We start from the raw sequence: 559,956 nt of genomic DNA, 5'->3' as shown, positions 1-559,956 counted from the left end.
TGATGTGGATGATGTTTCTACACAAATCCTCTGGGCTTGAGAACAAGTTGCTCTCCATAGTGCACCCAAAGGAGCATCCAGGATACAATCAGCCACCCAGATGTCCCAATATGCTCTCCCTGCGTAACAGCAATACCAAAGGATAAAGAGGGCACAGTCAGACCTGCTTTTGCCAGTGGTGGTTGCATCGAAGACGCTCCTAGCACCGCTGCCACCCTCAAATGGATCATTTGGGGTCACAGTTTTGCAGTTTACATCCACTTTTCAGTTTCTGCGATGGGCACAGCACCTTCCCTGCCCTCCCCAAGGTCTAGGTACTCAAGGCACAGACTCCAGATGGAGCATCAGTAGGATAAATTTGGCAGCAATTCCCCATCTGGGCGATCTTTCCCTCCATGGGCACTGAGAAGATGAAGTTCACAATGTACCATGCCATGCACTGAGCTTCCCATGCAGCCTTAACAGGAGGGACACTTTCACACTCCAGTCAAAGCAAGGAGCTGGATTTAGCAGGTGACACACAAGGACTACGACGATGCAGAGCTGGCAAGTTACCTCCTTTGGGCTTCAGCTACAGGGATCTCATCCTTGTACCACATCAGCTTAGAATCACTCAATATATTGAAGAACTGGCACCAAAGTTTCAGGTTTCCTGATGCATCGGAAAATTGTTCTGCTCTGATCTTACGGACCACCTGTGGAACTAAGGACAGGGTGCAAAGAGATGGATGGTGAGATGGAGTGCTGGCTGCAGCTCCAGGGACAGGCCAGTTTACCCCAATGCTGCTGCTCAGGGCTTGGGTGTTGGGTATCACACATATGTCAGCAGAGCCTGGTAGAACATTGTCCTCCCAGGGAAGGTCTCAGAACTCTGGATAAATAAGGTAGGATAGAAGTGGTACAAATTCATTGAACAGTGCAGCATTGCAATACCCAGCAGGACTTGATCAGACAGAATGCAGAAAAACACAATGGAATGTTGGAGGAAACCTTCATCTACTGAAGTGGGAATTCATTAAGGCTATCCTTACTTTGCAAGACTGCTGCTTCCTGTGAGGTCATCATCTGGCTCCTTCAACCCCAGGATTATGCTTTTTCTAATTCAATGCCATGAGGGATCAAATTAGCATTGACCATGGCTATTGAAGAGGAGCGTGCACCTTGCTGACGTCTACTGAATTAGAATCATGGTTTGGGTTCAAAGGGACCATAAAGACCATCTTGTTCCAACTCTCTTGCCATGAGCAGGGACACTTCCCACTAGACCAGGTTGTTCAGGATCCCCGACCAGCATCAGGCTTGGTGAGGACCAGAACACAGAGACCAACAACAAGAGGATTCTATGATCCCTTGGACCACGAAGTCCAGGCTGTGGAGACAGCCAGTCTCAGTGCTGCTGCCTCTTGCCTCCACCCTCCCTGCACTGGGCAGAAGTCTTGGGGGAGACTTTTGGCTTTCACACAGCCAAAGGACAATGCTGAAAAGCCTGCAAGTGCAGAGAACTCATGTGGCCACCCCTTTGTAGGCAACAAGGCAACATGGTTAATGGGGATTACCTCCTCCCTCACCTTTAAATGGGTTATTTGCTTTCTGGGACTCTGCTGGCTGTGCTTCTGGCTTAGTATCTCCAGGGACCTCATGGTCACCACTGGTGTCACCTGCATGCTCTTTGTACAGCTTAGGAACCTCCAACATCGTCATCTTCCTTGTGAGGGTTGGAGAGCACTGCTCTGTGGGAGAGGGTGGAGACAGGGCAGGAGAATGCAATAGAGGTGTGTTCTTCCTGGATTGCTGTGGCAAAACAGTCGGACTCCTTGTGTGCCCCAGACTCTCCGGGGTTGCCTCCTCTTCATCCCCCACCTGTTTGGGTTTTGGCAGATATATTTTGCGCCGGGCTCCCAAAGCAAGCTCTTCTGGCGTGGCACAAGGTAGCACTGCCAGAGGGTCACCAGGGCTCTCTTCAGAGCTCACTGGAGGCAAATCAGAAGAGTGAGGAGGCTGCCCTGCTTCTGATGCTGGCATGCTGCCCACCACGATGGAGGGCACAGAGAGCAGGGGTGGCCCCTCGGCCTTGGGGGCAACCCAAGCGTGTTTCTTTGGTGGCACAGGCCTGCAAGCCAGCATCTCCTGGCTGGTAACAAATTCCTCGTTGATCATGCCTGTAATCCGCCTGGACGTCCTGGGGGTCAGAGGCAAGTTCTCTGCTGTCTGGAAGAGCTGGTTGTTTTGTACCTTTTCCAAAACTCTCCTTGAGGTGCGAGGGCTCAGCCCAGCAATGCCTATCTCTGGCATCATGCCTTCCCCTGCATCTGGTTGCTCCTTGTCCCCAGAGTCAGTGTCTCCTTTCATGGCATCCTTACTGTTATCTGACATTTTTAGAAGTAGCAGCAGGTAGTTCTTTAAGGAGGAAATCAGGTTTTTGTGCTGCATTTTCTCCTCCAAAGACATCTCCTGACATCTCTCGGGGCCAGGAAGGACCAGCGATACCTGTGGCTGAACCTCAGCGCCTCCTTCAAAAGTCCCTGGAGGTGCTGCCGGTCCCTGGCATGGAGCTGTGGCTGTCTGCTCTCCTCCTTCCCTCCCATGAGGTCCCATTGGCACTGGTTTGGCATTCACCTCCCCTAACGTGCTGGCTGAAAACACCTCTTGTGGAGCAGATCCATCTGTTTTTGTGGTTTCTGTTTTTCCCTTCACAGGAGGTAGCAGCTGGGCTCCAGATGGGACCTCTCCTGCAGTGGCCTCCATCCCTGGGGCTCCACAAGCTGACAGTAGTGCCTCCCGAGCCAATGACAGCTCTGCCGCACGAACAGGAAGCAGCTTTTCCTCGACAAGTGCAACTGACATAGGAGCTGCTGTTTCAGTGTTCTGCTGCCCCAGAATTGTCCCTCCTGCCTCCCTGTGCACAGTCCCAGGACATGGCTCTGCTTCACCACTCCCTCCTGTCCTCACACTGGGACAGCTCCCAGACAGCTCTGCTCCTGCCTCTTTGCTCTTCCTATCCTTGACTGTCTGATGTGGCATTTGCTCAAGAGAAAGGTTTTCTCCTGTTTTCTCCTTTGGAAGACTCAAATTTTTTAGCAATGGCTCTTCCCCGTCTTGGCTTTTGTCCTCTTGATGTAACAGTCCTTGCTGAGTCTCTCTGCCCTCAAGAGCATGGGAATGTCTTTCTGCCTGTTTCCTTGGGGGTGGTTGCTGCTTGCTGGACTGTACATGGTCTGGAGAAGGTGCTGTTGGCTTTGGTGGCTCCTGAGGCCTCAGACGAGGATTTGTCATTTTCACAGCCACCATGGCCTCCTGGCAGACAGGCACCTCCTTTCTGACCTCCTCTAACTTATTGGTTTGCTGACCAGACTCTGTGGTTAGACAAGACACTGGGTGTTTTAGGACACCAGGAGACTGTCCCACTGTTGCTGCAATCTAGTAAAAAAAAAAAAAAAAAAAAAATTTAAAAAAAAAATTACCATAATTTTACTGCATAGGTCTGCTCCGTCCTACTTGTGGTCCACCTGTACCATATGGCACTGCCCAATTTCTGAATCATGAGCATTAACGCGGTACCACTGACATTCATCCAGATCTCCTGGCTTTGCCATCATCCCACATGAGGGCATCCCACCTGCTGCACAAAATGTGTTTTCTTCTCATTAGCTCCAACCCTTCTGCCTTTCAATGCCTTTGCTGTGCACAGAGAGGCAGAACTGCCTCTCTAAATCATTCAGTGGCTTTTAATCCAATCTCCTCTGATTCAGCGCCTTCCCAAGGAGCAATACTTTTCCCTTTCCCCCAGCCACTGCTGAGACCTCATGTAATTCCCTTGCTGTTGTTAAATACTATCTCTACTCCAAGCTGGAGCAATGGGGAAGTCACACACTATCTGGATGAGGCTGCCCAAGTGATTTATAGAGAAACTGTACACCATGACATTATCAGCACTGCCCAACCATTCTGTTCCTCTGACATTCAGGAAGCTCCAAAGTTTCCGACCACAGCTGCACACCAGCAAACATTGTCAGGGAGCTGCCTGCTGCGACGGCTGAGCTTTATCCCGAGGAGATCTGCTGAGATCCTCCGGCCAAGGGGCACCATCTATTTCTGTAGGAAAGGCAGATATACACGCCCTGCCTGGCTGATGCTCCGTGAGCAACACCAGTACAATCACATGGGAACAGGGCATGTACACAACAGGTCCCCAAGGATCTGCTGCTAAGGTTTTTCTCCTGAGGTCCTTGACTTGAACTTTAAGCCTCCCAAATGAAGGCTGTGGCAAAGGAGGGCTGTGGCACTTAGACCTTCTATTTTGTGCTGCCTCTGCTTCATTTGATAGTTTGGGAAAAAGAGGAAAGGTAGCACCAAGTCTCTCAGCAAGCCCTCCCCAGAGGAATTCATAGAATATTAGAATGGTTTGGGTTGGAAGGGACCTTTAAGATCATGTCATTCCAATCCCCTACCATGAGCAGGGATACCTTCCATTACACCAAGTTGCTCCAAACCCCATCCAACTTGACCTTGAGCACTTCCAGGGATGGGCAGCCATAGCTTTTCTGGGTAACCTGGGCCAGGGCCTTACCACCCTCATAGCCAACAATTCCTTCCCAATATCCCATCTAACCCTGCCCTCTGGCAGTGGGAAGCCATTCCTCCTCGTCCTGTCACTCCAGGCCTTTGTCCAAGTCCATCTTCAACTGTTAGGACAAAGTGAGTATTGGAGGGCTGGGTTGGGATGAGCACCATTAGAGGCCACTCCTGCCCACAAAATTCAAGTCTCCACACTCAGGATGTGCAGAAATGGGGCTCCAGTTCTTAGGGTTGCACAAGGCACCCCCAAATGCCACATGTCCCTACTCCTGTTCCCTTACAGTCATGGCCCTCAGAGGGCTGTGTCACAACACAGAGCAGCCCAGTGCTCAGGCTTAAAAGGTTTGATTTTAAGAGACTGACACAACTCATGCAGTGAAACCCCTCTAAATTTTCCCACAGTATTTGATCCTCCATGACACAGAAAGGGATGGGGATGGGAACAGCCCAATCTAAAGGTGGGACCATCCTTGGTTCCTCCACTCTGGGGCTGAACCAAGGATACTCCAGATGAATCAGGGCTGGTGGTTCACAGGTGGATGCACAGTGGTGGCTCTGTACAGTGATGTTGGTCAATGGGGACAACTAAAGAGTTGGCTGAAGAGGGCTCAGGGCTTGTGGGAAATTTGCTTATCACCAGTGCACGAGTTAAAGCTCAGTCAGAAAAGCTTTCTGGGAGCTTCTCAGGAAAGCATCTGTCTTTAAGTACTTGTAAATATCACTCAAAACTAGGGCCATATACAAGAAATATAATAAAATCATCAGTTAAAAATTTGAGCAAGAGTGATCATCATGCAAATCCAGTTTCTTCTCGGCTCTTACAGAGGAGGATGTTCAAAGCCTGGCTTCAGGCTGTAGGGTCTGGCATTTTGTTACAGTCAAATCCAGCTCAAAATAGAAGTCCTGAGCAGGAGGCCCAGCTAGGTCCCAAGGCCAGGATAACACCCATGTTACGACCTTGTCTTGTTTAAGAGAAGAATAACAGAGAAATAGACAAGTAATCCGTGCTTGAGGGGTGAAAATATCCTCAAACATGCCTGGATCAGCTTTAAAGGGCTTTAAAACAGCTTATTTGGTCTCACAAAAGCTTGAGGACTTTCCCCAGCAGCACCAAGGAGCTGAAGGATTCAAATTCAAATCATGAGCATCCCCTTTTGTCTCCTCAAAGGCACACCAGCTGACAAGTCACAGGTTTCCCTCTGTGAGTGGGGTTTTGAAGAGAAAAATACCTTGATGCATGTCAAAGGCTCAGGGATGACAGCCCAAGCCTGGCTGCTGCACTCCAACATATTCCACCCTCTTGGAGAATGAGGGGCATAAAAAAGAGCAGAGAGGGGGGAAACAAATGGATTCGCCATGGGCTGGCCTACATAGCAATAGTTTCTGCAGCATTATGTGATGCTGTGGGTCAGGTTGGAGATGGGTTCAGGGTGCTGTGCAGTGGCAAGGCCAGAACAGAGATGGTCACTGCATAACACAGCAGGTTCTTATCAGCACAGCTCCTCCTACCTGTGGCTAAAGAAATCTAAAAGGATTGGACCTTTTTTCCACTGAGGCACCCAGCAGTCCCACTTTCTGTATCGTGGATGTTTCCACATCCTGAAGTATGTGCATTACCTACCAAGGGAATGGTGCTACACCTGGAGTCTTGTCTGTACCAAAAGTGTGCACCTACGACAGCCCAAGTTCCAGATCCTGACAGCAAATTGGACATGGAGAACCTTTTACCACAGAAGGGGTCGTTAAATTAAAAAAGGTAAAACATAGTCTGGTAGGTTCCAGTCTAACATTTTCATGGAAAATACTTCAGGTTAAGCGACAAAAATAGCAGTTGACTAAAAGATGCGCTGAGGGTCAGGAGCAGGTGCTGAAGCAGTGCTTCATCACCACCACAATGAGTCTCCCAATAGGGTTTTCCAGCAGGGAAGAGCCAAAAAAACAGTCCAGACCTACTGCATACATGTTGCACTGTAAACAAACCTCAAGTCCCTGCGGTGCAGCTCACGTGGTGTACCTGGCACACTGTGCTCATTTGCATGGGGGGGCTCGTTAAGCACCACTGAAGCTCTGGCTCCCTTGCTAAACAACAGATGCCATTGGCCTCATCTGTCTGTGCACAAGGCCCTCACCCCCAGCTATAAATAGCCATTCAGAGCTCCCTGCTGAACTGATCTGAAAACATTTCGCATGAGGTCAGGCTGCCAATTAAACTGGAGAGCTCACAGCCACCCCAGGCCACCCGGAGACCAGCTGCTCGCATGGCCCCGGCTTACATCTCTCTCACCACCTCAGCTGACATTTGTTTGGAGATGGGGGGGGAGCTCTGCTCTCCGGGCACACAAAGTCCAGAAAGCCCTTTCCCTGGGTGCTTTCACCAGTGGAGACCTGTGGAGCCTCGGCAGCAGATCCTCTGAGGCAATCGCAGCCTCCCAGGCGCGGTGCCACAGCACAACCCTCCAGCACAAGGTATTTTCTTGTTGCCACCCCTGCGTTGGTTGCTCTCTCTCCTAGTTACCTCTTTGTTTCCCTCCAACTTCTGTGCTTGGTGCTGGCCTCTCTGTCCCTCAGACAGCACAGGTCCTGCCTCTGACACCTCAGAGGACAACGGAGCATCCTCTGTCTGTCTGCTGATGGCCACAGGCCGCAGGGCAGCCTCGCTCCCGGCCTCGTCCTTGGCTCCCACCTCCTCCTTCCCTGCTGTTGGCTTCACCTGCTTATCAAAATACATGTCCTTTAATGAGAAGTACACGTCATCACTGGTTTTAGTGTCCTGATTCACAGCTTTCCCAGGCTCTTTGACTTTTGGACTGGTTTCCACTTCTTGATCATTTGCTGCCCTCAAACGTGCATTCCTACGTAAGGGGACAGGAGGGGCAAACCTGGGATTTGAGGAAGGATTGGCCCTGTCTCTCCCACTTTCTTCTCGCTTGGAAACTTCCTGCGTTGCTGCTGAAGGAGCTCCCACCTTCTTTTTCTTTTTAGCTGCAGAGTCTTTTGCCCCTGGCTTAGTTGCCAGGTCCTCCACTGTCTCATAGATATATGTGAGAAAGCTGTTCCCGTTCTCCTCCCCAGTCTCCAAAGTGGCATCTCCATTGGTCGTCACCTCTCCTTTCAGAGGTGCTAACAGTTTGTTTGGGAAGCCTGTCACTGCACTGACTGGCTGCTCCTGTGTCTCAGCAATATCCTTGTGTAATCTGGACTGTGAATCCGCAACGTGCACTTTCGCTGCATCTTCCTTCTCCCATGAAGAGTCTCCTGACTGGAGATTCTGATCCCTAGCCAGCCTCCGCTTCCTCTGGAGCCTTTCGGGGCTCATTCCCTGCAACTTCTCCACCTCCACATTTTCTTTTCCTCGTTTCTTGCCCTGTTCTATCTCTTGCAGCTTTTCTTCAGCTTTTCTCTTCATTTTGTCAAACCACTTCTGATGGATTTTGAATTCCGTCATGGTTCCCACTTCCAGCACACCAGAGCAGGACACGATGCCTTTGGTATTTCTAGCTGAGGCCTGGTAAATGCCTGCATCTTCTTCTCGGCACCTAGAAACCAAAAGCTGTGCATGAGACCTACTCATCCTCCCCAGGATTCCTACTGGGCACACAGGTATTCCCTGCCTGCTCTCCCACTTCTTGCCCCACAGAGGCCAGAAAATGAAGATGTGGCCCATGAGATGCCCACAGAATGTGTGGAGGCCTGGGGCTGGTCTCCCTCCCCGGCTCTGCACTCTCTCAGTACTAATAGACAAGCAGGTTTGATGTTAAATCCATGCCCAGCTCCACCCTTGGTTGTAACTGGTGAGAGAGGGCTGTTATGGAGGAGGAAGAGGCAGCACCAGGCTTCTCGACTGTTCTTGGTCACACTCCTCTGCAGAACCTTCTCCTCTTAGCTCTTCACAGCCTACATGACATTCCTGTTCTTCCTCCACTGTACTGCCTAACCAAAGCCTTCCCACCCCACATCACAGGCAAGAGCACAAACATGTGCCTGCCATTCCTGTTGTCAACCCTTGAGGACACCTGGCCCATGGAGATCCCTGCTCCCGCAAGAGGTGAGTCAGCCTCTGACAGAAATCTGGAGCACACCTGGGGCAGCAGAAAAGCCCAGGCTAGAAGCACAGGGATGACAGGACAATTAGCAACACTGATACTCTGCATTTTCTGTCACTGCTGCACCTGTCTGACATCCCAGTTCCAGGACGTGAGGTGCGACAGGTCCCTGCCTGCTGGGGACACAACGTGCCTGGCTCTTCAGAGACACAGTCCTCACCTGAAGTTAAAAGAAGCTGGTAGTCAGGGCTGGATAAAGGCAGGCCTTGGCTCCATTCATCAGTGCCAAAGCAACCTTTTCCGTGGTGATAGGTAGGAATGGCCCTTCTGGGAAAGGGCTGTAGCTTAGGACACTCCTGTGAACTGTTTCTGTTTTTGTCCTGCCTGACTCTCTGGACTATCATCCTGGGGGCAGATAGAGCTTCCCCTTTGCTCACCTTTGTCCAGCCCTATTGCTCAGCACTGGAAGACGCCAGAGAGGGATTTCTCCTGCCCTTCCTGTTGCTTCCAGCATGGCAGCTATCCCTGGATGCAGTAATGGATCTTGTATTTGTGTGATCGGGGAGTCGCCAGAGCAAAGAGCTGGAGGGGAAGGGACAGCCAGGAACTTGCAATGGGGAGCATAAGTGCTGACAGTTCCTCCAGCTACTGAGAACACACTCAGAGCTCCCACCACCAAATCCAGCCCCTCTCTAGCTCCTTTACTCACTTGTACAGCTGCAGGGTGTGGCGATTTCCGTGATGGAATATCTCGTACTTGGGTAAGCCACAGTAGCGATCCATCTCCTCATCATCCTTGTACCATGTCACCTCCGGCTGCGGGTACCCTGGGGAGGAGATGGAGGGTGTGAAACATTCCAGCCAGGAGCACAGCCAGCTTGGTATCAGCAGCAAACCAAAACGCTCCAGCAGACCAGGACAGATGCTATTCTGGGCTCACCACATTCCTAAATCACACAGCAGAAACAAATAATGGAAACTTGATGGGCTTATCTCAGACTTTTATCACTCTTAGGAATAGGGCTATTTTTGAGAAAAAAATCCCAGCACTTCATTCCTGAACAGAGGGGCATGGATCACACACTCATCTCCTGTAACACTGGCCAGGAGGAGAAGGTGAGCATTCCATCACTTTTATGTGAAGAGGCATGTTTTGATGAGACCAAGGCTATGGTTGGAGAACAGTTCTCCCCTCCACGGAGCTTTCAGCATTTCACATGGTGTCACAGCCTGTAAACTGATCTGAAACTTTCCATTGAACAGAAACAATCTTGATTGCATCACAGTCAGCTTGGTGTCCTACAAATGTCACTTGACAACAGATGTCACCTGCCTTTTCAGTAGAATGACATCATGATGTGTGTGACTGGCTGGCCAGCAGACCGGGCATGCAGCCACATTCCCCACCACTGGCAGCAGTGTTGGATCAGCATGTGAGTCCCCCATGGACCAGTGGTACCCACAGCCCTCAGTGCTCACCCACAGTAGCCCTAGCTCAGAGTAAGAGAAGTTTACATGCAAAAACTGCTCAAGCCAGCAGCAGCATGAGTTCCTGCACTTCACACAGGGCTCCTGGCACAGCCAAGCTGACTTCCAAGACACAGGATGGAAGTTTCAATGATCATGTCATGTCTCAGCTATAGTCAATATGCTCAGCAGTTGTTCAAAGCCCCAAGGCAGACACCCAAAGCTTATTTTCTGCACATGTCCCTGCTGGCTTTCCCTGTGGCCAAAGGAAAGGAGTCCAGCACCTCCACCAGTCTCCCAGAGCTCACCCCACCAGTCCCCAGTACCCCAGAATGCAAGGGGGGTTAGCTCCTATGGGCATCCCTGGCATGGAGCCAGTCAGGGCCTTCCAGGAACATCCAAAGTGTCCAGATTCAACGGCTCTGGAATAGTGACAGGGCAGAGACAGGGCACTCCCCACCTATCCTAGATACTTGCCAGCTGCCAACCCACAGGTTTCAAGGCTGACCAGGACCCCAAACCTCTTCCTTGCACCAGACAGAGATGCTGGTAGTCCATAGCAATGCCTAAGCCCAGATTACTCCTGCTCCTATGAAGGTCCTAGTAGGTTCAGCAGGACTGAAAGTCCAGGAGTAGAGACATATCAGCAGGAATTCACTCCAGTTTTGGCCAATCCAAAATGCCTTTGCCCAGAAAAACAGCATATGCCAAATTTCCTAATGTATTGCTTTGGTTCCCCTGCCCCAATCTGCCCTTCTGGAATACTCCCTGTCCACATCCCTTGCTTGTGGGGCTCCCCAGTGTCCTCTGGCCCCTGGTCCTCTGGAGGGATTTAGTCCACTGGGACCAAACAGGGCTGGGAAAATAAGCTCAGAGGAATTTTTCTGTCCTCCATGAGCAGCAGCCATAAGCAGCAGCCATCCCAGACACCCCCACAGACCAGATTTTACTCTATTATTTTCCTCCCTCACTGAGGTCTCTTACTCTGCACTGCCCCAGCATTCCCTCTCTCCATCCTCACTGCCCCTGTATCTCCCACATGCTGTGCTGCCTCATTCCCCTCCCACTGCTGCCACCAGCAGCTTTGGCTTTTCACTGGGTAGTGCCTTGTTCCTCCTCTTCCACAGGAAGCCAAGCCATGACTTTCTCCCAAAACCCTTCCTGCATGGCTCTCCATCCTTACCTGTTGCCACAGCCTGCTTTTTGTTGCTGTTCTGACCACCCCTAAACCAGTTTCTAGAGATATGCATAGCCCTCAGGTACTTGTAGCTGAAGAAAATGAGCCCTAAACTGGGAACTGGAGAGAGAAAGTCATGAGACTATCCCAGTGATAGGATTGATAATGTTGCTTATATTTTCCATAAGATATTATCTACTGGCTGTACTTGGCAGCAGGACTTTGGGCTGAATGAGCCTGTGATGGATTCTTTCTGCTCCAGGGGTGATGAACAAAATTTCCATGCACAGCTCACATTTTTCCAAGAGCAATCCAACCCTTCACAAAGGCTGTCCCACAAGCAAGTCCTTTGGGAGGCCCCCCAAGGGTCTGTACTGCAGGGAGCTGGTAGGTAGATTTTCCTAATACCCTATGGACAGCCATCACAGCCCTTCATTCCGGGAACTGCCAGCAGATTGTTTCCGAGAAGCCCTGTGATGTCCCCCCATGGCCTCCACAGCTGATTTCCATTCCCAGATGACATCTGCCGGAAAGAACTATGCTTTCCATAACTGTGCAGTGCCTCAAGGAAAGGCTTTTCCTCCTGCTAAGCCTAAACTCTGTTTGACCTATAGCACTTGCATCCTTGAGTATACCTGCCCCCTCCGAGGGGCTACAGCCATGCCAGCCCAGTGCAGGCAGGGAGGGATCAGCTCTACTGCCCACTCCCACCCTGCAGCCAAAAGGAGCTATGGGCAAGTGAGGGCTAGAAGTCTGCACGCAGAGGGATGCTGAAAGGTTTCCCACCTCCCACTTCAGGACAGTGGCCCCAGCTGCCCTTCCAAACACCATCCATCCCTCCCCAGGGGCTGTAACGTGAGCCAAGTAGGGGATGGAGAGATGCCTGTTACGGGATGGGGCTCCCTAGGATGGGGAGGGGAGCTGCTGCTGCTGCTGCAGGCTTCCATCTTCCAGTTGCTGAGTGAATGAATTCCCTGGTCCAGTCCGGGGTGGAGGGGGGAGGAAAGGGGGCAGGCATCACTCCTGGTACATCCCCTGAAACCATAGCAAGGGGTGGAGCCGAGGGCTCCACTGGTGGGCACTGCCATACTGCAGGGCACCAGATGCCCACCCTTACATGAGATACCTTGAGCATAAATCAGCACTTGCCTTTCCAAAATCTGCCACTGCCGCAGCCCCGCCCCCCCACCCCCGCAGATGGTGCCGGGAGAGATTTGCTAGCTGCTCATCCCCTGCCTGCCCTAGGCCCAGCAACGGAGCAGTGCCGGGTGCTCCGGGGAGGAGAGCAGGCGTCCCCTGCATATCTTCGGGCCTAGCAAAAGCCTTTAGGGAAGCGTGTCTTCCAGCAGCATTGCTCCAGCCATTACAGGATCTAGGAGACTTTTCAGAGCAAGGATTTTTTTTTTTCATGGAGATTGCCAGGTTTAGATCAAACATTCTCTTTCTGAAAGCTGTTAAATTCTGAGAAGTCTTCAAAGCTTTGGTGACTGTATCCAAAACAGTTCTTAAAATATCTATCCAAAGCAGTTCTTAATATATCCATCCAAAATCACCCAGAGCAGCTCTGTTTACAGTAACTTTTTTTTCCATTTTTTGGGTCAGGGAAGTGGGGAGTTTTTGTCTTCTGAAACGAAGGTGGTAAGAGTTTAAAACCATTACACATAATCACCACAGTTTCCTGTTTCTGCTCTACACAATCTATGTGGAGTAGGAATTTCAGGCAGTTTTGAGGAACAAAATTCATAGTAAGATCTCATTCTTTCTAGCTTCATGGATTTAAACCTCCCCAGCACCTGAAGACAAAGCTTCCAGCAATGCTGACAGGAAGAACAGGCACTTTCAAAGGTTAGTAGCTCCCAACAGCACCAGCCTGTGGGCTCATTCTCCATCCTTCCCTTGTCCTGGCTGCCCCAAAACCAAACATTCTCATCTCCCAGTAGCTTGCTCTCTGCTCTTGTACTCACTACCCCACTTCCAAACCCCTCCTGCATTTCTCCAAACATCCTTCATCCAAGCACTTCATGCTCATCCTTCAAACTCTTCCCTCAGAGGACCACCACAGATGCAACAAGTTGAGCTCCTTTATCCTTATTAAAATCCTCATCCACTAAGCCTGTGACTGCCTACTAATCTTACCCCAGTGCTCTTCCTCTAGGCACGGGCAGAGCCCTTTCCCCTCTGTACTCACAATAAAACCACAGAGGCAGTGATGGGATCAAGCTCCTGAGCTGATGATTTGGGAAGCCATTTAACAGGGGTTGAACCTGCCTAGGGAGGGCTGAAACAGCATTGAAGAGGCAGCTCTACAACAACGGGCTGGCGCTGACATATGATGGCCTTGGCTAGATCCAGCCATCACCTCTCCTGTTTGGACTCATTCCCTAACAAGCAGCCACAGACCCAGGCACCTTCATCCAAGCCTCCCCCATTTCATCAGCCATCTCTTCTTCCCAGCCAACGCTCTATGGAAATGACTGAAAAGCTGGAAAATCCTTGTAGAGGATTGTATCCTTGTAGAGCCATTCTGAAGAGAGAAGCCTAATATCTACTCACTGGGAAGGATCTGTGATGGCACTTGAGATCCCAAGTCCAGAAAGACCTACCAAGGAAAACAACTGGTGCAGAGACATGGGGTGAAGCTGCACAGTAAATGGAAATGTTCCGTTTTTCACATCTCTCAGAGAACAAAGGATGAACTAATTTCGCCTAAAAAAAGGAAATGTCATAACTGATGCAGGATTTGACCCAAAACAATCAAATCAGATGCAGTAGGGACACCAGCAGCAGGCAGAACTAGGCAACAGCAGGAAAGGAGGGTCTGTGCCACCTCCTGAGAGTATTAGGAACCTGTCTCTGCCTGACCTGCTTTTTCCTTGCCTGCACCACTTAGCACATTCTGGAGACTGGCTCTTCAAACATTTGCACCTTTCTGCCTTCCTAGGACATGCCCAGTCCTAGTCCAAATATGTCCCAATGTGGGACTGCCCTGTAACTCTCATTATTGGTCAAAAAACAGCAAAAAAAATATTAAGTTATTATTGTAGGTCATGTATCCATATTTGTGTCTTGAGTGTCAAAACAGGAGCAGCTGACTGTCTGCCCTTTGTCTCCACCAAAGTGTCCCTGGACTCCAGCCACAGCGCTGGGACTGAACTGGTTCCACTCTGGTCACTGGCCAGGGATGCCACTGCCACTTCCTTTCTCCCAGTAACGTCTCCCAGTTGAACGCAAACATCATGGCAGGGAGAGATATCTGAGCTACTGACCAGACTCTGCCATCAAGAGTATGCTTCCCATCTCCTGCCCCTCTCTCCCAAAGAGATCCTGAGCTCCTAAAGCAGTCCATAGGACCACATAGAGGAGTTGCCCATATATCCAGGCTGATTTTTACAACATTTCCATGAAAATTCCTAGTTTTGTAGGTTTATTAATTGAAGTGCATAAAGACATCCCCCAAATTAGTTTAGCAAGCACAGAAATACCACGACACATGCTGAAGAGACTTATTGACAATTTCCTTCACTTGAGTAGAAAATGAATCCAGTATCAAGGTCAAGTTTTCTGCCTGGTGCAAGTCACTAGAAAGAGATGGACTTCATTGGAGCAACCTGTCAACTTCAAGGTGCAGCTGGTGAAGATTTAGGCCAGTGAGGGAAGCCAGGACTGTTACTCTGGATTTCCCAACATATCTGAACATTTTCTCACCTCTGACACTTGTAGAATGATGAGTTCCATGATATTGCACAATATGTCAAGCTTCTGCTTTCAGAAAGCTTAAACTGGGAGGAGCTCTTCTAATGAATCCCCAAACATGCATGGTTTGGAGGCATCTCCCTAGCACATCCCACTTTGGCCCTCAAAGCAGCAATAAGAGGTCTGCTGAAGTTAAGCCTCAATAACATCAATATATCAGCTCTACCCCCGCAAGTTCAGAAAGTGAGACCTGCAGAACAAGGGAATCTGTGAGAGAAAAGCCAAGAATTCAAAGACAGCAGCTCTCAGAAGGTTCAGGTTGCACTTCCTGGTGCATAGCTTATTTCCAGCATGTTTCTAATGGCAAACTAGATTTCCTCAGGAAATCCTTGGTTCTTGTGCCTAAGAGGCTCACTGGAGATACTCTCCTAAAATTTACAAACTTGTTTAATGTCTCTCATTGAGCAACATGTCAGAATAATTAACATGAGCAAGGTCAGGAAGGATCACAGAGTTGTTAACAGGTACATACCACAGAGAGCAGAGCATCGGTACTTAAAGAACAACATCTCATCAGCAAAAGAGCCCCTTGCCTCTACACCAATGCACTGCCATGCCACATCACTGAAATTTCTTAGCACCAGTCCTGTTTTTCAGCCTCTCCCTTCTCCTCCTCTTTTTGGCTTAACCCCTTCCTGCCCAAAAGAAGATTTGGGCTCATTGTGCAGAAACCAGCTTTTATTTCAGATGTTGACAGATACAGAAGTTTGGCACTGATACAAACACACTAACCATCTACAGCCAGCAAAGACAGACAGAGTTGGCTCCAGTTACAATAGCCTTAGTCTCCAAAACTACACATTCCTGAGTTATGGTGTCCAGGATTAGAGAAGAAGTGAGATTAGAACAATAAAATGTAGCTGGTCCAAGCAGTAACCAGCATATTCCATTTTCTGGCCTTTCATTTGCCTCGCTTGAGATGTTAGCTTATGCCTTTGCCTCTTTACACTTTCAGGTGTTTCCCCCCTCCCTTAAATTAAAGCTAAAATCATCATGCAATTGCCAAATCTCTACTTAGCAGTCTGACAACAGTGGGCTTGTTATCCTTGTTACCACTTGCTGTAGAGTTTAACTAGCACAAGTCCAGCAGATGATGCAGGACCAGGTTATTCACTGAAGACACTGTTACCTGTCACTATGCACGTGAATTTAGCATCAGAGTCCTCGGACACAGAACGGGATTTGATAGTGGTTTCAAATAGTGGCTGTGTTTCCTCCGTCAGCTGAGAAATGATTGCGCAGAAGGTGCTCCTGGAAGATTCAAGAAGCATTTCTTAGAAATCAAAGCACCAGAAAAATCAAAGGGTCCGCTTTCTGTCTCATCTCAGCAGCATGTGTTCTTGTTGTACGTGCCCTCTTCCCTCCCATCGTCCCTATACTTGCTCACAAGTCCAGTCCAGTGTCAGGGCATTTGACTGATTTCTCCCTCCTAAGATGACTGGCAATTTAAAGTGTCATTTGGGAGACATTCCCTTTGTCCTAGCCCTTATGGCTATCAGGGCAATGAACGTCAAGAACCATTTTAGTTCTTTATTACAACAAAACATCTCTTTGGCCAGTCAGCAGGCTCAGAACCAGACGTAACAAAGTAATTTCCAGTTCTGAACTGTCAGTGTTTCAAATGCTGTTCTGTTCACTGGGATTTTTCTTTATTTCTGTAGAATTCTTATGTCATTTCAGCCAAGCATGAACTGAACATATATCCAGAACACAGCAGCCCTCTGAGAATTAAGAAAAGCTGGCAGTTGTGGGACAGCACACTGAGGGAGACTGGGCCTGGATGGCAGCTTTCTGAGCTCAGGAATTAGCTGGGAAGCTGACATTCATTTCCTGTCTAACCCCTTACTGCTGCAGGTAGGACTCACAGTCCCTGCTTCAGGCACTGACCTCAAAGTTCAGGCTGGGACACCCAAATAGCCAGAACTATTCAATCAGTGCAATCTGTGAAGCCCCAAAGTGGACCTTGAATTTCCCAGATATTTCAGCACTGTTCAAAGAGAGCACTAAATCACTGTATTCATCCAGCACTGCCAATCCTGCTAAAGCATCACCAAGGGAGGCCCCAGAAGATCTGGGCTTTCTTAAATAAAGAGAAATTGTTAAATTCCAACTTGGGTCTTCATTCAGATAATGCTCTGAGACTCCTGGAAACTAAGACCTTCTTATTTAATTTTTCCCTCTGCAATTTAAACACTACATGTTTACAGTAGGAGAGGGGATCCCATGGTCTCAAGCGAAAGGATCTTGGCAGAAACAGCAGATATTGCAAGAGAACTGTAGCTGGCAGTTCTATTTATATAATTTTTAGCAGTGAAAGACATTCCTTAAACAAGTGATCAGCTTCTAGAGACATGCAAGGGGTGGAACAAACCCCCAGACCACTCCTGACACAGCTCCACCACAAGCAGAAGGGCTCAGAGCATGTGGTGAGGGCTCCACAAGGAGGACCCCGGCCTCACAAGCAGCTCTTGGCTTGCAGGCAGGATACTGGTGCTGCTGCTGCTCATGCTCTACCTGCTAAGGAAGCAAACGTGTTGAGGAAAAAAACAGAAAACCCGACATTTAGCGTGAACCAGCAAGGGCAGGTGCACCAACAAGGACTGAGCAGACATGGGTGAAGGTGTCAGGAGAGCTCCAGGCACAGCAACTGCCTGTTTCATCCACCCTGAAAACTTACCTGGAGGCTGCAGTGTCATGATTTTCACTCTGGCTTCCTGCTAGAATGGGTTTGTAAGAGGCACAGGGAGATGAATCCCTGAGTAACAAACCACTGGAGTCTCACCCAGCTCCCAGGCACCTTGTGCTGGGTAAGGGTCGGGACAGAGGAAGCTCAGGCTGTTGCAAACTGGTCTCATCTACTGAACGAGGGTTATAAGCACTGTCTGATGTGTAAGATGGGGTAAAAAAACAGATTTCACAGCTCAGACTCTTTTCTGTGGACACCAATGGTCCTCAGGACATTGGTCCTCGTAAGCAATTCACACAATTGTGGGGCCAGGAAAGGGCTGTGGGAGTCAGAAGCTGTTTCAACCAGAGAAACCTTTCCGAAGTCCAACCCCAGGAGGAAAAATGCCCATTTCCACAGAGCAAGGCACACAATCCAGTACCAAGGCAGTTACTGGTAGGGTTTTGATGCTCCCTTCAAAACACAGATCCCCAGCCCCATACCTGTAAATGCCTTTCAGATCCACATAAAGGAACTTCCCAAGCATCAACGAACATTTCATACCCCAGCAGGAGAGCAACTGGGTCAGCATCTTAAAAATCAAGTGATGCACACACACACAGTGACACTCGGGACCCAGTTTAATCCTAGCACCACGCCACCAGCACCAGCAGGTAGCACCAGGAATAAGTCTGGTCCACTCACTGCAAATCCCACAACCAAGTGAAATATTGCAAAGGCTACTGAATGGTTTAGGAAAGCAGCATGGTCAGGAGCTGGGGGCTCCACAGGCTTGGCAGATGAATCAGAGAGTTGCCCAATGGCACTTGGCAGGAAGCCTGGAAGGTCTACTGAGTCTTTCAAAGAAAACATTGTGTTGGTCACAGAGGTTTTGAAGGCTGGGCACTGTGGGGCTCTCAGATGACTCACTCCAGCTGCAAGGAGGCTTGTCCAATTCATATTGCTTTCTAAACCAGTAATTCAGAGTATTCAAGGAATTCAACAGAAAGTACCAGCCACTTTTCCTCCAGGCCTTCCTGGAGCTGCATCCGTGGGGTAGAAAAAGCCCTGAAGACTAGGAATTGGCAATTCAGTAGCCTTTTCACATTAAAGAGGGATTTCCATACAAAAGCCTGCTGGAGAAGGAGATTTGAGAAGTGTATTCCTCTTCATCATGATTTTCTGACTTTTTGATTAGCAATTCCACAGCTACAGGAGTGTTCAGGAGAGGCCTTTCCCTCCACAGTCATTCCTCTACCTGCCTTTGCAGCAAACCAGCAATGCACATGCATTTCCAAATGTGTTCTTTTGCCAAAGGCAAAGTACAGCTGTACAAGTGCATTTTGGCGCAGAGTCCAAATGAATGAGGATACTCACAACAATGACAGGGAATGGGGGAAGAAAATCTCTTTCCTGAAAGTCTCAGGGCAGGTACATCCAATTTTTAATGTCTGTATGGAAGTCTCACTTTAATATCAAGAAGTAGCTGAACACCCAACCTTTGGCTAAAAAAGAGGAATATTTCTTGCATCTTAACACAGAAATTACAAATGAACATTCACTTTTCTGTCTGCAGTTCAAGAAAGTATTAGGATCCAACCATGCAGAATGAGGCTGTTAGATCACTTCAGGTCTCTCTACTGATTAATTAATTAGTACCAAAGCACTACAAGTTAATCATGTCCAGGCAGATTCAGAAAAGTGTTTGGTCAGAACAGTTTAATGCAACGCAGTTTTACCTTCCTAAACTGGAGGGACAGAATCTGCTGCTTGATAAGCTAAGCAAAAAACAGCATAAAAACCATTAGAGAGAGAAGCATGGAAAGGAGCTGAAATAAACAAACCGTTAAAGAGACATATTAATAATGAGTTGTTTTGCAGAGGTCAGAGTTCCTATTTAAAGAAGGTACAGCTGCCTTAGGCTGCCTGCCAGGATGAGCAAGCCACATTGTCAATTGAAATCAAAGGCTGTAAAAATGAAATGGTCGTTAACCGCAGAGAACCAGTGTCAGGACATTTATACAGTAGGTTTCTGAGAAGCAGCACCTTGAGCCTTCCATGCACCAGCGTTGTGCTCAAAGCAGGCAACTCGCCCCCCGGAGGTGTCCAATTAAACGGCAGGCGGTAGGCTGGACTGGGACCTCCCTTCTCCGCTGGCAAGCAGGTGGCCTGAGCTGGGTGCCCTCTGTGCTTCCAAGGACAGCTCCTGGGAGAAGCTGAAAGCTCCCTGGTCACTACACACGGCCTTCCAGCCTGCCAACCAAATCACTAAGGTCTGGCAAAACATTAAAATAAAATAACAGAAGGAGATTTTACAAGAATCTACAGGTTTTGCTGTTTTTGCAGGAGCATGTTGTAACATCAACCGATTCAGGGAACAAAATCAAACACTCGAGTCCTGCACCAAGGACACCCGGATGAGCTACTTACCAGTGGTCACCAGCTCTCTCGAGGGAGTGTCTTCAAGGACTCATGTCCTAGCCAAAAGGCCACGCTGCCGGATTGTGGCAGTGTGACAACCTCTGCGCATTGACCCACAGCAGTCAGAAGCAGTTCCTCAGGTCCTGAGCTCACCCACTCGGCAATCAAAAGTCTGAAACTAACCAGGGACTGACTACAGCTTACAGCAAGTAAGCTCAGGGATTTAATTGCGCTGAGATGCATAGTTGTGCCAGTGCAACGACCTCACCACATAGCCTCAGAAATTACTGCAGCGCAGATATCCCCTCTGGGATGTAGGATAACCAGACTCCCACGTGTGTCCATGCAGACAGATCAAACCTCCTCAGCTTCTGCTCTGAAGACCAGTGAACCACCTAACTTCAAGGCTCTGTGAAGGTGCTACAGAAGACAGCAGGAAGAACCACCTGAAGGTGCACCTCTTCAGGTCTCCTACACAAACGTGCGAGTCCCAGTCATGTGGAATTCAGCAGGACTCCAAGTCTTGCCCTAAAAATGACGACAGAGACTCTGAAAAGTGTTTCTGCCAACTGTATGTTCCACCTGTGGAAGCAGAACCTCTACGTGAGTAGAAGAAAAATAGTAGTTCAGCTTGGAGGCCTGACACTTTACACAAATCATTGCACATTTACACTGGGGAAAAAAAAATCTGAAGGGCTCACTGACTCATCTCCTTCAGGAGAGCAAAGACAGCAGAAGTTTTAGACAGCCTCTCAGGAGCAGCTTTAACCCAACAAACATGGGTGGCACTTGGCCTTTTGGCAGTGGCTTCACCCTCTCCACCCCCAGCCACACAATCCAGATCTCTTCCCAGTGCCAACTGCTGTTTATGAAGCCAGAGGATGCCAGAGGTCGGGCATTATCCAGCTGGGAAAATCAAACATTAACCATAACAGGCTGATCATCACTATCATCTCACACGATCCATGTTTTGTGTGCTGTGCTGGCCCACGGGAGAAGCCAGGCAGAAGAAGTTCGTCTGTCCAGCTGAGCTCCACCACCTGTGACATCCCTGTGAGCTCCTGGCACTGCCAGGCACACTTTTGCATTAGCTGCTTTACTGATCACCACCTCACCTTGTCCTCATCACTCATAGACTCTCTCAGAGCTCCAAGAGCTCAAAATGCACCTTTTGCTGCTCTCACCCTGTCCTGACCTCCCAGGGATCCAGCTTCCTCCTCCCTACGCTCCTCCCAAGCACAACCACCCCAGGTGATCCCCTGGACAGATTCATCCCTGTGCTCTGGGCTGCCCCCAGGCAGCTCTGTCTGCCTGGAAACACAACTCACGGACCTAAACTGTCTCAACCACCAACTTCTCAACTGTAAATGAACCCAAAACCATTTTGCTTACCACTGCAAGGGAAAAACATCCTCTTGCCCTTCAGGAATACTAAGGACCTGGGCATCCCTTGAGGCAAGATCCCTAAATCCTTGCTGGAAAACACTAGTGTAGGCAGAAGCGTGGTTTTAATCATCGTTTCTTGCATAAGACAAATGGGGACATGGCTTAGATGTAAAGAAAATACGAGTCAGAAGAAAGAGTGTCTGTGCCATAAACCCCTTGTGCTTATGCATGTGATCAAATACTGAGCATTGACAGTGATTTTTTTTAATCCCCAGTGTTAAGACAACGTGGGCTTTATTCACTTCACATCCTGAAACAATGCTGAAGGCTGGACTGAGGGTCTCTTGAGGAGCTTTGATATTATCAGAAGAAAAAGGCCACGATGTATTAACCGAAATTTAACCTCAATATGCTAAATTTGCTTTTCAGACTAGAGTTTTAAACCCCGAGAGAGGAAGATCAAACTGTGGATGCTGCAGCCAGCACAGCCCTGCCTGCAGGTAGCTGGTGCTTCACTTCAATTACGTTCCAGCATATCCGTGTAGAGCTGCAACAGCACAACTACACCAGACTCTGAACTCAATCTACCCACCTGGAAAACCCAATGTGTCTGGTCTGATCCTCGCTGAAACTGGGCTGTCTGTGCCCCGGGCTCCCCAGGGACTTATTAGCACAAACAGCACAGGGCTCTGCTAAGGAAATGCAGCATCAGCAGTGGATGTGTCTCCTTTGAGCAAGCTCGAGGCCATTACAGTTACTGGATGAATACAAATGCTTATGTTATCCTGAGGAACACAACTAAAGCCGTGAATCAGTCTCAAGTATAAGGTTTCCTTCTACTGGAGAAGTGGAGTTCAAAGAGGTCTGCTCTAGGTATGTCCAGCATCAGTGGGAAGAGGCCAACTCAGGCATCTCACATCTATGAAATGAAGCTCAGCTTTTTATAAGCTAGTTCTGAAAATACTTCTGAAAGTACAGTTCTGAAAATAAACATTAAAATGTTTATTAACAGCTGGACATAGATTTATACCCCTCTACCACGTACCGTCTACCAGTCTCAGTTCTTCTTTTAATTCTGTTTATCAGATGCTTTCAAATTGTTTTGGCCATCTATCATAGTCTTAAATGTTTTAGCCCTTCAATTGCCCATAATTTTCTTTGGAAGTGAAGACAGCCTTCCCCATTTTTATGCACGTGCCAAATTTCCGTTTTGCAAGGGCAGGAGGCAGGACTCTCAACACCACTCATTTTTAACCACTCAAGTTGATGGCCTAGGCTGGTACATCACCCCACTGACACTGAGAAGTTAACTCCTTGAAAAACATAGACTTTCAACCTGACACCTTTTCTAACCCTCTCATGCAATTACTCCATGAAATTGCCCTCTTTCAGTACTTTTTCTCCCTGAGATAAAGAAATCTTTCTCCTTCCAGCTCACTCCTCACATAAAAGTCAACAAGAGCTCAGGTGACCCTGAAATAGGCTTAACAGTGGCTCCCTCCTCATACAGACAAGCACCTGGACTCGAGCTGCTTGAACTGCAGCAGTCATCAATATTTTTCTGTGCTTCTCCACAGCACAAAGATTGAGCCACACAAGCTGTCCAGTGCAGGAAGGAAAAGCAAAAGCAGTCCATGACAGCAAAGCAGAGACCTCTGAGTTATGTTTTGAGGGAAGAAACATTTCACTAAAGCTCCTCAGGAAGCCAATGGAGAGCAGGGTAGCCTGTCCATCCCGGGAGGCAGACAGAGGGACAGCCCTGGCAATCCCCTTGCTGACTCTCTGACCCATGACATTATTTGGCATGTTTTGCTCATGCAGATTTCCAAGTATAAGGTTTCCTAGGAACTTGTCTGCCTCCAAAGTTAATACTACTTGAGACAAATACAAGCCACTCCAAATACTGCCTCAGCTGTCAGCAGCAAACCGTTTTCAACATTTAAAAGCCAATAATGAGGCTTTCATGTACACACGGTTATGCTTAGGCTGCTTTCCTGCCATGTGTCCTGCTCCTTATCAAGCACTCCATGCACACACAGAAGGAGTGTGCTGGTGTTCATATACCATAGCAGCAGCTATCAGCAGTCCCTGATAAAGCAGCTGTGAGGGCTGTGTTGTTGTGCAAGACACATTGTTATTTCACAGATTGGAAAATGGATGTATTGAGTCTTTGCTTGTCAAGGTCACGGACCGAATCGATGTCGAAGCTGCAGAAATATGGTATTTTTTTCTGCAGGTAATTTACTTTATGCTGAGATGAACACAGACTTGGGCGTAACAATTGAGAGCTAGATTTCATTAACAGAGAAGGTGGAAAACAATAAATTAAGTTACACATTCCTGTATCAGCCTCTGTAATGCTTTGATGGCTCAGATCTGTGTATTTTAACTCTGAATTATTGCTGTTTCTGTGGCCCAAATTAAACTTAGAAAGACACAGAGGAATGAGAAATGGCAAAAGAAAGCAAAGTAAATATTAGACAGTGAGACGCCCAAGAAAGGTGACATCCTCCTGGCAGCTCACTGTGCATAGAAAAGAAGAAAAGTGAAAATAAAATTGCTTGTAACAGCTCTTCCTCCTTCCTCTTCTTTGGACCAGGTGATGCTGTGAAGTCTGAGTCACTGTGAGATAACAACCTCATTCACCCGAGACTCTCCTCCCCTAGTTGAAACAGAGTGAGGGTAGAGAAGGTTTTAATTTCACCTGCTGGGAACTGCATCTGCTGTGGCACAGGAGGTGCCTTGTTTGGAGAAGACCACACCCCTCCCTACACTCAATGAGATGGGATCTTTGGCCCAGGGAAACATCTCCATTTATGAGGTTTCCAGAGAAGAGCAAAGTTCTCTCATGTGATATACTCTGTATTTTAACAGTGACCCTGAAGGGCACTGCTTGTCCAGCTCCAGTTCCTTCAGCCTTGGTTATCACCTACACACTCAGCTCTGCTTGGCTTTCTAGGGGATATATGGACAGGAGACTTTAGAAAGGGGGTTGAAAAATCCCCCTTTGGGATTGTTTGGGATTGTTATTCAGTGCTGTTATTCACTGCCAAGGAGCACCACTCAAACCAGACATCACTATGCAAGTAATTACACCAATGGGAAACAGATGCCCCTGTCCTACAGATCACAGGGTCTGAAGCCGAATCACTGACACCTTTACTTTTGCCTTTCCAGTGGGTACTGGCTGTCCCTCCTTTTAGAGTTTGGGACACTTCCATCCCACAAATCAAACTGACTGAATGCTCTCAGGTGCCTCAGCTGGCACTTTACCCTGGAGTTATACCACTCCTTGCCAAAGCAAGGTCACATAGGATGATGCAGGTGCCCAGCTGCTGCAGAGGGAACTCCTCTGAACTAAACATGCTTTTCAGGAAACAAGTGCTCCTGAGTGTCCAGCACACTTTATTATAGCAACAGATCTTTCTCCTTCATTTGATATTATGTGCAAAGAAATAGGGACAAGATTGGGAATGGTTTCCAGCCAGAAAAGCCAGGTGGCAAGGCTGTCTCCTGAGCTCAACTGCCACCCCAAACAGAGACATGTCCAAGAAAAGATCAGAGGCAATGTCACTAAGCTCTATAAATATCTGTGTATGATGCAGCTATGACAGCAGAAAGATATATAAGCAAGGAGGTAATGCTCTAATAAGATCGAGGAGCAGACACCTGCACGAGACCAGAGGTGCACACTGCTGCCAGCAGAGAAGTTCACCTGGGACTCAGGGGAAGATTTTATACCAAATTGCATCTCTCTGCACAAGACACTCTCCAGACTCACTAGTTCTTACAAAAAGGACACCTAAAGAGATGTCTTGGAGCTGTGGCCTATGAATGCACCTAAGGCAGACCATGGAAAGGACTGACAGCTCCTCCTCTGATTTTGGGAAATAATTAAAGTGCTTTGAGACATAAGAGGGTTAAAAAAAAACCTCAAACAAAACAGCTACCCCAAAATAAAATGTCCTCTCAGTAGCCAGGGCAGAAGGCAAATCACCAAGCTGCTCCTCATATTGTCCAATATCACGTATGTTAAAAGACCAGTAAAGGAAAGCCAGTGATCTCTTGACACTGAGCTGTCTGTTCACAGGAAAAATCATTCCTAAATGCCAGTTCCTGAGAGTACACAGTGTAAACACCCTGAACACTCTATCTAATAAAGGGATCATTACAGTAATTTTCAACACTTCTATTTTTTTGGCCCCTGTAACACTACCTCTGGCATATTCTACAAGTTAAAAACCAGAAAAAGCATGTTCTGGTTTTCAAATTCATATCCTTCGATTTACACAACATCCCTTTCCTCCAATAGGATTAGGGAGACCAAGTAAGATCATTCAAACTGCCCTCTACATACAATCCCAGAAATGTTTGGGTTGGAAAGGAACTTAAAGCTCATCTTATTCTAAGCCCTGCTGTGGGCAGGGACACACTCCACTAGACCAGGTTGCTCCAAGCCCCATCCAGCTTGGCCTTCAACACTTCCAGGGACGGGACAGCCACAGCTTCTATGAGCAACTTGCGCCAGAGCCTCACCACCCTCACAGCCAAGAATTTCATCCTAATATCCCATCTAACCCTGCCCTTTGACAGTGGAAGCCATTCCCCATTGGCCTGTCACCAAGACCTTGTCACCAAGTCTCTCTCCATCTTTCCTGCAGGCTCCCTTCAGGTACTGGAAGGCCACAATTAGGTTACCCTGAAGCTTCTCTCCTCTAGGCTGAACAAACCAAATTTTCTCAGCCTTTCCTTAGAGCAGAGGGGCTCCATCCCTCTAATCATTCTATGGCCTCTTCTGGACTTGCTCCAAAGAGTCCGTCCTTGTTGGAAGTCCCTCCTATGCTGAGACCCCAGAGCTGACTGAAGAATGTGTCCATGAGTCACCCCAGACACAGGGATTCCCAACTTCAGTTTCTTTTCCTAAAGATGCCTGCACGTACCTGTACCATGTCACTACACTTTCTACTGCTTTAAGAATGGGTGAAAAGAGCAGGCAAGTATTTTGATTAAACACACTCTCTATAAATACATATAAAGACAGCAACAGAGAAGCCTGAAAGAAACCCACATTTCTTTAGATCAGAATATCCATTTTTGTTTTCTAACCACCACAGCAGCCTCCACCCGCAATTCTGTGTCTGCATCACTTGTCCCATGCCTTTGTTAGCTCCAACCCCAAATCTGTTCTGTCAAAGAGAACTGCTCAATGTTATCTGCTGTTCAGCATGTTGCTCATCTTGCTTTTCAAGTTCTCCCAGGCTCTCCAGATGTTCCTGGATTTAATTAAACTCATTTCTGAAAGTCTCCTTGCTGCACCATTCCAATCGCTTTCCATAATTGTTATGATCCATTATTTAATTACAGGACAAAAAGACCCACTTAATTCAACCCCTTACCCTACATCTTGGACAACAACAACACAGTTTCCACACATTCTGGCTCAAGCCTTCAGCAGGTGTAGGGCTCCACAGGGAAGAAGAGTTTTATATGACTCCACCCTAACTCATCAGGGAAACTGGAAGTTGCCATGACAGGAAAAGGTTACTTTTGCTATTTGGTGAATATTTATTCACCACTTCTTACAACAGAAGGGGCAGACAGTGGACTAAACAGGCAAAACAAAATTGCATTGCCACACGCTTTGACAACCACGAACATAAGCAGGTTGGAAAAAGGATTGGACAACTTGTGGAAATTTAATGTGCTGCAGATTTGAGTGTGGCAGCACAGAGTGCCTTTGCCAGGATTAGGCTCCCATGGATGGGAATTGGGGTGCAGCCATGGCAGTACCAGTCTGACAAGTTCAAGGAGTTCGCGGCTCAGAGTATTGCAGAAATGGGCTGGATTTACCATACACCAGCCACAGAGTCAACCCAGCCAGAAGACATCAGGTGCATTGGCCAGGAGACTTACAGCACTCCACGCCTTCCTTAGCAGCCCTAAGGAAAACTTCAAGGGGTTTGGGGAACACTGGAGGTATTGCTTGCAGGATGGATGAACCCTCCTTTACGCTTAAGCTTACTAAAGCTGAAATTTGAGCACAGTCAAGGGGAATAAAAGACAAGCTATAGGCAGTCCAAACACCTTGACATCTTTTTTATTAAATCCTCTCTCTGCCTGTAATCCACAGAATGGAGTCACTCTCAGTCAGAGATTTTCCTGACGCTGCAGGTTGTGGACCCTGTATTGGCATTTGTTGGTGCTGAAGATGCCACTGTGTACAGCCAGACTGCAATTAGCTTGCACCCCAGTGATGCCAGCACAAAGGACCTGAATTTAGGCAGCTTCACTTTGGTGTTACCCAGTTTTAACACCTAACTTCCAAGCAGCCCTTTTTTATGTCTTTATGACCTTTTTTGGTCCTGTGTTTATTTTTAAGAATGTCTGACTCTTTGAGGCATTAATGCCTGACACGTTGGAAATGGATTATTTATAAACCATCAGCAAGGAAAAGGCACACTTGTTTGGAGACTGAAGAACATTCCCAGTGAATTCAAAGCAATTTTGAGGCTTTTTTTTGAACACCTCACACAATCACTGACACCTTCGACTCCACTGGCACATTGCCCTGTATTTTCTTTGTGTGCTACCCTCAGTCAGGCTCAACTGACAGCATGTTTATCATACCTTCTCCCCAGCGAACAAAACCTTATTTCTACTCCAGACCCTCTGCCTGAGGCCATTCCTGACCCAGGAATGCTGTTCTTATTGCTGTTGGCCCCTATCTACATTGTAGAAATGCCTTTTTGGTAGTAAGATAAGGCACCCATGTGGCCCCTCGCTCTGTGTCTGGTGTTGAGCAGCTTCACTTCAATGAAGGCAGGAAGGTCACTGCTGTTCCCTGAATTTAACTGGAGAAACAGATGCTCATGTTTGTCAAGATTTCACAGGGAAGCCATCGACCAAGACCTCATCAGGGTTTGCGGCTTTCTGTCTGATGACCAGAGATAGGACCTGAGGGAACAGCTGGAGCTGTCCGTGTCTGCGGAGGTTTAAGTTGGATATTAGGAAAAAGTTCTTCGCCCAGAGAGTGAAGAACCCTTCTTCACCCCAGAGGGTGGTTGGGCACTGAACAGGCTCGCCAGGGCAGTATTCATGGCCCCAAGGCTGACAGAGATCAAGGAGCATTTGGGCAATGCTCCTAGGCACAGGGTGAGATTGTTGGGGTTGTCCTGTAAAGGGCCAAGAGCTGGACTTGATGACCCTTCAAGCCCAAGATATTGCACAAGTCTATTCTATGATTCCATGACTCCACACACCCACCCAGCTACACATGATGCGCGACACCAACAGCCCCTGCCCCGGCAACAACCGCGACACCTGCAGCTCTTTCCAGGGGGAAAGAGGGACTGGCCCGGGGCCCACTAGCTCCTCTGGAGAGCCTAAGCCATCACTTGGCTTTTCCCCCTCGGGAATGGTCCGTGGGGAGAGCCCCCAGATGGGATGGTGAGATGATGAGGCCCAGCTGGCCACACCACTTCCAGCTCGGCTTGGGGCCGGGCGTTGCCTTTTGGCCTAGGAGGTGTCCCGCCTGCCCTGCTGCCCTTTCGGGCAGCCCGGCCCATCTCCCCCGCGCCTCCGGCCCCCGCCCGGCCTCAGCGCGTCTCCCCCAGGCGCCGTCCCCGGTGTCACTCGCACCCATGGCAGCGGCCAGACCGGGGACATCCCCCGAGCAACCTGTTCCCCCGGGCCGGCCGGTCTCACCTGTTCTGGGGCCGGATGCCCAGCAGGTAACTCCGCCGGTCCGGCCGCGAGGCCCAGGCCGCGCTCTCGGCCTCCTCGGCGCCGTCGGCGTGGCCCGATCCCCGCCCGTAGAGGGCCCGGCGGGTCGAGCCCATGGCGGCGGCCGGACGGCGGCTGCCCCTGCCCGCGGCTGCCCGCCCCGTCAGTCACCGCTGGCATTTATAGCGACCCTGCACATGCCGCTGTCAGTCGGGGTGTCGGGGACGTGACGCAACGGCCACGGCCCGGCCTCTCTGAGCTGGCTGCCCGGCCTCTCTCTCTCCCCATGGCTGCGAGTTCCACTTCATCTTTTGGGGAAGAAGTCTACCTTTTTTTTTTTTTTTTTTTTTTTTAATAATAACCTCCACCTTTAGGGGAATTTCTCACATTTTAAATGTCCCTTCTCTCTGGTGATCATTGACAGGACCCGAGGGAATGGCTGGAGCTGTGTCTGGGGAGGTTTAGGTTGAATCTCAGGAAAAGGCTCTTCCCCCAGAGGGTGGATGGGCACTGAACAGTCTCTCCAGGGCAGTGGTCACGGCCCCAAGGCTGCCAGAGATCAAGGAGCATTTGGACAATGCTTCCAGGGACAGGGTGGGATTGTTGGGGTGTCCTGTGCAGGGCCAGGAGTTGGACTGGATTATCCCTGCACATCCCTTCCAGCTCAGGATATTCCATGTGTAATGAGTAATAGTGGTTTAATTTACTCATCAAATTAGTAATAGAAGTTTACTCATTAAATTGTAGTGCGTGTTATATTCTTATATATATATGTGTTATTATAATCACTGTTCTGTTACGGTTAGGAGACTATAAGTTGTAGAATGGTTCATAAATCTATCAGCATTGTAAGCTGATAAGCATGTAGCTTGCAATTCTTGAGCTAGAAAGACAAACTATTGGTGCCTTGTTAAGTAAATAGTTTTGTATCTTATTCTTCTAAAAAGCTTATTGTCTCACAACACGCATAAAGTAACGGAAGGAAGGACAAGGACCAAAGGGTCAGGAACTAAAACGATACAGGGTATCCAAGATGGACATCTAGAGATGCCTGCACACTAGGCCTCAAGGTCTAAGGACTGATTGGAACAATGGAGGGGAAAGCACCTGGCAACTGAGACGAGCCTGCAAAAAAGCCAACCAGAACCAGACCTGCAAGCTTGGATCCAATAGGGGGACAACAAGTAACAATGGGAGGGGAATTGATAAGGGCATAAAAATTACTGTTTTTGCCTACTGCGCTTGTGGACCGTGAGTGGAGCAGGGGTCTCCCCGGCCACCCAGCATGCTGTTTTGCTTATTTGCATTTTATATAAATCTTCGATAAATTTTTATTACTATATTTGAACTCATTTTCATTTTACTTATAACACATGATTCTATGATCTCTCGGGATCAGCTGTAACCTCCTCTGATTTCTTGCAGGCATGAGGCTCCCACCCTTGGCTGGTGGCACCACTCAGCAGTCATGTCCTCACACTGGGGTCTCATGCCTTGGCAGCCTGTTCTTTATCTCGGGATGCTCAGAAGAAGGTCTGTGATGGTATTTATAGTCTCCATGGAAAAGACAGCACAAAGCAGGGCTATAAAAGGTGGAATACATGTCACAAACTATTACCAGCAGTGATTTAATACCAAATGAAAACCTAATGAGTAGTAAAATTTGATTTATTCTTGTTCTGCCTTCCTCTTGCCTGTCAAGCTGCTGCATCACGCGCCGCAAGCACATCATTGGTGGCATCACATCCTTCCAGCCCTGGAATAATGGATGGAGCAGATTCACTGTGGATCACTGCCTGCCCGCAGCTGCACAGCAGTGATTGCTGCAGGAGCAGGGAGAAGAGACTGGAAAAGAGAACAGGATTTGAGCTGATTCTCCTGGGGAAGGAGAGGCAGTGGACACAACAGCAATCAGGGGGCAGGTGATGGATCACTTGGAGCAGGACACTCCTGATTCCTTTTCCCCAGCTAACACTGTGATTTGGAGGGTGACTTTGGATAGGCACTGGCACGAGGGTGCGCAGGGACACAGACAGTGTCCATCACCTATACAGGTATTGGGGTGTGCACACACACAGTGTGTGCATCACCTGTGCACTATGGTGGCAGGTGATCACATTATTAGGCATATAAATGGCTGAATTTATGATACCAGAGAAGATACTTGATCTTGGCAAAGGCAAAGGAGATGGACCTCCTAAGACATTTGGATGTCATCCTAAGAAATATAAGGAAAGGTGGTCCCAGAGGGCTGACTGAAGACCTTGTCTTCTCCAGGCAGTGAAATAGCAGATGAAATTGCATAAAACAAATGTAACATGATCCATTGAGGAAACCACAATAGTCATTTTAGACAGGCAGCAGTGAGCTCTGTGTTGGCTAATGCCACTTAGGAATAATCCATCTCTAACAGAGTACAGTATACCAAAAAAAACCTCCAAACCTAAACCGCAAAGAAGGTGAGCAAGGATGAGCCAAGGTCCAGCCTGGCTGCTGCATGAAGAATAACTACATAGACTGGGAACCTTCACCCTGGGAGAATGAACTAAGGTGCCATGACTGATGCATAAACAGCTGTGAGGGATGAGGAGAACAAGACCAGGGGCATCAAGTGAAATTAGCAGGAGGTAAAGTCAGTAAAAGGGAGATGCTTCCTCTCTCCCCTTGGCATTAAGTTGCTCCCACACACAGCTGTGGCTGCTCAAGGTCAGTAGGGGTTAATAAAATCCACAGGACAAATCTGTGGAAGGAAAATCTCCTGAGGTTTATGCAGGATGAAGACACTACCTTTGGCTCAAGAAGTGTTTGAGCGACATAAGAATATTCACTGTGTGTGCCCTGATCTCACACCCTTCACTGCACTCAAATGTGGGAGGGAGGATGCTGGGCTGGGAGGATGCACTGTGGCATTCTCCTGCTACCATCCCTTTCTTGGGAAAAAGGAGGAGGAGGACTTTCAGGTCCCACAGCTTCAGGAAACCTGAATTCAAGCCCCAGCATACGAATTACACATTATCTCACCATGAGCGCAGTCTCTTGGCATGTTGATCTGATAGAACACAGTCCAGACCACCTGAGAAGGGTATCTAGAACAGGTAGGTCTCTGCATTGGGCCTGGAACTATGTCTAGTTGCAGATTCCCAAATACAGGAAAGCCACTGATTTACTGGAATGAGTCCAGTGAAGGCCACCAAGAAGATTGAGGGAGCTCAGGCACCTGACGTAGGAGGAGATGGTGAGAGGGTTTCAGGCTTCAGGGGACAGCTAAACAGAGACCTCCTTGTTTTCTTCACTACCTCACAGGAGGGTACAGACTCAGAGATGCAGAGTGATGGACTGAGAGGCCAAAATGCAAGTGGCAAGGAGGAAAGTTCTGATTAGATATTAAGAAAATTAATTGGCCTGTGAGGAAGATTAAACAGTACCACAGGGGCCCAGAGAAGTGGGCAACCTCCATCCTGTGAGACAGTGGTTGGGACAAGGTGCTGAGCAGCTGATTGACATCCTTCTCAGAGGGGGGGGGGACTAGACCAGAGACCCCCAGAGGTCCCTTCCCACCCTGGATACAACATGGTTCAGTGCCTCACCCCAGCAGTGGAGGGAAACCTGTATGGTGAGTGCAGGTTTAGCTCAGATGTGACAAGACAAAGCCTGCTGTGGTGTTTGATCCTCCCCCCAGATGCACGGGGGTTGTGTTCTTTTCTGCCCTTTCAGGCTCTGAATGGTTCTTGTGCCTATCCCTGCTGGGACAGCTTCCTCTCATGTCTGCTATCCTGTCATTCAGCTCACAGAGAGTGACAGTGCCCTCTGCTCCCGTCTCCTTTACTCCCGTCTCCTTTGGAAACATGTTTAGCTGCTGAAGCCTAAGCCAGCCAGCCACAAGGATTCAGTCCTTGTTAGCAAAGCTTTCCTCCTCTGCCTGCAAATCCAGCACTGACTCACAGTGCGTCGCAGATGTTTTCTCTCTCCTCTTGCACAATTTATTCTTCCCTTTACCCTCCCTGCGCCCACAAGTTCCTCCCTTTCTAAAATCACAGGCTTCTTCCTGCACTCTGCCAACAAGCTCTCATCCCTGGTTCTTCCCCAGATATTCACACAGACCGTGCCAGGACAGGGCTCTGATAGAGGACAAGTATGACAGACTTTTTGAGCATGTATTTGGAGGAGGATTCTCTCTCTGTAGCCTAGAGAAACAGTCTACAAGGAATGCAGCAACCTCCAGCTGTTTGAAGAGATGCTGCGTCAACCAGAATCATCATCTTTATCTCTGGGAAAGTACTGAGGTTAATTTAATGGTCATTTTTATTAGTTACCTGTGCTGCATGGATAATAACTCTGCAACACAGGTGTGGCACAGAGCTGCTGGCACATATTCAGCCAGAACCTTCACTTGCAATCATTCATAGGTATTAAACCTGCAAGTGTGTATTTCCAAATGCCTGGCTGGCCCCCCAAAAAGTCAGGAAAAAGGAGGGTCTACGTGATCTCAGACAGCTGGGGACATGAGCTATCACCTTTTCTGTATCCATGAAAGGAAAGGACCAGTCCTGGTCAGAGCAGGGATTGCTCAGGATCACACTGGATGGATAGGGTATAGCAGGTTTTCCTGCCTTTGCAGCATAACTGTCCCATCCTGCACAGAGAAAAAGACAGAGAGGGAGAAAATCCTTTCTGCATCCACTAGTTGTGTTGGGTTGGCTTTTTCCTATCACCTTCTTCCCCATTTGTTCTAAAAGAAAAGCAGGAGGTAGAGGCACATTCCTCAGCCTTGCTTAGTTCCTTGGACCCTTGCATGGCCCAGCTCTGTCCTGTGGAGGTGATCCATGACCACTCTCAGCCACAACTGCTTCTCTCTGCCATCCTGATGATCTGCTTGTGCCCTTCTATATTACCACTTGGGAGAGACATCCCTGATGGTCTCGCTTTTCCTTGGTCAGCCCATAGCCACAGCTATAACCCCAGGGGAGAGAAATTTCAGCAGGGAAGTGAGAGTCTCTCACAGTCACTTCTCTAGCTGGTCAGCTGGTCCATGGTACCCTGTCATGCTCAGAAGTCCTAGTCCACCTCACTCCTGGCACCGTGGGGACCTGCTTCCTAGAACTATCGGGGAGAAGCCAGCCTGCTGGGAATTTCTCTGCCCTGGGAGTAGGAACCTTGTCACCCCAAGTCCTGAGCCCAGACCTGCTTCATCCCCATAGGCTTTGTGCCACTATCCCTACCTGGTCACTTCAAAGTTCTTTGGGAATGACAATCACTCCCTAGCCACCCTCTGTCCTCTCTGTTCACCATTTCCAGCTCATTTCATTGTAGTAAAGCTGCCTCTTGAAAGGTGAAGAGTTCTAGGTTAAGGAGTCTGACCTTGCCCTAACCTTGAAAGTGCAAGTCACGGCACAGCACTACAGAGTTCTGATGCTCCGCTGTGTCCCTTACCTCCCAGAGGGGCTTGTGCAACCTCTGGTGCTGCCTGAACCACTTCCCCCGGGGCCCTTGTGATGCCTGGCCCATCTGGCGGGGACTTCTGGGAGGAGGAGGCAGGTTCTATGCGCCTACCCACAGAGTAGCGCTGGGCCCAACATGAGCCTTTCTGTCCGTGGCTCCTGGGAGAGACATGAGGGCAGCTGTGAGGTGTGAGAGCAGTGGGCTGGGTGGGAGGGGGTGGGAGTTGGCTGTGGGGATGAGAGCAAGGGTGGTCATGGGGACAGGGGCAAGAACATCCATGGGGATGAAGCAAAGACATCTGTGCAGAAGGGGTGAGGACACAACTGGGGATGTGGGTGATGACGGCTGTGGGGAAAGGACAAGGATGCATGTGGGGATGGGGATGAGGTAACTGGTGGGGTTGAAAACACCCGTGGGGATATGGATAAGTACACTTATAAGGGGGGGAGGACACCTGTGGTGGGAATGAGGGGAAGGTCAGCAGTGGTGGTGGAGATGAGGTCACCTATAAGGAGTGTGGAAGAGGGGCACCATGGGAAGGAGAGGAGGACACCCATAGGGAGCGGATGTGTTCAAGTACACCTGTAAGGGGGCGGGGAGGGGGACACCACTGTGGGGCAGGAGAGAGGTCACTCGTGGGTAGGGTGGTGCGGGAGCCTTGGCACCCGAGCGAGAGGCGCGAGCCCGTGCGGGGTCGTGTCGTGTCGGGTCGAGTCGTGTCGGGTCGGGTCGGGTCGGGCCGGGCCGGGCCGGGCCGGGCCGGACCGGACCGTGCAGGGCCGTCCCGTTTCTGCCGTGCGGGGCCGCCGCAGCCCCGCCGTGTCGCGACGCCGCCCCCGCGGGGCGGGCTGGGAGCGCGGAAGTTCGGGGCCGCGGGGCCGCGGCGGCGGAGTGCGGGCCTTGGCCCGGCGCCGCAGCCCCAGCCCGCCATGGGCCGCCGCGCCGGGTGAGTGGCCCCTTGGTCCGGCCCGAGCCATCCCCAGCGCCGCCGTCCCCTCGCCACAGGTGCCGCCGCCGCGTCCCGGGGAGAGGAGCTGTCTCGGATCCGGCCGGCGGCCGCCCAGGCCGAGAAGGAGCCGCCAGGCGAGAAGCGGATGCAGGAAGAGTGACCGTGCCGCCCCTATGGCACTTGGGAGAGCACCCAGAAGAGCCTCGTGGCATCTACCCGTCTGTCCGCCCTTTCATCCATTCCTCTGCACAGGAGCATCCTTGTTCCTCCAAACTTCCCCTGCCAGGATGGATGCCCCGTGGCATCTACCCATCTGTCCTCCCTTTCATCCATTCCCTCTGCACAGGAGCATCCTTGTTCCTCCAAACTTCCCTTCCTGCTAGGATGGATGCCGCCCTTGTAGCCCAGCGAGCCCTGGGCTGTGCCTACTGCATTGTTTTCACCTCCACACCCTGTTTCTCCACAGCCATTGCCATCACTGAGCAGCCAGTCTCGATCTCTGTCCCAGTGGGATACTCCTTCACACTGCGGTGCCGAGCCGAGGGACGCACCTTGCTGCAGTACCAGTGGTTTTGTCAGCATCAGGTAAGGGTGGGAGCATGTGTCCCTGGGTATGGCACCAGGCTGGGTCCCTGCACACAGTGGGGGAGCTGAAGGAAGGGAGGAAATCACGAATTTCCACTTTTGCTGCTCTTACAAGAGGCTTCCTAGTGCCTTCTGCTGCCAGCAAGGAGGAGGAAATCACTGCCTGTGTTTTCCCTTTAGTCTGACTGCCGCCAGATTCCTGGAGCAACCAACCCAGACTTGCCCATTGTTGCAGAGCAGACCAAGCTCTACACATGCAGAGTCAATGACCTCTACAGAAATGCTGTCTTCTCTGACTGGGTGAAGGTGGAGGTCCATCAGTGTGTTGCCAGAGGTATGAGCATGTCTTCTACCTTCCTGATGTATCATAGAATCACAGAGTGGTTTGGGTTGGAAGGGACCTTAAAGCTCATCTTGTTTCAACATCCCTGCCATGGGCAGGGACACCTTCCCACTAGACCAGGTTGGTCCAAGCCCCATCCAACTTGGCATGTACCTACACCTCCTGCTGATCACTCACTGTGGGTTTTCTAGGGCTATTTGGGGTGCTGGGACTGGAAGAGTCCATCTGGCTACTTCAAAGCTGACCAAAAATAACTCAGGGTGTGGTTGACCTCAGCATGTTGACTGCGCCCTTGGCAGGAAAGGGCGAGGGTCAGGTCTGGAAAGCCAGAGGCAGGTCTGTTGTCTGGCATTGACTTTTGCAGGTGTTGCTCCCAAGGATTCATTGCTCCCAAAGGAGAAAGGTGCAGCCAGTGATGGTGAAAAAAAATGGCTGTTGTTTCCTGTCCTCGTGGAGGGAAAACCAATTTCACGTCGCTGCCTTGCAGGTTTGCCCCCTCGGCTGTGGCGAGGAGAACCTGTCATCATCCTCAACCCCACGGAGCAGCGCGTGGAGGTGGGGAAGCCACTGCAGCTGCAGTGTGCTGCCATGGGGGTCCCAGCCCCCTACTACCAGTGGTACCGGAATGGAAACCTGCTGGAACAACACAAGAGAAAAAAACTCTGGGTAAGGTTGCTTGGGGATAGTTCAGAAGCTTTGGCTGCTGAGGTGGGTGATGGGAGAAGCTGGTTGCAGGGTTGTGGGAAAGTCTTCTGTGTATCACCCTTCTGCTTTGGTAACTGGCTAGAGAACTCTGGGTGAAGGGGGAATATGTTTTATGGGCTTCTTTCAAAGTTGTGGATATTTCCCGAAGAGGTAACTGATCCCCTGATGCATCAAGGGCTCTCAGCACATCTCTTGAGCCTTTTTGCAGCAGAGGCATGAGAACAGCTGTTGTCTGTCTGCGCAGAGGACTGTGGAGTGATGGACCTGTGGGAATGCTGTCTGCCTGGAGGAGACCTAGAAGGAAAAGTGGTTAATCCTGACAGAAAAGAGTCAGGGAGGCAGCAGAAGGGCTGGGGTTTTGTTGTGTCACTGGCTGAGTGTAAATAAGTGCTGTCTTCTTGAATCAAGAAAGGGGATTTCCTTCCAGGGCGTCACGTGAAGGGTACAAGGACAAGAGATCCAGTGTCTTCTCAGTAGTATTTGATGGTATTACTGGGGTCAGTGTCTTTAGATTGCATTTCTGTGAGGAAAGTTCAGGCTGGACACTAGGAAGAGGTTGTTCATTTTAAGGTGAATGGTGCTGTGCTGGAGCCAGAAGGGCAACGAAGTCCCTGTCCTTGGAGATGTTCAGGGCTTGAATAGACAGAGCTATAGCCAGCCTGACTCAGTGGTGGCTTTAGTCCCTCTCTGAGCAGGATCCTGGGCAGGAGAACCAGAGTCCTTGCCAGCCAGTACTGCTCTGGTGCTTGTTCTTGTCCTCATTCTTTGCGAGGCAAAGTCTCAGTGAACAGCAGGAAAAGTACTCTTTATTCCAGGAACATAGGTGCCTTCAGCAGATCCTGGCAGGGAGCTGCAGACTCTCACCATAAATAATTGATTTAACTTTTGATCTGTCTAGATCACCCATGCCAAGGTCAGTGACTCGGGCACGTACCTGTGCTGTGCCTCCAACAGTCACGGAGAGCACTGGACCAACGCTGTGGACGTTTACGTAGGTGAGCAGAGCGAACCCCCGTTGCTTTGCTGCACATCACCTGGAGCGAGAAGTAATTAGAGGGTACAAAGGAATTCAGCGCTCTCATCTGGAAACACCAAGCTGGTGAACAAGGGCATTGATAAATAGGATTCCCTGATATCTGGGCTCAGAGGGAGCGAGGGAAGCAGTGGCTGGAAAAGAGAACCCTGCAGACTTGGTGATGCACCATCTGGTAGGGTGGGATGCTGGGTTCTGCAGTCTTTCAGAAACCTGCTGTGTTAGGGCACGCTTGGTGCTCTCAGCTGCTCCCTGTGGTTTTCCTGCCTTGCCAAGGTGCTGATTTCACAGTTCCACAGCCAAATAGCAGTGGGCTCTTACGCCCAAATTCATTTTAGCCTCGCTGGGATGAAGTGATGCTCAGACATAGAGAGCTGGAGAGGATGGGGTTTATTTTGGGAAGGTTCAGGCCCCTCGGGCTGGCAGCTCAGGGCTGATGCTGCATGAGTGACGGATCCCAAGGATGTGTCCCCAGAGCCTCAGGCACGTTCCACCTCTCCTTTGGTCCCCTGCCTTTGCCCTTTGTAAAGCAGGAATACCATAAGTTGGCTTGGCTGGCTCTTTACTCCATCTAGAGATTTTTCTATGCCATAAGCTTCTCATCATGCCTTTTAAGCTGGCTTTAAAATTTCTCCAAAGTGCAAATTAATCCTGTATATCCAGAGAGCACTCTGCCTGCCTCCTCACAGCTGGCAAAACTGCCAAAAAGGACACCAGGTTGGGTTGGGTTCAGAGTGTTACAGCTGTGGAGCTTTAGCGTGCAACGGGTGCCTCTGTCAGAGGCAGAAAAGGATGTGTGGTTTTGTTCTGAACTTTCTAGGCTCCCCTGGTGCCTCAGCAACACTGGTTCAGGGGCCAGAAGTCTTCCAGACCCATGAGATCTATGCAACTGCTCTTTAATTTCTTCTTTTATAGCCTGTAGGGTTTTGGAATTTTCTCCTGGGATGAATTTTGAAATTCATTTATAATTTAAATGGGAAAAGGAGGAGTTGTTTGGCTAACTTTGATTTTAAGAAGCTGGAAGTGCTTGGGCAGGGAAGCTTGTGGGGCTCACCAAAGTGAGTCACATTTGGGGAGGCTTTTCTGAGCCAGAACTGCTAAAAAGCAGGGAAAGTCAGAAAAGGGAGATGAACAACTCGGAGAATATTATTGCAATCAAAAGCAAATGGCGGCTCCCTCTGCACCAGATGTTTATGGGGAGAAACTCTGTTTTGGAGCTTTTATTGACCGTGAGTTATTGTGTTTCCTTTGCTTTTGCTGCAGTGAAGGAGCAGGTGAGTCACATCAGGAAGCCCAGGTTTGAGCTCCTCTATGGCTGACCCTCCTTCCCTGGCCTGCCCCTTTTCCAGGCTTTGCTTCCCAGCTGTTCAGGATGTCATAAATCAGGCAGGATTTCATAAAGACCAGTGTGTTTAGGGTTAGCAGTCAGGTCGTGAAGAAGTTGCCCCAGGAGTGTTGCTTATGTAGATCCTCTATGTGTTTGATCCAGCTGTGCATTGCTGGGAATGTTGGAGCAGGATTCAGACCTGGCACTGGATGCTGGGCACAGGCTTATCATTTCCCTCTTTCTTTCCCAGGTACATGTGGGTCTGAGAAGTTTTTTGGTGAGTACTGTCATCTTTTCTTCCTGAGCACTTATTATCTTAATTAAAAGCCAGGCTCCAGGGTGGATGGGAAGACAGGGAATGGGAGTGCTTTTCCCGCAGAGACCACTTCAAGCCTTTATGCCCACATTGCAACAGGCTTTGTGCTTTTGGGATCAGAGCTGCACAGCACAAGATGAGTCCGATCCCCTGCCAAGCCCTGATCTTTCTCCGCCAGTGGAGTAATATTATTCCTAATGAGTAACTGAGTCTTGAGCTCTGGGGCTGCCAAATGAGTTTAAAAGTGTTGTTCACATGACACCTTTTCCCTTCCTTAAAATACCTCCTCAGAGCAGGGCAAAGCTTCTCGCTCCCACCACTGCTGAGTGACCTAAATCCTTTTTTTTACAGTGGGGAAGTGGGGATAAAATCAAAGCAGGATCCCAGGGTTTCTCTATTTCAACTCTGTGAGGGAAAGGACTCCTTAGCCTGGCTCAGTGCATCCCCCTCCCACGCACTGCTGGCATACCAGGCCCGCCATCACGATAGGGCAGGAAGAGCAGAATCTCCTACACTCCTGAGATTTTGGCTGTCAGGTGTATACTTTTCAACCCTTTCTGTCAAATTGATTGTTTTGTATTTTGTTGAAGTGTTCAGAAAGCCGAGGACTTTCTGGAGGGTGCTCCAGGCTTGCAGCAGGCTAGGGTCTATCCTTCCTGCCTAAATCTTTTCTTAGGTTTTCTGTTTCCTCACTCCAACGGAGAAGGTGAGAACTTGCCTCCCTCTGAGCGTTTACAGCTTTGTAACTTGGTGTTTGTTTCAGCTACAGGCAAAATAGCACTTTTAGTGGGCAACAACTGCTACCAGCATCATCCCAACCTCATGGCTCCTGTCAAGGATGTGTTTGAGCTGAGTCGTCTTCTGGAGCAGCTGGGCTTCCAGGTTGTCTCCCTCCTGGATCTGAACAAGGCTGAGATGGCGACAGCGGTCAGTCAGTTCCTGCAGCTCCTGGGGAAGGGAGTCTATGGTAAGGCCAAGCCAGCCCAGCCACCAGCCTGTGCTGAGCAGGGATTTGGCAATTTTCTGAACAGCCGTTGAATTAAAAGAGAAGAAATTGAACTTTGCTCTCTCAAGGGAGACCTGCAACACAGTCTGCAGTGGTGCCAAGCTTGGCAGAAGCCCCTGGATAAGTGTTGTTCAGTTTTGGGCAGGTTACAGCCAGGCAAAGGCAGTGTTTCTCCATCACATGGCAGCCTCCAGCCCCAACAGCATGGGCTTACACTGAGTTTTTGGGGAGCCAGTGCTTCTGATAGTGAATGGGAAAAGGAGTTTTCATTTTTCCTTAGATGACAAAATTGAGACTTACCCTGTGTGAGGGAGGGGAGCTCCTTTTGAGCCCTGACTGCTGCATCTGGCTATGTTTTTCTGTCCTTGTTTCTCTTTCCTGAAGGTCTAATTTGGGCCCCTGACAGCCCTTTTGCAGAAGAGCATTGCTAGCTGCAGATGGCTTTGAGGTTGGGCTTCAATCTTATTGCATGCTTTTCTCAGTGGGAAGTGTTCCTCAAACACCCAACCAGCAGATCTTGTGGGTCTTAAAGCAGGTGTTCCGATTTGGTGGTGAAAGTAGCATCTTGGTGGTCCCTGAGTTCTCCCAGCCCGACAGATACCATGAAAATACTTTGCCAGGTGGACTTTTTTTGCTTCCAAACCTCAGTGTGAGGCTTATCTCCCAGCTATGTGGCACCCAGACAGTGAAAGTGTGGGCCAGTTCCAGCCTGGCGCTCAGCAGGAGGTTTGAAGGTTGTGCAATGAATAATAGGGATATGGCCACAAGGAAAATGGTGTGCAGCCACCTTGTTCCGGGAAGCACTGACTCACCAGGGAGGTTGAGCTGGTGGGAAGGGCCGCACACAGCCGTGGTATCACCTGGTGACAGTGTGTTCCCATGACTTCACTTGCAGCTTCCTTTTGTGGTTGCTCTCTGAAATCCCCTCATATCTCAGGCTTTACCTGGACACTACACCTCCTGTTAATAAGGGCGCGGCACTGTCACCGCCGAGACCCGGGTTCGATTCTCAGTCAGGGCCACTCCCGGGCAGATGGAGCTCGTTAGCCCTTAAAAGGCAAACCATCTACGTCCTAAGGACCTCGCTGCCACCGTCCAAGCTCGCTTGGCCCCGGCAGATGAACCTTAGGATTAAAGGGTGGGCTCAGTTCCGCGCACACTGTGTCTCACCTAAAAAATCCAATGCGCAGGCTGGAAGGTGTAAAGACCTTCCCCGGATCTTCGCTCGCGAAGACTGGCCATTACACCTCCTGTGTAGCAATCACCACAGCTGAAATCAGGAGAGCTTTGTGTAGACATACAGAGGGAGGAGAGGGCTGACTGCTGAACATGAGCCTCCATGGGCTGGTGCTCACTGCCCCATGTTGTATGAAGCACGCTGACAATGGGAATAAGGATTTATGTCTCTGTAGCTTCCCCTCCAGGCTGTTGCGAGACCTTCCTCCACTTCCATCTCCAGACCATCCCAGAGCAGCCCAGCTCCTTCCCCTCTCCTTCCAGGCCTTGGGCCTGAAGTGTTCAAAAAAGTGAGTGGATGTGGCACTGCATGATATGGTTTAGTGGACATGGTGGGATTCAGTCCAAGGTTGGACTTGGTGATCTTGTAAGTCTTTTCCAACCTTAATAATTCTATAATCCAAAGGCTTCTCCAGTTCATGGTATGGAGGTGGTGGGTCATCAGGCTGCTCTTTCTCCAGATCTCTTAGAAAAGCTGCAGAGGATTTTTGAAGGCCCTAAGCATCCCCTGAGTGACCTAAATTATTCTCTGCTCAGGCAAATGAGGAATCCCCCCAAATGTTATTTTGAGTATCCTAAAAAGTCCCAAGTCAAAAAAATTGCATTGGAAATGCAATGAGAGCAAAACGTTGAAAGTGAAATACTTGGAATACGGAGTCATGCCTTAATTAAGCCTCATGCTGACATTTCCTGCATTATGAGCAGTGCCTGGAGCTTCCCCTTTTTAATTTGTTACTCGGAAGTTTGTCTATGATGAGCAGTTCTGACGCACATGATGTGGGAAGAGCTTGGAATAAAAGAGGCCTTTCCTTCTCTGAGCAAATTGTTGACTTTCCTGTTCAGGAAGAGAAAGTAAGTCCAGAAGAGGCTGGAAAAGTTGCTCAGCTGTTGTGAAACTCATATAGTTTTGGATTTGAACACCAGTCTTTGGGATTTATATAGTGTGGTGAGCACCTGGTGGGTTTGTTCAGGTACACAAGACCTCAAAAGTTAGAAAATTTAAGGATTGAATCATTCTTTATGGGCTTTTCTGTGATGCTGCCTGGTGACAGATGTCATCACTTCCTTGCATGAACAGGGGCAGAGGCATGAAAGCCACCAGTGCTTAATGACTGGAGGGGCCTAACCTGTAATGCCTGCATCTAATTTTTCCAGAAGGCTTCCTATTTTAAACTCTTTTCTAGTCTCAGGGGAGGGTGTTGTGGCTTTGATTTGCAAGTTACAAAAGCTCAGAGCTTTTGCAGGTCAGAGCTCACCGTATCTGGCTGCTGATACACAAGAAGAGGAACCCAAACCTCGGGGGCACCTGTGGAAACAGCCATTTGAGAAACTTTCCATTGTCCCCTGAGAATAGAAACCAAAGGTGACTCAAGGCCTTTTTGATTATGAGATCATGTTTTCCATCTTCCACATGATGAGGTCATGCTTTCAGTCCTTCAGCTCCTGCCCCTGTCACCACATCCCTTGCAAAATCAGAGATCAAGGCGAGTGTCCTGCCAAGTCCAGGGGCAGGAACAGTGGAGGGAATACAGAGGAGAGGTTACTCACTGAAGTGTGGGCTTTGGCAGTGAATCAGACTGAAGAATTTCTCCTGCTGTTGCCTTTTAGCTGCTTGTTCCCATTTCTGACCTCTCAATTTTCACCATCCCTCCACTGAGGTAGCACAACTGTGTCACCTCACAGAGCTATTTTTAACCTATTTCAGTTCCCCAAGTTGGCTTTCATCAAGCAGCATGCCCCAAGCAATGTCATCAGTGCTGGGGAGGGGTGACCAGCCACTGTACAACTTCCTTTAGGGAAGCTTCAGCCCGCACAGGGATCCCTGTGCAGGAGGAAAGCCCTGCACAGAAAACGGGTCAGTGGGGAGCAGCAGCTTAGGCCATGCTGAGCTCCCCAGTGCTTTCCACCTGAAAGTCCCTGTATTGCCATCTCTTGTGAAGGAAGAAAATGATACTAAGTTCTATGTGCATAAGAGTGAAATCCAAAATTCTTTTTGAGTATTGGACTTCCCACCAGCACCTGGATGGGTCTGACTCCTCCTTCCTTACAGGGGTGGTGTCTGGTCTGAGGTTGTTGAAGTGTGTGGTCCACGTGTTCTGGACATCTGGAGAACTCGCCTCTCTCTCCCTCTCATCTCTGTCTAATTTTTCACCAGTTTATAGGTGTATATAAATACAGGCAGACCTTTGAAATCTGGAGAGTGTTTTCCATCACCTAATCAGTTGTTAGGCTCTTCTCCAAAACTAGGAAGCTTCTTTTAAATGAGGAGCTTCTCATTTAAAAGGCTGTTAATGTATTTTCCACTATAGTAAAATCATTTTCTGTTGTCATTTTTCTTTAAAGACCTGAGGATTAACCCAAACTTTTTACAAAGGTGGAATTCAGCCTGGCAGGTGCTGAGCCTGGGTGTTGTAGCACAGAAGGCTTGGAAATACGTAAACCCTGTGACTTTAGGTGACAAACAGTGTGGGAATCCACAAGCACAGGGGAGCCTCTCAGGGCTGCTTCCAACTCTGCCAAAAGGGATAACATTGGAAAAAAGTCAAAACTGTGAGGTCAGTGTAGCTCCAGTTCCATAGGTGCTGCTGGTCTAAGTCTGCCCTGCTCCAGTATCCCTTCAGGACAGGAGGTGGGACGTGGCCATGGGGAGCTGGTTACAGACCTGCAGGTTGGCATCCTGATTCATTCTCTCCTCTCCCTGTTCCCAGCTATATTCTACTATGCCGGGCATGGGTATGAACATTTGGGGAGGAACTACATGGTCCCTGTTGATGCCCCCCAGCCCTACACCCCTGAGAATTGCATCAGCGTTCAGAGGATCCTCCAGAAGATGCAGCAGCAGCAGACAGCCCTGAACGTCATCCTGCTGGACACCTGCAGGAAGTGGTAGGGTGCCCTTCCCCCTTCCTCACCTTGGATGGGCATTCTGAGAGTGTCCATTCTGAGGGAAGAGTCCAGCCTCAGCTCTGGGCTTCAACTCCCCCTGTGGGGTGTTCCCTTGGATTGCTGGGGCCATGTCCCCTGTGGTGCTGCTCCATCAAAGGTCATTGATCTTGTGTTATATAATCAGCAGCACTTTTAGGTCCTGCAGGATGTTCTGGAAAGATCGGTCATTCACATATTAGCATAGAGAGCATCAGATGTTGTCTGAGATCTGCTGGAGAGAAGGGGCTTGAAAAATCCCTGGATTTTTTGAGGTGAAGAAGCCTGGCAAATATAGGCAGGTTGCCTCAAACCCATGGAGCGATGGCTGTGTCTGGCATAAATTGTTGGCTGAAACTCAGCACAGGGTTGTCTTTTGTGGTCAAGCCTGACCCACCTGACCTGATCTTGCTGATCATGGGCTTTCCTGGTCTGTGTTTCCCAAGTGCTCAGGCTGGGAGTGTTCAGCTCACCTCTCTCTTCTGGCTGCATTCTTATTAACATCTCAGTGAGAAGAGTGCAGCATGATGGGGAAAATATTTTAAGCCCTGCTACTTGCTTTTTACTGGCCTTAAATCCTTCTGAAGTGGTTGTGTTGTGAAACAGCTGCTGCTGAGGTCAGAGATCAGCGTTTTCCCGCTGTCTGTGGAAAGCCCATCATCCTCCCTTGGCCTGAAGACCTCTATCCTGCTGCAGAAAATTACTACTTGTCCAATTTCAGCAGAGGTAGGTGGACTATTGCAGCAGAAGCTGTCATTATTTCATTTATTTCAGTCTCCTGAGGCAGATTTACAGGTCAGAAAAGACCTGGAGAGCAAATGCAGGAAAGTCTCTCTCTTCCTGTTGTGGTTCCTGTGCTAAGAACCAGAAAGACGACAGGGATTTTGATACCCTGAAAGAGCTGCCAGCCCTTGGAGAGAGGATAACTCTTTGATGCCTTGTAGCTGCAGCAGTGGGAATGCTCACTTTGAATAGCTTAAAGCTGGCTGAGCAGGGACTTATCCTGCAGCTCTGAATTGCCAGTGTCACCAGATCTTAATGTGCCTTGATCCTGCCCTGAACTCCCCAGAGTGAAGCATCCCCTTTCTCCTTTCTTGCTCTCTGCTGAAAGCAGAGTGTGTTGCCTCCCTGGCACACCTGGCAGCACCTTCCTGCTCTCCCCAGCAGGATAACAGGTGGGGGATGGCATGCAGCCAAGCAGGAGCACCTGGCTCTTATGGATACACTGCTGGAGCTGCACCTCTGGACTGCTGTCCAAGGGCAGTGTGTGATGGGGAGGTGACATGGAGGCTGCACAGGGATCACCAACACAAATGTTAACAGTCTGTAAAGCAGCCTTTGAGCTGCTGTCTGCCTTTGAGCTGCTGTCTCCTTCCTTGGCATTCCTGTGCTTAGTGGAGTCTCAGTGGGCTCTGGAACGAGGGTGCAGTGTGAGATCTGCTGGGATGGTTAGGCTAGGTTGTGCAGCTTTTTTTCTCTCTCCTCCCCAAAGCTCACGCCCCCCCTTTCCCACAACGAGCACAGCACTTCATGCAGTGGGTGTTATCCCTGATTTTGTGGGGGATGGCTGTAGAAACTCTCTCCTGAGCTCCTTTTTCTTGAGAAGTCACCATTTTAGCTTGGGAAAGCATCCGGATTTCATAGCTGTGCATGTTTACACCACTGTGTAAAACAAGGCTCCCAGGGTCTCCTTTCCCAAGGCCCTTTTGGTCCAACTGATGCTGCAGGTCTGTCAGCAGCTTGTGCACAAACCAGGAGGAGCTGTGTCTGTGCTGGGAGGGACCTCACCCAGAGCATCTCCTCACCCCATATGTTGGCATCGGAAATGCTGGGGTGGTGAGAAGCACATCCTCCCTTGCCAAGTGGAGCAGATGTTCAGCTTTAGCAGAGGAGGAACCAGGAACATGGAGCCTGTGTGTAGCCTCATACATTTATGTGCTGATTTTGGGTGAATGCTAGGAATTCTCTGATTTATCCTTGGGCCTGGAGTGCCAGATTTCTGCATTAATGTGGGAGCAGCTGAGGAGCAGATAAATCTCAATATTCATATTTAGAAGCATATCTCCTTTCTCACATTTTCTCTTCTGATCATCTTTAAGACAACTTACAGAAGCCAGTTGAATCCTACCTGAAACATCTCCAGACTGTGCTACCAGCAGTAGGTGACACTGGCTGCTGGTGATACAGCCATCCCTTCTGCTCTCCTCAGTGTGCCAGCTTCAGCCCCAGGAAGCTATGCTGGAACTGAATAATGTGGAATAACGCTTCCTCTGTGCCTGACTTTTGTCACTATGTGACTGGGAACAACTCCACATCACTGGTATGAACTGGAGGCAGCCTGTCTCCATGCTGTCAGATGGGCAAGGCTTGACCATTCAATGCAACCATGAGATCTTTTTTGGTGAAAACCAGGCCTGTCACCCATGGTTCTACCTGATTTTGGAAATAGCAGGAGCTGCACTCATTCAGCTGCATCTAGACCAGGGTGTCGGAGTCATTTTTGGTCATCAAGACCTGGGTGTGTGTCTTCTGATCCCATCTCTCAGATCTGGGGGTGTCTATGCTGTAACCTGCTTTGGTTCCCTGAGGCAGAAGTGTGTGTGTGGTCTGGAGGGGCCCTGTGGGGTGCCCCAGACCCCGGCACAGGCAGTTGAGCCGTAAGCATGTGTTGTGCACACCTCTGACTTCTGCAGGCACAGTTGTCCACTGGGCCACAGTGACCCTGTGTGTTCTCTGCACTTTATTGCTGCATGGAGTTGTTAAAATCCAACCTCGAGAGGGAGGAGGGAAGGTTGTCCCCACAGCTCCAGGTTCAGTGTGGGGCAGGGAGCAGCTCACCAGTGCAGATAGGTTACAGCTGGACCTACCTACTCATTTCTCTGTGGTTTGGGTTCTTGGTGGGACTCCCAGCGTTCATCTCTGTGGTTGGATCTGAGGTGAGGGTTGATCCTATTGCCATCCCTTAGAGATGGATGTGGGGAAGCCTGTGGGCTTTGTCCCCTCCAGCTGGCAGATGTCCTCAACACTGACTCATGCCTTTTCTTTCTCTTCCAGGTACAACCCAGGACGTGCCCTCTCCCAGGTGCAGCCGCTGGAGCCCTGGGGAAATACTGTCTATGGCTATGCCACGTAAGTGCACTTTGCTGTCCCCACGCTGGCACACAGGACCAGATGCTGACACAGCCATACCTCCTCTCATCCTTTCATGCACAGTGGCTTTGGAGGCTGGAGAGGGCTTCATTATGTTTCCTCTGACTCACCCTCCATCTGCTGCATTTGCTTTTCAGACATTTCTGTCCTTCCTCCTGCCGTCACTCATGGCAACCTGTGCTTCAGGTGACCTCAGCTCCTGTCACCTGTCCTTCAGGCCTGAGCCTGATTCCCCAGGTTCATGTGCCATGAACAGCCCACCTGAAGCCTCCTGAAATGATGGGTGTTGTTTCCTGCTCCATCTTTTGGAGGCAGCTTTTCTGGCGTTTTGCCTTCTGTCACCTGCCTAGGCTGGAGACAGTGCTTTCCTATCCTATCCCCTTCCACTGCTTTTTCCCATCTTGTGCCATTCCCACCATCTCCTGGGCCAAACCCAAGCACTTTGTGTTATTCCTTGAGAAGCTCAGCCAACAGTATTTGGATGGAGTTGACAAGCCCAGACTCACCCTCAGGACTTTGTGCCTGGTGCAGAAATGTGAGGACTCTGAAGAAATATCCTTATTCTTGCAGGAGCGAAGATGCAGAAGCCTATGAACTGCAGGATGGGGAGTTCAGCTCTGGGATCTTCATGAAATACCTGAAGAAACACATTCTGAAAGAGAAGAAGGTTACACACATGTTGGAGGATGTCTTAGAAGGTGAGGGAACAAGTGAGAAACCACTCACTTCAGTAGAAGGGGTGAAAAGAGAGACCAGAGACCAAGTGGTTCTGCACCACACCATCCCAACCAGCCAACCAGTTGTTCCTCCCTTAAATCCAGATCTCAGGCTATGCCCCATGTGAGGTCTCAGTAGCCTGGTAGCAGTATGGAGACGTTGATGTAAGGTCTGAAAGGCAGGGAGATCAATAAGGAACCTGGAGTGACTCATGTGTCTCCATCTCTTTCCCACAGACATTGGCCGGGATCCCCTGGTCACTGGGAAGCAGGTAATGGAGATCAAACACACCCTGAAGGAAGCCCGGTCCCTGACAGACCCCATCTGTCCCTCCAGCTCAGGTGCCGAGTGCTGGGGACACAGCCACGGTGAGCCATGCAGGGCATGGGGAGGAGAGGGCTGGAGGTCCGTGTGCCCCTCAGGGATACTGGGCTGCAGGGAGATCTTAGCTGGGCCCTTTGAGGAGCTGATCCCTCTTGAATTTCCCTTCCAGAGTTGCTGAGCAGAATGCTGACCTTCCCCTGCGGGGCCCGGGTAGAGCTCCGCTTCCTGCGGCTCTTCTCCAACCTGATGTCCGTATGTGCAAAGCTGCAGCCCCCCCACGTCACTGCCCCTCTCCTCCTGCTCTGCCAGCCCCCGGTGAGTCCTCTAAGCTCGCCTTCCTGGGCTGCTTTCCCCAGGGCACAAGTGGGAGCATGGTTGGGCTGAGCCCAGGGGGTCCTGAGGGCTGGGAAAGGCTGATCCCAGGTGGAAAAGGATCTCCTCCTCTGCACACACCTCCTTCAGGTTCCTTCCACACCTCAGTGGGTTCACTACAGGCTGCCTGCCTTGCTCCTCATGCATCACAAAAAGGATTTGGCACCAGTTTGATGGCTTTCACCAGTTACCCCTCAGGTTGATTTCTGGCCTGCTTGATTAAATTAATTGCATTTAATCTGACTGAGGTGAAGAGGCATTTTCTTTTCCATGTTTGGAAGCAGATCTGGCTTTTTGAATTATGCATTCTTAGCCTGCTCTGCTCATATTCCATATTTCTTCCCTGTTGAGCCATACCAGCTTCCTTGCACCCTTTCTCACACCTTTCCTTACAGACCATGTGCCCAGCGTTGTCTTTCCTGGTGGTCTCCATGATCTCCATGCCACCCCTAAGGATTTAACTTGCTGCTCCTTTCTGCTAACCATCTCCCTTGTTTTCTTTAGTCCTTTTGCTGAAGTGTAGCTTGATTGCAGTGGATTTTTCAGCCCTTGTTGATTGTGGAGGGAAACTGCTCCTCAGTACGTTGGGGTCACTGATGCAGCGTGGTGTATCCAGGAGGTTTGGAGCCTGATCCTACCTGTTCCCAAGCTGGAGCATTGTTTCCCATTGTGAGCTCCCTAATCATGCATGAAAAATGTTTGTGTGTGTGTGTGTGTGTGTGTGTGTGTGTGTGTGTGTGTGTGTGTGTGAGCAGATATGCATCTACCCCACATCAGTGACTCAGGGCAAAGGGGAGCCCAGCCATGGGCTCCTGCCTCTGGAGCTGTCTTAAGAGGGCTGAGGAGACAAAAAAAGGGACCCCAGTACAGCCAGGGCAATGGGATCCCTGTCCCTGTCGCACTGCATGGCGGTACTGGCTCACACTGACCTCCAGTGGTGTCTGCTGAGGCGGCAGAATGTCCTTCCACCATCCTCTGACCACACCGGCCCTGGCACCTGCCCCACTTGTCCCACAGAGGCCACACCCACACCCCTGGGACCACAGGAGTGCACAGGTGTCTGCAGGAGGGCACAGGGCTTCTGCCAGGATCCCTTTGCCAGCCCTCCCGGGGGATGCTGAGGGAGTTGGGGTTGCTGAAGTGACTCGCCACATTCTGCTTATCAAAGGGATTTAACTGGTCTTGCTGTGTGTTTGCCAGAGATAATTAGGATAGAATTTTCTGGCATTGATCAGTTTTCTTTAGTTGTCCCATATTCCCTCCCATCCTATGTCTTACCTGACTTGCATTTTTACCTGACAAGCACTGAAGCTGCTCTAGCACATGTGTAGAATGGAATGATGCAGACAGCTAGGGCATTCCCATTTTTTTTTCTCCATACTGTTTGAATCCTTACTTTTTAAAAACCTTTATGTTGGATCTCCTTGTTTTCCAGTCACTTGATCTGGAGCTGCTAGACCTAATGGCCTTTCTGATCACCCTTCCCCCATTTATTTAGAATATCTGTATTTCAGCTAAAACTCTGGCCTTACCAATTCCTGGGCATCATCTTCATTAAAAAATGTATTCCACCATGGGGAAAGGTTTATAAATAAGTATGAATTGGCTAAAAAATTAATTTAGAAAATGCTTTTCTCCATTTTCTCCTACACAGCCAAAAATGATAATGGAGAATATGGAAGGGATTGGTTTGTGGAACAGGAGGCTGTGGATGCTGGGAATTTAGCAGAGTGTAGATTCTTGTGGTTAATGAATTGCTGTAGCTGAGGGCTTTGAATCTCGTGTGTCAGAGTTTTAATTGATCCCTTGAGATCAGAGCCATGGAATGTTTGGGGTTGGAAGGGACCTCCTGAGATCATCCAGTCCAGCCCTCCTGCTAAGGCAAACACATCAGGTCACTTCTTTCCTAGTTGAATGTCTTGAAGTCACTAGACTGGAGAGCTGTGTTCCTGTGGGACACAGCCCTGGAGAGCTGGGGGATTTTCAGTGATCCTGATGAACAGGCAGTCAAGCAAAGGCAGCAGGAGGCCTGCATGAATGTGTTAGGGGCTCCTACCTGAGCTCACACGTGAAAAGGAGGTGTACAAGAGGTGGAAGCAGGGGCAGGTGATGTAGGAGGACTGTAAAGATATGATTCAAGCACACAAACCTTGGCTTCAGAAAGCCAAAGCCCATTTGGGGCCGAAACTGTGGGATAGAGGATAATTTCCTGCTCCATAGAGGATAATTTCCTGCTCCATAGAGGATAATTTCCTGCTCCAACTGGTAAATGAACCTACCAGGGGTGGGGCCCCACTAGACCTGTTGTTTACAAACAAAGAGGGGCTGGTGGGAGATGTAGCAGACGGAGGCTGCCTGGGGCACAGTGACCATGAAATAATAGAGTTTGCAATACTCAGGGATACAGGGAAAGCCACCAATAAAACCTCTACGCTGGACTTCCGGAGGGCAGATTTTGGCCTGTTCAGAAGACCGGTCCAGAGCATACCCTGGGGAAAAAACCCTTGAAAACAAGGGGGTACAGGAGGGATGGACGTGCTTCAAGAAGGAAGTCTTGAGTGCACAGGAACAGGCTGTACCAGTGTGCCAAAAGGCAAGCCGGCGGGGTAGACAACCAGCTTGGTTGAACAGGGAGATTCTGAAGGAGATGAGGGATAAAAAGAGAGCTTACAGACTATGGAAAATAGGGCTGGCTACTTAGGATGAGTTTAGGAGTATAACTAGGTCATGCAGAAAGAAAATTAGCCAAAAGCGCAATTTGAAGTCAATTTGGCTACTTCTGTTAGGGATAACAAAAAGTGCTTCTATAAATACATTAATAACAAGAGGAGGGGCGAGGAAAACCTCCATTTGTTGTTGGACTTTGGGGGGAACGTAGTTAACAGGGATGAGGAGAAGGCTGAGGTACTTAACACCTACTTTGCTTCAGTATTCACCAGTAGGACAGGTGGCCCTTGGGACAGCTGTCCTCTGGAGCTGGTAGACAGGGACAGGAAGCCGAAGAGCCCCCCTGTATTCCAGGAGGAAATAGTCAGTGACTTACTGAGCCACTTGGATCCACACAAGTCCATGGGACCAGATGGGATCCATCCTAGGGTGATGAGGGAGCTGGCAGAAGAGCTTGCCAAGCCGCTCTCCATCATTTACCAACAGTCCTGGCTCTCCAGGGAGGATTGGAAGTTGGTGAATGTCACACCGATCTACAAAAAGGGCTGCAAAGAGGAGCTGGAAAACTACAGGCCTGTCAGCCTGACCTCAGTGCCTGGCAAGGTTATGGAGCAGATCATCCTGAGTGCAATCACACAGAACCTACAGGATGGACAAGGGATCAGACCCACCCAGCACGGGTTTAGGAGGGGCAGGTCCTGTCTGACCAACCTGATCTCCTTTTATGATCAGGTAACCCGCCTGGTGAATAAGAGGAAGGCTGTGGATTTGTCTATCTGGACTTAGCAAAGCCTTTGACACTGTCTCCCATAATATACTCCTGGAAAAGCTGCAGCCCATGACTTGGACAGGGGCACTCTGTGCTGGGTTAAGAACTGGCTGGAGGGCCGGGCCCAGAGAGTGCTGGTGAACGGGGCTGCATCCAGTTGGCAGCCGGTCACCAGTGGTGTTCCCCAGGGATCAGTGCTGGGCCCAATCCTGTTTAACATCTTTATAGATGATTTAGATGAGGGGATTGAGTCCATCATTAGCAAATTTGCAATTGCTAATTGCAACACCAAGTTGGGAGGGAGTGTCGACCCGCTGGAAGGCAGGAGGGCTCTGCAGAGGGACCTGGATAAGCTGGAGAGTTGGGCTGATTCCAACAGGATGAAGTTCAACAAGGCCAAGTGCCGGGTCCCCCACTTTGGCCACAACAACCCCTGCAGCACTACAGGCTGGAGACAGAGTGGCTGGAGAGCAGCCAGGCAGAAAGGGATCTGGAGGTGCTGACTGACAGGAAGCTGAACATGAGCCAGCAGTGTGCCCAGGTGGCCAAGGCCAATGGCATCCTGGCCTGCATCAAGAACAGTGTGGCCAGCAGGAGCAGGGCAGTGATCCTTCCCTTGTACTCAGCACCGGTGAGGCCGCACCTTGACTATTGTGTTCAGTTCCGGGCCCCTCAGTTCAGGAAGGATACTGAGGTGCTGGAGTGAGTCCAGAGAAGAGCAACCAGGCTGGTGAAGGGACCTGTGCACAAGTCCTATGAGGAGAGGCTGAGGGAGCTGGGGTTGTTTAGTCTGGAGAAGAGGAGGCTCAGGGGTGACCTCATCACTCTCTACAACTACCTGACAGGAGGTTGTAGCCAGGTGGGGGTCGGTCTCTTCTCCCAGGCAATCAGCAGTAGGACAAGAGGGCATGGGCTTAAGCTCTGCCAGGGGACGTTTAGGTTGGATATTAGAAAGAAGTTCTTTACAGAGAGAGTGATCAGGCATTGGAATGACCTGCCCAGAGAGGTGGTGGATTCACCATCCCAGGAGGTTTTTAAGATGAGGCTGGATGTGGCACTGAGTGCCATGATCTAGTAATTACAGTGGGGTTGGATCAAGGGTTGGACTTGATGATCTCGGAGGTCTCTTCCAACCCAGTTAATTCTATGATTCTATGAAACAAGAAGTGCTTCTACACATAGATCAGGACTCCCAGACCCCTGAGACTAGCATCCTTCATCACCATGCCCAATCCTTAACTTCTGTTAAGAACTGCACTGGGACAGTTGCCAGAGCAAGCTGACAGAGGGAAGCACCTTTTAGAAGGGGCTGCTGGACTGTGATCTGTTACCCATCCTGGAGGGCTCAAATCCAAAGAGAGAGAAATGATCATGACCCCAACCCTTCTGGAGCTCAAGGAGCATTTGGACAATGCTCTCGGGCACATGGTGGGATTCTTGGGGTTGTCCTGTGTGGGGCCAGGAGTTGGACTCAATGATCCTTATGGATCCCTTCCAACTCAGGATATTCCATGAATCTATGATTTTGAAAGGCCCTTGTCCGTTCTTGTGCTATTAGTGACTCCAAGATATGATCAATACTGAAGAGGATCTCATAGAGATAGGGCTGTTTTGGCTAAGCTGGATAAACTCAGCAAGAATTGGCAGTTCTATAGATGGTGGGGGGCTAATTCAGCACAGCTCAACTCTGAGCTTCCTCCAGCTATGCCCTTGGAAAACTTGCTGCCTCCATGACACTGTGCTGACATTACCAATGGTTGTGGTACCGGCTGTAGCTTCTCTTTGCTCTGCTGCAAATCCCATTATACTCCAGTTTTCCCAGCAGATGTACTCAGGGGATGTTTAGCTTGGTCTTCTCATTGATACTCACAAGGTGAGTGTCTAAAATCTCTGTTGCTTGCTCCCTGTAGTACTTCCATTAGGATACACAGCATTTCCACCATGCAGCATGTCAATCAAAGCCCTGGGCATTGCTGTGTGCAGAGAAGCAGCATGTTTGATGGGCACTTGTGCCTCAATGCTCCATAGTGATGCTGAAATTTCTTTGCATTCCCCCTTGTTTTCTTGATCCAGGAGGTGGAGACCTTGGCCATGCAGAGGGAGAGCCATCTGGACCATGTGGAGACTCTGCTTGCCTCCATGTACAAGTGGGAGGAGCTGGACTGCGTCTTCCAGCTCTGTGGACTTCAGAAAATTCAGGTAGGGAGCTTCCAGGTGCTTCTTTGCTGTTCTCCTACATCCTCCCATAACTGGTACTCCCCATGCCCACGGCTGCAGCTGGATGTGCCAGTATCACATCCAGATCAGTGTTAGAGGAGCTTGTTGATCTTCAAGGAACAAAAGCCATCTTCTTTCACAGAGTCACAGACTGGCTTGGATTAGGAGGAACCTTAAAGCTCATCCTGTTTCACCCCCTTGCCATGGGCAGGGACACTTACCGCCATCCCAGGTTGCTCCAAGTCCTTCCCTGGATGGGGCAGCCACAGCTTCTCTGGGAAACCTGTGCCAGGGCCTCAATGCCCTCACAGGGAAGAATTTCATGCTGGTATCCCATCTAACTGCATACTCTGGCAGTAGGAAGCCATTCCCCCTTGTCCTGTCCCTCCAGGCCCTTGTCCAAAGTCCCTCTCCAGCTCTCTTGGAGCCCCTTTAGGCACTGGAAGGAGCTCTGAGGTCTCCCTGGAGCCTTCTCTTCTCCAGGCTGAACACCCCCAGCTCTCCCAGCCTGTCTCCATAAGAGAGGAACTGTCCTCTTTCACCTCACCTTTTCCACCTCAGTAGAACCTTTCTGATTTACAGATCAGCCTGCAAAGCCTGAGCATGGATGCTCTTTGCTTTTGTGTTGTCTCCCCTGCTTGGCCCTCCCAACAAACCTGATCCACAGCAGCTGCCCTGGGAGTGGAAAGAGGCATCACCCATCATAGCTTGCTCTGTTTTTCTTTGCTACATGTCCAGGAAGGCTGTTCTTTGCTCCATCAGCCTAGAGGAGGTCAGACTTGCCCAAGTGTTTCACATGAAGGATATCTTCACTTCTTACCTGAGAGATGTGCTCATGAGCTGGCCAGGAACTCCTGTCATCAGAGTAACTCTTCCAAGCCTGATCCAAAGTATGCCTCTTTGACACATTTCAAAACATCCTCAAACTCTTTAAAGACCATGAGAGAGGCAGAATTGCTTGTCCCCTGGCTTGTCTCTCCCAGCAGTGTGCACCTTGTTTCTACTTTGATTTTTTTCTCCTCCCCAGGAGGGACAGCCAGTGGATCTTGCACCAAGCACTGCTCTCAACCTGGGTTGCTGCTGCCCACAGCGAGCTCCATTTGCTGAGTACGTAATGTGCTTCAGCATATGGCAATGCTTCCAGTCCTTGATTGTTCCTGGAGCTCTTTTCTGAACCTTTCCCAACTGTTCTGCATTGCATTTAAGTGCAGATAGGAGACCTGGACCCTGCATTGCCTGTCAAAATCTTCTTGTTCCATTACACATCTCCCTGCTCTGTACAGCCAGGCATTTCAGGCACAGCCCCATGCTGGAGGTTTGCTTTCAGGGTTTTGGCTGCCATGGTTATTTTCTGATTTCTTCATCTTTTATAAAATTCTAAAATAGTGCTAGGCTGTGAATGGATCCCTGTGGAATGTTGCTACATAAAGCTGTTGCCTTTTACAGTGTGATGTGTGTTTCAGTTCCTAGAATCCCAGAATGGTTTGGGTTAAAAGGAACCTTAAAGTTCACCTCGTTCCACCCCCCTGCCACGGGCAGGACACATTCCAATTGACCAGGTTCCTCTAAGCCCAATCCAACCTGGCCTCGAACACTTCCAGGGTTGGGAGTAGTTCATATCCCTCCCTTCATGCTTTCCTCTCCCCTGGGCAGTGGTCCCAGCCACGGTCAGGATGGACATTGTGCCATTTCTTGCCTCCTCTCCTGCTCCCCCGTGCCAGCATCCTGGGTATGATGCTCACAGTGACAGTGAGCACTGGGGCTCACTGATGGGGCTGATGAGATCCCAAGTGAGGTAGCCTGATTTCAGGACAAGTCCTGAAATCCAGAATCCGTGGCTGAGGCCCACAGACGTCATGAGCTGTGTGAGTATGTAACAGCTTGTTTTCTCTGGCAGTAGCGTTGCTCCATCACACCACAGCATGGGGCTGTGAGCCTGCTCAACAGCCAGCCAAGGCTCTCATGTCTGGCAGCAACAGCAGGAAAGCACTGCTTCCAGTCTGAGTCTCTGATTCGCTTAGCGTCCTCCACTCTCCCCTTTCAGACGGATGTGGTCCTGCAGTTGGATTTGCATTACACCCAGCCGAGCACAAAGCAGAGGACTTGTGAAAGCCTGCGAACGACCCTCCAGAAATCCCTGCTGGGGCAGTTTTTCAGCCAGAGGAACGACTCTCAGCCAGACTCCCAGCAAACTCCTTGTGGCACAGGCAGTGTGTGCCTCCAGGACACACCGGACCCAAAGGGACAAGGATCCCTGAGGACAGGCTCTGGCCACAGCTTGCCCAGCAGCAGCCCCTCCACCTTCAACAGCGAGCCCGAGGAGAACGACGAGAGCGACCTGGGTGAGCTCTGCTCAGCACTGCTTCGGGCTGGCCCCTGACCCTCTGCCCTGGTTTTAATTGAGGCAACAGCTCTTCAAGTGCTGAATCCATCAGAATCCACAGCTGCTTCCCAGTCTCAGCATCGCCCTGTCCCACTGAGGCCAAGGATGCTTTCTGGGAAAGGTTTCCCCCATCTGCACTCTGTGGTGTGCAGGGCCTGAAGCCCACTGGGACTACCCCCGGTTCCACGTGAGCATCGGGATCAGTGGGCAGTCACTGTGGTGTCTGCAGAGGACAGTGCCACCCCTGTGGACAGTCGTAACACTGCCAAGGCATTGCTACAAGTCAAGGGCACTGCTGGTATTTTCTGCCTGAAAACAAACATTGCAGCATTAAATGTGATGAGAAACCCCCAAACACTACAGCCCTGGCTCCAGTCCCAGCCATGGCTGCTGGCTCCCATCACACCTGTGCAAGAGACATGGGGCTGCACCAAGGGGACCAGGTGAAATGGTGTGAGCTCTACCCAGGGTCACAGTGTGGTTTTCTTCCCATGCTTGTGTCAAAGCAGGTGTTAAGTTATGCACTTATGTGTTTCTGAAGAATGTATTTTTAATTGGGGTGACAGTCACTTTCCAGGAAAAGGAAGTTCTGTCCAGTGTGTGTTTAGGAGGAGGCTGGTTTTTCCACCAGGAACAGCCACCAGGAGTAGCAGATACACTGACACCTGCCCCTTCCAGCATGGTCCAAGGGGCATTAAAGGATGTTCAGCCCCGTGCAGTCCCCAGTTCCTCTCAGGTACAGTGTGTCGCAGTCGAGGCAGGGAGGCGACATGGGTTTCAGGATACCAGCAGCTTTTTTATTGCAACAGTACAGCTACCTTTATACAGTTCTGGGGTGACACATGTACACACAGCATTGGGTTACCACTATCATAACAACTTATGATTGGACATACAGCCACATGTCCTAACACAATAGGCTGACATTCTAACAGGAAACCCACTGTGTCACAGTCCTACTGTCCGTGGTTAACCCTCTGCCAGGTGTAAGAAGTTCCATCTTCAGTACCTCAGTTTACTGAGAGCCCAGAACCAGCTGGGCTCCCCAACAGCAGTGTCCTACAAGAGAGATGGGATTGATAAAGAATAACCTCAAAAAAGTTATTATTAATGCATATTGCTTTTCTGAGTGTCTGTCTGTGCTGTGGGCAACGTCAATTACTACCTTCCATGGACAACCAGCTGTCCAAAGAGAGCCACAGGGTGAGCAGGGCCCAGTGGATGTCCTGGGTGGACAGTGCTTCCCTAATATCTATTTGATAAAGGTGGTTGCTGGAAGGGTGATCCAATAGTTCCACAGGTGCCAGTGACCCCAGTAAAGTGTCGGGTTTCCATCCTTGAAGGGCAGTTTACTCTGGACTGCAGAAGATGCTGGTGACCTGATCCAAGCTGGTGGGGTGCTGGACCAGAGAGCACTGGAGATCCCTTCTGGCTGTTGTGGTCCTGTGAAAGAAAGAGCTTGGAGAGCAAAATTTCTTGAGAGGTCAAGGGTAGTAACATGGAGAGAGGGCCCGAGCTCTGTCAAAATTTAAAAGAGGGTTGGAAAGAGCATTTTCTCAGTTTTGCTCTCTTTCAGCAGTGAAGATACATCCCTGTCTGTGGTGTCTGTTGCAGCACAGAAAAATCTGAAATGATCCTTCCAGATAAACCATCCTACAAGTGCTGGAAACTTGTCCAAAGAGAACAGAGGAGGCTTTTATTCTCCTCACAGTGAGTAGAGCAAAGGGAAAGAAGAGGGGCCCCATCTGGCTGCAGACTAGAAAGTCTCCAAGGCAAAAATGTAAAGCTCAAAAAAATAAAAAATTCACAGCACGTAGTTTAAATAAGATGGACTGATGGAGAAGCTAAACCAGAAAATAATAAACTATTTGCAGGGAGAACCAAAGATCAACTCAACACCAGCAGCCACTGAGGACAGGTCAGTGAGAATGGCCCTGCAGTAACTGGGGAGGAGCTGGGGGGGGTTTATTGCCTCTATGAGGATTATACACACCCTCCTGTACCGTTGGGACAAGACTTGTTTCTGGCTCACATTATTATGGCAAATATCACCTCATGTGAATGTTAATCTCATTCAAAGCCAGTCTTTATGTTTTTCTGAATAAAACACTATTGGTGTTTTTGAATGCACAAAGCTTCACGTATTTCTGAGTTAACTGTGTTCATTTTCCCTCTAATTGCTAGGGTGTGACTCAGTGTTGACCTACTGGGGTTTTATGCTTTCAACTCTAGCTTCTGGGCTCCTATGTGTGAGCATGGTTTCTTTTTTTAGGTAACTGAAAGTCCTGATATTTGGATTTAGAAGGTGGATCAAATTACTAGATAGGATGAAATGATGTCAAGTGAAATGTGTAGATGTAAAAAGTCAGGATTCATTGTGATTTATCCATCGCCTTTGTAAGTGTGGCTCTTGAGTGGCTGGATCAGCCTTAGTGGCCCTCCTGTCCTGGTGTCAACCACAGCACTTGTCTCCAGCTCTCCTGTTCCTTCAATAAGACCCTGCAGCCAAGCCCAGGGGAACCTCCATGTTCCCATGCCCCTCAGATGATGGTGTGTTATGTCTGGGAACATAAGCTGAACTGAAAAGGTGGAGTTCGATTGTGTCCTGAGCCTCTGGCCATGATAGTTGGAGTCATTGTAGGAGGGGGTGAAGCTGTGTCTGCCTTCATCCCCCGCTCACATGTGTAATCCAAACTCCCTCATGGTGGATAAACTGTTGAGTGCCTGTAAATTTTCCTGTGAGTCTGTGTTTACATCTCCCAGCATCCACGACAGACAAGTCATCCCAAGATCACTGTGTGTCTCTTGACCACATCCTTCCTGATCTTCAGTCTTGGGCTCCACAGCTCCCTGTGCTGGCTGGAAGGATGGGAAGGAAGGGGCACCCAGGCAACAGCAGGTAAAGTGGGACCAAGAAATCAGCTCCAATTTACATTCCCTCTCTGCCTCCATACCTTCCACAGGCATCACCCTCTACTTGTCTCATTTCTGAGCCCAGAGGCTGCAAACAGCTCAGCACTCAAAAGCATTTCTGTAGGTAATACAGGTGCTTCCCTTCACCCAAGGCTGTATTTTCTTTAAGAGGCACCAAGTGAACCGAAGCTTTAAAACAATATGTGATGAAAATAGCAACACCTAAATGTTTGATAGTTTTATTTTTAGATAGATGCCCTTCTTTTCCTCTCTGCTAGTGCAGATGTATTGAAGGAAAGGACCTTGGACAACAGCCTGATATGCTCTCCTTCTGCTATAGAATTCATTTGGGAGGCAGTTCTTGGTTCATTTGCTGAGGTTTGGCAGTTCCTGACAAAACAAGGTAAGTGCACCCAAAAGGATTGAAAAAACAGGGCAGAGGAAATGAGTCTGGGTCCCTCCCAACCAACACTGCTGGGATTATACTACCAGAATATGCTCAAAAGAGTATACATGTTCTCAGTGATTCTGAACAGCAAACTGGGAGTTCCAAAACTCTATCCCTGAAATATCCCTGCTCTCTGTCCAAATAGCAAATAAGAACATTGGCTCAGCTTGGCTGGTTCCAAAATTTATAAAACCAAAGACTTATGGCAGGGCTAGACAATAAAGGAAAGGTGGTAAAACAGTTCATTTGAAAATGTCGGGTGGTTCAGATTCAGTTCTTCCGCGCCTCCCCTTCAGGTGGATGGTTCACAAATGAAACCAGAAGTATAGTTTTAAACAAAAGAGGTGAATGAAGTGATCCACTGCCAAGACAATAAACCCAAGATTATTCAAATTTAAAAGGAGGTGAGCAGCACTGACCTGCACTCAGACACACTGGCCCTCTGCAGAGAGCTGTGGCACCTCTGGAAAGTGGAGGCAGGAGGAGGTCTGGTGTCTGCAGACCAGAACTTTATATTATTAATTGTGAGAAATTATTGATTGCACAGCCTCTTCATGTTGTCCCAGAATTCTCTATCACAGATTATTTCAAGGACTGTTTTGCCATTGTTACTAATCACTTGAAATTAGGTCTGTGACATCATGTGGCAGTGAAGAGAAAAACATCACCAAACAAATGAGAATCCTTGAAGCACTTGAAGTTGCTTCTTATCTTCACAGTTTGGATAACCTTTTGCATAACAAGCAACAATTTCAAATATATTGGTCATATCACCTTCTCAAAGAGATAGAAGACACCCTTTGAAATTACAGAGGAGACTTCATGCACAGGAGAAGAGCTGATGTGATGTCACACAGTAATGAAGAGCCAATGTCTCTTTGATAAAACTGTCTTCGCAGAGTTGAATTTTCTTGCAACAGTGTCAAGAATAGTTGAAGAGACAGACGTGTTATTAAGTGGTAAAAATAAACGGAAGAGACAAGTGAGAGATTTCAGCTGTGACTTTCCAAAATGTTTCTGCAAAGAATAATGTCTTCATTTCCATTCCCTACCAAAGATGAAAAATAGGAGATACTTTACCCAGGGACTGCATGGTCACAGACCCTCGGCAGCAATGGGGCACCCACTGTAACGCTGGACCCTTGTACCTACCTACCCATAGGGTGCATGAGATGGGGCAGTTTGGGGGCCCAGAGAGGTGTGCTGGTCCTGACCTGCTGCTCTTCCAGACTCAAAGTGATCATCGTGGAGAGCACTGATGCCTGACTCTGTGTGTGCACTGCCTGCCTTTTTTCCAACTGGGCACTGTGGCCTAGTGTTGAGACCCCAGCCCTTATATCCTCCCTCTTTTCCCACTCTCCCTCTTCTTTCCACAGAGGTTTTGTCTCACCCCTTCCCACTATGCAGCAGTTTGGCCAGGGTTGTGCCACCACCCTGCCCAACCAGGGGAAGGACAGAGGACAGGCAGGGTGGAGGTACACTCACAATAAGATCCTCACTTCAGAAAAGACATTGAGGTGCTGGAGTGTGTCCAGAGAAGGGAAGGTAGCTGGGGAAGGGTCTGAAGCACAAGTGTGATGAAGACCAGGTGAGGGAACTGGCGTGTCTCAGCCTGGAGAAAAGGAGGCTCAGGGTGGACTTTCTTGCTCTCTGCAACTCCCTGACAGGAGGGGGGAGCCAGGTGGGGGTCAGGCTCTGCTCCCAAGGAACAAGGGACGGGATGAGAGGAAACGGTCTCAGGTTGTGTCAGGGGAGGTTTAGGTTGGATGTTAGGGAAAATATCTTCATGGAAAGGGTGCTCAGGCATTAGAATAGGCTACCCAGGGCAGTGGTGGAGTCACAATCCCTAAAAGTGTTCAAAAAACATGTAGATGTGGGTTAGTGCTGGCCTTGGCAGCGCTCTGTTAATGGTTGGACTCAGATTTTAGAGGGCTTTTCCAACCTTAATGATTCTGTGATTCTCTGATTCTCTGAGATGTTTCATCCCCTGGCCTGCACTGGTTGGAACATCAGCTCCTGCAGATGTGACCACTGAAAAAAGTGGCAGCATTGTGAGCGTGGAGGCCTTGGCATCTGGGGTCCTCAGCACCGCAAGACATAACAGAAAGTCCTCTTTTCTGTGGAGCTAATGGACTAGAGGTGTTGCTCCCAGACCTGGCTCCTGCTCAGCCCCAGACGTTGCTGGAAGAGCAGAGAGCACCATCTGCTGTGTCACCGCAGCCATCACCTGCCTGCCTCCCTTATTCTTCTGTGTCACTTAATATCAATTATAAAATATTAAATCAGATAAATACCTTTGACCTTTCTGGATGATAAGAAAAGACATTGTTCTGCCTCCTAAAATGCTGTTGTTTTCACTAGAAAATGCTAATGGGATAATGTAAAGGTTATTTCAGCCTCCTCCCTAGTCTGGAGATGTGGCAAAACAATCGCGATGCCCTTTGTTTATGCCTTTTTAATGACTGCTTTTATCTCTGGGTATCTGAGGCCTCTGCATCTTTTCAGGTGCTCATTTAGGGAGTCCTTGGGCTGCTTTTTGGGGGGAATGTAACTGTGGTTGTATATTAGGAGTCTGGAGGAGAGCTGGGGTGGTGGAGGAGAACTGCTTAGAAAACACTCCAGTTCAGCCCTGCCATTTGTTGGGAGACTGATGGGATGAGAGAAGGATTTTTTTTTCTTATCTGCTTGGCCATGGACCTCCTGGTCCAGCCAAGGAAATGGACCTCAGAGCTGATGCTGCTCTCTTGTCAGAGATGCTCATTATCGTGGTTGTAATGTGAAAGAACATCAAAAGATGACCTTGCCAAAATTTGACCAGATTGAGATTTGCCAGTGCCTCGTCTGAGCTTGGGCAAGTCCAAAACTGCTGGATGTTGCCTCTCTGAAAGGAGGAGGACCACATTCCATCCAACTGGACCTTGAACACTTCCAGGGATGGGGCAGCCAGAGCTGCTCTGAGCAGCCTGTGCCAGGACCTCACCACCCTCACATGGAAGAATTCTTCTAAGCATAGTTTGATTTGTGTTAATAGATCGAGTAATGGGAGAGGAAGAAAGAGTTCCGGGAGAGCAGAGGGCAGGTTAGCTGGGACAGTAGGATTACATCTTTCATAGCAGGTGAAGAGAGGAAGAGAAGGTTGTCACTGCCCGTGGAATACAAAAGCATTTAGCCAAGAGCAGGGGCAGAGCAGGCTGGTGCATCCCTGGCGTTCGGTGGAGATACAAATTACACATCCCATTACTGAAAGTTGTAATTCTCTTTTGTGAAGTTATTTTGCAGGTGTCCCTGGAGGGTGATGCCTGAGAGGTCAGAGACAGCACAGAGCAGCTGCTTTACGAGACCAGTGTCCTTGTTACTGATGGGAGTTTCTCATGCATGTTGGCTATGCAAATTTAGACAGCAGGGTTGGGTTTTTCACCTAGTTTCAGTGAGACCATCTGAATCCTCCCAGAGTAGGGGATTTCACAGTGTGACGTGCACACAACTGGTCATCCCAGGTAGGGCAGTGATCCCAACCACATCTGCGGGACAGGATTTGAGTGTGGGGCTGGGCTTGGCATGCTCCCTGTGAGTCTGGTTTGGATGGTCACTTTGGTACTATGTGAAAGGCACAGAGGGAAAAGAATTCAGAGGATGTTTGCTTTTCCTATACAAGTGGCATTTGAGTAATATTTTTTTCTGGAGAGCTCCCAGTCAAAGGTAGTGTGGGATGAAGAGTGGAGGTTCAGCAAGGGACCTTGTCTTCCCCCCCACAACAGTTTCAGCTGGTCTAGTGAGATTCATGTGCTCTCTTTACAGTCCTTGCCAATTCCATCCTCACACCACTACCACTGATAAACTGATACCCCCACTCACTGTGCTGTTCCCCAAAGTCCTACTCCTGCTGAGTTTCTCTCATCCTTTCACTTTTCGTATGTCTTTCAAAGAAGTCTCCATGGCATCTGGGAAAATCTGAAATTTAATCACTAAGACACCATTTCCAGTCAGGGAATCGCCTTTCCCAGTGCACTGCTGGAGCCACTGGATGCTCTCACAAGACTGCTGTGACCCACGGCAGTCCTGTGTGCCCACCTGCACGCCCCCATCACATTGGCATCCCTGATGGAGCTCCCCAGGACACTGGCTGTCCCCAGACTCCCTCTCCTGCAAGCCAGGGAGTCACTGCTGCCCCAGCCTGGTGACCAAAGAAGAAGCAAAATGACCCAGAGCTGTAACCATGGACCAAGCTCCAGCTGCCTGGGGCAGCACTCTGGGCAGAGAGTAGCCTCAGCATGGGTTTGAATTTTGGTGAATCAAAATCACAGACTCGTTTCTGTTGAAAAGGATGTGAAAGCTCATCTTATTCCAGCCCCTGCCATGGGCAGGGACTGTGGCCGAGAGGCCACGGAGTAACTGCACGCAGACCAGTGTGATCGATAGGCAGATCTCGTTTATTATGTGTTACAGCATTTATTTTATATTCTCACACACATACATGTCACTTCATCACTGGTTAACTATAGGCACATGTCACTACATAATTGGCCTGCAATAGTTAAAACACACTTTTTACTAGTTAGTACATGTTGCTGTGTGATTGGTCTATATGCAGTGACCATGCGCTGTTCGTGCGTATGAAATCATTGTCTTTCTCTGAGAGCTCCTTCCCGTTATCTCAATAGTTTACATTCTTGCAACCTGATATCAAATGCCAGTACTTTTCCTGCAACCTGCAAACAGGCCTCTTGCTGAGGCAGGCTAATGCCTAATAGTATGGTTTGTTCATAGTGCCTGTTTTAGCCAAGCACCCCACAAGGGACACCTTCCACTACACCAGGTTGCTCCAAGCCCTGTCCAACTTGGCCTTAAACACTTCCAGGGATGGGGCAGCCACAGCTTCTCTGGGCAACTGTACTAGTGCCTAAATTTTGCATACACAAGTATCTTCAGCTCTTTTGTGCTGTAGCCCTTAAGTGAAGCATCTGGTGCTTGTAAAACGGTAATGTCAAAGCTAATCACTTTGCATCAAAGGTGAGATGTCACCTGGAGGGTCCAGCCTTGGTGCTGATTTGGGACAGTCCTGCAGAGGATGCAATGAAGAAGATGAAAAAACATGTTGAAAAGTGCAGTCAGTCTGCGGGGGAAGACAGCAGGATCTTGGGCAGAAAAGATTTATTGATTTATTTATTGAGAGCATAAGATGGATCCTTCTAAGTGTTCTGCACACTGTATCTGTCAGGCTTTGGAGCTCCTTGGGTGACACATACCTATCACTTTATGAGACAAAGCATGTCCCTACTTAATGCTCTTCCCTTTAACATCAGCCCAGCCAGCCCATCTCAAATTCTTCAGCAGGACATTTGGAAAAACCTCACAGACCCCCAGCACAGCAGCAAACTCCAGCAGTTTCCTTCAGGACACTTCAGTGGCTGGATCAAAAGGACTGTCCGTGATACACACAGTCCCTGTGTCATTGGCTCTTCCTGAGAAGCTCTTCCTGAAGTCCTTGTGTGATGCACATCCTTTTCTAGGAGTGTGACACACAGCAATAGGGCAAGAGGAAATGGCCTTAGGTCGCACCAAGAGAGGTGTGGAGTGGATATTAGGAAAGATTTCTTCCCTGAAAGTTCTAGGACATAGTGAGACAGGAGAAGGTGTTCCAGGAGAAGGTGAGACATGCTACCACCCAGACAGGCCAATTCCTTTATTACCTGTTTCCTTCCTACCCCAAAGCTGTAGGTTATGATTTTACTCTGTTTGCCTCATTGTAATTTTACTCTTTGGTTTCATCAATGCTTTAATGAGCCCTACTCAGCCCTTTCACATGACGAGGTTTTATCATCCACAATGCAGTAAGGCTGCTTATTCATTCCTGGCTCCTCTCCACTATTTTCCCTCACAGGAAACGCTGCTGCTTCCCAATGCTGCAATGAGAGTGCTGAGCACATTTCTATGCTGCACTGCTGTGAGTCAAGACAAGTTCAACCTTTGGATAATTGTTTCTTGAAGGCCACAGACATTTGTTTTCCTGTAGATAAACATTTTTCATGAAACATCAGAGCCACCACAGCCCATTGTTTAGTGTCCTGAGTGACAGCCCAGTGTAACTGAGGGCCTGTGGATATCTAACAGGATAAAAAAGGACACAAAAATGATCTAATGTCCACAACTTCATTTTCAGGTGACTTTTGACTGTGCTATTACAGTACTTTTTCAGCACAGTCCTTCACGGTTTTAAGGCATAAAAAGAATTTTCTCCTTAACAAATTGTAAAATTGTTTGGGTTTTTTTGGTTTCTTTCTTTTCTTTTTTTTTTTTTTTGTTTTTTGGTTTTTGGTTTTTTTTTCTTGAAAGGCCTATTTGTCACATCCCCTTATAGTTTCCTATCTTTCTTCCTCTTTCTTTCAAAGCTTGGTTTGCACAAAAAGCATTCAGCATCCTGCACCCCTTAAGAGACCCTGTGCCCTGATAGGGTTTGGATCAACCTGATCTAGTGGAAGGTGTCCCTGCCCGTGGCAGGGAATTGGAACAAGATAGTCTTTAAGGTCCCTTCCAACACAAACCCCGCTGTGATTCCATGACTCTATGATACACAGTGTTATTTTGTTCCTTTCTCCACACCCCAGTCATCTCTACCAAAAAGTCATCAGATGAGATAGTCTCTACTGTTAAACCATAAAAACATGGCCTTTTGGTGCCACAACCCTCCCAAGTTTTGTTGACTTGTAGCCCAAATTTGCCTGTTTCCAAGGAGATGTGATTTGGGACCCAGTTACTGACGGGCCCTGCAGTTCCTGTCAGGCTGTAATTCCTCAGTTACAGCCCAACGCTGGTCAGAGGCTGCTCTTTTTTCCGGGGACATATGAGTGTGAAGGGAACTTAATACCAAAGGCAGAGTGGAGGCCAGTTCAGCTTTCTCAGTCTTCTAGTACAGGAAAAGCCTCTAGGACACACAGACACACCACCAGTTGTCTTGGTTAAAGCCAGGTTTGAATTGAAGGACAAAGCAAGGTGAGATATCGTGTGTGGATTCCCAAGGTCCTTCTCCTTCTAGGGATAAAAAACAAAAGTTCTGGAGAAGAAGGGAAAGAAAGTCCGTGGCACACATTTGCTCAGGGGGGACACACTGAGGCACCACACAGGAGATACCAGCTCCTGATGCAGATGCATTAGTGTGACAGAGTGGAGGTCAAATGCGGAGGATTTTTTTGCCTCACCTGGGGGATTCCTAGGAATTCACAATGTTTGGAGAGCAAGAAGACAAATCCTTTGGTTGCTAGCTATCTTCTTGTCCCTAGTTATAAACAAAAGCCTCTGCCCCAGACTAGGCACAGTTTAAAATCTGGTCTTGCTCCTCAGTGCAGGCTGTGGGATCTTTATCCCTCAACATATGCCACCCTGCCTGGGGCTGGACCCACCCCACTGCAGATTAAATTGCTCAGATGCCTCACAGTCTGCCGGAGACCTTTCTAGACCTTTCCACTGTGCTCCAGGAACGATCAGCAGAAGTCCTCTGAGCACCTGGGAAAGTACCTGAGGTAATTTCAACAGCCAGGAGCAGAATAAGGGTGCTCAGTTATGAATGGGCCAGGGCAGAAATGGCATGGTCAGTAAGGGGGCTGTGCACCAGAAGCTCTCATTTCTGACCTATTTTATCCTTACTCTAGCACTGGAATTAGCTCCTGTACATAATTTCAGTCTTACATCTTGTTTTGGGGCTACATTGCCCTTAATCCTTGTTTGACACCTGGAAATATATCCATACATTCTCCTAAATGCCTCTACTGCTCTGGAAGATAATTTGCACGCAGAGCAATTTCACCTACTCTTCTTTCCTACCTTACCTTCAGACATGGTCGTGTTGTCTGCCTGTCCCTCCTGTTGGGATAAACATCTCGCTCACCCCTCAGATATGCCTGCATCACACACCGACCTTGGCCACCACCTAAGTCCTATATCCCTCTTTTTGTGAGCGTGCAAAGCACTCTCTCAAGCTTTCTTGGGGAGGCTTTTAAAGATACAACTGCACTGATATTACTTGGAGGGTGCTACCTGCAATTTAAGACAGAGAATGCTCACGGAATTAACTCTTCTTGCAGTTTTCTCAAGCTTTGGTTAAACTTTCTAACAAAGTTTAGGGGAGCTTCCAGAAGCAACATGGCATATGTGGCTCAATGCCACTGGTCTCCCAGCCCCAGCAGTTCTTCCTCTGGCTGGATCCCACCTGGGAGCCAAAAGTCTTTACTTTTACCCACACAGCCATTTGTGAGACTATGCCTAAGCTGAACTTCAATCCTGTGGTCAGTTTTGGGCCCCTCATGACAAGAAAGACATTGAGGGGCTGGAGCAAGTTCAAAGAAGGGAAGAGAAGGCACTTCAGCTGGGGAAAGGGCTGGAGCAGAAGTCTGATGAGGAGCAACTGAGGGAGCTGGGGGGGGGCTCAGCCTGGAGAAAAGGAGACTCAGGGGGGACCTTCTCACTCTCTGCAATTCCCTGACAAGAGGGTGGAGCCAGGTCGGGGTTGGGCTCTGTTCCCAGGGAACAAGGGATAGGACAAGAGGAAATTGCCTCAAGTTACATCACAGGAGGTTTAGGTTGGATATTAGGGAAAAGATCTTCATGGAAAGAGTGCTCAGGCATTGGAACAGGCTGCCCAGGGCAGTGGTGGAGTCACTATCCCTGAAGGGATTTAAAAGATTTGTAGATGTGGCACTTGGGTGTGTGATTCAGTGGTGAACACCACAGTGCTGTGTTAATGGTTGGACGCAAAAGTTGTAGAGGACTTTTCCAGCCTAAATGATTATATGATTCTATGATGAGGGATGATTCAAAGTTTGATTTCTTCCCTGAAGAGGTTTAAAAGCCTGGATCATTCATCTCCAGTTCACAGAGTTGTCCCATGGCCACCACATGGGGCAACTGGAGGCAGAAAGGCAAGAAAAGCTCCAGGCAGCCTTGTCACCCAGTGAAATGCATGGTGAAACCATAGTGTCATGGCGAAACCCTGGCCACTGCAGGCCCAAGGCTGCAGCCACATAAAACATTTGCTTCAGCAGGAGAGCATCTTGAGAAGGTCCTCTTCCCATAGCCTGGAGCATGGAAGAGAGTCAGTTTGGAGGCAGCTGGAAAAGAAGAGGGGTGCTGTGAACCCTGATCCTGTTCAGCAGTGTGAACCCTGCTCATGTTCAGCAATCATGTAGAGACTCATAAGCATCACCACTACTTGGGTAAAGCAACACAGAGCCTAGGGGCGCAGAGGATTGTGAAAAGGGTCCTTGCTTGCCCAGACCTTGGAGCGTGTCCATACTGCACCAGAGCCTGCAGTTCTCATGAGTGAAGAAAATTGGCTGTCTGGAAGTTATTTTCCTAGTTTTCCAGTCAAGCAGTAGAACAGGTTTGGTATTGCGCTAGTGATATGGGCAGTGTGCATCCTTGGCACTTCAGCAGGGTTTGACTGCAATCTCCCTGCAAGAAATCAGCCTATCTCATCACGTTTCCAACTGGGAATCCAACAAATTCCAAAACGTGGGATTTAGAAGCATAGCACAGCATGAAACAGTTCTTCTCCAATAGGATTTTGCCACGTTAGTGTTCTTGTTCCTGTTCCCAAACTCGCTGGGATACATGGCTTTGTTCTCTTGGATTTGACTTAGGAATTTAAGGTCAGGGCTCCATGGTTACAAGAGGGTACCACAACCACTACAAGCTGTCTTGAGCATGAATTTGGAGTAGAGGCAAGTTTTCACATGTTCATGGTGGATCAGTACAGAGGGATCTTCATTGAAGAGATTCATCGACTCATCCATAATTGTGTCAATAAGGAAAAAGAGGGAGAAAGATCAGTTTGGGGCAATGCAGAGGGCATGCCCTGGGAGTGAGAGAGACCAAACAGCCAAAGCAATAGGTGTAAACAGTTTTAAATGTATATAGAGGACATCTGTGTAATTAATTACACTGATTTAAGTTACACGGCTTTTTTGTGTGTGTAGTTAACGCCGAAGGCAACGCTGTTATGTTAGAGGAATGTTTGTGTCTGGGGATTCATTCTCATCCTGCCAGTAGTAAACCTTACCCGGAGTTTCTGAAACATTAATTATAGTTTTGTAACACACAAGTTTTGCAACTAGCTCAAGGTAGTTCCCTCTAACACTGACCTCTGACAGAAACGAGTCGCTGATGTGAAAACTGACAGTTGCCTGGGCATGAGCGCTCGAGACTTTATGATGTTTGTATTGTAAATAATATGGGTCTCACTGTCCTTGCCAGCCCGCGTGCCTACAGGCACCCTCTGACAGAGCCAGCACCTGGGAAGAACCATTTTCCTCCAGCCTAAAAGCAAGCACCAACAACCCCAAGCAGGTTAAAAATTAAAAGTGAAGGTCTCAGATGCAGCTGGACATTGAGAGTATTTCATCCAGGGGTTTCCCTCTCTGAGGTGTCACCAGGACACAGGGGGTCCCACTGACACTGCTTCTGCTTCAGGAAGCCACTCTGGACATCAATTCCTTCAACCCATGGCTTTTGTCCTTTCCACATCAAAGCACAGGATCACACAATGCTTTAGATTAGAAGGGACTTTAAAACCCACCCCTCTGGCCACCGTCCTCTAGACCGGCTTGCTCCAAGCCCCATCCAGCCTGGCCTGGAACAATTCCAGTGATGGAGGTTCCACAACATTTACAAAACAAGCCTAAAGGGACAAATTTAAACTAAAAAAAAAAAAAAAAAAAAAAAAAAAGGAAGATTTTTTTATTTCCAGATTTGTCAAGTCAGCACATTCGACTAAAAATAAGAAAAGGAATTGATTTTTAGATGATGCAGAAGGATATAGACTCTTCTCAGTGCATTTTGCATCTCTGCTGTCTTAAGGAAGGGACCCCAGCTACTCCAGGGCTGCCTCTCCTCCTTGGCCATCTGGGATGGAGCTAAATTCCCACTAGAATGATATTTCTTAATTAGCACAATCCTTCAAATTACCACAGCTTTCCTGCAAGCCACAACTTCTTCAGGATTGTGACAGCTCTTAGTAATTGTGTAACAAATGTCAGCTGTCTTACTAGATACAACTTAGAGCTTTTCATAGGATGTGCTAAAATTACAGGTTAACAGTTGCGATATTGAAAATGTTTCCTTTTTATGACTCCCTTTGTGCTTTTGCTGGTTTGGAGAAAGTGGCTATTGCCTCCAAAAGGAGAAGGATGATGACACTGATTCAGAAATCAAAGATGTGAAGCTACATGTGTCAGTTAGGAAAAAGAATTTTTTTGCCCATGGGATTGATGACAAGTAAAAAAACCACCATATTTAACTAGATGAGAAATAAATGCAGTGCAAGCAATGCTGTACACCCAGTACCAGGGGTAGGTGGTTAAAATGCCAGGACACAGGAAAGAAAACCTCAAGAAATACTGTTTTATTTATTACGATGGGAGGGTGACACCTGGATACAAAATGCTTCAAAGCCTCACAGAATAGTTGAGGTTGGAAGAGACCTTCTGAGGTTGTTTGGTCCAGCCTCAAGCAGGCCTACCTAAAGCTGGTTGCTCAGAAAAATCCAGACTGCTTTTGAACACCTCCAAGGATGAAAGCTCCACAGCCTTCCTGGTAACCTGTGCCAGTGCTTGGTCACCCTCGCAGAGGAAAAGTGTTTCCTCATATGTATCAGTGAGTGGGCTTCAGTCCTGGCCCTGGGTAGCACTGGGAAGAGCCTGGCTCCATCCTTTCTGCAGCATCCCTGCAGGTTCTTATAGCCCCTTTTGAGCCATGCCCAGGATGAACAGTCCAAGCTCGCTCAGCCTTTATTCATACAAGAAGTGCTTCAACCCCTTCATCATCAGCACCGCTATCATCCTCATGGCTCTTTGCTGGACTCATTATATTCACGTCTCTCCCCAAAAGGAGACACAGTTGGAGGATAAACATTATCTATCTCATCCCCCAAGCTTGTCATAGAATCATAGAATGTTTTGGGTTGAAAGGGAACTCAAAGCTCATCTCATTCCAGCCCTTGCCATGAGCAGGGACACCTTCCACCAGACCAGGTTGCTCCAAGCCTTGTCCAACCTGGCCATTGACACTCCGGGGTTGGAGCAGCCATAGCTTCTATTTGAAACCTGTGCCAGGGCCTCACCACCCTCACAGCGAAGAATTGCTGTGTAATCTCTAATCTAAATCTACCGTTTTAGTAATTTCGATGCAGAAGGCATCAGGTTATCAGGGATGTAAGCCCTTTGTAACCCTCACTGACTGATCCCAGACATCTCCCTGTCCGTGCTGTGTTTGGAAACGGCCCCAGGGGTTACTGGCTCCGTCACCTCCGCAGGGATTGGGATGAGGCTGGAGCTTCCCATATCCTCGCCCTGGGACAGGGGTCAACCAGTTTAACTGCGGGCAAACCGCACTAGGGACACAATGACGAAGCAGTTAAAGACAGCGAGCGGCGACTGAGCTGTTCTCTGGGCAAGTTTTGGGTGAGGAAACCTCAGAGAAGCGGGAGCGCGGGGCCCGGCGGCCTGAGGGGGCGGCGGGGCCGGGCCGGGCTCGGCCCTGGGGCTCCTCTCTCAGGAGCCTCCTTGAGGCGGGGGTGGCGGTAGAGGGGGGCTCGGGAGCAGCAGGGCCCCGTGGCCGGGGCGGGAAGGGAAGGGAAGTGAAGGCGGGGCGATTCTGCCGTGCCCAGCCCGCCCCGCTCCGCCCCCGGCCCCGCCCGCCGCCGCCGCCGCCATGTTGCGGCCGTTGGTGCCCGGTACGGGGTGAGGCCGCGGGGGCCTGGCGGGCCCGGAGGAGCCGCCTGCGTGGGTGAGTCCTGCCCGCCCGCCCGGGCCCAGCCGCGCCGGGACCGCCCCTCCCGCTGCCCTCCGCCCTCCCTCCCTCCCACCGGCCCCGCGGCCGGGCGGTGCTGCCGCCCCGCGGGCGGGGCCGGCGGCCCTGCCGCCGGCGCACAGTGCCCTGCGCGCCCACACCGGCTCTTCCGGCCCGCGGGGCCGCCGCCTCCCCCCGGCCCCTGCTCGGTTGCGGTACCCGCGGCGGCCCGGCCCGGCCCGGCCCGGCCCGGCGGCGCCGGCACAAACTAAGTTGGGCGGGCGGCCCACGTGCGGAGGGGCCGGGCCGGGCCGGGCCGGGCTGTCAGCGTGGGGGTCGGCGGGGCCGAGCCTTTGTCTCGGGTGGGGATGGCGTGGGCCGGGGCCGGTGCGGGGATGCCACGGGCCGGGCGAGACCCCCGCGGCCCCACTCACACCGAGAGCCGCACCGGCTTCCTGAAACTTTCACTGGTGTTACAGCCCCGGGTTTCTCCTGCCACTGAGCCGCCCCTCCGGTTTAACCCTCGGCCCGCTGCGGCTGCCCCGTGCCTATCCTCTCCCCGTAGCCCTGACAGCCCCTGCGCGGCCGCTGCCCCCTTCCCCGGCCGCTCCCCGGCTCCTGCTATCCCTGCCTTCCCAAGGGATTCCCGCGGCAGGCAGTCCCTGCATCCCTTCCCGGAGACATCAGCCCCGTGTGAGCAGTCCTTGGCAATGTTTTCTCTTGTACACTGCTGTTTTGGAGAATTAGCAATATTTATGAATGATAATGTTCATGATAAATAATCCCCCACAGCAGGGGGGTTGGAGCTAGTCTTCAAGGTCCCTTCCAACCCCAGCTGTTCTGTGATTACTTTCCTTGGTGTAATTGGGTTTTCATGCTTTCCTACTAGGTGGCAATCTCAAACCTCCTCCCTGAACAGTATGGTACACACTGGTTTGGGAGCTGTAGAGCATCTGCTTCCAATCTCCAAAAGTCCCTGGGAATAGCACCGCTAGCTAAAGGTTTGTATGGGGCGACTGTGGGATGTGGGTCCTGTGGTGCCTCTCCCTGACTTGAAAGCTGATCGATGACACAAGGCCCTGGGGTTTCACATCTTTCCCCAGGGTTTTTTTGGATAGCTTGGAGCCTTCTAGTTTTCCTTAGCTGTGGAGAAAGGTGCTATAGTGAGGTTGGGTTTGCACATTGAGATAAATGTGTTCTACTCCATAAGTCCTTCTTAGCTCATTTTATTCACCCTTCCTACTGCTTTGCCAATCTCAACCTCCATGTTTTCATTAGATTCCAAACTTGGTTCCTTTGCACAAGAAGGATGGAGTAAGGACAAAGGCCTTTACTTTCAGCTTTCCTCACAAGCTAGTTTACATAATTTCCTTCAATATTCTTTTTCTTGAGATAAATGGTGTTAAGTAAAAATTTTAAATTTTGTCATTTAAAAATCACTTCTATTGATAACATGTATATTTTCTAAAATCTGGATCAAATTTTGCTTTATTTTGAGAAATTGTAGCTTTGTGTATGACAAGTTTAAGATGTGATTTTGTGGAGAAATACTTGAGTAGAGACTTGTGCTGTCGTGGTGGCAAAGAGAGTAAATTGGCCTTTTACAGAACTCAAAGATGTACCAAAGCTTCTGAAAATGTAAGGTTTCTTCCAAGAAAAGGATATTTTGGGATGCTGCACATACCTGGGATTTATTTTGCCTCAGATTTTAAAACACCCTTACCTGAAGAGGTGGAGAGGTGTTCCAGAGTGGGAAGGGGAAAGTCAGGAGTGATTGGCAGGCTCATTTTTCTCTGTATAAAACTTAAGCGTGTCAGGTTAAGGATGAAGTGCCTTTCTTGCGGAAGGATTTGTGTGCCAGAAATTTTGGGAGCTGCATGGTGCAGAGCTCTCTCCCAGCTGGCACAGCATTTCCCACCCAAAGGAAGGGGAAGTTTCAGGTCCATGCCTTTGCCAACTGCAGTAATCTGTGATGTTCCCAAAGTCCTTATTGAGTGCTGGGGATGGGGAGCATGTGGATAATCTGGGCTTCCAGGGATGTCACACCCAGCTGCGCTTCCTTGAAGGATGTGATTGTAAATTCTTGCACAGCCCTTTGTGGGCGTTCATATTTGTGGTTTAATTTAAGAAAGTGTTCAAGCTCAGCTACAGCAAGCCACTCTTAAGCCAAGTAAATCTCTGCAAAGTGTTTGGCAGTAGATTAACCAAAGCAGCACCTCTGGGACTTGTCTGAAGGCATGGCTGAGCTAACGCTCGAAGACCACTGTGTCCTTGTGCTCCAGCCTGAAGTGATTTCTCCTGGTTGGGGAGTTGTTCCCCATTCCAGCAGCCTGGCCAGAAGAGTTGAGCTTTGTTTGGTTTGAATGTGATGCTTGGTGAACTTTTAAACCCAACTATAAATAATGAGAGCACCCTGAAATCAGGGGCCTTTTGGGAAGGCATCAGACAGCTTCTCTCTCTTCCTCTATCTTGTCTCACGGTCCTCCTCTCTGCCTGCACCTCTGCTCCCAGCTCTTCCCCCTTCTCCTGAAATCCTGCCACCCTGTCTGTCTCCCTCTCCTGCCACCGGCTTTGGCAGCTGTTGCAGCCTAAGTCAAGTGAGCATGGAAGAGCTTACCTTGCCTGTAGGTGCTTCTTGCCAAGCAGGAACTGGTGCCCTGATAGTTTTGTTGACACTCTTCAGGGTTTTTTTTTCCCCTCCCCTACGTAGAGCATACATCAATGCACATACATTTGGGCTTTAAATGGAAAACATATTAAATGAGTGGGAAGTCTCTATATTGCACCAACTTGAAAATGTTTTGATTTAACAGCAGAAAACCAGTATCCCTGATGTTAGTGAACACAAATGTTCAAATTACTATGCTGTCAGTTTTCACTATGCATCTAATAAGAGCTGATTATTGCTGTTGTAGGTCACAGTTTTGAGTGTCCAAGTCCCAACTTCCTTTCTGGAGGGCTTACAAAGAGATTGCTGGCTGGGAACACCATTTTATGATGATTTGGATACAGTCCTTTATTCTGTCTTTGGGCAGTTTTGCCTCACATGGTTACCTAATTAAGGATTGCCCCTGTTTCAAATAACCCTTGTTGGACCTGCAGTATTGAAATATTTACTGAAGAGTTCTATTATTTAAATTGCTTAGGGTAGGGAGTCGTCTCACTTTTCAGGCCTGTTTCTCTTGGAGTACCTGTTTGCTCCTGCCTTTCTTCCTTGAAGGATGACTGAGTTCTTTAGATGTGAGAATCTGAAGCGATTAGTTCTACAGAAACTCCAACCAAACAGCAAAAACCCATGTACTAATGTAATTCAGAACCTTTTCTGTTGAGGCTCATGACAACGACTGGTTTTGGAGAAGTGATGCACCTGACAGATTGAAAAGATGTCCCCTGCATGAGCTTGGTGTCATGTAAAAGCTCTGCTGTTGGGGATCCTGGGAGAAGGAGATGCTGTCTCCTACCATGCTGCTTGGGAGCAGCTCTGCCCATAACTGGCCTTTGGGTAGCTGTGGTTTTTGTCACAGATGTTGATGCAAATGAGTATTACAAAGTTTGTCCATGGGGGAAATGTACCTTACAACATTTTTTTTGTGCTTTTGATCATAGCTTTCATCATGGGGGACATGAAAACCCCCGACTTTGATGACCTCTTGGCTGCTTTTGATATCCCCGACCCGACTAGCCTGGATGCCAAGGAGACCATCCCGTCAGCTGGGGAGGAGAGTGAAAATCACCTGAAGTCATCGGGAATGTGCATCGATGAGAACGCGTCCTTGTCCCACTCTCTGCCTCCCTCTGATGCGCCTGTTGTGAGTGTGATCGTGAAGAACACGAGTCGCCAGGAGTCCTTTGAGGCAGAAAAGGAGGGGAATCACCTCGGAACCAGTCTGTTACACAATGGGTTTCGTGGGTCTGATCTGCCAGCAGAGGCTCATGCTTTAGTCCATAATTATGGCAAATTTGAGTCAACTTTTATTAATGGTGACAGCTCCAGAGGTTACTCTGATAAACTAGACCAGTCCAAGTCAGAGCCTTTGCCGACATTTAGTCAGTTTAGCCCCATTTCCAGCCCTGAACCAGAGGACACGTTCAGAGAAAACAGTATTGGGGATAAACCCAAACATGCCCAAACTCCCTATTTTCCTCCGCCTTCAGTGTATATACCGACAGGAGCTTTGGTCCTGGATCATCTTAAGAAGGTGCCAGAGCCTGAATTAAGCATGTTTGATCAGTACTGTAAAAAGGAACAGAAGATGGAAATCCACTGCCAGCCAGAGAATAGACTGGAAATGAACAGGAGAGAGCAGGACAAGGCAGCAGAGCGGTTTGTGGAGTCAAGCAAGGACTTGGTAGATAGCAACAGCTTTCTTGGAGAAGGCTTGGTGTTTGGAGACCTCCCTCGGAGTAATTTAGGAGACAGTAAGGGGTCTGTGCACGAGCTGAATATGTCTTCATCAGTCCCGCCTCGGCAGAGGTTAAAACCAACTCATTCCAAATTGTCATCCTGCGTGGCAGCATTAGTAGCTCTTCAGGCCAAAAAGGTTGCGTGTATTCCAAAAGGTGATCAGCCAAATCTTACCAAGGAACCTGGTCTTTTTAAAGACGGGATGAAGGGAAGTCCAAAAATGCCCAAGTCACCAAAGAGTCCCCGAAGCCCCTTGGAGGTGGTCAGGAGGGCCAGCAAGCAGCCTGAGAGTCCTCATAGTGTATGCAGTGACAGCAGTGGGAAAGCCTCTCCTTCCATGGCAGCTGTCTCTCCGCCAGCAATTCCCAAAGTTAGAATAAAGACTATCAAGACATCCTCTGGTGAAATTAAAAGGACTGTAACTAGAATTTTGCCAGAAAATGATGAGTTGGGGAAATCTTCAGAAGAGTCACCTGCGGAAACCTCTGCTGAAGAGTTTATCAAATCTTTCCCATCCCCTGACACTAGTGCAGCTATGGAAAGTGAGGCTGGCAGGAATTCAACCAAAAACGGGGCTGCTGTGGCTATCCAGCTGTCAAACATAACAAGTCCTTACTCAGACAGTATAAGGATGGATATTGCAAACAACACTTGTACTGTGTCCTTATCTCCACTGCCAAACTGTGGCAGCGGTTCCATAAAAGTTGGTGTCAAGAGGCAGCAGCAGGGTATGGTGACGCAGCCATCCAATGCCACCACCTCCTCTGGCCTTCTTCCCAAAGCCGTTCACTTGGCAAATCTCAACTTGGTCCCCCACAGTGTTGCTGCTTCTGTTACGGCAAAGTCATCAGCGCAGAGGCGGAACCAGCCTCAGGTGACACAGATGTCGGTGCCATTGGTGCACCAAGTCAAGAAAGCTGCTCCCGTTGTCATGGAGGCATTCCAGAAGGTGCTGCACAGTGCCAACCCAGTGCCCATATATACTCCGAACCTCAGCCCTCCACCTGACACCAGTATTAATTTACCTGCCTCTGGGTATTGTTGCCTGGAATGTGGGGACTCGTTTGCCTTAGAGAAAAGCCTGACTCAACACTATAGTAGGCGAAGCGTTCACATTGAAGTCATGTGCACACAGTGTTCAACTATGCTCCTTTTTTTTAATAAGTGTAGCTTGCTTAAGCATGCACGAGATCACAAGAGCAAAGGATTTATCATGCAGTGTTCTCAGCTGCTCATGAAACCAATTTCCGTAGACCAAATGTTTTCACTTTCTCCTACAAGCTCTTCAGCCTCTCCGGCTTCTCAGACTTTGCACTCGTCCTCTCCTCCACCCAAGTCCAGTGCTGCTTCAGGAGGTGGGGTGGGGATTTCTGCGAACACTCAGCCAGCCTTGCCTCTCTACAAGGACCCACAGAGGCTAATCCGTCATGGACTTAAGTGTTTGGAGTGTAACAAGCAGGAGCAGGATTATGCTTCTTTAGCAGCTCATTACCAGAGAACCTTAGAAGATAATGAGAGACTGGTAAGTCATCATTTTAATGTTGTTAGTTAAATCTCTCTGAGTTTAAAAAGATTGTCCTCAAGGGGAAAAAAATAAGCATGGTGGTGGCAAATGAGTCACTTTGCCTAAAAAAGTGCTCGTGGGGAGGATTTGTGGGGTATGCATGGGATGCACATAAGCCCAGACGTGTGCGCATGAAGAGATGTTTAGTGTTGCTTACTTGCCCTCTTTTTACCCTTTGCTAGTAAAAAGAGCATAGTAAGGAGACTGTGGAGATCCTTGAGTATCAAAGGAAGCTACTGGAGATCAAAGATCTTCTGGATGAGGTGTGCATTAGTGCTGTAGGGGAGGATCAGCAAAGCATTATCTGAAACAGCTTTTTGTGCTCTAAGCGTGGCTGGAGGAGATCTGACACAGTTTAATCTTTCCTTTCCTGGAACTTGTGCCAGAACCTTCCGTGTAATGCTTTGCACATCGGGTGCTTTTGCTGCGGCATGGTCAGGTGTTGGGATGGGCCTGTCCGAGAGCCGAGCCCTGCAGCACATGGGGTGGAGGGCTGGTTTTGGCTATTTTTGCCTTTTGGATGGCAGAGGAATAAGTGGGTGCCATGACTGCATAGGAGGGTTCAAGAGCCTTGTTAATGGTTTCCTGCCTTCCTCGTGTGCTGCTGTGCTCGGGTATCCACTGCCTTGGTGGACCTCCCTTACAGGTACAGGCAGAGAATTGGAATCCCCTTAATAACTCCAGCTTAGGATTCTCATGATGAAGGGGAGGAGATGGTCTTCAGTGTGTACTAAAAGCATACGCTTTATTTATGGCTTTAATTTTGGAAGTCACAGTCAAGCCTGTTTAAGTATTAACCAACCCTAAGTTGGAAGAGGAGGAGGAATTCTTTCTCCTTATCTCTTTGGATGGGGGAGAAAGCTTTTCAGGTCAGTATGGCTGCCAGCAGAGCTGGCAGGCTCCCCAGTGCAAGGGTTCCGCAAACAAGGACTCTGTGTCAACATTTTGGGGGGATGACCGGATGTCTGCTATGGCTTTCATAGCACCTGCACACTCCAGAACCTCCCTGTGCTCCTTGAATGACTTACAGGAGTATTGAGGTTGCTGTGGTCCCATTTGGGTGCTTTGTTATCTTAAATTCATCAGCCACAAAACGAAATAGATTATGGCTGAATGGTTTTGATGTCATAAAAATTGGCAAAGCCAGAAGGGATCAGTGTGGCCACGTAATCAGTTTTCTTGCCTGAGGCAACCCACTGAGCACTGCTCTCTGTCAACACCCCAACTTATTTTTCAACTATAATGCATTTTTAGGAAATGTCGGCAGTCTGACATTAAAACCTACAGGAGAAGGGATACAGTGAATGCTCCAAAGTGAGCTAAAATGTTAATCAGTGGCATTAAAAATGTATTTCCTATTTCTGTTGTGCGATTATCAATTCAAGAGGTCCTTAAAGAGGGAAAGGATGTCTGATAGTATTTTTAGCTTGTAATAAAATAATTTATTCTGTAACTTAACCAAGAACAGAGTTTAAACCTCTCACTTCCAAGTTGTTCTGCTAGATGTGAGATTATTTTTGCAGTATTTTTCTGAACAGAAGCATTGGAAAAAGAGGCTACTTTTGAGCTTGTGGAACAAGCTCCTCCCTGTTTGATCTTCCCATGCTAATACTCCACAGGATGCATGGACTGCTCTGGGAGTCCTTTTCCACTGTATCTGCTGTCCTCCAGGCTGCTCAGTGGTGCTCCGTGCTGTTCCCAGAACATCTGTTTCAATAAAGCTCTTATATTTCTAAAGGAAATAAGGCTTTGTGCCCATATGCCTGTAAATGTGTGCCTCTGGATTTAGCAGGAGCTGATGGAAAACATCCTGGTGCCTTCTACCAGAACCCAGGGGTTCTGGTGGCACTGGGCTGAGAGGGTAAAAGGATGGGTGAAATTCTCTGAGCTGTCCAGGGAAGAAAGTGTGGATGGCCTTGTCATCCCTTGTCTCACGTGGGTAACACACTGATTAGCCCCCAGCAGTAATGAGGTCTGAGGAGATGAAGTGTTTGCATTTTGGGTATTAATGAACATAATAATGATATTAATCATGGTGTGGGAAGGCCATAGATAAAGCTGTGTTTGAATGTGCATCATAAACTGGAATAGGAGAACAGAAACTGGCCAATCTCCTCCTGAGGTGGTACTGTGGATACCCCTGGCTCTCTGTTAAGGAAATTAATTCCTTATTTTGGTCAGGAAAAAGAGGAATGTTAGTATGAGTAGGAGAGGATCAAGTGACTGATTTCGCAAACACTTTCTTAGATGGTTGAAGTGGTTGAAAACCCAGGACTCCAACTCCAGAGTTGTGCCGGGACACTTGTATTTTCAGACAGGGGTAGAAATGAGACGTTAGGAAGAAATCCTTCCCTGTGAGGATGGTGGGACCCAGAGAAACTGTGGCTGCCCCATCCCTGGAAGTGTTCAAGACCAGGTGGGACAGGGCTTGGAGCCACCTGGTCTAGTGGAAGGTGTCCCTGCCCATGGCAGGGGAGTGGAACTGGATGATCTTTAAGGTCCCTTCCAACCCAAAGCCTTCTGTGATTCTCTGACTATGAAACTGTGTTGCTGAGGAAGGCACTGCTCTAGTGAACATCTTTTAGTGCCCCCCAGTAGTGGTTCAAAACCACAGTGTCCACAGGGCAGAAGGTGTTCATTTATTTACTGGTATGTGTCATTAAAAAGCCACAGTACACACCAGTCATGTACTGATGCTTCATCCAGAGCATGCTGCTGTGGCTGGACGATCTGTCAGGATGGTGAGGTAGTATTAACAGAGGTGAGCAAGCTCGGACATGAATCACATCCCTAGATCTCAAGAGGCTAATTATCTGGTGGTTATCATAATTTTATGCATTTGAGCAAAAAACAGTGTGTATTTCTTCCTCTATACCTGATGCCTTTCTCACTCGTATTGAAACGATAGTATGGAGTGGGATTGTCATTGTTTCTTAAAGCTAGCCAAAAATTGCAACTCTGATAATTTGGAAATTTTTTAATATTTTTAAAATTTCTTCCTTAATCCCAGAATTCAGGCACAAACTCTTTGCCATGCCTTCTTGAGAAACTATGAAGTACTGATATTTTCCTTGTAAAACCATGGCTTAATTTATGCCTTTTAAAGAGCTTGAAGAAGTAGCAGGGTAGGTCCCCACTGTATCAGGCCAAAAGCTTTTAGTCTGTGACTACTCAGATGTTTGTTTTGGAGCCCCTGGTGGTATAGTGGTAAGGGCGCGGCGCTGTCACCGCCGAGACCCGGGTTCGATTCCCAGTCAGGGCCACTCCCGGGCTGATGGAGCTCATTAGCCCTTAAAAAGGCAATCCATCTACGTCCTGAGGACCTCGCTGCCACCGTCCAAGCTCGCTTGGCCCCGGCAGATGAACCTTAGGATTAAAGGGTGGGCTCAGTTCCGCGCACACTGTGTCTCACCTAAAAAAATCCAATGCGCAGGCTGGAAGGTGCAAAGACCTTCCCCGGATCTTCGCTCGCGAAGACTGGCCATTATTATTATATTATTCAGATGTTTGGTACCAGATCATCCCTTAAAGAGAGGATTCTTGGAAAGGGTGAAAGAAAGTATAATGTAAGAGTGTCTTTGGCTGAAGGCAACATGTAAAAGCAATTTACCCACAGCACCTGGATTTGTACTAGGTGGAGACCTGTGACCTATGGAAAATAAGCCAGGTGGATTTTTGATCGGTGTTCTTGGAAGCTCTTCTGTTAAATGACACCAAGTCTGGATTATTAACATGCACATCCAATGTGACCATAATTTAAGAGGCCGAACAGGCTTTGAAGTGCTCAGTTATGGTGCTTTTAACTCCAAAACCATTTTGGACCTTATATGACACTGGCGTGGCACCTTGCTAAGAAGGAAAGGGATGATCCAACAGGGTTGATGGAGAAAAGAAGTAGCAGGAAAGAGACTTACTTTTCAATATGATGTTTTCAGTTACCCATAAGCTGAAGGATGAGCACACTGTGGTAAGAGGCCAGAATGATTGGATTGAAGAGGGGGAAGAGCCTCAGCTAGCTCTGCTCCATGAGAAAACTTATCCTCTGTTGATACTTAAGACTTCTCACTTTAATTGGAATTTCTTACCATGACTTTGTGAATTACTTTGACATTTTCATGTTGCCCGGAGCTGTTTAAAAGGGGATTGTTGAGTTTTCTCTTTGTTCCAGTTGGTGGCTTGGGAAATACTTGGTGTTATATTTCTGCATGGCCTTGGGTGAATCCCACCTTAATAGGACAGATAACAGGTAAATTACTTTCCTAGGTGTGGCCAAAATGAGAATGACATGGCTGAGTCACAGTTGTGTTGCAGAAAGGAAGGAAGATAGGGATGTGGTCTAGACAGCAGGGAAAGGAGGAGATTTGGAGCATGGGAGGATGAGAAGGGGATGATGCTGTGGTTGAGAAGGTGGAGTGGAAAGACCTTTAGAAAAATGTTTGAGAGCTTGACCTTCATGTTGTATTGTAAACATGTACACAGTTGCTCAAAGTACAACAGGGAAATCCTACCTGGCTTACTTTGGTACAGAATATATGTAGGATGAGGGCGATTCCTCCCAGCCAAGCATGGCAGTGGGATCTCCGTGTCTTACAGGGAGGATACAGACTGGAATAACCCACTTCAGAAACAGAAAGAACTGGGTTTACTGGGTGGATGTTTTGAGTGGGTCGTCATAATGGATCACAGTGACTTTGCCTTTCTTTGGCAAATAGTGAGGCCAATTCTGCAATTTTTGCAAACTTGTGAATTGAGGTGCTTGATGGGATCCAGGTACTGCTTTTCCATGGCTGAACTGCAGGAAGGAAGCAGCATGGGAATTTGAATAGCTGGTAGGCTGGATTTTGTTCAAACCAGAAGCTGTGCTGCATTTAGGCATTATGCTCATCCACATATTCAAAAGGTGGTAGCAGATGTTTCGTGTAACTTCAGGTCAGTTTGGTCTGATACAGTGGTGTTGTGTTCTAGAGCAAGATATGGGGGGGGGGGGAGAGATATTTAAATAGCTGTAGTTTATGCCAAATTAGTCTGATACACATATATTTTTGGAGTAGAGAAATGGGTAGATCCTCATCGTGATGTTCAATGAAAATGGTTGTTAGAGTGCCATGTGGGCAATGGATGTACTGGAGAAGTTGGATTAGGAGGGTGGAGTAGAATCAGATAAATAACTGCAGCTCTGATCGGGTTCTTGTGAAATCTCCTGAGGAATGGCTTGAGGTTCCTCTGCAGTTAATGTTTGTGTTAAGGACCTTGGAGGCTGAATGTTAGAAAAGTTTGCTAAACCCAACCAACAAAGTAGGAAGTCATGGAAAATTTGGAATATTTTAAAGGAGGGCCTAGTGATCTTGAAGACTGAGTAATAATGGGATGAAAAACAACTAAAAGCAGGATGTTTGGTCATGAGAAGTCCCTGAATGACCGAGGTGACAATTGTGTAGGGGATTTAAGTCAACCTGCAGAACCAGGCAGGGCTGTGGTAATGCTCCCTCTTGCTTCCCTTGAGATGGAGAGGAGTGTACTGTTTGTATTTATCAAGATAGATGGAAATACGTGAAGGAAGAACGAGCAGACAAATGGAAAGATGATCTCTTGTGGGGAAATGAAAAACCCATTATCTTGGCAAAGGCCTGGTAAGTGAGGGTGGGTCTCCTTCAGCACTGAAGCAGACAAAGGATTAAGGTGAGAGTAGTGGCACTTTTTTTCCACCAGAAACTAAATCTGCCAAAAAGAAGCACTTTCTGTACTCTCAGGGATCGCCCTGGGCAGTTCATCAGCATCAGGCAGGGTTTTTTTAGCGTTTTCACGGCTCAAATTACAGGAAGGGAACAAAGCCCATGCAGATCCTGGTGCCTGCATTTTGGATGTGCATTTTGTCCTCTGTACCCACTCTTGTCCTGTATCTGGTATGATGTCTATAGAAAGGAGCTTTTAAATTTAGGGGCAGCAGTGATGCAAGAACAAACTGAAATAGATTTACACTGAAAATTAGAGGACAGTATGTAATCATCAGAGGAGTGAGTTCCGGAAGAGGTTTGCAGCAGAAGTAACGGAACAAAAGACACAAACTGGCTTTGAGACAGAGCCTATTTGTTTTCTGGGCAAGGACAGACCAGTGCACAGTAACATGTGCAAGAATTCAAAGTACTTCCTGACCCTCTTGGGCATAATTGTCCATCTACTGGTAACCAGAGATGTTTAAATCTTTTTTTTTTTCCCCTCTCTTTTTTGCCTTGACCACCCAAAATCCACCGAGGTAGCTAAGAACTCAAAGTACAAAATAAAAACCAGGGACCTCTGAATTTTCTTGAACCTTTGTGTGTTTGTTTTTTTGTCCAGTAAGAATTTTTCAATGAGTTGTGACGTATCCTGTTTACACACCACCTCCACTGAAGTTATATAAAACCAATTTTATTGCTGCCTTTTCTTTTTCTTCTTCCTTCCCCCTCTTAAATCAGTGCTTTATTATTTATTGACTAAAACTTGACAGTAGCTAGTAGGACCACATGCTGCCCTGGTAATTTCCCAGCAGCAAAAAAGAAAGGCAGCAGCTGTATTTTTGCTATTTTTCTCTTCCTTTCCCCCTTTCCCAAGTTTGTGTTTTAATTTAGAAAACAAGAGAGTTGAAAATCAACAAAAAAAAAACCCTTGGCCCCATAAAGCACTGCTTTGTCTCTCTCCAGAACCAAGGGTGATTAATGCAGTCCTTAGGTATGAGAGAGGATGGATTTTGTTTTATATGGAAATTTTCCCAATGGGTTTTGTAGAAGCAAAGGGATGGAAGATGTTATGATTGAAAGCAGGCTGGGGGAACAGAGCTCCAGGCAAGGATCACTGGGAGCACAGACAAAGGGATGAGTGGCAGGAGAGCAGAGCCTGCACCCTGAGGCCACACCAGAGTATGGGGTGAGGAGGAAGAAAAGCCAGGGTGTGGCTCCATGGTCTGCTTAAATCAGTGTGTGATCTGTTGCCTCGAGGCAACAATCCCACCCTCTCCTCCTCCCCCACCTACGCCTGCCTGCATGGCCCTGGTGCTCCTGCAGCCCCCGGGGAATGGGAGCAGCTGGGGGAAGAGGAGAAGGAGCAGGAGTGTGAACTGGGGTTCAGGACATGTCTGAGAGCAAGGAGGAGGGAACAGCTGGGACAGAGGCTGTCTTGGGGAGGATGGGAACTGAGGCTGGAAGCTGATGTCTACTGGCACTAACAGGAAGAATCCTGCTCCCACATTCTTTTTCCATGTGGTCACCAATGGTGTTGCCCCAGGCAACCTGGAGAGTATCAAAAGTGACTGCAGAGCTCTGGGGAAGATGGGCAGGGCCATGAGAGCTCCTCTCCGGTGGTGGTGATCTGCTCAGTCCTGCCTCTCAAGTGTCTAATGGTGATGCATACGCCATGGGGAATAAACACAAAGAACTGGAGAACCAGAGATGCTGTGGCTGCCCCATCCCTGAAAGTGTTCAAGGCCAGGCCTGGAACAACCTAGTGGAAGGTGTCCCTGCTCATGGCAGGGTGTGGAACAAGATGAGCCTTAAGGTCCCTTCCAACCCAAACCACTCCACGATCTGTGTGCTGTCTCAGGACTCTGGTTGTGTTGGCGTGTTGCATGACTGGTTGTGTTGGACTCTGGTTGTGATGGGACGTGTTGCATGACTGGAGTGTTGTGATGGAGGGACACAGGCTCTTTAGGAAGGACAGGCTAAGTAGACAAGGAAAGGGGAGTTGTCCTGTATGCGAGGCAGCAGCTGGAGTGCCTGGAGCTCTACCTGGGGATGGGTGAACAGCCAACTGAGAGCTTCTGGATCGGGATTGAAGATGCGGGTAACATTGTAGTGTCTGCTGCAGGCCACCTGGCCTGGAAGAACAGTGGGTGAGGCTACCTACAGACCTCACATTCACAGATTCTGGTCCATGGGGGACATCAACTATCCTCATCTGTGCTAGTGGGACAACCTGGCAGGGTATAAACAGCCCAGGAGGTTCCTGGGCAGCTGTGATGATCATGTCCTGAGCCAAATGATTCCAACAGGGAAGCCAATGACAGGTGCTCAGCTGGACCTCATACTCACCAGCAAAGAAGAGCTCATTGGGAGTGTGAAGGCCGAAGGCAGCCTTGGCACTGGGAGAGGTTGCTTAAGGAGGTTGTGGAGTCTCTATCCTTGGAGAGTGTTCAAAAGCCATCTAGTCACATTCTATGCAACCAGCTCTATGTGGCCCTGCTTGAACAGGGCTGTTGGATGACCAGATGATCTCTGGAAGTCCTTTCCAACCTCAGCCCTTCTGTGACTGCCCATTTGGTGGAGGAATTCATTGGCTTAGCCTAAACCAGTCATGAAATCCCAGGAAGCAAGAACCTACTGGTAAGGATTGGGCCTGGGAGAGGCTGTTGGAAGAATTGAGTGGAGGTGTTTACTGTGTATCTTCCTTCTGAAGTGGGTGCAAATAAGTGATGGGTCAACTAAGAAGGGAATCACTGAAAAAGCAAAGTGATTGGTGAAGATCATAGCAAAGCTTGTGTTTGAACACCTGTAGTGCTGAAGATGGGATGCAAAGCACTGAGAAGGGCACGGTGAGAAGAAAGAGGCAGAGCCAGAGGCTGTAAGATGGGCATCCCCCCGACTGACAGGGATCAGCCCTGCAGGGTGAAGGGAAGAGCAGAGGCCTTTAATGTTGCCGCTGTAAGAAAAGAGAGGGAATGTGTTCCTATGGGATCATACTGGTGACTTGAAAGTGGGGATGTGAAGACTCATTTAATCCAGTATATGATTATTTTAGTAAGTGGGAGTTCAGATTTCTAGTTGGAACCAGGTGCCCACCCAGCCTTCCTCCTCACGCTCTTCCCCTGCTCCATTGTGGAGTCCTTCCCTTGGGAGACAGTCCTTCACCAAGAGCTGCAGTGTGAGTCCTTTCCACAGGCTGCAGTTCTTCAGGATCTGCTCTGGAATGGATCCTTTCCATGGAGTACAGTCCTTCAGGAACAGGCTGAAGCAGTGTGGGCTCCCCATGGGGTCCTAGGTCCTGCCAGAAAACTGCTGCAGCATGGGCTCTCTCTCCAAAGGCTTGCAGCTCCTTCAGGGCACACCCTCTGTGGTCCTCCATGGATCAGAGTGGCACAACCTGTGTCACCATGGATTTGTGGTGTTTTGCAGGGATTTTTGTCTGCTCTGACACCTGGGCTATTTCTCTCACATCTTCTCACTCCTCGTTCCCAGCTGCTGCACAACATCTTTTACCCTTTCCTAAGTCTGTTATCCCAGAGGTACTGTAGAAGGGCTCATCCTTGGCCAGCCACAAGTCCATCATGGAGCTGGCTCCTTCTAACCTGGAGGCAGCTTTGAGTGTCTTCTCACAGAGGCCACCCCTGCACCTCCCACTGCCAAAACCTTGCCATGTAAACCCAGCACAGTGGGTCAGAAAGAAAAGATGTGGAAACTGAAATTCTTGAAATTACAGCTGAGATCATAAAGAGAAAAGAGCTACAGACTGAGCAATTTCAGAATTAAGCTGATTTGATGCAATATTGTCTTAAGATCTGTGATGCTGGTGGCTTTTGCTATTGCAATTCCACTTTGTTTCCTAAAGCTGTCAAGTTTCTAGATTTACACTAATGTTTTAACCAGGGATTTTGCCATGTACAAACAAATGGATTTTGTGTTTTTTGAACAGCCTTAGTTTCCAGGGATAAGGTTTTATTTGAGTGCCTTTTTGAGCCATAAGCATCCTGGTATGTTGGGAGGATTTATATGTGAGTGTGTAGGAGTTGGTCTTGGTGAAGGTCTGAGGAGGACACTGGATTTGGGAGTATTGGGAAGTTAGTGAGGTTCAGGCATGGAAATAAGGGAGAACAAGGTCAGTGGGAGGAGGTGGGATGCAACAATGAGGTTGAGGATGAATAGATATGAGAGGTAGTGAGCTGAAAGTATCAGATGAGAGGATGGATGGGAGTTTGAGTTTAAAGGGTGTGTTGTGATCATGTCCTTGGGCTGAAGGTCAAGCAGACTCCCTCAGTGCATTGGTGCTTTAGGCTGACAAAATAGATAACTATAGCCAAGGAAATATCAGTCTCTGCTGTTAAGAGTGTTTATTAGGATAAAACCTCTGTGTTAGGACTGGACTTGATCTGTATTCTGTCACTGAAGCTTGAACACACTGATTTTAGGGTATCAGTTGGGTTCTAAGTTTTTCTTCTTCAAATTAATAATCTCGAGTTTCTGTTGTAGGGTTATTTTTCATCTATAAATTAACATGCTAATGCAGTGATGCCTATTCATCTAGAGAGAGCTTGGCCAGGAGTGTAGTTCAGTTATCACAGTGACAGCAAAAGAAATTCTCTGCTTCTGCTCACACTGATGATATATTATGTAGCAGTTCTGTCACCCAGATGATTGAAATCAGTCAAAATCATCCTCCAAGCATCTGGCTCTTGGCTGTAGCGTGGCCCAGCACACAGTAATCCTGCTGGGATGTGGGAAGAGAGCACAGAGGGGCAGAGGGGAAGGTGTTGGGCCCAGCTGTGCTGCCAGAGCCAGCACATCACCACTGCTGGAGCAGCTCCGCTGAGGGGTGTAGGCTGCTGCCTCTGATCCCAACAAGGCCATAAGGGAGAGCTCAGGTGAACTTAAAGGTTAACTTTAAGTAGTAATTTATCATTATTTTTTTCATAGCAGGAGGATCTTGCTAATCTCTGTCTGTGATCCCTTGGCTGTCCCTGCAGCTCTGCCTGAAGCAGAAAAATTAAAGCTCACAAAAGTCTGGATTTGGGAAGAACTGGGGCTTTGGGGCACCACTGGTAGGGGATTTTTGGTTTGAATATGTAAAGGACAAGGACTCTTTAAAAACGTTAACATTCTGCAAATACTATTTCTGTTCCCTTGGGACTGTTTCACTCTGAGACCTTTGTTTTTTTTTTAATTTAGAGATCATGGCTTATGACTCTTCTCTTCTTTCCTAACCCTGGTCCTGTGCCATAGGGTTGGTGCCCAAGTGTTTTTAACTGGAACTCTGTGATGATCATATCAAGGAGGACCCTTGTATTCTGGGGGCAGCTCTTAAGTAGATGTGAACTTCATCACCATCACTTAAATCTGTAAAGCAACAAGACTAAAACAGATGTAACATTTCTTTGCTTGAGACAAAACCAGTTCCCTTTCCACAGGCACCTTCCAGAGCAAAATTGTGTGTTAACTATACATTCCCTGATTTGCAAACACCTCTGTGGCCACAAGGTGGGTTTAATAGACAGACTTTTTCTGAGTAGTATATTTTTTCAACCTTCACTCTATTTCACTGAATATTTAATTTTTTTCCCTTCTGAAGAAGCTAATAAGTAAAAATGGGAATCAACTCAAGTATTCCAAAACGGCTGAGCTTCTGAGCATTTTTGTGTGTGTGAATGTGACTTGTTGAAGAAAAGCCCAAATGAAATGTGGTAGGCAAACCGGAATTAAAGAAAACTTGTAATAAATAACTCTTGATTAAAGCGTAGGCTATGGGAGTATATGAAAAACACAGACATTACACAACTCAAAATTCTGTCCTGGTAACATGCTTTAGAAATAACTGACTAATGAATGTCTCAAATTGCTGCCAGACTTCTTTGAAAAGTCATGGAAAACTAGGAGAGAGATAAAAATGTGACATCTGGAACCAAGTTACAGTTTCTCCTACAAAGCAGAAGAGTTGCAAAAGTAAAAAACACTGTCTCCAAGACGAAGCCTTTGGTGAGGAGGCCCACACACGGCTGCAAGTTTGGTCCTGGTGTCAAATGGGTGAGCAGAGCCTCCTGTGATTCCCTCTGGGCAGGGTTTCTGGCCTTGTGTCTTCCTTGGGAAGAGGATAAGAGTGAGCACAACCAGTTATAATTTCTTCTCTTCCTGGAACCTTCTTCAAGCTCTACTTTATTCCTTGGTTGATTGATTTTATTACCTGGTCACTCAGTCCTGCATGTTCTTTTTGCAGCCCTTGTGGTCAGCCCTTATCTGTAAATTGCTGAGTTATTGGATCAGTGTGCTGGTTTTGGTTGTGGTAGAATTAATCATCAAGCTTTGCTGTTTTACTTTCCCAGATACTCTGAGGTTATTTTGAAGAGCCCAAATCCTAGCAGGACTTCCTGCGACCTTCCTCCATCAAAGGACATTCCTTTCTTCTTATTACTTACTTATCCAAGCAAAAACCTTCTTGTCTTAGCTTAGTTTCCTCAGAACTTTAATGGCAGCTTAGTTTCCTCAAAATCCTTCAGTGAAGGATGATGCAAAACTGTTTTGGAAATCCAGATAGCCTGAACCTGTTGCGGCTCAGATCTCCCTCACCTACATGGTTGCTGATTCCTCTGGAGAGCCCAGATGGCTCCATTAGGCCAGATGGACTAAGCTGCCTTGACTTTTCCCAAGTCCAGAATTAATGTTGCCTAAGGATGACAGTTTCCTTATTCTTACTAATACATCCTTGTGACTCATTGCTCTTTGTTTTGTCTGTTTACTCCCCAATTTTTTGACTCTTCCATGAAACAATCCGAGCTCAGAGGCTTGGGCTGTTTTTTGTCCCCCTGCAGAGTGTGGTGTTGGCATGGGAATCCTTCCAGCTCCTTCTCTGGCATCTGCAGGAGCAATGAATTAATTTAGCCTTATCCTCACCAAGTCTTGCTTTTTATTCCCCTATCGTGTGTCCGCACTCTCTGGCAGCTTCCTGCCAAGCCTTAAGGAGGTAACCACAGTTTTGATGCCTCTTGTAGCGCTCCTCAAACTCTTCAGCCCTGTATTAGCATATTTTTGGTCCCTGCAGAGCCTTTCCTGCTCACTGCTCCTCTGTACATCCCCAGGCAGCGGAGCCCGGGCTGGAGCTCATCAAATACCGGTTTTGGCATATTTTAGATCCACCACGAGCACATGCAGAGCAGTGAAAATTCAAGTTTTTAATGTGTGCTGATTGATTTTGGGAGCAGTGGGTATGACATACTGGGGAGGAAGAGGTGAGCCTCAAACTGACTTAAAATCGAAACTGAATTGGCTTTGACAAGGCAAGATATGGAGAGTGTTTCTTGCTGAGCTACAAGGGCAAAGGTGCTTTCAGATTGTTGTTGTGCTGAGTCTGCCTTAAACACTAGTTGGGACCATGAAGAGAGGAGACCTGTTTTAACAAACCAAGGAGATAAATTTTCCACTGTAAATCTCAAACCAGTTAGAAAAAATATCATAAAACAATGAAACTGCCCCAAACATTAATTTCTTCCTGTTGTTCTTACTTGGGGATTTGAGAGTGTGTTGGAGGTCCTGCTCAGCTCCTCACAGAGAGGTCCTGGAGGCTTTTTCTTCCTTTCTCCCCTTCCCATGGCTCAGTAGCACTGTTTTTCTTTGCTGAAATTAGGGGACCTCTGCAGCATTTGAAATGCTCTTGAGTTTCCTTGAATTGCATTTGGGTTTATGCATGGGGGTCCTACCACAGGGTTTCTTCCACTCATTTCTCGCCTTTCTGGGGAAGGCTTTTCTCCTCTGAACTTAAATTGCAACACACCCAGATCATGTGTCTGTAGCTTTTGATGCATTTGGCAATTTCTGCAGTTTCCATCTTCAATAATTCTCTTCTGCCCCATGAACCTTTCAGGTTTGTCATAGCTTTGTGTTTTATTATAAGTGATGCTTTCTCTTACCTGCAGTGATTTTGACAGTTCCCTGATAGATGTTATGTAGTGGAGCATCACAGAGGTGCTGTATGAAATAGCAGTGATACAGAAAAGGCAGGTGGCCATTAATTTTTTTTTCTCTGTCAGATTTCAGGGCTTCTGTCCCAGGTTTCTGCCCTGGCTGCCAGCAGCAAAGTCCACAGAAATTATTTAGTTGGGCTGTAATGGAGTTTTTCTGCTTTTTTGAGTTGTTTTGGTGCAGGGTGGGGGCTTGTTGGGAAAAGTGCTCTCCTCCTCAAGTAGGGAAATTCTCTTAATGCGGAAGTGAAAGTGCTAAGCAAGTGGAATGTCATCAGAGCTCAGAGGTGAAAGATTTTATTTTCCTTTTTTATGGGTAAAAAAAACCCACAGAGGACATGGTTTAAACATGGGTACTGTCGTTGGGAATGGGTAACTGTGGAGGTTGCTGGGAAAAGAGAAGGAGAGTAGCCAAAGAACTTCGTAGAGTTAATGCTGCTGCTGAAGGAATGTGCTGGAGCCTCCTCTAAACCTGAAAGTTTTCTAGGGTAAATTTGGGGCAGGGGGGAAAAGCCCCAAGCAGAGAATATAGCTAATATAACCTTTCTCTCCTCAGACGTGTCAGGTGTGCCAGATGATGCTGCCCAACCAGTGCAGTTTCTGTGCCCACCAGAGGATCCACGCGCACAAGTCTCCGTACTGCTGCCCAGAGTGTGGAGCCGTGTGCCGCTCGGCCTACTTCCAAACCCACGTCAAGGAGAACTGCCTGCACTACTCCCGCAAAGTCGGCTTCAGGTGTGTGCAGCCCCACAGGGCCTCTGCCAAGATGGGACTTATGCCTTTGGGCAGTGGTGGTGGTGGTGAAGTTATGGCTGCTCCTGTCCCAGCTCTGCTCCCTCACAGTTTCTTTGTGTCCCTTCTCACTGGCAGAGCAGGAGACTCACAAAAAAAGTCCCTGACGGAGGATAAACATGACTTAGCAAAAACCAAAACATCAGTGTGTTATCAACATTATTCTCATTCTGAATCCACAACACATCACTGTACCAGCTGCTGGAAGCATCCAAGGCCAGGTTGGAGATGGGCCTTGGAGCAACCTGGTCTAGTGGAAGGTGTACCTGCCCATAGTAGGCGGGGGGGGGGGCGGGGGCAGGGAACTGGATTTTCTTTAAGGTCCCTTCCAACCCAGACCATTCTGTGATTCTAATGAAAGTGGATGTAGCCTAGGCCTGGTGTGGTTTTCTGCATGACAAAAAACATTTGAAATGGGAAATCACTAATTGGATTTCAGGGAGGTTTTTGAGAGCAGATATTATTTTGTGGCATCTTTGAGCTGAAAGGCTTAAAAGAGTATGGAATTCAAGTTGCAGTCAGGTGTCTCAGGATTGATATTTACAGCAAAAAGATTGCACATCTTAATCCTCTAAATCTCCTTAAGGCTTGAATTTATATTTATGTCTATTGTAAGGACTGAAGATGTGTGCCTTCATGACAAGGGCTTAGATTATTTCCTTCTATGCCTCTGCAACTGTCCAGACACTTCTCATGAGCTGAGACAGGTAGAGGAAGGCTCCAAGGTCCTGGATGTGGTGCATTGTCTTTTCTCCAACCAAATTGTTTGCTCTAATAAGATGTTACTTTTCCCTACATGCCTTCCCTCTGGCGTGTTGAGATCACCCCAGCTGCAGCACAGCTCTTCATGCATGAGGATTTGCTTGGGAGATGAGATTGAGATCTTTTGAGTTTCCTTAAAGTTCTCTTTTTTCTCTTGATTGCCATTAAATACGTTAAGATTTCAAATGAAGAGGGCAATTTCTGCCCTTGGAGCTGTTCTTTTAAGATGTTTGCAAATTCAGGAAGCCTCCACTGGGTGGTTTAGTCTGAAATCACACTGAGGTTTTCAGGGGCTTTTTCTTTCAGCAGTGAAGACAAGAGGCACATAACAAACCAATTCTGAGTTTAATTATATACAGATAAGGTTTTTTAATGTGGGATGTGATTTGAGGAGGCCTAGACCACAACAGAGAATTAATTCCATCACAAATTAAATGGCTGTGACACTGGACTGTTTGAAAATGAATTTATCTGTGAAGGAGGAAAGCTGGAGAAAAAATGTTTTCCCTGAGATGGAAAATTGGGAATGAAGTAGAAAATTAACCATGGGTTTGGTGAAGTTTTTGGAATTACAGTGGCACCTGGGAATCCAGCAACAAGAGCTTCCATCTGTGTACAGTTACCTGATCTGTACCAGATACCTGATCTCTGTGCCAGGAACATTAATGAAAATCTAAGCCATGGCAGAGCTCACAAATGATACTTGTGGATTTTTTAGCTTTACCCAGCTTCTCTAGAAGCTGAATTTCCTTAACTTCTCTAATTCACATCTGCTCAAGCTCATCTGGGAAAACTGAGTCCACTACACAGGTGAACTTGTGGCTGTGCCATCATTGTTACCCTGCTTGTCTCTGCTGCAGGGTTGATGGCATTGTCATTGTTGAAATCAGAAGAGAGACATTTTGGTTGCAGAACCATATCTAGATAATCTGTGGTATCTGTCCTGTGGTCACTGAGTGACTTGACTTCTCTCCTTTCATTTTTTTACTTGCAGAGCTGAAAAGCTGAGGAATTCTGTAAATCCTTTCCAGGATTTAGCAACTTCTGTTGCTTCTCTTTATATCCCTGTTTCTCTTGAATTTCTGATGCATCAGTTTGGTTTGGGTTTTGTGATAAGCCCTTATTCTGTCTCCTTTTCTGCCAATACCCCAGTGCATTCAATTAAGTTTGGGGTATGTTTGTTTGGTTTGGGGTTGAGTCATGGCTAATGATTGCACTGAAAATGAGAACGGGCTTTGGCAGTTAAAAATGAAACCCAACGAGTCTGTCCTAAATTCTGCTTTCCTCTTGGCTCCAAGTGTCACCTCCCCATCTTTTCCAAGCCACTTCCAGCTGTCCCCACTGATATGAGATTCATTTGCCTGCTTTGGTGCAATTGGGAGAGTTGAGGGGCTGGAAGGTGACAGCACAGGAAGTGTTCAGAGGGTTAAGACAACATCTTGTAGATTTATTTCCTCTCAAAGGATGGTTTCCAAGACTTTTAGCCACTCCTCCTTGCCCTGAGGGATCCGGCTGTGCTGGGGATGATAGCAGAATTTGCAATTTGCAGGAATTACATGGTAAGCCTCTTGACATCCTCCATCCTCTTTGTTCAGCTAATTAGTGTACTTTATCAAACTTTGTCCTTCTGGCACTGGGATTCTTAATTACTAAGTGGCTGTTGTTTAAACTTCCATTTACTGTAAATTAAATTAACTTGTGATCATTTAACCCTGAGTTAGTGCTTATTTCATCCCTCATTCTTAATGAGGTACTTCCCAAAACCAAGCGTAATGCAATAACCATCTCCTGGTAGTTCAGGGAGTGTTTGTGGAAGGAGCCTGTTGGATATTCCTGGATGTACCAGCCATTCCTTACTGGCAGAATTAGCTTTTATTCCTTGGGGAATTTATTCTTCCATGGTGTTACTGTAATAGAAAGTCTCTCTCTCCTTGTCTCACTCACATGCTTGAAGGCAGAGCTGCCCCATCAGAATATTTTCATGCCTCCCCAAAGATGACATTGGCTTTTGTCACTGCTCCCTCTCAAACTTAAAAAACAGCATTTCTGTGTTTTCTTAAAGTGGGGGGGAGAGGGTTTGGCTCCTTTTGGGCTGGCTTCTGCCTAATGATCTTTTGAAGTATAACTTCAAAGCCTGGGCTTGTTTCCTAAACGCTGTTGGGAGGCTCTTTTGGAGGGAAGGATGTTCCAGTGGCTTGTGTGTTTTTGATATGGGCTTGGAGCTGTTCCAGTTATGTGATAGCTGGGGTCTGTCTGCACCACAGACCTAACAGCACCATGGGCAAACACAGCCCTCAGAGCAGAGGAAAAAAGGTATTTATGAGGAGAGGATTATCCCCTGTATGTCTCATACATCCCACTGTCCGTGAACTGCCCTGCTGAGCTCCTCCACTCTTACGGAGCACGTGCAGTGCTTGCTTAAGCAGTTGTCATTGTGATGGAATCTTCTTAGGAGAGGCTATTCTGGTCCCAGGTCAGCAGAGCTGCACCTATGGGATGGTAAACCCTGTGGCTGGTGTTCCTGAGGCAGGTGAGGGCAGGTGTCTGCACCCTCGTGTGCCCTTGGAGTGTTGGAGAATGGCAGGCAGATCTCGGGCTAAGTATTAAACACGGTAAGGCTGCTGATTGTTGCCATCTTGTGGGAGTATCAGGCAAGACCTGTTGCAGGTGTGTGTTGGGAGGAAAGGCAGGCTGGGACCAGCAGGGTGGCCCTGCACTCCTCTTGGCCATGTTTCCAGCTGCCAAGAAGAATCCTGTGACTCAACATGCAACCTCTGCTCCCCCTTCTCTCTCCTCCCAGAGCACCCACCCAGCTCTCCCAGAAAAGCACTTTCTAGGCAGCACCTGTATCTTAATGATTTTGATGAGCTTAATGAGTTCCTTAGGTTGCTATTGCTTTTTTCAGTATCTTTGCTGTTGCTGTTGTGATCTTTTAGATCTTGGTGACATGAGAAGCAATTGCTGAAGATTTCCTAACTGGATATTCTTTCTCCTTTTATCTTTTACTGGTTACTAACTGGTATTTGTGCTGCTTATTGCTACCTGGAGATCTCACCAGGTACTTTTACTGTAATCCTTCACTTGTATCTATGCTGGAATTGGCTTTCACAGGTACAGACAGGGCTGACATTCTGCTCAACCACATCTTCCTTATTTTGGGGGTTGTTCTAGTCTCTGCAGGTTTCTTTTGTAGATTTTGTTTGCTTGCTTCTTAACATGTGGTTGTGAGTTCTGTCCAGAATTTGTGTATCATATTCACGTTAATATGTAAGAGACCAACCAAGGACCTGCTGCCACCTGGTCCTTACTTTTTGGTCCTTTCCTTGTGTGATGGAAGTGATGGTGTGGCTGTAACTCAGCTCTTTTCCATGTCTCCCACAGGTGCATCCATTGTGGAGTTGTCTTCATGACCCTTGCCATGCTCAAAGTGCACATCCATGAGAAACACTGCGAAGTCTTCCACAAGTGTTCTTTCTGCCCCAAGGCCTTCAAGTCAGCCAACAGCACCATGGCTCACATGGCCAGTCAGCACCCAGCAGAACCTCACAAGACTACTCAGTAAGTGGCTTGGATTTATCTCTTCTCTTCCTTTGCTGGGTAGCTCCAAGATTCCCCTTTTTTCTCTCAGTCTTTATTCTATTTTTGGTTTCCATACTCATATAAGATCAGCTGCTGCTTTGTCTGTTCCGAGCCAGAGCGTGCTCTCCTTGCTACAAACACAGTCTCCTGGGTAGAAGGAGAGGAGTTTGGGCTGGGAAGAGCTGAACATCCATAAAAAGAACTTAATTGTCAAATCTTTGTCCAGCAGGACCCACAGTGGCAATTAATGGTAGATGGCTCCAGGGCAACTGCTGCATCTAGCGCTCAAAGAGGAGAGTTACCCCATGGAGCATTACCCCCAAAAATCACTAGACAGAAACCTTGTGATTTTTCTACTCTGTAGCTTTTCCATCCAAGGCTTGAGCTAGTGCCAAAAATGCATGTTTCAAGGGAGGAACTGTGGGTGGGATTGAGAGCAGTATGTAGACAGCTGGAATAATTTGAGTTTACTCCCATCTGTTTGCTCACACACACACACACACACACATAGTTGTGCATATGCATAGAAGTAAACTTATTTTTAGCAAGCTACGGTATGTGCCTGAGGCATTTTGTTGTTCTTCCCAGTCAAGTTACTGGTTCAGTTTACCCAAGTGGGTGTGTGTTGACAATACACAGAGAGCACAGCCCTCCTCAGAAGCCCATCCCTTTCTGGAGTTGCTGAGATAACTTTTTCCACTGTCTTCTTAAGGAAGAGAGATTGAATTTACTTTCTTTAATTGTTTCAGGGTGATCTACAAATGTTCTTGTGAGACGATCTTTAACAAGAAGAAGCTGCTCCTAGAGCACTTCCAGCAGAACACCAATAAGTTGTTAGTGGGAGTGTTTAAGTGCCCACAGTGTCAGCTGGTGTATATGCAGAAACAGCAGCTAATGCAGCACGTTAAGGTAGGTAACTCCCCACCTACTAGTGCAAGATCCCCTTCTTTGAGTTTATATCAACCATGTGAGAAAATTGCTTCAAGAAGTGGAAGGTTCTTGAGGAGTGTATTAGTAGAAAAACAGACTACAGTGATGTACAGGATCCAGAAATGTCAGTGGAGTGGTTTGTGTTAGTTGGTATTAATGCAAGCAGTTCCTCTCATCTAGATGTATTTTAACTGTATGACAAAGGCTTGTTGGAAAGAACCTCAAATCTGATTTTGTAACACCCCCTGTCGTGGGCAGGGACATCTTCCACTAGACCAGGTTGCTCCAAGCCCAATCCAACCTGGCCTTGGACACTTCCAGAGGTGGGAAGTCCACAATCTCTAAAACCCAGAGAAGGGATTAAATTAGGGTGGCAGCATTATCTTTGGCTAGCAGACAGGGAGAGTTATTCTCTGCCCACAGTGTTACTCCATTTATATAGTGAAAGCTGAATCTGCCTCTTTTGGGTGCTCACCTGGAAAGCTTTGGCCCCTTTGCAGCTGCCTCAGGTGGGGGTTACAAGGCATTTAACATCCTCATTCCTTGGCTGCTCTGAACCACACCAGCCTGCAGGAGAGGAGTGACAGAGGCAGAAATGACTGCCCTGCAGGTAACAGCCTTGCAGATCTGATTATCCTATAAATGTACAAGTGCCACATTTTTCTGTTATCTAACTCAGCATGATTCTATGTACAATATCTAACAACACTGCCATGGAAATCCTCTCTAAAGAGTTCTTGGTGGCATTCTGAAGGAAGACCTTGCACAGTCTTTCCCTTTGATTGGGATAAAAAAGAACATATTTTTCTTTCATCAGTGACTTTATTTTGTTTATACTTACTGAAAAAGCAAGAAGATTCGTTAGCTCACTCCTGAAAGTAAAACCTATTCAAAATCTTTGCTCTCTTCCCCATGCCTTTAACTTGCAAATCTGGAAGTGCTTTGCATGCAGTAATGAATTACAATTTGAAGCCCTCCTCTGAAGTCGATGATTGCTAATCTCCTTGCATTATAGAGTTGAGATTAAGGCTGGGACCTTCAAAGAAACATTCAACCTCAGTGCTGAAAGGCTGAAGCTGAGGTACATGGCTTGTGGTTCATTTGCAGATCCCACCCTCAGGGTGCAGGAGCATCCCGAGATCTCTACCACAGAACTTTTGCCTGTTAACCACGAGGCTGTTTGGCCATCAGCAGGTCTTTGAGGTGGTAATTGAAGGCTTTCTGGCTTCCCTTTGTTTTACCACGCTCCTAGTTTATTTCCCCCCAGTGGTGCAACAATGGAGTAATGGGCACTAAAACACTCTGGAGATTTCGAGATGGGGAGAAAAGGGAGGTATCTGTGTTCCTGAGGATCTGGCAGTGCCGGAGCATGAAAAGCTTCTGTGGCAGGCAGCTGCATCAGGTGCAAAGCACACAGACTTCTCAGCTGAGACCCTGTGTTTGGAGTTTTGTTTGGTGTCTAACCCACAGAAACACTTCCAAAGGCCTGGGGCTTTTGTGTGTTGAAACTTTACCCGTTATTAATTACTGTACACAATTAAACCTCTAAATTAGCCTTTTGTGTGGATGAACTGTTGTTGTTCCTAAGGGAGTTTCTTGAGATTTCTTTGGTATGTTGCTGTTTTACTTGCTTTTGCTTTCCCACAGCTCTTCGTTTTTTGATTATTTTCCTTATGTTCAATTTTCTTTGTTAAAATAACTTTTTAGGGGACTTTGGATTTTGGCCTGTTGAATAACCAAAGAGCCTGGAGCCATATTCCTTATAAGGCAGGTCTCTGGCTTTATGCTTGGTATTATATGGCAGGAGTTAAGTTTGGAACTGTGAAAAATGTAAATAGCAATAGCTGGGGTAGAATTAAAGGAAGCAAGGTTGAAGAAACTTAAAGGTTGCCTCTTCCCTCCCTTGAGCAAAGATGAAGCAGTTTTGGAGCCCCCAAGATACCAACAAACATTTAATTCAGAGCTCTCTGTTTAATACCATTTAATACCAAAGCTCTGTGTTTTTAGAGCTTAAGCTCTTGAAATAATGACAATTAACATTTCTCTTCCATTACATCTTCCCTGTTTAACCAGAGTTCCCAGGGCTCATCCAAAATGCTAAACAGGCAGCACCAAGGAGCTGCTGTTGTCATGCAGGAAACAGAAAGAGAAGCTTCATGTTTCTTGGGAAAATCTCTTGCTGGGGAAAGCACCACTGCCAGCTTCCAGGAGAAATGGAAAAACACACAGGAGCAAGACACCAACATGTTGTTTGGGCAGTGAGGACTTAAATTATTGCTTAAATAATAAATAGTATTTATTTACAAATAAAGGTGTGTAAGTGAATTACATATAAATGTTGTTTGTGTTTCCACTATTATTGTTATCCAGGGTGTTCATGGAGTCCCCCAAAATCCTGAGGAGCTCTCAAACTTTCGGCAGAAATCTGAGAAGGCTTCCAGGAACCAGGTTCATACCTCACCAAAGGAGCTGTCAGTAGCCAATGGGACTTCCCACTCCCCTCTGACGAGGAAGGACATGAGGATGGAAGGACACAATCCCGAATCCAAGTCCAGACTGAGAAGAAGTGGTTGGACTTGCAAGGAGTGTTCACAGTGGATTCCTGATCGGGAAACCTATGTGTCCCACATGAAGAGAAATCATGGAAGGGTAAGGATTCAGATAAGACACTTGAGCTGGGAAACCGGGGAGGAGTCCCAGGCTACTGCACACCAGGCTTCTGCGCAGGGCTGTCATTATAAGAACTGCAAATCTCAGTTTGGAGGTTTTCATCCAGTTCAGGCTTTGTGTTGCCTTGATCTACTTGTGTCAAGCTAATTCTTGTCACTGGCAGAACACAGACCAAGCTGTTATGTGCAGCCAGATTTCACAGTACTTTAGCATCAGGACTTCTTGTTTGATATCCTGAGTCACCCAGCCATGAGCAGAGGCTATGGAAATCTATAACATTCTCTTTTATCCCTTTTAACTTGGTTTGGGGAGGGCTGAGTTGTCCAACTTGATAAATACCAACAGACGATGGGAGCAGGGTAAGAATGCTGAATTTTCCCATTTGAATTCTACAGAGGTAGAAAATAGGCCAAATATTTCAATTTAATACATATATGTGTTCATTAAACAAGTCTAAGAAGATTTTAAGTGGAATAAAATCTGCATGCAGGTTATATGCGGGCCTGTAGGAGGATTTTGGAGGAGGCTGTTTATGGGGCTGAGTTGGTTAGTGAGATATGGCTATCATACATGGATACAGGAGGGACTGTGTGATGCTCTTTAACATCTTACCCCTTTTTTGTGCTGAACTATGAGGAGAGAGAAGAGTAAGTGGACTTGTACTTCATTGGAGCCCTGCTGCCTTCTGGGGCAGAAGGGACCTTCCACTGAGTTCATTCTGCAGGGGGTCCTAGAGTGAAATGAGCCCACAGAAGAAACAGCTAATGCAATTTCTATTAAAAATCAATAAAATTAAGCATGTGCTTTATCTAGTCCTGGTTTTTATAAGATCGGTACTGGTATTAACCACCTGTTGGGCTGAGTCTAAATAGGATCCCAAAGTCTCAGTGATCTTTATCAGTGCAGTTAGATGTTACATAAAGGATTTTTTTGCGTCTGAGAGGTTGTGTCCAGTTGAAGAGCATGGGAATGTTAGAATCCAATCAGTGCCTTTCATCTCCCTGTTATTAAAACATGTTTCTGTTCCTCTGGTAGTCCATGAAGAGATACCCCTGTCGCCAGTGTGAGCACTCGTTCAACGCCTCCAACAGCTTGCGCAGACACATCCGCAATAACCACGACACAGCAAAGAAAGTTTACACTTGCTGGTATGTACCTAATGCTCTTTTTCAAATTGCTTTTCAGCAACAGGGTAATCCTTCAAGGTTGGAAGTGGTAATAGCTCATGTCTGCTGCTCCTGTGTACTCCAGACTCTTAAGTTACGGAGGGAGAGTGAGGAGAAGAATATGTTAAACATAAGAGACTTGGTGGCTAAAACAAGTCCTCACTTTTTGATTGCACAATGTATGCCCTCTGGAAACTTAAGGGAAGGTGTGATTTGAGATCTGCATGTGCAAAATGAGATCTACATTGTGCACAGCTGCTGCTTCGTGGTTGGTGTGGTCATGCACCACTCTTGTGCCTTCTCCTTGGGTGCAGAAGGTGTGTAAAATGCTAAAGAACCAGATATTGGCACCAGTGTACACAGGCAGAAGTGACTGCACAGGCTACAGGGCAATGGAGAGTTAATCTTGCTGGATTTGCTTGGGAAGTCACACCTCAGAGTTGGAAAATGGATTTGGAAACTTCAGACGAATTGTGTAAATCAGCAGTGAGTGAAAATCATTGCTGGTGAACGTTTTAACTGTGAATACAGTCACAGGTCAGGACAAAGCCCGGTTCTTATGAATCTGCCTCTACAATTGCTGCAGAGTAAGTCGTACGCAGAGTGACTGTGCAGATGTACCTCCTGCCTCCTTCTGAGACGTCCTTCTGGATCAGGATTAAAACATATTTGGGATGAAAGGGAAATTTGCAGTGATGTAGGTTGGGGGATTTTTCTAATTTATACTTCCGAAATCTTGATTTAATGTGAGTCTGTCTGAAGTGTGTTGTCACTTTACTGCACTCAAGTTGCTCAAAGGTCATCTTGAAGAGTATAAATACATCCCTCAGATACCTAATTTCTTTATAGACTGCCTAGTGAGCCACAGTAGCTTTTAGTGAATGGATACAGTATTGAAGTTACCACTGGGAATACATTCCTGACACATTTTTTCATCCAGGATTTCTAAACTTTCCATTTCTTGTAACTATGCCCCCACTTGGAACCTCTGGAGGAGAGAAATGTTGGTTCTCAGTGTGTCTCATTGTGCTTTAAGTTTGTGGGTGATGGTCTTTGGTATTCCATTCACCTGATCTGTACAGATCTGTTATCTCTGGATCAGTTGTTTTCAAAGTGGTGTTTATCAGGATCAAAATGAGCATCAGCTGAGCAGCAGGATTTGTGTGGGACTTCCAGACAACCTGGGATATGCCAGCCTGCTGTGTGCATTGCCTTGTTACTGTGCAGAATGACATACAGTTGTGGATCCACAGCCTCACCCAAGGGGCCACAGTCATGCCAGCAGAGAAGGTACAGATAGAAATCCTAGGGGATTGTGGTTGTATTAGGTCTCCAGCTTGTAGTTGCTCCTTCTCAAAATCTATTGATGAAATCTTAATTGAATAGTGCTTGTGCTCTCTTTAATCGTTATAATGGGAGACTTACTGAAATCACAGCACTCTTCAGATGAAACCTCTTCTTTGAAATACTGTTCCAGCATCTCCAACAGCTGCTCTTTGTTTGAGTCTGAATTCTCCTGTCCTGCCTCCCCTTTGATCCTTCTTTTAGCTTGTCCAGAGCACGGCTCTAAAAATCACCTCCTCCCATCTCTGAATTCCTCCTTGGCTTCTTTCAGGGCTCTGTTAGACATCACATCTCCACTGCTCCATTTTTCTCCTAGTTCTGGTTTCTCTTTTCCTTCTTTCCACCTGGCATTCTGTATCCCTCTTGCCTGTTATTCTCTTCAGGGGTTTTGATGCCTTAATTTTGTGTCACCCTCTTCTCCTGGGTTTCCATGTGAAATGTGAATAAAATCTGTCACTGATCTGACAATTGACTGTTTTTCTGACTCCATCATGCTGGCTTGTAGATGACTGACCTCTGGCTTCTAACATTCCCAGCTGGGATTTCCCCTTCTCCCCCTGCCCTGCTTAGGTCTCTGCCTTCAGTTAAATTTGTAGGGAGAAACCAGTGATGGAGAACTTGCTTGAACACCCCCCTGCCACACTCATCACTGGAGTAGTTCAGGTTAGGAGAACATCTTTGCCTGCTCACATGAAAAGAATTCCAAATTAGGACAAATTTCAAAATATTGGGATGTTTTGTGTATTTTCTTTCATAATTCACTTGGTTGTTGCTATAAGATCTTGCTCTTCTTTTCCAAGTCTTAAGTACAAACTGTCTGGAACACTTGATTTTCAACGTACTTATTTTTGATAAATAGCACTTAATAACCTGTCAGCTTTCCTCCACAAGGGAAAAAAAATCCATCATCATTAAATATTGATTTATCATCTAAGCAATTCCTGTTAAAACTCAGAAGTATTCAGTGACGACATCTGCGTTTTCACATCATTGCTGACTGTTGTTTAATTTCCCTCTAGTTACTTGAAGATCAGTAGGAATCTTCTCTTCTGTTAAAAGATGTCTTTGTTGCCCAGAGACTCTTCAGCTCCTTTCTGTTGCCTTCCATCCCATGCTGCCAGTGTCTTGGCTGCAATTTGGGCATTTCAGGGAGCTCTGGTGTCACTTGCCTCATTGCTTGGGTCAATGTGCAGCTCGTGGACCTTCGCCTGACAGCAGAACTCAAAATAGTCAATTTGGAGTTTCTCAATTTCTTACAGAATCCTCTGTGCAATTCAGGGGGCTGGTTTGTGTGTCTGCGAGGCCTGGCACTTATTCCAGTAGACCTTGATCATCCAGGAGTGAAGGGAGAGATGGCATATCCCCTTCACAGCTCCTTTGGAAGTGTCAACCAGCTCCCTGGCAGCACTGGAGTCCTGCCAAGTTCTAACATGAAGACTTGCCTGTAAATTACATGTTCATGAGTGCTGCTGCCTAGATTATTGGTATTAAAATTGGAATTTCAGCAGTTTTGTAAGGATTTTAAGTGTGTTATGATGTGGTAGATGTGATATTGGTCCCCATGGATACTTGGGAATGCTGGATGCAGGACTAGGTTCTGCTTCAGGACTCCTCGGTGTCATAGAAATCATCGTTCTCTCTGTGTAGGTCTCTCTCCTCAGTCTTTTTGGTTTTTTTCCATGTGTTTTCCACCTGGATCATGTATCCCGTGTAGGATGTGTCACAGAGGGCCTGATCCCCACTAGTCCCTGTATTTATTTAGCCTGTAAATAAGACATATAATACTCTCCTTCGTGATTACTGTGAGAAATTCCAAACTGTTCTAGATTTCTCTCAGGGATAATGTTTTATTATTAAAATGATGCTTTGCTGCATATTTTGGTCATCTAATGGTACATTACTCACCAGAGTCTTGTCTCCAATGACACCTCTTGGTCTGGCACAATACAAAGAGCATTTCCTCTAATAAATTGTCTTTATTTTGTATTTTCAAGGTACTGCACAGATGAAAATCAGACATTTCCTCAGCCATTCATGCTGGAGAACCACATCAGCCTCATGCACGGCATCAAAAACCCAGACTTATCCCAGATGGCCAAAGCGAAAGCTCCAGAGAGAGACACGGCAGAAGTAACTGATGTTATTTTTGTGAAAAATAAATGTACAGTTAAATGCACCCACTCAGTAGCTGTTCACTTGGGGTGTTGAGTAGAGCTGCAGCCTTGTGCCAGTCAAACCCTCCCATCCATACGGCAGATTTCCTTGCCCCTCTCTATTCCATCCAGCTCTATTCCATTCCATCTTCCCTCTGGTGGGGTCAGGAGCAGCACTGAGAGCACAGCTGAGCTGTACCAGCACCAGGACAAGGGAGTTTGTATTTTTCGAGATTTTTTTGACTGTGTGGCCCTGTGTTTTACTGACCTTTTTTCAGTCTACTGTGTAATTCAAGTTTGTTATGAACTTTGTGTTCCCCTGCCATCCTGTTCATGAGAATGGCACATTTTTCTTCTTTCTCCCTTGTGTTTTCTGCTAGTTATAAAAGATTTATTTTCTGTTTTAAGATACTTACTAGCTCCGTTACCTATGAGAACTGCATTTCTCCTAAGTAGGACTGTGTAATTTCGTATAGCAAATGTGTGATATCTTAGGTTGGTTTGGAGTGGAGGGTTGGCTGGTAGGGCTTCTTTGCTCCATTTACTTTAAAAATCTACTTTTTGCATGTCACTGCAGGGACATAAGCAAGTGAGCCATCCTCATGGGAGAAGAAGCTGCAGGATTCTAAGACAGAGAGGATGAGTTACTGAGAGATGCCACAAAGGCAAAGCTTGAGTGGAGGGGAAAACTGTTTCAGAGTTAAATTTGAGAAGCATTGTCTGGGCTAATGATGACCCCCATGTTCCTCAGCTGTCCCTGCTCTTGAGGGCTGCTCCTTCCCACACCAAATTGCTACACAGAGAGGTTGTGGCTGCCCCATCCCTGGAAGTGTTCAGGGCCAGGTTGGATGGGGCTTGGAGCAACCTGGTCTAGTGAAAGGTCTATAGCAGGCAGGTAGAACTGGATAGTATTTAAGGTCCCTTCCAACCTAAACCATTCTGCGATTCTGTGATTCTAAACTCTCTTTCCCCATCACTTTTCCGTCCGACCAGTCTCGCACAGCATTCCCATCTTACTTCACAGGACAGCAGTTGAGATCCTGCCCATGGGGTGAGGTGTTTGAGTACTGGTAGGGAATGGAATGCCCCAGGAATCCCTGGGGCACGGCTTCACCCTCAGGTGTCTTCAGACACATGTGCGGATTTTAGCACTTAACTCTTCTGTGCATTCAGACAATGAAGTAACTTTTTAATCTTGATTTTTTTCAGGCAAAATCTCCAAAGAGGATGGCACCAGATGAGCTGGGTCAGGCAGAGACCACTGTGGGTTTGGATGAGCCACCAGCCAAAAAACTGAAAGCACCTTGGAAATGCGCCAAGTGCGGCTTCGCGACGGACACCCGGACTGAGTTCCAGGAACACATACCTCGGCACAAGACTGACAGCTCCACCTTCCAGTGCTTGTTCTGCGGCCTGTGCTACACCTCCTACATCTCTCTGAACAGACACCTCTTCATTGTTCATAAAGTCAAAGATGAGGAGGAGGAGGAGGAAGAAGAGGAGGAGGAAGAGGAAGATGAAAGGCAGAAGTATCAAACGGAGATGAGTGAGAATGGACATGAGAGCTACAATGGAGAGTTGAACACTGTGGCAGAAGAGGAGAACAAATACAAAGAGTGCAAAAGTGACTCAGCTCTTTGTGAGCACAGTCAGACGTGTGGCGCAGAGGGCCCCAACAGCACCTCACAGAACAACCTTAAGTCTCTTAAGACTTAAAAAAAAAAAGCCCTTTTGGTTGGGGTTTTTTGGTTGAGGGGTTTTTACTCAAAATACAGGGTGGGGATTGGGGTGAATCTTTGAAATATTCTGTTGATTTCTTGGGATGGACATTGCTTTCCGTTAACTTCCATTTGTAAGGGAAATCTTAAATCGAAAAAAACCAACTCTGCCATTGCACCCTAAGCACTAACTCTCTGCCAGCCTGGAGAGGTGAAAAGGGAAAGCAGGGCCAGAATCCTCACTGGAGCTTGGCCAACCCCTGAGGATCCAAGAGCACTTTGCAGCTGCAGTTTCCTTCAGACGAGCTCTCCTCCTTCAAGTGTGCACTGCCTCAGCCTCTGCCCAGAGCCCCAGCCTCACCTTCCCTATCTTCCTTTCTTTCTCCTTCTATTTATGGCTTCTTTTTTCTCTTCCCATCCTGCCTTTGTGTTACTCACTTTAACTCATAATGCTGGCTCAGCAAAATGCGTTTGTCAGGACTGTTCTGGTCCAGGATCCATGTCACGGGGGGATGGGTCTGAGCTGTGAGTTGTGCTGGTTATTCTTAATTGCCTGAATAACAACCTGCTTTTCTAAAATGAAATTTAATGAAATCTTGGACCTGAGTCATCCTCAAAGAGGATCTTGTAGCCCCTGTTTTTCTAGGTGAGCACAGTTAAGGAGGGCCTGGTCACCCTCATGTGTCAGTGGAGTTGTGCTGCCCAAAGCCATTCCAGGATGGGTGCTGCCAGGCCTGGTACTCAGTGGCTTGTCCTGATGGGGAGCTGGGGCAGGTTGGCACTATCACCAGAAGGGTGGGATCTGTGGGGTCAACTGGAGTGAAACCATCCTGGAGCTCTTGATGGCATTGGTGCCTGGGCTCTCTGAACAGCTTGTTTTGAGGGGAGAGGAGCAGAGCACGGCTCACAGAGGCATTGGAACCAGTTGGAGCCATCATCCTGCAGCGTCGTGGGGCTGGTGCTCCGGCAGTAGCTCCTCTCCTGCTGTGGCTCTGCATTGCCCATGACTTAGGAGCTATGTTTCTTTCTATGTAGTCACATTGACTCTCTTTCCTCCCTCATTCCCTGTCATACCCACTTGGCTTCATGTAATATAATTACCTTCTATAACATAATTTTTTTCATTTTGTTGAGCCAGAACCCTGCTCGTTATTGTTTACTCTGACAATGTTTAAATAATTTAAGAACTATTTATCTCCTTGCACTGGGCTCGTCACCATCTCATCTTGCCATGTTTGGATAGGGCCTGTTGGGGCTGTCTGGATGTTGGGTGGTTTGGTGGTTGGATGGGTGGGGTTTGAATGGGGAGTGTTGGTAGAATGGGCAATGATGGAATGGGCCATTGGTTGGATGGAGGGTTGTTTAGACAGGGTGTTGGTTAGATGGGATGTTGGGTGTGTAGGGGTCAGTTGGATGTGTGTGTCGGATGTATGGGTGTCAGATGGCCGTCGGTTGGAGTTTCACTGGGTGCTGATTGGAGTGTTCATTAGATGGGGTGTTCATTAGATGGGACGGTGGTTGGATGGGCCATCGATTGAATGGGCTGTTGGATGTGTGGTGTGCGTTGGATGGGGATACATTGGATGAGTGTTGGTTGAGTGTGCATTGCCTGGGGTGTTGAGTGGGATGTCAGTTGGATGTGGGGTGTCAATTGGATGGGTGGCAGTTGGGTGGGTGTACGTTGGACGGAGCGTTGGTTGGGCGGTGCGTCTGATGTGGGGTGGATGTTGGATGGGGTGTAGGTTGGGTGAGGTGTCAGGTGGGGTGTTGGTTGGATAGGGTGTTTTAGCTATGGCGTGTAGGTTGGATGGGGGTGTTAGGTGGGATGTTTTATTGGATGTGGGGTGCATATAGGATGGGCTTTCGGGTGGAGTATTGGTTCACTGGGGTGTCGGTTGAGTGGGGTGTTGGTTCCTGGGCTGTCGGTTGCATGTGGGGTGTACGTTGGGGTGTTGGTTGGACGCGGTGTTGGATGGGGTCTTTCACTGGCGGTGGGGTGTCGGTGAGCCCCGGGACGCGTCCCCGGTGCCCTCCGCAGAGCTGGGGATGGGGAGCACCCCCGGAGCCCCCCTGCCGCCCCCGGCCCCGCGCGGCGGAAGCGGCGGTGACGTGCCGGAAGCGGAAGCGGGGCTGGCCGGGCGGGAGGCGGTGGTGGCGATGCTGTCGCTGGACTTTCTGGACGATGTTCGGCGCATGAACAAGCGGCAGGTGCCGGGCGGGATGGGGGGCCGTGGGGCTGGGGCGGGCCGGTGCGCCCTGCCCTGCGCGGACGGCGGAGCCTGACCAACACACCTCCCCCTCCCCAGTTGTACTACCAGGTGCTGAACTTCGGCATGATCGTGTCCTCCGCCCTCATGATCTGGAAGGGGCTGATGGTGGTGACGGGCAGCGAGAGCCCCATCGTGGTGGTGCTGAGGTCAGTCCGGGGGGTGTGGGGGGTTAAACCTCCCACGGGGTCGGGTCCCCGACGGGGGTTCCTTGCGGGGATGGGGCAGCTGGAGGCTCCTGCCCCGGGCCCGGCGGGCGAGAGGCTCAGTGAGAATCCAGGCTCAGGCATAGCGAGGGAAGAGGAAGTGGGTAAAAACAGCATCTCGCCCCCTGCTCTGGCAGCTGACTGGGCTAGGTTTAAGGGGGCTTGTGAAAAAAGAAAGAGAGGGACTTTATGAACAGGCAGGTAGGGACAGGACAAGGGGGAATGGCCTCCCACTGACACAGGCAGGGTTACATGGGATACTGGGAAGAAATCCTTCCCTGTGAGGGTGGTGAGGCTCTGGAACAGGTTGACCAGAGAAGCTGTGGCTGTCCCATTCTTGGAAGTGTTTAGGGACAGGTTGGATGGGGATTGGAGCAGTCTGGTCTAGTGGAAGGTCTCTCTGCCCACAGTAGGGGCTGGAACTGGATGGGTTTTAAGACCCACTATAATCCCTTCTGGGATTCTGTAGTTCTGTGACTGTCCACTACAGAGGTGGTCCTGAGTATCAAGGATATCGCTGTCACTGGACGTTTTGGGTGTCAGATGTTGCCCTCGCAGCAGCACCATGCAGTGGGTACTACCAGGGCTGGTACCACTGATGTTACTCCCACCCTTCTGCTGCCTCGGACGAATTCTCTGAGCTTCCATTGGATGTTGGCACAGACACAGTTCTGCGTCCACACTGGCCTTTCTCGGTGTTTCTGTTTGATGTTCATGATGTAGAAATGATGTAATGCCACGACCACGTGGCGCTTACCAAAACTCCCCCCTTGATGCAAAGCATAAGGTAGATGTTTCCTGCCGTTCCTCCCAGTGAGTAAGATGGGGGGCCTTGAGGTCACATCCCCTCTTCAGCGATGTGATCTGCTGTTCTGAAGAGCAGCTGCTGCTCAGTCTCCAGATAAAACATGAATATATGTGGTACTTAAAGTTCATCCTTCTGTTTTGCATTATTTATGTGGAATTAGGAACGATAAGTAGTTGGTAACAAGTGCCATTTACAAGACACGAGAAAAATAACTTGAGTCAAGGTGCCTGAAATGAGATCATTAAGCAAAGCAATGAATCACAATAATGAATTTTTCTCACACCCATCTGTTTCAGATGGGAATTCAAGAGTCGTGTTTTCAGTGCTTTGTTCCTGAGGACAATCAATCTACTTGTAAAAAATTAAATGAAATAAAAAAGCTTGCAGCACTGCCAGTGTTGCCCTGCCAGTGTTGAGCTCAGAAATCAAAAGATACTGTTTGTCATCAGCTTTTTGCTTATTCACAAAGTTTTTCCTATTGGATATGCTTGTAACACCAGTGCTGGCAGTTCTCTTCTTCCGAAAAATCCAAACTGCTGGTAGTGTGGTGATTGAAAACCTGATTGCAATAGAGGTTACACACATGCCTGGTCACAAAGGGGCTTTTCTTGGGAGCTCTTCATCAAGGTTCCAACCTGGCCTTGAATGCTTCCAGGAAAGGGTCATCCACAGCTTTTCTTCTCATTGAGGTTCTTTGAGATTTCTCTTAAAGGACTACAAACTCCGAAATCTGATTCTGAGTGTTTAAATATTGTTCAGTTGCTCTTCTCTCTTTCAGTGGGAGCATGGAGCCTGCATTCCACAGAGGAGATCTCCTGTTCCTCACGAACCGAATTGAAGATCCAATCAGAGTGGGAGAAATTGTCGTCTTTAGGATAGAAGGAAGGGAAATTCCTATAGTCCATCGCGTCCTGAAAATCCACGAGAAGTATGTTAAGGATCTGGGGGGGTTCTACTGCTGCTATTTACCTAAATGATATTATTCCTCAAGTCCTTGGGTTGATGAGTGGCTAGGATGTCAATAATTGATATCCAGGTGCTGTGGGAAGTAAAACAGAATTTTCAGAGAAACAAAATCTGCCCTCCTTGGTTTACTTGGAAATATCATTCAGTAGAAAGCACAAGCTGGGGGGTCTGTGCCAGTGTCCTGGACTCCCTAGGCTGTGAAATCACAGAATGGTTTGGGTTGAAAGGGACTTTAAAGCTCATCTCATTCCATTCCACTACCATGGGGGGGTCGCCTTCCACTAGACCAGGTTGCTCCAAGCCCCACCCAACCTGGCCTTCAACACTTCCAGGGATGGGGCAGCCACAGCTTCTCTGGCCAGCCCGTGCCAGGGCCTCACCATCCTCACAGGGAAGAATTTCTTCCCAGTATCCCATCTAACTCTGCCCTGTGGCAGTGGGAAGCCATTCCTCCTTGTCTTGGCACTCCAGGCCCTTTTCCAAAGTCCATCTCCAGCTCTCTTGGAGCTCTTTAGGCACTGGAAGGCTGACACCTCTTACTGTGTCCTGTGCCATCCTTTCCACCCCGAGCCACTGTGCTGTGCTGTCTCACATAGTACAGCTGCATTTGTGTGTGTGAAGTGACCCTTGTTTATAGAGGCAGAGCTGTGTCAGGGAGTATTTTGTGTGTAGAATGTGATATTTTAGAGCTTGTCTATGGTCCTGGTTCCTGCTGTTCTGCAGAGGGTGTGCATTTCATCCCCATAGGAAGTTGTGTGTTGTTATGCTCGGAGTCTTCTGTGTACTGTTCAGTCTCTCAGCACTGGGCAGGTTGTGTGTGTGAAGGAATTGAGTCTGGTTTGGTGGCTGACCAGTTGTCTGGCCCAACTCAAGGTCAACCAGCTTCGTGCACAGAAATAGTGCAGCTGGAATCCTGGTTCTGACAGAGCTGCACCTCTCCCAAGAGGCAGAGCAGATTCTTTGCTGTTAAGATTTATTCTGTACCCAAAACTTTGAACAATGTCAGCTTTCAAAGTGCCATTCTTTGAGACCACTAATTTAAAAAGAAGTTCAGTTTACAGGGTGAATTTGATACCTAATGTTGCACATGCACTTTTTGTGATGTTGTGGGTACTCTTTTAAGTGAAATACAACTTTTCTCCTCCCTTGTTCTGTCCAGCAGTTCCTCTCCAGATGTAACCCACCCTTCTTTTTTGCCTAGCTCTATGTCTAGATACTAAGGTACCCAGCACTATATTTTGTTTAAATGTAATGTGACCTTAGTGCCACTCCTGGATTCTGTGAGGTGAAGCTGTTCTCCAGTATTTTAGGTTTCATTTAACTAAAACAACCAAACACAAACCTGATCTTTATGTTAGGAGGGAGAAACTGAAAAAATCCATATTGTGACCTGAAGGCAGGACTTGGATGTCAGCTGCTTCTTTCACTACATAAGTATTAGTTTTCTGGTGCCAATTTAGAAGTGAAAGGTCTCTGCAGAAGCTGATAGAGGTGTCAAAATGCAGGAAAACAGAAACAGGTTTTCCATGATTATGTGGTAACTTAGGCCCCAGTTCACATCAGTATTGTGTCAGTGAGAAAGTGTCTGTTATTTGCTGGCCTGTTTTTCTTGTTTCAACCCAAAATTGGGTTCATTCTTTATCACTAACAAAGAGTCTGTGGTCAAAATTTACTTAGTGGGTTTGGAGCAGGACAGCGAGACCAGTCTTCACTCAGCTCTCAGACAGCAGAGAGCTGTGCTTGGGGCTTCTCACACCGCGTCCTGATAGAGCCTTGACTGTGCTCAATAAGGTGCTGTGCTCCTGTGTCATCACTCTTCAGAGCTAAACTACATTACCTGCACCTTTGGGGATCTTTATCTTTTCCCAGGCTGTCTCTAAGCTCCTGGAGTGTTTGTTGTTCCCACATGTCAAGCCAGATGTGCATTGGAGAAAAGGCTATTCTTTTTCCTACCCTGTTTTTAACTTCCGAGCTTCTCCTGTCAAGGAACACATGTTGGTATTCAGGCATGATGAAAACAGCATGAGCTCCAGAGACCTTCTGTGTGCTTTCCTGTGCTGCATTTGATGTGTTTCTGTGAGAAAGCTGAGATCCAAACACTGAGAACGCTCGTGCTCAGCACCTGCCTGCAGGTGCCACAGGGAGGTGAGAGTGCCTGGCTGATCCCTGAGTAGTGGCACAAGCTGAATGGGAATGGCTGGGGAAGGATCTTTCCAGGTCAAAGCAAAGGTTCGTCTGCTCCAGGATCCTGTTTCTGGCAAGCTAATTAGTTCATCTCAGGATGAATTAAAGAGTATTTAGTGATAATTTCCCTGCTTTCTGTAAGTTCCAAGTTCAAGCACAAAATCCCGGTTCTTTATGAATAGCTTCCTTTTCTTTTTTCCATGGAGTATCTGGTCACCTTTTGAATCAATATGATTTTTTAGCAACCAAAATACCCTTGCTGAGAGACATGGTTTAGTTTCTGCTGTGGCTAGTTCTGTATAGCACCTTCTCTGTCTGGTTTTAACCCCTTACCTCTTGAGTTCTTTTTGGTTCCCTCTGGGTCTTGCATTGGAAGAGAAAGAGAAAAGTTTTTTTATTGTTGTATGTCATTTGTGTTGGACTGCATCATATCTCCCATCAGCTCTGCCTTTTCCAGGCTGAAGGTCTTTTGCTTCTTGTGTGGAAGTGGTTCCAGACCTTGTTATCCATTTCTGAACCTTTGCCAGTTCTTCCCTCCAATTGCAGAAAACGATGTAGGGGGTTCAGCATTTCCCAGAGCATTCCACCTGTAGGCACACCATGAGTTCATGTAGTATCATCATGGTATGATTTGGTTTTTTCCATCCTCCTTTCCTAATAATTTCCAAGTTTCAGCTTGCTTCTGCCCACTGCTGAGTAGAACTGTGTGCTTCAACCCCAGGCTCTCCTTTTAGGTGGTATAGGGAGTCCAGAACATTCGTGTGAAACAAGAAAAGCATCAGCACGAGAGAGGTCAAAAGCCAGGAGGCAATAGCTGCACCTGTGCTGGAAGTGCCTCATCCTGCTGGTTCTGTTCTTAAACTCTGCTGGAAAGCTTGGCTGGGGCCAAAATTCATTCTTTCCTTGGCAGTTTTTTTCCAAACCATCTGCTTTCTGCTGCATTTGATGGGAGCTTCCCTGTTTCATCCTGCTCAAATTGTAGGACACAGTTGCTTCGAGTGCCCTTGTGTTGGTCTCTTCACGCTTGTTCTGGAACAGCTTTTAAGGAGCTCCTTCCCTACCTTACCTGCTTGTCATGTCTTTGCCAGGCAAAACGGTGACATCAAATTTCTGACAAAGGGAGACAACAACGCTGTGGATGACAGAGGGCTCTACAAGCGGGGGCAGCACTGGCTGGAGAAGAAGGATGTAGTAGGACGAGCGAGAGGGTGAGTGAAGTTGAAAGTGATGTGGCTTTGTACACAGCCCTCCCTGAAGCCATCTGGGAATTCCCTCTTCTCTTGAGCTCTCCCTGCTGGGTTTTGTGACTTGTCTGAAAGCATGGAGAGCTCAAAAGCACAGGCACTTCAGTTCTGAGCTTGGCTTAAGGGGAGGTATCAAGCTGTGAGCTGCATCCTGAGATGGTGATGCTGGATGGACATGAGTGCAAGAGCTGTGAGTGCTCAGGCTCGATCAGAATTGCCATCAAATTCATTCTATGAGGCTTAGCCTTTGTAAGAAAGTAAGATCTTAGCCAAGCAGAGGCTGAAACACTCTCTGGGCCTCCCACTCAGCCCCACTGCCACAGCTGCCCTGCCTGGGAGGACGAAATCCCCAGCCTGTTGACTACAGCATGACTCTTCTGCAGCCTGGAATAGTGTTTGTTTTAAGAAAACCTTTATTCTTGTAGATTTGTGCCATATATTGGAATAGTGACTATCTTAATGAATGATTATCCAAAATTTAAGGTAAGAGCTCTTTCATTTCCTACCTGCTTTTCCTACCCCAGCTAAAATCGCTTCCTGAGAACACAGGCAGAACCCTGTGTCCTGCATGTTTGCTGCTGTAGATGTGAGTGTGTGCTCCTGAGTCTCCTCTGCTCTCTCTTCCAGTATGCAGTCCTCTTTTTACTGGGTTTGTTTGTGCTGGTGCATCGAGAGTAGCCCCTTGCACTGAACTGCAAGGTGAAGGTGCCATGGATTTTTCTAGATGAACATTTTAAGTAGCTGATTGTCCGAAGTGCCAGGAGGAAGAAGAAAACCTGCATTTCAAAGCTTCTTGCCAGTTTGGGTTTGTTTTGGTTTTTACTGCGTAAGGGCGAATGTTTGTCACAATATTTCCAGTGGTTTGTCACACTTTAGCCTTTTTAGTGAATTTTTATATTAAAAATTTCAGCCAAACTGTTTAGTGTTTTTGTACTTTGAAGCTGAGCTTCCTCTCCAAGTGCCTCCACAACCATGTCCTCAGTCTGTGCCTCACTGGGCCAGGTGCCCTCTCCCTGTGCTGTCTAATGGTGAACTGTGGCCGTGATGGTTTTTTGCCAATTCGGAACTGGAATAAAGATTTTTCCTCTCGCCCGTTATGAGCCCTGCCACATTCTTTGTTACTGCCCTGCTGGGAGCAGCCTCCTTGCCCAGTGTCTCGGGGGTACCTGGGCTTTGCTGTTGCAGGCTAACTCCTAGAGCCACCATCTAACTTGTCCTCTCTTCACAGAGCAATAGCAGCTGCTCCTTTCATCTCTTTTGCTGTAGATCTGTTCAATATTTCTGTGTTTCTGTAAAACACAATGGAATAATCTGCTTAAAGAGTGCAAGGTATTTGGGGCAGAGGATGACAAAGTATTACTTCATGCATTGTGGCATTAGGTAACAGAAGGACTGCGATGGCAAATACCCACAGCTGTTTGTCAGGGATGATTTAGCACAAAGCAATAAGAAAAATTGCTTAGTTTTGGAACAGGGTTTCAGATCTCTGGCACTCCCTGCAGTTGGCCAAGTCTAACAGCTCTCCTGAAAGCTACAGACTGCCCTAAGGTCTGATTTTAAAAACCCACTTGTCACCACGTGCAACAGCTGGTTTTGTGGGCTTCTCATTCAGGCTCGTGATCCTGCTGCTGCAGATGTGGTGTTAGAGAGAGCCCAGGGAAAAGGTACAAGGTAACTGTAGTTATCAGCTCTTCACGCTCCAAGATTCCACAGCAACAGGGATCAGTGCAGATAGTCACTGCTGCCACTCACATGGCTTGTGTAAGGCAAAAGCAGTCAGGAAAGGCAAAGACAAAACCCAGTGGGGTGTTAATGGCTGTTTCCATTTTCTTGCATTTGTCCCTCATTGGGTTTGTCAGGCCTGTCCTCTCTCTGGAGTTGAATTGTTCCATTAGTTATTAGGAAATGCTGGCTTTGGCATTACCTGGTGCTTTGTTTCCCGAGTAGGATAAAGCAAAAAATCACCTGTGGGACTCTTACAAAGAGTCTACAAACAGGTCCAGCCCCCAGCACTGAACTGGGGCTGTGGCTATAAGTAATTGTAACTTAGTAATAAAAATGGTAATAAAACCTGTATTTCTTGCTCCCCGTGTTAGAGCCCTTGAGAGAAGGATATGGATACAGTTTCATACCTGTTCAGCTTGAACAGGTTTTGTGCATAAATGAGATTTTAAGTTGTGCTCACACAAAGTGCTGAGGAGTTCATCTGAAAGCTGCTAATCAACACCTCGCTGGAAGTGCTGCTGCTGCTGCTCCTCTCGAGTCCCCTCCACTTCACACCTTCTCCAAACATCTGAGTATGCAGAAGCAGTTGTGTTCCTGTCACTGAGTTAATGTTACAAAAAAAGGATTTATGATTATGGAGTAAGGATTAGCTCTTCAACTGCTGAGCTGCCAGTTTTTAGCAAGATGACCATGGCTGGTGTCAGGAGTCCCTGTGGCTGGAGGACACACTCGTGGCCAATGTGGGTGCCAACCCCTGTGAGGGCTCTTGTAGGAGGGTGTGCCCTGCCCATGCATGATGCTGTATGAAAGAATTGACTAGAAAGTGCTTAAAAAATGCAGTCTGGTTGAGGTGGGTGTGGGCTGGAGCCCACTGCAGCCCAGCTTTGGGACTTCTCTCTTCGGGGTCTGTAGGTACTTGAACAGAAACAATTGCCCTAAACTGGGGGCTGTACTGTGGGATTTGGGAATTCATCTCTGCAGCCTGTGCTCTGCCTGTTTTCAGCTCAGTGCAGTTCTGTTACCTGTGGCAGTGAAGTGAGGTGCCGGCTCTAATTATGATAAACGAGCAGTCAATCCCCTCACAGCTCCAGCACCCACCACCTCCCACATCCCTGCAACGCCTTTCTGCCACAGTGGGATGAGAGGGGGCTGAGGATGTGGGGGCAGGATGACACAGAGTTGTTGCTGGCTCTTCCCTACCAGGTTTATTCTGCTTTGCTGAACAGAAAAACCATGGAGCAAGCAGGATCTCCAGCCGGCTGGGTGCTGATGTTGAGCTGTTTGGGAGTACTGCTGAGCTTCCACAGAGCCAGGGCATTTCCTGGTAGAATTTGATGTGTCTTCATGTTCTATTTTAGTATTATTCTTACTCTTTTTAAAGGTGAAGCTCTTTGGGCAACTCCAGTAAAGCCTGTGACACTGGAGGCTTTAGAAATGGATGGAGATCTTTGTGACCACAGGAATGGGATTTGCTTGTAAACTACATGGGTGTTGAAAGGGCTGGTTTATAAAGGAGAAGAGAAATTCAGACAAAATCTGCTAGGGCTGAGATTGCTCCTGTCTCTGTTGTGGTTACAGCCAAACAGGGCAGGTTTTCTGGTAGCAATTCTAATGTTTAATTAGTGTTCGGTACATCTGCAGTTCAGGGCATGGATTTCTTCATGGGCAGGAGCTGTTTCGTGGAGCAAAGCCAGGCTGGGCTGTGCCTGATCTCTGCTGGAATTCTGTTGGGTAATTTTTTTTCATATCAAAGCTACATGCAGAAGCAAGAGCATGGTGGCTGTGAGTTGAGCTGTGAGGGATTATGTGCTGCAAGCTGAAGGTCTAGGAGACAGAGGCTGTTTTTGTATATTTACGATGCTTGAACTCACAGTTGTTGGTTAAACAGCAACAAGCATGAGGTGGTTCATCCAGATTTGTCTCTGCATGTTGCTTAGCAGAAATTTACAGGGCTCAGATTTGTAAGATCATCAGAGACTGGATAATCTCGTGATTTTCCTGTCCTCAAAATCAGAACAGGTCAGCTGTAGTTTTTCTGAGAATCTCTGAGGTGAAACCTTGTCCGTGCATGGTTTGAACAGAACTTTCTGCTGGAGAAATGCACAGTGCAAACCAAGCGTGCAGCTCCCAGAACGTACCAAGAGTTGGCCAGGAGAAGGAGAGAAGGAGAAAAAGGAGAAGAAGAGAGGAGAGGTGGCTTAGGCGGAGCACGTCCCTTGGGGACCCTCCTGTGCCAGAGCAGGGGGAATGCACAGCAGCTGTTTCTATGGCCCTGCTGCAGCCCCACCCGGTGTCAATGACTCAGTGCCTGAATCAGATGAGGAATGCCCTGTTTTCATCCTCCAGAAGCAAGGAGTACCAGGGTGATGCCAGAGAGGCTTAGTGTCAGCAGCTCAGGGTGGCAGTTGATGCCTGGTGGGTGACTGAGCCCCACAGTCTCATTGCTGGGAGGAGAGAAACAGCACCCACATTGCCTTTTGAGCCAATTCAACAGCTCCCTGCCCCTTTTACCTTCTCCATCCCTTGTAATACTTCTGTTCCTTTGTCATCTCACCTGTCAGGAGCCACAGGTCTCTGCAGGGATAGATTCACCAGCCTGAGCATGTTGGATTCAGAAGGGGTACAGTGGCTTTCCTGAGAAATCTGCCTTGTTGGATCTATTTCACCATAATTGGGTGCCCGTGCTGTTCATAGTCTGCCCAATAGCAATTGTTTGCTTATCCTTGTTTATCCCTCAGTTGCTGTAAAAAACCACCAGCTCCATCACACATAGTCCTGTTTCCCTGTGGAGCAGGACCTGCCTGCATGCTGGTTCTTGCTGGTTGAGCACATTGTGTGTTAAATCTGTTCCTGCTCATGGGGAAATTCCTACATATGTTCAGTTCTAGCAGGTCCTCTGAATGCCTGATCTTACAGGGCTCCCTAAACCTTGGGGGGAATCAACATCTTCACAGAGAAGAACAGACTAACTAGGGATGGACTAGAAACCCACCCTCTGTATCCAGGACATCTGTTATCCAGGAGCAGACACACCCTCAGTCTCTTGATCCCTCTGCCTAGCTCCTCTTCTTTTGGCTATTTTTGCTCCTTTTGTTTAATAATTTAAAAACTCTTCCTGCAGCTCTCTCTAACAAACATCTCGGTATCACCTTTTCCAAACTGTCCTTCCCCTGTAGAAACTGAGCTGAGAGACTGAAGTAAAAATAATATGGAGAAAACTTCTCTGAAGCTCAATTCACTCGAACTGGGATGTCAGATTTCTGCTGTGTAATTCTGGCTGGATCACTTCTGAGCTGGGCCTGGATTTGCCTGCAAGAAAACACGATTTTCTTGTCTGAGTCTTCTTGCAGAGCAGTTATTTGTAATATGTCCAGAAGGCGTGGAGTGAGTGGGAAACCTCAGGGAAAACCACAACTCATTTACAGCTTAAATGAAAATTGAAAATGAGTTGAAAACAAGATGTGTGAGATTTCAAATTTTATCTTTTATAAACAACATCTATTGCCTGTGGACGAATGGATGTAACAGAGGGATTTAATCTTTGTAAACAAGAGGAAAATGCATCAAAATAGACCCCCAGGCATGTGTCAGGACCTGGCTTTGGAAATGTGGTGAAGAGCCTGAAACAACTTAACTGCTGCTAAGAGTTTTATTGGCACCAGGAGCTTCGTGAAGGAGACAAATAGGGGGATTTGAGGCCTTTGCCCTTTGTATTGCTTTTTATTAGAGCCATCAGTTTTGAGCACACATTTGCCTGCCCAGGTGGGTATTTGCAGGGCCTGGGAAGCCTGCATTGAGTTCTAGAGCTCCACAGCTCAGAGTCTGTTCCAGGCCACCCAGACACCTTTATGGGAAATGCAGAGTCAATGCCAAGGTACAAAAGCACGGAATTACACAATGGTTTTGGTTAGAAGGGACCTTAAAGCCCATCTCATTCCACTCCCTGCTGAGGACAGGGACACCTTCCACTATCCCAGGTTTTTCCAAGCCCTGTCCAACCTGGCCTTCATCACTTCCAGGGATGGGGCAACCAAAGCTTCTCTGGCTAGCCTGTGCCAGGGCCTCTCCACCCTCACACCCAATAATTCCTTCCCAGTATCCCATCTAAATCTGCCCTGTGGCAATGGGAAGCCATTTCCCCTTTTCCTGTCCCTCCATCCTTTGTCCAAAGTGCCTCTCCAGCTCTCCTGGAGCCCATTTAGGCACTGGAAGGGGCTCTTAGGTCTCCCTGGAGCTTCTCTTCTCCAGGTGAACACCCCCAGCTCTCCTAGCCTGGCTCCAGAGCAGAGGTGCTCCATCCCTCAGAGCATCTCTGTGGCCATATCTGGACTTGCTCCAACAGGTTCCTGTCTGCCCTGTGCTGAGGATTCCAGACCTGAATGTAAAGCATAATTCAAAAGAGAAGGAACACAATGGACCTTGCTTTAAACCCCTTGAACCAGGGTATTTCCAGGTTGGTCTATTACATTTGTTGTTGGCAGGGGCCTCTGGGCTGCGCAGTTTTTAAATCCATTTATTTTGCATAAGTTATGGTCTCCTTTGCCTGGTGAAATCCTACTTAATTTTTCAGTACATTTGGAGAATTTGCTAATCGTGCCTGTTTCACAGGTCTTTTACTGTTCATATAGCAGATAAGAGTTTGATAAGGAACAGGACACCCCAGGTGATAAGGAATAAGGCACCCCAAAAGTAGATTTGGAGCTTGTTGAAGGAGTTTGGAGGTGAGCCCACTGGAATCCACTGGGATTCCATAAGGTATTTGACAAGGTCCCTCAGCAAAGGCTCCTGAAGAAAGGAAGCAACCCTGAAACGGGTGCTGAGATCCTTATGGGGGAAAATCATTTGATAAAGAACAAAAGGCTGGAGGCAAGAGGGAAGAGGCTGGGCAATAAAAACGATGAAATTCAAATGTACATAACTATAAAATGGTGCACACGGGGAAAAACCAATTTTAACTCCATTTGTAAAACAACGGGTTCCAACTTAAGTGTTACCATCTGGAACATCGGGGTTGTAACAGATTGTCCTGTGAAAATGTCAGATCCGTGGTCAGCAGCCACTGGGGGAGTAAATGGTGTGTGAGAATTACTGGGGGAAAACAGAGCGAAACAACCCCTGCTCTCTCCAGCTGGAGGCACCGGGGGAAGCTGAGGTGTTCTGGGTGCGAAGGGCCTGTTCCTGGAGGGTGTGGGTCTGTGCAGGGCTGCTCTCACCCAGCCCCAGAGTCAGTCCCATGGGAGAGGGGAGGGTTAACTCAGTGCAACCTCCTACTCTACCTCGAGGAATAACCATCAACAGCCTGGCATTTTTCAAGGAGTCATCTCTGTCCTCCCAGGCTCCTTGCAGGAAGCTGGTGGCCAACAGCCCCATCTTCTGCATCACTGGTGGAAACCATGCTGACTTCTGTCAGCAAAACAGATTTATTAAATAGAATTTCTACTGTGTTTTTTTTACATATAAGTTGGGAAGATTCCCTAGGAGGCTGGTAGCTGTTGGGAAAGTGAATCTCTGCTGAGCTGGAGAGAGTAAGTAGTAGAGGAGCACTGTAGTGTCAATTCCTGCCTTCAATGCTGGAGGTTCCAGCAGGCTCCAGATGAGGACTTCACTCTGGGCACCAAAGCAGGACGAAGGCAGAGGGAGCAAATCTACCCCAAGCCCTGCCAGGCTGGTGACCAGGATCTGAGCTCAGGTCCTGCCCTGGTGTCTTTCCCCAGGGTACCAGTTATTTTTCCAAAATTAGGTACAACATCACTTCTTTGTGAAGACTGGAAAATCCAGAAAAAACCTGGTCTCTGTTTTTGTCTGGGGTTGATATTTACTGAAATGCTGGGGAAGATGGAGTTGCTGTTCTCAGAGCCCTGCCTGGATCCCAGCACTGGTGCTGCTGCTGCTCAGAAAGCACTCAGCTTGTGGCCCTTTCACCAGTGTTTTCCATAAAACCCCCACTGTCTGCCCTGAGTCGTGCTCCCTCTTCCTGCCTCCACCAAGTCCCTGAGCATCTATTCCATTGTTCTTCTGAGGCTTGAAATCAGTTATGGGCTCCCATCTTCCACACATACTCCATCTGGTCAAGCCTCAGTACTCAGCAATTAATCCAGTGTCCCCTCAGTTTCTGAGGGTTTGTAATGACACTGCAACAGGGCAGGAACTCCCCGATTTCCCAGCCTTTCCCAAGCCTGTAGTGCCACTGGAATCAAAATACCTGTTCCTCTGCTCCTACCTCGGCTGAGGTAATGCCTGCAGCCACCAGCTGAAAAAGAAGGAAGATGTGTGTCCACTTGTATATTTAGTTAGAACAGTGCAAAAGTCTTCACCCTGTTAGAAATACTGTGCTGCTTCCCACTGTTCATCCCATGTCCTCGGGGCTGCCTGTGAGGAGACTGTGCTTCCCTGAGGGAGCAGGACTTAACCCCGTCATGCTTCAGTTGGTACTGTAATTGCCTAGGGCGCTTTCCTCTGCCGTCTGTAATTGGGATCACTTTATCCCTGGCTTCATCCTTCGTAATCCTACAGGTAACCTTCATCTTGCTCTTTCCTGCAGCAAAGGAATGCTGCTCAGCTTCTCAAAAAACACCCCTTGCCCAGTGTGAGGAGAAACCAGACTCAACTGGGCAGCACCAGGCTCTTCTTTCACATGCAGCACTTTCTCTGGATCTCACATCCTCCTCCTCCTGCCCTTCCTACATCCTAGGCCTTTTCCAGACACCCCAAATTTCCAGCACTTTGGCCACCATGAGTGAATTTAAAACTGCTTTGAAGAAAAGGCTTGGGATAAGCTGTGTTTTGTCAGGACAGTGACAGTGCAGGACACGGAGGGAGGGACACAGGCTGTGAGGGGAAATAGAGAAGGGCTGGGGGTGTCTTTCCGTCTATCCAGCTGGAGCACCAGCATGTGGGGACTGGTTGGGGACATCAGAGCCCAAGTGGTCATCCCAGCCATCAGGACTGAGGGCCTCAGGGCTCCCCTCTCCACTGACTCGATGGAAGAGGTGACACTGCCACAATGCGAACATGAAGCCAGGGCTGTGGTGCTGCAAATGCCACATCTGTGGTGGGCATCGTATTCATGCGCCCCATGGCCCCCAAAAGGGACACCTCCTCAAAGAGCAAGGCCAGCACTGCCTGCTCAGCCATACTCCTGCTGAACACATGGTGAGGGAGCAGAGTGAGATCCCTAATGGCAGCCCAAGACCTCCAGCACAGATGGACACAAGGCTGGTGGAGGCAGCCACCTTCCTGATGGGTAGAAGAAGGCCCTGCCCATCACTGTGTTACAGATCCTGGGCAGGAGGGAGCATGGACTGGCTGGCCCCTGGCCACCCAAGGGGACACACATTCACTTTGGGAGGATCCCAGGCTAACACAGGAGAACTTTATGATTTTTTTCTTCCTGTAAGTTTAGAGCTGTGTTTGCAGTTTGGGCCCTGACCCACTGCTGCATCACCTCCAGCCCTATTTTCCTGAAGAGCAGCAAATGCTGAGAAGGGCATTGCTAATGAATTCCCTGTGTCACTTCCCAGGAGAACTGGATCATCTCAGGCACTTCCTCCCCCACCAACCAGCACTTCCTTGCAAAATTGTGGAGGTATAAATTCAGCAGAAGTTGTCAGGGCCTTGAAGACACTAATGAGTCTTTGTGGATCTCACCCAGGACCTCCTCCCTTCATCCCCATGGGCCCAGGAACCACTTGAGCTCAGCTCTGGGCCTTAGTTTCTCACTGATCTGTGTTCTGGGAGCACTGGTCTCCAGTTTAGCAGTGGCTGGCTAGGGACTGGCTTGAGCTGGTCCTGGACCCTCCTCATCACTATGGACTTGTCAGGACTGTGTCTGACCCTGGTTACCCCCACCAGACCTCATCCCAACCTGCAGCAATCCTGCTCCTGTATAAATGTGGAACCTAGAGGAACCCCTGTGGGCTGCAGGCAGGTGATAAGAGGAAACAGAGCATGATCTGTATCTCAGAGTCCTTCAATCCAACACTTCCAGTTTCACTTCACTTGAGTCCTGGACATGCACAGTCCCTTCCCAGGCCCCCCCTATCTGTGTCCCTGGCATAGCTGGGCAAAGCTTAATCCCATTAATGGAAAAGGAGGAGCTGATGGGGGATGTGATAATCCATGGAAGGCTTAGATGTACTGATCAAGAAATAGTGGTCTGCAAAATCCCAGAGGGAGTGGAAAAATTGAGCAGTGATACACAGGCTCTGGTCCTCACCCTCTATAGAGAGCTGTCAGTGGGATCCTGTGGGAGACTACTCTGGAAAGTAAAGGAGCTTGGCAGAGCTGGGAGGTCCTTAAGGACAGGATCTGCCAAGTCCACCCCAATAATCGGGTGCACAAGTAGATGTAGTGGGAGATGGTTAAACTGGGAATGAAGCTCATGGCTGAGCTCCAAGTGCAAAAAGGCAGCATGAAGAGGTGGCAGCACTGACGGGACATGACGGAGAGATTTTGGCATGTGGGTAGGTGTACTGATGGGTCTGTTACTGTCCACCTCGGTGGTGAGTCTGTCACCTCGGTAGTGTGTCTGTCGCCGTCCACCTCGGCAGTGGGTCTGTCACCGTGTCCCGCCCTGTCAGGGCTGTGGAATGACACACGATGGGGACATGGAGAGGGTTCGGGACCCCGTAGGCTGTGGTTCCCGGGTCTGTTAGACCTGGGGGCGGGGCTGGGGGCGGGGGAACGGTCAGGGCGTGCGGAGCCCTCCCTCTCCGGTCTATAAGCGGGAGGCGGCGGAGCGGGCGTGGGTCCCGCGGGTAGGAATGGCGCTGCGCTGCCTCCTGCTGCTGCTCTGCGGAGCCGCACTGGGACCCGCCGTGCACCTCGACTTCGCCGAGCACCGCAGCCAGGCCGCCAAGATCAAGGTCAACCCCCGCGGCAACCTCTGGGCCACAGGTACGGGACGGGGGGGCGCAGGGACATGCGGGATGTGCGGGGCACAGCGACCCCCTGCCTCCCGAGCGCCCCGTCGCTGCCCATGCGAAGCCCTTTGCTTCCTCCCCCCCCCCCCGTGCTCCACGGGCGGAGGGGGATCCTACGAGGACTGCGGTGGGCAGGGGGAGGCCAGGGCAGGGGTTGAGGCCACCTGAAGCCATATTCCTAGTAGACAAGTCCAGCATCCCCGGGTTAGCGGATCCAATGCCCCAGGCAACCGACCAGTCCGGCACCCCCGGGCATGCCTGTAATCCCCGAAATCCTATCGGCAGAAAGTTTCCCCAAAATCCCACGTGGAATGAGGACCTAGGATTTCTGGGTTTCCCTTGACTCTGCTGATTTGGGCGTTAAGTCACTCCGTGCCGGCTGAGCCGGAGCCCTGGATTCCCGCGGACACACGGGGTGTGGTGTTACAGGTCACTTCATGGGAAAGAAGAGCGTCACGGGGTCCCCGCACCTGGAGTCGCCGGAGGAGCCTGCAGTGCCGACGGTCTTCGGTCCCTCCCTCCGAGCCCTGCTGGAGGACATGATGGAACTGCTGACCCGGGAGCTCCTGAAAATCCTGTTGCAGGAAAGACTGTTGGATGAGAACCAAGGGAAATATGACCTCACTGACCAGGTGAATATTGACTAAGCTGGAGGGAGACGCTCAGAGCAGGGAGGTGGTGAAGCCATGCTGGAGGTGGGAGCCTCTGCACAGCTGCTTAGAGATGCATCGTCTTTCTCTCCTCTTAAGTCCTCTTAAACCATTCCTTAAGACCATCCAGAAGGGGACAGAGGAGAAGTGTCCCGAGGCCCGTGTCTATCTGGGCAATGACAAATAGTCCCGGATGCTTGGGAAGGGTGTGAGGATGAGGGAGGAATGCTGCAATGGAGCTGCGGCAGTGGTGATCTCCAGCGCAGGGGTTGTTTAATAGGCACCTGGGTCTTTCTTACCCAGATACAGAAGAGAGTGGTAGTCAGTATTGCTACCATGAAGAAGGGACAGGGAAATCCTTTTCCCCCCTTATTTCTGCAGAAGAGACAAAGAGAGACACAGTATGGGAAGGGAAAGGTATGCGTTAAGCAAAGAGCTTTGGGCTTCCTATGCCACAGTCTTGGCTCCGTGTCGCTGTGGTTGGGGTCCCTCGTTACCGAGGGGCATGAAGCCTTTCAAAGGGGAAGTGTGTGCTGCTGCAGAGCAGGTTTTGGGGAGCAAGGAGTGGGCAGGAGCTCCAGTGATCCCGCTGTATATCAGCAGATCTTCAGTATGGCTTTTACCTTGGAGCTCACCCAGCTCCTAGTGGAAAACCTGCCTCTGGGAGCAATGTACAGACATCTTCAAGCAGGATGTGGAGATAGAACTGCTCAGTCCATAGATGGGAGTTACTCAATCTGTGGGGCTCTGCTAGTCTGTTGCCTCCTGCACACTTCCCTGGTGTCTCACCCTTTCCAGCCACTGCAGGAAGTAACCAAGAGCCTAAAAGGGATGAAATCCTCTTAGATGGGTCCCACTTATGTTGTCCCACTGAGGCAGGAGCTTGAGGAGCTATCCACTAACACGCACACAGGTAAAGCTACTCCTGCTATCCAGGGATAGGCAGGGCTTTCTCCTCTACTTTTTTTGGGAAGGCACAGGTGGAGCAGAGTTGCAGGGCTGTGAACCTGAGTGCCACAGCCTGCTGATTGTTCAAGCACTTTCTTGACTTACTTTCAGCAGATTAAGGTAAACAGAAGCTTCCCTAGAGAGCTGGTCCCATTGGGATAGAGTGAAGGTACAGCTGGGCATGGCTGAAGGCACCAGACCACTCCACTCCCTGTAAGCTGCTGTGCTACTGCAGGACTCGCTTCTCAGATGTAGCTGAAAGGGAAGGGAGGGCTGGTGAGGTCCTGGACCCTTTTCCATCCTCCCTGTAGAACCTTTGAGTAGGAGGACACTAGCTGAGAGGATAGGAGAGCTGGTGGAGGTGCTACCCTGCCTTGGTGAGCATGTGGTGTGAGTTTTGTAAAAATGAACCCTGTGGCTCTTCCTGTGTAGATAAATCACATGGTCACTGCTCACATTGCAGATGTGCCTGGGCAAAGGCTGCCCTGAGCACTGGGGCTGTGCCTTAGGTGCCAGCTGGGTGTTGATGCCCTACCAGCCCTGCCAGTGCTCATTCTCAGTGTGCAAAGGCAGGTGCTGGCCAGGGTATCAAAGCTCTGCTGCTGGAGGACAGTTTGGCTCATGTCCACACAGGGGTGGTCTGTGCCTGCCTCAGTGCCCAGAAGCCTCTTTGGTGGGAGGTGGGATACCCTGCACATGTGTGGCATCACCACTGAGCTGTCTGATGTACAGCTGGCTCCTGTCCCTCACCTTCTCCTCCCAAAGTCTGAAGCCTCGCCTTGGCCAGCACCCTGCTCCTCTTGCTGGCAGTGGAGGCCTTGCTTGGATGATAATCTGGTTCTGCCCTTCAGGCACCTCTAAGCACCTCTATAACTGCAACTCCTGCCCTCCTACTCTTTTCTTCCCTGGGGCATCCTCATCTCTGCACTTCCAGTTAATGTTACAGGAATGCTTCTCCCCAGTGCACCTGAGTGCTGTTTGTTATACTTTCCTGTAGGCCTTTATTTGTTCTTAGTCTTGTGGGTGACACGGTGCCAGTGCAAATTCCTACCACCCTGACAAGTGACTGTTGTTGGACCTCTGGTGTCAGCACCCACCCTGAACTGAGCTGTGTGCCATGTTCTCACCTTCCTCACAGACCTTTTCATAGCTCTTCTCTGTGAAACTCCCTGTCCACCTCTTACTCTGAATCTGTCCCTTCCATCTCAACTTGCCAGCCATATGTGGCTCCCAGCATGCTGGGGCTTCACACTGCCACCCTGTTGCTGTGAGTGACAAGGATTTGTCCGGCAGAGGAGGATCCTCCCCATCCATGTAATCTCCTTGGCTGTATTCCCCCAGAATGCAGAGACCATGTGCATGGAGTAGAACAGCTCCAGGGGTGTTCTGGAGACAGAGTCCTTTTGCCTGAGAGCAGGTGCTGCCCTACATAGCTCTGGGACCTCTGGGCAGTACCCAATCCTACAAACCCCTCTGTGACTCTCCCCTGCTGTGTTTTCTGTCTCTTTTTGCCTTCTCACACTCTTCTGAACCCTGATGTTGCTCCTGTCACTGCCCAGCCCAGTGGTGCTGCAAGTGCACTGGTGAAATTTCCCACTGATGTCTGACAGCCATGTTCCAGCCATTGGAGCACAGGTGGGAGGCAGGAGCCAGGCTCCTGGTTCTGTCCTTCTCATAGACTGTCCCAAGCCACTCCGGAAGTGTCATCACACTCCAGCATGGGACATTTGTCCCATCTTCTGCCCTGCAGCACCCAGCAGGTGATGTCAGTGGGACACAGGGTTCTGTGTCTCACCATTTTGCCTTGTTTTGTAGGAGACTGGGCTTTTAACAAAGGTGCTGGAGAAGTACTTTTCGAACTGAAGAGGTGCAGCTGGGAAGGATGAGGTCTGCAAGGTTGGCTGTGTGTGGTGAACAGAGGAGAGCATCACCGTTGTGGGTTTCTATAGCAACATCATTTTATTTATTCTTTTTGTAATATTGTTAATAGTGATTGTGCATATGAAAAGTGGAGCCTCCCTGTATAGTTTCTATATGTTTTTGTGTTCTTGATGTCTGATGTGCCCGTGAATAAAGCTGGCTCTTTGCACAGACTTCTCTATGAGGTGGGAAGGCAGACCCCAGGGCTTGTACAGGGACAGTGGGAACTTGGGAGCACCTTGGTGGGGCTTGGAGGGAAGCTTCTGGCTCTCAACAGCCAGGAGGGGTTGGATTCAGTCCCTGCAGCCTGTGCTGGCTGAAGGTGACCCAAACATGGCAAAATAGCACACTTAGATGAACTGATCACACCACTCACTACTGGAACATCTTTTTTGCCAGCAAAATCTTGTCATGGCAGTGGTGGGGTTTCTGGCTCAAGCAGGGTCCCTACCTTCTGGTATCTCAAGTCTTAGTTACAGGCTTGTTGGCCTTGGCTGTACCATTAAACAGTCAGACCAATTATGAGCCTGCTTTGGGATGATCATTTACCTTGTTCATGTAGTTAAACACTCATGTGGGCAGAGGAACAGCCCCAGGACCCTCCCCTTGTGCAAGACAGTGGGAGAAGGGTCTGCCTGAAATAGGTGATGGAACACAGTCCCAAGGAGCGGGCACCTTCTAAAAGTGCTGCTCAGAGATGCACCCAATGTCCCCCAGCCACTGGAGCCTTCTCTTCTTCAATTGCAACTGTCTCAGCCTTTCCTTATAGGAGAGCTGCTCTAGCCCTTGGAGCATCTCTGCAGCTTTGGACACATCCCCAGGAAGAGCTAAACCTGGCAGCAGATCCCAGAGTGATGCCATAAATGAAACCATAAACTTTCACACCCTGCTCCCCCCACTTCTAATGCTAAATTCAACCTGATCCTTTGATTCCACAGGGAAGAGAGCCCTTCTCCCAAGAGCAAGAGCAGCCCAGAGCCACATCACACCCAGCCAAGAGATGATCCAGCACCTGAACATGCTAATAACTAGTAGAGGGATAAAAACCATGGTAGAAGACCTTCCCACCTTGCTCCCTATCCTTTCAAGGATAGTTCAGATGTTTCAAAGCCTCCTCTACCTCACTGGAGCTGTTTTGCTGCAGCCCTGGGGAAGAGCATCACCTTGCTGTCACTTAGACCCCCCCGCTAGGTTCTCCAACCTGCTGGTGAGCACCCACCTGTAGCACCATCTGTAGCTATTTCCTTCCTGGGTCTTTCATGGTCTCCTACCCACCAGCTTTGCTCAAGATGTTTGCCACTGTCCTGCAGTCATCCATACAGAAATCTTTCCTCCAATCTGTACTTTTTTGCCCAGACTGGCTGCTGTGTGCTGGGATGTGGGTGACCCCCAGCTCACCTTTCATTAGCTGGAGCAAAGCCTTGGCTTAAAACTAATTATAAGCAAGAAAAATAATGATATTGTGGATCTTATTTGACACCGGAGGAGACCAGATGCCCCTCAGCCGGCAGCGTGAGAGAGACTGACAGCCTAATGGGGTTCCTGACCCAGTGTTGTGTCATGGGACCACCCTGGCAAGCTCACAGAAAGCTGAGCAGGTTCCTGACTGTGAGACAACCATGTGAGATCCTTGTTCTCTCAGCCACTCAAGCAGTACCTGTCCTATCTGTCTGTCTCCCTTCCCTCACATCGCTGTGGATTGGGGATGTCACTTGGTGATCGCTGTCATGGGAAACAGACTCAACTTGTGGAATATAAATTAATTTATTGTAAATTTGTATAATATAAGTATTTGAGTACTGATTCAGGTTTTGGAAACACCCCCCCAAGAATTTTCATACCTGGGGAAGGCACCTCCTCATGAACTTGCTGCTCAGGAGTTCTAGGATGACCCTCCATGCTGCTGCTGCTTGTACTCAAGACCTTGCTCATAGCAGAACCTGCTGCTTCTGCACACCACAAACAGAGATACAATGAGGCCACTCAGGTAAGGTCATTGGGACAACCTCCCTGGGGTGCTCCCACCACTGACACAGATCCTCAGGAGCCCTGACAACTCACAGACAGCTGTGACCATCATTGTTCCTGGGCTTCCCCCACAACCTGAGGCCATGGCATGACCGCAGGGATGGGAAAACGACATGAAATGAGACAAATGGAGACAAGTCACCTTAACCTTAACCACTGACATTTGTCTCTCTTTAGCCGTGAGACTGACTCGGAGTAGGAGCTGGCTCAGAGGGATGTCAGTGAAAGTCCACTGCCACCACTTGGTGTCATTGCTGTTCTAGGCTTAGTGTGCCTGACCCAAAGTCCTCTATATGACCCTACTCAGAAGGAGAGGTTCTTACGATATCTGTGCACCAAGTGCTACTGCTTTGGGCTGGAGACATGGATCATTTCAGCTATACACCCACAAAGACTTTTTTATGGGATGGAAACAGCTCTAGTGCAGCATAGACAAAACCAGCTGTGGGGTTGGATGAGAGTCCTCCTACCATGGGACCCTCCACATGGGACTCCCAAAATCATTAGGGTGATAGAGTGCATCCAGAGGAGGTCCAACACAATCTCACTCCCGTTTTCTATTTGTTATGATGCATTTTTGACAGCCAAGGACAGTAATGGGAATAAGGTATTCATATATTAAGTGGTTCCTTATGCTTGTGGGGTATAAAATATCTTCAGTGGGATAAACCTGACACAGCACTGGGAAATTGCTTTGCACCACTAACAGCTCATGGAGTGCATGTTCCTGCTGTGCTGCAGAGGAAGGGGCAATAAACCAGCTCCTATGATGTCCACCAGGCACCTTTGGACCCCTTGTGCAACACTAAGACTCTGCCAGGAAATGCAGAGCTGCAGAACCACTGTGGAACTGATGGATTTTATAAAACGTGTGCAGGTCAGTACTGCCACAGTGAGGTGTTTTCCCAGTGGGGGAAGCCAATACAAACAGTAATTCGGGCAAATCTCCTTCCTGAAGGAGTAGGCAGAGGTGGCTACAGTAAGACTGCTTCCTACTCCAGGGAGGATATAAAAAGAGTCAACTTTGGACACTCCTTTCTTTTAATTTCCAGCTCTCACTGTTCCCATGACATTGACATCCTCCATCCTCTGATGTGCCACGGAAGACCTTTGCCTCCAGGAGGAAATCTGTACCTGTTCAAGGTGTTTTCAAATCAGAACCAGTGCAGGGTAGTGGCACTGATAAGGGAACACCACCCTCCAGCATGTCCTCAGGAAGCAGCTCCAACCTGGCAGTACTACTGGTGGATGCAAGTGCCATGGGAAGGAATACGAGAGCTCCAGTAGGGCAGGAGGACTTGTGAGAATAATTACATGGGACTTGGGAGAAGGGGCCCTCTGTTCCTCTTGCCTGGGAACATTTGGGTGGCAGCCCTAGACCTCAAAGACCATGTCATTTTTCATGAAAGGCCAGTTTCCCAGCTTCCTGTCATGTGTGCCTTCCCTGGAAGAAAGGGAAACGCATGCTCTGGAAGGTTTTAGGGAACCAATTCTGCTGTGAGGCCTCTGAGACTATGGTGGGAGGAACAGGGTCACCAGCTTTGTATAAATACTAGTGGGTGACCTCTGAAGGTCTCTAGTTCAACCTCACAGCAGGACTGTCATCAACTGCAAGACACCACCCAAGGAGATGGTTTATGGAACAGGATCACTGGGTGGGGACAGCTCTGAACACCAGCCCACGAGCCCTTGTGGCACCCAGAGCTGTCAGAGAACATGCACCTGGCCAACCTCATATCTGCCTTGGATATCTCCTACTGCAATGTTCACCCTCCTGATCCATGATCTGCAAGCTCACACCTTGCAGGAGGTGGTCCAAATTCAAGTGGAGGGATTCCAAGGCTGTCAGGGAGACATGAGACACAGGAGTTCCATGGAAATATGTGTGTCACGTTAATTAGGCCTCTGATGCCAGAGATTTACAGGAGGAAGCTGCTCTCCAAGCTGCAGCCAGGGATCAAAGTGCTCATTACCACCCAGTGCATCATTAACAAGCTCCAGCAAAGCCCAGAGAAGTTCAGCTTGCTGATAGTTGCATTAAACTGGCAGAAATGGCTGTTATCTGTGGGGACAGGGTTCCCCAGACTGGGATAGTAAAATCCCTACCGAGTTGCATCCCAAAGGCTAATGCACTTCCCAACACTCATGCCGGGGCAGAAGACCTCTGTCAGATGAGGGAGGCCCTCAGGGATGAGGCTGGAGAGGCAGTCTGGGAGCTGGCAAACCCATTTACTCTTTAGTGGGGAGGCAACATCTGTAACACGGATGCAAGATGGGAGGTGATGCCTCTCCTCCATTCTCCCAGGGCATCAGACTCTCCCATGCTCCTTTCCTGTATCCCTCTGCCCCTGCAGCTGTTGCAGAGCTAGAATTAGGGCAGCCTGGAAGGGACACTTCGGGTCTGTGGGCAGGAGAGAGGGGTTGGACCTGCAGCCCTTCATCCAAACCGGGCAATCTCAGCAAGGGGCAAGGGAAGGAACAGGAACCAGACCCAGTCCCACACTGGGGTGTCCCCTTCCCCACCCAGGCATGGGTCTAAGAGCCCACAGGATCAGACATGGAGTCTCAGGGCAGGATAGAGATATTTGGGAAGGCAATGGGACAGCAGGGTTTCTGTCCCCTGGGTCTCTGACAGCACATGGAAACCCACAACAGCCCTGGCAGGAACTGAAAGTCCTTTTGGGCCTGGGAGCAGAGACTGTCAAGCAGCCCCCAGGCAAGATGATCTTCCTGGCATATGCTTCAGAAGGTCCAGGCCATGTCCAGACACTTATTCCTCTCCTGCATGATGGTTCTTGGAAAGGGCAGAGGTCTGAACACTCAACACAATTTCTAGCCAAGTATTTCCTCAAAGTGTGGCTGAAAGCCCTCCTGTTTCAGTTCCCACTGAGATGACATGTGACTCCTGCAGAGCTCTGCCTCCATCTCCTGGCTGCCCTTTCAGTTGACCCTGACTTGTCTCCATCATAAGACACAAAACCTACTGGTCAGTGTAGCGGGCAGCAACACCTTCTCCTTCTCTCAAAATGTTTAACTAAATTCCAGAGCTGGAAAAATAGATCCTTCTTGCCAATATATCCATAGCCAAACCAGCATGGCCACAGCACCATAAACCTCTCTGCTCTCCAGGGTGGAACTGATCAGAGAGGGTCACTCCGTCTTTCCTCCTGTCCTTCCCTTCAAGTTGCTCCATCATGAATCATTCAGCATTGGCAAAGATTCCTGGGCAAGGATCCAAGCATCAGGATGGGACACAGAATGGGCTCCATCACAACAGAGCCCCAGTTCAACTCCAGCTGCAGCATTCCCTGTGTCAAGGAACAGGACAGAGGGGTGATAGGGACAGCCAGTGGGTCAGGGTGACCTGGCCACAAGCACCATATCTGTCCCACTGGCTCCGATGGATCAGGCAGAAATCTTCCTGCTCCATCCCAAAAATCACCTCCCTGCCCAGGCATGTCCCCACGCCTTCCCCACCTCAGTTCCCAGCACTGACAGAGGCAGCTGATCCAACACTTTTTGGCTGCTTGCGCAAGAGGTGCTGGGTGCTGCTCCCCTCTGCCTCACCTCCCACAGGTGACCTGGATTGGGTGACTCATCCATAATCGGGGGATCCATCACTCCCAAGGGTGTGAAGCAGAGGCTGCCCAGGGAAGAGGGCAGGGTGCTGAGGTGGGAGCAGTGCCCTGAGCAGGAGCTTGTGAGCTGCTGGTGAGCAGCACTCAGACCTGTTCCCTGGAAAGTGGGATGAAGCTTTACCACCTGCAGAAATACCCAGAAGATTTGAAAAAATGGGGAAACTCCCCAAGCCCCAGTTATGATAATGTCCTCAATCTTTCTGCAGGACCTTTTCTTAGATGCAGAGTACTGAGTGAGGGGTAAATCCAGCAGCTTTCCCACACTTGCCAGCCCATGGCCCCATCAGCACCTCAGGGAAGGGGTGCCACCATCCCCCACCATTTCTATCACTGCTGGGGACACTCTGGAACCAGAATAGTCCTGTGAGTTTCTCAGTGTCACAAAACCAATGTCACAACCCTGTGTTGCTGATCACCTCCTTTGGAGAAGGAGGGGAACTCCCTCCCTCTCCCTTTCATTTTTGGCAAGAGGACATCTCCCAAAAAGATGTTTGTGATGCCCATCTGAACAGCCCAAAACCCACTGTACCTCGAATCTTTTACCCGGGCAAAGTCCACACATTTGTTTAACAAAGCCACTGCAGGGCTCATCCCACTGCTGCCTCTTCCATCTCCAGGGAGTGTAATGAGGGATGAATGGTCTAAACCCTCACACCACATACCACCTCACATGGTTTCATCTTCCTCAACTTGATAAATCTTAGCCTGCTAATTAGCAGTCACTGCCTCAGTTATCCCTCTCCCGTATTGGAGGAAGAGGTATTTCCGCCTTTCCAAGTGGTCCAAAGCCTGTGTGTTTGTGCGAACACCCCTGAGGATCTGCATTTTTTGTGGTGAAGTCCACATCTCCCTCTGCTTTGCAGAGGCTTCCAGAGTTGGAATTCATGCCGCGTCCCCACCAGACAGCCCCACAGCACATCTCTGCACACACATTCCTCAGCCATGGCACCCTTGCCACCCTTTACTTTTTTAAACCACCTCTGTCGTGGGATTTGGTGTAGCACCAGTTTGGCACTTGAGGGGAAATGGCAAAGTCTTTGCCCCAAAATGCCTTTATTTACTGCTGGGCATGAGTGAAAACTCATTTTTATATCCCTCTGCCAAGGGAGTCGGAAGCTCAGCTCTCCAGGGCACCCAGCCAGCCCATCCACTTGGATGCAGAAAGGAATATCCAGGGGACGGCTGTAACTGCCAATTTTGGAGACAAATCCCCAAACAAAGAAAGTGTTTCTCCCACCCTGGTCCCTCTTGGCACCAATGCAACCTGCTTCAGCCAACCAACCTGCCACAGAACCAGAGCAAACCCCAAAAGCTTGAATTTCCCTGATCTCCACATCGTAGCCAGGTTAGTAACTTGGACATCTTCTGCATAGCAAGGCTGGGAGTACTTCTAGACCTGTGCCTCTCTGCTTGTCCCCCTTGCCAGTCACTTTGTCACCTTGCCCAGGGATTGACAGGTCAGCCAGGACCTTCCTGTGAAACCTATCCCCGTGGATGGATTCAGGAGTAGGGTCAAGCAGGAGGTCGTGCAGCCACAAACTGTGCCAGGTGACCCGGGCTGGAATGTTCCACTGGGCAGTGCAGGTGAGGGCTTTGAGCCCTCTGCTCTCTTCCGGCGGGCTCCCGAGGAGCCTGAAAGCTCCAGGGTCTTCGTGCCATAAGGAACAGCTGAACTTTTCACCACTCTGCAGGAAAAGTCACGGAAAAGAAGACAAACCTCTCCCAGGTTTGTCTGTGCCAAGCCTTGCCTGCCATGGGCTCAGCAGGAGCGCCGGAGTGGGCCGATCCGCTGTGGGTAAGGCCAGATAATCCAGCCGCCTTTGGAGGCGGGCACTCTAAAAAACAGTGGGAGAAACACCCGTGACTCCATGCCGGGCTGGCTTCTCGCCCGCAGCCCTGGGAGGTAGCGTGGGCAGGCAGCATTCCGGAGTAGCATCCCGGAGCACAGCGGAGCTCTGCACAGCACCCATTCCTCGGGATCGGCCGCGGCAGAGGTAGGCTCGTCGTGGGGAAAGGAGTGTGGGTGTTCCTGCAGCCACTGCTGGGACGGTCCTCGTTCCTGAGGGATGCTGAGCAGCCCTTTCCTAGCGGGAAAATGAGTTAGTCAAGTGCCGTGGCGAAAACATCCGCCTTCCCATGCAGCATCCCTCTGCCCACCGTTCCCTCCAGCTGGCTTCTGGGACAGGCACCCTACTGCCAGGGACCCTCCAGGTTATTCCTGTTTCCTTGGACGATGAGGAGTTAAGTCCGTCGGGGCTCAGCGAGGAGCAGCTCGATGGGGCACAGCCCGTGTTTGTGCTGTGATTCACCAGCGCCCCGAGCACAGCAACCGTGAACGGGAGCCAGGCTGTAGGATAAAGGACTGAACTAGGGAGGGAGGAGCAGGGGAAAGACACCAGGGACGGAGAACAGGCAGAGGAGGGGAGTGAGTAGCCCAGTGGTGCTTGAATATCTTGCTATTCCACACTGGGGACAATATGAGGATTGCAGCGGATGCCCTGGTAACTCCAACCCAGCTTTGCTCTGAGATGTACCCTGGGGAGATGGATAGCTCTCGTGGGAGATGCCTGAGTATGCCCCGTGTGGGGCTGCAGTGCACTGGGGATGCACACACAGCCGTGCCCGGGACAAGCAGAGGCCTGGCAAGGGGGGCAGGAGATGGTTCTGTGGAGAAAGCTGAGTGTGGTGAAACTCTGGAGGTGATTTTTGCTCCAATGTCTCTCTGGTGCCAATTTCCAGCCCTCCCAGACAGAAGAATGACGCTGTGGAATGGCTCCTACCCCTTCTACCCCGGTGCCAATGCCTGTTTCCCCTTTGACACCACCCAGGCTGTCATCATCACCGTCTTCCTCTCCATGTTGGCCACTTTCATCATCATCCTACCAGGGATCCGGGGCAGGGGGGTAAGTGGAGAGGCAGAGGGAGTTCAGATCTGTGTTCCCTGAACTGTGTATTCAATATTCTTCCTCCTTCCCAGCCTTGAAAAGGGGGTGTGGGGAGCAAACCTGAGCACAGTTCATGGCCAGGGCTCTGGGATCTCTAGTGAGCCAGAAGGGTGAGCACCAGCCCATCCTAGCATGGACCCCATGCTACAGACACCACTCCACCATCCCAAATTTCTGAGACAGCTAGATTTTAGCTTGGCTGGATTTCTCTGTGAGCAAGGCCAAGTGATTTCACAGGAGTGGAAAAGCAGGGTGAGGCTCAAAGATCTCATTCCACCTTCCCCAGAACCTCAATAAAAGAAGGAGGTGTTCACTGGCCATGTCCCAGCACTGCTCGCTGGGGTCTGTGTGGCCAACAGACCCCACTGTAAGCCACATGCTTGTTATGTGCTTGGCTTTGCAGCAGGGCTGGTTGAGGGGCTCCTGTCCCACAGTGGACATCCTACAAATGCCCAGTCACTGCTTTTGTATCCATCTGTGGCCAGCTGCCAACACATCCAAACAGGACATTTGGATAAGTGTGGAAATTCCAGCTCAAAACTATTTAAGGGAGTGTCTCCATCCTCCTTCCCAGAAAGGGGTTGTCACAACTTTCCCCAACGGGCTGTTTTGACCTTCTTGGCTCTGTCTGCATTTCTCTGCTGCCTCCCTGCCACCGCAGCAGGGGTACCCCAGCCACATGTCCCCCACATGCCACGTGCCTGCAAAGCTCATGGGGTGACTCCCCAAGGGAGGGATGGGCCCGTTCCTCACCATCTGGTGTTTCTAAATGACATGCTTGGTACTGAGGTCCCCATGGCAAAATCTGACTGAGACCTGTCCCCTTGCTCTGCTCACCCCTGGCAGCGACTCTTCTGGTTCCTGCGGCTGGTGATGGGACTCTTCGTGGGGGCCGTGGTCCTCAGTGAGTACTGGGGTTCTGGGGGGGAAGCTCAAGGATGCTCAAAACACAGAGGAGAAAAGTGAGGGAGCATGAACAGAGCAGACAAGCACCAAATCCAGCCTGTGGGATGAGTTCATGGGGGAGACCCACACCCATCTTGTGTCCGGGACCTGGCTCCAGCAACAGGAAGAAGGTGCAAGTCTCCTCTCTGAAGACTGGTGGTCATACCCAGGACAGTCGCCAAAATCCCACCAACTTTCAGGCAGACAAACTGGAAGGTGCTTAGATGAGGACCAGTGCCCAGATAGTGCCCACACATCAGCCCCACTGCCTCGAGTGTTAGGGACTGCACTGGGGCTGGTGACAAACCAATCCAAGTGGGGCTCTGAGAGTCATGGGTCAGGGCTGATATTGGGGAAGGACATACAGGACTTTTCCTTCTTGTGGTTCACAACCCAGTCCTTGCCCTTGGGATGAGGTAGGTAATGCCCAGGCTATGGTGACCAGGCAGGTGCTTCCAGCACTCGATGTCTTGCTGCCAGGCCATAACTAACCTCTGAAGTCTTCACAGCCCTACAGTTCACCAGGGACTGGGAGACTGGCTGGGTGCAGGCAAACACGTCCTACAAGTCCTTCAGCCATGCTGTGGTGAACGTGGACATTGGGCTGCACATCGGCCTGGAAGGGGTGAACATCACACTCAAGGGTGAGTGCACATCACAACAGGAGGGGATGGAGGGCAAATTTGGCAGCCGTACACCCGTATACTGGGGCTATGGGCCCTGCATCCCCCACACCAGCAAGTCTTGGAACTGCCTCCAAGGCTGAGAAAAGTCCTTAGTCTTCATCATCTGGCAGGAAATCCAGTGAACCAGATCAATGAGACCATCAACTACAACGAGTACTTCTCCTGGAGCTTCAGTTCAAACTATGACCACAGCTACAGTGAGGGGCTGGAGAAGGGGCTGCCCAGCCCCATCCTCTATGTGGCAGAGAAGTTCACCTCGCAGAGCCCCTGCGTCGTGCACAGGCAGTACCGCATCTCTGGCCACTATGCCTCGGCCACGCTCTGGTGAGTTAGAGAGAGGTCAGCCCTGTCTCTGCTCTGGAAAGAACCAGGCAGAGCAGAGGGAAGGCACTCTGATGTAGGCACTCTCCTGTAAGACCATGCCAAAACCTTGGCTTTCTACAGAATCAGGGATGCTCATGCTTCTTGGCCTGTCATAGAATCACAGAATCACAGAAAGTTTTGGGTTGGAAGGGATCTTAAAGCTCATCTCATTCTACCTCTTGCCACGGGCAGGGACACCTTCCACTATCCCAGGTTGCTCCAAGCTCCATCCAGCCTGGTCTTCAACACTTCCATGGACAGGGAAGCCACAGCTTCTCTGGGAAATCTGTGCCAGGGCTTCACCACCCTCACAGCCAACAATTCCTTCCCAAAAACCCATCTAACCCTGCCCTCTTCTCCAGGTTGAACACCCCCAGCCCCTCCAGCTTTGTCTTCAGAGTAGAGGGGCTGCAGCCCTTGGAGCAGCTTTGACCCATTTCTCTGGAGTCCTTTTCTGTGTCCTCTGTCCTGATGTACAAAATTGTCATCAGAGGAAAATTATTCTTCATTTAAGGGAAAACAGATGAAACTGTGAGGCTTATAGTTCAGGATCCTCTCCCAAGGACTAAGATAAGGAGCCCCAGTAAGACCAGCTGTGATGGGCTTCCTCTTACATGTCCAAGAGGGCATGAGACCTGCCTGTGGGAAGTAGGAGGGACCATTATGAAGGTGCTCAGAGGCTGTCCTGTGGTGCAAAGCTGAGAGCCTTGGTGTGTTTTGTGATTGTGGAGTCTCAGAGCACCCCCACATGCCTCAGAGGTGGTGGGAAAGAGTGAGGAAAGAGTGAGTTTTGCGATTCCCCCTATGGGGAAGGGCTCCAGGTCCCTGTCTACATCCCCTTTTTTATTTTCAGGAAAGATAACTATCCCTGCCCAAACATTCCTGTTATTGAGGAGCAGTATTTCAAGGAAGGAATGTTGATGAAAATTTTTCATTATTATTCTTGGAATAAATAAAACTGAGCTGTTAGGCTCAGCTCTCCAATGGGCTAAACCCAAACCCCACAACACAGGGCAGGGTTGGCAGCTGGGTTCACTCCAGGTGCTGAATCAGCTGTGGGCATGGCTCAAGGTGCAGTTCTCCAAACAAAGGTGTCCCTTGGTGTCATTGTCCCTCTGAACAGGAAGGAACTGCCTGGAGGTGGCCAGTTGTGGATGATCACAAGAATCAGAAAAAAAAGTTAATTTGGAGGGACCTCCAGAGATTTCTACTCCAGTCCCACACCCAGGGCAGGGCTGGTGTCAAAGCCCCAGGTGCTTGGGGCTTCGCAGAGTTCAACACTGAATGTTCCCAGGCATAGAGATCACTCTCCACTGCTGCTGGACCTGTGCCACAGCTCCACCACTCACGTAGTTACAGAATTGTTTGGGTTGTAAGGGACATCCTCTGATCAGCCTGTCCAGCCCACCTGCTGAAGCAAGGCCAGCTAGAGTGGGTTGCCCGGGACTGTGTCCCTCCATTGGGAAGTGGAGAGGATTCACTGAGTGGATATTCCCAGCGTGCATCCCAGGATGCTTCCTGTTTGGTTTTGTGGTCCTTTCACAGGTTGGCCTTCTGCACGTGGCTCATTTCCATCTTGCTGTTCTCCATGTCCATCCTGCTCCATGGTGGTTACATGCTTTTGCTCACTGCCACTCTGATCCTCTTCTCACTGCTCTTCTTCTTCACTGTGAGGAACACGGCCAAGTGCCCCATCCAGTTTGGCCCAGTTTCCTTGAAAACAGACTATGGTGAATCCTTTTGGCTGACATTAGTGACAGGTGAGTGCTCAGCTTGCTCCAGGGGCTTTTCTTCTCCACCCCTGCAGAGATGATGTTCAGTGATGTCTCAACAGGACTTCTTCCCTTCTGTCTTCATGGCTGGTCACACAAAATGACTTTTTTTTTTTTTTAATGGCATAAAAGATTTTTCCCTCTGAAGGCTGGGGGAAAAGAGATGACAGGCAAGAGATATGAATGGCTGAAGTTACCTGCTGGAGGTGTGCTCAGAGGAGAGAGGGAGAGTCAGGAATTGCAGAGTCAGGGAAAGACCTGGCCTGGAAGGACCCTCAGGGGTCCTTCTCCCAGAACAGGGATAACATCAAAGCCACATCAGCCTTGTTCAGTCTGGTGGTAGATGTCCCCACAGACAGAGATTCCCTCTGCCTTCCAGAACCTGCCCCACAGCAGTCCCACTCATGGGAAACAATTATTTCCTTTCATCAAACCAGAATTTCCCATGTTACAACATCCACCTCCAAGGACAGATGGCAATTAAGTTCCCCTAGACGCTCCTCTTTTTCAGATTAAACAAGCCAGCTCCTCCAGCCTTTCCCCAGCTCTAGCCCTAACTCCCTGCCCCAGTTCACTGGCCCCTCTTTTTTACCAGAGAGACCAAACTGACGCCAGAATCCAGATGTAGAAAGGGAAATAGAACCTTCCCTAGACCTACCAGGTGATGCCAAATGTCACCAGCCTCCAGCTGGATCTGGATGGAGCTGGGACACATTGGGAGGAGGTGTTAATGTGTCCCTATGCTATGCATGGCAGGGCTGCTGTGCCTGCTGCTGGGTTTGAGTGTCATCATCCTGAACTCTGTGGAGCCGGAGAAGCTGAAGCTCATCTTTAACCTGGACAAGAGAAACGGAGCAGAGGAGGTGTGGGACAAGCCCTGCCTGCTGGCCAAACCCAGCTGCTCTGTGCAGGATGTGCTGATGGTCCCACCGGGAGAGCTCTTTGAGGTGACAGCCACCCATCTGTGAGCCATGGGGGGGAGGCGGGGCAAGGCCTGAGGACACTGCTCCTGAATTCACCAAATCCAGCAGAAGCCCAGCTGGGAAGAGACACGACAAGTGCCGTGTAGTAAGAATGTCCGAATCTGAAAAGATGTCTCAAATACAGCAGTTTATCTTTTTTTTTTTTCTTCCCCATTTCCTGTTGTTTTACTCAGCAGCAGCTGGAAGAACCTTTGTGGTGAGGAGAATTCATGCCCCAACCCTGGCTGTCCAGTTCCAGGCACTGGGCTACTGCCTTTCTCCTTAGTCCCCAGGGTACAGAGATCAAACCAGAACAAACCAAGGAGAAACCAAGTAACTGCAGACTCATAGATAGGAAACAAAGGAGAAGTAGAGCCCCTGTAACAGCACTCCCACCCTGTAGACCCCAAGAAATCCCCTCTGCCCACAGATGCTCTTCCCATCAGCTTTCAGGAAGTACGGGTGAAGCTGCACTCACCAGGGTGCCTTGTAACCAGCATCTCCTCTTGGGGTGAAGGGCAGGATGACAAGGAGGACCATGATTTAGCAGGATGCTGGAGGTACCAGACCAGGTGGGAGGGAGGGAGAGGAGGAGGTGGGCAGAGAGGTGCTACAGTGCCTTAGAGATCAGCTGTAACCAACCAGCAACAGGGGAGCGGCATCTCTGGTCTGGGAGGTTTGTGTTCCTCCTGCTCAGCTGTGGAAACACTCATGTCATGGGGCATGAGACATTGGAATTCTGCACACCCAAGGAGGATACAGCCACTCAGTCCTGGCTGCTGGCACCTTGTCCATGAAGGGAGGGAGGGAACACACTGCAGATTTGCACCCCGTTTCCTCAGTGCAGATTTCACAACTTCTTTTTTTTTCTATTTTGTGCTCACTTATTTTCCCCATATCTCAATAAAATAAATTGGACATGGCCTTTCACTTGTCTGTTGATAGAGGTGTCCATCTGAGGGTTGAGGGCAGCCACAGGGAAGGGAGGAGGAAAAGGTAGAGCCCTTTAGTGGTCCTGTATGGAACATCCAACTACAGCCAGTTGATTCAGTACAATAAAGTCAAGTCAATAGGCCCTAAATAGTGTATCAGGACATCCCCAGGCAAACGAACAGGGGGATATGGAAGAACTTTAGCTCCTAGAGTGCCTCCAGGCATGTGTAAGGTATGATGGGAGTGATCTCCAGCCCAGCAGAGGGGTTTGCATAGGGATCACCACGAGGCAGGCCCTCTGGGGAGGAGGTGCTCAACCATGGCACATCCCACTCCAGATGGAAGAGTCTTCAATGAGAACCAAGAGAACTCAAAACAGTTTGGAGTTGAACTCCTGAGGCTTGAGAGACCTCAGCCAGGATGTTCACAATGGTTTCTACCAAGACATGCTTCAGTCTACAGATGGACTAGATCCAAGGCACAACAAACTCCTCCAATTTATTCAATAGAAATTCAGCCCTCATAAACATCTCCCTGGTGTGTTCCTCCTTGTGGTCCAGTCTGGGCAGGGGGTTGCTTGCCAGATGTCCTGGTGGCTGCAATGCCCTGGTGCAATGACTGCCACCAGGGCATGGGGCCCACAGTCCTTGCAGAGCCCCGAGGCTCTCCTGTACTCTCCAAGATGCTCACGGTGTTCGCTCCATTGCTGGCACTGAGTCTGGTTAGATGCCAGATTCCCTGGATAGTGTAGGACCAGAGTGAGCCTGGGCCAAGAACTAAGGATTTAATGGTGATAATTTTACCTCTTCTTGTCCAATCATGACTCAGTCCAGTAAGGAAACTGAGCCAAGAGCTGCGGTGGATGGAGGAGGTGGGACCTGCAGCAGGAGCTGGTGGTGGTTGTACAGCCACAGCTCTTACAGTGCATGAAAGAAAGGTGCTGTGACTTGTAGTGAGGCAAAATACTCATTACAAAGCAATGGCCCTGTGTGTGCTCCTCCATGTGGTGAAAAGTCCTCCACCTGCACATCTCCTTGCAAGTGTCCAGCCTGGGACACATCCAGCCCTGGTTGTCCTGACCCCTTGCTCTGCATGAGTGTGAAGGGGTCTCTGCACCCCCAGCATGTCATTGTCACAGCTCAGCTGGCTCCATACAGGGTCTGCTGCTGAAATCTCAGCTATCCCATGTTTGCCAGGATGCAGACAAGACACAGGGTTCTGGTGTCTTGGTTCTTCAAACAGATCATAACATAACATATTAGTTATGTTTTGTTTATTTGCATTCACACCCTTGTATGTCTGATGCAGCAGCACAAACTTATCCTTCTGGTGAGGATGCTCTTGAGGAGGAATCATGCCCAAATGCAGGAGATTGAGGTTGGAGAGAGCCAGATGCAGTGGCCGAACGAATGGGAAACCCCCCAGCCTCCTGTGCTTACAGTCACGGGATCTGTCCCACACCAGTGCCAACAATTTGTGGTTGGCTGTAGCATCTTCCCATTGATGCCTTCACGCCTGACACATTCGGATGCAAGAAATTCTCAAGAAAGGATCCTCCTTTGCCTAAGGGAGTTTTGTTGGTTTAATCTTATGGCTTTTGTCCCACCACTCAGCTAGTTAAAGTGCTTTTGAGGTTCTCCTACATCCTCACAACATGCTGCTCCTCGGGACAAGGTTTCTCAGTGGTTTACCTTGAAATGTGACAGCAAGACTTGTCCTTCCTTTGGGGCATCCTCCCTGTGGGAAGGCTGCTCCTGCTGGAGGCTCTCCAGAAATTACCTTCAGATGTGGCCCACAACCCCTTCTTAAGAAACCAGCCTGCAAATGCCCACAGAGTTTCAAATGAGAGGGTTTTCAGTAAAGTTTTACTGAAAATAATTCTTGTACATAATAAATCACATTAGTGCAACACAAATATGGAGTGACAGAAATAAGGAACTTAACAACAAGGGTCTTAACAGCCCTCAGAGCATCTCTGGGGCCTCCTCTAGGCTGGCTCCAGCAGCTCCATGTCCTGATGTTGGGCTCCAGAGCTGCAGGCAGCTCTGGAGGTGGGGTCTCACCTGAGCAAGGCAGAGGGGCAGAATCTCCCTGTGTCTTGCTGCCCAGCCAGCCCAGGTGTACTCCAGCTGGACAGTAACTTCATTCTTCCCTCTCCCTCCTTCCATGTGGCATCTTTTTGGCTGATACCTGACTACATGTTCTTGTCTAAAAAAGCCCAAATCTGAAAGTGAAAATAATCCCACCACCATATTTTCCTCTGCAAACTCCATTGTACATTTACCTAGTCTTTATTACTGGAGCAGTTTTTTTATTCCAGTTCCTGCAACATCCAGTCTGCCGAGCCTGCGTCTGGGCCTGGATTTCCTGGAATCACCTTAAGTTTTACACTAAATGTCAGTGCTTGGGGAAGAAGGGAGCAAGTTTAATCTGTGGAGCCGTGGGTGCTCCCCATGAGAAATGTCACCTGTGAGCTCAGTGTTTCAGTTTCAGTGGGAACTGGCCATTGGAGATTTCGCTTCACACTGTGCCAGGGTATGGAGCAGGAAGGGTTTTTCTCCTGGCACAGACAACTCCAGGTGAGTACAGCTCAAGTCTCTGGAGCTGTGAGCTGCTCTGATTACAGCTTGCCAGCAAAGCCTGCCATTTTTCAGAGGGCACTGTCAGGGAGATAGTCTGTGAAGGTACTTCCCAGCACGGACCTGTCTGAATGTGGACTTCAAGGGCAGTTGAACAGGGTAAGGCGTCTCTGGGGGCATCAAGAAGGGTTTGTGTTCTGCCCTTCCAGGTCCACCTGCAGGGAAGGAGTGGAAAAAACTTTCTTCTAGACGTTGTTGGTTTCCAAGGGCTGAGAAGGAGCCAGGGCCTTGTTCACAAAATAGGAGTTGACGTGCACTTCAGCCATTTCCTGGTACTCCTCCGTTTTGTCCTCACGGAGATCGAAGAAGGTTTTCAGCAAGTCCAAGTTGAGGTGGTGCAGTGCCACAACGGTGATCCCAGCCACAAAACAGAGCAAGCCTGGAAACAAACATGCTCTCTGGGAGGGTTCCTGTACACACCAGCACAGTTCCCAGCCCACAGCCCTCCTCTGAGGGGTCCCCTGCCAGGAGACAATGCCTTTGCTTATGGAAGATGGTCTTCCACTGTACAAGGGGGCTTCAGGTATGCTGAGTATCTTAAAACCCAGGCAAGTGATCTCCATCTCTTTGCATCTCAGGAACTAAAAATCCCTTCACTGCCCTTGAGATGGGGATGGTGTTCCCCCTTCTGCCACTCCTGTCTGCACCTCTGGCCAGGATCTGCTTTGCCAAGCTGCACTTTCAACCTGAGACAAAAGCACTGGGACTCTTGTACATCCAGAGGGAATAGGTGGCGTGCCCTGGGGCACACTGGTGACCTTACCAATCACTAGGGTGAGCCAGAAGGATCCCCCATAGACTACACGAAGGATTGCAGTCCCAATCTGGATCAGGCACATTGGGGAGTTCCTCACAGTGGAGAATGAGAGTAGTGAGAAGGTCATGAAGGCCCCTGTGACCAGGAGCATGTAGCCTCCATAGACAAGGGCAGGCATGGAGAAGAGAATGTTGGAGATGATCCACGTGCAAAAGGCCACCCTGGAGACAAGAAGAGACCAATGGAGAAGCTGTGTGAGTGCCACAGACTAGGGTGCTCAATGTGAGGATTTCCATATGGGAATCTGGGCTCCAGGGTGCATACTATGAGGTGGAGAAGCTCTGTGGGGAGGCAGGAGTGATCCCTAATCCCCAGGCTGAGCAAACAGATGTGCAGCGCTCACACTGCTACATGCAGAAGGCAGAAACACATATTTCCTCTTCCCATTGTTCAGCCCACAGACAGTACCAGCCTGAAGGAGGCAATGGCAGCCCACTCAGTGTATCTGGACCATCTCAACTCCCTGCTCTTCCACATGTGGGGTAGTACAGACCCCAGAGAGCCACACATAGGACTGAGATAAATGCAGAAGCACGCAAAAGTCATTTGCAGCAGCTCTGCATTTGGCTGAGGAGTTGGATGACAAGGGAAGGCCTCAGTTATGGGCCAGGAGCTCTTGCTCCGTAGCATCACCAGGCCACTTTCTTGGCTTTTGCATCCATGCAGTCAAACACAGAGCAGGGAGAACAGCACTGCAATGGCCCTTGACCTACACAAGCCGTGATGGAAGGGACGACATCCTGACAGCTGTGGGCCAGCTTTCCCTCATCCCAAGTGAGCAGTGACATGTCACTGCCCAGCAGACCCTGCTAAAGAGTCAAGATCAACCCTATATTAACAGCACCATCATCTTTCCTCACCTGGTCCCACTCCCAGACACCAAATACACTCACAGATGGGGTTGGAAGAGTTCTTCATGTGCCAGTGGGCCTCTCTGGGCCACTAACTCCATCCATGGACTTCCGCCATAACTACCACATCACAGCAAGGACCTGCACCATGACCCTCTCTCCTGTGCCCAGCCCTGGTGGTTTGGTCAGCAGAAAGAACCAGAACCTCCTCTCTGCTCATTCTAAAGTGCCTACAGGGCAACCAATTTGGTTGCAGGCCTTGCAGGGGCCCCTCCATGCACACAGCATTCTTACTGGCAGGATGCAATCCCATCCATCTCAGAGGCCTAGGGAAAAAGCTTCAGAGCCCTTCCCATGTCCCTGCATCTCCTGTGCTTGCACCAGCTCAGGAAGGCTCACCAGAGCGTGGCCGAGGCATAGTGGCCAGAGATGCGGTACTGCCTGTGCACGGCGCAGGGGCTCTGCGAGGTGAACTTCTCTGCCACATAGAGGATGGGGCTGGGCAGCCCCTTCTCCAGCCCCTCACTGTAGCTGTGGTCATAGTTTGAACCGAAGCTCCAGGAGAAGTACTCGTTGTAGTTGATGGTCTCATTGATCTGGTTCACTGGGTTTCCTGAAGGAGGGAGAAGCCGAGGTCCTGCTGTGTGCCAGCACCTGGGCACTGCCAGCCAGGAGCATGGGCACAGCAGGGTCCCTGGAGCCTCGTCACAGACCAAGGGCTCCCACAGGGCAGCTGAGGACTCCTGGGGCCAAGGTCACTCCAGAGCTGCAAATGCAGGTGTCAGACTCACCCTTGAGTGTGATGTTCACCCCCTCCAGGCCGATGTGCACCCCAATGTCCACGTTCACCATAGTACGGCTGAAGGACTTGTAGGAGGCATTTGCCTGCACCCAGCCAGTCTCCCAGTCCCCTGTGAACTGGACAACTGCCAGGAAAAGTAAAGCTTAGGTTAAAGTGGGGCTGGTCTCAGGTTTTGTCGTGCTCAAGGGGAGAATACAGGCTAGCACCAACGGCAGTGTTCCCACCACAGCACCGGAAGGGAGTGTTAGGAGGGCAGGAGACCTGACTCAGCCACCAGGACGTGCCTCAACCAGCCCCCACACCCTGCTGAGCTCAGGTTCTCCCCTTGCTACACATCAACCCCCTGGATCTAGGAGCAGTGGAGCTCAGATCCCCAGGGATGAACGCCATGACCTGATTCCTCCTTGGACACCCTCTCCAGGGCTTCCCTTCCCCACCATGGCAAGTGTTACAGCATCCGGGGCTCAGAGTTGACCCTGGTTATCAGCCACAGGAACAAGGGTGAGTCTCATTCCACATATTAAGCTTCCTAAACTGCACTATTAGTGAATAGTGAAGGTCACTGTCAAACAGAGGTGGCACAGAGGGGTGGGAAGTGCCATCACAGCTTGGACAGTCATTCCGGCTGGGGAAAAAAGAAAAATTTGCAGCATTTCTGGTATATGTTTTTTGGAACAAGGTATTCTTTTCTGAAGCCCTTCCACTTTACCATGGGCTTCATTTTCCAGCAGGGAAATGGGCTGAAAATTAAGCCCGTGATTTGATCTCAGGCTGAACAACAAAACATACCTGAAAATAAGTTTGGCTGCTGAATCAACTTGTGAGGGCACTGATCCAGTGGCAGCTCCACAGGAATGTTTTCTGGCTGCAGGAGCAAGGGTGCCCTGCTGCTGCCAGACAAACTCTGACGCTGACTCCAGAACAATTCATTCCTCCCGTGTACCCAAGCAGCACCCAGCTGCATCGTCATCCATGACCTCCACCCTCCGCCTGCTGTTTTCAGCCTGACACCATGTTCCTAGGCATCTCCCAGCACCTGGACATCGCTGGGGTGGCAACCACATGCCAGGCTGGTCCATGTGTCAGGCAGCTGGTCACAGCCTGGCTACCTAATTCTCGTGCATGGTCGAATCAGGGGCTGGGTCTTCTGGGTTGTACTTAATCATCCCTTTCTGAGCAGTCCTGTAATCTATGCTGTCCTTCACAGCAGTAGAGTTTCTCTGATTTAGGATCAGGGCTGGTTGCTCTCACCACCTAGTGTCTTCTATCCCCTCAGTACCTCTTTCCTTACCCACTCTATTGCCCTGTCCGAGTTGGAAATCCCACTGCCTGGTTTCCACCATCAGTTACAACAGAAGATTTCCTGGTTTTTACTAAATCATATCCTCTCCATCTCCTCCCAACTTGTCTCTGGGAATGTCTTTACCCCAGCACCACAGCTGCTGCCCTGCTTTTGTTTTATTCCAACCTGCTCCCTCCACGTCACTGCAAGGCTCCTCACATGCCTAAAATGTGCCTGGCCACAGCCCTGGGCAGCACAGGAGGGCTCACACAGTGGGGTAAAAGAATAGAAAATTGGTGAGGAGGAACCAACTTGCAGCTGAGGTGTAGAAAAACCCATAGACAATACTAATCAATGTTTAGCCTCGTGTACTGGAGAAGTGGAACATCTATGTTTAGACAGCTCATAGGCACCTATTGAACAGGCTTGAGATCCTGCCCTGCTACGGGAAAGATCAAAGTACATCAGTAAACTACACCTGCACAAATCCCTGGAATACTGAGAGTAGGAACAGCAGGTTTGGTGATCCTCTAGCATGGACCAGGCCATGCCGTGCCTCTGTCCCCTCCCTGCCTGTGTGCCACCAGCCGGTGCTCTTAGAAGATTCTCCAGTAGAAGAGGTAACGAAAATAAATCTGCTCTTTGTGCTTCACCCCTGTTTTTGTGGTTGTTCCTGTGTCCTGCCTCTGTTGAGTCACACACACAGTGGGAGGAACGCGGGGCTGTGCAGCCTGGTAGAGCTGGGACTGTTTGAGTTAAAGCCAGCAGAACTCCCAGAAGTAATCATGAGCACCTTCAAGTGCTATCAGCCTCTGTGCAAGGGGTGAGGAAGCCCTTTTAGAAAGCTGTGTGAATGCTTTGCAGAGAAGGATTAAGGTAGACCCTGCAACCAGCCTCAACCAAGCCATGGTTGTGACTCCCCAGCTCACATTTCCCAGTCACAGACCCTGTCCTGGGGTTTAATCCTGCCCCCAAATCTCCCTTCAAGGACTGCGCAGCACTTACCAACAATCCCCACTCCCATGAAGAGGCTCAGGAGAGCACGGAGAGTCCAGTACAACCTCTGCAGGGAGAGAGGTGGGACATCAGGCAGGGAGGAATGGTCCCAGCTCTCCTCCTGCCTCACTCCAGACCACCCATGAGTGTCCCGGCATTCAGAACATGGGGAGCAGCTGCTTATCCCCGGGATCACGCACCGCCCGTCCACGGATGCCTGGGATGATGAGCAGGAAGCTGCAGGCCAAGGTGAGGAAGACCACAATCACTATAATGGTGCTGATGTTGAAGCCAGCAGCTTTCCTCTGCTGCGAGTAGAAGGGGTAGATGCCATCAAAGAGAGTCATCCTGCACCTCTTGGAGCCTGTGGGAGAAAGGTGTCACAGCAGGGACCCTGCACTGCCCTGCCCAGCTGCCCCCAGTCTGCGGTGGCCAGCCCCAGCTCAATAATCAGCTATGGGAAGTCCTCAGATCTCCCCGGAGGGACAAGGAAATGTGACGCTGCAAGGAAACAGGCAGGCAAAATAATTCCCAGCAGAGAACACACCACCCAAAAGCCCTCTGTGGAGGAGAGGAGGTGCCTGGGGCAGGGCTCCACCAGCCCAAGGAACCAAAAGCCACTGTTCTGCTGCAGTGTGAGGAGCAGCCCAAGAGCAGGAACCTGCTGAGCAGCTCCTGCCCAGACAGAGCTGGGTCTTTCCTTCCAGCAGCTGCAGTGGGGCTTTCCTCTTTGTGGTGTGCCCTTAGAGGAGGTCCATGAGCCAGCGACCACCACAGAGGAGTTATCCTTCAAAATGACAAGGAACCACCAAGAACATGGAGCAAAATTATCCCCAGTCAGAGGCCACCAGTGCCAAGCAGAACAAACACCTTCACCCTGTGCCTGGGTTAAATCTTTTCTACCAAAACTGATTACATGCTTAGTCCTCTTATTCTGCTTATTTAATAACCCCTCTGCAGGTAACTACCCTGGGAAGTCAGCTAAAGTCAGGGAATGCTAGAACTAATCTGACTCATGACCAAACACCATTTCACTCTGATCCTGGACAGAGCAGTTGATTTTATTCTCATTTTCTGAGAACAGTATTAATCATATTTTTAGGCAAGATCCAACTCAGAGCAAGTCAGCCACAAAAAAGTGGGCCCCAAATCCCTAGAAGTGGGTGGGAATCACAATAAGTATCATAAAACAGTTTGCCTGGGCAGCTGAATCACTTTTCAATGCATAAAACAACATTTGGTTTCAGAATCATTTTCTGTCCAGTAACCTAGATAATTACAGCAGAATTTAATGGGGTTTTACAACAGGTCTGGATCTAACCTTATCTTGACTCTGCTCCAGACTAATAGAGTTGTCGTGTGCTCTTGTAAATCTTCTTTAGGGTTATTTTGCTGTAATATCTTTGGGATATTTCCCTAGAAAGCTGAGCCTGGAAAATGGCAGCTTTCAATTGTCATGATTACCTGGCAAGCAGGAGCTGTTACTGAAGTCCAGCCCAGCAAATGTGCCCACAAAACAGTCAGAGCTGCTGCCAGAGAAGAAATAAATGAGCAGTTAAACCTTGGATGGGTTAAATCTTGATAACTTGAATTCCACTGGTTTCCTTGTATCTTTGCCCAAATTTCCTATGAGATACAACAAAGGAAAAAAAGATTTTTCAAGTCTGTATTTACAAAAACACAACTCTTCACAGCTTAAAACAATTAAAATTAGAACATAGCATGGAAAATGTTGCCTAGTTAAATCTAAATTTATCTCTAAACCAATACCAAAGGGTGTTTGCATTTCCTCTTCGCTTTGCAACTTCTGGGACTTGTTTTATAGAGATTTTCCTGGGAAACAACTCTTTTGCTGTCCACCCAATCTTTCTCCCTTGATTATCCTGTATAGAAGACCCTTGGCATTTTTGCATCTTTCCAGTGGAAAAGTGGTGCCTGTAGCTCAGGGTAGGAGAAAGCAAACCTCTAGAACCTTGGAAAGCATCCTCCATGCTGAAGCCTGCCTGTGGCATTAGAGACCCCTGTTTTTTCTCTGTCACAGTGTATGGAAAGAGGAAAGACAGGAGATATCTTTTTGAGGAAAGACCAGTAATTTGGCAGGAATGAATAACTTGTTTCATGTTTAAAATATTCCGTCCTTGCAGGGAAGAAAGACAAAGGAGGTAGAAAGTTTGCCCAAACCCCAGAAGTTTCTCCTTACAGAAACCCTGTTTTCTTAACCCAATATGAATTGAGGCAAAAAAATTTTTTTAAAGTGTTCAGCCAAAAACTCCTGTCGGCAGAGGCAGCAGCAATCCGAGCTGGGGTTGCTCAGGGCTGCAGGTCGGCAGAAATAAGAGAAATCCTGTCCTCTGGAAACCGAATGATTAGAGCTGCGATCCGCGGATGGGGAAGTGGGGCGAGAGGGTCGACCTCCTTGCACTCTCCAGCCCCTGTAAGAGGGTCAAATCGGGATAGGAGAAACCGAGGGTTAATTCCAGAAGAGAAGCATCCCTATGAGTCGGGACCCCCGGAGTTGGGCGGGCAGTGGCCGGGGGCCGCGGGGGGCGGCCGCCCTTTCCCCCTACCTACCTCCTGCTGCTGCTGCTGCTGGTATTGCGGGCGGCGGGCGCGGGCGGTCCCGTCCCGCACGGCGCTCTTATAGGCGGCGGGGCGGGCGCGGGCCGTATGTAACCGGAGGCACGGCCCACCCCGCAGCACTGCCCGCACAGCGCCCGCAGGTGAGCACCACCATACGCGTGTCACCGCCTGCGAGGAGACAGGGGGACTGGGGATCGGGGAAACGCGTGTCGCCGCTTGCGGGGGGATCGGGACATTCGTGTCACCACCTGCGAGGGGATTGGTGACGCGTGTCAACCCCTATGGGGGACAGGAGTACCTGAGTGTTAGGGATGCGCGTGTCGCCACCTGCGGGGACGGGACAGGGGTCTTGGGGGATCAGGACACGCATGTCACCGCCTACGTGAGGACAAGGGTCCTGGGGCATCGGGGACACGCCTGTCGCCGCCGGCGAGGGGACTGGGACATGCGTGTCTCTGATTGTAGGAGGAAAGGGGTGCTGGGGGATGGCGGTCACACGTGTCCCCCGGGGGGGGGGGGGGGGTCGGAACATGCATGTCGCCGCCTGCGTGGGGAAAGGGGTCGTGGGGAATTGGGGACACACGTGTCCCCTCTTGCTTGGGGTAACTGGGGGATGGAGTCCATGCGTGTTATCATTTGCATAGAGGCTGGGGATTCAGTGTCACATGTTCCCACTTGGAGTCGGGGGGTCTGAGAGACCGGGACCACGCGTGTCCCTGCCTGCATGGGTGGGTGGGGGTCCTCGGCATCGGGGCCACGCGTGTTCTCACTTGCGTGGAAGTGGGAGGTCGGGACCCTGCCCTCGCGCGGGGACCCGGTAACCGATAACATGCACGCTGCTGCCTGCGAGGGGTTCTGTCTACACTCTCTACGAGTGTTCTCATTCGTGGAGGAGACAGGAGCTAGTGCTACTCCCCTTTTCTCCTGCTGGGCGGAGATGTTGGGGTGAGGCCGTATGGAGGAGGTCGGGCCACACACCCATGTCCCGAAGCGGGGGTCTCTGGGTGATGTGTGAGGACGGATGGGATGGGGCCATGCGTGTCCTCACCTACAGGGTGCGATGGAGCCACGCAAGTCCCTGCGGCGAGGGAGCGGTGCACGGGACACGGCGGGTTGGGGCGGTGCGGGGGCAGGCAGGGACCCCTTATGTTCCTCCAGGGGATGGAGTCCCTGCTGTGCTCTGGTGGCACTGAGGCAGCTGGCCTCAGGGGTGTCCCCATGTGAGAAAGCTGGGGACACCGCTGGCTCCTGCATGCAGGCTGGGATATTCTGGATGAGATGCAAGGCTGTGAAGATAGAGCCTGTTTTGAAACCCCGGGGATAGCTTGCTAATGTGGGAAGGTGGCAGCCCCCTAGTCTGTCTCACCAGCACTGGGGTGAGAGAGAAATTAACTGTGACTAACAAGGGATCAGGCCCCTGGCTTCTGGAATGACTTGAATCTGCTCTCCTCTACCAGTATGACCACACTAAGTTCTGCAGCAGGGCTGCTGCTCTGTCAGTTTTCTTTAGGTTTTAATTAAAATAATGAAAAAAAAATAAACGTCACTTTGGCTTGTAACAGAGCAGTGTAGGAAAAGCTGGAACCTCTGCATTGCTGCATCCCTTGGCAGCACAGCTTCTCTGAAATGGTGCTGGTCTTTGGATACACACCCACAGTGCTGGAAAGGAGACAAAAAGCCATATTTAGTGGAAAACCCTCTCTTGGAATTAAATTCAAATTTGGAATTCCCTGTGCATGGAAAGCCAGTGGTAGCATTGTTTCATTTGTGACTGTAAATCACTTCACTTTTCAGGGCTGGGAATCCCTCTCTTCTGTCAGCTGTTGATCAGAGTTTTAAAGGCTCAGGTCCCACTGGTAAAATCTTCTCTGGATCCAGGAGTTTTGTGGAAAAAGAGGTGGCAAAGCATCATGAGAAAGACTGGTCATGAGGGAGTGCTGTTGGGTTAGCTCAGAGGGGATCGAGAGGTCCTGTCGGCAGTACTTGCACACTTTGGGATGCCTGACTGTGAGCTAAGGTTCTTCCATCGTGTTTACAGATGGATTTTGCTTGAATGGGTCAATACCAGAGAAATTTCCAGCTGAAATGTGCTTATTTCTATAACAAAAAGTATGTTTCTGTAACAGAGCTGGCACAACTGAATGTGGATGATGAGTTGTGAGCCTATAGCTGGGGTACCCCAAGGGCCATTGGTCCTGCTCCAGCAGAAAGGTCTTCTCAGGCCAGCTGACACATCCTGACAGAACTTCCCCAAGGGTATGGGGTTTCACATGGCCCCTGCCAACTTCCCACAGTTGGGAGATACTGCTGCCTATGGCAGTGGAGTTTTACCAAGCAATAGAAACCTCAAAGAGCTGAGATTTTGGCCTGTGCATGTTCCTGGCCTCTGGGAGCAGCCCAGCTCCATCTCCCTTCATCTCCACTCCCTTTGCAGGTCCCTCCTTCCAAGAGCCAGTGGCCCATGCAACCTGCAGCGATGATGTTGAGTTGGACTGTGGTTCTGCTGGGGACATGGACCCTGGGGAGTAAGTGCACTTTCAGGGAAGGGGAGACCCAAAGGGAGATCCTGGATAGCTGATGCCTCTGAGGAGTTTCCTCTATCCCATGGGGCATCATATCAGAGCGACCTGGTCTAGTGGCAGGTGTCCTTGCCCATGGCAGGGCAAATGGAACTAGATGATGTTTGTGGTTCCTCCCAACCCGAACCATTCTGGGATTCTATGATTTTATGATGCAGTTTGTGAGGAGATAAGAAAAAATGGAGCAAAATGCAGGTGGGGAGACGTCCCTACTGCAGTTTAGATGTATGGATAGGAGCGGCATTTTTTTGATAGTATTACAGTAAAAACAATAAAAATTAACATAAAGGTTAACTGGTCCTGAAACATGAATGTAACTCCAGAGTCAAGGTCTTTCCTTGACTCAGACATTGTGGGATTTAGAAATAAGGAGAGACTTTTTCTGATTCAGTGAGAGAAGAGAAGAGAAGAGGAAGGTCCTTTTGGAGTAGACTAGTGGTGGCCAAAAATTGATTTGGGGACATCAGGACCGTAAGCATGAATTTCTAGTTTTAGATATTGTCCCTCAAAAGGAGTGCAAAACTTGTCTAAAGAACTGCTTGTATAGAAAGTCTCAGAAAGAATATGGGAAAATATCACAATACAAATATGAATCTGTAGTGGAGTTGCTCATTTCACACTTCTTTTCTTGCTGCTCACCAAGTGTGTCTGGTCTCTTCCAGGAGCCCAGGAGAACATTACCTGGGAGGTCCAGCGCTACGACGGCTGGTACAACAACCTTCTGTACCACAGCCGTGGCTCTGTGGGTGAGTGCCAGGCCTGGGGAGGGGACAGTTGGACAGGGTGAGGGGAGCTGGCACGTTGGCATCATTGCTTTATGGCTGAGAAAGAAACTCCTTTTGGACTTGAGCTTGAACCAGGCAGGTGAGCAGGCAGTGTCACCTTCTGTGACCCTGAGAGGTCCCTTGATGAACCTGGGAGCTCTGTTAGAGTTGCCTGGAGGGGACAGATAGCACAGTTTGTCTTAAATGTCCTGTCATATTGCCACTTCTAGCTGCTGCCCGGGTACTATCTGCAGGTTGCAATGGTGTTGGATCAGTCCCAGGGAAAACCTGTGCCTTTGTGAGACCACTTAAAATGTCCAAGGCAGGGAGGATCCAGCTCTTCCCAGCAGGTGTTTCAGTGATGGTCAGGGACCCCAGAGCTGCAAAAAACCATCTTTAGCCTAAATGGGCATGGAGTTCAAGCAGGATTCAACAGAAGGCTAGAGGCAGAAGAGTTCATGGTCTGGCGTGCTGGACCTACTGATTTTCTGCCCTGCACAGGGCAGATGCCATGTACTGGTCTGCACTGGGTGAGGCATTGGGGATTTCCCTCTGGCTTCCTCATGCCTACAGCCAACCCATGGGTTCAACTCTAGGAAATATCCCTGAGCCAGTGACCAGGGCAGATCAAGCAGGGTCTTATCTAAAATATTCAAGATTCTGAATTTCCTCTTTACTGCAGCCCAGATTAGTTACCAATCCAGTGACACGATGACACATAATTGCACAGCTTCCTCTGAGTCCAAATGGCTTTTTAACCTGACATGTGTGTCACCAGTCCTTTGGTTACACCAAAGCCTGACAGGGAAAACCAGCAGGTCCCTGGCAGAGCAGATCTCCCTCTTCCAGAGCAGATAGATCAGACCTTAACTTTTGGAAACCAACGTATGGGAACTAAGCCCCAAACTAAGGAATTCAGGATTGCCTCTGGGCTTTTCAATTTTGGGACTGGCAATGGGTGCAAAGTTTCTCTCTCAACTTCTCATCTGTTTTGCTGTTTCCCCTCCTTTTCCCTATGGTGCTGGCAAACCCCACACTTGTGTAGGATTGCACAGTCAACATGGGGCAGCTCAATATCACTCCAGTTGCCCACTGGAGCACCACCCCAGATCTCCAGGGGGCAACAGGGATGCATGTGGACAAGAGAAGGACAGCTGGAAGAGAGGGAGATAGAGATCTCCCTGGTTTAAAGAGGACGGACCCCAGTGTTGCAAGACGTTTTTCTGGGGGGACACCAAAGCTTGCATGTTCTTGGCCATTACGAGCATCTATGCCATCCTCTTGTTCTCCCTGGGATCCTCGCAGGTGCTGTGCCTCCTGTTGGGTATGACCTGGGCCCATTCCATGTTGTTTTGGTGCCACAGGTGCTCGGTTGCTGCGTCTCCTGCCAGCCAACTTTGCCGATGGTGTCTACCAGGCGTTGCAGGAGCCCCACGTGCCCAACGCTCGCCAGCTCAGCACCACAGTGGCACGAGGTCCCTCCGGGCTGCCCTCACATAGGAACACGACCGTGCTGGCTGTCTTCTTTGGTAAGACCTGGGGCCTGATATCGGCTGGAAAAATGCTAGTTTGTGTGGAAAAATGTTGGTTTCTCACACAGCCAAGGCCACATGTTGGAGTGCTCCTCACACACCCCTCCATAGCAGACCTACACAGGGAAGACAAAGCCCTGGGTGCCACCATCCCAAAGTAGTGTCCAGCCAGGAGACAGTGTCCAGTGTGGCTTTTTGATGGCCTCTGTCAGTTGACCCAAGTACTGATATTTGTCGTTTGAGAACTTCCTCTTTTGTTTTAGTGGTGGAGTTGCCCCATTGCAAAATGCCTGATGGATGCGATAAGGCTGTGCTGGGAGCGACTGCTGCCCTGAACTGCAAGTCAGAGCAGGAGCTCAGTGGGGGTCTTGGGTCTCCAAGCCCAGGGACATCTGTCTCTGGAAAATCTCAGAATCCCAGGATTATTTGAGTTGGAAAAGACCTTAAAGGTCATCTTGTTCCACTACACTTGGTTACTCCAAGCCCTGTCCAACCTGGCCTTGAACACTCTTGCTGCACATGGTGGTCCCCTGAGCCCACCTACAGCTCAGCTGCCCATCCTCATGTCCTGCTCCAGGTGCTGGTGGCAGCTGTCCTAGCTGCTGACCATGCTTGTGTCTCTGTCAGGTTTCCATGTGCTCTTGGACATCCTGGAGATGGAGAAACCCGGCTGCCCTGCTGAGTTTCTCAACATCTACATACCCACTGGAGACCCAGTGTTTGACCCCACTGGCAGTGGAGATGTGGTCCTGCCCTTCCAGCGTATCCGCTGGGCTGTGAAGACAGGGCAGAGTCCCAACAGCCCCCGGGAACAGGTAGGTGTGGTTGTCTTTGCTCTTTGCCCAACATCAGGGGCTGCAGCAGCCAAGGGGGTTTCCAAAATTCAAATGAGACCACCACTATTTCCTTAAAAATATACATCTCTCAAGTGTTTGAATCAATGAAATGAACCCAAAGTCCAAGGTTCACACTGAGCAACACTGGTGGTTGCCTGAGGTCAAGGCTTTTCTTGGACAAGGAAAACATAATTAGGTGAGTTAATGGAAGATTTTTTTTGGCTTGAACTCTTATCTTTAATAACATATCAACAAAGCTGAGCCAGCACTGTATATCAAGTTGTAAAGCTTCCCTGAATTTCAGTAATTTGGGGAAAAAATCCAGGTTTTACCCCAATTTCTCTGGATTTTGCTGTGCTGTTTGTATTCCCAAGATTTCTTTCATGCTGGAAAGATTCCCAGCCAAAAATCACTGGAGCACAGAGGAAACAGCTCTTTTGTTCCCAGTTTCCCCAGAGATGGGTTTAGTCCCCTTCCATCACACAGAGGGATTCACAGATGTTTGCTTCTGGTATAGCAAAAATAATTGCAGAGAAAAAAACCAAAATGTACTTACGAAAATCTTGACCTTGTCTTTTCCGGTACCTTGCACTAGTTCCTGAAGTTTGCACAGAGATTGTCGCTGTTTATCTTTGCATCCCGATAGCCCTTGTTAAAACAGGCGATGGGGCGGCTGCTTTGTAAAAACAAAAGAGCCAGACTGGGGCTTTTCGCACCTTTTTTTGCACCAAACCCTGACGCCTATTGATGCCTGTTCCCTGTGCCTGCCCTAGACCAACGAGGTGACGGGCTGGCTGGACGGCAGCTCCATCTACGGCCCCTTGCATTCCTGGAGCGACGCCCTGAGAAGCTTCTCGGGGGGACAGTTGGCGTCGGGGCCTGTCAGACGCCTCCCGAGGCAGACGGACGGGAGGGTCCCCATGTGGAAGGCGATCGATCCGTCCACGGGACAGGGTGGTACTGAAGGCATCTACGGTAATGGTGGCGTTCCCAATGTTTTTTCACCTGCTTGGGTCCACTCCTGACTGTGAGCAGAGTGAGCAGGTGGTCCCTGGAGCTGAGCCCAGAGTGAAAGGGCAGGGAATACAGTGGGGCAGGACATGTGGGTCAGGAGGGCTGTGGGAGAGCAGGCAGCTTCCCAGCCCAAGGGGGAGGAAGGTGTGTGCCCCAGTGAAGACATCATAGCAAGGGCAGTCCCTGAACTCCAGATGCCACATGTCCAGGAGACAGATGCTGGTCACTCTGATCCCAGGAGATCTGCTCTGGGGAAAGGGGCTGCCACTGATACAAACCCGCTAGGCTTGCTCTGAGTTCCTCACCTGCCCAGTTTTTGGTCCATGCTGGGGACCCAGTGCTGCTTCTCACTCACTCAGGCTCCTGGTCTCCCTGGGGAGGGAGGAAGGGTGAGGAGATGAGAGGACACTGGGCTGCAGCCACAGAGCTGGGAGTGCTTCTTCAGCCATGGGCAAAGCTAGACCCAGTGGTGACATCCCCCACTGAAGGTCCTGGTGGCTCTTGCAGACCTGGGAAGTGCCTGGGGGAATGAGAACCCCTTCCTGCAGGCTGTGAGCTTCGCCTGGTTTCGGTACCACAACCACTTGGCCACAGTGCTGGCTCAGCAGCACCCCGCCTGGTCCGATGAGGATCTCTTCCAGCACACTCGCAAGAGGGTCATTGCCACTTTCCAGGTGAGGGGTGGGAACCCCGGCTCCTCTGGGACCTCCAGCATCCTCCCTGGTGTTGGCCCTGACCCAGCCCCTCTGTTCCCTAGAGCATCGTTCTGTATGAGTGGCTGCCAACTCTGCTGGAGTCAGACATCCCAGAGTACAAAGGTGAGGGGTACAACAGGCAGTAGAGTGTGGGAAGTAGGGGTGGTGGGACCAGGGGAGGTGGGGGATGAGGTGGGAGAGGGAGCTTGGCCCCTTTTTCCTCCAGCCTGGCTGCTGCCTCCCAGGTTACCAGCAGCACCTGGACCCCAGCCTCTCGCCGGAGTTTGCGGCAGCTGCGGCACAATTCCTGGCCACCATGGTGCCACCGGGTGTTTATAAGAGGTAGGAGCAGCCTGGCAGGGCTGTGGGAGTGCAGTGCCCCTGCCAGGGAAGAGGATGCCTGAGCTGGGGTGGTAGCTGGGGATGGTGCCCATCCCTTCCCTATGTCCTGCTCTTGGCTTGGACGGCCAAGCCCTGTGTGCTCCGGGCAGCTGTGGCTAGGGCTGTAGGTCCAGCCCTCCTCTCCCTCTCCCTCTCCCTCTCCCTCTCCCTCTCCCTCTCCTCTCCCTCTCCCTCTCCTCTCCCTCTCCCTCTCCCTCTCCCTCTCCCTCTCTCCCTCTCCCTCCTCTCCTCTCCCTCTCCCTCTCCCTCTCCCCTCCCCTCTCTCCTCTCTTCCAGAGACACCAAGTGCCAATTCCATAACGTGTCTGGCCCCAGTGACTCATTCCCAGCAGTGCGGCTCTGCAACAGCTACTGGAGCAGAGAGGTACAGGAAAGGGAGTGCAGGATTCCTGAGGATATGGGAGGCTGGCTGGGAAGGGGTTTCATCCCTTGCTCTATTTTATGGAGGACACCACAAGGAAAAATAGGTGCAGAACATGATAGTAAGCCCAGGGTGTGAGATCCTCCCCATCCAGCATCACCAGATGCCTCCTTCAGCTGTGTCAGGCTCAGACCTCAAGGTTGAGCTGATGTAGAGGAAACGAGCCTGGAAGAAGTCCCTGATCCCCCTACATTCAGAATCTGCACCCCTGTGGGGGGTGTGGTGCTAGCTCCCATCCTTGGTCATTTAAGGAATCACCCAGTCTTCCCATCTCCCCTCAGAGGCCTGGGCTGCAGCAGGCAGAGGATGTGGACGACCTCCTGCTGGGGATGAGCTCACAGATTGCAGAGCAGGAGGACAACATTGTCGTGGAAGATCTCCAAGGTCTGTACTGCAGCTTCTCATCAGTGGGGAACCCTCACTCTTGGGGCTGTGCAGGGGGCAAGGTGTGGAGGCAAGTCCCATTGTCACCATCAGCAGCACCCAACCAAACAATGCTTCTGCTTCAGCCTTGTTGATGGAGGTGCAGAGAAGCTACAGGATGTGTTAAGCGTGCCCATGAGACCATTTTGGCAAGGGCATGGAGATGATCTCCATGTTCAGTGCAGCCCATGGCAGAGGAATGAGGCCAGCCCAGCATCTATGGCTCCTCTGGTTAGGCCTTGCCATCACCATGGCTTCAAATCCACATGCAGATTACTGGTATGGGCCCCTGAAGTATTCCCGCACTGACTATGTGGCCAGCTGGATCCAGCGTGGGCGAGACCTCGGCTTGCCAACCTATAACCAGGCCCGAGAGCGATTTGGGTTGAAACCTCTCCAGAACTGGTCAAATCTTGCCCCACACCTGGAGGCACAGGTAACAGGGAACTGGTCTGGGCACCGAATGTATGTGGGTCAATGTTGGGACATTCCAGACAGGAGCTAAATTCTGCAGCATCATAGGAAGAGGAAGCTCATGCCCTGCCCTATCTGACTTTTATGCCTACAGGGTTGTTGTATTGGGATAACTGTGTAATTACATGGCATGAATAAATCATCCTGCCCTGGTGCTAAGCTCCTGTTCCACTGGGCACTGTGCTCCTCCCAGAGCTGAGATGCCCTGGGAATGATGCTTAGTCCAAGCCATGAGCTCCAGGAAGGTGCCATGAGCACCTTCCCAGCCCACAGATGTGTGATGCCTGGGAAATGCACATTCCTTGCTTCTCCTGAGGCTTGCCAAGACTTTCTGGTGCCCCGGCAGAACTCCCTGTGCTCACATGTGTGTGGTGGGCGTTTCTCACCAGGTTCTGCAAAAGGTCGCTGCCCTGTATGGAAATGACATGGCTGGGCTGGAGCTGCTCCCTGGAGGCATGTTGGAGGCTGATGGCTCCCTGTTCAGTGCCATCATCCTGGAGCAGTTTGTGCGCCTGCGTGACAGTGACAGGTTTTGGTTCGAAAACACCAAGAATGGGTAAAGGCCTCTTCCCTATCTAGCATCTGCCCACTGCTCTGCAAGCCCCAGTAGTGCAGGGAAACTGGAGCTGGAGGAAAAAACATCGTCCGGCTTTCCCTGTTCCCTCCTGTTGCTGGTCAGTAACATCCACGGCCACCCCTGGTTCCCATGTCATTTTCCACAGGCTCTTCACAGAGGAGGAAATCAAGGAGATCCGTAACACCACCTTTCACAATGTCCTGGCTGCTGTTACCTATGCCAACCCCACAGACATCCAGATCCACGTGTTCACCTGGAGAAAGGGTGAGTGCAGGAGCGAATGGCTTCAGCAAGGCAGTGAGGGAAGCAGAGCCATCCCAGTGACACAGCCAGTGTCACACATCGGGGTTGTTACCTTCTGTGATCATAAGTCAGCAAAACGGGTACAAAATGCAAGGGTTGCTTGTAAACAAGACATTGATGCAATGATGCAGATGTGAAAGAGGAATGCAGTCCAGGCATGATCCCAAGGGGAAAAGGCATAGAATCATAGAATCAAACAAGTTGGAAAAGACCCCTGAGATCACCAAGTCCAACCCTTGATCCAACACCACCGTGGTTACTAGACCATGGCATGGTACTGTGTTTGGCAATATGCCTTTTCCTCTTGGAATCTTGCCACACCCCTCCCATTTACCAGAAGCATTTCATCTGGGTCACATTCTAGCCCTTGTAAGGTATTTTTGTTTCCTTGGCATGCACTCCATGTAATTGTACCAGGAGAACTCCCTGGATTCACTGTGTCTGAATGAGCAGAGGCTCTGAGCCCAAATTTTTCATGGCCTAGGGTGCTTCTTACTCAGCCCATCCCATTGGGGAAGTGATGGTGCTGAACCCACAGAGCTCTTGAGTCCACTTCTGTGCTTGGTTTGCTGTGGCAGACAAAGGTTCAACCCAAAACCAAAGGCTGTCCCCAGTATTTGGAGTTTAACTCAAACATCCCAATTTTGGAGTGCTCCCTGGGTGACTCAGGCATGAGCCCCATCCACACCTTAGCGAAGAGGTTCCTGGGGGTGATGGAGATGAGATGGGTACAAGGTTGGTGACACTCACAGCTTGTCTCCCCTTGCAGGGGACCCGTGCCCCCAGCCCCAGCAGCTGACAGCTCAACACTTGGCCAACTGCATGCCCATGGTGGTGCTGGACTATTTTGCAGGCAGCGGTGCAGGCTTTGGGATCATCATTGTTGTCCTCTGCTGTCTGCCTTTGGGTTTGTCTCTCCATTTCCTTACCCTTCTTCTCTTCCACCTTTCCACCAGAGAAAGGGGCTGAGTGCCCATGGACCAAGCACCTCCTGGCAGGAACTGCTGAGTCCTGGTCGCTCCTGAGGTCCTTGAGCTGGCAGTGTCCTTGGGCACCAGAAGGGAGCCAAAAGTTGGAAGGAGATTTGTGATATCTCACACCTCTTTCTCCTGTGTGTCCTCAGTGACTCTGTTTGTTGCCTGGATCGTCGCTGCTTTCCGCAAGAGAGATTTCAAGAAGCTGCAGAAGCAGCAGAGCGCCAGTGTGCGCACAAAGGTGACCGGCGAGGCCACACACGGTGAGGTGGCATTGCCAACTCTATGACAATGTCTGGTGATGCTGCTGGAGTTAGGGCACATAGCAAGGCAGGGCTGGGCCTGGGGCTTTTATCTAGATGGGATGTAAGGAGGAACTGTTTCCCTAGGATGGTCAAGCAGTGGAGCAGGGAGCCCAGAGGGCTTGGTAGCCCATCCTATCCAAGATCTAACTAGATAAATCCTTGAGCAGACTGACCTGTGGCTGGTCCTACTTTGGTCAGGAGGTTGGGCAAGGGACCCTTCCAATCCGAGTCCCCTCCAACCTGAGTCATCATACGACCCTCTAATTCCAACCCTCCCCAGTCACACCTTGCCTGAAGGAAACCCATGTAAAGCAATTGCATCAGTAGCTACAAGATAGGGACTGTATTTCCTTGCTCTGGGTACTGGAAAAATCCTACCTCCCTGCTCCCTATTTTGTACTCCTGTGGCCGTGTGCTTGAGCTGTGCAGTTGGGAGATCATTACTCCTTTAAGATGTGCCTGTTCATGAAATCTCTTCCAAACTGCATTTGGGTGAAGGAGGTGCTGGCATGAGTAGGAACCTGGGTGCCCCTTTCCAGCTGAGTCCTGTGCTCTCTCCCATCAGCCATCGAGTGGCACGGGCCCAAGACAGACAGCTGTCCTGTCTGCATCCAGCTCCAAGCTGACAAAGTGCTCAAAGTGCTGGATGGGAGAGGGTCTGTGATGCGTAGCATCAACCTGAAAGCCTACCAAAGGGTGGAGGTGATCCTCTCTAACAACAAAGGGAACAAAGCTCTGCTCCTGAAGAGCCCAAAGGAGTATGATCTGGTGAGTACCATGATTCTTGGGGTTTGACATCTTTCCCTGGACTCTCCACAGTCCTCTGCACAACTCAGTCAGGGCACTGGGAACAGTGTAGGTCCTTGAAGGATGGTTGTGGCCTCCTGAAAACCACCAGGTCCAGCCCATACCATGAGCTGAGCCTCTGATGATCACAGCCAGTCGGTGGGGTCCTTTGCAGATGCTGCTTTTCTGCGAGGAGGCCGAGAGGAGCAGCTTTGTCAAGAAGCTACAGAACTACTTGAATGAGAGTGGCCTCCACCTGCATCTGTCTGAGATGAAGGAGCAGAATCTGATGAAACAGGCAGTCACTCAGAAGCAGAGAAAACAAATTCTGGAGACTTTCTTCAGGCACCTGTTTGCTCAGGTGTGTAGAGGTGTGGCAGGCTCGGGTGTCTGGAAGAAGGTATTTCTGTATTGATTAAGCAATGAATGCTTATGCTGTTGCTCTCCATAAGAGCTGGTAAACTAGACTCAAGGAAACTCCTAATAATTCCAGGACCGAGGGACATTTTCCTTTACAGAAGACAAAGGGAGATCTGCTGCAGTGATATAAGTGTCTAAAGTTGCAAAGAGGCTTTTGAATGATGTAACTGAGGTCTCCAGAGTGGTCAGTGGTGTGAAAATCACATTGTGTAGGAGAGACACAGGACTTTCCCCATGGTATTTGTCATGAGTTTTGTGCCAGGAGAGCCACCAGTGTTTGTGCAATGGGTCAGGAAGGAAACACCAACCAGTACTCACAGGGTTTCTTTTGTGGGAAACAACCTGCAGGTGCTGGAAATCAACAGGTCCAATGCCGGAGAGCTCAACTTTGAATCTTCACAGAAGGCAAGGGAGTCTCTGACGTGTGAGCTGAGCAGGGCTGAGTTTGCTGAGGCCCTGGGGCTCAAGGCACACTCCATGTTTGTGGAGTCCATGTTCTCCCTGGCTGACAAAGATGGCAACGGCTACATCTCCTTCCGGGAATTCCTGGACATCTTGGTGGTCTTCATGAAAGGTGGGAGCTGGGGCTGGTTGGTGACTCCATCTGTTATCCTTAGTCCTGTCTCTAGGCTCTGGCAGAATGAAGGACAAGGTCCATCCAGCAGGTCAATCCATAGGCACTACTACAGATTAAAATTCCCTTCACTTAGGACAAGCTCAACTTGAATTATGAGGCAGTGATCATGTAATTGTGTTTTCTGAAGACTGTTCATGAGGGGAGCTACTTTCTACCACCACAGACACGTCTGCCCTGTCTGCTGAAGGGACCACACATCCTGTCCTTGAGAGATCATAGCAACTGTGTCTAACATCTGATTCTCCCTAAATGACCACTGGAAAGGTGGATTCATAGATGGAGGTCTCAAATGCCAGATTCAATCAGAACAGCTCCCAGAAAATCATTGCTGTGTAAAAGTACATTTTGATTTTGCAAAATAATGTCCAAGGATGTGTATCTACTCAGTGTTTCACCTTGTACTTGAGAGAGTCAGTGGAAGGGTGAGGTTTCACTGCTGCAGGTCTATGTGCTCAAAGACAGTGTTTAAAAGCATCTTTGTTAATGAAAATGTGATCTTTTCCTTACTTCACCTCTCCCTCTCCCCACTAGGGTCCCCAGAGGAGAAGTCCCAGGTGATGTTCAGGATGTATGACATCGATGAAAATGGGTTCCTCTCCAAGGAGGAGTTTCTGAGGATGGTCAGGTACTTCTCCTCCTCTCTCGATATGTTTTCACAATGTCTTTAGACACACGTCTCCAAAAGCAGATCCCAGTTTCTGTGCTTCAGTCCCCAAAAATCTCATGGGCTCAACACTCACAACCACTCCCATAAAACTTGTCTGGAGCTCTGCCGTGTTATGTGAACCAATTAACTGATGTTCCTGTCTCCCCTCCTTGTTCCAGGTCCTTCATTGAGATCTCCAACAACTGCCTGTCGAGAGAACAGGCAGAGCAGGTGACTGAATCCATGTTTCGGGCCTCAGGGTTTCAGGACAGGGATGAGCTGACATGGGAGAATTTCCACTACATGCTGCGGGACCACAACAACGAGCTTCGTCTCACCCATCTCTGTGTCAAAGGTCAGTGGGCATGAGCACTGGGTCACCCCAGGCCCTGCAGGGTGGAAGGAAATGGGCAGCGCCCATTGGAACTCCCAAATCCTGTCCTGTCAATTCCTCCAGCCCAACTGCAGTAATGGGGCATCAGCTGTTACTTCATGTGCAACATGTTTGGGTCAGCTCAGAGCTTCTCCCTGCCCATGGGAGAATGCTAATCCTCGTCTTGCATACTCTGAATGGCTGTCTGTCCTTTTGGCTCCCCAAAGGTGTCCCTGAGGTGTTCAAGCAAAACCTGCACAACTCTGTCTCCTTCATAAAGAAAGAGCCAAAAGGGTAAGCTCCACTCCTTGGTCTTATTTCTGCTATTCATTCTCTTTCTGCCCCAGTGCATATCCCCAACCCTTCCAACAAATGCTCCCACCAGGTGTTGGCACTCCCAGTGCTGGGGAAGTGGGATGATCCTGGTAGGAGGTGCTCACCAGACACAGGAGTGGGGCTGCTGCCCTCCTCCCTGGGCACAGCCAGAGGGGAGGAACTGCCTCTTGCAGAGCCCCTATTGCATCCCCTACATGGGGGTGGGAGTCCTGCCTTGCTTTTCAGAGGGAAGGGTTATGTTGAAGAAAATACAGCCCATGAGCAATTAAAGTTAACAAACAGATTTTTGGGAAAGAGCTGGACACCTTCCCAGTTGAGCCTGAGATGGGAAGCAGGGAAAAGGGGATAATTTTGCCAAGCCTTTCCTGCAAATAGGGCTTTGGGCTAGACATAGCTCTATTTCCAACAGAACCATCTCAGAGGAGGAGAGAGACCCAAATCTGGACACTGTGAGCCACTACATGGAGCGAGAAGGACAAGAGCTGAGGAAGAGACCAGGTAGAAAGTGAGTACAGCCTCTTCTGTATGTTTGTGCTTCTGGGGTTCAGGTTCAGCCTGTTTGCTGAACGTGCCCCATTCAGACCGGACAACCCTCCAATCAAATGGCACTTGTGCAAGGAGGCTCCCACTGGCCAAGGAGCTACAGGAACAGCCCCAACCCGGCGGGGACGGTGTCATAGCTGGGTCTGGGTTATGTACCTCTACAAAATAAACAAATGACGTGGCCAACTCCAGGGTCTGGGATAGTGTTTTTTAGAGAGGGGTCTTGTCTGACAGTTCCTGCCTGCACTCCTCCATTGGGAATGCTGCTGGGTCACCTGGGCTGTCTGCAAGAGCTGCAGGAAAGACTCTGGTCCTCACTGCTGTGGCAGCATCAAGTATTTCTGCAAGGAATCAGTTCAATTGTTGTTACTGTTAGCCAGAATATCTTGGTTTGCCATAGTTGCTCCAATTAAGGAAATTCATCTTCTGTGGAATCATTTTGGACAGTTGAAAATTACTATAAAAATCATGTCTGACAGTTCTTATCTATGATTTTACTTATGAGTCACTGTTTGCACATCTGTTATCAGGTTTTACAATAGTTAAGGAATAGGCTGACCTGAGATCACCCTCTGACTTGTGCTCTGCAGGTCACCCCATCTCTGATGTGCAGAGGCGGCCACAGCACTTTGAGAGGCAGCCCCAAATCTGGGCAGCGTGGCCCTGAGCTGGGGAAACCTCGCAGTGACACCAGCCCTCCTGTCTTTGCCAGGGGGAACCAGTACCAGCTGCGCCTGTACACTGAGGCGCAGAGGAAGAGATACGAGCAGAGCCGAGTTCAGCAGAAGATCCAGGAGTTCAAGCGCTTCATTGAGAATTACCGGCGCCACATAGTCTGTGTCATCCTCTTCTCCGCCATCACCGCCGGCGTGTTTGCGGAGAGAGCCTACTGTGAGTGCCCACATAGCCCTGCTGCCCCTCACATGGGCTTGGTGCCTCAAAGCTGTTGGTTGTGCTGGGTGTGGCGGGGTGTTGCCTGGCACAGCTTTGGGCAACAGTGTCACTCCTCTCCTGGAATAACCAAAGGATCACTGAGGTTGGAAAGAACCCTCTGGAAGGGTCTGGTCCACTGCCCTGCTCAGAGCAAGGCCATTTCTAAAGCTGAAATCAGGCTGCTGAAGGCCTTGTCTAGATAAGGTGCGAAGAGCTCCAAGGTTGGTGATCCCACCACCTCTCTGGGCCTGTGTTAGTTTTTGACCATCCTCCCTATGAAGAGTTTTTATTTTACATCAAACCTGAGCTTCCTCCCATGAAACTCATGCTGTTGCCTCACATTCTTCCACTGTGCATCTCTTAGAACAACTTTGACTCTCCTGCCTGTGTACAACCATGAAGTGGTTGGAGACAGTCACCAGGTCTTCCCTGACCCACCTCCCCCAACCCGAACAAGCCCATTTTCCCTCAGCCTTTCCCCTGTGTGACATCCTCCATCCCCCACCCATCCTGGTGGCCTCCACTGGACTCTCTTTCAGTTTGTGTAGGCCTCTTATACTGGATTCCCCAACTAAGGCCACAGTCCCAAGGTGCAGTTTCCCAGTGCCCACCAGAGGAGGACAATCGCCTCCCTGGACCTCTAAGGATACCCTTTCACCCAGCAGTTCTGGGGGCTCATGCCCCTTTTCCCACACAAACCTATCCCTGGTGACCTCTTTTTGGTGAAGCCACACAGGTGGCCACCCCCTTGTTGCAAGAAAGGTCATGGCTGGGGACATTGACCCCTCTGCTCTCTCTCCCCAGACTATGCCTTTGCATCCCCCAGCACTGGAATTGCACAGACCACCTTTGTGGGGATCATCATCTCCCGGGGAGCAGCTGCCTCTATCTCCTTCTTGTACTCCTACATCCTGCTTACCATGTGCCGCAACCTCATCACCATCCTGCGGGAGACCTTCCTCAACCACTACATCCCTTTTGATGCCGCCATTGATTTCCACCGCTGGATTGCCATGGCAGCCCTGATTTTCTCAGGTGTGTGGGCTGCTGGTGGATGTGCTGCCCACAAACCACAGCTAAAGCAAAAGGGCCAGGCAGGACCAGGCAGAAGTTTGAAGACCCTGCAGAGACATAGATGCCTTATAGTAGAGATGAGGAGGAATCTCCAGGTCCCTGGGGACATCAGCAGGGTCTGACACATCTCCATCCACATCAAGTGATGCTTCTTTCTCCCTGTTTTTGTCTTCACAGTGCTCCACACTGCAGGTCATGTAGTGAATGTCTACATCTTCTCAGTCACACCTCTCAGCGTGCTGTCCTGTCTCTTCTCTAATGTCTTCACAAATGATGGGTAGGTGGGATTTAGAGCAGAGTCCAGACAGTGTCCTGGGCACGGATAGGAATGAAAATGGAAACCAAGAGTTCATTCTGGTCACTCCATGGTGCAATCTCTTGTCCCTCTCCAGGTCACAGCTCCCACAGAAATATTACTGGTGGTTCTTCCAGACTGTTCCAGGTGAGAACACCTAGCAGATAGATCTGCACACCTTTGTGTGGATGGGCAGCCCCCTGCCCAGGCAGGTAGAGTCCCTGTAGGAGTCTCCTCTTCCCCCTAGGACATTCCAGAGTTTCCTCCAACAGGTATGACAGGAGTGTTGCTGCTTGTGGTCCTTGCTGTGATGTATGTGTTTGCCACCTACCACTTCCGACGCGTCAGCTTCCAGGGCTTCTGGATCACTCACCACCTCTATGTGCTGCTCTATGTCCTGGTAAAGGATTTGGGCTGGGAGGGAGGAGTGGTGCAAATGCACTGTAAACATGTGGGTTGTCAGTGCAGCTAACGAGATGGAATAGCTGTGATGGTTGCAAGGGAGCTGGTGGTCCCAGTCCTGGCCTCCCTGCTGCTGCTGAGCTGCCACCAGATCAGTCCCTGGGGCAATGGCTTGCCCTGTTAATGGGTTCTGTTCCCTGCCCAGGTCATTATCCACGGCAGCTACGCACTGATCCAGCAGCCCCGTTTTTACATCTACTTCATCATCCCGGCTCTCATCTACAGTGCAGACAAGCTGCTCAGCCTGAGCAGGAAGAAGGTGGAGATCAGCGTGGTGAAAGCCGAGCTCCTGCCCTCAGGTACCACAGCATCCCTGGCCACAGGGCACCAGCCCAGCCTGGGCTCTGCAAGAGCGTCAGGAATTCCAGTGATAGAGGAGCCTCCACCTCTCAACATCTCCACCTTACCAGAGCCACCATCTCCGTCTCCCCACAGGTGTCACCCACCTCCAGTTCCAGCGGCCGCAGGACTTTGACTACAAGTCCGGGCAGTGGGTGCGCATTGCCTGCGTGGCCCTGGGCACCACTGAGTACCACCCCTTCACCCTGACCTCAGCACCACACGAGGACACGCTGAGTCTGCACATCCGTGCTGTGGGGCCCTGGACCACCCGCCTGCGGGAGCTCTACTCCCCAGAGAACCTGGCCCTCATCGGCAAACTGCCCAAGGTGAGCCCTGCACAAGATGTTACGCAGAGGGACATCCGAGCCCAAGGGCAGCTCAGCAAGGGGGTTGTGCCAAGGCTGAGGTACTTCTCCAGCCCTGAAGGCAACCAAGACCTGAGCAAGCAGAGATAGGAGATGCTCTGCTAATGGCTGACTCCCTTCCAGCTCTACCTGGATGGGCCTTTTGGGGAGGGCCACCAGGAGTGGAACAAGTTTGAGGTGTCAGTGCTGGTGGGAGGAGGCATCGGGGTGACACCCTTCGCATCCATCCTCAAGGACCTGGTCTTCAAGTCATCTATAAACTCAAAGCTGCTGTGTAAGAAGGTAAGAGGAAGCATCTGAAAGACAAGCCCTCCCAAGATGCCTCCTGCTGCTGCTGGCCTCTTTGGAGGTAAAATCCTCCACGGAACCCATGGAATTGCGTAAGGGTGCTGGCTGTCCTCTGAGCCTCATTCCCATGTGCCACAGATCTACTTCATCTGGGTGACACGAACACAGCGGCAGTTTGAGTGGCTGACAGACATCATCCGGGAGGTGGAAGAGTTGGACAGGAACAACTTGGTCTCTGTGCACATCTACATCACGCAGCTGGCCGAGAAGTTCGATCTGCGCACCACCATGCTGGTGAGCCTTGCCCCCCACCAGGGAGGCTGCCGTGCCAGGCTGTGCAAGGCCATGCTGGGCCATCTGACGTGCACCAATCTCTCTTCCAGTACATCTGCGAGCGGCACTTCCAGAAGGTGCTGAACAAGAGCCTGTTCACGGGGCTGCGCTCCATCACCCACTTTGGGCGCCCTCCCTTCGTACCCTTCTTCAACTCGCTGCAGGAGGTGCACCATGAGGTCAGTGCCTGGCTGGGGACGGGGCACACCCACTGGCCAGTGGAGGACTGGTCCCAGCTTGTCCCCAGGGTCCTAGAGAGCTTGGTGGCATCTGCACCAAGACAGGGCAGAAGGGGCACCAATCCTGCTTTCCCTCCAGAGCCAGGTTGAGCTGCAGTAGTCGGCAGTGTCCCATGCTAGCCAAACACCCCCTGCTATTGCGGGATCCCAGCTGCAAGCACTGCCCAGGTCTCGGGACTCCCATCCTTCCTCCATTGTCCTCACAGCCTCCATAGCCACCACAGATTTAACAGCCCTCACAGAAATGACAGTCTTCCCAAAAGCCTCCACAGGCTACAGAGAGCACCACCATTGTCCATGCCCAAAGCTGTCAGAGGGCAAGGGGCCGAGGGGAGCTGGACTGCAAGGAGAGCTGGTCTGACCTGTGTCTGACCCCTTTGGCTTCCCCCTTCCCAGGTGCAGAAGATTGGGGTGTTCAGCTGTGGCCCACCTGGGATGACGAAGAGTGTGGAACAGGCTTGTTGGCAGATGAACAAGAAGGACCAGACCTACTTTGCACATCACTATGAGAATTTCTGACCCTACCCCACGCTGTTTCACCCTGAGCTGCAGTCTGGTCCATCCCAGCAACTGGGCAGCAATGCAGTGGGTGGCCATGGTCCCAGGCTCCCACCCACCATCACCCCCCAGAGAAAGCCATGCATGGCCAAGAGCAGGGACACTGAGACCTGCAGAGCTGAGACTGGTGTGCCAGTACATCATCACCCCACATAGCCCCAGTGTGAGTCTCTGAGCCCAGAGCATACTGCTACCATCCACGCACTGCTGCAGCCCCAAGCCCAGAGTTGGGCTGCATGTCCCAATCAAAAAACCACAGTGTTTGAGTTAAGCCCAGTTCTGCCAGATTAATCCCACAACACAGACCTTGTGCCCTGCTGTGGGACTCAGGGAATGTCTCTGACCAGCTTTGGGGAACAGCTTGGTGCCTGCACAACCTGAATTCACAGCACTTTGCCCCAAGACCCATGTGGAGCACACGTGGGGTGAGGAGCCAAAGAGCTCCCCAACATCCCTCTCCTTGAAACAGACTCAGTTTTCTGAATACGCTCGTGGGTGCCTGCTTGTTAGCTCTCTGAGCCTTTTCTGGGTTTACCAAGGGCCTTAGTTGTGTTTGCATTGACTTTTTTCAGCAGCATCACTGTCCTTCGATCAGGGATCACTTGTGCTTGTTTAAGTAATGCCTGGCTTTGCATCACTGCCGCTCTTGCAGGCTGTGGTTGAGCTTAAATAAAGCTGTTCAAAGTATTCAAACACTTACCTCTTGTACTTGGTTCTTGGTCCCCTGGAGATTTGCCATACTCGTGGCACAGTGCTGGCCTTGCTCTTGGCACAGAGCATTAACTCCAGCTCACTGGGAAATGGGTTAAACTGGAGTGAGGGTCCCCTGCACTGGTGACATACGTGGGGTCAGGGTGGGGGATACAGACACAGCCCCACAGACTGTGCCCCACCAGACCCATCACACTCTGCAATACCCCTACAGTGTCCATGACCCCAGCAAGACCTGTCAAGGGAGCAAATTAGCCGAAGAACCCAAACAGGCTGAGCCATGGGAATAGCTCCAGCCCTCCAGATGTTAAACAGTCCCCCAAGAGCACAGGGAGCAAGCTTCCATTTCCCAGTAATAACAGACTGTTGTGATGGCCTGGTCCCCCAGGCTGGCTATGGGGCTCCCTCCGGCATGGGAGTCGGGATGGCCAGTGGTCGCCCAGCCATGCCAGTGGGAATCCCCCCAGCACTGGAATGTGCTGGGCACATACTTTGGCCACTTCTTCTGGCAACAGAAAGTTCCCTTGGGTTATGTCTCATCCCTGTAAAACTCAGCATGGACTTGGGGGCTTCCACCTCTGCCAGGATTAACTTGGCCACCTCTGGAATAAACATAAGTTTTGATTTGCAAGTTGTTGGATCATTTGAGGTCTCACAGTCTTGCCAACATCGAGCTCAACCTGCAGCCTGGCAAGGCCCAGGTCTGCACAGTCACCAGGGCCCAAAGTCAGAAACTCCTCCAACCCTGCCACCACACAATTAAAGGGACATACCAGGCAGGTCTCAGGTAGGCAGCATTTATTGAGGAAAGTTCAGTACCAGCCCAAGGAAGGAACTGATCTCTCAGTAGTAAAATTAACATGACTGTAATCAAAGATTAGATTTTATCTGCAACCTGCTACCTCATTAGTACCTCTTTCATGGCTCACAAACTCAGCAGGAAGGCCTGATACTCCCCCAAAAGTATGATTTGTTTGTAGTGGTAAAACCTTTGAATGATGCTGTCCCCTTACGGCTCCCCTGCGTTCCCCTCCATGCTAAAAGCAGCTGTGTCCTCCAACAGCAGCCCCTCTTGGGGAGCCACATAAGGACAGGGCCCTCAGCAGTCCCAGTTTCCCAGCCTGAAGTGGTCCCACAAGGAGCTACTAGGGGGTGACACAGGAGGTGTGGTCCCTGCTGGCCTCCAGACCAGTTTCACAAAAACCCTGGGCTCTGAGCTGTGGGATATTTGCAAAGAGCATGGAGAGAAGACCTGAATATGCTGGTGCTCCCCTGGGAGGGAGGATGGCCAGGCTTTGTTCCACAGGCTGTACAATCCCTGAGCATCCCTAAGGGAAGGTGCAATGGGAAAGGGAAATATTCACATAGGGCTATCTCACATCCAGGGATTGTCATGCAGGAAGAGCTGCAGTGTGGGATGGGAAGGCGGAGTGCCAGCACCTCCCCCAGCATAGAGGAACCAGGCCAGGCTCTGCTGGGGGGCTGCTGGGGAAGAGCCAACTGTGAAAACCGTCATCTCTAACCCAACATTTTGATTCAAACTATTGGTTATCCATTCATAGCTACCTGTTAGTGCTTTAATGGTGTACCCCAGTGCCACTCACCCTCATCACCTTTTGATTTTCTAGGTACAAGAAGCACCTGTGCAAGGTGACCACAAACATGCAACAGTCCCCCATCAACCTCCTTCCCGCAGACTCATCCTGTGTACCCCAGGCAGGTTTGTGCAGTGGGGTGAGGGCTGGGCACTGCAGCAACTCAGGGACTCTGGTCAGTGGGATCACACTTCAGCATGACTTTGACCCCCTCGCCCCTCTTGGTGGTCTCAAATGCCTCCAGAGCCTTCTCCAGGGGGAAGCGGTGCGTAACCAAGGGCTTGACGTTGATCCGCTTGGATGCGAGCAGAGCAATGGCCACGGGCCACCTGCAAGGAAAACAGCAGGGGATGAGAGCAAGCACTGCTTTGGAGCCCAAGGAAAGAGAAGGGAGGAGCCTGATTCATTCCAGTTATCTCCTTAGCCCAGGCAGCCAAGGGGACTTTCGCCTGCAAAGAATCTTCTGGAGAGGGAATCTCAAGCATCCACCATGGGAGATGGGACAAGCCAACTGAGCTGGGCTGCTAAGCACTGAGGCGGCAGGCTCTGCTTCACAGACAGTTGGCTGAGTAGGAAGCAAGTGAAAATCAAGGAAACAACTGCTTTGGAAGTACTGAAGGAAAACCAAACTGCCATGCTCTGCTCTCCTCTCACCTGGCCTCCTCGCTTGCACACTGACCACTGTGAAGCTCAAACTCATGGACTGAGTGCAGGAGAGGAAAGGAAAAGCCTCAGTCAGCTTCCAGCTTCTTCAGTTGGATTGCATTGCTTCTCCACTTAGAATCATAGAATCACTGAGGTTGGAAAAGACCTCCAAAGATCATCAAGTCCAACCACAATCATGGAGTCCAACTAGGAATGGGCCAAGTTAGAGCAATAGGGATACAAAGGGATGCAGCAGCTAATCTAATTTCCAAACTGCCTAAAGACATTTCTCATTTTAAGAAGGAGCTTGATAACATCCCATAAATTCTTCCTGGAGAGCTACAGATCAAGCAAAGATTCTTTCTCCACTGGTAAGAAACTATAGCTCTGAATAATTCTAAAGACAAGCTTGGAGACACATGAGCCCACCCTCCATGAGACTCACGTGTTGCAGTAGCGGAATATCCCCCGGATATCCACCTCCCGCACGGCTGCATTCACAATGGGCACTGTCACCATCTCAGGGCCCAACCCCACGAGCACCAAGGTCCCACCAGAACGAGTGGCCTGGAGAACAAACACACAAACATGTTACATTTTGCAAAATGTAGTTGCTGGAGCCTGTGCAAGGTCTGTCAAAAATAAAGGCACATTTTGTGGCTGCAGTGAATGCAGGAGAAGCCAGGGGAGAGGCAGGATGCAGTCAGGAGCCCGTAAGAGTGAAACACACAGAAGGCTAAAAATGCAATCTTTTGAAAATATCTGAAAGATTCTGGTATCTAAATCTCATTCTGAAAAATGGCTGGCATTTAGGTCTACAAAGCGTACTTGGGGATTTCAATAGGAAAGATTTAAAACTAAACCTGGTGCTTCACTGGAATTTCTCTTTTTGCCGCTTGTCCCATTCCCCTTCTGTCCTTTCCCTGTGAAGCTCCCCACTACCTTCGTCCCATCCTTTTGTTAGTATGTTCATGGCAGCAAAATATCCCTTCCTTAACTGCTTCCTTCACCTTCTGGAATTAATTTTCTTCATTATTCTCCTTATTTGGACGCAACTTCAGCTTAACAGAAGGTGATGTCCTGCTTATACCAGCTCCCTGCACAACCATGCTTGGGTTTTGGGGTCTTACTGGGGTCTCTTTGGGAAGTAGTTTAGCATCTGAGCACCAAATTATCAGTTATCCCCATGCCACTGTTAACTCTTCAACTGCCTCTCTTTGTTTGCTATCTAATGAACACCTTCTCTCCCCATACCAAGCCCAGTGAAATTAAGCACCATGAGAGTGAAATAACTCATTTACTGCAGCATCCCAGACAAAACCAGACCAATGCCATCCCTGCTTTACCTTGGGGACAAGTGGTACTCACGTAAATGCCAGCTTGAATGCAGGCCTGCACCCCTGTGCACTCCACAGTGATGTTGGGCATGCAGCCAAGCACATCTTCCACTTTGGAGGCCACCTCCTGCGGGGTCTCGTTCTTCACCTGAACGGTAAAATCTGCCCCCACCTCCTTGGCCTTTTGCAGGCGAGAGGCAGATAAATCTGGGGAAAAGCAAAACAAGGCAAAAAACCACCACTCTTGCATTTTCCTTCCCTGACTCTTCACATTATTTATTCCCACCCCCAATGACACTTCCCAAAGGGCACAAACCAAGGGCAAGGTTGCTCTGACCTTGCTCCTTGACAGCCCAGAAATCACCTGGGTATGGACAGCACAGCACCAAGAAGCCTTTTGACAGGAGACCTCAAGCTCAGAGGATCATTAATGTGGTACCAGATGAGAGCAGACCACAAGGTCTCTGAGGGTTTCCTTAGTGAACCCTCGGCTGGTGCTTTTGGCTGAGTGAACTGCAGAAAACATCAGTTGTCAACACTACGTGTCCCTGCTGTCACAGACATCTCCTGCTTCTTTACCCTCCTGGTAATAGCACTGGAGACTGCTGAGCATCTCTCAGACAGTTTCTGTCACAGATGAACAAACAGACAATCCCATAAAGAAAAAAGGGAGTGGATCTGGTAATAGGGTGGACCTCAGACACCCCACAAACACAGGGCAACAAAGCTGGTGATGATAAACATCTGTGAGGGCGTGGCTCGATTCCAGTACTCTGTCCTGAGGGTTCTTGACAGCAAAGTAAATACCTTCTGAAGATCCACAGGATGGTTTGTACCATGGTGCAAGTTGCCCTGGTGGGCACTGTCTCTTCCACATCCTGTGAAAGGAAGCCACCCATCCCTCTGCAGGCACCATTGGTGACCAGGACATCTCTGGAGATAAGGAGTTGGACAGCTAAGGAGTAGAGTGGCATTTCCCAGGCCAAAAAACTTTTTGCCCTGCACTAAAACAGTAGTCTACAGGGGTCTGCAGGCTGGCACTGGAAATGATGGCTGAATCAAGAGCTGTAACAGCCAAGATTTCCTAGACCCAAAATTGAGGGGTGAACAGTGTCTCCTCTCAGATGTCCTGAGCCTGACGACTCAGAAAACGATGCCTTTGCCATGGGCACACTCCTCTCTAGGACACACAGAGGGGAGCAAAACACCCCTCTCACCAGGGTACAGTCTTCAGAGAAGTCAGATGGGGTGGGGTGAAAATATCAAGGGAAAAGAGAAGGAGGATGAGGTCAGTGCTTTGACATGAGCCACTCTGACTCAGCCACATGCTGAGGAAGGAGCTGGGCCAGAGGTTCTACCTGCCCATCACACAGGGAACAGGATGGGACTCACTGGCAGGGCAGGTGATGGACAAGACCCCACAGGCAGTGAGAGGGATTGGTATGCCAGGTGTGGGGCACACCCACCGAGATGAGCACCCAGAAGAGCTGTGGAGGGAGTTTCAAGAATGGAAACAAAGGGGAATGAAATGTAGATGAAAGAGGAAAAGCTAAGGCTGAAAAGTAAGGGCAGCATCACCCTGAAAGCCTAAATGTGGGCTCTCATTCCTGTGGCTGCAGGAGGATTAGTAAGGTCTGTCCCTCCCAAGCTCTGGGCATTGGGCTCCAAGCCATGTGTATATGGTCATGCTTGACCCCAGCTGAGCTGCACTCAGAGACCTCCTGTGCCCCAAGAGCATGGGCAGGGGCTTTTGGAGGCATCTGAAGTGATAAGAAACACTTCTGCCCAGCATGGTTGATGTCTCCCCAACCTGTGTATGCCAAGGACACCACAGGGCTCAACAGTGCTCCCAGCAACGGACCCAACTCCCTGTGAAGTTTGGTCTCACAACACCAGCTCACAGCAGACACAGCTGGGCTCAGCCATTTTTAGTATCTGCCCAGTCACTAAAGTATTTTAAACTGTCTCTCTGGCAGAAATAATCCAGAGGCTTTGTCCTGGAGTGACAGGACAGCCAGTGTGTTTCAAAGTGGCCACAAAAATCACTCTCGGGCAGTAAAAAAAGCCTCCCTCTCCTTTTGCTGTAGTTGGCCTCTGGTTTGCTGACCTGCTGAGGAAGGAAGTCCTGGCTCAGAGAGGCACATGGAACCATCAGCCCAGCTCAAGACTGCAGTAACATCTCTGGCCTAAGTAAATCACCATGAAGCGCTTCCTGAAGCAGACAGATCTGCAGGTTACTGGTTTGTTCAGAGCTCCAGACTCTTGTGAGTCTTGGGAGGGACCAAGTTTGAATTTTAAACCTTACTAGGCCAAACCCCACACAGCTCTTGGGAATTTTCCCAAGAAAATTCCATTATACAATTACAGGGTTGCATCTTGTCTCTAGTCAGAAATCTGTTTTCACTTCCTGGCCACTGCAGCTAATTAAAGTTTTGCTGCCAGAACAAGAGCAGCCCCGTGTCTCTGCTTCCAAATAAGTTATCAAATTACCTTTAAGCTTCTCACGATGGTTTATGAGCCAACTTGACAGCTAATTATTCTTGAAGCTCTCACACTTTCTGTGTTGATCTTCTTTCTCAATAGAGTTGAGCTCTGGACAGTTATTCATCCTCCCTGACCTTGACTTCTAGGGTTTCTGGAGGCACCACCACCCAGAACTTAGGGTTCAGACAGCACAAGAGCAATAATTTCCCTTAAATAGGAATTACTAAGTGCAACTTTAGTGACAGACAGAGCAAGACAAGAGAGCCCAACACTGCCATACAAACACTTAAATGGTCCCTTCACTTGCTGGGCTTTTATGTGTTTCTAAGGAGAAAAGCAGCTCTTCGGAGCAGCAGCAAGGCAGAAGGACAGGAGAAGGTTGTACATAAATATCAATCACACCCACTCAGTAGTGGAGTGGAGAAAGACACAGACCTTTGTGAAGAGTAGATGAGGACCCAGGAAACAAATTGATCTTCTCACCCAGCTGGAGCCCATTAAATACATCAAACACTCCAGGTGAAACAAAGACAGAAGCTACAGGAGATGAGTTCTCCCCAGACGAGGAAAAAGCTTTTCTAAATATTTCTATATTTGTGAGCAGCTTGTCAAAACAAACACAAACATTTAAAGCCTTAAGTGCTGCACAGACAAAGCTCCTCACAGACAAACACATCATAAAAATTCTGGGCAATGAATTCAAAGAACCTGATCACAAAATACAAGAGGGCCTTTGTGGGCAGACAGGAATCTCATGGGTGTTGGCTCCTAAAGCTGACACAAAAAACAATTCCCTGAGAAGGGCAGCAAAATCCCAAGGGACAACGAGCCAAACCAAACCCACTCCTCAGCTCATGTCATACACAAATAACTTGGGACAGCACCTCCATGGGTGTCTTTCAGCATCTCAGCCAAACCCCTCTTGTGTGCAAGATGTCTGTGAGTCACAATCACTACCTAGGCCAGCACATAGAGATAAGAAGGGATAATTCCATGTATTCAAGCCTATTGACCCTACAAACCAGGCACCAGGAACTTTCTGTGGCCACTTGGAGTCTTGTGGCACATGATACCCAGAGCAGCTCACCCAGGGCCCCCAGCAGCAGCCTATGGGCAGAGGCAGCAGCAGCTCGCAGTTACAGGGAAGATACACCCAGGCAGGAGTGGGAATGGGGTGACAGGCTGAGCCAGCTGCCTCAGCCCCACTAACCCCTGCCAGCTCACAAAGCTCTTCCCCACCCAGGAGCGGGGTCACCCCCAGCCCCTGCACCAGCCCAGCTGGGCAGCAAAGTTCCTTGTATGTGATTCAGGAGCAGAGCTGTTTTTCCTGCTACAGCAAACACCATCCACAAATGACAACACTTCACAAAATCTGAGGTGTGGACTGATCCCGTCCATCAAGCATACACACCTTCAGGGTGAGGCCAGCAGAACTAAAAATGCCCTGGACTTGGCAGCAAGAGGATTAAGGGAGGAGAAGGCAATAATCTGCCTCGGTTTTTGACCTGAGCTACTACTGAAGGATGTTTCTGCAAAGGCAAGAGGGTGGGACCTGAATTTTATCTCTTAACCCAAAGATGGAAACATAGTAGTTGAGAGCTCAAAAATACACCTGGCCCAAAGCATGGGAGGTGAGCAGCAGCCTTCTGACAGGTCCAGGTTGGGGCTTTGACCCAAAAGCACTGCAGTAACCCTTGCTCATTGTCCAGTGGCACCTGTAACTGCTCCTTCTGGCCATCACCAGTCAGAAGGATCAGAGAGTTTCAGTGAGAGCTGGAGACACTAATTCCAGGCCCTGCTCGAACCCCAGATGGAGATTTCAACCAGTGAACACCCTGAGGTTTCTCCAGCTCTCCCTTCTTTTGGGCAAGCTACAGAGAGAGACTGAACCCTGGATGAGAGGTGGAGGCAGCTGGGCTGCCTTAGCATGGGATAAAAAGATGAAACAGCTCTGCAACAACCTCAAGGGCAGCTGCAGAGGTGATGAAAACTCATTTCATCTCTCGCCAACAAGGGGAAATCCCCACAAATGACAGTTTGTGAGTGCACCCCAGGAAAAGCTTCTTCATTAAGAGGTGGTGCAAACTCGGAGTAGGTACCTTGAAAGATGGGATCTCCTTCCTCAGAGGTTTTCCAGATGCAGCTAGACAAAGACATTGCTGTAAGCAGCAGCTGGCCCAGAAACCTCAGTTGTGCAAGAAGGCCCATTTCTGAAATGCAGGGACTCTGAAAAGGCCATTTCAGTCAATGTGGATAACCAGTGGAAAATGAAACCCCCAACAGGAGCAGAAAGAAGGGCAGAGAAAGACAAGTGAGAAGCAGTGTGGCTGCACACAGAAAAAACTATGCAAACACTGTTCGGGCCACCACACAGCACCACCAGAGGAAAAAAAATAACCTGCAAAATCAAACCTCCAAGAATAGCCCCAAAAGGGGTATAAAATGCATTGTGTTGCCTGGTCTGCGTGCCAGGGTGGATACTAGAACACTAGATATTATGAAGGTCTAAGATAAAGGCACTACAGGGAAGGTAAAACCTGATTCTCAAGGCTTGGTTTATAAGCCGGAGCTAAAACACAAAGTCGATGTCAAAAGAGCTCAAAATGGAGAAATAAAAAGAAAATAGCCACTGATCAGAGGTACCAGGAGCAAGCAGAGCTTCTGAAACTCAGAGCTGACATACAGATTCACTGACTCTTCCAAAATACCTGCTCAAAGTCTGAAGAAGGTCTCTAGGCCTGATACACGGACCATTGATTAACCTCTTTATTCTGGATTGTTCTTCTTGAGGCTACTCCACCCACACAACTTGTCCATGCTGGGATTCAGGAGTTATGACCCTGGTCCTCTAACCCAACAGAGGAGTTGCAAACTGCATCTTCTTGGAGATCCCAATTAGGGTAGAGATAAAAGTCTTGTCCCAGGGAACAAGAAGTTTAGCAGAATTCCCTCCAAACAGGCACATGCTACTACTCCAGTCACAAACAGATTTGCCTGGGCTGCCTTCCCCAGCAGCAAACTTGAAGGAATAATTTGGAACTAGTCAACATGCCGAAGCACATCCAGAGAAGGGAACAGAGCCAGGGAAGGGCCTGAAGCGCCAGGAGTGGCTGAGGGAGTTGGGGGGCTCAGCCTGGAGAAAAGGAGACTCAGGAGGGACTTTCACACTCTCTGCAACTCCCTGACAGAAGGGTGGAGCCAGGTGAGGGTAAGGCTCTGCTCCCAGGGAACAAGGGACAGGACAAGAGAAAAGGGTCTCAAGTTGTGCCAAGGGAGGTTTAAGTTGTATGTTAGAGAAAAATATCTTCCCTGGAAGGGTGATCAGGCATTGGAATGGGCTGCCCAGGGAAGTGGTGAGATCACCGTCCCTGGAAGTGTTAAAAAAAAAAGTGGATGTGGCACTTATGGACACAGTTGGGCTTGGCAATGCTGGGTTAATGGATGGGCTCAATGATTTAAGAGGTCTTTTCCAACCTTAATGATTGTGTGATTCTGTGAAAGTGTTGTATCATGGGAAATAGGCACACAAGGAATACAAGGACTTACCTGTGACCACCACGGCAGCTGCACCCATCATCTTAGCAACAATCACATTAACGAGGCCAATTGGTCCTGGGCAAGAGGGGATGAAAGAGAACATGTACTGCTGCCAGGCAGCACCAGCCACAGGTTCTGAACACTGAACCCAGAGCCCTGCATGTTCCTGGGCTAAAGGAGGCTCTGGCAGCCTCAAGGTCCCCCTTGGAATCCCCAGAGCTGTGCCATGACCCCCACTGACAGCAGAGACCAGGAGCTCACCCTGAGCCCTGCCCATTCCCTCTCAGCAGAGAGGGAACCAAAGGACTGAATGTGTTCACCATACCAGAGCCAGACACGAAGACTTTGCTTCCCAGAGTGACTCCTGCTCTTTTACAGGCATGGATTCCCACTGACAGGGGCTCAATAAGGGCTCCTTCTTCAAAGGTGACGTTATCTGGAAGCCTGCAAGAACGGGACACAGTCATCAAAGAGGTTTATGAGGGTGATAAGGAAAGCCATGACACTTGAAGACCTAACATGGGTGTAAATCACAGTGGCAAAACCCACTCTCACCCTTGGTAAGAGAAATGCCAGGCTGGAATGTCTTTCAAGAGGTTCTATTGCCTGTTTTTCTCCTCTGAAGCATCATCAAGTGCACCTAAACCAGCGAGGTTTGCTCAAGCACCAAACACAGGGACCCACAAACTTCCCCACATCAACTCTCCAGTACTTGATGAGTGAACCCAAAGACTCCTTTGACACTCATTCCCTTTGGAATAAACCCCCCAGTTGCATATGGACCAAACCCAAGGGCTGCCCCATGGATAGTTCCCACCAGTGAGATCCCAGTACTCTCACCTGCGTTGGATCACTCAGCTCCGTACTTTTAGAAAATGTCTGGCTGCCAAAGGTGATGCCACCAGGAAAGGCAGGCAGGTCCAGGTCTCCCCATAACACCTGGTATCTCCTCCCCTGATACACTAAGTGTTTTAAACCAGCAGACTGGTTCCAGCACACACTCTCCCAGCAGTCTTTAGACAGAAACAGCCCCATCACGCAGCAAGTGTGAGTGATGGAAAAAGGCAGAGGGGGGTGAAACCCTTCTGAACTGCTGACAGAATAAATCTCAGCCCCACAATGCTGCCCACCAGGGAGCCACCAGCATGGGCTCCCTCACAGAGGGTGCTGGGAGCTGCACCTGCCAGGAGGGTTTTTCTGACAGCCTCGGGAAGGTTAAGGTCAGATCTCAGCCAGGACAACATGAAGCCAAAGAAATGGAAATAATGGTTATGGGAAGACAACTGTAAGATATCTGCATGTCCCTTATCTCCAAGAGACTTTAAAGGTCTGACTCCAAGAGTTCATCTGTCACAGAGTTCGGCATCACTTTTGCTCCTGTTGGATCTGGGCACTGCCCTGTCAATAGGGAGAGCAGGTTCACAGTATGATTCCACCTTCATCAAGTTACTTGGAGCATCCAACAGAGAGTCTGCTCACCAGCAGGACAGACAATAACTGTCCAAATGTGCAAGAGCCCTCTGAGCTCAGCCATCAGTTGTTCCTAGCAAATCTGTCCTGGCAGAGCAGCTTCATGCCAGGGAATCTGCTCTTCATCAGCCAGCCACAGCACTGCAGATCTGAAACCAGGAGCACCAAGTCCAGGCTTTGCATTTCAAAGCTCAAAACCAAAATAAGATAGCCAAAATTATATTTACTCAAATTGGAGAAAAAAAGCACAAAACCCTGGAAGAAGACAGCTACAAACCAGCCATGCCCTCCCACGTAAAAACTTGTGATGTTGTCAGAAAATATTATTTTAATACACAGGAAATCAGTGACAGTGGGTCTGGACAGTGAGATGTTAGTCCCATCCAGAGCAGCACCTCATCCTGACAGCAGCTGCTTGAGATATGCTTTGAAAGCTTCCTGCCTTAGGACTCTCAGGAGAAGAGCAGTCAAGTGCCTCCTTCCAACCGCTGCAATCCTGAATGTTCCCTGTGCAGATACCAAGGATCAATACCAAGGACCTTCCTGCTCATGGAAGAATCAGCCCTGTACAGACTGAGAAAGAATATGCTGCACAGGTAGAGCAGTCTCAGGGGGTCACTATTTTTAACCGGGCTATTTTTAACTCCTTGTTAAAGGCACTTATGTGGGTATAACATTGTAGAGGCCTTTTCAGGCTTCCAGAGTGTATAAGGCCCCGGCACAAGTTGTCCAGGGAAGCAGTGGCTGCCCCATCATCCCTGGAAATGTTCAAGGCCAGGTTGGATGGGGCTCTGAGCAGCCTGAAGAAGTGGAAGGTGTCCCTGCCCATGGCAGGGGGATGGAACAAGATGAGCTTTAAGGTCCCTTCCAATCCAAATGATTCTGGGATTCTGTGATTTGCCAGAGCGTTTAAGCACAGATCTGCTTCTAAGCAAATGTGTCAGTCCTGCCACAACTAATAACATTCTCAGGTTTGCTGAACTGGATATGAAAACAGATGTGTAATGCTGGCAGCTTAGTGGGGACACTCAGAGTCACACAAGAAAAACAGCTCAACAGGGCCACTGCTTTCTGTTCCTGCTCTGCTCCAAGTGAGACAACTTTGTTTCAAATGACAGAGCACGGTGTCAGCAGTCACCATGGTGTTTCCTGAAAAGCAGCAGCAGCAAAGTTCAGCCCAAAGAACTAGACAAAGACCTTCAGGCACCAGTTTAAGAGGGCAAGGATATAAAAAGACAGCAGAAAACAAACCAAGAGCAGGGAGCAAATGGGAAAAGGGAAATAATTAAAGGGTAAAGCAGCAGTGACATCCCAGAAGACAAGCAAGAAATGTTTATGTCTGGCACCAGAGGGGATAAACTACGCCTGCCTGACAAACCCTTTGAAAAATGGCTGCCATCCAAGCTTAGACATGTTATTTATGGATCAGAAGGCAACAAAACCTGTTGGGATCACGTAAAGAGTACTCAGAAGGGCCAAGAGGTGATTGCTTCCGCCAGGGAGTATGTATTTCCCTGCAGAGTGAGCACGGACTAACTTGTAGCAGTAGCTGGCACTGTGCTTGTAGTAGCGGCACAAATTCCCATCATCGGGGGGGGTCGCACAGAAGAAGATCGTTGGGGACAGGTTGTAGCGTCCAGTTTTGCAGAACTCATCCATTTCCCTCGGGACACCCGGCTCAATGGCCACACGGTCACCTGCCAGGGAAAAGCTGTGTCAGTCAGGGAGAGGGTGGCACACAGGTGTGACTAGCACCAAAAAACACAGGAACCCTGGAACAAGAGAGGCATGAGGGACCAGGGCAACCTGATGTAGTGAAAGGTATCCCTGCCTATGGCAAGGGGGTGGAATGAGATGAGCTTTAAGGTCCCTTCTAACCCAGGCCAGTCTATGATTCCATGATTATTTAATTGCAATTGTGAGGCAATTACATTTTCTCCATACTAGAGAAAACTGTGTGACCACAGTACAACTTGCTAGTACACAAGGGACACAAACCAGCCCATTTATTTGGAAAAGGAAGTCAATTGGAGCCAAATCTCTGAGTGAAGCTCCACCAAAGGCTTCCAGCCAGACATGGCGACAAGCAGGAGAATGGACAGAAGCAAAGAACCATCTAGGCCACAGCATCGCCTCAGAGATGGCCTTGGGGGACGTCTGGGGGTGAGAGGAGCAGGACACACACATTCTGAATGCTCTCGCAGCCTCCCAAGCTGTATGAGGTTTGTCTGTATTTAGTAACACTGAACAATTTCTCCTCGTCTTTCCACTGTGTAAACTACCTGGTCTGCTACATCTCAGTGTATGTGGTTCTGTACGTGGTTCTGACTGTCCCTTGCTCTTGTATTGGAGGAACCAGAGAACAGGGAAGCTTTACATGGCCTCTCCCTGCCCCTCATGAGTCCTCAGACCTGTGCCACACATCCTTGAGCTGTCTCTCAAGCTCCCAGCTCAAGTTCCTGACTGAGACGTGTCACAGAAATGCTGCTCCATGTCTCATCATCTCCTTGTCCTCCTCCGTCCTCACCTTTTTACATCCCTTTGGAAAGAAGGAGACTGGAACTGCACAGAGAATCCAGATGGGCACTAATGTCCTCTGAGTCTCTGTACCTTTCCTAACAGTGATTTGCATTTTTCACCATTGCTGAGGCAATGCTCCCACACTCAGTGTCAGAGCCAAAGGTCTCACCCCTCAGCAGTGAGCATTTTTGTTACGAAGCTGGTTTTGTTTCTTCTGTCGTGGGCATCACTTTATGTTTACCTGCATGGAATCTCACCTGGACCTTAATGGCACCTCTCAAGTCTCCCTGTAACTCTTGCTGGCTCTCCTGCATCCTCTCCACCCCACCTAAGTTGCTCTCATCAGCAAACTTTGCAAAATTCCCTGCTCAGCCCATTTTCTAGGACATTCAGGAGCACAGCGAGCAGTGGAGGTCACACCACAGGGCCTGGAGCAGTTGCTCCAGTGACCTCTCTGCACTGCAGAAGGCCTTTTGCTACTTCAAGAACACACACAGAGAAGAAACATTAACAGCTGGTTGCTGGCAAGAGGAAGGTACGTGGTTTCTGAAGCTTTATCGAGCTTCCTTAAAAGGCACCCTGTACTGGTATATGCTCTGCTCTGCATTAAAATACAGCCAGGCCAGCTCAAGATATCCCAGGATAAAGCTACCTAAGGAATATCATACACCACAGTGGCCAAGCTGGGTGACTAATAGCAGCACAGTGACATTTTTGAAGGGGAATGTCACGCTGTGACCTCAAACCCCCAGATAAATTTATATGACCTAAAGAAACCCAGCCTGCTATGGACACATTTTCGGGAACTGATTAGCAGGAAAACCAAACAAATAGTTTTGGTTGCAGATACCTGGTTTCAGATGAGTCACTCCTGAGCCCACTTTGACGACTCGCCCAGAAGCTTCGTGCCCCAACACCATGGGGTCCTTGACGACAAAATCCCCAATCCGGCCGTGCTGCCAGTAGTGGACATCAGACCCGCAGATCCCAACGGAATGCATGCGCAGGAGGACCTCTACCAGAACAGCAGGAAAAGCTCCTTGTAGAAAACTCACCTTCTCAGGCACTGGGAGAGCAGCACATGGGCTGGCGCTGGGCCCCACCGCAAAGGCCAAGTCAGTATTGACACATTCAAATTTACTGGCATTAAATAAATACACCAGAATGGCACATTCACACATTCATGAGCCATGAAATAATAAACTATGCATGCATTCACAAATCAGGAAGCATTAAAATATGGTAAGACAAAAGCTAATGTCAACAAAAAATATGGTCCACAAAATAATACATTTTAAGAGGGGCGTGACTATTGCTGGAGCAGGAGTAAAAGAGCAAGTCCATTTAATTTTTCCTTCTCCCTAAGCTGTGATTTCAGACCTGGAGAGTTAGTGAATCAAATTTCTATCAGCTCATATGCCCACCCTGCAATAAGATAATCTGACATGTCCAAAGAGCCATTTAATGTGACATACATGAACTGATGGAACAGGAAGCAGAGAAAGCCAGATAAAGGCTGTCTGTGACTGCTCCAGCTCCTCTTTTCAGCTGGAAAAGCAGCACTATCTGTTTCAGCCACACAGTCTTTTTCAGATTATTTTATACTTTCTCTGAAATATTTCATATATATATAAATGAATGAGAAAACCAAGAGATTAGTAAAGAAAGCAGACAGAAGCATCATCTGTAGACCTACCATTGGGACCCGGTTCTGGGACTGGACGAGTTTCCTATGGACAAAAGAAAAAAAAAAACCATTTAGCTGCTTCTACATAGCCCTGGGAATACCTTGTGGAAATCCAGCCCAAGTTAGCTCACGTAAATCCAGAAGCAGATGAGGGATTTGGTCCTGGCTGCTCAGTAAGACCCTGCTATGCAATGAGGACCTTCTTCTTAAGCTCAGCTCATTTTCCAGGCTCAGGTGAGGATTACAGGATCTGTTCTGAGTGACCAACTGCCAGTTTGGAAATCCATTCTCCAAACTATTTTGTAGTTCATTTCCCTTCCCTGCCCAGACAAGAGCCACATACTAAACTTCTCTGCCCTGGAGCAGCCTCAAGCTTCAGTTTAATCCATCATCTCTGAAGGCTGACCAAAAAAATCACCTGTAACCAGAAAAATTCTGAACCACCTCTTTCTGTAAAGCCTTAATATTGTGGTGATTATGTTATTATTATAAATAGTAGGGAATATTTTTAGTACAGAATCACAGAATCACAGGATGATTTGGGTTAGAAGGGACCTTAAAGATCATCAAGTTCCAGTGGAAGGGACACCTTCCACTAGACCAGGTTGCTCAAAGCCCCATCCCATCTGGCCTTGAACACTTCAAGGGATGGGGCAGCCACAACTTCTCTGGGCAACCTGTGCTACGGCCTCCCCACCCTGTTCCACTGATACATAATTTATACATAATATTTATGCATAATAATGTATACATAATAATTACATGATTATTTATAAATAATAATGTATAAATAATCTTTAAACTTTACTGTAAATCCCATTTCAGGTCGTGTCCTCTTGTAATTCTCATGGTACCTCTTTATGGGATGAACAAAGTTAGATTTAGGAGAGTTAGAGTGGTCACTTGACCCCAAGTCACCCTTCCACCCAAAAGATCTGCAGGCATTTTGCCTTCACTGAGCTCCTTCAGCTGCATCAAAACCCAAAAGGAATCATCTTATTGGCTTTTACAACACCAAGCCACTACAACACCCACTGAGCATCCACCTCAATGATCATGTCTCTAAGAAAAGCCCCTCCAAAGCAGTGCCAACAATGAACCCGTCAAAATCCATTTGCTGCTCAAATTTTGAGGAGCACTGTTCTGCATTTTAACTAATTAAATACATTCTCAATCCCAACATATTCCTCAATTCCTACTTTGGTACTTCACCATTCTAAACATCACAGACAGAGAAACTCTGGAAACACATTGAATTGTTCTCATACAATTCAACCAACAGAAATTTTCCATGTTCAGACCTCTTATTCCCCTCCACTTATCGAGGAGGAACAAAAGAATTTTTGTGTTTGCATGGGAGGTGTTGTCACCCTCAACAGGGTCCCTCTAAAGCTTCTTCCACATTCCCAAAGTCACAACTCTATTTCTGACCAACGAGATCAAAATGTTTTCTCCCAAACTGAAAAAGGAAATTCTAAGGCACCTGTCTAAGATCAGCAAGCACCTTTGACAAAGTTAGAAAAATAAATCAATTCATTAAATTAAATTAACTTAATTAAATCAACTAAAAAACAATACTGCTCAACCATAAAGGCACCATTCTGTGATAGCCTTATCTCACTGCTGAGTCAAAGGGACCTTGAGTGTTAGGGCTGTGTAAGATAGTGACCTATCATTGGACCTGAATTAGGATGAAGCTCACCAATCCTATGGAAGAGCTCCAAGCGGGGCCAATTAGATTCTGAAATAATAACCCAACTGTCCAGGCAGCTGGGTTAGGGCAGGAGAAGGCCCTGGGAGCCTTTGTGGCTGCTGGTTATAAGCTTTTGCAGCATTGTTGTGTTCTGGGTTCAGACCTGTATCTGTAATTTTAATATGTAGGGGGGTTATTTTGTCCCATTGAGGAACACAGTGAACAAAATAGTCCATGGTGAGAGATAAAACCAACTTCCAGCTGAAGATAGGTCTGTGTACAAAAAAGAATACTTTTTTTTTTTCTCCCCAGTAACATCTGTGCCTAAAAAATCCAGACACCTTGGCGGGAAGTCAATCCTCCAGCCTGATTTGTAGAAAATAGGAGTGACCAAACCAGAGAACACCAGAGACATAAGTTCTGGTATTGTGTGGTGTTCACTGAGAAGTTAAGACCTGGTGACTGGTAAACGAAATGCAGCAAATGTTTTCTGTAAAAGGAGACAGGAAAAGAGAGGCCATGGTACAAGTATAAAACCAATAAATCCCCAACAGGAAGCAAACAGGAGCCTGAGCCTGTGGCAACCACCCAAGGGCAAGAGGAGAGTCAACAAAAACAAAGTCAATGCATTTTCACATAGGGCAGGGGTCACAGTGACTCTCCCATGGGAAACATGGCCAATAATCAAGAAAGGTGTGGGAATTGCGGGAAAATGGTCTCACCCAGCTTTAGGTATCAATAACAGATAACAACTGAGAGCTCACTGTGGAGACTCCTTCCATGATCAGTGGGTCAAAACAGTGAGCACCATCCACACTGTGGCAAAGAAACTTTAGGGAAGCCCAGGAGGATGACACCAAGGGGCTGCCAGTGAAGCAGGGGGGCACTGGTAACCAGCTCCAATGTCAAACATCCCAAGGAAAAGTCACACGTCTGGGTGTAATCCAATTTAGAGACCAGTAACACAGATGTGATGGAGTCAGCGTCCACCTCACAAATGTCACAAATCACAGGAGCTTGAAAACATTTCTTGAAATAGAGGGACCACCGCAATTCTCAACCCATCTTTATTTCTTTTGGTAGTCAGGCTCCATGTTCTTGTAGTGAAAGTGCAATTGTGTCAAAGGTGCCTGGGAGCTGCACATGAACCACCCCCACAGACACCTCTCAGACTCCAGCACATGCAGTTTGGGCTGGGCAGGAATGGTGAAAAATCAACTGCTTCCCTGATAACCATCCCCCAAACAAGGCACTGCAGGTATCCAAAGTCTATGTTCTCCCAAGAGCCCTTCTGCAAGGACTGTGTACAGAAAGCTGCCTGCCAATGTTTGCCCATGGAAATCTTCCTTCCCCCATTTGGCACTCGTAAAACTGGCAAACACAGATCCTCAACAGTGCCGTGATGATTCAGCAGCCAGGAAGAGCCAATTGTTCACAATGAGAGAAGCAGAACGAGCCTGAAGTACTTTAAAAGTACAACATACTCCCACACACACACACAAACACACACCGTGCAGGAGGGTCCTGCAACACCTGCTCCATCTGAGACCTCTGTTCTGCTCCTCACCTGGGCTCTGACAGCTCAAAGCAGCTGCAACTACCCTCCATCCCTGCTCCCTGGGAGCATCTGTCTCAGCTATGAGAATGGCTTGTTGGGGAAAAATGGAGATTTCAGGGATTCTGGCTATCAGGGATATGAGGTTTTCCACTCAAACGGAATTGGCAAGTATCTAAAGAAGATTATCCCCTCCAGTGTCCCCTAAGAGCATTCTGCAGCTGAAAGCATTCCAACTGGAAAAACAGTAGAAAACGTACAGGCTTTTTCATGTAAAGTTGGCAGAACCATCTGAAAATAGACCGTTTTTCGAATAGTTATAGCACCCTCCTGCTTGCATGAATGCGTGTATCGACGAATTTATTTCTCTAGCAAGAATGTTTCACCTTCCAGGCACACGAGGGCAGGTGCGTTTTCCGTTCCCTGTCCGGGTCATTCCCTGTACCGCTGTGAGGAGCCCAAAGCTGCTAAACAGGGACTGGGGCTGCAGGGGCCTCAACCACGGGGCACCCCCACCCCCAGGAAAGTGGAAGCCGCTGCCTTTCCCCGCTCGCAGCCCGGCACCGGGGGGACCAGAGGGGAAGAACGGGAGGGACCGGGTTGGCCGGACACCCCCAAGTGCGGGGGCTCAGCCTCGAGACCCGCGGGAGCTGCCACCAGCCCCCCACCACCGCCCCGCGGCCCCGGGAGCGCGGCCCCGCTCCCGCCCGGCCCCGCCGACCCTGCAGTACCAGCCGCAGGTCCCCGGCTCGGTGCACGACCACGGCCACGTTCTGCCCCGCCGCCGCCGCCGCCGCCGCCATGGCTCAGGCTCGGCGCAGAACCGGGTCCAAGGGCCGCCGCCGGGGGGGCCGCCCCTGCCCCGGCCCCCGCCCGCCCGCCTGCCGGCCCCGGCGCCGCCCCCCAGGCACCAAGCGGGTACGGACGGGACGGGGACAGGGACAGGGACGAGGGACCGATCCCGCTCCAGGCCCAGCCACAGCCCCAACCGCGGCTCCAGGCCTCAGCTCCAGCCCCGGCCCCAGCTCCAACCCCTGCTCCAAGTCCTGGCTCCAACCCTGAGCTCCGGCCCCAGCCCCAACCCATGCTCCAGGTCCTGGCTCCAACCCTGAGCTCCGGCCCCAGCCCTTCCTGCAGCCCCAGTTCCAGGCCCCAACTCCAGCTCCTCCAGGTCCAGCTCCACGGCCAGTCCCAGCTCCAGACTTAGCTCCAGCCCCTGCTCCAGGTCCAGGCCCTGGCCTCAGCTCCAGGCCCTGGTTCCAACCCTGAGCTCCAGCCCCAGCCCTGCCTGCAGCCCCAGCTCCAGGCTCCAACCCCAGCCCCTGCTCCAGCCCCATTCTCATCCCCATTCCCAGCTCCAGCCCCTGCTCCAGCTCCAGGCCATACTGGTGGTAACACTGTGCCCTGCACTTTGACTAAAATCCATTAAAGTCCTGGTCTGTGGGCTTGCCTGGACATGGCATCATAGGAGTGTGGTTATCTCAGCTGCTAAAATGGCTTATTGGGGAAAAGAGTGCAGTTTTCAGGGTTTATGGTTTTGGGGGACAAGAGGTTTTCCACTCAAGTGGAGTTGGTCAACAACTCCAACAACCCCAACAATCCCACCCTGTGCCTGAGAGTGTTGTCCAAACACTCCTTGAGCTCTGTCAGCCTTGGGGCTGTGACCACTGCCCTGGGCAGCCTGTTCAGTGTCTGACCGTCCTCTGGAGGAAGAACCTTTTCCTAAAATCCAACCTAAACCTCCCTGGACACAGCTCCAGCCTTTCCCTCAGGTCCTATCCCTGCTCATCAGACAGAAGAGCATTCTAAGAACATTCTGCAGTTGAAAGCTTTCCAAGTTTGTCTTCCTTGGAAAACTGGAAAATATACAGGATTTGTCATGCAAAGTTGCCAGAATCAACTAAAAATAGCCTGTGTTTATTTCTTCCTCCTCATTTCATGATTGAGTGTATCTATGAATTTAGTTTCCGTATAACAATGTTTCACATCCCAGTCACATGAGGACTGATGTGGGGGTTTTTTCCCCTTTCAGCATAATTCCCTGGAAGACTTATTAGAGTCAGAATCAGCATCAAATCAGTGCCTGTGAGCCACTCCTGTGGTTACTCTGAGGGCAGGGGAAGTGTGTGACAAAACACCTTACTCAGTGTTTACACAACAATGCAGTTCCCGACACATCCATTGAAGCAGCAATATTTGTGTTTTATGTAATGGACATCTTTTCCTAGACATGGTTGTTTTCTCAAGGCACCTGCTTGTGCCTCTCCTTTTTAGAATGTATTTGACTCCAGACTTAACTTGCCACACTAATTATCTGTGTGGGATTCACCATGATATCCTGCACACAGCACCACACAGCTGGACCCTTGGGCTCCCTAAATCTGAAGAAACACTGGAGGTATGGCCTGGGAGCTCCACTGGGAACTCAGGACTCTTGCTATGATCCAAATCCTTTGTGTTCTTGGGTCAGTTTTACTCCCCAGGTGCATTGCAGAGTGTCAGGAGCTCCACTGGGAGCTGTCACAGGAATCATCTTCATCTTCTGCAGCACTAAATCCTGCTTTCCTCATGACTCTCTTCTGCAATATTGCTGATCTACAGCTAAAACCCTGAATAAGCAGAGTTCCCTAGAATTAATTGTGGCTGGGGATACACAGGAAGCTGTCCATTCCCATGCAGCCTTGTTCCTCCTTTCCCAAGGGAGATTTCTCACAGGCTCAGTGGTTGTTCTGGATAATTTCTCTCCATTTGAACTTCCTACATTTCCTGAAGCCCAGTTGCAGGCTGCATTGCCAAAGCTGTACTGGTTCCTTGCATGCAGCTGGGATTTCCTCTGTGGGTATAACTCAGACCAGGCTGATGGCAGGTGTGTTGGGCAGCCCCCAAAAATATATGTTTCAACCACCACATGGTGGTCTGTCTTGCTGTGAAAGTGGCTTCTGTGCACACCAGGGAGTGCTCTGGAGAACCAGCTTGGGCTGCTGGTGTTCCCAGGGTGTCACTTGACAGGGTAGGGAGACAGGTTTGAAGTGCTGTGGTCCTGTCTTGTCCCTACCGGCTCTTCTCAAGATGCAGTGATGCCAACACAGCCCTGTGTCTGCAGCCTCTGCTCCTGCCCTGCAACAAGAAGGGGAGGAGGGAGGTTACTTACCAGCCTTTGGGCAATAAGTGGCTTTTTGCTGGGGTAGGGGAACTGGTTCCTTCAGCTCTTCTGCTCCTCCCTGCCATGACTGTCTTTGCCTTCAGTTTCCTCCCCTTCTCTTTCCCGCATCCCTTCTGAATCAGATCCACATCACATTTCCCACCTGTGTTTTCCCTGCTGGCATTTCCTGGCTGGCAGCTATCTCCAGTGTGCTGACTGGGCCTGCTCTTGCATCAGGATCACAAGGACTTCACCAGCCGCTACAAGTTCTCTGAGATCTTCATTTCAAAGATGTTTGGAAGCATTTGCCATGGTCCATTTCTCTTTGTTTGCCTTCAGCTCTGCCTGACAGGCCCTTTTGACTACCAACCAAAGACAAACCATACTTAGGACTTAGCCCTAATTAATTTCTCTTTCATTGATGTGTGTAGGCATCCAGCGACCACAGAGGCCATACATGTTCCTTAAGGCACAGAATAGCAGTGCTGTGGGGATTATGTCATAGCCACAGGTGACCTCGCGCAGAACCCTTCTATTTTACATTAACTCAACCAAAATAAATGTTTGCCCATTCAGTCACTGATCAGGGTTGTTGTGGCATCACTGGGTAAGGAAATAGGTGCTTTGTTGACTTGAAAATAACTTAATTCACTCACAGCAGTCAAATTCAACATGTGCTTTCCTTGTTTGCAAGTTATGAAACACCTCTCAGAACTAACTCAGTGAGGAGAGGCTTGGCAGGACCTCAGGCTAATGCATCGCCATGTCTTGGTGGAGGAACTCCCCCAAAATAAAGAACAACATTGGAGGTCACATGCCCACTGGTTCTCCATAGAGGGTGAGAACAGTGGTTTGGACCCCAGGATCCTTGTGGTGATCCTTCAACATTCCCACATGCTAGGGCAGCCTCAGGTTTAGTGTTGGCTTGGGGGCCCTGTGTGGAGCAGCCAAATATCTGCTGTAAGTTCAGATGTCAGTGCAAGCCTCTGTCTGGTCCTAAATGCAATCAAAGGGCTAAATTCTCTGTAGCCTGGGCCAAATCTCTTCAGCTCTATGAGCTCTCCATCTCCATGCACAGCTCAAGCAGGACTTACATTGGAGGCAGACACTCCAATGTAAGTCCTTGTCCCCTTAGTTCCCCTGTAAAGAATTTTCACATTTGCCTGGGAGGTGTTGTCACCCTCAACAGGGTCCCTCTAAAGCTTCTTCCACATCCCAAAGTCACAACTCTATTTCTGACCAACGAGATCAAAATGTTTTCTCCCAAACTGAAAAAGGAAATTCTAAGGCACCTGTCTAAGATCAGCAAGCACCTTTGACAAAGTTAGAAAAATAAATCAATTCATTAAATTAAATTAACTTAATTAAATCAACTAAAAAACAATACTGCTCAACCATAAAGGCACCATTCTGTGATAGCCTTATCTCACTGCTGAGTCAAAGGGACCTTGAGTGTTAGGGCTGTGTAAGATAGTGACCTATCATTGGACCTGAATTAGGATGAAGCTCACCAATCCTATGGAAGAGCTCCAAGTGGGGCCAATTAGATTCTGAAATAATAACTCAACTGTCCAGGCAGCTGGGTTAGGGCAGGAGGAGGCCCTGGGAGCCTTTGTGGCTGCTGGTGGTAAGTTTTTGTTGTGTTCTGCATCAAGACTTTCATCCATCCCTGCACATACGTGCCATCCCTCCCTTCACCTCTTCTGCAGAAGCCATTATCTTATCAGTCAGGTATTTACTAAGCAAGGAGTTATGTGTACATCAGATTTGCAATTTCCACAGAAGCCATCTTCAGTACTGACTTCCTTGTCCACACCTGCTGGCAGCTCTTCCTGCTAAGTCATAACACCTCTTATCATCTCAACAACGTGTTTGTCCCCAGAGAGGCACTGCTAAGGAAATCATTTGAAATGTTCTTCTGAGACAAACATTTAGGGACCACATGCTAGATTTTTAAGAGCGTGAAGGCAAGTATGTTCCTCCTTCCAGAGAGAGGTGGTTGTTCCCTTCATGTCCACCATCATGGCAACCACTCTGTCTCCAAGCCCGAGGCAGGACAGGAGCCCAGTGGCTGACAGTCCCTTGGGACCATGTGTTTACCCTCAGAAATATGGAGCTCAAAACCAAACTCTTTTGCAAAGGAACTTTGTCTGAATGGCAGCGTTGGATCTGGGACGTGTGTTGTGTGGCTGACACTGGGACAGGTGTCCACCTATTTTTTTGGTGTACTCTGCAATATCCTGTAGTAGAGTGAGTCACCAGGAGCCTGGGCGGCCGTGCCAGTGCAGGGTGCACACTACCAGAGTCATCCAGAGGAGTTTGGTGGAGTTTGGGATTTTGAAGTCAGGGTGACAACCCAGGTTATTTCTGCTTTGCTTTGTGAGTAACTCCTGCTCTACATGCCCTCAAACACCCCTTCTCCATTCTCCCAGATAGATGTGGTTAATACAAAGCTTTACAAGCAGCAAGATCTTCTTGTTAATCTATTTTGATGCCTCCCATACCTCTTCCTTCCTTGCTCCATTGTTGCCACCCGAAAAGCAGGTTAATAGAAAAAGATTCTTCACCAGAGAGTGGTTGGACACTGGAACAGGCTCCCCAGGGCAGTGGTCACAACACCAAGGCTGCCTGAGCTCAAGAAGCGTTTGGATGATCCTGTCAAGTACATGGTGTGACTCTTGGGGATGGTCCTGTGCACGGCTAAGAGTTGGACTTGATGATTCTTGTGCCCTTCCAACTCAGCATATTCTGTGATTCTCCCATATCCATGTACCAGCACCGTTCTGTTAGCAGTTTGCTGTGCCCCCACCTGCCTCCTCTGATCCCCTTCTCTTTCAAGTACAATTTTACTGACTTTACAGCCATTTTTCACTCAGGAGACTGACAAATTTCCTTTGACAACTTCCTCTCCAGCCTTACTATCCTCTATGGGAGCTAAACCCTCTCTCAGTTCCCCAGGCTGCTCATGCTGCATGTTGGTGGAATATAACCAGAATGTTTGGTCAACACTTTCAGGCACAGAGTGGAATTCTTGCGGTTGTCCCCTGCAAGGCCAGGAGCTGGACCCAATGATCATTGTGGGTCCCTTGAAACACAGAATATTCTGTGATTCCATGATTCTGTGATCTACTTTTTGGGTCAAACCAGCAGAACATGGCATTCAGCCCAAGCTTTGCTCCTAAAGGTCTCAGTCACGTAGGCATCAGTGCTGGTGCAAAGTCTGTATTTGCTCTTCCCCAGAAGAACATTTTCAAAATTATCTAAACCAGCTAACCAGTTTTCCCCACAAAGAGTTAATGAATCTTTTCATAGTGACCAGGAATATCCAAGTAGCAGGAGATCCTAGAAAAGGAATTAAAAGAGTGGGATGCAAGTGATAGAGAGAAGGGATGTGTAAATCAGTCCAGAATCCATGGAAAGAGGAGGTAGAGGAAGGTGTTAATAAGAGCACTCTCAGGTGCTAGACATAAGTGTGCCTGTCTCTCTAGCCCCAGAATATCCACAGGGCAGGTTCGTTTTGCCTGTGTTTATTCTAAAGCTTTTCTTTGAGCAGCCGTGGGATCTCTGTGGGCAAGTCAGGGCACCCCAAAGTACAGTTCTGTAAGTAGGAAACAAAGACTGTCAAATGCTGTCTTGACACCGGTGACATTTCTGAGGAGTGAGATCTCTTGCTGGGTACGACTCAGGCCACACACGGTTTGCTGGGCTGACATGGAGCTGGTTTCTCCCAGTCAGCTCCTCTGTTCTTTCTAGAATGGTTTTGAGGATCAGCTTGTCCAAGCAAAGGCATGTATCCCTGCTCCATTACCTCAGGAAGGAGATGTCTTCTCTCTTAGCAGCTCTCCTTCATCACAGGCTCTGGAGATGCTGTTCCTCACTAGTTCTGGCAGCTCTCTACTACTTGGGTTTTGTTCTGGGACTGTCCCAAAATGCTGCCTTGCATCCTGCCCCGTCCCACGAAAGGCTATACTGGGAGGAAGTTGTTGCCTAAATGGCTGTGGGGAAAAAAAGACTCCAAGCCAAATTAGGTAGGAGATAAGATAAGGATACAAAAGTTTTAATGAGCCCTCAGGCTTTCTGGAATACCCTCAGCGCGCGCGCGCTCCCAAAATACAGATGTCCACAGTTTTTATAATGATTTTCACCCAATCCCGTCCAACTACGACCCAGGTTCTGCCCCCGCCACGCCTCTTGGGAATTGGGTCTGGGGGCGTTTTGGGACCCCCTCTTCTTCATCTTCATCTTCCTCAGAGCACGTAATGTCCTTGGAGGCCTTCCAGAATTCTAGGCCTGAAGGTTGTTGGGTCTATGGTTATATCTTGTTCCATAGGGTTAGGGTGTTCTTCTACAATTCTACCTTGAAAAAGAGACTAAACAGGCTATGGAATTTAGGGAATTGATATGGGAATGGGTAACAGGGGTTTGAGCTGGTGTGTTAAGGGTAAAGGGATAATATGCTGCTACTCTAAAATCTACATTTACTACATAACTACTTCTAAGGTCTACAAAAATAAAAAAATTAAAACATCAAAACTCCAAGGTATCAGTCCCCCCTTTAGAGACTGGACAAAACTCAAAAATTTTGTCCAATCTCTACTACTTACTTCTAATCATTTTCCAAAAAGATGACCAACATCTACAACATTGGTTCATGCAATAAGCTATTACACAAACACTAACTATGTACGTTACCAATAGAAACAGTTGTTTAATCCAGGTCCAGTTCGGTAACCATGAAGTAAGTTTGTGGAGAGTGTCTCCCAAACCCAGTGAGACATTGTCCAGAGATACCTGATGTAGAATTTTAGTTTGATTCCGAATTGCAGCTAAATTAATAGTGCAAATTCAGCACTTACTTTCACAAAGAATATCAGGTGTATTTTACTAAAGCCAAATGTAAATTAGGCTCCAAACCTAATTCATAGTTACCGACTGTACAGATAACATGCACAGCAGAAACAGTTTATGCCACATCCTTTTCATCTGAGTTGGGTTCTGATTTGCTGATAGTTCCAGGAATTGAAGCTTTCTTCACTCTGGAGTAATGAAACTAGGGTCCTTTGTCAGTAACTTTGACAGCAGTGAGGGAAGTCAGTAGGACTTGGAAAGGTAGAGCCGGTGTTGTTTCTGGCTTGAGCATGATGCTTATGGGTTCTGTTCGCTTGGACTTCCCAGGGTATTTGTTAGTCCACGTTAAAGGGGTCACAGTATTCTCAACTTCTGCGGGGATCTCTCCGTGGTTCTCCTGTATGAAAAAGGTAGCTACCTCGATATATTTAGTGTTAGGGATGATAACTTTTATTCTCCCCCCTTTACAGAATTTAATTAAGAACATATCATTAGAAACTTCTGTGCCTGTATCAGTAAACTTTAATCTGCTCCTCTTCCGATGCTGTAATTCTAAACCCTGGTTCCCGGGTGGTGCCGAAGGGATGGGGGCGGGTTCGTCCCCGCTCCTCATGGCAGAGCTGGAGGGTCCCGTGTCAGCCGGGGCAGGGACCTCGGCTGCAGCACTGCCCTCGCTCCTCCTCCCGCAGCCTTGAGGTCTGAGCCTTCTGTTCCCACAGCAACTGAGCCCGCGTTGCCTGTAGCGGCCCTGGCGGGGGCCGCCGCCCCCCCGCCGCTACCGGCAGAGCCTGCGGCTTCAGCCAGGACTGGCCCCACAGCCCAGGGAGGCGCTACCGCCCCCCCGTAACTAAGAGGGCCTGCAGCCCCGGCCAGGAACGGCCCCGCAGTCCAGGGGGGGACTATCGCTCCCACCCCGACACTGGCAGAGCTCGTAGCTCCAGACGGGATCAGCCCCACAGCCTCGGGAGGGACCATCGCTCCCCGATCACCGACACCTAGGGAGCTCGCAGCTTCAGACAGGACCGGCCTTGTGGCCTCGATAAGGGCTGGTTCCGCAGCTCTGGGAGGGGCTACCGCCGGTCTGGCCGGTGTTAGAATTCCCGGCACAGCCGGGGCAGAGGCTGCCCCGGCTCCCGCCGCTCCCGTGCCGGTTGGAACAGCCGGCGCCGGCCCCGCGGGTCCCGGAGCACCAACAGCAGTTCCCAGGACCTCCGCTCCACCCGGAGCAGTCCCAACTTGTCCCGCCGTTGCCCCCGGGGCCCCCGAAGCAGCTGGACCCGGCACTGCAGATCCAGCCGTCCCTGCCGAGCTGGCAGGACCCGCCCCAGGGGCTACCCCTGCTCCTGATGGACTTACGCCTGCTGCGCCCGCAGCCTGAGCCAAAGGGGGGGGTGCGCTTCCTATTCTCATATTTGGGGGAATTAAAAGGTCCAGATTTTCATCTCCAGGGCTTTCAAGATTAGTTTCCTCCTCAGGATCATGCTTAGCACGATTTTTCTTTTTCTCCTCTAATACCATTTCTGTGTGTTCTGCTTCTATTTTAACTTTGTCCTTTTTATATACCTTTCTCAATTTCGGACGGGTTAAGAAAAGGTAGAATAATTCTGCATAATGCAATTCTGACCACATTTCCTCCTTATGAAGGATTGTCATAAGATGAAACACTGTATTTGCCTCAAATGAGCCAAATTTCGGCCAGGCTATTCCTCTAATTTTCCCGGTATAGGGCCAAACATCCATAGAGAGTCTAACTACCTCCCGCCTTTTTAAAGATGTCTCAGGGCCAGTTAAATCGTCCCAATACCGTAAAACCAAAGCAAGAGGGGTTCCCTCTGGAATTTCTTCTTTAGCTTGTGTACATCCCATGTTAACAAACAACACACGAGGAAAACGACAGCCACACACACACCGCAGACCTTGTGTCTAATCGAGACACTACCAGGTTCAGGCAGAAACACACAGTTTCAAGCGGGGGGGGGTCCCCCCCTCTCCGGCCACACCTGACCAACAAGAAACCCGAAATCCTCCTGCCTGCCCTAACTTAAACTTTCTGGGCAGTTCCACTGCCCACTCCGGCAAAAATCCCTTTGCCAACAGACTGGGAAAACACTGACTTTTGGGCCCAAGTCCAAGTTTCCCTTCCCAGCCTCACTGTATTCCCTAGCCCTGGGGAAACTCCTTCCCGCAGCTGCTAATTAAAATTCTCTAGGAGTTTTGTTCTTTATCTTACCTCCTCCACATGCAGTTCCGAGAAGCTGGGCCCCCCAAGATCAGAGCAGGAATTCTTCAAGATATGCTGGCCGGAAAGAAATCCCTGCAAAACGGAATACCGATCCAGAGGAGTCACAGGTCTCGATTCCCCGTACGGAGTCACCAAAACTGTTGCCTAAATGGCTGTGGAGAAAAAAAGACTCCAAGCCAAATTAGGTAGGAGATAAGATAAGGATACAAAAGTTTTAATGAGCCCCCAGGCTTTCTGGAATACCCTCAGCGCGCGCGCGCGCGCGCGCGCGCTCCCAAAATACAGATGTCCACAGTTTTTATAATGATTTTCACCCAATCCCGTCCAGCTACCACCCAGGTTCTGCCCCTGCCACGCCTCTTGGGAATTGGGTCTGGGGGCGTTTTGGGACCCCCTCTTCTTCATCTTCATCTTCCTCAGAACACGTAATGTCCTTGGAGGCCTTCCAGAATTCTAGGCCTGAAGGTTGTTGGGTCTATGGTTATATCTTGTTCCATAGGGTTAGGGTGTTCTTCTACAATTCTACCTTGAAAAAGAGACTAAACAGGCTATGGAATTTAGGGAATTGATATGGGAATGGGTAACAGGGGTTTGAGCTGGTGTGTTAAGGGTAAAGGGATAATATGCTGCTACTCTAAAATCTACATTTACTACATAACTACTTCTAAGGTCTACAAAAATAAAAAAATTAAAACATCAAAACTCCAAGGTATCAAAGCGACATGAATTTAAATGGAAGTAGCTATAAAAATGCTATTTTCCATAGTCCATTGCAAAAAGCCTTTGATGTGATGGCTCAGTGATAGTTTTACCCTGAACAAACTCAGCCCAACTCTTCCCTTTCACATCTTGGCTTTGGCCAGTCCCTCTCTGTCGCTGGAGATGCAGGATCTGACATTCATGCCTGTAACTTTACCCAGAAAGGACAAGACCATAGTTCTGACTATTCCCACTGAGCAAAACATGAGAAAATCTTTTGTTTTTCCAGTGTTCACCCAAATCCACCTTCTGTGAGTGTCACCAGTGTTTCCTTCCACTTTCTAAGTCAGGGACCTTCTGTGCACGGCAGCTTTGCTCTGATCTGATCCACAAGCACCCTGCTGGGAGATCAGCTTTGTCTTAACCACAAGATATTTCCTTTAGAAACCCAAGGTTTACTTACTGGCTTGGGATTTGTATGCCTGTTTGTAATGATCGTTTTTAAGAATACAAACAGATTAAAAAGAGGTTATTACCTTACAATTTTCTTTTATATAGTGCTTTTTTTCTTTCTAAGGGCAGGTGTGATGAGAAGCGAACACCAAGATGTGCCCAAACACTTCAGAAATGTTTAAATCCTTCGGAAAACACTGGCTGCATTCAATATCATATATTTAATCCCTGAAACAATAGGTATTTTTTATTCTGAGCTAGAAACTTAATTTTTTAAGCAAAAGAAAAAATTCTCTTCATCCACATGTGTTAAGTGATAAATAACTACTTGAGTGTGGACAGTGACCTGCTTAGCCAGAGCTATAACTCTCCCATGCAACATCCCATAAATTGCAAGGACTGGGAGAAACTTTGAGGGTGGAGAGAATTTTGGAGGTCTTCAGGGACAAAGATCTCCCTCACCACATCTCCATCGTCTGCCCAGCCACTTCACTGTGAATTCTTTTTCCTTGGAAAAAATTCCTCCCCCTTCTCAACAAGGTTGCTCCCCAGCCACAGATCCTCTCTGCCAGAAATGAAAAACAGTAATTTTAAACCGTTAAATGCTAAGAAAGGAATTTTAGCTAATTAGTTAAATTTTAGCTGATTTAGTTAAATGCTAAATACTAACTTTTTTTTTAAGTTTCCACCACATTTTTTTTTACATATATTGGACATACATAAGATTTCTATGTCTGTTCCATAAAACCAAATCCATCATGAGAACTCAGCACATCTTCCCAAGAAATGCCCTTTGGATTTGTGGCACAGGCAGATTTTGTTGGTTGTTTTTTGTTGTTGTTGTTGTTGTTGTTTGTTGGGGGTTTTTGTTGGTTTGTTTTTTTTTTAATGGTCCTTGGGATTTCCAGGGAAGCCTTGTTTGGTAAATATTAATGAAATGGGTCCATGTCAAAGTGCTCAGTTCAAGCCAAGGAAGGGTGATTTAAAGATGCATCTGTTGAAATCCAGTCATTGCATTTCAGGAAGATCCTTGAACAGTCAGGCTGATCCACAAGAGAAATACTTCAGTTTCCCCAAACTGCCACCAAAGAGGCAGAGGGTAACTTCCACAGAAGAGCAGTAATTCCTTACTGATTCTCAGCCCACGTAATCCAAAAATAGGGGGGTTATTTTACTTAAATCAAATTTTACCCTGTTTAGTCCTCATCAACATTTTGATGTGCTCAGGGAACAAAGGCAACGACTGGTTCAGAAACAGGATCATTGAATTCTGGAATTGTTTAGGCTGGGAAAGACCTTGGAGGTTATCAAGTCCAACTGTTCCCACAGCACTGCCATAGTCACCACTAACCCATGTTCCCAAGTGCCACAACTGCACACTTTTTGAACACTTCCAGGGATGGTGACTCCACTACTTCCCTGGGCAGTCTGTTTCTGTGTCTGACCAACCTTTCCATGAAGATATTTAAAATATCCAACTAAACCTCCCCTGGCACAACTTGAGGCCATTTCCTCTTTTCCTGTCCTTGTTTCCTGGGAGCAGAGCCCAATCCCCACCCAGCTCCACGCTTCTGTCAGGGAGTTGCAGAGAGTGAGAAGGTCTCCCCTGAGCCTCCTTTTCTCCAGGCTGAGCCCCACCAGCTCCCTCAGCTGCTCCTCATTAGACTTGTGCTTCAGCCCCTTCCCCATATGCCCTCATTACAACCAGGTTTGGGATTGCGAAACAGAAGCTGCAGGTGTCTAGCAGGAGGGCAGGCACATTGTTTTTTGTGACACAGGGATGTGTTGTCAGGCTGTTTCTCACCCCACCAGGGGCTCTGTGGATCCAAGCATGCGGAAGCTGTGCCGAAGGCTGTTGACTTTGGCCAACGATGGCACCCATGGCTCAGACTGTCGGCATTAGCAAAACCTGTTCCCAAGACAAGGTGCCGGAATGGATTGGTTGGCATCCACCTGCACCAGCAGGTACCTTATGAAATGCGGTCACATTTCATGTGGTCGCCCACCAGCACAAAGACCTCCTGAGGGCATTGGCAGAGATGAACCAACCCCTGGCAGGGAGGAGATGGCAGATATTTGGTCTTCCTGGAGCTGGGCAGACATGATGGTTCTTGCTGAGGGGGACAGGGCATGATCCATCTCAGGCTGAAGCCACCAACACTACAGACAGAGTAGAGCTGACAGCCTTTCCCAGACATTTCCAAGATTCACTCTCTTCTGCCAAAACCTTGGTCATGAGCCCCTCCAGCTCCTGTCCCTAATGGTGGCAGGTCTCATGGGATCCTCTCAGATGGGGCCAGCAGATCTCTGGGGAAACTCAAGCACACTCTGTGTGAGTCCAGCTGGGATGGATGGGCCTTGCTGTCTTTGCCACCAGAGAGGGTAAAAGCACCTGTGGAGAGCAGTAGGTACCCACCTCACCAAGACAGCATGAAGGGGACCATGCTCTCACCCACAGACCCCTGAGCAACCAACCCAGCCCTCAGCATGATACCAAGGATAGAGAGAGGACAAAGGGCATATGGAAGAACATTGGTTGTGGGACCAGCCTGCCCTGGAAGCCAGTAATTGCTGCACCAGCCATTGGCTTTGACAAGCTGGCAAAAGCTGTCAGTCCCATTTTGCCTGTTGACACACCTGTCCCAGGTGAACAGCATGGAGATTTGGAACCCAGGAGAGGTTCAGAAGGTCCCACTCACTCCTGTCACCTAGAGGAGAATGAAAGGAGTGCATCAGCCACAATGAAGCCCAGGGATGAAGGCCACCAGGTGAAGCCCACTTGAAGAAGCACAGTGGATGAAGCCCAGGAGATAAGGCATGCTCTGTCTGCCATGACTAGGGAGCGTGGAAAATGGAGGGGAGGGAAGATCTTTGGGTCCCCATAGCAGGACAAACATCCTAGAGATTCCAATCCATCTGCATCTTAGAGGAAGAGCTGGGATTTCTCCTGGTTTGAGTGCCCCAGACCAAGGGAGCAGGATATTTTGCGTGTATTTGGAGATCAGGTTTTTATCAGGAGTTGGTGTTTCCCTGCTTTTCCTGTCCCTGGGGTTGCTGCAGCTGCTTCTTTCCCCTGGGTCCTTTCTGAGCTGGGCTAAGACCTGCAAGTCCAGCAGGTCCCTCTGTGCATCCCAGCGTGTCCTGGGCTGGTGTTCCTGATCGTGACAGTGGTGTTCCTGCTCATCTCCAGACTCACTTTCCAAGGGAGCTGAACAGGCAGCCCACTGCCCCACTGGGGAGGCTCCCAGTTCCCTGCACAGAGTAGAGCTGAGTGTGTCATCACTCTGTCACCACAGAAGGCATTACATATCTTCTTCTTTTTGAGTTAAATGAGTAATACCAGGAGCTATGCATGGGAGAGGCACCCACAAGAGGGATGGTTCGGGCCTCAGGGGGTTCCCAGGCTCAGCTGAAACAAGCCACAGCTGGCCTGAGTGGTGACAGTCCCAACACAGCCTGGCTGGGCTATGGACTTCCCCCCCCCCACCCCCTCACCCCAGCTGAAATTCAGTGTATTTTTGGTAACGCTGCATCTGACCAGAAAAAAAAAATCCTATATTGACTTAATACAGAGATTCTTTGCCTAGAGTACCTTCATTCCCCCATCCCAAGGAGGAGTGGAAGGTCCGTGACAAAACCCATGAGTGTTTTTTCCACTGTCCCAAGCTGCAACCTGCTGTTGGGCTCCCGCTGGAGGAAGTGTCCTGGTTTCCTGTGCTCAGGTCTCGGATGCCACCTCCTGGCTTTCCCGCTGTACTGTGTATGTCGTGACAGCCCAGACCGGGAGCATCTTTCCCATCTCACTATCCCAAATAACAACGCAGTGTAAAGCCTTAATGGTTCAGAGCAGCTTTTGTTCTTTGAGGATCTGATCCGATCCCACGTATTTTTTAATTGGGATGAAGGTAACTCCTGTATCTAATAACCCTCAGGATTCCCATTGCAGCAGCACCTTGACTCCCAAGACACCTCTGGGATGTCATCCATCACTTTGGGGGTGGGACTGGTACCTCACCTTTCCCCAGCATCTATTTTGTCCCTACAAACTTACATGATCCCTGTGCCACCCGTTGTTTATCATCTACATCTTTCCATGGTGGATTGGAATGCCATTTCCAAATCTCTACAGTCTTCTTGCTAGGTTGGAAAATAATTTAACAAGCAGATGGATGGCAGGGGGATAACAGTCTCTGTCTGCCCGACGGACCAACAACTGGGAGGTCATCAGGGGTATTCAAAATGGTATTCAGCCACGACAAGGCTTCAGTCCAAGAGAGGATGGGTGGAAAGGAAATGTTGACAGCGGCTCCTCTCCCTGCACTGCCGGTGCAGACCAGCAGGTGGGAGTTGCTGGGGTTTGATATTTTACAAAAAATAGTTCTTCATTGCATTTCCCGTAGAAATAGGCTAAAGGCACAGATCGTGCACCCGCATGACTCACCTGCATCTGGGGACCCTTAACCATCAGCAAAGGTGTGTGGGACCACAAGGGGAGCACAGCATTGCAGGGTGCTCTGACCTTGGGGGCAGGAGCCCCTGTGAGCAGCACGTCCCTGGATGAACGCTGGTGTTGACGTGAATCCCTTCCTACCTCTCTGGTTGCAGCAGGAACTGAGTTTTGGATTTGCCCCCCCTGCACATGCCCTGGCCGGCTGTGAGTGTGTCTGATCAGCTTCAACAGGAGCAGCTTATCCAGCACAGCTGTGCTGAGAGGCCCTTTTGTGTCACAGCAGCTGGATTTTCTATTCCCAATATGCTCCTTGCTGCAGTGCCCCAACCATGCTGTGGCAGAGCACATCATGTTCAGGAGAAAACAGCCTGAAAGATTCCTGCCTGTGAGGGTGGTGAAGTTCTGGCACAGGTTGCCCAGAGAAGCTGTGGCTGTCCCATCCCTGGAAGTGTTCAAGGCCATGCTGGATGGGGCTTGGACCAACTCGGTCTAGTGGAAGGAGTCCCTGACCACGGCAGGGGGTTAGAACTGGATGATCTTCAAAGGTCTTCTTCCCACTCAAAATATTCTGTGATTCTACTCCCCGAATTCTCAGGACATTCCCTGTCCCCAAATCACTACCCAAAAGCATTCCTTTGAGCAGGACCCCAGTGGGAGCAGCCAGGGAGAGGCAGCGGCATTGCACTCCTGACCGGGCCGAGGCAGCAAGTAAGGACACACGTGTGTACCTACATGCCTGCGCCAGCCCCACTCTGGCTGGGGAGGGGACGCCAGGGACCCTTAGAGCAGACGTGACCTACTTTACCTCCAAGGCGAGCTACACTGAGCAGGTCCCAGTGTAAAAGCTTAATAGAACCAGGCATAAATTATTCATGGCCTGGCCATGCTAATGCATGTGCTAAAGGCTTTTTTTTTTTTTTAAAACAAACCCAGAAAAAAAATCTGCTCTATAATTTAAAGCCTCACATGCTCCCATCACCAGGCCCCGCTGCTCTCTGGAGTGTTTCTGCTCAGGTGAGCAGAGCTGTAAGATGTGGACAGACCCAGCAGGGAAGAGCTGGCCTGCTGGAGCTGGGATTGGGGCAGGAGTTGGGATGGCGGGAATCTCATGGGGAAGGGTCTGGCAGTGCTGCTCTGGTCTGGCAGCCCGTGGCCCCACAGCGAGTCACTTTCCACAGCAGCAGTGCTCAGCTGAGCCCATTCCCAGGCATGGTGGCCAGCAGAGCTATTTTTAGATCTGCCTTTTGCTTTTTCTGATTTTTTTTTTCTTTTCTCCTTGCTTTTGCTCAGCACTGCCCTCAAAGCCCTGGGGAGAGAGGAAAACACTGATCCCTGGGGTGGGAAGCTGGGGGGAGGGGGCTTTGGAACACCCACAGCAAGGACTTAGGGAGCTGAGCCAGAGGGACTCCTTGGGCACAGTGGGGAGACCCCCAGGGACAACCACCCCCTGCCCCACAACTGTCATTCCCAGGGCTGCTCGGGTAGGTTCAGATAAGGCCACAGAAGGATTGGGGCAGTCCAGGCCAGGGTGTCCCTGCCCCAGAGCAGGAATGGGCAGGCCAGGGCAATGATCCAGCCGTGGAGGACATTTGCCTTCTATGGGCATCTCCTTGCTGCACTGCTGGCACGAAGGAGAGGCCCTCAGCCTCCCCAGAAGCTGGGAGGGGGAACAAAAACACCCAAAAAAAGCTCAGGGCTGCCCTCTCAGAGGCCTCCAGCAAAGCTCAACAACCCCCTCCAACACATGCCAGCAAGGACTTGCCCTTCTCTGAGAGGGAGGGGAAAGAGGCCAGCTGATGGTCCAAAGCAGCAGCCCAAACCAGCCCCCATCCTTCCACAGTGGGAAATGGAAGTGGGGAGGGGACAGGCTGTGGGTGACACCAAGCATGAAGCATCCCACCCCAACCCCACAAGAAAACACATGAGACCAGAGAAAGAGTCACAGCAGCCTCTGGGTACATATTTTTTTTTCTTTTTTTTTTTTTTTTGGTTGCATTTCATATATTATCCAGTTTCACATTCTCATAGGATCAGCAAGTATAGAGCAACTTATTCTCAAATCTTTTAATACAAGCGAGACAGCCATGGTCAGATAATACTTAAAGCACTTCAATACCGAGCAATAAGATGCTAAAACAAAAATTGCACAATTTCTTGTTTACTATGCCTGACTGAATCATTGGTACAGAAGACAACCCTTCTCTTTCAAGCTTTTAACTAAACATTAACTTATCTTACAGGATTACAATTTATCTTTAATAATAATAATTAATTGCACACAAACACACAAGTAATTCTTTATGATGCATAAATATTTCCTTATTACACATGGTACAAAAATACTCGTACTTTTTTTTTTTTTTTTTTTTTGTTCAGTATTCCCAGAAGGATGGCTGATTATTTGGCAGGAGTGGATGGTCTCCAATCAGAAGGATGTGGAAAACAAAAAAGATGTTAGATATTTTACAGCCGTTCTATAGATAGAAGTCTGAAGAAGGAAAAAAATTAAAATAATAACCCTGACTTTAAAACAGGAGCAGAATGGATGAGAACAGAAACCCAGTGCATCGTACTTGGAGGGGGCGGGGGGAAGGCAAGAAAAAAAAAAAAAAAAAAGGCGTTTTTCAAATTTTTCTGGTCGTCCTGGGGAGGGGAGGGTAGAGGCAGGAGAAGGGGTGAGACAAGGACAGTTAGTATTTCTCAAAGCCAAGTCTTCACCGAAGCAAGAGGAAAACCTTGATGGATCAATCCGTTGGGCCAAGACCTGTTGCTAACGGTTACACAAACGCTAGAACAAACAAACTTACACTCACACAGACACAAGTTAAGTGTTTTAATTCATGCCAGAAAACATGCAAAACCCATTTTGCCTTTCGATTCCTTCAGCCGAGCCGCCCCCCAGGGCAGGGCGAGCCCGGGGAAGCCCAGGACCGAGAGCCCCCGGGCTGGGTTTCGGTGCAGCCGGCCGGCGAAGCTCAGTCAGGGAGGATGTCCTGGGGATGGATGGAGGGAAGGATGGAGGGAGAAAGGGATGGAGGCGGCGCACAGCCCCACGGCTGGGGCCGCGGCGGCTTCACAGTCCGGGGAAAGGGGTGCCCCACAGTCCAGAGGGAGCGCGGCGGGGCCGGGCGTCTTGTCCGCTGGCCGCAAACGAGACCGAGAGGAGTCGGAGCGATCGTCCCTGGCACATCCCTCCGCGGAGAGGCAGGGGGGAGGAACACGAGCCGAGGAGAGACACTGCGGGAGAGGAGCGGCCGTGAGCGAGGGGGGCTGGCTGGATCCGCCCCCTGAGCGGCATCACAGCCCTCTCCCTACCCCGGAGCTCACTGGGTCCCCCTGCTCCCACAACCCATCCCTGAAACACAACCGCATCCTTGGTGGATGTGGGGTACTGAGCTCGAGCTCCCATCCCTCCTCCCGCACAACAGCGAGACAAGGACCTGGCTCCAGGAGTAATTAATTACTTACTAACGAACTAACAAAACTGACGAGACTTCCATCCTTGCTGGGTAGCTTCAGAGGGAGGATACCAGCGCATCTGGAAAAGAAAGCCACGGCAGAGGTCCATGATCCAGGATTATCTCAACCAGAGCACAAACCTTCAGCTCCTTCAAGCCATGTGGAAAGTCTGTGAACCAAAGATGTCTCCAGTACAGGAAAGGAGGCTCCAGGTTGAGGCCCAAATACTATTTGAGTAGCATCTCACCCTGGGGCTGCACCATGCTAGCACAGCCCAGTGTGCCATCCCCGTCATAGCCAGTTCTGGTGGCACTGGGACCTGGCCAGGTCCTCCCTGAAAGAGCATGGCAGGATCCCACATGTCCAAGAAGGAAGCTAGCAGTCCATCTCAGGGCTTGCCTCAACAATTTGAGCACTCTCTGTCTATTGGCATAACGAGAAGACAGCCCCAAAATCCACACCCACACCCGGCCTCCGCTCACTACAGCACACCACCCTTCATGCATGGGAAGCTCCTCACCACCAAGCTATCCATGAAGTTCACTATTACAGAAGCAGGCACAAGGAGGGACTCTTCACCCCCAGAAAACTCCTTCTCCCTCCCCCACTCCAAGTTTACTTCTTTCCCCCTGTTCAGCCTCGAGTGGGGCAGAGGGGGCTCACTTTGGGCACACAGCACCCCAAGGTGGTAGCAGCTCCACCCTCAGCCAGCCAAAGGAGGCATCTAAGACTACACATTTAAACCGGGCAACCTCTGCATGACATGGATAAGAAGTGGTTCATCCACCACAGTGAGACTCACAGAGTCACTACTCAGCCTCCACAACAAGCTCCAGGCAAACCACATCATGGGAAGAACCTGGTAGAGCTCAAAATCAGCAAGACTTGGAGGCTTCTTGCAAAGGAAGGAGCTGGATGGGGCCTCAACAAGCAGACAAGGGACAGTAACTGAACAGACACTTTCCAGCCCATCAAGAGACACAGAAAAAGCGGCAACATCCAGCAGCATGAGACATCCATGCTCCCGCTGGTTGTCAGGCTGGGCTGTGTTACCAGGTCCATGCCTGGGAGCAGCAGGAAATGAGCCCATGCCACCTGACTGAGCACAGATCCAGCAGCGGGAGCAGTGAGTGGAGCTCCATCCTGCTGCTGATTGCAAAGGGAGCTGGAGTACAGCAGCAATCCCACGCTCCTCCCTTCAATCAGCTAGCAGGGGAGCACAGCTTGGTACATTCAGGGCTCTGGGAACCAGCAGAACAATGGACTTGGCTCTAAGATGGGGAGAAAAGTGGCAGAAACCCCCCTTTAAGGTCCCTTCCAACCCAACCCATTCTATGGTTCCATAATCTGCTGGATTCTTGCCAGACACCTTCACAAGGCAAGTGGGTGCCACACTAAATCAGCTCCTAGCTGGCCCCATACCTCCTTCATAACACAGCAGCCAAGTGCATATCAGTCAGTCCAGCCTTGAGGACATGAACATTACCAAAGCCTTCCTCCCCAGTGAAGGGCTCCCATCCAGTGTCAGGACCAAAGTGCTGTCTTGGTGACATACCCAGCCTGTTTTCACTTATCCATTAGCCTGTGAGAGGGACCCTTGCTGCCCAGTCAGGGCCACCATGCTACACTAGACAGTGCTGTCCCCTTGCACTGACACCACGAGGTAGGCTCAGAGTGGGCAGCAGCACCACAAACAATTTACAGGGCCACCACAACAGCTGCCAGAGCAAGGACAGGGGTTACTTGCTCCCCCCAAGCCCTGTCACCAGGAGGTGCTTGGTCAGCAGAGCCACATCTCCTCGGCAGCCAGCAGCCGTCATCCCTGGCTAGTGTCTCCCACTCCAGCACTCCTCCCCTCAACAGCTGGAAGCAGTTTCCTTCTGCCCAGCAGCAACAGGAAACTCCCCCTTCGTTCACAAGGCTGCAAGTGCTTAACCCCAAGAGCCGCCTCCGTCCCACGCTGGGCTCGGCTGAGCAGCAGGGCCATTTGTGAGCCAGCACAGCCCACTCCACTCCCTCAGCCTGGTGGCCCTACAGCCTCTCCTCAGGCATCTTAAACTACTTTCTGCCCCATGTGCAGAGCCTCAGCACCTTCAGTTTCAATAGAAATCCTGCTTTTCTCTTAGAACACGCACTGTTCACAGCTCTGGCACTGCTGAAGGACACCTCTCCTCACATTCCTCCTGTAGGTCCTCCAGTGCTCACACGGCAAACCCACACAGCCTGACCCACCACAGCCCCACAGACCAGCAGCCCAGCCCTGTATCTAGAGGGGCTCAGTCCAGAGCCCGGCAGGAGCTCCTGCAGACGTGACAATCCTGGGTATAGTCCAAGGCTCTGACATGCTGTCAGGGCAAGGGAATGACCTGCCAGGTCTTTCAGCCCACAGAAAGATTAAGGGCTTGATGGGATGAGGCAGGAACTCACTAGGAGAGATGTTTCTGAAGGCAGCAGAAAGCACTGGAAGCAGCAGATCAGAGGCAGTAGCCAGCCAAGAGGACATGCTCTTTAGGCACCTGCCAAGGCAGTTTTCTCTTCACACCGCTCAAAATACTACACTTGTCAAGGAGGAAGCTGAGAAAGAATAGAGATGTCCAGCACTGGGTGAGGAAAGCAGAGCAAGGGAGGTTTTTACTGGAAGTAAAAACAGTTGTTTCTGGAGAGGCATTAGCTCACAGTTAGAAAGGAGGCTGGTCACACCACTGAAACATCTGCTCGCCCACCTGTAGGGACGAGGTAGAAACCGCCAGCTGACTGCAGCAGCCTCATGCTGCCACCTTCATCATCTGTCCCAGAAAAGAGCTGGAGAGTAGAAATATGTGTCTCTACCTGCCTCCTTCCAGAGGCCACCCCTCACTTGCTGCAGCACAACATCAGCAACTGCCTAAAAGTCACAAGGAAATGATAAATGGGGCAGAGAAACACCACATCAGCACTTCACTCTCCTTGCCAAGACCTCCTTTGTCTCTCCCAATTATCCTTAGAATTTAAATATCCAATTGCCCACCGTTCTCATGGAGAGCAATTCTTCCAGAAGGAAAAAGAGAGGGAAAGGAGTGAATATACAGGTCCATCTATCCTCAGGCCACCTTCGACTTGGAGGACTTGCCTTTCCTCCTTATTTACCTCTAGGTCTGCAGGCAGCCCCAGCAGCTCTTGGAGGTCTGAGCTATTCCTGCAGCTGGAATGGTCCCACAGACCAGAAAGGCTCCTGGTACAGGCAAGAACAAAATACTCCATTGTGCTACTGGGAGCTGGTAGGATCCAACCAACCCATCCAAGAGCTGCATCCTGTTGCCAGCTGCTGATGTGCAGAGCAGCATCTTCACTCGTGCTGCTGAGATACTCAGCCTCACAGTCACTGCTCCCCCGGCTGAAGGTCACCGGGAGAGAGCCTTGGACAGCCCATGCTGATGGCTAGCAAGAGCTGCTCTGCTCCAGCTGGAAACACAGCCAGGGGGAACATGACCCAGGCAGGCCAGGACAGTGGCACAGCTGCACCCACAAGGCACCTCCTCATCCATTAGTGTACACTGGACACGCAGTTTCTGCCTCAGAAGCAGGCACTGTACCCCGGCCACCTGCTTCCAGGGGGATGGGAACAAGCATCCAAATACTGGCATGATGTGTGAGACCTGAGTAGCTTCAGCCCACCACGTAAGCAGGATGCAGTTGAATCAAGCACATGTGTCTCCCCAGGCAGCTCTAGCGAGAGAGCTGGAGTATCAGCACATCGTCCACACCAGGTTGAGGAACACACAGGAGAAGACAGGCACTGATCCATCCTCTTGCTTAGGAGTGTTTAGACAGGCATCCGTCCATCAATCCAACGCCTTGTATCCTTACAGCTCATGGACACACACTCCCCTCACAGACTGGATCAAACAAGCATTTCCCTTCTTCCTAGAGTGGAAGCAAGTTGTGCTGCTTTCCTTTGGATTAAGCCAGCCAGGGAGAGTCACTGCTGGCCACAGGTCTCTTCTGATGGCATCTCAGTCCAGTTCACCCTCCATTTCGTGAGGATGGCTGCTCAGCAGGTACCTGGTAGAGCTCAGAACATCTTCTGCCTGCTTTTCCCTGGCTAGGAGGGAACTGCCTAGGGCTTAGGGCTGCTTGGTCAGCTATGCCACCACTAAGTCATCTGACTTTAGGAAGCCGCTACAACCATGAAGGTTTTGAGGCTTCACACCTCTGGGAAGCATGGAGCTTGCCCAGAAAAAATAAATCCTGCTAAGTCCCTACACAACCACCCAAATAAAGAGGCAACAAGTTATTAAGGACAGAAAATCCATCACTGTCTCCATCCATCCCAGGCAGCATCTGTCAGAGCTTAGCTGCAGAGAAAGGGGGTTTGGGGTACCAATCTCTTGCACCATCACTCCCCACAATCCAGGACTGCTCCTTCCAACCACCACTCACTTGGACAAGTTCCAGCATCAGAGATGCACCTCTGCTATCTCCTCAAAGTCTCCAGACAAAGCAGCAGAAACGTGAATGCCCTGAGGGTACCCTGGGCAGCCCATCCCCTAAAAGGATTGGCATCTTGAAGCTTTCAAGCCATGACCTGGCGCCCTGCCTTGCAAGGGCCTGCCTGGGCTCTGGGTATCCAACACATCAGCACCATGTGGCCACCACCAGCAGATTTGCTCATGCTCTTACGAGTCCTGCGCCCAGCCCATGCTTCCCAGGGCAGGCCATGCCCAGAGCAGAGTCCTGAAGCCACAGCCGGACACATCTCTTTGCAGAAGAGCTCCAGGAACATGGTGGCTTCTTTCCCCAAAATCACTTCCCCAGAGAGGAAAAAAGTCTGCTCAGAACCACTGTAAGGAGAACCGAGCCAGGACTCGACTCCTTCAGCTGAACATCAACCATCTCCCTGCCAGCCAGTTCAGCTTCCCTCTTCCCAAGTTCCCAGTCTCCTAAGCCACTCTCCTCTCTCCCAGGCTGCTGATTCCCTCCATTACAGCTCACATGACCTGTGTCCTGCCTGTGATTTCAGGTTGCAAGAGAGAAGCCAAGCTCCAGGTAGGAACTGGCTTCGTTTCCAGTAACTGGAGAGGAAAGATGTGAGATTAGACCCATGATAAGGGCAGGGTCTGTCCCGGTATGCGATTCTGGAACAAAGTGACCGGCAAGTGCTGTTGTCTAAGGTGCCCACTAAAATTTAGTGGTGTGCTATCACTATCACGTCACTCACCTCCCCCACCGTGTGCCAGGAGTGAGGTCAAGGTGTATTTCTGGTTGCCCTCAAAGGGTCAAGGTTGGGGAGAAACCAGGTTTCTTTCACGCCAAGTGGCAGGGTGGTCTCTGCCCCGGCTCAACCGGGCTGCTCCCCTCTGACCGGCAGGGCCTGGCTGAGCCTGGCTCAGCTGGGAGGAGCTGATGTAAGATGGTGCCATGCTGTGTGCGCCATGTCATGTGCTGCCAAGTTGGAGATGTGGGTTAGAAAGAAGGCCTGGTATCTCATTCCCCAGGCTCTGGTGGGTGGGTAGCGTGAGGCCCATGCACTGGGTTGCCAAGGAGATATGGGCTACAGAGATGGGCAGAAGCTTGCAAATCCCATGGTGCACCTTGGAGGAGAGATGGTTACCTTACCAGTCTTTCCAGATGTGGCTGCCATCATGCTTAACACTTCTAGGAATGGAGCTGTGGTACAGCCACTCCACTAGCTGCAATAAGGCATCACTAGGGCGTCCCATGTCCAGGGACAGCTCTGAGCTTCGGGGCTAGCCTGCGCTGGCATCATGGCTGGAGTTCACTAGGGACATCAAAGGAGGGATTTGAGAGAAGGTGGGAGGGAGGGAAGGCAGATGGGACAATCTTAAAGTCAGCAGAGTCCCCAGCAGGGCAGGGTCAGGCTGCAGTCACAGCTACAGCTGCCTGGTGCCCGCCAGGATCCTCACCATGGCATGGCAGTGCCAGGAGCAGCAGCTATCAGTCTCGTCTGGGAGTGGTTTACCAAGGGTTTCCAAGGCCAGGCCAGCCTCACACCACCTCCTACCCCTCATCTCTCCTTCCAGACCTCTGGCCAGCCTTCAGGAGGCCAAGGGCAGCCACTTCCTCTCCCCCTCACTAAACTTGGTGCTGCAAGAGGACGAGCCCTTCAGGTTTAAATCTCTTGCAGCAAGATCTCTGTTTAGCCTCCAACTGCTTTCCTGCCTTAGGGCTGATTGCTGTGGAACTGCTACAGCTCCACCATCCCCATGAACGTCCTTCAGCCAACACCAGGCTCGGAAGGAAGAACTGTGCCTGTCCTGGGGAACAACCTGTGAACCCACCACATGCACAAGCCAACTCCTACAGTGAGGGCAGAGACTCAGCACACTGGGACTAAGGGCAAATGTTTTAGCCCAGTCTGTGAACAAAAGTCACCTCCCTAACTTACTGCACTCTAGTTCAGCTCTGCAAGAGAGAGGGCTCCAGCCTGGAGACTGGGCAGCCCACAGCTGCCAGCCCAAGTAATGTTTAACCACGTAAAACTTTATTGGTAACATATACTGTGCCAGAATGTGCCCCTGCGAGGTCACTGCTGGCTCAGCACAGTGAGGAGCAGTTGTGGCTGGCAGCATCAGGGGAAGAGAGCTGGGTCTAGCCACGGCCTGGAGGGGCTCCACTGGCTCCCTAAGGGAGCCATCACCACCCATGGACCCCCTTTGGCAGGGAGACCTCTACCTACACAGGGTCTCACTTCTTGGAGTCTCAGGGTCTTACAGTCAGGCCAGATGATCTCTTTCAAAACTAGTAACTTGCCAACTGGAGGGAAGACACTTAGACCCCAGAGGATAAAGATCTGGCTGAAGGCCTCCTTGATAATTTTGCTCTTTCTTTCTCCCCCACCATGCACCATTAATTTTGGTGTCCAACCCTCACGCTCAGGGTCCCCATACAGTCACCAATGACCATCTTTGAAGGAACAGCAGTAAATGTTTCACCTCCCTCAACCAGGCTGGAGGGATGGTTTGTTTTTTATTGGTCCTCCCTTCCAGGCACAATTCAACTTTGGCTCCACCACCCTAAACACAAGGGGCAAGAAGACACCTGCTCTCCTGGGCCAGTGAGGAGCACAACACACCCTTCTAGTTGTGGGCACTACCAATAACTTTTGGAAAACACCAGCAAGCATAGGCCTTCCAGGGAAGGACTAGCCCGGCTCTGGAGGTCCTTGGAAAAACATCCCAGTCCCTGGTCCAGCCCTAAGCCCCACATAATTCTTGCCTACACCACAGGAACTTCAGCACAACACCAGCTCACCTGTAGAAGGGCAGAAGCAGGAGAGTTCTGCAGGTGTGAGAGGGGCAGGACAGAGGCCAGGAGTTTGCATCTCCTCCATGTGGCATTTGGAAAGCAAGCTTGGGTTGAAGCTGGGCAGTTACCATCACAAAGCTTGCTGGAAGCACAAGGATACCAAAGGGCCAACAGAGGTAACTGCCAGCCAGGAGGACAACGTGAGTGGACACAGCTCCTCTTCCTCTCCATTTAAGCAGGGAAGAGCAGAGGCACATGTCCTGCTTGGCAGGGCAGAGCTCAGAGATTAAGCCCTGATGGTCAATCCCACTGCTCCAGTCCCCCACAGCACCACTACGGGAGCAGAGACAGAAGCAGGCAGAGCACAACTGGCTGGGAACACTGAGCAGGGCAGGGACAGGGGCTCCAGCTTCTCCTGACAAGTGCTTCAAGTCAAGCACCTAAACCTGGAATTGGGACACTATTTCTGTTTTGGCTTTCCCTTTGCATTCTCTGGTTTCAGGGACTTTGTGTTGGTCTCTGTACTTTAAGGCATCCCAGTTTCAGATCAGTGCAGGCATCCCTACATCCCCAGCTGTCAGCAAGTAAACCCTGGGACACCCAGGCAGCTGGTTGTACCACCACCAGCACTTCCAGAGGCTCATGCACAGAATGACCCTCCTCTCTACCCAGGGTGGCTAACAGGCTGTCCCATCAGAATTCCTCACTGTGGCAAGGCTCTGGTCACTCATCTCCTGCAGGACACCCTCCTCCAGCTTTGAAAGTGTTTGAGTCACTTGGGTCACAGTTGAGCCCCTCAGCTTTAGCACCAAGCTGAGCCTGTTGCCATTGCTGTGACTTCAGGGAGGACCTTTCATAGCTATTTTACTTGCTGACAGGTAGCATTTCCTCCCAGCAGTCCCTCAACATGGTTCTTTGGCCACGGGGACCAACAGAGCCAGCCAGACATCAAGTCCTGGCTTCCTCCCACCTGCCTGACCCTCACAGGGAAGCAGGCTGGACCTGTATGGTCAGGAATCATGGCCCAGCTCTGCCTGCTCTCGGCCACACAGACCCCTCCCCTGAAGCTGGCTTGGGGATGGGCCCCCCACGCCCACAGTCAGGAGCAGGCTCTGTCCAGGAGCCAAAGGTGCAGAGGCCAGGGTTGAACTGGCAAGCAGAGACCGCAGGAATGTGCACCAGGGCAGGGAGAGAGGAGGGCCTGGATCCTGGCACGGGAGGTGGGGAGCAACTCACCTGAGCGTGAAGAGCAGCGGCCGCAGCAGCGGCCGCTGGGTATGTGAAGGCGGCGTGGGGGATGGCAGGGGTGAGCTCCGTGGTGTACAGGGGGTAGGGAGCCCACGCCTCGGGGGACGCTGGGATCAGAGCCGCTCCAGTCAGGTCATCTGTGCAGGAGACAAGTAGACAGACCTCAGTACCTGACCCCAAAGGCTCTGGGGACAGGCTCTGGATTTCCAACCCCAGGTAAAGCTTTGTGCTGCCATCCCAATAAGCTACAAAATCTGTGTGCACAGCTGCTCCTCTGACCTCCCAGCTTTGCCAAAAGAGGTCATGAACAGGCTCCACAGAGGCTCTGGACAGGCTGGTTCACATATGCGGCACAGGGCTGGTGCCACAGGACAGAAGATGGGGACTCTCAGATAGGACATCACTTGTCATCCAATGATCCTCAGTGGGGCTGCTCACCCCACTATGCCACACTAAGGGTGATGGCACAGCACTCATCCTTTATGCTTCACACCCAGGGATGTTTCACAACTAGGGATGGTTTAAAGGATTTATGGTATTACTTGAACTACCAAAACCAACTCTGCTCTCTCAACAGTCCTAATATTGGCCTCAGCAGATGTCTGTTATTCCCCTGCAACTCTAACCTCTCTGCACCAGGCAGGTTTCAGTCAAAGTGGATGTGGATCTGGGTTCCTTTCACCCTGACAGCACTCCCAGGGTTGGGCATCTCCCAGGCAGGACCAGCGATGATCTCCCAGCATACTCACAGGGGTCCCGTGCAATGAAGTGTGCACCCAAGGCAGGGTGGATATTGGTGGGGTTCGGTGTGGCCATCAGCTTGCTCTTGGCCATCTTTGTGTTGGCTTTAGCAAACTCTAACCGCAAAGTCTGGGGGTTCTCAGGGTCGAAGCGGATGCCCTGTCACAGGAGAAAGCACAGGAGTCCCTCAGAGGTGAAGCTTCCAATTCAAGCACAGACTTTCCCCCTGAACCAGGGAACTAAGGCCACCATGCTGCAGTCACATGCCCAGATTTTCATCATTTCACTGCAACACTCAAGCTCCCATGTGTTTTTATTTTTATGTTTAGCTGGCCCAGGCAGGACCACTGCTTCCAACATGAGAGACATAGTTCTGCTCCTGAGGTGCAGTTCACTCACTAACCACTGTGGCTGCCCACATTGGCCAGGAAAGATCTGTCTGCTGGTGCTGAGATAACCCTGTCTGTACTCGAGTTGGTATAACCCCCATCTATGTGGGAGTTCCCCTCTATGGTGCCACTACATCTTCTGCCAGCCTGAGCACAGGCACTTACAGGTGTACCAAAGCCCAAGGCAAGGTTTATACCAGAGCAGAACCATGTCCTGCTGACTAGATCCCACCAAATCCTGCAGGCCCAAATGGGACAGGGATCATTTTGGGTCCCATGTTGACCATCCTCAAGACTTTCTTAAGCAACAGCAGTTCCCCACACCCTCAGAGGCCCCAGAGCTGTCTTCCAGTGGTCAGAAATGACATGGACACAGCTTGCATCCATTTGCTTAGGCTGATGTCAGCCTTAAGCAGCTCTACAGCTTCCCTGGTGGGATGCTGCAGGACTGTTTTGCTTCCATACTCAAAGGCACAGCTGGGAGACCCTCCTGTCCTACCCTATGGCCAAGCCAAACCCACATCTCCAGGTCTAGCTACAGCAGGGCATGTGGCCCCCGAGCCCCCACAGTCCCCCAGCACTTCAGGGACTCACATTCAAGGCGTTCTTTGCTGCTTCAGCACCAGCCCGGCTGTCAAAGGTCACAAAACCAACTGGCTAAAAGAAATAACAACAATTTCAGCTTTAAAACCTCTTGCAACTTCCCAGACTACCCTCCACCTGCCTCTGCCCCAGATAGCAAGCAGAAGAGACCATCCAAAGCTGCAGAGGGACTTCAGGCAGAGCTTCAAGGGTCTTGGTCATCAGCCTAAGATTCCTGCTTTGTGCCTTCTCCCAGCACACCAAAACACTTTGGCATCCCCAAATGTGGGGACACCACTCACTCCAACAGCCCCCAACTAGGGGGACTACTGCCTTGGTCAGAATGGGAGTAGGGAAGGCTGATGGCAGCACAGGGTTTGAGGCTGAAGCCTCAGGTCTGACCCAGGGCAGCAAGAGAAGACATGAAAACAAGTTTATGCTTGGGACCACCAGGACAGTGGGGGCAGCAGAACCCAGCTGTATATATGGTGCTGATCCCAGACAGTGCTTGAAAATGAAATGGGATCCCCCCTCCCCTCCCAGCACGTCTGGTTTTCTAGCAGAAGCCAAAAATACCCAGGCTGGAAGAAGGAGGTACCTGCTTTGAAGTCAGCTTGATCAGTGACCCTTCATAACCCTGCAGGAGGGAAGAAAGCAAGTCAGTGTCAGGCTCCTGAAGGAGCCAAGCTACAACTGAGACACGACGTGACAGCCCCAGGAGTTCCTGTAGCACCAAGGCCTCCATAAGGCAGCAGGAGCAGTGACAGTAACACTTCTTTCCCACCAAAGAAGACTGAGGGCAGAGCAGGTATCTTAGCTATTCCATCCTGGCCCTTTGGGAAGAAATCCCATTTTCTAGCACTCCTTCCAGCTATGAAGAAGAGCACTCTGCCCTGGCTAGTGCCTAGAGAGCACAGGCCACCCACCCTGTGCTAGAGGAGCACAGACAAGGGAACCCCACTACCCCCAGGGACAGCCCAGGTGGTGATTAGAGAGGGATAGAGAGTTTAAGGGACCCGGATACATCCCCAAGGGAGGGCTGGTCCAAGAAGATTTCATCAAGCTTAGAGACAGTACGATTCCAATATCAGGCTCCCAGGAAGGTTCTCCATCTGAGCACAAGCATGGGACACCATGTTGGCTTCGGGTTCCCCAAGCTTGCACAGGCACCACCCTCCCACATCATGCTCCTTTCTCCCTGACAGACCTTTGCTGCCAGGTCATCCACAAAACAGCATCTTTCACACCAAAAATCAGATTTGAAGACCTTCTTACCTTGAATGGTCGGAAGAGTAGGTAGAGCTCTCTGGGCTTGATATCCACAGGAAGGCCACTGACAAACAGTGTCCGTACCTAGGAGAGAGGCCAACGAGCTCTACTGAAAGGAGATGCTCAGTGCCAAGGTGGGAGCACAGAATACAGCTCAGAAGCCACATGCAGCAAGAGTAGGACACCTTGGACCAAAGGTCCACTAACCCTTCCCTGCATTAGAGGAACATTGTCCAGGATAAAATAGACCCAGCACTTCCATTTCTGCCACAAAGGATTGAGACCTTTACAAAAATTCAGTGCCTAGCAGAAAATCCTGGGTTGATCAGGACACGATCACCAGCCCACATCCTTGATGGCTAAACTGGAAAAGACCATACATTCCACGAGAACTAACAGTTTGACACATCCCAAAGGCCCAGAAGAAATCAGTACAAGACCCGGTTGTCTCTTCAGTTCTTTCTACAGATCATACACTAGATCTCCTCTCCTAAGCTTATCCTGGCACTTTACTCCAGTCACCAATTCAAAGACAGCCCTCAATTTTGAGAAACACTTCACTACTCCTCTCACATCTTTTGACACCTGCAACAGCCCTACAACATCACTGGAGGAAGATTTTTGGGTCCCATCCCAGCTCCTTCCCCAACATGTATCAGACCCTTCAGAAGTCTCTCCCAAAGCCACTCCCACAGTGTTTGTTTTGCTGTGCCTTGCCAACAGTAGCCCTGCTGCACCAAGGCCCCGAGGGCTGCTGCTCTTCCCAGGCTGTAGAAGTCATGGACCAAGTCCAAACACACTCATGTGTAAGCAAAAAACACAGTGCCAGAGGAGGATTTCAATAGATAATCCATTAAAATCATAGAGAATAGTTCACTTGAATAGCCAGGAAGAAGAGTGCTGAAGGCTCGTGGCCTGGGAGAACTCTGCTCAACATTGTGGCCACTTTTTCCATGCACACTGACTGGCAGACTGTTTCCATAGAAAGCATCATGATGAAGCTGCAGAGACTTCTCGTAATCCGCAAAGAGCTGGAAAGGGAAGTTATGCACAACCAGGGTCTTGAAGACACTCATCATCATTAACAAGGAGCAGGAGTCTGAAGCCAGAGCCCATCTCCTGGCCTGCTTCCAGTCTGGAGTGACCCCATTACATTTGCAGGGCAGAAGGACTCTGCTCCCACATTTTTGGTTTTGCTCAGCCATTTCCCCTTCTCTAGGAAAAGGGGTTGTATCCAAAACCTCTTTTGCCATCCAACTGAGCAGCACACACTTGCCCTGCTTCTGGGCTGGAGAAAGTGACCACATGAAAACATGTGAGCCTCTGCACTCTGTAATTCCTTGGGGGAAGCCAGATGACAGTTTCTCCATGCAGGGAAGTTTCTTCTATTTGCAGAAGAAAACTCATCTCCTTGACCTCCGGTGTCCAGGACAGTCCTGTTAAGGCGGAGGAATACCCCTCACATCAACTCAGGGGGCAGCTGAAGCTCCCCAGTGATTGTGAAAGGCTGGAGTGCTCAAAGTCTCTGTGCATGCTGAGACTGAGGGCTGCCACAACCCCCCACCAGTGTGGGGAGCCCTTCTCCAGCCCAGCACATCTCAAGACTGCAGAATGTAACCACTAAGCATCCTTCCCATCCTCTCCCCTGATCCCTCTCAATATGGATGGGCCTACCACACATCACTAGGCTCAGTCCAACAGACTCCCCACCCATGCAGCCTTTATTTGATGCCTCAGTGCATCACTCCAGAGGCACCCCATGCAAAGGCAAGAGGGGGCAATGTCACTGTTTCTGTTTCCAGGATGCCTTGAAGATTCCGGCACTTGTGCTCTGGCATGAGCCTCACAGAGCCCCTGCAGTGCATTCCCAGAAGACACACAGCCATCTCTTGCAGGGGAGGACTGCAGAGTGTGGTGGCACACATGTGCCTCAGCCATGTGAAAGCTCCATCTCTTTTCAATATTTCAGGATCTGAGTGTGCTCAGCCCCCAGAATGGATATTTCTTCCGAGCAGATAGAAATCTGCATCCCTGTTGGGTCTCTAAATGGCCCCGTGATACGTTGCTCACTAAGTCCTTGCGACAGGCATGACAGGATGGAAGTTGTGCAGTGGCTCAGGGAAGGGGAAGATGGCACTTGGAGCCCTTACAATGGCCTGAACAGAGCAAGGCAGGTGCCCAGGAAAGCTCTTTGTCAGGGGCAACAAGCTCCCAGTGCGAGACACGTAAGTTGTTGCCAAGGATGGGAGCAAGAAACCCTCCTTCGTAGGCCCAAAGATTCCCTTGGCCTCCAAGTCCTGTCACCATCCACGGCATTGGAAAGGGGGGTCCCACAGCCAAGCCACAGCACCCACCAAGTGTTGGCATCTCTCCAAAGCCTAGGAAATCCCAAATGTCACCAGCCAACCTCTTCAAAAAGGGTGTCCCCAAAACAAATTAGGGAAGAAGTCCCTGCTCAGAAGAGCTTGTTAGAAGCAACAAGACCAAGAGGTTGGTTTTTCAAGACCTCTGCAATTCAGCACATCCTAAAGTGATCAAGAGAAGGGTAAGGGGAAAGAAAGACCGAGTTATTCAGGGAAGGGAGGGTGAGGCTGATGAGAGACCTGAGCAATATATTAAATGAATAGAGTGAGGTAAGCCAGAGGTAGCTCACTTCCAACACCAGGCATAAAGCAAAGGAGATCTGGATTATCCCACAGAAGAAAAGCAGGAGGCAGCTCAGCAGTCTGAGCCTCTTGTGCATCAAGAGCAGCCCTGGTCCAGCCTCCTCCCCTGCTCTCAAAGAGAGCAAACTGTAAAGGAGGGCAACAGGATCTGAACAAGCATCTTCCAGTGGATTAACCAAACTGGAACTCTCCCGTCAGCCCAAGTCCTGCAGGCTTTGAGAGGCCAGTAGGAACACCCTGGACCGACAAATCCAGGCACCCAGGCCTCACGCTCAATATGCCATGACAGGGTGGCTTCTGCTAAAATATATTTGCCCTGCTTCAACTCCCTGCTGCTAAACACCAGATCCATGTAGATCGTCAATTCTCCCCACAGCTGGAATCTGCACAGCTGGAAAAGCCACAGGACAGGAAAAAAAACACCCACCAAAAATATCCATCCAGGGCTGGGTCAGGAGCTGCCTGAGCCAAACTGCACATCCAGACGTCCAGCAGGAGCAGATCCCCAGGAATACCATGTTCTAAGCTGCTCTTGGGCTCTGCTGTCAGCCACTCGAAATATCAGGTGAGAGCAACCCCATCCCACCCAGGGCTGACCTGAACTGGACACACAGGCACAGAGGGAAGCAGGGCAAGGAGTAGCTCTTGCCTAGGACAGCCCAGCAGAGTCATACTGCTGCAGGCCCTGCAGAAAACACTCTCCCTTCCCCATCCCTGCCCCTCTGGGGATGTCCCCAGTCCAAACACCTGGCAGAGATGAAGGAAAGCCATGGAAAACAGGATTCGTGCCAGGAGGGACAAGACCATCTAGGCCATCTCCTAAAGAGGGAGGATCCCAGCACAGCTTCCCACACAGGAGGAAGAAGGGACAAGGACAAACCCATTTAGCCCTCAGTTCTCAGTGTCAGTCCTTGCACTGCTGTGTCTCCCTGAAGAGACACACAGCTTGTACCAGCACAGCCAGGAGCTTCACACCAAGCCTTCAAAGGAGCCAGGCAGCAGCACCTGCCTCTTCCTGCCACAGCTCCAGTGCCACCAGAGGGTCAGCGTGGCTCTTACAGCATCCACAGCTCCTGGACATGGCTGCTTTTAAATAAGAGCTGTCGAAAGGGAGCCCTAAGCAGAGTCAGAGGCTGCCTGACCCAACAAGGGTCAAGTTATGTCAGAAGTGCCCAGTGTAAGGCCACAGGCACCCACCGCCCACAAGGTTGCTGCAGGTGGTGTTTTTTTGTTGCGAGATGCTCTGATTCCTCCCCTGGGAACCAGCAAGATTGACCCTCCCCTTCTGTGAGTTCGGCCCTTCAGCAGCATCACTCACAGCACAGCTGGGGCCACTCCAGCCCCTCAAAACTAGCCGGGTCTTGGATCCACACTCCAGCAGCACCTGGAGCACACAAGCCTTTCCCAGTAGTGATTTGAGACACCTGAGGACAGGTACAGCAGGAATGGGCCCTAGTGCCTCCTCCAACACTGTTCCACTGGACATCCCCCTCCCAAGGAAGCCACCCCAACCGCATGCCAGTTTTTCGTGGAGACAAGCTATCTCCCACTCGTTCTCACAAGGCCCATCGAACCTTCTTCCTACACCACCAGCCCAGTGCTGTCCTGCTGAGGACAGGGACAAGCTCCACAGCAGCATCCTAAATGCACTCCCCATTCCTGGCAGCCAGGACATGTCCCAGCTCAGGGACATAAGACTCCAGCTTTTCCCAAAGGATAGCATCGCAGCGGGTTGCCTCTAGGCACCTGGGGCCAATGGCAGAGCCGCAGGGGCACACGGAGCCCCGGTCCCTGCCACGGCGATGCAGCCAGGGCCACTTGACGCGAGGCTGCTGGAATGCAGCGAGGCTGCGGCTGCCCAGGGAGCCGGGACTTATAAGGCACGGGAGCGAAATCGGGGAGGCGAGCTTGCACAACAGGGCTGCCGGGAGGGGAACGCGGGAGAGTCCAGCGGCGGCGCTGTAAAATGGGATAGCACCCTCCTCTCAGTGCAGGTCCTGCTACTGCACGGGGAGACCCAGTACGGGGCGGTTTTGCTCCTCAGGGCATCTAAGTCCCGGGAATCACAGGGGAGGGGAAAACTGGGGAAGAGAGGTGATGATCTGTGCAAGGGATAGCTCGGCAGGACAGCTGGGCAGCCTCCACACCATGAGGCAAGACACCGATAGAAGGGGCTTGTAATAGGTTCCTTCCCCACTCTGTGCCTCAGTTTCCCCTCCCCTCATCAGCAGAGAGGTGGTAAAAGCTGGCTGCCTGCTGCCATTCCAGCCCTGGCAGAGCCCCGATGTCGTCAGGCAGGGCTGCCCTGAGCCCTAGTGCAGGATCAGGCCAGAAGCTGCTCCAGCCAGGAAGCCCCAAGCAGGCGCAGAGCTTCCCCTTGCCACCAGGAAGATGCTCACCTATCCCGAGATGGGAAAGAAGGCCTTGAACCTTCCCAGCACCTGAAGCAAGGTGGGGCTTCAGGTATTTCCCTCCTGCTCACCCAAAGGGAGGGAGGTTGACCACAAGCAAGCTCAAGCGCACAAGCACTTTGTCCCTAAGGCTGGGATGTTTCACACTGCTCATAGATGGATCAGCCCCTCCTCAGCATTGCCTGTCTCCCACATCAGGCAGGGGGATGTCAGCAGGGCTCAGCCACCCCTGCAGTCAGGGTAGGAAGGCGCTCAAGTGAGGGGGAAGCAGGGAGAGGCACCAGCCCCTGCCCCGGGGGAGCAGGAAGCACATGGGAGTCGATAAGGCACAACAGGACAGCACCCAAGAATAGCCCTTGGCCCTGGCAGAGGAAGCACTGCTGGCGTGGCTCTGCCATGGAGGCTTCCCCACGCTATCAAGTCCCATCCCCCATGTCTCTGCAGCATCTCATGGAAAGGATGGCACCCGGAAGCGTTCAGACCACAACAGGAGTTTAAAGCTGATGAAACAGTTGGAAAGGTCAACCCTGCAATGCCCAAGAGATTATTGTCCAATGGGGCAGCTCCCAGCTCAGGAAGATGCTGGATCAGCACCCTCAGGATGTCACTGTCACCTTCTACCTTGCCAAGAGGTCCACTAAGCCAGGAGACAGGCACAAGCACCACAGCCAACATGCTGAAGGACACTCACATCCACACTGGCACAACCAAGCCACCACACTAAGCAGTGGACTCCAGAGACCCACACTTGCCACCCTATGATGTCAGGGACTTGCAGACACCTGTCACCATCGGCTGGAGTCACAGACCCTACCAGTTGTGGACCAGTTCATCCTCCCCACACCCAAGCAACCCATTCTCCTGGCAGGAGGCACAAGAGTGAGAAAAGTATCTGCTCAGAGTAGAGGCTGGCAGGAGACATAAATCTGGATGCAGGACCCTCACATGGAACGTTCTCACCTCAGACCTTTAAGCAAATATATCTGTATCTGCTTTGCCCTGCCACACAGTGACTCCTGGGCACTTTTCAGTCTTGTACCTCCCAGGACACATCCAGAGGCAAATGAGTCTCTCCTCAAATCAACCCAATACAGGGCAGCACACCACTGGCCATGCCCCAGCCCCGGTCCGGTACCTCCATGGCCCAACAGCAAAACCCAAGTGATGGTGAGCTAAAAGCTCACAGCAGCTCTTGGCTGTGGACAGTGATTATTGGAGTGACACCTCCAAACACAGGGAGATCCTTAGGGACACCAGGAAGATGACAAACACCCACAGGACTAAGCCACCATTGCATCAGTCCAGCTCTTGCCAAGATAAGCCCACTGGGCAGCAGGGAGGGGCTGTGCCACCCAAATATGAACCAAAAACACCAACCCAAACCTGCAATGTGCCCTTCTGGGTGCTCTCTCACAATCCATAGCTCATTCTGCACTTCAGACCACTGCTACAAGTAACCCATGGCAGTTACACATTTAGGGACATAGTGGTCTCCTGCCCTTGGAAGCAGATGGGAAGGACATACATCCCCAGGCCAACAGCTTCTGACACACAGACATGTGCCAAGACTGACCCCATACCAATGCAAGAACCTCTCACCACCTCCTGTGACACAGGAGGGAAGGCACCATCCCAGACAGAAAGGTGCAATGTTTCCACAGTCTCTCCTGGGCTGTACAGCAGGGCTGGAGATTCTCCACATGTGTAAGACCACCTGACTGGGCCCTTGTGTTTCCAGTCACCCAACCACACCATGACTCTACAGGGCAGTGGCCAAAGCGTCCTTGCCAAACCTGCAGCACCAATTTCTGCCATGCCAAGGGCAGAGTCACCTATGCCACTGCTCTTTCCTCATCAGATGCACTGGGTTGGCTCAGGATCACACCTCTGTATGGGCCAGGTTCTGCAGCTCCGGCGTCCTATTGCCCTGTCCCTCCAAAGGTCCAGCTCCACAGTGCTGGGTACACAGGAGGAATTCAGTTTCCACCATCCCTTGTGGTGCAAGAAGGTGCTGAGCATTGTAGCGAGGTTTGACCACCTCACTTCTACACTCATGCCATAGTGAGACTTCAGCTTGAAGGCATGCAGAGCTCCAGGACAGGCATTGCTCATTGCTCCGTGATCCAAGCAACAAAGTCTCCATGACTTGGTATGGCCAAGACCAGCAAGTCCAAAGGATCTTTTTGGCTCTACAACCTTCCACACCAAGAAAGAGCAAGAAACAAATTCAAGAGCAAGAAACTCTTGAATTCCCACAGCACCAGATCCTCTAGCAGAGCCATGAGGAAGGATGGGAGTGCCTGATCTACTCTTAGCTACCTCCCAGACATCTCCAGGGGCATCCTTTCTATCTTGGTGAGGGGAAAGCAAGGGAGCCTTCAGGTTTGGCCCTTCTTAACTCCCACAGGCACCATCAAAAACCCTTTATTCTGAGGCCAAGTAGGGAAAGCTCTGCTCAGCAACTCCTTGGATTAGCCAAGGAGGAAGACTCATTTCTGAAGCCGCAATAAAGAAACTAAGTCTTAGAGGTTTGCTTGAGAGCCAATTTTAGGCAACAGCTGGGTCTCATTTACTACCCCAGTTACACAGCCAGGTGGCAGGAGGAAGGAGTTACCCCCTTCACAGGACTAATTGGGATGTTGATGTTCAGACTCATGTCTAAGAAACTTAGATTTGAAAGAGCAAGAAAGAAGGAAGCTCCTTCAGAGGGTATTGACAGGCACCAGAATATGAGGAGATAATGGGGAGATTCCCATATCCTTCCCCCCTGTCAGAGCAACTTAGTGATAGACCGAGAGGAGGTCTGGAAACACACCAGTTCCCAGAACCTCTGCTCACATGGTGACTCCAGGGTGTCTGCTCAGCCAACAATCTGTCACTGACAGAAAGCTGCATCTAACACTGAGGGGACTTCTAGGATGCATGAAAACAGCTCTGAGGCACCATCCTGCTTCAGCCAGACCAAGTGCAGAAGGGTTAGTGAGTGGTGACTGTAAGTACTACAGCCTCACATTCTTCATAGTGAAGAGCAGCGTCACAGAGGCATTTGAATCCAGAACTTACATTAACCTTGCTTGTTTCCAGCTGGAGAGCTGGAATCCACACACGCACGAGGTATCTAGGTCCACTCAAGCAGAGATTACAGAAGTCAAGAGATGCCTGGCACCAGTCCATGAAATGTTACAGACATCCAGCACGTAACCTGCTCACCAACAGCATTCCCAGGCGATTCTGGCAGCCCCAGGGTGCCAAGGAAAACCAGGGATGAAGGACTTGCTACAGAGGGCGTTGTCTAGGAGCCAAGAGCTTCTGCCTCCCCAACAGGGCAGTTTCTGACTCTAACAGGGAACACTGCAGCCTTGCAGGGACCAACAGGAAAGGTCATAGAATGGTTAGGGTTGAAAGAGGCCTTTTGTTCCAACCCCCAGCCATGGGCAGAGACACCTTCCACTAGACCAGGTTGCTCCAAGCCCCGTCCAACCTGGCCTTGAACACGTCCAGGGATGGGGCAGCCACAGCTTCTCTGGGCAACCTGTGCCAGGGCCTCACCCCCTCACAATGAAGGATTTCTTCCTAAGATGATCCTCTCCAAGCAGAATTTAGCCAGGTAACTTCTCCTGGTCCTCACCTGGTCTCTGCTCACCCAGCATAACCTCACATTTGATGCTTTCCACCTTCAGCAGTCCAGGATGCCCAAGCTCTACATCAACAGCCACCACTCATGGAGCAGCAATCAGGCCTTTGAGACCAGCCAAGAGGGATAATCACAGACTTGAGCTGCCTGGTTTGGGCATCTGGACAGCCATCTCCAGATTTCTCACACTCCCTCTGGACCTACAGCCTCCCAGGTACCTCCTAGGAGAGCAAGGATGAACTTCCAGAGTAGAACCAACACTTCTGCATCAGGCAACCAAGGGAGCAGGGTGAACACACAGGGTCCTTATTGCAATATGGCCACAGACACAACACACAGCATTCACAGGAAGCAAGAAAGCTCCTCCAGCTGCCAGAAAAAGCTCTGCCTGTCACCAGGGTGGGAGTGCAGCACCCAGGCAGCTGCCCATCTCACAGCACCCCTCAGGAGCACTGGGACAGACGCTGTCACACAGATTGGTGGCTGCCTGGAAAATTAAACAGAAGATAGCAGTAAGTGGGGAGGGACCACGTTTGGGGAGGTGTCTGGTGAAGAACAGCAGGGACTGACATTAGGCCCTGTTTGTTTAACATTCCCATTAATGACCTCGAGAGGAGAGAGAGGCATTCCTGTCCTCCGCATGTCACCGGCCAGGAAGCGGCTGTGAGATCCAGGGGCTCGCAGATAAGATAAAGGGAAAGGCTGAATTTGGGAGTTTCGCCCCACCATATCTGGGGCACACGGAGCCCTTCTGCCAAGGCTCCGGGAGGCAGCAAAGGAGGCGCACGGTGGGGGGGGATGGAGGAGTGTCCACAGCACCAGGATCTGGCAGCATTATCCATGCAGTGTGGGAAAATATTCCAGTACACCCTCCTGCGTATGGTGGGACTGAAGGATTCCACTTTACACTAAGCATATTTATCACTCTGTATCAATGGTCACTCCTTGTGCCTCCATTAGCTTCTGCAGTGAGGAACAGCTCCTGGTCAGCCACAAGGAGCTACCAGAAAAACAAGGCTCAGAGTAGCCACCATGAAGCCCAAGCCGTGCTCGTCACCTACAGCATTATTTATGGTGGATCCTGGCAGAGAGAGCTTTACAACAGCAATCCCATCAGGGATTGGGACATATCCCCTCCCCAGTCCCAGCCTACCACCTCCCAGGCACCCTCAGCCACCTCCAGGGTGGTGGGTCCTTTGCTACAGTTGGGGGTGCAGGGTAACAGACACACCCAGTGAGGCCACAGACCATCCAGCAGAGCAGACTGGACTGTCCCCCTCCCCACAAAGATGCAGAGGCGGCACAATAGAGAGCAGGAGCCGCTTCTGTTCAAACCCTGCCATTCCCCAGGGATGCCATCTTTAACTCGGTTTTCCAGTCACCAAGCACCATTCCCAGGAGGACCAGCCTCTCCAAAGAGCAAGGATTTCCAGGCTCCCAAAATGCTGCAGCACCTGCTTTGCCAAACCACTGCCCAGCAGCGAGGAGGACCAGCTCTGCCCCAACACCACAAACTCACCCTACCACCACCCGGCACCGGCCCAGCTGGAGCAACGTCATGGGATGGGATGCGCCAAGCGGCATCAACCTCAGGGAGCTTTGCAGGCCAGTGAATAACTGGATCAAGGAGCCGCATTGAGTCTTCTGCGCACGCGTTCACAGCCTGTGAAACCCCCTGTTTCTGAGCCTCCCCACACCGGGAGTGGCATAGGGCCCCAGGTGCTCTGGCTCTCAACACACCCACACCAGTGCCACTCAGTGAGGCTGGGACATCCCACCAGCAGCATCACATCCACTTCCCATCGCATCATCACATCACCTAAGCCTTGCTCCACACTGGGGAAAGAATCGTTACGACCACCACCTGCCAATCCATTCCACTCCATTACCCAGGTCCACCTCGCAGGGACTGAAGCACAGGGGACACGATGGCCCCAAGTCAGCTGGCGCATAGGGCCAGTCCAGCCCCAGTGGGTGGTGGAGCAAGCCAGGCGCCATGTTGCGGCGGCGCGAGCGCACGGAGGAGAGTGAGGGGAGGGGACTGAGCACCTCCCTGGTCCTGAGGGCCAGGCACGGAGGACTGCAGCAAAACACTACTGATGCGAGGCGTTTTCCAGAGCCCTCTCCAAGATGGAGGGCAGCTAGTGACCCACTGCACCAACACCTGCTCAAGGGATGCAGTAATGACAGCAGCCAGTGGTCTGACAGCCAAAAAGCAAATGTGGAGGGCTGCAAGCTCAGCTCTGGCACATGGCTACAGACAACTGACCCCTGTTAGCCTTCCCAGCCCCGAGTCCAGCAGCATCTAGGTTCTGGCTTGCAAAGGCATCCAGGGAAAGGGGACCACTGGCAGGGCAGCTAGCAGGCCTCCAGCCCTAGCTAGGCTGCCAGTATATGGGTAAGGACTCCACCAGTATCATCCAACTGTGTCCCTTGCAGCCCACGCGGCAGAACGGTGCTAGATCTAGAAGTTGCAGGGACTTAGGGAGAGGGCACCATGCCCACAGGCACCGGCTGCTCTGGAGGGACTGGACACCTTCCAGCACCCTGTCCCACAGGGCTACAGGGACGGGGGCTGAGCAAGGAACTCGCCCCACCCGGGGCGTCCTCCTCGGGACGTCCCGGGGGCTCCAGCGCCGGCCCCCCGACACCTCCGTACTCCGGCTCCCACAGCTCGGCCTCGGCTCCCGAGCCCGGGGCTGCCCCGGCGTCCAGGCTCCGGACCTCCGACGGCCCGGGGGCCCAGCCCCGACGCCGCATCCTCTGTTCCACAACCACGGCGCTGCGCTCCTTCTCGGCTTCCCCGACGCCCCGGTACCGCTTCCCTGGTCCCCGACGCCGCTGCGCTCCATCCCCGATATCCCACTCCCTATTACCCAATGCCGCCGCGCTCCATCCCCCGTCCCCCAACACCCCGGCGCTCCACCCCCGCCGCCCCGTCCTGCTCCCGCCGGCGCTCCCTGTTTCCCGCCGCCGTCGCGCCCCAGCTCCGTTGACCCGCTCCGTTCCAGGTCCCCGGCCGCCCCGGTGCCCCAGTGCCGACGCCGCTCCCATTTTCCCAGCGCTCCATCCCCGACCCACCGCCCCGTCCCCACCTCCTCCTCGACGTTGCCGCCGCCGTTGGTGTGCTCGGTGTCCTTGTTGAGGTTGCTCATGGTGGGGGGACGGGGCGCGGGGTGGTGCCGGCTGCTCTGGAGCTCCGCAAGGCTGAGCCGGGGTGCCGGTGAGGTGTCGGTGCGCGGGAGCGGTGCGGGGCGGTGCGGGGCGGGGCGGCGCTGCCCTCCCAGTTCACATACGGCGTCCCGGGACGGCGCCGCTGTTAACGGCCGGGCCGGGCGGAGCGGAGCCGAGCGGAGGGCAATGAGCCGCAGCTGCGGGGCCGACACGCCCCAGCCCCCGCCGCCGCTCCCGGTGCCGCCGCCGCGCACCGAGCAGCGGGGCCGGGACCCGCCCGCCCGCCCCGCCCGGGGCCGCCCCCGGCCGCCGCCGCCGCCAATCCTGGCCCGGCCCGGCCCGGCCCCCCCGGGGCCGCGGGGAGGTTTTTTTTGTTGGGCTCGAGTTATTTTAATTATTTTTTTTCCCCTCGCCTTTCCACGAAAAACTATCTCAACTTTGATGAACTTTCTGGTTTCGACTTTCTTAAAGGGCCCGCCGGGCTCTGCGCCCGCGGCGGGGCAAGGCCGCTCCTCTCGGCCATCCGTGGGGTGGGGGGATGTGGTTGAGCCCCGCGGGGGTCCGAGAGCCCCGAGACGGCATCTTTGTGACACCCCGATGTGTGCCCCATGAACAGCAGCCCTAGGAGCTCAGGACGGGGGTCCTGTAACCCCAGGACTGCAGCCCTGAGCCCCCGGGTAGCAGCCACAAAGCCCCATGGGACACCAGCCCACTTCCTTCTGCCAGGGCACCCCACATCCATCCCCACAGACATCGGTGAGTGCCCGGAGCAGAGTCCTGTTCTCAGGCTTGGGAGGAGGAGCAGGATTCAGGCATAGAATCATAAAATCCCAGAATGGTTTGGGTTGGAAGGACCCTTAAAGATCACTCCATTCCAATCCCCAGCCACGGGCAGGGATGCCTTCCACTAGGCCAGGTTGCTCCATTCAACTTGGCCTTGAACATTTCCAGGAATGGGACAGCCTCAGCTTCTCTGGGAAACCTGTGCCAGGGCCTCACCATCCTTACTATCGATCTCTTTTCTGTTCTCCCTGCCCACACTGGTGCCCAACCAGCCTTATCCTAAAGGACAGCCTTTAGGGTTGTCATGTTGGGTAACATGAGCAGAAAATAGAATACATGACCCATTCCTGCACTCTGCATCCCACACCTTGGTTCCTGTGTGTAAAAGGTGTAAAACTCCAAGAGCTTGGGGTCAACCCACGAAGTGGCAGATGTTCAGATATCTGAACCCTGTTATCTTAAACAGCATTGCTTATACCCAGTCCTTGTTGCTTCCCCAGCACCGAGGACAGGTGAAAGTGAGGGGAAGCGTCAGCCCTGCCCCACCCCAGGGGTCCCACAGCCCCCTGGGCTGCAAAAACAATGAGTGCTCCCTGTCCTTTGCTGGCCCTGGCTGGAGACACCTGTGCTGTCCGTCCCGTCCCGTGTCCCCACCCCCCGGCAGTGAATGTCACTTCAAAATCAAACTGAATGTACACCTGGCTCTGAGTGATCATTTTCTTCCAGGGGTATCATTTTGCTCACGTACATGTTGTGAAGAGGTATGAGCCTGTCTGAGAGCAACCACAGCTGATTTCCCCACCACACCTGGGTCCACTACCTTGTTCAAGCCCCAGCCTCTGACTCCATTCACCACCTGCTTACAAAGAGGCTCCCTATGAAAAGGTAACCCTATAAACTCAGCTGTCCCTATGCACAAGCATTGTCCAGCACAACCCACAACCCAGTGCTCTGGGGCCAGTGCCAGAGAAACAATGCAAGGAACACCATCAACCAAGGTGGTGCCCACAGTCAAGTGCTTGTTGGGGGCAAGTGGTTCCATTGCAGAAGGTGTGTTGGAGGAGAGGAAACATCCTCCTGGGGGCATTGGCTTTATGTTTCTTTGCTTTCTAGGTTAAGGCTTTCAGCAGCAGCAGCTGTTTGTATGCAGCAGGGCAGGTTTGCATACGGAGTCCTCACACAGACAGCAGCAAAGCCACCGCTTCTTTTTCCAAGGCTTTGTAACAAGCTGCTATGCCAGAGGTCCCTGCCAGGACCTGCACAAGGGGAGAAACCCCCCACTTTTTAACTAAAAAAACTCCACTATATTTATTTAAAATGTTGTCCTACAGAGTGTTTTTTTGGAAGACTTCACACACCAGCCCTGTGCACAACAGTGAGAACCCCCCAGTCCATCCACAGAGCGCGGCATAGACAGATCTGCAGCAGAGCAAGGGCTTTCCCTGGTCTTCAGGGTTGCTGTGGTTCCCCACAACTTCATCCCCAGGGTAAGGCTGCACAGGAGTAACTCCCAGGAGGAGCATTACCTGCCATGCCGCAGAGACTCAAAGTGAACCCACCCTGATGAAGACCAGGAATATTTGCTTCCTGTGCTAATTAAGCAAAACCTAGTGTTAACCTTGCAGCTCTTTCTCTATGTTTAGGTTTGGTGTTTTACTTTCTACAGACTTTGAGTCCAGAGCCTGTGCCCAGAGGAGGAAGGCACAAACAGGTGGACTTCAGAAGCAGCAGCAGGTTTTCATCAGACCCCCAAGGAAGCCACGCTGTACACACGTGTAGGGGAGACGTGCCACCTCTTCCACAGCAGGAAAACCCCAGCCACAAGCGGAAGAGCTGCTGCATCCATCACACTGGAGTGATAATGGCAGGTCCACCACGTCACTGTTGCACTGATGACCACAAGCTGTGGTTTATTCTGTAGGCAAGTTCATCACACTGGGCTAGAGAGCCACATCCTCCTTGCACACCCACCTCTCAGAGCTGTGTGTGGTGTCAGCATCCCTACATCCCAGCATCTTGTGGCTCATAGTCCCTTTGATGTCCCAATAAACATCACACCCAGGCAGACTCTCCCCTCCCAAAGCGCTGAGGCACAGCAACATGTGCTTCAGCACATGGAGCCCTTGATGGTCCAACCAGCTGTGTGGGGAGATGTTCCTGCCTCTGGGAACCCAAAGGGGTGGATATGTGAAGCAGTCACTGCTACCAGCTTGTACAGGTGAGTCAGTCCATCAGAAAATGGTGATGTCTCTGCAGAGGTTTGGGCTGAGGATTCTCTCCACTTCCATGTGGAGATGCTCAGTTTAAGTGTGCAATCAGAGGCCACACCAGCTGAACCAGTGCAGAACCAAGCGACACTCTGGTTTGACCTTGCTTACCCATGTCTTACAGTGATGTATTTTTACACTAACACTTTTTCCCCTGAGGCCTTTTCCACCCAACAGCATCTGGCTCTGCAATCTGGCCAAGATCTGCACCACAGCCTTGTCCTTGCCGTACTACACCCATGGAGATGTGCTGGTTAGAAGAGCGTAGGTAATGCTGTGATCCATCAAGCATCCAGCCACCTCTCCCACATCAATTCCACAAGAGGGTGGACAAGCTGGCAGTGAATCCTGTGACAATGTCCCACACAAGCAGCTCCAACCGGGCAGTCCTGTCTGCAAACAATGGGAACTACAGTGCCTCACCAAGGAAAAGGAGTGAGGTGCTCACAACCAGCAAGCAGGTGTTAGAAAGGGGGCTAATAAAGTACTTGGGATGGAAACAGATAGGAATCAGCTGAGAAATTGAGGTAGGACTTGAAATGACAACCAGCTGTGGACAATCTTGTGTTTTCAGAGTTTCTCGGCTTTACATTTTCTCACTCTTGAATAAGCAGGTGACCGGCTTACCAGTTAACCAGTTGAGGTGATAACGGAGGGTCGTCTCTCTCCAGCTGAGCTCCTGCATCTGCTGCCCACTCTGCTGCCCTGTGCTCCCAGGCCTCATTCATCCACCCCTAAAGAGGCCATGAATTTTATTTTGGAGATCATGGTGGTTGTCATAGGGAGTACCTTGGGCCCCTGTTTCCCCTGAGCCCAGTGCAGGTGCTGCCACACACTTCAGATGAGGTGCTGGATAGTTTTTACTGTTTCTCACTACTTATCTGGGACAACAACTGAGCATTGGCACTAGGGCAGAGAGTCCTAGGGCAGAGTGGACACTCCCATGCCACTTCCAGAATTTCTGAGGTATGGCAAAGGGAGAATTTCCTCTGCTTGCCACTGGTGCCAACTTTTCCTCCTCCTGTCCTTGCCCAGGAGGCCTCACATCTCCGTGGCCTGTGCCAACCAGCACTGCTCTGCTGCTCTCCACCATCCTCCATCCATTCCAGCTGCTTGTGCCTCATGCCCTTAGTCTTTCTATTTAATTATTCTGGACTGGGATTTGCAATGCTGGCTGGGAAGAGACCACCAACCATGGGACATGGAGGAACCTTGATTTCCAAGGGAGTAGTGAGACTAGCTGACCCCACTGTCATTGCTGAGACCTGTCATGGGCACATGCAAGCTGGGTGCTGGTGTCACCAAAGACTCTTCACAGGACCTCAGGTAAGTTTTCAGAGACAGGCAGGTGAAGGCTTTAGGGCTGAGGCGCTGTTTTTGGTATGAATGGTCATCCAAACATCTGGAGACTTGTTATAGTGATGGTGGGAAGGGACCTTGGGAGTCTCCCATCCAGCATCCTGCACGACTGTCACCAGCACCAGGTCATGTTGGTCCTTCCTTGAAAAACCCTAAGGATGGAGCAACCCCACCTCTCCAGGTGTCCATCCCAAGGCTGCACCATCCAGCAGGGAAGAAGTCTTCCCTAACACCCAACCCAGCCTTCCCAAGCCACCATGTGCAGTGTTGCCTCACGTAACATCATCTGCCACTATGAAGGGAAGTATGGCATCTTTATAACTACCCCTCTAGGAAACGTAAATCTGTCAGGAGACCCCTTTTCAATCTCTTTTTGGCCAGAATAACCCAGCCCATCTCCTTGCTGACCTCTCACCAGCCACTTCAGTGCTTCCCCACCTTCCAGTCCGCATCTCTGCCCAGTGCAGAACCTGGTCCAGCCTGGTCCCACAGCCTCCTTTGGTGCATTGGTCCCCAAACAGCAGGGGTAGCACTTGGCCAAGGCCAGGCTGAAGAGCAGCTCCCAACCCTTTCCATGGATTTGGTCCTTCTGTTGGTCAAAAGGCACATGGCTACACCAGCAAAGGACAGAGGATGAAAGTCGTGGCAGGAAAGTTAGTACCGGGGACAACTGACATTTGGGTACCGAACGACAGGATGCAAGTAGCCCCATCCTGGGAGCTATGCAGGACTTCGGGTAGCCCAGTGGGTGCATGGCAGAGAAGTAGAGGAATTACAGGGCTCATCCAACATCACATGCCTGGAGTAGCTGCTTTGAGGACGGGAGTGAGTGCTTTCAAACTTTAATTCCTTTCTGTACATCATCGTGCGTCTTCTCCAGCTCTGCCTTCCCCCAGGAGGACGAGCTGAAGTTAACTGAGAGAGACAAGAGCTCGGAGGTGTGTGCAATGTTTGCTCAGACGCATTGGATCGCTGCAAAGCTGCTTTTATGGGCATTTTGAAGCAACTCCTGGCAGCACTGCCAGAGCTGAGCTCCGCGGACACTTGCTGAGCCCCATGACGTGAACTCACCGAGTGGGCTCCTGACCAAAAACGGGTGAGGAGAGCTTGTGTTTAGACAATTTGAATAAAAAGATAGTGTCGAACAGAAAAGCCTGTTTGGAGCCAGGAGCAGGAACAATAAACCCAAACGCTTTCTCTGATGGGTTGCAGATGCAGCAGTGCCGGCGATCTCCCAGTGGAAAAAGCACGGCTGCATGGAGGGATTTGCCACTTAGTCACCTAGGAAATGAAGACAGGTCTTTAGTCTGCCCCAAAACTCGTAGTCTTTTTGCCTAGACGATTAAATACAGGGAAGAAAAAAGGCAGTGCTCCTCTTCCCTTGCACTGAAACAATGCACTGTTACCTCTTTAGTTTCATAATTAATGTGTCACTTGCACTGTCTGGGCATATTAATTATGAGGGAATGAACCAGGGGGAATCCTTTATAGAGAATTTGTTAAGTAAAGGCCCCAGAGCCAGCCCAGCCCCATTGGGTGGCCATAAGCCTGGCTCCTGCACTCATCCTGCAATGAGCTGCTGCTCATGTGGCATCCATAGCTGGACTTCTCCAAGTGCAGGGGCTGTCTCAGCTCCAGGTCCAGGAGATGTGCCCAGGCCTTGCAGACACGGTGGAGCACCGGGGTTGTCCCTCCATGTTCATCCCCTGCAGTTTCTTCCTCCACCATTCAGTCAGAAGAGCAGCTGAAGCCACCACCACAGTGCTTTCAGGGGCCAAAATTCTTCCCATAGTGCAGCTGGACCTCATCAACAACCTTGTCCACAGAGAAGCTGGGAGCTGCCTAGGTTCCTGTGGTCCCATGCCAGCCATAACAGAGGGATTTTTGAGTTGGATCCATTCCACCTCACTGGAGCTATGGCAGGAGCTGATCACTGGAACCGGCTCTCGGCTCCACAGGGGAAGGCTCCTCCCAACCCCACTACTGCTGCCTCCATCAGGAGCAGCCCTGCTCAGGGCCTGGCACTCAGCACCGACAGAGTGGTACCAATGGTCTCCAGACCTGTCCCAGCAGCAGGGAAGGAGGCACAGCACAACGTGGCAAGTCCTGCCGGGCAACATCCTGCCCCTTCACTCCTCTGAGGTTGTTTGACTGAGGTTTTGACCAGATGCTCAGTGAGAACATCGGCTTCAATGCCCATGGGGGTGGCTGGAGCAGCAGGGACAGAATGTGGCTTGATCCAGGGCATTGAAAGACATTCAGTGTCATTGGTGTCCTGAACCCTTATGTGTGGTCCTACAACTAGGACCTGGCCCAGGCCCCTCTGGCTGTCAGCAAATCCAGGTTTGGATCCATCAGCCAGGTCCTACTAAGTGGAGGAACCATGTCACAAACTGCTCACCAGAGTCACCTCTGCCCATCAGTGTAGTCTCTACAGACCTCAGCCTCTGCTAAATTATTTTCATACTTAAGTAACAGGCATTATGGATCATATGGAGGGCAGAAATGCTCCCAAACTTTGCCAATAATCATCTGGACAGTCAAGGAGGAGGTGGTGGGCATCTTCAAGCTGTGCTGCCGTGGTCACTGCCAAAGGCACTACCCCAACTCCCCAAGGAAAGGCGTCCCATTTTCATAAAGTTATTAAAGTCCAGCCCCTCTGCACACTGGAAACCTTGTCAAACAAAACAAAAGGATGTGTTGTGGAGGAATTCTTGGCAACATGACCAACATACACATGACCTCCCGACTTGGAAAACAGATTGTCAAAAACCCAAGTGAGCAATCCCGCCACACGCAGCACAGCTCAGCTCCCCTGACGCCCTTGCTGCCAGTGACGGCCCAGGATGCATCACGGCTCCCAAAGTCTGCTGGAGCAAGCCAGGGAGCAAGAGGGAACATGTGGGATGAGCCTGGATACGGCACTTACTCTGTGGCAACTGCAAGTTTGGAAAAGCCCTTTATCAGCTAATTTATCATGTCATTCCACAGGACACCTCCCATGGATTCCCCTCAGGCAGCACATCTACCCTGGTATATGTGTCCATGGGTGACTTCAAGGGTGGGGAAGAAGTCTCCTGCAGCTTCCTTCCTCCTTTCCACTTTTCTCCAGGCATTGTGTACCACAGAGGGCAGCCTGGGACACCTCCATTTTCAGAGCCTGCAGGATACTGCCCAGAACAGGGGAGATCCCAGCATGGATGTGGCACAGAGAAGACTTCCTGCTGACTCCAGCCTCCCATCTCCTCTGACCAAGCAGGACCCATGCCCTCCTCCTGGAGATTACACTTCCCAGCGAAGGCTGCTCCTCAGTCATGTGGATAATGGCAGGGATTAGCAAGTCAGGGGAGGATGAGAGCTGAACAAAGTGTTGTCTTGCAAGAGGCTGCTCCATCCATCCTGCTTGTTTTTCAGTGAAGAAAGGAAGGCAGAGGGCAGCGCCAGGTCAGGCCAGGGACGGCAGCGCAGCTCCACCCTCACTCCTGCCCTCCTGCAGGGGGGATACAAAAGCCAGCACACCACAGCAGCACCCTCCCAGTGCCGTCCCCACAAGAGGGATGCTCGGCACAGCCGAGGCTCTTGCACCACCTGCAGGGCCTTTGATGGCTCCTTTTCTTGGCCAGAGCCTGGAATTCCCCACAGGCACAGTTAGTGGCCAACCCCCATCTCCAGGGCACCCCAAGTCTCACCCTTTGCAGCAAACCAGTGCAATACATCTTCCCAATTCTCAAACTCAGCAAGGCCAGACTTGTTTAAACTGGGCCGTTTCGATGAACTGGTGTATGTTGGACACCCAGAATGAAAGATTCAGCTCATGATGAAAGTTTGGCAAAGCCCTAAAAACCATGGAAAACAAAGAGTTTTATCATGGGAAGCACTGGTCCTTGGGACAAGCTATAATTACTTCTGTTCTGCTTTGACCACAGGGCATAAACACTGAGGACCAACAGCACAAGGGCCCGTTTTCTGGAGCTGATCCCTTCAGCTGATGGGACAAGCTTTGTTGCAAAATGCCCATGTCCCCGTGAGTGACACACTGGGCTCACACCTGCAGTCCAGTTATTTCCCCCAAAACCTTTATGAAACACCCATTGCATCACTGATCATTGCCAGTGCAAACTTCCCTGGAAAAATTCATTTTCACACAGGGAATACAGCCTGGAAAATTCCAGCCTTGATGGGGAACTACAAGCGAGGGGTTGTGATGGAAACTATTTTGCAACCTTAATTATTTTACCCCAAAGGCCAGCAGCCCATAATCACATTAGTCTCCTTGGGAACGCCTGCCCCACCAGAGCCCCTCTTGCCCTCTTATCACTCCCCCCAGGCCCTGAGAAGAGCTCCTGGGGAAGCTCAGGGGCCTGGTGAGCCCCCTGTGCACGGCCTGCCAGGCAGATCCCGGGAATGCCTGATTTATAGTGTTATGCCTCATTCTGTTTACGCCAGGCGAGTTATTTAAAATGAGGAGAGCAAGAGGAGCCCGGGTTTTGTTTAAAAGTCTGGTGAGGAGATTTGCCTTAAATAGTCAAGAGCTGAGGTTGGAGGGGAGGCCACCCGGCAGTGTGGACCTCCAGGGTGGGAGCAGAGCTGGCACCCGCGGCGGGAGCTGGCTGGCTAAAGGAGAGGTGGCAGGAGCCTCCCGTTTAACCCTGGGGAGTTAAACCATCCCACGGGATTGCTCACAGCCCTGGCTTTGTGTGGCCTGTGGCATCGGAGACACGGTTCACCTCCACACGTGAAACAGTGTCAGAAGAGCAGCAGCACTGGTCCTGCAGGCCAGCATTCACTCTGAATCCTAATGATGGCAATCCAAAAAGCTGCTCCAGAACCAGAATTGGTGTAGCCCCCCTAAAGGAAGCCATGGGCAGCCTGGCATAGCCCCAACTCGGAACCCCCCGAGCGGCCCCCACCAGCCCTCAAGGTCTCCTCCTCCTCCTCAGGGGCAAGGCTCAATGTGAGGCCACGCTGGTGGAAGGGCCTCCCTCAGGGGCTGACACAAGCTTGGTTTGCTCAGTGCTGAGCACAATCTGATTTCTCTCTATAAATACATCCGGGGTCAACACCAGGCACAGGGAAGAGCTATTTAAACTCAAGGGGGATGCTGGCAAAAACAAAAGGCTATATATAAACTTTCCATGAGCAATGCCAGGATAGAGAGAAGGTTTTAACTCCTGGAGCAGAGAGGTAGAGAAAGAGCCCCCCAAGAAGTGGAGTGAGGCAGTGGGATGGGGTCAGACATGTTTCTGTGTGTCCCCAGGGTTGGCAATTCCAGCTTCCCTCCATCACCCGTCCCCAAGAACAGTAAAACCAGTGGAGGGGGCAACAACTGGCCTTGGCACCGCAGCAAGAGCTCCCAACCCCGACCCAGGCAGGACAACAAGGGGCAAGAAGCTCTTCAGATATTTTTCCACTTTCTTGACTTATTTGGTCAAAACTGCTGACAAATTAATCGGAATAATGAATAACTCGGGTGCCTCAAAGCACTCAGCAGCAAGGGTCGACCGCTGAAAGGCTGAGCTGCTGTGCCAAGCCTGGCATCCTTTGCTATTTCCCACATCACTGCTAATGCCTGTGTCCCCCATAATGCCTGTTCCTCTTGCTCATCCCTGCATCCCACAGTCCTGCACCCACTATTAGCACATGTATCATCTGCTAATCCCTAATCCCGGCAACCTTGCCCATCCCTGAACCTCGCTGATGCCTGCAGACCACAGAGCCCTGATGTCTACTCCTGGTGTCCCGGTCGGATCCACCTGCCAGAACTTTGAATGTTGCTCATGGAAACATGGAAAAGAAACATTGTGTTTGCGAGGTGTTATGGAGACAGCAAGGAGGAGGAGAAGAGGCAGTATAGTGGGGCAGGCTGGTGTCACAGCCCCAGCAAGTGGGCAGGCTTCTGGGGACACCAACCTGCCTTTTTTGGAGCTTATCTCAGAGAGATATGAGCCCAGGATGTCACCAGCCCAAGCAGAACCATTTGTAAGGAGGAGGATAAAATATTCAGAGCGATTTAGAGCAATTCGGTGTCTCCAGCGGAGTACACTGATGAATATTTCAGAGGAACGGGCACCTGAAGGAGGGCTGGGAGCCGGCTGAGCATTACACCAAACAGCCACCCTATCCCTGCAGTGGTGTGGGCTGGCAGGGATGCTGCTGGGGACCGACTGGAAGCAGCTTGCTGGGGCAATGACTGAGGCAGACACCTCTTCTGCAGGTTTCCCATGTCTTCCCACTCTGCTCCCAGGGATGTGACAGCAGTGAGGGCTCGTTCCCATGCACATATCCACCATGGCCATCCATCAGCTATCCTTTGACACTGCAAAGGGGCTTCCTGGCAAGAGCCAAGGCAAACCCCATCTTCCCAGTTCCTCCCAGCTCACCCCTGTCTTGCTCATCCCCTCCAAGCAGTGCTCTCATCTCACACTGTCACCCCACATGTTGGGCTCGCTGTAGGAGGAAGGTAACAATGGTTGGTACAGAGGACATTCATGTTGTCATGGAAAACCCCTCTCCTCACACCAGCTCATGCAATCTGGTCCTTTCTAGGCTATAAGAGGAGGGATCTGACCACTTGGACAGTGTGAACTCTAGCATGAGGCCCATAAACACTTAGCATCATGAATTAAAGCAGAGCTGCCCACATTTGCCACACTCCCAAATCCCCTAAGCTGCAGACCTACCGGCACCGGTATCGCAACAACCAGGGCAGTGTGGAGAGTCACGTCCTAAGCAAAAAGTTCAGGTCCAAGCTGGGAAAGCCTCTGGGACAGAGAAAAGGCGGCAGGGTTTGGGATGCACCACTCAGGGATGCATGGGCACCCCGCTGTCCCCAATCCAACATGGAGCTGCAAGCCACCACCTGACATGTGCCCTCTTGGCTACCAGCACAGTCAGCATGGGGCAGGACCCCAGTATGCTGGGAAGGGGCTTTAATTCCTGCTACATCCCCTGGGAATGGCAGCAATGGGTCTGGGAGCTGGCAGAACAGGGATGGGGCTGGCTGAGGAAAACTTTGGGGTAGCAGGAGGGAAGGCGGCTCAGCTGTCAGCACTGCTGCCACTGCCGCCACAGGCGGCCCAGCTGGCACTGGGGCCGCATTCCCCAGGGACAGATAAAAGCTACCGTAAAAGGGGAGACCTGTCACTGGGGCTGGCCTGGCTTCTCTCAGCACGGCAGGGAGAGGGGAGCACCACTCAGACAGCCATGTCAGGGGCTGAGGGCCACCTTATAGGCAGCGTGCCATGGCCCCGGCACCTGGGGATTGTGAGCGATGCCAGGGAAGGCACCAACCCACCAGGCACCTCCAAGCTGCCTCAGCCCTGTCCCCTCTGTGATGGAAATCTGCAGCTGTATGCACGTCTGGAGCTGTCACATCCCATCCGGCTCCACTGACCACAGAGCCCCTGGTCTGCACACTGTCCCCCCACCATGGCAGCCATTCGGTGGGAAACCAGGATGGCTTCTGGGCAAGTCCAGGGTTTTCAGGGTACAGCCTGCACCTGGCTCCCTCCATCACCTTCACACAGCCGGGGAAGGGGGAGCTCAGGCTAAGGGCAGGCAGGAGAGAGCAGCCCCCTTCAAAAGAGCAAGAAACGAGTCCCTCAGTACTGCCAGTGCAGAGCAGGGGCCTGGCTCTGGCAGGAGCTGTGGGGGGGGTTACCGACTGCAGCAGCTTTTGCTTACAATGGTCAAAACGCTCAAGATCCATAAGCAGGAAGAGGCTCTTTTGGAGTGAACTGCAAAATATTGTCTTTGCACAGCTAAACTCCCCCGCCTGTGCCTTCTCCTTGAAGCCTCGGCAGCTCTCAGGGAGAAGGTTCCTTCCTGCTCACCCCTCCACAAAGGGCAGTTTCCCTCCCCACAGTCAATTAGTGAGCCGGGGTCGGGGGTCAAGGGGCTTCCTGAGTTCATGGCACTGATACCCAGACCTCTGCCGAGTGGAGCCAGCATCAAGTGGCACGTACGAGACAGTCCCCATAGTCATCCTGGGACACCCTGGGGACAACCAAGTTGTGTGTGCCCCCCGCAGTCTCCAAATTTCCGTCTTCATCACGAACCGCCAGGTCCCCTCTGTGCCTGGCTCCCTGCTCCATTCCTCCCCAGACCTGACCGCCTCCAGCTGCCAGCCCGGCCCCCACGCATCTCTCTGCAGAGCCATCATGGCTTCATCCCACCACTGGCAGGTTTGCAGGGACGGAGGAGGAGCCCATGTCTCTCCAGCCCTGTCTCGTCTCTCCAGCCCTGTCTCGGCACCGCCACACTAACACGGGCAGCCCCACTCCATGTCAGCCCTATTGCCAGCCCCCTATAGCCACCTCCCTGTCCTCCATGGGCCATGCTGTGGCGGGCTGGTGGCCACTATCAAATATTGATGGCGCTGCATGGTAAATAAGCATTATGAATTTATGACTTGCTGAATTAAACAGGCCCCGGCTTGGGCCGGCTGCCGCTCAGCGAGGCGGAAGGAACAGCAGCGTTGCTGGCCAATGCAGCGGCAAAAGCTCGGCCCCACAGCTGACTGTGTTTAAACCCAAGCCCAGGTTTCAGGAATATGCAGAGTGCTACAGCCTCAGGCTGAAGCACCAAGCTTCTTCTCCTCCTGCAAATCCCTCGCTGCCCTCTGGATTTCAGCTCTTCCTGAGGCAGCTGACAGTGCAAACTTCCCCCTCCATGGAGCTGCAGTACCTTGGAGCAGAGAGAAGGGAGTGAATCGAGGCTTGGGTTCACCAGTTTAAACAACAGTGAGTCCAGTGCTACGGTTACATGACTAACCAGGTTAATTAATAACATAGCAACGGGAAAGAAGCACAAAGTGATTCTGCTTGGCACAAAGGGGCTGGCAGAAACCCACCTGTGAAAATCCCAGGCAGCAGGAAGGAGAGATGCCTGGCTCTCTTGGAAGAAGCTGGCTTGCCACAGCCAGTCCAGCTGAGTGCAAGGTGAATCATAGAATTCCAGAATGGTTTGGGTTGGAAGGGACTTTAAAATCCATCTCATTCTAACCCCCTGCCATGGGCAGGGACAACTTCCATTAGACCTAGTTGCTCAGATCCCCATCCAACCTGGCCTTGAACACTTCCAGGGATGGGAAAGTGTGAGAGGGAGGCACGGCTTGACATCCAAGCCTGGCTGCCTTTCTGGAAGATGTTTGGGTATCCTTGTGAACATCTTCAGGAGAAGGGAGATGAAGGGACAGGATGGTGGGAAAAGAGATGGGATAAGCACTGCAGCAGCAAGACATCACCCTGACCTGGGCCAGGGAGGTAAATGCCAAAGGAAAAGCCAGGTGATGAATGGAATTTCCAGGACTGACACAAGAGGGAGCCCAGGAAAATATAAAAGCAGTGAGAAAGGCTCCCTGCCAGCACCATTTCCCAAGGGAGCACCATGTAGGGCTGCTCCTGTGTGAGGGTCACAGAATGGTTTGGGTTGGAAAGGACCTTGAAGATCATCTTGCTCCACCCTTCTGCCATGGGCAGGGACACATTCCACGAGACCAGGTCACTCCAACCTCGGATCAAGTCCAGAGATGGAAACATTGCCCATGCAAATACAAACCTTCACAACTCCCTTCCACACTGCAGGTTGGCCACTTGGTGAGGCCTGGGATATTGCTGGTACCATGTCCCCTGTGAGGTGGCAGCATGGTGTCACCAAGCCTGGCTGGTCCCCTTGCTCAGCAGATGGGACCTCCACCCTCACTGTTAACAAAGCAAATGACCTCCTCAGGGTCCTGCTGGTGTGCCAGGCTGGGGCTGTCTCCTGGCACTGGGCACATCCTCCTCCTCCAAAGAGAAGCACTGCCAGGCCCTGGCAGGACACCACAAAGCCATCACCTGAGAATTTCAAAGCACCCTGCACTTGGGTGACCTGCTTCCCAAATCAGCCCTTGCTAATTTGTCTTCTCCAAGGTCCTTTTCCTCGAGCAATAACTGAGCCACCAAGGAGGACTGGCAAGGGATTAGGCTGGCTGGGGCTGCACAGGTTAACCCTCCCCACTTCCCACCCCACCTTCCTGTCCCCATGGGGTGTCCCGGGCTTTACCATCTGATGATAGCAGGAGCCACATCCACCCCTGGCATGTTTGGCTCATCGCACAGCAGGCAGAGCCAGCTGGGCTCTTTCAGCGGCACTAAATTTATCCCTGAAGACCCCCTCCTTGGTACAATCAGTTCCCATTGCCGGGTAATGCTCGCTCCCACCCCCGCAGTTCCCCCACTGACCCCCCCTTCCTCCTCCACCAGGACAGGACGTTCCCACGTGGTTGCACATGAGCCGGCTGGGCTGGGAGTGGCCGCATTCACACGGGACAGTAGCAGGGCTGGACCCCCTGAGGATGTTCCAGTGTGGCCGCCCCCAGACCCTCGTTACCAAGGAAGAGCCCATGGGCTTCAGCCCAGGCCCAGGGGGGACTTTGCTGTGCCCACCACAAGCCAAACCCTTGCACCACCATCAGCCCCTCTCCCCAGCCGGGCCAGATGTCTCAGGCTGAGAATGGGTCCGGTGGGTCTGAGCCCTGCTCACACCAAGAAGAGGGTGATAAGTGGTATAAGCCCTCTCCACAGGAAGCCCTGTAGGGTCCTGGCATCACCCCACACTCCCCCTGCACCAGCACCACAGAGGTTTGAGGTGCCAAGGAGGAGCAGTGACCATGACAAACACCATGGTACATGTTCATGTGCCAGACCTGGGGATGACACTGTGAGTTTAAGCCACATCACTCCCTCCCCACTGATGACAGCTGGGAGATGCCAGACGATGAGCTGATTCCAGCTCCCTTGCTGGATCCACACCCAGAGAAGCTCAGGGAGCTTGAACACTAATTTATTGAGCTTCCGAGGCCACATAAAAAGCTTATTCTTGCATGGCTGCATTATTAACATCACAGATATTGCTGGCCGTGTGTTTGTCCAGCTAAGAGTCCCGGGAGCTCGAAATCCTGGCCGGCACGTTAACAGGATGTAATGCTCGGAGTTCCTCCTATTGGAAAGCGCAGCTGGAGCTCGGGAAAAAAACACTCGTTGCGAAAGAGTGACCCCAACCGTCGCGATGGAATGAAACCTCTGCTGGAGAGCTCAGCCGGGAACTTCTGCTGGGAAGCTCTGCTGCCGCTCAGCCCTGCGACGCCAGACGGCGAGAGCCGAAATCTGCGGGGCAAACTGTGAAACCACTGCGGGGAGACACAAGACAGGTTCAAAAGTTACAGAGTATCGCAGGGAACTCAGCTCCGTGTCCTTCTCCAGCAGCAGTTCTTTGCTGGGGGAGTGAAGGAGGCTGGTGAGAACCTGGTTTGGCATTAAAACTTTGGAAAATACATTTGAGTCCCCAGGTTTCAGGTGTTAGAAAGTGGGATTTAAATGCATCGAGTTCTGTTTTCACTGCCAGCAGCACTGAGACATGGTGCCGTTCCTGGCGTCCCCTTCCCGGGACCAGGAACACTCCTAGTCCACGGGGGTTACCTATGCCCCTGCAAGACCACAGGAAAGATCACGCAGGAGTTGATACAAACCTCATAAAACAAATGAAAATGCTGTCACTAGTGGGAATGCAGGGGACAGAGGACCAAGTTATTACTTTTTCACCATCACAAATAGAAATTTCTACAGAATAACTCTGTCTGCATCTTGCCTTTGTTCCCCCCCCAACTCTGTTGCTACCCCCTTTGGCTTCAAAGCAATCCCAGATTCCTGTCCCAAACAAACCACCATCCCCACATGCATCCAGCCCCACTGCAAAAGAGTGAGCTGGAAATGCAAGGAGTGAACAGCTGGAAGGTGGTGCCTGAGCTAAATATCCCATAAAACCCCCACAGAGCCATTGGTGAAAGTGGGCCAAGCAAGGCTGCACTCAGGGACAAGGACAGGGCACTGCTATGCTCATGTTCCTGTGGCTCTTCCGGCAGGATGATGGCCCCAGCAAGTCTTGGGAGAGATCTGGAGGACAAGGAACTCCAAAATACAGCCTTTTTGGATCAAATGAAAGGAAAACTTGGCAAATAGTTTTAAAAATGCTTCAAAAAAAATGCTGTCAGAGCTAAAATAGACATTTTAATAATTCCCAAGCTCTCAGGGGTTTCAAGTGTTGCAAGGAAGCTCCTCACTTAATAAAAAGGAGGAAAAGGCTAAAAAGCGCGAGGCATTTCAACTGGTCCGTATAACCTGCCCCTCTGCTTGTCTTCCCTCAGTGCCTGGAGACGGGGGGTACAGTGGGGCAGTGATGGCTGAGGAGGAAACAGAGTAAAGGGGGTGCTGGGCACCCACACTTTGGTGAGGGGCACTTGGGAGTGATGGCAGAAACATAGTGTAGCTTGGTGAGGGACCATGTGCCCGAGTTGGTGACACATGTACCCCGTGTATCATGTACCCTGTGTAACTCATGCCCCCCAGCCCCTCGCGGCTTTCCGGTGGAGCAGAAGCAGTGTGCCGGCGCGAGGCGCTTGGCTCCCATGGAGGCTCAGCCTCCTGTCCTTGGGCTGGTTCCCATGACCCACTGCACTTCCTGTGGCTGGATGCTTCGGGACGTGGTGGTGGAAGCACTGTGATCCCAGTGGAAGGAGAGGCCAAGAGCCTGCCCAGCCTGGGAACAGCCTCTGTGCGGAGTTCCCCACGGCCATGACACCCAGGGTGGGATCCGCTCGCAGCCAGGAACTGCTGTGCCTCCTCCAACAGGTCTGTAGATGCCTCAGGAGAGCAGCTTTCGGGAAACTCGGTCCCGGGGGATTTCAGCTCCATGTCCAGCATAAGTCTGTGCCCTGAGCAGAGCCATTACACAAGTTTGTAAAATGAGCAGGGTTGGCTCCAGACAAAAACCACATTCCCTCACTCCTGAAGGGCCAGCTGAGGGAGGCACTCCATCAGTGCTGCCGGCCTTACACTGGTTCCCATCCCTTCTTCCAGAGCTGTGCAGGAGGAGGCAGGAAGCAGGGGACCTTCCTGGTCAGGGTCAGCCCTTGCATGCTGGGCACCAGAGCTCATGGTGGCATCTCTTAGGTATGTTCCACACCACCCATCACACACACATTGAGGCAGAGCTATTCAAAACCTCAAATCCAAAGGATCCAAGTACCAGCCTTCCTTTGAGAGGCTTCACAAGTCCCCTCCTCAGGACAGCATGATACCCTACCAGCTACTATGGTCTGCAGTGAGGCTTGCAACAGGATCTTTATCCATGCCCCAAACCCACAGGTAAGATCCAACATCAAGTACACCCGGTTTCTGGTGCTGAATTTGGAAATGCCCTCCGTGCAGGTGGCTCAGGAAGCTTTTTATCAGTGTTCCAGAGCACTATAGATGGCAGCTCATGGATCCCTGACTTCTGTTTGATGGGCACGTTCTCAAGTTTCTTCTTGCAAATCATTTAGACCTTCCCTGAGCTTGGGATCACTTGGAGGCTGTAACTAAAGCCCGAGGAACAGGAGACTCCCCCAGTACATAATGACAATAGTGTTCCAGACCAGCATGTTTGGGTATCCTGAAGGAGAGAGGTCTCTGGAAATCTGTTTAGCCATAGGGTCTTGAAGACAAAGGTGTTTAGTTTCCCAGGGACTCCTTTTGGTGGGTGAAGCACCAGGACAAATCCAGCTGGAATCACCTGCAACACAAAGGTGTTTCTGTTCCAAAAGGAGGCCCTTTTCCTGTCTCCCCTTTCTTTCTTTCCTCTCTCCATTCTTTGTACAAAGCTGTGTTTGAATAACACTTCCTATATTCCATAGGTTTAAAACAGGAAAGGATTGTAAGTTAATATCAAATTAAGGAATTTAGCATACTGTAAATAATGCATAATTTGAAAAACTGTTAGACGACAAAGCATAAAATTCAAGAAGACAAGCACCTACATACAGAGACGTTAATGATAAAACTACCCAGAGGACAATTTTAACAGTATTTGGATAATATTAAGGAGCAACCTAAGGGTTATTAGTGCCCTGGCTTGTGGTAAACATGCTGCAGCTGCTGTCAAGAGCCAGAAGCCACATATGGGCTCCCAGGCCAGAACAGCGCAGGCAGCTCTGCAGAAAAATTTTCTTCCCTTTGCCTCTGTTCACAAATGATCCGGAGGGTGAACATCCAGCCAGCCTCTGCAGGGAGCCCCCAGCGATTTCACTGAGCCTGCAAATTCCTGCAGGGCCACGAAAACTGGAGCTTTATGAATCCGGTTGCACCAGAACAGAAACACGTCCAGCAGACACCTCACACGCCCAGATAGCCACAGGAGAGAAGAATCCAAGCACAAAGGTTTGGGGTTTTTGCAGCCAGTGCATTCCCAAGCCCCCTTGGCAAAGTCCATGTTCCATGTGTGACATGGAAGGGGACAGAGTCAGGATGAGGCACTAGAAATATGTGGATCCCAGACCTAGACTGAACACTTACTGGAGTGATCCAGTGCAGTGAAACAGGCCCAGACACATTATCGTGGGAGTGTAGAATTGAGAAAAACAAAATTATTAAAGCAAAAGGAGAAGGTGTTTTGCCTGGACAGGTCCTCAAGCTTCTCAGCTCTTTGTTTCCAATGGCTGCACCACTAGCACAGGAGGTGTCAGCAGACAGGAGGTCAGCAGCTGGGGGAGAATCCTTGGCCTGAACCACCGGTGCCGCTGTGTAGCATCCCCAAGACTGGTCATGAGCTCCCCTGGAGGAGACAGGACCAATCCCCTGCTGTCGGACCCATAGGACCTACTCCTAGTCTCAGTCCGCTTAAAACTGTGCTGTGAATGAGGGGAGAGCCAGGCTTATGGTGCTCCTGGTGTCACCTCACCAGGGCAGAGCTTTGGGGCAGTGCTTTAAAGACTTCAGATTTTCAGATTTGGGACTTCCAAGATGTCCTATTTTATGGTACAGCCCTAGGTTAAGACAAATGACACAAAACAAGCTCCTCCAAGACACAGTTCTGAGTTATTGCCATGTGAAATTTTTAAGAAGTCTCACTCAGGTACCACAAAATGTTCTGGGCAGATGCAACGCTTTAATTTTCCAATGGCCCTCACAGTGTACAGTCACTCATGGTCTTAAAAACGCAGCTCCAAGAGGCCTTTCGGATTTTTGGCTGGAGTAGCAGTGGCTCCCCACATGACCATGTGCCAATACACCACTCAGCCTTTTCCACAAGCCATCTCCATTCACAGGAGCATATCCCAAAGCACCAAAATCACAGAGCAAAACAGCTTCTGCCAAGTCCTGCTGCACAGAGGCAGCAGGACTTGGCAGAAGTCCAGAAGCCCCATTTTGGTTAAGTTCAGGCAGCTCCATCAGAAACACCCCCAGCTCCATCCATCCCACCTTCCCACAGCACCTGCAAGAAGCCAAGACAAGACCTATTTTTCTCCAGGGACAAGCAGCGGAGCTGCTGTTCCCTGCTCACACGTGGATAACTGCAAAGAAGTGAACAGCACCTGGTACAGAACGAACATGGAGCAAGGACGTGCCAGGAAAGATGAGCTCACTGTAAAAATAACTGAAAGAGCTTTTAAAAAAATCAATACAAAGCCCTGGCTGCATTCAGATGTGCAAAATCCAGCAGCAAGGCAACTCCCCACCACCTGAGGCCTTTCCTGTATGCTCCTTTTCACCAATTTGTCCTTGATTTTTCCCCTTTTTGTCTCTGTGCCACCCATCAACACTGCACTGAGTACCCTGGAGTGTGTCCTACTCGACGAGCAGCCAAGGAAAAGAGCTCCGGGCACAGAGCAGCAGGGATGATGCAGAGGAGCTACAGGCAGTGGAAGGGAATCACACAAGTATTACTTTTGGCCGAGGAAGAGGTGACCTCTGGAGTGAACCCTGGCTCCAGCAGGTGTTCCTCGCTGCCAGCTTGGCTGACACAGGCCGGAGCTGGGAGCCACATGCCTCAAACTCACACCTACATGTTCCCGGGAAGGCTGCAGGCTCTGTATGTCATGGATTACTTTTTCAATCACACACCATTCCCTGGTTCTGTTGTGCCAGATCACCACGGTTGGAGGGATTGCCTTTTCTCCGTGTTTGCCAGTAAAACTCCTGCTGGCCTCTCCTGGGCAACTCATCCCAACACTGGTGCTTAGAAGGACAGCCATGGACTCTCCCTGGCATGTTTTCTGCAGTGGTAGATCCCAGCAGAGCCCTCTCCAAAGGTGTTGGCACTGGCACACAGCACCCTCCAGGAGCACGGAGCTCATCAGTGACACAAGTCCATGACAGGCCCTCTCATGCTGGGCCACCACGTCACATCACCAGCTCATCTCCTGACACCATCCAGCTCCTCAGCCCATCCAACACCCCCAGATTCATGCCACAGGGGAACACCTTCCCTTGGCACCGACATACACTCCACTGGCATAAGGAGGGGTGACACTTCCTCATGGCACAGCAGAGGGAATTCATCCCTTGCTGTGATTTCTATGTTCTGCCCATTCCCTGGTTCCAGGCCTTGGAACACAACAGTTATCACAGCATTCTGAAACAAAATGTTCCCTGACCTGCTTTTCCCCCATCACTAATTCACACCGAGCAGGTTTCAGCTGAGCTCATGCATGAATTCCACGCTGGCACCGCTTAATGGCTAAAGAACGAATTCTGACAAAGCTCATTAAAAAAGAAAGCCACTGATGTCAGCAACGTGCCTTCAAACTGATCCCCAGCTCCAGGCAGGTCTGCCAAGGAATCAACTCATCCTGTTGGAAATATAAAGGGAGAGCAGAAAACTAATGGCATGGCCTGGAAGGAACCTCGTTTGTTGTTACAGATGTGAAGCAGATCAAAGACACGGGTGAGTGACACCAACCAATTCAACTGCTCAATTAAAATCCACCTTGGAGATGGGCACTCAAGACACAATTCCAGCTGCACAGATGGGCCGGCTTTAGGGAATTTATCCACAGCTCACCTCAAAACACCGGGAGCCAAAATCCCAGGAAAACTCCTGGTGCTGCTGAGGCTATAACAGACACAGACATGTCAGCACAGGAAGATGGAGCTGGCAGCAGGGCTGGGGGGACGTAGGTATGAAAACAAAATTCCTTGGCAGTGTTAATTTTTGTTTTTCCCTTAGGAAAAAAGATCCTCACGTTAAAAAAAAAAAAAAAAAAAAAAAAAAGAGCAAGCAGTCACAGAAGGGGGATGAAAAGGTGCTGACGAAAACATAATTCCATCCCTGGATACATGTCCAGCCCTAGAAAGTTCTGAATGACACATTTCTAATGATGTTTTTAATAACTACAGGGTATTAATTACATTTAAAGCTACTAACCCTTTTCCCTCTTTGGAAACCTCTGGAAGTGTTTTCCATTAGGCAACACTTCTAAGCACAGCCAGCTATGCAGCACTGCTGCAGGTACCAAGGAACTGTGTCAGCATGACACGGTACCCACCATACACACCCCCAGCCTCCACTCCCACAAGAAAGGTACAGCCGAGGGACAAATGTGTGGTAATCCCTGGAGAACAGGCACAGGGAAGGGCTGCATCCCACCGCTTCCCTGGTACAACCCCCCCTGCAGTGCTGCAGTTTCCCTTATCTGAGTGACCGCATCATGGCGAGGTCACCGAGAGCCCCTGTGACTGCATGGCCACGGAGCCGTTGAGGGGGTGAACCCGCTCCAGGAGCTTTCTCACTCACACGGAGATCCAGGACTACAGCCAAGGAAGAGCACAGAGTGAATGCTGGAGGGACAGCCCATCCCACAGGGACCCCACTTGCCTCTGTGGCCCCGAACACCTGGGCAGTGTCTCTGCTGTCAGCCCTGTGCGCAACAAGGCTGTGACTGAGTGATCATCTTCCTGTTGCCTTGGCTTGCCTCTCTCCCATCTAAGAGCTTCCATGCCAACATCAGGCAGCTCTGAGAGGCTGGAGCCTCCTGCCCAGCCCCAGCGTGTCACCAGCTCCAGGATCCACAAGTGTCACCAGCTCCAGGCACAGAGAAGCTCTGGGTCTCCATTCCCCAGCTGGGGAAAAACCTATCACTTCTCTCTGCAGTCTGTCCCAATGGACAGTATTTTAAGAACTACATAGTCCACAATTAGCCACAATAATTAATGAGGATAATTAAGGAGATGCTCAACTAGTTTTCACAAGCCTCTAAAACAGAGAGGTTGCAGATGTCCTGTGTTCCGCATCTAGAATTTGGGATAATCAATCCCCAAACCTGGCAAAGCTATTCAGAGGTGTGCGTCCTTCATCAGACTGGCTGCGGCAAAAAGAAACCACCCAAAAGCATTTCTCACTGTCAAAGCTGTGGGCAGGTCAGTAAAACCAAAGGACATCAGGAAGAATCCCCAGCACAGGTAGGAATGAAGCAGCACAGGGCCTTGCAGGGCAGGGAAAGGGAGAGCCAGGAGTGCTGTGGGCAGCCCTGCCAGTGCCAGTGCCAAGGGAGAGGACAGGCAGGACCTCAGAGTCCAAGTGAGGTGGGTTTTTCTCTGTGATATACCTGTCTGCCCAGAGGTGGGGGAGCTCACGAGCAGCACAGAACTGCCGTAGTCCAGCCGTGCCCAGAATATCCCACAGCAACTCCATGCAGGGAATGTCCTCACATGGCCAAGAAAGGCAAAAAAGGAGCCCACTGGCCTCCGCTGGCAACAGCAGCACATGAACAGTGACACCACAGCCCAGCTGTCAGGCCCAGACTTATGTGATTGCTCTGCCACTCCAAAACTATGGCGTAACGGCACATCTTGACCCTGAAACCCCTGGCAGGGTAGGAATGATGAGCCCATTGTTCCCAGCAGGATTCCCCGTGTTCCCTCCTCTGTGCCTGGGAGACACTGAGGCACAGAACAAGTGACATGATGGGCTTGGCACGGAGACAGGGGCTACCAGCGATGCCCCTCTAGCTTCCAGCCCCATGGCTACCAGGACATCTCTCAGAGCACCCATCACCCACCCCTTGGCTCATGGGCACAGAGTAGCACCAGAGACCTTGTGCTTCGCACACTCTCCTCCTCAGCACAGATGGGGACACGCAATAAAAAACACAAACCCTTCCCAGGGGGATACAAAAATAACATCGTGAACATTCCAGTTTCCCGAACAACAATCGCCTGAGAAGCCAGCACTGTGGGAAAGTCTCAGCTTGCTTTTCCTGGGCATTATAAATAGAATCACGGCTGCAAACAGGGCTGGAAATGCGGAGGAAGGGGGAAAAAGCCATTTAATGGGCTCTGTTTGAACTCAGGCCCTGGCTGGTGTCCAGTTCTCTGCAGAACAGCTGGTCCCTTCCTGCTGAGTGAAGGGTAGCGCTGGGAACCGGGACGCCCAGGCCCAGGGCTGCCTGTGGGATCCCAGGGTCCGTGAACCCACCAGGGTATCGCCAACCAAGTTGCTCCAAGCACCGTCCAGCCTGGCCTTGAACACTTCCCGGGATAGGGCAGCCACAGCTTCTCTGGGCAACCTGTGCCAGGGCCTCATCAGTCTCACAGGGAGGGATTTCTACCCAATCTCTCACCTCAGCGCCAGGGGCTTATTCCGTGTGGCACCACCAGCACTCGGCTGTTCATTCCTCGGCCCTGCTGCTCCCAAACCTCTTCTCCCATAACCTCGGCTCCAGTTCCCGCCCGGGGCCTTGTCACTTCCCACAGCCCAGGCTGCCGGCCCCTGCTCCCACCCCTGGGTTTGCTGCCAGCTCCGGGGGCTGGGGACTACGTGAAACCTGCCCTACGGGGGGGCTGAGAGAGCCGGGATGCCGAGGGGAGAAGCGGCAGCCTAGGGGGTCCGCCACTCGCCCCCTCAGGGTAGGCGCGAGGCGCGCGCGCGGGGGGCAGTGACATCACCGGCGGGGGGGGTGGCCTGGGCGCGCGCCTTTGTTTGTGGCGGTGGGTTCGCAGGCTGCTCGCGCGCAGTGGGGCGGGGCGAAAGGCGGGGCCGGGCGTGCGCGGCGCGGGGGGCGGGGCCGGGGCCGGGCGCGTGACGCGAGGGGCGTGACGGCGCACGGGCCCGCGGGGTCAGTCGGAGCGCGGCGCGGAGCGGAGCGCACAGGGGGCACCAACGCGACCAGCCGAGCCGCAGCGGGACCGGAGCCGAGCCCAGGATGATAAACACCCAGGACAGGTGCGCGGCGCCTGTCCTACCGCTCCTCAGAGCGGCGGCGGGCGGGCCCGGGGCGCGGGCAGGCGCGGAGGCGGTGGAGAGGCCGCGGGACGACGGGGAGGCCGCTCTGCCTTTCCGCGATTAAAATCCCCATCGAGGCGTCTCTTCCCTGTGAAGGTCCCCCCGGGAGTGGGTCTGGGCGCACCGCGGCCTGAGCACCTCTCGCCGGCCTGCCCTGGCGCTCCCTCCCCGCACCCCTTCCTGCCTGCGGGAGCGTGGCTTTTTCCAGGCAGGTTGGGTGTTAGCAGGCACCAACTTGCAGGATCTGTGTATTTTTCTCAGCTGACCGATTTTATCTCATGTGTCTGTTCCTTGTTTAGACTCCCCAGAGTGTCATTTCCTGCGCCTCTGTCGCCGATAAGAGCCCAGAGGATGCGCACGGAGCAGCCCGGGTTCTTGGCCGCTGCCTTTGTGGGAGATGCTTGACCTGTGCTGTGGTCATCAGATGGTTATTTGCAATTTGCTCCTCAAATCCTGGATATGTGTCTTGCAATAATAATATAGTGTTATTATTATGGGCCAAGTGCTGCCGCATCTCCATAACCTGTTTTGGAAAAGGGCAAAAAGGAAAACAAACAAAAGAATGTCATTTCTCCAGTCAGGGGAGTTCTTTGGATCCTTCCTTCTGGTCTAAGTGTTCAAAGTAAATAAAGCCCCCAAATCACACGAAAGTGTGCGGATTTCAACCCCGAGGTGCTGGTCCCGGCCTGGCTCCGGGTATGAGGTTTGCTAAGGAGCCGTGAAGGAGTTCCCAAGTTGCTGAGGTGTCCTTTGCACTTCCCAGGGACAGGGCACAGGGCTAGGATCGCTGGGAGCTTAGGGAGTTAAAATTACACCCGCGGAATTGAGAGTGTAACACCGGCTTCCAGCTCCCCTTTCGGGCAGGGCTCAGCTGAGCCACTTTTACTGAGGAGTTTCTCCAGGGAAAGGTCGTAATCTCAACCAAGCTGTGGGAAAGCTTCTTCAAGGAGGAGAGAGGTCAGAAAGGAGCGCATGCCTAATTTTTAAGCTACGAACAGGCCTAAGGGAGCAGGGTTGTAATGGGCTGTTGGTGTACGGATGTGTGGAGGGATCAGATGTTTTGGGTATTTTCATGAACTTTTTCTCAGGAGTTGAAGTGCAGCTGGAGGAAGCAAAATCTCTTTTATCCTGTGCCCCACATACATCGTGAGAGTGCTGGTCTCGGGACCCTAATTTTGGAAGGGGATAGTGGTGACGTGCAAGGATCTTGATTTTGGAGGGATAGTGGTGGTGTGCAGGTCTGGGCAGTGCCACAGGCAGGGCTCTGTGGTTGAAGGGGGACTTGTGTTTTGACTTCTGCATGTGTCAGAGGAAGTGAAACTGGGAGGTGTCTTGAGCTGCTTTGCATGAAAATTACTGCCTCTCTGTTTGATTTTTTTTTTTTCCCCACAACTCCACTTCATTATCCAGCTTCTCCATGCCTTGGCCGAAAGTTGGAGAGACCTATCAATAGTACATTGTTGGCTGGGGGGTGAGGGAGGAGGGAAGGGAATAACAAAGCTGCCGACAGCTTTCTGGGGGTGGGGATGACACAAAGTGCTTTGTCATCCTCTCCACATCCACTACTACTGAACACACACTGGCCCATTGATAGCCCCGGGCACACCAGAGAGCACAAAATACCCGGCTTCACTGGCTGGCTTCACCCTCGAACATCTTCTCCTGGTGTATTTAAATAGCCTTTTCTCCAAGAGGTCCCTGCTCTAAGCCATGGCACTCAGGAGCCCTGCTCCAGAACTCATTCTAGTAAACCTGGAGGAAGAAACAAGTGGAGGAAGAATATTCGTGTTTCCTGTAGAAAGATGGTTTTGGTAGGAGGTGGGAAGCCGAGATCCTTGGGGGATTCTGCCTGTGTTGTAACTGCATTTGCGAGTTTTGTTTTTGGCACTCAGAAATGCCAGATTTTAGTAGCTGATTTGCAGCCTGCACAGGCAGGTTACGAGGCCAGGTTGGACAGGGCTTGGAGCAATCTGTTCCGGTGGAAGGTGTCCATGGCAGGGGCTGGAACTGGACATGCTATAAGGTCCCTCCCAGCCCAAACCAGTCTGTGATCCCCAGCGGTTCAGGTGGTTCTGACAGTGCAGCTCCATACTTGGTGTTTGGATATTTAAGCCTGTCTGCCTCGTGGAGAGGGATTAGAGTGGAAAAACACTGTATTGAGAACAGCTCAAGTGAGAAGTTTCAGGACAGACAGTGAGTTGCCAGTACAGCTGCAGAGTTTATCTTTATCCTCGTTCCTGGCCCTGTGTTCATGAAAACCCTCCTGCACCCCTTTGTTTTGGTGCTGCTTCTTGAGCTTTGCTCTGGTGTGTTCCATAATGTTCCACTGGGGAAGGACTGGTTTTGCTGCATGGCTTTTGCAGGCTGTGTTAGAGGAACACTGAGCCTCCACACAGAGCTTTTGTGGTGTTGGAGAGGAACCAAAGCTGCAGAAAGTAAAATAATTTGCTTCCTAAAAGCCAGAGCAGATATTATAGGTTGTCTCCAAAGTGAGCCTGGAAGACCAAGTGTAGGACTTCCAAACAAACTTGAAAATTGCAAGGGAAATGTGTTTTCTTGCTTGTAAAAGTAGATCTCAGGGGTGAATTTACAATTTTTAGGGTTGGGGTGAGGGACACTTGTCTGATGCTTCACGTACCTGTGAACACGTTGCCACAGACGTTGTGGAGCTCATTGAAGGTGTCTGAAGAACCGCCCCTTTCATTCCTCCTCAATTTGAAAACATGAAACTTAAACCTCCTCCTTCTGGGCCCTGTTGATCTATTTGTAGATATTTGTCTCTATAAAATGCGTGCTCATCTGGTCATGCGTTCCCAGCCATCTGCTTCTGGCAGCCTTCCAGGCCTCTCTGATTAGCATGAGGTTGCTCAGCACTCTCTCCGGGTTCTTGGCTCCAGCCCCTCCTCCATTCCTAACAAAACATGCCAGTTCTGGTGCCACTGGGGCAGTGGGTGGTTTTGATGTTGACATCTGGGTGCTGTGGAGGAGCAGGGATATGAGTGATTTGGGGTTTTGGGGAGCTAGAGCCTCCAAAACATGATCCCTGCTAATGTAACCTGGTGTTCTCTCTTTTTCTTGCAGTAGTATTTTACCTTTGAGTAACTGTCCCCAGCTGCAGTGCTGCAGGCACATCGTTCCAGGGCCTCTGTGGTGCTCCTGATGCCCCTCACCCACTGTCAAAGATCCCCGGTGGGCGAGGGGGTAGCAGGGATCCTTCTCTTTCAGCTCTGATATATAAGGTGAGAAAGATTTAACGTCTAAGTAACGACCTGTACTCGTGTAGCAACTGTGTGGTTCCTTTTGCAGTATGATGGGAATAAATGCAAAGAATTCCAAGGTAATAAATGGGAGAACAGGTAATTTTTCAGTGACTGAGCTGCAGGGAGGGCTCTCCTGCTTAAATATCACCTGTTAATTAAGAAAAGAGAGCCCACTGTGCAGCAGATCATTCACCAGCCCTGCTCCCAGGGGCCTGTTGCAGCTATTGTTCACAGAGCCTGCATTATCAAAATATGAAAGAACTCCTGAAAATGTCTGGCAGAAGGAGGAAGCGGGAAGCAGAAAGGTGAAACACAATGAGGGAAGGGTTGATAAGCTCCTTCCTGTGCCCTTGTCTGGAAGGTGAAGCTGTTGGGGCCTGGGAGCTGCCTGAACCCAGGTACAGATGGGAAAGGCAGCCACCCACCTCCCAGCCTGGGGTGTTTCTAGAACATGTGCAAGGGCAGGGCAAGAACAGAAAGGCTTGTGTCTACAGACTTGCAGGAGCATGTGGCTCTGTACAGTTCTCTCATTTTTCATCCCTCTTTGTTCCATGGGACCTGTCCTTCTGAATGAGATCTGGCTGCTCGTTCCTTGTAGAATAATTGGCACTTGTGTGACATTGGCTCACATCTGTCTCTGTTTCTGGGACAAGGGCTGCTTTTCCACATGCCAGTGATGAGGCAGCCTAAAATTATGCTCACCTTGCAAATTTGGCTGTTGACCCAGAGGTGTTGTCATAGGTGTTAGACTTGATTTGTAATTACCCCGTGGGTGGCACACAGATGTTACATGATGGAATGATACAGACCCTTCTGGGCCACAGCTCCCAGAGCCTCCTCTTGGAATTCATGAGAGAATGCCAGACCTCACAGCTGCTTTCAGAGTTTCCTTTGGTGAATTTTTAACACGTTCCTTACCTGCTTCCCTTGTGAAGAAATGTCAACCTGTGAGCCTCTAGTGACAATGTGCCATCAGCTTAATGCTTGAGGTGAATTGTCACAGATGTTAGAAGGGTGTGTACTCTAGAGAAGCAGCACAAGGGGCTCCCTGTCACAGAAAGAAGGTACAAAAATAGCTTCAAGAGGGCTCAGGACAAGTAATGAATCCCGTCTGCATGAGACACAGGAGACCCTGCAGGTGAAACTCCTGCCAGCCAGCTTTGCCAAGCCTTGTGTGCACCACCAGGCAAGGCCAAAAGGCAGAAAAAAATGGGCTCAGTGTAGAGGGGGAGCTGGTGGAAGGAATCACAGTTTGGAGTTTTCACTACAGCCGTGAACTTGCAGAGATTTTGGCAGTGGTGTATAGGCACAGGGGATGTCATCCATATAGCTGCATCCCAGAAATATGGATGGAATTCTTCCTGGCTTTATTGCTTGACAAAACTAGCAGAATCTGTCAGAAAACCAACCCCTTCTGTAACATAGAATCATGGAATTGTTTGGGTTAAGGTAAAGTCCAGCTGCTCCACAGCACTGCGAAGGCTACCACTAAACCATGTGCCCAAATGCCACATTCACATGGCTGTTAAATCCCTTCAGGGATGGGGACTCCACCACTGCCCTGGGCAGCCTGTTCAATACTTGACAACCCTTTCAGTGAAGAAATTTTCCCTAATATTCAACCTAAACCTCCCCTTATGCAACTTCAGCCTGTTTCCTCTTGTCCTGTCTCATTCCCTGGGAGCAGAGCCTGACCCCCACCTGGCTCCACCCTCCTGTCAGGGAGTTGCAGAGAGCAAGAAGGTCCCCCATAAGCCTCCTTTTCTCTCCAGGCTGAGCCCCCCTGGCTCCCTCAGCCACTCCTGGTGCTCCAGACCCTTTGCCAGCTCTGTTCCCTTCTCTGGACGTGCTGCAGCCCCTCAGTGTCTGTGTTGGAATGAGGGGCCCCAGGTGTGTCGGACCTCAGGTGGAGGTTACAGGGGCCCTCTGCCCTTTGGTTGCTCATGTCTGGCAGTGCTGTAGTTACAGCAGCCTGAGCTTTTCAGCCTGCAGCCAGCAGCATGACCTGGAAAGGCATCTGGATCCAAAAGCTTAAGTCCTTTTTCCAGCTGTATCAGCTGTTGCAGTCCAAGGGATGACCTTTCCGAAGGAGCTGCCTCCCCCAGCGCACAGCACTCAAATACAGCAGCGCTGTAAATTAAACAGCTGGGGCTCCCTATAGGTGTTGGTGTTTTTGTGTTAAGAGACTTAAATCTCAGCCCTCCATCCAAGGAGCTTTGCTGGAGCTGGGAATGCCACAGCAACATCCGGGACGTGCCCTGGCTGGCAGACTTGGCAGGAGGCTGCAGGTGCAGCACATGCCAGCAGCCGGAGCTTCCATGGCTCTCTACAGTTGCTTGGCCGGGGTGGATCATAACATCCTTTCTCCTGACCCTGCCAGCACGTTGGGGCCTCCCCTGCCCTTCCCAGGACATCTGAGGAGCGGAGCTGGGCTGGAAAATTTGTGCTCAGTGAACTAGAACCAAGTAGAAGCTGGTCATTGTGGCTTTGTGTCGCTGAAACGGAGCCGAGGGCTGGAGAGCTGGTTTTGGGCAGCAGTTTGTAAGAGAGAGTCTGCTGGGTTTTTTTTTTTTTGTCCACAGTAACATGGCAGGGGGATTTTGTGGGGGGATTTTTCCCGGGTGAATTAAAACTGAGCACTTGTTGTGTAGACAGGATTTTGCTTTGAGCAGCTTCCAAAGAATTTTGGGCTGCTGCTGTTTCAGATGAACAGCTTCTTTTCCCCAGCATCTCTCTTTGGATGCCTAGAAATAGACTGTCAGCTGCCTGAGCTGTGTAAACATAATTCCCACTGAACCGGGGGAACTAGTTCTGCTAATCCCTGTGGTTGTGCTGCCTTTGGCTCCTGGACTGTCACAGAGGGGTTTCAGAGAACAACCTTGCTGGGTTTGGAGCACAGGGCAGAACTGGTGACGAGGAAGTTCCAAGGCAAATGGCTCGGAACACTTTTCCCCTCCTATGGCAGTGCTCCTGCCAGTCTTCCCACCCAGAGGCACACCTCCCCCTCCCACGTGTCAATCCTAGCCCTCTTTCCTCAGCTTCCTCACCCTGGTTTTGGTTTTGTGAGTATGAGGAAAGCAGCATCTCTGAGCTTTTTCTGGAGAGAAGCATCTTTTTTGGAACAGAGATGCTTTCTGCACTCTAACAACAACTGTAAAAGGTTCCTATAAATTCAGTGCTGAGGGATATGCACATATCCCCTTGGATTTGTTTTTTTAAAATATGTCTGTGGTGCAGAACTCTTTCAGGGCTCTGCACAGCAGCCTGTTCTCACTGGAGCAGCTGTGGGTGCTTTTCTTGGTGCATTTGGCTTAAAACTAGTGAACTCAGCCACGCAGACTTTTTTCAAACTCCATGAATAAACTTATTTCCTACAGGATATTTATTCTGGTGAAGTTGCTTTTCAGACTAGCTTTGTGGGCTTTAAACGAAGGTTAGCTTCCTTTGCTCCGCTCACCGAGGCCAAGCAGCTCCTGATTTGCATGGGGGGTTTCTTTGTCCACCAGCATTAAGGTTGTCTTCAGTGGCCTCTTTTTGTCACAATAGTCAAACCAAGGGGCAGCTATTTTAAGACACGAGGTAATAGGAATTAAAGCACTGGGATAGCAGCTTGAGGAGGCAGGAAGGGCTTGTGAGGAACTGTTGAATTAATCACCCTGTTAAATTAAAACACCTGAAGGCTGGACGGCTGCTCCCCCAATGACCCAGTGAAGGAAACCACTGCCCAGCACACCTATTGAGGAGGGAGGGACACATGGCTTTCCTAGGCATTCCCATGACTCAGAAGCAGAGCATGCATGACCCTGGATTCTGCTTTACTTATGCCCTTCAGAGCTGTGCAGGTGACTGGGAATGTAAGGGAACAGAGATGCACCAGCTGTCACCAGCACACGGGACAGTTCAGCTTCCCCTGCAGTGACAGCGTTGACTCAGGTCTTTGCTGTTTCACTGGGGCTCTTTGCAGTGAAATATGGAAATCATTACAGGGCAAGCCAGCTGCCTGCCAGAATTGTCTGGAGGAATAGAGTTTTAACGATGGGATTGTTTTCTAGGAACTGCCGAGCTGGATCTGAGATCCACATGCTTGGCATTCTTCCTGGGGCAGGGCTGGAGCAGGACATGTGCCTTTGTGGTCTCTGGAGAAGACCTTCTCACCAGCCTCAGATCTGCTCTGGGATCTCCCTGCACTCTGTATTTCCCTCTCTTACACCAGTAGGCAAACCATGGGTTGGAAAATCTGGGAAAGCGATTCGTGGTCATCCCTGGAACAGAAAGGCTGTGTTGGACATGGGGGAGGCACTGGTTTTGACTGGTCAGGCTGTGGCAGCTGCCTATATTGGGTCCAGTTGTGTTCTTTGAAGGACAGTTCATGATCCATCACTACCCTTGGCTAGAAATCACTCTGAGGGCTGAGAACTGCAGGATGTGTCCCTGAGCCAGTGAAAGGGGAAGGGAAAAGCCTAATCTTCTTCTCAGTAAAACCCTAATGCTATTTATTTGCATTTACTCTCTCCAGTTGTCCCCTGGCTGTTCAGGACTTGATGATTTTGTTTTCCCAGGACGAGAAGATCACTGTTAGCCAAGATGTCCCAGTGCATGAAGGGAAGCCTCACATTGTCCACTTCCAGTACAAGGTCACAGAGGTGAAGACCTCCTCCTGGGATGCAGTGCTCTCAAACCAGAGCCTCTTTGTGGAAATCCCTGATGGATTATTAGCTGATGGAAGCAAAGAAGGGTAAGTTCAGGATCCCAGAGCTGCAACTGTGGCTCCCTGGTGGGGCAAGGCTTTGCTTACATGGGTGATTAAGGACTCCCCATCCCTAGAAGTGTCCAAACCCGCTTGGATGGGACTTGGAGTAACCTGGTCTAGTGGAAGGTGTCCCTGGTATCACTGGCAGGGGATGGAATGAGATGAGCTTTAAAGGTCCCCTCTAACCCTAACTGTGCTGGGATTCCATGTTGTGTGTGCGGGGAGAATGAGTTGAGCGACAGCAGCTCTGTTCCTGGGTTGTGTGTCTGAAGCACATCCTGATTCCCTGTCTGCAGAGAACTGTCCTGTTAGACCTTCATGGTTGTATTTTGATACTTCAGATGAGTTACCATTTTTTGAGTCCCAGCACTAATGAAAAACAAGCAATAAATGAGCAGATGAATCTTTGCATACTTAGGTATGGAAAGCCAACAAGCCTTTCTCTGATACTTTATTATTTTTTCATTTTATTTTTCTCTTGGCCACTTGACAAGTCTTATCTTGGCAGGTTTTCCTCTCTTTCAGGAAGAAAAAACCCTTCATCCTATGGATGCTCTCCTCATCAGTAGGTAGATCTGCTCTTGGAGCGCTGCCACACTGGCGCTGGGCTCTGCCAGGAGCTCTGATTTTTCTCTTGGCAGAATCCAGTCGTGTTTTGTCCAGACAACTCAGCTCTGGGAAGTTTGTGTAAATGCAGCTTCCAGAGCAGCTCCTTCCTGCCAAGTGCACTGCCAGAGGAGCTGTGGCTTTGCTGGATTCCTCTGCGGAGCTCTCAGCTCCTCCTGAATCTCCAAGTAGGCTTCATCCCAAAGTGACGCAGGCTAATTAAGGAAAAACCCCTCACTGGGCACCTTCAGGAGGTGGCAGTGCTGTTGCTGTCTCACACTTGTCTCATTTGACCCCGAGTCCAGATAAATGTTTGTGTAATTTCTCCGGTTGGCCCGTAAATCTCTCGGCTCTCCAGGGAGCGGGTCCTTCTGAGAGGGGTTTTATTTGCCAGTGTCATTGTGACTTAAAGCGCAGTTTTGTCAGGTTATTTTTAGCTGGGTGAAACAGCCGAGAAGAGGACATAATTAAAGTGGTTCATTAACATATTAACAGAACCCTTGCAAATTTAATCCTCTGTGCTGACGGCTGGTTAATGAGATGTGAAGACCAGTTTGTCACCGCTCTGGCAGCGCCCAGTGGTTACAAGTGACAGCGGTGGCTCCATGTGCCGCCCCGGGGGCTTGCAGAGGGATTAATGCAGTGCTGATTCCATCAAGAGGTGGCAGAAATAATCCAACTGGAAAGGCAGGAAGTGAGGATTCAGGGTGCAGCAGCTGTGCCATCCCAGTCCATACGCTCGGGAAATGGCTTTGGCTGCGCACGTGCTCCTTCAGGGATGGTTTGTTCTCCTTCTCTGCCTGCCAGGAGCTCAGTTCTGGATGTTTCTCCTTCCCAAAAAGCACAGAGTTCCTACATCTCCCCCGTGTGCATTGCCAGTGGAGGGGGATGCAGCCTGGCCTGGGACCAGCGGTGATATTCTGCTTCCTGCCCACAAAGGCTTCAGTCCCTAAGCACCACGGGTGGGGAGGGTATTCAGGGCTGCCAGGACAGGGACTTGTCGGTTACTAGGAACCAGGACAACTCTTGGATCTGCAGGGCAGGAAGCCCATTGTTTCAGCACCCATTGTTCATTGGAAGGGGGCTGTAAACAATCTTTGTGTCTGAAAACATCCAGTTGATAATTTGATAACACACAGAGGCTTCCTCAGGACAGAACTTCCCAGAGCTGATGTCCTTTTGTCTTCCCTCTCCTTGGCAGGTTGTCAGCACTGCTGGAGTTTGCTGAAGAAAAAATGAAAGTCAACTACGTCTTCATCTGCTTCAGAAAAAGCAGAGAAGATCGAGGTGAGGACTGGCCCCCGTGCTTGGGTTTGTCCCAACGGCCCACATGGTGCTGCTGGAGCTGTACAGAAACCTGGGAATTCCAGGGCAAGGCCCATGGGACCCTTCCTATTGCAGGTGTCGTTACATGTGAAATTCTCACGGAAGTAGTTTCTTGTGGAGGAAATAAGCCCTTTTTGGAGGGTAAGGGTGAGGGAGTGTTTTGGTTTCTCCAGTAGATCTGCTAGACGGCAACATCACATGTGACCCAGGGAAGCTGTGGCTGCCCCATCCCTGGAGGTGGTTGGAGGCCAGGTTGGAGGGGGCTTGGAGCAACCTGTCTAGTGGAAGGTGTCCCTGCCATGGCAGGGGGTGGGACTGGATGAGCTTTAAGGTCCTTCCAACCCAAAACCGTTCTGTGATTCCTTGATATCATATGATGCTTTTGTGCCTTACCATTAAATACTCAGGTGCAGAAAGCTGCTCCTGAATGACTTGGGAGGCTTTTCTCCTCCAGAACCAGTTAATATTCCCCCTTTGGTAAGCAGTGAAGTCTGTGTTTGGCACCAGGCTGCAATGATGTGGAAGGTGAAACCAGGGAGGAGTTAGTAGATGGGAAACGAGTGCTTCCAGATTAGTGCCCTGTAATTCAGATGCTTTTTAAAGATCTCCTGGCACTTTTGCCCTTTCCAGATTTACAGGTAATCCTAGTCCTGGCTGGAGAATCTTATGGCTCTGAGGGCTTTACGATCTAAAGACAGACATGTTGGGTGAGGGATTAAGGCATGGAGGGCTGCGGGAGGTACCAGGCTGGGGACATGTCACTTTAAGTCCCACCAGGCACAGGCTGTAACCCAGCGAGTAATTCCAACCCCAGCTCTAATTTTACTCTGCAGCTTCACTAGCTGCACCGACTTCTCCAAAACGACGGTCGTTAGTAGAGCTAAGCTGAGCTGAGCTCAGGAAGATGTCATCATCCCATATTACCATGCCAAGAATAATTTGCAGATTAAGTGCTGGCTGTTATGTCACCAGCAGCAGTGGTTGCGTGGGTGATGGGATGGGGACAGGGGACAGCCCATACCAGGGCTTGTATGTAGGAGTTGTGGAGCACCCCAGATCCCAAGTGCAGCTGAAATTCAGTGCTACCTGGAAGATACCTCCAGGAACTCCTCTGTTTGGCCATTCAGTGCCTTGGAGCTGATCAGCCGAGGGGCCTGTAGGGATCAGACGTTTCACTGGAGTGACTGTCATAGGTCACAGGGAAGCCATCGCTTCAGTAACAGTAACTGTGTCACAGAACTTTGTCTGGTAGCCCTGAGGTGTGGGGGCTTCTAGGCTGACCCCACTCAGAATTCCCACGTGTGAATTTCCTGGGGTGCTCCCAAGCTGTGCAGAGCTGTCTGGAGTTTGCACTGAGCTCCAGGACCTCCTTATGGAGGAGACAATGTCTGCCTACTTCCTAAGCAGGTTCCTGCTTGCTGCTGTCTGTCCTGCTTTCAGGGCCCAGAGAAGTGCAGGATAAAACCTGTGGGATGGCCACGTGTGTCCTGGGAAAGTGGGGATGTGCAGCTGGTGCAGGCAGATGACCAACCATCACTGTTTGTCAGAGGAAGGAAGAAACATGGAGAAAGCTGCACAGCTCAAATCCCCTTCACACTTGGATGAGCCCAGGAAGAGACAAAACTTCCTGCTGGAAAGGGCTGTCACCTTAACATAGTTATTCTCTGTGCAGGAAGCTCTGGATGCACTCCCAGAGGGTGTTCCATGCTCTTGGATATTTATGGCTTGAAGGTGAGGCAGGTAAAGAGGATCACTCCTGGTGGTAACAGATCTCCTTCTCTTTGATAGCTCCACTCCTGAAGACATTCAGCTTCTTGGGCTTTGAGATCGTGCGGCCTGGTCACCCCGCAGTCCCATCGCGACCAGACGTGATGTTCATGGTGTACCCCCTGGATCAGAGCTCTTCCTCTGATGAAGAGTAGCTGCAGTGGGGACTCCAGCGGGACCCCAACATGCTGTGGAGGGGAGAGAGGGTTCTACCTCCTTTCCTGAGGAAAGGGAAGCCAAGTTTCTGTTGGACTGCAAGCGCATTTCTCATTGTTAGATTGGGCTGTGTATCCCCAGAGTTGACTCTCATTGAAACATGTTGCCTAGAGAACTATTTATCACACATGTAATCATCACTAGGAAAAGGAAGATGTTTATGAACTGGCATAGAAGCTCTTCCCATGCAGCTGCGTGGTGTGGGAGCCCTGGGGCCTGGGCCCTGCTTGGGTTGCACCCCTGGGACTCCACCGGACCCATGGCAGTGCCTCCCACCTGCCCAGTATGTGCTCAGTTGGGAGACAATGCTTTCATTCCCCACTCAAGACATAATGCAAACAGCCTGGTTTGGTGTGGGACACATGCAGGAGACGCTCAAGTTTATCCTTTAACACTACATTAAACCCCCCATGCGTCTCTGCTCCAATGCTGGTTTAACTGGTCTTTTTTTTTTCCCTTTTTTTTTCTTTTGAAACTTCTTGCTCTTCCGGCTTTTGTTTTACGCAGTCTTAATCCTGTTCCATGTTCCCACTGCATTATCACGGCGTTCAATAAAAGGGGCATTCAGATGAACTTCACACACCTGGGGCTGCTTATTTGGGACGAACAGTTTCCTGACCTGTGCCATGATGGTTGGGATGGTCAAAGAGCCAGGAAAAGCTCCTGCCTTTACCCTCCACCCAGGACTGGTACGGAGCAGCCCTGGGCCCTCTCCTCTACTCCTCTTCACCTTCCCAAAGGCGTGAGCTCAAGACTTGAGATGCTGTTAAAGGCTGTATCCAAACCAAAGGGTTGTGTGGGGGCAGGTAGTGGGATGCTCTCCCCATCCAGGGGCTTTCCCAGGGTGGGGCCATGGTGCTGGCAGTAGGTCAAGTCCCAACCCTGCCCTGTCTAATGCTGGAGAAGGAGGTAGTGCTCTGTCCCTGTGGCATGGGAGCTGTATCCTGGCTGGCTCTGACAGGCCCCAGGGAAGGGGAACGTGTCACCTGTGTCCCAGGAGCCCATGCCCTCAGCTCTTCCAGCACGTGGGATTGTTCCTGGGTGTTCTCACATTCCATAACCACCACGATCAGTGTTTGGTCAGGGGAGAGTGAGGTAGAGCTGCGATAAGAGTGTGTGTGAATAAATAAACTTTGTGTCTCTTTTGCCCTCCTTCCCCTCCCATGAAACCAAGGGACCGGTGGCTCTGCTCCCTCCTCAGACCCTAAATCAGTTTAGAATCAGAGCTGGGCTGTGCTGATGGACCCCTGACAGAGACCTGTGGACTGGGTGTTCCCTGGCTGAAGCAGCACTGAGTGCTGCTTCTGGCTTTTGAAGGACCCAGTTTTATCCCTTCTTACAGCTGCAGTTGCCTCTGCTCCTGCCTCTGCATGTGCCAGGACCCTGTTGCCACCACATGGTGCTCTGCTCAGGTACATCCTGAAGGTGATGGAATGGGAACCACTTTGCTCCTTTACTAGTAAAGTGCAGGATCCTGGTCACAGAAGCTGGAGTGAGGCTCATCTGAGCTTCTTAATGAGCTGCAGTGACAAGGCTGTGCCACTGCACATTCAGCTCTGACAATTCTAAATTCTCCCCTGCCCTGCCTCCAGCACAGGCAGGCAGATGCAGAGGTCTCAGATCACTGGTGTCTTCAGAAACACCCTCTAGAAAATGTGCAAGGTGCCTCTGCTGCCCGTGGTACCCCCTGCTTGCCCAATGCCTTCCCTGAGGCAATGGTGGAGGACAGGACCTTCGTGCCCAGGGGTTCAGCCTGGGGGGTTCTGCTCCAAATTATCCCCTCAGAGTTCAGCTGCAGCACCCTCTGGAGCTGTGAGCGCTGGGGCAGAGTGGAGGGGCTGGATGCAGGAGCGCAGGGATGGAGCCTCAAACCAATGAAGTTGCTTGAGCCCTCTCAGATGCCCCAGAGGCGGGGTAACCCCCTCTCCCACCCCCAAAAATCACTGGCTGCAGCTTTTGGGGATAAAGGACCAAACTTGGGGGGAACAGGAAGAAAAAGCCACCCTCGCAGGTTTGTGATTGTCTCTTAAAAAGATTTATTCTCCCTCCTTGCCCAAATGTACAAAGGCAAGAAGAGTACAGTTTGTATATATATATATTTATATATATATATATAAAAAAACAAGGAACTCGGTAATAATGTACACTTTACAGAAGGGCAGAGTCAGGAAGACTGAAATGAAACCCAACACAGCAACGCCAATGGAAACAAGAGCTATAAACACCAACGGTCCAATGCCCTGACTGGGGGCCAGGTAGTGGGAATCCCCCCAGTGCGGGGGCCGACTGAGGCCCCACAGGCAACAACTGACCCAGAGAACCCAGATACATCAAACCTCAAACCTATTCTGCATAAACGGTTGTTTCATTTAACACCTAAAGGGAGACTCAACTGAGACCCAACTGGGAAGGTGGGGAGCAGCCCCCTGATGCCCTTCAACTGCCAACAAAGCCTGTGGCACCCCCCAAGCCCCCCGCCCCAACACCCTCCTCTGTGCCCCTGGAGCCGCTGGTGGGCCCCGGCCATGCTGGGAACCAGGCTGTGCTGGGCCGGCCAAGGCTGGAGGTAGGAGCAGCCAGTGGGACACTCCTCCACGTGTGGGATGTGGGGCTCCCCCAAGCATCCTGACCCCTCCAGTCCCCAACCCCGTGGCTGCATGTGGCTCTGGAAGGGGTGTGAGGTGGGTCGAGCCACCACTGGGCATCACCCACCCTGTCCCTGTGGAGCATGCTGGGCCCGCCTCCTTCCAAAAACAACAAAGAGTGGAAGAAAAATGAGTCAAACAACAAGAGCAGGCTGGGGCCACCGCACTACTAGCACCTGAACCAGGGTCGAGAGCAGCCAGCACCTCCTTTCCAGCTGGGTACAGTGGGATGGGGGAGAAATGGGGAAAGAAAACAAAACCCAAAACAACAGCTTTCAAACAATTGCTTTTTACAGTATGTACAAAGCCCGGTGGGCAGAGCATCCCCGTACAGCAGCCCTCGGGGCCGGGTGCGACATGGACACAAACACAAAACCAAAACCCACAGCCCCCATGTCCCCCCAGCCGGGCAGCAGGAGAGGGGGGAGCTGGGATGGCCCAGCCACTGCGGGGCCGAGGTAGAGCGTCGGCCCAGGGAGAGCTGCTCTGGGGCTGGGGGCAGAGGACCAGAAAGCCCCTGTCCTCAGTGCTGGGGAACAGCAGGAAGCAGGGACCGGCTTCCTCCAGGGCCTGGTGCCCCCAGCCCCAGCATGAGGCCAGAGCAGGGACCAGCACAGCGCCACGTGCCTCTGGCAGAACCTAAGTGTGCTTGTTCCTTGCTGCGCCCTGCCCACAGCCTGGGGGAGCCGCCCTAAAAACAAAAGGTGGATGAAAAGGAGAGCTACAGCCACGCCCCAGCAGGATGTGCTGCCCTAGGGTTTGGGGAGCGTTTGCCACGGTAGGGGGGCAGAGGAAAGGCCGGGGGTATTACTGAGTTGCAGCTCAGAAACCAATTGGAAAGTGATGGGCAGGACCTTCAGGCAGGTCTGGACCGTGCATGGCACAGGGGGACCCCGGAGCCCCAGGTGGGGTGCCAGGCACAGCCCCCAATTCTGTGCCCCACTTGCCCCCAGACCCATGGAGCCCTGAGCCCCTGGGGCAGAAGTTGCTTCACCGGGGCCAGGAGCTCCCACTGCTCCGGCCACCAGTCCCACACACACCAGTGGCTCCAGCCCATGGGCACAGAGCGGTGTGTACCTTGGGCTGCAGGATCAGATGAGGGACTAGGAGAGGGAGAGCCTCATATGCAGCACAACCCTGTGCCCCATGGCTCCCTCTGGCTAGGGTGACATTGCCCCCAGGCTCACAACAGCTCCCCCCACGCCTGCCGTGGCTCCTTGTAAGCCAGCCCTTCTTTTCCTGAGACCCCATGGCAGGCTCAGCCCCACGCTCTGAGACCCTGACTGCCCCCAGTCCCATCATGAAGCAGCAGCTCGAAGAGACATGGTGGGGTCCGAAATCCATCAAGAAACCTCAGTGCTTCTGTTTCCTCTTCATATGCACCAGACGGGCAAGACGCCTCCATCTTGAGCGCTGGTGCCCAGTAGAATAAATATTTCCGCAGGTACCAGCTATCCCACTCACCAAAGGGGGTGTGGGGGGCAGTCAGTGTGTGTCCGACAGGGGGAGAAGACAGAGTCTGCCTCGGATCGCAGCAGGAACGTCAAGCAGAACAATTAACACCATTCAACTGATGTCTAAAGAGAGTCTCCAGCGCTTCCCCATGTGAGCCAGTCACATGTCTTGTACAGCCCAGGCATCCCAGCGCCTCATGTCCTGCCACAACCCAGGGGCAAGTCAGCTCCCGCGAGCCCCTGGGGCAACAGGAGGATCCTAAACCTTCGAGGGCACCCCCTGCGTGCCCATCCTGGCAGGAGCAGAGCCTTACCATTCTCACCTCCGGGGAGGTGGGTATAGGGAGGGAGTAGAGCCTTGCTGGCTGGCAACAATGGCTGTGGAGGAGAGACCTGTGGAGGAGAAGCAGTGTCAGGAGCTGGCAGCCCAGGCCAGGCACCCAGTCAGACCGGGGGATGGTACAAGGGCTCCCGCAGCCCAAGGGTGAGTCCAGCTCCCTCCCAACCCCCCCGAGCCTGGCCCAGCTCACCTGTTGCATAGGGCAGGTTGTACTGCGCTGGCAGTAGTGAGTACCCGAGGTGGTGGTGGTGGTGATGCGTCGAGAGCAGGCGCTGGGAGGGCGATGTGCGGGGCCGGTCGCCGCTCCGCTCTCCTGTTCCAGCTCCCCCGACACTGCTGCAGCTCCCGCCGCCCCCCACCACCCCACAGCGGTCCCGCTCCTGAGACGTCTTCTCACTTATCTGGAGAGGAGAAAGCAGACATATGCTGAGGGATATGATCAGCCACCCCAGGGCGTATCTCAGGGTGATATTCCCTGCCTTTGCCTAAAGACCCCCCATGAGGTGACAAGGGGTCACAGCCCAAAAGCCATGGGGAGAACACAAGTCCTGTTTGAGGGTAGCTCTTTCCTCACTGTGTCCAAACTCTGTCTCCCAGGTCAGCCCAGCAGGAGCCATGGGATGGAGACAGCCCCTGCATCCCACCCACCAGTTCCAAGGCTATGGACAAGTGTCACTGGGTTCCTGCAGGGTTTGGAAGAGCCCCAGTGGGTCAGCCCTGCCCACAGGCTTGGCTGGTCCATCCCAAAGGATTTGTACTGTGGTAGTACTTCATGGCTGCGGGTCTCCCACAGCAGCAGGTACAGCAAACCCCTCGGCAGGCAGAGCTGCTCCCAGCTGAGTACAGGATCCAGGGACTGTTCCACAGAGCTGGGCAAAGCCAGTGTGCTCCTGACCCTCACCGTGGGTGATTTGCTCTTGTAGTGGCTGGCGTGCTGCTGCAGGATGTCCAGGGCCTTGGACTCTGAGCTGGATTTACAGCTCACGCTGGGGCTGGCTCGGGACTTGTCACTGTCGTCGCTGCCGGACGCCTTGCTCCCGTATGGAGAGAAGGAATAGCTGGAGGGTAGGTATGATCCTGGGGAGAGAAAAGCAGTCAGGGCACAGGGAGGATTTGGGCAGCACAGTGGGAGCACGTGGCTCTGTATGTATGTGAGAGGACGTCCTGCAGCTGCCCCCCATCCTGGGAGCAGGGACAGCTGGGAAGGGACGTCCCCAGGAAGGCCCTGGCTCCCCACCTGGGTAATTCTGCATCATGACGGTGGGCATGGCACGGTAGCTGGGGTGGTTGGGGTCGTACGACTGGCTGTAGGAGTAGCCGTGCATGTAGGGGATGTAGGACTGGTGCTGCGTGAGGGGTGAGGACACGGGGACGTGGACACTGGGCCTGGGGTCCTTCCCCACCATGCGAGGTTCCTCAGGGGGGGTCAGCTTGCACTCGGAGCTGGTGCTCTCCTTCCCGTCCTCCTTGGATGAGGCTTCTTTGCTTCGATTCCTTTCTTCCTTCAACTTCCGGTCCCTCTCCTCTTTCCACCGCTCATCCTCCGTCTTGATGTCTGAGTACTTTGCCGGGTACACGTAGGTCCACATCCGGGGCTCGGCTTCCTGCAAGAAGAGACAACAATCAGAACACCTGCCTCCCCCCGGCTCTGCCTGTCCCAAACCCAGCCCGGGTTTGGAGGAGACCAGTGAAATTCCACTCCTCTTCCCCCAGCGTTCCTGAGCCCATCCATGGCCTCACAGCCCCATCCCTTTTCTGGCCCCAAGGGAATCTCATGGAGTCCCACTACACGCAGAGGACAACATGTGTTCTCCAAGGTGATGGCCCCAGAAGAGCCCTGTGGCAAAGCCATGGTGAGGGGCTTCCTCCAGAAGCAAACACCCAGCTGGGCTGGCAGACAGGGCAGGGCATTACCTGTCTGTACCAGAGCACAGGGTCCACCTCTGCTTGCCGGCCACACTCAGAGCCAGCCTTAGTCTCAGCAGTTTCCTTCCCAAGGTGACTGGCCTCGCTTAGCTTCACCTTGAGCCCCTCAGCGACCTGGCTGCCGGATAGCTTGGATGAGTCCTCCAGTTTGGGGATGATGACAGATTTGGCCATGTCAGGACCTCCTGGTTCCTTGGGCTTGTTCAGTCCTGACTTGACAAGGTCCGTGAGGCTTGGGGCTTTGGTCAGTGTCGGTGGCATGGGTGGCTTCTGCTTCCACTCTTCTTTGAGCACTGCCTCCCTCTCTTTCAAGCCCAGCTCCGCCTTCTTCTCCACTCCCCGCTGCTGCTGCTGCTCCAGGCTCTGCCGCTGCTTCTGCTGCTCCTCATACTGCTGGCGGTAGGCAGGGTTGGTGCTCAGCAGGTGAGCATGGTAGCCCTGCTCATTGTAACCATAGGGCGGCACGTAGGCATACTGGTTGTAGTAGAGGGACTGCATGTACATGTTGGGGCGCTGCTGGATGACTGAGGGTTGCTGGTTGGAGCCACCACCAAGCTCTGCCTTCTTCTCTTCGCAGCCTTCGCCCTTCACCTTCACGTCTGGGTTCTCCTGCTCCTCATCCTTCTTCAGCTTCAAGGTCTGTGTCTCAGCCACAGACTGCCCACTGGGGTTCAGGGGACCTGGGCTGGCCTGGGGGTAGCCTGGGGAATAGTAGGTTTCAAAGCCTTGGTAGTAAGGAGACTCTTTGCTCTGAGGTTGTGGGGGGAAAAGAGCTTTTTTGGCACCTTCCTTGACCAACTGCTCTGGATCCTTCACCTTCACGCTCTCCAGCTTACCCTCCCCATCTTCCCCAGCGTCAGAGATGTCTGAGTAGGCTGGGCTGTTGGTCTTCACTGAGCTGGCCTCTGCCCCGTTCTGGGTGACAACATGCAACGGGGTCAGGGGCTGGGCTGGGTTGGTGTTCTCCAGCCTGCTGGCACCGCCGATGGAGGGGCTGGGCGCGTTGTCGGTGAAGCTATAGATTTTATCTGCCTCAGCCTTGATGCTGGCGAGTCGGCTCTGGTGGGGGTCAGATGAACCATTCAGCAGCCCCTCGCCTTTCATTCCCAGGTCGCTGGATTCCCCCCGGAAAGGGCTCTTGCCTTCCTCCGCTCTGCATGCTTTGCCAGGAGTCAAAGGGTTTTCCACCTCCTTGGGTTCCTTCTTCTTCTTGTCTTTCTTCTTCTTTTCCTTGGAAGGGGTGAGGGTGGGGTTGACGGTGAAGGGCTCTCCCATCACTGTTGGCTTGGGCTGGATAGGTTTGAGCTGGGGGCTGTTGGGCATGGTCTGCACCACAGTGGTGGCAAGGCCAGAAGATGAGCCAGGGCTGGCGGTGGTGAGGGTGGCAGTCTGGAAGGTGTAAATCGGCTGCGGGGGGATGGCTGGCGCAATGGGTCTGGCAGACTTCAAGCTTTTGGAAGTGATCTTCTCCTGCTTAGCACCAGAGGCCTTCTTTGACTTGTCCTTATCAACACATCGCTTCTCCAGAGAGTCAAAGTCATCATTACTTGTCTCATCAGCCACCGACGGACCATCCTCGGAGCCATCATTGGACAGGGCACCTGGGTCTGTGTCCCCCTCCCCACTCACCTTCTTCTTGCAAGGGACCTTGGTGCTGAACTTGCTGGACGGGGAGGGGCTGTGGGGCTCCATCAAGCGCACCTTGGGGGTGGCCGAGCGAGCTGGCGAGAGAGAGCCTTTCTGAGAGCCAGCGGCCCCATTGCAGCTCCCGATGTCAGCGTGTAGGGAGGGTTCCTCACCGTACTCGCTGTCCACGTCCGCCTCCAGCTTGCTGTCATCATCTGTGTGTGCATGGGCCTGGTGGTACTTCAGCCCGTTGATGTGCTTGTACTTCTTGTTACAGTTGGGGTGGGGACAGTCGATGAGGATGGGAGAAGGGCAGTTGCGGTCCAGGACAGCAGGTTCCACCTTGACCGTGGCGGACGGCACAGTGGCCGAGCCCATCGAGTTCGTGCGGATGCGTTTGCTGCCCTTGGAGTCCTCCGAGCTGGAGTTCACCTCCATGTCAGAGAGGGGTTTACTCTTCCGCTTGGTGACAGAGGAGGGACTGGCCTTCACATCTTCAGCTGTGCCGCTAGGCGGAGTGCGGTGGTCCGAGGAGTTCTGGCTGCCCCGGCGCCCCTTGCTGTTGGCTCCTGCCCGGGTCTTGCTGCTGTTACTGGTCCCTTTGCTATCCGAGGCGGCAGCCGCTTCATTCACTGGCGTGTTGCTGTTGGGGCGCATGCGTTTGCCCCTGCCCCGGCCATTGCGCATCTCCAGGTCACTGGTGGGAGAGTCACAGAACCTGTCGGGAGGAGGACATGGAAGTTTTAATGGAGAGACGGTCATGCCTGTGGCACAGTGGGGACCCCCTTCCTCCCCTTGCTACAAATCCCACAGACTCATCCCCTCGTTGGCCAATAAAGAGGAACTAGACAGGCCCACTGGGATGTGCTCAACCATCTTCACTCCACAGGACAAGGGACCTGCGACTGTGAGGGCAAAGAGCCATGGGAACACCTCAGTTGTGCAGGTAGGAGATACCAACCCCTATGGCAGCCCCAGGGACACAGAGCAGAATGTATGGGGGTCATATGGGACTGGGTTTGCCCTCAGTGCCTGGAAGCCCTCAAAGCCCACTGCCCACTTACCGAGGAGGAGCCCAGTCATGCTGTGTGCAGTCCAGCAGCGTCCCCACGTACGTCTTGTTCCTCCAGGTGACGTTGACCACCAGCATTCCTGCAAGGTGAGGGGAAAGGGTCAGATGGGGCCAGGTTTGACCTCACAGTGACAGGGACCTGCCCCTTGAGACAGGCAGGAGGAAGAGCTCAGCTCTAGGGCCAGAGGAAGGCAGACAAGAGGTATTTGGGAGAGGGGAGACATGAGGTCTAGGGCTGGAGGAGGACCAAAATGGGAGCTAGAAACCTCCCAGCTCATTCCCCTTCTCCGCACAGCTCTGGCCAGCATCCACACAACCTCTCCTCCTCTTCCCTATTTTTGTGGGGATGCTAAACCCAGCCATCCCCAAAAGACTGTGGGATCTGTGGTGGGGGGAGGGGCCTGAAGATCCACGTTGGCTCCATGTGCACTCAGGTAGGGTAGGGAAGGTGATCTCAGGGGAGTGAGGGCTGGGAAGCCCCCAGGGGAAATTCAGAAAGCCCCCAGGGGAAATTCAGAAAGCCCACAGCAAGCCTGTGGGCCTGAATGTGGAGCTGCAGACACCCCAGTGGGGATGTGACACTCCCTGAGTATGGCCAAGAATCTCACAGCTCTCTGGAAAATGTCATTACTGCCACTAGATGGCAAGCTGAACCCAGCATTCCCGCTCAGGCATTCCCTGGCAGGAAAATCCAATACTGGTGAAGCAACCCCATGTTGCTTTGCTCCAGCACCTCCAGCGACACCCCTTTGCCCTATATCTCCACCTGGAGAAGCATCTATGAGGTCACATCCTCCCATTTAAGAGCAAAGGCATTCAGAAAACTCAGAGTTTCAGCTTCTTCCCACTAATTCAGAATTCAGAGCAGCCTGGCACTCACCCATGCCAAGGCCATGAGCTCTCAGCACCACTTCTGGGAGGCAGAGGGATCTTCCACAGCATCCCTCAGCATTGGGGTACCTCCTCCCCACCACAGATCGCTCCAATTTCCACACTAGTAGAGCGGAGTCCATTGTGCTGAGCACATTTATCCAAGCAAGGTAAAACTCAGGAGATAGGAAATGCATTCGCAAGGGTTGATAAGTGCAGTGAGATATACGGCCCCGGGAGATGGATGGAGCTGAGGGAGCCTGGAGCAGCTGTGCCTGAAGCGTGTTTATAAATCTCAGCCCACAATCCCCATTGTGCTGTGCCAGTAGCCAGCTGCAGACTCCAGCATGGATAATTATTATTAGTTGAGAGAATGTTTATGCAGATAAAAAGAGAATGAATTGGGAAAAAAAAGTATGAATTCCTCCTCTAGCTGCATCACTTGAATTCTTCATGAATTCCTCCCCTAGCCGCATCACTTCCAGGATGCCCTGACTTTGGCATGCCCCTTCTTCCATGAATTCCTCATCCAGGTGCATCACCTTTGTGATGCCTCTTCTTTATTTCTCCACCAGCTGCATCACTTTCAGGATGCTCCAGCTTTTCCATAGACTCTGCCCATGTGCAAAGATCCTGGCCACAGTGCCCAGGCTTTGGAACACAACGCCCCAAGGTCTTCATGGTCAGCACGCCAGGAAAGCAGGGGACACCATGGGGCAGGGGATGGCCAGCACAAGGGTCATCTTACCCACTGAGGAGTGATGATAAGGCAGCATGTTTGACATCCCAAGGGAGATGGATTCCTCTGGGTGAGCTGTTGAGATCCCTCTGGAGATCTGGAGGGCAGTCTCCAGGTGCTGGAAGCACCTCATTTGGCTGTGCAGACATGCCCTTGGTGTAGCTTTCTCCCCTGTATCCTCTGGGCAAGGGGAGATGTTCACGACATCCCAAATACTTCACAAGTTCCAGCTTCAGACAGCCAGGTCCAGCATCACCCTTGACTCCCACCAGGGAAAATGAGAAGGTAGGAGGGAGACGCCAGGCAAAAAACAGGGATGGTTCCACCCTGCCTTTTCACTTGAGGACGGGAGATGCCGCTATAACCAGAGTCAACACATGCAGCCAACCAGAAGTGACCAAAGGAAATGTCAGGGCTCGTCTTCTGCAGGGCTGGATGTGAAATCCTTGCTCCCGATAGTGGCAACCATCAGCAGCCGGCAGAGAAGGATCTCTGTGCGAGTTCACTGAATTACCACAGACTAAAAATATCAGGGCTGTGGGAAATGGTAGGACGCCTCCAAGGCACGCTCCGAAACGGCAGCTGCGGAAGTGAGGGGTAATGCAGACAGACAGGCAGACGGGCACAGAGCTCCACGGTGGGGTGAGGAGTAGGGGAAAAGGGAGGGGAGAACAGAAACTGCTCTCATGGCACTGCCTCTCAACCAGAAATTGGCAGGGGGGAATGATTTTGTGCTCTCTGCCTCAAGGATATTCAGTTTATCCCTCCTGGCATTGCCACCATAAGCTTCTCCTGATTTCCACCCAAAAAAATCCATACAAGGTCCAAGCTCTCAACAGCTTTGCTGCTGCCCAAGGGGGTCTCTAGCAGTCCTGGGATTTTCAGGGAACTCTGCAGCTCTGGGGATTTTGGGTTGAGGAAAGTCACAGCACAAGAATAGACTGACAGGGACAGGGAGAGGTGGGGGACCCCCAAGAGTTGGGGGTGCCCGTTGCTCCTCTGCAATGCTGTGTGTCCCAACCCTCAGCCCGCCTGTGCCTCAGGTTCCCCACTGAAGGTGCTGCATCCTGTAGAGCGATGGGGCTCTGGCAGACCTGGAACCAGCAGTGCCGGTGCTGGGAGCTCAGCAGAGACCTTCCGCAGGTTTCCTCAGAGCACCTTCCCCCACCAGATCTCTGGTTCCTGGGATGCGCAGAGCAGGGCTCCTGAACATTCCTGCTTTTTGTTTCCTTCTTCCAGATTTTGCAATGTGTGATGTCCTTCTCCCTTGGAGCACCATAAAAAACAGATATCTCCCAGCTGCCTCAATCCTGATGAATTTTTCCATATGGAACAGATAGTAAAGCAGAGAGGACAGAGGAGTGCAGAGGTCCCCATCCCAAGCTAGACATCCCAGTCTTCCCCAGCATGGTCCATGCATTCCTCTCATCCCAATAGCTCAAGTGCTATTTCTCAATATGCTTTTTCCATGGGGAACAACTTCAGTGCTCACATCAGGGGCCACTGCAGCACTCGGTTCTGCACGGTTTCAAAACCAGTTTCCCAGTAGGGAGAGAGAGAAGGCAAACCAGGCCCATCCCTGTCCTCCCAAAGCACAGGGCAAGAAGGGAACCCCACTTAAAGCAGCTCACACAAACATAGATTTCAGTTCAGCTTCCACTGAGGATAAAGGCAGTCACAGTGAGCAGCAGCCAGGGATAAAAGCCAACAGCTTTGTTCTCTGCATGAAATAGCAATGGGAGAGTGGGAGTAGATGTCCAAGAGGAGTGTGTGGATACCTGGCTGAGATGACTGTCAACCAGCCTCCACCACTGCTGTTCTCTCACCTTCATGCTTCCAGACTCTTTCTGCTTCCAGACACAAGTACAAGGAGCTCACCCCACACCTCCCAAGGCAGAAACCTCCAGTATCCCACCAAGGCTGGAGGGAAGGCCGGGTTCCAGTGCTCACCGTGGGCTGCTGAGCCACCTATTCATCCCTGCGTTCCTTGGCAGAGCCTCAACAGCAACGAAAACCCATCAAAGAACCTGGGAAAGCAAACCAAGCTGTGCATAGATGAGACGAGCTCCAGTGGAAAAAAAAGATTGGATTGGCTTGGCAAGAGAGCCGAGAGGCTAATCTCCCGCTGAGTCGATTTTGAGAGCTCCGCTGGTGTTTTTTAATCCAGCAGGAGATTTCTGCTGCCTCCCAGGGTTTGAGCGTTTTTGTGACAGACCTGTGCGTTGCCAAGCAAAAATGAAGTCAACTCCATTGAATTCCCACGCCGGCTGGCACGGCCTTTCCCCGGTACCTCCGGAACAAGTCAGCTCTTGTTGAGAAGCAGAGAAATGGCAGCTCAGATTTTTGCTTGCTGTCTGAGCAAGGAGAGAACACAACGAGCGGGGTTGATGCAAGTGTTGGTCCGTTACTCCTTTTGCTGGACGGATTACAGGCCACTCCCACACGGCTCCTCTGTCCTGACCACCCAGCTGGTGGCAGGAAAACCCAGGACGTGCCAACAAACATGGGACATGGGAAGAAAGGGACTGCCATAACTCCACCATGACACTGTTGGAGAGTGAGGAGCTCTGTGACACTTACCATCCTCTGTTTCCTGCCAGACAATGCCCTCCAGGTTCACGCTGGTCCCAGGTTCACAGGGGCCCAGACACTCGGGCTCGGTGGCCAGGGCCACGTCGCAGGTGTTCACTCCCACCGAGCGGGTGCGTACCATGATCTGCTCGCATGGCGACGAGATGTCGTTGTTGACCACAGGCACGAGGAGGTGCAAGGGCAACACTGCGGGCGTAGAGACTGGAGACTCCATCTGTGGGGAAGGAGAAACACGCAGTCACCGTCAGGAATACTGTTTGGAATATGGAAGGGAGAACAAGTATCAACAGGCATCTACATTCCTGCAGAACCACAAGCCCAGGACTGCCACCCCCGGTTGACATCCCACACTCTGTCAGAGAACAAAGATCTCACAGGGCTGTCCCGCCCTGATGTGCCCATACCCACGTAACCCTGGGGAGTCGGTGCTTTGGAGTCACAGAGATCACACCCAGAAGTCCTTCTGCAGGAGATATCTGTGCTTCTGCTTGAAAGAGCTTCTGCCAAGTTCCTTCCCCGACGGCTTCTGTAATCATCCCTGCTGAGGATGCCCCTTGGCTATGGCTCAGATGTTAATGTAGCCAATGACTTTGGACCCGATGGCTCATTAGAAGAGCTTCTGCTCAACTGGCAGGACAGGACAAATTAGTAGTGGTCTCTCTCCAGCACCAAATCTACCCTGTGACCATCTGAAGATGCAGTCACTTGGATCAGATCCCTCTTCCCTGTGCAAGTGTCTGCTTTAGAGCCTGATGCAACCATTGTGCTCTCCTTGCACATGGAAACCACATTCCATGGCCAGAGCTGGGCTTGGAAAGCCAACAAGCCAACATGCCAAGTGAAAGCCCAGCCAAGCCACCCTGCTGCTGACAAGCCAAGGTCCTTGGCCGCTCTGCCACACGAGCAGAATATGGCAATGTCAGGAGCAGGATGGTTGACGGGCTGATTCTGCACTAGCCAAAGGAAGGGCAGGGTGGGGACCTTCCTCTCCTTCGAGGTTCACCAGCCAAGCCAGGCACAGCCAGCCAGCCCCTGGCCTTGGCTCATGAGGATCTGCAGCAGCTGTTGGGCAAGCTGCTCCTCCTCGGCTCAGACCTCCTCTCTTCACCACTGGGGATCTTGATCAGATGCTGGGCAACCTCAGAAGAGAAGCAGACTGAGGAAATTCATCACATCATCAGCGAGCACTCAGCTGGGTTATGGTTTCAAGAAGGTGAAGATCCTTTTAGAGCACCCAGTACTACACCCAGAGAGTCCCCCTAAACCTCTGCTGATACTATAGACCTGAAGAGCCCAAGTTTGTGGTCACCAAGTGTGGGTATGACACCAGCCCATGACCTTGCTGCTGACTTCCACCCTGGTCCTGACCAGCTGCCAAGTTCACCTGCTCCCCTCTCTTGCTCCCACATCTCCCTCCTTTAATCTGACTCCAGTAGAAGTTTCCACATCCAACCTCACCTGCCCCAAACAACACAGCAAGTGGCTGGAGCATCCCACCTCCCCACCAACTCCTGACCCCACAGAGCCTCCTCACATCCCCAGTGACACAAATCTCTAGGCAGAGGAGAAGGGAGTAGACCCCTGTCTACTCCTACAGGGGTGGCCGTGGGCAGGGGACGCAAATGTGACCCTCAGGGAGAACTGTGAGACATTCTGGCTCTGCCAGTGCACATGATTTGCTCTTCCAGCAGGAGAACACAAAGCACCTTCTGTCTGCAGCCCTCTCCTTGTCCTCCTGCATCCATCCTCTCTCTAGACAGCTCATCAGATTACATCCCATACACTCTACTGGGCATTCAAGATGGTTCATAGGTCTGAAGCAGCAGTGGCTGGACCACATGTTCCTCTCTGCCAGCAGCACAAGCTTGTGCTCCACAGCTCTTTTCTCCACAACTACCTCCAACCTCCCACCAGCAGGACCAACTCTCCCCCCGGAGCCCAACCTCACCTCCAAAGCTGCCCAACTTGCATCCCAAGGGATTAGAGGAAGGTGGTTTTGGCATAAAACAGCCTCAGAAGGCTGCCAGTGGAGCTGCCAAGAGGCTCCCACAGGAAATTTCACACCCCCCCAAAAAAAACCCACAGCAACCTCATCTTGTGCATCTCAGTGGATCCAGGACAAGATGCTCTAAGGAAGCCATGACGCTTTTTTGAAGGGGCTCCTCAATGCCACATTTTGCAAACCACAAGCCAGTCTCCAGCAATGGGAGAGCCAAGGAGGAACCAGGTGGGATTGCCTGGTTCAGGTGGGCAGCAGGAACAGCCCAGGGGGTGATGGGGACTGCTTGCCCCCATTTCCCCCATTGCCCTGGGAGTGGCGGCCGCGTGTGCATGTCAAAGACCTGCGGGTTCTGAAAGCGTTCAGCTTCCTTCCACTCTGCAACAGAAACCACAGCACAACACAGGAGCATTTAATTACAGTTCCAGCTCTGCTAATTATCGCCCGGTCACATTCGTAATCTGCATTATGCCACAGTGCATAATAAGCAGCTCACTGAGATCTCTCTAATAAGAGAGGCGGCTTGATGGGATTTCATATCTCACCCTGCTCTGGAGCAAATAGCCTCTTTCAGCAGCTGGGGGGAGACAAGGTGGCTCTCCTGCTCCCTTGCCCAAGGCTCCAGAGCAAAACAAAAAGGCCCAGGGTGGCTCTTCAGGGGTGAGGGCAGGAACAGAGGTTCCTCACTGGAACATATCTGAAAAAAGCCAAAAGCCAGGCTGGAGGACAAGACGGATCAGTTCCTGGATTTACCTCCCCCCCCTGCATGTGTCTTATCTCCTGGTGGCACAGCATTTCATCCTCCTGCTTTCCCAAGAAAGGTCAGGAGATGCAGGATGGCTGGGGGAGCCCTGGGTACCATGGAGCAGTTCTGCCAGCCACTCTCCCCCTTGGTGAGCACCCAGTACATTCCACCTAGGGAAATGCTGGCAAGGGGGTGGTGGGCAGCACTCAGCCCCCAGAGCAGTGGCTTTCACATTGCCTCCAGCTGGTAGGGCTGCACTAGCAGAGACCTCTGGCTCCCAAAGCCAGCCCTGCACCTTCTGGCCACCCCCCTTAAGATTTCTAGGCCCTAAATCCCCTTTGCAGAAGGAAAATTTATTTCTCTTTCCAAGCTAGGTAGGCTCTAAGGTTAAATGCTGACTACACATTCACTGCTGGAGGGAGCTGATGTGTCTCCAGCCACCCCTGTGCAGGAGTTATGTGGGGTGAAGCCTCCTGATGCCGGTGCTGGCCATCCATGGCTATCCACTGCTGCCTCCCCTAATGAAAGCCCTTTGTGTTTCTGGCGGAGGCTTTCCCATCACGAGGAACGTGCTTTCACCACCACTGAGGACAGAAGTGGAACTGAGCCAAGCCCGAGCAGCGGCAGCCAGAACAGGCACTGCTCGATGGGGGAAAAGCAAATCCAGGGAGAGTCCAGGGTGATACCGCCGGCACCATGCACTGCTGGGCTCTGGGGGGTAATTAAAATCTACCCCTTGTTATACTCCCCCCTGAAAGGTGGGATGGAGTCCCACATGAAGGCAAGCACAGTGTGGGTGCTGGCATAGGGAGATGCACACAAAGCAGTTCCTGCCATCTTAGAGCTGTGCCAATGAGGGTTTGTTAGCATCAGTCATTACAGGGGCACCACAGCACCAGCTAGCTATCGGGAGAAAGATAAATACACCCCACAAATTTTGATGTCGTCCCCTGAACCACCCAGACCACTCATGAGAATTTTGGTTTGCCCCCAGTAATCAAAGTCAGGCAAGAAAAGTGCATTTTGGAGCAATAAGAGCCAAGAGTGACACCAAAACCCCAGAGAACAACCAGCAGAGAGATTTGTGGTGCATCTACAGGGGCAGAGAGGATGTGAAGTGTAGGGCACCCCCAGAGCTGCACCCTGCCTGTCAGCCAGGACCTTGCAGGGCTCAGCGTGAGATCACCAATGCACCCGAGGTGGTTCTAGGTTCCAGTGAACCCCTATGTGAAGGAGCTACGCCGTGCATGGTCCGTTTCTCTCATTTCACTCCTGCAGACATAGAGACAACAAAAGCCAAGAGGGGACCTTGTTACTGGTCACAAACTCACAGGTGTGTGTGCCAGGAGACAAAACATGGACCAGTACTGTTCCATCAAGGTGCGTTGCTGGAGGCTGCAGTCCCATGTCACTGCACGGCTCAGCCCAATCTTTGGCACCTTTAATTTTGTCACTCCTGCCCTGCTCAGTCACCACATCCCCCACAGATTTGCTTATTCAGAGTAGGAGCTGGGAACATCCAGATGATACATCCAGATGACAAGCATCTTTGGTGGGCATCTCGAAACCCTCAAGCCACAGCACTTGGGGTGCCTCTTCCCCACCGCTGACCTTGTCAGAGATTTCAAAAAGTCTTTTCCAACCTGATCCCCAAAGCTTGGTATGCAGAGCATGAAGACAAATCCCTTTGTTGGCTCTGGTGCCCACCATGCCTATGATTCCATCTTGAATCCACCTGCAAGCAGAGCTCCCGGTCACGTCCCCCAGCAGCAACATCCCAACACACTGGAGGTACTCAAGGCAATTATTGTGTTGTGGAGAAGGCTCCAGAAGATCCCCTCCCCAAACTGCACAGGGGGTACCAAACCCTGACTGTTTGCTGGCTGGATTTCTCCAGCAAGAAAGCAGCCAACAAGAGCTTCCAACAAATCCACACATGCAGGGAAATAACGGTGGCACAAGTGGCAGGTCCAAGGATGGAGCTGGGAGTGCGGTCTGGTGCACCGATCCCAAACGCTGTTGCCTGTTGCTTTTCCCTCTTGCTGTAGTAGGAGGATGAGGCTGCTGACAGCAATATGTGAAAAAAGAAATCTGTTCTAGAAGACAGTTTCCCTTCCCTAGATAAACTCTAGCTCAAATAAGCAAAGCCCGTTATTTCTATGGACCACAGGAACACAGTTGGAGAAGACACTGAGTAGCTCAGTTGGCAAATCCAAACCCATAGGACAACAGGGCAACTGCTCTGAGAAAAAAAAATTGACATTTCCAACAGCCCCCTAGTGAGAAGCAGTAAATGCCACAAGAAAGGATCAATACTTCCATGTGCTCCCATATGCACACAGTGGAGAGGGCTCAGCATCGTACTCCTTGAGTTCACTCTACGGAGGACAGGAGAGCCTGCAACCTCCTGGCCAGAGCCACCACCAAAGAGCCAGGCAATTAGGATGGGAAGTAACGATTTTTAAGGAGCAGAGGTCCCAATTTCCCAGTCCCAGGCTGGATGGGAGATGGCAAACACATACCCAGACGCTCCATACTGGTTCTGCCACCCAAAACTTTCACCATCCCCCTGAAACCAAACCAAGAGAGGCCAATTCCCTATCACGATTCTTGGCAACTCGTTCCTGGTGCTCCTCACCATCTGCTCCCATCCCCCAGACACCTGCTTCAGATTCATGGCATCTCCCAGCAGGGTTGCTAATGCCAAGGTGTGTAATGGGAAAACTCTGCCTACAAAAGGTGCTTCCCTGCTGTCTCCCGGCCATGCCAAGCACCCCAGCTCTGAGGTGCAGGAGGAGTTTTCCTCCACACATGCACATCCCTTCCCTGGCTAGCAAGTCCCTGCAGAAGGGCCAAAGGAGATGGTGGCCAACTCAGACTCATCTTTATCTGAGCACTTTGGGGAGGACCCAGCTGGGGAGGCCACAGGAACCAAAGCCTGGAAGAGGATTTCTGCACAATGCTCACGGCCCCACCGCCAGCACCATGTGTATTCCCCTGGGCCTGAGCCCTGATTAAAGGACCCGCTCTTTTTACCTTATACACTAAATTAGCCTGGAGTCTTTTTCTCCACAGTCTCTTTAGGCTACAGTTTGGCACTGCTGAAAACAGATATGGCCATAGTTAATGGGAATATTGGGGTGTGACATCCGCAATGCTGGAGGTCCAACTCCCACCACGGCAGCGGTGAGGGACTGATCTAAACAGCCAGGTGATACAGACAGCCGGATGCCTATCAACCCCAGCCACATTGCTGGAGAAATGCAAATATAACCCAGCATGACCTCCAATGAGCCGCCTTCTCTCTACGGCAGAGAGGGGAACAAAATCCCTGCTTGAACACAGCCAGGCTTATCTGAGCATTTGCAGCGTTTCAAGATCAAGAGGAGGCAGACGCTGCAGAGGCACAGTCTTGCATATTACTGTGGCTTCAATAATGCCAGGAATAGTATCCAAGGCAAACGTGCTGGCACCAAGTCACCTGCTCCAACCACTTACAAGACTATCAGATCTGCTGTCAGAAGGGAAAAAAAAAAAAAGGTGTCTCCAGTAGGAGAGAGGTAGAGAAGAGCAGCGATGAAAGGGGACAGGTGATGTGAGTGAGAGACATGGGAAAGAAATTCAAGCTGGGACCTCTGTGCATTGGTCCCACCAGTCGACTGAGAACATGTTGAGTCTCTGTTCACCTATCACCAACCACTGAAATGCCATGTAGAGGCTGCAATGGGCACTCCTCCTCTACTGAATTAAAATGCAAAGCAGCTTGTTCAGTGGGGAAAAGGGGAAAGATCCCGTGTGGAAAAGCACTGGAGATGCGTCTGGGTCCCATAGATGGTTGGAAACATGAAGCCCACAAGTGTCCTTCACACTGACCAACCCAGCCTTTGGCCTCTGCTGCTGCCATGGTCACCAGAGTCATCTTCACCTCTGGCAGCGTAGTCCAAGCAGGAAAGCTCCAATGACAGCAAGCAGCTTCCCACTCCGGCAGAGCAGAGCTGAGAAAGAAGAGATGGGATATGGGATGAAAGCTGAGATCAGCTTTCAGGTGTTTTCATCAACCAAGCTGAGTGTGGCAGCAGGTCAGCTGTACCTTCCACAGCAGCCAAAGCTACAGTGTTGGGTTGTGCCTCCCAACATCCAAGGGATGTAAACAGGTCCAAAAGCAAGTGTCATTCTCACTCAGGGTCACTGTGTAAGAAAAGTGGAGGGATAAGGAGTTACAAACATACATAAATCAGCCACGCACTCCCCTAAGGTGGTCCTTCCAATGACCCAGAGGGGATCACTTCCAAGATGCCATCCAAACATCACAGAATGGTTTTGGTTGGAAAGGACCTTAAAGCTCATCTTGTTCCAACGCCCCTGCCATGGGCAGGGACACCTTCCACTGGACCATTCATGACAAATAAGGGCACAAGGGACAAACTGAAGGAAGTTCAGTGAAGAGGCGCAAAAATAATGAGGCTGAAGGGATTGGTCTTGAAGAGGAGATTGGAGAACTAAATATGGAAAGGTTGGTTCAGTGACAGCTATGTGGGGACACAGCCATAATCTACAAACACATGAGGGATGAAAACATCAAAGGAGAGAGAGGAATTATGCAGGATGATGCAGAGAAGCAAGGCGGAAACGGGATGAATCAAGTATAGGAACATTTAAGACAGACGTTGGCCAGAGCTTCCTGGCAAGGAAATTGTTCCTAAGAACACCAGTATTTTCCAAGGGGGAAAATCCTTCATCCTTCCACTGCTCTGCTCCTTCTCCCTTTCTTTCCTACCTCTCTCCAGCAATACCATAAGGCACCAACAGCACTGCCCATGGCACCCTTCAGTACAACCCAGATCTGCCCCACGCTGAGCTCCAAACTGCCAACAAGCCACATCCGTGGTTTTCCCAAGATACACCAGTGGTCCTCCTCCTTTCAGAGAGACAACATCCAGCACTTTTGGACTTGCCTAAGCTCAGATGAGGCACTGGAAAATCTCAGCCTGACCAGATTTTAGCAGGGTCATCTTCTTTTGATGTTCTTCCACACTGCAACCATGACAATGAGCATCTCTGATGAAAGAGCAGCTTCAGCTCTATGGTCCACCTCCATGGCCGGACTAGGAGGTCCATGGCCAAGCAGATAAGGAAAAATCCTTCTCTCATCCCATCGGTCTCCCAACAAATGGCAGCACCGAGATGGAGGGTCTTCTAAGCAGTTTTCCAGCACAAGAAACTCTATAGACCATGGCTACACACAACATTTGGTCCCGAGGGTCTCGTGGACTCTTTTCTCCAAGGTATGAGAAGCCCAGCTCAGTGTTTGGGCCTACAAAATTAGTCTGGGGAAGGGTAAAGAGGCAATGAGGCAACGCTTGGTCCCTGCAAAGCAAGGTGCACTTCCTGATGCACCTACACAGTTCCTGGAGGAGGTCCAGCACTGGGGAAGCACCACCCTGAGGGCACCAGGGGATGGTAGCTGTGGCACTTGCCTTGGTGGCACGTCCAGGCCGTGTGGTGCACTGAGCTATGGATCTGGGTAAAAGAGACAAATCCATTCCTCGGATGCTTCATTCAGAGACCTGCTGTCACACCACATACACCACCTACACTGGAGCATTTTTATATATGGGTTGTAGCCAAGGATTGGTGGCTTCTGGAGAGGCTCAGTTTCAGGGTGAGACACACGTATTTTGGATGCAACAAGCAGCAAAGTCTAGGAGGAGTTTCAGATCTATTTATCCCTCAGGCAAAAGGAGACATCTTCCTTCCACCTATTTAATATTAAAGACCTGCTCTGGTATGATGTGCACGTCCCAGCCTCCGCAGGCTGCACGTTTAGGAAGCTGCCTGCTTGGCTCTCATCTTCCCGTCTTTGTAGGTTTTGCTCCAGTTGCCAGGAGAGATCCTGGTACTTTCCAGACACAAAGCCAGCTCTATTCCATGGCCCAGTGGGGAGGTTACAGGAGGAGAGTGAGCAAGGAATGAGCCCAATCACATGACACATGAGGATGTGGGTGAGGAAGAGGATGTCACTGCGTGTCCCATTCAGGTGGCCGCAGAGTGGGGACCCGTGCTGGAGAAGCAATGGTTGAGTAACTGCCTCTGTCTCCCAGAACACAAGACAGAAACCTCACACTAACATGGGCATGACAAACCTCTTCGCTTTTTGTGCTGCATCCCATGACTGCGTCTCCCCCCACTTCTCAAATCCCAGTTTTCCAGCAAATTCTTTCTAACATGCTATTTTTAAAGCAGCATAAGCCAATGTTCCTATTCTGGCTGATACATGCTGGGCTTATCCCAATCCCTCAAGTAACGGTTTGCACCCGTGTCCATCAGCTCCCACCGGGAACACACAGGAATCAGTGCCTGCTGGATGCAGCAATTTCAATAGATAGCTTTTCAAGCTGATTCCTGAGGTTTTACTAATTATTGAAATCAAGCTGCTGCCTCTCTAAGCCCCAAGCAAAATGGTGCCCGGGTACCGACCCCACAGCAGCACAACACATGCTTGTATCACCAGGATGAGCTGCAAGAGGAGGAGGAATGAGCTTTGCATGTGAACCCACAGGCTCCCATCCCCTACCATCACCCTCACAGATGAAAAGCAAATCCCCCTTCTTTGGCTCAAGTGCCTCTCAGTGCCTCTGCTCTGATCACAGACTGCTTTGGGTTGGAAGGGACCTTAAAGCCCATCTTGATCCAACCCCCACCGTGGGTAGGGACATTTGCCAGGAGGAAGCAGAATCGATCCCAAGGTGCCCGTGGCTGGCTGCTGGACACAGCTGGGGCCTGAAGGTCTCACCTGGTGGGTCTGCGCTGCTGACCGGCAGCCACCGGCTGGGGAGGATCGATGGCTCCTTGTGGGGAAGCTGAGCAGCCGTGAAGAAGAGGAGCTGAGCCAGACCATAACTCACCATCTGCAGCCACTGACCAGCCAGGGACCAGTGGAGCCATGTCGGGGCTTTCAGCCCACCTCAAGGAGCAGAGCTCTGTGATTCGCATCCCAGGACTGTGCTGACTGCAGCCATGCTCCTCCTTGAGAGCACTCCATGTAAAAATAGAAAAATAGTTTCAAGTGGCTGTTTCATCAGCTGCTCCAGACCGTAGCGAAGGGAAGAGCTTGGATCTGAAATCCAAATCAGCCCCCACCAAATGGGGATGCTGACACCACCCAGAGCTGAAGCTTTCTGTCAGCCCAATTAAGCTCCAGGAAGGTTTTTAGCCTCTAACCTTGCATTTCTCAGGCTGTGCTCAGGGATACCCACAGGTCACCGAGTCCCAGCTAACAAGACATCGTTCCCCTTCACCACGAAACAAAGCAAAATGAGACAGAAAACAGTCACCGCCAAAAAAACACCATCTGGCGCCAGCAGCCACTGTGCCTCCTTCCACTCAGCAGCACCTTTTGCACACACATGTAAAAATGAGATGCCAGGGGCTGGTGGGCACCTGAATCAGAGAAGCAGGAGGGCCAAGGTTGTATTTAATTAACATGCTAGATTTTACCTGCTGTCTCTAAAATAAGGCAAAGATACTGTTGGAGATAGACACACCATAAGCAAGCCCAGATCTTCACCCATTTCATTCCCAACCTCAATGAAACCTCACTGATTCCTCAAATTACCAGCCAGCTAAGGCAGGCAATCCTAACGCCATGAAAAAGAGTGGATTAATAATAAATAAGGACATTTTAGCCCCAAGAATGCCATGCTCGAGATGGCCTGCTGCATACTGGGGTTTGCTGGCCATTGTGGCCCTGAACTTGGCCACCCATCATTAAAAATCAACCATTCCCCTGGGGTAGAGAGGGATCATGGTGCTCTCAGCCTAAAGAGGCAGCTGTGGGGGAGAGCTGTTTTGGAAAGCCCTGTTTGGAAAGACACAACACATTTGTAATCCAGAACCTGAAAGATTTTTATGCCCAGCAAGGTGGGCATAAACAGAGGGAACCCTCAGAAGGAATGGGGAGTGCCAATGCTGCATCCCAGCTGGCCCAGGAAAGCAGTCACGGGCTCAGCGAGGGATTAGCCCATCGTGGTTGTGAAGAACCCCCAAGCCTGCACATGGAGGGTCCAAGTGGAGAGCTCTTCCAAGGCAAAGAAAGTGACCAAGGGGTTAATGACCTCCAAATGACCTGCTGGATGTGTGTTTCCACCCCCCCCCCCAATCCTCCTCATCTGCCTTGGTGAGACCTGGGATCAGAAAGCTTCTTATCTGCTCCCTAGGGCTTTCCATGCCCAAGGGTTGGCTTTGAGGGACAATAACAGAAATGCTGAATATTCAGGGTTGGACTCCATCAAGTGTTCAGAGCCAGCCTGGAGGCCATGAGTGGACATCACATACTGTTCAAGTCATCCTTCTGGTCACTTCCATAAAAAGAATGCCCTTAGCACAGAGGGAAGCCATCATCCTAGAGCTCCACATTTCCAAGCTCCTTGGGAAGCTGGTCCCACAGTGTTTCTTGGCACCTAATTTCTAGTTAGCAATTTTTTTTTTTTTCAAATCCAGTATCTTGGAGAGGGAAAAAAACCCTACAAAAATACGGAGTCAAGGCAAGTGGGACAAGGCCGGGATACCAGTCTCTCCCAGTAATGTCACTGGATCAGTGTCATCACCCAGTGGAATCCTGTAAGAGAGGATTCCTCACTATCAGTGGGGCAGTCTTCCAAAGTCTACACTGGAAGCTCAGGACCACATAATGATTGGCCAACAGGTTTTGATACCTCTCACTTCAGCTTGAAGCATCAGAAATGCACTTCTGTCTATAATAAACCCATCTGACCTTTAATCACACCATCTCTCCTGAAAACACAGAGGCGGCATGGCATGTTTGTACACTCATCTACTCCTGCCTCGTACCTGAGGGAAAGGAGCAACGGTGTTTTATTGACGCTGTGGACAGAGGGAGAAGGTTCCCAACGTGACATCTCTGGGATGGCCAGAGCATGCTACTGGGTTGCTTGTCTGCAGGTCAGGGTTAGGAAACAAAGCATTGGCCAGGGAGTAGCAGGGCCTTGTGCAGCTATAGAACACAAAGGAAACCGCCTAGAACATGCACACAAAGGCAAGAAGCAGACAGATGAAGGGAGGGAGGGATATTTTTGGTAACCCCTGGGATCAGGGTAGTGTGAGCAGCAAAAACCCTCCCTGCACCCCTTCCCCATCACTTGGGATCTCTGCTAACATCTGCCCCTGATGGTGGCTTTTGCCAAGCCAAGGCAGAAGGCGACATCCTGGCACCTGTTTGAACACAACCAAAGTCTTCTCTACTGCAGAGACCTCGACCATGTGCCCTAAACATCGGGTAGTTCATGTGGTAACAACCAAGGGGTTTCCCAGGGGCCTCCCAGAGGCTGCAGGGAACAGAGAGGGACACAGCTGATACAGCAGATCCCAGAGATGCTTCTTGGCCATGGAGACTAAAGACCAAATGCTGGTGCTTGAAGGGCAGCACCTCAGACAAGGAATTTGATGCTTGAAGGAATGAAAGGTTGAGCAAAAGGTTACGTGGGGACTAGGGAAGGACCTGGGGCTGGGAGGGACTCAACAGAATTAAAGAATTAAAACTTGGTGTGCCAAGAAATTATTCCCTTCATGTGGAGGAACACCAACAGACACCATGGAGAAAGGAGACCTGAAGAACATCCCCTGATAAGGTAACAGCAACCAGAGAACACAAATAAGGACAGGAAAAGCCAACGTGACACACCAAAGCCAAGAGGCAGCAGAGAAAGGAGTGAAGAGAGCAGAAGACAGAGCTGAGGCCCAGCTGGGACACTGTGGGGACACTGCCTTGGGCAGTGCTGAGTAGGCACAGAGAGACGTGAGAGGCAGAGAGGCAGAGGGAAAAGCCTTTCTCCATAATACCCACAACCTCCCTTCCCACCTAGAGCGGAGTAGGTGCCCTCTCTGTCCTCTGTGCCGGCAGCCTCCACAGCTGCCATCCCCCAGAGATCACTGAGCCGCAGTCCTGCTCCTTTAGCTGAGCATCTCCCATGGTTCATGACTGTCACTCTCTTCCCTTGAAAGCCCAGAGACCGTAACTCATCACTCAGGCGGCTTTAGCTGCTGCACAAATGATCCCCAGCCCTGAGCCATGTCCTGCCCATCCGTCATCACCACCTCAGCCTGGCAGCTACGGCCATTACACATCAGTTGCAGGAAGCCAGACGGTCCCTGCTCCAGCATGTTTGCATCTTCAGGAGTGCCAGGAGACTGCCAGTCACCTCCTCAGGCCAGGAGAGACATCCCTGCTCTGGCTCTGGCTCAGCCACTTCCCTTCTCTGGGGGATCAACACTATGGCCATGAGCCAGCCAATGTGGGGACTTGCCCTTTCCTGAGCCAGCAGCTCCCACTTCCTCGCAGGAAGGCAGAGGAAGAACTAGGAGAAGGAGAGCGAGCGCCGAGGCTGCAGACACATCTTGCTTTAATTGCATCAGCAACAACTAAGCAATTAATGGCAGGGAGAAGAGAAGGAGAAGGAGAAGGAGAAGGAGAAGGAGAAAGAAGGAGAAGGAGAAGGAGAAGGAGAAGGAGAAGGAGAAGGAGAAGGAGAAGGAGAAGGAGAAGGAGAGGAGAAGGAGAAGGAGAAGGAAGGAGAAGGAGGAAGAAAGGAGGAGGAGAAGGAGAAGGAGAAGGAGAAGGAGAAGGAGAAGGAGAAGGAGAAGGAGAAGGAGAAGGAGAAGGAGAAGGAGGAGGAGGAGGAGAAGGAGGAGGAGGAGGAGAAGGAGGAGGAGAGAAGGAGGAGGAGAAGGAGGAGGAGAAGGAGGAGGAGAAGGACAAGGACGAGGAGAAGGAGGACGAGGAGGAGGACGAGGAGGAGGACGAGGAGAGAGAAAGGCATGCAGCAAGCAAGGGAAAACCATTTACTCCTTCTCTAAGGAGAGGGGCGCTATTTACAGCTGCAGCTGTGGTGGCCTCACCTGCTGCATCCTGCTCCCAGGGCATCTCCTGTGCTGTACCTGGACCACTAATATGGTTCCAAAGTTCTTTACCTGAAATCATCTCTTAGCCCCAAACTGAGATCTTCAACCCCTCCACACCCACAAACCTTTCCACATGCTTCTCAAGAGCCACAAACCAGGCAAGTACCCCTGCCAATGGCAAGCAGCGACTGGAGAGAGCCTCCCACCACCACCCTGGAGCTCTGGTCTGCAATGACACTGCAGCTTCCACTCAAAGCAGCCCAGTCCCGCAGCAGTTGTCACCTCCACTGACCATCCCACTGACCACAGCAAGCAGGAGTGAAGTTCATCCCAGGGAGACATCATCCTTCAAAGCCTCCATAGCTTGATCCCAGAGACTGCAGCTCCCCAAACACAGCCTGGAAAGTGGAGGTGCTGTGACCAGCTTTGCTGCACCTTTAACCATGGGAAGTAGAGCTTAGGGAAAAGCCTGAACACAGCAACACCAACAGCTGGAGAAAAAACCTTCAAGGAAGGGGAAGACAAGGAGATGCTAGCCTAATCCCCATCTGGAAAACCCAACCCTGAAAGGATGGCAAACAAATAAGGAAAGCATCCATAGGAATTGTACACCAACTGGTTTGCAGCCGTCTCACGTAACTCTCCTCTTCATCCCACTGGCAGCCCAGCCTGTGCCACAGCCTGCTCTGGAATGGCAAAGCCAAGCAAGGCAGCCTCCCCTGGCAGCTCTGCTCACCTCTGCTCCTGCTGGAATAACACACTACAGCAATTTTTTGCTCTGTGTAGCGAGTGCCCTTACCACTAGACCACCAGGGGCTGCGCTGTCACCGCCGAGACCCGGGTTCGATTCCCGGTCAGGGCCACTCCCGGGCAGGTGGAGCTCGTTAACCCTTTAAAAAAAAGGCAACCCATCTACATCCTAAGGACCTCGCTGCTACCGTCCAAGCTTGCTTGGCCCCGGCAGATGAACCTTAGGATTAAAGGGTGGGCTCAGTTCCGCGCACACTGTGTCTCACCTAAAAAATCCAATGTGCAGGCTGGAAGGTGTAAAGACCTTCCCCGGATCTTCACTCGCGAAGACTGGCCATTATTATGTAGCGAGCGCCAGGACTGCCAGTGCTCACAAGGCTCAGGCCTGACCATGCTCCCACCAAGCCAGCCCTGTGCACTTCACCCCACAACAGAAAATGGCTTTTGAATCATTAACAAGCCCGTGCCTTAACAAGCCCATGCCAAGATCAGAGGACTCCTCCCTATATGCTCCCTACAATGTGAAGTACCCCAACACTCAGTGCTGGTAATCTCAAGCACTGATCAAGCAAAGTCCTTGGCCAGATCCCAAGCCCTCCTCCTGCTCACGAACAAACCTGCTGGTGGCTTCAAAAATCCAAGGAGTTGGACTCCAAATTCAGGTGTGCTTGGAGGAGAAGCAAAGGCATTCCATGTTGGAAAGCTGCTGGCTGGATTGGGGAGCTGGCAGGAAAGGCTCAGTTGGCAGCAATGGCTTCTTTCCAAGGATAGCCCCAGGAACAGCCTGTTTGGCACCCCCTAAGGGGACACCACAACATGTCACTGCATTGATTTTGCTGCTTCTAGAAACAGGTTCAGCATCACAGACCCATTCCCAGCATGCAGCAGCTCCCAGGAAAGTTCAGGACAAATCATGGCAGAGCAGTGGAGACCTGGTGAAATTTAACCCCTATGAGGTAGAAACTTGATGTACCCTAAGGCTGACCACTCAAAACCCAGCAAACCCACTTTCACCAATCCTTGGCTGTGAAAGTTTCAGGCTGTTAGTGGGACCAGGCAGCAGTTCCGGTGTCCATAAGGAGCTGCACTCCCCAGCACAAGAAGCACAAGCAAGGAGCACGGGCGGAGGGGCAACTTGAAAGTTTATGAGTTATTTTCTTGGCTCATCCCTTGAAAACTGACATTAAAGGGGGCGAGGGGACCAGATAGAAGCCTGTCCTGCCTCCTCACTCTGCACCAATGCTGATCACACACTTGCCCAGCAGCAAGGTGCCATCCGGAGCCTTGCGGCAGATACAAAGTTTGCCAAGAAGCTGGAGAGAGGTGTGAGGCACCGGCAGCAGCAGCAGGCAGTGATTTATGGAGCCAACGTGCCTTCCCAGGTCACACATGGATGGGAGCCTCACCTCCTCCGCGGGCTAGCAGCCAGGCCGATTATCTGTCATATGCTGTAGGACACGGCACCAGCAGCTGAGCCCAGATCACCCAGCTAGTTTGCAAAAAAAAAAAAAAAAAAGATAATAATAAATAAAACCCTTCAGATGCAGGTAAACGGCTTTTGTTCAAGCCCCTGCTTGCCCGTGGTAGGTGAGCAAGCACATCAGGCTTCGTGAAAGCATGTAACGCCCAGAGGCTGATCCTCCTTGAGCTCCTGGAAAGCGCGATGGCAGCCAGCAGCAGGAGTTGTGCTCATGGGAGCAGCTCTGCAGCTGCCTGGCATCTGCCTGTGGGTGTTCTTCCACCTCAAGTCACCCCAAATTTGGCCCTGGGGTTTTCACGGTGCTATAGGCGTTGGGGTAGAGCCGACTGCTCCATGAATCCAGACATGGGTGCGAAACTGCCTCAACACCGAGTGAGGAAAGCAGGAAAATGGCCTGTGAACAGAGGGTGCTCACAGGGCCACACTCATGAGCCACGTCCCTTTTGTAATTAGCCCATGTTGGCAAATGCACTTTTTTTCCAAAATATCAATTTGAAGAAATTCAGATTTAATATGGTGTTTCCTCCAAATCCTGTTTCCTCTGGCAGACCCAAGGGATAAGCTGAGAACCACCTGGACCCAGTCACCAAGCTGAACCATGGAGGCCTGAAGGATACGAGCTCCTGGAGCTGCCACCTGCCAACACCGCACTGTTTTTCCCTTCCTTCTGTTTCAGTGAGTAATCCCCAGACACAGCCGCTCAGCAAGATGCTACTCAAAATATTCCTCAGGGAGTCTTGGAGCCTTTTCTCTCTCTGGGATCAACAGGGGGAAAAGGTTTGTGGTGCTTGTTTGACAGTCCTGCAAAGTGAGTCCCATCACTTCCGAAGTGTATTCCATCAGGAGTTTTAAGGGAGAAAAAATTTCACAGGAGAGAAACTCAAGATATGTGGGTTGACACTTGGAGAAACTGATTTTTTTTCACTTGGGTTCTGCCAAATGCCTTGGAGGATGTTGATTTTCCAAGGCGGGGACATTCAGAGATGATCCATAAGAAGACATGCAACACCTGCAGCTTCAAACCTAATCACCAATAAATATACAGCCCACGGCAGAGATCCGATCTTGTTTTTGAAGGAACAAATAAACCTGGAAGAGCCAAAGAGTCAATGCACCATCATCATGGCCGAGAGCCAAAGAGCAAAGTTGTGAGGGTTTGGGCGCAGACATGGGAACATGACCATAAAAAAACTTTATTCTCATTTTTTAGCCCATTTTGGCCCCACCAGCTGCATGTCCAGCTCACATAGACCAGAAGAAGGGCCAACACACACTGCCCTGCAGGACAGGTGTCTCCTCTGAGAGGTGAGACCTCAACCACATAGAACCTATGGAACAAATCATCACCCATGACTTCAAACCACCTGACACACCTGGAACCACCACTGAGTAATCCAGACTCTGAATGTTTCTACACCTCGATTATATCACCACAGGCCATAAATCCATTCGCTGTTCCATAGCCATGGTGGGGGAGCCTCCAGTGCTGGCCAAAACTGGGACCAGAAAGGACGAGGAGGTGATAATCTGAGAACAAAAATAAAACCTTGCGGTTGTGAGCCAGGCTCTGTCCCAGCCAAGCTTGCGTGCTAGAAGTTTAAGAAGGGGGTTGTTTGCTGACAGCTTAAAGGATTTATGGGAAGGATTAACCATGGCTTTGCTGATGAGGGAACCAGTGGCAAACTCGGAGCAATCCCATGAGCATAGGGACAAGCTGGAAGAGGACAGAGAAAGGGGGGACAAGCCCTTTGACAGCAAAAACAACAGGAATGGTTTGTCTTGCACAATGAACTTGACTGGGAGCTGCTTTTCCCAGTATTAACAACCCTGTTTTGCTGCCCACTAAACACAGACAGCCAGATCCAAAGTCCCACCTTCACAGTGTGAGACCATCTGGGGAACCAGAGGTGCCCAGAAATTGTACAAGTGACAGCATCGTAGACTTAAGCCATGAGGAAAGGTGCCCAAAAAGAAGAGGGTGTGGACGGCCTGGAGGAGGATGTAGGTGTGGGAGTCCTGCTCTGTAGATGGGGGAGGAGGAAAATCCTGCTATGAGCACCAGACAGCAAGGAACCACAGATCTGCAGCACTGGTTGCTTCAGGAAAGCATAAACTCCATGAGGTGTTCACAGACAAATCAGGCTTATATCCAGGTGGACATCCCAGGTAAAAAGCAGGAGGCAGCGGATGTGCTTCAGAATGACCAAGGAACACACAACCGGAGGGCTTTGCTGCAGCAAGCACAGGACGCTGGTCACCAGGAATACACGTAGACAGATCAATGGACTTGTCTGGCAAGTTGGAGCCCAGCAACAAGGGCATGTTCCAGCTGGGAGCAGCTAATCCACCCTCTCAATCCAGTGCAACTGCTCAGCAAATACGCATGGTCCCCTTAAGAGAAAGCGCAATCAGCCCAGATTTAGCTGGAAGAGGGTGGGGATATCGCTGAGCTCCAAGCCATGGTCTGAACCTTATCTGCTGCTGTAATACCTATCAGTGTTGATACAGATTAAAGGATTAGTCAGGATTACTGCAGACAACCCCCCTCGCCCCAGGCAGCGAGGATGGGTATGGGTGCGGTGCAGCTCCAGCCCTCCCCTGTACCCACAGCCCTTGGCACTGCACCCCTGGGAGAGAAGGAGCCTCTGGAACGCCTGGGGAGGAAGCTCTCCATGAGCAACGGCAGCCATAGAATATCAGCCCATCCATAAGGGAGCGAGAGTGATGTCTCTGGGAAGAAAACAAAGCTTCACCAGCCAGAATCCCAGAGGGAGTTGGTTTTGTTGTCCCTACAGTTGCCTACCAACCTTCACAGACCAGCCTCACCACCAGAAGAAACCATCCCACCACATTCTATCCACATCTGTCTATTACTGCCCAGGTCCTAAGCCCTCTTTTCCTAACACAGGCATTTGTGCAGTGCAGGGAAACCACCTGGTTAAAACCTGGTTTTGATGTCACCCGACAGAGCTTTTAATTGGATCACTTCCCTGACCCAGTTCCCCACATGGCTGCACAAACCCTCGAGCATCAGTGTGGGAAGGAGTGGCCAGGAGCAGGCAGAACACCTCCTGGGGTAGCAGCGAAGCTCCGATGACCATGCAAGGAGGCAGGAAAGACCCCATATCAATCTTGGGCCGAACACAAACACTGTGTGGGGTAAGTCTCCACTGAGATCATCACCAAATACCTGCTGTGTCCAGGGAGCTGAGGCCTGAAACCTTGCTGGGCAGACAGTGGTTCAGGACAACAGCAAGACTGGAGATCTCAAAGCAGAACAATCCCCCAGTGCTGCCTCTCGCCCTCATGTACCCTGTTCCCTTCTCCAGGCAGAAGCCATCAAACAGGAAGACCATGGCTGTGGTCTTCCCAGGGCAGCAGCAAGTGTGGCAGGACCTCACATCCCAGCCAGCCTGGACAGAAGTGGACACCAGTGGAAGAAAACACAAACTTCCATTTTGCCCAGGTGAAGGCTGCCCAGAGAAGTTGTGCTGCCCCATGCCTGGAAGTGTTCAAGGCCAGCTTGGAGCAATCTGGTTTAGTGGAAGGTGTCCCTACCCATGGCAGGGGGTTGAAATGAGATGAGTTTTAAGGTCGCTTCCAACCCAAACCAGTCTGTGATTCTATGAAGCACCAAGGTGACACCAAATGTGGCTCCTCCAGCTCCCTTGCTTCCCCCACCAGGATAACTGGAGGGAACAGCAGAGGTACTGAAGAAGTCAGCCATGAGAAGACAGGCACAGATGCTGGGGCAAAGTTCTGCAGAGTAGGACACCACCATTCTGAAATGATCACCTGCCAGAGCCACTATAAGGTTCAACTTAGAGAACCACAGAATGGTTTGGACTGAAGGGGCCTTAAAGCTCATCTTGTTCCACCTCCCTGCCATGGGAATAGTGCACTCACATCCACATACCAACATCCCACAGGGATTCGGGGATGATTCTTTAGATCAAGCTGCAAGCCCAAGGCAGTCTCCCTGTCCATCCTCACCTCCCCAAAACCATCTCCTCTGAAGGGTAAAGCCCAGGCAGCTCCTCTAGTCTACAGTTTCTTCCCAGTAAAACAACACCAGGCTGCAAATGGCCCAGGCAAGAACGTGGTGTTCAGTCCACAAAAAACACACAAAAAATAAAAGACTCCTTCCTCTCATGCAGAGAGGATCTGAGTAAGAGAGAGCATCAAAATCTTTACCAAACTGGTCACGCTTCACTCCAAGGCACACACAGTATGATCACCTCTCCATAAGAAACAAGCTGAAGACCCGCAGTGTGGACATTCAAATGATATTTAAAAATGTCTAATCAACTCTGCTGAAACTTTAGTTTTGGTCCAGCAGGGTTTGCCCAACCAGGAACACACCAGCTGTAGAAGCTACTCCCGGAGCTTGGGTGACTGGGGGCCACCAGCAGTAAATCTGACATTGGAAGAGCATTCCAGCCCAGCATCAGGACAAGGTGATTAAACCTCTACAAATTCTTGGCCCAGGTGGCAGAGTGGCTGCTTTTAGCCCTGCTGTGTCACATGCCAGCTGGAGCCCTCCAACGAGTCTCCAGAGCCAGGCTCCCCATCCTGCCCTATGACGCCAGCCAGGAGCCAGCACAGCTCCTGCCCAGCACTGATGTGTTCAGCCATCCTGGGAATGTGAGGAGCATTGTGGGCAGAGCCATCAAGGTGGTTTTTGATTATGCCTTCTGATGGTGCTATCCAGAGTTCGCATTTCTAGAGTCAAGAGAAGCCCCTGAGGAAGGAACACACTGTCCCACTAACACAACTTCCTCCAAGTTAGTATCAAAACTGTGTATGGAGTCAAGGCTACCAGACTTGGACTAAATGATCCTTAGGATATTCTACGTGACATAACTTCAAACCTCTGCTCACAGGCTGTGGTGTCATTCCCAGGTAGGATACACAAGCCAACAGCCAAGACGTTCGAAAGAAAGTCCTCTTACAAGCACACTTTTAATATCCTGTTAATTGTGAATTAATCAAGCTCACCTAGTTCAACCATTCCCAGATGCTTTGGGAGAGACACAGGACAGCACACAGGCAGGGCTGGATCCCATGGATCCTGCAGCACCTCTAACTCTGCCCCCCGGGAAGTAGATGGCATCCAAACCATATTTTGCTTCAAGACCACGCAAGTTGGGAGAACACATGCTGCATATACCTACATGTCTCGTCAGGATAGGAGTGCAGCTCCTTGTCACTGCACAAGTCGTCAAACAAAGTCACAGCATACGGACATGTGATTTTTAGCGAAAACACTGCCAGAAGGAGGATGACAAAGGGGGCAGCGCTGAGGCTGCTGAGCTCCGCTTAGCTCGGCACTTCCCAGGTGCCGAGAGCCAAACACAACTCCAAAGCGTCACCAACCTACTTTTCAGATGGCTCTTCATACAGTACCTCACAGATCATCTGTACCACACTGCCACCATTGCATCCTCAACACCTAAAGCTACACCAGCTCTCAGGCTTGTTATGTCAGCTTGTCACAGGAGATGACAACCCATTCATGAGCAATCCATTGCAGGGCGCAAGGAAGACGAATGTCTGCATCAGCAGGTTCCAGACTGTTCCCGTCAATCCGACTACGTGCATGCAGATCTCCCCTCTCAAGGATTCAGTCACTTAAACCACAACTTCCTGCAACCTCCCTGACTGCTATTAGATCACCTCAGGCAGCACGTGACAAACTCAAACACTCTCATGGAGAATTTATAGTCCTCCAACCCCCCAGCAGGAACAACCATCTGGAGTATTTGGTGCTTCCTGGGGTTCTTCTTCATGCTCACCCACAAATTGTTTTACAAGACCAAGTCCGAAGAGCGGTACTTAGTCTCAAGCAAAGATTATTTTTGGCAGCTTTATCAGAACAGTTCTTACTCCTTTAACCTCTCCTTGGATGAAAGCACATTTAGGAAAACAATCCAGATGTTGGAATATCAATAAAACAAAAATCCCTGGTGCAACAGAGTCTCAAAGAGGCCCTTACAAAGAAACACAACCTGGGGGGGTTCTGCTCAGAAATGCCAGGCCCATGCTCATAAACCAGAACTACATGCTTCTCTCCCCAGGAATTGGAAAATAAAAGCTGGTTTGGGTTACCCAGCTGCAGGACACACACGCAAGAACTGCTCCTGCAGCTCTCCTGCCCCTAAATGGTCAAGCTACTCCTATCACTCCATGGATTTTTAATCAAATTTTCCAAAATAACCAAATCCAAAAATGAGAAACTTGGACTGAGAAGATGTTATGGGAAACCCGCCATCAGCTCCAAGCAAGGGGTTGAGGAGCTGATGAAATCTCCCATCACAGCACGTTTGTCCACTCCTCACACACGTCTGAGTTTGAACCCAGGCATCATCCACAGGGGTTTTGAACCTCAGAGCAGCATTTCTTGCTCCTAAAAGCACTCACCATCCACAACTGAGCACCACTGAATCACAGACTGGTTTGGGTAGGAAGGGACCTTAAAGATCATCTCATTCTAACCCCTCCCCACCATGGGCAGGGACACCTTCCACTATCCCAGGTTGCTCCAAGCCCCGTCCAACCTGGCCTTCAACACTTCCAGGGATGGGGCAGCCACAGCTGCTCTGGACAACCTGGGCCAGGGCCTCACTACCCTCACAGCCAAGAATTTCTTCCCAATATCCCATCCAACCCTGCCCTCTGGCAGTGGGAAGCCATTCCCCCTTGCCTGTCCTTCCAGGCCTCTGTCCCAAATCCCTCTCCAGCTCTCTTGGCGCTCGTTTAGACACTGGAAGGGGCTCTAAGGTCTCCCTTCTCTAGAACTCACTCCCTCCACCTGCCAGATACACATCCTTTGGATGGGGCCCAGGTTGGCTTTCTGGGCTACGAGCAGTCATCGCCAAGTCATGTCCAATTTGTCACCCACCAGTATCCCCAGGTCCTTCTCCCCAGGATTGCACTCAATCCATTCTCCCCCAGCTTGTACTCGTGTTTGGGATGGCCCCAGTCCAGGGGCAAGACCTCACACTTGGCCTTGTTGAACTTCACAAGGTTCACACAGGTCCACCTCTCCAGCCTGCCAAGATCAACATCTTGAAGAAATCCAGCCATACCACAGTACTGCCCCAAACTCCAAGGCCACTATTACTACAAATTAAGCAATCTCCTCCTCCTGAGCCATGCTGGCCACCTCCAGCAGGTCTGGGATGACTGTCATCAACTACTCCCAGAAGACTCAGCCTCACTTCCAGCTGACAAGTCTCCAGCACATTGAAGAAGGCTTATTTTCCTTCTCCCCTCACCCAGTCAGGGGGGCAGGAACATTAATGTGATCCCATTAAACGAGCCAGAAGAAACCCAACCCACCCAAGCCATGGCCCCGTTGTTGCCCTTTCCATTCATCAGCAATCTCAGCGTGAAGTGCGGTTGTCAGAAGATTTCTTGGGTTTCCTTAAGTTCTTCTGCCAAGTTCTGATTAAAATCCTCCTAAGAGGTTTCCTCTTTATTCCATTTCCTAGACCTGAGAAGAAAAGTGGACCTGAGGGCAGCTTGGAGTGCCGGAGCTAACAGCCCCCAACACAGCCCAGCCATCCAAGTCTGCCACACTGTCTCATTAAGATCACTGGGAAATTGAAAGCGATGCTCTTCCCATCTCCAGTATCAGACCATCAGCTCCCAGAGGAGACTGGATTTTAATGGCCTTACTGGCTGGCAGGAGGCTAGAATTGCTCAGTTGACGGGGGCTGCTGAGACACCTCACTGGGCTCTGCTTCAGTGCCAGATTTGAAAGGGTTCAACAGTGAGAAGAGTTCCCAAAGACTTTTGGGCAACACACAACAGCGAAGCAGTGGGAAAGGAGCAAAGCACCACATCGTAACACAGGTCTCCATGCCCAAAAACATCCAATTTACCAAAATCCCAGTCCCTCACCCCATCTCAACATGCTCTGCTTCTCTTTGAAAGACAAGCCAACCTCTTATCATGGGCTCCTTATGCTACCGGCTTGGGAAGTGCACCAAATTGGATCCCCTCCTTGCCCAGAAAAATCTGGCTGCTTCAGTGTCCTGGAGGATGAAGCTGTTGGTTTCTTGCCCAGAAACAACAGGCACTTTCAAGTCTGGTCACTCTTGTTCCTGCAGCCAAAGGTTGGAAACCATCAGGACACCACAAAGATGTGCTTCATCTCACCTGCCCTTTTCTCACAGCCAGGAGTAGCCAAGGAGAGCCCCTTTCCTGCATAAAGGTGGATGTATTTGGGCCCAGGGCTCAAGCACATAGGGAGTGCTGGGTACAGAGGTGGTGCAACAGGAATCCCAAGACAGCCTCTCTTCACATGAGAAAAACTGGAACAGGATCTGCTGCTGCCCTCTGCACCGGGCCTTCTGCCTTTGGCAGGGCCCCACAACGGGATGTGCTGGAGGTGATCCTGATGGAGCCAAGGCAATACTGAGGAGTCCACAGCCTGGACACCCCAATGTTTCCAGTTTTCAATGTCATGTACCTCCTTGTGCCCTTAGGGGAATGGGCAAACACTGAACCTACTTACAGAGACCATGTGGACAGGACACACACACTGGCCCAAGCCACCATTCACAGATCTATCATGAGCAACGCCAACAGCTCCTGTTTTCCTGGTCTAGAGAAAACAGGAGAGAGGAACACAGGCTGTGAGACTCTCAAAAGCAGGGCCTTTTCCATGGACATGGCTCCTCCAAAAACAAACCAGGCAGCAACTTGGCAAAGCCATGGCACGTTTGCTCATCCCCAGGCTGGGGCGTGGTTTCACATGCAGCTGTGGCTTTCTTGATGCAAGATCCAGACCCAGTCCAAGAGCTGAACCATCCACTCTCCTGGCTACCAAGGGGCTTCAACTTTTCCCCCAGGTCAGCGCAGCTCTGCTCGTGGCTGCAGGGGTTCAACCAAAAGGTTGGTTTCCTTCAAAGGGACGTTCATTGCTCAGCTCCTCCCTCTCCCTCACCTTGCCCACAAAGTAGAGCACTAAGAGCCTGCCTGCAAAACCATAAAACACTAAATACTCAAAGAGTTCCTGCACCTTGAAATGTGAAACCTTCCTGTCAGCAAACCAGTTCCATGATACATAGACGTAGTTGCCTTCCTCCCCCCTCCAAGAGACAGAACAGAAAAACAGCCCTGGAAACCCTAAAAGGCCATTCTGTGTACAAGGCATGCCATAGATCTGCTGATCTCTCCGGCGCCCAGGCAGGAGAGGCTTTACCAGCATGGGCCAGCTCTGCCTGATGACAGTCACCACCTCAAAGAGCTGCCTGGCACCCAGCCATCCTCTCCTTACAGGATCCTTTCAGCCCTGGAAAACAATTTCCCCCAGCCCCTGAGCACACATAGACTGGACCTGGCGCTTATCTGTTCTTCCAAGCTCCTTTCCTCACTCAGCTACAGTCCTGACAACCTCCCTTCTCTCTTGTGTAATCATAAAGGCTGGAGAAGACCTCCAAGATGAAGTCCAACCATTAACTCAGCACCACTGTGTTCATCACCAAACCACATCCCCAAGTGACACATCCACACACCTTTCAAACACTTCCAAGGATGGAGATTCCACCACTTCCCTGGGCAGCATATTCTAATGCCTGAGCACCCTTTCAATGAACCCTTTCTATACTCCCTTGTCCTTGTAAAAGGCATTTCTTCCCTATGCTGTGGTGGTCAAGAGCACACAGAAGCATAGACCTGGGTTCAGTTTCTCACCAGGCAGGGTGGTCAGGATCCCAAGCTGGCAGGGTAGCACCAGATGGAAACACTCATTTGGAGCTGATGTAGTCACATCAGCCACGGCTCTCTGCAGGAACCGTGGGCATGCATGGGGGACCACGAGGACATCACAGCCTGTTCGCCACAGCACGTCACTGATGGAGCATCGTGGCACCAACACCACCTGTAGTGGTACTGATTCTTTTTGGGATGGCCTCCCCTTTCGGACAACACATGATTCCCCTGACCACCATCTACAGAGAGGCTGCCAGGTGGATACAGCTGTCCCTCCCTTCAGCCCCACTGGAACCCACCACCAAGCCCCAGCTCCACCATCCTCTTTTGAGGGCTGAGCCCAAGTTTGGTGGCCACCAGCCACAGCCATCTGTTAAATAGTTCAAACATGCCACAGCCATCTGTTAAACAGTTGAATGGGGCCGTTCTGGTGTGGGAGGCAGTGTACCTGCACCCCAACAAGTGGAGGAAGGGATGGGGGGGCGAGCAGGGGAAGTCTGGGAAATGTGTTCGTTTGCCTAGCACCTGGGGAAAACATCACAACACTGCATTTCCATGGTTAATTGGGGGAGCAGCGAGCTTCCTGGAATGAAATTACTTTTGGGCTTGGGAAAAAAAAAAAACAAAAACACAGTGCCACAACCACAGGATTTTTATCTGCAATGGTGCCTTCTGCACCTGGAGCACCCAGTGCTCCCCCCTACAAAGCCCACACTTCTGCCTAATGGGAGCATTCAATCCATGTAGAGGACAGGGGAAACTGAAGCATGGAGGCTCCAGCATTTGCATTAAGGGAAGGCAGTCCCAAGCCCGGATGGGTCCTCTTGCTTCCTCAGCACTGGACAAAATACACTTTTGAGTTTTATCACATTCCATCCCCTCAATGGGATGTAAAACATGGTGACCTCCACGTCCCAACCAGAATTCCAGCTCAGGCCCGCAGAGCAGGTGTGCTCTGTGCACTGTTCATCGTGACACATTTCAAGACACCCCAAGTGCATTAGGGAGAGACAATATTTGAAAATAAATCTAGACACCAAGTTTTAAACCCACTTCAGTGTCAAGCACAAGGGAAATATCAGCAGATATGAACACATGCCTTTACCACACCATACAAAAGCTCTGCAGCCTCCTGCAAAGGGATTAATCCTGCCCACAGAATGCTGGGATGGAGCTGGCAAGGTTCAGCTGGTGAGGCTGGGGGCACAGGGAGATGGTGAGCACGGGCACCATGTGCTTTCCTGGATTAAGCAGTGCTGGTCAAAGCCACTGCAAGACCTGCAAGAGGCCAATGAACCCTAAACCTCACACCACAGCATGATCCTAGCAAAGCCCCTGTCCCCAGCCCCAGGTTACCACCACCACTGCCTGTGCCCCAACTCCAGCCCCAGGTGCCACCACCACTGCCCATGCCCCCACTCATCCCAGCTCACCCGCCCATGTCAGCCCACAACCTGAGTTCACCCCAGAAAACTCCAAGTGCGTTTATTTACATCAGATCAGTTCCCTGATCTGGTCCGTGGGCAGGAATGAGTAACAGGGACAGGAATATCTCGAGCAGATGTTGTCACCAAATACAACATATCGTCAGGCTGCTGGTGGCTCTAAATCATTCCGGAGCCCGGCAGTTGCTTCCCAGCCCTGGGCTGCTCTCCCAGCTGCTGGCTCAGCTCCGAGCCCTGGGATGACTCCTCTTGCACTCGACGAGGGATCGAGCTCCAGGCGCTAGCTACCAAAAGGTAAGAACGTCAGAAAGTCACTGTGATCACCGCTGCCTTTTCTCCTGCCCACCTTCAGCTCTGGGGATTCGGGTGCTCTCTTGCCCAGCACCTCTCCGGGGTTGCCTGCACACAAAGATTCACACGGAAGATGGATTTCACAGCTCCAGCCCAAAGCATCCTCAAGAGCAGCAGCAGAGCAACACAGCACCGTGAAAGCAATACCACAGAAGAGGCCATAGCTGCAGAAAACAGGGAAAAGGCAGCGAATCCCCAGCCAAGCAGTTTTTAAAAGCAGAGGAGGGGGAATGCAGGCATCACTAAGCTCTGCAGCCCTTTACTGCGGCCTCCCTGGCTGCCGGCTGGAGGAGCAGCTTTACTCATTAGTGGGTTATTCCTGGCACACTCCCCCCACATCAGCTCCCAGGCAGGGCCTCGGGAGCAGCTCGCTGGGGTTTTGAAGCCTTCGGGGTCCAAGCGCTGGAGAGGCGCAGATCTTCCTTTAAAGAAATCTCCCTCGGCAGATAAATGGTGCTGGGTAACTGGGGTCATTAGGCTAATGAGCAGCCACCGCCAGCCTGGAAGCAAAGTAAAAAACACCACAGAGTCTACCCAAGTCTGTTAGCCTCCAAATCTGACCTGTCTCCAGCAGTTCCCATTGCCCTCGGAGGAGGAATCAGGTCCGTGAGTCAGCAGGATCAGTCACCCGCCGGCCTTGCCATCAGAATCTCTAATCAAAGCACCGAGGGAGCATATTCGCAGGTCGCTCCTGCCAAGAAAGCAGAGAAGGGGCTGTCCCCCCTCTTTGTCACCCCCTCATTAGCACAGTGTTGTTCTGCTCTCACAGTGTCATTCCACTCTCATGCTTCAGGAGCAGGGAGATGTTTTCTCCGCTTTCCCAGTGCTGCTCCATTTCCCATCACCATGTCCTTGACGGGGAGCCGTATGTCCTGCTCCCGCTCCAGTGGAGATGGGGCCGCGTTTTGGCACAACGACCAATTCACTGGGATACAGTAACACTGATGGGTCGGGCATCAAAGCTAACTCAGCCCTTTAGTCCTTCCTAACCCTGCCAGCTGGGAAAGCAACCAGGGAGAGATGCAATTTTCCCTTTGTAAAGCCTTCAGAGATGGGATCAGCTGGAACTCCCAGCCTGCTACATCCAGTGGTTAAAAAAAAAATCCCGCATATAAATAACCTCTCAGTAGGAGCCAAAACTCCAGGACTAACCCCATGGTTTGAAGTGAACGAGGCAAATTTCCTCCTTTGTAGCTCTTGACACATGTTGGCTGCGTGCCCCCTTCTTGCCTTGTTCCTGGAGCAGAAGGCTCCAGGCAGCAGGGCTGGGGACGATAAGGAAACGAGCAGTGTCATTCCCAAGGCCTCCCAACACAGCCCTGTCAGCAGCTCTGAAGGGATCTGATTCCAGCATGGCTGGAGAAAAGAAACCACAGCAAGCAGAGCAGGCAAGAGCCGGCAGCTGCCTGTGCCCCCCCTGCACCTCCCTGGGCTTCCAGTGTCACTCTGGTTGCCATTCCCTGGAAAGAGCTGAGTCCTGTGGAGCAAGAGGTGGGAAACAGCTTCTGCCCAGGGTTTTCTGTACAAACGGGTCCCTACCCAAGTGCTGGACTTCCAGTGTGTCCTAAAAATCCCTCTGGAAAATGAAACACAGGGTGAACACCAGCTCTGAAGGGATGAATGGAGCCAATTTTTGGAGGGTCTCTAAAGCACCTCCACTGAGAATTTCTCTATCTAAACACTGGCCCCAAGACAAGGAACCCCTTACCAGTCAAAATACCAAGCACATCTTCAAAGCACAAGGCTGGGACCAGCCCAGAATGTCCCATCCTGGCTCTGCCCCACATCAAGAAATGTCCCTAAAAGAGTCTACACCCATCTCCTGTTGGGCTTGGACCCAGCAGAACTACTGGAAAATCTCAACTCTTCAAGGTGGAGTCACCCAAGCACCCCCCACCCCAACCCTCATCGCTGCATCCACCACCAAACCTCATCCCTCCTCCAAAAAAATGGAAAAAAGGCTGAAAAAAGGCTAAAAAAAAGCAACCATGCTTTGATTCTAGGTAAAGGATTAATGTGGGAGACACCTGGGGGTCCATCCCATGTCCTGCTCAGGCTGTAGGACCAGCACTGCAGACACCATGTTCCTGAATTAGAGGAAGAAGATTCACACAGGTGATACCAAAGCCACACTGCAAACTGCCAGACAACCCAGCAGCAGCAAGAAGAGCCCAGGGATGTATTTTGGGGGAATATTTCTTTTTTGGTAGCTGCCACTTGATGCGGTGTCACCACCCACTCCCTCCACTGTCACGCTCTCCTCCCACGGAACCACAAGTACATTTTCACACCAGTTTTGGGGTCCAGCCACTGCAGTGTCCCCTCACCACTGTGTCACCCATAGCAGGGATCTTTAGTTCAAGCACGCGCAGGGTATAACCACACTGTGTCCAGGGGGAAATTCAGGGAAAAAAAAGCACCAGCAGCTTTCACCCCCTCTCCCACAGAGAGACACAACCAAATTCACCCTCCTGGCTGCCCAAAACCACAGCGCATGTGACCCAGAGAGGCTTTTCAGAAGAGCCGAGTCTCCAGCGGCTTCTGTTTGCCTTTCCCTTGTTTGCAGCAGCGTCGCATCTGGAGGCTCATCAGAAGAGGATGAAAAAAAACACCCCCTCCCTCCTCCTGCTGAACAACCTCTCGATCAAAACAAAGCCGAAGCGGCAGCCAAGAGCCGGGAGGCTCTTTTGTTTAATGCTCAACATCCCCTGGCCGGCCCAGCGTGCCCAGGAGCGGGTGCAGGGGCCACGGTGCAGGCAGCAAGGTGGGTGCAGAGCTGGCGACCGAGCGCCCACCGCTGCGGCCACCGGGCCCTGGGGCCAGCTCGGCCCTGCCACGGCAGCTGGTGGGGCAGGGACAGCACAGTGGGCGCTGCTCCTCCGTGCACGGCCATTTTGCTGAGTGTGGCTGCTCGTCGAGAGCTGCTGTACCCTCCAAAACACCACTGTCCCCCCAAACCAAACCCCCATCATCAATGACCCAGGGACTGATCCAGCCTCTGGTCCCCACACTCTGGTCATGGATCTATCAGCACAAGCTCTTTTCTCTCCCTGCTGCAAGAAGTATTAAGCTCCCATTGCTGGCCCCCCAAATATCTTTTGGGGCTCCAAGGAGCTGCCCAGGCACCAACCACAGCCTGAGGCATATCTGGGTGAGGTGCTCAGCCCATCCCAGAGATCCTGGAAGGTCTCAGCAGGGTTACTGCCAGTAGTTTTCATCACGATCAGCCCCATCCCTGGAGAAGTTATCACTTGTGTCCCAACACACTGATGGTATTGGGTTCGAGGAGAGCACGTAACAGACCTGGACAAGGCCAAAATCTGTATCAAGAAAAGGGGCGTTTGGGATATTCAGTTCCTGAGGCTTCACTCTGGGAAGCAGCGACCAGAGGAGCCATGGGGGTCACACTGGCAAAACAAATTCCATGAAGCCCATGGGTCACATCCACAGGTTTCATCACTGTGATGTCAGACATGGGAGTAAGGGTGACCTCATCTGTGGACATGGCACCACAGAGCACTGGCTGACACGGAAAGGATGTCTGAAGGAACCCACAACAAAGATCCTTCCTACACCCAGCAAAGACTTGAGGGCTGCCAAACTCTACAGTGAGATACAAGAAGGGCACAAAAGCAGAAGCAGAGGCAAGCAGGGTGAGCTGGCTGGGGCATGAACTGGCTAGGGGCACCAAAGCACCTCATCAAGGAAAAATACTCCCTGCTAAGGTGCTTGCTAATCCAGCCACGGAGATACAACAAAACCTCCTGGCTGAAGATGCCAGCTCAGCATGCACCTACAGATGGAGAGGTTGCCTACCCTGGGCTGAAGTTGGTGGAGGGACAGACAGTCTCTTCCTTCATCCACAGACGGAGACCAACTTCCCTGTCCGGAACGGAAGAGGGAGCAGCACAGGGTTAAGCAGAGGACAAGCTCATGGAGATCAAAGGTTGGGCTGAGTCATGTTGTGGCCATTCCTGTTTCATTCTGAGCAAGTTTCTCACTTCCCAGGCAGGGTTTGTTGCCAGGCCAAAATGAACCTGCCCCCTTCATCTCCTCAGTGCACTGCCTGGAGGAGCGTCCCTCCCACAGCCAGCATGTACCTCTGCTCTTCACTTCTCCTTTGGACTCCACATGCAGTTTTTGGGGCACCTCCACAGTTTTCAGGAGACAGGATGAGCCCAATGCCATATCCCCAATCACCACATCCCCCATTGCACCCCCTCTGTCCTCCACCCTGCCTCAGGTATCTGCCCAGCCTCAGGCTCTTCCTCAAGTCTTCCCACCCCTCGCCATGCAGACGCCTTTCTTCTCCTTGCCCAGGGCTTTCCCGACCCAAAGCAAGCCATCCAGCACCCAGGAGACTGACAAAACACAGTCAATGATTCCTCCTAAGACCAAACACAACACGTGTTCCTGCAGATCCAGACATTAAATCCCTTCTCAAAACAGGGATCAGCCCTCCAAACTCAGCATTCACTGAGGTGGTTGTGCCTGAATCTAAACAAGTAAAATGGCAGAACCTTCCTCACAGGGCATCAGCATGGAGATGATGGAACAGTCTTCCCTCTGGTAGTGGGAAGCCATTCCCCCTTCCCCTGTCCCTCCAGGTCCTTGTCCCAAGTCCCTCTCCAGCTCTCTTGGAGCCCCTTTAGACACTGGATGGGGCTCTCAGGTCTCCCTGGAGCTTCTCTTCTCCAGTTGAAGACCCTCAACTCTCCCAGCCTGGCTCCAGAGCAGAGGGGCTTCAGCTCTCGGAGCAGCTCTGTGGCCTTCTCTGGACTCTCTCCAGCAGCTCCACATCCCTCTTATGCTGGTGCCCCAGAGCTGGAGGCAGCTCTGCAGGTGGGGTCTCACCTCAGCAGGGCACAGGGGCAGAATCCCTCCTCCCCTGCTGCCCACGCTGTGGGACCAGCCCAGCAGACAGGGAGCTTCTGGGTGCCGGCACACACAGCTGGGGCATGTCCAGCTCTTCCTCCACCAACATCCCACCTCCGTTTTGCCCCTCCGGCTGCAGATGATTTCTGCAGCTGCATCAGTGAAAGAAATAAATCTTTGATAGTAACAGCACAGCAAAGTCACACAGGGTACGACCCAAGGTCCAGCCAGCTACAGTGCCGGCTGTGACAGTGGTCAGCACAGATGGTTGTGTAAACATAAGAGCCAAGCACATTGAGATATTTCCCAAACCACTTCCCAAGCTCCTGTCCTCCTCGTACGTTTCCCAAGCCAAAAGACATTGTCTTGTACAAATCCTGATGGGTTTCTCATCCACAAACCCACCAAGTGCCCCAGAGCACTGGTGGACTTTCAGCATCCATAGTTTTTAGCAGCAACATTCCAGTCCATCAGGTAGAAGAGCATCTGCTGCTCTCTCTGGTTTTCATTCACTCTGGTTCCATTGCCAGAACGGACAAGGGAACAACACATCATCTCCACATCACTCCTGAATTTTACAGGCTTCAGTCACCTGCCCTAGGGTCTTTCTCTCAAGCCATTTAGCAGCCCTTGTCCCAGAGCCATCCCATGGCCAACCATGCCCACCACCCTTCTCTCCATACATGCTCCCCAACAAAACCCTGGCCTCAGAACCTCTCCCAACTCCACTGTGCCCTCCCCACCCATCCGGGTGCCCACACTGTGATCCCCACACTAAAGCAGAAATCCTCCTGGGAGCCACCAGCTGTAGACATGGTGATGTGCACCCCCAATACTGCCCAGCCACTCTCCCAACCCCAGCAAGTGTTAATGGCCATAGAGCCAAGCCACTCCAAATACACACGCTTATGATGCTCACCCCGTGTGCAGCAAACATGTGGCTTCAAAGGCAAACAGCGGTGACACCCATGTGCAGCTGGCATGGAGGAGAACGCAAACCTCCACATGCTCAAAGTCCTCCCCATTTACCCACAGAACTCCCATCAGCCACTGTGATTACTGAGAAACAAGAAGAGTCCCAAAATGGCCATGTCCAGCTATACAGCCACCCAGAGCTCAGCGCCACCCAGACAGACAGCCACTCACCCTGTAGGCCATGGGCCACTGGTGGGGTTTTTCATGCCCCTGGTGACCTGGAAGAGCAGCTTGGCCAGCTCTGCATCACTGGTGCATGTCAGCAGAGGAGCTACACGACAAACATCACCCACAGCCCCAGCTGGCCCAGGTCAGATCGTCACCACCTGTGGGACATACCATCGGCAGCTCCAGGAACGAGGCGGTGACTCCTGTCAGCCCTGCTCCTTGTGCTCACCCACAAGCCCATGCAGATACCACACTCACAGACACATTGAGGGATCCTTCTCAGCACATGATGCAACCAGAGAGAAATAAATTCCTCCGGGGGTTGCGGGGAGCCTTGGCCCTCACGGGGAAGCCAGTGGGACGCAGAGCACAGCGGCCCACTGACGCCGTGTGTCCCGTTGGGAGCTGGAGTAGGCACAGTGCCAGGACATCACCTTGACTGCAGAGTGACAGAGGCCAGAGAGGTCTGGACCCATTGGCACAGCCACAGCACCAAAGAAACCAAATCCCAGAGGGTACAGCAGGATAGTACCTGGAGCACAGTGGCTGCAGGTGATTTGCTGACACATGGTTCCCAGTAGCCAGGCATAGCTTGACCAGTGCTATTCCATTGCCACGTCCAGACACTGGCACATCACATGGCCAAACCACCTTCACGCCAGAACCAAGAGGCACCAGCCATCACCAGTGTTGCTCCCAGCAGTACAAGGCACACGGTCCCGTTCCCTTGCCAACCACAGCAGGACATCCTGGCACAGGAGTAGTAACATCACCCACGCCCCGACACCTTTCTTACCTTCTCCGACTTCACCTTCTTCAGTTGCCGACACTCACTTTCCCCATCCTCCAGCTCCGACTTAACTCCCAAGGGATTGAGCGCAGCTCCCGTGTCAATAGCTATACTCCCAAGCTGCTCGGCAGCAGCAGGCTCTGTCCCCTGGCCTCCATCATACTGTCCCACCCTCACTGCCAGGGCCAGGGGCTGCAGCACGCTGGACTCCTTCTCCACCGCAGCCCCCGCACCTTCACTCCTTTCCTTCTTGCTTTTAGATGAGCCGCCCTCCTTCTCTTTCTTGGAGCCAGCCACGCTGCGAGACGCCTTGGCCGACTTCTCTGAGCCCTTTGGGGTGACGGCAGGCACCAAACCACCTGAGTTCGCGCCATCCCCAGAGCGTCCTTGAGCCTCCTTCTTGCCACCAGCTCCCTCACTGGGAGTGAACAGGGAGGACCCTGGGGTCGGCTTCCCACTGTCCTTGCCAGTCTTGCTCCTTTTTGACTTGGATTTGCCCTCCTTGCCCTGAGGGCCCGGCACTGGGCTCACAAACTTGATGTTATCCGGTAGCGTTGCCACTGCGTTGGGTGCCGGGAGCCCCACCTCCTTGGAGCCCGACATTTCCAGTTTCTGCTGATCCTTCTCCAAATCAGCGTCCAGGTCAATGATGAGATTCCCTACACCAATGTCCCACTCATCCCCGCTGTCGTACGTCTCAACCGGGTTCGCATCAATTCCTTTCCCTCCGGAAGCTCCGCTGCTCAAGGACATCTTAGAGTTAACAACCCCTCACGATTCAAGGCTATTCCCTGTCTCCACGCCCTGGGGGTCACCTACGTCCTTGGGGGCTTCCAGTGGTTGGGGTCTGCCCAGGTGACGGCATTGCTGCTGGAAGGGAAAGCAAAGAGAACAAGGTTACACATGAAGAGTCGAAGGCAGGCAGATCTGCCTTCACTGGCAGCTGCACCTGCAGCCAGGAGAGATCTGGGCAGGGTGAAAGCCCCAGCCTCCCAAATCCCCCCTCATAGAATCCTCCTGCCACCCCTCAGGCTGGGGCTGCTCGGCAGCTGCCCCCACAGCAGCGGCCATCTGGCACCAGTCCTCGATCAATACCGGCCCTGGCAGGTCACAGCTCTCGGCTCCAACAAGACATTACTCACACGTTTCCCCGCTCGCCATTTCCCTCTGAATTATCGAGCGCTGCCCCTGGGAGGGAGGATTGATTTCTCCTGCCGATGCCACCCGGAGGGAGGGCTCCTCTCCGCACCAGCCTTGCTGTGAGGGACGAGAGCCGCTTGCCAGGGAAGTCGAGTGCCTCAGTGGGAATAAATCCCAGGCTTCAGAGTACTTGTGACACTTGGGACGTGTCAGAGCGGTCTCCAAAGGCTAAATAGCAGTGGGAAGCACAGGGTTCCCATCCCACACCTCCAGGCAGCACAACACAGCACCCGGATTTGGGATATTTACCACCATCACCTCCACAATAAGCTTCCAATGGGAAACCAAGACGCAACTGTACAAATGTGCAGTGTTAACTGGGAAGTGGGGGCTCAGCCCTACCTGCCCAAGCCACAGCTGACCCCAGTGAGCCCAAAATATCTCCTCCCAGCTTCCCAGCCCCTCACCCTGGGAGGGAAACAAAAAAGACACCCACACGCAGCCTGACACAGCGACAGAGCCTGACCAGACATAATTAATACATGTAACAGCTTCTTCCCGGCACCATCCAGCCAGGCCACCGGCCCTACAGAACCCTTAAGAAATCCTTGACCACCCATTTGGATGAGGTTCCTCTCCAGCAGCAATGTACCTCCCCTTCCCCGCCAAGCTCTGAGCCTGCTGGCTCCCGGTACTATTTACGAGTGACACTTCAAAAACAGGTGACTTGAAGAGAAATAAGAAGGGAAGGGAAAAAAATACACACACACACAAATTTCTTCAAACCCCAGCAGGCAGGAGCCTGGAAAGCAGCTTCACGGTGCATTTCATGAGATGCAAACACTGTAAAAATGCCAGGGATTCTTTCATCAGCCAGGCTGCCGCAGCCAGACCATTTTCCATCTGCTCCCCACAGCATCCTCAGCTCTGTACAGCTAATAATCCGCTCTCTGACAGGTCATTACGGAGATTTTTAACCCTAGGAGCTGGGGGTTTGCGTGCAAGCTGGAAATGAAAAGCACTGACCTCTCATTTTAGCGGCAGGGAAAGTGCCGAATCAGGAGATCACTTTGTGCACTGGAGTCACTAACGGCTTCCCAAAGCTGCCCTGCGTGTTTCTGCCACTGTCTCCTCCTCCTCTTCCTGCCCCAGGAGCTGCTCCCCAGTCCCAAGCCAGGGTGTCCAGCCCAACCCCATCAACCTGTCTCTTCAGAGCCTCTCTCCAAACCACCAATGGGGTCAGCAATTGGCAGCGACTACCTCACCTCTGCATGGTACAGCCAGCTCTTTGTGCCATGGATCTACAACAGTCCCTTTGTGTGGATGGGTAAAGATAGTAACCAGATTTTTGGCTTGTAACAGCCCCTTCCCAGCCCTAAGTTGAGGCACAGAATCCAAGAACAACCCCAATGGACAGGTGGACACAGCATTGATATGCAGGACCAACATACGGGAGCTGCTGGGAGAGGATGAGGCTCAACCTCCAAATCCAAGTGTTGCCAACCCAAGGTTGGAGCACGCAAAGGGCCACGGCCAGCTCAGATCAGAAGGATAAAGGGACAAGGATCTGACCTCGCAGTGGCAGAAAAGCAGTGGACAATCTGCAGGGTCGTACGATGACAGGCACAGCACCTACCACTCCATGCAACAGCTCCACAAGGCCGGCTCGGTTGGCTCTCTGCTCCCACCAGGGAATTCACCTTGCTGTTCCAAACGTGCAGATACACACGCACACACATCTCCATAAATATTATTTATACATGTGAAATAAGGAGAGCAGATGAGCGGGACTTGGGTCTGAAACTCTGCAAGCAGCAGCAGTTTTTGCCAATTCCTACCACAACAAAAGGAAGAAGGAGCCCAGAAGTCCGCTGAGTCCTTGGCAATTTAGAGAGCTAGGAACAATCAAAGGGTTAGAAAACAAGAGGAGCAAAACCCCTCACCCTACAGAGGAGGCGCCGAGGGAGCCTGCTCTGCTAATGCAGAGGGAAGGGAATCACAAACAGGACTGGTAGGAACATGCTGGATTGGCAAGAGACGGGGGAAGGCTCTTAACCCTGAGAGCAGGGCAGGGAGCTCATGACGTGCCACCACGGGAAGAGGGACTGGAGCAGAGATCAACCCTTCCAGCCCCAGGCTGTAGGTTGGGACTCCGTTTACATGATGTGGGGGGACTCCTGAACATCCTCCACTGCACGTGGCTCTAAAAAATTCTCCACAGTTCTAAAACCCCCTTCCTGAAACTTCCAATTCCCCATTTCTCTTCTCCACTCTTGCAGGTTCTACCTTGCAGCTGAAGGAGCGTTTTGGGTCCCTCTCCCAAGCCAGACCACCAGGGATTCCCAATCTGCCCTGTCATTTTTATTTTGGTAGATGGGGAACCCTGGCTCCCACAGCCCCTGTCCCAGAGAAAGAGGTGCCTTTCCCCCTGCCTGCTTTGCCCAAGCTGGAGAAGTGCCGGGTTCTATCCAGATCCTCCCTGCTCTCCTGCTGAGGGGTGTAACGCCACCACAAATCATGGCATCTTGGAAAACAGAGCGAGGAGACTGATTCAGCTGTAAATGTGTCCTTCCCCTTACCTCCTGCCATCACAGGATTGATCCCCGCGCAACATGAAAAGCATGTGCTCACTTGTTGGCCTGGAGACCTGCCAATGAAGCATTTTAAGAGCAGTCCTGGAGCGCAGATCCTACAAGGAGACAGCTTTCTGCTTGGGAATGCTGCACACACAGAGCACCAGACATGAATAATTCAGCTCCATTAGGTGCTGAGACCTCTACAATCCACATCTACAGGCTGGGACAGAGCCAAAACGTATTCAGAGACAAACCTGAAAGTTCACTTTCAGGGCTGCACACACACCTAGAGACAGCTCCTCCACCAGAACACTCGCATTCCAAAAGGCAGTGAGGAAACCGCATGAGCCCCCAGCTCTTTGTGCTAAAACCAGTGCAGGATGCTCAGAACCTGCCAAGCCCACACCACTCCAGCTTTCTCCGCCGGTTACCGGAGGCCAAGAGACCAAAGTGGGGAAGCACTGACAGCCCAAGGGCAGTAAGATGCAGGAGAAAGCTCTTCTGGCAGCAGCCAGCCTACACGTAGAGAGACTGTCTCATAACCATGTGCTCCAGCCTGCAGCGCTCCAGGATCAGCCTCTGGTGGCTTCCAGACATGACCGACTGCAATTTTCACCCTGATTAACTTTCAGGAATGCCCGCAAGAAGGAGCAGCAAAGAGGACAGGGAAGTGGGGGGAGAAAATCTGTAGGATGCGGCATTTCCTCCAGCGGGGTACGAGGCAGGGAGCAAAGGGTTTGGCAAGATGCTCTCTCCAGTCAGGAGCAACCCTGGAGAGCAGACAGAGCCCTCCGCTCCCTCCTGGGTGAGGCAAAGGCAGTGGCATGGAAGGGCTGCTGCCCCTGCCTGGCTTGCTAAGACCCCCAAAGGGCTCCCCAGGAGCCCCCAGCCAAGGCAGCAGCACGAGGGGACACAATGCAAGGCCCTTCCTCCCATGGTTGGCAGTCAGCCGGCCACTCTCCCCATCCGCTGCCTCCGCACAAGATCCCTTTTTGCTTCCTTGTACGACTAAAAAAACTTGGAGGGGTGGGGGGGGGGCAACACGCTCCCTTCTCCGAGCTGCCGCACTCACTCCCTGCTCGGCTCCCACTGCTGCGCCTGTAATCCCCCAGCTGGGCTTGTTTGGGTTGGATTTCTGTTAAGTAACTCCCATGTCTTTTCTGCAGATTTCTTTTTAAGATGCTCCCTCTCTCCCCGCCCCCTCTCTCTAGAGCTGGGGGAGAGGAAAGAGAAAAAAAAAGGAGAGAGAGGAAAAAGGAGAAATGTTGAACGCGAGCCAGCTGGCACGAACAAGAGGAGACGGAGAAATCTGCACAAAGGAGCTTCCTCACTCACTTGCTGCTTTCAGCTCAAGAAATCACGCAGGGGAGGAGGGTTTGCTCTCCCCCAGACATCACTCAGGTCGTAGCAGACAAAGGAGATTTGCCATGACACCTTCCAGAACTGCCACCCAACGTGGGCAGGATCCCTCCACCGCCTGCACCCGGTAGGAGTCCGAGCTGTTGCAAAACACGCTGAAGCACAAGGCTTCAAAACAAGCTGTTCAATGTGGAATTAAGCAAGATTTTGAATGGAGGAGCTGCGCTCCCGCCTCTGCGCTCACACAAGGCGCCGGGAGAACTTCGGTGGCTCTCGGGGCTGAGTGGGACGGTTCCGTCAAGCTGCCAGAAGGGAGAAGGCTGAACCCAATTTGAATAAAATGGAGCCATCCTTCTTTTTTTAATATGGAGGTGCACCCTGCCAAGACTACATCTTCCAGCATGCACTGCAGCCAGAGCACCGGGAGACACACTGCCAAACTTAGGCCGGGACTCCAAGTTTCTGTAGGCTGAGCCTTGACACCGGAGATGAACCTGACACAGGGCAGCGCTCAAGTGATGAGTCATTTGTTGGCATTCTTGAGAAAAGCCTGAAATATTTCAGTCCAGGCATGACAAAAGCAAGACAGAAGAGGTCACTGGAAGAGGCTAGAGATGGAGGAAGGTGGAGAGGTGAGCAGAGCTTTGGTGTTGGAGCAGCCAGGCAATCACCCTACCTGGAGGAAAGCTCTGGAGATCTATCAGCCGTAACATCCACCTGCTCCCAAATACACACTCAGGCATCCACTTCACATTCTTCATCAGGTAAAAGACGCACCTGGGATCAAAAATTCAACCTCACACCCACCCCCATCTACTCATGACCTTAAAACACAGCCTTTACAGCAATGTTCAGCACAACTACGGCCCACAACAACATTCAGCAAAGCTGTCAATACAAAAGACGCGTGTACGGTGCCAGTGTTTGATGAAAATACAAGATTAGCTAAAGCTCAGCATTTGCTTCTTATTGACACTTTTTTAACCTCAACACCATGAGCAACTTGACCCAGGGCTGAAAAACCCAACATTCTTGAACACAGCTGACAGGCAAAGCCACCCTTGCCAGAATCCCTCGCCTCCTTCAACTCCCAACAGGCCACACACGGTCACAATACATGAGGCACACAGAAAGGGGGAATACAAAGACAGGTAAACATTTCAGGCTTTCCTTTTTATCATGGAATGGGGAAAACTGGAACAAGTACCTCTTTAATCCTCCTGTCAGTGTTGGAAGTGTCATCACCAAAGTCCCAATTTTTTGCCTGATGATGTTGTGAGAGCCGAGGGTTCTTCAGATTTGCAAGTATTTGATTTTGATGTCTCTCAACTCGTACAGTTTTTCAAGGTACCTACTTCTGTACTGAATGAAACATGGCTCACATTTCCTCTGCTAACTCACGAGGAAGTCCAAGAGCTTCATATTTCAAGAAAACCACTGGTGAGAGAACCATCACGCAACCGCATGGTGTTCAGCTCAAGCAGGCGGCACATCCATATCTACAGGCCCACAGGAAGGTACCAAACACTCCATTTCTGTGAAGGACAGAGGCAAAGAACACCTTCCTGGAATGCCTGCTTGCTCTCTGCTGAATCACACTGCTGGAGTCACTTCTCCAGTGGGAAGCTGTGCAAGAACCATCGTTCCACACAAGTGTGAACATACATGTCAACATGACTCAGGTCATAGAACGTAGAGCAGACCAGGCTGGAAGGGACCTTGAAAGGTCACCAGGCCCAGTCATTCACGGGAAAGGGAGCCCAGGTGAGAGTATACCATCCGTTCAGTTGTATCTTGAAAACCTCCAGCGACATGGACTCTAGACCACTCAGAGGGGGTGGTTTCATTGCATGGTTGTTCTCACTATAAAAAATTACTTTCTTATGCTGAAATGAAACCTCTCCCGGCACAATTTGTATCTGTTGCCCCTTGACTTCTCCATGTGGTTCCTCTTTGTAGTTGCCCTTAAGTCCAGCAACATTCCTGCACACACAGCCCTCCTATGGAGAGCTGCGGGCTCTCCTGCTAGGCAGGAGCCAGGTTTGCAGGGAAGGCCACAGTGCTGGGATAACTCAGTGGCATAGACTGGAGGAGCATCAAGCACAGCATGAGCAGGCAAGAGCCATGCCAGTGCTTTGTTACAGCTCTGACAGCACTGCCCTGTCACTTCCCAAGCCTCTCAAATGGAATGAGCAGGGAGCAAGGCTCAGGCTCTGGATGCTGGCTGGATCACAGCCTGCTCATCCAAGAACACCAGGCTAGGCATCTTTCAGTAAGCACGTCCTTGTAGACTCCAAAATCTCTGGCAGGTGAAAATGGCCAAGGACCTTCTCAGCGCCTCAGCACCCACATCCTCAAGCGCAAACCGGTGCCCAGTGCTTTAAACATTTGGCTATACTGGGAAAGAGGAACTGAAAAACCTCCATGCGTGGGAGAAAAAGCATTTGATGGTTAAAATAACGGAGCACCTTCCTTCCTGCAAGTCCAGCTCTCAAACCTATCCTGAACTAGGGACACTCAGCAGGATTTTCCCCTCACTGTTGTGTCTGCACACCAGAGGACACCCCTGTGTAACTGCCATGCCCATACCTGCACACGATGGCTTAACACTAACTAGAAACACAGCCCCATCTTCACCCAAAACCTGCATCACCCGTTTGGGTGTCACAGCATCACAGGTATACGGTACCCAGCAGGTGCCCAGCAGGCACGGGCAGTGCCACAGGAGCAGAGAGGCATCACCGCAGAGTTTGACCGCCAAAGGCTGACACACGGACCATTGGCAGCTACATACTGGCAAAAGCAACAAGCAACACTGTGAGCAATAACAGCCAGGATTAACTCGGAATTGCTTTGGATCAGCCTGTCCCAGACAAGCTACTGCATTCCGGCAGCACCAGACACAGCCCTGGTGCTCCCCTACCCGCACAAAGCCCATTCGTGTTGAGCCCAGCTAACCATGTCACTGTTGGCTGGTGCCAAAAACAACATTAAACACTCAAAACAGGATGTCTGAGCCAATCTGTTTGGCACTGCAATGCTTCTCATAGGGACAAACCTAGGGGCTGATTGTCCCTTGAGCAAAGAGCTGGTTTCCACTGGGAAAGCCGAGCAGCCATGCGGATTTAAAAATCAGTCCATTTACACCCTTGCTAACCCTAGTACAGAAGGGAACTGATTTACAAGAGGCTTAGAGGTGTCTGAACTGGTGACCTGTCCTCACACACAGTCCAGACAAGGGTAGAGAGCATGTAAAAAAAACCCAAAAGGCTCCCAAACTTCAGAGCTCTGCACAGGTTGGAAGATCGCCAGTAGCAAGAGGAAGCAGTAAGATGGATGTAACCAGGAAAGATCCTTGCAGCATCAACCAAGGAGATGGGAAGAAAGAAGAGCTGGTGAAGACCAAAGACAATCAAGGAGCATAAATAACTGCTGGAGTAAGTACTGGAAAAGGGAGCTCATTCTTTTCCCCTGCTCACCCAATGCCGTTAGCAGGGATGCAGGAAGGCACCTGGCGTTATTGGCAGCATCACGAGCTCAGGGTGTTGGGCACCAGTGAACCGGCCATTTGTCCCCTTTCCTTCCAGGGCTCTGGAGGTAGGGAGGCTCCTCTCCTTGCTCCTGGTCTCCATGCCATCCTCCTGCCCCACAGTGGACCCAGTCCCAAGCTGGGTTCACATGGTCGCAGACACACAGGTTTCCAGCAAGGATCACCCTCCACTGAGTGTGGAGGAACAGGAAACCACTTGCTGTGCTCCCACTCTGTGTCAATGTCTCTTTTCCATCTTCTCCATCCAAAGGAAGAGCCCTGGAGTGATCCCAGCTGAGTGGTGTCTCCCGGCCACAGCCCTACCTCGACAGCACACTTTGAAGAGGACAGACAGACACTGGTTTGCTCCCAGGTTGGTCCCAGGGAAGGGAGAGCTCCTGGTCTTTATTTCCTCTATTTTTCTCATTAGGAGCAGAGTACGCAGCCAGCCTTGGCTGTTTCCCAGTCTTTAGAAGAGGACGAACATCTCTCCACCACTCCAAAACCGAAGGAGCTGCCACTTCACCTATTAATGCCTTTAAATCTCTTCATTCGATAACCAATTACGGCACCTTGGCTCCCCCAACTGAGGCTCCGTTTGCAGCCAGGTCGGTGTGTGCAGCTGTAATCGCTCTTCCTGTCACACCATCAGCCTGGGAACACTTTGAAAAAAAACCAACCAGACTGTGAACTAAAGGAGGAGGGAAGGCGGACGCAGACAGGGACAAATGCAAGCAGAGCGAGTATCAAGCCGAGAAATCCCCTTTTTTTTCCCTCGGAGGGATAATAAATAGGTGTATCTCCTAGATTAATACGGCACATTTGCAGAGCTCTGATATCCATCAGAAAGTTGCTAATTCGTGCTAATGACCCATTGCAAATTGCCAAATTTTGTGAATTAGTCAGCATGTACAGGAATACAATAAAACCCAGCCAGAACCATGTATCAAAGTGGGTTGCGCTTATTTGGGAAGTCCTAGTGTACTTGGAATTAATTGTGGCAATGGATACAGAGGGAAGGTGCAGATGTGAAACCCCCTCAAAAATAAACAGGAAATCCTCAGGACAAAAAGAAATTTCCCCATGGCTGCTAAACCTTTGGGCAAGGAGCAGTAATTCTCCTGGAGATGAGCAAGACTGTCTACCCACTGGATTCATGGAGAAGTCATTACACACCTCATTTTCACTCCTTTAAAGCTGCACAGTACAATCCTCCAGATGCACCCTTCATCCCCTTGGAGAAGCACCGGGAAAACTCCAAGCCAAATCTTTGGACCCACCTGAACCAGGAATGCTCTGTTTAATCCAAACTACAAACAGGCTCAGAAAATTCACTAAAATCAATTTTGTTATCAATGAATGAATTGGTGTGACTATGTTGCAGAGGATGTAGCACTACACAGAGATCTCATCCTTCCAGCCATTGGAAGAGTAGTCGAGTAGCCCAGGAACTGCTTGGAGGGAAAATCCAATGCCACAAAACCTTTCTTTGCTTGGGGAAGGAGCAGCATAAAGTCACAACATCATCTTCCCTTTTTCCTTCTTTTCTTACACCACAAACAAGGCAATGAATTGTAGAAGTTGAGCATTTAATGTTTAAATACAAAATATCAAGGTTCTCCTGAAATCATCTTTATTCATCCACAAAAAGATGCACTTGCATCCTTTCATACCCCCTCACATCACATCTGAGCTGACGCTCAGCAGCTACGTCAGTGGGTTTTGTGCGTATGAAGGACACTCAGCTGCAGCGAAAACAAAACAACCTCTTGGGCTCATCTCAAAAACTGATTTTCCATCCAAATGCAGAAGGGAATTGGTTTCCTTTAAAGAAGTTATATAAAGTCAAAAAAAAGCCAAGCAATCACAAGAGCAAATGGAGTCCCAGAGCAAGTTTCCTAGTCAAGAAGCCATTCTCTATTTTCTCACTGTAGGATTGTTCAAGCTCAACCTCACTCCCTCCTCTGACACCACATCACACCTCAAGGAGTCAACCCCCGGTAGCAGGAAAGTGCATCTGCATGGTAAAATAAGCCATATCCCAGTAGGATCTCTTTTCCTGCCCTTTCCCAACACCAAACAACACCCTTCCTCATCCAAGTCAACCCGGTATGGGTACACGGAGCAGACTGGCTGTTGCCAAGGTGGCCAAAGCTCTGGTTCAGGAGCCACACATGGCCACCCACAAGCTCCCAGAGTAGCTGCATGCTCCAAGCCAGCTCACCTACCTACCCCCGATCTTACCAAAGGTCCTTAACACCTACAAGGGCTCCTCATCACACCCACCACATCCCCAGACCCTGATGAAGTCAAGCATCCGCATGTGACGGCATCATTCTCCCTCCAACCACTACCACAAGTACCCAAATTATGACAGTCCCAAGTAAGCGGGCAAGATCCATCAGGAAGAGACCAACTCTCCCCATGCCCAAAGAGCCCATGAAGCATCAGAAGAGGCATCACAGGAGAACTGCAGACAGCCCAGGCCATCTCCAGGTCCTTCAGGGACTTTGGTGCTTCCCAAAAAACCTCTCTGCAAACCACCATCGGCTTCAAAGGAACACAAGGCAGGTTTGGGAACAGACATGTGACTCTCACAACCCTGAGGCTGGGGAACCAGCATCCTGTGTTCTGCAGGAAGTCTGCAAAGACAACCATGGACCTCTCCATGAACTCAGTGGGTGACTACCCCATATCTGCAGACTCCAACGCCAACCTGCTCACTGCCCTCACCACACACCGGCAAGCGAGTGCAGTTAAACTGTCACCAGCCCCTGGTAAGGTCACCTGTGGCCTCACCTCCGTAGAGAAATGGCATGTGACATGCTCCCCCAGAGCATCTGCCCCCGGCAGGTCCCTGTCTCCAGCTGGGAACACCAGCAGCGATGCCAACACTCAAAGGGCATCACTGTGCATGCAGGCTGCCACACAGCCCCGGAACAACATACCTGGGACCATAAATACCATCTTATTTACATAATGCTCTGGATAAAAGGGACAAAGAGGCTTATTGCATTACATCTGGGACTAGTATTGCATCAGTGCCCACAGGCCCTAATCCCAATCGGAGTCGTGCCGTGCAGGGCACAGCGGGATGGTCACAAGGTGCATCCCCGCTCCCAGCCCGGCCAAGGGCAAGATGGCACAGCCCAGCTCTTCCTCTTCCCATCATGAACATGCAGAGAAAGATCCCTTGACCTGGGAAATGCCGAATAAATCGGGCACAACATATGACTCTAGTCCCCAACCACCATCAGCCCGGTAGTGGGATCCCACCACCTGTCATGGCCTGGACATAATGCACTGACATTGACTTTGTTTTGGGAATGACGCCCCCATGGAAGCACTAGAAACACCAGGCATTCCTGTTTTTCTTTAATTTATGCAATCACAATTAAAAATACACTGTAAATACAACCCAGAGGCAATTTTTGATTTGAGGCATCCCCATTCTCCAAGACGGAGCAAACTCCAGTCTCTCCTTTCTGTTAATTCATAATAAAGACACACAAGCTGTTGGATACCTCCAACACCACATGAGAACCCCTCAACCGCCTTCACAAGCCCTTTCTTCCCAAAACCGGCACATTTTCAGCTCAATTTACGGAGTAAAAGATTTGAGGCAGCAGAAGCAATGCTGTGACCACTGACAAGCCAGGTGCAGGGAGCGCAAGGGAACTTTGCAACCCTGCAACTGTGGCGAGAAAGGGATTATTTGGGGTTGCCACCCAGCACGGGGCTACAGACAGATGGGTCCACCCCAAAAAATCGCACTGCTTTCAGCCCATGCAGAAGTAACAAGTTAAGAGACACCTCTGCACACACACACACACCGGTCCCTCCAGCTAATGAGCAGCCTAATGGCGACTCACCAAACACACAGACCAGGTCCAAGTGCTCTGCTCGGAAAAGGGAATAAAACCTCCTTCCCATGTCCTGGCCGTACTCAATTACAGGTCATTACAACTTGTTTGATAATTAATTTCCTCTGGTGGCTCTAACTGGGGCGGCCCTTGCCCTACACACCAGGCCAGTTCAGGTGAAACATTAAATCCTTGTCCCTTTGCACCACGGAGACGCCGTGCTCCCGGCACTGCACACGTCTCCCTTCTCCACCACACGGGAGAGAAGAAAACCTCACTGGATGAACAACGGTGTAAAAGGGCAAGGATTTGCGTTTCGTGACTGAAACGACTTCAAAATAATAAATTATAAATTATTTCTGGTCCACAGTTAATCAATAAGATCAGCTGCCTGGATTTTCCGAGTGCCGTGCGTGTACAGTCGCACATTGTCAACAAAGAGCTAGAAATGTGAGGCACAATCCGATGCCGGAGTCATCGCACAAAGCGTGGAAATAGGTTTTCCTGAGGATGTCCAGGCGAGGAACTGCCTACGCGTGCTGGAGCCCGATCACTGGCCCTGCAGCCGGCATCCTTGGATCTGCTGGAGGGGGGGGAGAGGGCCTGTGGGCTCTCCAGTGTCCGTCACGGAAAATAAGTGGCTAACACCTCCTCCGAGGAAAAGGGCCTTCCCGGAAAGGGGGGAAAAGGAAAGGAAAGGAAAAAAGAGGGCTGCTGGGAGATGGAGGGGAGCCAAATCTCACAGACCAGACCTGAACCTGTGACCTTCCCCGTGTACACAGCGGGCGGGAGAGCTGCACACAGGAACTCCGTCCTCACCCCGCCGCCCTTGCCCCCGCCGGCCACCCCAACCCTCATGGGACACCTGGCCACGTTGTCACCACTAGTGTCACCCCTGGATCAGCCCGCTGGCTCTAGGGGGCTCAAAAACCTCAAAGGCAGGCGGCACATCCTGCATCGCCAGGTCACCAGCACACGGCACAGCCCAGGGAGATGTTTGGAGGGGTTCTGCTCTAGGGGTCTGACCCCTCCTCGGAACAACTCACACTCACTGAATGCCTTGGGGAAAATTTAATCTTGAGGGATCTGTGACAAGAGTCCCCCTCCCTGTTCCAGGGGAACCTCCATTCCTGGGGTCCCCTCTGCTCCTGTGCACCCCAAACCCTCGCAAACCCTCCCTGCACAGAGACTGGACTCAAGAGGGTGAGATTTCCCCCCCATCCCCAGGGACACTGCTGCCCCTCAATCTCCTCCCCGCCTGCCTCCCCATCCCCGGCCCTTCCCCCAAAACCTGCCACGGCGGTGACCCCACGCACGTGGATTTCCCCTCCGCAGCCCTGACGCCCCCCATGTCCCCGGGACACGCGGGGGACGAGCCCCTCCTCACTCACAGTGGGAGGGATCCGCACCCCCCGCACGCACAGGGTGAGCCCTCAGAACCCTGAGCAGGACTGCCGCGGTGGCGGTGGGGGGAACCCCGCACCCCCGCGGGGGAACCCGACCCCAACGGCCACGACACCCCGGGGGGGGGGCTCGTTCCCAACGGCCCCAGGGAGGGGACACACAACCGCCCCCATGGTCACGGGATAGGGTGGGCACACAGATCCTCGTCCGCAGGGGTCACGGGGGGGGGCACAGTCCCGTCCCCACAGCCACAGGGGAGGGAGGAAAGGGCACACAGCCCCGTCCGCAATGGTCACAGGGGTGGAAGGAAGGGCACACAGACCTTCGTCCCCAGTGGTCACAGCGGAGTGGGTGCACTCAAATCCCCGTTTCCGAGGGTCACAGGGGAGACACACAACCGCCCCCATGGTCACGGAGTGGGGGGGGCAGCCAGACCACCGTCCCCAAGGGTTACGGTGTGGGCACGGCCCCGTCCCGCAGATCACAGCAGAGGGGGGCACCCCGACCCCCTGCGTCCCCAACAGTCCCGGGGGAGCACGCAGACCTCGTTCCCAAGGGTCACGGGGGGGAGGGGGGGGGCACACAGCCGCGTCTCCATGGATCACAAGCGAAGCTGGGGGCGGGGGTACCTACGCCCGGCCCGGCGATCACGGCCCACGGTGGCGGTCCCGGGCCCAGCCCGTATGAAGGGGGGGCGAGGCCCAATGCCCGAGGAAGCTCCAACGGCCGCCCCCTCCCCCAAAGCCCCCCCCTCGCGGCGGGGCGGCGCAGGGCCGGGCGGGCACGCACTCACCCGGTCGCTGGGGTGTCCGCGCTACGTGCGGGCCATGCGGGGCCGGGCCGGCGCTGCGGGGCCGGGGCCGGGGCCGGGCCGGCCGGGGCCGCCACGCGCTGAGGCCGCGCCGCGCAGGCCGCGCCGGGTCCGCCGGGCGGGGCGGGGCGGGGCGGGCGCGGCTCAAAACGCGGAGGGCGGAACCCGGAGCGGCGTCCCCGGGGTGGGGGGGAAACACGGAACGGAATCCCCCGCATGAAGGGATCGGGAGCCGGCGCCGGGCAAAGCCCGGAACGGAGCATCCCCCGCCTGAGGAGCCGGAGCCGCCGCGGTGCCACCGTGGAAAGGGATGGGGAAGAGATTTTTGGGGTGTTTTACGCTCTGAGCACTGCCGTGGGAGACCCAAGCCCGGCACGAATCCCCCCAGGCCACGGGGGTCCCTCCCTGGAGCCCCCATGGTCCCAGGACACTGCAAAACCCTCCGCTCCCTTTGCCAAAGCCTCAGCCCCATTGTCTGGTGAGGAAATTTCAGCTCGTCTTCATGGGAATATCCCAGCCCTGTCCTCAGGACACCCCCAAAACCAGTACAGCACAAGGCAAACCAGTACATCAAGCTGTGCCAATGTGAGACAGGATGAATGATCCAAGCTGGCATCTGGAGCACGGAGCCAGGGCATAGTCCTGCAGCAAAGGTGATGGAGAGGGGAGGATCACTTCCCTCCACCCAGTCAGGGGCTGGGGTGGGTATTCCAGCCTGGAGAGGTGGCACCATCCCTGGGGACAGTGCATGTCTTCTTCCTCTGGTTTCAGGAGTACACCGATTTCTTCCGAAGCTTTTTGACCCAAACAAGGAAAACACAAGACCCAAATCCCTGCCAGAGGAGGTGGGATGCTGTGAAGGGCTGAGGTTTGAGTGTCTCTCTTTTGGGGCTGGGGCAGGTAGGAGGGAGCCAGAAGAGGTTTAAAGCAGCAGGAAAAGAGGGATGAGAACTCTTACAGCCCAAAAAACAGAAAGAGAAGAAATCCTTCCTTAACCCAATGAGGAGAAACTGTTCTCACACGCACAAAGCTAATGCTGACAGGCCCCAAGACAACCTGTATTAATAAAACCAGGTCGTTTTTTACTGAATTATTTTGAAGGACTGGGTAAAATGTTTCTTGGGCATTTGGTGTTCATGTTCAGCACATCTCAGACAGGAATTATGACTCCCACAGTGGGAAAACCAGCATCAGACAGGAACACAGGACAAAACAGGGATGGGTTAGAGCATCTTCCCTAGAAAAACCATAAGTGATGTCACTAATACAGAAGGAAAATAAACCCCCTGCCAGGCAAAGTGGCTCCATTGGGAAAAATCTCAGCATCTCTCTGATGGCATGTTTTGCCATGACCATGAGCAGGACCCATGATCCATTCTGCCCAGGGCTGTCAGAGTCCCTGCGCGACTCAATGGGTCCTACTGACGATGGTGAAACCCTCGGAGATGAAACCTGGACGTGACATAAAGGACAGAGAGGTGACAAGGCAGCTGCCACTGTCACAGAGGCGGATGAAGGAGATGGACGTGGTTTAAAACTGAGCCAAATCACAAGCTAATATTAAAGCCTGACTTAGAAACAGGGTGGATGACCTATCCAGGGAAGCAGTGCCTTGGGATGGGGATTTTGATGGGCACTACGTGTGAGGGGTAGATAGGACCCTGTGGGATCACAGGGATGTTACAAGACACCACTCTGTCACAATCTTGTCTGACAGGGCTGCACTCCTGGGATGGGAGTTGGAGACCCTGCAGCACTTGGAGCCCAGCCTGGGTGCAGCCCCTGGGTGCTGGGAGCATTCTCCCTGGGTGCTTGGACTTCCATAACCCTCCATGTCCTACCTCTCCCACCCAGCCCACGAGGAAGGCCTCTCCTGTCTCCTTCTCTCCAAGACACCAGGATCCTGGGATGACTCCCCAAACCTCTGTCTGTCTCTAGCTCTACTCCTTTGGGCACTGCAGACATATCCCCTCACTCTCAAGACACATCCACCCAGGACAGGAGGATCTCTGTGTAACAAGGCTGCAGGGACCTCTCCAGGAGGACCACACTGATGGGACACAAGGGACAGGGTTGAAGGGGGAATGCAGCCAGAGGAGGAAAGAAGCAGGAGAAGCCCATTCCCCTCGGCAACGCCAAACAGCAGCTCCCTCACCACAACCTCTGTGCCAACCGCGGGCAACTCAGAGCTGCAACACCCACGAGGGTTTTCCCACTGAGGAATGATGTGGGTGGGCATTGGATCCAGCCCCGCTATTTCCAGCACCTCAGAGATCCCACAGGCAGCAAACAGAGCCAGAAGACAACTCCCAGGGCAAATGGCATGGGATGATTTCCAGTGCTGCAGCATCTAGCTGCACGAAGGCTTCCCCTCCTCCTCCTCCTCTCTGACAGGGCAGAGGGCTGGGACAACCTGAGACCAGTGACTGTGCCAAGCAGCGGAGCTGGCAGTGACCAACACATCCCTGGAGAAGAGGAGGAGGAAGAGGGATGCCGGCAGTGCTGGGCGGTTGCTCCATCCCACCCAGAGCAGAGTGGGCTCCAGGTGATGAGGAGGAGCTCTCGGGCTGAGCCTGGAGCACCATGGCACGAAGGGATCACAGCCCAGTGCACAGCAGTGCATAATGAGCACAGACACGGTGACATAGGGAACTGCTGAATGGGAGGGATTAGAGAAAAAGACAAAATTCATCTTTTTCAGAAGGTGTTTTACACAGAGCTGCTGGGGGGCAGGTTTTGGGGGATGGCTGCTGCTTTGCTACAAATCAGGAGAGAGGGATGTAAGGCTAGGTACTAAGAAGGCAATTCCAAGGGCTGGAAGGGCACCTGTGAGCAGAAAGCCTCCGTGCAGGAACAGAGCCCCGCTCTCACCCTGAGCCCTCCATCCCCACTGGGCAGGGCTCAGGCTCTCTGGCTGTTGGGAGCCATCCCCTTCTCCTCCATGTGTCCAACCCCATCCAGTAAACATATCTCAAGGCAATTTTGGGGAGATGCTGCCAAAGCCAGGATGGAGCTGGGCTGGCTGCTGTTGGGAAGCTCCCCTCACCCCTCCTGGGTTTCACTGCTCCACAGAGGATGTGGAGATGCCAGTGCTTGCTGAACCCCATCCCATGAAGCGCCATCTCCCACCCACCCTTGTGACTTCCCGGGAAGCACAGAGCTTGGTGAAAACACATCTCTTTTAATGCTTCTGGAATACAACAGATAGAGCAATACCTAAAAGCAATCTGGGATCAGGGATCCGTCTTGCACCTGCTTTCTGGAGCCAAGGACCATGCTGGCACTTTTTGGAGGCGGCTGGGTGCTTCGTGGGAACCGGTGCTGCTCCCCTGGCGCTCACCCCACAGCTTTCTGCTTCATTAACCCCTTCTTCGCTCCCTGATGGATCTTTGCATCCAGCTTCCCTGTAAAGAGAGGATTAAAGAAAAAAAACCCACAACAAACCCTCATCACTCTTTATTTTTAAATGCTATTTGCAATGCAAATGAGCTGAAGGCAGCGAGGTCTCCTAGTTAGTGTGTTCCTGTCACATCCAATTATCCTGCTTGAGGAGCCAGGCGTTTCCAGCCACCGCGGCCTCCTCCACAGGCATGACACCGAGGAGCTGGGGGCAAGCATGTCCAACGCGGCCAAGAGACGCCAGAGAGGGGAAAATTCAGCGAAGAGGAGAGTAAATTAACATCCAGCACTTGCCTGCTACTACGGGGTGGGGGGTAACTGATCCCTGTGCTCGCCTGCGGAATGTGTGTTGACACACTCGGAGGAGATGGGGGACTGTGTCAGGGACAAGTTTCTCCTCAGTGTGGCGGAAAGTCAGGCTTGGGGACAACAAACCCTCAGCTTGGGGACGATGGTGCAATGGGCACCCAGTGTGATTGGGACAACCGCTCTCTGCTGCCAAGTGCCAGGTTTGTGACCTCCAAGGCCACCAGCTGGGAGGGCCATGCTGCCTTTGCCACCTGGGAGAACCTCGGCCAGGAGCTCTGGTGGGACCTGGAGCAAACACTGCCTCCCCTTGTCCTTCACAGTGGCTCAGCTGCCAGATCCGCTTTCCCACCTGGTGGGGGCAGGACACCAGGACATGGGATTTGGGGAACTCCTGCAGAAGAAGTCAGAAGCCAGGCACAGTGAGCAAGCCAGGAGCGCGATGAGCTGCTTTGGAGAAGTGTCCCTGTCCCCTTCTTCCTGCATGTAAAAAAGCCAGGATGCTCCCGCTCTCCCAGGCAAAGCTCCTGCAGCTCCCAGAAAGGCTGTGCCAGTGCCAGTCACCTCCTCTCATGCCATGTCTCCCCAGAAGCTCCCCTGCTGCTCCCCTGCATCTTCCCATCTTCCAAATGCCAGCCTAGGCCTGTCTCTAGCTGGGAGCAGGGACAGGGCTCCAAGGCATTGCATAAGGCAGGAGCAAAAACTGCAGGCCCCATCCCAAGCTGGGGAGGGTGGCCCCAATCCCTGCATCCCCTGCATCCCTCAGGAGTAACATCAGGTCCACTATAGGCACACCATCAGGAAATGAGGCAAAGGGATCAGAGCTCCATCTCAGTAGAAGATAAAATCCATCCCAGTCAAATCCCAGTGAGGTGGATGGAGCTGGAGCTGGAATTACTTCACCCTCAACACCATCCATGTGGAGTATCAAGCCCATGGATGAAGCACAGCCCATGCAATCCCTGGGAGAGCTGTGTTGCTTCAACCCAGCTACAGCACATCTGTGGTGTGGACAAGATCCACCAAGCTCCAAACAAGTTCTACTTTGGCCACTACTCCAAAAATGGCCAGTAAACACCCATGTGCCTGAGAAGCAGGGGCTTCTCCAAAGCAAAGGGCTCCAAACTAGCTAGAGACCATCACATTCTCTTCAAACCAAGCCAACTTCTCAATTCCAGCTCAGCAAAGAGGGTTTGCAGGTCACTGTATGACTGATCTGCAAAATGAAATGCGGCTTGGAATCTGGTCTGGGAGATCCTCCATCCCTTTGGCCACCTCAGAGAAGAATTTCACCACCACCACCTAAGGCTGGGGAAGAAGCCCCCTCCTTGCAATGGCTGGACACTGAGCCAGCCCATCTGGATGCAACATTTCCAACCAGCCTGTCCCCACACCCTGTAGGGGTTGGCAGGAAGAAGGCAGGAAGTTCCCACTCTCTCCATGCTCTGGTCCCCTCCCCACCCAACACTATGCCACCAGGGCTGTCAGCATCATATTTCCCGTGTCTGCCTGCTCCTCCTGGACCCCAAAACCACCAGGAGGCTCCTCTGCTCTTCCAGCTGGCAAACATCACACACCACATAGGTAACCTTTAAGAAAAGGCTAAAAATAAGGCAAAGCTCCAGGGTCCCCAGCTCTTTCTGCTCAATGATTTAAGGTCTCTCGCACACTGAGTCCCTCTGCCTGCTCCTCCATGCTCTTCCAGCCGCCGGCTGTTGGAGGGAGGTTTCTCAACGATGTTTCAGGAAAGCTCTGCCAGGATTCAAGGAAAACTCTCACAAGAACAGCCAGTGAGCTTTGTCCTCATGTGCTAAAACTACATGGGGATGAGTTTGGGGACGGACACACTCCCAGATACAACACAAGCACTGTGCCCATCCCTTCCACACAATAACCCTGGAAGCAAAACCCGAGCCACGTTAGGGTTTTTTTTTTCCCCATCCCCAGGCTGACAGAAACAAATAATTTGCAACCGAGAAGCATCCGGATGTCATCGTGGCAAGGTCCATGCTGTTATCTGGCAAGGAAAACCGCTCTGGCTTGGTTTCCCAACAAGACAAACTGGCATTTAGTCATGCCTTGAGCCAGGTTTCAAGGAGACCAGGGCAGCCAGAGAGCCCAGGTGGGGATGTGAGCCGGCACCTTCCCTCTGCTCTGCTTCCAGCTGGGAGAATTAAGCTTCTGCCTGCCTGGGATGCAATGCCAGCTCCTATTAAAACAGTGCCTTGCCCCAGTGAAAGGTCAAAGGCTTCCCTGTTCCTTCCCTAGGCTGTCACAAATATCACCCAGACGGACCATGTCCCTTCCAGGGGGTGAACATGCAGCTTCACAGTCCTCCCACACTGTTCCTGTGACAGCTCCTGTCGGGATGGAGGGCAGGGAAGGCTGGACAGCAGCAGGAGCGCAGGCAGCTGCCAGCACAGCCGGTTTCCTTCCAGGCTGTTAGACTGATCCTTCTCTAAGAAGGGAAGTGTCACAACACAAAGGAGACAATGTGACAGATGGGGAGGGGACTGGCAGCACCTGCACCCAGCGAGGCAGACGCACACAAGCCGGTCATCCCACGCTCACCCCACATGGCAGCATCCCCTTCTCCTACCCCCCAATGGATGGAGGCAGATGTGGGAGAGAAGGGGCATGAGAGAGCCTGGATGAGAGCAAGGAGAGGTTGAAACAAGGAAAAAAAAGGATGCAATTTCTCCAGCATGCAACAGCCACAAGGATGTTCTCCCACAGTCAAGATGTTTGCATCTCTAATAACTCCCGCCTGCTCACTGGCACTGGGAATGACCCATTGAGGGGGAGGACTGAGTGAGATCCAAATGCTGCAGCTCTCCAAGCATCGCTGGTCACCACTGGCTGAACGCACCTCCCAGGTACTGCCCCAAAAGGCAGGGAATAAACCAAACGGTTTTGCAGGAACACCCCAACACTCAGGGAGAAACTGAAGCTGTGGGAGAAAGGTGCTTCCCTGAGCAGAGAAGAGAAGAGAAAAAAACTTCAAAACCAACAAAAATAACCCTACACTGTGCTTCTAAACCCTTTATTAACCAGTCTTGTGAAATCCCACCGCTCCTGTGCCCCAGGTAACTACTTCCAGAGATCCACACGGCAAAGGAGCGAAAATACCCAGGTGTCAGCTCTGCTAAACAAACAGCCAAGACTGTTCCTGCTTCTGCTGCTTTTAGCCCGTCAAATTAATTTTTCACATCCCCTGCAAGCATGTGCAGCGCCTTCCCCGGGCTGTGTGGTGGGGAGGCTGCTAATAAGGCTGGAGCTGACTGCAGGCTCCCCAGCTGCCTCATCCCTCCTCCATCCTTTTTATGGCAGCGGGCAGGAATAACTGGCAGTCTGTGGAGGGGCTGGTGGCTCATAAAAGGGACCAATGACACTGGCAAGCGGAGCACGGACAGATGCTGCGGTGCTTCCCTGCCAGCTCTGCCAGGACATCCCAGCCCGCCAGCCTGTGGATGGGGAACATCCATCTGGCCCAGCAGCTCTTGCTGTTCGAGCCCTCCTCATCATCAGGGGCAAGAGGGTGATTTGGAACTACAAGACAAGGAGGTCATGTGGATCCGCCTGGGCATTGCCGCACCCCCTTGGATCGCGACCCAGGCTGATGCCAGCAGAGGATCCAGCCGCTGACATGAGCACTCTGTGACTCCCCGAGTGTTTGCAGAGGCAGGAAGAGGCATGTATTTGGAAAGAAGCAACACCTGGGGCAAAGGGAACCAAAGACAAAAAAAATATTACAGATGTATTCGAGCCATTAAACAAACACCTTCAGATCAAAGAGCAGAGGGCAAAGGTTGGGAACTCATCTGGCAAAGGCAAGTTGGGTTGCGGAGGGGAGTAGGCTCCGAGGGCCGACAGGGCAGCTGGGGAAACTTTACTACTTACAGATTTTGTGTTTTCCTTTGATGGGAAACTTCACAACCATCTCCTGGGGATCAGTGCAGATAAAGACAAATGGAGACCCAGACTCCTGGCTCAGGTCTGGATACTGTGAAACACAGGGAGACACAGGGAACAGAGTCAGGGCGGCTGCACAGGCATGGAAAGAGCTTGGTGGGCAGGAGCAGAGGGATCTCAGACAAGACATGTATTATATTGAGGCTGTAGCAACTCAGACTAAATCACTTCAAGAACTTTTAATGAAAAAACCCCAAACAATTGCAGGTTTGGATGTTATTCAGAGAGCCCCTCACCCAGCCTCTTCCCACCGTGCCTTTGTTAGAGTTTGCTGCCTTTTCGGATCCACTCACCCTGACTGCTCCCAAACCCCTTTCAACCTCCTTTAGCACTGACCTGTGTTTCCCCTGTGGTTTCACACTTGACTTAAGCTGATCAGAACTGTGGTATGTTGACAGGAGGGTGGTCAGGGTCCTGCCCTCTCCAGCCTGCCTGTTCACTGGGACAAGCTCATGACTGATTTTCAGACTGATGCATTCCTGGGAATGTGGATATCCCCACCAAGTCACAGATAGCAAAACAGCACCTCAATGGAAACAACCTGCCAAACTCAGCTTGAAGATGACCACCAGAAGAGTGGCCACGTCCAGCTGACCCAGCTACAGATACATCTCCAAATCTTCCCCACAGAGCTCAGTCCAGACACAAGGATCTGAGATTTGCAGAGTGTGCACCGTCCTCTTGTGGGACACGCAGCCCTTGAGATTCATCTGCATCTAAAGGGTGAGCAACACACCTGCAACATACCAAGGTGATGGCTTGGAGAAGCCAGTTCAGGACTGGTTCTGTGCACAGAGTCTATGATGAACACATGGGGGAATTATATAGGAAGAGTATAAACAGATTATAGAATCATAGAAGCATTTAGGTTGGAAAAGACCTCTAAGATTGTTTCTCTTGTTAACCATGGGGGGAAAAAAGGAGAAAAAACCTACTCCATGCAGGAAGTGCACCAGAATCCTGACTGGTTGCAGCTCAGCCTTGCTGGCAGAGGTGAAATGCAAAACAGTAATAAAAAATGTGTACCTCAACACTCCCCTCAGATTGTCCATGAGCTGCAGAACTGGCGCACTGACAGGCACCGAGGCCAGGGCATGCCATGAAGGTGCTCCAGCCCAGGAAACACTGCTCAAACAGACTGCAAAAGTGGTTTTCCTTCCATGGGAAAATTGTCTTCTCTTTTCTTCCTGCTCCCCTGCCTTCACCAAGCAGATCTGTCAAGGCTGCTGGAGGGGACAGGATGCCAGACCAGATGGAGCTGCGTGTCCTGGCAAATCCCCCATTTGTTACTAACAAATGACTCCTAGGCCGAGTGTTTGAAAAGCTCTCACCGACCTGCCAAGATGAGTTTGGATTTGCCCTGGAACAGCTGGACATGGAGAGGGAAGCAGGGAGCGATCTGCTCTCCCTGTGCTGCAGTGGGGTTTGGCAGCACTGCCAGCGGTTAGGGGGGATTTACAGAAGCCCAACACTGGGACTGGATCAACCAGGGGAAGTGTTTCCAACCCCTCTCATTTTACAACAGCGTGTAAGGACTGTGAACTAAGAGAGAGAGATGTAAGGGCACTCAGCTGCTCTGTGGGGCACTGTGCCGGGGGGGGAGAATGCCCTGATCCGTACCACGTGCTGATGCCCTGCTGCACCGATCTGGGCTTGGACAGGTTTCCTCCTCTTTATTTTTTTTTGGCTGAGTCACCTTACTTGACTTGCTTCCACTGCTCCATGCCAATGCCAAAGATTTTCATTTGCCATCTGCAGGGAAGGAGGATCTTGGAAGGTTAGAAAGAGCCAATGTGAATATCCCAGCCAACGCCCAGAGAGTGTGAAATGCTGGCGCTGTTTTATCGCACTCGGCATCATGCGGGTTACTGGCAGCACCTCCATGGCCAGACAACCTGAGGTATCCAGCAGCCCCCATGTCACCACAGCCTCCAGAGGTCACTCCCTAGAGCGAAGGGGCATAAGGGACCACCCAAACCTGTCCACAGAGGTGGGCCATCCCCGCTCCACTACACCTCATGGTTGGGTGTCCAGGATCAGTGTGTCATAGAGGTCTTATGCCTGGAGTGCAGCTGCTTCCCAAGTCTCCTCAACCACCATCTCCTAGGTGGGCCTTGACACCACCATGGTCCCTCACATCCCTTACAGCCCCCAGCCAGGGAACATCCCCCAAACAGAGACCCTGCCTTCAGCAGTAAAGGAAACAGCCAGGTTGGCTTCTCCACTGACAGTTTTCATCCAAAGCCAGGATCAAGCCTTCAGCTCCAGTTCAATCCAATCCCAAGGCCAAGGCGGATGCCACAGCTGCAACTCAGGCTCAGGCTTCCACACCAAAGCCTTTCATCTTTGCTCCCAGGGTATGTTTCTGTCCCTGTGCCAAATCCCTTCGTGTCCTGCATTTTAAAAAGCCCTGCTCCTTCCTCTGGCATCTCAGTCCCAGGAGGCAGGGAAGGAGCCTCTCATCCAGCTGCTGCATTTAAGGCTTCCTATTGTACCTACCCTGGAAACCTCTTATCCCATCCTGGTGAACAAAAAAAGCAGAATATTCCTGCCTGCTGGAGTTGAGAAAGAGCTGTAGCCCTTTCCTCTGCCTAGAGTCAGGATGCTCCCAGGTGAGGAAGTCAAGTCTGAGTCCTCACAATACGCTGAGTCAACTCAACAGCCCAGCTCTCCTCTTCCCTCAGTCCCTTCCATGACCTAATTCCATTCATTCATCCCACAGAAATATAGGGAGCTCCACTCTCAGTGGAGATGCTGCCACCAAGACACCAAATGCATTCACCTCTGTTACATTTTCCACAGCTGCCCAAGTGTCTAACAAGTAAAAAACCTCCTTTCTCAATGTTTTTGTTGGGAAGGGTCAGTCGAGTCACTCTACAATCTGCAGTGCTAGAAGTTTAGGAGATGGAGAACAAATTTATTCGCAACTAATACATCCCACAGACAGTGGTCACTTCTCATCAGCACTTTAGCAAATCTGAGGCTTGGAATAAAAGCCCAAAACCCACACAGAGTGTGGCAGGGAGAGAGGACAGAGCATATCCCGTCATATTGGCCAGACTGGATGGAGTTTGGATCAACCCGGTCTAGTGGAAGGTGTCCCTGCCCATGGCAGGGACAAGGATGGGATTTAAGGTTCTTCCAACCCAAACCACTCTGGGTTTCCATGATCCCCACTAAAGAGGATCTGCAACAGCAGTTTTTCAAATAAAAGGCCAATTCAGAGGGACACCATGCTCCCTCTCTCCTGGCAACTGAGAATCAAACCCAGCCAGGAGTCTGATGGGGGATGCTCCTTCTTAAATTCAGTGGTACTCACCATTCTCATCTTGAGGGTGTTAATAAAACAGGTGCTGGTACTCCAGGCTTGACGTTGCCTCTACCTGGAAGCAACTCTGCATTTAGGAGAAGGTGGCCACAACAAATACAGTCCAGAGGCCAGGTTGTCCCTCAAGAAGGAGCAAACCCACCCTCCTGCAATCCTGCAGAGAAGCTTGAAAGAGAGGGGTTATGCAATGTAAAATGATTCAGCCTCCTCTCAGACCTTCTGCCACCTCAGAGCCGGCTGGCGACGAGGCAGTTGGGAGGCCGTGGGCTCCGTGGGCTGTGAAGAGCCAGCACAGCTTTACCAACTGCTGCTCCTGCCCACTGCTTTGCACTGAAAACCCCACGAACGTGCAACACAACCACCAGCCTCCTTGCTTATCCCACTGCTCCCATTAGGCTTCGATTCGCTGCTACAGGTCTGTAAGATCCTGGTTGTGGGGAGATTAGCTGGGAGAGGAAAGAAAAGCAGATCTCAAGGGCTTAATGCATGCAGGAAGAGCTCAAGGTTAAATGTAGCTGCAAAAGGGAGCTGAGGGCTGGGCTCCTCCAAAAACTGGCCACCAGGCTCACCCTCACGCCAGAGCCAACGCTTTAAACGTGTATTAGGTGGCTAACCTATGTCCCCAACAGCCACCTCACTCAAGCTGCAGGCAGGGCTAATTGCTAATGAACGTTCCCTACACTTTGTTTTCGCCATCCCTCGTCTCCCATCAGCAGCTTGTCAGCACCAGGAATAGCAGCAGGGCTGCCAGCCTCCCGCTCCACAGCCCACAGCAAAAGAGCAAAGGAAGGGACGAGCCAGCTCAGAGCCAGCAGAGACACAAACCCACCTTCTCTGACAGCTGAGAAAAAAAACTGCTATTTTTTTCCCCCCTACACCAATCTGTTAAATATTTTTTCCCTGATTTGGGTAAAGCCTGCAGTAGGATGCCAGGGCCGTGCAGGGTCACTGCTACTAACACGGCGTTCGGGACCCTAAGCTCATTCTGATTCCATCTTGGGGAAAAAAAACTTGGAGAAGGGCCATGCCGAGCCCTTGGATTTCTTCACCCCTCTCCAATAAGCTGCATTGGTTTGAACCCGAGTGCCGTGACCCGAAGACAGGGGAACGGAAAGAGCCGAAAGAAAACGTGCTGGGAGAAAGGCAAACCATCACTAACAAGATGAGCTCTGCTCCGGCACATTCGAGCCAGGAACAAAGGCACCGCGCGCAGGGAGCAGCGTCTCCGCCAGCACAAAGCCCAAACGCTGCCGGGCAGCTCCGTTAGCGACCTTTTAGGAGCATCCTTCGTTCTCATTAAGGCCTCAGGACACAAAGGGAGACAACGGGGTGAGAAAAGCCCCGGCGTTTCACAGACGCCGGCCTATAGAGCCCTGAATGCAGCCTCAGCTCTCCTCGGCTCCCGGTGCCCGTGGAGGACATCCCGGTCAGCCCGAGCGGCCGAGAATTGCACGCTGGAACCTGTAGTCCTGCCCCGGGTCACTGCCACCCTCTCCATCTTACAGCTGCCGGGGGTGGCCGGGGGCACCGGTAGTGAAGATGCTCTGCAAGGTTCATAATGGAAAGAGGTGAATCATTTTCCTGGCGTGGCTCCTCGGTGAACAACAGGGAAAACATGGCTCACTCTGCCAGGCAGTGCCAGGCCAGGACACCAGCTCTAGCCTTCATTTCCCTGCTGCTCTCCAAGAGCTTTGGAATAAAAGAGGCGTCACTGGAAAGCAACGCTGTCTGGAAAGAATAAAGGCAAGCAGAGCCCATGTGTTGGCAAGAGAGTTCACCATAAAACACATTCAAAGGGAAAAAAATCATCCTGGCGGAGATGACATCCCCTCAGAAATAGGGCTGCTGGAACCAGCGGGGGCAATAAATCATTCTCCCCAGCAGGCAGGAACACGCGCTGGGCTCTTCCCGGGCTGGAGAAACCCCTCAGCCATGTGCAAGGAGAGCAGTGGGATGTGAAGCATCCCCGGGGAGCACAACTTCCTTCACCCCGTTTTCTTGGTGATTTGTGGGAGAGGCAGATCTGCTCTTCTTTCATGCCTCATAAGCTTCATCGCTGTCAGAGCAACGTAACAGGTAATTAACTACTAAACAGCCATTTTCTCCTCCTCTCTGGAGGGAAATTGCTCACCGTCCAGCTAGAAAATGTTTCTTTAGTGGTTTGCAAATGGGAAAAGAAAGTTGGTAGTTTTTTGGGACTGATAGGGGTGCCACGGCCAAAAAAAGGCACTTACAGGAATGCCTGCCCCATGGATATTTTGATCCAGGAGAAATAGAGCCATTAAAAATGAGAGAGTTGATGCTTAACTGGATGTTAAGCCACATCCATCCTTGTCATTTTCCAAGGAGAGTGGTGTTGGAGCATCAGTTTCCTGTCTTATTGTTTTGACAGCAGTGGTCTCCATCATCTCTTTGCAAGGACATTCCTTTTGGCGGATTATCCAGCCAATTTTCCCAACCCCGCCTTCACCCTGAGTGCTCCAGGGCATGTTCACCCAAAGGTAATACCCAGCTGGGAACAGCAGACCCAGCTTTGTGACTGCTCCATGACACCTCCTGACTCAGCCCTCCAGTTCTAGAAAGTACTTGCAGAGCACCAAGCGCTTCAATCCAAGCTTTGATCCCATCATGACATGGTTTTGCATCACACTTCCAAACTCTGAGAACATTTTCAAGCATCATCTTTTAAGGACCTGCTCCCTCTGCCTCAGCACTCAGCTTTTGGCCCATGAGAAATGTAACATTTTCCTAAACAGAAAGCTTAAAGCAGATCCAACTTAGAAATGCCAAATTTTCTAGTTTGAGGCAGAAACATCCAGAACATGCACCCAAGGAAGACTACAAGCTGTCCTTGGCCACGGAAGAGTTCAGGGATGTAGAGGAGCCACTCCACAGCAGCTGGGATACACATCCATGTTCAATCTGAATCAACGGAACGGGAAAAGAAGGAAAGAAAGCAGGATCACAAAGAAATCCAAACAAAAGCTGGCAGCCAAACTTTTGTTTGAAAGCCTGTCAGGTCTAGACTGCAACGTGTGAGGAAGGAACAGCTCGAAACCACAGCTGCTAATGGTTATGGATTTGGCAATCAAAATGTCTTTGTTAAAAAAAAGGAGAAAAAAACCTTAACTGCCTGACTATTGAGGTTACAAACCGCAGCCTTGATGCATTGTTGCAGTCAACATCCTCCCTGCTGTTCCTGAGCGCTTCCAGCTGCTTCTAGCAGTTCGTGTGCTGGCACACGCTCCCTGCGCCAGGATGCGTAAGGAATTCTGTGAGCCGGCCTTCCTTTCCCCTTCTTCCCACCATGATGCCTGGCAGCCCTTGCCTGCTCTGCCCCTCGCACGCCTGGATGGTATGCAACCAGCTCCAGGCGCAGCAGGCCAGGATCGCTGCAGGATCCTTCCCCCGGCCAGGCGGATCCATCCAGTGGGTGTTCGCCTCCCAGCCCGGAGCCCCGGCTCTCATCATGCTGTTCCTACACCACAGGCTGTACTTTGATTCGAAGGACAGGGGAAGCAATTAAAACGTAATAAGTAATAACAGGACTTTGAAATGTAGATTTAATATTCAAACTCATGCTGATGCACTCCAAGCAGTCTGTCCATGGGGAGACCCTGAGGACTCAGCAGTGCCGGCAAATGCTGCACCCTGGCTCTCCTTGAACTGGCATCGCGAGACCTACAGCCACCAACACCCTTGTGCGGCTCAAATCCCAGCCCGAGACAACACTCGCCCATGGTAAACCCTGGAAGGGCTGGAAATGTTTATAGAGTGCCTCACAACTGGTCTGGGAGAAACTGGGTGGACTTGGAAAAATATTTGGGAGGGTACAAGGCCAAAAGAGATGTTTTATCCCCCCATACCAAGGGATGGCCAAAGCAAGGCTAAGCTCAGCTTCAACACAGCCCCACCGCTTGCACCCTTGGCTAGACCTGGCAAGGAGGAGGAAAAGGCAATGGGGAGGAGGACACGAGGGGGAACCAAGGCACCTGCCTATGGCACAGGCAGCTCAGAGTGCCTGCTGCATACAGTCAGACAACTTTGAGCAGCTTCACAAAGTCCTTTCATAAATCAGAGCTGGGAAGCACAGGGGTAGGACACACACAAAAAAACTTAGGAAAACCCCAGCTTTGGGAACACAGCCTTGCACAGAGAAGGCACCACTGTTCCTGGTTCCCTTGGACAGCCACCACTCCGTGCAGTGACCCTTGCTGCTGCTCCCTGAGGAGGTGTGACACCAGCAGCTGCTTCCAGGATTGATTCAACCCAACAAACGGGATGGGATTTCTCACAGGACCAGGACATGGAGCAACCGATCTGTTCAGGGCTAGGGAATCGATGACACGCAGAGTCCTTGGGTACACGTATGGTGAGGATTGTATTTTGGAGCTGACCCCCAACATTTGGAGTCACCATGGAAAAGGTGGTGACAGCTCAGACTAGCCAGGGAGGCTGTGGGGCACCTGAACAGCAGCCAGGCCCCAGGTCAGTTTTATCTAACACTTGGTTTCAGGATTAAATATAAACCAAACACCGAGAAGGTAGCAAGTCTCAGTGACCGCATCTGAGAGAGGGAAAAGGCCCTGCCAGCTTGTGAGTAGTTTGCTGAAATGGTAGCAGAGGCTAAGTCCACAGTCATCATTAATTAAGTCATATGCTTCAGCCTTGGCTTCACTTTTTCCCTTGGGTCTAGGAAACCAGAGGAGAGGGCAAGCAGGCCTCTATCATTCGATTTCTTTGGCATGTTAATGCATTCCTAAATTAATCATCATCAAGTGACAATCTCCCCTTCATCTTAACAGCCTGAGCAGTGGCCTGAGCAAACCTGCTGGCGTATGTGAGGCAGCTGGAGCCTCAGAAGAGCCTCTGATGAAAACCAAAGCACTTCCCATACGGAAGAACTCCCCCATCTCTTACTCTCTCTAATCCAAACCAGCTGTACTCCTGCTCTGCTCCCAGAACCACGATCCAGGGGGCTTTGTGGGGTGAGAACCCAAATGAAAGAGATGCATCATCTTGTGAGCCAGCCTAATCCACCACTGGATCTGGCATCAGGCTATGTGGGAAAGACAAATTCAGCTCAGGAGAATGCAGGGACCTGTAAAGTACAAAGGCCTTTCAGGGGCTGCAACCATTAACAGCCACCTAGACTGCTCCAGGAGGAATCTGATCTAGTTAAAAATCTTTCACTGGGAGAGGTGGAATGAGAAGGCAAATATCCCAGTGGAGGGGTTGAGGAAGGTGCCAGGACAGCCACAGCACCACACAAACAGGCACTTGTCTCGCTCAGAGCCTGCACTAAGAAACCTTTTCTTCAGGGAGAAGGTCCTCACAAAAAGTCTCTATGTATTTATACTGTTCTTCGAAGTACACGTCAACGTCTATGTTTGTGTTTCTCCCTCTCATTAACTCCTTAGGAAAATATTCCCAGTGGGCTATTGTTCCTTTATTTGGAGATAATCTAGCCAGGCACCTTCTGGAGGCTAAATATAGAAAGTCTCTACCCTTCTGCACTCCTATTTGAGGATCTAAACTAAGTTCTGTACACTTGGTACCTGAGTCTCATGTTTTTTTGCTGTTCTGTTCACTGGAGAGGGAAGAGAAGGCCAAGAGATTAAACCCAAATTTCCTAAGAGGGAAAGCTGGAGCTATTTACATAATAGTTGCAATCTCATGGCACAAAAATAGCTTTGCCATGTTCCCCTGTGCTGATTTAAGGACACTAAGTGATCACCTAGAAATGAAAAATAAACACTTAATTCCCATCAAACATAATTACCCAATATTTCAGCCTGGGATAATAACTACAGCCAGATATCATCGTGTGTATGCCTGGACTCAAAATAAGCCCAAACACACCTATCAGCCACCAAAATAGCAGCAGGAAACATTCTTTTCCCAATTAAATAGTCTCTCAGATCAAAGTCATTAGCAAAATGAACACGGACTTCAGAGCACATGGAAATGGCATCAATGTCAACACTTCCCTGCTGGCTTTAGGGTCATGCCAAGCCCTGCCTGCCCCATCGCGCATATCCCGAGTGGGTGCTGCTCAAGTCACCAACACCTCTGCAGGAAAAGAAGGGCAGCTCCTCGCTTGGCTCAAGGCGTCAGTGACATCAGCCCCAGAGCAAGGAAAACCCGTCCTCAACACTGGGATCTCCACGGGGGGGAGGGGGGAAGAAAGTTTCCAGGTCACCTCTAGCACTGAAAAGTGTAACAAAAGGGATCGTTCTGGTCTCTACCAGGAGGTTTTGGATGGCTGCCAGGGAGAGAAGGAAACGAGCTCAGAATGCGCTCCTAGGAGGGGCAAGATGTGCAAAGCTCAAGTGGAAATCCTGAGATTTCAGAGGGATCTCCTGGCACCAGGCAACCAGGGCTGAGTTCAGGAAACAGCTCCTGCTTCAGTCCCCTGCAGAACACGCAGATGACACTGGACATCTGGGCTGGACTTTCCTACCCAACAACAATTTCTGCTCCTAGAGCTGCTTCAATCCAGAGATCAGAGCTCTGAGCAGTAAAATGAGGTGTAAATAACCTGATGGAAGTGCTGCTTTATTTTTCACGTGGGAGAGACCCAGAGGAGCTGATTTAACTAGTCCATGCAGTAAGCAGCACAACTGGGATTAGGGTAATGTCACCTGACATGCTACTGGTCCTTATCCCAAGGACACCTCTGCTCTTCCTCTGCTCCCTGCCAGCTACAGTGCATCAGATCCTGTTCATCATCGCTTCCCACACAACCCTGAAGATCTGCAAACCACCTCAGCAATGTCAGACAGGCCTCAAATACTGCAGGTAGGGCAGAGGAAGGTAGGACTGAGCCCTCTGAGGGGTGCTGCAAGGCCAGGCTTACCTGTCCAGTAAAAATGTGGATAAATAATCCCTCCCTGACCATAACGCAAGCACTCAGACAGGGAACGGGTCTGACTCTGCTGGGGCATCATTGCTTAATTTTGTTTTTTTTGAGCACAAGTGTAAAAAAAAATAAAATTAAATGAAGATAATGACAGAAAAATACCAGCAGGGAGCCACAACATCTTCAATAGCAACCTGAGAGAGGATGCAAACAGCAGGAAAATTAAATCTGCAGACAGTGCTAAACAGGGAGTGGGTGACAACAGCGCTGAGAGAGAACAGGAGACAGACAGGAGGAACATGCCATGGAATCATGTAATCGCAGACCGGATTGGGTTGGAAGAGACCTTCAAGACCATCCAATTCCACTCCGCTGCCATGGGCAGGGACACCTTCCACTAGACCAAGTTGCTCCATGCCCCATCCAGCCTGGCCTTGCACACTTCCAGGGATGGGGCAGCCACAGCTTCCCTGGGCAACCTGGGCCAAGGCCTCATCCACTCACAGCCAACAATTCCTTCCCCATATCCCATTTAACCCTGCCTTCTGGCAGTAGGAAGCCATTTCCCTCTGTCCTGTTCCACCAGGCCATTCTCCCTTGTCCTTGTCCAAAGTCCCTCTTCAGCTCTCTTGAAGCCCCTTTAGGCACTGGAAGGGGCTTTAAGGCCTCCCCAGAGCCTCTTCTCCAGTTCCCCCTCTTCTCTAGGCTGAACAGCCCTAGGACCAAGAACAGACCCAAGACCAGGAAGAGTCTCCCTTGCCAAGGGGAACAAACAGTAACAAGAGCCAAACCAGCCTCCATGGTCGCCAAAAAAGGCTGGACCACCATCAAAACACCATGAGCAAGCCAGGGAACTATTTCATCCTTGGGAGGTGGGTATAACCTGCAAGCATGGCTCACCCTGCACTTGTGAAATGATTTCTTCTGGAACATGCAGGAGCTTCACAGAGGAGGTGGTGAGGAGGAGAGGTATGAGTCAAAGCACAGCGCCTGGAAAAGCTCCGTGGCAGCTGAATCCCCGCGAGGTCTCTGCTCTGCATCACCTCACTTTGCCTGCTAACACACCTCTAGGAAATATCCCATGTTTCTGCATGCCAGAAGTGGGGAAAACACATCATTTTCCTTCCCTCTCCCCCAGAGCCACAAAGGATCTTTGCACACCAGGAACTGGCTGGAGACCAGCAATCACTGTGCTGACACATGGTTCCTGATGAACCTGGGCTGAATCACCCACGTGAGCAACAGGGATTTACTCCTCCCAGTGAGATCCAACTCAGATTCCTGAGCTGGCACTGCACACTTTGTCATTGTGCTGACATTTGCAATTAAATTCAGCTCAGCTTCCTTCACAGGCACTTGCTGCTCATGAGAGCCCACAAAACCAGACATTTCCTCATAAAGCAACTGCAGAAAGAGGCTCAGACCTCTGGATTCAAGCTTACCAGTGAGGGAAATGAACACTGCTTAAAGCAATCCTGGGAAAAAATGGACAAAACCACTGCAGAAAGGCAAGAAATTAGGAGTTATAAGTAGTTTGCAATGTGGGAGCAGCAAAAAGCCAGTGAAATATAGCCTGGGAAGTGCATGGCACTGAGGAGAGAGGGAAATCTCTCACGAATAGGGTGGATAACAGTGCTCCTTCTGGAACACACTGCTCTTCCTCCAGTGCCTCTGGAGCCAAGCAGTGCCAGCAAACTGGGAGAGATTTCCAGAGAACATGGCTAATATTGTGAGGGTCCTCCATGGGAAGGTTGAAAGCCGGTTACCAACAGCGCAATTCCCAGACCGGAGATGCTGTCCCAGTCATTCTACCAATGCCTGAAGAACACATCCACAAAGGAAGAGAAGGAATTGTGAGTGAGAAAATTATTGTGAGAGATCAGGATGTATTTCTTCACCACTCTTAACAGACAGCAGAAGATTGTCAAGAATCTTCATTTAAGACCAAACTGTAAATTAGTGGATGCTACAGAAGAAAATCCCTACACTGGCCCCGGTGTCCCTTCCTCTCTCTCTATCAATGCTTGTTCCCATACAAGGTGAAATAGTCCTGTAGATTTTATGGTATTCCAGTCCCAAAGCTCCCTCTGCTGCTTGTACTCCAACCTCTCTGCCTTTCTCCCGTGACTAAGAGACACAACCTCACCAGGTTGTCTCCAGGCATCCCTTCCTTCCCTTTTTAATGGTGGATCTAACAGTTACCAGTGTCCTCTCCCAGTCTCCATAACCTTCCCAAGGTAAGTGTGGCCTCACAAAGCCACCTGGCAACACTCTTAGCACATCTGGAGGCAAAGCACCGTCACCCATGGGCTTGTACGGATTAAGATTTCTCAAAAGACTCCTGATTTCAACCTCCCTTCACTACACATAATCCCTCTCCTCCTTGAACCCTTCTCCAGGATCTCTGGGAGATCTTTGCTGGTGAAGCCTGAGGTGAAGGCAGCCTCGATATCTTAAACTTATCCTGTCCCTGGACACCAAATCACCTGCCTCATTCAGAAAAAGGCCACTTAAATGTCCCTTGACTCCCTTGGGAGCCCATTGTACTCTCCAGTGTTCCCCCTTCCCTGTATCCATGGGTTCCGGATGTCCTCTCTGCAGGGTCTCTGTGAAGACCATGTGGCTCACTTCCTCCCACAGCTCCTTCTTCTCATGCCCTAACCAGAGCAAAACTCACAACTCACCAGTTAGGCCACACAGTGTGATGCCACCAGTGAGGCCATTGTGACCTCCAGCTCCAGGAAGAAGCACCGGGCAGATCCAGCAGCTACAGGCCATGATGGCTTTGCATGGACCAAGCCACTCTCCCCTGTACCAAGGCAGGTGATCCCATTGGCACCGCAGGGGAGGGATAAGGTCCTATGGCACAGCACCACCATGGCTGCAGAGTTTTCCATATTTACAAGCTGTATTGAGTTTTCAAGCCCCTTCGTGTTCTCTGCCACACAAATAAATCCCTGCAGTAACTTCTGTCTTCTCTCAACACAGTCTAAAATCTCCACTCAATGTCTTCTCCAGAGGCGAGTTCCACCACTTTAAAAGTCTGCTGGTTAATGCAAGCTTGGAAAGGGTTACTTGCTGTACTCACCTGCTCCTGAAATTGCTCTTGTGATAAACAATCCATCAGGTCCACACAGCCCAGGAGGCATCCTGAGGGATAATTGCTTGGAAATTCCACATCTGCAGTCAACAAAATATGCCTTCAGGGGATTCACATCCCTACACACACAGGTGGGATCTTCCAGCCCACTGTGCCCTTCCCCCTCCTCCATGCACCTCTGCTTTTTTAGGCACAAGAACACATACAGTAATTTTAACAACTTATGCTTTTTCCAGCTCAGGATCTTCCCCATGACAGGACCAAGGCTGGAAAATTTAATTTTATATACAGCTTTTCCTGCTTCTGACAGGAATGCAGAAAGCAAAGCAGAGAGGGATTTCTGACACTGTTCATTACATGGCTCAATGTACCAAATCATTCAAAGATCCAAGGAGAGCTCACCTTTCTGGAGCAGCATTCTGTAGGTGGCCTCCAGTTCAGCGATTTCCTGAGGGGAAGGTCTTTTAGCAGTAGCTGCAATCCACAACCTCCCTCGATGAGATGTGTACCAGGTCCTGCCCTCCACCCTAGAGAACAGAGGAGAATTTTGGACTAAAATTCCAGCAGAGATCGCCCACATAGATATATTTTTCAATCAAATACACCCAATTCCTGATGCTAAGCTTTGCCCTGATTATCCCCCCTCAAGCAATGTGGCAGGACCATGAAGAAAAGCTGATATGGGCAAAAAATGACATCACAAATAAAGCAGAGCATGTGCCCATGGCTGGAGAGGACATCAATTCCCAGGAAAGCCAGTACACATGGGCAGGACAATCTGCTCACACAATTGCCTTACGAGCTTCGAAAGTCACACAGAGCAATCAAGGGAGCACTAAGGGACCAGGCATCTGCATGGAGCAGTCAATGGAATTCTGCAGCTGTACTGGAGTGGCTCCAGCATCCCCAGAACAGCTTAAGATTTACAGCATCTTTAGCTTGGGAAGTGAAAAGGCTTTGCCCTCTAAAATAAAATAATTCAGTGAAGGGAAAAAAGGCTCAGGAAGATTCTTTGTTTTCCATTAACAGCAGGAGACCTTGGTACCTCTTGGTACCTCGATTCCCAGCCCACAGAGGGAAGGTAGTGCCAAGGGGAATGTGTCTGTTTGGGTTTTATTTATACATGGTGCCATTGTTGCCTTCTTTATAAAGACCAAACAGACCAGAATAACATATTTTACACTATCAGCTTAATTGCTTTTCAAATTCCACACAGGTGTGCCCCAACTACAGCTTAGAAATCTCAGCCTCTCTCTACATTCATGCAGTGGGAAGAAACTTGTCCCTTCCAGGTTAGATACTCGCCCAAAAATATACTCTCCAGCTCCTCAAACCATAAGTACACAGGAAGAGGAAGCACAGGTTCCAAACCTGGAACTATCACAGCTACCAGTGACTGCACAAAGCCAATGGGTCCACAGAAGCGGAACACAACTTTCCATCTCCCTGGAGCAGGAGCTGCCTGGGACACCTTCACCTTTTGATTCCTCTCACGAGCAAGGAAGCCCAAGGCTGGTGCATGCTGAGGCACCAACCATCATCTGAGATCTCCTGCAGCTCTCGATCCTGAATCCGCAGCCTGTTCCGCTCCAAGACAGACTCACTTTCAGCATCCATGGAATGAATATTTTTCCTTTGCGGGAGCAAACCAGCTTGGTCCACCCACTAGAGTGTTCAAAAGAAGCAGGGAAAAGGTTAGCACCTCTCCAGGAACAATGTGTATCAAGTGCAAATCCTTTTTGGAGTTTTCCTTCACTTAAGGATAGAAGTATTACCCTTGTGCCCTTTGGAAACAGAATCTGGCAGAGCAGGCTTCATAAAATAGAGCTGAAAGGGTGACAAAGCCTTATTATGACTCTCAGAAATTGTTGTGTATTCCTGAAAAGGAGGCAGGAGGCTAAAACTCCCATAAACCAACACACCAGGAGCAGGAAACAGAGCAGGGCATTGGCAAACCTTCTCTGGCCCAAACAGAAATGGCCAATGAGGGACACAGAAGAGGAAAGAGGGGGTGAGACACAAGGGGAAAGAGAGGGAATGGCTTCCCACTGACAGAGGACAAGGTTGGATTGGATATTACGGGATGAAATCTTTACAGTGAGAGTTGTTAGATGTTGACACAGATTTTCTAGAGAAGTTGCTCCATTCCTGGAAGTGTCCAAGGCCAGGTTGAACAGAGATTGCAGCAACCTGGTCTAGTGGAAGGTGTCCCTGCCCATGGCAGGGGGTGGAAAAAAATAACGTGTGAGGTCGCTTCCAACCCAAACCATTCTGTGATCCTGTGGGGTACTAATAGGTACGCTAGAATTGAAAATTCTTAAGCTCAACTCTCCCAAAATGAGTCATTACTCTGGAATAAATCATTTGAACCCCCACTGACCAAAGGAGCAGGTTGGAGGAGACGGGGATTCACCAGGACACCAGAATTCAGCATTGCCTTTGCCTCCGAGTTCCTGCCTGGCTCGCTCAGAGCACCACGATTAATGGCTTCAATGGTCTCATCCAGCCTGCAAACACAAACAACAGCCATGAAAATTCCCTGTTTCCCCTGGCAATGTCTCCTTTTTCCACACACAAACACTCTCAACCAAAGCAGTTTTTCCCCACCTCTCTCAATGGTTTCCTTGCTCAGTCTGATTTCCAATTTGAACAGTCACTCATCTCTACCACAGAAACTCAGCTTGGTGTGAATTTGAGCTGAATTGGTTCTGTTGAGACAGGCCTTCTGCAACACCTCTTTCCAGGGAAGCTTTAATAGGCATGTCAGACCACTATCCCTGAGGATTTCCACCTCCCTGCTCTCAGGCACGCTGCCAGCGCTCACTCACTTGCTGTGGTACTCAGCCATGCTGTTGTCCTCCTCCAGGATCTGCCGGCCTGCGAAGTCAATGGTGATTTTTTTGGCAAGCCGAGAGGCATGGCGCAGCTCCCGCAGCTCCTGCTCTCTCTTCTGGAGAGCTTCCCTCTCCTGCTTGGACAGCCACTGGTTGGAGTCTGTGGCAAAATAATCTGACTCGTCATCAATGACCTGGGTTCGCCGCACGCTGTGAGGAGCAACCAGCACGGCAGAGGATGAGCACAGTGGGACTAAGATAGAGTACTGACCACCCCAAAACTGCCACTAACCTGCTCCAAACCTGCCCTCCAACCCACTCCTGTTTGGTCTCTCCAGAGAGCTGGAATTACAGGGACACAAAGGAAGGACACCAAAATGGGATCCGTTCCAGGGGCTCACTCTTGTTCCACTAGACACCATCGTTAAGGTGTCTGTGGCTGCAGCCCTGGTTTCAGAAGGAATTTCCAACATTTCTGCAAAAGGCAGCTTGCCTGACAGGCCACTTATGCTATTTCATGACAGCCTCTCCCCTGGTATCTTACCTTGTCCTGTCAAATTCCAACAGCTTGTCTTTGTGCTTCACAGCCATCTCCAGGCCTGTTTTGAGTCTCGCTTCCTGGCGAGGCAGCAAGTCCTTGCTTATGGCATCCAGATTCCCTGAACTTTCAGCACCTGAGATGGAAAACACACCATAGCCCTGCAGTTGGTGAGTTCAAGCCCAGTTTGGGTGCGCCAGGGTTCATATATACCCCCCAAACCAAATGCCATACCAGAAGCTAAAAGAACAACCTTGCACCAAGACCAGCATCTTTCCAAGGAGGTTGAAGTCCTGATTTTCCCTCGAGCCCATTTCACAGACTCCTTCCTTGGAAGAGGAGGAAGCACTTAAATACTACAGTGACAAGGTCTGGGTACAGTTTAGAGAGAAGCTCTTCATTGATTCTCTTTCATCCCTCTCTAACAATTTGGGCAGTCAAAATTCTGTCCATCACCAGCCACAGGCCTTGAGTTATAGAATCACAGAATGGTTTGGGTGGGAAAGGACCTTAAAGACCATCTCAATCCACCTCTCTGCCATGGGGAGGGACATTTTCCACTAGACCAGGTTGCTCCAAGCCCTGTTCAACCTGGCCTTCAACACTTCCAGGGATGGGGCAGCCACAGCTTCCCCATAGAGAAGAATTTCTTTCTAATATCCAACATGAATCTCTCCTCTTTCAGTTTAAACTGTTCCTTTTTGTCCTATCACTCTCTGCTTGTCTGTTAAGTCCCTCTCCCTCCTTTTCATAAGCCCCCTTTAGGCACTGGAATGGGCACTAAGTTCTCCCCAGTGCCTCCTCTTCTCCAGAAACCAGCTTTTTTAGGAGTCCCCTCCTAAAAACCAAACCCTCCCCTACATGTTGTTACCCCCACAAAGAGACCCTTGCCCAGGACAAATCAGTGCAAATTCCAGGGATGTCCAGAGCCTTCTGCCTGATGCTGTTTGTGCCTATTGCAAACAACATCCTCCCCTGACACACAGGTTCTCCAGCCCAGCTGTTGGCAGAGATGGAGAAATCTATTCCCAGCAAATGCTCTTCCTTCTTAACCTTCCTGGCAAAGGCCCCAAACCTAACCAAGCAAACAACAGGGAACAACAAAAAAACCCACAAAAGGTTTGCCCAAAGCCCCAGTGGCACAAATCAGTGTATTCCACCAGGCAAACAAAGCCTTCATTGCAAGCAAACAATTGTCTATGTTTCCCTGTGGTCACTGATCCACATTTTTTCATTCCCAAGACAAACAGCAAACCACATTTCATTTTTTACTTACACAGATAACAAAGCAAGAGCTGGCAAGAGCAGGAGGAAAGAGAGATCAAACTGGTAAGGAAAAGGATCCTGAAGTAGACCAGGATCTCTGCAGGGAAGATGTAACATTCCAGCTCTGTGACCAGCCGGTGTTCAAAAGGACTTCCAGGCCCTCCTGCCATCTCAGCAGCTCTAAGGAGAAGAAATATTCCCCCATTTCTTCAGCAAAGTGTATTTTTCCACCAAGAACACCATGACCTTGGATGCATTTCAGCTAAACTCAGACAAACATTCCCACAATGCACAGGTCTTCGCTGGGACACTGGGTATTATTTCCTCTTGCTTGTCTTGGCTCTGTTCCTATTTTTAGCTCCCAAGATAAGTGTTAGACAAGAAGAGCCATTAGGAAATATTAACCACCACCTCTGCAGACCCAGCACATCAGATAGCAGCACTTCCACAGCACACATTCCACAGAAGACTTATCCAGTTCATCTGATTGATTATGGAATGCCTAAGGAGCAGCCTTAGGGCCTCAGGGTAAGGACATCATACACTGCCATTTGACACTCGCAGTTGTCACCACTGCTGAAGCCCAGGAATGCTGCGGAGGCTTGCAGGAAGGATCCAAGGAGCCAACGTCCAATCCATCCTCTAAATATTCCCCACAGACACCGGGCAGTAATGAGGGCAAGCGGCTCAGTGAAGTCTGAAGCAAATAACATGCACAAACTGACTGGATTCACTCTATTCCAGGTATGGAATTGCTACTGACCTGCCATGAGCTTCTTCAGCAGCTTCTGGCTCTTGTTGGAATCCCGCTGAAGAATGTCCTGCTCTTCTTTAGTGCACACCTAAGGAAAAAGAGGAAATGAAGACTTGGGAAGGCCATCAACAACCCTTAACTCAGAGGTGTTCTCTCTTCGTTGGCCACTAGCATTTAAACTGACCTTTCAAAGTAGCAACAAATCTGATTTAAAACATTTTGTCCACCCAACCAATATTTTCCTCTCACACAAAGAGGAATTTCCTCTTATCTGCCATTAGTAACTTGCCCCCTTTCTCCAAAAGGTGCCCTTTAAACAGAATATGGGTGTAACAGGTATCCTGATGGACTTATCTTGCACAAGCATTGAAGAAAAGTCAGGACACTGGCCCTGGCTGCGGCTCCTGCCCCTGACAAGGCAACCAGGGCTGTGCCCAGGATGGGGCTGAAGCTTTGCAGATATTTTGGACACTGGTGTGATGCACAGGAGACTGTCAGAAACCAGACAAGCTCCAAACTGATACAAATGATGAGGGAAACCTCCTAAGAGGTTCCTTCCTGCCCAGCTTTAAAACTTTGCTAGAGGAACTTCTATTTAAGAGGCTAATCCATCAAACTTCTCCAGGTCCAAGCAAGTCCAAATATCCCTCTGGGGACTCACCAGGGCCCCGCAGAACAGGCAGGGCCCAGAGCCCTCCTGGGCGCAGACGATGCGCCCGCACGTCAGGCAGTTGTTGATGAGCTTGTGCTTCTGGCCCAGGCACTCACAGGCATGACGGCCTGGGATGAGCACGGCCAGCCTGTCCTGCCCCTCCTTGGTGTACAGGCTGACATATTTGGGCTTCTTCTTACAGGAAATGCTACTGCTGCCGACACCACTGCTGCTCTCCTGGGCCTGGAGAAGCAAAAAAAATAAACAAATAAACTGTACTCAAAGTGCCAAACTGGCAGCAGAGAGTGAGCACTGACCCCTGGGCAGGCCAGGGGACTCACAAGTGTTATTCTGACTCACTGCAAGGAAACTTGGACCAGACCCCACACTGAACAGAAAGACAAGCTCAGGCCTGCCAGAAAAGCTCCAAGAATCCAAACAAATCAAGGAACAAGGATGTTGCTGATGCACTTTATGTTTGCTGCCTACGTGAGCTGGAGCTGCTCAGATCAAGGCTGCAGTAGCAGCTCATAGAGGCTTAACAGCTCCAAACAGCAGCTCAGCTACTTCCAGATTTATTTCCAAGGGTTATTTAGAGTATGGCAATGCCCTGGGAAACCCTGTGTGTGCCTGTCCCAACACAGAGCTATTGGTGGCAGTAGGGCCACTGCATTCACAGCCAGGGCACCTCAAAGCAGCTTTCCTGTGTCCCACCCGGCACAGTAACCACAGCAGAGGTTTTCCATGCACAGCAGGTTCAAGTATTGAGCTGCAAAATAAACTCTGCTCCTCCTTCTGAGACTTGGCCTCATTGATTCTGTGATTCACCTGAGTTTCACTCTAGTGATGCAGCATTTCCAGTCCCTTCAGTAAAGCCTGACTGGTTTTAGTGCCACTGCCAAATCAAAACAGGGCAACCATGAAAAAAAACCAAAACCAGATAAAGTGACCTTGGTAGAGCTCTCTCTGTTGTTTTTTTATTTTTAATTAAATTAGAGGATAACTGCAGGGCAATGGACCACCATTGTCCATTTTTAACTCTCCAATTCAAAAATGTAGGGTTTTATCTTACAAACACTTTGCAGCCTCCTTGCTCCAAAAACTTCCATCTAAAAACACGAATTCAAGTTCCATTCGTTACTCAGGTTCATCTCTGCCTCTCAGGGCTACTTTGTAGCTCTCAGGCTGCTACAAAGAGTAAGTTGACTACCACAGAGGAAGGCAACTACCACATCCTTGTGCTGCTTGAAAACAGCAACATTCCTTGAGATTTAGCATTTATGCACTCTTATTTTGCAGTTTCTTTCAGAAATATTTCAGCTGCCAATTCAAGTTTATTCAGCATGACTGGGAAGGTTTAAATACAGCAAGAAGGAATGTTCTATCCACTTGGTGGCTTCCTCAGTTCCCCACCATCAGACCTCTGCTTTAAAGAAATCCTTTTTATTCCCAGTTATAGCCTCAACTTCCTTCACCTGCTCTCTAATCCAGGCATTTGGGGGGAGCAAAATTCACCTTGACATGGATTTGCTACCTGTTGATTATTTTACTCCCCCTTATAAGGACAAACACACACAAGCTTTACCCCAGACTGCATATCATAGAATCATAGGATCATTCAGGCTGGAGAAGCCTTACAAGATCAAAGTCCAACCAGTAACCCAGCACTGCCATGTACCACAACTAACCCCTATCCCCAAGTGCCACATTCACGTGCCTTTTGAACACTTTCAGGGATGGGGACTCCACCTGTGCCAGTGCCTGACCAGCCTTCCCACAAAAAAATTTTCCTCAATATCCAACCTAAACCTCCCCTGCCACAGCTTGAGGTTGTTTCCTCTCATCCTGTCCCTTGGGAGCAGAGCCTGACCCCCACTTGGCTCCACTCTCCTGTCAAGGAGTTGGAGAAAGCCAGAAGGTCCCCCTGAGCCTCCTTTTCTCTAGGCTGAGCCCCCCCAGCTCCCTCAGCCACTCCTGGTGCTCCATACCCTTCCCCAGCCCCATTCCCTTTTCTGGACATGCTCCAACCCCTCAATATCTTTCTTGGAGTGTGGGGCCCAGAACTGACCCCAGGATTTGAGGTGTTGCCTCAGCAGTGCCCAGCACAGGGGGACAGGCACTGCCCTGGGCCTGTGGCCACACTATGGCTGGTACAGGCCAGGTGCCATTGCTCACCTGGGCATGCCAGCCCCACACATCCTGAATGCTCATTTCCACTTTCCAATCCCACCTTTATTGGTGTTTGATATTCCTTTTCCTGCACCTCAGGTTCCAAGCCTTCCCAGTGACATCCAACCACCCCAGTGTCCTCACTAGGCTCACCTTGGCCAGGTCCAGGGGGGTTTTCACTTCCTCCACGTGTGTGCTGGGCTCGGTGTACACGGGCGTCTCCTGTTTGTTCCTGCCTTTGCGTTTCCCCTTCTTCCCTTGCTCTCCAGCCCGTGGCACTTCCGAAGCCTCTGGAAGTGTGTGCAAGCACAGAGAGGCTGGGTGAGCACCAGCAAGGGAAAGATGTCCTCAGACTCTACTTAGTGACTAAAAATGGGCTTCAACCTGTCCTCATGACCAGGAATTAAACCATTATCCACGCAGGGGTTCATGGCATATGACTCTTTATAAATACAACTCAGACAAGCTTATTGGAGACTTTGATTCTTTCTTCCCTGTGGCACTCACCATCCTTCTTCCAATATGCTGGGAAAGGCTCAGAGGGCAGCTGGGAGGACTTCCTCCACCTGGAAAGTAACTCTTCCACAAACCAGCTCTTTTTCCCATCGGTGCCCTGGAGGAGGTCGATGACGTACTCCCGGATCTCATCCTCGTTGGTTATGGACAGGATGTACCTGCGAGGGGGCAAGGGGATAAACATGGGTAAGGGGCTGCTGTTCCAGCTCTGATCCAAGAGTTTAATGGCACAGGTGTATCATTTATCTCTCCTTTTCAGATCAGGTTTGTGGAGACTGTAGTAGGATCCTGGCAGGGGTTGGAATGCAATGAGCTTTAAGGTCCCTCCCAACCCAAACCAGTTTGTGAAGTAGCAGGCAACTGCTAAAGAGTTAACAGTGTGTCTCCAAACCTCTGTATCCTCATGGAAATAATGTTCCCAGAAAAGTCTGGAAAAGTGCAGCATCTGTCTCCAAGGACCTCAGGGGGGTTTCTGAAAACTGGTGGAGTAATTGGTAGTTCAGACAACTTCTCAGTGCTCAGACTTTGTTAGTGATGTTCTAGAAAAGCTTAGGGAAGCACTGGTGACTTCCATGTGCCAGCAATTAAACTGCTTTTCTAAGATAAACTTGTAGGCTGCCCTGCGGACTGAAAAGCTGGCAGTATAAAATGCTGTCTTACAGGCACTGCTTTCAATCAAGAATTCTCTGCCGAACCTCCATTTTCCCACCAAATACAGATATTCCTAAACTGCCTGGGCGGCCTCCCATTAGAATCAGCCTGGTACTGTCCTACAGGACAAGGAAACAAAGGCCTTTGAGTGCGTGATTCTGTGACCCCACAAACCCCTCCCTGCCACCTCCCGCCCCCCAGTGCTCTCACCCGACGGACAACCCTGGGCACACACCCTCGAGCGCCACTCTGACACACCCTGCTCCCTCTGTGTTGGACCGTGGAGGGGTGTCGAGGGGCAGGGGGGTCCCGGTCGCGCTCACCTCACCACCTCCTCGCCCACGTCCAGCCCGAAGTCGCCCCGCAGGTGTTGGACGCACCAGGCCAAGAGCGCGCTGGGCGCCGCCATCTTCCGCGGGGGGCGGGAAATGGCAGCGCACCGCCCGGCAACCACCGCTTGCCTTCCCCCCGGCAACGCACCCGCGGCGCGACCGTTCCGGGCCCGTTCACAGAATCTTAGAATTAACTGGGTTGGAAGAGACCTCCGAGATCATCAAGTCCAACCCTTGATCCAACCCCACTGTGATTACTAGATCATGGCACTCAGTGCCACATCCAGCCTCGTCTTAAAAACCTCCAGGGATGGTGAATCCACCACCTCTCTGGGCAGGTCATTCCAATGCCTGATCACTCTCTCTGTAAAGAGCTTCTTCCCAATATCCAACCTAAACGTCCCCTGGCAGATCTTAAACCTGTGCCTTCTTGTCCTACTGCTGATTGCCTGGGAGAAGAGACCGATCCCCACCTGGCTACAACCTCCTCTCAGGTAGTTGTAGAGAGTGATGAGGTCACCCCTGAGCCTCCTCTTCTCCAGACTAAACAACCCCAGCTCCCTCAGCCTCTCCTCATAGGACTTGTGCTCAGGTCCCTTCACCAGCCTGGTTGCTCTTCTCTGGACTCACTCCAGCACCTCAATATCCTTCCTGAACTGAGGGGCCCGGAACTGAACACAATAGTCAAGGTGCGGCCTCACCGGTGCTGAGTACAAGGGAAGGATCACTGCCCTGCTCCTGCTGGCCACACTGTTCTTGATGCAGGCCAGGATGCCATTGGCCTTCTTGGCCACCTGGGCACACTCTGGCTCATGTTCAGCTTCCTGTCAGTCAGCACCTCCAGGTCCCTTTCTGCCTGGCTGCTCTCCAGCCACTCTGTGCCCAGCCTGTAGTGCTGCAGGGGTTTGTTGTTCGTAGAGTCCGGGAATGGTTTGGGTGAGAAGGGACGCGAAGGATCATCCAGTCCCACCCCCTGCCATGGGCAGGGACACCTTCCCCTAGACCAGGTTGCTCCAAGCCAACGTGGCCTTGGACACTTTCAGCGATGGGGCTTCTCTGGGCAACCTATGACAGCGCTTCACCCACTCATAGGAAAGAATTCCTTCCCAGTATCCCATGTCGGATGCGGGTCGCGGGTGTCCGCGGAAAACGGGGCGGCCCCCACGCTGCCATTGGCGGCTGAGGGCGCGGCGGGGCCTGGGCGGGCCGTGCAGAGCCGGCATGGTGCGGACCAGGGCGGACCAGCGCGGCGGCGCCTTCCGCAAGGGTGCGGGACGGGGGACGGGACGGGGGACGGGACGGGACGGGACGGGACGGGGGAAGAAAGAGGCTTGGTACCGGTTGCCGCTGCTGACCGCCCGCTCTCCCCGCAGTGTTGGGCGCCCGCGCTCCCCGGAAGGCGCTGGGCCCCGCCAGCCTCAACGCGGGACCGCCGCCGCCGGTCAGGAAAGGTGAGCCCCTTTTCCTTTCCTTTCCGTCCCCTTCCCTTTTCTTCCTCCCCTCCTTCCCTTCCTCCCTCCTTTCCTCTCTTCCTTCCTCCCTCCTTCCCTCCCTCCCTCCATCCCTTCCTTCTCGCTTCTTTTCCTGTCTCCTTTTCTCCCTCCCTGCCTCTCTCCCTCCTTCTCTCGCTTCTTTTGCTGTCTCCTTTCCTCCCTCCTTCCCTCTCCCCTTTCTTCCCTCCCTCCCTTCCTCCCTCCCCTCCTCCCTTTATCCCTGCCTTCCTTCCTCCCTTCCTCCCCTCTTCTTTTCCCGCCTTCTTTCCTCCCTTCTTCCCTCTCTCTCTCCCTCCCACTTTTCTTCCTGTCTTTTTCCCTCTCTCCTTTCCTTGCTTCCCTCCCTCCTTCTCTCCCTCCCTCCCTCCTTGCTTCCTTCTTTTCCGGCTTCCCTCCCTCCCATCGCGGTGTCTGACCCTCTCCCCGCAGGTGACCGGCGCCCCGTGGGGCTGAACCCGGTGTGTGTGCGACCGGTCCCCGCCTGGCAGAGAAGCATCGGCGAGTTCCTGCAGCTCCCGCCCAAGGAGAACCGGGCGCCCGACGGAGCCGTGGCCGGGAGCAGCGGCCTAGGGTGGGTGTCGGGGGAGGCACAAATCCCTACAACTAGAGGGGAGGAGGAGGTGCAGAAGTGTCGCCCAGTGGGGTAACGGGATTGAACAAAGCTCAACGTGGACTGGCAGTTTTTAGTATGCCTGGGGAATTCTGGGGGTTGGTTCTGCCAAGCTTAAGCTTAACGTTCACTTCCTTTTTTAAAAAAAAAACAACAATTGAGGCTCCCTGGAGTGTGGCAGAGAGCAAAAACCACTTGCAGAACTGTCATGGGCCAGCTGGGGCTCTGTGGTGCTGCTCTAATGTGGATTATCAGAGAGTGGTCCGGGGTGTGATATCAAACAGCAAAACCCTGGCACTTCCCTAAAATTCCGAGAGTGACATTCCTGGGGACCCGAGAGGGGGGAGTGTTGGTGTCCTTGGATGAAACAAGTTGTGGTTAGTGTTCCTCCCTGACTGCTGTGAAACTACAATTTGTGAAGGAGCAGGCGACTGCTGAAAAGTTTACAAACTTTCAAAACTCCAAACCTCTGTATCCTAGTTTCCAGCAAAGTCCGGCTAAGTGCGACATCTGTCTCCAGGGACCTCGGGGAGGATTATGAGTGGGGTAACTGGTAGCTTAGGCAAGTTCTCAGTGCTCAGACTTAACTTCGTGTACCTACAGAGCACAGCGATGTTTCACAAAGCTTAGAAGAGCACTAAGCCACTTGCATGTGCCAGAGAATTGCTTTTCCAAGCTGAAACCTTAAAAATTAGCTTGTATCCTGCCCTACTGACTGAAAACATGGCAGTATAAAATACTGTCTTACAGACACTCTGTTTCCAACTCTCTGTTGAACCTCCATTTTTCTACCAAATGGAAATTCCTAAATTGCCTGGGGGGGGGCCCATAAGAATCAGCCTGGAATTATCCTGCAGGACAGGAAAACAAAAGCTTTTAAATGCATCCTACCTCTTGGTGAAACAGAAAATGTGGTAAGAAGAGAACACAGAATGTCCCCATACAAAACAATGTGCAGCTTCCCAGTGTGTTCTGGAAGAAGCAAGAGCTGTACTTGCTCAACTGCACAACTTCTTTGGTCAGTAAGTTAGGTTGAAACTCAGGTGTGAAATGGGAGTTATGCAGCTTCCAAACAAAGGTGTGGAACCTGTGTGTGGCCCTCCAGGCCAGGGACACACAGAGACCCTCTGGGATGTTTTGGTGTGGGATGTTTTCTTTCTCATTTGAAAGGAAACTCTGTGCTGATCCATCTGGGCTCGTAACCCTCGGGATAAAGCAGCTTCTGTCAGTCCTGATGCCTGAAGGTGCTGTCTGGGGCTAATTAATGTCATTTAGGTCACTCAGGTTCTGGGAAAAGGGATTTGTTGGCCTTTCAAACCTTTGATTGGGTTCTTTGAAATGCTTCTTACAGAGCTCGACCCCTCCCACCAGATCCTGCCGAAGATGGAGAGTCCTCTGAGGAGGAGTAGACATGATCTGACCTCAGTTTTCATGATAAACTGCTCCTCCTATTTGAGCTGTTTTTGGACACTTTTATAGTTTTTTATAATTTGTTATGGCTTACCTTCAGCTGTTGTACAGGACTAAAAGTCTGAGAGACAGCAGGAACACTGTGGAAAAATTAATTTATACATTTTGGCACTTAGCATTCAGTGTAAATCATTGGTTTATTTTTTATCTGGGTTTCCTTGAGTTCCTCGGTGCTTCCTGCATGTCAGGCAGCTTTTATCTTTCATCTTCTGATTGCCTTGTGCTTGTCCAGGACCTTGGTTCTGTTTTTAGAAAGCAGATCGTCTTTTTTTTTTAATACACTGAAGTCTTCTGAGCACACACCCCTGCCAAGTCTTCATTGAAAAAGCTGTTAATGAAGATTTTTTTGTCCAAAGATGGGAAACAGGATTTGGAAAGACCTCAGGGAGGTGGATGGGCAGATGGCACTTGCTATGACTAGAGGTGGAGTTTAATTAAAACAAACTGGATTGTTCTAAAGAATCAAAACCCCAAAAACTTGGAGAGCAATAAAAGGCTAAAACTAAATTAAACTTGTTACTGTGAAGTGCCTGAGGCTCCCACACAACTTTTGGGATAATTTATAGGAAAAAATTGAGTGGGTTCTTGTTATGGGTCTTAATCTTGAGAGTTCTGCTCCTGCTCTTCCTCAGAAGCTCCACAAATGATCAGAGTAGCACTGAGTGGATGAAAAGGGGAATTTGAGAGATTTAAATTTAGCACATGAGGGGAACTTAGTGGCAGCTCTAGCAGGTCAGCCTGGTGTGGTTATGGTGCGGAAAGTGGTGACTGCTGTCAAAGCCTCTTCCTAAAAAGTCCACGGATAAAAAGGAGGGATGTCACAGAAAAGCAGTTTGAGTTGGTTAAATGAGAAATAGCAAGTTGTGATTTCTCTTTAATAGAAATTTTTGGAAATTTTGTCAGTTAAGAGGAATAAGCTCATGGTAACATGCTGTACAAACCACAGACTTTTCTACCCTGACATGACACAAAACATCATCCCGGTGGCAGCTCCCGCAGCTGCAGCAGCACTGTGGGCGGCTCTTCCTTTGGCCATTTCACCTTCCAAATTAGCTGTATCCTCAGTCTCTATTTCTCCTCTGAAACTGCCTGGGAAACAGACAAAACTATTGGGCTCTGATCAGATCTGCTCATCCTGACTCCACTCTTGTTCCAGAGGGCAGAGTTAGATGGAAGGTTGGGAAGGAATTCTTGGCTAGGAGGGTGGTGAGGCCCTGGCACAGGTTGCCCAGAGAAGCTGGGGCTGCCCCATCCCCAGAAGTGTTCAAGGCCAGGCTGGACAGGGCTTGGAGCAACCTGGTCTAGTGGAAGGTGTCCCTGCCCATGACGGGGTGGAACAGGATGAGCTTTAATGTCCCTTTCAATCCAAACCAGTCTGTGATTCTAATACTTTTAAGCATCAATACCCCAGGCTGACCATAGGTGTCAGCAGCCTCTGCAGCTCCGAACAGAGGCTGTGCCAGGGACCAGGGCAAGGCTCTGCCAGGGACCAGTTTGTTTACTTAGGCAATGTGCAGGGAATGTATAAATGTATGGATGACAGACTGGAATTGCTCATTTCCTGAGAGTCTGTGCTATCTCACCAGGTAAGGAAGTGGCATCAGCAAAATCACGCACTGTGTCACCGGTTGAGTCCCTGTGTCCTGCTCAAACCCAGAGCAGTGCTGGAGGGACAGGAGGGGGCAGTGAGGGGAACCTGCTCCCCTAGTAGATTTTATTCCCATCCCAACACATGGAGTTTTCTGTCAATATTCCAAATTACTTATTTGACCCCTGACCTTGAGAATGTTGCAGCCTTGAGAGCACTAATGAGCAATAAACTGTCTTCAGCTGAGCCCCCTGCCCATGCTTGAAGGTCTTTTTGACCCAGGCTGAGCACATCCAGTCTTTTCCTGGGGGATGTTGTATGCACCTACATCACAAAGGAGAGCTCAGAGGTTCACCGCTGGCACAACTGGATATGTGTTTCCACAGGAGCTCACGGGTGCTCCAAAAGCAGCTGCAAAGTGAGCACACAAAGTGTTAGAAGATGAGATGGAAATGTTTAGGAAATAAGAATTCCCAGGGGTCTAATATGTTGAAATTTAAAGCTTAGGGGGCAAAATCATCTTTGTCTGCGCAAGAGAGAGCGATGGGACAGACGCCATCCTTTCCCATCCCCATAGCCTAAGGCTTTCCCAAGTAGGGATAGTCACAAATTGCTGTTGCTCCAGAGTGGTTTTAGCTTTTCCTGGCAGCCCCCTTCTCTCCTCGTGTCCGAACCAGGCCAGATGGCATGCTTCTGTTGGATGTAGCTGGAAGGAGGGATCTGCTCCTGCTGGAGCGGTGCAGGGGGCAGCTGGGTGGCGGGGACAGCAGATGTCCAAGCTGTGGGGAAGCAGCCGGAGGGGAGGGGGCTGGGCCAGCAGCTGCTGACCTCTCATCCCACCAGGGGAAATCCAGCACCAAACCTCAGGGCCTCATCCCCCATGCGAGGGGTTTGCATTGCTTTTTCTGACTTCCAAGGCTTTTCCTAAAAGAAAATGTCCAATTTATATTTCTGATTTTTTGCTTCCTCCTTCTCAGAATAAAGCCTTCCTGCTGTGGACTCTGAGTCTGCATTCAGGTGCTGCCTGCTTATATTATGGGAGTCACACTGGACTCCCTCTCACACCAGAGTACTATTAATTGTGGTAATTCCAAGCCTGGTCATGTGTAGTCCTGTGCTGGATTGAGCAATTACAGGGCTGTTTCCATCGGGAGAGGGGATGAGACCCTGGTACCTTCTTGCTCTATGTGATTGATCCTCTGCTCTCCCTCCTCTGCCAAAAAATGTCCTTTTAATCTTTGTTTTTCCTTGGGCTTTGATTTTTCCCTCTTTGCATGTTATCCAGAGGGATTCAAGGTCTGTGTCTGCAGGGTCCCCCTGCCCACGCTGTTGTGTTGGGGTGGTGCCTCCCTGTGCCTGATCCTCAACAGGAGCTTCATTGTCCTTCCTGCTGCCCTAGACAAAGGGGGATTGTCCTGCTCAGCAGCTCCAGCCAGCCACGAGCTGCTTCAACCCGACCGGAGACGCTGCAGCAGTTGCAAGAAGAAAAGCAGGATGTTTCATTTCTGTTCCTAATAAGGCACTTGGAAATTGTTCTGGATTCTCACCTGTCTTTGGTCAGGGATGAGGAGCTGAGTAAAACCTCTGTTGGGGTGGCCTAACCCATCCAAAACGTTTTGGGGTCAGCTTTGAGCTCCCTTCATGTATCATTCCACACGCAGGCTAGTCTTTGGATAAACTCCCAAGGGATTAGCACAGGGCTAATGAGAATCCGCATGTTTAATAGGACTTAGCAAAAGAATTACCTAGACTAAAATTGATGGTAAATAATTTTTCAGAATTAAGATGCTCCTTTGGAGGGCCCAGATGGTTCAGAGCAGAAAAAATTGGAGCTGAATCACAAAAGTGCCTCTCTCTTTGATCAAAGGTGGGGGGATGTTGTGATATCCACATTATTATTAATTTCCATGAATAATATCACAAAAAATAAGCAAAATAAGCTCATCCTGGAACAGAGGTTCAGGGTGCTGTTCGATATGATGCTGCCAGGACAGGCTGGATTGAGACATTCTAATTTTGATATTAATATTGAAAACTTAAAGGGTTTAAAAATAAATATTAATCCTTTATTAAACCTATACCCGAGTTGGCCAATTGCACATAAGTATTTTTTTAAAAAGAGTCAGCAAAAAAGCTAAAGTGAAATAGTACCAATTTTATTGGAACTGGGCTTTGTTTTCAGGTTAATTATGGTGCCAGGAGAAAATTTCCAAGCTTGGCCATAGGAATATGAGGTACTCGTTCCACCCCTGTGCCGTGGGCAGGGACACCTTCCAGTAGACCAGGTTGCTCCAAGCCCCATCTAACGTGGCCTCAGACACTTCCAGGGATGGGGCAGCCCCAGCTTCTCTGGGCAACCTGTGCCAGAGCCTCACCACTCTCACAGCAAATATTCATTATATTTCCTACTAGAAGCTTGGAAACCTGGAGATTTTTGAGGTGCGAGGTGTTTCAGGAAGAATGTTTTTCCTCCCAAGAAGGAGCGGGTGGACGAGGCTGCAGTGTGACGGGTGAGGAGCTAAGGTGTGTGCTGAGCTCAGGCAGGTACCGAGCTGAGCTCAGGAGGATGCTGAGCCCCAGGCGAGTGCTAAGCTGAGCCCACGCAGATGCTGAGCCCCAATGGGTGCTGAGCCTCGGGCGGTTCTGAGCCCCGCAGGATGCTGAGCCCGTTTGTGCCGAGCCCCGGCGAGTGCTGAGCTGAGCCCCGGTGGATGTTGAGCCCCGGTGGCGCTGAGCCGACCCGCCGCGCCCGCCGCCTCCCCCTGGCAACGCCACGCGGTCTCCAGGCGGCCGCGGTGCCCCGGAAGCCGCGCGGGCTCAGGGCGGAGCCGCGCGGGCGGCGCCGGCGCCGAGCGCTGCCGGGTCGGGCCGTGCCCGTCGAGCGCGGCCGAGGGAGGAGCCGCGGCGGGCGCGGGGAGAGCGGCGGCGGCCCCGGCCCAGCGCAGCCCGGCCCGGCCCGCCCCGCCCGGGGAGCGCAGCGCCGGAGCAGGTACGGGCGAGGGGTCGCGGCGCCGCGGAGTCCCGGCGGTCGGTTCGCCGTGGCCCGGCAGGCCGGTCGCGGCGGAAGCTTCGCCGGGCTCGCCGGTCCAGCCCTCCCGGTGCGGCGGGAGCGGCTCCGCCGGGCGGAGGAGCCGCCGTGGAGCAGCCCGAGGGACCCCCGGCAGGGTGGAGGCCCTCGGGGGTCGCAGCTCCTCCTGGGGCGTGGGCGAGCGGGGCGGGTTCGGGGTATGTGCGCTGGCGCCGGCCAGGGGATGGAAAGGGGGGATTTTGGAGTGGGGGGAGTCTGGCAGCCCTCCCTTGGGGGCTGGGGGGCTGTGCCAGTAGTGCGGGACAGGGATCTGCTGCGGGAGGAGCTGGAGGTGCCTTGGGAGCTCCTGAACCTGGTGGTATGCCCAGTGTGAGGAAGTGAAGTGCTCTGTGTAAGTGGAAGTTTATCGGCAACTTATTTGTGTGAAGAAGTTGTATATGTCCCCTACACCTGGGCATCTTTTATTTCCAGGTGCTGCTTGACACAGTGTGGAGCTCTGAGGGCTGGGCTTAGCTGTCTTGTCCAAGTCATGGAATCACAGGATGGTTTGGTTTGAAAGGGACCTTAAAGCCCATCTCATTCCACCCCTGTCCCATGGGCAGGGACACCTAGTAGACCGGGTTGCTCCAAGCCCCATCCAACCTCGCCTTCAACACTTTAACGGGTGGGGCAACCAGCACAACCTGGCTCATGAGGTTGACTCTTACCTTCCCAGCGTTTCTCTGCTGCTGGCCATCCTCTTCGGCCTTTCTCAACACTGACTATTCAGCTCGTAGGAAGCATCGTGAGCAGACTCCAAGCTTGCGATCTGTCAAGCTGCCTTCTGTGTCCCAACTTCATGTGGAGTTTTTCTCCTTTCCCTGTTTCTCATTACCGAGCTCACAGTGACCTGCTTGAAGTCCCACTGTCATGGGTGTGACCTCAAACTTGATTTTTTTTTTTTATCAATGACCTAATGCTTGTGTGTAACCAGCTTGTGCTGCCACTCCCCAAGTTCTTCAGGACTTGCCTTTTCCTTCTCTCAGCTCCCCAGCTGTTCACTGTGATTTACCCAACTAAACCATCTCTGTATCCTCGGTTCACTACTGTGTTGGTAACTTGGTCTCTGCTGGGAGACGACAGGGGGTGAACTGGGAATGATGAGCTTTGTTCCCATTTGTCCTTACCAAAGAGAAGCTCTTGTCAGATATTAGCAGCAGTTTCCCACAGACACATTCCAAAAAATACAGAGAGTGCCTTTGAGTTACAAGTTTGTGGAGATTCAGGCAGCAAAATCCATGAAGGATTCTTGCTGCTTGCAAGTGGCTGAAGTTTTGGAAGTGCTGCTATGGTGGTAAAGTGTTACTGATGGGAGAATTTGGGTTTCATGAGGTTGCTGTTGTAGAGAGATGCACACAGTGGTTGTCTCCACATGAAGCTGGGTTCACATTGGAGCTCTTGGAATAAGCCGTGAGCTGGAGATGCCACCAGTGATAAATATCAGCAGGAGTTGTTGGACCGGGAAAGTGACCACTGGCAAGTTGGGCCCAGAGAAGAAAAGAATTTGAATATTGTGGTGTGTAGAAAAAAAATGATTCTCAGTAAAAAAAACCCGTGGATGTACTTAGGAAGCATGGAGGATGGAGGTGAGAGCTGGCCAGGGAAATCTCTGCTCTCCATGTTGAAGTAGCAGCATCCCAGCACTGCTGATATTCCAGCCTTTTGGCAAAAATCTTGCCGACTCCACTGAAATTGTGGACTATTGACTTGATAAAATCGGGCTTTATGCTCACACACTGTGTAAGGGCCTAAACTTTTATTTAGAGTGTTTCTTCAAACAGCGCCTGCCCTGAAATCACTTTTTCTGGATTTGGCTGGTGCCTCTTATTTTTTTAAGAGCTGTTGGGTGGTGAGGAAAAGGAGGCTCAGCTCTTTGCTTTCTCCTGCAGGTCTATGACTGAATGTTTTTAACTTCTACCCAAAAGTCCTTGCAGGTTTGGGCCAGTTTGGGCTTCTTGCTGTGTTTAATGTGTGGAAAGTTCTGTTATCTGGCCACAATGGCTGGAAACTCACTCCAGGTTCCCACAATCTGTGGCTGGTACGTACCTGTCTGTGTTTGTGCCAGTGTTGCTTCCTAAAATCAGCTCCTCTCTCTGCTGGTGCTTTCAGAAGCTTGGCTCAACTCTTGGCTCCTTATTTCCAAGCCACACACATCACCCTTGCAGTTGTTCTGTTCCATGTTCTCGGTCAACCTCCTCCCTGCACGTGTTTGCTCAGAGCTAATCCCTGAGCAGAGCAAGGCCTGGAATGGCAGGGGAGGACTCTCTGGGATGCTGTGCCATGTGTTGGGAATTCCTTTGTGCCTGTATCCTTTGTGTCTGAGTCAGAGTGGTGGCTCACAGGTCGCGGTGACAAGTTAATACCCTGTGTCTTTCTCTTTTTTCCTTGGATTAAAGAGCTTTCCAGTTCATAGTAGCATTTCTTGTGAAGTTTGAAGTGTGTGACCTTGCCTCATTCCAGCCCATCTATCTTGCTTTTCCTTAGGAGTTTTTAAGCTGTTCCAGTTCTCTATTGACAAACATGACTTGCTATTCCAGAGTCACTATTGGAAAATATTTGATCAGGTTCAGAGCTCCACTGCGAGGGGAGCTGTGAGCTGGGCAAGATCCTCAGTCCATCCCAGTCCACAGCCACTTGCTGCTTCCCTACCCCGACACTGCCCTTTTTTTTGTGGTTTTTAAACTCATTTCCAGCTCTTTGGAAGCAATCAGCTGCTGCGTATTTTCAGGTTAACAGATGAAATCCTGTGTAATGCCTTAAAAAGTGCTACCAGATAAGACCAGGAATCCATCTGGCCTGGTATCCTGCTCATTGGTAACCAGGAGCAGATGCCTGGGGAGGGGAGAACACGAACACAGCAGATCTAATCTGGGGAAATAGATCTTTATTTTTCTCTCTCCAGCAGTTCATGACCTCCCTGAGGCAGGTGTTGAATTTAGGAACCTTCACACTTTTTTTCATGATATTCATGATTTTAGGAAACTACTTCTTCTATTCCTAGTGGTCTCTTGGCTGAATTGTCCCATATATTTAGACTTTCCCTTCCACATTTCTTCTCCCTCTTCATGTCATTGCCAGCTCTGCTCCAGCCTCCTTGAGACAGGTGTGGCAGGAGGGGCAGCACAGGTGTAAAGGGGAGGTTGGCAGAGGTGCTGATCAGCTCAGTGGGTGATATTTATGGTGCAGGTGCCTCTTGAGAGGTGTTTTAGAAGTATTTTATCCTATATTATTGTCTCTGTAATTACAGACTTTTCTGTAAAAACCATGGGTTTTGTGGAATACTCAGCTCTAGTCCTGCTCTCCAGGGTTGGCTTGAGTTCAGTCTGTCATATTTTTTGAAGTCAAAGTTAGGGTGGTTGTTCCTGATGTGCTGTGCTGTGAATTGTATCACCCACTCGCATCACGAGATTTTACTGCAATTCCTTGGAGTCATGGCTCTTATTTACTGATCATCCTGAATTATTCAGAGTAGCAAATGTTGTCATCTTAGTAAGTGCACAACTCAGTGTCGTTGAGCAGAATCCTTTGGCGAGTCCCTTCTGCTGCAAAATCAACCAGTGATGTGTTCTTCTCCCTTCCTTACCCTTTTTTACCACTTATTTATGTACATGAAGGATTTTTCCTTTTATCCTTTAGACTTTTATTCTCCAAAGAGCTTTGAAGGATCCTGCCGTGTAGGATTCTTGATTTTTTTTTTTTTCAGTGGAGCATATCAGCTGCCTTTCCCTTTTTCACATGCCCATCCGCTGCATAAGGAAGAAGGAAGAAAAGACAACAGTCCCTAACTGACTCCTGAGACATGACTTCATTTTCACAGTATAATCAGCCGTGCAGCCATTTAGGCCAGGTTCAGGCCAGCTCTGGTTTGCCTGGTGCGGGGTGGTCCAGATGGCCTGAATTGTTCTGTGAAAGCTGGGCTAAGTGTCCTTCAGGTACCAGCTTTAACCAACGGGCACTTCCCCATCCTTCTCCTGCATGACTTTGAGTATAAAGGGAGGGTGTTGCTGTCACTTTGTCTTCTAAGTGGTCCTTTGCCACCCAAAGCGTGGTGTACTTGGATTCTGGGGTCAAACAGGGAGAGTGGAGGTGGCCAAGCTCAGCACAGCAGGTGTTTTAACTTTTGGGAGACACTGTCTATTGATTCTTTAACCCAATAATAAATCATGTGATTTCTAACCTTTTTTGTTGTTGTTGTTTTCTTAATAAAACCATATAAATTTAGATTTTGTTTCTTTCTGGGACGCTTAGCTTTGCTGTACAGAATGCATTGGCTTTGATTACTTCTGTGGCACAGTCAAATAGCATCACAGGTTTCCCACCAATATTCCAGCTGCCCTCCAAGGTGAAGGCAGGAAGTAGTTTAGATTAGAGATGAGGAAGAAATTCTTGGCTTTGAGGGTGGTGAGGCCCTAGCACTGGTTACTCAGGGAAGCTATGGCTGCCCCATCCGTTGAAGTGTTGAAGGCCAGGTTGGATAGGGTTTGAAGCAGCCTCGTCTAGTGGAAGGTGTCCCTGCCCATGGCAGGAGGGTGGAACGAGATGAGCTTTAATGTCCCTTTCAACCCAAACTACTCCATGGTTCTATGAATTGCTGCTTCTCTCATCCATTGCTGGGGAAGAGTCACTTTATGCTCTTTAAGAACTTTGTCCTGGCATTTCACACTGATCTGACACTGGCACCGGTGACATAGGTGACATGGAGCCTGTTCAGCACCATGTCTCCTGCTCATGCAGCCTGCTTGTGACAGTGTGACCAGCTGCTGTGACACTGAGGTGTCAGAGACTCTATTTTTCTGGTTTAAGCTTGGAATTCTGATTTACAGGGGATTTCTTGCTGACTCAAAAACCCTAAGTTACTCAAATGATGGTGTCATCTTAGGTCCTCTAAGCATTTGCTTAGTCCCTGTGTTCTTTAAATGTTCTATTGGCTTGTCTCTCCACAACACTACTCTCCACAGTGTTTTGAATGAACCTGCTACATCCGTGTTAGCATTTTAAAACCAGATATTTGACTTGTACTCTACTGACTTTTTTTTAGCTATGGATTTTTGCATGGCTAATTGTCATCCCATCTGTGGGAGTTCTTGAGAAGATGAGGTTCTTATGAATCAGCTTCTTTACCCCCAAAGCTGTGTCATCCTCCAGATACATCCTCCTCTGGAACTGCTGGCTTTCTCTGCTCCTCTTCTGCATCTGTCTTGACTGATCCATTGATCCATTCAGTCCTTGTTCTTTTACAAGCTTCCAGTCATCCCAAAACCTTCCCAGTTCCTAATGAATCTAAGCACGAGTGTGAGAGCAGTTCTTTGAGATGCTGTCACGCAGCTCTTGGTCGTTGCCTTCCTGTTCTCAGCCTAAATTTTGCATTCAGAAACTTCCCCATCTTTTGCTGACCGTTTCCATGTGGACCACAGGCAGCGGCTCCTTCCCGATGTTATTTAGTTGTTGCTGCACAAACAGGGACTTGCTGCAGACACATCCTTTGGAGTCCTGCAGAGTTCCTGCTTTTGATGAAACTTTGGCAGTGGTCACCTTGACCTGAGACAGCCCTGAAAGCTTCAGTCTTCAGAGTCAGAAAGGGCAGCGTGGAATGCACGGATTGCACCTCAAAGGGTGGGATTCTCCCCCTCTATTCCACTCTTATGAGACCTCACCTGGAGCACTGTGTCTAGCTCTGGGGTCCTCAATGCAAGAAAGACATGGACCTGATGGATGGGGTCCACAAAAATGGTCCAAGGGCTGGAGCTGCTCTGCCGTGGAAAGAGGTTGAGTTAGGATGGTCACCCTAGAGAAGAGAAGGCTCCAGGGAGACCCCTTCCAGTGCCTAAAGGGGCTCTAAGAGAGCAGGAAGGGTACTTTGAACAAGGGCCTGGAGGGGACAGGTCGGGGAGAATGGCTTCCCACTGCCAGAGGGCAGGGTTAGGTGGGATATTGGGGAGAAATTGTTCCCTGTGAGGGTGGTGAGACCCTGACCCAGGTTGGCCAGAGAAGCTGTGGCTGCCCCATCCCTGGAAGTGTTCATGGCCAGATTGGACAGGGCTTGGAGCAACCTGGTGGAAGGTGTGACTGCCCATGGCAGGGGGTGGGACAAGCTGATCTTTAATGTCCCTTCCAATCCAAACCACTCTGTGATTCTATGGAAGGATAAAATCTCAGAATTGTTTTACCTACTTCATCTCTATGATCCATGTTAAACTCCCCAGATCTTTCTTTTTTAATAGAGGGAAGAGATAATTGAACTCCTGGCTAAATTACCCATTTGGTTTCTGGTTCAGTAGACACTCCATACCTTTTAAATGACTACTTTTTCATAGAAATTGGCAAAAGCAGCAATGAAGCTCAGTCAGGGTGAGATTGCCACCATTTTCTCCTGGCTTTTCATATGTTCCTCCTTCCTGTCAGATCCATTTAGAGCAGCCTGTCTCCTGCAATGGATCCTTGTCTCTTACCTGTCTGAATCTTCTGGCTTGGTTTGCTAGTCTGTGAGCAAATCTCTTCCGGATAACAGCTTAATAGCCTGAAGAGTTGACAGCAATTCCACCCTGAAGATCAGCCTGACAGTTTCTGTGTTGTGGAAGACAATTGAATAGCTTGACTTTACTACTCCAATCATTTAACGCAGGAATCGGGGATATTCAGTGGGGAGATGGGAAAACTGTTTTCTTCTCTGCCTCTGTTCTCCTGCTCCTTTTTTTTTTTTTTTTTTCCCCTTATGAGTATATTAGGACATTCCTTTAGGCTGGGAAAATTGTGGCTGTTTACAAAGAAGTGGAGGTTTCTCTGCAGTTCCATTTTTTTTTCCTGAAGCTGTTGAGTTTCTGTAGCTCTCCAGGAGGAGTTGGCTGCACTGGGAGGGTGACATTAGAGGGGGTCACATCTGCTGTCCTATATATGTGTTTTAATGTCTAGCAATAAAGCCTGGTGAGTTCCTGCAGTTTGTGATGGGGCTAATTCCAGAAAATTCTGGAATACCTGCTTCCTATAGAGCTACTTCTTTTTCCCGGCCCACAAGGAATTGCTGTGCGTCAGTGCTGAAGGTAGTTAAATCAAGTTGTAGGAAAAACCTGCTTGAGCTCTGTGAAACCAACCTGTCTGAAGTGTTCCTTGGAGCTACTTATTTTATGTTGGAAAATCTGGTCACTTCCATCCCAGCAATTTGCTGCGGAGTTCAGTTCACGATTTAACTTCCCTGTGTCCTGGGCTCATCCCACAGCTTGGGCAGTAGGGGAGGGGGGATTCTGCCCCCTCAGGTGAGACCCACCTGAAGAGCTACCTCCAGCTCTGGGGTCCAACAGCAGAAAGACACAGAGCTGCTGGAGCGAGTTCAGAGGAGGCCACGGAGCTGCTCCAAGGGCTGGAGCCCCTCTGCTCTGGAGCCAGGCTGGGAGAGCTGGGGGTGTTCAGCTGGAGAAGAGAAGCTCCAGGGAGACCTGAGAGCCCCATCCAGTGTCTAAAGGGGGCTCCAAGAGAGCTGGAGAGGGACTGGGGACAAAGGTGTGGAGAGACAGGCTAAGGGGGAATGGCTTCCCACTACCAGAGGGCAGGGTTAGATGGGATACTGGGAAGGAATTGTTGAGTGTGAGGGTGGTGAGGCCCTGGCACAGGTAACATCTTGTTTGTAGAAATAAGCCAAACTCAGTGTTCCTTGGCTTTGCACATTCATTTCCGAGTTACAAGTCAGAGTATGGATTCAGATGCTGCTGGTTTTTGTCCTTCATATTAACGGAGAGCTCGCAGAAGGGATGAAGGTGTGTATGAATGACCATAGAACCATTGAGTTGTTTAAGTTGGGAAGACCTTTAAGATCATTGAGCCCAACTGTTAATGTTAATTCTCTTGGAGAAAAATTCCTTAGGTGGGTTTTGGAAGAGTAGCAATTTCAAACATCTCAGATTTGTTGGATCTTCAAACTTTCATTTCTTGTGACTCAAAATTCCTTGTAGATCTTTCTTATGCTTATTTAGGTTTATTTTAAAAAATGAGAGGAAGTCCTCTAAAATAGGGTTTGTAATATTATTCATTTACAGTGGCAGTTCTGGCAAGTGTCATGAAAGAACTCAACTCTTTGAAAAGTTTGGTACAAGCTGCTTCATTGTGTTGCCAAAATCCTATTTTGGCTAAGCTGGCTGTCCTTAGGTACTGTGTAACTGTCTTCTTTTCTAATGCGCCAGGGCAGTTTACTTTCTACAGCTTGTTTTTATTTCCTAGATCTTAAAAGACCAAGTTTCAATGAGCAAATGAACCTTCAGAACATGTAATGTCTTATTTAATGAAGCAGATGCCACAGGCTTTGTAGTTGTCTCTTTTCAAGTCCAGGTTAGACTTCAAAGGTCCCACCATTAGGAGGCTCATGCTGACTCGTTCCTGCTGTTGCTTTTTGGCAGGGCTGCACAAGCAGGTCACAATACTCTGGTTTGTGCTGGGAGGGAGGGACTGGGCCAACACATGCTTTAAGTAACTTCTTAGATGGAAATAAATGCTCCCAAAATACCTGCTGTGTGCACATCCTCCAGGTAGTGAGGTTCTTGGAAGTGTCCAAGACCAGGTGGGAGAGAGCTTGAAGCAACCTCGTCTAGTGGAAGGTGTTCCTATCCATGACAGGGAGTGAGACAAGATGGCCCTTAAGGTCCCTTCCAATCCAAATCAGTCTGTGATTTTATGATTCTTCCCCACCACAAATAGTGCTTGCTTCTGTGGTTGCACTCCCATTTTGAGAGCCATGGACTAGCTGAGCTGGCTTGGCTTCAGTGCCAGGTTGGATGCTTGGATGCTTTGGAGACCCTCGGGTTCTCCAAATGATCATCCTGAAGCTGAGATCAGACCTGTAGCCACTTCGACATCTGATACTGTTTCCCAGCTGTCCTCTGTTTGGAAGGGTTTTGACAAGTTTCTCATTCTGAGGAACCTGTGCAGGGCTGGCAGCACTGAGGCTTCAGTTTGACTCGTGGTACATGCGACACCCGTGCTGGTAAATCATCGTTGGGCTGCGTTCCGCAGCCGTGAGGGGAATATCTCTGCTGAAATCCCTGTTGTTCCGTGGTTACCATCCAAAACTGGTATTAGGCTCCAAAGCAATTCACAGCCCTTTGTTGTTGTCTAGATTTACTGGGTACAGCACTGGAACTCAGTGTTTTTTATCATTTCTAAATGCTCGGAATTACTGCGTGTGCCAGAGTGCCTTCTCTTTTCAAGATCCATGATTGGGAGCGGGATGTTTTGGAACCACTTGTTCTGTTCTTTCTGGTGCTTCAGTGTTAAGGAGACAACATGATCTAAGACAGGGGTTTGGGGGTAACTTGACTGCTGTGACCACAGAGCTGGGTTATGCCTGGCGGACTTGTGGGTCTCAGCATCCTCCTGGCTGGGGTCGCTGCAAGGACAGGTTTGGTGTAAGAGCAGCAGTGGATGTTTCCTTCTGTGTTACCATCTGTTTGCAGAGGCGTGAGGGGATGGATTTTGACTTCCAGGTGCCTTGTTGGACCATGTACACTCAACATTCAGTACGAGAAACCTTGTACCCAGTTGGACTTGGTGCTGTCATCTTAGTAAGCTTGGCTTTGTGTGGTTGCTCCTATTTAGTTTTCTGGCACTAACAGGTCCTTCAGCATCTCTGAAGGCCTGTAGGGCTGAGGCAGACAGTGCAGATATTCCCCAGCAGTGTCTTGAAACCAGATTCTTTAACTTGTTTTTTCCTGTGGGTAGGTTCTTGCAGCGATCCTGGACGATGAATCTCAGCTGAGCGCTGTGGTCCTCTCATGGGCTCATGGCTCATACTGATCCTAAGACCTATAACACAGCTGAAAAAAGCTGAGTCACTACTGCCTTTTTGGCTTGGAAAATTAAATGTTTGACAAAACTGTTTGCTGTGACACTTTTTGGTAAACCAGAGCTTGTCTTAACAAACTGTTTGATCAGTCTCTGCTAACATTTACAAAAGCTTGGAATAATCCCCGAGTTCTCGTCAATCCACTCTTGTGTAGCTGTTAGAGCTGTAGTGTGAGGTGTGTTAGAGTAGGAAATGTGCTTGCTAAGGAGGTGTTCTAAAATACGTTTGTGCTGAAACCCCATCTGTTAAATCTTCTTGGTGTCCTCCTGCTGACTCTGACACTGAATGTAGTAGTACTTTACACCACTCGAGCAAACCAGCCTTGACAGGATTGTGGTGTCCTGGTGCTTCGTTTATGTGGCATTCAAAGACATCTCCTCTTTGATGGATTGAGATTGGGCTCCTCGTTAATAGCTTTGAGATCATTTGCAATTAAATGGAGTTGAGTCTTCCAAGGGGTTTACCTAGGGACCAGTGCTTCACACCAGTATCTGAGCTTCCATAACTAACAGACTTGCCTGAGGCACAGGTGGCTAAATTTAGTCTTCTAGCAAGCTTAGTATGACCTTGTGCAGAAAGGACTTTTCCTACTTGTATCTCTATCAACACATAAATTCTGTTTTTCTGTGGTGGACAGAGCTTTGAGGCTCGATAACGCCAAAAAGCTTTTGGGGTTTGTCATTGGACGACGCCTCCAGTGCTGCTGTTGGCAGGAATTAACTCCAGATCTGAATGCAGTGCAAAAGGTCCACGAGTGATCTACTGGTACAAAACCATCCTCACCGGTGGGTATTAAGGCTTCAAAGAAGACAGACACAATGTGGTGTGTGGAGCAGATTACTTGGTAATGAAGGTCTCTAATTGACAGCTACGCTGAAGATTAGGGCTTGAAAGTGGAAGTTGAATCAAAGCAGCTTCATACAGATGCAATTTCTGAACTGTGGGAAGGGTAATGTTTGCCTTCGAGATAACATTATCTGTGCAAAATAGCACTTTACTCCAGTTTCTGGGAGAAGTTTGCAGTGTGTGTGAGACAGTGCCCAGAGGTGGTCGGTTCTGGCATCTGCTTCGTCGTGTGGGTTTGCCTTCTTGTGTGAAGTGAGACTTATCCTCCGTGTTCAGCTTTAGCAGCTTCTCATTGAAGCTGCTTATAATTAAATACATAATTCATCCTACAAGCATAGCGAAAAAGATGCCTTCAGTGTGTACTCAGGCTTCTGGAGCTCTTCTACCACCCTCCAAAAATGCCAGACTCCTCTGAAGTTGGTAGCGCACTGCCAGATGAATGGGGAGAGTTGTTGCCAGGAAGTTGAACAGGATTTTCAGGTGTCTGCCATGCTGTGTTTTAGGAGCACAGTGAGTGGTGTGGTTTCTTTGGCTTGGGAGAGAAACTCTTGCAGATGAGTGGGCCCTTTTCTTTGGCATGGGCACAGCTTGGGGCCGCCAGGATTCATCTCCCCAGTGGCGAGTTGGTTATTATTGGCACGCTGGTCTCTTGCTTGCTACAGGTAGTGCCCATTGTGTTACTTTTTGGAGGACTGAAATATTAATCTGATGAAGGATTAGGGTCATTGAGTAATACGCTGAGTGAATTGCAGTGGGTGAGTGTGTGAGCACATCTATTGCTTTGTGTGCTTCTAGTTGTTGCATCTTCACCAATGTTGGAAAACATATGGAGAAGAGAAGTTGAGTTGAAGTCAGAGGAGCAGCTGCCTGTCCTGGGGAGTCTGAAATGTCTGAGAATCTTGGAATCAGAAGGATTTCTTTAAAAAGGGGACAACAAACTTCTGGATCTTGTAGGAGTTTGTGGGAGCTGCTCTTTTAGCTGTATTCAAAAAGCAGTTGGACAAACCCAGGGTCAACAGGCCTGTAAAATGAATGGTGGTGGGACTAGGCAGTAGGTCCGTGCTGACATCTGTAATCCAGAGGTGCTGGATTCCGGAGCAGACTGCAGAACCTTGCTATTCCCTGGATCATCCACCATTGTTATGGACAGAAATGTTTTCTTGATGTTGTTCTACCTTTAGAACCTCCTGCCTTCCCAGAATCCTGGGGCAGCATGGGGAGGTGGTATTTTTGAAGAGCTCCGGAAGGTGGCTTAGGGATTCTTCCAGGAGGGGCAATGTCCAGCTGTTTCCCAGCACCCTGTCCATACCTCCAGCTCTCCTGTGCTGTGCCTGGTTCAAAGGAGATGTGACACACAATGTACTGTGGCTCAGGAGTAAAAGCATTCCAGGATGGGATAGGTAGAAACGGAAATGAGGAAAATAAAATTAGAAGTAAGGGATGAAGAAAGTAATTCAACATGAAGTTCTCAGTCCCTTTAAAAGGGAAAAATTCTTGAAATTCCACCTTTTTATGCAGAAAGTGGGAGGAGGTGATCACAATGCCTCTCTTCAGCTTCCCTGGTGTAGGATTCATCAGGGAACCGGGCGTTCCTTGTGGGAGGCGATGGGCTGATAGCCCGGAATGGGGCAGGGACAACCCTCAGTGAAGCTACACATGTTAATGTCCTACCCTGTGTCATACTAATTAGAGGCAGTGTCTGTGTAACGATGATTGCAGTGTGTCCCCAGTGCTGTTTTGCCTGTGCTCATGTCATGGCTGACCAACCCTGGGTTGCTTTTTTAGCTCACTGCTCTGTGCCTGCTAGAAATCTAGTTTTAATCAGGAATTGGACTATTAAAATAGTATTTTGTAGCACGGATGAGGAGCTGTTCATATAGTTTTGTACCTAAACATGAAACTTGGTGTTTTGATAAGTTGCCTGGGATTGAAATGTCCTGTTGTGGAGCGTTCAAAGCTTGTAAGGCTTTGAAGGTTTTTTTGTTAACCCTGCAGAGGGAACTGCTGTGCCCAAAACGGTTGGTTTTGGTCCTGCCTTTCCCTTATACTGCTCCTGGTGCTCGTCAAACCTGTTCCTGAGCTGCCCTGACTCTAACCTGGCACAGAGCTCTCCAGGTATTGTTGGGTTGGTTTTCTCCTGTTACTGCAGTGCATTAGACTTGCTCACCAGTGGGTCTCTTAAGGGGAGAAACCAGCAGGAATTCCAGGATGTTGCTGCAGTTTTTCAGTTGCTCCATGTTATGGAGGACACACTTAGGTTTTCCTTCAGAGATGCTGTTTCATCCTGATGCCAGTTCTAGACTGCAGGCATCCTCCCAATTCTTGGGACATGTGTGGATTGTTGTTGGGGTTCACTCAAGGAGGAGGGAAATGAGGAGGGAGATCCAGAAGCAGCAAAGATCTTGAGGTCTCCAAAAACTCCTGAGGAGCAACAGAGGCCCTGAGGAATGGAGACTAGTCAGCTTAACTTAGTGACACCCCCTTTCTTTAGAGAGCCATAGTGTCACCTGAGGATATGACAAGCTTTCTGAATCTCTCAGGTAGTGAAAAAGGATCTTAAATGTCTGCATTTGGGTTTGTGGCTTGTACCTAGGCTTGAGGAGGAGTTTCAGCTGAGCTGGCTGTTCGAAAGAGCATTAAATCAAGAGTCTGTTAATGATTGAGTAAACCAGCGTAAAGGGGGAACGTGGAGCAAATCATCTTTGCCCTGAAGGGTAGGAGTGGCAAGTGCTCCAACAGAGCTCGGTTATCCTTCCTCCAAAAGCATGTGAAGAACTGAAGCAGCTTATCTTCAGATGTGAATCAAAGGAATCTTGCAAGAAAAATCCTTAGACTAGATGGGATAATTTTTTTTAAAGTACTATTGCATGATGGTCCAGTTTGGGACTGACACCTGGGAGTCTGAACTCGGCTTTGCCGAAGACGACAAATGCCATTTTTCATGACTTTAAACTTTACTTAGAAGGGGTTTATCCCTCTTCTCAGAAGGACTGGGAGTGGGAACATTTCTTGTGCAGATGCTAGAAGGATATTAACTGTGTGACTCATGGAACCCATAAAGGGATCCTTGGAAAAAAAGAAAATAATAATAATAATAGAAAATATGAGCAAAGTGCACCGTGATAATGGTAATAGGAGTGTGTGAGCCAGGTACTGTGTTTCAGAAGGAGATGAAGGGGAGCGAGTGGAGGCACTTAGGGCAGGTTGTGATCAGAGTGTTCCTCAAAGCCTCTTTTGAAACAATAATGAGAGTTCAAAATCCCACTTTTAAATATTTTCGTCATTCAATATTTAGTCAAGGTGGATGTTCCATTTTGTCCCTCTCTGAGCTTGGGGCACCCAGACCCTCACTGGGCCCTGTGTCTTGGGGTACCCTCTGCTCTTGTTTCATGGGAAGCCAAAAGGAAACTTTATTTGCAGTTAAAAAAGAGTAAAAAGCAGATGTTTCATGTTAAGTGCTTGTTTTTCCCAGAGCCATACGTTTTCTTTCTTACAGGCTGTTCCTTGCACAGTATCTGCAGCTGCTGTGAGGAAAAGGTTAAATCATCTCAAAGGGAAAAGTAAAATACTCCTTGGGTGGGCTTTCCCTGTTTGAGTTTGAGGCTTTGGAGGCTGTACCAGACAGGTCAGGGCTTGGGGAGCAGAGGCTCTCATGGAAAGGATAAAATAGAGTTATCTGTGTGAGTGTCCTTAGTGGAGCTGTCACATCTCTGTGCTCCCGGGCTGAGAAGTCATCAGACCACATCATATGGAATGATTATTGCTGGAAGCACGTAGTCAAGCTCTGTGCTGGGAATATCTGGAGCACAGTCAGAGAAAACATATTATATAGTGACATTTAATTTAGAATAAGCAGGACTCTGTTCTCGATGAGTCAAAGGATTTAAAGAATTTCATTCTGTGACATTCCTATGTTGAGAGGAGACTCCATCTGAACCTGCCTTCTCTAAATCTTGTACTCTCCTTGTATAATTTGAGGCACTATTCTGTCCCCTTTCATCCTAAAGAGCATTGGCATAAGGTTTGAAATCTTCAGTATTCTGCTGTTAACAAAATGCAGGCTCCTGTAATGACTTAGAGGTACATGCAAGTTCCGGAGCTTACTGGGAATATCGAACCTTCCCACACCAGGATGGCAGTTGAATATTACAAGGTAACTCCACAAAATGTTTGCTGTTTTCCTTTTGTGAAGGCAGAATTGAGATCTAGACCTGCTTGCAGCATTCTCTTGCTGTGCTGGAAATGTGTGGGATACTCCTGAGTTGAGGGAATTGGGACAGAGATGTCAAATGGGGTTTGCAAGCAGCAGGTTTTTCATAATTTCATTTTTTCACTCAAGTGTCAGCTAATAAATGCTATTATGAACAGTGCCCAAGTACAGTGTGGGATAAAAGCTGCCTCTCTTTTTCTCCAGCTGAGCAGAATGAGTGTAGATGTTGGCTTTGGGGTATATTCAGGGAGGAATTTGCAAATTATTGAGTCCAAGCAGGAGCTTTGCTTCAAGTGCAGTGTTTAAGGCATCTGGCTTTCTGTCCAGCTCTTCTCCAGGTGTTGAATTTATTTGGTTTTGGCAAAAAGACTGCAAAATCTACTCAACAAGGTATGACTTTTCCCCTTTTGACCCTGCTAATTTCCATATTTTGAGGGCAGACAACTGTAATGTGTCATCAGGGTCCCTTCTGCTTCACTGCTACTCTGCTGGTTTTGATATCTACCAATAATTGGCAGATAACACTGCTGATTTATTCCCGGCAAAATGCTACTTATTTAGTCTGTGCAATTGAAGTTCATGTCCTAGTCTTTCCCTTCTGCCAAGAAGTGGTTATTTACATCCAGCTGATATTAAAGGGTCCGCAGTGGTGTGGGTCAGGTCACAAAATCATTGGTGGCGTATGTGGGAGGGTAGTCACTTCTGCTGCCCTGAGATTCAGAGAGGATCAGGTGGAGCTAACAGGAGGCGGGTTCAGATGTTGTTGTTCAGGCAGCCAAGGGCTATTGTGGCTACTAAAAGTTTCTGTGAGTCTGGAGAACTGGCAGCACTGAAAGTCCTTCATAGAATATCTAGAGTTGGCAGGGATCCACAAGGATCAGCAAAGTCCAGCTCCTGGCCCTTCACAGGGCAACCTGAGCAATCACACTATATTGGATGTGGAATGCTTTAGTTGAGGGTCTACTCACCTGAACATCCTTTGATCCAGGACTTGTGGGTTGCTTTTCAAGTCCCTCATTTCTGGAGAACTACACATCCTGTGCACTGCTAAGCCAAATTCTGATTATCCAAGCTTGATGTGAGTCCTGGAGCATCGTGTTCACTTTTGAGCTTTTGTTCCATCATCTAATGCCATTGGGAACCATTATACCTTTTCTGCCATGCTGGTGGTGTGAACGCTTTGACGTAGGGAGAGTCCATTAGACCGGAATTTTAATGTTGTTCTCTTGCTCTAATTTGAGAAGAGTATAAACACCTTAAGGCTAAAGATGAGGAGCTCATTTTAGGTGTTACCCAGAGTTTTGTGCTGCTAACTGGTAATAAAATAATAATGAGCTGAAGTACAAAAGGTCCCAAAACTGTGTACCAGCTTCTTGAGAGAACTGAGGAGGAGTGGATTTGTGGAGTCACCTTCTCTGCTGTGGCAGAAACAAAGCGCTCCTTGGGGAGCCCAAAAGGTGTCTGTGCTATACCCCAGCTTTGAAGTGCTGTGCCACGAAAGTTGTGTCTCTTGGTTCAGGCTGGCACATATTTCCCGGCCCCCAGAGGAGATGAAAGACCTGGTTGTGTCCTCTAGGTAGCAAATATCAGTTCTTCACACTCTGCCTTCAGAGCCATTAGTTTTTACTCTGAAACTGAAACAAGCTTCTCATCTGCTCCTTGTTTTAAAAAGTAGTGGGAAAAACATCTAGTGGGGCTTAAAGCCTCTGGTGGAGCCTTGTTCTCTCCCAGTGACAACTAGAAGAGGTTTAGGGGATCTGTGAGGCTTCTCCAGCCAATGTGATGGTGCTTCTGTGATTCTCTGATATTCAGATAATGATTTGGGTTGGAAGGGACCTTAAAGCTTGTCTCGTTCCACCCCTCTGCCATGGGTGGGAACACCTTCCACTCGACCAGAGCCCTGTCCAACCTAGTTTTGAACACTTCCAGGGATGGAGAATCCACAGTCTCTCTGTTCTGTTCACTTCTCTGTTCACTGACAGTACAGAATTTCTTCCTGAAGTGGCCTTCGGGGGCCAACGAAGATGCTGCTTGTTGGTTGTGTGCTGAGAAGAGTTGGCTTTGCCACGGTTCTGTTGAGTGACGCAGAGGGGCACGTCGTGAATACAGGGGTGTGGGACCCATGCCCAGCTCCACACCCCTGAATGCTTCATGTCCTTCTGCCTTTGGCACTCTGGAAATAACTAACTCTCCTTCCTGAAGTGCCTGGTAGGAAGCAGAGCAGCCTCCTCCTCGGATCCTGCATGACTTCTGTGTGGTCATACAACACCAAGGCCCGTTGATTTCCAGCTGAGCTGTGCAACTGCAAACCTAAGGCTTCACTAGAGCCATCAAGGAAATGTCTCAGGAAATGGACTCTGTGTCTGGAGGTGTTTAATTACGCACAAAAAGAGTTAATTATCTGTCAAGAGCTCGAGAGGGTCCCTCTTGCTGTTCATGGTTTCATTGTCATTCTTCTTCCTTCATCTTCCCTTCACACAGGGACGTGGTCCCTGGGTTTTTCATAATGTTAGGCTTTGGGCAGTGGGGCTTTATGGAGAAGGAAAGGCTGGAGGTCGTTACCAGGGTAAAGGGGTACTCTAACCGGGCTGTCCACATATTCTTGGTTGTTAACCATTGCTTTCTGCTGCTGCCAGAGGTGCCTTTCTGTTCTATGCAATGATTGCAGCTAAATGTGATTCCTACCTTCCCACTCTCATTTAATGGGGTCAGGATTTCTGAATGTATGGCCAGGGAAAGGATGGACATTGAACTCTGCCTTTTGAGCCCTCATGGACCCTCGGGATGCTGGAGTCCTGTCTGCGATCATGGGAGTCATGTTTGCTGTGCTGCAGGTCAAAAGCTTTGTTAAGAAAGGTCTTGAATGATGTGGGGATGGGTTTTATCTCTTTACCTTGCCAGTAGGAAGTGGAAGAGCCTGACCGGTATGGGGGGGTTTTCCCACATTACACTTTGATCCTCTGTAACGTGCTGGTCATCTTGTTCTTCGAGCAGAACATGAATAATGCCTAACCCCTGACCTGAACCTTGGGATAGCACAAGATTATTTATTTACCTTTATTCCTAAAGTGAATCATTGTACCATGGAGTGGGTTATAAATAGAGTTTTCCATTCCGCTTCCTGGTTTGGAGTCACCACCTCTTACCAGAGGTTGGGACTGATGTAAAGAAACCGAGTAACTTTCTGGTCTATGAACCTCATTTGGAATTTTTATGCACAATTTTTGGTTTTCCTTCTAAGTTTAAGTGGCGTGTTCAAAGTGGCAAGACAGCAAAACTGAAAGGGTGTTCAGCATTTAAATATGTGGACTGTCATGGTAATTGGATCCTTCTGTTCTTTACCCAGGAGTGGATGACAAGTGACTAAATAAAGCTGCAATTCCTCCTTCCCTGGGAATAGGTGCTTGTGTTTTCCTTTTTGTAGGTCTTGGTTTGGTACAAGTTTGGCTGGTTCTTCCTTGCTGCAGCTTCTGACCCGATCAAATAACTTGGACTGACTTTAGTGTTAAGTAGAACAAAAGCTGACCTTAAATGCTTTGCAATAAACTTAATATTGAGGACTCTATTCAGCTCCCTGATGCCTTTTCATTTGAGGGATGGTTGTCACTCACAGCTGGAGTGGTGGTGAGGTTGGCTTCATTCCGGAGCTGATGTTGGATAATTGCAGAGGAGGATTGATTAATAATAGCTGTTGGGAGCTCCTGGAGACTTTTGAAGTCTGCTCTACCACCACTGAGCAATCCTCCAAGCTTCTCAAGGACAGAAACTGGGAGTGACATCGGGAAAGCATGGATGTGACTTGGACTGGACTGACCATGAGCTTCTGAAAGTACAGGGTAATGGTGGACACCAAATTCCCACATAGTCCAGTCAAAGCAGTGTCACTGGGCAGTGCAGCCACAGCAGCTCCAGGCTGTCCTACACTTGATGTCAGGGAAAGCAAAAATGCTCTCCAGTATTCCCATGTGCTTAACAGGAAAGAGGTTTAAGACGTTAATATGGACCTTTAAACTCTCTCCTTGCTGTAATAGCTGGGAACATAAGGATAGAAGTGCCAACTTAGGCATGGATTTGGCATGCCCACTGGGCACTGGGGAGCCTGGCTGCTTGTAGCCTGTCAGTACCACAAGTCAGGGAGTCTCCTGTGGTGTTTCAACAGAGCCTGTTTTATAGTTGACAGTCAGAGCTTCTCAGAACTTAAAGCTACTTTGTTTTTGTTAGATCTACACAAGTGTTTTCTTCAGAAGGACATTAATGTGCCCAAGTTTTGAGTGGGGAACAGAACAGCGTGACTTTGGTCACTCCGGAAGAGTTTTCCAGGAGTCATTTCCACACCCCTGTTACAGCACACTCCCTCTCAAAAGCTGGTGTTTGGGACCTGTGCTCAGGAGGGTATTTTCTAAGGAGAAAAAGTCTCAAACAAACCCTTGTGCTTCCTTCTGACCGAAGTGCCTGGAGCATCTCAGGAGATGGAGCCACCCAGGGGTGCTGTGTCACGGGAGGTCAGGTTTGGGAACCTGTTTCCCAAGGTGGGGAAACACAGTTTACAAAAAAGCAAACCCCAAATTACCGAAGAGCAAGAAACATCTGTATTTTAAGAAAACACTGTTTTCTGAACTAAAATTCCCATTATTTGTTGCATGGAAAGCTCTGAGTTTGCCCTGACATTGGGTGAGGAGAATGATTTTCCTCTAAGTAGGGGCGTTTGGCTCCATTTCATCCCTGGTACTTGGGAGCTGCCACATGTAACTGAAAACAAACAATGCCTTTTTTGTTTTTTAAGCAGAATGCAGCAAGATTTGAAGTTGCTTGTGTGAACTGTTGCATGGAGACTTCCTGAAATGTCTTTTCTTCCTCCCCAGGGTCAGTACAGATATGCCTGCCTGGCTGCTTCGCTGCTCCTGCGCCCCGGCACTTGCTGACCTGTGATTTTGGGTAACAAGTGTAAGAAGTTACAAATCCTGCGGTGAGTATCACATGCCTTTGGTGTTCTGGAATGTCTTAGCATGGAACTCAAATATTCCTTCTTAAAAAACCTGAACCCAATTATATTTGCTAAGAGGCACCTCCCCCATGGAGACAGGCTGGAAGAGCTTGGACTGTTGTTGAGCCTGGAGAGAAGGTTGTGTGGAGAACTCAGAGCACCTTTCAGGATCTGGAGGGGCTACAGAGAAGCTGTAGAGGAACTGTAGACAGTTCATCTGGAACTGTAGTGACAGGACAAGGGGGAATGGATACACACTGACAGAGGGGAACTTTAGGTGAGATACGTGGAAGAAATCCTTCCCTGTGAGCGTGGGGAGAACCTGGCACACATTTGCAAGAGCGACTATGGCTGCCCCATCCCTGAAAGTGTTCAAGGCCAGGTTGGAAGGGGATTGGAGCAACCTTGTGTAGTGGAAGATATCCCTGCCCATGGCAGGGGAGTAGAAAGAGATGAGTTTTAAGGTCTCTTCCAACCCAAACCATTCTGTATATAAGGGAAGACAGTAAAAATCCAGTAACTTCTCACTGGGGTGTGTAAAATACCTGCCAAGCCTGTGGAAGGATGGTTAGACACCTGAATGCAACCTGATCAATTCTTACTCCTTATATCTGTTTTAATATTTTTTTTCTCTCAATTTTCTCAGCATTTTTCATCTGAAGTAACTTCTCTGGGAACTTACATCCCTGATTTCTTTTCCCTGGCTTTATTTTTAGAAACACACATGTTGAGCTGAAAAGTAGGTGACTGCAATTCTGCTTGTCAGTGACAAATAACTCCAAAAAGGAAACTGGGCAGGATTAAAGTCAAGGAGAGTCCTAAGTCTTTTGTGGCGAATTGAAGCTTCTCTAAAACTGCTTAAAGTTTGTTATTGAGAGGAGAGTTGATGTGCTCTGTTAGTGTTTGTTCCAGTGTGACAAGTAAAATAGGGGCTGGGTTGCCTATTCAATAGCAACTGACCTATAGAACGAGCAGAAAACTCAAAACTGAAGTTGTTGGGAAAATTGTCTTCTCCAGAAGTCAAAAAGAATAATGTTTGTAGGTGAGAGTCTTGGACTGACTCCAGCATAGAGAGATCCCTTGATTTCCTGAAAATAAACCAGCAAGTGTTGTGGTCTAGTGAGAGGGGTGACCTCGAGAGTTCAAGTCCCTTCTTGGCACAAGAAGTTTTTGGGTATACGTAAAATCTGAAACTGGCACTAGATTTCCCTTTCTGGACTTCTGAAAAAGCATTTATATAGTGATGAACTGTTTTTCTGTGCAGTCTAAGTGATCCTGATTAAGTCCTCAGGGAGTTTTGGTTAGGGCCATAATTGTGCAGCATCCTTTGGGAATGTTGTTCCTATTTTTGGCCAAAATGATGTGACAAAACAAATTCTTTCTAAATTGTAATCTCCAGTTAGAATTTTCTCTGTAGAAAGCTTCATGAATGCTTGCTTTTTGGACATTTCAGCTGAGAGGGGGCAGATGGATGGACAACAGCTTCATGTTCTCAGTAGCTTCCAGCCTGGAGGAGAAATCTGGTTTCAATTTTGCTTGATATTGTATCTCAAATTATTTTTGCAGCTTCATCCCCTAAAACCAATTTGTCTATTTTTGGTGGCAGTAGTAGGAGTGTCATTAATTGTTGAAAAGTGTTTCATTTGAGCAATTCGGGCTGGTGCGATACAGTGCTTTAATATCTTCTCTGAGTCCAGCAGAGACTGGGTCTTCTGCCTTTGCCTTGTTTCACATTGTTTTTTCTCAAAGATAAGCCCCTGCTGTGTTAAGCTTTGCTACTGTAATGTCGTGAAGGGTTTCTTTGGGGACTGAAGTCACTGCCTTGTTTTTCTATATCTTGCCTGTAAAATGTCTGGGATCTTGGGAAATTTTTTGAAATGAGATAAACCTATTTTCATGAGGTTTGGGATCATAGCGTGCTTTTTCACTTGGCTGAAGCTTGTATCCTGTTTTTGCCTTCTTTTATCTTTTTGTATATTTTAATTTCATATTTAGAGAATATGAAATGGTTTTCCTGTTCCATGACTTGCACTTGTGAGCAGCACCCTGACTCCTGCCATTACTTGTCTGTTTGTGCCTTCACCTGCGTGTTCCCTGCCTTGGGATCCTCAAGGTGCATTGACTTGACACTTTCCCAGCTCCAGTGAAGCCAGTGCCCAGTGCTTCCCCTCCTGCATTTTTGTATTATCCCCACGAGTGAGGAGCTGGCTCATGGTGTCCTCAGTGTGCTCAAGGAGCCACATCCAACTTGAGGAATCTGGCTTTAGTAGCAAATTTTTTTCCCTGGATGGCAAAAGTGAGCAAGAGGAGCAGCAGCTGCAGCCCCGGAGCCCAGGGAAAGCAGTGAAAGCCGGAGGTGCCTCTGTTGTTCTCCGGCTGCATCCCAAGAGCAGCTCTGGTGATGTGTGGAAGCTGAAATATCCTCCTGTGCACAGAGCTTTCTGGTTGTATTAGTCATCCATCAGGCTTCTGGATTATTGAAGTGCTGAAGCTCTCCTAAAGAACAGCAATATCTATTTGTAGAAAGGTACACCATGTGAAGTGCAATTCCAGTATATTAGAGCTGCCTACTGGAGATGTTCTCGGGAGTGCTGCCCCTCCTGTGCTGAGACTCCAAGAGATGGAGAGCCCTCATCAAAGATCTTAAAGGCTTCTGGGTGGTTGTGGGGATGCAAATGGTGATGTGTTAAAGCTCCTGCTCAGCTTCTCCCACAGTCACTCCTGTTTAGCCCAGTAGCATCAACTGGTGGGTGTTGGTCTCCAGATGTCGAGAAAACCTGAGGAAAAGGGGATCTGTAGCATTAATGGAAAATACTCTTCCACGAGGTATGGGAGAACTCCTGACTCAAAGAGTTAAAGACCAAAACCTTCTTCTCTAACTCTTTAACTTGTCCTGGCTTGAACTAAATCTGAAAGTGCCCAGAGCTGAACTGGTCCATTTTTAAGCTGTAATTCATCTGTCTCTGCTGTTTACAGAAAATCTTTAGGATAGTTGCTGGCTAGAAGGTTAATTCCAATACAGCAACGATTATGTACTTATGAACTTAGAGGAAACTTGAATCTTTATGCCTTTGGTTGTGTTTATGGGTTCACTTCATGGTATTCTGACCCAAAAGTGAAACACAATGTTTCATGTAAGGTTTGAGATTCACAGACTGGCAAAACACTTGTCCTTGCTTAAGCAGTCTGACTTTTATGTAACTCATTATTTTTGCTCAAATGTTGCAGATAGTCGGTTTCCTGTAGCAACAGCCACCAGATGTTTCACTGAACAAGACTTAATTCTTTAAAATTGACCTGTGAGAAATGTGTGAAGGCGAACCGGGGGCCGGAACAATTGTGTGTCAGCATGATTTCCATTTCCTTGCTAAAATCCCACTGCAAGCCTGGCAGTTCCATTCGTGCAACGATGGATCCTAATTTTTGTGGGATGCTATGAGGCATTTTCCACGGCTTTCCATAAATGCGCTGTTGGGAGTGGGATCAGGCTGTCTTTAGGAGAATTAGCATTCCTGGGGCAATTAGCACTGTATGGGTTAAGTCTGTCTGGTGGATATGCCAATGTGGGGATCCTGCCATGGATCTCTCGGTCTTCTGTGATCATTCCTTGTTAGCTTTGCTAGACTGGATCTATTTCATATTTCCATGGGAAACCAACTCCTACCTCAATTTCTCAGCTGGGGAAAAAGAGTGTCCAAATGTTTTACTGGGGGGCATGGATTGAATGGTCCTTGTGGGCACTGTGAGGAGGTCCCAGCAGCTCTTGTCTGTGAAACGTCCCCATTCTGGGGGTTTGTGTAGCACTGTCCTTTCAGGAGTACTCTGCATGGGACAAGACTGCACAGGAAGTCAGTCCTCTCCTGGGATTGAGTGATATGGGACCTGGACTTTTGGGTCTGTTGTTTTCTTGTCCAGGTCTGCAGAGACCAGATAAATGAAAGCAGAGCTGTGCCATTTCCCTTCCCTACAAGAATTTCTTGCTCCCATTGTGCTTCCCCTTGTTGTGCAATTTGGACATGGAGGTGTGTATCGGAAATGCATTGGTCTTTAACTGAGGGTGCTAGTGACAGCTCTGTACCCAAGAACTGTGGATTGGGTAGAGAAGTTCAACTCTGCAGAGTTTGGTTTCAAGGTTTCAGAGGTCAAAGTGTGTGGTGGTTTAGGTTGAAGGTGTTTATGCTGGAAATAAGGCTTTTCCAGTGCTGGAAATGCTTCAGGACACAGTGTAGATGCTCCAGCCATCATCATCCACGGCGATTTTGGTACGTGTTAGACTTTGGTTTAGTGGCTTTTCAGAAGTTCTAGATGCCTACCACAAAATTTTGGTATCAATTAAGCAGGAGGTAACTTGAATGTCCTTTTTTCTTGTATTAGGATGTGAGACTGGTACTCGAAGTGGCGTCTTGAACTCCTTTCCCATCAGCACTTGCAGGTGATCGAATATTAAACATTTTCCCTTGTATCTGAACAACTGATCAGATACAGAAGCAACTTGACCTAATGAGTGGCATCTCTACCCATGGCAGGGGAAAAAGATGAGCTTTAAGGTCCCTTCCAACCGAAACCATTCCATGATTCTAGGAGTCTCTGAAGCACTATACATATGGAGCTTTGACTCGCATCCAAACTCTGTTGTTTAAACAGAGCTGGGAAAGCTGGTTTTGAGCTGTATGTGGACGCTTGGTCTCAGTGATGCTTTCCTGGGAAACAAAACCACCACCATGAAAACTGAAGCTTAATTGCTTTGGTTTGTATCTGACTGCCACAAATACTCAAGTATATCCTACTTTCTTATATGTGAACCTGAACTGGGGAAACTGTCATACAGTATAAATGACCTTTCCTTAAAACAACCAAACCCCAATGCTAACATGCACTTACCACAGTAATCCAACGAATAATTCCTGAAAAGGGCTGTAAAATCTTCATAATCCTTTGATTTCTCAGCATGCAAGTGTGTAAGAGAGGTCAGAGAATATGTGGGCATCATCATGTGTATTTGGTAGCATTTCCAGGGACACCAGAAGTGCCGTCTCCTGGAAGTGGCATCTCCTGTTTCCTGTCAGAAATCCTTTGGTGTGAGAGTCCCAGGTTGTGCTGTGCAGCATTTGCACATGTGCCCTGGGGAAGAGGAGAAATCAACTGCAGACAGGGACTATCTGACCTGCTTCCTGCCCAGCTGGCAGGTGATAGTGAGCAATTTCTACAGGCAAATACATGGTGGTTGTCATCTCTTCCTCAAGCAGCAGTGAGGCTTGCAGGTTGTAAATCACTTCAGAGAGTGCAGGTAGTGAAGCAAAGTCCCCTGAAAAGGTGGTGGCAGCTGTTGGACATCTGGTGCTTCATAGATGTGGTCAGGCAATGATCCATCTCAAACAAGGGCTTGACCATGTTTAGGTTGGTTGTTCCCTTTTCCATGTGCAGCTTCACCTTGTCCTGAGATGCATCCTGCAGAAGGATAGTGGCCAGGTCACCATGGTTAAGAGTTTATTTTCCATTTTAATATTGTCTTGAGATGCTGGGAAGTCTAATTTTTAACATTTTCCATAACAGGTGACAGATGTCAGATGTCCCTCAGTTTCCTTCTCTCCTAAACTTTCTTCTCCAGGTGAATGTGAATCAAATCCGGGCAGTTTCTGTGACAAAACAATATTTTTCCAGTTCTTGTTCTCTCACCTATCGAAGGAAATGGAATATAGGTTAAAAAGACCTTTTTGATGTAGATGTCCAAGTTGGCTGAAATTGTATCAAGTTTTGTTTTTTCTGACATGCTGTCTGTGGGGACACAGTGCTACTTCTGTGAACAAGGATGGTGGTTAACCTCAAATGAGCTCTGAAGGTCACAGGTTCGAGGAGTAGATGAGCTGCCCCGTGTGACACAAAGCTGCAGAGCTCCATTCTGTTAGCTGCAGGGACCAGGAGGCTGCACAGATTTCTCAGAAGCAGGGGAAGTACAGACAAGTGGGGAAAAAACACCATTGCATCGATGATATCACAGGTCATGAAACGGTCTCCAAGTCCTTTGCACTGACACATCACTGTGCATTTTCTGTGCTCCTGTGGTCTTGGCTGGATGTTGCTACTGGCTATCCAAGATGGGGTGTTGTGTCAAATGTGATTGCCCCTTACACCTGCACTCTCAAGGCATGAATTTCTCCTGAAAAATCTTAAATGTCCTTGTGCCACCTACCAGTTTTTACAGTCTGACTGAGGAGACTCAGTCAGAAATAGCCTGAATTTTCTTCCACATGCGGTGATTCAGAGGGGTATTTTGTGGCTGATTACGGAGCCATTTGGGGATTTGAAACCACAAAAGGTGATGTTTGATGCATGGGGCTGTTGTATAGAGATGCAGTTGAGAGATGCTGTCTTTCCTTGTGGAAGAATTGCCTTTTAGGCAGAAGAATTGGGCTTGTTTTTTCAGCTTTCTCAAGGTTATGTTGTTAGCATGGAAGGGGAACAGGCGCTGTAATGGAGTAATTAATCTTATAAATAGAGTTTAAGGTAGTACCTAAAAGGGATTTGTGGTTGAGGGAGGCAGGGTTCCAGCAAGGGATTCTTAGAGGCTCAACCTGTATTTAAGTGAAGATATGGTGGTGGGGAAGAATTTGGATGGGAGGTTGGTGCCTTTCAGAGGACAGAAAGAGGCTTGGTGGCATCTCTCACTTTTCCCATGGTTAGGAAGCAAGTCCTGCATGGAACCAAACCTCCACTTCTTGTTTTACTTGATGATATTAAAACTAATAGGGTGGGAAAAGGTCTTGTCTCTCTGCTCGCTGAGATTGGTGCTTGTGAAATAAGTGCTACAGCTCAACATGAAGGAATCTGCCAGCTGGGATTAGTCCAAGGCCATGAGTTGCAGGACAGAGGAATATTATCATCAGGATGTGCTTTCCTTGGCTACAGATCTCTGCAAGTACCCGTGTGGCATCTCTGCTTTGTTTTAAGAGATAAACTTAACTCTGAAGTCTAGATGAGTGTGAGAGGGTAGAACAAACAGCTTTCTCTTCCACCTTCAAGGGCCAGGGTATCCTCTGATTGTCACTCCTTGCTTATTATTTGTTTTCTTGCTGGACGTTGTCTTTGGTTTCTCTAATCCAAGGAATCCATCAGGTGTTTGCTAATCTGTCTGCACCAAACTCATCTAAGTTGTCTTATCTCACAACAGTTTTGGTTCTTGAGAAACCTTTAGGCTTCCCTCTACAGTGTCACTGATTTTTAAGTCATTCTAGGATGGGAAATACAACAGCACAGAGCTGCACTTCCTTCCTACAGCTTCTGTTGCTGTGCTGTAAATAACTTCAAGGACGGCTTAGGAAATGTGGTTTCAGTCCCAGCCCAAGCTGGGAAGCTTTTCTTCTGGACAGGGATGAGTGACTCCTCTCCCACGTGGATTCCTCTGTGTTACACTGCGTAACTGAGCTGGTGCTTCATTATTTTCCCCAGTGAGGGAACATATGTGGATAGGTCTCCTTTGCCTTTAGCATCAGTGGAGAAATTTGTTTTTGAATTCTTTGTCAAATGGGATTGATGCCAACTCTGTGGCGTGGTAGACATGCAGGAGGGAAGAGATAGCATGCAGAGGGACCTGGATAGGCTGGAGAGGTGGGGCTCTGCAAACCTCATGGAGCTTAGCATAGCCAAGGGCAAGGTCCTGCCCCTGGGCCAGGGCAATCCCAGCACAAACATAGGCTGAGGAAGAATGGTTGGAGAGCAGCCTTGGGGAGAAGGACTGGGGGTTGGTTGATGAGAAGCTCAGTGTGCCCTGGCTGTGCGCTGGGACCCATAAACCTTCCATGCCTTGGGCTGATCCCACAGTGTGGACAGCAGGGAAGGAGGGGGATTCTGCCCCTCTGCCCTGCTCCAGTGAGACCCCACCTTGCAGTGCTGCATCCAGCTCTGTGGTCCAACAGCAGAAGGAGCTACAGCTGCTCTGGAGACAGGCTGGGAGAGCTAGGGGTGTTCCCCTGCAGAAGAAAAGGCTCCAGGGAGATCTTAGAGCCCCTTCCAGTGCTTAAAGGGGCTCCAGGAGATCTGGATGACAGACTTTGGACAAAGGCCTGGGTGATAGTGCTTCCCACTGCCAGAGGGCAGGGTTAGATGGGATATTAGGAAAAAATTGTTGGGTGTGAGGGTGGTGAGGCCCTGGCCCAGGTTGGCCAGGGAAGCTGTGGCTGCCCCATCCCTGCAAGTGCTGAAGGCCAGGTTGGACAGGGCTTGGAGCAACCTGATCCAGTGGAAGGTGTCCCTGCCCATGACAGAGGGTGGAATGAGGTGGTCTTTAAGACCCCCTCCAACCCAAGCCAGCCAGTGAAACACATGAATAGGTTAGAAATTTTTGAAACAGGAGAGTGCCAACACGTAAGTCTAATTCCTTGGGCAACAGAGGAAAATCCTGGGTGTTGTTAAGCGCAGGACTTCACTCTTGTCCATACCGGGGGTATGTATAGTTTTAGTGGTATGTACATTGCCTTTCCTTCCTAATAGATCTCTGGACTACAAGTGGGTGGCAGATTTGTTTGTTTTGGCACAATATTCCCTTTACATGGGCATGTCTGGAGTTTACAGCAGAGGAGCCAGGCTGTGACCTGTGCAAAGTCCTCAATGCAAGGGCAAGGAGGGAAGCAGGAAAAGCTGTCATGTAAAATTACCTCTCTGAAACTGAGACATCTCTTTAGCTTCTTTCCCTGCTGGTTTGCAGACCATTTCCTTAAGCTGACCTTGCTCCATCAGATGCATCATGAGCTTGAACATTTGTGTCAGCACTGCCTGTTCCTGCCATGTGCCGTCCTTGCTCGGAGCTGAATTTGCCATGGGTTGAGAATCAAGAATCACCCTTCAGGGTGTTGAAGAGCTTCAGTGGGGATCCTCTTCTGGCACTGGGGAGTTCAAATCTGAATGGAAGTAACCAAAACGGTGAGGTGACCTGGCAGAAAGGTGGCTGAAGTGTTCGCTCTCTACCTAGGTGATTTATTGACCTAAGGGATGAGCATCAGGTAGTGGGACAGTGCTGAGGTGCAGATAAAGGGTTATCAGTGGCAGTGGCAGAGGTTCGTGTGAATTAAATCTGCTGCCATGGCCTTGGTACAGCATCAGTGAATATCTGGCTTTGATAATGAAAACAAATGTGCTGTGGAAGCTGGATATGGCTTTGGAGTTAGTTTTATGGGTTGAAAAATCATAGATCATAGAATATTCTGAGTTGGAAGGAACTCACAGAGATCATCCAGTCCAACTCTTGGCTCTGCCAGGACACCCCCAACAGTCCCACCATGTCCCTGAGAGCATTGCCCAAATGCTCCTTGAGCTCTGGCAGCCTTGGGGCTGTCCACTGCCCTGGGGAGGAGCCTATTCAGTGCCCAACTACTCTCTGGGGGAAGAACCTTTTCCATCCAACCTAACCCTCCCCTGACACAGCTTCATGCTGTTTTTCTTGACGTGCAGGGATTTGGGGAATTGCCAGGTGTCCTTGCAGGCTTTAACACCTTCTTGGGCACATTCTCCATGACCTGGTGCAAAGGCAGGTGATGTCTGAGCAGCCCTGTTTGTCAACCTGTGTTCAGAAGAGTGTGAACAAGGAAGGGATGGTGATGTCTCATAACCAGGCTGAGCCTTCACAAATTTAAGTTTGTCCCATCACTGGGACCTAAAGGGGGCAAATCTGATGAGCTTGATGGTGCATGAAGGCTGGAAGGGTACAGGCAGAAAACACCTCTAGAGCTTCTTCAGACTGTCACTGTGGGAAACCAAAGAGTGTTTGTTGCCATCTGTGATGCTGCTCATGCCACCCAGACGTGTCCTGGTGTGCTGAGTGGTTTCACATGCTGATGTGGAGTGGCTGCTTCCCCTGCGTGGCTGCCTCACCTGTCCTAGTTCATGGACCTCATCTCAGGGTGATTATAGAAAGAATATGCACTTGAGAATCACAGGGAGAAATACGACAGGTATTGGAGGGTGCTTCCAGTTAATCTGGAAGAAGCTAAAACACCCATCCAGCATGCGAAGGCTTTTAAGGTGTAGCTTCTGATTTGCGGAAGAAGAACCCTAGAAAACCAACCAACAACGGAAACCTTCAAGTATTACGTTTTTTTAAAGCCGTGTAGCTGCTCCCTGGAGTATTGATGGCTTCTGCTTGGCTTCCCCCTGTGGGCAGGTGCTCTGGGCACTTCCTTGCCAGATTGAGGAAGGAACTCGGCGCAAACATTTACTTTCTGTGAACAAACGCAACTGTCTGACTGTGTATCTTGGGATTAGGGTGCCTGATTGCTCTTCTGGGGAAGTGCAGGTTTTTATGGATGAGGTCTGTGTGGGTGTAGCCATGGCAGGCACAGAATGAAACCAGTAACTGAGGCTGGACCTTGCACTGGGGAGGAGGCAGCTCCTCCACCAGCAAACAGAGCAGCCTTTGCTTTGTTTAGAAATAAATGAAGAAAAATAAAAGAAATGAAATTTTAAAAGGCAAGACAAAGGATCTAAACATCTTCTGGCCCTCCTGCGAGGGAGCTGTGCTTCTCCAGTGTGTATTTTGCTTGGTCTGTGGGTAATTCCTGGCATCTTTTGATCGTGTGGCAATCCAGATCCATCTCTTCTGACAGCTGAACTGCTTCATCAGGATACAGAACTGGGAGATCTGAACAAGGGAGTGTCCTAAATCTCAGAGAGGAAGGAAAAGGTGGTTCTGTGAGGTGCTGTGAGGATGCTGCCCTGGGGGATAGGTGGGTTTTTTCAGACGGTTTGTTGTGGGGCTGCAGTGTTGACTTCATGGAGTTTTTATAATCCCATAGCAGGATGGGAAGGCAAATTGCTGCAGAAGGTTTCAGGCTTTGAGTATAACAGTGCCTTAAATATCAGTCTCTGTCAGTTTTTAATGGAAATGATCTATCCCAATCAAAACCTTCCTCTACCAGAAACAGAGATGAGAGAGAAGGTGGTGCTGGCAGGGGAGTGGGGCGCTGGCAGCAGCAGTAAGATTTGTTTGCAGAGTCTGAAGCAATGTATTTATTAAGCCCAAACGAGCAGGATTTATTACTCAGGAGTCTTGGTTCTTACCTTTTCAGCTCCCTTGTGCTCTGCACCTTGTAACCAGGTGCAGAGGTCAGTCACCCCTGTCCAACAGCAATTTGCCTCCAATAAACAGCACGGCTGGGGCAGGTTCCTCTGCCCTGGCAGGTCTTAGGTACATAGTTTCTTTTTCAAGACATGGTTTAGTTGCAAACAAAATATGTCGGTGATGTCAGTTGAATTCCTGCCAAATGTCTCATTACATGAGGTGACAATGTGGTCTGATCCTCTCTCCATGACTGCTGGAAAAGGCAGTATCTTTACATAAGGAAAGTGAAGTTCAGGTGTTAAAATGAAAACACACATACATTAAATAATGAAGTATCAACTTTTCTTGTGTTTCCCCTTAGTAGACTCCATCTCTCTCCTTTTGTCATCACCATTACTAATTTTTTAAGAGATGCTGCTGTTCCAGCTCACCATCTCCTACATCACTGTGTTTCCAGTTCATTCCCCAGATCTTAGGAGGAGTTTCTGGTGATGAGCAACGTGGAGTCAAGTCTGTTGGGCAACATCGAGAGTCTGTGGGATGGAGTGATGCAGACCTGGCAGAGTTGTCCTCTTCCCCGCTTGTTGTGGGGTGTTTGGGCTTTACCCGCCAGGTCAGGTCTCAAAATTTAGCTGCACAGAGTGTACTGTGACTTCTACCCACCTAAACTGTTTGTGGACATGTTCCCTTCTTCTGGGTTTCTCTTTTCTTCCTCTCTTCATATGAGGCTGTGTGGTGGTGAAAAATAGCTGCTTGAGTTCTTGTGGGATCATGCTCAGCATCAAGGAAGGACAGGGACATTTCCTACAGCCAGTTGTCCTTTGGCTGATGGCTGCTGTTCATCCCTGCAGGTTACACCTGAGCTGGTCTGAATCTTCCTTTGGCACTCAATGCCCAAACCTTTGCACTGAATTAGGTACTTGCATGAAACTCCCTTTTTGAAGGCACCTTGTTCTGATGCACCTTTGTAACTTCACTCCTGTTGCAGGAAAGTGGTTTTCTCCGAGGCTTTGCTGCTTTGTAGTAACCCTTGGACACAGAGAGCCCTTATTCCTGTGTTTAGGGCTCAGTGCTGTGAGAGGTTGGATGTTTTTCTGTCTCCTGAGCCATTAGGGGCAAATGCTGAGCACCTGATGGCTCATCCTGAATCTGGCCTGTGGTGTCTGAAGCTCATTTTAGGAGCTGATATGAGACTTGGCAGAGGTTTGGTGTCCTTCTGCTCTGAGGCAACAAAGAAACCATTCTCCTTTTTTGTTTTCAGCTTTTTGAGGTGCCCTGGGTATTGGTGGGACAGAAAGGAGGCAACCTGTTCCCATCTGGCAACCACAAGCCAAGCCTGGGGACCTGGAGCTCTTCTCAAGCTGGGATATAGAGAAGCTCCATCTGAATCCCCCCTCACTGCTGTTCTGTAAGTAATGAGACTTTTTATGGATACTGGGTTGCACTTGACATGAATGTGTCCTTCCACAGTGGAAACATGTACCTCCTGAGTACTGGGCTCCCCTAGACACAGGGCCAGCTGCCTCTCAGCACCTCAGGGCTGCCTGTTGTCTCGAGCTGGGTTCCATTACTACAGCTTCTACCCACCCTTGCCATCAAGGGGTCTTTGGTTTCCTTTGATCCCATCTCCTCAACTTCATGAGGACTTTTCTTGTGGTGAGAGGCTTTTCCTTGCCCCACACACCGTGAGAGCTGCATTGGCTCTGAACTTTATACTTGCGTTCCTTTATGAAAGCATAAAAAAAGCACTTCATGGTTTGGATACTGCAAAGGTTTTTTGGGCTTTTTTTGTGTTTAGCTGCCAAATTCACCAGTCTTTTCAAGCTCTTGGAGCCTGTCTGCAGTTCATCCTCTGGGCTGCTTTTCCTTGCCAGGCAGTGTGCAGATAAAACACTCGTGGATGATTGAGGTGCATCTGTGTTACATTAGGCTGTAAATCTGCAAAATCACTTTTGCCGCCAGTGATCCAAGGCTGCTCCAGAGCCTGGGCTGCTGTGGTGGTCTTGGCAAGGACTTGCTCATCATTGTTGACACCAGCAAACTACATCCTTCAGCCACCATGGATGCATCTGAACCCTCCTGGTGTGGGTCATTCCTTGAAGATGGATATACATGGCTGTCTAGAAGTCCTCTTTTTCCCTTTCTTCTTCAAATCCATTGTCTGAAAGGAAGGGGATGGTGTAGGCACATCTGCACCTCTTTTTGCTGTTAAGCAACCTGGTATTTTAAGATGAAAATAAAAATACAGGTCCTTGAGATGCCTAGATACCAGAGAAGAGAATGTCTGCAGGGTTCTCATCCTGCCCCAGGTCTCTTGCAGACCCTTTGCTGCTGCCAGTTTTTTCCACATTTTCTCTGTAGCATGTCCATAAATATCCATTTCTGCTGGAACCTGATCTTACATGGCTTCACACAGCCTGTTTTGTGAGCAGAGCTGAGATCCTGACCCACCAGGCTCTTTGAGAAACCTTTCAGAGATTGGACTTGACAATCTTGGAGGTCTTTTCTGACCTTTTCTGATCTTGCAATTCTGAATGCTGACCTTTGCAGTTGTAAAAAGCTGGGGTCTGTTGCTGTAATATCAGGAGGTAGATCTCAAAACTGCTGTTGGTGTGAGGGTTCCCTCCCATGGCAGGGGATGCAGGACCCCGGGGCACTGAGGGCTCTGCAGCTGGTGCTGGGCAGGCTCAGTGTGTGGGCTGAGCACCTGTGTCGGTTGGTGCTGCTGACAGCAGGGGTTTGGCTCTCTGACAGGCTTTTCTGCAGAGGGATGGTGTCTGATGTTGTTTTCAAGCCTCAGAAGATAGAGGGGAGTTGATCTGGCAGTTGCTCTTCAATGTTTTCTCTACCCAGCCTAAGAAAAACCTGAAAATATGCAGAGCTCAGGTTTCATTAGGGGATTTTTTCATTTTATTCGGGCATTCAACTGTTCCTTAGCTGCTCCAGCATAATCCACCTCTTCCTAAACAGCACTAACCCTCTTTTTCTGTCAGATTATGGTCTCTAGTTCTTTGTTACATCTGTAAGAATATGCATCTGTGGCTCCTGGCACGTGCTTGGCTGGGACTCACATGGGGAAGAGAAGTCAATGGATTGAGCTCAGTCACACAAACCACTTCCCAGGAAAACGCTTTATGCTTTGTTTTGACTCTCCTTGTGTGGAAGAACTAAATTGCCAAGTAAACGTCTTTTTCCCTCAGCATTCCTGGTTTCCCTGCTGAGCTTGCATGGAGAGGATTGAGAGCACAGTTCAGGAAAGAACTTAGAGAATGAGTACTTGAGTTTCTCTTGGTGAAACGATCAACCAAGACCCACTTGGAAAAGGAACTTGCCATCGTATTTAGTTGAGGATTATACAATTAATGTGTTTTAGCACATTCACAATGTCTTCGAGGAAAAGACCTCATCAAAGTTCACTTTCCTCAGATGGAAGAGGGTATGAGTTTGTTTGGGTTCATCCCCGTCCATAAAAACTGTAATTGGAGGATGTCCACTTGCCAGTCCTGGACATTCATGAGTAAGGAATGACTGTAGTGATCCACAGTTGTCCGTCCTTCTCTCTTCCCAGCAATTTAGACTTAAATACTGTTTATGTGCCTCCTTGTTTTCCGCCTGTGAAGCACTGAACAAAACTAACTGCACAAGCTGAAGATTAAATTGTTGGGTCAAATGATTCAACAAAAGCAATTTGTGATGTTTAAAAGGCATCTGCAGCCTTCAAGGCTGGGAAGAATCTCCCCAGTGTGGGGCATCTGACATGATGTGCACCTACTCGCCATAGTGCAACCAACTTTGTCAGTGCTGTTCTCAACTTGAAACTGCAACAGAGAATTTTGACCTACTTTTGCAGTTTTTCTGTTGTTTTGCACAACATTGAGGACACTGGAACCAGGTCAGTCTAGTGCTGGTTGGAAAAGCACAGATAAATGCTGATCTCCTCTGTATGGAACTGCTGCTGGGGTACAGGCAGGTAGTTGAAATGCATCTCCTGCTAGAAGACACTCCACATAACCAGAAAGCTCTTGAGTGGGAGAGAAAAAGGCAAAAAAACCCCAAAAGATACTTCTCATGGCTGAGAGCATTCAGCCTTGAATTCTCCCATTCCTTGGCTTGTGTTATAGCCAGGCACTAGCTCAGAGTCCTCTTCCAGGTCAGCCCGAGAATGTCGATCTGCTGGAGGGCAGGAAGGCTCTGCAGAGGGATCTGGACAGGGTGGATCACTGGGCCAAGGCCAGTCTTATGACCAAGGCCAAGTGCCAGGTTCTGTGCTTGGATTGCAACAATCCCATAGAGTGTTCCAGGCTTGGGGATAAGTGGCTGGAAAGTGACCCAGTAGGAAAGGACCTGGGGGTGCTGGTGACAGCTGCCGAACATGAGCCCAGGTGTGCCCAGGTGGCCAAAAAGGCCAGCAGTATCCTGGCTTATACCAGCAATAATGGGGCCACAGGCCCAGGACAGTGCCTGTCCCCCTGTGCTGGGCAATGCTGAGGCCACACCTTGAAGCCCAGGGTCAGTTCTGGCTCCTCATGACAAGAGAGACCCTGAGGGACTGGAGTGTGTCCAAAGAAGGGAACAGAGCTGAGGAAGGGGCTGGAGCACCAGGAGCAGCTGAGGGAGCTGGGGGGGCTCAGCCTGGAGAAAAGGAGGCTCAGGGGGACCTTCTTTCTCTCCAACTCCCTGACAGAAGGGGGAAGCCAGGGGTGGGGGTCAGGCTCTGCTCCCAGGGAACAAGGACAGGATGAGAGGAAATGGCATCAAGTTGTGCCAGGGGAGGTTTAGGTTGTATATTGGGGAAATTTTCTTCATGGAAGGCATTGTCAAGCTTTGGAACAGACTTTCCAGGGCAGTAGTGGAGCCGCCATATCTGAAAGTGTTCAAAAACTGTGTGGATATGGCACTTGAGGACATGGGTAAGTGGTGACCATGGCAGTGCTGGGTTAACTGTTGGACTCGACAATCTTAGAAGGCTTTTCCAACCTTAATGATTCTGATTCTAAGATAGGATATTTGGTTATTTGTTCATTTTTCTCCTCAGGAGCAGGGCAGATCTCATAACTTTTATTTTCTCATTAGTAGAACAGCAACTTTGCCAGGAGTGAGTAAAAGGATGGTTTTGGAAAAAGAAAATTTTGTTGGGGCCAGTTGGAAGGACAGAAGCAGAATAAGAAATAGAATGTCATGAAAGGGAAGAGATGAGGCAGTGGGATGAGAAGGCAGGAAGGGACTTGAAGCTAGTGGATTGTGTCCTTGTAGAAGACAGCAGAGCTGTCAGCAAAGGGCTTACTAATTGTGTTTTAATAAAGGCAGAGCGGTGACACCTTGGAAGCTCTTACTGCACACAGTGAAGCAGAGGACACAAAGTCAGCTTGTTTCTCTAAATTTAGGGGTGTAAACTCATAAAATGAGTTGGCAGATGCTGAGAACGTGAGTGAACACATCATATATGTCCTGGTTTCCAAATGTTCCTCGTTCCCTGCACCCTGACTGCTGTCCCTTTTTCAGAGGATGAGCCCTTTGTCCTGATCTGTGGTAAAGCCAGCAAAGTTTTCTGCTGCTGAAGGCTCTACTTTTTACACAGTCTGAGGGTGAAAGCTGGTGAGCTCATATCCGTATGTTTATAACATGTCAGTTGAGAGTCCTGGAGGATTCTGAAGGCTCTGAAGTCATGTGAGAAGTAGCAGATCTTGTCTGGAAAGCACTCTCCAGATCAGGAGACTCACCAGACGTATTACGCAGGCACGTGGGGTGGGTGTTGGAAAACCCAGTGAGAAGGCATGTGCCTTGTCCTAAAGCAATGATCTTGGAGTTGCTTTGAAGAATTGAGATCCTGTGTCTGTAGACAGCAGGGCGACATCACCCAACCTAACAGAAAATGGGGCTTTCTTGAGTGTCTCTTCTTTAAAGAAGAAAAAAGGAGTTGTAGGACTGCTTGTTGGGGTGTTGCTCCTTCTGCCAGGCATTTGCAGTTTGATTTCTGGCATGTATTGACTCCTTCATGGATCAAAACCACACACAGGCCCAGACTAGATCTGCTTGCTTTGATTTGAGGAAAAGTGGGTTCATTTACAACTTCAGATTGGACAGATTTCTGAAATCATGCCCCAAACCAAGAGTTGGACAACTCTCATTCATATCCTGGAAGGGTCTCCAGAGTAACTCAAGGAGATCAAAGAAGTTCTGAGTGCAAAGGAAGTGAGCTTCTGCTTGGAAGGGTAGGAACAAGGGTGGCTTTCACTTCTTCACACCAGCCTCTCATTTACTTGTCCTGTCCTATGGCTGCTCTCAGACTGAAGGCTTCACTGTGAAACCGGGAGGCTCTGAGCAATGTCTGTGCCATAACAAGGAAGTGGTAAAGTGATTAAAACTTCTTTCACACTGCACTGTGCTACTGATCTCAACACCAACGGCAACTGCCTTCAAGTGCTACCTGAAAATGTCCAAGGCCAGGTTGGACAGGGCTTGGAGCAACCTGGTCTCGTGGAAGGTGTCCCTGCCCATGGCAGGAGGGTGGAATGAGATGAGCTTTAAGGTCCTTTCCAAACCATTCTATGATTCAACACCATCTGGAAGTTGTTTTGTAGCTGTAACACTGCGGTTTTGTTGATGGAGGTGAGACTCAGATCTTGGGTCTAAGTGTTTGGATGTGTGTAGGATACAGAGCTGTTGGTTTTTATTTAGCTAACTGTGCTTCAAGTAATTTCCTTTCAAGCCTGTGTCTTTCATTAAATAACTATTCCTGTGTCTCCAATTGTATCGTAGTGAAATGAATCCTGGAATTGGGCTGAGTCACCATTAGGGAAGTATCTTCATGTACCTCTGTTCAAATGAAAGTAACTTTGAAGAGCAATCTTGCTGAGTGGGTGGAAAAGTAGGAAGGGAAATCATTATGAAGAAGTTTGAATCGTGGCAGGAAATCATCCTGGTGTTCTGAGCAGCCTTTAAATATTAATGTGACTGAATTCAGGTTGCAGTCTGGTCTTCATTCTTCTGCCTCTCCTCCTTCAAAGCTGAGTGCTTTGCTAGCCCTCCAAGGCCATATTTGATGCCATATTTACTGCTGTTGTTTTTAATACGTAATAACGACAGTGTGAGATCAGTGTGTGGTCCCATGTGCCAACAGCTGGGCTCTGCTCGTTGGCTTGGCCCTAATAAAGAGGTTCTCAAATGCTTGGTTCAGTCATCCATCACTGCTCTGAATTCCTGTTTGCAGGAGGCTTTCAGCCGAGAGGGTTATGTTTAGTGTTTGCAGACTGTCAGGCGTGACCTTTCCATTCTTCTCCCTGGGGAGACCTCATCCAGATGGGGAGCGGGGGAGGGATGGAGGCATAGGAGCTCATAGCCGGTAACATCTTATTTCACAAGCCAGAAAATGCATGGTGGGATTCTGTGCCTGCCTGAGGAAAACGGAGTTGCTTGTCCCATCTGAGATGTGCTGAGCAAGGGGTAAACTGGGCAGGGTGTGTGCTTTTGCTAGAGACTTCTTTCTGTTTCCTTTTCTGAGATCTGGAGTTGTTGCTCATGGATTATCCAACCTTGATGAAAATAATTAATTTAGTTTCCTGAGGAAATAAGTCCTCCTCTCTGTCTTTGGTGGGATCAAGTGTGTTTTCCAAAGTGCTGCTGTTTTTTACTCCTGGAATTCTTGTGTTCTGCTCATCTTTCTCAGTGATCCAGCCCTAGAAGCACTCCAGCATCACAGAATGGTTTGGGATGGAAAAGCCCTCTAAAATCATTGGGTCCAACTGTTCCTCCAGCACTATGAAGGCAACCACTAAGACATGCCCCCAAGTGCCACACCCATGTGTTTTATCACATGGAAGATGTAGTTTAACTGAAAGTTAAAACAACATTTGGCTGTGATGGTCTATGTCTCTTACCGTAGCAGAGATAAAGACCAAAACTTCCCCCAGTCCAGCTTTACCTTTCTAAATTTTATCAGAAGCACCTAAGGCCACCAGCTACTATAGGTCATCCTCACATTAGGTTTCAGTTCCACAGCAAAATTCTGTAGTTTCACTAACTGTCCTTTTCACTCTTGTTTGTTTTGAATTTGTTTTGAAGCCAGCCCCTCCTTCCAGGGGTGGGGTCAAGTCCAAGCGCTTTACTGATACCTGATAGAGCTGCCTCAGTGCTCATGCAGGCTGGTTCCACAGGGCAGACACAACCAGGCCTGTGTCTACACTGGGCAGGGCACCTGAAGGATGAGGAGTTGTCTCTGATGAGAAAGCAGTTCATCCAGTGTGCTGGTAGCAGAGATTTGCTGCTTATCCATATTCAGCTCTAAGTATTAAATCTTGAATTAATTGGAGGGATGAGTAGAGCTTGGTAATGCAAAATAATTTCCTGTACATGAACATCTCTCTCGTGTGGGCCAGTGGTGCTGAATCGCAAATGGTGTTTCGCACATTGTTTTGCGAACTTGACAGTTCTAGCGTTGGGTCAATGTGGCCAAACTGGTGGTGTGGCTGTGACACAGATGTTGTTAGGTGACCCGGTGATTTCCAGACCTCCTGGATATGCTGCAGAGATGCTGTCTGATGTTTCCTGCAGAGATCCACCGTTGTGCAGAGCAACAGGAAGAATTCCAGTGCCTAAAGGGGGCCTACAGGAAGGCTGGAGAGGGACTTTTTTTGCAAGAGCAAGCAGTGATAGGACAAGGGGGAATGGCCTTAAGCTGAAAGAGGAGAGAGCTTGAGAACTGCATCACAAGCATCTCCAGAGTACCTGATATCGTTTACTGATACAACATCTGTATCGACAAAGCATCAGCCTTTTCCTTCATCCTGCCAAGTGCTTGGGGAATCTCACCCACTGCCACTGTTACTTCTAGGCAGTCCCCTCAGGTCCTCTGTTCCTACAGAGGCTTCAGAGTTTCATATGTGAATGATAGAACTTCCTCCTGGCTGCCGTGGGGCCAAGCTGAACCGTTTGACTGCACTAATGACTCACTGTGAGTTCATGTCCTAGGGAAGGTCTCAGGGTGAGATATTGATCTTCCACGCACTCCCTGGACAGCACTTGTGGGACAGGACCTCCAGGGTCCATACAGCTCCTGCCTGTCTCCTTTGGGCTGGTCCCTGAGCACAGAAGAACCACTTGGCCTGCAAGGGTTGAGAAGCATTTGTCTCTTGTCCCCTTTTGACTAAGGTTTCAGGAGTTATAAGGTGCTCAGGAGGTGTACTGGTCGCTGGCTGGAGTACCCCAGAGCTGCTTACCCCCAGGGTTGTGGTGGTGCCAGATTTGGACATACAGGAGGAAGGTTTACTTCAGTTCCTCTGGGAGAACTGTCAGGCTTTGGTTTGCCTGTCATGGATGTGGCTGCTGGAGAAGGTGGGAATCTGACCAACCTGCTAGTGGAAGGTGTCCCTGCCCATGGCAAGGTGTTGAGATGAGACGAGACGAGACGAGATGAGCTTTAAGGTCCCTTACAACCCAGACCAGTTTGTGATTGAATGATTATCTATATTTCCAAGATCTTGGCTCATGAGTTCCTTACGCAATTTCATTAGAATGTCTGGTTTTCCAACACCTCATTTTTTGGGAGAACTAAATCCTGTGAGCACACAGTGTGGACTGTGTGTGGATGTAGCTTTCAGGAAACTTTTGGCTTTTTCAAAATAATCTTGCTTTGGCTACTAATTTTGGTCATATCTGTAACACAACAGTTTCAATTAGCAAATATATCGGAGGTAGATTTGGAGTTGGACTTCGACGGTCCTTGCACATCCCTTCCAACTTAGGTTATTCAGGATAGTCTAGATCAACTTGAAAAGAGGTAAAAGGAAGGAGAATTTGACTTCAGTGCTTCAAAATTTTCTTCTCTTGGCATCTTTTATTGACCCCTTTGTACTTTTTGTCTGGCTTTTGCGTAACACTTTAAAAATATATGAAGTGAGAAGAAAACAAACTTTACACTTCTCATTGGCTTTAAAGGTGGGGCGAGATCTCCTCTCAGTGTACACCTGACGTGCTGATGTTGTTGGAATGGCTTTGGTTAGTGAGTGTGATATCAGTCCTGGAAACTCCAGTGGAATTACAAAATGGTTTGGGTTGGAAGAGACCTTAAAGTTCATCCCATTCCACTCCATGCCATGGGCAGGGACACCTTCCAGTAGACCAGGTTGCTCCAAGCCCCATCCAACCTGGTCTTGAACACTTCCAGGGGTGGGACACAGAGCAAGCAGTCGACAGACAGCACTTAGAACTCTTCATAAGGTCAAGGCTTTTTATCAGAAAACTGTTAATAAAATGATAAAGTTCTCCTACAGCTGTTAAATTCCTTCAAACCAGGAAAGTTCTGGACATTGGCCCTGTTGTACTTTTCTCACTTGGTATTTTAAAATAATGATTTTTATTTCATATATCATTTTTCTTTTCTCCAGGTAAGAAACCAAAAGTAACCTGCCTTTACTGAGTTCTCAAGAACATAATCGACCCCTTGGTACATTATCAAGATGCATTAGGAAACTGGATCTGGTGCCAAAACAACTCCATGAGTTTCCATGACTCTCCTGAACCCTGACTCCAATACTTTTGGATATAAATTTCTCTTCTAAGGAGAAGAGTGTGTACTCCAAATCCTTTCTGCCAGCTTGCTGGCAGAGATATTTCACTAAGATCATGGACCATCCTAATAGGGATAAGGATGAAAGGCAGCGGACGACGAAGGGAATGCCGGGAAGGAGCGGGCACGGTTCTCGACCGAGCTCATCGGCATCTTCTGGCGTTCTTATGGTGGGACCCAACTTCAGAGTGGGCAAGAAGATTGGGTGTGGGAACTTCGGAGAACTCAGACTAGGTAAGAAGTAATCATTTTAGTGGCCTGCAGTATGCACATTAGCATTTCACCACTGGAGTATAAATATGTAAAAATTTACCCTGGCTCGAGAAACGTGTGCACTTGTCTCATTTCCCAAGTGTCGAGCTGCCTGAAGCTTCTGACTCAGAAGATGTAACTCTTAACATGATTTTGATTTGCATAAAGTCAAAGGGAATATACTGGAGAGACCGAAGATGCAAATTTTGAACAATCCCAATAAATGAAGACTCTTCTCAGCGCTGAATGTCTTGCCTAAGGTGAAAACAAATCTTCTTAACTGTGTGAATTGCTAAATCTTGCTTTCAGATTTCTCTCCATAAGCTAGAACACGCTTTTAAAGTGCTGGGTGAGACTCTTTCCAAGCACTCAGACTCCATTCCACATCCTTCTCTAACCTCACTGCCCTAATTCCAGCCCTGTCTCACTCTCCCTGCTCTGTCCCGTGTGTTGGACTCGCTGGCAGGAGCAGGACATGGGATTGGCCATCTGGCTCTGCTCAACCAGCCCAGCAGCCTGTGAGTTTTCATGGACTGTTGGTCTTCTAACCTCATCTTGCAGCTGGTTGCACAAACAGATGGTTCCACTAATGCATTGTTTGTTTAGGACTACTCAGGAGCTCAGTGCAGAGCAGTGCATTGGGCTCATAAGTCATCCTAACCAAACAATATTTGTGTTTTAAAAGAGGTAGGGGAAGCACCGGTGTTGCTTCCCATAACCAAAGGGTTATAACACATAACTATTGATAGTATCTTTGTAGATTCCTGCTCAGAATCTATGTCATCCTAAATTAATCTGTGTAGTCTCTCACTCTGAGGTTGGGTTGTTGCATCTCTACAAACTGCTGCTTCTCCACGGTGTGAAGATTAACCAGCTCACTTATGGTGTGTCTCAGTAAATGGGTAGTTTGGTTTCAGCATTACATCAGAGACATTTTATTGATTTGCAGGAGCAGAGATAATGCTCCAGAGGTGGAGAGAAACCAAGGGCAGGGACAGAAACTCCCACCTTCCTGCACGAGTATAATTGGCAGCTGAAGATAGGTTTGGATACTTACAGTGACATAACATGAAAAGCTCTATTGCATTCTCACTTTCCCCCAAACAGCAAATGTCAAGATCCCCAGGGAGATGTTGAATTGCTTTGTAATCCAAGTTCTGTGCTGAGGTTCAGCAGCTGTAGTGGATCCCTCCAGGTACTGGGCTCTTGGGTTTATTCAACTGGTGCCCAAATCACAGAATGGTTTGGGTCGGAAGGGACGTTAAAGCCTATCTCATTTCACCCCCTGCCATGGGCAGGGACACCTTCCAGTAGACCAGGTTGCTCCAAGCCCCGTCCAACCTGGAGTTGAACACTTCTGGGGATGGGGCAGCCACAGCTTCTCTGGCCAGCCTGTGCCAAGGCCTCACCACCCTCACACCCAACAATTCCTTTCCAGTGTCCCATCCAACCCTGCCTTCTGGCAGTGGGAAGCCATTTCCCCTTGGCCTGGCAGTTCAGTCCCTTGTTCAAGGGGCTATTTTGGATCCCCTTTAGGCACTGGAAGGGGTTCTAAGGTCTCCCTGAGCCTTTTCTTCCCCAGGTGAACACCGCCAGTTCTCTCAGCCTGACTCCAGAGCAGAGGGATTCCAGCCCTCAGAGCAGCTCTGTGGCCTTCTCTGGAATCACTCCAGCAGCTCCATATCCTTCTGCTCTTGGACCCCAGAGCAGGAAGCAGCTCTGCAGGTGGGGTCTCACCTGAATGGGGCAGAAGAGCAGAATCCCCCCTCCCCTGCTGCCCCTGGTGTTGCTGGGGCTGCAGCTCCCGTTTCCACGATTCTTTTTCACATTTCTCAAAATTTTAGTGGTATTGGGTTTGTGATTAAAGTACAGTTTCGTAGCATATACTTCGGAGAAGAGATTCCACTTCTGAAAAAGTCAGTTTACAGAGAAATTAAGCTTTAACTATGAAAATGCAACACCTGCTAGGTGAGTGTCTGTTTTGTTTTTAATAAAACATATATTGTTAATGCTGGTTAACTAAGAATTTGGGCAACAAGCCACACGTAATGATAACAACCATTAGGTGTAAGGTCCTTCCAGGAGCTGTATTACCCATTTTTTTAAACTTCTCTTACTTTTTGCCTGTCACTATCCTTTACAAACTCCAATTTGCTCAAATAGCAGCTATTTCTCTTGCACAGACTGCTGGTAATTATGGCTGGGGAGAAGGAGAAGCTGAAATCTGAGTGCGCAAATCTCTGATAACAGTTTTGTCCTGTGAGGATGGATGGTGTGCCCCTTGCTTTTTGGCTTTTCTTATGTGGTTTCAGAGAAGTTAAACCCCAGTAGCACAGGCAGAGCAGAGCCTGATAAACAAGGGGAAAAGAGATTTTTTCCAATTCCCTGAGGTGTTTCTCTATTTTCAGGTGTTGTGTTTTCACTCCAAGCTGCTCTTGTATCAGGGGAGCTGATTGTTCAGGGAGGAGATGGCACGTACCTGCAGAAGCTGTTTGCTGTGAATATGCAGCTCCCTACTCAGGGTTGATCTTTCTTCCTGAAAATACAGATTGCCCTGGGGACATGACTTTTTTGGAGCATTTGGGAGCAGCACAGTTGGATCCCAGCCCACTGAGGAGATGGGATGGGGACATGAACACAAAACTCAGCATGTGATAGGAGGAGAAGGGGGAAATGGCCACAACCTGTGCCAGGGGCGGTTCAGGTTGGATAGGAAAAAAATTCTTCACTAAAAGCGTGGTTGAGCATCAGAACTCCTCAGGGAAGTGTTGGAGTCACCATTCCTGAAAGTGTTCAGAAAAGGAGTAGATGTGGCACTGCACGATGTGGTTTAGTGGAAATGATGGGATTCAGTTGAAGGCTGGACTTGATGACTGATGATCTTGGAGGTCTTTTCCAACCCTAATGATTGTGTGATCTGGCCCAGAATAACATGGGACAGGGTTAACCGGTGGCTATTTCTTTAGACAGGCTGCAGAGTAGGGAGTCTGGGAGGGCTTTGTTTTCCCAATTGGCTCACCCATATTAGCAGGAATATGGTGCTAGCAGGGAGCAGGGGGTCCTGTTTGCCATTCCCATGCCAGATACTGATGGATTTGGGATTTCATTGCCTTCTGTGCAACACCAAATTGTGCAGCTCCCTCGTATCTGCCGAGTCAAACCTCATGCTGCCTCGGGAGCTGGAGCACCAGGAAATTTTTTCCCAAAAACTGAACCATGAGCCATGGTAGAGATACATAAGCCTCCACAAATGTCTCCTTTTTTTCCCCACTGTTTGACACTCTTATTTAGTAATGCAATTAAATAGGAACTAATGTAAAATTCTTATCACAGTTTCAGTAAGTTGGAGGGTTTTTTAAATGAGCATTAAGTTCTGGATAGAGCAGATCATAGAATCACAGAATGGTTTAGGTTGGAAGGGCCAGTGAAAGATCATCGTGTTCTAACCTCCTGCCATGGGCAGAGACACCTTCCACTAGACCAGGTTGCTCCAAGCTCCATCCAACTTGGCCTTGGACACTTGCAGGAATGGGGCAGCCACAGCTTCTCTGGGCAACCTGTGCAGGGGCCTCACCACCTTCACAGCCAACAGTTTCTCCCCAATATCCCCTCTAACCCTGCCCTCTGGCAGTAGGAAGCCATTCCCCCTTGGCCTGTCCCTCCAGGCCCTTGTCCAAAGTCCCTCTCCAGCTCTCTTGGAGCCCCTTCAGGCTCTGAAAGGGGTTCTCAGGTCTCCCTGGAGCTTCTCTTCTCCAGGTGAACACCCCGAGCTCTCCAGAGCAGAGGGGCTCCAGCCCTTGGAGCATCTCCATGGCCTCCTCTGGATTTGTTCCTTCTTGTGCTGCAGACACAGAGCTGTTACTGGAGACCAAAACTTTTTGTTCTAACACCAACATTATCTGGCATTTTCAAAACTCTGTGTCCAAGTATTTAAAAATTACCATTAATGCAGCTTTTCTCCCTGCTTTGAGGGTGAAAAAATTGTTAGGATGGGCTAGATCTAATCCATATCGTGATTCCTCCCTTGATGAGCTGCTGCACCAAAGAGATCTGGGGAGAAGTCTGTGTTTTTATGTGCATCCAGAAGTCAGATGTCAGCATAATTCACACAGAGTTCTCATGAAGATTTAGCACATCTCAGCAGCGAGTAGCAAGCCCCAAACTAGCAGAAAAGTTGCTTGTCTGTAGCTTGCTGGGTCAGAGCAGGTGGATCTGATCTGGGAAGGTGCCCCCCAAAAGCAAGAACCACCCAGGCTGTAGTTTGAAGGCAGGAGCTTTTCTTCCAAACAAGTAAATCAATCAAATAAATAATTGAAGATGATAATGGCATCTGGTACTGGGGCTGTAGTTCCCAAATAACAAGGCATAATGTGAATATTGGATGAGAACAATGTGGGATGTGGAGGGTGAGAGTAGATCCTGCGTAGGGTCTACACCATGAACTGTTAGCAGGAGACGTGCTCTAAAAGGGACAACAATCGGGCACATCCTGAGTGCCCAGAGAGTCTGGTGTGTGTGCAGATGCATCACTTTGGAGATGGCTTGCTTTGGGCTCCTCTGGTGCCTGTAATCTGTCCATGTATTTGCTACGTCTCACTACCAGTCCTTGAGAAATCCACGTGGGGAGGTTTCCCACGTGAATGCCAGTGACTTAATGCATCAATTCTTTGGAATATGTAGTTCATAATTGTCAGTGGAACTCCCCAAAACTGAGGCATGGACTTACTCACTGCTCCATCAAAAGCTTTGCCTCAACTTGAAAGGCTTTTGTTAGCACAGTTATATGGATCATTTGTTGTACTAAGTTAAGGTGCAGCTTCTGTTCAGGGCTTGTTTCACTGCACAGGTCACTGTCTTCTGGGAGCCTTTGCTCTTCCATCCTAATCTGCCTTGAAGGAGGAGGAAGGATAAATCATTGCACTTTGGACAGTGTGACAGCAAAACTGAGGAGTAGATCTCAGTCTGGAGCCAGCAGAGAGATTTTGGGGATTTACTTTGCCATTGTAGCTGGCAAAACAAGCATCTCATGCTGCAAACCCTTTGGGAAGGGTTTGGAGTTCAGAGGCTGGACCTATTTGCACCCCTTACATTCAGGGTCTCCCCGTAGTGCTCTGGTGGGGATGCATTAGCACTGGAGGATGAATTAGTTCATTTACCTTTGGCTGTTGTCCTGATTTCCCAGGCTGGTGTGCTGCTTAATCCCAGCTTTTTAACTGAGGAACTTCATTATGAAAATTACCTTCTATCTAGTCCTCACCCTCATAAAACAGACCATAATAGACTGGATTATGGCTCTATGTACATGGAGGGTGTTGACCATATCCATCTTTGCCTTGAAATAAGTTTGGGAGAGCACTGTTTTCCTGATACCATTGTCCTGCATTGGTGGAAGAGCACAGGTGTTGATGGAAGGGCTGTGGGTGGAAGTGCACCCCTGCCTTGCAAAGGTGTGATGGAGGTCATGGGATCCATAGGGGATGGAGTTCTCATGCCTCCCTCCCTGGGGGCTTTTGCTGTTCAGAGCTTCTGACTTTCTCACATATTTGGGCTAGAGCTTCCCTGGCTCAGTGTCCTCAAACTGAGCACTTTCAACCATGTCCTGGGCTCATCCCCACCAGAGACAGCAGGTGAAGACAGGATTCTACCCTGCTCAGGTGAGACCCCACCTGAAGAGCTGCCTCCAGCTCTAGGGTCCAACAGCAAAAGGATATGGAGCTGCTGAAGCAAGTCCAGAGGAGGCCATGGAGATGCTCCAAGGACTGGAGCCCCTCTGCTCTGGAGCCAGGCTGGGAGAGCTGGGGTGTTAAGCTGGAAAAGAGAAGGCTCCAAGGAGACCTGAGAGCCCCATCCAGTGTCTAAAGGGGCTCCAGGAGAGCTGGAGAGGGACTTTGGACAAGGGCCTGGAGGGACAGGCTAAGGGGGAATGGCTTCCCGCTGCCAGAGGGCAGGGTTAGATGGGATACTGGGAAGAAATTCCCTCTGAAGATGATGAGGCCCTGGCACAGGTTGTCCAGAGAAGCTGTGGTTGCCCCATCCCTGGAAGTGTTGAAGGCCAGGTTGGATTGGGCTCGGAGCAACCTGGTCTAGTGAAGGTGTCCCTACCAATGACAGGGAGTGGAACTGGGCAGTCTTTAACTGTCCCTTCCAAACCAGTCTGTGATGTTGATTGGAGCTCCATTTAGAAGGGGGAGGAGCTACAGCTGCAGCTACCAGTGGGGCTCATTCTCTGGTCCCTAATACAGAGCAGCTATTCCAGATGGCTTTAGGCTGCCTTTTCTCAATGTCCTCACATCTTCTCCCTTTCAGCCATTGCTGCAGCCCAGGTCTGTCTCAGAGGGTGAAGCAAGTCATCTGCCACCTGCTTTTCCACCAGTTTGGCCTTTTAGCCCCTTCAGTGCTTTCCAGTGTCTGAGTATTCCCGATGAAACTGCAAAACCTTCTTTTTACCCTTTGTTTCCAGTCTGGGCATAATATTATGTCTTTTACTGGGAAGAAATAGATGGGAAGCACCTTGTGTGTCAGAGGTTAGTGCTGGGGCTCAGCTTTCACCTCTGCCTGCAGAAACACCTCCCTGAGGATATTTAAACTCGCATTTAAATGCCTACCCTGTGTTAAACTGCATCACCAGTTACCAGAACAGGTTGGAGCTATAAAATTGTGCCTTCCTGATGGATCTTAAAGCAATATGCTTGGTGCATGCTGGGTCTGGGAACACCCAATCCCAAATTTAGAGGCCAGAACTACCCTGAGAGATAAAGCAGGGAAAGCAAAAAAGAAGTAAAATGTAGAAAACATGAAGCTGTTATAAAGTAAACTAAATTTCCCTTGATATTTCAGGATTTTAAAATGACTGTCTGTCTTCTCTCATGTTCGTAATGTCTTTAATTTGATTGAGTCTCCCAGTGTTGTTGTGTTGTATCCGTGTGCCAAGGAGGACAAGGCATGGTTTTAATGCTGCCATGTGGGTATGGCAGAGCTGCTCCGGCTCCTGCCTACTCTGAACAATGTCACTCCCTGTCCTGGGCTTTCTCAAGAGCTGGGCTGTGCAAAGCATCAATATCCATTACAGGAATTGGAAAATAAGTGTAACAGAACCAGGCTGATGCTGCAAATAAACCCTGATAACTTCCAGCCTAGATTGCTTCTGTATTTTAGAGCTACAGTTGCTGAATGGAAGCATGACTTATGCTGTGGCAGTGCTAAGCAGTGATGAGCAAAGGTCAGTGCTTCCCTGGCTAAATTCATGGGGAGCTTTTCATGGTGGCAGCTGCCCTCCTCAAAGGGGACAGTGGGACAAGAGGAGATCAGAAAGGTAGAGGGTGCCAGGGTGGTGGGACAGAGCAGATCCAAGGCTTGCCTGAGTGTCCTTCCCCAGTGGGTTCTCTTCCTGGAGAGTTTGATGTCAGGCATGAGCAATGTGGAGGTGAAGGGGAGGTGATTGCTCAGATTCCCTGGCAGAGGAACCAGAGGACATTGAGTGATACTGTAACTGGCAGTGTCAGAGCACATGGAGAGATGCTCCGTGACACATGTAGCTGTGCATCACTGCCACAGGTCGCTGAGGGGGCCAGGGGCTCCCTTCAAACACCAGACAGGCTCCTGGAGGAAAAATTCCCCTCCAGCTGTAGCACAGACAGATCCCAGGGCTCTGGCTCAGCTTGACTTGTGCTCAGCTGGTTGTGCTCATCCTGTGTTCCTTTGTGCTTTCCAGAGCATGATTAACCTGGTGAAACTCCCTAGAGATTCCAGGATGAAATTGTTATGTGTCCAACGGATCCAAGACATTTCCAAAAGAAATGATGCTCTGTCTCTTCAGTTTTTTGCTCCCCAGATGTTTTTGGCATGATGTAGGTTATAAAACCCCATGTCTCTGCGATACCTCCTCTAAGGCGTGCACGGAGCATAAGTGCTGCCCTAAAACACAATTCCCTTGTTCTGAGGGGAAGGTGGTGTTTGCCTGCCCTGCTGAACTGCTGCAACTGATTATTTTGAGGCTTACACTTTGTTAAGGCAGGAACACTGGGGGGAATTGGGAAAACAGCCCTTTGGCAGCAGTGACACTCTCCTCATTGTGCCTCAAGCTGCAAGTGCTGAAATGTGGAACTAAAAGATTTTTTTCTTCTTTCCTTACAGGTAAAAATCTCTACACCAATGAATATGTAGCGATCAAACTGGTGAGTAGAAGCTTCAGGTGTCCTTAAATGACTTGTACTTCATGTTAAAAATTCAGACCAGAAGGAAATTTCTCACTTTGGGCTCAGTGCTGCTCTCATCCTCAGCTAGAATGACTTATTAAAACTAACATAAATTCTTGAGAACACTAAAAGCAAGGGAAGAACCCATCCTTCCACATGCTGAACACTTTTGGTATCTAACTGGTCTGTAGCTGTCCTACAGCAGTGAGAGCCTCATTCTCTGCCCAGGTCCCAGTGAAGGGCACTGAGGGGGGGTTTGCCACCTCTTCCTGCTCCATGGCTTGAGCCTTTCTGTTCAGGACTGCATGGATTCTCCAGTGATCAGAGCATTTGGTCAGGAACCTTCCATGATGCAGCCTGCTGCTCCATGTCTTTGTAATCGAGAGGCAGGAAAGAGGGAGTTTCTGTGGTTCAAATTCCCCTGGGGAGTAGGGCACAGCTCCGTCTGGTACAGTGCTGAGAGGCTGCAGATGCAACAGCAAACAAGATCCAGTTTGGTGAAGGTCAGCCTTTCCTCTGGCTGCTCTTGGTGTCTAGGAGATACAGTCCCATCGTCTGTGGAATCTGGGGGATGGGGAACACCCTAACTTGTAATTCTTCCAGATTTATAAACTCACAACCCAGTATGTGTTTATGCCTTAACTTTTCCTATCTATAAACTAAAGCTTTCCTTGATCCCCAGCAGTTTTCAGATTCAATTTCTTCTCACCCAAATGCTCTTTAATCATGATCCAAACCCTAAAATCTGCAGTGAAACTTGTGATTCTAGCTTGATATTGGCAGCAAACCTGCCTGTTTGTCCTGGTGGTGCTGTCTTGCAAAATGACAGGAATCACTCTGGTTACAGAAGACCAAGATAGATGTGGTGCATTAATTATGATCACATTCGAGTGCCACAGATTCCATATCTCTGGCATTCTCCTTATGATGCACAGTCGATGAAAAATAATTAGGGCTTTGCAGGTGAGACTTGTTTTCAAGACTGTTGGCAAATGTCAGAGGATATTCCCTAAAGTAAATAAATAAACACCGCATTGGAGTTTAGGATCAGAATCACAGGATGGTTTGGGTTGGAAGGAGCAGTTAAAGATCGTCCAGTTCCACCCCCTGCCATGGGCAGGGGCACCTTCCACTAGACCAGGTTGCTCCGAGCTCCATCCAACCTGGCCTTCAACACTTGCAGGTAGAGGACTGCTGGTTTTTAAGCAATAGAAGATGTGCTGTGTACACAGATAAGGTGTTTTATTCAGTCAATAACACTTCTGATTTGCTTTCCAAGATACTCCCCCAAAGTTATCGCATTGAAAACCATAAGGACATAGTAATCCAGTTAAAACACAGCTGGACTAGTCCAAAGGGTGCTTTTTTCTTTCAAAAAAGTGCCTGCAGTGACACCTCCCAGTAACCTGAAGCCTTTCCACAGCCATATGGCTCCATGGCATTGCCTCAGGCTACCTTAATCTGGCCTGTTTTTCTGGTCACATTTTTTCTTCTTTTTTTCTTCTTTTATTCCCCCCCCCCCAAATAACTGAGTGTTAAAGCAGTTAATTCTGCAACACATTCCAGTTCTATTTGTCCTCTTGTGATTCAAGCTTAATGATTCAAGCTCTGGTCCTTCCTGTGTGAAGGGCTAGAATTACCATCTTATGACCATCCAGGTGTTCACATACCTGCTCTGTTTTGTAGAATTTTTATGAGGGAACAGTAGAAAAGATGGGGGTTCCTTGGTCTCCTAATCTTAGAGAAGATTTCTCAGGAGTAAAAATTACTCAGCCTTGTTAGCAGCAAATATGCTGCTCTTACATGTGGACTTAACTGCAATTTTCTTTATCCTTCAAATAATTCCTGAATTAGTGGTGGAGTAGCTGCTTTTGATGTACTTGTAGGCAATGTTTTCTTTTATCTGCATTGTTGGACCAAGTCAAAGCTCTGCTCCAAGTCCTTCTGGCTGTGAGTTCATATTCTGTCACTTCAGCCCTGCTGTCTCAGCTATTTCTGTCTCCTGTCATGATGTTAAAACTGGAAAATGAGATTTCTTTTGTGGGGTTTAGGTTTCTTTTTGGGGTTGAGGCTGCACCGTGGAAAATTGCTGGCAGTGGAGATGAGTCCCTGTGTTCTGCCTTCTGTGGTGTCACCGTATAGCTCGTGGTCCTGCTCTTCAGCTGAGTTACTTGGCCAAGGGCATCTGGTGCAATCTTCTGAGGGTTTTCAAAGCTGGATTGCACATGGTAGGAATTCCTTCCCTGGAGGAGGTCGTCCTGGTGACGTTCAACTGTAGCCTGGGCGCGGTACCGGGCCGGACCCTCTCGTAGTGACAATGGCACTGTTGGTTCCAGCTGTGGATTTTCTCCATTGGACAGCAGCAATTCAGTTATTTTTACTGCAAACACAACATCTACCAGCATCCCTAAGTCCTTGATCTATAGGACAACCATCTGTTCTGGTATGATCTTCTTGGAAGCTGCCACAACTCTGGCAAACATCCAGAGCTCAGGCTCCAGCAGCTCCTGGTGTAGCAGTGGCTCGGGACTCCTTCCCCGATTTCGTCATGAGCAGCATCATATCCTGCTACATCAATCCTTCCACCTTTTTATTGGGATAAATAAACTATTCCCTGAACAGGCTGAGTTTCTGTTGCCTTGAATCCCTGCACTCTGCACGTGTCTTAGACTCTCCCTCAAGCCACCAGTAGCATTTATCTTAATTTAAATGTGACTTACATAACAAACTATTTTGTGCATTGCTTTATATTTGCCTTCCGTGGAGGTTCAATTTTGCCTTCAGAATATTTTTCCCCGTTGTTTTTGACGTAGTTGGTCATCTCTTCTCAGTGGTGACCAGTGACAGGACCTGAGGGAATGGCCTGAAGTTGTGTCAGGGGAGGTTTAGGTTGGATATTAGAAAAAGGTTCTTCCCCCAGAGGGTGGTTGGGCACTGAACAGGCTCTCCAGGGCAGTGGTCACAGCACCAAGGCTGACAGAGCTCAAGGAGCGTTTGTACAATACTCTGGGACACATGGTATGACTCTTCGGGGTGGTCCGGTGCAGGGCCAGGAATTTTACTCAGTGATCCTTGTGGGTCCTTTCCAACTCATCATATTCTGTAATTCTGTGATAATTGACTTCTAAAACTTTTAAACATCAGAAAGGTTGGACTTGATGACCTTGGAGGTCTTTTCCAACCTCAGTGATTCTATGATTAAGTTGATAAACAACCAGGAGCATTTGTTCCTCTTGCTGAGAAATAGAGGGGATGACTTGAACTGGTGAGGAACAGCTCAACTGGAAGTCAAATTGCCTGAATTCCTGGACAAAAATCCTTCTTCACGCTTCAAAAGAAGTGTTTAATGTGGAGTTCACACCCAATGTGGACATTAGTCTTACAGTGCAGACCAGAGGTCAACGAAAATCGAGGCCAGTGTTAACTTCGGTCTCAAAGCTGCCCTGGCAGTCAGTGAACCCGCATCTCTGCCTGTCCCAAGTGCACAGTTTTATTGCAAATGTAATTACTCCAGTCTCTTAATCCTCTCAATATTAACTTTATATTTTTAGAAGCCCTGTAATCTTACACGTTAATGCCTTGATGGATCGTGGGCATTAAGTCGTGTGCGTAAAGCACGGATGAGTAACAGTTGACAAATGAGATGGTTTGGGTGCATTGCAAACTTAGCCATTTGATTTTTTTGTTTTTATTCTATGCATAAAAGTAAGAATATTCTTGAGTGCTTTGAGATGTTTGACTGACACCTGCCACTGGGTGGGGAGACTTGTTCCTTTTTCCCACTGTCTGGCTACGTTGTGGTCCTTGCTGCAAGCAGCTGTGGGCTGACCTAAAACACACCCATGACTCAACACTTCTCAAAAATACTGGCTGGTGACCACAAAAAACCCTTTGGGCAACCACATCACCCACAAAGTGAACGTGGGCTCGAGCCTTTGCAACCTTGACTTCTCTCTGGCAATGGCCAGGGTCGTTCTTCAAGGACCAGGAGCTTTGTGAAATGATTCTTGAATGTCGCTGCTGTGAGTGAGCTTTATATTTAAATGAGAAGGTTATTTCTCTTCCAGAGAACAAATCTTACTACTTTTTGTTCTCTCCTTATTTAAATGACGTGTAATGGTGAAATCTGTTGTTGAACTTTCAGTCTAGAGCATTTTAATTATGCACAGTAACAAATTTTCAAGTATTGGGTCGAACTTTCTTTCGGTCAAATTGATTTTAACCAATTTTTTTATCTCTGTCTTAGGAACCAATTAAATCCCGGGCACCACAACTTCATTTAGAATACAGATTTTATAAACAACTTGGAAGTGCAGGTGAGTAAACCTACCTTAAACTTATCAAAAAGGATTTCATTATTAAATCAAACAAACATTATTAAATCATATTTGTTGTGTAACACTGACTTGAACTTATCGATCTGGGCGAATTCTTTTAGCCTCCCTCACACAATTTTTAGAAGAGATTTGGTAAGAATAAGATTATTATGATGATACTGGGTCATTGTGTGGATCTGAAACCTCAAGTTAGTGAGGATTTACTGATCTGGGGAATACCCATGTGAGTGTGTTTGTAAAACATTGGGTCTATCAATGGATGGAAAGTTATTTGCTTATAGAATGACCTTATTGTCGTGGTTTTGCCCACCAGCCCATCCCTGGGGCTGAGGATGGTTTTGTCCAGGTGATTTCCGGACAAAAAAACAATCAAAAAGTTCAGTGACGCCTTTGCTAATTACATCTTTAAGAAAACGGAAGAGAAGGTTGTGTCGCAGTTGAAATTAAGCAGCCATGTAGGAAAGGTGGCAGTGGGCCCTGAAGTGGGCCAAGGCCCCCTCCTCCCCGGCTTGGGCCGGGGGTGGGGGGGCAGGTGCGGTACTGAAGCCTCCCTTCACTCTTGTGAGAGAGTGAGGAAAAAAAAGGTTTAAAAGACAAACTGCTTAAACGAGAAACCGCTACAGAAGAATTCCAGCCATGAGATAACAGGACTTCCAAGGTCAAAGCTGGCAGCTGAAGCAGCAACAGGAGAGAGAAGAAAAGTTTGAAGGGGGGAGAGCTGCTTTTTTCTTCCTTTCGCTCTCCCTCCCTTCAGCAGGGTAAAGACTGAAAAATAAAACCCTGCCACTTGTGAAAGTTTGTTGGGGTGAAGAGACCCCCCATGCGGCTCACAGAGGAGCTTGTGGATGTACCTGAGATTTGTGACTTTAACAGAAAGAGAAAAGCCTTATGCTGGAGCAGGAGCGGCTCGGATGAGGCAGAGTCCTGTTGAAGACTTTGTGACCCTTGAAGGGGACGATGCTTATGCCGGAGCAAGGACGGCTCGGATAAGCTTGGGATCTCAGTGAGAGATCCATGCCGATGGTGCTGGAGATTTGTGACCCTGAGAGAACCTCACACTGGAGCAATGACGGCTCAGGTGGGATGTTGGGATCTGTGTGAAAGATCCATGCTGCTGCTGAAAATTTGTGACTTTGAGAGAGAGAGAGCCTTACGCTGAAGCAGAAACGGCCCGGGTAAGGATGTCCTTACGCTGGAGCAGAAACAGCTCGGGTAAGGATGTTGAAATCCATGCGTGGGATCCAGACTAGACCCATGCCGAGAAGTCAATCAAGGACTGTTCTCCCATGGGGAGGGACCTCCATAGGGAAACAGGAGTGAACTCTTAAACCATTATCCCCTGAAACCCTGTGGAAGAAGATCCATAGTAAGCAAGTGTCCCCTTGCAAACCTATGGAAGGAAACCCTTCAGGACCTGGGTAACCCCCAGCCTTCAGTTTTAGCCCAGGAGGGGGGTAGACCCAGCCCTGGAGGTCAACACAGAATGAGAGAGAGATAAAGAAGTTCCAGCTGCGACGAAAGTGCTGCAGAGTTACTGGAGAGAGAGAGAGCTGGAATTCTGAGAACAGAAAAGGACTGCTTCTCCTCCTTGGACTGATATAAAGGGAGGTGGGGGGAGAAGTATCTTCTGTAAATACATAATATCTTTACTTAAGTAAAATTATTGTAGATATAATTCTTTAGTTTTAGTTTGATAATAATAATAAATACTCATACTTTTTTTTCAATTCAGTCTCTTTTTGTCTGCATAAACCTTCTCTCAACTAATAGTAATTGTATGGGGGGTATAAAAGTAAATTGAGCCAGGGCAAAACCACGACACTTATAAAGGTGATAAAAAGTCTTAAAATCTAGGAAATTGTGTAGGAAGCAGAGAGCTTTCCTAACAAAAACCTGAAATACTGTTTTCATTGGAATTTACTAAGTCATAAGAGTGTCCAAAAGCCCTTGGGCTCAGTATCTTCTGTGTGGCAGGAGAAAAATAGAACAGGATAAGCCAAAGGTGGAGTTTTTTATACAGTTTTTTCTGGCAGTTTCTGATTTCCCTAATACAGGACTTGAGTTGTGTCTAATAGTGTTTGGATTCTTCTTCCGTGAATTTATGGTTGCTTTTTAAACCTGAAGAGCCTTTTATCATGTGCTGTTTCCTATGCCAAGGATTTCCATAGCCTTCCCACTGCACAAAGAAGTGAAGCAAAGACCTTCTCTGCTTCTTCTGTTCCTTGATCATATATTGACTTTAAGCTTTGCCAAGTTTCTGCCGTTGCTGTAATTTTTTTACACTTTCCTCTGATTTTATTATTCCTGTTTTCCCTGAATGGACTTAGCTTTCACTGGCAGAGGACGTCCAGTGGATATCCAAAAATACTTTGGTAATAATATATTACTGAAATACTAATTTAACTCCCTGCTTGAGTTCTGTTGGGGCTTGTGGTCTCTGGGATAGTGCAGCCCATGTGTCTTGTGACACATGGATGAATCCCAACCTGTGTTTCCTGTGCCATTTGGCTTCCTACCACTCTTTAAAGATGTTATTGAGGAATTTTGAAACTAATCAGAAGTTCAGGGCTTGGCTATCTTTTGGTTAGATAAAGTGTTTTTAATGAGTTTTCTCCTGTTCCTAATGAATCTAAACTTTCTGTCAGGTAATGCTCACCCACTTAGGACATTCGTGGAATCATGGAATGGTTTGGGTTGGAAGGGGCCTTAAAGCTCATCTTATCCCCCCACTGCCATGGGCAGGGACACCTTCCACTAGACCAAGTTGCTCCAAGCACAGTCCAACCTGGCCTTTAATACATCACGGGATGGGACAGCCACAGCTTCTCTGGGCCCTCTGCCAGGGCCTCACCCACCTCACTGGGAAGGATTTCTTCCCAATCTCCACTGCCGTCTAGCATTTATCAAGCCTCATGAACAACCTGACTATTTCTATGTCCATGTGGTCCCATGGGCACAGCATGACCAGCTCTCAGAAGCTGTTGGATGCCATTAGAAGCTCTTGCGCTACAGTTTTGCTAAAACACCTGGAAATGGACCAGGAGCTTGGGTGGAGGATGTGAACCACAACTCTGGGCTCACCATGCAACCTTTTGGTGGAGTCAGGCTGCTAGGAGCAGGAGCCTTGACTCAGTGTCTGCACGGCACGCGGAGGATCAGGGGAAGAGTGTCTGTCTGTATGAACAGATTGGAGCTAAATATGTGCTGAGTTTGGGGAAATGGGGTGAGTGGTCTCTTCCCAGTGATGTTGGTAATGCCAGGCTCCCCTTAATGGTCCTTGCTTCAAAACTGCTCAAACAATCTTGAACTTCCAGTAGGGATGTCTGGTTACTTGGAATTATCATGTGCTTGCCAAACGAAGACTGAAAGTGTCCAAACCCATGGTGTGTATGACTCAGAAGAGAACAACAGGAGCGTTCCATGGGACACGCTGCTCAATAAATTAGCCAATTAATCCTGCCAAATGACGTGGCCCACTGTGAACTTCCCACTGCTCACTGAAAAAGTGAGACTGGTGAGAGCTCTGCTGTGATGCCACGGTGGCAGCCTGGTCCTCTCATCAACACAACTGCTGCCTTCAGCTACGTGTGCGACCAGATGGTCTCAGTGAGCGGCATCTCTGAGACGTCAGAATTGTCATCACCTGCAGCATTTGGAGAAAAATGGGGGTTTTGTCCTAATGAGAAGGGTTTTAGTAGTGATTTCCTTCTTCTTGAATGCTCAGAATAAACATTTTTGAAGTGTATTGCTCTTGGATACTAATTGTAGGAAAACTTAGTTTGGAAGGGACGTACTTGGCCGTGGATCAAAGCCTGAAGGATGAGTGTGGGTATTGGTTATCTGCTTCACTTGTCATTAACCTGGAGCAAGGAAAGGTTTGATAAAGGGATCTAAACTATAGGAATGTCTCTTTTTGGTGCTTCTCAAATCAGTTCAGTACTGGTGGATGTATCCACTGGATTCACAAGTAGGTACTGGAGATAGTCCTGGGTCAGGAGTAATCAACTAAGACATCTCTGATGTGCTTGTGAGGGTGATTGGGGCTGTCTCTGATATGTCAGTGATTCCCTGTATCAAGAGAAATCAACAGCTCCCCTATAATGCCCTTTCCTGTCCCTCTAAGAGGAGGAATGTTTGCTTATTCTTTTCCATGATTCTTCCTTGAACTTTTCTGCCCCTCAGAAGTCGAGTGAGGCCCTGCTGCACAGTGACCATCTGCTGGCTTCATCTGTCTCGCTGTGGAATTAAATATTTAATAACCTAAAATAGCGTCTCAGTGCTTTACCTTGGTGTGGGTAGCGGAACAGAACAGAGCAAAGTGCAGGCACGGAGTCAGAGACCTGATGGTTGGTCTGTAGGGTGTCCCAGAGAAGGACGAGAATTCCTTTAGGTTTTAGGCAGTCTGGGATACGATCCATTTGCTCACCACGATAATTGGAATAGTTTTAACAACCTCTGTGCAAACAGGTTGTGTTCCTGTCATCAATCCTCTGCGGTGTCATACTGAACTGTTTCATGTTTGCTCTTTGTCCTAAGAGCCACTTGAGCGTGCACCAGCATCCTGACGGGATTCATCCTGGCCTGCACTCACATCCTGACCAGGATCTCACTTTGCTGGTGATAGCACAGTCAGTCCTGATTTTTTTCCTTCCTGGGTAGTACCTACCTGTGCATGGACATGAGGAGCACAGTCAAAGGGGGATGGGCATTCCCCAAACTTAGGCTCTTGCTCTATGACCCTTCTTGAGGACTGGCTGTTCCAGGTGTTCCCTCCTCCCACAGGCTGGTTCCTTGTCTGCTGAGCTTCCCCTTGCTCTGAGGCTTTGTAAAGCTACTTGAATCTGCTGCTTCTGGACCTTGAGGACAAGAGGAGCTCCCCTTCCAACTTGACAAGATGCTTTTACATCTCCAAGTGCTGCTGGAAGCAGTTCAAGTCTCCAGCATATTTCCAGTGTTGGATCAGTCACTTGAGCTTGGCATTTGTCCCTTGTACTCAAAAGTTTGTGGAGTAAACTGGGTTATTTGGCCATGACCAGACAGAGCTAGCTCCTGGCTCCCGGGCTCCCTGGCTACAGGGAGACCTGAGAGCCCCTTCCAGTGCCTAAAGGGGCTCTGAGAGAGCTGGAGAGGGACTTGGGACAAGGGCCTGGAGGGACAGGACAAGGGAGAATGGCTTCCCACTGCCAGAGGCAGGTTTAGGTGAGGCACTGGAAAAAAATTGTTCCCTATGAGGGTGGTGAGGCCCTGGCACAGGTTGCCTGGAGAAGCTGTGGCTGCCCCATCCATGGAAGTATTGAGGGTCAGGTTGGATGGGGCTTGGAGCACCCCTGCCTATGATAGGGGGTGGAATGAGATGGTCCTTTCCATCCCAAACCATTCTGGAATTCTGTGATTCCAGCAGTGACCAGCAGATGTACAGGAATTACATTTGGGGTTTTTTTGTTACTGCATTTCAAAGCACTTATGACATGTCTCCCTCTGGTTGCTAGACCATATGTGATGCCTTCCCTGTAAGCATCACCTTTGGAAGGTAATATGGAATACTACTTGATTCCAGGTTCCTTGCGGCTGCATGGAGCCAATGATGGGGTTTCCACATAGTGACAGCTTCTGCCTGTGCACATCATGTGCACAAGTCATGCATTTTTGATTCAGTAGTAGTTTATTTTTATAACTGGCAAATGAGTCACCTTCCCCCACCCTTCACAGTCCCACCTTGGCACATGTGATTCATTCAGCCCAGCTGGGTTCTGTGCCACAGTTCTGGAGCCAGCGCTCATCCCCAGGACGGGCAGGTGACACTGGCAAGTGGATGCTGGACGTCATGAACCTCCACGGTGGCATGGTGGGAAGCAGGAGAGGAGTCTGATATGCTGGAGAATCCCAGGAAACCAAGATCTCTGCTGTCCCCAGCCCACACAGTGGATGAGTCACAGTGTAGGAGCAGAATGTTCTGAGTCAGGGAGGGATATGTCGGTACATATAGAATATTGATGGATTCTGTGGTTTTGTTTTAACTCCTGCTCTGTAAACAAGTTCACCTCTAATGAAGGATGGAGTCGGTATGTTTACTTTGGGCCTTCTCTCTGTTGCACAACTCTCCCGAGCTCGGCAGTCTGTTTACTTGTTGGGAGGTAGGACAGAGGGAAATGAAGGTGGTATAAATAACTGAGCCTTTGCATAGTCTAGTCAATATTTGTATACATATTCTCCAGTGTGGCTGAGCTGTCTGCTGCTCTATGCTTCTTATGGAGTTGGCTTGTCAGGATCACCTGCGTTGAGCACGTTCTTCTGTATTGCTCTTGCTTTACTCACACACACTTTGTAGGTACCAGTGTCCTTTATGGAGAGATTCTTTCCATGCTGATTACACAATGCTGTCACTCACGTGGCAATTAGGGATCGTTTCAGTAAGGCTCATTATAGGATGGATGTAAACAAGTCGCCGTGGTGGAACACTCTGCCAACACTAGCAATTTCATGGGGAGCTCGCTGTGCCCAACACTCTTCTCTGAGGGATCTGGAGGAACTCAAGGCCACGTGAGGGAGGGTTAGTGCCAGCAGTCTACACCCCTCTTTAATTGAGGAGTGTGAACATACCCATTAGTCGTGGCTGTGGCCACTTAAATCTTCAAAAATCCCAGTCATATTTGCCACCTTGATGAAACATCGCCATGGCCGGGACCTGAACCAGGTCACCCCTCAGCTGGGTGATGATCTGAGGGAAGATGGAACTGCTGGGTGGGGATTATCGTAAAATCACAGACTGCTTTGGGTTGGAAGGGACTTTAAAGCCCATCTTGTTCCACCCCCTTGCGTGGGCAGGGACACCTTTCACTAGACCAGGTTGCTCCAAGCCCTGTCCAACCTGGCCTTGAACACTTCCAGGGATTGCCCCTCTGCACCCCAAAATGGGTTGGCCTGGTGTGGAGTGACACATGGCTGTCACCTGAGATACTTTTGTATCCCGCTTCATTGTGTGGAATGGTTTGTTCGTACCTGTCATGTTCCAACACTCAGGAGGAGCACTGCAGCCTCCTTTGAAATGCTGGAAATATTTTAGAATCCAAGTGCTCAGTGACTATAAGCATTTACTAAGTGACTCATCTGTGCAAGGTCATACAAAATTGACATCTATTTGGGAGGAAAGCAGCCTGCACCTTTGGGCTGCATCTTGTGTCCATCATTCTCTACCTCAGATCCCTTTGGGTCAGTGATAGACCCAAAGTTTTGGAGGTGTTGGGTTAATTTCCTACTAGGAAGGAAAAACTCTTCTCCATTCCCAAATCCTGCACAGAAATCTACCCTTGCTGACAGGTTGACTATGCTCAGCACAGAGATATGGTTTCATTCACCTGAAAATGGCCTTTTTAGGCAAAAGGTGGAGGCCCTCACACTGAGCTGCACCTTAAGAAATGGTGATCAGCAGCTTCATTGTAAGGTCAGGGTAGTCCAACAAGCTCAAACTTGAGAGATCTCGGACTTCAGAGCTTTTGAATTGCAGGATGAAATGTTCTGGATTACTGTAAGGTTAGAGCCTGCTGCTTTCAGAGCTGGCTTGCTGTTGATCCCCAGAGAATCATGTTTTACTATCTAAAAATATTTGGGGGTTTTTTTTTATGTGGCATCTCCCTTGTTAGGAAGGGCTTCCTGAATGTGCACATCTCAGCATCAGAAGTTTTGACTTCCTTGGGCTAAATTTAGGTTTTGTCGATTGGAAGTTACCAGATGCTTTTAAAGCAAGGCCATTAATATTTGAATATGGGATTAGGGCAGTTTCCTTTTTATATTCCAAAAAGTCCTCCAGCACCTCTTACTCTTCCGGTATTTGTGCCAGTGATCACAAATCAAACCCCAGTGACAACGGGCAGCTGAAAACAGCAGACACTTTTCCTTGAAGCCTGACATGGCCGTGAACTGGTAGCAGTTGGACTCATCTGAGTCATCCCAGATGCCTCATTGGGTTGTCCTTGTAGTCACCCATGTGCACTGAGAGCAGGTTGTGGGATGTGCGGCTGGCCAGATGCTCTGAGGGTCCAGCTGGGCTCAAGGAGAGGGACAGACAATTAATCATGAAGGTCTCTGTGCTACTTCTGGTGCTTTCTAGCAAACCCTGAAGTATCTCCTGCTGGCTGGCAGCCCAGGGTGTGCTTGGGAATTGGAGTGCCTTAGCCATCGGAGTGGGGAGGTGAAGATCAGAGAATCACACACTGGTTTGTGTTGGGATGGGGCTTAAAGCTCATCTTGTTCTACCCCGCTGCCATGGGCAGGGACACCTTCCACTAGACCAGGTTGCTCCAAGCCCTGTCCAGCCTGGCCTTCCAGGGCTGAGGAGACCACATGATCCGTGATGTTTGAAGATAAACTTTGGAATTCACATTTACATTGAGTGGAAAACCTAGTTTGGCAGTTAGGGCCAGGATCATTAATAAGGATGTAGGAACCAGTTGGCCTTGCTGTTCTTCTCGTCCCCGTTTCCTACCCCTTCTCTGAATATTTTTCAAGCCATTGGGATGCTGTACTTAGGAGTGAATTGAGCTGTAAAATCTGATCCATTTTCAGGAGGGCAGCTGTGGCAGGCGTTGAGCCTGCCTTGATCCAAACAAAGCTGATTCCCTTTTGGAAGGTGGGTGCCTGATTTAGTGGGATCCCTTTCAAAGCAGCAGAGGCATCCTGCACATGCCAGAGGTTTTTAAGGTGAAACACTGAGCTGTGCCAGGGAGGTTTGATTCAAGTGAAATGCTGGTCCAGAGGGCTGCCCACCTCCCAGACCAGCTATCCCATGAGTTTGGAGTTTGCACTTCAGAGCTGTGTCCTGCCTGCTACTGAAAAATCTCCGCTTGGTAAAAGATAAGCCACAGCCTCTCTCCTGAGTCTGTGATGGATCAGGGGGGAGTTCTGCAGTTTTGTAATAATTTTTCTTTCTGAAAATGGCAGTTTTTCCATTACAATTCCATTCCTACCCCCTCGTGCTCGGCTCTCTTAAGGTGGACAGAGATGATATCTGGAGGTGGGATCTGATTTAGTACCTCTGAACTTCTGTTTGGCAGTGGGTTCTCCTGTGATAAGAGGGAGTGGGAGGTTTTCCCTCAGGCTAGAAGGACCGTGTGGGTAACACTTTCCTACTCATCTGAAAAATCCCCTTTTCCCTCCAAACCTACCACAGTTATGGAACTGATGAATGCCCATCTCTTGGCTTGTTGTGGGGAGTTCACGTGCATTTGACTCTCAGCATCCATCACTTACTTACTAGTTTGATGCTGTTGCAGGATGTGATCTGTCCCACTGGGACCAGCATGAGTGTTGTGGGGCCAAGCTGCACGCATGTCTCTGCAGGCAGATCCCAACACATCTGGGAAATGGCACACAGGGCTGCCAAAAGTGCCATCAGATTGTCACACCATGGTCTGGTGTGAAGCTGGCCTTCAGCTGCCCGAGCATGTCTGAGCATCATCTTACTCTGAGCATCCAGAGATTCCATGTCTGATGTGATGGCTGCTTTAATCTTGTTGAGTTGGACCCGTCTGATGTCATCACAGACCCAGCTGCTGTTGGATCGATGCCAAATCCTGCCTGGTCATGCCAGTTTTGCTTTATGCCACTGTGCTACCCTGGCTAGAATGACTCTGATCCCTGCACAGAAATGTGGATTGGAGCTGAGCTGTAATCCAGGCTGTCAGATCCCTCAGCATTGTCACTGTGATAGTGTCACCCCCTTGTGTCACATTCTGGCTGTCACCCACGGACCTTAAAGAATCACTTAACTTTTGCCATGGATTTCTGGCGTGTGGATGGGGAGGAAGGAGGAGCCATTCAAAGCTCTGCCTCCAGCCCACAGTCTCCAATGGGAATGAGGTGGGAAGGGCGGGAGCCACTTGTGACATAGTGTGATCAAATCAGGATGGTTCTCTGGGCAGCACAGGAGCAATTCAGCACAAGCCTTTTATTATTGCTGCTTTCTTCATGTTTTTCACCTGCTAGAAGGAGCCTCTGCCTTGGCACTGCTTCTGGAGTTAAATTTGGGTGCAGCTGAGCACTCTGTTAAAACCAAGAACTTCTAGTGTTGATTTTTCTGAAACTTATACCTGTAATGTCATTAACATGCATCACTTCATATGCATAATGTGCACATATTCCTCCCAAGGAGCAGCACTGTGCTCTGTCACCAAGGACAGGACCAGAAGGAATGACTGGAGCCATTTTTTTAGTTTAAAATAACTCTTCTAGAATTATATGCTGGTTTTCTCCTTCCTTTAAAATGTTGTTCTATAGGCCAGCTGCCATAATCACTGGAGCACGAGGTTGTTGCAAAGGGTATATTGATATAAAATCCGACAGTAATGTGGAGATTCAACTGCAGTCATTTTCCTTGAGCCCTAGAAATGTGAATTCCATCCCCTGAAACTTGCCAGAAAAGCAATTTATTGTGCTATGCTTTATTGGTTTGTATTTGTCAAGGATAGAAACAATTTCACATGACTAGTTTAGTTGTTAGATTTGAAAAACTGCCTGTGAATGGATGTTCCTGGGTAAATTTCCCAGATTTTGAAAGTTTTCCTGTATTCACCCTTTCCAGTAGGGCTGTTTCTCCTCCCAATCTCTTTTTATCTTTGTGAATACAAATGTGAACATCCTCTTGGTACCCCCTCTGCAACTGCTTCTTCCTTTGTGGATGTGAGGAGTTGTTTAATAGAGCCAAGGAAAGCAGCTTGTACCACCCAAGGAGGATGAAATGCCACCCCATTCTAATAACACAGCCATCCTGAAATTTGTTTTTCTGCAATTGAAGTAAAAATCAAATAGTCTGGATTTTTACCAGCAGCAAGAACAAATATGTTCTTCCTTCTGTCCTTCCCATGTCTGTTTTTCTTCTGTTCCTTTTTCCACACCTTTTTTTTTGGTCGATTCAAATACTAACAAGCTACTCAAAACACAGCAGGGCTTAAATACATCCTGCACCTCCTGAGAAAATGCACAAAATATGCTGGAGTGAGGCTGGAATCTCAGGGTCCACATGGACCTTGTTGGAGATGACAGTAGCTCTGTCTCCTCACAACTTATTGTTGTGCTCAATGTCACCTCTTCCCATCAAAAGCTTGGCTTTCTCTGCCATCATCAGGGGAGGAGATGTTGATCCAATACCTTCTTATGGCTTCCCCATCCCTGGAAGTGTCCAAGGCCAGGTTGGACAGGGCTTGGAGCAACCAGGTCTAGTGGAAGGTGTCCCTGCCCATGGCAGGGGGTTGGAACAAGATGATCTTTAAGGTCCCTTCCAACCCAAACCATTCTATGATTCTATGAACTCTATTCCCAGTAACGAACCTATCTGAACTTTTCTCTTGTCTTTTTGTTTTTGAAGCAGATTATTCCAAAACCTGAAGGTCAAAACAAGCTTTCTTACTCCCAGCTCGAGGACATAACCCCTTAACCAACATGCTCAGGTAGATCTTCACAGGGCGTGCTTGAAGAGGTTAGAAGCTGAGATCTTGGCCCAGTCAATGTTGATCACGAAGCTTCTCTTTCAGCCAGGATTTTATTCTGATTTGAAAATTAAGAGAAGGGTAGATCCTCATTAGTGTAATCAGCTTAAATGGGTTGACTACTCTAAAGCAATTTGTTTAATTTGTTTGGAACATGTTTAATTTTAGCTATAGATGTTCAGCTCTCACACAGTTGCTATTTATGCTGTTCATCATGTAATTTTGTGTTCTGTGATTTGTAAAAATATACTTTCTGCTCTGAATGAGAATTTTGAGACAATCTACGTCCCATTCATCAGCACTGCTTTAAAATCACACAGAACTTTCTGTGCACTGCTGCTGCTGGTGCGTCTCTGCATCATTCCCAATGGAGAAGAGTTCTTGCTGCTCACACAGGGTGTGGTTTTGTGTCAAGCATCAGCCCTTTGTTGGATATTGGATTCATCTCCCTTCCCTCTGTTTTGGATATCTAATTTGGGGTTAGCTCTACAATAGAACTCAGTGTCAAAACCTGAGTGAAGAGAGGGTCTGAAAATCTTCTGTAATTCTTGAAATTGAAAACATCAACTTTTCTGTTTGGGCACACCACATGGAAGGGCAATGGAAACCAATTCCCCATGGGAGCAAAAAACATGGGTGATTCAGATACTGCTGTGCTAATGATCACTTTTCACAAGCTGTGGAAGTCTCCTCATTACTTGCTCTATGGGGACGCAGTTTCTGCCTCTCCACTGATGTAGGTGCCATGTGTAGCTTCTTGAAGTTGGGTGTCTTTTGGGCTGCTGGCTGTTGATGAGGTTTATTTGTAGCCTCTCATGCTCATACACAGTGTCTGTGTGCTCCGCTGCAGCAGATGGGTCCCACTTTCCGGGCCTGCCATGTGGGACAGACGCTGCACAATCTGATTTCCCTTGGGCATAACCTTTGACTGGCATCTCTGCCCGTTGCCATTTCATAGCCAGTCCTGGAAATGGCTTTGGAATGTCTGTATGCCTGGACTAATGTGGCTTCTTGGAGTATGCTGGATGCCTGAGGAGTTCTTAGGGCTGTTAGTCGTAAAGCAAGACAGCACAACTTGGATCAGCCAGGATGGTCTATCTTGTGATGGAAATTTGCTGAAAATTGTTGTTAGGGGTGTTAATCCTGCTCAAATGAAGCACTCAGGAAGAGCAGTGCTGTTTGTTACTGTTCCCATTCTTGCATTCAAGCCCAAGCCAAGGTTTTTTTGGGTTGACCCAACTTGTTGCTCAGCCCCGTGAGCCCAAGGAGGTGATGGGACAGTCCCTTTTGGTGGCAGCCCAGAAGCAGTGAGAGTTTAGCATCCCAGGAAAGCCAAGGCCAGTCTCTTGGGGCTGCTCAGGAGTGTGGGGGAAGAAGAGTCTGAGTTTTTGGCTTTGCTGTCTGCGCTCGCTGTTGTTCCAGCAGCAAAGCTTTAATCTCTGAAATGCTTTGCTGGGTTTTCGCTGTGCTCAGCTTGAATATTTTCCAAGACATCGCTCTGCTGAAGTAGCAGAATTTGCCTGTGGATTCCAGTGCAGTGATCAGTCTGTGTTTATTGGGGTGATAAACTTCCCGTGAGAGCGAGGGTGGAGCGGGGCCTTTTCCATGTAGCCGAGCCAAATCACTCAGCAGCAAGACCAAAGCCGTTAAGCAAATTGAGATGATTTCTGCTTGCAGCAGCCTCCACTGTAATAAAGTGCTGTTCCTCCAGAGGAGATCCTGCAGGTGTCATGCCTGGATTTTCTTCCCTTAATTTGTTGTTCCTGTTTAATGCCATGGAACAATTCCTAGTTTCAATGTGATTTCATGCATTAATTCCATTAAATTGATCATGATTTGTACTTCAGGTGTTGAGTTTACCTTTGAGTCCTTAAGATGAGACTCTGCTCTGCCAGTGGCTTTTCATCCTGCAGTCTTTAACTCCAGAGCTGCTCACCTGCAACATGGCGCTGTGGCTTTGCGTGACCTTTCCAGTCCTCTCCCAACACCATTAAAAAACTGAGGGCCAACTACCCAGACAAAAAAGTCCTTTTTCCTCCATCAATCTCTCTTGTTGGCAACGTTCCTTCTTATGTATGTATGGGTCTGCTCGCAATATTTTTGGAGTTTCTGTGGTTCACCGTAGCAGTGGACTCAGTGGCACCAGGACACGGTGCTTGTCACTGAAATAGAGCCAAGCTACATCATGAATTATGCAGATGGGCTGTGGTTAAATCAAATTTGATGCAGATTTTCTTAGGCTGACCCTTTTTATTGTTCCATATGGGTCTGGAGCTGCCTGTATCTCAAGTTCCATCCAGTCCCACCTGCCAACAGATACCCTTTTAATATGTACATTCAACTCACAACTTCTCTTTCGAGCTTTACCCCTTCCCTATGAGTTGATGTCATGGGTTTGCTCTGGGCCAATTTTCTCTCACCCCACACACACAATTGCTATAAGCTGAGAGAAGGTTTATGCAGAAAAAAAAGATCTGATTGGGGAGAATAATATTAGGATTTGTTACTAGCAAGATAAAAACTAAAGAACTATATATACAACAATTCTAACTAGGCAAAAGGACTATGTACTTACAGAAATACCCCTTCCCCCTTTGTGTCAGTTCAGGAGGAGAAGTAGTCTCGTTTCCATTTCCGGAGCTACAGGTCTTTTTAATAATTTTGCAGCACTCAGAAGTTCTTCTATTATCTCTAGGATGACAACTCCGATTCGTCGCAGCTGGAACTGTTTCTCTTCCTTTCTCTCTTCTGTGTCAACCTTAGGGCTGGGCCTACCCTGTCCTGGGCTAAGACCAGAGGCTGGGGGTTACCCAGGCCCTGTGGGGATCTTCCATGTACTGCACACTTGCCTACCATGGATCTTCACCACAGGATCACAAGGGATAATGGCTTTTGAGTCCACCCCTGTTTCCTGTGGGGTCTTGCCTCACAAGAGAGAATCTTTGATGGACCTCTCTAATGTGAGTCTACCTTTCGGGCAACAGTTCTTCCGTTCTTTGCTGTCCCTCAGGGTCACAAATTCAGCAACACCAGCATGGAAAACACTATTTTCAGCCCCAAGGGGGGCCAGTCGGTAAACCCATGACAGTTGAGTTGAGTTTGAGTGAGCTCAGGGTGTGTTACCCCATGTCCCTCCTAACTTTGTTTCAGTAACTTGTGTGGAGCTGAGAAGCCCTGGCTTGCCTGGGAGGCTCCACAGGGCTCATCAGTGATGCTCCTTTGGATCTGGGACACAGCGATGCAGCTCTAGAAATCAGAATTCTATTACAGCAGTTTTACTCTGGCAAAGTCAGCAGGGAAGTTCTTGACTGCAAGGTTGGCAGCACTGCTGCTGAAAACCCTCAGAGGGAAATCAAACCTTAAAAATATGTCCGAAGCCAATAATGTCTCAGGATGCTTTTTTTCATGTTCTTTGCTACAGCCTCATCTTATTGGAGCTCCCACCAAAAGCAGAGCCTTCCCAGAAGTTAAAGAGAGGGAGAGTTCTCCAAGCTCTTTGAGAGGATAAAGCTGAAGGAATTGGGATCCCAGAGAGCACTAAATAGTTACCTCCTTCCCAACGTGAAAGCCCCACATTTTGTGTCTTTCTACAGTGGATCTTCCTGGTTCTTATGCCCAGTAGGAATTGAATTTTAGTTGCAATGCTTGCTCCTGACCAAGTGAGGCTGTAAATGTTTTCTCCTCTCTGTTGCTCTGGGAATAGGATCCTTCACCATTGCAGAGCCTTTCTGCAATTTTATTCTCCCACATACCTTAATTAGCACAGTCCTAATCCCAGTTCTTTCCTGATTTCCACTTTTTGAGACTTGTAGGAATTGTGATAGAAGTACTCACTGTATATCTATATCTAGAATTTATAATGGTCTCAGTTTTAAATGTTGCTTAGAATATTCTATTCTTTTCTTCTATTATTCTTCTGTTGTCTCTAAAAAAGTAGAGATGCTGATCTTGGGGTTAGAGGTGATTATATAGGTAAATATTCATCAGACTTCACTGAAAGCCCACTGGTTCACTGTGAGTTACTTCAAGAACCATCACAATTATTCCAGTCTTCAGCACTAAGCTGATGGCATGAAATTGCCATCTGAATTGCTTCTGCATCAAACCATCCTGTTTTCCTGGAGGATTTAATGGCTAAAGCACAGAGCTCTGTTAGGAGCAGCAGCCTCCCAAAACCAGGTTGGGTAAATGTTTTACATGAGACACAAAACTCTGGTTAGAAGGGGAATTTCTGCAATACTCTGTAATATCCCATTAATGCATCCTGATGACAGATACCTAACATGATTCTCCGAGTTAACAAGATTAAAACCATCCTCTGGTAATCTTTGTCAAGCCACATTTTGTTCTTCTGGAGCAATACGTGGGAGCACAAGTCCTGTAGCATTTAAGCTTTAGTAATCTCAGCACCATATTTATGACATTACTGGCAGATTGAAGAGCGCTGTGGATTAACAAGGCTTCCCTAAATCTGGAGTAGGACATGCAGTTGTTGTGTTGCTGATACACTCCAGCCTTAAATGTTTCCCTGTTCCCTGAGAACACTGCGATACCAAACCGTGCACTTAATTAGTTGAGTATTTTACTATTTCTAATATTGATCTCTTATGTAAATAGAGATGTGGGCCTGCACTTACTTAAAACATGCCATAAAATTAATGATCATGCTATGTTCAAGTCCCATGCTCTGTAATTTATGGATCTCTGTAGTGGTGCTCCCTAGGCTCGGCCTTTACACTGAATAGCAGGATGCCGTATCTTTGAGAATTCAAGCAAATACCTTGTTTTGACATAGGACAACCCCCCACATTTCAAAATAAAACCCTTCCATAGTGTTTTGCAACTTCTTGTGAGGTGTTGACTGCAAATACATATATTTTTAAGAGTGTTACACAATTGATGCTGGTGCTGGAATGCTGAGCGCTGTGCAGGTGCTGATTGTCAAAATGAGCACTTAGCCCTGCACTGAATTCTTCCTGGATGGGCTGCTCTGATTTACTTTGAACTCAAAGATAATTTCAGGAGTGCTGTGCAGCTCTGTGAGTGTTCCAACACCAAGACCGTTTTTTCCCTTCCAATGCCTTTTAGAAAGCTGATCCACCCAAAAATCCCCTGCCAGCTGAGCATCAACACTGTGTGCTCTTTCTGAGTTGAGTTGGGTGGGAAGGTGGGCTCTGGCTCCTACCAGCTGGATGTTAATAGTTCTGTGTGTGCACATATGTTTAATGACTATGATCACCTATTTTGATCACCTGTTTTTACTGTGGTGATGGGCCAAAATTTAAAGCTTTTCTCTATTTAAAAGGAAAAGGTGTTTTTTTTTCTTTTTCTGCATATAATAGGACTAAACGTTGTGTAAGGTTGTGCTGAAAAACAAGGGCTGTGTATTATCTTGAGTGACAAAGCAGCCCTTTTTTGGCCATGGCTCATGTTCTCCAAGGGCTATCATCTTCTTAACTGCTCTGACGAGTGCCAATGACATCTGGGCTTGTTCTCTGCCTGGTGTTTAGTGCAGCACAGGGAACTCTGTGTCTTGTTCCCTAAGTCCAAGTCTTTAAGCTGCCAGAGCTCAAGGCTTTCATGTGGTCATGTTGTTGCTCTGAAATCCATTTGTCTGTCTAAGGGTGCAGCTGAGCAGAGCCTGCACTGGTTTGGCCTTCAGTTCTTTCACAGTGTGTGCTGGCATTTATTTCCTTACTGGGCAACATCAAACAGAATCACTCAAAAGGTAACAGTAAACCTCTACCCAGAGAAAGACGTACGTACCAAAGAAAGGGAATTAACCTTGTCCCACTGACTGATTTGAACTCTGTTCATCCCTTGCAGCTGAAGGGCTTCCCCAAGTGTATTACTTCGGGCCATGTGGGAAGTACAACGCCATGGTACTGGAGCTGCTTGGTCCCAGCTTGGAAGATTTGTTTGACCTCTGTGACAGGACATTCACCCTGAAGACGGTGTTGATGATCGCCATCCAGCTGGTGAGTGACAACAGGACCTCCACGGGGCCACTCACGTCTGTCAGTCCTGGGGAGCTGAGGATGGGTCGGTGCAGTGCGAGGTTCAGGGCTGTCTGTTGCTTGGAGAGAGAATCTCCTTCTGTTACAGAACCACAGGATGGTTTGGGTTGGAAGAAACCTTCAAAGATCTAATCCAACTCCATGCCATGGGCAGGGACACCTTCCACTAGACCAGGTTGCTCCAAGCCCCATCCAACCTGGCCTTGGAACACTTCCAGGGATGGGGAAGCCACAGCTTCTGTGGCCAACCTGGGCCAGGGCCTCACCACCCTCACAGGAAGAATTTCTTCCTCACATCCAACCTAAACCTTCCCTCTGTTTAAAAGTGTTGCCCCTTGTTCTGTCCCCACAGACTTTGATAAAAAGTCTCTCTCCACGTTTCTTATAAAAGAAAACTTCTCAGGTGTGAGAAGAACTCTTGCCTATGAAGGGAAGGTCAAGTTATGCTTATGAGAAACTCGCTTCTTGCGCAGCAGAACCAGTGACACTGGATTCCTACAGACTTGCATCCCATGTACCCTACATAGCCCTACCCCGGTACCTACCCCAGCTCCCTCCCTCTGTTTGGACATCCCAGGAACTTCTCATTTCTTACCGACTCCCCAGGACACAGGGAGAACAGCACCCTCCCCCAGTCCTACCAGTTCTACTGGTTTGGTGCTACCAGGCTGCTCACAGACTGCAGCCTCGCAGAGCGATGGGAGCTGAGCTCTCCTTAGTCAAAATAGCAGCATTGGAGGGCCCTGTCTTGGTCAAATTTGGTCAAAATTTGCCTGTGGGTTTAAATTACTAACAGTTGGAATATAATAGATCTGTGGACAATAGATCACAGAGACCTTAATTTACCTGAAAAGGAAAGGAAGCCAAGCTGGAAGGGGTCTGTGTTAAACGTGAACAATGTGAAAACTGAATGTCCTAAGGGTGAGGGAACTTCCCTGAATCAGTAGAGCTAGTCAGTGATCATTTAAGTTTAGCTTTTTGGTTTTCAGCCTATGGTCTTCAGATTCCCAAGTATCTGGGTATCTGCAGATATCCAGATCTTGGATACCTGTACCTTGGGATCACCCAGATACCCACAGCAGAGTAGGGACTGTAATGTCCACATTAACAGCTCTGTGGATAGAAGTGTTGCAAGGAGGAGAAGATGATAAGGGATGAGGAACATAATCCTTTCCAGGTAAACTGAAGTGTGCCAGAGCAGAATCTTAAATGGAAATTTGAGGTCACAGCAGCAGAAGTTTGAACAGCACTTGCCTGGTATTGGGTTCGGGAAATTGGGTCTCCCATGGCGGAGTGGTTGAGTTCTGTTGGCTTTGAGTGTTCCTTCATCGGTGGAAAGCCAATTTATGGTATTGGTTTTGATTCAATCAAGTGGCAACAGCTGGCAAAGCCAAGGCTATAGCTCATGTGACCTTTTGGCTGTAAAGAAGCGAATGAAAGGTGTAAATCCATTCCCTTGTGACTGCTGGGTAAGTCAAGACTGTCACAGCAGTGTCAGTTGCCTTTTTTTGAGCTCCAGGGCTGCAGCTCAGCTCTGTGTTTGGACATTCTTCATTGGCGTCATCTGCTGACCTTGTGCCCTCAGCAAGACACTGGAACCAGTGGGAAAACAGATGCTGAGGGTGATGTGGGAGTACCCCAAAAGCAGTTGGAAATGGAGGAGTGGGAATTGGGACTGTCAAACTCCAGGGGTTCACATCCAGGAATTATGTTTTGTTTTGGTTCTGACCAGCCAAATCTGCTTAAGCTTCTGGAATTCCAATCATGGGCATGAGAGTAAAGGGTAACCACCCCTTGTTCCCCTCCTCTTTCTCCCCTCACTTACATGTGATGATCCCCATGTCTGTAGGAGCATCCAGTCCTTTCCCTTTGTGTCCAGTGGTCAATTTTTAATGAGAGACATCTTGGAAAGATTTTTTAATACACATTTGTGTTTGGGTGGTCTTACTGAGCTTGACAGGGTGCAGCATCTCAGGACTGGGGTGGATCCTTTAATCTAAAGACGTTAAAAGATAGAGAAGGAGAAACAAGGACAGCATCATTGTTTTAAGGAGTGTGATTACAGAAGAATGGTTTTCAGAAGAAAAATATGGTTTTATACCAAGAAGGCTCTCCTGGCCGAGGGAGATAGAGACTGAATAATAACAAGTCTTCAAGAAGGAAAGCCTGTCTGGAAATTGTTTAGACTGGAGCTGCTTCCTCCATGCTTCGCGTGCAGCCAAATAGATCCAGGGAGTGATGCTCCTGAATGAAACCAAGCTTGGCATTTAAAACCACAGTCACTACGTCAGTCCCTGCAGCCCATAAATCAGGGGACAATGGTTTTTTATTCAGACTTCAGTTTTTCCCTCTTGGCCAAGTCTAGCCTGTGTGATGCTCCCTGACAGCTCAGCAGGTCCGTTGTGCCAGGCACTGGGCAAACATTCTGGATGTTTCTGGTCTGGACCAAGTCGTGGCAAAAAGGTTTCTCACTGGTGACCATCAAAATTACCTTTAAACAGGGTAAATCTGATCTATATTCAAGCAGGTGACAAGTGGAATAAGGGCTTGATTTTATCAGGAGGATCTAGAGATGGGATTGCTATCAAGATCAGCTCCTTAAGAGTTACCTTTCTGGGAGAAGAGGATTTGTTACACTTCCTTCCTTGGCAGGTGGAAGGCAAATGAAAGCATGGGTTTGTTTGGCGTCTGGTAAATGTCACAATATCCCCTCATTTCTCTGCCACAGTGCAGGGGTCCTGCTGTGTGCCAAGGGATTCTCTCCCTTCCTAAGGGTTTCTGCAACATCTGAAATGGAGATTTGTGGCCCAAGGATGGACTGGGCCAGCCCTGGCCATGAAAATCCCTCTTTAATTCACAGAGTCTTCCATCCACCCTCAGTGCTCCTGTGCTTGCTGTTTCTCCAGTGTAAAAGCAATTCCAAGTTATTCCCAGCTCCTCAAGTGGTTTCTCTGTAGAAGAGTTAGAGCTGTGGTTCAAACCCAGAGGAGCTGGGCACTGCCTCTCTGCATCCAGCACATTTCTGGAGCAGGAACTCCCCTTCTCCTCTCCTGCACCGTGCAATGGCTGTGAGTCGTGCTGAGGTCGTGCCGCACCACCACTGCTCATGTCTTCTCAGGCAGTGAGCCTGGGAGGATGATGTGGCCCAGATACTCCACATCACAGCAGCCACAAGCAGGGTGAGCGTCTTGTCAGGGGGAATAAAGCATGGAAGCCGTTCCAGGAAACATCTTTCTGACTCAGAGAGTGTCTTCCACCCGTCGTGGCTAAACGCAGCTCTCCAGCATGAAGCATCCAGGCAGGTGGAAGTAAATAAGAAGGAATATGAAAGACCCCGCAACATCTGTGTGTGTGTGGTGAAAGCAGAAAAGGCAGGTGGAAGGAAAAAAGACAAGTAAATAAGTACCTCTGAGTACTGCTGGTGGTTCATCTAACACCTCAGCTGTCCAGGTTGTTGTCCTGCCTGATGCAACTTGCTGTGAGTTTTTAAAGAACAAAAGAAGAGGCTCTTTTCAGGTTGTCTAATTGCTGTTGGGATTTCAACAACTGAGCTGCTCTGGTAGCATGAACAAATAAAATGAGTCTGTCAGGCTCTGCTTGAGAGCTTGTTACGTGTGGAGAGGAGAGGAAGTGCTTTGTTCCACTTTCAAGGGTTGCATCTTCATTTGAATTGCCTCCTGACGTATCTTTTTGTTTCCCAACCTGCTGCTGTGTCCTGTAGATGATTCAAAGCATGAAGAATGGCTGAAGAGCATCTGCTCTGCTCTACATCAGCCTGTAATTGATTGGAAATAATGGCTGTTAGCCGTGAAACCCATTTTCCCAGCACACTGAAATCAATCACAGAAGGGAGGAGAGGGGAGGGGAGTGGCAGCACGTGCCAGTTCCTTCTTTGAAGAGCCTTTGAGCAAGTCCTGTTTTTTAAGCCTGATTCACCTGCAACCAATTTTTTCCTATCTGCTGCCCTCCTTGTAGAGCTGCTTATTTTACAAGGAGCGCTGCCCCCTCCTGCCTGTTCTTTCCAAGAGGTGGAAATGCAGCAGGTTTTCCTTTAAAATCAGGTACCTGATAAGGGTCTGGGAGCTGGATGGAGGGATCACACACACATGGAGCTTTAAGCCAGATGTGGATCCAAGGTCTGTGAAGAGAGAGAATGACCTGGGTTTGCCCTAGGGATTGATGTGTGGGTTCAGTGAGAAATGGAGGAGCAGGTGGGGATTGTCAGAAGGCTAACAGTGCTTGCAGGGTGGTTGGAAGGGCTGATGGGGTGTTGCTTCCCTGCAGTTCAGCCTGGGGAGAGCTGGCTCAGTGATCCAGAGCTCCAGCCTGTGGAGCTTTCCGGGGGGCAATCCACTCAGAGGGGATGACCAGCTGGTGGCTCTTGCCTTAGATGTTGCCCAAACCTGAGAGCACCATCCTGGCATCCGTTGCAGCGGTGCGGCACTGACCTCTGGGGACTGACACTTGTTAGTGCAAAACTGGGAGTTTGTGGGAGCTTTGTGGTGGTTTCATAGTATTGCAAGCCCACATGGATATGGGTCAATCCCAATGGCCTCTCCAAACAAACACTTTGCTTACCAAAGCCACCGTGTCTGACAGCAGATGGAGCAGCTGTGACCAGAACAGCCCGAAATGGGGATTCATGTGTTCTCATTTAAAACCTACAAAGGCAATTAGAGTTCATAAATTAAAATAAATTGAGAGTTATTTCCAGTTGGAATCATCTCTTAAGTTAGGGACTCAAAGGAGAACTGCTTGGCAACCTGTTCAGACATCACCTGCAAGATATTTGGGTTCAGAAGCAATTTTAATGTTGAACTTCTGAACAAGGTGTGTTGTTGGAGGCCCTCCATCACCTTGGAAGTGGGGTTCCTGCCCTTTCACCTTCCCTTTCAGTCATGCTGCCGGAACAATGTTCGTCAAAAGCTGACAAATATTCCAGCTATTCCTAGTTGACAGCAGTGAGATTAATTATTATTTTAGTCAACTTTGAGGATCATAAAGCTTCTGCCTGCCCAGAAATCCCCCTCCATGAAGAATCTGGCACGTCTAAGACAACATATGGGTCGAGGGAGGAAGGTGGTAAGACACAGAGCAACGAGGGAAGGCGGTGGGCATGGGAAGAGCTCTTGGTAACTGGTTTAGTATGTTTAAAATCAATACAAAAAGGCTGCTGCAGTTCCCCATGGCTTCCTGCCAAGAGCTGCATCCCGGCGGTAACGCCTCAGAAACAGCCTTTGCCATTTCCGTGGGAATAAAGTCAGGGAGCACAGCACAATAGCCAGGGAAAGGAGGGGATGAGAAATTCCTCTTGCAGCTCTCACAATGGCTGGTCTGCTCCCAAATAACTGTTTCCTTGTCATTCTGCAGATCTCTCGGATGGAATACGTGCATTCCAAGAACCTCATCTACCGAGATGTGAAGCCAGAAAACTTCCTCATTGGCCGGCAAGGCAATAAGAAGGAGCACGTCATCCACATCATAGACTTTGGATTGGCAAAGGAGTACATTGACCCGGAAACCAAAAAACACATACCCTACAGGGAGCACAAGAGCTTAACTGGAACGGCGAGATACATGTCCATCAACACCCACCTTGGCAAAGGTCTGTCTGCCCGGGGAGAGCTCCAGGAGTCACGAAATCACTTAGGCTGGAAAAGTTCTCTAAGGTCATTGTATCCAAACACTCCCTCAGCACTGCCATCTTCACCACTAAGCCCTGTCCCCAGGTGCCACATCCACAAGGCTTTTGAACGCTTTTCAGGGATGGGAACTCTACCACTGCCCTGGGCAGCCTGTTCAATACTTGACAACCCTTTCAGTGAAGAAATTTTCCCTGATATCCAACCTAAACCTCACCTGGGACAACTTGAGGTCATTTCCCCTTGTCCTGTCCCTTGTTCCCTGGGAACAGAGCCCGACCCCCACTTGACTCCACCCTCCTGTCAGGGAGTTGTAGAGAGCAAGAAGGTCCCGCTGAGCCTCCTTTTCTCTCCCAGCCCCCGCCAGCTCCCTCAGCAGCTCTTGGTGCTCCAGCCCCTTCCCCAGCTCTATTTCCTCTTCTGGACTTGCTCCAAGCATCTTGGCTTACAACTCCCTCATGCTCTTCGAGATATTTGTGACCCTCCTGATGCTGCCATGCTGTTTACAGTTGTGAGGCTTTTTTTTCCCCTCTTTTGAGGAATTGAGGCAGCTGAAATGTTGGAAGCCTCATAATTATAGTTTTTATTGAGAACTAAATAATTGGGAGCAACCCTGCACTTATACAAGACAAGCGGGCAGACAGTGATTGCCACACTGAATGATGGACAAATAGATTGTTATAGCACAGCACTGTCCCAGTACCTTCCAGTTCCAGGTGTTAGAGTTGGATGTTCCCTGACCTAGTAATTGGTTGGAGAAAATGAATAATTTAACTCATTTTAAACCTGGCTTTCATCTTCTCTCCTCACTGCTTCCTCTCATACCATAAGATTACGTTTCTGTGGCTGAAAGGCAAGCACCTTATGAAATGTTTATATACACTTAAATCCCTAAAAAAAAAAAAGGAAGATAATGGAATATTCTTTGAGTGGCCTCCCAGTGTTCTGGCTTCCACCTCGCTTGGAGAGCTCACTCTCTTTGGGAAGTAAGGAGGGATGAGCCCAACTTCTAATGCTGGAAAGTGAAGAGTCAGGAAGGGGTAGAGGAATGGGAAAGCACAGCGGGAGCAGGCTCGGAAGCTGCTGGTGCATGATGTGGAAGGAAGATGTGTTTGTGTTTGAAGTGCACCACATGCCTTCCTTAGGACACATTTTCCTGTAGGTTTTCAGCTCCTGCTGCGGCTCATGCAGGGAAAGGGTCAGAGTCAGTTCTGAGGTTGTATTTGAGGAGGGCAAGGCTGGCTGCCAGCCAGGGAGGGCTGTCTCTGCCCAGAGGGGTTTTCAGGGGCTGATGCTTCACTGGTGAGACCAGCGCAGGTGAAATCAGTCCTTTCACACTTAAAACTAAGGCGTCTGATTGTAATTTTTCTGAGAGACAAGTGCACTCAACCATCTTTCTGAGAAGTTCATCACTTCACTGAATTACCCAGGACATCTCTTTTTTTCTCCTTTTTATCAGAATAACCTGCAGGAACTGCCATCTCAGCTCGCTTCTCATGAGTGTTCTCACTCCCAGCATCTGCTGAGGGTTAAGTTGCTGCTGCCTGTGAAGGAGTCACACTGTGCAAAGCACTGCCTTCCTCCTGTGCAGATGATGCAGCAGCAGGCCCAGCTCACATCTGTCATGGACTGTGGGCAGATCTGCTCCAGGATGTGGCTGTGGAGCACATTATTTGGTACAGATAGAGATTTGGAGGCAGGGAGGTTGCACCAAATGAGTCTCTGAGCTCAGTGAACCCAAGGACCCAGCCCAGCTCCCGTCCTGTGCTGTTGACTCCACATTTTTGTTCTCTTCTATCCTCCCTTGGGTTTTTGGATACATTTTGGCAGCTTGTTTTAAGGATGCTTTCTCTTTTGGCTCAAGGTCCCTTTCTCCCCCTTTCATTTATAATCAGAACATCTGCATGGCAACAGCAGCGTTTCACAGCTCTGGAAGGAGCTATTTTAGACCTGCTCTGATGCAATGAGATGCAGGAGTAATTGCAAAAGTGTTGGCACTGTGCAAGGGTAGTTCCCTGCAGCTGATTGTGAGTATCCCCTGTTCCCATGGAGTCTAGAAGAAATGATCCAGCCCCACATGGCAGGTGCACCATCAACACTGGCAGACTGGAGAAGGATTGGGGAACTGCTTTATTCCTCTGCAATTAAGATTTATCCCAGACAGGCTGGGCTTTTTGTCGTACAGCTCCCATGTTACCTCATGCCTTCCAGCTGATTTTGCATATTTTCTGTTTTTTTGAAACAGCTTCTAGGTGGTTTTGCATGACATCTGAGCTGCAGACAGCGAGGGAATGTCCCTGTGATACCTTTATCTCAGATACAGGTGTGGCTGCTGAGAACATTTCTGCCTCTGCAGCAATAATTTGTCATCTCTTCTCTTTTAGAGCAAAGTCGTCGAGACGACTTGGAAGCCCTGGGCCATATGTTCATGTATTTCCTCCGAGGCAGCCTGCCCTGGCAGGGATTGAAGGTAGGTTGGAGCTTTAAGTTTTGCCCTCGAAAACTTCTACTGGTCTCTGCCCAAAGGATAATCCACTGGAGAAACATCGGTAAAACCCAGCCGGAAACACCGTCCTCTCCTTTACGTACTTGAAGTCTAAGGACAAGGCATTAGCTTTAGCTACAGGGAAGATTTTAAGGTAGAAATATGTCACCTGGCACTTCAAGTTGCCAAACTGGTGCAGTTTTGGAGAGAGGATTGAGTAGAGGTTCAGGGACAGCGATGAGAGCTGTGGTTGGAAGCTGCCCCGAGCTGGAGCGCAATGGGGACACAGTGGTTGTTTATGAAATTCCAGTTAGGACACACAAACCACCAGCTGCATCTGGGATCTGTGTTTATAATGCGAGCAGTTTGATGAGTTTAGATGAACAGATGGACTTCGGCTTGAAAAACTGGGTTTCTGGCAGAAGGATTGAGCTTGGCTTACCTCCAGAGATGCTGAACACTCAGTGCTGAGGAGTTTATGGGATGCTGTGTACAATGAGGAGGCCTGCAGGCAATTGAGTTACCAAGTGCCGCCAACATCCATCAGCTGAGTTAACCAGGAGCGAGTCATTTCCTGGCTCTGAAGCTCTTGGAAGCTGCATCTTCACTTCTCCCTCACCTCCCTGATGATTAAGCTGCTGTGTTCAGCTTTGGAATTGCAGGGAGTGAAGGGACCAAATCTGATCAGGGTAGGAGAAGGTTTGTTAGTGAAGACAAGAACTCCTGTTGGGAAAAGGAGATGAGGTTTTGGGCTCAGGAGCTGCTCAGCAGGACACTGCGATGGTCAGTGGAAGCAGCTTGGGTGATAGACCTTGTTAAGCTCTTCTGTCACCACCTATCCAGAGTTAGTCTGAGCTCAGCTTGTCAGCAAAGAAAGGGTTTTTGAAGCATGAAAGGGTCATGAAAGAAATCAGAATGTCTCTGACTTTACATTCACACCTCTGTGCGTTATTCTAGTACATATTTTGGGCTTAGTTGAACTCATCTGTTTTAAATTAATCCTGTAAATTATTCTAAAATAGTTCCAGGTTTTGACAATGCTCTACAAAAGTTCCTCAGTTTGGTACTGAACTTGATAAGAATTAGTTGACTCCTTTTTGAGGTCCAAGGGCAAACTCGGGCTCTCCAGCTTGACCTAGAATGTGACAGCTTTGCTCTTCTAGGTTTCCTCAGCTCACACTTTTGATCTGTACTGTTAGTGCCATGTCTTGAGAGAACATCTGTGATGCTAATTAAGCTGCTGCCAGGTCTAATTGGCATACTTTGAAATGCAGGCAATGAACTCCATATTTAGGGTGCAACTGGAGCAGAGTTCTGTGCTTCAGAGGGGATTTAGGGGGAAATCCAACTGCAAACTCTTTCATTTCCTTGATGACCAGGTGTTTGGTCAGTGCTGTCTCAGTGATAGGCAGTTTGGGGGTGAAAGGGAGAGGCAGTGTGGGAGCAGCATGGAATCTGGGAGAAGTGTGACTGATAGAAGTCATTATCTGTGTGGTGTCTTTCTGTTACACCCAGGAAGACCCAAATTGCCCTTGCAGTGGACATATTTTGCAGATGTTTGTGGAGGCAGCTCAGCTGCCGATTGCCCTGAGCCTGGGGGAGGTGCTGATGTGCCATCCCAGCTCCTGCAGCTTTGTTTGCTTCTCCCATGAAACTTTCCCTGCACGGCCGTCAGGACTGAACTGTGAGAAGGGAGCCTTGTAAGACACTAACAAGGGTCCTACCTTTCCTTACTGAAGATGGTTTGAACATGGTCTTGGATTTTCTCTGCCCATAGCCCATAAAATGTTCCTGGTCAGTGTAGTCAGGAGGCAGTTCAGTTACAAGTAACATCTCCTGATGCCACCCAGAACGGGCATTAAAAACCTTGTTTTTCTTCCCATACAGCATGTCCTTTCTCACATGGTTGAACTCTTTCTCCACAACTGTTTTGTCTTTGTGCGCTGCAGGCTGACACCTTAAAAGAGAGGTATCAGAAGATTGGCGACACAAAGAGAAACACTCCGGTTGAAGTTCTCTGTGAGAACTTTCCAGGTAAAGCCCTCACGGGACCATGTGAGTGCAGCTGGAGGGGGACAGACCTTGTTAAAAAGGATGGTCCTGAGCTCCTCTGGCAGAAAGTATTTGGGTGATGTATGTGCATCATGTTGTTCCTCAAGGTGGAAAACAGCTGGATCTGCTGTTAGAACTCAGGGCCTGAGGACTTAAAATGAGCTTAACTCTTCCCATCAAGGAGCCTGGACAGTGCTCGGGGACCTTGTGTGCCTCCCTGGCTTCTTGGCTTCCTTCCAAAAGAGCTCCTCATTATTTTCCCGCTCCCAAATGACCGTGTTGGATGTACTGAATTAATTCTTTTCCAAATGCAAGGTTTTACGGGTTTTGTGAGTGTAGGTGGCCAGCTTGGAAGATGGCATGGCATGTCTGTCTGTGAATTCCACCTTCTGACAGCAGTATTAAGGGGGTTGTTAACTAAAGATGTGCTTCTAGCCACGCCTTTTCTCCAGTTAAATAGGGTATCAAGTTAAAGCCCTCCCTGGGTACCCTGTGGCCTTCACAGAGTGGGTGTGGGGGGAGTTTCTGGGTGTTTTCTGAAGTCCTGACATGAAGGAGGGCACCCACAACAAGTCCCGTTCCTGTAGGAGTCGTCATGTCACGTGGCTCTTTCCCAGCATGAGAATCAGCAATCCTGGAAAGATATCATTGTTCACTTGAGTCATGCTAATTCCCCAGACATGTCATTCCAAAATCCACTTAGTTCCAAGCACAACAGCTTCAGATCTTTTTTCCCAACACTCTTGCTCAGACCTTGATCACACCTGCAGGTCTGGGCTGATGGGAGATGGGAGAACTGATTTCTGTTCCTCCCTCACCAAAAACTGGTTGGTCCTCCACCTTTTGGAGGTACTTGGAAGAGGGGTTTCTTCTCCTCCTTTTTTTTCCTCTTTTACTTCCATGTGACATGGAAGCTTGCAAGCCACAGAGGGAGTTAAGCATCAATAAGCAAAGCTGTTGTTATTTTTGTTTGCTAAAGGCAACGCCACTCTAGTGTGTCTCCACATGAGCTGAGGAAGAGCTGGGAAGGGGCAGGACATGGGTTCCTAGAACTCAGCTCTCTGTGAATGCAAAGTGCAAGAAAGCAGTTAATTAGCTTAACACCAAACCCTGGTGTGTAAATTAACTCTGTTCAGGTAAGCTAACCTTGGAGCCTCTCCCTCAAAAGTCTAGTTTGGAATATTCAAGTCTCTGATGGATGTCATGACGTCAGGCAGCACAGTGCTCTGGGCAGCCACACCGTGGTTGCTGCTGGAGATCATGGGTGCCACGGGGAGCCCACCAACATCTGCTTTCCTTCCCCAGATGAGATGCCTGTGGCTATTTTATAGACTCACAGAATCCTAGAATCCCAGAATGGTTTGTATTTAAAGCTCATCTCGTTCTGCCCCCTGTCACGGGCAGGACATCTCCACTATCCCAGATTGCTCTAAGTCCCATCCAGCCTGGCCTTGAACACTTCTGGGGATGGGGCAGCCACAGCTGCTCTGAGCAACAACATTTTAAATGCATGTGAGCAGTCTGTTGGCAGGTTCAGGGAGTTTATTTCTCATTGTGATTATTTTATACAAAGGTATAGATTAAAACTAGGTGTGGAAGTCAGATGTGAGGTAGAGCAGAGGTGGGACTTCCATCTTTGATTGAGAAGTGTTTGAATTGTTTTCCGCTGTGGACTGTTATTAAAAACCACTCCTTGTAGAGGAAAAGCCAGAGCTAGCGCTGGCAGCCCACACAATTCTTGCACAGCATGAATTGACCTTGTTTTTTAACCACCCATTCAGAAGATTCAGGATAAAAGCTGCTGCCTTTCCGTTTTCCCACAGAGGAGATGGCCACGTACCTCCGCTATGTTCGACGATTAGACTTCTTTGAGAGGCCAGACTACGATTACCTGCGAACCATCTTCACGGAGCTGTTTGAGAAGAAAGGCTACACCTTTGACTATGCCTATGATTGGGTCGGCAGGCCAATTGTGAGTTTTCCCTCTGAAATCTTCCTCCTTGCTTTCCAGGGGCTGCTTCCACACCTCTGCCTCTTTGTCCCTGATAATCCCAATTAATGGCAGCATGTTTAAGGTCAAGTCTTTTACTTCTAAAAACAGTGAAGTGTCCTGATGTTGTGTTCAGGAGATTCTTTCTGTGCCTCAAAGTTTCCCTGAGAGACAAAGGCCCCTTCCCACCTCTCTGGGCTTGCGCTGGTAGGATATTCAAGCCCCACTTCTCCCCCTGTGACAATGAACATGACCCGACTGGACTCCCTCTGGTCTAACACAGGATTGGAGACAAATATGTAAAATCCATCTTAAAGCAGGAGAATCATTGAAGACTCCTGTAATGGTCAAGTTCTCATCAAGAACATACAGGAGATCCAGGCAAGGCTCTGATGGATGTTCAGTGAATAGTAGAATCCCAGAATGGTTTGGTTTGGAAGGGATCTTAAAGCTCATCTTGTTCTCCCCCCACTTCCATTGGCAAAGGGCACCTTCCACTGGACCACGTTGCCTTCAAAACTTTCAGGGATGGGGCAGCCACAGCTTCTCAGGCCAGCTCGTGCCAGGACCTCACCACCCTCACAGGGAAGAATTTCTCCCAAATATCTAATCTAAGCCTGCCCTCCTGAGCTCAGAATATTTTGGTAGATACTCCACAGGCTGAACCAGCTCTGTATGGCACATGACAAGGAAATATTGGAATAACCAAGCTCCATTTAGCAGTTCCATGACTCCACATGGACCGTAACTCTGATCTCATTACATTGCTTTCTTTGTCAAAAGCTAGTTGTACTCAAGAAGACCTGCTCATGACTCACCCCAAACACCAGCAATGACACCTGTAAACTCATTGTCTTCAGTGCTGAACTAGGCACTGCTGCTGCTTTACTGTCCCAACTATATTTAGCATTCCCAATGTTTACTGTGCCCAAAACAGTTCTTGAGAAATCATTCCCTTTGTGAATCAAGATTTTCTCCTCATTTTTCTTTAATTACAAAGGCAATTGATAAAGAGCACCTTGTAAAACAAGCATGCTACTGCTGCCAACCGTGGTGGTTGCTATGGAGATCTCAGTGTTGGGAGCAAGGATTATGACTTTGGTGAGGAGAGAGCAGATGAAGCTTTAATTTTAACACGTCCTGTTTCTGTGCAAGCGTGATTTTTACAAGTGGTGAGATGAGGGGATGAGGAAAACAAGTCTGTATATTTTCAGTTGTAATAACCCCGTGTGAGACACATTAGGTGTGATCTGACACCGAGACTGACACCTAACAATATCTTCTTAATTAATTTTTATACAAGATATTTGGGGCTGGTGTCCACCATTAAATCACATGGCTATCAAATCACAGGGATTTTATAGCCCCGACTGTAATTCTCCTTGGCTATTACCTTTGGGCAGTGTTTAGATGTTTTCCTGCTTCCTCACAGCCTGACACAGTGGGTCTGTGTATGTGAGAGTCTTCATCCTAACCAGCACCTTATTTTCCAGCCTACTCCTGTGGGATCTGTTCATGTAGATTCTGGGACATCTGCAGTAACAAGAGACAGCCACGTCCACCGGGATCGACCATCCCAGCAGGCCCTTCGCAATCAGGTGTGTTGCTCATGATGGCTCTGGCCCCTCCCAGAATTCCTCTTGCACTGGAGAAGCAGATGCCGTATGACATTACAGGTGGTTGGGACTGATTCTTGGTCATGACAAGGACAATCCCTGCTTCATTTCAGGATTGTGATTTGAAGAGAATTTTGTCAAAGCAACAGGTTGTTGAAATACTGTATTCACCAGTGGAATTCCTCATGAACCAAATGGATTCCAATTTGGAATGGATTGTTTGTCTGTAGTTTGTGTGTAAGCTGGTTAATTCAATGATCCAGCCCTGACCTACAACATTTTTTGGGGTGCTTTTACTCATAGCACATGGATGTGGAGTAGCCTGAGAGGTGTGGCAATAGCAGCCTGTCCCAGGTGCCCTCTGCCCATGGAGCGCGTGGCTGCAGTAGAGATCTGTGTCCTATATACACCCATGTATCCTTTTTGGAGCGTCCAGTTCACAGTGTGAGTGTTGCAGAGCACAAAGGACTGGCAGGGCAGGCACCCTTGGGAAGGCTGGGCATCGTGGTCCAGATGAACTGCCATGCTTTGAATTTGAATTACCCTATTTTTTCCTTTCTCATTGTACTGCTTTGTTGGTGTTGAGAGTTTGGATTTTCTGTGTTAACTGAACTGCTCAGATGTTCAGTAGATCTCCAGCCGTGGCTCCTGGCTGGAGCTGTTGCTGCTCTTATTTCCAGGGAGTGGATCTGGGCTTGCTCTGCTCCTTCAACCTCTGTCCTGTTCAGCTCCTTGGCTGCTGGTACTGCCCCTGCACAGTTCCTCGAACTGGGGTTCAAGGGTGGAACATCAAGTCTGAGGTGTCATAACCTGTCTGGGCTCAGCTTTCCTTGGGTCATGAAGGGTCGAGAAACTACCATAGACTAGGATACATCTCAGTTCATCAGTTGCAGTCAGGGTGAACACCCCTTATTGGAAGCGGGTGGTTTGCAGCATGTGCGGTGCAGTGTTTGTGCAGTGATTAGTGTGGGCTGGTGTGTGAGCCCTGCCACAATAATCTGCTTTAATAAATTCCCTGATTGGTGCATTAACCTCCCAGTTCTGGGTGGAATCTCCAGTTGTCCACCTCGACCACAGACCTTCATGGGGGGGAGGGGGGGTGTGTGTGTGAGGCATCATGTTTCCTTGACTGGAGCTGGCTTCATTTTCAAGCATTTTAGTTCACAAATTATAGTATGAGGTCCAAAGAAATCTGTGTTAGTCCCAAAATATGCAGGCAGCTTTTTCTTCTGAGCCACACAGATAATCTGGATGTGGGATTGCACAGCAACTTTTGTCATATTTTCACCTAAACATTACTTAGGATGATGAATTATTTAATATAACACAGGGAAAATCAGGTTCTTCTCACCAAAACACAAACAGCTCTCTTCCAAGGGACATTCCTTTTAAGTCTTGAACAAAAGATTTCTCTAAAGGAAAAATGAGAAAAAAGAAACATCTCGAGTGTGAACTGGAGGCGTGGGTTTGGGTCTCCGGATTTAATGGCCTTATTTTTGTTCTTGGGTATAATAACTGCAGATCTCTTACAATACTTGACGCCTAGTAAAGAGCTGTCGTATGTGATATCCTTTTTTTTATCCCATTCCTCTGGGAAGTGAGGATATTTAATCAAAGATGGGTGATGGGTAAGCTCTGTCCCCCCTGTCTTTAGGTGCCAGTCTTGTCATATGATTTGGAAGCTGGTAGGAAGGTGATGAGTGTTAATGGGAACTCGTGGCTCCCAAGCTGTGTCAGGGGAAGTTGAGGTCGGATATCAGGAAAAGGTTCTTCCCCCAGAGGGTGGTCAGACACTGAACAGGTTCCCCAGGGCAGTGGTCACAGCACCAAGGCTGCCAGAGCTCAAAGAGCATTTGGACAACACTCTCAGAAAGAGGGTGGGATTGTTGGGATGCCCTGTGCAGGACCAGGAGTTCTATTCTGTTCTGTTCTGTTCTGTTCTATTCTATTCTGTTCTATTCTATTCTATTCTATTCTATTCTGTTCTGTTCTGTTCTGTTCTGTTCTAAATTCCACAGGCATCACTTCCTCAGTGTCACTCCTTTGGGTTGCTTTGGGCTCAGCTCAAGCCAACTTCAAACCCAGTTTGTCACATACTTGGCTGTAGAGCTAAAAGAGACAAATCTGGCTCTTGTGGCTACCGGAGCCTTTCCTGGAAAATGCTTGCAGGCCCTTGGCAGGAGTTTGCCTCTCCCAGTGCTGAAGTACCATGGTACTGTTTCATACCCTGAGCTGGCCAAGCACCCAATACTGTGGAAGAAGCAGCACTTAGGATCTGCCTTCCACCACCTTATAAAACCTTCATTCAATGTCTCCAGTTGTTCCTGTTCTTGTGACTTACAACCATTAAAAAATATTCCAAGGGAGGTGCTTCTCCTTTGAGTGTCACCGAGGACAAAAAGCATGAGCAGAGTCTCAGGCTGACGGAAAGGATGTATAGTAAGAAGATTTGATAAACCAGAGGATCTTTAAGGTCTCTTCCAACCTAAACCATTCTATGATCCTACGACAAGATACCTATAGGGAAGTAGCACCTGGATTTGGTGGCTGTTTGGAAGGAAGAGCAGCTCCGTGGGTCACTCTGGGAGGGAGTCAGAATGAAAGGAACAATAACAGATGTTTTATGAAATGCCAGGAGACTTCTCTTTTACTTTCCCTGCTTTTTGGATGTGCTCCTGCTCTAGTAGACTGACAATTTACTAGTGGGTGATGAGGTTTGTTCAGAGACTTCAGGAGTCTCTCCGTGTGCTGGGCCCCTCCCTTTGGTTACTGCTTCACCTTCACTGATAAGAACTTGATGTTTATTCAGTGGAGCCTCTTGTTTCCTGGACAGATCCATGGTGTCTCATTCAGCTGAGGCCTGAGGCTAACACAGATTTGTTTGTCCCACACTTCCAAGTCTTGTGTTCCTCTCACTTGGGTCAGTTGGGTTCAGGTGCACTGAGATACTCCTGGGTCTTAGGTGAGCACTGCATGTGTTGTCATCAAAGCTGGGTGACCCACAGAAGCTTCTCAGGCAAGTACAAAGGGATTCTTCTCAATAAAAAAAAAAAAAAAATCTAATCATTTACTTGCCTGACTTTTGCATCTGTTTGGGACAGAGAGGAAACTTGTTAGCAAAAGTTTCTATCTACTTTTCTGCAGAAACCCAAAGAGCCCCCAACCCTCTCTCCAGTCAAGCAGTTGTGGTGGATGTTTCCTTCTGCACTGCACAAGTGAATCAGTGTGTGGAATGGAATCAGGTGAAATGAAGTGTTTGGCTTTGTTTTATGTAGCAAATTTGAGTTTAAAATTATGTATTCAAGGGAGGTTCAGCTCATTTGTCCAACCTTGCTGCCATGCCAAGTGGTCTGGTATGTGTGACCTGACAGACAGAGTGAAATGTTGGCAGCGTGATTGTTTCTATGCTGAAATCCATGAAAATGAAACTGTGGAAAGAAAGAAGTTCTGGACTAGATCTTCCTCTTTGTTCATCAGACAGAGGAGACAAAATCCACTCCAGCAGTGGATCACTGCAGCCACCACAGATGTAAATAACGAGGTGCACTTGGGAAAAGGAAATTCTAGCCCAGCTAGAAGTGTAAATGCTTTGCTTTTTGCAAAGAAACTAACTCACTAACCAACACCCTTTTATTTCTTCCTCTCTTTCACCTTTTACCCTCTCTTCTGTTTCTCTCATGAGCAGGCGTCGTCAGATCGCCGAGGGGAGTGGGAGATCCAGCCAAGCCGGCAGACAAATACCTCGTACCTGACATCTCATTTGGCTGCGGATCGACATGGAGGATCAGTGCAGGTACCTCTTCCTTCTGGTGTGTTAAAGTCCCTGAATTCTCCTCAAATCACAGCAACATTGTGGTCAGGAGAGCAATCTCACTGGTCCTCTCCCATACGTAATGCTCAGGCTGTGGGTTTGTGGGATCCAAGCTGTGATGGCAACACTGTTGATGTTACCATTTTGATTAAGCTTTTCTTCCAAGTGCTGTTTTGAACTCAGATTTGTCAAACTGAGGACAAAAAAGGGTGTGTATGTGTGTATTAGCAGGTCTGGTCTATAAAGCACCCTCTCTCTCGTCTTGGAGGTTCTCTTGGGTGGTATGAGCAACTGAAATAGAGTTTGTTGGAGATAATCCCCATTAATGTTGAGAAAAGAGTTCAGCTGTTCCAAAGCAGACCAGCACCAGTGTGAGGGCATGGTGGCCACAAGGTAAATCTCTGGATGGTTGCAAGGAAGGGGATGTGTGACAGTGACAGGGTTGGAGGTAGCACTACCAATAAATTCTTTAATTCCTGAAAAACTCCTGTTTATGACCAAGGAATGAACAATGTCTTGAGCTGGACAAGCTCAAGAAGTGGACCCATGGGAATCTCATGCAGTTTAACAAGACCAAGTGCTGGTACTGCACCTGTGTAGGGGCAACCCATGGTATCAATCCAGGCTGGGGATGAACAGATGGAGAGCAGCCCTGGGGAGAAGGACTTGGGGGTGCTGGTGGATGAGAGGTTGGGCATGCCCCAGCCCAGAAACCCCTCGTGCCCTGGGCTAATCCCACAGCATGGGCAGCAGGGGAAGGGGGATTCTGTCCCTCTGCACTGCTCAGGTGACACCCCCCCTGCAGTGCTGCCTCCAGCCCTGGGGTCCCCAACACAAGAAGGACATGGAACTGTTGGAATAAGTTCAGAGGAGGGCATGGAGATGCTCCGAAGGCTGGAGCCCCTCCGCTCTGGAGACAGGCTGGGAGAACTGGGGGTGTTCAGCTGGAGAACCTGAGAGCCCCTTCCAGTGCCTGAAGGGGCTCCGAGAGTGCTGGAGAGGGACTTTGGACAAGTGCAGGGAGGGATAGGACAAGTGGGAACAACTTACCACTGCCAGAGGCAGGGTTGGATGGGACAATGGGGAGAAATCCTTCCCTATGAGGGTGGTGAGGCCCTGGCATAGGTTGCCCAGAGAAGCTGTGGCTGCCCCATCCCCAAAAGTGTTCACGACCAGGTTAGATGACACTTGGAGCAACCTGAGATAGTGGAAGGTGTCCCTGCCCATGGCAGGGGGTGGGAACAAGATGAGCTTTAAGGTCCCTTGTAACCCAAGCTCTTCTGTGATTCCAGGGTTCTGTGAAGTCCTACCTGCTCAGGTTGTCACCCAGGCTCACTGAGGGACCTTCTTACACTAGTGCCAGTGTGAGCCGGCTGAACGTACTGGGGAGAAGTGCAGGAATCATCCAGGCAAACAAGAACACTGATATCACTGCCTCTTTGGCAGAGGTTTGCTATGAGAGCTTGTTCTGCTGTCAGACACAACACTCTGAGAACTGGCTCTGGTGAAATGGGAATTAGTACCTGGAATGGGACAGAGCTGAGCCAAGGACACGGGTAGTCCAGGATGTCCCTAGGGAAATGCAGATTAGGTTGAAATGTTTACTTTTTCCTGATACTTGATTGGGTTGAATGATTTTTTTGGCTCTTTTTTCATTTAAAGATATTTTACTGAGTAGCAGAGAAACAAAGACAAGGAAGAACTAATAAATATGTAGCTCTGATCTCAGACATGAGCAGACAGGGACCTGGAGGAGTGTTCAAGGCCAGACTGGACGGGGCTTGGAGCAACTTGGTCAAGTGGAAGGTGTCCCTGTCCCTGGCAGGGGATAGAACGAGCTGAGCTTTAAAGGTTCCTTCCAGCCCAAACTGCTCTGTGATTGTATGACTCCAGCACTCAGTACAGAGTAGATGTTTTTATTCATATTTCTTAATGTAAGGGGAATGGTTTCCCTGTAGCTACGTAGCTACAGCACTAATGCAACTACCTGAGCAGTTTATGAGCCTCCATGTGCCACTGTAAGCGTTAAAATTCTGCTTACATGCAGCTGAGACCAGGAAATGTGCTGCGTTTGGCTGCAGAGGCTGGAATTGTTTCTCGACAGACACCCCAATTCATTCTGCACCCTTGGGTGTTTGGGCACCTTTGAACCACCAATTCCTTTAAGGCTGAATTTGCCACCTGAAAATGAGGCAGCAGCACATGAAAAGCGAGGAGGAAAATCAAAGTCTTTTGGAAAATGGAACTGAACAAGTAGCTGAACAACATGTGGGAAGAGCCCTGGGAACAGCACAATTAAGTGCCAGTGTTGCAGAGTCAGGTGGGAAGCGTGGGAGTGTGGAGAACCCAGGTGGGCCCATGGCATGATGAGTCTGGGAGAGGGGTGAAGAGAAGCCAAGGAGTTGTCACTTGAGGAGAGCTCTGAGCATCACATGAGCTGAGTCCTGACCTACCTTGGCGGAGCCCGGCCTTGGGGCCTGGTGGGCAAAAGCAGCAGCTGCTGGTAGGACTGAAGTGTTCAAAATGAACATGGATGGATGTGCTGAGTAGTGAGGGCGCATCTGCTACAAGGGCTCCCTTCCCTTCATATCTGGTGATCAGGTCATCCAGAGCCACCAGGAGCTCTGGGTAGCACCTTGACTCCCACCCCATGGGAGATACCTCCTTTTGCCTTGTAGAAAGGTGAAGAGGAGGAGAAGGAGGGGGAACCAGGCATCCTTACAGCTCTGGAGCCAAGAGCAGCTCCAGGTGCCTATCCTAATGTCGAGGTGGAATGTGGAAGGTCCAGCCAAACCTCCATCCCATGTGGACTTCCTTGGTGGTTGTTGTGGCAGTGGAGCAGTGATTAACCATCTAGCTGCCAGGAGCTGGAAGCTGGATGGTCATTACCATAATGGAAATGCTGAAGTGAGCCATCATGGCAGCTGTGAGGCAGCAAGAGATGAGAGACCATGTCAGTAGCTTTTGGGTGAGGAAGTACTTCGAAAAACGGTCTGTGTAAGGAGAGAGACTGGTGGCTCTGGAGTGGCTTCTTCCCATGGTGCTGCCAGGCAACAGGATCAGCCACTCATCTCTAAAAGTGTCAGGGTAAAACAATCAACATTATCCAGGTCACGTGTCTATGTAGGGCTGGCAGTGCCCACACCAGTGGCTATGCTCCCAAAGTGGCCTCCCAAAGCTAGAACGACGTGTAGTGGGCACACGTGGGAGTGGGAATTAGTGAACAATCCCCTTCCTGCTGCTCTGCTTGGGATGGACCAGGTCGGCCACTCGAAGGCATCGACAGAACCTGAACCTGCTGAGAGGGTGCAAAGAGACAGGAGCAGACAGTTATCCTGCAGATTTCCCACTCCCACAGCATTCCTTGTTGGGGAGCTTCTTTAATGGGGTGTTCCTTTGTGTTTAGGTGGTGAGCTCGACCAACGGGGAGCTGAACGTGGACGACCCAACGGGAGCACACTCCAACGCACCCATCACAGCGCAGGCAGAGGTGGAGGTGGTGGAGGAAGCTAAGTACGTTTGCTTTACAACAGGCTTTCCACTGGTTGGTCATTAATCCTCCTCCTGGGAAGCGAGTGGGGACGTTTTCCTGTGGGAAAGTAATCGATGCTCGTGTCCTGTGCCCTTTTCCTTGCATATTGCTGCTTTTGTGCATGGTGCCTTCAGTGCTGCTGCTGCTGCTGCTTCTCTTTGACACTTGTCATGCCTGGAGAACATAACTCTTACTCAGAGCATGTCCTGCCAGGTAGATGGTGGCACAGATCCTGAAATACTGGGAGCTGATTTCTGGAATCCTGCAGAGCGTCCCCCTTTCCAAAGGGAGAATGCACTGTGCTCTTGTGCTGAGTGTAGGAGTAGCTCAAGCACAGCTCAGTGAAGAGATCGTTGGTTTGAGAGTTGACACTTTATTTCTGGCTGTGAGAAGTGAGTGCCAGGTATTCAGAACGGTGCAAAAGTAAGTCCTGCAGGGATGGGTAGTTCTCCCTGTGGGTTGTCTTGGTCCAGCTCCGTGGAAGCTGAATGAGAGGAACCAGAAGCAGCTTGTGGGGGAGAAGGTGCTCCTTCTGAACTGACCTCTCCTGTAGCTCATGATCAGGAGTGAGAACGGATGTCCAGAGTCGCTGCTTTGCCCACTTTGGCCTCCTGTGCACACATGCTGCTTCCGGCACTATCGTGTCACCTTTTGCATGATCCTCAACATAGCACCTTCTTGCTGCCTCTGAACTAGACCAGGTCCCTGGTGGGTCACTGTGGAATCCTGGTGCTCCCTGAGCGAGGGGTCAGTGGGGCCAGGGCTGCCTTTGAACTGGTCAGTGCTGGGACATGGCCCAGCTGCCTGGTTATTATTTGACTGGATGATACTGCTGCCACTTGTCCCACGTCGTTTGCCCCAGCCTCTGTGGGCACTCCTGGGTGAAGAGGAAATCTGGCAGGTGCAAGGAAGAGTGTGTGGATGAGAAAGGTCCCTGCGTATTGTCATCTGTGCTGGTTGTCCTGAAGATCTTCTGTTCTCCTCCCTCGGGAAGCACCTGTGCAGAATCTTGCTCGCTGGTAGCTGGCCTGGCCTTGCCTTGATCCCAGTGGTAACAGGCACACCTTCTCCTCTGAGCCCAAGGAGCAAGCCTTGGATTTGGTGCAGGGTCCTCATTAGGCACCGCAGGGTGGTGGAGATCTTGAGGTGCAGGTTGCAGAGTGGGCAACATTCCTCTTAGTGTGGCCAGCAGGGACCACCAGTTTGGCGTCACAGGCTCTGAAGGGGGTACCCCCCAGGCATGTGGCTCCTAGGATGGGGCACATTGTTAGTCTTAACAGTTCTGATGCAACAACCCAGTGCAAGGAAGGATCAGGAACACCTCCAGCCCATGTTCCTGCAGTGAGGCCAGTGTCCAGCCCCCACTCCCTGTACAGGGGAGACAACAAGGCAGGTGGGAAGGAGCATGGGAGAGCTGTGCTGCCCAGGCCCTGTCCCTCAGGGACATGGAGCTATTCTGTCTCTCTCCAGCTCTTGTTTGTGTGCTCCCAGATTGGTTTTGGAGGTGCTGGGAAGCAGAGCATAAGCTGCTTTGCACTGACAGCTTTGGGGTCTGTTGTAATTCCCAAGCATAGTCCTCTTCATTCTGCTTGCCACAGGGACCACTGGCTTCATCTTTCCTGCATCTGTGATCAGAAATCCCCTCAGGCACACGAGAAGGGCAAAGGACATTGGGATTGTGCTCTGCAGTAAAGTGTGCCAGAGAGAGCTGGCAGGAGTGGAGCTGGGCTCTGTGTTTTGAGACAATATACAAGAGCAGAAGGGGCTTTCCCTGGCATTCCAGAGGGCAGAGCTGTGCCAGTGCTTCTGCCTGTAGTGTGCTGGAGAAAAACTCCTGATCTCAGACATGGATCCTGCTGGAGGGTTGATTCCAGGTGTAGATCCGTCATCAGGCCCTGTTGTTCCTGGAGCTGCAGGGGACAAGAGCAGATGGTGGCCCGGAGTCACTTTCTGATCCCAGCCCCAGATTAGAACCCGATGGGACTGGTACCTCCATGGCAAACAGGGGGAAGGTGGAAAACCCCTGGAGAAGGTGGCGGCTGTCAGTGGCACCGCGGCGAGGGCAGAGGTGGTGTGAGGGCTGGGGCGGGCGGCGGGCAGGCCTGGTGTGTGTCTGCCTCTGCACTGCATGTTTGCATGGCTGCGGTGACTCGCTTCCATCCCACCTCTGTGAACTAATCGCTCTTTCTTCCTTTCTGTGTTTTTTCTCTACACTCTCTGTAGCTGCCTGAAAATGCTCAACTTGTGGTGAGTCCCTCTCTCCAGTCCACATGCAAGGGGGAGCGGACCAGACTAGACTGGGGTTGGCAAAACCAAACCCACCAAACCCTAAAAAAGCACAAAGTCAAAACCAACCCAGAGCTGTTTTGATTTTAGAGCCACATGCAATCCTGGGGAGGGTATGGGCTGTGTCTGAGCGGCCACACTAGGCCGAGCAATTCGGCTGATCTCTGAACACGTGGATGTAAAATTAGACTTTAATCCTTTCCTATTTGGCTTTCCATCTCCCCCAAACGTTTATGTCCATGAGCAGATGATGTCTGATGGAGTTGGGCAGAGTTGGGACCAGGCTTGTTGGGCCTCTTGCAGGAATTCCTCACACAGACGATTATGGAGGGAAAACCCTGTGCTGGGTATCCAGGGGAGGCAGTCACTTCCTTGGAGAGTCTCATCTGGAGAAGCACAGGCCACAGAGAATGGAAAGACAAGACTATGGAGTCCCCATTAGTGATAGAGCCCCTGCTGGAGAGAGTGGGTGGGAGGCAGCTCCTTTTCAGCCAGCTGAGGTGCAAGTGATTGGGCTTCTGCAGGAAAGAAGGGTTGGAAGGGTTGGGATTAGCACTGGTCCAGTCTCAGTTCAGGGCTTTATCAGGGTTTCGAAGCTGCACCGGTAGTGTCTCAGTCTCAGGTGGTCCCATGGAAACGTTCCTCCCTCCTTGCCCCTTGGGGAAACCACATACCCAGTAAGCAGGGGACCAAGTGGAGATTCACATGAAGAATTTTTATCTCAAGGAGGGCTGATGGGTGTGAATGGCCTCAGAGTGGGGGGACCAGGCCCGTGTGTGGTGAGGAATGTCCTTGTTGGATGGGAGACTGACTGCCTCTGCCCTGCTCTCCATAGGCATCACCTCCAATACCTCTGGCATCTCTGGCTTCTCTGTATGTCGTAGTCTGGGGCTGTTCTCTTGGGCATTGTCTGCATGTAGAGAGATCACGTTCTGTAGTTGTCAGCCTGCCTTATTCTTTTATTTTGGTGTTTTGCCTCTGCCTGTCTGAACTGCCAGGATTTCCTTTCCTGAACCCTTCCCTGGACCTCTAAGAGCCTAAAAAGACAGTCACAAGGAAAACCAGCCAGAAGTCAGTCAGCTCCCTTTCTTGGGTACCCAAGGAGTCGAGTGCTGCTCAGCCTCTTCTTCCCTTACCCGCTGCATGCAAAACCATCACTCGTGCATCCTCCATCCTCTCTCCCCCTGACTTTTCCCCCTTACCCACCATTGCCCATGTCATGAAGGAAGGTAGCTGCTGTGGGAGAAAAATACTGTGATAGATTAAAGCAGGAGAAGGGGGCAGATGGCCTGGGACAACAAAACACAGGAGCAGTCCTGGAGTAGGGGTTCCAGCCTGGGCCAGGGGGGCTGCAGGTGGCACACACACCTCAGGGTGGGTGACCAGTGATGGAGGCTCCTGCAAGAACAAGGGCTTGGCATTTCTCCTCATCCCACCTCCAAACTGGGCTGGGTCAGGAACCTTGAGGCAAACCGTGGACGTTTTTCTCCTGGCCCTTAGTCTGTGCAGTGGGAGGAGTCCCTCCTCTTGTGGGCCCTGTGGGGCCTCTCCCACAGGGTTTGTGGCAGGGATTTACTCTCCTCAGCAGACAATCCATGCTCACAGCAGGGTGGTGGTCACCCATCACTTTTGCACCCAGGCTCGTGCACCCAGGGACAAGCACCTTTGGGGTGCGAGTAGGAAGGAATCTGTTCTTCCAGCTCTCAGAGAATGGAGGTGTAATGCCACCATTACACAAAGGACCCAGCGGAAAATAGTTTGGAGAAGTTGTTACAGTGGTTTTCAGTGTTTTTAGTCTGTTGGTACCAGATGATTGTAGGAGAAAATGGTCTTTGCATCCTCACATTTGCCTGGCAGAGTTCAAGAAGTGTTTGGACAACACTCTCAGGCACACAGTGGGATTCTTGGGGGTGTCCTGTGCAGGGCCAAGAGCTGAATTCGATGATCCTTGTGGGTCCCTTCCAAGTCAGAATCTTCTATGATTCTGTGGTCTACTTTGACTGCTTAGCCAAGCATCCCTTCCACCAGCCTGGAAGAGCAGCCTTCCATCATCACCCAGACTTCTCCAGAAGTGGCTGTCCCAGCACACAGAGAAAGACATGTAGCTCAGGAGAACTCGCACAGAACAAGCACCTGTGCAGAGTATTCCTGAGAGCTGAGGGCAGGAAGATAGATACACCTTCAGCACCAAGGGACTCTGTAGGAAACCAGCAGGACTACAGGATCTGGGTGACTGCTCCCAGTGTATCCCACAGGGAACCCATCGCTCCTCATGGTGCAGCTGCGTTGGGCATTCCTCTCTCCACCTCAGCCTCCACTCTCCATCCTTCTTGCTTCCCCTAATCCCTGGGCCTGTGTACCTCTCTTGCATCAGATGGGGAAGAAGCAGGGGTTCTGCATCCTGGCACTGAGTGATTGATCTGATGTGAAAGCTCTGGTGAAAGGTTCAGTAAAGAAACCTGGTCCCAGAGCTAAGGTCTCTTTGGAACTTGTCTTTTTAGTGAATGGTGGTGAAAACCGTGTGTCTCATGGCTGGGAAGAGCAGCCAGGGCTTGATGTCCCAGTCCACTTCCGCTGTCAGACAGAGGGAGCAGAGCACATGGATCCCTGTTTTACTGCTTTCCCAGATGGCTCCTTGTGTTCCTGCCCCAACTGAGCCTTGGGAGGGAGAAACCCGGCTGGTTCAGGGGCCTGGTAGTGGATCCCCTCACCACATGGCTCACTGGTGGTCTCCCAGTCCAGGCTGGTGGGATCACCATCCACCAGCCCCTGCTGACCATCCCAGAGGCCGAAGGTGTGTCCAGGCCTGGCGAGCAGAGGTGTTGTTGCATGTGGCCAACACAGGGACCCCCTGGGGTGGCATGGACTTCCGGGGGTGCCAGGACTTGATGCCGGGTGCGTGGCTGACTCTCCTTGTCCTTTGTGTCCCAGGTGCTGCTGCTTCTTTAAGAGGAAACGGAAGAAGACAGCTCAGCGTCACAAGTGACCAGTGCCTCCTGGGCCTTGCAGGAACCACCGCGCCTGCAGCTCCTGCCCTGAATCACTGGAAGGGGCTTCTCTTTAGGGGGGAGGAGGAGGAGGCAGAGGAGGAAGAGAGAAAAACAAACAAAAAAACAAAAACAAAAAAAACAAAACCAAGTGACATTTTAAACCAAAAAGAGAAGAAAACGTTCCAAAACAAACCACTCTGGGGTGGATCTGCTGAATGGTCTGCCTCATTCACTCCAAGCCTGAAGCTCCTTTTGGGACCAGGACTGTGGCTGGCTCAGGTCTTGGTCGCCCTGGGAGGGGGGCTGGCTGGCTGACCCTCCTTCCCGTTGTTTACGGCGAAGGCATCGTTCATGCAAACCTGAGGACTGTGCTTAGTTCCTGCTCACTTTCCTCCCCTCCCTCTCCTGTGCTCTATGCTCCTCCATCCTCCTCCCTCCCTAATTAAGTGAAGAAATCCAATAGGCTTGATTGGCCGTCGAGAGGGCAGGAGGATGCGAGGCAGGAGGAGAGTTGCTTGGAGAAGGGCCTGACCGCTGCAGCAGGAAGAGACAGGTTCCCTCTGCGTCTCCTTGGGAACAGTTACACTGTAATGTGCAAGCTGTGAGAAATTTGCAATCTACTGTTCCAGTTGGGGTTTTTTTTCCGGCTCCCTTGACACCTCCCTCCTCTGATGGTAACAGAGCAATGTGGATTGTTTTAAAGAAGCTGACGTCGTTGCACTTTTTATTATCTTTAGCATTTACAGATGCACATTGTATCTGTGGATATCTGCGTGGCCGCGCCAGCGCAGGCAGACATCCAGCGGGGAAGACGGTGGATGCACGGAATGCCCTCGAGTGGGGATGTCCACACCCTTGTGCCAGGCTGGGGCTCCCAACGCCCGCCTTGGGCCGCACGCTGAGGAAAGCATACTTGAATTTCCACTCACCCTTCCTAGCTGCCAGTGAATGTCCCTTCCATGGTTTCCTATGCCGTGCCTGACCCAGCTGTCCGGGAGACGCGAGGCCGTCACCTGGCATTGGCAGGAGGGAGCGGCGGCGTCTTTGCTGAGCCAGAGGAATTTGTGCTGGTTTAAGAGGTAGATCTGGATTGAGGTTCCTGGGAAGCAGGCGTTTCCCGAAGTGTGGGCAGCCAGGCAGACTTCCCAAATCCCTCTGTGGTGTGGTTGTGAACTTTCTGCAAGAACACCTTAGCAGGAGCAAAGCTTCCCTGGCAGGGAGAGGATACTTCATGCCTTAACACTGATCCCATCTTTCGATGGTCAGATAGGTTTGACTGGAATAGCCTTCATGTCCTCTCCATGAGCGCGGGGCCAGGTGCGGGGGACACCATCCCAGCCCCCCAGAGCAGCCATGGTTCTCCTGCACCACTTTGAGCCAAACCAATAGCAAGGAAAGGGCTTAGGACACTCTGCACACCCATAAAAACAAGGAAATCTTGTCTCCTGCTGCAGTGTTTCCCAACTCAGAGGAGGCTGAGGCTGCCCAGGGGTTCCTGGAGAGGTGGAAGGGCTGTGGGAGAACTCGAGCAGCTGTTGGTAAGGTTGTGAATAAGTTCCTTGGACTTAGTCCTTCAGTGTATGACACCAGACCAGGCAGCGACTTCACTTGAGGGACTTGCTTGTCATAAACTCAGGCCTGGCTCACCCCAAAATCCTGGAGAGCATGAAGGGAGGAAAGGGAGAGACTAGAGCTCCATTATCTTTTATTTGTTTTAATAATGATCTGCATAGCTTGGAGTTCACAGAGTGACATTCCCAGGAGGTTCAGTTCCCAGGCTGAGCAGAAGTGGGCTTAGAGGGCAGGAGATCACCCTGGGTAGGAAGCTCTGGGCTTGCTCCTCGTGCATCCCTGAGACAGGCAGGATACTGGTTAGAGCAGAAAGGCCTCGCTCCTTACCGGGACCCCTCCGGGGTGTCTCTTGGCTGTGTTCTCTCCATGCCTTATCCCAAGGAGTTCTCGGCTCACATGTGCACCCCTTTCTCCCTTTGCAAAGTGCTTTCCTCCAGCTGTGCCGTGGGCCAGGGCAGGAAGGAGGCAGGAAAGGGACCCCCTCACCTCCTGCCAGGACATTCACCCTCTTGTCCCCTTCTGCCAGAGGAAGGACAGGGACTGTGGCCACATTCCACCTTTCTCTTCCCGAACTCCTCTACTGCCAGGGGCTCCCAGGGGCTCCATGTCTCTGGCACAGGCATTCCCCTCTCTGCTGTAGGAAACCGTGGTTTGGTGTCTTGGGAGGGGGGGTCCAGGAGCATGGATGCTCCTCGGGAGCTGCCCTGCCCGCTGCAGACAGAGCCAGGCCCTGAGACACTTCTGTTGCTGCCCTCCCAAGCCCCACTAAGTGCCTGTCACCAGAACTCGATTCCTTCTGCATCTCCTGCCGTGTTTGGTCATTCCTCGCTGCCTCCGCTCAAGGAGCAGCTTGTAGTTGCAGCATATGTAAGTGTTTGCAGGGTGAGGGAGGGCGGGGGGGAAAGGGGCCATCTCAACAGGTTTTGTTCTTAAATGTTTTTGGTTTCTTTTGTTTCAGTTTTTTGGGTTTTTTTGTTTTGTTTTGTTTTTTTTAAGTGAATGTATTTGATTGTTTAGAAACTTTTCCTGACCTTGGTTTTAAGTGGGTTGGTTTGAAAGCTGTTTCATGGTGACCCACTACGGCTTCTCTCCGGAGATACAATGTTCTTTTAATCCTACAATGATGTGTTTGTAGGGGAGGACTGTCCCCCCACGGCATGCTGGTAATGCTCACTTGTACCAAGCCCTCTTGCACTATAATCGTACGTTGGACTCTTCAAACAAAAAGGGCAAAGATGTGGGGTGGCTTTTTAACAAAAAATTAAAAAAAAAAAAAGCAAATAAAACAGGTTAACAGCAAGTCCCGTTCTTGAGGGAACCGCTGTCCCCAGGGAGCTCGGAGGTGACGAGGAGATGCAGCCAGACTGAGCCAGCCATGCTGTGGTAGGACTCAGGCATTAACCGGGGCAAACCCTCAGGAGCAGTCAGAGCAGGGAAACCCTGGGGTTGAAGGGGAGGGGTCTCTCTGGGGGCTCCCTGAGGGCTGGGCTGGTCTCCAGTGTGTTTCTCTGCGGCTCAGCCCGCCAACGTTGCGATGCAGTCTTCTGAGGTATCAAGTGAGATGATTATTATTATTTTTTTTCAATAAAACATTGCACTGCTGCATTGTTCTCCATGAATAGATGTATTTATTACCTCAACCTGAGAGCATGGTGCTTGTGTTTTGTTTTCCTTTGGCTCCACTGGACACGAGCCCTCCTTGGAGGGGACAGTGTACAGAGTGGGACCTGGCAGGACCTTCTCAACAACTTTGTGTTGAGCCCTGGATGGTTTGGCCCCACAGAGCTTGGCCAAGGCATGGTGGTACTGCTTTCCCTTCTCTCTGTGCCTGCACATTCCCAGCTGTTCTGAGTAATAGGATGCCTTGTCCTGGGGCAGCCCTTGAGAGGCACCACAGGGAAAGGTGTGCAGGGACCTGCCTGCCTCGCCTCCTCCCCTGGCAAGACTGAAGAGTGGGTCAGGCTTTGGGATAAAAACTGAAAAAGGGAGTGAAGCCCAATTCCTCTTAAATAGCAGGATGACCAGGCTGGAAGCGCACAGGCGTGACTGCGGTGTTGTAGCTTAGCACCATCACTGAAGATGTCCCTGCCCAGTGGCAGGAGTTGGACTTTTGAAGGTCCTTTCTACCCAAAACCAATCTGTGATTACAAATCCTGGAGTTAGATGAATATGTGGGGATTATGTTTTTATTTAGTGTCAGCTCTGAGTCAGTGTCAGTCCCCCAAAAGACAAACCTCAAAGGTGAAGTCACAGGTTCTATGGGCTAGGGAGGAGATGCTTGAGGTTCGTCTCCTTGTCAGAACACACATATCCCGAAAAACAATTTTTGGGAACAGGCAATGAGAGCTCATACTAAAAAAGCTACATTTAAGGCTAGGAAGTGGGGGGGAAAGTGTCCCAAGAGCGATCCCAGCGCAGAGCAGGTTCCAAGCCCGTTTTTTTTTTTTTGTTCAAGTGCTCTCCCTGTGTGGGGACAGTGACAGCTGCTCCAAAGGTCCTGTTTGGCTCTCGGGTGGCATCTTTATAACGCCGTTCTGTTCACTGACACTGACTCGTAGCCATTTGGCTCGACTCGGCCTCCCGGCGGGACCGAGCACTCCTTTGCTTTGGCTGTTCAGTGTCCCCCTGCCCGCTGGGGACACCGGACCCGCTGACACAGGGGGCACAACGGGCCCGGGAGACACCGAACACAGTAACCTTGGGGAAAACAGCCCACGGGCCTCGGCGTGGGCACCGGGACACACCGGCCCTGCTCACCGGCCCCGCCCCCGCTCTGCGGCCGCGCCCATTGGCCGCCGACATCCCTCGGCCCCACCCCTCTCTACGACGTCCAATCATCGCGCCATTCTTCTCTTGATTGACAGCGCCGCGGCCGCCCAGCGAGGGGTAACGTGGCAGCCTCCCGCGCCCCGCCCGGCCGGAAGGCACCATCTGCCCCCCCGTCGCTGCCGTCGTTGGTCGCGCCCAGGCGGGCAGAGCGGGCGGGCGGCAGCGCGGGCGGTACCACCGCGCGAAGCGGTTGGGGGTGCGCGGCGGGCGTGGCCGGATGCCGGCGGCGCGGCGGGCGCTGTGGCCGGGCTGCGAGCGGCGCAGGATGAAGGTGCTGGTGGCGGCGGCGGCGCTGGGCGCGGCCCTTCTGCTTCTGCTGCCCGCAGCTTCCCGCGCCGACGAGCGCAAGAAGGGGCCCAAGGTCACCGCCAAGGTCGGGGGGGCCGGGCCGGGGCCGGCGCGAGGGACGCGAATGGGGCGGGGGAGGCCTGGACGGAGTTGTTGGGGTGAGGGGGGCCTGGATGGGCTATGGGGGCCCGGATGGAGGGGGGGGTGTGGTGGGAGGCCTTGAGGGAGGAGGGCTTGGGAGGGGCGGACACCTGGGATGGGGGGGTCTTTGACTGAGGGAGGAAGCCTGGGGGCAGTTTGGCCCAGCGCGGAGGGAGCTGAGGTGGGGGAGGCCCAGCTTGGAGTGAGGAGGAAGGAGTGTGGAGTGAGGGGGACCTGGATGGGGTGGGAGAGGCCTGGGCTGAAGGCCTGTGTTGGGGGGGTCCAGCTGAGATTGTGGAGCAAGGGGATGCAGGCAGGGAGGCGGGGGAGATCGGACCCAGTGAGATTTTGGGCCTGGTTGGACTGGGTGAGTGGGACTTTTGGGAGGAGGGTTGGCCCAACAAGGTGAGGGTGGCTCCCCTGGTGCCCCCCTAACCTTCCTGCACCCCTCAAGGTGTTCTTCGACCTGCGGATCGGGGAGGAGGACGTGGGCCGCGTCGTCATCGGGCTCTTCGGCAAAACAGTGCCCAAGACAGTGGAGAACTTTGTGGCGTTGGCCACCGGAGAGGTGAGGGGCCCACGGCCCCCTGGGCCTCCCCTGCCCCTGGGAGGCCCCTACTGCCCTGGGGCAGTGCTGGGTGCAGGGAGCTCTGGGCCATCCCTTTGCCTCACTCCATGTTCTTCCTCCTCACCTCCAGAAAGGATTTGGCTTCAAGGGCAGCAAGTTCCACCGTGTGATCAAAGACTTCATGATCCAGGGAGGAGACTTCACCCGCGGCGATGGCACTGGAGGTAACTTGGCCCACGCCAGCTTGGGCATCCAGCCACTGTCTGGGAGTGAAGCAGCAGCCACATTCCCAACACCTGCCTGTCTGCCCTGGGACCAGTGTGGAGCTGGAGCAATGCAGGAATGAGTGCGCATGGAGACCTGGCCTCAGAGCAGAGCTAGGTGTTGGGGTAACAGGGGTGCTGGGAGCCTCCTGCTCTGGTCCCTGGGGGCATGACCCTCCCTGCCCAGCTCATGGGGTGCTTCCAGCTCCCTCCAGCAGCCCATAGCTCATGGTTCCCTGTGGCGTTGGTGTTAATCCCCACTCTGGAAGTGCTCATTCCCCCACCACCATCGTCTCCCCCACCATCATCGTCACCCCCACCCCAATGCTGCCTTTTTTGTCCCCACTCTTAGGAAAAAGCATCTATGGGGACCGTTTCCCTGATGAGAACTTCAAGCTGAAGCACTATGGGCCGGGCTGGGTGAGCATGGCCAATGCCGGCAAGGACACCAACGGCTCCCAGTTCTTCATCACCACCGTGAAGACGCCCTGGCTGGACGGGAAGCACGTGGTGTTCGGCAAAGTGTTGGAGGGCATGGTGAGAGGACAAGGGGGAAAAGGGGGCCAGGGAGAGCGGGACTGGGCAGGCGAATGGGCTGGGAGGCACCTGGAGAGGGACAGGGGTTGGCCAAGCTGGCTCTGCCTGTGTGTCTCCATCTCACACCTCTGCTCCACCCAGGATGTAGTGCGGAAGGTGGAGAATACAAAGACCGACAGCCGGGACAAGCCCCTGAAGGATGTTGCCATCGTTGACTGTGGCACCATCGAGGTGGAGAAGCCCTTTGCAATTGCCAAAGAGTGAGGGACCAGCAGGGGTGGCAGGGCCGGCACCGGGGACCTGCTGGGACGTGAGGGGCCACTGGCCTGGGGCTGCCCTGCTCCTGGGGCAGGGGAGCAACCACTGGGTCCTGCTGTGACCCATTGCCCGGGCCCCTCTCCCAGCCAGGGGGACGGGGCACGGGCTCCCCTTCCATCACTTTTGTAAGAAGCACATGCTCCAGTAAATGTGACCAATGTGTTTTTTAAAAAAGCCGCCTCTCTCCTGCTTTCGGGGGAGGGCTCGGATCCCTTTCCATCCCTCACCTGTGTGCACCCCTCAGCCTTCCATCCCCCTTCTTCTGTGTCCCATCCAGCTGGGAGCAGTGCCACAGTTGGCCCCAGGTTTGCTTTGCAGAATTCCACAGTGCACCACTTTACCAGGCAATGAAATCCAAGAGATTTATTGCACCAAAGCCCAGATGCAGAGGGGTTTTCCAGCACAGTTCAGCATCCAAAGGCTGCAACCACAACCCCAAAACATTAGGGAGAAAGCATAGCTCCTACTCTCCCAGACAAGGCACTTTGGATGGTGGTGGGAGTGCAGTTGTGGCTCCCACTGTCCCCTTGGGTTCTCCCACCGTTTTCCTTCCCCAGTCCAGTGTGAAGGAGTCTTTTTCACCACAGGATTCCTTTCCTCACCACTGCAGCCCTGGGAGATGTGTGGGTGCCCAGGAGCCTGGCATTCCAGGGGCTCAAGGCACTGCCTGGCAGGGGTTGCAGCTCAGGGGGAGGTAAAGGCCCTGCAGGACCCCGGTGAGGACTGTGTTGGGGAGCAGGTCTGCAAGGAGAGGAGGGAGCTGGAGCAGCTGGTTCCCTCCTGAGCCCCGTTAAAGGAAAAACATCTTTTAGGGCCCCAGAAGAGCCTTTTGGAGATTTTTGGGACTTCCATGGTCCTTACCAGTGTCGCATGGCCCCACGTACGGATCGGAGCAGAAGCTGATGACAGGGCGCTGGGAAGGCAGGAGTCTGCTGCCATGGGAGAGGGGATGTCAGCCCCTAACCTGTCCCCATTGTCCCCAACCCTGTGTCTTGGGGTACTTAGAACAGGTCAGGGGGATGATCCCAGTGCCGTGTAGGATAACCCTGGTGCCAGAAGAACTCATCTACTCACAAGGGGCTGCTGGCCTTGGGGTCCTGCTGGCACCGCCGTACCTTCAGGAAGTCCAGCACATCGTGGGGCAACTCCTTATTGTGGTACAGGACACCCTACCGTGGCCCAGGACAGGTCAGTACCCCGAAAAGCCCACCCTACCCCACCGCTGTACGCACCTCACCTGCAGGTAGAGCTCCAGGCCCTGCCGGCGCTGCTCCAGTGCTTTGGGCATCCAGTGGGGGACATGGCGCGGGGGGAAGTCGGGCACCTTGCAGGTCTTCTTGATCTGGGGGGGAGTGTGGAGGGCATCAGGGCAGTACGGGCCAGGGAGGACAAGGACGAACCTCCTTGTGTCCCCTCCCTGTGTCCCCTTCCAGCAGAGGCAGTGGGTCTCACCCGCTTGTGTAGCGCCTGGAACTCACTGTAGCGCTTGGTCACTGTGTGCCGCCGGCCATTGCACAGCACCTCCACCTGGAACACCTGCAACGGGGGCAGACCTCATCAGCCTCATCCTCACCAGCCTCATCATTCTCAACATCCTCATCATCCTCACCAACCCCATCATCCTCACCATCCTCATTGTCCTCATCCTTACTGTCCTCATCATCTTCACTATCCTTATTGCCCTCACCATCCTCAGGGTCGTAGGACATCCAAATCCTGGGACAGATGGAGATGAACCCCCTCCCCCTGGCCAGTGGGAACCCTCTGTGGGGGAAACAGAGCCAACCAGGAGCCAACAGGAGACACTACCACCACCACCAAGGGCCAGCAGGAATCCCCCCCTTTCAAACACAGAGGGTCCCCAGGCAGGGACCTCAATCCCTGGTGACCCACCAGGACAGGGACACCCCAGTGACCCCCTCCAGCAAGGACCAGAGGGGCAGCTGGGGACATCCACCCCCTGGGGTGTATGGGGACTCCTCAGGCAGGGAGACACCCTGGGGACAGGGGGGACATCTAACCTCCTGAGCAAAGGGGGAGCTTTCCCTGCTTGCCCCAGGATTGTCATCGCCAAGGGCAGATGGGGACACTCAGCTACCCCCTGGGAACAGAGGGGACCCCCTGGGCCACGGACCCCATGTTTCAGGAGTAGAGAGTGCACTGGCAGGGACCACCCTGCCCCAAGACACGTGGGGGAAGGACACACCCCAGGGGCAGAGGGGGGTGACAAGAACTCCCCCCAGGAACAGAGGGGGCACACTCTCACCAGGGATATTCCTTCCACATCCCTTCCATGGGTAGAGGGTCGGTGTCATTCCCCCTACACCCCCACCTGGCAGGGATTCCCTGGGTGGGGGCAGGGACTGCCACTCCTGGGCATTTGGGGACATCCTGGTGGGGAGGGGTGGCACTTGGTAACATCCCACCACCGGGCCAGATGGGGGTACCCGGGGACAGACATGGACCCTCTTACCCCTCTGGGGTCAGAGATGATCCCCAGGGTAGAGGAACACCCCCAATTTCAAGGGCAGATGGTGCCCAAGGCAGGGACTCAGCACAGGCAGAGACCTCTGGCCCCTGGGGCAGGTGGGGACTCTTCGGGGAACACTTGGGGACCTCCAGCCCCTGGGGCAGCAGGTAACAAACACGTCCCCAGAATACGTGGGGTTTCCTGTGGGAACTTGAGGACCTCCAGTCCCAGGGCAGGCGGGGGCATGTCTGGAGAGACGGGGACTTCTCCAATAGGGGATCCCTGGACCAAGCTCCCCTCCCTTCCCCAACCAGCAGGGACCCCTGGGGCAGGTAGGACACTCCTGGGGACACTTGGGGACTTCCAGCCCCCGGGGTAGAGGAATCTACCCCTCCCCGGACAGACGGTAACCCCCATTCACGGGGGACAGAGGGACTCCCAGACCAGGGACACCACCCCGCCTTTCAAAGGTAGAGGGTCTGTGCCCCCACACACAGGGGCCTCCACTCCTGGGACAGGTGGGGAACCCCTGGGGACACTCGGAGACCTTCAAACCCTGGAGCAGAATGAGACAAATCCCCCGGAGCGCGGACGACTCCAGTCCTAGGGCACGTGGGGCTAGGTCGGGAGAGACGAGAACCCCTCAACAGGGGACCCCCGAACCAGCCCCCCCCTCCTCCACCGGCAAGGACCCCTGGGGACACGCAGGGACCCGGTGCAGAGCGAGACACCTCCCCCCTCCCCCCTTCTTGGACAGACGGGGACCCCCGTGGGCAGCCAAACCTCCACCCCCCCGAGTCCCCGCTCACCGTGTGTGCCCTGTCGGGGCTGCGCGAAGCCGCCGGGGGCTCCGCCGCGGGAATGGAGACGGCGATCATGGCGCGGGGGGGCCGCGGGGCGGGGAAGGGCCGGGGAGGGACCGCCCCGAGTGCCCACGGCGGGGACACGGTCCCCAAAGCACCCCGGGGAGGGTCCTGTGGCCCCACATCCAGCACAGGGGAAGGCGGGGGAGAATAGAGGAGCCGCAAGGACACCGCTTTACAGGGATATGGGGAAAGGAAAGTGGGAAGTCAGATCAAGCTGCGTTTTCCCTTTTTTAAGGCAGAAAGGGTATCGGTTTTGGTAAAATCCACACGTGGGGGAGCTGGGGGGAGGTTGAAGGTGCAAACCTATCCCTGAGCATCACAGCCCCAAAGGATTTTAGGGAATGCCACAAAGTGGAACTGCTACAGAGCCCCTGCTGAGCTCAGATCCTAAAAACGGCTCCCACTGGGAGAAAGGCAGAGAGCCAAAGCCTAATCAGGAGCAGGGACAGGTGGTCCGGGCAGTGTCCAAGGTCACCCCTGTCCCTGACACAACACGGGGGAGAGGCTCTGTTGCCTCCTGCAAACCCCACAGAACCTGCTGTTAGCCCTCCCCACACCCACTCCCAACACTCAGAACCTGTTTGCCCTGATACAGAAGTTTTATTACAGAATTTTAATGGCACTGCAGGAGTAAGATAAATCATTAGAGCCCTAAAACCCAGCCTGAAAAATAGACATTTGCCAGATCTTGATAACCCCCTGGCTGCGGGTCTGGTCTGGAAGCAGGAAACTAGTTTTTCTTCAGTAAGAAAATATATGTTGCTAAATGAAAAATATACAGTTAGAAGAGTTACTGGTTCGCAAGCTGCTTGTCTGGGGGTGACACCTCTACCAGCTCCAGCGTGTGGAACGAGGGGTCGCTCACGTGGAAAAGAGGAGGAGGTATAGTGTATATATATATTAAAAAAAAAAAAAAAAAAAAAAAGGCAAAATTCAGGTTTGTTCGCTCGGTCTGATTACGAAATGGCCTTGGCTTCAGGCAGGAACGCTTCCCAGTACTTCACCAGCTGCAGGGACAAGAGAGAGAGAGTCAGGAACCTTGAGGACGCACCTGCAGTGGCGGGGGGGTGACACTTGAGGGGTTCACAACCTGGGCCTGAACTTGGAGGTAAAACCACATTAGGGGCCACTCACCTGTTGCTGAGAGTTTAACAATGTCTCAAGGTATTTTGTGACGTGGTTTCTGAAGTCCTTGGATTTCTCTTTCTGCAAGAGACGGGCACGAGGCTGAACCAAACACCAAAATCCTCTGGAAAGGGGAACTGCCAAGATTTTCCTGTCCTTCCTGAGGCCTCACAAGAGGACCGGCACAAGGGCCTGGGACACAGAGGATCTTTGCCCACCCACCTTCCTTTGAACAGATATGCTGTGGAGAAGCCCCCTCAGCCAAAAGCCCTCAGCAATGCCCCAGCTCACGTGTCTGGATTTATGGATACTGCTGGATACCCAGGTGCCCCATGGCTGACCCGGACTGGCGTTCCCGGCCAAGAGCTGCCCCAAACATACCTCAAACCGTATCACTTCCTTGCGGATGACAGCAGAAATGCGCTCAAAGTCCCTTTCATACTGTGTCACACGGGACTCCCACTGCGGAGAGAGGAAGTGTGCTGTTTCGGGGCAGGGGAAGGAACTCCTGCTCCCATCTCCAAGGGTGTCTGTAGCCACGAATGGATGTGTGAGAGGTGTTGCTGAAGCAGAGCCCAGTGTTCCCGGTCCTCTTCACCACAGGAAGCTCAGCAGGGAAGTCACGGGAGATGGGACCATGAGGGCTCGGTAGGACTCAAGGCTGGCTTATCCCTTGTTGCAGCTTGGCCATATACACCTGTTCCTCCTGCTCAGGAGGTCCTCCCCAGCCCCAATGATCCTTTCCCCAGCCCAGAAGGTCCCCTGCCAGAGCATGGAGGCCAGAAGCAGAGCAGAGATCCCATGCTCCTCATTCCCTACCTCCGAGATCTCCTCCTTGGCCTGCTGTAGCTTGTCAGGTTTGTTGGCCCACAGCAGCCTGGCCTCCATCTCCCTCTTCTTCTGCAGCATGGTCTGGGCATCCTGCCACCGCTGCCAGGTCTTCATGCGCTGGTCAAAGGCTCCCTGGAGCCAAGGAGGGGGCAGAGGTTGAGCTCTGTGCTGCCTGAGCAGCTCCAAGGGGCTCTGCTGGCAAGGAGACACTTGCCAAGGGGATACCTCAGGTGCTGGACTAAAGCTGAGCCAGAACACAGACTGGGTCCTGCTCTGGAGCATCCAGCATCCACAGATCCCAGTATGGACTGGTAGACAAGGGGGGTTGTGTCCTGGCCTCTGTAGCCTCCAGAAACTCCTGCTCAGAGGCAGGATGTGTTTGGGGCGGGAAGGGCTCAGCCTGCAAGACTTGCTGTTCTCTTGGGATTTGTTTCTTTAAGCCTCCAGCAACAACGCCAAAACACCAGACTTGAAGACTAAGGCTCTTGGCAGGTCTATCTGCACCACCCAGATCGCAGGTCATCAGCTCACAGCCTCGGCCTTCACCTCTGGAAGGGCTGAGGCCACTTACAAGCTGTGAACTTGCTCCACCTTCCCCCTGTAGAACAGCAGCATGGCCAAGCCTTGCTTACAACAATTTTCCAACCTAACTACATGCTCACCTGGACAACCAACAAGTTTCCCTGTTCCTGGAGCAGCCATGCCATGTGTGCCCTCTGCTTGAGTTTGGAAGACCTCCTGGCATCCCTAAGCCTAAGCTGGGTACAAGGAGCAGGAGCAGTGCTTACCCTCACAACCGAGAGCAGGCGGATGTAGTCCCCCAGGAGCTCAGCCAGGAGGAAGAAGTCATTGTTGGCCTGTTCGTGGTGCAGCTGTTCAATCTTCTCTTCCACCTCAGCCAGCTGGGACAGCGCCCGGGACAGGGCCGTGTTGTCCTCCGAGCTTCCCAGCATGGCCAAACTCTTGGCAAACTGGGCTGTGTTCAATGCCAGCTCTAGAAGAGGGATGAGAGTCAGGAGATGGGCTGGGTTGCATTGGGTGCTCCCCAGTCCAGGGTTCAGCCCAAGGAGCTGAGTCCCAGGAGACATCAGCTGGAATGGCCAACACTGGCTAGGTCAGAGCCAGCAGCTTCCAGCCACAAGGAGAAGGGAAGTAGCTAAGCAGGGGGACAGGAACAGTTTTGCAGGAGTCAGACAAAACATGCAGAGGAAGGAAAACATCACCACTCCCTGCCAGAGCATGGCTGGGAAGGAGTAAATAAGATCAGCTCTGCTCAGGTTTGCTACAGCAGCCTTCATTCCCATGAGGAAAGGCTGAGGGAATTGGGACTGTTCAGCCTGGAGAAGAGAAGGCTCCAGGGAGACCTTAGAGCCCTTTCCAATGCCTAAAGGGGCTCCAGGAGAGCTGGAGAGGGACTTTGGACAGGGGCCTGGAGAACAGGACAAGGGGGAATGGCTTCCCACTGCCAGAGGGCAGGGTTAGATGGGATATTGGGAAGAAATTCTTCCCTGTGAGGTGTGGAGAGGCCCTGGTCCAGGTTGGGCAGAGAAACTGTGGCTGCCCCATCCCTGGAAGTGTTGATGGCCAGACTGGACAGGGCTTGGAGCAACCTGGGATAGTTGAAGGTGTCCCTGCCCAGGGCAGAGGGATAGAATGAAATGAGCTTTAAGGTCCCTTCCAACCCAGACTATTCTGGGATTCTGTGATCCTGTAAGACCTGGGTTCCCTTCCACACCACCATCCCAAGCTTGTGGAGCTGGACAGAAGAACTGGGGTGACATTTTTACTTCTGTCTCCCATGACGAAGAGACTCAGAAATGTCCCTGGGACACGCAGCACTGCTGACCCCCCTCAGGCATTGCCCAGGGTGTGACTGTCACAGCCCAAGTCCCGGAGTGCGTGGTGCCGACCCAGTCACCTTTCCGGTGGTTCACAAGGGTCTCCACCACCGCGTGCAGCTTCCGCAGCCGCTGGTCCTCACACTCCACCTCCTGCAGCTTCTCCTCGAACCACTGGAAAGGGTAAATCTGCAGTTGATTCCCACACATGGGCTTTCCCTGCACCCCACACCCAAAGCTGGGGCTGGGAAGGGCATGTGGCTCCGGAGCAAGGGCAGGGACAACCCAGGGTGTCCCAACCGCTTACTATGTCTGATTCATTCATCTTGATGGTCATTTTACTGACAGCATCTGTAGCTTTGTTGAACATCTTCAGTATTCCTGCTCCACTCAGAGTCTGGGTGCCTACTGCTCTTGGGAGCTGGAAAGGAATGGAAAAATTTTCTTTGAGATATGAAGAGATGGAGACAGGCTGAAGAGCTGGGGGTGTTCAGCCCGGAGAAGAGAAGGCTCCGGAGAGACCTTAGAGTCCCTTCCTGAGCCTAAATGGGTTCCAAGAGAGCTGGAGAGGGACTTGGGACAAGAGTCTGGAGGGACAGGTCAAGGGGGAATGCAGGGTTAGATGGGATACTGGGGAGAAATCCTTACCCTTGAGGGTGGTGAGGCCCTGGCACAGGTTGCCCAGAGCAGCAGTGGCTGCCCCATCCCTGGAAGTGTTCAAGGCCAGGTTGGATGGGGGTTGGGGCAACCTGGTCTAGTGGAAGGTGTCCCTGCCCACAGCAGGGGGTGGGAATGAGATGAGTTTTAAGGTCTCTTCCAATCCAAGCCATTCCATGATTCCATTTTGCCTGAGGTAAAATCAGTGCTGACTGAATCTCTCCCTGCCCTTATCTTGACCCATAAGCCTTTCATTATATTTTCTCCCTGTGTCCAGCTGATGGGATGATAGAGCAGCTTTGGTGGGTACCTGCTGTCAACCCACCATCCCAGTTCCCATTCCCACTCTAACAGGGGAGTTTTGCAACATCCTGCCTCCTTAACTGCTCAGCTACCATTTCCTTCAGCACTTACAAAAAACTTGGAGCTACTTTATTCCACACTACTGACCTCCTCCTTTTCCAAGAACTCCCTGACGTCCGGGTCCTGCAGCATGGTTGGATGGTTGACCACTCTCCGGAGGTACCTGTTGGGAGGAACACACAGAAGGAGTTACTTTGGCAGCAGCAAACCTGGCTATGAGCCATCAGAGTGAGCTGTGATATGCTTGGTATTTACTTTGGAACAGCAGCTGGAAAGCAGGAAATCAACGCCAACAACTGTTCTAATTCACCCACCAATTTTCCTACCTCCCCATGGACTTTGGTGATGCCACCAGGCAAGACCAGACCTCTCAGAGGTCCCTCCCTTTGGTCAGGGACAGCTATTGAGGTTGTACCTCTCGAGAGCAGCCCGACGTTTTTCTAGGAACTCTGCAGAGGAGGAATCTTCTTTCCCAACTTTCACTTTGGTCATGCCTGGTACAGAAGGAAGATGTGATTAATGAGCTGCTCTAAACTCCACACACAAGGTAAAGTGGTTTATGACAGACTATCGAGGTGACTATGGAGGAATCTTACAACAGGAATTAGACCTTGGATCAGCAAGAGCTACTTGAAAATTTAAACTCAAAGAGTTCTGACACAGAAAAGAGGTAAAGCAATGGTCTGAACTCAAGTGAAACAGCAATTCAGTGACATCACAGAGGTTTTACTCTACACCAAACAGGTGTGGAAGCATCTGTGAACTCCATCAAGACTTTCAGCCCAGAGTTCCAAGTAAGGAACCAGAGCTTTGTTTGTGCCATAGAACCCAGATTATTTTCCCTGGCTACTCTGCAGCTTCTATCAGCTCTGAGACCACTGCAGGTCTGTCCTCAGGCACAGAGCTCACCACCAGAAGGACCTATAAGAGCTGTGAAGGCCCAGTGCTTGTGCTCTGCACCTCCACCACTCACCTATGAGGCTCTTCTCAGGCGGCGGAGGGACAATGAACCCGTTCTGGGCATGTTTCTCTGACAGCTTCTCATAGAGACCCAGAAAGTCACTGAACCTCCTTTTCACTGAGAACTGCTTGTTCCTGAACATCGGCATGCTGGTCTGGGGGGAGAGATGAGATTTGGGTCAGACATCCCCAGGGAATCTCAGTCATCGCGCATGGCCTTGCCAGTTCTACCTGTCACCTCTGGGATGAGGTGGGACAGTATGAGCTCTGCAAGAGGCCAGGAGGGAACAGAGCAAGTTTTGGCCCAGGTTTTCCCTGATTTTCCTCCCAACTGTTCTCCTTGGAGAGAGTAGTAGCATTAAAGGTACTAAATAACTGAGCAGCTGGTACTGTGGCCATAGGCTGCTTGGTAAGCCCTGACTGCTGCCTAATCCCATCATCCCTGCTCCACACAGGAACAGGGACCCCCTGCAGGTCACCTAAATACTACAGGGGCCACCAGTGCTTCAGGCTGTGTTTGCAGAGCAGGATTAAGGATAACAAGTATTCTAGTCCCCTCTTCAGTCCACAGGTTGCCTGGAGTCCAGCAGTCGTGGTACAGGCAGCTGGAACAACTTTCCAGAGCCAAGAGGAGCACTACAAAGCACTCCAGCAGCTGCAGGAGGCTCCATTTCTCTTGGAAATTGAGGGGAACAGGTCCTTACATGAAACCAGCTACAGCAGCAGCTCTGCAGTAAGTGCTGAGCTCAGGTCAGCTTAATCAGATCCTTGGCACTGAACCTTCAGCAACAGCCCTGGTGTCTGGATATCATTCCTGCTGCTCCCTTGAATTCAGAGAATCCCTATCAGCCAGGGCTGCAAAGAGGGAATTGGCTGGGAAAATTAAGCCAGTCTTATTTCAAGTAGATTCCAACCCTATTCCACAGCTAGGCTCATCCTTTGTGGATTATAACTCCCAAATCCACGGAACAAAGCATTCAGGTCTCTGTTTATTTAGGTCACTGCTGGCTTGGCTAAGGACAGACAGTCCAGATGCCTTTAAGTATGGAAAAATAACGAAGAATTAGACATAGAGGGGTTAGACATACCTGTGTTGATACTTTGTAGGCTACGTAGGCATTCATGCCATCCCCTATGGAAAACAGAGCGAGATGTTGGATTCACATCACCACTTTCCACTATGCCCTGAACACAAGCACATGGCTCCTGGTCTTTCCCTGCCTGGGCGTTCCCAATTTTGGGTCTAAAAGAGCCCTGGATTTCACTCAGAACCACAGGCAGCATGCTGTTGCATGGCCCTAGACCCCTGCCCAGCAGCCACCTCCCCAGCCTGCCTGCTCATCCCTCCTCACACTTCCCATGGAGCCGCTCTCACAACTGGGTTCTGCTTGTGCCGGCAGTGTGTGGGTCGACTCCACACTTTTGCTCAGCACCCAACAATTCAGGGCTGTGGGCCATATGAAGAGTCTATTCATGGGATGAGAGGCAGGTTGGATGGGGCTGGATCCTGGAACACCACAGGCAGTTTGCTCCAGCTAGCACAGAAATCCCCTTGTTTACCTAGTAGTTCAACCAAAGGGCATCCTCAGAGCTCCGGTACTGCCCCTAAATCTACCTCTGATTTGCACCTCCCAGCTCCAGAGATCACAAGCCTCGGAGCAGGAACAATCTGCCACTCGTGAGGCTGCTCCTCTGGCTGGCATCAGGTGTTCCCTTGGGTTCTCTGCATCCCAGGAATTTCCACATAGCTGCACAAGGCTCTCCGACCCCCACTTTCAATAGACAGAAACCGTCTTACTTCTCAGTTTGAAGACAGAGCTGCTTCCCTGGCAAGCACAGCTACTAGTAAAGGTGCCAGAGCATGGAATAATACACTTAGCTTCAGGTTAAGGGAGTTTTGTCTCCCCTGTGCCAGCTTCACACAAGGCATGTCACATTTCCAGGCCCCAAGCATCCCAAAAACCTTAATCTTGGCTCTCTGGCTTTCCAGAGGCTGCCTCTGCCTTGCTTGTTTTTACACCAGGCATTTTGCTGTTTGCAGCATCATTTCTTTGAGATGTTGGAGGAAGTCTTGGAAAAGTTCCTCCAGGATCAAGTCTGTTGTTGGAGACAGCTGGAGCTACAGCATGGAGGCTGGAGCTGCAGTGGGTCCCATGGCCAAGCCTGGCTCCTCTAACCACGTTCACTGTGCAGGACAGGACAGTAACTCACCAACTTTCTCCGGGTCACTCACTCCTACAGTCAGCTCAAATTTGTCCTCCTGCTCCTCTTCCTCCAGCTGTTTGGAACAAGCACATAGACAGCAAGTTAAAACTAGGAAGCCAGGGCTCAACCCGCCCCAAACCACTACGGTGAGCTTGTCACCCGGCCTGGGCATTTTATAAAACTTCCCAGATCCTCACTCATGTCCAGGATACACATTCCAAGGAACCCAAACTGAATTTGTCTTTCCTACACTGCTATCTGCCCAGATTGATGAACAAACTGCTCAGCCCCAACGTGAAACTTTGCAGAGCTCTGAGTCACAGCTCAGACCCCCAGGACTAGATCCACCACTTGCTATTCCAGCTTTGGAAGCAGGCTGCACTTCTACACGAGCAGGATTGCCACCAGTCTGACCTAAGCCCCACTCCAGTGATATCAGTCCCAGACTAATGGCCTGAGATACAAGTCAGGGCATTCAATATGGCAATTACAGTAATTACATCATTTCAGATCCATGTTTACAACTGCATAAATGGACAGGTTCCTGCCAAGGACAGTCTGGAACCAGCAGGACAGGTTGGAAGAGCAGATCTCACCTCCTCATAGCTCTTTGAAGGGTTTCTAGAAGAACTTGCAGCTACGTCTATCGAAGGGGGAGGGTTGGATGCTTTGTCCACCTCCTTCTTCTGGTTGTTCTGCGTGCTGTCGAGGGACAGTTCCACAGTAGCATCTGTCAAGAAAAGTTTGCAAGGTCAGCCTCTCTCCTTGGGGTTTCTGGAAAGGCAATTGCAATATTCTCTGCTTCACGGGATCTTGGGAGTAACAATAGTCTTAATTAGCAAAAAAAGTCCATAGGGAGGACACCCGTAAGCACTGGGAAAAGCATGACTTAGAGCAGTAAGAGCATTTGATCACTCCTGCTGGGGAACCTTATGTTAATCCAATGAACTTCTTATTCCAGAAGGAGTCAGGCATCATCTCCTTGCTATGTGCTAGAGGAGCTGCACACACTGGAACAGCTAAAGCTGGATTTTACCTGGCAGGCAGGCCAGTCTGGGAGGAAGGTGCTTTCCCAGGCCTCTTCTCCATCCAGAGGATGTAAAAACCTCCACCTCTTAGCAGAGGTCTCCAAAACTGACTCTCTGCCACAGTTGTCCCACCATGCCAGGGCTGGGGAAGCTCTAAGCCTCCTCATTTTCACCTGCTGAGGGGTGTTGCGTTTCTTGTTCCTAAGGAACAGTAACGTCTCTCCTGGAGACGCTTCCTCCACTGACATAGATGTAGGAAAAAGTGGAGAATGAAAGTCTTTTAACTCTGAGGAGACACTCACCACCAAAGGTTTAAGGTAACAAAACTAAAGTAAACCAATTTTTAATCCCCTTCAACTCCTAAACAGTTATTCCTGTGGCATGATTGTCCTGGACACCTGGAAGAGGCTTCTCCAACCTTCCCAAACACAACACAGGCTAGAATAGAAGTTTGAGATGAGCACTTGTGATAGTCCTGCAATATTCAAGACCAAATGCCTGGAGCTCTAAGTGGCCCAGTAAACACCCAGCAGACACAGACTCACCTGCAAATAGGTCCTGATCGTCCTGCTCCACATGAACCCCATTCTCTTTGGAGGGGTTGCTCACAGGGAGGAGAGATTCCCTTTTTGGGTCCGGGGGATTGCTCTGTGAGAGGATTAAAAGCAGACAGACATGAGATCATTTATGCTGAGGGATGGAGGAGCAAACATGTCACTTCCTCATCACCCCACTCTGCTGCCCTTCCAGCCACCTTCAGTGTCAGCATCTCTGCCACTGTTAAGGACACCAAGTGTCACACCAAACTCCACAGCCAGTTTCCACCCTGACTTTCAGCAGAACAGGAGCAGCTCGCAGGTCACTGGGATGTGCCAGCCCATAAGCAAACGGGTCCACTGGGAAAGACCATCCTGGCTGCGGGGAGCAGCCTTGGGGACTAGGAGAGAGCCCACCTGAGAGCTTGTATGCCAACCAGTCCACTCCAGTAGAAAGCAGAGCTGCTCCTGCATTCCTGTTACGGAGGCCAGCATCCCAAATCATCCCTCAGTCATCCCTCATTTTACAGGCAGACAGATATTCCAAGAAGAATGGGACAGCAATGCTATTCTGTAGGTCCTGGCAGAGAACAGAACGGGTCTTTGACAGGCAGTAAATGGAGCTCTAATAGCAGCGACTCCAGACCAACAGGCTCCTTGGCACTCTCTCCAGCAAGGAAACGCCATCAGATTCTGCTGCTCCTGACAGATCAAATCGGGGCTGAGGCAGTTCCTCTTTGAGGTGGGCTCATGTCATTGGGTAATAAAAGAAATAGCCTTCAAAACACCCATTTGATGGAGAGCCCTGCTGTGTTTGAGCATGTTTTGTTGACGAGGGACAGCTCCCAGCTTGGATTGCAGCAGTTCAAGGCATGAGCTACGTTCGTTAACGATGGACAGCAGGGAGCAGAGACCCCCATGCTAAACATCCCACCCAGACCCACCCAGGGTGCCCAAGCCAACAAGAGGGCTGGTACCACCCGTGTCCTGTGAGTGGCAGGGTTCATACAGATCCTCCACTGCAGGAGCTCTTCAAGCTGGTAGAGAAATCCCACTCTGCAAGGACAAGGTGGTTTTCTACCAGAACTGCTTCCAAGTTTGCCTTAAATTTAGTTCCTCAGACATGAAAGCACCACACCCTGTTCCTACTTCTCCATCTGCTGCTACAGAGGAGCTGTGGCCTTGTTCAGCTCAGCCCACGACATGACACCAGCTGTCCCAGGGCCGGATTCAGCACCACCCAACACCACGTATGCAGGCAGAGGTTCCCCTGTGCCCCTCTGACACTTTTTTGGGAAGAGTTGGCCCTTGGGGGCATCCCTACAGAAGGATATGGTCATACAGAGATCCAATCTCAGTCGAAAACTTCTTCATGAGGGGAATAGGAGGGGCAGGCACTGATCTCTTCCCAGTAACAGGACCCCAGGGAGTGGCCTGAAGTTGTGTCAGGGGAGGTTTAGGCTGGATATTAGAAAAAAGTTCTTCCCTCAGAGGGTGGTTGGGTGCTGGAACAGGCTCCCCAGGGCAGTGGTCACAGAGCTCAAGTGGCTGACAGAGCTCAAGAAGCATTTGGACAATGCTCTCAGGCATATGGTATGACTCTTGGGGACGGTCCTGTGCAGGACTAAGGGTTGGACTGGATGATCCTTGTGGGTCCCTTCCAGCTCAGTGTATTCTGGGATTCAGGTGAGGTCCAGCTTTAATTATATTTGGGTCTGACCCAAACCCTTCTTTGCCGGCTACTGCACGATGTCCAAATGCTGCAGAGCCACACGAACACCGGCAGTTGGGTGGATCTGCCTCCCCTGCTTCCCAGAAAGTGTTTTCCTAACATTCGAGGGCAGAGAGACAAGCAAAGCCACCAGGTTGCACAGAAGAGCCAAGTATTAGTTATGACAGTGGCTTCAACAACACCGCTGAGCACCTGAAAAGCTGCTGCAGCTCCCCAGCCTCCTCTTCCAGCACAGGAATTCCTGTGAAATTAAATGGCATTCATCCCTTTTGGTGGGCCACAACAAGCCACCTCTTACAACCTCCAGTTCTTTACCAAAGACAGGTCCTGAGAAGCTTCAGGTCATCTCCAGGACCTGGTACCTGCCACAAGTACCAGCATTTTCCTCTTGCCTGATTCAGAGTTGCACTTCCCCGGGTTGTTTTGCAAACACACAACCCAGGTGCTGTTTTGCCTGGAGTAGTGCCAGAGTTTCTTCCTCACAAGGTCACAGTCTCTCCATATCCCCCCAGATCTGCCTCGTTCCCTTCTCCCAAGCCACTAGCAACACAAGCACAGCTCAAGGACACCGGGCAGGAGCTCCACCAGAAGCAGAGCAGAGGCAGCTCCGGATTTGTGCCAGTGGCAGGATAAGCTTGGCCAGACCGTTCCCAGTGGATTCACGTGGTCACAACCATGCTCTGCTCCAGGCCTCCCTGGGCTGGGAAACTGCAAAATGTTCTGGAGAGACTCCTGTGACAGACACCCATCCCTCCTGCACTGCTGGCTGGATCAGACAGGCTGGAAAAAGGCTGGGAAAGGCGGGCAGAGGCTCCTGGAGCTCAGGGAATCTACCCCATAGCATTCCAGCCTCCAGTCTGCTGGAAGAGCTTCTCTAGCAGATGTCTTTGCTCCATGAAGATGCTGATCCCAAGGCCAATGCAAGCCAGCAGCTGGCTGAGGAGGGATTCAGTTTGGGAAGGCAAACTGAGGCAGTGTTTTAACTCCCCTCCTGCCTGCTGGTCACTGCCTGAAGCAAACACGGGACAGAGTTGGAAAGAGTTAATGGCAAAAGCCTTCAGCAACCTGGAATTCCTGCACAGGAGATTGTTAGAAAAAAGGAAAGGTACTGAAACCCTTCAACCCTCCACTTTCAGCGTGGAATTCGTACAGCAATGCAGCAACTGGTTTGCTGAACCAATACCACCAAACCCTCCAAGATCCTCCTGCAGCCCAGCAGGGCACTGGTGAGCCCCCTCCCCCTGGGCAGGAGACACTGGATGCCTCCTGTCACCTTACCCCCACTGCTCTGGGGGTTCACCCCTCAATACCCAACTGAGAGCAGCGAGCAACTACACCAGCCACACCAGCCCCCTCTGGATGTCGAGGGGACCAGAGCTGATGATGCTGGAGGAAGGCGAGCTTTCCCCCACCGTGAAGCCTCACCAGCTGCACAGCAAAGAGGCCAAGCTGCAGCTGCCACTGTGGGATGGTTTGGGTTTGAAGGGGCCCTAAAGCCCATCTTGTTCCACCCCCTGCCATGGGCAGGGACACCTCCCACTAGACCAGGTTGCTCCAAACCCTGTCCAGCTTGGCCTTGGACACCAGTTCTGCAGGACTAGACAGGTCACAACCCCGGGGAGATGAGATGCAGCCCAGAACGAGCCCTTTCTGAACCCCACACCCACGAGAGCCACCCCCGACCTCCACCCGCCCCCACGAGGAGGGGGTGCTAGGCTCCCTACAGGGACACACGCCCAGAGCCAACACACCCCTTTATCTCGGGGGGCTCTGGGGCGTTTTCCCCTGCGTTCACCAAGCCCCACCGCAGCCCACAGACAGAGGGCCCGGCCCCTCGGCGGGCGCTGCCGCACTTACGCTGCCGGTGAAGATGTCCTCGCCCTCGGAGTCGCTGTCGGGGGCGCCGGGCCCGCGAGGCTCGGGGAAGGGTGGCGGGCGGCGCTCGGACGGGGAGGGCGAGCGGGACCCGCGGCCACCACCCGACGCCATCGCCGCCGCTTCCGCCCGCGCCGGAAGCGCCCGCCGCGCCTTAACCCGCGGGGGCGGGGCCAAGGCGGAGGACCCACTTTGGATTGGGCACCACCCTCGTCCGCCCCGCCCACCCCCGGTACGAGCGGCCAATGAGCGCCGCCTCTCGGCGCCGCTGGAGGGCGTGGCGTAGTCACCATGGGAACGGAGTGCTGGGCCGTACCATTGAGTTGATTGGGGAAGCATCGTGTCCCCCCCCTCCCCCGGGTGAAAGTGGGTGAGCCCGGGGCTCCGTATGCCCTCAGCGCCTCAGGCCCCAAAACAGCACTGGCTGAGCCCCTGCCCCTCCCAAAACAGCCCAGGAGGAGCCTGTGCCTCCCCAAAACATCCCAAAATGAGCCCCAGACCCTGAAGATGTTCCAGGATGAGACCCATACTCCCCCACCGGACATCTCAGGATGAGTCCCATATCCCTCAAGACACCAAGACATCTCAGGATAAGCCCTATACCACCAAAAACATCCCATGATAAGCCTCATACTCTGAAGATGTCCCAGACTGAGCCCTATACCCTCAGCAAGACATCTCAGGATGAGACCTATATGACCTCCAAGACATACCAGAATGAGTCCTATAACCCCAAAGATGTCCTAGGATGAGCCTCTCACCTGCCTCAGACATCCCATAACAAGAACCGTAGCGCCCAAAACATCCCAGGATGAGCTCCATACCCCTCAAGACAAACCAGGATTAACCCCATACAATCTCCAAGACATCCCAAGATGAGCCCTATAACCCCAAAGATGTCCCACGCTGAGTCCTATATTCCCCAAGACATGCCAAGATGAGCCCTGTATCTCCTAGACATCCCAGGATCAAGCCATACTCCCCCAAAACATCCCAGGATGAGCCACATACCCTGGAGATGTGCCAGGCTGAGTTCTACATTCCCCCAGGCATTCTAGGATGAGCCACATACAACCTCCAAGACATCTCAGGATTAACCCCATCCTCCCTCAAAACATCCCAGGATGAGCCACATACCCTGGAGATGCCCCAGGCTGTCCTGTATTTCCCAAGGCATCTCAGAATGAACCCCATACACCAACCAAGACATTTCAGCATAAACCCTATAAGCCCCAAGAGGTCCCAGGATGAGCCCCAGCCTCCAGAGGTGTCTTGGGATGAATCCCAGACATTCCAGGACAAGCCCCATATCCCTGTGACAGTGACAGCCCTCTCATGGTGCTGAATCACCACCACTCCCTCAGGCCACAATCCTCTCAGGACAGTGCCAGGAGGAGCCAGGCAGGGCAACAAGTGAGGCAGAGCCAGGTGAAATGCCCTGGACTTCCACCAGCTGTGGGTTAAAGGAGGTCTGGATGCAGGTGAAACACATGGGGGTCCCCGACCTGCTGGATGCCCCTCGGCTGGATTAATTCCTGAGTGCTGCCCCAGGGAGAGGGTCTCTGTCTCCAGGTAGGAAGCATGAGAGAGCTGCTGGGTGCTGCGAGCCCCTCGGTTGTGGGGGAGTGTAACAAAAAGAGATGGATTTTCCTTCTGTTCCCTCAGCTGTTTCCTGCAATGAAGCAGCAAAATCCAGCAGACCTCCATCCCTTCACACTGCAGAAACTTGGTCTAGTATGTGGCTGCAGCCATGTCCCACTCCCATCCTTTATCTAGGCTGGCTGCCAGGCAAGAAGCAAACAGAAAAACATAACACAGCTTATCCTCATCTGAAGGACTCTCTGGTATCCTCCCCAATTCCTCCTATCACGGAGCAGCTGCTCATTCCCTCCTGTCTGAAATTCCCTCTGGGATTTGTAACAGCAAGGCCAATCCTTTGGCTGTCAGGTGGGACCCCATGCAGGCATCCTCCTGGATTGTCTCAGAGGGTTTGGAATGAGGACAACCTGCCAGTGTCACTCTCTTGAAGTGGATGGCTAGGGATGAAATACAGCTGTCCCAAGAAACTTCCCAAGGATGAAGTATGAGGAACATATACATCCTTTAAGATGAGCAGGAGAGGCAGCGGGATGACAAACACAGCTGCCGAAAGGATCTTGAGATCCTTCCAGCTCGACCTTGCACTCTGAAACAGAGGAAACCAAGCTCTCTTGATAAGCAGTGGAGGTAAATCCCACCCAACCCCTCACATCCTTATTTTCTGCAAATTCCTCATCTGGTCCCTGAAAGACGCCTATTCAAAGTGATAGTTTCACCTGCCTGGGTTGGAGCTTGGGCAGGCTGAGGATGAGACAATTTTCTGCTGCAAACCTCTTCTGAATACCCACCAGGCTTTGTGTGTCAGGTTTAGACCTGGACTGGAGGTAGCCCAGTCTCAGAGGTCCCATAAGACTGGGGGAAATCCCAGCATAAAGCCAGGTAGGAGCCACAAAAATTCCTACAGGGGGAGCAGACATTGCACCTGCTCAGCCCTAGATGCAGGAGTAAGAATCAGCTTGGGGGTAGTCAAAATTGCTCAGAAAGATGCTTCAAGGTATTTTACTGTGGCCCTGATTGCAAGGCTTAGGACAAAAGTCTTTGGGAGGTCATTGGAGACAAGAGGTGTTTTATGACCCATCCATGTATGTTTAAGATTCCCCCATATCCTTTTCATGTGCTCCCAGGTACCTGCACGGATCTTTTCTTCCCTCTCAGGACAAGCTCTGACTCATCTTCCCCACCACATCCCTTCTCTCCCAGCCCATTCCACACCTTGGGCATTCAACCCCCCTCTGTCCCCAGCCACGTGGGTCCTCTGATCCCCTCTTCAAGCACTCCCTTCTCCTCCATCCCTTTTATCCTCCTTCTGCATACTCTGAGCATCCTCCTCTATGCTCTTCCTTCCCCTTTACCAGATCTCCATCATCCCAGACTGGGGTCTCCATTCCCAGGAATGCCCACAGGATCCAGCAGAAGCTGCCCACAGGAGCCAGAGAAGCTGATTAATCACGTTTTTATTTTATATTAAGTGCTATACACAAATTCCACCTCCCCAGGTGCTCCCAGCACCCCTGTGCAGACCCCAGACTCAACACCGCTGCCGAGTACAAAGCCAAAATAAGTTACACCCTCCCTGTGCTCCCAGGCACAGGGGCAGGGCAGGATCAGCCCTCCAGAGCTGGCCCTGCCAGTGCCTACATCACCCAGAGTGCCCTGCACCAGGGTAAGTGTTTGCTTCCAAACTCAAAACCCGTGGCATTGGGCCCTGCCCGTTCCCAGCACCACTGGCCCCAGATCCCCTTCCCAACTCCTGGGGCTCAGCATAACATGGCAGCCTCCGATGGCAGTGGGGAGCACCTGCAGGGGAAGGATGAGGTTGGAGCATCAGGTTGTTGACCCACCCCAGAGAAGCAGGAGCAAAGGAACAAGGATCAGGTCAGCCCTGGGGAGGTCTGGAGTTAAGTCCAAAGGGGGACAGAAACAGTGAGGGCCCAGTGCTGTCCCGCTCCTCCTCTCCAAGAGGATCCTCAGGTAGCAGCAGGGAGCCATTCCAGGCAGTACTCACTCCATCTTGGCTTCCAGGTGGTGGACAGTCTGCTTGTCCAGGTAGCGGCAGAAGAGCGAGAGAAGGTTGCTGGGCAAGAAAAGAGGCTCCACCAGTGAGGCCTTGGGCACCTGCGACAGCTCCCGGGCCACCAGGTACACCGTGTCTGTCCTGGGGGCATCAGCACGGAGGGTGAGCACCCCATGGGCTGGCAGATCCCCCACCCCACAGCTCACACAGCCCCTCACCACGCCTCAAAGTCCCCACTCTGTGGCTCCAGCGGCGCATCCGATGACAGCAGCCTCTCCCCATGGCTCAGCAAGGAGTAGAGCAAGGAGATCCCAAACTGCAGGGGAGCACCAGAAGGAAGATCACAGCCAGCAGTGGTGGCACCCCAGGGACACCACAAGGCTCAGGGCCACATACCTGGTTCTTCAAGGCCATGGCAAGGGGGAGCTCAGGGCACTCAGGCAGAGGCCGGGTCAGCTCCTGCAGGACCTCGATGAGTTTGCTGAAGGTGATCCCGCCTACCACCTCATTCAGTGGGCTGTAGAGCAGGGGGAGAGACTGGACAGGGCAGAGCAGAAAGCAGGAATCTGAGACCCTTCGACCCATCACAGCCACAGCCCCATCCCAACAGCTGGTGGGGATGGACACTGCCACCAGGACTGCTTTAACCCCTCTTGGAGACCTTTCTTCTCCTCCCTGAAGGGAAGAGGCTCCTGTCTCATATCAACCCCACAAGACAGGACCCCCCATTGCCCAGAGTGCCCCCCAGTGAGAGCAGAGGGGGAAGGAGGCAGCCTGGGCCATCCCTGCCCCAGCTGGAGGTGCTCGCCTCATCCAGCACGTCCTTCTTCATGAGGAAGGGCAGGTGGTGGGTGATGGTCAGCAGGATCTTCTCCCCTTGCTCCCGGGTCAGATGGGGCAGCAGCCGGGCCACAAGCTTCTTGCCCTTCCGCACACACAGCAGTTGCAGGAATTCATCCTCTGCCTCCCTGGGGATGAAGGCTCCATTGGCACAGATCCCGAAGGACCTAGGGCATCTCTGCCCATCCAAAAGGATGAGCATCAGCTCCAGCGAAGGGTGAGGCTCACAGGCAGGGTCAGCATAGGCCACGGTGACACAGCAGGCAGAATCCAATACTCCCTGCCACCTAGACCTGCTCACCCATGGCCATCTCAGATCCACAAGGACCAAGCTGTGCTGCCCACTCCTCTCAGCACAGACTCACTCGTCACTGCTGCAAGCCCTGATTTTCAAGGCATGGTAGAGACTCTCCACTTCTTGGCTCTGCTGCTCCTGCTCCACCCCCAGGGCCAGGGACATCTTCCGCCGTGCCTCTTCCACTTCCAGCAGCTGCAGGAAGAGCTGGAGAAATAGCACACAGCAAGGAGGAACCTTGGAGCATCTTCTACCATCTGGTTATCCAGGCCCCTATCCAGCTAGATGTCCCATTGGGAGATCCCTGGATGAAAATGGAGCACCTGGACCACCCCACTCTGCCCTGAATCATTACTTGCTCACCTTCTCAATCCTGTGCAGTGCCCGCAGCCGGTTGCTCCCTGCAGCCTTTGGGAGGGGAGAAAGGAAGGCACAAGGGTTACAGCCAGTCCCAGATGCCACTGCTGGCCCAGTGCTGGGCCAGCTGCTCCCTGGGGATTAGAGGTGGCTTCAGGACACAGCAATCCCATAATGAGACCATGGGACCAAGACTGCCAAGAACCCCATCCCTTGGCCAGGGAAAAGCTGCCAATACTGAAGTGGGACCTCCTCCAACTTTGTGCCCCATCCCACTACTCGGGGCAGCTCCTATAGCTGTTCTATAGTCCAGGGGGAACTCAAAGCAGCATTCCTGGCAATTCAGGGCACCAACCAGTCTGGCTTCCCCTCACCTACCTCCTCCACGAGGGCATGGTGCACAGCATCAATGGCCCGGCGAGGGCTGTAGCAGGTGGACACAGCAACCTGGCCCAGTGAGCCAGCGATGCGCACCACTGTGAGAGGAGGGACACAGTGAGACCATGGCCACAGCCCCTCACCCAGCCCCCAATACCCGCCCCAGCCCTCACCGGAGTCATAGGTCTCCACTTTCTGGATGAATGGTGTGACCAGCTTGGGGGTGTCCAGCTTGTTGCGCCCACCGAGCAGCTCCTCCTCTGCCTGCCTGCGCTCCAGTCGGTGGTAGTACCACTGCAACAACAGGCCAGGAGTCCCCTCCAACACCCTGGAAGGTTCCTCTGGCTCCCAAAGCCCAGCCCCGAGGAGACCAAGCTGCAGGTGCTGCGAGCAGGAGCTCACCTGGTAGTAGTAGTCATCATCCATGTTCTCACTCTGCAGCTGGATCATCTCTACCTTGATGACCCAGTCCTTCTCCTTGGAGGTCATCAGCCCAGCGTGAGGGTCCATTTTAGGAGACCATGACTTCTTGGGGGAAACACTGGTACAGGAGGAGACCTCAGCCTGCTGTGACCACCCAGAGCCCTCCCTGCACTCCACAGCTTCCCAGGGACCCCTCATACCTCTGTGCCTGCCTGCCCTGCTGCTGCTGCTGTGTCAGGATCCGTTGGTGCTGAGGGTGCAGCTGGGTCATGTGGCTGGGCATGCTGCAGGGGAGACCAGACAGTGGTCAGGAGGGGCTCGGGACACCCTCCAGCTGCTTTGTGGGGTCCCACCTGGACACTCCACTCCTGCTACCTGAGATTCAGATGGCTGTTGGCTGAGGGGCTGAAGAAGAGAGCGGGGTCCAAGGAGGGGGACATGGGCCCAAAGTGCATGGCCATGGGCTGCAGTGGACTGTCCATGGTGGGGGACCCAGGCTGGAAAGGGGCTGGAGACGTGTACCCTGCAGTCTGAGAGGGAGAGAGAAGGAATCAAGGGTCTGAGTGCCCTGGATGGGTCAGCCAGCTCTGTGCTGGCTTCTGGCTCACATCCCCACAGGGGCCACCCTCTGGCACCACACCACACCTGCCACTGTCCCCATCCCTTGCCGCTCCAGGGCCACAGCGGTAGCTCCCAGCCCACAGCATTACCTGGTTGGAAGTGAAGAGCAGAGGGGGCCTGCGAGCTGGTGGGAAGGGCCGAGGGGGGCACAGGGAGCGAGGAGGCATCAGGGGTGCCTGCTGAAGGGCAGGAGATGGGAAGTGTCACTGGGACAAGCATGCCCTCCAGGCCACACCTCCAGGGACAGGAGGACAGAGAAAGAGGGAATGCAAAAACCCCCCTACAACCTATTACCTGCTGGAGAAAGCGTTGGGGGAAGGACTTGGGAGACATCAGTCTTAAGTCAGGGTGCTTGAGCCGGGGAGAGTCCCCATAGCCCCTCTGCACACGGGAGCCAAGGAAGTCAAAGGCCATGTTGGTGGATGGTGGGGGCATCTCCAGGACCTGGAGGATGGCTTTATCCTGCAGGGACGAGGCAGCAGCAGGTGGGAGCGGGGCCCAGCTGGGATCAGTTTAGTTCCCCCAGCACCAGGCAGCTCACTAAAACCTTCAGTCACTGTTCAAACAGAACCATGCATCACCTGGGCTCCCACTGTGGTAGTGTGGAGCAGCTGGGAGCCCAAGGGGACACAGCATGGGGGTCCAAATCCCCTCAAACTCAACAGTTTTGCCTTCAAAACCAGGCTCTGCTTTGAGTGGGCACCTCCATCCACAGCCTTGGCACACAAGACACATCTGTGCACCTCTAGAGGTGTGATTTCCCCAGTTACCCCAAATCCATTTTTAACACTTGTGCCAGGGTAGGAGGGCCTGTCTGGGAGTACCCACCTCCAGCACATGGTGGGGTGAGACACTGCCAGGGCAGGAGCCCCACGTCCCAGGATCCATTGTCAGCTGGAAGACAGGGAGATGGTAGGCACAGGGCAAGAGGACACGAGGAGAGGGGCAGAGGACACTGTGGGGGCTGCTCAGCCTTGTCACCAGAAGGGAGGGGACATTTTTACCATGTCCTCCTTGCCAAACTCTGCCCAGCAAGCACCAATCCTGCTGTCCAGCACTGCTGAGTCCTGGCTCTGGAAGGAAAGAAGAGTTACAGGTCTGTCTCCCTTCCCCAGTGCCCTACGTGGGGCAGGACCGACAGGAGTGGGGATGAAGCGGGGAGCAGTGGGACCCCCCCCTCTCCGCTCACGCGTCACCTCCAGCGTGGGTTTGCTCTGCACGGCTCTCATCACTGCCGGATCTCCCAGGTCATTGGGCTCCTCACAGGGCTCCTGCTCTTCAGTTCCCAGCTCCTCCTCCTCCTCCTCTTCCTTCAACTCAAAGCCAACCTGCTCCGCCTCCAGCTCTGTCCCACCTTCCTTGGGGGACTCTCCCAGCTTCTCTGGCTGCTCAGCCGCTCCAGGCCCCAGCTCGTCCCTGACTTCAGTCTCCTCTACCACCACTTCAGCCACCTCAGGGCTCGTCTTCTGTGGCAACAGGAGCTTTAGAGTGTCCTCTGTGGAATCTCGGTCTTGGAGCGGGTAAGCAGAGCAGGGCAGGATGTGTGAGTGCCTCGGCAGTGCCCACGGAGGTCCCTGCTTCCCCCTTTGGGAGCTGGCTGATCTCCCCGACACTCACTGGAGCTCCCCTGAGGTCTTACCTAACTCAAAAGTCATCTCGTTGTACAGGTCGATCTCCTCATCCTCCTCGGCCATCTCCAGTAGAGGCACATCTTCCTCCAGTAGGAAGTCCTCGAGGATCTGGAATGGGAAGCAGCAGGGTCCTCGCTAAGGGAGAGGTAACCCTAACATGCTCTAAAAGTGGGGGGGGGTCACCAACCTCCTCCCGACCCCGCTAGTGGTGCCAGGCAGCCCCAAAGGCTCCCAGCTGGAAAAGGGAAGAACGGGAGTCACTGGCACTGCCAGCGAGGGCAGGACCCGCAGGCTTAGCCCGCCGGGACAGGAGGATGCCGGTACGGAACGGCACCAGCCCGGCTGGCGCTGAGACACCACCGGGCTTCGGAGGGAACACCCCGCTACAAGGGCACGAACAGCAGGCGAGCACAAGGCAGGGACGAGCACCGCACGAGTACCGCCAGAGCAGTGTCTGCTCCGGCACCGACCGCTCCGGGGAGCGCCAGCCCCGGGAGAACGGGCACCGCCGATGGGGCGAGGCGTGAGGAAGCGGCCGCGGGAGGGAGCAGCAGAGCAGGGCGTGCACTCACAACGGGCTCGCCGCCCTCCGCCATCCCTCCGTGCCTCTTCCCTCCCACCCGCCCTCCGTTCGTCCCGCGTCCCTCTACGGGGCCGCGCTGCCTCCGCCGCCGCCTTTTACCGGCCGCCGCCCCCGCCCCGACATGCGCCTGCCGTACAGCATGGCGGCGCCCAGTTGAGCCCCCCACCTGCGCTGCCGTACAGCATGGCGGCCCCCAGCCGAGCCCTGCGCATGCCCCCGCGACCGGCGTGGATGCGGATGAAGCCAAGGGGATGAGGATGAGGAGGGTGAAGTTTACTGACCCCACTTGCGGCCCTCGGGGCACAGAACATCCCAAACCGGCTTTTTCCACTGTTCCCGTTGCTCCCTGCCTGACATTGTGTTCTCTGAGCTGATACCCCTTTGAGGAGTTATGGAAAACCAGTCTGTCCGGCTGGAAGCACCCTGGAGATGTACAGATGTGGGCTTGAAAGCACAGGGGTCAATGCTAACACTGTGAATCTTTGTGTCCTGCCAAGCACAGCGAGGTGCCCTCATTTTCCCACACACACACCAGACATCTGGGTGCTGGGAGCACCTCGATTATGTTACCCACTTGGAAATAATTCTGTCTGCCAGTAAAAGCAGAAATGCCCCAAAAGAGGAAGATTTGGCTGCTCTGACCAAATCAATGCAGCTTTTTAAAAACATCATGTGGAAAAGAGTTGTGGTTCAGCTTCTCTTTACAGGGAAAGTCTGACGAATGTCACTGGTTGCGGTGGAGTCATTGCCAGGGATTCACATCCCAAAAGGCAGGGAAAGGATCCACATCCTGCCATCAGCTCTTTGTGTGATCAGTCCTCTCTGAGCTAAGGGGATTGCCCACCTGAGCAGGGTCAGGCTTGCCTGTGGGTCAGGATGGACTGGGGTGGTGACCTCGATGGCAGCTCTGCCACCAACATGGCCCTTAGAGATCTCAGCCTGGAGCCCCGAGATCTCTGATAAGGTTCTTGCCACAGCTGCTCTGCTTATCTCGGTGAAAACACTGAGTGTTTTCAGCTGCGTAGCCGCTGCACCGCTCACCGAGCAGCCAGTAAACCCCACAGGGTCTGGGCCAGTGGGTATTGATAACAAGTGTTTTCAGGATTTTCCTTTGCTTGTCCTCTCCTGATTTACCTGCTGCCTTTGGGATGTTCTCCATATGTGCTTTATTTGTTTAATTTAGGTTTTAATAGGATATATTAAGAAAGCAAGTCTTAAAGGGCCCAGTGTTAGAGGACACCTATAATACTGCTGTTTCCTACCCACTGGTAATGACTTTCCTTTCTTTTCCCTTTTTTCCCCTTTCCAAGCAGTGTTACCAGACTGCTCAGCAACATTCCCAGCCAAGGCGCCAGAGAACCTGATTCTTTGGCCTTGGGGTTCTCATGCTTGATGTCAGGGAGTCTGTGCTGCATCGAACAACAGTAAATCCCTAATCCCAGAGCCACTGGACTGAGACATTCCACACAGGCCTCAAGAGAGGTTCGGAAAGGAAGGTGGATGAGCTGTGCCTGTGTAGGCTGTTGGCATATGATCCCTGGATGCAAAATCTTCTGCAGGAGGTGGGGTTTACCCCCATTTAGGTTGGAAAAGCCATCTAAGACCATCGAGTCCAACCATGCCCCCAGCACTGCCAAACCACCACTAAACCCATGTCCCCAGGTGCCACATCCACACGACTTTGAAATATTTCCAGGGACGGGGACTCCACCCCTGCCCTGGGCAGCCTCTGCCAGGGCTGGACAGCCCATTCAGGGAAGAAGTTTTCAGTCATATTCAACTTAAACCTCCCCTCGTGCAACTTGAGGCTATTTCCTCTTGTCCTGTCTTGTTCCGTGGGAGCAGAGCCTGAACCCCTGCCCTGGCTCCACCCTCGGTCTCCCTGAGCCTCCTCTTCAGGCTAAGCCCCCCCAGCTCCCTCACTCGTGGTGCTCCAGAACTCTTCCCCAGCTCTGTTCCCTCCTCTGGACACGCTCCAGCCCCTCAATGTCCTTCTTGTCATGAGAGGCCCAGAACTCACCCCAGGACTCAAGGTGTGACCTCAGCAGTACCCAGTACAAGGGATTATCGCTGACCTGTGCTTGTGGACACACTGTAGCAGGTACAAGTCAGGTGCCAGTGCCCCCCCGGCCCGTGGCCGGCGCCCCCCAGACCCCCCGCCCCGCCCCAGCGCGGAAACGAAAGTGAAAGGGCACATACCCCTCTGCCCGCCATGCGCAGGCGCGCAGACGGCTCTCACAACCTCGGCTTTCCCGCTTTGCCCGGAGACTGGTGACGTAACGGACGCTTCGAGCTCCGATTGGCCGCGGTTTTCCGAGGCTATAAAAGGCGGCGCGCGAGCGGTGCGGGACAGTCGGTGCCGCCGGGAGACTCCGCTATGGAGGGGAGCGTGCTGGGGTTCCTGGTGCTGCTGGCGCTGCTCGGTCTGGGGCACGCCGCCGATCGTGAGTGCCGGGGGCGGCGTGAAGGGTCCTGCAGGGGGCAGGGAGGGTGAGAGGCTGGGGGGTCGCGGTGCCGGGGTGGGTGGGTGCATCGACGTGATGCCCAGCGCAGCCCCGCTTCTCACACCGCCCTCGCCTCCCTCTCCAGAGCCGCCTAAGGTCGAAGTCTATGCCCGTACACACGCCGTGGAGGGACAGGAGAACACTCTCCACTGCTTCGTCACCGGCTTTCACCCACCAAAGATCGAGGTGGAGCTCCTGAAGAACGGCGAGCCCATGACCAACGTCAGATACGGGGACTTGTCCTTCAACGAGCATTGGCAGTTCCAGCGCCTGGTCTATGTGCCCTTCACCCCTACCAAGGATGACACCTTCGCTTGCAGGGTGGCGCATTCCAGCGTGCCGGAGCCGATGATCTACCGATGGGGTACGCTCTGCTTCCTGTGGCTTCCATTTGTGTGCTGGGGCTCGTTCGTTTATCTCCACGGTGTCTCTCTTCCTCTTCCTGGGAAGCAGAGTGTTATAGCAGAGTGGGTTTTGAAGGTCTTGTGTTAGAGATGGAAAGTTAACTTGGTTTCAGCTGTAAAGGCTGTTATACACATCCATGAAGGATTCAGGGCGGACATGCCTCACTGTTGTCCATAAGGGTTTGGTGGTGCTGTGTTGTCTAGTATCAGTGAACTCACCTAGAAGGAGATGAGCCACACAGTGATATTGGCTTTACCTTCAGAATATAAAGGACAGAGCGGTGGGGACTGGGCAGCTCTATGGTTACACCCAGTAGGGGTGGGCTTGTGGGTACTGGGGAGGGGATGCTGTTTGTCCCAAAGCCTAACGCTCCACCTTTCTTCCCTACAGAACCGGACTTCTGAGCTGTGTCTGGGGTAATCTATGGTGAGTTATGGTGATGCTATTTCTGTGCTGGTAAGAGAACGTGGACCCATTTCCATACAGGGGAGAGTGTATCACTTGCAGAGTTGAGGAACAGAAGCAACCACCCCCAAAAGCAGATCATGTTACTGCTAATTTGGGACATGGGACTCTCCCCACACTCCTTCTACTAACTGTTTTGTCCTGTTCTCAGCCATCCCTTGCCTACAGGAATCTAAAGAAAGGAGACCTTTGGAGAAAACCTTCCATGTCTTTACTGTGTCTGCCAAGTACCAGAGAGTTGTCACAGGTCCCCTAATGCTTCTTCAGGCCCCACAGTGCTGTTTCCTCTCTGGGGAGGAGGTAGTTGCTGTGCCTGGATGTCCTGTGCTTTGGGAGAGGCAGGCTAGTTAACCCTGTGGCAGGCAGGCAGCACGATGTGGGATTTGTGAAGCACAAACCAGAAGCAGTTTTGGGTTTAATTACCAGTGTCTCAGCTTTTGAGGGCTCCATGTTCTCAAACTGTATTCTTGTAACTGATATGGGGTTAACAACAGGGAAATTCCAATTTAACTCTTGATCAGAAGAAAACTGAAGATAAGTGGCCCAGCTGATGTAATGCGCTGGTTGAAATGACTTAGATAAGTGCTGTGGTAGAGGCTGGATAATGATTAACTGTTCCCAGGATAAGCCTTGCCAGGACCTCACTTGAAATGCCCCTACTCTTGTAGAGCTCTACAAAGTTGTGTATGGCTACTCCTCTGGTTTGTCACTCTCTTTTGGGCAGCAGGAATGGGAACCTGGCCCCAGGGCAGGGTATGGAATGTGTTGTGTCCACGAGACACTGTGGCTTTGGTTGGTGGGACATCGGCCTGGAGGTCACTGATGGTGAGGGATGCCAACCTTGGCTGGAGGTGGGACATGGGTAGCTTCACTGGAGTCTGGGGACAAGGATTTACTGGGGTGGAGGAGTTGAGAGCAGGATACACTGCCTGGGGTGGAGAACAAGGATCCTCTTGACTTGTTGAACTCTGAACCCCACCAAGGAAGGGACAGAAAAGCAGTTTCTGCAGGAGTTTTATCTCACTGGAAGGTGGGTCTGTGCCTTCAGCTGAGATGCTGCAGTCAGAGTGCTCTTGAGGAAACCATTTTTGACTCCTAAAATAATTACGGTTGAAGCTGTGACCAGAGCAATTTATGTCCATCTTCTCTCTCTGTGCAGGTCTGAAAAATTCTTCTCGCAAATCAAACTCTTCTCAAGCTTGTGTCCAGTCGTCATCTTAACCACAAGAGTGATTATCTTGCTTCAAGGAATTCTTTAATCATGCTTGTCAAGATATCTTTTGCACGAAGCAGCAAGGGGGCTCTGGAAGCTTTTTGAGCATGCAGCTAAAAATGCCTACATTACTGCTTAAAAACAATTTTAGCTCTAAAGTGCTCCAAATTGTACAGGATTTTTACCTTAATAAAATCATAGCTATTTAAATGTTTTTTCAGAGTCATTGGACAACCTGAGCTGATTTCAAGGTCTCCAGCGTCTGCTGGGTTGTAAGTGAATCTGGAGCCTGGTGGCACTGATGCTCAGTTGTGCTTTTTTATCCTACTGAGAATGTGTAAGAAACACTTTTCCATCATTAAAAAAAGAATTAAAGATTTTTCTGGTTGATGTGGTATCTGCCTGGTTGGCGGCTCTTGCGTGACTCTGAAGGGAAGGCATAAGATTTAAAAAAGGGATAAAGAAACCTTGGGGATGTGGGGTGGGACACAGAGTGAGGGGCAGGGAATGGTGCCCACTTCAAGGGGGAGAACTCCAGATCATGCATCTTGGGGTGTGGGGTGTAAAGCTGTAAAACCGGGGAAAGTGTGTCAGCAAATTTCAGTTCTGTTTTTCTGTTCTCTTTGGCTGACCCTGCAGAGAAGAGCAGTTGGGAGCCAGTCATCTGTCATACCGTGGGGGGTTGATGGCAGTACCCAAAGCCGGTGCTATTCCCATCACACTGCTTTTATTTGTATGAAGAAATCAGTGTGATTGCTTGAGGAGTGTTGGAGTGAGATGAATCTGACCTGTGTGGATCTTGTGTATGTGAAAAAGCACCCCTGGAGACCAGGGGGTTGCATGTTTCATCTTGGTATATTAAGATTTGCTGTGATGCAGAACACCCGCTTGAGATTTTTGAGGGATCTTGTCTTGTTCTACAGCTTTTTTTATTATAACTGCGTTCCAGCATCTGAGAGGTTGCTGGGATGCAGGGCCTGGTTCTGGTGATCCATTTGGGCTCATCAGAGTGTTCAAAATCAAGAGAGGTGAGGTTGTCATGGCTGGGTGGTCATGTACAGGGCTTGTCACCCAGCATGGGACAGTAGGACCTACCAAAGCCACCACACAGGGGACTGGCCAGGGACTGTGCCAGCCCCAGCAGTGGTCCTTGTGTGGGAGAAGATGGTCTGGGAAGAAGGAAAAGCTTTCGACTTCTCCCCCAGAGACCTCTGCAGAGCAGCTCAACCTGCTGTGTGAGCCCAAGGAGCTGTGGAGCATGTTCTGGGCTCCTGTGGATCATGAAGGGCCACCAAGGTGCTTTCCACCATCTCTGCTCCACCTTTACTATCCTCAAGAGCATTAGAGAGTAATGGCTGGGTAGCCTCTCCAGAAAAAACAGAAAAGCTTCATCCTAATTAGGACACAAGTGGAGTCAACTGCAGAAGCTGAAGACTGTGGAGGCAATGTGGGACGACCCATCTCCAAAGGGCGTGTTAGCATCCTCCCACACTGAGGAAGTCTTTGCCCTGATTGCATCTGTGGCGTTTTTCTGGTCTTACTTAGGAAATGTTTTGATGGTTTACTGAAAAATCCCCTGTCTGTGGGAGAACAGCACATGCCCATCCCAGAGGCTGATCTGGGTTTCAGTATCTGGAAACACCTTCTCTGTTTTATCCAGCATCCTTGGGGTTCCGAGATACCCAAGATATGTCACTGCTGCTGGCTCTTCAGTGACAGTTCCCAGCAGATGGGATATCCTGAGGGATATATCTTGGGAAGTTTGAAACACAGAACAAGCCTCATTTTTGCCTTATGAAATATAAGTGTATCTGCTGCAGGCCAGCTGTTTCCTGAGTCAACGAAATATGTGTGGTTTTGGGAGAAAAACTTTTAGAACAATTTGGGATCCACAAGGCTCAAGTCCAGCTCCTGGCCCTGCACAGGACACCCCAACGGTCCCACCCCGCACCTGAGGGTGTTGTCCAAACACTCTTTGGGATCTGATAGGTTTGGGGCCGTGACCGCTGCCCTGGGGAGCCTGTTCAGTGCCCGACCACCCTCTGGGGGAAGAATTTTTCCCTGATATCCAGCCTAAACTTCCCCTGGCACGGCTCCACGACGTTTCCTCCTCCCGTCCACCGGCCGGGGTTTCCCGCCGGCGCCGCCCCTCAGCCTCCTCCCGCCTTCCCCTCAGGGCCGGCCCTGCCTCCCCTCAGAGCTGTCCCGCCGCGATGTTCCGCGGCCGCCGTGCCTGGTTCTCGCAGAGCGTCAGCCCGGGCCCGCGGGGGCTCTGGGGTGAGGGGAACCGGCGAGGGGAGCCCGGGGGGAAGAAGCCCCGAGGGCACCGAGCTGGCAGGAGCCCGCGGGGGGATGCAGAGGGGAACACAGCCCTGTCACTCCTCAGTGGGGTGGAACAGCGGGGGGGGGCACAGCCTCGTCACCCCTCAGTAGGTCACCCCTTGATGAGGGCACGGCCCCATCATCCCTTTGCAGCGCAGAGCAGGAGGAGTACAGTCTTGTCATCTTAGTGGGGATAAGGAGGGGGGCACAGCCTCATCACCACTCAGTGGGGCAGAGCAGTAGGGACACAACCCTGCCACCCATCAGTGGGGATGAGGGTGGGGAGGGGGCATGACGCCATCACCCCTTGGTGGGGGTACAGCGTCAGCACCCGCAGTGGGGATGAGGGGGGAACACAGCCCCGTTACCCCTCGGTGGGTCTGAGTCCCCCATGGGAGGCAGAGCATAGGTTTGGCCAGCCCCACCTGTAATGAGCACAGCCCATGGTGCTCCCACAGTGAGGAAAAGCCCTGAACCCTCAATGGGGCAGTGGGAGTTCCACAGCCATGGTAGGGCCACCACAGCTCGCACTGCAGGCCCCATCCCTGCAGCCCCACAACCAGATGTCCCATTACAGGTCATCCCAAAGGGGGAAACCTCTGGGATGCCCACCTTCCCCTCAACCCCTGTCCCCTCACAGTGGCCGGTGGAGGGGCACTGACCAACTGGCTGGATGCCGAGTACCTCTTCAGCAGCGATGCCACCCACCCTGACACCCGCAGGTGGGTGATGGAGGCATTTGTCTATGGCTTTAATGTATTTAATGGGAAGTATTTCCTGGATACCAACATAATGTAAAAGTCAGTGGGGTATTTTAAAGTTTTGCTATGGATCTGCCAGGGTTTTACTGCCTGGTGGAGTATGGAAACTCACACCCGTGCTACACTATAGACAGAACAGAAAAAAAAAATCCATGTGTTGAGCTGGGCTTAACTATGACATAAATGACACTAATTGTACTGGTTTCTTGCTGCCTGCTGGAAAAACAGGATCTAAAAGGGTGGCACCACCCCAAAGAAGGAACCCAGAGGTAAAAAGCTGGTGTAAGTTAACTCTGAAAGGAACCATGGGGTAAAAATGGCTGGGAAAGGACAGAAATGCTTAATATAAAAGATTAGAGAGTTCCAGAACATTCGTACAAATATAGGGAAAGACTTCTCACTTCCTCAATATCAGTGAATATTTATTTACTGTCATGTCAATATATGGTAAAGGGCGCTGCAGTGCTTTCAGCAGGCTTTGCTAGGCTGGACAAACCAGCTTCTTTGCAACACACCAGTGCTTAAAACTGGCTTAGATTTTTGGTATCCTTCAGCCACCCTCTCCAGCTGCGCAAGGGGAATTCTGAGAAACCCGGAATGACATTCCTTCCGCCACACTTCCTGCCTGACTGCGCTATTCCCCCAGGGGAATTATACATAATTATATATTGTGTAAATATGTATAAAATACATATTCAATCTATATACTTAAATAATTTCTTGGGGAAAATGTAATCATTATCCATACCATTAAATCCAGCAAACAGTATTAGTTCCCCTCTAAGGAGGACGGTGAGAACTTGAGCATCCTCCACCTGCCCTTCCTCGCTCACCTGTGTGAGCAGGGACCAGCGGGGAGAAGAATAAATAAAGGGAAGTCAGGTTTTTGCCCTCCTTAAAGGAGTTTTACCTCAAGAGCAGAGTGGGGCCACTTAATCCCTACAAATATGTTTACCCAGTCCATGGTCTTCTTCCTCCAGGCTGCCGGTAGCTGGAATCCCATAGATAGAAAATCACAGAAAATTAAGTGATTTTGGTAAAAATATCAGAGCAGGCTGGTTTTAATGACAACATCCCTCTAAACTTTCTGGTTTTGGTTTGTTTCTAGGTTCACCTTTGGAAACCAGCTCTCTTTTTCTCTTCCAGCATACACGAGAGTCTCAGATACTTGGAGGGCAGAGCCACAGTCTTTCACCCTCGTTACCTCTCGGCGTGTGACTGTGCTGGCGCCACAGAGAAGCCTTCAGTGGTTCTGGGCCACTTTGTCCTGCCCCCTGCCTGCCTGCAAGAAGGTCAGGGAAAAAAAATATCCATCCAGGTTTTCCCTCCAGGGGGTTCCCCCATGAGCTCAGCCTTGGTGCAAACCAGAACATCAGTTACTTCTCTGCAGGGAGGGAATTTCCTTCTGCTGCAGTGGCTCTTCCTCCCCGGAGGCAGCATATGCTCCATCTATTATCACAGAATCACTGAATGGTTTGGGGTTGGAAGGGACCTTACAGCTCATCTCGTTTCACTCCCTGCCATTGGCAGGCACACCTTCCACTATCCCAGGTTGCTCCAAGCCCTGTCCAACACAGTCTTGAGCACTTCCAGGGTTGGGGCAGACACAGCTTCTCTGGGCAACCTGTGCCAGAGCCTCACCACTCTCACAGTGAAAAATTTCTGCTGAATCTCTAATCTAAGACTGCTCTTTAGCAGCTTAAGGCCATTCCCCCGTTCCTCCAGGCCCTTGTATAAAGTCCTTCTCCAGCTCTCTTGGAGCCCCTTAATGCACTGGAAGGGGCTCTTAAGGTCTCTGCAGTCTTCTCCAGACTGAACACTCCCAGCTCTCCCAGTCAGGCACCAGAGCAGAGGGGTTCCAGCCCTTGGAGCATCTCTGTGGCCCTACCTGGACTCGCTCCAGGTCCTTCTGGTGTTGGACCCGAGCTGGAGGCAGCACTTCAGGTGGGGTCCCACCTGAGGGAGCAGAGGGGCAGAATCCCCCCCCTCCTCTGCTTCCCACACTGTGGAAACAGCCCAGGGCATGGGGGGTTTCTCCATGCCAGCTCACATGGCTGGGGCATGTCCAGCTCCTCCTCCACCAACACCCCTAAGTCCTTCTCCTCAGGGCTGTGCTCAATCCATTCCCCCAGCCTGGATTTGTTCTTGGAATTGCCCTTGCCCAGAGGCAGGACCTTGCACTTTGGCCTTGCTGTCCTCTGTGGCACCTTGCAGGGCCTCACTCAGGCAGCGATGCCACAGTCCCATTATTTAATGCTCTCAGTCATTTGTTGTTCTTGGCAGAAATCAGAAAGAAAATCGGCTGTTTTATTTGGGAGCAGGTGGATGTCCTTGAAGAAAAGGTAAGATGAGAAATTCATACAAGTGTGGCTTAAAAAAATAAGGGTTGTATCAACTCCAGGGAGCCTGGTTTTCATCCCAGACCATCAGGTCACATACAGGATCAAGTCTCATTTAAACAGTTGGAGGCATAGCAACCACAAGATGATGGGAGTTTTTAACTCCATAAAGTTAACAACAAAACCTCTACCCTGGATTTCCAGAGCGTTAACTTCGGTTTATTCAGGACAGCAGTTTGGGAAGTCCCTTGGAAAGCTGACGTTAAAAACAAAGGGATCCATGAAAGCTGGACATTCTTTAAGAAAAAGATTCTGGAAATACAGGTGCAGCTTGTCCCCAGGTGCCAGAAGATGAGCCAGAGGGGAAGAAGATGGGCCTGGCTGAGCAGGGAGCTTTCACAGGAACTTAGGGAAAAAAAAGGAGGGTGTGTCATCTTGGGAAAAAGGGGCAGGCAACTCAGAAGTGTTTAAGGAAGTTGTTAGGTCAGGCAGAAAGTAAATTAGAGGCGAAAGTTCAGTTATAACTTAGTCTGGCCATTTCTGTAAAGGATAGTAAGTGTTTTTATAAATACATTACTAACAAAAGGAGGGCCAAGGAAAACCTTGTCCAGACAGATGCTCAGTCTCCCAACTTACCGTTCCAGGGACTCTGATCACCATAGGCAGAGCTCAATCCTTTGGGGTAGCATTTTCCCTCATCTGTGCCCCCTCTCCTTTCAAAGCAACTTCCCAGCACTTTTGAAGCAAAAATATGCCTATACCTAAAATTAAACTCTAAATTACACCTGAAATCACAAGTCCTAAAATTCCATTCCTGGAGTGTGTCCCAGGTGCTCTGGGGGGGACAAAAGGCACCATTTTAACTCAACCCTGCATTGACTTTCACAGCCCAATGGAAATCCAACAGAGGAACCGGAGGCAGCAAGAAACGGCTGTGAGGAAGATCCAGAGGGGGAAGCGCTAGACCTGGACAAGAGGTATTTTCCCGCCCTGGGTGGTGAGATTTGGACACCCCCCCCCCCCAAATTCCAAGCGATCCTGATGCACAGGAACTAATACACAGAATTTTTTTTTGCCCCCATTCTGATACAGCAGCGAAGAAACAGACTCTGAAGCACCTTTCCAGGGAGGATTTCCATACCGCGCCCTCCAGGAATACCCAGTAAATAACATGGTGACAGGTAAATACACCTGGAAAGGCCTGTGGATGGAGGGGGGGAGCAGGGACCCAGGTGAGCCCGTTTTCCCTGCACAGGCTACACCTCTGCCCGGGACATGAAGAAATATGAAGGGGAGCTCCATGACTTCATCCCTGGTACATCAGGCTATGCGGCCTACTGGGTTCAAACCAAAATTAGCATTTACTGTGAGAGGAAGACCAAAATGAAGAGGAAATTGTAATTAATAGGTGTCTGGAGCAGCAAAAACTTCCCAATTTAAGAGCTGCCAGAGAGGATTTATAAATTATCCAACTGCAGCTCAACATGTTCAATGTATATTTAAACACCGGCTAACTCTACTGCAAATATTTTCTTCTTTAAGTTTACAGTACTTAAATTTCACAACAAACACAAATACAGACATTTCTCTCCAAAACACAAACCTTTTGTCATTTTATTGCTATCAGGAGGGTGGTTTAAGCTATGGCTGTGAACAGTTTTCCTTGAGCGGACACACTGAGGTCTCCTTCCTTTTATTTTGTCAAGTAATTTTAAGAACTTAAAAGTGACCAGTGGGGTCATAAAGAGCAAGTTTAATTCTGGCACAGCCTGACCCTAGGCTGCCTGCTCAGGAAAGCACAAACCTGCGACATGTTCCCACAAGCTCCAAGGAGCCACCACGGTCATCCTCTCTCATGGCCCCAAAAGCAGGAGAGCCTCTAAAATATCACTTTGATCTTCACACCCCAGCCAGGAAAGAACCCAACAAGATGCTACAAACAGGAAGGTGTTGCATCATCTGCACCTGAGAACCCGCCCTCCCTCATCCCCAGGGACACAGGTGTCCAAAGACCAGGCAGGCTGAGGTGGTTTCCTCACGTTTATTGGAAAAGCGACACATGGGGATGGACTCAGAGCGCTCCTCGGGGCGTCTTGAAGTTCATCCCCACCGTGGGCTGTGTCACCTGCAGGTTGGACAGGCTGCCAAAGTCCTGGAAAACAACATGGGAACAATGGGATCAGCAACAGCACCCTGCTCAGTGACCACTGAGGATGGGGAGCAGATTCCCTCAGGGAGGAGTGAGAAGGTGCTGTGGCAGCACCGTGGGGGAATTCAAGTCTCCTAAAGAGGGGGAGATCACCCCACTCCAGAGATCAGCTCAATGGTGAGGGAATCTTTGGAGGGAAGGGCAGGGAGCACACCCACCCTACCAACAGCATAGCCATCATGTCTCTCCCTCCCCTCCCCATATAGGAATTAATCTGCCCACAGGACCCAGGGCAAAGGGAGCCCCACCATGTCCCTGGAGTGATGGAGCCTTCAGCCAATATGAGTGAGAGCAGTGCCAGGGACATGCCACAAACCAGGCAGAGGGTAACTGAGGCAACTCACCAGGAGCTTTAGCATTTCCTTGGTGTCCGGGTCCACTTCAATGATCTCCTGGTCAAGGGCAGAGACCTGGGGATGGAGGGGAGAGAGAGAGATGTGGTTTGATAAAGCTCCACGACCCCCTCGGTGTCCCCACAGCCACTGTGGTCCTGAACCACTGCAGACAGGATCTCTCTGCCCACTGTGGGGAAGGGCTCCAGCAGAAGAGCCAAGAGGACCCTGATGGAGCCCAGCTCTCTTGACAGAACATGGTGAGAGGTCACACTATGGAAGAAGAGCCTTTTTTATGGCAAATCTTTGGAAAACCAAGGCCCAATATGCTCAAGGCCAAGGCTGCTAAGGAGATGGGGTTGGGCCCACAACTGCACTGGTCCTGACAAGTCACCAGTGGTAGCCAACAGTGTGTCCCACCTTCACACCTACACTCTCCTGCTCTTTAATCCCAGAGAAACCTCCTCCAGCCCTCTCTGGACTCCAAACCTCCATCTCCCTAGGTTTCCCTCACCAAGAGCTACATCACACCAGGATTTTTCTAAGAAACCACAAACAGTGCAAGTTCAGCTGATGCTGTACTAACAGCTACAACAGCGATGTTCCTTCCTTGCTTGGGGTCCCTTCCCTAGTTGGGGTCCCTTCCCTGCAATTTTCAGATACAAAGATAACCACACCCTGGTACCACCAGGGTTTGTGCAGCACAGAAACCAGCAGCTCTGCCAGAAGCCCACCAAGCAGATGTGGGAGAGGGGTGAGACGCCCTGTGCCTGAGGGCCACAGGATTTTCGAGCAGCAGGATCAAGTCCCTAGAACACAGGAAATGCTCTTGGAGCGCCTCACCCAGGTGACAGTTGGGACCTTGTCCCCTTTGGAAGGGATGCCACCAGTTCATCCTCTCCAGCAACCCTGGCTGTAGGGCAGGTTTCCAGCTGCTCTGAAATATCCTCTTGCCTCCCAAAAAGTCGTTTCCCCCCTTTTAGAGTTAGCAAAACCAAAACACAAGAAACCAGCTGCCCTTCCTGCCTCAGGTAGTAGGTATGGAGGGCTCCACCTCAGCCCCCTTGATCCAAACCCTCCTCAGCTCCTCCCTAAGCTGAGGCTTTGTTTTAAAGGAGTCTGGGCCCACTGATGGAGATGTGCCGAGGCAGGAGGGAGCAACGGCAGAGCCTCACCTCGGGGACGTAGTTGTCCCTTCTCTCCCTCTCCTCCTCCTGCAGTTTGATGGAGATGCCGCGGACGGGGCCTCTCTGGATCCGCTTCATCAGGTGGGTGACATACCTGGGGGGACACGGGGGTGTCCAGCGCTTCCCCGGGGCTCCCGCCACCCCTCCCCGCACCCCCAACCCCGGGGTGGGATGGGATGGAGCCGCCACCTCCGGGGGACATCAGGGACGAAGTGTCCGACAGCAACAGGGTTTAGGGGGGGACAGAGACCCCCCCCAAACACGGGAAGGCTCTCGCGCTCCTCTCCCTGCACTATCGATGACCCGGCCACAGGCAGGACCGTGATCACTTTCGAATGCAGGGCCTGGCCCGAACCTCCCCCCGGGACACCCTCAGTGCCCCAACCCCACCCGGAACCTCCCCGTGCCCTCGCCCTCGGGGACACCCTCAGTGCCCCAACCCCACCCGGAACGCCCCGTCCCTCACCCCGCGATCTTGTTGCGCAGCTTCTTGCTGGGGATGATGGCGATCTCCTCGCACACGCGCTTGTTGGTGTGGAAGTCGTTCCCCAGGCGCGTGTAGTACTTCTCGATGATCACCCGCGCCGCCTTCTTCACCGTCTTCGTCCGGACGCGTCCCTGCGCGGGGCCGGCATCGGTAAGGTCCCGCCGAGCCCGGGCCCGGCGCCTCCCCAGCCAGCGCCCCCTCCCCCGGCTATCCCGGCGCCCGCCGCCCCCCGTAGCCCCTCGCCCCGCTTCCCCCGCTCCCCCGCGGTCGCCGCCGGCGCTGCCGCCGCGGCCCGGCGAGCGGATGGCGGCGGATGGCCGAGCCCGGACCCACCATGTCGGCGGCGGCCGCGCAAAGAGAGCGGGCGGAGGCGGGAGGCGCCGGAAGCCCACGGCACGCACAGCGCCCCCTGGCGGCTCGGAGGGCCGCCACAGGGGTGCAGTGGGCGTGGCTGAGGCGTGGCTATGACTCACTGGGCGGAGCTGAGGCCCGGGCGCTCCGCAGGGTCCTAGCGCCGCCCGCACCCCTCGGCCACGGACCCACACCAGGACCCGCTTCCGGACTGCCCAGCACCGCTCCGCGGCCCTACGGCGGGAGGGAGGAGCCCGGGAGGCGGGTCTGGGGCACCACAACACCCCAGGAGAGGTCGGGATGAAGGACACAGAGCACCCACAAACTCTCATCACACAGCCCCAAAGGGGGGGGCAACCACAGGTTGGGTGGCTGCAAAGTTGGAAGCGGCACAAGGAAGGAGCCCAAAGCCCTACCCCTCCCCAAACCCTCCAGGGACATGGGATACCCCCACTGCACCCCAAGTCCCATTCAGCACTCCCCCCGAACACAAAAAGGAGCCCTGGGGTCCCTCTCCCACTACACAGCCCTGCAGGGTGTCACACCCACACCACCAAGTGTGGGAGCACACAGGCCCTTCCAAATAACTTGCTGCTGCAAGTAGAGGAGCTCCAGATAGAGCTCAGGGGGCCCGTGAGTACCTCCAGTAAGTGGGATCTAAAGAACACACCTCCCAGCAGAGAGAGCTCCCTCGCACCAAGTCACCAAAAGCATCTGGAACTCCATCCATGCCCCTCCCCCTACCTCTGGGAAGAGACACCACAGCCCTCCCAAATTTAGAGACACCCCCCATACACCCGAAGTAGAGAGCACAAGAAAGGTGTTTTTTTTTTGCTGCAACGTGTTTATTATGTGCCAAAAACTACACCACAGCTTACTCCACGCGTCTGTAGGAGAGTGCAGTCTTGCCTGCATATACTACAATGAGGTAGAGACTTCACAAACAGCTTCACAAAACCCCACAAAGAGCAGCTGGGATATGCAACAATGCAACATCAGCTCAGCAGAAAAGAAAAAAAAATCATAATAAAGAGGGAGAAATTATGACACTGGTTCTTTGGCACACAGCTTCTGATAGAGGGAGAAGTAACAAAAAAATAATAATTGGCATAATTAAAGGTCTCAAATCCCAGCAGCAGCATCTCAGTCGACTGCACTGTTACTCCAAACATCTTGGGAAGGAAAGGAAAATTACTTGTCCCCTCTAAGAGAAAGGGCTCCCAGGAACCTTCATCATCCACCCAAACGCAGCCCTTTTTTAGCTTGTTACAAAAAGAAAAGGTTTAAGTCCTGTGACTTCGTGTGATTAAAAACCTCTATCAACCCCCCATAAGTGCAACTTAAAAAAGTGCAACAAACTATTTTAAAACTATATACAGCAGCTCAGAGATCATCATCCCATCCAGTTTCAAATCCAAAAACAAAGCCCAGCCTGTCCTGTTGCAAACCCCTTGATTTACAAGGTCCTGCCAGCAGCCCCCAGACACAAATTGCAATAATGTTAAAAGCTGCCAGGAAAGAAAAAAATCTCTCATTTCAAACGACTTAAAAACTGTTTTTTAAGAGTGTAAAAAGGAACTCGTAAAAACCCTCGAGCGTAAAATATGAAATATGATTTGGTTTAAATGAAGAGCAAAGTCTCCTTTGTTGTTACAGTAAAAAACGCCAGCTGAACACCCAGGTCACGCCGTCCAGGTGGGGGTAAATGAATGGAAAGGCACTGTATGGCAACGGCAAAACAATGACCAATGAGACCTGCGCTCTCTCCACCAGTATTGCAAGGAATGTAAAAAAGCGCCTTTAAAAAATAAAAAAACCAAGGCAGAGGCACCTGCAGTGGCACCCCCGCGACACGTGGCCCTTGGTTGGTTGGGTTTTCTTCATTTTCAATTTTTGCTTCTCATCAGCAAACCAGGAACCAAAGTCTGGGAACTGCAGAATGGCTTGAGGGGCGCTCCCCCCCACTCAAAACACCCCCAAACAAACCCCAACAAAACTCACTGTGCATTAGTGCAGAAACAAAAAGACCAGCAAGTGCAAACATGAATGTAAGATTTGTTGTTTTGTTTTTGTTTTTTTTTTTTCCTCTTTTTTTTTCTTTTTTTTTTCCCCATCAGTCCTCAGGAAGAACGTTCCCAGCCAGGCCTGGCTCCGGCAGGCGCTTCCCTGCTCCCCACTCAGCAGGTTCTCTAGGGGACTCCCCTGCGCCTGCGGCGGCCCCGGCGTCCTTTAGCTGGAGGAGTCCCTGTTCTTCTGGTTGCGCATCAGTGGGCGGTGGTGGCGCAGGACCTCCATGGAGTGCTGCCAGTGCCAGCAGGAGCGGCAGAAGTACTTGAAGCAGACCTGTGGGGAGAGCAAAGCAGCAACATTGTGGGTTTTCCAGCAGCAAAGGGTCACCAGAAGCAGAGTAGTTTCTCCCCTCCCTCCCTGGTGTGGCAGCCCCCACCAGCACAGTGGATCCGTGGATTGGAGGGAAGAAATGCCAGTGATGGCATGTTGTGCCCAGCTTCCATCTTTTGAACAGTTTTAAAGTCAGGGTCTGGGTAGTGGGGCAGTAGCCAGGCTTTGCCCCCAGTCCCCTGAATCTCTGCCCCTGGAGCAGAGCCTGCTGCTGCTCATCTCCCACTCTGACTCCATAGAAAGACACCAGACCCTGGCCAAGCTCCTCTGCCCACAGAGAGGGGAGGTCAGCCAGAGTTCCCTGTGCCTTGGGCAGCCCCAGGAGTGACCTCAAGGTGACACACTCTTACTCCAGCTTGTCACAGTTTGCAGAGCAGCAGCCTCCCCTCCTTCCCCTCCCCAACAGGGGCACCAGCCCATTCCACAGTAGGCCCTGATACACTGGCACACCACCAGCAGAGTCACAGCATTCCCAAACTGAGGTGGAGGGAAAGCTGCCTGTGCTTCTGGGTGAGTACAAGAGCTGCCCCTCCTCCAAAACAAGGGTTCACCCCCAGCTGGGCAACTCCATCCTGCCCACTCAGGAAGGGACAAGAGGCATTCCTGGACACCAACACAAACACCACTGCTCCTGGCACAGGAGAAACAGCCTTACCTGGTCTCTGCAGAAGAACGGGCCAGGCTGGGCATTGCAGACTTGGCACATGGAGTCCTCCAGGTAAGGGTCAATCTGAACCTGCAGGAGAACCAGGCAGTGGGCACAGAGCAGTGCTGGGGTGACTGTTCACTCCTTGGGTACCCCAAGTCCATTCCCAGCACCCCCTTGGGCTGTCAGCTCCCCACTTCCCCTCTGCCTGTGGGCTGTGGTGCCCTCAGCAGCACCTGCCACAACACAGATCCCTCTCTCTGGGCTGCCCCACCAGCCACACTCACCTTCTTCGTAAACTTGGTGGTTTTGATCTCCACAAAGGCAGCAGTCACAGCCTTCAGGTAACTGCGCTGGTTGTTGAAGGTGACACGTCCTGACCCTGGAATGAGCCAGACCACAAGTGTTAGGCAGGAACCAGTGGGGGCTGAGAGGGAGCCACTGCCAGCACCACCCCTTCCCCAGCACAGCTCAGCCACTGCCAGGGAAGCAGCTTTGGCAGGAAGATAGTCTCCAGGGCCCGGGGGCTCTGCCTGTCTCCTTCCCCAGGCCCCACACTCCCAGGAGGAGCAGCAGCTAGAGAGAGGCTGGCAGGGCCCTGCGAAGGGCATCAAAGCAGCAGCTCCACACCTGCACCTAGAATACGCTGGTGCTAAGACAGCTCAGTAGTTTTTCTTTGCAGCCTCCCCCTCACCCCAGAGCTTTGTGTTTTGCAGCCTCATTGCCAGTCAGTATCATTCCTGTGCCACTTGCTTCCAGCCAAGTTGTGTTAAGCTCTAGGAAAACACAATCATGCTTTCCTCCCAGTTCTTGTTCTGGGCCTAAGGGGAGTGCTGGGTGTTCCAGGACTGACACACCAGCAGATTCCTCCAGTTCAGCCAAAGCACCAAGTGTCACCCAAACCCATCATTCCCCTCCCAGAGCATGGAACAGAACATAGGCAGAAGGGCCTCAGTTACCAAAACTGAGCGCAGACTGCTGTGACTTCAGGACACCTCCAAGGGCAAAAGTACCACTGAGCTGTTAGGAAAGGGATCTTGCCTACTTGGAGATACCCAGGCTCTGCATGAACCACAGAAGGTTGGGGTCACGCCCTAGGACCTCACAGGGCCTGCACAGGGAGATCCTGTGGTACTTCATCTCTGGACTCACAGAATTTGCTTTAACAGTCATTCTGCCATTCCCAGCCCTGTGGGACTGTCCCCCTAAAGACTCTTCAAAGGCTTCTCAGCACCATGGGCAAGTTCTAAACCCAAGACTTGCCCAGAAAAGCCTGACCACTGTCCAAGGACAGTGACAAGCAGTGACAGCTCTGCACTATCAAGTTCTGATGTTGTTCCTGCCTGGCAACACCAGGAGACTGAGTCCCTCCTCAAGTCTGTGACATGCTGCAGCCTGAGCCTGGAAAGCTGGTCCTCAGGCACACACTACAGGGCATTTCCCACACAGACCAGTCACCTCAGTGCTGTCCCCTGGCCCATGTCCCCTGAAACATGTCATGTTTCAGCTCCAGTGACAAGAGCCCAAAGTGTGGGTAAGACCCACAGCTGTCTCAGTTTCAGGGATCGAAGAGCAGCTGCAGCAGCATCCAACAAACACTAACAGCACCAAACAAAGGCAGGAAACACTTCAGCAATGCTTAAAGGGATATTAAAACCCTCAAGCTGCTCCAAAATAACCTAGGATCTTCCAGTTCCCAGGCACATCAACTCTGACAGCCCTCTCCAAGGTTGGTCTTGTCTCCCCATGGCCAGGAGGCAAGAAGCACAGACTATGGAAGAAGCTGAACAGACATCTGCTCCCAGAGCCTGGCACCAGGGCAGTCTTCCAATTGAGGGACAAGCCAAGGGCACTGCTGCAGCCTCCTCAGAGCATGATCCTGGCAGGATTGTCACTTACCAATGGGATACTTGTGCTTGTCCGTGTCGATGCCAGCGTAGACCACCCCTCCAAACAGGTCATACATGACGGCTGCCAGGGCCTCTGCATTGAGCATCCCGTGCAGAGCCCCCACGAACACTGTCTTGCTGGGGTCAAGCCGCTGTGATGGGCTGCGCACGAAGTTGCTGTCGGCCAGGACCCACGGGATCACCTGCACCTGGAGCCACACACACACAGGGCAGGTCAGCTACGGCCTGCAGAGCCACACGCTGTGTCCTCAGCTCACAGGAGCCACCTCAGACCCTGAGACCACATCGCTGAGCTGCAAGTGTTGTTGTTGCTGGTCAGGGTCCACATCCAGGGCACCACAGCTCTGGAGCTACAGATACCTCTGTGGAGCCCCACAAGGGAAGAAAACCAACTCCTGCTTCCAGCCAAACTGGAATCCAAGCCACTACTCCCTTGGAGCTGGCATCCAGGAGACAATCCACATTCCAGTACCAAGTATTTATGGCACAGTGGGATGACTCCCAGCACAGGAGCCTGTTGTTGGAGGGGATCACTAGAACAACCCACCCACAGCCAACTTCAACAGGAGCTCCCATCTGCTCAGCTGATGGAGGGGTCCAGAGAGGAGAAGCTTCTGGCAGAGCTAAATCACCAATCCCTAAGCACAGAAGCACTGTCCACTGCCAGACACCCAGAGAGTTGTCTGGAGCAAGTTATTTTGTGCTTGTCTAGGTAAGAGCTGGATCTCCATGCTGTAACTCCTCAAACTCAGGTGGTGGTCCCTGATCTGAGGTCCCCCTTTCCTGGAAGGCCAAATGGAGCCTCCAGCAGCCTCAGCACCTCCAGAGCACAACTCAGAGCCAGACAAGGCTGCACTGGGGAACAACCTGGGATCCAAAGTATCTGCCTAGGGAACATGAAAGCCATTAGTTTAGCGAGTAGAGGGGGCCTAACAAAGCACCAGAGGGATCCCAGTCTGATTCAAGAAGCAAAGGTTTGTTAGAAGCAGCATGGAGCAGTAAAATTCCCTGTTTCTATGCTCCTTTCCAGCTAGCTGAAGCTAAAGGCAGGGTCTGCCACCAATCCAGGAACTCCACGTCAGTTTAACACAAGCAGCTGTGAAGGACACAGACACAGCCCTGACACATCCCCACCACAGCAAGACACCAGTTAAGGCCAGCCAGGAGCCAGCACTCCTGCTGCTGCTGTTCCAGCCCTGCCTTCCTTTTCTCCAAGGATCTCATCCACATCCCCTGCTGCTCTCGTGGCTCTGCTCACCTCTTTGCAGCGCATCCTGCGGCTGGACATCTTGAAGTAGTACTCACTGAGCCCGTCAGGGCTCAGCAGGTCCTGGGAGCACGCCTGGAGCAGTGCACGCACAGACTTCTCTGACTCAAACACTAGGTACACGTATCCTTCGGAAGGGAAGGGAGAGAAGCAGCTGTTAGAACTGTAGTGGAGAAGGAAGGCATCATCCCAGTTTGCAGACACGCTCAAAATCACTCAGTTGCCACCTGAAGTATCTGTGTGACAGCTCTTGCTGTCCCCAACAGACTCTTTGTACAACCCAGAGTATGGTCAAGCTGAGAAGAACCCAAACCCACCGTGGCACAAGGGGCAGAATGCCCACATCCACATGGGCCACTGTCTCCTATGCACAAACCACACCTGGACAAGTCAAGTGGGCATCACCACCTGGCCACAGTGAGGCCTGCAGAAAAATGGATTCTGCTTCACATTTAGAATATCCTGGCTCAGAAATGTAAGTCCAGGGTTTTAAGGTCACCTCTGTGAGTGTCCGTGCTACGCCTTGCACTGCTCTGGTGACTGAACAGGGCCAGTGGGCACCCAACAGCCACTTCCTACTCCATAAATCGTTCCTGTTTACACAACATGTCAGTCTAGCTGCTCCAGGCAGGATCAGGCCTTGGACACTGCTGTCAGTATGCTGTGTGTGCCCATCTGGACTCACCACATGCTTGCAGCAGGGACCAGCTACTGCCTGGAGCCACAGCCCCATTCAGAGCTCCAGAAACAAACCAGAGAAGGTTCCCATCACCCCACAGCTCTGTCTACCCTGCTGGGGAAGGGTGGGGACACTGGGTGGGGAGTGACTCTGCAGCCCAGGTGCAGACCCAGGTGAGGGCAGGACATTACCCAGGGTGCTCTGTACCACCATCCAGTGACCAGCATGCAGCTGTACCATCCCAGTATCCGTGCTGTAACATAGCATGGGAAAAAAGTAACCCTACCGTGTCGCTATTACCTTTAGGCATATTACCTTTGGGAGGACAGCGTGGGTGTTTGCCATCCTTACCGGGCCACTCCACACTCAGGGAGCCAAAAACACGGAAAGTGTTGATCAGCCCAGCTACAGGCAGAAGGAGAGAGGTCAGTCAGTGTGCCCCACAACAACTCCATCCTGCACCCTCCCTGTCAACACTCAAGGCCTTGGTGTGGGGTCAGGGACTGCTCACCTTCCGTGATGTCCCATGGGACTCCTCCCAGGAACACTTTGCAGGAGTATACAGGGTTCTTGTAGTTTCGGGGAGGCAGCTGCCCGCTCCAGGTGCAGGTTGCTTCGTTCACAGCTTGGAGAGACACCAGTAACGCTCAGTACAGGACCATTTTCCTTCCCACTCTCCCACAGGTCTCCCCCATATTCCCCAACTACAGGCTGAACAGAGTTGCCCAGACACCTGCCTGTTCTCTCAGCAGGTACAGCCAGAGCCAGGCTTGTGCCTACAGAAAGCCCTAATCTGCTGCAAGCTTCATGTCCAGCCATGGTGCCTGCAGACACTTTCATGCCCTTCCAGAAGTTTGGGACCATCCCCAGGCCCTGCAGCCTGCCATGACCACCTCCAACTCACCTGCTGCTTGCCGATGAAGCCGGGCTTCTCTTTCGATACTGAAGGGGTCTTCTGGAGAGTCCAGAAGATCCCAGGAAGGCCACGCAGATGCTCCAGGCCATCTTTTCGATGCACTGGCTGGGGAGGAAGTTACTGCAGCCAGGGCAGCTTGATCTTGTTCCAGTTGGGATCCCACTCCCATCTTCAGGGGGTCTCTTGACACTCCACTGAGAGGCAGGAAGGGCAGAGGTGGGGAGATGCGAAGGCTTGACTGTAAGAGAAAGGCCACATTGAAATCCAGCTCCAGAGTAAGAGCACAAAATGCCAGTGGAGAGGCACCACACTGGGGCTGTATCCTCACTCATGGCAGGATAGGGAGCTCTCAGTGATCTCCTGAGACCCTCTGACATCTGGCAGAAGTAGAAAAGCAGCTCCCCATCTGCCCCAGCACCCTGACAGGACCAGAACTCCCATGGCAAAGGCCTATCCCTGCAGCCATTCCTCCTGTGGTCATGATCACCAGCAGGAATTGTTAAGCAGGAGGCACCTTACAGACCACAAAGCCAACAGTCACCCCCCTTGCTGCACAACCCCAAGGACACTGTCACCCCCAGGGAGCACCAGCCACCCCTGGAGGAATGGCTTCAGTGGGCAGGGTTCACTGGCAGTGATCATACCAGTTGGATCCCACCTTTCCAGCCCAGCTCCAAGCCCACCTGACCAAGGAGTGGGCACTACTGGCCACAGTCACACACAGGTTTCACATGCCCTGCCCAGGGTAGAAGGAGGGAAAGCATGGATTGAAGGAGCAGCAGAGACGTGAAACACTGCACAGCTCACAGTGCCAGCTGTGCTGCAGAACCATCCCTGTGGCAGCTGCCCATGCCAGGGCTGAGCTAGGAGACCTGACCTTCCCAAACAAGGCCAGCACAGAGCCCTGTGCCCTGCACTGCCTGCCATCCTCCTTGCCTAGGGTGCTGCAGCCACTCCCAGAGCAGATCCTGATTCTCCAGGGTGGATCACAGCAAAATCAACCCCACATCCAGTCAACTGTGTCCTTCACACCCACTCCAACACAGGGATGGGTGTCCTTCAAACACATCCCAACCCCTTGACCAAGGGGTCAAGGCCACAGCCACACCGTGGCAGAGCTAGGAACAGCTCCTGGCTTTATATCCTCCTGTGCCAAGGCAAGGCCAGGCCAGGCTGTGCAGCAGCACCCCAAGCTGGCTGGAGCCAGGCTGTCCTGATGGCTCCCAGAGCTATGGCTCACACAGCACAGCACAGACTGGGGCAGCGAGACTAACACTCGCTGTGCTCCCTGCCTTCCAAATTTAGCTGTGCTTTAGGGAACAGGAGCAGGCTAGACCCAGTTTGCTCAAGAAGAAACAGCCCTGAGATGGAGAAGTGCAGTCAGCAAATGGGAAGGGCAATGAAAGGCAGAGACAGGAGCTCCTGAGAAGTCCAAGCTGGAGCCTGGAGGTAGCTGTGCTCATCAGCAACCTCCCTGCTGGAATCAGGGCACAGACACGCACCCTGCCACACACCAGCTCAAGCACTCAGACCTCCCTGGGAGCTACTACAACCCACCAGGGTTGCAAGCACAGAGCCCTAAGGCCAAAATATTAATTTAAAAGAAAAATTATAAGAGTATTACTCTTTTGTGCTGAAGGACTGCATGAGCAGCCCTTCTCCCAAACCCCACGCTGTGTCAGTGTGGGATGATAACTCCCTCCAGCACTCCCTTCCCTGGCAGCACCCCCCGAGCTCTCCCATGCTCCCGAGAAATGCAGCAAGATCCCAGGAACCACAGAGTGGGTGCAAGACCCAAACTTACGATCAAGTCTGAGAGGTGGTCAGAGCCAGAGCTGAACCCACTGGTGTCAGAGTCCGAGGGGCTGCTGGAGCGGGAATCCAGGAGGGACCGAGAGTTCCTCAGAGATGGCGTGGAAAACTTTTCTGACAAGTCTGAACCAATGGGGTCTAGAGGCAGGAAACTCAGTGGGGGCTTCCCCAGGACGTTCCCCAGAGGGTTACTCAGCATGCTGAGAACTGTAACAGAGAGAGAGTCTGTCAGTGCTGCAACACAGCACACCACCTTCCTCTCAGCTCTTCTGGCAGAGGCACTGGGCTCCTGACAGCCCACAAATATCAAGGAGGTGGCACCTCTGGCAGGTACCAACCCTCTCCACAGTTCTTTGCCATCAGTTGTGCCATAGTGCTGCACAGCCAGAGCCAGCAGCAGCAGCAGCCTGGTGGCTGACAAACATGAGTGTGGGTTAATCCCCTGAAACTGAGATCAACCCAGAAATTCCACTTCATCTGGGACAGAATCAGAAACCTCAAAACATGGATATGGACCTCAGATATGCTCTGGACAGGCCTCTCTGACCAGTCCACGCCATTTCTTGGTGCTTGTGCATCAAGAGCAAGCTTGGAGCAAGCTAAGAGCCAGGGGTGCAGCTCCCCAGCAGTAGGGTCACACACCAAGAGCCAGGCTGAGAGGAGCACACCTGACACACCAGAAGGCATTTCCAGGTTCAGAGGTGGGATACTGCCTCACATCAGCCCCACCAGAAGTTGGTTATGGGCAGCCAGGAAGGTGCCAGCCTGGCCTGATGACAGAGAGGCTTTGCAGCCCTCAGCGAACCCCGTCCCTGGTGTGTGTTCACAACAAGCCTGTCTGGTCAGGCCTCTGCCCGAGAGCCAACAGAGAGGTACGTGCCAGACTGCTTCCCTCACACAGCAGGTTTGCCTCCCACTGAGCAGAATCCAGGCAAATTCCTCTCTGCAAACAGAGCACCAGACCACCAAGGGGTCAAGAAGTCATGTCCCAGTCAGTGATGTCCAGGCAGCTGCCACCCAGGAGGAGAGGGTGCACAGGGCAGGCTCAGCCACGCACGATCCCACAGGGGCACAACACCAGCCAGCTCTATTCAAAAGGAGCAAGTCTCAGCAAGCTGAATGTGTACCCCAAACCCAATGGAAAGAGTAAAGTGTTCAGAAATGATTTCAATTATTCAGAGCTTGAAAAGCAAGGCAGCTTGTCTTGAAGCTTTCAGTTTTCAGCAAAGTAAGTTTGGGATCCGCTTGAGATCCTCCAGCCCCACCTGATCTCAGCTAGCTGGACCACAGGGCTTTAACCCTGATTTTCAGCAGCTCCTGTGCAGATGAGGATTAATAATCCTAAACACCTCCCAAAGCAGGAAAGCAAAAATGCCATCATGCTCGACTGCGTTACAGTCAGACACCAGGACAATGCGGTATCAGCACCAGAGAAAGCTGCTGAGGTGCCTGAGGTGAGATGCTGGGATGTACCTGTTCCAAGCAGTGTTATCCAGAGGCACACCTGCTGTGGAACTGGCATCTCCAGTCTCACACTTAGAAAGAAACCTCACAACACCAGAGATCCCAGACAGGTACAGGCAGATCTTTTACTTGAAGCACCTCCCTCAACCCAATAGAGCCCTGAGTGACAGTCACAGCATCTTCCCACATTTGCAGAGCCATATCCCTGCAAGTTTCCCCTATTCTGGCTACAGCATAGGACTATACACTCACCTCTGACCACACCTAGAAAGGCACATTCTGCCCTTGGCTCTCCTGACAAGCAGCACCTGTGCTCACACCCAGCCCTGCAGCCACGGGAAATCCCAGCTGGCCCAGCAGTCCTTACCTGGGCAGAGCCCCAGGAGGCCAGGGAATGAAGATGGCTGGAGCTAGGGAGGAGGTTGCTCCCTCCTAGTCAGGGCTTAGAGCAGGGCAGAGCATCTCCCAGCCTAGGCGAGCCACACTATGTTGCTCCACTGACTTCTCTGAAGTCACGTGATGTGTTTAAAAATACAGCTGGCGTATTGTTCCGGGGAGACAGCTGAATCTGTCCAACAGGCTCTAAAATCTGATTAGTCACTAAACAGCACAAGAGGCAAAGCAAAGCAGCTGATCCCATGGCCCAAAAGCTCCCGCACTGACACCCTCCTCCTCCCCAGCCAACGAGGACAGTGGGTTTGGAACGCCAGGCAGGGAGAAGCCTGTGCTGACCCTGGCTGCACAGCATTCCAGAGACCTGGAGCAGCAAGTACCAGGCAGACTGCTACCAGGCAATGCTGTCTTGCACCTCATCTCCTGGTTACTGGAGATGAGGGACCACAACTCTATTCAGGATGCACCAGCAAGGGTCTGGGGGCTCATCGATGAGGAGCTCCCAAAGGCATTATGGGGTCCAGCTGCTCTGCCCCATTTATTCACCCTTACCCCTGCCACCAGTTATACATTTCCACCAGGAATGCTCAGCTCTCACCACAATTACAAAACCAGTAAAGCCAGTATGAGCACACTGGAGTAGCAGAATTACTGGCCTTTAAAGGGATCCACTGTCTGGAAATTTACCACCAGGCAAAATCCTGCTGGCTCCAATTGCCCCACTCCTAACCTCGTGTCCTGGAAGCACTGATATTCTGCTGTTAATGCAGATGGATTCCATCCACTCCAGCAGCTTTGACAGCTCTGCACAGGCAGCACTTGGTTACACGCTCTGCAGGATACACTGAGCTTGTGGGAGACCCCACATCACCCCAGTAGGCCTGACTCAGCTTCACTTGGTACCCACAGCCACTCACAGGGACATGAGGAGGAAAAGCAATGAGCCATGCTCAGCATTTCCTCCATTACACTTACTTAGGGACCAGGCTGAGTGCCCTGAATCCAGCCTGTCATGTGGACTAGGAAACACCAGTCTGAGATACCAGATTTTATTCCTCACCCCCATTCCCATGGAATCCTGCTTTAACTCCCCACTCCAACCCACCCAACGCCTCCGGGGCACAGGGCACAAGAGCCCAACACAGGTTGGCCACCTAAAAGCCCTCAAAAGTCCTTGTGGCCACAGGTCTTCCTGGAAAGTTGTCCTTGTGTCCCCTCCCAACCAGACAGCTCATGGAAGGGAATAACCATTCCCAATGTGCATAGCAAGATGCATCAGCAACTCCTGGTGTCAAGAGCATCCTTGACAGTCCCAAAGTGAAGCAGTAAACATAAGGGAAACACTCAGAAAAAGAGAAAATGAACAGAAGAACGAAGTATTTTTCACATCTGGAGGGGAAATTTTAACTTAAGGGTCAACATGATTCCCATCCACAGCTCACACAGCAGCCACATGGGGGGAGCTTCTGGAACTTTTCCTGTCTTCGCTCAGCTCTGCAAGGGAGGCACATGCCAATGCTCCTCTGCAGAGGACAGCAGGAAAGGAGCTTTTAGTAGAAACTCGGTGCTGACTTTTGACTCACTGCTGCATCTTTAATGACTGATCCAGAGTCAGTGCACTCTGCTCCATCTCCAAGCGTGTCAGACCAGCACTGGCAGGTTTAACAGTTCTGTGGAGCAGCCATGACACCCACGTGGCACTGCCAGGTCATGGGCGCACAAGGGCTCTCACTGGAGAAGGAGCATTTTAAAAACAACTCATCTTCCTTAGCTGAGCTTTTCCCAGTAAATGCTGTCAGACCAATGCTGTTGCAACGTACCTTAATTCCTGCATCATCCCAGGGCTCCTAAAGATGCTGAGGGGAGCACAAGCCTCTTGGAGCCATCACAGCCAAGCCAGACACTTCACAGAAATAAGCAGCACTGAGCCCTCAGCAGTGGTTTCACAGGGCACCAGTTTTAACTCTAGGCCAACTCTGCCCACAGACCCCAAATTATCCTTTAAATCCAATTACCAACCACTAAACTACCACTTTTAACATGAGTTTACCCGGTCTCAAGCAGATCATGCCATCAGCAGAAACTGCAATTCACAGCACGCTCTGGGAAAGGTGCCCCAACAAACAGCAAGATGCCCAATACCCAACCCAAGCAGCCTCAGAACAGCTTTAACTTTTCCATCTGCCAGTTAAGACTCTCATCACATGCCCAGGACCTTGAAGCACATAGCTCTTCCTGTCAATTAGTCCACAGCACTAAGCACCACACAGAGCATCCACTGAATTTACTCCTGACAATCAGAGGTGACCAGAAGCTCTGCCACCACCACACTGTCCTCTCAACAAGTGTTTCTGCTTGGCTCTGTGGGAGACCACCCAGTAGAACAAGCCCGCAGGAGATCAGTGCTGACACTTCCGTTTTAGTCAAATTATGTAGCAACTGAATAGTTCCCAGAGCAAAAATCCCTCTCACCTGACAGCTGCCCAAGTCCTTCTGTTCAACTTCATTCCCCACACTCAGAACACCAGTGGGAGCTCCCCCCTGGCTGGAAATAGCAATCCTGTTGCAGGAGCAGGGTGTGCCAGGTCCCAGTTTTTATGCTGCCAGCGCCGTCTGGCACCTGCAGGCTCCGAGTGCAGGCGGTTCCGTGCCACGCTTGGCACGGTCCCAAGTGTGAGGGGAGCACTCACACACACACACATATGCACTCTTTGAAGTCATGCTCTGAAGACACGTTCCAGCATCTCAAAGCTCACTGCAGGGCTGGGAAAAGCCTATTTAGAAGAGTCCAGGACTTGTCCAAGCAGGTCTGTGATGCCAAGGCCTTCAGAGGGTCACTTCTGCCAGCTGACACCCCCAGCAAGGTTAGACAGAGCCACACTGCACCCTCCAGAGAGGAGACACAAGAAGTTTACCTGCTGGGAGATTACTCAGCACAGAAAGGATGGTAAACTTAAGACCTCCCTTGCATCCACCAACTACTAAGACTGGAAATCCACCCTTCTGCTTGGATCCCCTTGCAGAAACAAAAGGAAAGCTCTTACCAAGAGAACTAAAGCAGAAGAGCCAGATTTCAGTGCCACCATGCGGCTGCTCCCACCAGGTGACACCTGAGGCCCAGAGGCTGCAGAGCCATGTACACATTTGGGGCAGGGCAGCAGTATGACCAAGACCCTGGAGACTGAATACAGTGCAGTTTCTTTTGTCATGCATCAAATAAGCTTGTAAAGGGAAAAAAAAAAAAAAAGCTGATGTCCTAAACAATAGCCTGCTGCAATTCCAAAAAAAAAGCTCATCTGCAGTTTTTACCACCCAGTCAAGCTCTGCCCCGGTGGGGTGGGAGCAGCTGAATGTTTTAGTCAGCCAAAAAGCAGCACCTCCTACAGACACTGAGCAACTCCATAGCAAGAGAAACATTTGCATGTCTGAAAGGCAAATGGGCACCTCAGCCTCCTCCTACAGCTCCAGTTACATCTCTAAGTCAGGCAGTGACACAGCCAGACAAGCTGCCAGGGTGAGATTTCCCCCTCTGTCAGCAGCTCAAAGCTGGAGGCAGGGAAGGGGTGATCAGTACTCCAGCATAATCTTAAGCAAAGTTTTAACACTTCTCACCTGCAGTCGTGGGAGCTGGAGCTGCCTGTGAGGAGCCAGCACACCTGAGGCCACAGGGCCATCAACTGAGCCACACCCAGGTGTGGGGCTGCAGCACACAGCACAGGAATGGGTTTTGCCTGGTACGGGGAAGGCAGACACTGGATTCCCCCTTCCATTTACAGACCACCAAACTCTTACAGGGGGCACAAAGACACTGAAAAAGCTGCAGCAAGAGCAGTGGCACAAGAATTTCTTACTCTTAAGTGGAGCAGCCACAGGACAAGGCCAGAGGTGGAGAGGAACTCTGTCCCTAGGCCCTTGTCGCTCACCTGAGCAGCACACTGGATACCTCCAGAGGTCCTGCCCATCTTAAATCCTCCCAATTTGATTTTGCTCCCATTACCCCATTGAAAAAAGCAGTCACTGCTGTTGTAAAAGGAGCCAACCCAAGTCCAAGGCACACAATCCTCTCTGGGCTGTATCATCACAGAATTCTCAATCACCTCAAACCAACTACCAGTTCTCAAGAAAAGCAGCTCCCAAAACTGCAGAAGTGATCAAACCAGTAGCAACCACCACCTAAATAATAACTACAGCACAGGCCCTCTTTTGTTTCTGAACTACAAAAGAGGAACCTCTGCCCTCACAGATTCTTCATTTGGGGCGAAGAAGAACTGAGGATATTCGGGCAGCTATTTCTGGCTTGCTAAGAAGGGGGCAGGGGAATAAAAAAAGGCAGCATGATCCCACAGCTGAACCACAGAATTAGAGTCAGGACACCTGAGGTCTATTCTTGGTTCTGTCACCAACATGGTAAGTCACTTGCCCTGAAAAATGGAAACAGCAGCAGAACTAGGAACAGAGAGAAGCTTATTGCATTAACATCGGGAAGCACAGGTCCTCCTCCAGCACCAAGAGTGGGGCCTGGCTGACAACAAGGCTAACTGCTTCCTGAGGCAGGGAATTCACTCCTCCATGTTTCTAGGAAAGGAGAAGAGATGCCCAAGGTAAATATAAAGATAAGACAGCTAAAATCAGCTTCAGAATTAGAAGTGTCCAGGTGCATTCACTAAGCAGGCTGCCACAGCTGTCTTTAAAAAGATCAGAACACTGAAGTACAGCAGGTTTTAACATGTATTAGTCCCAGAGAGATTTAAAAGTCAACATATTCAGGTCAAATTCTGCACAACAAGCTTCAGCTTTGCAAGCCTCAAGAACAAACACTTCTATATTTAAGTACCAAACTCCTCTCAATTATCTGCAGCAACATCCAAGGTGCAAACTCTGCTGTGTTACCTGTGCTAACAAGTGTGACTCATCCTCACTCTCAGTTGCATCAGTCTGAGGGTGGTGAGTCCAGGATACCCCCTTTAGAAAGGGGGTTCTCTGGAGGGGAGTGAGGGGAGCAGGCCGTGGGTCCTACCCCTCTGGACAAGGCAGCAGTAAAGGAAGAACAACTAGAAAAAGGACAGGCTTTAGTCTCAAATGCAACTTATTTGGGAAGTGGCACACAAGCTTCACTAAGGCCTTCAGCTGGCATAAAGCCTCTGCCAGACTGGCACTCCCAGCCCCACCACTGATGATTGTGGGTTCCCAGTTATCTTCCAGAAGTCTGCACACCTCAGCATCACAGCTCTGGGGGTCTGCCTCACCTTCCCTCTGCAGTCCTGGGGAGAAAAGCAGTCAGAGAGACAAGGAGCTGGGCATTTCTCCTCATCCCTCTGAAAGGGGTGGCAGCAGCTGCTGTGCCCAGGAGCAGCCTCTGCGCTGGCAGCAGCACAGACAACACCTGTGATTCAGCTGTTTTGCCAGTGCCTAAGGGACCAGGCACAAGGAGATGTGTTTCCAGGGTGCAGCCCTGGTTGGAGATGCCCTGCCCAGTGCCCCAGCCCACACCCCATGTGTTCAGCCCTACAGCAGCACCAGGTAGGGACTGTGCAGTGACAGCTCAAGGACCATGGCACCGTCTGAAGTGGATCATTTCAGAGTCAGCCCAGTGGAGGTGTCCATTTAAGGGGTGTTGTTCTGGGAACACTGTGGCAAGCCCAGGAATTAGCTTAATCAGCCCCCTTGGTCTACTGCTATTTCTGCCACCCTGCAGCAGATTTCCTACCCTGAGCAAGAGGTTGGGCTAGATAACCTCAAGAGGTCCCTTGCAACCTGAGTTACTCTAAAAAAAAGCCAGCCTGCCAAGAGCACTGCAGAGGACTAAGAGCCCTCTTACAGCCGTCCCACATGCAGTCACTGCATAAGAAGTCAGCTGGAGATACTTCAGCTGTACAAACAGGCCCAGTGCTCTCTGCTGCCTTGGCCCTGGTGTGACACCCCAATGACAGGTCACCTCACAATGCCACTCCTGGTTATCACTGTGCCCAGGGACAAGACAGCACCACAGACAAACTCAGGCCTAAGGCAGCAGTAGATGCTGAACTCTAGGCCTGTCCCACCAGAGTTGGGGAAGAAGAAGAGAAGGTAAGCATCACTCTTACCTTCTGCTACAGGTAGCCCCAGCACAATGGGAGAGCAGGTCCCAAAGCTGTTCCCCATCCCAGTTCCATGTGGAAGCACTCAGTCCAGCACACACTGTGGAGGTTGCAGTGAAGGTACAGAACCAAAAAAACATCCAAGCCCTCTTCTAGAGAGCTCCTATGTTCCCACCAATGGAGCTGCAGCAGACAGAGCATTTCAGGTCAGCTCTGTCCAGCAAGGAATCATCCCATCTACTACTTAGGTATGTAGCAGTACAAGGGCTGGAGGAAAACCCACCCAAACCATTTCTCTTCTGTCTGGGACAATTTTGGGGATGAATCTTACCCCCAAGGCCAGAGCTTGCACACAATAAAACCACCCTGTTGCTACCTCCAGCATCAGTCACAAAAAGAGTAAGCTACTAGTAGCCTGGGGTACTTGAGAGCCACCAAACAGCAGCTCCAGTACTCTCCTCAGAAGAGAACCCACCTGTTACAGCTCAATTCCAGATGTTCCAAATGTTCTCCAGACCACCACTGGACGCTCTGTGCACTTGGCTGCTCCAGAAGCCACAAACACCCCTCCCTATAGAAGCCAAGGGAAGGGTTTGGGGTGGTGCCCCCCTGCTCCCCCAACACACCTCCAGCACAGTACTGGAGCTGCCCTGACCCACTTCAGTTCTGGCTGGATACAAGCAGAAATGCTGGTTGAGTTTCTGTTCTAGTTACTCCTCTATTTGCATCTTCTGTTTTACAGCATCAGCGCAGATAAAAATAAATCTGTTTTAGAAGAAGCTGCTCAAATGGAAGCTTTAAGAGGTGGATTAAGAGCAACTTCCATTAGAAACCAATTGCAAGCTCACATTTGATACTTCTTTTACTTATTTGATACATATATTTTGTTCTGTTAAGGATCAAATACTGCTGCCACATGAGCAGTGTTGCAGCTATTAAGTGCTTCCCTGCTTCCCACTGCTCAGCACAGCCACTAAGGAATCAGCCCACGGAGCGTGAGCAGCCCTTATGGAAACATACTCAAGGAAAAAGTGCCCATTAAGCACCCACACCAAATGCAGCCTCAGAAAAGCCCAACAAGAGCTGAGATGGCACAGGACAAGCTTTCAGGTACTCCTGGAGTATAAGCACCAAGCAGGAGACCAGGAGAGTCAAGGTAGCTCCCAGTTTTATTCCCTTATGCCATTATCATCCATAAACTCCGCACAGGAAGCACCATCACCACGTTTGTGCTTCCACTACTATTCCCTGAACATCACCAGGCTGTTGGGAAAGCCTGTGTTCCTTTCAAGGCAACAACGGGTATCAAGAATATGGAATTCAGGAACACCACCAAAACTCTGGATACCTGTTTACCTGAACCAGGCACAGGTCCAAGGACAGCAAAAGGTAGTCTTGTCTCCTTGCCCCAGCACCACAACATCAGCAGTGTGAAAGAATCTTTCACTGCATTTTCTAAGCAGACTTCGGCTTAGATCTGAGTGTGTCTTACTCAGATGAAGTGCTTGCTCCCTACACCCAAAGCTCCCCTTTCACTAGAAAGCCAGAGAAACCATCCTTGGGTACTCTAGTGCCAACCTAGTGTTATCCAAATGCTGAGCTCTCCCATCCAGGATGAGCCTCTGAAACATTCCTCTAACACAGGCTGAAGGATTTTTACACAGCCAAGTAGGAATCTGCAGGAGTTGAGGGTACAACTAGGTCTTCTGAAGCCACATGTCCAAAAGACATAAGGAAAACCAGCAGGGAGAGACCTGGACATGAACAAGGGAGAGTTCTATAGAACAGGGTTAGTCTAGCAGCAAATTAGACAGAAGGAGATCTGGGGAATTCCCTCACCCAAATCCTCTGCCCCAAGCTCTGCATCCAAGCACTCAAACTAGCAGCTTGAGGAAGGCCAGCAAATGCCACGGTGGATTTATGAACAGCCACCCCCAGGTTGAGCAGCAACGCTCACCTGGGTGGGTTCAGGTACTTGTCACCACACACAGCATTTGAGGACACTGGACATGTCCAACCTGAAGAAGCAGCTTATGAATACCTCTTGCTGTTCTCAAGAAGAAAGCAGGAGTCCATGACAACAACTGTTCTGCCTGTGCAACAGGTCTTTTCTTTCATCCTTCAGAGGTGTGTTTTCCCTGAAGACTTCAGAGTGATCCGTGCTCAGAGGCCTCTGCTATCTGCCAGGCGACACACAACAACAGACAGCAGCTCCAGCCTAGCAGATTTTAAGCAACCACAGATAAGCAAGCTTGTTGCAAAAAATGAGTTGCTGTGCTCTGGGAAGCAGGAGAACCAAGGGCTGAGAAGATTCAGCAGCATTTCCCTACCAAAGGCAATTTCCTCAGCGAGAGTGACTGGAGCTGCAACCTTGCAGACTGGAGAATGAGACAGCAGTAGCCACCCCACAGAGGGCACGGATGAGGCTGGAGCTGCAGTCTCAAGAGCAGATCCAAGGAAAAGCTCAGATCTGTTGCTGCACCAGCAGCTTTAGGGGCACACAACAAGCAGAGAGGTAGATACAGCAAGGTGCTCCATCAGACACCATCAGAAGAGCTCACCTGCTGGCTTCACCCAGAGACCAACATCCTCTCTGGAAGATCTGATCCTGCTGAAAACACCCTTGCAGTTAGCATTGCAAAGTTTAAAGAGGTAGGTTTTAGGATGATTTCCCAGTGGGAAAGTCTGCTGTCCCACATAGGGACAACTCCCAATGTAGGGCAGGACAGACCAGCCAGACCAAGCAGCTGAAAACCAGCCAGGGAGACCCAAAATCTGCACAGGGATCTGTTGTGCACTGCTGTTTCTCCAGGTAAAAACTGGATCAAGACCCCATTTCCTTGTGCCCCTTGAGGAACAGGGCAGTGAAGGTAAAGGATACCATCAAGGGCAGTCCCACCTCACTGCCTCTTAACCCCTCCCTGCTTTTGCAGAGCAATGAACGAACTCTGAGACCTTAACACATGTGCCTTTGTACTGTGAGGCTACTTTAAAGATAGGGAAACACTGCCTCAAGAAATACAGCCAGGAATGGCAGGACTGGAAGTGTTTAAGGCCAGTTTCCTGCAGAAGTCCCTCCCCAGGCCACAGAGCAGGTTTCTAGGACTTGCTGAAGTATTTGCAGCCTGACAGATCTAGTGGCAGCAGAGGATTTGAGATGCTTTGCCTGCTATGAGACAGCAGTTCAATCCTACAGCCAATAACTACCGGCAGCTCAAGCCTGCAGCAGTTACTGCCTACAGAGAGACCCTCTCTCTCCAGACACCAGGGACTGGCATTGCCTCTGGCACACTCCTCAGGGCTCAGCACATCCTCAGTGTCTTACAGCACCAGGTACAACAAGAAAACTCACAAATAACCCTGCTGGGGTGCAAGGGGCTCAGCAGCCCTTTGGGAATGGGGTACATTGGCAGGACTGGGGCATACAAACCATCCCCGCTGCTCTCCAGTCTTTGGATCAGGCAGGCACCTGATCCCACTGCACCAAGCTGCATGGTGACACCGCCCTAGGAGCACAAGGTGACACTATGTGGGTTTGCAGCCAAAGGTCCTTCCCAGGCTGAGGAAGCTCTGCACTGGCAGAGAAAGGAAAGGAGGTCCCAGCTCATCAGTACTCAAGCACAGCACTGCAGGGGACCACATCAGCAATATTTATAGACTGATTGTTAGCTTTTTTTTTTTTTTGCATTTCCACCCTTCCAGCCACCTCCCTGTGGGTCTGCACAGCTGAGTCACTGCTGGAACCTTCCAAACGCTTGGGTGCCAGCGGCACAACAGCTCTGCTTGGCAGCGCTGGCCCTCCCTGTCCCCAGACACAGCCAAGCACTGCTGCAGCCTCACCTGCTCACAGGACACTCCAATGGAGACCCCAGGCCTTGGGGACAGGCCAGCTACGGCTTCAGCAGCATCCTCACCACATCCTCCCTCTTCTTGTCATAGCATGGCCACCTGGAAGCACCAGCATCTGCCAGCTCCTCAGATCCACACAGCTTTCAGACGCAGAACATTCCCCTGCCACCCGGAGTGTTCCACAGTCTTTCAAGAGATGCTCCTGAACTATAAGCTCTCCCCTCCCAAGGAGCTCCACTGCCAGTCCAGGGTCCTCAGGAAGGAGAAAGGGCTGAGGCTCTTCAGACATGGGAGGTGTGGGCAGCTGAAGCACTACAAAAGCTGTGCCCAGGGACCAGCCTTTAACCTCTCCAGCCAGCACACACCATCTCCAGAGCAGGAGAGTAACAGCAACCCAGACTATCAGCACTCCTTGCCCAGTTGCTGCACAGTTGGGAAGGGAAGGTGGGACAGAGGGAGAAAGCTGTCTCTGAATCATGACACGCCCAGCCATAGGGCAACTGGACCCTCTACAGGGTTGCTGAAGGCCAGAGCCTCCTCTGCGCAAGCAGTACAGCTGCAGTTGGGCAGGTTTTACATCCCAGCCATTCCCCCTTCATGTCCCAACGGGAATACCAGGAGTGAGGAAACAGGCCTCTCCAGCACTGGGTGCCATCTTCCAGCAGCTGTTACCACAGGTTGTTGCAAACATGCAGTGGGGTGCAGATCAGAGCCCAGGGCCGTGCTTGAGAGGCTCAATCCTTCCCATGGCTCTTCCCAGGCCTCTGCGGCAGCAGGAGCTCCAGCACGATGCACTGCAGTCAGCGGGGGCACCTGACACCAGATACACCCTCTGCAAGCAGGGAGGTCACTGGAGCGCCTTCAAATCATCTCCAAATGAACCTTCCTCCTGAAACCAGCAGCCCCTCCACCCTTAGCAGTGGAAGCCCCCCAGCAGGGCCCTGCCAACCCCACTGCCCAGCCTGCAAGGCACAGAGCCCACCCCAGGCTCATGCCAGCACTGCTCACCTGCCTGCCAGAGCACTGCAGAGACATCCGCACCTCTGCCAAGGCTGCCTGGCAGGAAGCTGGCCAAGGGAGCACTGGAGATGGCACAGTGGAGCAGGTAGGGCTGGGACATCTGCACCAAGCGGCTGCCACTGCGTGTGCCAGCCTTGTTCTGCAGCGCTGAGCCTGCAGCTGGGGCTTCAGCAGCAGCAGAGCCACTCACAGGGGTGTCTACCTCCTCTAAGTGTGCTTTTCATCCATTAAAGATCCTGAAAGACAGAGACCAGTAGGGCCCCACCGGCTGCCAACAGCCAGAAGGGGTTCAAACCACATCTCTAAGGCCCCAGGCCAGCCCACTGCACACTAACAAACTTGTTTCTCCCTCTCCTTCAAGGTTTCAGTTGGCAATGAAAGGAGGGCGGACAGGAGTGTGTGGTACTCCCTGGTTCATTAGGGGAAGCCCACAGGACCATGTGGAGGTCTACTCACTGGAGCAGAGTGAGGTTTAATAAAGCTACAGCTGCCTGCTGCAGGCAGAGTCCAAGTGCCTGTGCCAGTGCCCACAGGTAGGCCCCACACCAAGACCTGTGCAAATTAGATGTGCTGTGCTGATCAAGCTGTTCAAACTGTTACCCCACTAGCATGGGGATTTTTGTTGTTGTTATTTTACAACTCATGCAGCAACATTTAGGGTTGTGTCCCAGAAGCTTCTCCTATCCCAAGGGCAGCATCCCCTGGATAGAGGTGGTCAACAGCACCCCCTTGTCTCCCCCCCCAACATCTACATGGGCAAATCCCGCTGCCCAGCCCCCCCAGAAGCTCTCTATATTCCCATGCCTGGGGCCTCTGTGTCACCCCAGTCTGTGCAGCAATGCACTCCCCTTTTAACAAAGCAGCAGCGTGCTGCTATAAAGGGATGAGTTTCTGTAGCAACCAGGCTGAACTTGTACAAACTCTGCCAAAGCACTAGATCTTTCCACGGACTGATACTTGAACGAACACACTACCGTTTGTGAAACTGTTTTTTACAGCCCTAGAAGTCTGGGAAGTGAATTCTTCCCTGTTTTACACCTCTGCTCCAACACCAGGTCAAACGGATGCACTAAGTTTGTGCACGCAGTACCTCTTTTTCTTGTGATTTAACAGAGAAGGTTGGTGTCTCTGAAGAACTGAACCCCACATTGCTCCAGAGGAAGCACCCAGCACCCCAAGAACTCCCCATCCAATGCCAGCTGCAAAAACAGACTAGAAAGGATTGAGGGGGAAGGGCACACCAGCCAGCAGCGTGTGGCTGCCAGCCCACACCCTGCCCATCACGTACGTTTGTGCTGGACCAGAAGAGTTAAAACAACGAGCCATTCCACTGCATCTCCTGCAGCCCACTGCCAGGCACAGCCCGCTATTTCTAGTTGAGCGTGGGAGTGCAGAAGGATCCCTCCAAGTCTCCCACCCAGCCAGTGAGCTGCCAGCTGAAGTTGTTGGGTGCTGGCTGTACCACACCCCACAGCAGTTGGGCAGTGCCAGGGCTGCCAGGACCTTTGCAGTTAGGCAAGGGGGGTCCTTCTGCAAGCACAGCCCCCCCAGCTGCAGAGCTACCTGCCACCAGGGATTTCCTGGGACTGTCGGAGCGAAGTTCAGCCCCACTCCTACCCGGAGCGTTCAGCCTCCTGACACCACACCCCCCACCCACTCCCTCCAGACACAGCAAGAAGGTTTCTCCTCTCCCAGGGAGGGTATTCCTCCACCAGCGTTACAGCTCCAAGCAAAACAACCCCAGGCAGTTCTTGTCTGCAGTGAACTGACAGCAGAGCAGAGGGGGCTGTGGCATAGGCAGCCACAGCCTCCCCAACTCAGTTGCGTTACACAAGCACCACAGGTCGAGAAGCCCCCATGAGCCCCCACCAGCACCCTGTTACACAAGCACATCGCTCGACATTAGCTTGAAACCAGCCAAAAACATACAAGGAATCCAACAACTGTTGCTGCATGTGTCAGCAGACTCACCGGACTGTGTGCTGGTTTGTGCTGCAGCGTCAGAGTCCTGGGTGCTCCAGGGTCTGTCCCACCCTGTCAGATTGAGAGACTGCAGGCCAAGGCACAGATCATTGGTGTCTGGGAGGCCACGGGAAGACTCTTGCGTGGATGTGGGGAAAAGCATCCTGCTTGCCACTGCTTCTTCAGAGTCTTGGATGTCTGCTCAGATGGAGAACAAACAGAAGCTTGAGAGTTCAGGGCTGCTTTTTTTCTTTTTAAAGAAGGAGTTTTTCAAAGCGTTAAGCCCCGAGCCAGGTCTCGTGCTGCTCTGAAGCCACGGCTTCTGCAACCAGCAGTTGCACCCCAAAAGGGAGGGCTACCATATGTCCAGAATCCAGCCCCCCACCCCCCTCAGCCCCTCCACCTTCCTATCCCGTCTGCATTACTGACTGGGTCAGCATGTGACCAGGCTGCTGATGCTTACTGTGCTGACAGTGACGTCACTCAGCCATGCAAGAGAACTGCATCAGCTCTTACAAAATAAAGGTAAGAAGAAAGGATAAGATTTCCCCCGACAGACAAGACGGCAGCAGAAGGAGAGAGGAGCAGCTTCAGTGAATCAGGGGAGGCAGGCAGCACAAAGCAAGGCTCCCCAGCACAGCAGACACCAGGCTCAAGGCAGCAATCCCCCCAGCAACGACGAGAGCAGCAGCAGCGACAGAGCAGACAGTTAGTTTTAGTGCTACCCAGCTCTCCTGTCCCCGCCTCCCTCCACCCACAAAACCCAAAAAACACTTTAGTCCTGGCTAGCCTCCAGCTGCTGGCTCCGATTCAGATCCAATGCAAAGCTTCACAATTCTGCTGGCATAATCTGTTTGGTTCAGCCTGGCCACTGTGCCTCACTGACTCGGCATTGTTTACCCCTGAGTAACAAGGATAACCTTCAACCCCCGCTACCCAGAGAGCAGCCCATTATCTCGGGTCCAGCCTGAGCAGGCACATCCTGCTGGTACAGGAGGAATAGGACCGGCCGGACCCATTTCACACCAGGAATTTTTCATGGCCTGTTTACCTTCCGCCCGCCTGGTCCTCCCTTCCAAGCCCTCCCCTCCCTTGCAGGGTGTTCACAAGCCTACTGGTATTGGAGACACCGGATTCTTGCCTCAGTTTAAGCCTGTGACAACAGCCTAAGGAAACACAGCAGGTTCATAGTCTGAGAATTCCAGTTTAACGCAGGGATCTGGGGGCTGATGAAACCACAAGATGCTCAGCTGTGCTACCCAAAATCTGAGTCAGAGGGCATTTATAAGCCAGCTCCAAGCAGCAGCAGCTGTCTCCTCCTCCTCCCCCTGCCCCCACAGCCTCCCACGGTGCCATCAGATGTACACCTCGCTCGCACACACCGCTCCTGGCTCTTCCGCGGGCGCTGCAGTCACTCCAGCCTGTCACGTTATCCCTCACGTGCAGTCCGCCCCAGCCATCCCAGACAGCCTGACAGCATTCCTGGCCTCCTTTTCCACAGCCACATCCCGTGCCACTCGGATGCCCAGGAAGAGGTTGGTGGCAGTTGGGTACTCTACGCGTGACAGGCCACTGATGCCATCAAAGGGGGGATCCAACTTCATCCCATGGTGATTTGGGGAGTGCCGGCATTCCCAGATCCCAGCAAGGAGGCTGTGGCACCACAGGCAGGATCAGAGAAGCTACAACCATACCTGTTGGCAGTATTCTACCTTCCCCCTCTCAGCTGCAGCCTCCTCCACAGCACTCCACCAGGATAGCACCCACCGAGGTGTTTCCTACTCCTAGTAGTACTAGTACAAGCTGTAGTGCCAATTCAGTCACATTGCTACCAAACACTTGTAACAGCATCAGCTATTTCTCTGGCAGCATCACACTGCATTTCCAGCAGGGCATTTCACTGCATCAGTTCCTCCTGGAGCCTTTGGATTGCTTGTTTTGGACACAGGGAGGAGAGGACACGGCACAGTGCTCAGACAACTCAGTTCCCACAGCAACCACAACTTGCCCATATGAATATGCAATATCCCTGCATTTATGAAAATGCACAAGTGCTGTGCTCTTGCCCAGATCCCAGACATCCCAGGTAGCAGAAAATTCCCAACACTTTAAGGACCAGGATCGTGCTAGGACTCAAAAGGTTGATTCCCACCAAGCTTCATTTTCTGGGAAGCATGGACACAGTACTGACAGGCAATGCAACTTGAATCCAAACAGCTTGGAAGAAAGAGACTACTGAAGAAATAAGGAAAATAGGGAACAAATTTATCAGCAACAGGAAGCACTCATTCCACAGCATCCATCCACATTCTCCCTCACTTATCTGCATTTTTCAGGAAATAAGCTGTTTTGTTTAATCAAACCAAATCAGATTCAAATTCAAAAGATCCATGATTCCCTCTGATTACTTCAATCCACAATAAAGACAAGCTCCCTGCAATCCAGTTACAGCTTTAACTGGCCAGGTACAGAGCAGAATTCACTTAGATAACCAGCAGCTTTTAATTAGACCTTTTCCCATCAGAAGCAAACAGCCAGCACAAGTCTGCTCCTCCTTTAACACTCCCAGCCAGGCTGAAAGATGGATACAGGTCATCCAGGAAAAACACCAACTTAAAAGAGAATTTAAGCAGATTTCTGGAATAGTTATTTTTAAAAGGCTAGAGTCTGGAAATTTGTTACAAAGTAATCAAGTGCTGTAAGCAGACAAAACTAATCACATACTAGAGCAGAAAGAATTAAATTTCCAACCAAAAAAAAAAAAGTCTAAAGAGTCATAACCTCAAGTTATTCATAGCTAAACACCTACCAAATACTAAATAACTTCACTTTACAACCTGACATGGCCCAACCCAAATGCTCTGCTGCAGATTTTTCCAAAGTCCAACCACCAGCACAAGTCTTTCCAACCTGGATTTTTCCCTGGAGTTGCCACTGGAAGCCAACCATCCTGGCAGAGGGAGCTGTGCTGCCCTGGGCTCGTGCCCGAGCGTCTGGGAGAGACTGAGCTGCCACCTCCTGAGCCGGTTCGGTTTGATTTCAGCAGCATCACAAGATCAAAGTCCTCAGTGAAACGCTCCCTCACTGGTCTCGGAGCAGGCGGCTCTCCTGGCTGACGTGCTGCTGCCTGTCCAGGAGATCCCTGGAGCCAGGACATGCTGCAGCACAGGCCGGACAGCTTTCCACATCACCACCCTCGTGGAAAGCTGCATTTTCCGGGCTTCAAGGGTCAGCGTTGGATTTAAGACATTCCAAAGGCTTCTTAGAGGAGAGGATCTCCAGAGCTCAGTTCTCACCTGCAGGCAGGGACAGCTCCCAGCACCTGACCCCACCCCTGCCCGCCATCCCCATTCTCACCAGTTTAGGCAGGGTAGCTTCCACACAGGAAACTGGGTTGGGGAGCTCATCTGGTTAAAACCAAGCCACAGGGAGTTAGTTTTAAGCCTAGCTCATTCCCCTGATCTGGTATGCAGCGTGGCTGCACCAACCAGGCATTTGAAACAGCAAAGTATTTAGGAAATTACAGCGTAAGCCTGAATGGGAATGACACACAGAGCCTGGCAGAAGATGGGATCCACAGGCAGGTTGTGGCAGGTGGGTTAAGAGAACAGGAGGAACAGGAGAGAGGTTAAGAGAGCAGCATGATTCAATCTCCATCACACAGCAGCAGCACCCGTGTGCCATCAGACACTCCTGAAAGGGGATGCTTCAACCAAGCATAAAGATGTTCGTATCTCTGAGCCTTCCAAACCCAGGCCACCCACAAACCCAGTTTAAAATTCAGCAAATGGAATTTATCTTAAAAACTGTTCCCTACTTCCTCTGGACTTTCTCAGAATGGTTAAACAAACATGAACCAAACAAACTAGATCCCACTCCTACTACCTCCACTGCCAGGAAGAGCTCTCCCTTTGCTCCCACAGGTTGGTTTCCAGCAGAGCCTGAATATAAAGAGAGCCCCTCTATGAACGAGGCCCCCTAGTGTTGAAGGCAGGGGAAGGATAAGCCCAGATCAGCTGTAAGCTCTGTTCACTGACAAAACCTGACTAAGGTCAAACTTCCAATCCAAATCCAGACAAGCATGAGGCAAGGGGAGCAGTTCTGCAGCCTTCGGATGACAAATGGGAAGGCAGTTGGCAGCAGCAGCACTGCTTTTCCTTTCACACCTCTTTACGCCTCCAGTCGTAAAGGCTGGGAATTGCATCCCTGAAAATTAAGCCTCTCAAGTGCGTTTTGCACACAAGAAAAACAAATATCAAGTATAAGCTTTTAGAGGATCAGCCATTTGTATTCCCAAAGTACAGTGGAGATCATCAGGGACCTAGAAAAGCACTTGTTAGTCATAAACATACAAGTTATAAGAGGTTTATCTGAAACACAACTAAGCATCTCCCCTCTAATCTGAAGATTTCCTCAAGTGGAGACACTTGCTGCTGTGTGACCTGTTTCCCAGCCAGATGAAGGAGTCTGCCTTATTCCATAGTGACAAACACTTCAACAGCTGGTAAACAGCTAACTCAGAAACCAAGGAAGAGACACTGCAACAATCTTGTTGCTCTACCTCCCTCTTCCAGGAGTAAGAGAGGCCATCACGTAAGTACAGCACCAAAACCTGAGTGATAGAGCTCAGTACATCAGGAAACTGCTGGATCTTCAGGAACACCACTCACTTTGTGACCACTGCAGAGTGCAACAGTTCCAGGCCAAGCACCTGCTCTCTGCACAACACTAATCTGCTTCAAAAACTATTTACTACTGTCACATTCCTAGTACAGAAAAGCATCACACCCACTTAGATAAAGACTTGTACACACAACACTTGAAATCCAAAGGCTGGGACCACAGGCAGTAGGTGTGCTCCTCTCCTGGGGCACGGGTGTGGCATGTCACTATTCCAGATGTGTGCCTGGCATCCAGTGTTCCTTTGGGGCAGGCAGAATGGTTCTGAGCTGCCAGCTCCAGCTGATCTCCTGCTGACACTCTGCCTCAGGACCTTGGGAACCCCACACACTACAGGTAAGGAGAGCTACCTTTTGGGTCTCTGCATCCTACAGCCTTTTGTTCCCTGATCTCAGACCATACACATCAGGTCAGCTGCATCCAGTGCTGTCTGGCACCTTTCTTCAAGGTTGCAGGGCAGGGAAGAGCAGAGGAATTTACATTCCAGTATCAGAGACACTTTTTGGATGGTTAAATGAGTGATAGATCATTAACTGACTGCAGTTAAGAGCAAACAGGAAGCCAATTTAGTCATCAGCCAGTCTGGGTTTGCATTTGTCCTTCAGTTTTCCTTAAAAAAAGCAGCCACTGAGAATCATTAGGACCTGATGGGCCACAACTAACAGCCTTTAAGTTTGGCACCTGAAGCCACTCCCATCCACAGGAAATCATTTAAGCATCTCCCATTTCTTCACAAAATGGACTGTCAAGTTATACCAAAATAATGGCTGCTTTGTCTCTGTTAAATGAGTAGAGCTTAACAAAAGGAAGATCAATGCAGCTGGGACATTTGGTGGCACCTATAATTCTTTAAGGTTCTTTCTAAGCCAGCACTGCCTTCAGTTGAAGCCAAAGCCAGGCATGCAAAAACTCAACTGGGAGCTTTACTCCTAGTTCTACTTAGGCTTGAAGTTGTGCCTACAGAACAGAATTATTTCAAAAGCTAGTTTAGTATTTAGGGGTTTTTCTTAACCAAATCTGGTAGCAGCACCTTCTACAGCAAGTCCCAGCTTTAAAGCCTGGCAAACAAACGACCTGCTGCATCAGGAAACCGGCCTTGCTCAGATCCTTATTCAGACCAGTGAAGAACATGCATAGCAGTTTTAAAACCACATTCCCTTCAAAGCAGCTGCTCAAGGACAAGCAGCATTCCAGTAGGAGATGTTGACTCCCACCTCTGTCAAGGCCAAGTTTTTTCTCCCACCTCCAACACCAGGCTAAAAGGCTGAAGTCTGCACTGAGGAGGTTCTGCCTTTCTCTAGAGATGACTGAAGCAGCCTGACAGGCAGGTGTTCAGAGCACTATGATCCTGTCCCAGAAGCCACCAGACAGGTTCTACAACGACAGCTCTCCCCACACTCCTGTACTGTACCCCAAAGTTTGGGAAAGCAGCCTGAGCCTGGTGCTTGGGAAGCTCCTGGAGCAGCCCCCCTGCAACCTCAGAGGTGGTGGTCAGGCTGAGCATGATGATTCTGATGAGGCAACCATGTTCACCAAGGATTATCAGCAGCTGCAAACTGATCTTTACAGAGACTAAACATTAGGTACAACAACCTGAGCCTCCAATGGCAGTCCCAATTCTGCCTGGATGGGGATAACACTCCAGTTGTGTGGATCCCAGAGCGCTGAATCAGCCTGTCCTCTCACATTGCTCAGACTGCGGCTGTACTGATCTCATTGTGCACCCAGGAAGCTGTCCCCACACGTGTTTCCCCAATAGCATTAGTGAAAGGTCATGAACTTCTGCCATCCCTTCTCCACCACGTGTAATCCTCTTAATGCTCAAAGGGCCTTCTTCAACACAAGTCCAAGCCAGGATAAATTTAGTTTGACCTGAAGATGACAACTGAAAAGCTTGAGGGACCACAAACAGATTCAATTTCAAGCTTTAACACTGCTGGAATAAAATCTCTTCCCTAAGTTCTCTCATTAAAAGAGTTTTAAGTTGTAAGAAGAGTCCTTTCACCTGTTATACCTACTATAGTTATGGTGGACCTCCAGGCTCATTAAGCCTGGTCTGATAGTCTAGCCTAACTCAAGTACACCAGTTTTTCCTGAACAAAGTAGAAGTGCCACAGGCTCAGGAATTCTTCAGAAGTGACTTGACTTGGAGCAGTGACAAGACACTACAAAGGATCTCTGCTCTGTTGGTCACCTACCCAGAAGCCAGGCTCACAGAAGGCAGGATATCCTTGTTCAAGGTCCAACAGCCGGTTCCAGGCTAAACCATCTGCCCAGGGCAGCAGGCAGTTAGCTATATTATATTCTGAATTTCAGTGCTCAGCTATACAGCCATCAGATGTGACTTTTTGCACAACCTAGGCCAGGGTCTAGGTGCCAAAGCATCTCCCCATTTATGGATTGCAGATGTCCCAGGATTCACATCCTTGCTAGCAGTGCCAGCTTTCTCACGAAGACTCTCACTAGCAATCCATTAAACAGTAAGAGCAGCACTTCTCAGCTCCAGACACAGGACACAGCTTGCAGAGCTGCTGCATTCAGGCCCTTGGTCCCAGCTCCAATACTGAGGAAACAAGGCTGGGACTGCAGGAGACCCAAAGCTCTGTGCTGCTGATGTTCTGGCAGGTGCTGACTCATCCACCAACTTACACCTGGTAACTGCTGGCCCAGGTTGTTCTTGGTTACCAGTCTCCCCTACAGCCCAGCGGCACCTTCATATTTCCACCAGCTGAAATGGTGAGGGCACCCAAGGCAGCCACTCCCCAGACCTGGCTCAGCAGCACCCGGTATCCTTTGGGAAGTGAAGAATTCTTTCCTCACACAACCACAGCCATTTGTGCTGCTGCACACAGGATTCAGTACAAGCTAAAAGCCTGATGTCAGGGCAGCTACTGCTGAGCAGGGCCCCTACCCTGGTCCCCAGGCTGCACGGGTGGCTGTGCCAGCACTCACTGGGGAGAGACACTGGCCTCAGCTGCCACAGCAGGAACGCAAAAAGTTGTTTGGGGTGTCCCCAAAGTCCAACTTCGGTTTCCCTGTAGCAAAAATAACATTTGCAAGAGGGAGACTCCCTTTTGTACATGTAAGTCCCACTGCACTTGCCCTACAAGGCATCTTTAACAAGAGTTACTCACTCATCACCTGAAACATAAGCAGTTTAATATGGCTGAAGGGAAATTCGGTGTTTCCAGACAAGGCACCACCTCTCAGTAGCTTCACACCAGGAAAGACTCTCCACTGCAGACATCCCTAAGAAACACCACAGGAACAGACAAAGCAAGCAAAGATTCACAAGCAGCAGGTCAGTAAGCAGGTCCATTTCAGTGCCAGGCAAACACCCCCATTCCTCTGAGAAGAGTTCTCTGTCTAGAAAGCAGCACTGCAAATTAAAATTGATGTGCCAGCTCTAAGCCCAGAACTAACCCACAACTTCACAGGATGAATCCTGTCATAGAAGGTGGAGACCATTCCCCATCAACCAGGTTAACTTCGGCAAGTAAGCTGAAACTTAATCAGGAAATACCCTGAAAATGTTCTCTGATGCTATGAAATATTCCCATTCCAAATGGAATAGGAAGGGCTACAGCTAAGATTTCTATAAGACAGTCAGAAACAACTCTTTCATGAACTCATTGTATGGAGATAAAGGAAAATACTTTGGTTTATTCCTCCCTTATGCTTGCAGATCAGATACAGCACTGACTCCTACTGTGCCAGGGGACAAAAAAGGTCAAACCAGCTCAGTCCAACAGCAAATCTCTAAAATTGCACCACTAACCACACTACTGACATGAGTTAGTTATCATTCACTACTCAGCTGCTCAGGAGTAGCCAGCACATCCTCCAGTGCCACTTTAGCACACTTCAAGCACTGCTGGCCATAGATCCGGCCCTCAAAGACAAAGGGATTCACTTCCTCTGGTATTTCTGCAGCGCCAGCACGGGATCACATGGCCAGATCAGCCCCTGGTCCACGGTGCTAAGCCTTTCAAATACCCAGGAGATTAAGCTGCACTGGAAGTCATCTGGTAGCAGTCATTTCACTGGCCCAGAACAAAGTTACACTGCACAGGCATCAAACAGACCCACAGGGTGACGAGACACCTGTTTGGAGCTTTTCTCCACACATGCATCTGATAAAACTTGGGTTTATCCATGAGCCCAAGCCAACCTTGTCTCCAAGTGACTGCAGAGAAAGCTGCTCTGCCCACAGCAGCCTGCAAGGTCACCAGCTGGGGAGGTTTAGCCCTTTACTTCCCACTTTGTTTTGGGACATCTCCAAAGGGTCGGTTTGTTTCCAATAATGGCTGAAATGTTTACTGACCCTATAATTCAAAGGCTAGAGAGAGGCAAGAGCAATCTCTTTCGAGTGCTCAAATCCCTGGCACAAGTACTGTTGCTCGTTGCTTTGGCAAGAGGAACATGAGGCACAGGTACATTTACTGGCAGACCTGGGCTGCTGCAAAGGGACAAAAGTACGTCCTTCACTTGGATAAAAGTAAGACAGAGGCAACGCTCTTTGCTTTGGCACAGAATTTCTGTTTTGAAGCAGCAGAACATACCTACCCCCCTCAGCCTGGAGGAAACAAGACCTTGCAGCACTGATTTCATCACACCAGGCTTGCTTTGCAGGAAGGTCTGCACCCACCTGTGCTGCTTTGGTGTGCTCTTAAACACAGGTTAACTGACCTGTGGCAAACATGGTTATGTAAAATTCTTTTGAAATTTTAATGTATGCAGCTAATCAGCTTCGCCAACCCTGCGAGCAGATGAATCCTGCCTCCAGGAGAGGCAGGCTAAAGCACTCTGCTGGAATCATCCACACCAGGAGTTGGCAGGTCAGGCAGCAAGTGCTCACATCCTGCCCACACAGTGACCTGCAGCATCACAGGGAGGCAAGCAAGCCTTCCCAGGCACCTTCACACTGCCGGGGAATACACGGGTTATTTATTTCAGGCACACAAGAGAAGCATCTCAGCACCAAAAAAGCATTAACCCTGACTCCAAGCACCTCTGATCACAAGAACATGCCAGCACCCACCCCACGAACGGTAACCACCACCACCACATATACACTAGGTCCCACCAAGTGCCTCCCCACTTTAGCCCTCTTCCATCCCAGCCACATCCCTCACCTGGCAGGGTGTCACATTTGCTTTTTGTGACAGGTGTGGTGCAGACTCCACTGAAATCCAAGGAGTTGTCCAACATGGCATTTATTCGGCGGAATATATCTGCATTGCTGCAAGTGGAAAGTGCAGGGGCATTCGGGCTATCCCAGCAGTCTCTGATGCTCCTCCCAGGATCTTCCTTCTGGTAAAAGAACAAGTATTTGTGTCAAATAGGCAAGTACTCAGCTTTCGACACGTTGTGGAAAGCTGGAGTGCCTCCAATACTCACATTAGCTTTCGCTCCAGATCTTAGCAACACTCAAGCCCAATTCTTGGCATTGAAGAAGCAGTTAAGCAAACGGGTCAGCAATTTGTCAGCAATGCACATCGAAGCAGACTGCCTGCCACACACAGGTACCAGGGATGGGCTTGAACAGCCACAGCACCCGAACCAACTGGGTTGTGAACACAGTTCCCTGCTGATGTTCTCCATCACAACACTAAAGCAGATCTGGTAACAGAGCCACACGCCTTATCCCGAGAATCAGCTCCTGACATTGGGGAACAGGGACTCATGGGAACAGGGACATAGCTCATGGTCAAGGCAGACACCACAAAGAACCACAGTAGCTTCTATGCACAGCAGAGGACAGCAGGGCTCACCCCCCCACCCGCGTTAGAGTTCTCAACAACATCTTGGAATGCTCCTAGTCAGTAGCAATCACCTCACAAAATAGGTTTGCAGAAAAAGAACGCAAAAACATTGCTTCCCAGCTAATCAAACAGCCCCAAAGGAAAGGCAGAGGATCAAATCCTGATCTTCCCTTCAGGCTCCTACACACAAAGGAGGTTACCCCAAACCAGCTCTGCTTTAGCACAACCCTCCATGGGCACGGATCCACCAGCACCAAGGTTTTGGGACAATCCTAAACAAGGATTACCTCTTGCAAAGCTTGTGGATGGGAAGGCTCAAACCCCTCCTGCTCCCTGGTGCCGGTCCAGAGAACCAGGAAGAGCAGATGCTTCCCCGTCCCTGCTCACAATCCGCTGACTTCTAGACTCGTTGGGAAGCAGCTGCACCACATTCAAGCCTCTGCCAATCTAAAAGCCGCTAAACACGATCTCTCTCAGCATTTTTGGGCCGACGGCATCAGCTTTGTTTGCCCGCCATCCAAAAGCCTGCAGAACTCTGCTAAGCAATCGGTATCTCCGGCAATTAAGACCCGCGTTAAAGAGAGGAGCAGGAAGGCACAACCCCGCCAGTCCTGGCCTCCGGAGCAGAATCCTGGCTATTAAGCAAATCAAGTTAAAGAACTGAACCGCAGCGAGGCTGGTAAACGAGCCTCTGTTCCTCCAACATATGCCGAAGCTCTAAATTGGGCCATTTGTACTTGTCAAGAAGACATTTAATACAGGCACCACCTTCTGGATGTGTTCCTGCAAGTTTCGGGCCTCACTTACCCCACAGTTTTGCTTCACTCGCAAGCAAGTCTGAAGCGCCGAGCTGGTTTTACTTCCAAATGACCCCCTGGTCATCTTTCAGGAGGCAGGTCTAAACCGACCTTCAGGCGGAGAAGGCAATTTTAGCCCGGCCCATGCCTGGAACTTGTATTACCTCGTCATTAGGAGCAGTTTTACTGCCATAATGCTCGATCTGACAGTTTTCTCCACACCCCCAACTATTTAGCTAAAAAGCAAACAAAACCCAGTCCTGGAAGCAGCAGGAATAAGCTACTGCATAGTCAACTCGCACGCTGCCTCCTAGCGGGACCTGAACAATTGCTGGAGAACTACAGCCCATTTAGGACTATTAGCACCTTTTCAGCTCTGAGGGCTGAGATCTTTGGTTATTGAAACGCTCAGCCCAACCCCAGACAAGGTCCCGGGACTCTGCGGGAGCATTTCCAAGAGTGGAACAGGTACGGCTGAAAGCGAGCTGCAGGCTGAAGGAACAGGCAGAGGAAGCTTAAGTCATCTTTATAAGAAGCAGCTGGAGTATAGAAGCTCAATTTACAAAAGCATTGCCAGTCGTCTTTAATAAAAAGAAGTGCCGCATCAGGCTGCCTTGGCACAACTGTGGAACTCCACATTCTACTCCTGTTCCTGCTAAAGAACCACTTCCACCGGGAGGCAAAGCTTTTCGCTCGGAGTCTGTGCTAGCGAGACAAAACAATCCCGAGCGGCGAGCCGAGCACCCCACCCATTCCTGCTCGTTTAGTCTCTGACGCTTCCCACAACTGGCTACACCAGTCCTGCTCCAAATAGGAGCAGAAACCAGCAAGAGCACAGCCAAGGCTTTCCACAAAAATCCCTTCCACTACAGAGCTTTTAACCTTAGACTGTCAGGGGTCTCCTTGAGATAGTGTAAACATCCTGGACACAGGGAGCTGGCACCCAGCCCCATGCAGGAAGGGGATCGTGGCTGACTCTCCTCCCTCAACCCCTAAAATAAAGCTATTCTGCAGGTCTTCAGAGCACGCAGGGATCAAACCACCCCCAACAGCCTGGATAGGGCGGTGGAAAGAGTTTGCAACGCGTAGCCAGAGAATCCACCCAAGTCCTTTCTTCTCGGAAATAAACCAAATATTTCCAAAGCATACCAGAAACACCGAAGTCCAACTCTGAGGCTGTGTCCTCAGAGTCAGCCTCCTTGTGGAATCCCTCCATTAAGACAAGCGCTCCGGAGCCCAGCTCAGATTCGCTTTCCCTACTCCACCTTGAAGTATTTGGCAGCGCTGCCTCTCCAGAGTTCCCTGGAAGTCCTTCACGCGGCAGATACAAACTACAGCTACAGTCCACGCCCCATCGATCCCCGCTGCTCCTAGAGGCACTAGTCCAGCAGCAGTGGTGGGTCCTTCTGCGGGCCCCAGCAGTGACCAGGCATAATGTGAGACACACCAAGGTGTAACCAGGGACCCAACAGACATTCTCAGCCATTCCACCCATCTACAGCTCACAATCCCAACCCAGAGAAGCAGACAATTTTACCAAGTCGATCCAGACGACAGGTGCTTTAAAGCCACCAGGAGTCAGACACCACTTGCTGACACCTGTTAAGACACCCACTGTCTGTTTAAGAGCTGCGAGTTTCTAGGGAAGTTCCTGGATCACAAACGGAGGAGAGGGGGAATTCAGTTCCCTGTAGCAGGCATGGCACCACAGAGCAAATAATGCTAAGGCTGCACGTTAAATCACAGTGGCCGAGTTAGGACACAGACAAGATGAAGCTCAGGCAGGAGTGCAGTCCTCTGTACCCCGGCTCAGCAAAGACCCTATGTCCAAGCGGAAAAATTCATCCCCAGAGCACAAGGAGGGCACTGTCAGGCTCCAAATACCTCTAGCAGTCCAAACAAGACACACTGGAGTGAGAAAACAAGCCCCAAAAAATGGGGAGGAGGAGTTTCCCCCTCCCTCAGAGTAATACAGACACCACCAGCAAGTCTTACCACCGCGGCAGAGAGCTCCTGTTTGCTGGCTGTGCATCGTGAAGGTGGCAGGCCCCTGGAGTTCCCAGCCCACCAGCCCCAAGCCAATCCCACAGCTTACCTGCAGGAGGTCCCACTCCAGGCACCACCTGCAGCACTCAGTGTTGCTGGGACAAGACACACCTGTGCAGCAAAACCCACCGAAGCTGTCCAAGGCAAGTGGAAATGAAGGCACCTCCACAGCCCCAGACACACCTGCAGGAAACCTAGAGATAATGAAATCCCTGGGCTAGGCAGAACCTGCAGCATCACAACAGCGCTGGCATAGGATTAGGATATCCTAATCCTTAGGGAAGTCATTAAACACAGTCTGGCTGCCGGTATGGCCAAGATGTGCATTAGCTCCTGGGGATGCGATGGAGCAGGCAAGGCTCATCCACCTCAGCTAAAACGCTGCCTTTACTTTTTATATCTTTCCTAGAAATCCCACCTGGGCACCACCATCTTGATGCCCGGAGGGTTTGCTGTACCTATAGCTACAGCCAAGAGGGCCTTGAATCCCCAGACAAAAATTTGAGATGCTGTTAAAATGGTGCCAGTCTCAACATAACCAGGTCAAGATGGCTCCATACTTCAATGAAAGGAAGCTCTAAAAACCCTTTTTTAGTGGTGTGTTTTGCTTCCCAAGCTGAAGTCAGTTACACTCATGGCAAAACACAACAGTGGTGTAACTGTTTCCACCAAACACACTCCCACCCCGAGCTCATCTCAAATAGGGTTCAGCAAAGCTGCACCAGCGCTCCCACTATCAGCAAGGCTGAGCTTAAGGAGCTGTTGCAGGGTTCACTGTGCAAAGACATCTTGGACACAGCTGGCTAAAATCAAAACTGGAAGGGATTTTGATGGTCTTAATTCACAGGGGAGCACTGACTTCGGGACAACACCACTTTTGCCAAAACTCTGGTTTTTAAAAGACAATTCCCTGTCAAGACAGCTACTTCTTGGTTTCGTGTTTTTTTTTTTTTTTTCTTAGAGCAAAACATTTTGAAGCCATCACTCAAACAGCCTTGTACACAAGCAATACCCGCAGTTGCCTGTTGCGGCATATTACCCAAGCTGAATAAGGTTTTAATTGGTTTAGGGAAACTTTCAGTCGAGACACACTGCAGCAAAACGACAGGCTCCTGAAGCTCCTCACAAAGCCCAGCTCCCGCCCCTGTGCACCGCTGTACCTGCAGCCCTTCAGCAGAGCTCCAGGTGCCAGCACACACCTTGTTAGCCCATCACACGGGCAGCCACATCGAGCGTTAATTGCTTTCAGCTGGGGAATAGCGAAGGGTAAAAAAACCCTTGTTTTTCAAACTTGTCTCTAAGTTGCCTTTGCCCACACAGTACACGTAGGGACAGAGCCTCCTGGGTCACCAACAACAGCCAGACACTACATGGAGCTGACAACACCTGCTTTGACAGTAAAGCAGCAGCTTTATTCACTTCACACGCTAAAAACAGCGGTTCAGAAGCACATAGACCTACCGCTTGCAAGAGCAAATACCCCCCTCTAGCCAAAACACACCCCCACCACCCAAACCAGAGCTCACTACCTCCATCCCAGCCTCAGCCCCCTAAAAACCCAGGATGAGGGGAACAGCAGGCACCACTCGCTCGCCGGACTGGGAGCTGGCGTCCCGCAGTGTTTCCCTGAAGGCAGCTCGGGGCAGCTGACGGGTTCCCTGAGGCTGAGCTCCCTCAGAGCCCCGGGGGTACCTCGGCAGCGCGACACCCTCGAGGAGATCCAAAAGAAAAGGGGAATGCCATCCAGCGCTTAGCACAGGGAACAGGGGAATCCCCCCCTCTGGTCTCCTGTGGGATGGGGGTCCTCGGCCCCTCTCCACCGAGGTAAGCGGGGGGTCCCCCCGCGCTCTTCGCACGGGTTAAACGGCGGGAAACCCCCTCCCTCCCACCGCGTGAAAACACGTGGCGAGGGCAGTTTCACGAGGCTCGGGACGGCAGCACGTGGTCGCACTCACCGGCGGGAAAGCCATAGTCAGCGCTGCGTGCAGGCGGTCGATCGGTCCGAGAGGATGCCGAGGGCGCACCGGGACCGTGCCCGCCCCGCCGGCTTTTATGGGCCGGGGAAGGGGGAGGTGGGGAAGGGGGGCGGGGGCGCAGCTGAGGGGAGGGCTCTGGGCGCATGCGCGCTGCGCGCGCCGACCGCGTGGCGCTTTCGGCGCCGCCGTCGGCCCGTTCGAGCCCGGCAGCGCCGCGCGCGCGGCGGGGCGGGGTGTGAGGGGGCGGCGCCGCTCCCCGCGCGACGCTCGGAGAGCCCCGGGATTCCCTCAGTGCCCGCCGCGCCCGCACACGGGATGGGGGGCTCTCTGTACCCCTCATGAGGGGGTGGGACCCCCGAGGGGTTCAAATGGGGTCCGCCCAAGGGCATTGTCAGCACTCGGCATCTCTCCGTGCACGGGCTGTGAACTGTGCTCCCCGTGAAGGGATGGGAACCCCCAGGGGTTAAAACGGGGCTCTTCGAGGGCTTAAATCAGCCTCCTGAGGAAAGGGGGGGGGAGTAGGGGCACTGTGGTGCCAGGCTGCCCCCAGGTCTCGCTCCCCCTCAGGGACACCTCAGCACCTGCTGCTCTCTGCACACAGGCGGTGGCACTCGCTGAGCCCGTGAGGAAATGGGACCCCCAAGGCATTAAATCAGTCCCCATAGCGGCAATAGGGTGATGGTGGCAATGTGGTGTCTGGCTGCAGCCCCTCTCCCAGGGACACCTCAGTGCTGGCGGTTCTCACATGCAGGATGTGGTGCTCACTGTGCCCCCCCCCGAAGGGAATGGGACCCCCAAGGGTAGAAACGGGGTCCCCAAGGACAGCCTCAGTGCCAGCAGCTCTCTACACTTGCTCTGTGATGCTTGGTAAGCCCATGAGGGGATGGGACCCCCAAGGGATTAAATGAGCCCCTCCAAGGGGAATGGGGTGGTGGTGGCACTGTGGTGCCCAGCTGGAGCCCTCCCAGCCACACCCCAGCACTGGCAGCTCTCCACACACAGTCTGTGGTGCTCTCACTTAAACCAAAGGGTTAAAATGGGGTCCTTAAAGGGAATGGGGTGGTAGCAGTGCTGTGGTGCCTGGCTTTAGCCCTTTCAGAGCCCCCTCAGCGTTGGCAGCTCTTCACACATGGCCTGTGGTGCTCACTGAGCTCCCCATGGGGCAATGGGACCCGCAAGGGGTTAAATCAGCCCCTCTAAGTGGAGTGGGGTGGTGGTGGCACTGTGAGTCCTGCTTCAGCCCTGGCCCTCAGTGCCAGCAGCTCTCCACATGCTGGCTTGTAGCACTCTCCCTGTCCCCCCGTGAGGGGATGGGACCCCTGAGAGCCTAAATCAGCCCCCCTAAGGGGAATGGAGTGGTGGCATCACTGGGGCTCACAGCTGCATCCCAAGGTGTGAGGCAGCGCTGAGGCTGCGGCTCCAGCCCATGGAGTTTTGGGAATGGGCTTTCCCTGTGGAATAAGCACTTGACATCCAGTGATTGGTGCTGCTGCCCCAGCCAACAATTCCTCACCCATCAGAAAACATAAAGGTGGTTTTATCCTGTCTTTTACCCGGAAAAAGCAGAAAGCCCCTCACCCCTTTTTGCAGCAGTGGAGGCGGTTCAGCATTCAGACCTCCTGCGTGTCCTTTGCTCATCCTCTGCCTCCAGTGCCAGGCCTGGCTCTGAGCTGGGCTGCAGCTTTGGATGGAGAGAGCCAGTGCTGTCTGAAATCCCACCCAGCCTGTGCTGGGAGGAGAAGTCCTAATATAGAGTCAAATTTCCTTTTTTTTTTTTTTAATCCCAGTTTGGAGATGAGAAACCTCCCGGAGCAGGACTCAGGAATCCCTCCAGTGACACTGCAGAACAGACCCAGCCCTGAC

At 50.7% G+C, this 559,956-nt stretch overlaps 23 protein-coding genes and 1 non-coding gene across 42 annotated transcripts in view; 12 read left to right on the top strand and 12 right to left on the bottom strand.

Moving 5' to 3' along the window:
* Positions 1 to 29,355, bottom strand: part of ALPK3 (alpha kinase 3) — a 33,701-nt gene extending 4,346 nt beyond the window's left edge. The window contains exons 1-7 of the mRNA XM_050309445.1: positions 29,192 to 29,355; positions 19,420 to 19,458; positions 16,145 to 16,266; positions 9,328 to 9,445; positions 7,091 to 8,111; positions 1,569 to 3,417; positions 556 to 703 (exon numbers count right to left, since the gene is read on the bottom strand). Of these exons, the coding sequence (XP_050165402.1) occupies positions 556 to 703; positions 1,569 to 3,417; positions 7,091 to 8,111; positions 9,328 to 9,445; positions 16,145 to 16,266; positions 19,420 to 19,458; positions 29,192 to 29,325 (3,431 nt within the window). The 5' untranslated portion in view covers positions 29,326 to 29,355. The remainder of the gene's footprint in view (positions 1 to 555; positions 704 to 1,568; positions 3,418 to 7,090; positions 8,112 to 9,327; positions 9,446 to 16,144; positions 16,267 to 19,419; positions 19,459 to 29,191) is intronic.
* A 3,424-nt stretch (positions 29,356 to 32,779) lies between these two features.
* On the top strand, positions 32,780 to 60,152 carry LOC126636937 (mucosa-associated lymphoid tissue lymphoma translocation protein 1-like). Its single transcript, XM_050309712.1, has 15 exons — positions 32,780 to 32,822; positions 35,461 to 35,734; positions 36,050 to 36,182; positions 36,363 to 36,516; positions 37,013 to 37,191; positions 38,129 to 38,225; positions 39,841 to 39,867; positions 40,670 to 40,873; positions 44,857 to 45,034; positions 48,125 to 48,199; positions 48,791 to 48,918; positions 49,174 to 49,305; positions 49,431 to 49,576; positions 55,143 to 55,268; positions 57,331 to 60,152. The coding sequence occupies exons 1-15, from the start codon at positions 32,780 to 32,782 to the stop codon at positions 57,664 to 57,666; spliced, it is 2,232 nt and encodes a 743-aa protein (XP_050165669.1). The 3' UTR covers positions 57,667 to 60,152.
* Positions 60,153 to 73,698: 13,546 nt separating this feature from the next.
* On the top strand, positions 73,699 to 109,784 carry ZNF592 (zinc finger protein 592). 2 transcript variants are annotated; one of them, XM_050309195.1, is made up of 10 exons: positions 73,699 to 73,804; positions 74,697 to 74,808; positions 77,414 to 79,734; positions 94,023 to 94,201; positions 98,402 to 98,578; positions 99,349 to 99,508; positions 101,900 to 102,178; positions 103,235 to 103,347; positions 106,704 to 106,839; positions 108,072 to 109,784. In XM_050309195.1, the coding sequence occupies exons 3-10, from the start codon at positions 77,422 to 77,424 to the stop codon at positions 108,576 to 108,578; spliced, it is 3,864 nt and encodes a 1,287-aa protein (XP_050165152.1). In that variant the 5' UTR covers positions 73,699 to 73,804; positions 74,697 to 74,808; positions 77,414 to 77,421; the 3' UTR covers positions 108,579 to 109,784. The 2 variants fall into 2 exon arrangements, with proteins under 2 accessions (XP_050165152.1, XP_050165153.1); XM_050309196.1 differs by lacking the exon at positions 73,699 to 73,804 and adding an exon at positions 74,250 to 74,500.
* An 883-nt stretch (positions 109,785 to 110,667) lies between these two features.
* SEC11A (SEC11 homolog A, signal peptidase complex subunit) lies at positions 110,668 to 117,347 on the top strand. 2 transcript variants are annotated; one of them, XM_050309197.1, is made up of 6 exons: positions 110,668 to 110,788; positions 110,887 to 110,996; positions 112,640 to 112,789; positions 116,100 to 116,219; positions 116,681 to 116,738; positions 116,883 to 117,347. In XM_050309197.1, exons 1-6 carry the CDS (start codon positions 110,738 to 110,740, stop codon positions 116,931 to 116,933), a joined length of 540 nt encoding a protein of 179 aa, XP_050165154.1. In that variant the 5' UTR covers positions 110,668 to 110,737; the 3' UTR covers positions 116,934 to 117,347. The 2 variants fall into 2 exon arrangements, with proteins under 2 accessions (XP_050165154.1, XP_050165155.1); XM_050309198.1 differs by having other exon boundaries at positions 110,737 to 110,784.
* Positions 117,348 to 126,645: 9,298 nt separating this feature from the next.
* On the top strand, positions 126,646 to 130,592 carry NMB (neuromedin B). The gene is made up of 3 exons (XM_050309199.1): positions 126,646 to 126,875; positions 127,331 to 127,533; positions 130,315 to 130,592. Exons 1-3 carry the CDS (start codon positions 126,743 to 126,745, stop codon positions 130,360 to 130,362), a joined length of 384 nt encoding a protein of 127 aa, XP_050165156.1. The 5' UTR covers positions 126,646 to 126,742; the 3' UTR covers positions 130,363 to 130,592.
* An 8,249-nt stretch (positions 130,593 to 138,841) lies between these two features.
* Positions 138,842 to 143,764, top strand: DUOXA1 (dual oxidase maturation factor 1). The gene is made up of 6 exons (XM_050309608.1): positions 138,842 to 138,988; positions 139,877 to 139,934; positions 140,485 to 140,619; positions 140,772 to 140,985; positions 142,570 to 142,784; positions 143,553 to 143,764. The coding sequence occupies exons 1-6, from the start codon at positions 138,842 to 138,844 to the stop codon at positions 143,762 to 143,764; spliced, it is 981 nt and encodes a 326-aa protein (XP_050165565.1).
* A 3,751-nt stretch (positions 143,765 to 147,515) lies between these two features.
* DUOXA2 (dual oxidase maturation factor 2) lies at positions 147,516 to 152,425 on the bottom strand. Its single transcript, XM_050309613.1, has 6 exons — positions 152,279 to 152,425; positions 152,088 to 152,145; positions 149,790 to 149,924; positions 149,398 to 149,611; positions 148,094 to 148,308; positions 147,516 to 147,709 (listed from the first exon to the last, which is right to left on the bottom strand). The coding sequence occupies exons 1-6, from the start codon at positions 152,423 to 152,425 to the stop codon at positions 147,516 to 147,518; spliced, it is 963 nt and encodes a 320-aa protein (XP_050165570.1).
* A 4,694-nt stretch (positions 152,426 to 157,119) lies between these two features.
* DUOX2 (dual oxidase 2) lies at positions 157,120 to 174,548 on the top strand. The gene is made up of 33 exons (XM_050309475.1): positions 157,120 to 157,183; positions 157,900 to 157,983; positions 159,366 to 159,530; positions 160,161 to 160,348; positions 161,143 to 161,344; positions 161,891 to 162,057; positions 162,141 to 162,201; positions 162,324 to 162,420; positions 162,757 to 162,844; positions 163,183 to 163,285; positions 163,597 to 163,760; positions 164,188 to 164,354; positions 164,521 to 164,639; positions 165,448 to 165,585; positions 165,802 to 165,915; positions 166,523 to 166,725; positions 166,919 to 167,104; positions 167,512 to 167,737; positions 168,332 to 168,425; positions 168,626 to 168,801; positions 169,047 to 169,113; positions 169,565 to 169,660; positions 170,411 to 170,589; positions 171,436 to 171,666; positions 171,883 to 171,982; positions 172,098 to 172,147; positions 172,273 to 172,400; positions 172,608 to 172,761; positions 172,898 to 173,130; positions 173,293 to 173,451; positions 173,596 to 173,751; positions 173,841 to 173,969; positions 174,426 to 174,548. Exons 1-33 carry the CDS (start codon positions 157,120 to 157,122, stop codon positions 174,546 to 174,548), a joined length of 4,611 nt encoding a protein of 1,536 aa, XP_050165432.1.
* A 1,533-nt stretch (positions 174,549 to 176,081) lies between these two features.
* Positions 176,082 to 194,683, bottom strand: SORD (sorbitol dehydrogenase). The gene is made up of 9 exons (XM_050309619.1): positions 194,553 to 194,683; positions 190,583 to 190,616; positions 189,737 to 189,901; positions 187,904 to 188,063; positions 185,222 to 185,340; positions 184,906 to 184,971; positions 178,907 to 179,082; positions 177,984 to 178,105; positions 176,082 to 177,222 (listed from the first exon to the last, which is right to left on the bottom strand). Exons 1-9 carry the CDS (start codon positions 194,622 to 194,624, stop codon positions 177,057 to 177,059), a joined length of 1,080 nt encoding a protein of 359 aa, XP_050165576.1. The 5' UTR covers positions 194,625 to 194,683; the 3' UTR covers positions 176,082 to 177,056.
* A 16,929-nt stretch (positions 194,684 to 211,612) lies between these two features.
* On the bottom strand, positions 211,613 to 236,665 carry RBPMS2 (RNA binding protein, mRNA processing factor 2). Its single transcript, XM_050309767.1, has 8 exons — positions 236,395 to 236,665; positions 224,595 to 224,672; positions 223,918 to 223,956; positions 223,332 to 223,394; positions 222,357 to 222,507; positions 221,596 to 221,744; positions 213,124 to 213,193; positions 211,613 to 212,892 (listed from the first exon to the last, which is right to left on the bottom strand). The coding sequence occupies exons 1-7, from the start codon at positions 236,452 to 236,454 to the stop codon at positions 213,131 to 213,133; spliced, it is 603 nt and encodes a 200-aa protein (XP_050165724.1). The 5' UTR covers positions 236,455 to 236,665; the 3' UTR covers positions 211,613 to 212,892; positions 213,124 to 213,130.
* A 24,140-nt stretch (positions 236,666 to 260,805) lies between these two features.
* OAZ2 (ornithine decarboxylase antizyme 2) lies at positions 260,806 to 273,461 on the top strand. Its single transcript, XM_050309632.1, is given in 6 exon segments — positions 260,806 to 260,898; positions 264,040 to 264,115; positions 264,117 to 264,197; positions 268,778 to 268,953; positions 270,776 to 270,861; positions 272,689 to 273,461. Coding segments are annotated over 6 exon segments (573 nt in total). The 5' UTR covers positions 260,806 to 260,878; the 3' UTR covers positions 272,823 to 273,461.
* Positions 273,462 to 275,801: 2,340 nt separating this feature from the next.
* On the bottom strand, positions 275,802 to 321,115 carry ZNF609 (zinc finger protein 609). The gene is made up of 8 exons (XM_050308992.1): positions 320,369 to 321,115; positions 286,136 to 286,361; positions 281,939 to 282,026; positions 279,237 to 281,592; positions 278,560 to 278,926; positions 278,224 to 278,399; positions 277,513 to 277,723; positions 275,802 to 277,375 (listed from the first exon to the last, which is right to left on the bottom strand). The coding sequence occupies exons 1-8, from the start codon at positions 321,113 to 321,115 to the stop codon at positions 277,302 to 277,304; spliced, it is 4,245 nt and encodes a 1,414-aa protein (XP_050164949.1). The 3' UTR covers positions 275,802 to 277,301.
* A 14-nt stretch (positions 321,116 to 321,129) lies between these two features.
* Positions 321,130 to 366,412, bottom strand: TRIP4 (thyroid hormone receptor interactor 4). 4 transcript variants are annotated; one of them, XR_007628097.1, is made up of 14 exons: positions 365,715 to 366,411; positions 364,732 to 364,898; positions 364,378 to 364,514; positions 362,065 to 362,298; positions 361,413 to 361,491; positions 359,390 to 359,519; positions 358,840 to 359,055; positions 358,392 to 358,518; positions 357,489 to 357,676; positions 356,414 to 356,538; positions 356,000 to 356,091; positions 342,650 to 342,752; positions 338,261 to 338,448; positions 321,130 to 321,232 (listed from the first exon to the last, which is right to left on the bottom strand). XR_007628097.1 is itself a non-coding variant. In XM_050308994.1 (13 exons), exons 1-13 carry the CDS (start codon positions 365,798 to 365,800, stop codon positions 338,381 to 338,383), a joined length of 1,752 nt encoding a protein of 583 aa, XP_050164951.1. In that variant the 5' UTR covers positions 365,801 to 366,411; the 3' UTR covers positions 338,206 to 338,380. The 4 variants fall into 4 exon arrangements, 3 of the variants coding, with proteins under 3 accessions (XP_050164951.1, XP_050164952.1, XP_050164953.1); XM_050308994.1 differs by lacking the exon at positions 321,130 to 321,232 and having other exon boundaries at positions 338,206 to 338,448; XM_050308995.1 differs by lacking the exons at positions 321,130 to 321,232; positions 362,065 to 362,298 and having other exon boundaries at positions 338,206 to 338,448; positions 365,715 to 366,412.
* A 502-nt stretch (positions 366,413 to 366,914) lies between these two features.
* Positions 366,915 to 369,808, top strand: PCLAF (PCNA clamp associated factor). The gene is made up of 4 exons (XM_050308997.1): positions 366,915 to 366,990; positions 367,097 to 367,174; positions 367,646 to 367,787; positions 369,178 to 369,808. The coding sequence occupies exons 1-4, from the start codon at positions 366,945 to 366,947 to the stop codon at positions 369,233 to 369,235; spliced, it is 324 nt and encodes a 107-aa protein (XP_050164954.1). The 5' UTR covers positions 366,915 to 366,944; the 3' UTR covers positions 369,236 to 369,808.
* A 3,942-nt stretch (positions 369,809 to 373,750) lies between these two features.
* CSNK1G1 (casein kinase 1 gamma 1) lies at positions 373,751 to 475,291 on the top strand. 3 transcript variants are annotated; one of them, XM_050309325.1, is made up of 16 exons: positions 373,751 to 373,873; positions 393,696 to 393,799; positions 406,129 to 406,275; positions 415,250 to 415,665; positions 423,817 to 423,857; positions 428,125 to 428,194; positions 445,522 to 445,673; positions 451,083 to 451,317; positions 453,739 to 453,824; positions 455,789 to 455,873; positions 457,715 to 457,863; positions 459,375 to 459,479; positions 463,183 to 463,290; positions 466,715 to 466,821; positions 469,064 to 469,087; positions 472,058 to 475,291. In XM_050309325.1, the coding sequence occupies exons 4-16, from the start codon at positions 415,488 to 415,490 to the stop codon at positions 472,110 to 472,112; spliced, it is 1,395 nt and encodes a 464-aa protein (XP_050165282.1). In that variant the 5' UTR covers positions 373,751 to 373,873; positions 393,696 to 393,799; positions 406,129 to 406,275; positions 415,250 to 415,487; the 3' UTR covers positions 472,113 to 475,291. The 3 variants fall into 3 exon arrangements, with proteins under 3 accessions (XP_050165282.1, XP_050165283.1, XP_050165284.1); XM_050309326.1 differs by lacking the exon at positions 406,129 to 406,275; XM_050309327.1 differs by lacking the exon at positions 469,064 to 469,087.
* A 1,336-nt stretch (positions 475,292 to 476,627) lies between these two features.
* On the top strand, positions 476,628 to 478,806 carry PPIB (peptidylprolyl isomerase B). The gene is made up of 5 exons (XM_050309414.1): positions 476,628 to 476,890; positions 477,401 to 477,514; positions 477,645 to 477,738; positions 478,130 to 478,314; positions 478,456 to 478,806. The coding sequence occupies exons 1-5, from the start codon at positions 476,735 to 476,737 to the stop codon at positions 478,576 to 478,578; spliced, it is 672 nt and encodes a 223-aa protein (XP_050165371.1). The 5' UTR covers positions 476,628 to 476,734; the 3' UTR covers positions 478,579 to 478,806.
* Positions 478,807 to 478,968: 162 nt separating this feature from the next.
* SNX22 (sorting nexin 22) lies at positions 478,969 to 482,423 on the bottom strand. Of its 4 annotated transcripts, none has more exons than XM_050309415.1 (6): positions 481,912 to 482,423; positions 480,085 to 480,168; positions 479,870 to 479,974; positions 479,707 to 479,801; positions 479,494 to 479,564; positions 478,969 to 479,373 (listed from the first exon to the last, which is right to left on the bottom strand). In XM_050309415.1, exons 1-6 carry the CDS (start codon positions 481,978 to 481,980, stop codon positions 479,288 to 479,290), a joined length of 510 nt encoding a protein of 169 aa, XP_050165372.1. In that variant the 5' UTR covers positions 481,981 to 482,423; the 3' UTR covers positions 478,969 to 479,287. The 4 variants fall into 4 exon arrangements, with proteins under 4 accessions (XP_050165372.1, XP_050165374.1, XP_050165373.1 ...); XM_050309417.1 differs by having other exon boundaries at positions 478,969 to 479,244; XM_050309416.1 differs by having other exon boundaries at positions 479,494 to 479,561.
* Positions 482,424 to 482,548: 125 nt separating this feature from the next.
* Positions 482,549 to 495,241, bottom strand: SNX1 (sorting nexin 1). The gene is made up of 15 exons (XM_050309413.1): positions 495,101 to 495,241; positions 491,521 to 491,623; positions 490,544 to 490,677; positions 489,954 to 490,020; positions 488,831 to 488,874; positions 487,756 to 487,897; positions 487,198 to 487,276; positions 486,870 to 486,945; positions 486,070 to 486,183; positions 485,843 to 485,936; positions 484,713 to 484,918; positions 483,913 to 484,056; positions 483,475 to 483,555; positions 483,103 to 483,174; positions 482,549 to 482,975 (listed from the first exon to the last, which is right to left on the bottom strand). The coding sequence occupies exons 1-15, from the start codon at positions 495,230 to 495,232 to the stop codon at positions 482,925 to 482,927; spliced, it is 1,539 nt and encodes a 512-aa protein (XP_050165370.1). The 5' UTR covers positions 495,233 to 495,241; the 3' UTR covers positions 482,549 to 482,924.
* A 2,958-nt stretch (positions 495,242 to 498,199) lies between these two features.
* On the bottom strand, positions 498,200 to 503,873 carry PATL2 (PAT1 homolog 2). 3 transcript variants are annotated; one of them, XM_050309583.1, is made up of 19 exons: positions 503,849 to 503,873; positions 503,285 to 503,384; positions 502,842 to 503,155; positions 502,650 to 502,718; positions 502,474 to 502,539; positions 501,940 to 502,107; positions 501,735 to 501,824; positions 501,400 to 501,554; positions 501,225 to 501,308; positions 501,004 to 501,142; positions 500,775 to 500,895; positions 500,602 to 500,699; positions 500,230 to 500,274; positions 499,937 to 500,073; positions 499,540 to 499,699; positions 499,128 to 499,268; positions 498,950 to 499,047; positions 498,723 to 498,872; positions 498,200 to 498,514 (listed from the first exon to the last, which is right to left on the bottom strand). In XM_050309583.1, exons 1-19 carry the CDS (start codon positions 503,870 to 503,872, stop codon positions 498,475 to 498,477), a joined length of 2,199 nt encoding a protein of 732 aa, XP_050165540.1. In that variant the 5' UTR covers position 503,873; the 3' UTR covers positions 498,200 to 498,474. The 3 variants fall into 3 exon arrangements, with proteins under 3 accessions (XP_050165540.1, XP_050165541.1, XP_050165542.1); XM_050309584.1 differs by having other exon boundaries at positions 501,735 to 501,821; XM_050309585.1 differs by lacking the exon at positions 503,849 to 503,873 and adding an exon at positions 503,464 to 503,538.
* A 2,310-nt stretch (positions 503,874 to 506,183) lies between these two features.
* Positions 506,184 to 508,825, top strand: B2M (beta-2-microglobulin). The gene is made up of 4 exons (XM_050309779.1): positions 506,184 to 506,303; positions 506,449 to 506,727; positions 507,159 to 507,194; positions 508,393 to 508,825. Exons 1-3 carry the CDS (start codon positions 506,237 to 506,239, stop codon positions 507,170 to 507,172), a joined length of 360 nt encoding a protein of 119 aa, XP_050165736.1. The 5' UTR covers positions 506,184 to 506,236; the 3' UTR covers positions 507,173 to 507,194; positions 508,393 to 508,825.
* Positions 508,826 to 510,659: 1,834 nt separating this feature from the next.
* On the top strand, positions 510,660 to 515,496 carry TERB2 (telomere repeat binding bouquet formation protein 2). Its single transcript, XM_050309681.1, has 7 exons — positions 510,660 to 510,723; positions 511,409 to 511,490; positions 512,676 to 512,821; positions 513,813 to 513,871; positions 514,757 to 514,845; positions 514,961 to 515,049; positions 515,124 to 515,496. Exons 1-7 carry the CDS (start codon positions 510,660 to 510,662, stop codon positions 515,267 to 515,269), a joined length of 675 nt encoding a protein of 224 aa, XP_050165638.1. The 3' UTR covers positions 515,270 to 515,496.
* Positions 515,497 to 515,895: 399 nt separating this feature from the next.
* RPS17 (ribosomal protein S17) lies at positions 515,896 to 518,505 on the bottom strand. Its single transcript, XM_050309682.1, has 5 exons — positions 518,417 to 518,505; positions 518,063 to 518,214; positions 517,585 to 517,690; positions 516,422 to 516,487; positions 515,896 to 516,020 (listed from the first exon to the last, which is right to left on the bottom strand). Exons 1-5 carry the CDS (start codon positions 518,417 to 518,419, stop codon positions 515,940 to 515,942), a joined length of 408 nt encoding a protein of 135 aa, XP_050165639.1. The 5' UTR covers positions 518,420 to 518,505; the 3' UTR covers positions 515,896 to 515,939.
* LOC126637085 (small nucleolar RNA SNORA71) lies at positions 517,810 to 517,939 on the bottom strand. Its single transcript, XR_007628194.1, has one exon. It is a non-coding gene; the product is annotated as a small nucleolar RNA SNORA71 (small nucleolar RNA).
* A 759-nt stretch (positions 518,506 to 519,264) lies between the features above and the next one.
* CPEB1 (cytoplasmic polyadenylation element binding protein 1) lies at positions 519,265 to 552,817 on the bottom strand. Of its 7 annotated transcripts, none has more exons than XM_050309659.1 (11): positions 552,645 to 552,817; positions 542,839 to 543,027; positions 528,057 to 528,271; positions 526,241 to 526,490; positions 525,848 to 525,961; positions 525,637 to 525,741; positions 524,649 to 524,785; positions 523,380 to 523,578; positions 521,768 to 521,862; positions 521,490 to 521,570; positions 519,265 to 520,777 (listed from the first exon to the last, which is right to left on the bottom strand). In XM_050309659.1, the coding sequence occupies exons 1-11, from the start codon at positions 552,718 to 552,720 to the stop codon at positions 520,664 to 520,666; spliced, it is 1,575 nt and encodes a 524-aa protein (XP_050165616.1). In that variant the 5' UTR covers positions 552,721 to 552,817; the 3' UTR covers positions 519,265 to 520,663. The 7 variants fall into 7 exon arrangements, with proteins under 7 accessions (XP_050165616.1, XP_050165617.1, XP_050165611.1 ...); XM_050309660.1 differs by having other exon boundaries at positions 525,652 to 525,741; positions 552,645 to 552,816; XM_050309654.1 differs by having other exon boundaries at positions 525,688 to 525,741; positions 552,645 to 552,662.
* Between the last annotated feature and the right edge of the window lie 7,139 nt (positions 552,818 to 559,956).

The sequence above is a fragment of the Myiozetetes cayanensis genome, unplaced genomic scaffold (assembly GCF_022539395.1).
Source record: "Myiozetetes cayanensis isolate MyiCay16 unplaced genomic scaffold, myiCay2020 scf14, whole genome shotgun sequence".
Lineage (NCBI taxonomy): Eukaryota > Metazoa > Chordata > Aves > Passeriformes > Tyrannidae > Myiozetetes > Myiozetetes cayanensis.
The sequence above is the reverse complement of the archived record's forward strand: the minus strand, read 5'-3'. Positions and strand labels throughout refer to the sequence as shown.

Coding starts and splice junctions, on each gene's coding strand:
- LOC126636937 (XM_050309712.1), top strand. CDS start 32,780: ATGGTTCAGTGCCTCACCCCAGCAGTGGAGGGAAACCTGTATG. Junction 48,919..49,173: donor GTTGGAGGATGTCTTAGAAG/GTGAGGGAACAA, acceptor TCTTTCCCACAG/ACATTGGCCGGGATCCCCTG. Junction 49,577..55,142: donor TCCTGCTCTGCCAGCCCCCG/GTGAGTCCTCTA, acceptor TTCTTGATCCAG/GAGGTGGAGACCTTGGCCAT.
- DUOXA1 (XM_050309608.1), top strand. CDS start 138,842: ATGACGCTGTGGAATGGCTCCTACCCCTTCTACCCCGGTGCCAATGCC. Junction 138,989..139,876: donor CAGGGATCCGGGGCAGGGGG/GTAAGTGGAGAG, acceptor CACCCCTGGCAG/CGACTCTTCTGGTTCCTGCG. Junction 139,935..140,484: donor CGTGGGGGCCGTGGTCCTCA/GTGAGTACTGGG, acceptor AAGTCTTCACAG/CCCTACAGTTCACCAGGGAC.
- PCLAF (XM_050308997.1), top strand. CDS start 366,945: ATGGTGCGGACCAGGGCGGACCAGCGCGGCGGCGCCTTCCGCAAGG. Junction 367,175..367,645: donor GCCGCCGCCGGTCAGGAAAG/GTGAGCCCCTTT, acceptor CTCTCCCCGCAG/GTGACCGGCGCCCCGTGGGG. Junction 367,788..369,177: donor GCCGGGAGCAGCGGCCTAGG/GTGGGTGTCGGG, acceptor TGCTTCTTACAG/AGCTCGACCCCTCCCACCAG.
- NMB (XM_050309199.1), top strand. CDS start 126,743: ATGGCGCTGCGCTGCCTCCTGCTGCTGCTCTGCGGAGCCGCACTGGGA. Junction 126,876..127,330: donor CGGCAACCTCTGGGCCACAG/GTACGGGACGGG, acceptor GTGGTGTTACAG/GTCACTTCATGGGAAAGAAG. Junction 127,534..130,314: donor AATATGACCTCACTGACCAG/GTGAATATTGAC, acceptor CTTGTTTTGTAG/GAGACTGGGCTTTTAACAAA.
- SNX22 (XM_050309415.1), bottom strand. CDS start 481,980: ATGATCGCCGTCTCCATTCCCGCGGCGGAGCCCCCGGCGGCTTCGCGC. Junction 479,802..479,869: donor GCCTGGAGCTCTACCTGCAG/GTGAGGTGCGTA, acceptor GGGCCACGGTAG/GGTGTCCTGTACCACAATAA. Junction 479,374..479,493: donor CGTGGGGCCATGCGACACTG/GTAAGGACCATG, acceptor CTCTCCTTGCAG/ACCTGCTCCCCAACACAGTC.
- DUOX2 (XM_050309475.1), top strand. CDS start 157,120: ATGCAACCTGCAGCGATGATGTTGAGTTGGACTGTGGTTCTGCTGGGG. Junction 165,586..165,801: donor CCTCTGCTGTCTGCCTTTGG/GTTTGTCTCTCC, acceptor GTGTGTCCTCAG/TGACTCTGTTTGTTGCCTGG. Junction 165,916..166,522: donor GACCGGCGAGGCCACACACG/GTGAGGTGGCAT, acceptor CTCTCCCATCAG/CCATCGAGTGGCACGGGCCC.
- SNX1 (XM_050309413.1), bottom strand. CDS start 495,232: ATGGCGTCGGGTGGTGGCCGCGGGTCCCGCTCGCCCTCCCCGTCCGAG. Junction 491,624..495,100: donor AGGACATCTTCACCGGCAGC/GTAAGTGCGGCA, acceptor ATCCTCTCACAG/AGCAATCCCCCGGACCCAAA. Junction 484,057..484,712: donor GCCTGCTCTCGGTTGTGAGG/GTAAGCACTGCT, acceptor CCTTGGCTCCAG/GGAGCCTTTGACCAGCGCAT.
- PPIB (XM_050309414.1), top strand. CDS start 476,735: ATGCCGGCGGCGCGGCGGGCGCTGTGGCCGGGCTGCGAGCGGCGCAGG. Junction 477,515..477,644: donor TGGCGTTGGCCACCGGAGAG/GTGAGGGGCCCA, acceptor CCTCACCTCCAG/AAAGGATTTGGCTTCAAGGG. Junction 477,739..478,129: donor CCGCGGCGATGGCACTGGAG/GTAACTTGGCCC, acceptor CCCCACTCTTAG/GAAAAAGCATCTATGGGGAC.
- SEC11A (XM_050309197.1), top strand. CDS start 110,738: ATGCTGTCGCTGGACTTTCTGGACGATGTTCGGCGCATGAACAAGCGG. Junction 110,789..110,886: donor GGCGCATGAACAAGCGGCAG/GTGCCGGGCGGG, acceptor CCCCCTCCCCAG/TTGTACTACCAGGTGCTGAA. Junction 110,997..112,639: donor CCCATCGTGGTGGTGCTGAG/GTCAGTCCGGGG, acceptor TCTCTCTTTCAG/TGGGAGCATGGAGCCTGCAT.
- TERB2 (XM_050309681.1), top strand. CDS start 510,660: ATGTTCCGCGGCCGCCGTGCCTGGTTCTCGCAGAGCGTCAGCCCGGGC. Junction 512,822..513,812: donor CCCTGCCTGCCTGCAAGAAG/GTCAGGGAAAAA, acceptor TGTTCTTGGCAG/AAATCAGAAAGAAAATCGGC. Junction 513,872..514,756: donor TGGATGTCCTTGAAGAAAAG/GTAAGATGAGAA, acceptor TGACTTTCACAG/CCCAATGGAAATCCAACAGA.
- PATL2 (XM_050309583.1), bottom strand. CDS start 503,872: ATGGCGGAGGGCGGCGAGCCCGTT. Junction 502,540..502,649: donor AGTTTGGCAAGGAGGACATG/GTAAAAATGTCC, acceptor CCTGTCTTCCAG/CTGACAATGGATCCTGGGAC. Junction 501,309..501,399: donor AACAGCCATCTGAATCTCAG/GTAGCAGGAGTG, acceptor TCTCCCCTGCAG/CATGCCCAGCCACATGACCC.
- ZNF609 (XM_050308992.1), bottom strand. CDS start 321,115: ATGTCCTTGAGCAGCGGAGCTTCCGGAGGGAAAGGAATTGATGCGAAC. Junction 282,027..286,135: donor CTGGCAGGAAACAGAGGATG/GTAAGTGTCACA, acceptor CTCACCTTGCAG/GAATGCTGGTGGTCAACGTC. Junction 278,927..279,236: donor CTGTGCTCTGGTACAGACAG/GTAATGCCCTGC, acceptor CTCTTCTTGCAG/GAAGCCGAGCCCCGGATGTG.
- SORD (XM_050309619.1), bottom strand. CDS start 194,624: ATGGCGGCGGCGGCGGCGGCGGCGGGGCAGAACGTGGCCGTGGTCGTG. Junction 184,972..185,221: donor AGTCTTCGTGTCTGGCTCTG/GTATGGTGAACA, acceptor CCTCTTGCCCAG/GACCAATTGGCCTCGTTAAT. Junction 178,106..178,906: donor GCATTCAAGCTGGCATTTAC/GTGAGTACCACT, acceptor TTTGTTCTCCAG/GCCACTCGTTCTGGTGGGAC.
- RBPMS2 (XM_050309767.1), bottom strand. CDS start 236,454: ATGAGCAACCTCAACAAGGACACCGAGCACACCAACGGCGGCGGCAAC. Junction 223,957..224,594: donor TACTCTTCCGACCATTCAAG/GTAAGAAGGTCT, acceptor TCCCTCCTGCAG/GGTTATGAAGGGTCACTGAT. Junction 222,508..223,331: donor CAGCAAAGAACGCCTTGAAT/GTGAGTCCCTGA, acceptor CTCCTGTGACAG/GGCATCCGCTTCGACCCTGA.
- TRIP4 (XM_050308994.1), bottom strand. CDS start 365,800: ATGGCGGCGCCCAGCGCGCTCTTGGCCTGGTGCGTCCAACACCTGCGG. Junction 356,092..356,413: donor CAGAATGCTGCTCCAGAAAG/GTGAGCTCTCCT, acceptor TGTTGACTGCAG/ATGTGGAATTTCCAAGCAAT. Junction 338,449..342,649: donor CAAAGGAAAACACAAAATCT/GTAAGTAGTAAA, acceptor CTCTCTTTACAG/GGAAGCTGGATGCAAAGATC.
- DUOXA2 (XM_050309613.1), bottom strand. CDS start 152,425: ATGACTCTCTTTGATGGCATCTACCCCTTCTACTCGCAGCAGAGGAAA. Junction 152,146..152,278: donor CAGGCATCCGTGGACGGGCG/GTGCGTGATCCC, acceptor CTCTCCCTGCAG/AGGTTGTACTGGACTCTCCG. Junction 149,925..152,087: donor CATGGGAGTGGGGATTGTTG/GTAAGTGCTGCG, acceptor TTTTCCTGGCAG/TTGTCCAGTTCACAGGGGAC.
- ZNF592 (XM_050309195.1), top strand. CDS start 77,422: ATGGGGGACATGAAAACCCCCGACTTTGATGACCTCTTGGCTGCTTTT. Junction 79,735..94,022: donor TAGAAGATAATGAGAGACTG/GTAAGTCATCAT, acceptor TTCTCTCCTCAG/ACGTGTCAGGTGTGCCAGAT. Junction 98,579..99,348: donor GAACCTCACAAGACTACTCA/GTAAGTGGCTTG, acceptor TAATTGTTTCAG/GGTGATCTACAAATGTTCTT.
- RPS17 (XM_050309682.1), bottom strand. Junction 517,691..518,062: donor CTGCGCAACAAGATCGCGGG/GTGAGGGACGGG, acceptor GTGTCCCCCCAG/GTATGTCACCCACCTGATGA. Junction 516,021..516,421: donor AGGAAATGCTAAAGCTCCTG/GTGAGTTGCCTC, acceptor GTTGTTTTCCAG/GACTTTGGCAGCCTGTCCAA.
- B2M (XM_050309779.1), top strand. CDS start 506,237: ATGGAGGGGAGCGTGCTGGGGTTCCTGGTGCTGCTGGCGCTGCTCGGT. Junction 506,304..506,448: donor TCTGGGGCACGCCGCCGATC/GTGAGTGCCGGG, acceptor CTCCCTCTCCAG/AGCCGCCTAAGGTCGAAGTC.
- CPEB1 (XM_050309659.1), bottom strand. CDS start 552,720: ATGTTGGACAACTCCTTGGATTTCAGTGGAGTCTGCACCACACCTGTC. Junction 524,786..525,636: donor CAAAGGTAATATGCCTAAAG/GTAATAGCGACA, acceptor TCCCTTCCGAAG/GATACGTGTACCTAGTGTTT. Junction 521,571..521,767: donor CCACCAAGTTTACGAAGAAG/GTGAGTGTGGCT, acceptor GTTCTCCTGCAG/GTTCAGATTGACCCTTACCT.
- CSNK1G1 (XM_050309326.1), top strand. CDS start 415,488: ATGGACCATCCTAATAGGGATAAGGATGAAAGGCAGCGGACGACGAAG. Junction 428,195..445,521: donor TAAACAACTTGGAAGTGCAG/GTGAGTAAACCT, acceptor CATCCCTTGCAG/CTGAAGGGCTTCCCCAAGTG. Junction 445,674..451,082: donor TGATGATCGCCATCCAGCTG/GTGAGTGACAAC, acceptor GTCATTCTGCAG/ATCTCTCGGATGGAATACGT.